At 51.9% G+C, this 546,070-nt stretch overlaps 33 protein-coding genes, 3 long non-coding RNA genes, 1 other non-coding gene and 1 pseudogene across 108 annotated transcripts; 21 read left to right on the top strand and 17 right to left on the bottom strand.

Moving 5' to 3' along the window:
• Positions 1-82,761: 82,761 nt before the first annotated feature.
• AJAP1 (adherens junctions associated protein 1) lies at positions 82,762-150,957 on the top strand. Of its 3 annotated transcripts, none has more exons than XM_026720914.2 (6): positions 82,762-82,892; positions 100,057-100,790; positions 111,572-111,659; positions 114,997-115,239; positions 116,448-116,582; positions 119,143-119,527. In XM_026720914.2, exons 2-5 carry the CDS (start codon positions 100,100-100,102, stop codon positions 116,518-116,520), a joined length of 1,095 nt encoding a protein of 364 aa, XP_026576699.1. In that variant the 5' UTR covers positions 82,762-82,892; positions 100,057-100,099; the 3' UTR covers positions 116,521-116,582; positions 119,143-119,527. The 3 variants fall into 3 exon arrangements, with proteins under 3 accessions (XP_026576699.1, XP_087771112.1, XP_087771111.1); XM_087914986.1 differs by lacking the exons at positions 82,762-82,892; positions 119,143-119,527 and adding exons at positions 83,771-83,831; positions 150,910-150,957; XM_087914985.1 differs by lacking the exon at positions 82,762-82,892 and adding an exon at positions 83,771-83,831.
• On the bottom strand, positions 117,646-216,513 carry NPHP4 (nephrocystin 4). Of its 18 annotated transcripts, none has more exons than XM_087914959.1 (33): positions 216,443-216,505; positions 214,257-214,369; positions 214,111-214,172; positions 212,410-212,599; positions 211,840-211,992; positions 210,152-210,324; positions 209,694-209,758; positions 209,196-209,345; positions 207,617-207,744; positions 204,914-205,107; positions 204,183-204,309; positions 202,032-202,214; positions 201,437-201,581; positions 200,626-200,684; positions 200,387-200,497; positions 199,592-199,731; positions 199,079-199,270; positions 198,175-198,344; positions 197,488-197,648; positions 196,869-197,049; positions 194,000-194,128; positions 193,626-193,837; positions 192,974-193,200; positions 192,256-192,442; positions 192,051-192,140; positions 191,652-191,808; positions 191,075-191,160; positions 190,385-190,470; positions 189,652-189,823; positions 188,988-189,167; positions 188,571-188,714; positions 187,995-188,151; positions 117,646-122,222 (listed from the first exon to the last, which is right to left on the bottom strand). In XM_087914959.1, the coding sequence occupies exons 4-32, from the start codon at positions 212,545-212,547 to the stop codon at positions 188,011-188,013; spliced, it is 4,281 nt and encodes a 1,426-aa protein (XP_087771085.1). In that variant the 5' UTR covers positions 212,548-212,599; positions 214,111-214,172; positions 214,257-214,369; positions 216,443-216,505; the 3' UTR covers positions 117,646-122,222; positions 187,995-188,010. The 18 variants fall into 18 exon arrangements, with proteins under 18 accessions (XP_087771085.1, XP_087771098.1, XP_087771086.1 ...); XM_087914960.1 differs by having other exon boundaries at positions 119,040-119,158; XM_087914961.1 differs by lacking the exon at positions 117,646-122,222 and adding an exon at positions 130,094-130,200.
• A 208-nt stretch (positions 216,514-216,721) lies between these two features.
• Positions 216,722-247,177, top strand: KCNAB2 (potassium voltage-gated channel subfamily A regulatory beta subunit 2). 9 transcript variants are annotated; one of them, XM_087914978.1, is made up of 16 exons: positions 216,722-216,940; positions 224,125-224,247; positions 225,172-225,213; positions 234,458-234,501; positions 234,782-234,819; positions 235,986-236,065; positions 237,570-237,614; positions 237,992-238,036; positions 238,742-238,785; positions 239,592-239,678; positions 241,398-241,483; positions 242,171-242,291; positions 243,011-243,105; positions 243,203-243,323; positions 243,730-243,818; positions 244,455-247,177. In XM_087914978.1, exons 2-16 carry the CDS (start codon positions 224,171-224,173, stop codon positions 244,542-244,544), a joined length of 1,104 nt encoding a protein of 367 aa, XP_087771104.1. In that variant the 5' UTR covers positions 216,722-216,940; positions 224,125-224,170; the 3' UTR covers positions 244,545-247,177. The 9 variants fall into 9 exon arrangements, with proteins under 9 accessions (XP_087771104.1, XP_087771106.1, XP_026576680.1 ...); XM_087914977.1 differs by lacking the exon at positions 216,722-216,940 and adding an exon at positions 218,525-218,595; XM_087914979.1 differs by lacking the exon at positions 216,722-216,940 and adding an exon at positions 219,417-219,496.
• Positions 247,178-247,921: 744 nt separating this feature from the next.
• Positions 247,922-251,689, bottom strand: RPL22 (ribosomal protein L22). Its single transcript, XM_026720921.2, has 4 exons — positions 251,563-251,689; positions 249,889-249,993; positions 249,074-249,198; positions 247,922-248,131 (listed from the first exon to the last, which is right to left on the bottom strand). The coding sequence occupies exons 1-4, from the start codon at positions 251,572-251,574 to the stop codon at positions 247,987-247,989; spliced, it is 387 nt and encodes a 128-aa protein (XP_026576706.1). The 5' UTR covers positions 251,575-251,689; the 3' UTR covers positions 247,922-247,986.
• A 487-nt stretch (positions 251,690-252,176) lies between these two features.
• ACOT7 (acyl-CoA thioesterase 7) lies at positions 252,177-270,906 on the top strand. Of its 6 annotated transcripts, none has more exons than XM_087914987.1 (10): positions 252,497-252,695; positions 257,132-257,249; positions 258,215-258,371; positions 259,792-259,883; positions 260,343-260,457; positions 261,458-261,472; positions 262,204-262,290; positions 264,517-264,633; positions 266,701-266,885; positions 270,324-270,906. In XM_087914987.1, exons 1-10 carry the CDS (start codon positions 252,628-252,630, stop codon positions 270,426-270,428), a joined length of 1,059 nt encoding a protein of 352 aa, XP_087771113.1. In that variant the 5' UTR covers positions 252,497-252,627; the 3' UTR covers positions 270,429-270,906. The 6 variants fall into 6 exon arrangements, with proteins under 6 accessions (XP_087771114.1, XP_087771113.1, XP_087771115.1 ...); XM_087914989.1 differs by lacking the exon at positions 252,497-252,695 and adding an exon at positions 255,453-255,613; XM_087914991.1 differs by lacking the exon at positions 252,497-252,695 and adding an exon at positions 255,650-256,004.
• On the bottom strand, positions 254,053-255,419 carry LOC148124440 (uncharacterized). Its single transcript, XR_015739850.1, has 2 exons — positions 255,290-255,419; positions 254,053-255,065 (listed from the first exon to the last, which is right to left on the bottom strand). It is a non-coding gene; the product is annotated as an uncharacterized LOC148124440 (long non-coding RNA).
• A 1,928-nt stretch (positions 270,907-272,834) lies between the features above and the next one.
• On the top strand, positions 272,835-287,716 carry GPR153 (G protein-coupled receptor 153). 2 transcript variants are annotated; one of them, XM_026720917.2, is made up of 6 exons: positions 272,835-273,057; positions 279,777-280,320; positions 280,946-281,375; positions 282,197-282,386; positions 283,102-283,286; positions 283,537-287,716. In XM_026720917.2, exons 2-6 carry the CDS (start codon positions 279,965-279,967, stop codon positions 284,329-284,331), a joined length of 1,956 nt encoding a protein of 651 aa, XP_026576702.1. In that variant the 5' UTR covers positions 272,835-273,057; positions 279,777-279,964; the 3' UTR covers positions 284,332-287,716. The 2 variants fall into 2 exon arrangements, with proteins under 2 accessions (XP_026576702.1, XP_087771102.1); XM_087914976.1 differs by lacking the exon at positions 272,835-273,057 and adding an exon at positions 277,405-278,765.
• A 1,719-nt stretch (positions 287,717-289,435) lies between these two features.
• On the top strand, positions 289,436-293,683 carry ICMT (isoprenylcysteine carboxyl methyltransferase). The gene is made up of 5 exons (XM_026720920.2): positions 289,436-289,678; positions 290,353-290,441; positions 291,181-291,350; positions 291,634-291,851; positions 292,466-293,683. Exons 1-5 carry the CDS (start codon positions 289,466-289,468, stop codon positions 292,646-292,648), a joined length of 873 nt encoding a protein of 290 aa, XP_026576705.1. The 5' UTR covers positions 289,436-289,465; the 3' UTR covers positions 292,649-293,683.
• Positions 293,684-294,242: 559 nt separating this feature from the next.
• Positions 294,243-305,138, bottom strand: RNF207 (ring finger protein 207). 2 transcript variants are annotated; one of them, XM_087914956.1, is made up of 19 exons: positions 305,071-305,138; positions 304,417-304,547; positions 302,648-302,838; positions 302,149-302,278; positions 301,623-301,767; positions 300,885-300,966; positions 300,573-300,648; positions 299,695-299,820; positions 299,564-299,610; positions 298,979-299,051; positions 298,769-298,837; positions 298,287-298,355; positions 297,847-297,968; positions 296,835-297,027; positions 295,727-295,912; positions 295,560-295,611; positions 295,364-295,481; positions 294,877-294,966; positions 294,243-294,482 (listed from the first exon to the last, which is right to left on the bottom strand). In XM_087914956.1, exons 3-19 carry the CDS (start codon positions 302,836-302,838, stop codon positions 294,290-294,292), a joined length of 1,962 nt encoding a protein of 653 aa, XP_087771082.1. In that variant the 5' UTR covers positions 304,417-304,547; positions 305,071-305,138; the 3' UTR covers positions 294,243-294,289. The 2 variants fall into 2 exon arrangements, with proteins under 2 accessions (XP_087771082.1, XP_026576676.1); XM_026720891.2 differs by lacking the exon at positions 305,071-305,138 and having other exon boundaries at positions 304,417-305,056.
• Positions 297,818-305,534, top strand: LOC148124439 (uncharacterized). Its single transcript, XR_015739849.1, has 4 exons — positions 297,818-297,953; positions 302,167-302,925; positions 303,247-303,326; positions 305,126-305,534. It is a non-coding gene; the product is annotated as an uncharacterized LOC148124439 (long non-coding RNA).
• A 3,393-nt stretch (positions 305,535-308,927) lies between these two features.
• Positions 308,928-349,063, bottom strand: ZMYND12 (zinc finger MYND-type containing 12). The gene is made up of 9 exons (XM_087914953.1): positions 348,746-349,063; positions 348,015-348,156; positions 347,387-347,558; positions 346,679-346,848; positions 345,874-345,999; positions 345,533-345,653; positions 345,301-345,446; positions 344,582-344,721; positions 308,928-309,440 (listed from the first exon to the last, which is right to left on the bottom strand). Exons 1-8 carry the CDS (start codon positions 348,865-348,867, stop codon positions 344,602-344,604), a joined length of 1,119 nt encoding a protein of 372 aa, XP_087771079.1. The 5' UTR covers positions 348,868-349,063; the 3' UTR covers positions 308,928-309,440; positions 344,582-344,601.
• On the top strand, positions 316,022-342,951 carry SLC2A1 (solute carrier family 2 member 1). 2 transcript variants are annotated; one of them, XM_087914952.1, is made up of 10 exons: positions 316,022-316,298; positions 333,914-334,006; positions 336,550-336,710; positions 336,863-337,103; positions 337,733-337,895; positions 338,676-338,863; positions 339,051-339,155; positions 339,512-339,613; positions 339,936-340,139; positions 340,741-342,951. In XM_087914952.1, the coding sequence occupies exons 2-10, from the start codon at positions 333,914-333,916 to the stop codon at positions 340,936-340,938; spliced, it is 1,455 nt and encodes a 484-aa protein (XP_087771078.1). In that variant the 5' UTR covers positions 316,022-316,298; the 3' UTR covers positions 340,939-342,951. The 2 variants fall into 2 exon arrangements, with proteins under 2 accessions (XP_087771078.1, XP_026576659.1); XM_026720874.2 differs by lacking the exon at positions 316,022-316,298 and adding an exon at positions 323,291-323,470.
• Positions 348,992-352,401, top strand: PPCS (phosphopantothenoylcysteine synthetase). Of its 2 annotated transcripts, none has more exons than XM_026720889.2 (3): positions 348,992-349,670; positions 350,339-350,442; positions 350,890-352,401. In XM_026720889.2, exons 1-3 carry the CDS (start codon positions 349,163-349,165, stop codon positions 351,205-351,207), a joined length of 930 nt encoding a protein of 309 aa, XP_026576674.1. In that variant the 5' UTR covers positions 348,992-349,162; the 3' UTR covers positions 351,208-352,401. The 2 variants fall into 2 exon arrangements, with proteins under 2 accessions (XP_026576674.1, XP_087771080.1); XM_087914954.1 differs by having other exon boundaries at positions 349,528-349,843.
• Positions 352,402-353,151: 750 nt separating this feature from the next.
• On the top strand, positions 353,152-356,443 carry LOC148124438 (uncharacterized). The gene is made up of 3 exons (XM_087914955.1): positions 353,152-353,227; positions 354,099-354,272; positions 356,144-356,443. Exons 1-3 carry the CDS (start codon positions 353,210-353,212, stop codon positions 356,366-356,368), a joined length of 417 nt encoding a protein of 138 aa, XP_087771081.1. The 5' UTR covers positions 353,152-353,209; the 3' UTR covers positions 356,369-356,443.
• Positions 356,428-363,115, top strand: CCDC30 (coiled-coil domain containing 30). Its single transcript, XM_087915136.1, has 17 exons — positions 356,428-356,782; positions 356,962-357,261; positions 357,433-357,555; positions 357,684-357,847; positions 358,125-358,265; positions 358,669-358,856; positions 359,646-359,847; positions 359,924-360,091; positions 360,208-360,456; positions 360,612-360,709; positions 360,898-361,051; positions 361,133-361,254; positions 361,348-361,489; positions 361,647-361,783; positions 361,940-362,054; positions 362,201-362,268; positions 362,781-363,115. Exons 1-17 carry the CDS (start codon positions 356,428-356,430, stop codon positions 362,968-362,970), a joined length of 2,916 nt encoding a protein of 971 aa, XP_087771262.1. The 3' UTR covers positions 362,971-363,115.
• A 376-nt stretch (positions 363,116-363,491) lies between these two features.
• PPIH (peptidylprolyl isomerase H) lies at positions 363,492-369,208 on the top strand. Its single transcript, XM_026720849.2, has 10 exons — positions 363,492-363,722; positions 363,801-363,865; positions 364,611-364,634; positions 365,161-365,205; positions 365,935-365,977; positions 366,433-366,525; positions 367,185-367,272; positions 367,651-367,691; positions 368,373-368,441; positions 369,089-369,208. Exons 1-9 carry the CDS (start codon positions 363,657-363,659, stop codon positions 368,439-368,441), a joined length of 534 nt encoding a protein of 177 aa, XP_026576634.1. The 5' UTR covers positions 363,492-363,656; the 3' UTR covers positions 369,089-369,208.
• Positions 369,209-370,243: 1,035 nt separating this feature from the next.
• YBX1 (Y-box binding protein 1) lies at positions 370,244-376,997 on the top strand. 2 transcript variants are annotated; one of them, XM_026720848.2, is made up of 8 exons: positions 370,244-370,645; positions 372,625-372,688; positions 373,996-374,029; positions 374,736-374,825; positions 374,911-375,213; positions 375,535-375,617; positions 375,718-375,983; positions 376,606-376,997. In XM_026720848.2, the coding sequence occupies exons 1-7, from the start codon at positions 370,414-370,416 to the stop codon at positions 375,950-375,952; spliced, it is 1,041 nt and encodes a 346-aa protein (XP_026576633.1). In that variant the 5' UTR covers positions 370,244-370,413; the 3' UTR covers positions 375,953-375,983; positions 376,606-376,997. The 2 variants fall into 2 exon arrangements, with proteins under 2 accessions (XP_026576633.1, XP_026576632.1); XM_026720847.2 differs by having other exon boundaries at positions 375,700-375,983.
• Positions 376,998-380,244: 3,247 nt separating this feature from the next.
• MUL1 (mitochondrial E3 ubiquitin protein ligase 1) lies at positions 380,245-406,762 on the top strand. Of its 6 annotated transcripts, none has more exons than XM_026720842.2 (10): positions 380,245-380,484; positions 381,122-381,270; positions 381,535-381,647; positions 382,055-382,177; positions 382,323-382,457; positions 382,544-382,640; positions 404,022-404,149; positions 404,333-404,420; positions 404,783-404,903; positions 405,797-406,762. In XM_026720842.2, the coding sequence occupies exons 1-10, from the start codon at positions 380,288-380,290 to the stop codon at positions 406,491-406,493; spliced, it is 1,848 nt and encodes a 615-aa protein (XP_026576627.2). In that variant the 5' UTR covers positions 380,245-380,287; the 3' UTR covers positions 406,494-406,762. The 6 variants fall into 6 exon arrangements, with proteins under 6 accessions (XP_026576627.2, XP_087771061.1, XP_087771060.1 ...); XM_087914934.1 differs by lacking the exon at positions 380,245-380,484 and adding an exon at positions 380,540-380,774; XM_087914935.1 differs by lacking the exons at positions 404,022-404,149; positions 404,333-404,420; positions 404,783-404,903; positions 405,797-406,762 and adding exons at positions 383,850-384,001; positions 384,724-385,503.
• LOC113449729 (group IIE secretory phospholipase A2-like) lies at positions 385,719-389,041 on the bottom strand. The gene is given in 5 exon segments (XM_026720853.2): positions 385,719-386,009; positions 386,679-386,785; positions 387,568-387,603; positions 387,605-387,707; positions 388,699-389,041. Coding segments are annotated over 5 exon segments (459 nt in total). The 5' UTR covers positions 388,745-389,041; the 3' UTR covers positions 385,719-385,842.
• LOC113449733 (phospholipase A2 nigroviriditoxin basic subunit B-like) lies at positions 391,481-398,360 on the bottom strand. The gene is made up of 7 exons (XM_026720858.2): positions 398,299-398,360; positions 397,752-397,814; positions 396,744-396,888; positions 396,493-396,570; positions 392,507-392,572; positions 391,980-392,080; positions 391,481-391,721 (listed from the first exon to the last, which is right to left on the bottom strand). Exons 2-7 carry the CDS (start codon positions 397,789-397,791, stop codon positions 391,579-391,581), a joined length of 573 nt encoding a protein of 190 aa, XP_026576643.1. The 5' UTR covers positions 397,792-397,814; positions 398,299-398,360; the 3' UTR covers positions 391,481-391,578.
• On the top strand, positions 400,135-401,999 carry LOC113449730 (basic phospholipase A2-like). The gene is made up of 4 exons (XM_026720854.2): positions 400,135-400,211; positions 400,710-400,854; positions 401,602-401,708; positions 401,820-401,999. The coding sequence occupies exons 1-4, from the start codon at positions 400,172-400,174 to the stop codon at positions 401,984-401,986; spliced, it is 459 nt and encodes a 152-aa protein (XP_026576639.1). The 5' UTR covers positions 400,135-400,171; the 3' UTR covers positions 401,987-401,999.
• A 1,622-nt stretch (positions 406,763-408,384) lies between the features above and the next one.
• CAMK2N1 (calcium/calmodulin dependent protein kinase II inhibitor 1) lies at positions 408,385-411,608 on the top strand. Its single transcript, XM_026720856.2, has 2 exons — positions 408,385-408,786; positions 410,268-411,608. The coding sequence occupies exons 1-2, from the start codon at positions 408,642-408,644 to the stop codon at positions 410,339-410,341; spliced, it is 219 nt and encodes a 72-aa protein (XP_026576641.2). The 5' UTR covers positions 408,385-408,641; the 3' UTR covers positions 410,342-411,608.
• A 5,410-nt stretch (positions 411,609-417,018) lies between these two features.
• On the bottom strand, positions 417,019-436,479 carry VWA5B1 (von Willebrand factor A domain containing 5B1). Of its 2 annotated transcripts, none has more exons than XM_087914933.1 (21): positions 434,856-436,479; positions 432,900-433,095; positions 431,985-432,131; positions 431,449-431,671; positions 430,651-430,796; positions 429,896-430,027; positions 429,312-429,436; positions 428,616-428,792; positions 427,625-427,735; positions 427,097-427,299; positions 426,709-426,823; positions 424,012-424,197; positions 423,357-423,549; positions 422,808-423,001; positions 422,019-422,211; positions 421,224-421,556; positions 420,627-420,764; positions 420,214-420,333; positions 419,744-419,804; positions 419,375-419,483; positions 417,019-418,632 (listed from the first exon to the last, which is right to left on the bottom strand). In XM_087914933.1, the coding sequence occupies exons 2-21, from the start codon at positions 433,036-433,038 to the stop codon at positions 417,937-417,939; spliced, it is 3,741 nt and encodes a 1,246-aa protein (XP_087771059.1). In that variant the 5' UTR covers positions 433,039-433,095; positions 434,856-436,479; the 3' UTR covers positions 417,019-417,936. The 2 variants fall into 2 exon arrangements, with proteins under 2 accessions (XP_087771059.1, XP_087771058.1); XM_087914932.1 differs by having other exon boundaries at positions 420,232-420,333; positions 434,856-435,161.
• Positions 436,480-438,818: 2,339 nt separating this feature from the next.
• LOC113449725 (ATP-dependent RNA helicase DDX19B) lies at positions 438,819-445,219 on the top strand. Its single transcript, XM_026720845.2, has 12 exons — positions 438,819-439,001; positions 439,768-439,816; positions 440,829-440,882; positions 441,571-441,706; positions 442,162-442,254; positions 442,352-442,454; positions 442,597-442,711; positions 442,870-443,047; positions 443,245-443,482; positions 443,566-443,728; positions 443,952-444,143; positions 444,668-445,219. Exons 1-12 carry the CDS (start codon positions 438,942-438,944, stop codon positions 444,727-444,729), a joined length of 1,443 nt encoding a protein of 480 aa, XP_026576630.1. The 5' UTR covers positions 438,819-438,941; the 3' UTR covers positions 444,730-445,219.
• On the top strand, positions 440,989-441,128 carry LOC113449785 (small nucleolar RNA SNORA57). Its single transcript, XR_003375862.1, has one exon. It is a non-coding gene; the product is annotated as a small nucleolar RNA SNORA57 (small nucleolar RNA).
• UBXN10 (UBX domain protein 10) lies at positions 445,069-449,501 on the bottom strand. Its single transcript, XM_087914951.1, has one exon. It carries the CDS (start codon positions 449,499-449,501, stop codon positions 448,602-448,604), a length of 900 nt encoding a protein of 299 aa, XP_087771077.1. The 3' UTR covers positions 445,069-448,601.
• Positions 449,502-449,509: 8 nt separating this feature from the next.
• Positions 449,510-468,392, top strand: CDA (cytidine deaminase). 18 transcript variants are annotated; one of them, XM_087914948.1, is made up of 6 exons: positions 450,436-450,612; positions 453,264-453,383; positions 465,197-465,384; positions 465,774-465,885; positions 466,576-466,633; positions 467,957-468,392. In XM_087914948.1, exons 3-6 carry the CDS (start codon positions 465,222-465,224, stop codon positions 468,065-468,067), a joined length of 444 nt encoding a protein of 147 aa, XP_087771074.1. In that variant the 5' UTR covers positions 450,436-450,612; positions 453,264-453,383; positions 465,197-465,221; the 3' UTR covers positions 468,068-468,392. The 18 variants fall into 18 exon arrangements, 8 of the variants coding, with proteins under 8 accessions (XP_087771074.1, XP_087771075.1, XP_087771073.1 ...); XM_087914949.1 differs by having other exon boundaries at positions 450,470-450,548; XM_087914947.1 differs by lacking the exons at positions 450,436-450,612; positions 453,264-453,383 and adding an exon at positions 460,950-461,089.
• Positions 454,566-456,332, bottom strand: FAM43B (family with sequence similarity 43 member B). The gene has a single exon (XM_026720898.2). It carries the CDS (start codon positions 456,140-456,142, stop codon positions 454,628-454,630), a length of 1,515 nt encoding a protein of 504 aa, XP_026576683.2. The 5' UTR covers positions 456,143-456,332; the 3' UTR covers positions 454,566-454,627.
• LOC113449771 (trypsin I-P1-like) lies at positions 457,319-464,843 on the bottom strand. Of its 4 annotated transcripts, XM_087914940.1 has the most exons (6): positions 461,693-462,899; positions 460,970-461,077; positions 459,357-459,519; positions 458,950-459,091; positions 458,440-458,706; positions 457,319-458,280 (listed from the first exon to the last, which is right to left on the bottom strand). In XM_087914940.1, the coding sequence occupies exons 1-6, from the start codon at positions 462,228-462,230 to the stop codon at positions 458,131-458,133; spliced, it is 1,368 nt and encodes a 455-aa protein (XP_087771066.1). In that variant the 5' UTR covers positions 462,231-462,899; the 3' UTR covers positions 457,319-458,130. The 4 variants fall into 4 exon arrangements, with proteins under 4 accessions (XP_087771066.1, XP_087771067.1, XP_087771064.1 ...); XM_087914941.1 differs by lacking the exon at positions 461,693-462,899 and adding an exon at positions 464,726-464,843 and having other exon boundaries at positions 458,440-459,091; XM_087914938.1 differs by having other exon boundaries at positions 458,440-459,091.
• A 1,258-nt stretch (positions 468,393-469,650) lies between the features above and the next one.
• PINK1 (PTEN induced kinase 1) lies at positions 469,651-474,744 on the top strand. 2 transcript variants are annotated; one of them, XM_026720906.2, is made up of 8 exons: positions 469,651-470,052; positions 470,869-471,150; positions 471,419-471,522; positions 471,648-471,830; positions 472,189-472,355; positions 472,529-472,656; positions 473,559-473,795; positions 473,960-474,744. In XM_026720906.2, the coding sequence occupies exons 1-8, from the start codon at positions 469,735-469,737 to the stop codon at positions 474,233-474,235; spliced, it is 1,695 nt and encodes a 564-aa protein (XP_026576691.1). In that variant the 5' UTR covers positions 469,651-469,734; the 3' UTR covers positions 474,236-474,744. The 2 variants fall into 2 exon arrangements, with proteins under 2 accessions (XP_026576691.1, XP_087771063.1); XM_087914937.1 differs by having other exon boundaries at positions 469,657-470,052; positions 472,532-472,656.
• Positions 474,745-481,502: 6,758 nt separating this feature from the next.
• On the bottom strand, positions 481,503-487,453 carry LOC148124437 (uncharacterized). Its single transcript, XR_015739884.1, has 3 exons — positions 487,285-487,453; positions 482,380-484,415; positions 481,503-482,227 (listed from the first exon to the last, which is right to left on the bottom strand). It is a non-coding gene; the product is annotated as an uncharacterized LOC148124437 (long non-coding RNA).
• Positions 487,454-489,001: 1,548 nt separating this feature from the next.
• On the bottom strand, positions 489,002-497,773 carry DNAJC16 (DnaJ heat shock protein family (Hsp40) member C16). The gene is given in 16 exon segments (XM_026720904.2): positions 489,002-491,191; positions 491,313-491,480; positions 491,604-491,645; positions 491,647-491,697; positions 491,787-491,867; positions 492,195-492,271; positions 492,569-492,751; positions 493,087-493,270; positions 493,542-493,672; positions 493,809-493,967; positions 494,310-494,414; positions 494,714-494,898; positions 495,175-495,520; positions 495,679-495,745; positions 496,345-496,546; positions 497,699-497,773. Coding segments are annotated over 15 exon segments (2,325 nt in total). The 5' UTR covers positions 496,512-496,546; positions 497,699-497,773; the 3' UTR covers positions 489,002-490,812.
• CASP9 (caspase 9) lies at positions 497,763-502,161 on the top strand. The gene is made up of 9 exons (XM_087914930.1): positions 497,763-498,017; positions 498,190-498,415; positions 498,804-498,841; positions 499,386-499,562; positions 500,324-500,413; positions 500,587-500,734; positions 500,843-501,022; positions 501,156-501,265; positions 501,478-502,161. Exons 1-9 carry the CDS (start codon positions 497,847-497,849, stop codon positions 501,571-501,573), a joined length of 1,236 nt encoding a protein of 411 aa, XP_087771056.1. The 5' UTR covers positions 497,763-497,846; the 3' UTR covers positions 501,574-502,161.
• Positions 502,162-503,102: 941 nt separating this feature from the next.
• CTRC (chymotrypsin C) lies at positions 503,103-505,704 on the bottom strand. Its single transcript, XM_026720908.2, has 8 exons — positions 505,522-505,704; positions 505,209-505,297; positions 504,884-504,981; positions 504,547-504,669; positions 504,296-504,432; positions 504,053-504,198; positions 503,624-503,773; positions 503,103-503,191 (listed from the first exon to the last, which is right to left on the bottom strand). The coding sequence occupies exons 1-8, from the start codon at positions 505,559-505,561 to the stop codon at positions 503,174-503,176; spliced, it is 801 nt and encodes a 266-aa protein (XP_026576693.1). The 5' UTR covers positions 505,562-505,704; the 3' UTR covers positions 503,103-503,173.
• Positions 505,705-506,593: 889 nt separating this feature from the next.
• EFHD2 (EF-hand domain family member D2) lies at positions 506,594-511,792 on the bottom strand. Its single transcript, XM_026720910.2, has 4 exons — positions 511,333-511,792; positions 508,778-508,925; positions 508,532-508,666; positions 506,594-508,321 (listed from the first exon to the last, which is right to left on the bottom strand). Exons 1-4 carry the CDS (start codon positions 511,557-511,559, stop codon positions 508,187-508,189), a joined length of 645 nt encoding a protein of 214 aa, XP_026576695.2. The 5' UTR covers positions 511,560-511,792; the 3' UTR covers positions 506,594-508,186.
• Positions 511,793-515,909: 4,117 nt separating this feature from the next.
• On the bottom strand, positions 515,910-532,265 carry FHAD1 (forkhead associated phosphopeptide binding domain 1). Its single transcript, XM_087915152.1, is given in 30 exon segments — positions 515,910-516,661; positions 517,326-517,491; positions 517,647-517,867; positions 517,993-518,088; positions 518,202-518,320; positions 518,892-519,018; positions 519,525-519,660; positions 519,919-520,078; positions 520,567-520,673; positions 520,923-521,004; positions 521,839-522,046; positions 522,142-522,231; positions 523,036-523,143; positions 523,260-523,302; positions 523,304-523,392; positions 523,498-523,568; positions 523,818-524,016; positions 524,310-524,462; positions 524,607-524,681; positions 524,864-524,971; positions 525,067-525,171; positions 525,649-525,714; positions 527,305-527,435; positions 528,195-528,318; positions 528,490-528,720; positions 529,096-529,160; positions 529,323-529,605; positions 530,236-530,442; positions 531,393-531,493; positions 532,184-532,265. Coding segments are annotated over 29 exon segments (3,765 nt in total). The 5' UTR covers positions 531,489-531,493; positions 532,184-532,265; the 3' UTR covers positions 515,910-516,562.
• Positions 532,266-532,710: 445 nt separating this feature from the next.
• Positions 532,711-542,488, bottom strand: TMEM51 (transmembrane protein 51). Of its 8 annotated transcripts, XM_087915115.1 has the most exons (5): positions 542,400-542,488; positions 541,122-541,719; positions 536,734-536,822; positions 535,007-535,444; positions 532,711-534,075 (listed from the first exon to the last, which is right to left on the bottom strand). In XM_087915115.1, exons 4-5 carry the CDS (start codon positions 535,357-535,359, stop codon positions 533,658-533,660), a joined length of 771 nt encoding a protein of 256 aa, XP_087771241.1. In that variant the 5' UTR covers positions 535,360-535,444; positions 536,734-536,822; positions 541,122-541,719; positions 542,400-542,488; the 3' UTR covers positions 532,711-533,657. The 8 variants fall into 8 exon arrangements, with proteins under 8 accessions (XP_087771241.1, XP_087771243.1, XP_087771242.1 ...); XM_087915117.1 differs by lacking the exon at positions 541,122-541,719 and having other exon boundaries at positions 542,349-542,488; XM_087915116.1 differs by lacking the exon at positions 536,734-536,822.
• Positions 542,489-544,132: 1,644 nt separating this feature from the next.
• LOC113449784 (U6 spliceosomal RNA) lies at positions 544,133-544,224 on the top strand (annotated as a pseudogene).
• The last annotated feature ends 1,846 nt before the right edge of the window (positions 544,225-546,070 follow it).

Below are 546,070 nucleotides of genomic sequence, written 5' to 3'. Positions count from 1 at the left end.
TAAAGTATTAAAAGTCAATTTTAATTATTTCCAGTGGGCTTCAATGAAATCTCAATTAGGCATCTGCTGTCTCTCTTCTAACCGATTGCTCTCTGTTTGCTGTTCTAAATGCCATTTCTCTGGGCTTTTTTGGCCTTGAGATGCCGCCGGTGCTCTTGTGTCAACAGAGCCCCACACAATTGCCAGCCATCCCTTCTTGTTCAAGAGTGCTGGGACTTTGCAGAAATCCCTCCATTGGATCCCAAAGGCAGGCTCCATCTTTGACAGACACCAAGGAGCAGGCTTCTCAACACCCCCCCCCCCACCAATAACAGAGGAGTTGTAACTTGGCTCACTGCCTTGAGCCATCTGTTTCTAATAAGAACCATTTTTACACCTCCCTTCCTCCCTTCCTTCCTTCCTTCCTTCCTTCCTTCCTTCCTTCCTTCCTTCCTTCCTTCCTTCCTTCCTTCCTTTCTTTCTTTCTTTCTTTCTTTCTTTCTTTCTTTCTATCTATCTATCTATCTATCTATCTATCTATCTATCTATCTATCTATCTATCTCTCTCTCTCTCTCTCTCTCTATCTATCTATCTATCTATCTATCTATCTATCTATCTATCTATCTATCTATCTATCTATCTATCTATCTATCTATCTATGCATATCTACCCACCGGCCATCCATCCACCCACCTACTACCAGTATCTACCTACCTGTCATCTAATCTTTTGAATGGATTGTGCTCTTTTCTTCCTAAGTCCTACAATGGAACTTGCTTTTTTACCCATCCTTGCATGCGCCAGGAAATGCCTCCTGCAAAATCTCTTTGCTTTCTTTCTCCCTCTGGCTGCGTCAACCATAGAGTCTCTCCAGACATGTTCAAGAGTGGATCTGTCCATTGGAGGAACCTGTCACCTTCTGAACGTCTCTTTTATGATGCCAGAGAGAGACCATTTCAGGCTTCAAAAGGAGGAAGAGGAGATCAGGTGGTGGACAATCTTTGGCGATCTCCACTGATTAAGCTTCTGATTTCCAGCTTTGGTGCCTCAGCTGAGGCTCCAATGAGTGATTTATGGTTTTGATTATTATAGCCACTCGGGTATCTTTGCCATTATTAATGTTATTGTCATCTCTGCAACTCTCGCTTTGCTTGCAAAGTGATGGATGGATCCATCGGCTTTTGGGCAGGTTCCTGGGGGTGGGCGGAGGAGGAGGGTGGGAGAGGAAGGAGAACAGGAGGAGGAAGAAAAGGAGGGAGGAAGGAGAGAAAAATGGAGAGGAAGAAACTTGAGGGTGAGGGAGGAGAGGAAGAAGAGGAAAAGAAGGGAAGGACAAGGAGGAAGAAGAGAAAAGGGAGAATAAAGGAGGAGGAGGAGGAGGAGGAGGAGCATCCATCTCTAGGTGCTTGAAATGGATTATAAGAAAAGGAAAGAGAAAATCCCATCAATCCTGGAGCAGCTCCAGCCCTCCCTGAGACGGGGCTGCCAACAATACGAAACACCAACATCTGCGGCTCTGCGCCATCCTGGCTACGCCACCCCCCCTCCCCCCCGGTTGCGTTTTATGCGATTGTGCTGGCTTTCCTCCTCCTTGCTGTTGAATCCTGAGTTGCCTTGGCTAGCTCAGTCTTTGCATAATAGGGGGTGCAGCTGCCTGCTCCCCCACCCCATTATGTGTGCCTCATTACAGCCATTGCACAAAAGGCGTCTTCCTTCCCTCCCCCCCCCAAAACACCAATGGCCTCCATGAAATTGATTTGGACCCTGCTGGGCTTGGCATGGGGGAGGCGAAACCCCTGGGATGCGGCTACTCGTGAAGCCTTAGAACAGAGGTCCCCAAACTTGGCAACTTTAAGACTTGTGGACTTCAACTCCCAGAATTCCCCTATGCTGGCTGGAGTATTCTGGGAGCGGAAGCCCCCAAGCCTTCAAGTTGCCAAGTTTGGGGACCCCTGGCTTAGAAGAAGGGGCTGTCAATGGACCACCCTGAAGAAGGATTGGCCTCACTTCCCCTTTTGCTCCTCACCACGGGGCATAGAATCCCAGGGCTGGGAGGGACCTTGGAGGTCTTCTAGTCCAACCCCTGTTCCAGCAGGAGACTTCAAACCATTTCAGACAATCTCTTCTCGAAAGCCTCCAGGGATGGAGCCCCCACAACCTCTGGAGAGAGCGGTTCCCCTGATTAATTGTCCTCAGGCTCAGGAAATTTCTCCTTCATTCTAGGTTCCTTCTCTCTCCCGGATTCGTTTCTATCCGTTGCTTCTTGTGCTTTGGAGAGCAGGTCAGAATAACAGAGTCGGAAGGGGCCACGGAGGCCTTCTAGTCCAACCCGCTGTTCAAGCAGGAGGCTCTATGCCCTTCTGGGCCAATGGCTGTCCATGGCTCTCCTTGACAACCTCCAGTGTTGGGGCGCCCACAGCTTCCGGAGACGAGTCGTTCCACCGATTCATTATTCTCACAGCCAGGAAAGTTCTCCTTCTAGGTTGAATCTCTCTTTGATGATCTTCCACCGGTTGCTCTTGTCCTGCCCTGAGATGCTGTGGAGAATAGGTTGACCCCCTCTTCTTTTGGGGGCAGCCCCTCAAATGAACTGGGTACTTCATTTTCAAGTACGGCGCATCTCACACTGATGACGTCACCTGGTTGGGTCTGCAAGAAAGCCACCCAGCTCGGAGAGCCCCGAGAACGCCACAGTTCAACCGCGAGCAGCCAATTTTCTCCTTTGTCGGCATTGGGTAGAGTGTGGGACTCAGCCGGCCCTTCCTGCAGCGCGATGACCGTCATGCTCCGTGACTTTATGAGGTGAATCTTTCCGGAGCTACACGCTCTGGGCCTCCTTCTCAGCCGGCAGCATCCTGATCTCACACCGGGCAGAAGAAATCAAGACTTCAACTTGGCTGCTAATATCTTCAGCCACGGCTGCCCAAACTGGCCCAGAGAGACGGAGAAGGCCACTGGAGCAGCAACGGATTAAATTTGATAGCAGATTTCCATCGCTTCCTCCAACCCTCCTACTGTTTCCAATTGTGAAGCAAAGCAGGGGGGAGACGATGGGATTTGGCTCCATAACAAAATGCACTTTGAAAAGCACTCGCTTTAAAAACAAAACCCCCAAATCCCTCGTCCTCTTGCAACGATTGCTCTTTTCTGGGGTGTTGGGAAGCATCGGGGGGATGACAGTCCTGTCCTGGGCACGGAGGAGGCAGAGGGAAAAGGGAGGCTCTGGGTGGCCTGAGAGAAAGACGTTCAGTGGGGGCCTTGGAGCTCTCTGAGTTTGGGGGTTTTCTTGCAGACGTCTCTTGACCCAACTAGAGAACATCATCAGCGCTGGAAAGGAATGGGGTTTGCAGAGAGAAGGAGGAGGAGCAAGAGGAAGAGGAACCGTAGGGTCCTTGGTGGTCTCTGAGCAATGGATGGAATGTAACCAAAGAGAGACACAGCCTAGAACGAAGGAGAAACTTCCTCACGTCGAAAACTTTGGAACAGCTTGCCTCCAGAAGTTCTGGGTGGTGGTGGGGTCTATCACTGGAGGTCTCCAAGAAGAGACTGGACAGCCACCTGACCAGGATGGTAGAGGGTCTCCTATTCAAGTAGGGGGTTGGACTAGAAGACCTCCGAGGTCCCTTCCAGCCTGATGAATACATGACGGTTGTGAGGAGAGAGAGAGAGAGAGGTGGGGAGGGAGAGAGAGAAATTTGTCTTAAACCCTTGGCCCTACTTTTCACTGGAGTCCCCCTGGTGTAACCAACCTCCCCTTTTTCACGAGACACGAGCAGAGGACTAAGTCCTAGCCGGTCGCTTTGGAGGGTAGCCTGGGGTGGGGGGGGGCGTTGAGGAACAGGGAACAAGGAAAGAAACAAGAAGCTAATGCAATTTTCCCGAAGCTTCGTTCTCCGGCTGATTATGGAGCCCTCCTTATTATCTGCTTTTATCTCTGGGCCAGAAGTGATATTTCAATTTAGCCCTGGATGAGGAATGCAAAGGAATGTAATCAAAGGGCCCTGGCTATAGTATTTAATGTCAAAATGACAGATGCTTCAATTAAAAGGCAATGTCTCCACTTCCCAAAATAGATAAAGATGAAATTTTTATAAGTGTATACAGTACGGTTGACTGTTTACACTTCTTTAACTTTGCTTCCCTTCAAACATGCTGCACAATGGATGGAAAGAGCGGATTTATTATTTATCTATTATTTTCTAGCAAAGCCTCAGTGTGTTCAGCAATGTTGGGGCAACGCGATTGCATCCCCTCTTGTCTGGCTTTTGGACTGGGGAGGATCAAGAAGGCTGAGGTGGAACGCTTGGGGAAAGGTCCGAGCAAAGGAAGGGACCCTGGAGGTCTTCCAGTCCAACCCCGCTGCTGCTCAAGCAGGGGACCCTGGACCTTCTGGACCTTTTATTCTGATCTAATGCCGAATAAAGCAACCCCAACTTCCCTGATGCAAACACAGCAGAGCCCAAAATTTCTGTCGCTAAGTGAAATATTTGTTAGGTGAATTTCCCCCCATTTTACAACCTTTTGTGCCACAGTTAAGTGAATCATTGCAGTTGTTAAGTGAGTCACGTGGTCGTTAAGCGAATCCGGCTTCTCCCTTGACTCTGCTGATCAGAAGGTCGCAAAAGGGGACCCCAGGACTCCCCAGGGATGCTGCGACTGTCATAACTATGAGTCGGTGGCCAAGCGCCTGAATTTTGATCATGGGGGATGCTGGAACGGTCATAAGTGTGAGAGGCAATCCCAAGTCCCTTTTCACTGCCACTGTAACTTCAGAAAGTCGTTAAAAGAACTGTTGTAAATTGAGGACTAACTAATCAATTCCAGTGGGATTGGGTCCTCCTTCGGATGGGCTTCACCTCGGCCTGTCCGAGGCGCCCCCAGTCTAAGCCCCCCCCCGATTAATTGCGCCCGTTCGTCCCCCGTCTCTCTCTTCTACCAGTTGACCTTCTTTTGAGTCTCTTTTTGTCCGTATTTATTACAATCTCATCAGATAATAACTTCGCCTCCTTTGTTTCTAATCTAAGATTATCTTCTTAGGCAGATCACTCAACTGTCCTTGGAGGATATTATCCCTTCTCTTTTCCTTCTCTCGCTTAAGAAGACGGGGGGGGGGGGGAGCGGGAGGGGTTTATTCTGGACAACTCACTGTTTCCATCCACTTCTTGACAAATGGAAGAAGGTTTTAACATCTTGTTCAAGTTGAAGATGGACGCACGATGGATAACTATCAGGTGCATGGGCCTCCTGCATCCCATACAACGCAGAAGGGACCTTGGAGGTCTTCTAGACCAGCCCTCTGCTCAGGCAGGAGACCCTACACCATTCGTGGCTGTCCAGTCTCTTCTTAAAAACCTTCAGTGTTGCAGCACCCACAACTTTGGGAGGCCACCCGTTCCACGGGTTGATTGTCCTCCCTGTCAGGAAATTCCTCCTTAATTCCAGGAGTTGCTTCTCTCCTTGATCGATTTCCATCTTTTGCTTCTCGTCCTGCCTTCAGGGGCTTTGGAGAATAAACTGACACCCCCCCACCTCTTCTTTGGGGCAGCCCCTCAAATGTTGAAACGCCGCTCTCCTCTCACCTCTGGTCCTTCTCTTTGTTCGACTAAACATACAATCTATTTTCGTACGGCTGCCACCATGGAAACCGTATGGATTCTCCCAGGCTGCCCTTCAGAGCCGGATTCAGTTGGTGGTGGTTACTTGGCATAAAACAATCCGCCACGCAATACGACAATAAAAAGCAGATTTCCAGAGGCGCTCTTGGAGAGGATGACGAATCTGGAAGCAGATGTTTCCAGCTCCCAAATATTATTTTTAAAGTCAAAACAACTTCAATTAACCATAATGCCACCAGGGAGTGGAGCCTGGGGAGCAGCAGGGGAGACGTCCCAGATTCAACGAGACTTGATCGTATTTAAGCAGAAAAATAAAGTTAAAATCCATGGGAACTGAGTAAATCATGATTAACTTAAGGGCCGTTCCTTTTCATGCTCTGTCAAAAACAATATTCAGTATTCTTTATTTATTTATTCATTTTGCAATCTTTCGCTTGTTCTGAGTTGCTAAGGGGGCTTGCGCAGAATTCTCGCAAGGGACTTGTATCATCCTGCTCACAAAACTTACACAATTGAGTTGCTAAACAATATGTTGCCAAATAAGAGTTTTGTTAAGTGAGTTTCGCCGCGTTTTATGACCTTCCTTGCCACAGCTGAGAAGTGAATCATTAAGCGAATCATGTTAAGTTATTAATACGGTTGTTTAGGTGAATCTGGGTTCCCCATTCTGAGTTGGCTAGTCCGGAAGGTCACACAAGGGGAGAATGTAACCTTGGGACACTGCAACTGTCATAAATATGAGTTGGCTGCACCTGAATTTTGATCACGTGCGCATGGGAATGCTGAAACAGTCGTAAGGGTGGAAAAAGGGTTGTAAGCCACCTTTTTCATTTTAACTTTGAACAGCCACTAAGCAAATAGTTATAAGTTGTAGATTTTTTGACCTTCTGACAAATGCCTGCTGGGGCAGCCCTTCTGAATGGACCCCAATTTTTTCCCCTCAGAAGAGTCTGATCCAAGGTTCACTTGGATGTACAGTAAAATTAGGTCAAGGCACAACTGGAAGGAAGGAGAAGAAAAGAGAGAGAGAGAGAGGAAAAAAAAACCTGACACGTAGAATCTTGCAATTTATGCTTGAATGGAATAAATTATGCAAAATGTTATTTTAACATTGGGATGTTTTTCAAAGAGACAACAGTGGAGATGCTGCAAATTACTTGTCAGTTATTTCGTTGAGTGGCGGGCCCCTTTAATTAGCCATTTCTATATTTGAAGGAGGCTTCTCTTTAGAGAGAGCTTTAATTGTGGATCTTGTAATTCATTTTTAATACTCTGGGTGATGAGTTGGTTTTGTGGTTCTCCCCTTGGAGAGGTTTCAGAATCACAGAATGACAGAGATGGGAGGCAGAACGCCCGTTGAAGAGAAGGATTGGGGGGGACATGGTAGCAGTCTTGCTGTCAAAAAGAAGAGGGGGCCGGGTGTCAACCTATTCCCCAAGGCAGGACAAGAAGCAACAGATGGAAACCAAGGAGAAAAGAAACCTAGAATTTAGAAGAGATTTCCTGACAGCGAGGACAGTCCCTCAGTGGAACGGCTTCCCTTCAGAAGTTGTGGGAGCTCCATCACTGGAGGCCTCCCAAAATGGAACTGGGATGGTATAAGGTCTCTTGTTGCCACGAGCAGATGTTGGGAGAGAAGGCCTTCAAGGTCCCTTCCAGCTCGGTTATTCTGGATTCTGAGATCCACACTCAAAATAAGGAGAAATTTCCCGACAGTTAGGACAATTCACCAGTGGAATGGTTTGCCTCCAGAAGTTCTGGGTGCCTCATCACTGGTCGTTTTTTTTAAAGACAAGAATGGGCAGTCATTTCTCTGAAATGGAGTGGGGTCTTACGCTTGGGCAGGGAGCTGGTTTAGAACAGGGGTCTCCAACCTTGGCAGCTCTAAGACTGGTGGGCTTCAACTCCCAGAGTTCCTCAGCCAACAGGGAGTTGCACTCTGGGAGTTGAAGTCCACAAGCCTTAGAGTGGCCAAGGTTGGAGAGCCCTGGTTTAGGAGACAGTTACTCTGCATTCTTGAGGCTGCTGTCCAGGCTTACGGTGCTGAAAAAGGTCAGCCTGCTCCAGAAAAGGTTCTGCTGATTTTAAGGACCTCTTTCTGGTGGGATGCTCTTGACATTTTCCTCTTCATCCTGGTGGATGAAAAGCTGGGTGCAAATCTGAGGCCCCTTCCCGTCCCTCCTTGGCCATTCCGAAGGTCCCTTTCTTAATCTCGTTTTAAGTTGACGGAAACACCCGGATGTCTCTATCTCCACGGAAGAGAATTTGAAAGAGACTCATCTTTGGCAGATTGCAAACAAAGATGATCTTCTCCTCGTGTTTTCTGTTGGATATTTCTGAACAAACAAGACGTTTTCCTGTTTGTACCACCCCATTAGAATCGTTTTCCATATGGCCATTAGCTCAGGTTTACCAAACAGATCTAAACGTATTCCAAAATAGCCCACTTCCTTCCTCTTTTGCCAACTCAGCACAGGGGAAACTTATCCTCTTACAGCCCTTAATTGCACACCCCCTTTGCAAATAAGTTATGTATATAGATATATTCAAATTATTTACTGTTTTCTATAGGGGGCACAATTGCGCTATTAGATTGCAAGGTTTCTGTACTGTCGTAGATGGAAAATAATGAGGATCTTGAGAACGATGCCAACAAAAGTGTCCAGGTGGATCAGGCCCAAGATTCCATTTAGGATTTTTCTTTGAGCCAGGATGTGATCCACTTTGAAATTTTAAGTGGAAAAAAAAAGAGCAGTGTGTAAAAGTGAGTGATTGGTCTCCTAAGGGATATTTGTAGCCTCTTGCTGTCAGCATTCAATTGTGTTGCACAGCTTTGGAGGGCATGAGAGGACAGGGGGATTTTTAAGGGTGTGGTTGTTCATTAGTAAGTTGTGTCTGACTCTTTATGACCTCCATAGACTGTCAGGCCCCCTGCCCTCCTCTGTCTCCTGGACTTTTCTCCTCCTCCTCCTCCTCCTCCTCCCCCCCCTCCTCCTCCTCCATAATTCACTTTATGACCACAGCCAAAAACATCCTAAAATTGAACACAACTCACGACAACCACCTCACTTAGAGGGGCTTTAGTCCCAATTGTGGCTGTACTCATAGTGAGGACTAGGCCTTTCCAAATAAGCAGCTACCTGAGGGTTGACCCCATCCATCAGCACAAACATCGGTTTCCAACTCCCTGAGATGCACAATTGTTGAGCTTGGACAAGAAGTCTTCTTCTAAGGCAGGGGTCTCCAAACTTGACAACTTTATGACTTGTGGACTTCAACTCCCAGAGTCCCCCTGTTAGCCATGGCCATTTTTTCCTTCCATTGCCTACAGCGGAGAGATTGCAGAGGAAGGGACCACAAGAGAGTAAGCCGCCATACAATTGAGGATACCCATCAAAAAGGATGTGTTATCAGCCATGGGATTCTGGGAGTTGAAGTCCACAAGTCTTCACAACTGCCAAGCCTTCAATGGAATATTAGTCTCACATGAATGAGAAGATGGAGATTGATCAAAATGTTAGTTTAGCTAAAAGAAATAAATATTTTCTTGGCAGTATTATCCCTTTGAATGTGGTTGCTTGGAGAATGCGATCAAATTCTCTGCCATTCCTTCCTAGTGGATCCAATCATTCCTCTCACATGTGATCAGGAACAAGGAAAGAAAAGGAAAAAGAAAATTCTTCCTTTTTTTCTCTTTAAAGAAAACAACCTTTTACATTCAGACAAGACCAATTCTCTTTCATAGCCCCACCTCCACCATCTTCCCTCTCCAGAATGATGGACGTTTGGAGGGGGGAGCCAATTTTAGGCCTTTGAGGCTGGGTGGTTTGACACAGGGATGAACTGGCATTAAGCTGCATCCGGGCAGGCAGAACCGGAGAAAATTAACAAGGGAAGAAAATGATTGTCAGATCTCTAGTCGGTCGTTCCTTACTATTTTGGAGTGCAAAACGCAGAGTAACTGGAGTGTAAACCAGTTGCTTCTTTTATCCTTCAAATTAATGCTGAGCAGGCAAGTGTGGTCGGGAGACATTCCTTTCTTGCAATTTTACTGCTCCGGAATGTTTATTTAATAACTCTTCCTGCTATTCCTGCATTTGAGTGATTTCCTGGTTTTGGTTTGGTGTTTTACCGATGGGCGCAGGTGCTGCTCAGTGAAACACCAAATTCATCTCCAGTCATGCTCAATTTCCCTTCTTTTAGATGTTCTTCCTTGGAAAGCAAACAGCTTTTGTAACAGAGAGCAGGATGGATAACACTTTAAATAAACATACACACCGCATGAAAAAAAATAGACTTGGTGCAGCCATTGGTATGTCTCAATCTGACGTGGCTGTTTGTCAGATTGTGGAAGCCAACCGTACAATTTTCAGACTGAAAAGAAAACAGCAGATGGTGTGCAGGTTGTCCTTGACTCATTTAGTGGCAGTTCAAAGTTGCAACAGCACTGAAAAAAGGTTTGTGGTCGTTTTCCACACTTAAGACTGTGGTGGCAGCATCCCCGTAGTCACATGATCAAAATTCGAGAGGCTTATTTCACGTAGCCATAGAAATTTTGGGCTCAGTTGTGGTCGTAAGTCAGGGAGTATCTGTGATTTTATTGTGGCATCTGAAATAAACTCTAACGACCAGCTTTGGATGGACCACGGTGGCGTTTGTGTTTTATCTTTTATCTCTTCCGAATTATTCTTCCGGAGCAGTTTCATTTAACTTCTCAGCCCTACAAGGTTGGGTCTGAAAAAGGGGCTCTAATAATCCTCCCAACTGAGGCCAGTCCTTTGATTTCCCCCCAGCCAGCGCCCTGAATTCAAATCCTGCTCATTAAGGAAAAGGCGATGAGAGTCAGAGGTAATAACACTGACAGCGCTGGAGGCAAATCTTGACACGAGCCTTGAGAGGCAGCTGAAGACAAAGTTTCCCCAGCTCCTTATTTGCCTTTCAGTTGTTCCAACTTTGTCCTCTTCGGCTGAGGGATTTTGAAGGCTCCGATGAAACTTTCCTTCCCGCCTTTTAATTGGACTTGGCTGCTGCTCCTGTGGTTAGCCGAGACACACCGCACGCCTTGCGGTTCCGGTTACGATATTGTTCTGCCGTGTGTGGTTTAGCCGAGGTTGGTTGACCGTGGTCTCCTTCAAGCAAGTTGTGGTCTGAGAAGGGTATAAACCTGGACGATACAGGAAGGCCTCGACTTATGACTGGCGGCTTGGCATGGAAGGTTTTCAAGGAAAGATTGGACAAGCCGAGATGATTATCTGAGATGATAGAAGATCTCCTGGCTTGGACAGTGGGCTGGACTAGATGACCTCCAAGGGTCCCTTCCAATTGTACGACTCTAAAATTCCATGACTCTAAAATTCTACAATTTTGTGATTCTAGGAATCTACGATTCTAGGATTTTATGATTCTACAATTCTATGACTCTATGATACTGCATTTTATGATTGTACAATATTATGATTTTACAATCATATGATTCTACAATTGGATGATGCCATGATTTTATGATTCCACACTTAACCTTCTTACCTGGGGCTGCCAACTGCAGTAGATGTTCTCAGTTTAATTTATTTTGGGTGGGGGGGTCTGAATTTCTCTTCCGGGTGTTTCTGAGTTTGCCTTGTTGGAGGTGAAGGTCTTTTTCTTCCTTGTTTCTCTAAGAAGATTTCTGTTCTCTCAAATTGCAAAACTAAATTCTCCTTCCTCAAATAAAATTAAGTTTGGAAGGAAAAATGTAGGATTATTTTTTTTTTGCAGGGCCCGTTCAAAACCCATTTCCTTCCTGTCTGGTTTCTATATCCCTCTTTCTTCCCTCTTGGCCCTCAATCCATTTTTAATTTCATTTTATTTATTTAGTACATTCGGTGGCCGCCCATCTCACTGTATCCCCCTGTATTTAAGTGGAATTCCGATGGCACAGTTTTCTGGGGGGAGGGTTCTGCGGAGGGAAACATTTCTTGGGGGAGGAAGAGAAAAGCTGACACACGTAGAATTTTGCAAGTAAAATTGATGTTTTCCTTTGTAATGAAATCTGGGTTTTATGCACTACCAATTACACAAATAACTGTCCATGGGGAGAGGCAAATCAAGTAATCTCCTTTTAATAGAATTTAAAGGAGTTGATATTCCGAACTATTAACATACGGTAATATAAAACCTATTCCTGGCAGCCACCCAGTTCACTCTCGATTGTTTATTTATTTATAAAAGGATTTATGATATGTTCTCTCTTCTTCCTCCTGCAAGAAATATCACAAAGGAAGGCACACACACACACACACACACACACACACACACAACCTACACGCATGTCAAGTTGCGAAGGTAAATGCTCTTCTCAAAGCGAGGCGAGAGCTTTTTAGTCCATCTGTCACCAAACAGATTGTCCACCTAAGCCATAAAGGGTTTTCTTCCCAAGACAAGGATCCTGTGGCTTGCTTCTGAACAGAATCTTCGATTCGGAAGGCACCTCTGAGACCATCTAGTCCAACCCCTGCTCAGTGCTAGAATCCATATCAAAGCCACCCTGATAGATGTTTCCCAACTTCTCTTTGATCGCCTTCCGTGACTTTTCTTGCTGATTAGTTCCCTTGTTACAAATGTTCTAACGTTCAACTTGAATTCCTCGGTAAGCTATTTTTTTTGAAACCAAGCTCTTCCCTCCAGGACGAGGAAGGACACATCCTGTCCTTGTCTCTGACGTTCTCCAGGTGCTTTGTGGGCGCTCTCCCAGATCTTCTTCTTTTCTGGAGTAGATTCACCCCCAACTTTTCCACCACAGGGGTTCATTGACAGGTGAATCAGACAGTGTCTTCCAGGTGTTTGACTGATGGGCAGGGATGTTGCCTCCGGGGTCTCCAAGGTTTTTTTTTTACCAAATTGGAGTTTTTGATGGGACCAAAGAGGAATTCCCTGATGGCGAGAACAATTAATCAGTGGAACGGCTTCTTCCCTCCAGAAATTGCGGGTGCTCCATCATCGAAGGTCTTCCAGGAAAGATTGGGTATCCATTTGTCTGGAATAGTACAAGTGTTCCCGCCTCGGGCAAGGCTTGGACTACAAAATCCCTTCCAATCCTATCTTTTAATGACCCCATAATGCCTTGCGGGTGGAGTCTTGGCAACTGAATGGAGCAAGCAGAGTGTTTTAATGGCTGGCTGACTTTCCTGTCACCAGTGCGGAGTTTTGATCAGCAGATAAATTCTCATTGTGCCAGAGAGAGAAATATCTGCCTCTACCTAGGATCAAACTCACAGCCTCCGGGTTGTGAGGCAAGAGCTCTGTCTCTAGGCCACCACCACTCCCATCCCTGTGAATCTATGATTCCAGTCCCCCAGGCCATGGGCCTCTAGACCATCGATCTTTTCCCTTCAAAGAAGCAGAGGTGTCCTTCAGAGTTCCCAGGAGGGCTTCGGACCTTCTTCTCTTCACAGGCCTGGGGGGTGGTCTCCCGTTCTTCCCATCCTAGCCTTGGGTGGGTGGGTGGGTGGGGTGTCTCACATTGTCTCCCCTGTGTGCTGCCAGCCACTGGGCTCAAGAAAAGATCCTCCATGGACTTCCTAACGCAGCAGCCCGGGAAATGGAGACTGAAACGAGAGGGCCAGCTTGCTAAACAGAGGACATTTAACACTTGGCTTGATCCTGTTTAAATCAAAAGTGGCAGATGGGGAGTTGCTGGCTTCCGCTACGCCTGCCTGTTCTAAAAATATTTATCCACGGCCCACAGATGCATTTATTTGGGGGGAAAGGGCAGGTACCCAACAAGGCAAGGATTCCTGGACAACGGCCCAGCCCGCAGGGCTCTCCAGCCACATCCCCGGCACCTGACGAACCTCCCTCCCTCCCTCCCTCCCTCCCTCCCTCTCGACCAAAACCAAAGGGAGGATAATGCTGACTTTAATTAAACTTTGGCTTGCAACAGCTCAGGCCGGTCCCAGCTTGTAAAGCCACATGGGGTTCCTCGGCTTAGTTTTTGGTGGCTCTTAAGAGGTTCTCGTCCCAAGAGAACTGGAAAGGCTGAGGTTAGTCGGCAATTTCCTTGTAACAGAATAACAGAGTTGGAAGGGACCCTGGAGGTCTTCTAGTCCACCCCCACCCCCCACCCCGCTCAATCAGAAGTCCCTATGCCATTCTGGACAAAGGGCCGTCCAACCTCTTCTTGAAAGCCTCCAGTGATGGAGCATCCGCAGCTTCTGGAGGGAAGCCCTGACGGTCAGAAAGTTTCTCCCAAGTTTTAGGTTGCTTCTCCCTTTGACGGCTTTCCGTCGGACGCTCCTTGTCCGGCCTTCAGGCGCTTTGGAGAATAACCTCCTCCTCTTCTTTGTGGCAGCCCCTCAAATACTGGGAGATGCTATGATGTCCCCCCCCAGACAGGCCTCCTTTTTACCAAACTAGACACCCCCAATTCCTACAACCTTCTTCCTAGCCTTCAGCCATCTTTGTTGCTCTTCTCTGCACTCTTCCCAGGGTCTCTGGCTAGAGAAAAGGAGGAACATGGCTTGTGGGGCTCAGTGGATTCCGCTTGGAGACGAGTTGGTCCAGAGCTGAGGCTGGGGCATCTCACAGTTTCTCTCTATATTACGCAAACTCTTCTAACCTTTAACTGGGTGAAGCCGCGCATTGTAGGGCAACCATTTGTGAACCAACTGGTCTCAATTGGGCTAACAAAATCCAGAACTTCACGTCTCCCATGGAATTGAAATTTGGCCAAAGATTCATAAAACACAAATTAAAAACGAACGTAAAGCTTTTACTGACGTGATGCAAAATGTCACAATGTCATTTCCTGTGGTCAACGCCTAATGTTTCACTGTGTTATACAGTCCCATGTGCATTTCTTTCAAGGCAGAATATCTTTTCATTCTAAGGATATTTTTCCTCCCAGTACATTAGAAGCTCCGTCCTTGTTGAAGACATTAAGGAATCTGGTGAGAAAATAGCTCTAAAATGATGGCCCAGGAGGTCACGGTTTGTCTAGTCAGAATTAGAAACCAACCGACCATGATTTGAACCCTACTGGGCACGTTTCACTGAGTGCCTCCCATATTCTCTTATGTCTGGATTCGGCAATCTTAAATTCCAGCATGGTTATGAATCCTAATTAATCTTGCAGAGAAGTTGTGAGGATAAAAAAATTGTGGGAACTTTTGTGACCTTTTCAGAGGAAAGAGGATAAAATACGTTTGATAAGCATGTAAGAACTGCTCTGTTTCTGGAAGGCTTCACCAAATTAAGGCAGTGCATACAAGACAAAAAAATAATGTCTGGTCTAATGAAGAGAAGGACCAGGGGTGACATGACAGCAATCTTCCAGTACTTGAGAGGCTGCCACAAAGAAGGGGGGGGGTGTCAACTTATTCCCCAAGGCCCCTGAAGGAAGGAGAAGAACTAACAGGTGGAAACTCATCACGGACAGAAGCAACCTGGAACGAAGGAGAAATTTCCTGACAGTGAGAAAATTCATGAGTGGAACAGAAGCTGTGGATGCTCTATCACTGGAGGTTTCTAAGAAGAGATCGGTTCGTTTGTCTGGAGTGGTAACTCCTGCTTGGACAGCGGGTTGGACTAGAAGACCTCCAAGGACCCTGTCAACGCTTTTCCTCCCTGTTCTCTTTTTCCTCCAGACAATCCTAGATTTTACATCTTCCTACTTCCAAATATTTCTATCCCGTGGCTCCTGAAGGAAACCTCAAAACCCCCAACATTTAAAGGGTACAATTATAGTGGGAAACAGTTGCTTAAGACTATAAAAAGATACGCAGACATTTTATGGAATCTAATATATATATGTAGGTCTAGGTGTGTTTGGGTCTTATCCCGTGTAAGATTAAGACTATCTTGGCGATGTTTCAGCGATGTGGAGACAGTTGTTAAGTGAGTTTCACCCATTTAAAGACCTTTCCTGCCACAGTTGTTAAGTGAATCACTACCATTGTTCAGATAGTCACATGGTTGTTAAGCCAGTCTGGCTTCCCCATTGACTTTGCTTGCAAGAAAGGGGATCATGTGACCTTCAGGGACACTGCAACCGTCATAAGTACATGCCAGTTGTCAAACCTCTGGATTCTGATCACACGGCCATCAAGATGTTGCAACGATCATGTAAAAAAACTTCACAAGGCTGCTAAACAAAGGTTTGTAAGTGGAGGACGTCCTGTATTGCATCTCAGCTGGGAATGAGAGCAGCCCCCACCCCAAGACAGCATGCAGCCCCCCAGAACAGATTCCCACCTGACCCCCAAGCGGGCGAAAGGGTGGGAGGGGTGACATCAGCTCTCCCCTCTTTTACTCTTTTAAAGTTTTAAACCGTTTCTGTGAGAAGGAAAATAGTCTCGGCATTCTCAAGCTCTTTAATTGCCTTTCAATCTGCAGTTGCAAATTTGGTATTAAAAGTGGGTCAGCTGGAGAAGGGCTGGGGACACACACACACACACCGGGCTCATGTGTGTTTGTGTGTGTGCGTGTGTGTGTTCAGAGGAGGAGCTTTGCCAAGTTAAAAAAGCTCTTGATTCTTCCGGAGAATCCTGGCGTTTATCCTGAGGTTTTGCTGCTCTTAATTTCCCAGGACAAATCAGCCTTAATGCAATTTAGTGGTTTTCTGGCCCAAAGATGGATTGAAGCTTCGGGAGTACATATGACAGGGTGAGGAGCTGTTGCTTGGGATGAGCGTAGAACCTAGAAGGGGCCCTGGAGGTCTTCTAGTCCACCCCCCTGCTCGAGCAGGAGACCCTATGGCTGTCCCATATTTTCTGGAAGGCCTCCCTTGATGGGGCCCCCACAACCCCCAGAGGCAGGCTGACCCATTCGACGTGGAACCATAGGGCTGGAAAGGCCTTAGAGGCAGGAGAACCTCTTCCGTTCCAGGCAAATGGCTGTCCGGTCTCTTCTGGAAGGCCTCCCGTGATGGGGCCCCCACAAGCTCTGGAGCCAACCCGTCCCAATTTCCCAGAAGTTTCTCCTCAGTTCCAAGAGCTGCTTCTCTCCTGGATGAGTTTCCACCCGTTGCTTCCTGTCCTTCCAGCTTCTTCGAGGAACGCAGCCCTCAAGAGCGAGGAGGGACCCCCCCCCCCGTGCCCATCGCTTGGATGTTCTCTGAAGGCAAGACAGAAGCCTCGGAGCCACTTCTGAGCCTCCCTGGAGAATGGCTGTCACTCTGTAAAAAACGGAGCCACCTCAGGTGAACCCGAATTTGTCAACAAGATCCGGAGAGAATAGGCAGCTCGGCTCTGACAGGAACGGGGTGGGCGAGAGGCGATGCATCTTCCTGAAAAGCAAGAGGGGCTTAATTAGAGCCATTATTCAGCTCGGCTTTGGAATTAAAACCCTCTTTTTCCTAAAGGAACAATTGTTCCTACCACTCCATGGGGTGAACAGAGCCCCGGCTGGCCCCAGAGGATTCTGGGTATTCTATTTCAGATTTCGTCTCACAAAAGAGAAGCCGAGACAAAGATTTCTCCCATCCTTTTGAAGGAGCTGCCTTTTGTTCGGAAGGGAGAGAGAGAGAGAGAAAAGCAGCCGGGATGATTATTTCCTTAATTGCAAAGAATATCACGTTCTTGTGAAGGGGTGATGGCATCAAGGGGGGTTAAACCCAGGGAGTTGGGTTCAAAGTCTTGAAGACATTCTCCCACCCAGGAGTAGTGAAGAGGGAGGGAGGAGGGGGGGGTGGGCTAAGGAGAATACGTCCCAAGCAAATCCGCCTAATTGAATGTAATTTATAATTGGAGGGATATAATTGCTCTGGGAGGTCTCTGAAGCTGGGGAGGCCCAAGGCCATTTCAGGCGAGTCCAATCTCTTCTTGAAGACCTCCAGTAACGGAGCACCCACAACGCCTGGAAGCGTGTCCTTCCACTGATTCATCGATCTGGGGTTGTAAAACAACAGAGTTGGGAGGGGCCTCAGAGGTCTTCTAGTCCAGCCCTTTGCTCAAGCAGGAGACCCTCTGCCACTCCGGAGAAATGGCTGCCCCATCAATTTCAGTCCCATCTCTCGTTCCTGTAGGAAGGAGTTGGGTTTCGGACTACTTTCTCCACAGCCGGAGATGATAGCCTTCAAACCATCTCAAGAACTTGGCAGCCGTGTCCATGGCTGTCAGCAGAGAAGGCCTCACTTTCCCAGGGACATGATTCAGGGGTGAAGAAACCACCCCCCACTGCCTTCAAGTCCTTCCTCCTTGTATATTTTTCATTTATTTCGTCCATGTGACCCACTCATGGTCTTGATGAGTGAAATGAAGGTGTTCATTCTCACCCTCCTCGGTTCTTTTCGACGTTCGGAGTCATTTTCCCTGGCTGGGAAGTCATTTAAACCCGGTTTATTAGTATTCTCTACCTCGGACAGAAACACTGGAGGCTTTTAAGAAGAGACTGGACAACCATTTGACCAGGATGGTGTAAGCTCTGCTGCTTGAGCAGAGGGTTGGACTAGAAGACCTCCGAGGTCCCTTCCAGCCACGATTCTATGGTTTTCCTCCAGATCTATGGATCTTGTCAATCCTGGCGTGGGACCCTTGAAGGCTCTGCTCAACCCGACCTCAAGAAGAGCAGCTTTGTGTTCCTTCTTTCTCCAGAGATCTGGCCGGCGCCTGGCGGGCAACCCCTGCCGTGCGGCAGATCGAAAACAACTCAATTAAGGAGCTAGGTGGGAGGATTAGGCCCAATCCGATTTCTTTGTACCAAGCACGTCCTCCGAGAGGGAGCAGAAAACAAACCAGAGACCTTATTTCTAATCAAGCCACTTCTATTCATTTGGAAATAAGGAAGACACAGAAGCCAACGGTGATCGCTGGCGTGTCATAAATAAGACTCCCAGCGCTGTCTCTTTCCTATAAGTAAATAATTGATTTTTCGAAGGGAGCTCTACTTAAGCAGAAGTATTTCAATTACCCAGGCCGTGGCAAAGAGCTCCTTCGGAGGTTAACGCCAGCGAAATGCACACATGCCCTCTCCGCTTTGCACCGCTTTGCACGGGTCCCACCAAGGCTGAAGAAATAAGCCTGGGACAGGATGAAACCAGGCTTGGCTCCGGGTGCGACCTGTGTGAAGCTTTGCTCTTTCAGGGAGGTGGCTCAGGAGGGGGCCCCCTCCAGGTGGGGCCCAAGCAGGGCGTCCTTCAGACGCTTTCTGTGCAAGCTAAAGTGAAAAGGACGGAGCCCACCTGCACGGAGCATGACGCTCTTGTCGCGGAGTCCAAGGCCAACAGCTAAACGCGCAGCTTTGGATGCTCTACCATCTCCCAGAGATGCCAGCCAGGTCAACCTTCACGGAGCTTCTCCCCTGAAGAACCTTTGGAAACAGCCTAAGAGCATACTATAGAAGCGGTTGGAAGGGACCTTAGAGGTCTTCTAGTCCAACCCACTGGCCAAGTAGGAGATCCCTGTGCCATTCTGGACAGATGGTTGTCCAAGCTCTCCTTGACAATCTCCAGTGATGGAGCAGCAACGATGAATGGGGCTTCCGTTTCTCCTCCTTTCTCCCTACTGGCCTTTCCCGCTCTCTGTGTTGGGGTTTCCTTCTGGAGGATGACACGGCTACCATAAAAATTGGCAGCCTCTTTGGTGGGTTTTCGAGCAAAGCTCTTTTCCAGCCTTAGGAGGACCGTGAATCAGTGAATCTCCAACCCCTTTTCTGCCAGCACATCAGATTTATGTCTGGACTTTTAATAAAACAACAGGGCTTAAATTTGCAGCTGTGTTTAGAGAAGAGAAGGGCTATTTGGTTTTAAAAATGCATGAGGGGATGAAGGCTGTTTGGTTTTTTTCCCCTTACCTTCCATATGTGAAATGTTCTTTAGCAACCTGGAGTCTGTTGAAGCGTGCAATGTTTCTTCCCAGGGATGAGTCTTCGGTCAAACATTAGTCCATCCATCCATTCCCTCATTATCCACCCACCCTTCGTCCATCCATTGACTTATTCATCCATTGACCCACCTACCCATCTTCTCTCCATCCATTCCCTCGTCATCCACCCACCCACCCATCCATCCATTCATTTATCCATTGATTCATACACCCACAAATCCATCCATTCATCCACCCACCACCCACCCATCCATCCATTTATATTTCATCCATCCATCCATCCATTCTATCATCCATCCATCCATCCATCCATCCATCCTACATCCACCCACCCACCCATCAATTCATTCGTCCTTCATTGACCCATCCACCCATCCAACCAACCTTCCATCCTTTCCATCCATCCTTGTGCAACGATTAGAATCAGCTGAATGTTGCTTTTCCTGGCTAGGCATCCCTCTGAAATGGAGCGTCCCTCTCCTCCCACAGAACCCGGGATGAAGCTGAGCCTCCCACCCTCCAGGGCTCCGTCTCTTTCTTGCTGGTCTGCAGCCTCCTTGGCCAGCCGGGCAGCTTCTCAACAGTGGACCAAGGGACCAAGGAGAAAACTTTTGTCAGGAAGACTTTTGCCGTTTGAGCTGTCTCTGACAATGCGGTCGCTCAGCCAGGAATTCTTTGATTTCATTTTTGCTTTGTAGGAAGAAAAAGGTTTCCCCTTTTTTCCACGGGCTTTGTACTTCAGGTGTCCGTGCACACATCTGTCAAGAGGATGTGAGCGCGTTTTAAAAGACGTTATTGTAGCTGAAAAGTTTGGCTTCGTCGTGTTTCAACTTCCTTTTCTCTCTCTTTGGCGTAGGATTTGAAGTCGTTCCATATAGGCTCCACTTTTCTTCCTTAACTTTTTTTATTTTTTCTTCTTCTTCTTCCGTAAAAGTGCAAGATCAGATTTTTTGTTCTCTTCTTTTGTAAAACGGTGAGATTTTTTTCCTCTACTGCAAAGTGTAAATTTCTTCTTCTTTCATAACAGCGTAAGGTTTTTTTTCCCTCTTCTGTAACAGTGTAAAACTAAGCTTTTTTTTCTCTTCTTTTGTAAGGATTTTTCTCTACTTTTGTAACACTAGGAGATGTTTTTTTTTCTTCTGTAACGGTGTAAATTTTTTTCTTCTTCATCTGTAAAATTATTTTTCCTTCGTTTGTAAAACTGTTAGATATCTTCTTCTGCAAGGGTGTAAAATATTTCTTCTTTTCTAAGAGTGTCAGATTCAAACATATGGAAGCTACACTTAATTGTAAGGAGCCCTCAAACCCCTCAAAGTCTCCTCCGTGCTAAGAGGTTTAATGTGATGCCTCTGGAAATCTTTAGACACAGGATGGAATGGCCCTTGGAGCAGAAGCGGATGGATTTCGTTTTGATTATGTTAAAATAAAACCCATCCAATCCCATTTCTGCTCATGCCCCGCCCTTTCTGGGGGGCACAGCATGCCTATTAAAATCCAGTTACTTGCCTTCTACACCCCAAAACATTAGCATCTGATCTTTTTTCCCCTCTGATACAAGGTAATTCTTGATTTATGACCACAACTGATCACAAATTCTGTTGCTAAGCAAGACAGTTTGTGAAGTGAGTCCTGTCCCATTTTACGACGTTCTTGGTTAAGTGTGTTAAGGCAACCTTTTTTTCCAATGATGAATTGTCCTCACTGTTAGGAAGTTTCTCCCTAACTGGAGGTCTTCAAGAAAAGATGGGACAGCCATTTGACCGGGATGATATAGTATCTCCTGCCTTGAGCAAGGGGTTGGACTAGAGGACCTCCAAGGTCCCTTCCAGCCTTTGGCTCTATGATTCTAACGCCGCCCTGAAAGTCTCCTCCTGAAACCCACCATCGGCCAGGATCTATTTCTTCAGCCACGTGAAATGGTCTGGAAAATTGGAACGGCCTCGCACAGGCAGACTGAAATTGTTTCCTCCAGGAAGGATTGCAAGGATTCCTGCTTTAATGCCTCTTAAACCCCTGCTTTCTACCACAACTGCCTTCTGGTGCTTCGCGGATAAAAATAGGAAGAACCACCAAAGGGTTTTTTAAATTCTTTTTCTCGAGTCACCAAGCTCAGCCCATTAAGGCCCCATGGCTGCAAAATCTGCCTGGCTGGCTTGCACTGGTTCAGATGGTGGGAGCTCTCCCTCCTCCCTCGGGTGAAGCACCCCAGGGCTGCCTCCTCCTCCTCCTCCTCCTCCTTCCTTCCACAAATCTCACCCCCTTCCGGCACTGATGATGCTACTTAGCTGGGTCATGAAAGGTCTGCAAGAAAGCAACCCAGCTCAGAGGGCACCAAGGACCCCCTCATTTCAACCCTGAGCTAAAAAGATTCTCCTTTAGAGATGCCCCTGTTAAAAGTTGGGCGGATTTTCAAATCGTTGGAAGAAGAAAACCGTGCCCCCACCCCCACCCCCACCCCCAAAACTGCAATGGAATGCAGGGGAAATGGAGCCAGGCAACTTAGTGGAAAGATATTGTGTCTACTTAACCTTTATTTCTGAAAAATGGTGGCGAAATTGCATCATCGCCCTTCAGGAATTGGTGCCCAATTTTATTTTGCAATTCTGGAGGGTTTGGGAAGTTGCAAAAAGAAGAAAAAAAAAACCCACCCAAGGAAGGGAGATTAAATCTGGGCTGTTTGCTCTTCTTCATTCTCTCCAAGTTGTAAAATTTCAAGCTCACGGAAGAAATCAGTCTGAGCTACAGGGTGTTTTCTCAAGCGTGTTTACTCAGAAGTAAGTCAATGCAATTTCCTCCCTGGCAAACTTGCTTAAGATTTCAAGCTGCCAATAAAATATCTACCACTGGCCTTTTCCCCCATACAAACACACACACACACACACACAGAGCGAGAGCATTATCTTATTCTGCTATTGATTCCTTCTGTTATTGGCTCACCCTCAAGGAAAGGATGGATGTCAGGGATTTTCCCACCCTGAAAACCAATTCTTAGCCTGTTTGGGGGGACCTGGTCTGAAATGTACATCGGGTGAGAAAGATAATCTCTGCGATTGGCCTGCTGGCTAATGATCTAGTCATTTCTTGGCTGGGCTAGAGTGGAAACCTTGGAAAGAAACCTTTGAGTTTCCTCTGGAATTTACGAACTGCAGCAAAAGCACAGGTCAGAGGTCAATAGCCTTGCAGTAAAAAAAAGAAAATGTGAATTTTTGGGGAAAAGTTGAGAGAGAAATTGATCCATGCGAGTCCCAGAAAGAACCGAGAGGGGATAAAGAGACCAGAAGATCGTTTAGTGCAACCTTTGGCTATTCAGGTCATTTTGTGTGTGTCCTTTTGTCATCTCCAAATGCGGCCCGATAATGGTGCCGTGACTTTCAGGAGAGAGCTGGCGAAGGAGTAAGTAAAATCGACATGTTGAGGCTCAGATGGGCCTCCTAGAACGGCTAAAATGCAAGAAAGACCGGAAAACAAACGCAATGAAAAAGGGAGGGGCTTTTATTTGCACAGCCAGGATCACACACACACACACACACAATCCCTTTTCCAAATGCTTAGAGCGGTTGCCACAAGTCCAGGGAGTCCTCGTCTTACGACTGTAATCCAGCCCGTTTCTAGTGAGTTTTGCTCCATTTTGCGACCTCTCTTCCCACAGAGTTGTTAAGTGAATCGCTGCAGTGGCTCAGCCGTGAACTTTGCTGGTCAGGAGGTCACAAAAGGGGATCCCGTTACCCCCGGTGTCCTTCCTAAGCCCGTGCCCGTTGCCAAGCCTCCGAATTTTGATCACGTGACCCCCCCTCGCCCCCCGGGGATGCTGCAAGGGTCATCAGTGTGTGAAAAACGGTCCTGTCCCTTTTTTTCCAGTAACTTCACAGACTGTTGTAAGTCGAGGAGTACAGAAGTAACTCCGTGTGTCATTCTTAGTTCTTTGCGGCTCAGGAAAAAAGAAAGGAGACTTGGTCCCTTTCAGATCTGGCTACAATTTGACTCCTGGGAAGTCCAGTGGGTGTGTAGTTCTGTCCTTGTGTGTCTGCTGTTTATTTCACGGGGGGGGGGGAATCAAGGCTGGTTTAATAACCCCTTTCCCGCCGCTTAATCCGGTGCCAATGAAGACAGAATCCAATACTCGGCGATCTTTGCGGGAGGGAAAAAAACCCAGTTACGAGGCAGGTATTCTCAGCCGGCTGCTGGTTGATCCCATCAAATCTCCCAGATCCCATTTAATCTCCTTGGCTCACTTCTGAATCTCTTTGCACAAAGGACTTTCTCTTCGGGCCAAAGCTTTCCAAGCAAGATCTTTCCAAGGATGTGCATTTCTGCCCCCCCCCCGCCCTCCCCCCCAAAAAACAGGGTTTTGTGGTTCTTAAACTTTATGAGGCTTTTTCTGTGAGGTGTTTGCAACGCACAGACCATGCCCAAGAGTCACATTTAGGTATATCAGAGATAGGCTAATGGGGCTGGAGGGGACCCTGGAGGTCTTTTAGTCCAGCTCCATGCTGAAGCAGGAAACTTGGAGCTGGTTTACAATTTCCACCCCTGCTTTGCTGATTATTATTCGTAGTTTAACGATGTGCCAAAATCACCTTCTTGAATGCAACTTCTTAGGACGCTTAGGAAAGCGGTCAAGTTGCCAAATTAAACCCTAAACGAAGGAAGGCTTCTTCACCAACTTTAAAGACATGCCCGTTTGCAGAGAGAGCCTCGATGCTTCATGGAGAAACCGCAAAGGTCACTGCCAAGGCATTTAACTTGTCCAGCAATTTAAGAAGTCAGTGGCAACTTTCCTGTAATTAGCCTATCCGTATCAGGAAGGGGAATTTTGTATTAACTACAGAAATGCTTATTCAAGCTTAACTGGGCTTAATGATCAAGCTGCCTCCACAGACCCTGGACGGCTGATTGAATTGAGGCACTTCAAAGAGAGAGAGGGGGGGGAGGGAGGGGGGGGGGGAGAGAGAGAGAGAAGGAAAGAAAGAAAGAAAGAAAGAAAGAAAGAAAGAAAGAAAGAAAGAAAGAAAGAAAGAAAGAAAGAAAGAAAGAAAGAAAGAAAGAGCAAGTCTAGTTATCAGTTTGGATCTGGTAGCCCCTTGGGGGCTCTCCGAGCTCGGTGGTTTTTCTTGCAGACATTTCATGACCCAGCTAGGGAACATTATCAGTGTTCGGAGGGAGGGAGGGAGGGAGGTTGGAGGAGGAGGAGGAGGAGAATAAGAAGGAGAAGAGAAGGAAAAGGAGAAGAAGAAGAGGAGGAATAGGGATATGGGGTCCTTGGTGCTGTCTGAGCTTGGTGGGTTTCTTGCAGACGTTTCATGACCCAACTAGGGAACTTCATCAGTGCATCAGTGAAATCGGTCCCTTTGTCTGATTCAGCCAGCAGAGGGTGGAGCCCCCCACACCCAAATCAACACATTCTTAAAATCTTGAATCCCGCTGCTGGGATGTGAGCGCAGGTGATAAGAAGGGAGACGAAGAAAAGAGGCCAGGACTTGTCAACGGGTGAAGAAAAATCTTTTTTGTGCTATTAATAAAGCGATGAAAGGCAGCCATTGAAAAAGTCTTATATATATTTTCCCCACAAGATCCTTTTGTTGTGGCTGATGTTGGAAAGGAGAACAGATGCGCCCCCTCCGTTTATGTCCTCGGCTTTCTGAATTTAAAGAATTAAAGTCAAGAGCCTTGCTGCATCCAGGCTGTGTGGATGAGAAAATTAAAATAGGTAAAACATTTCACCGGTGATGCTTTGCGGGCATCAGCCTTGCTCATTCAGTGGAAATGGGACGGTGGAAAATACAATTTTATCCGTGTTTTCTCTCTGCCTTGAAAGACGCACCAGGCGCAATTTGGAGAATCGATGCCGGGAACGTACAGCTCATTTTCTACAATTCATTAATGGCTTGTTTCTTAATATTTCTCCCCCCACCAAACACGATGGGAGCGAGAGAGATGATTGTGTTTCTTTCTGAGGGCCCATCTAGGTGTGAAAACGATCATGTTCTTATCGCACAAAAACACAGGGATGTTTAGCACACTGTCAACAAACCCTGTCGGCAAGAATTGTCCTCGCTGGTATCCTTGCAAAATAATAACATTGTAGGTGAAGGCATCCGGATGTTTGTTTGGAAATACCTTCATATCTCGAGGGGGAAAAGCAAGAGAGGCTGTTCAACACACGGGGCCTCAGGTGAATAACAGAAGAACACAATTGGAAGGTACCCTGGAGATCTTCTAGCCCAAACCCCTGGCCAAGCAGGAGACCCTCTATCATCCTGGTCAAATGGATGTCCAATCTCTTCTTGAAGACCTCCAGTTATGGAGCATCCACAACTTCTGGAGACCAGCTCTTCCTTCCTTCCTTCCTTCCTTCCTTCCTTCCTTCCTTCCTTCCTTCCTTCCTTCCTTCCTTCCTTCCTTCCTTCCTTCCTTCCTTCCTTCCTTCCATCCACCTCTCCCTCCCATTCTGTTCTCCTCTTTTGACTAATAATTTCAGCTTTTAAGTCACGAAAAAGTGTGATTTTTCCTGCCTGGGAAATGTATTTATTTATGGACGGTTGTAGTTACAATAATTGGGGTTTTCTTCAGAGCAGGGGCTTGTACTTCCTATCTTCTAAATTTTTCTTTCAAAAGAAATGCTTTGCCATTCTGGCTTTCCAACGGTGTTTTAATGGAAGGGCAAGCGAGCTTTTGAAAAAGTTTATTGCCCTTTAATTCGCTGGGCTTCTTCATTTGAATTTTGCTGACAGGGTGCAAAGTAGCTCCTTCTCCTGCCTAGTTAGCCGGGACGTTGACAATTTATAGTTCCTTTCAGCTTTAATCAGAACATTTCCTAAACCCAGCATTAATAATACAGTGGTTTTTTTCCGATAACCTCAAAGATAAATTGGGGTTATTTATGCTGCGTGCATTTGTAATAGTTTCGAGGTGCATGTCATAAGATTGGAGATTCAGAAAGAGGAAAAAGGTCCCAAACTCTGGCACAAAGGAAACTTGGATAAATTGGATGCTTGCAAAAGCATGGATGACTTGCCTCTCATTAAAAGCAAAGACCATGTGACTAGACCTCATTGTGCCTCTGAGCTGCATAGCATTTGTGGCTTGGTTACCGAAAGATTCTTCCCTATTGCAAATCATCCTTTAAAAATAATTTAAGGTGTGGGGTCCTTGGTGCCCTCTTGAGCTGGGTGGTTTTCTGGCTGATGTTTCATGACCCAGCTAGGCAACATCATCAAGGCTAGAAGGGAATGTAGGGTTTAGCACTGTCGGTGTTACCTAATCGAGTTAGGAAATGTCTGCAATAAAACAACCCAACTCAGAGACCAACAAGGACCCTGCTGTCCTCCTCCTCTCTGCAAACCCCCCTCCCTCCTAGTAATGATGATGTTACCTAGTTGGGTCATGAAATGTCTGCAAGAAAACTATCAACCTCAGAGAGCAACAAGGGCCCACAGCCTTCTTCCTCTTCCTCTTCTTCCCCCCCCCCTCCTTCCAACCAACCAGTTCCTTTCCAAAAATGTGAAATAAATTTCTCCATGAAAATCAGGAGCCTCTTTCCCCGAGGAAGAAAAGTTTGGAGAAATTGCAAAACATTGGACTTTATCAAAAGCATAGAAGGATGGAGAAAATAGAGGGTGAAATTATTAATGATTTTGTTCCTGATTTGACAGCAGAAATCTGTTCATTCATAAGTCCATTCAGTTGCATTGTTGTTTTTCTTCAAGTTTGAATTTATTATTTTCATCCTGGGCGTAATTCTTGAGCTGCCATTCCAAAGAAAGCTATGCTGTAGGGAAAAAAATATCCTCCAAAGATGGAAGAAACCGATGTATCGTTCAGTAGGAGAGGTGTCATTTCCCAGATAAGTTTACCCTCCTTTTACAGATAATCCCACAACCCGTGTTTTTATTCCATATTTCATTTGTTCTCGTGTGAGCATAAAGCAGCCATTGTCCTCACCTTTTCTTCCTTCTTAAAAACACACAGATTCAACCAAGCTGCCTATATTTCTCACCAGCTGAATGCAAAATACATTTTCTTGAAAATCTAATTTCTGCCCAGCCCAGAATATACTTCACGGTGGAAATATTACTTACATAATAGGAGAGGACTTTTCCTCGTTCTTTCCCCCTGCCTATTTTCTTCTCACTCAGATGTGGTCGCAATAATTTCAAAAGAGGTTTTCAAGTGGGGCTCATGCAATTTTCAGCTTGTCTACTTAATTTGCAAATTTTCCTTCTCTGCATAGAAGTTCCTAAGCATCTTCTCCGTAGTTCCCTTTTATGTGACTGAATATTGTCTTTCCCCCCCCCCATTTTCTTTGCTTTGGAATGAACATCCCCCATTAAGAGATTAAGAAACATACTTATTCTGTCTTCTATACCATTAAGCATCCACATGGAATGCCCCCAAAAGACAATTTGAACCAATATTCTATCCTCCCTCCCTCCCTCCCTCCCCTTTCCCCTCCCCTCTTCTTTCTCTCCTTCTCCTCTCCTCTTCCTTCCCTGCCCCTTCCCCTCCCTCTCCCCCTCCCCTCCCCTTCCTTCCTGCCTGCCTGCCTGCCTGCCTGCCTGCCTGCCTGCCTGCCTTTTGGCCTACATACCCTTGCTTCACATTAGTAATAATATACAAAATAATATTCAGCAAAACTCTTGGATCTGTAAAATTGGGGCCATATTTTGGGGGACCATTTTAGAAATGGAAATGAACTTATTAAGAAAAGAAGGAGAGAGAAAAAACAAAGGAGCTGGCATGGAATAAAAGTTTGGGGCAGACCAGGGGTGGGATTCAAACAACCGGTTCTGTGGGCATGGTTTAGATGGTGGGCGTGGCTTGGTGGTCATGTTACTGGCTGGGCATGGCCAACTCAATATCACTCACATCGAGGCACACATCTCCTCGCCTGGCCTCTCATGACTGTGGGGATGCTGCAACAGTCGTCAGTGTGAAAAATGGTCATAAGTCACTTTTTTCAGTGCCATTGTACCTTTGAATGGTCCCTCCACACAAGCAAAGTACCAGCAAAGGAACAGAAAAAAACTCCAGAGAGGTTCCAGAGACAGGAAGTCTAGTCCTGTCAAGAATGTAATAAGAGTTAACGGAGAGGCAGTTTCTGTAAGCAACACCAGAATGTTTCCTTCCTGCCTTCCTTACAAGATTAGGCCAGTAATTTCTTCTAACAACCGGTTCTCCCAACTGCTTAGAATGTTTACAACCGGTTCTAGCGAAAAGGTGCGAACTGGTAGAATCCCACCCCTGGGGCAGACCTCTGCATAACCCAGATCTACAGGTATCCCAGTGGTCCCAGTGGAGAATTGAACAAAGTCAGGAGGGACCTTGGCGCCTTGGAGGTCCTGTAGTCCAACCCCCTGCTCCGCTGGGAGGCCCTGCAGCATTCCAGACAAACGGCTCCCCTCTTCACGCAAAGAGCTCTCTCCATCAGCACCATTTGCCTGTCGAGATTTCTGCCCGCAATAAAGAATTGGCATCGGGGAACTAATAAGTAATATTGATTTACTGGGAAGTGGGGGGGGGGGGGAGGGAAAGACGAAGCCCCTGATTTCCATCTTCCGGATGTCGGCTTGTCAAGCTGAAGGGGAGGGAAAAAAGAAAGCCTTGGGGAAGGGGGAAAAAAGGCAAATCCGCCTGCAATGGGGAGAGTGAAGAAAACCCGCGTAGCTGCCAGCCCACGCAGGGGGAAATCACGGGCGCTTTAATTAGAGGCTGAACGGAGCAAGGGCGCCTTGTTCCGTGTCCCTGGGAAAAAAACAAGGAAGCAGAAGGATGCAGGAGAGGCCCAGGGGGTCTGCCCACACCAAACACCTGCCTGCCTGCCTGCCTGCCTGATGGGCTTTGTAGTCTTTTCATCCTGGCTGAAGGGGAGGCTTGGCGTGACTAGCTCTCATCCCTGAGACGAGGTGTCAGCAAGCCGTGTTTTTAATGATCTGCCAGTCGGTTCTCCAGGATCTGAGTGACTAGCGGAAGGGGGGGGGGGTGTCATGTTGCTCAGGGCTGGATCGGGGGAGGGAGCAGGTCCTCCTCCGGGGGAGATCCGGCTGCCTCAACAGGGGATCCTCGGATGGGCTCCCAAAGGGCTCCCAAAGGCCATCCATCCTCCTTCCCTTCCTGCCAGCCAGCCAGCCAGCCAGACAGCCTTCTTCACCACCAACCCTCTCCTCCTCCTCCTCCTCCTCCTCCTCCTTGATGATGTTCCCTAGTTGGGTAAACGAAACACCTGCAAGCAAGCAATCCAGCTCAGAGAGCACCAAGCACCTCTCAACTCCTGCTGCAAAAATTTGGGCCTTTCCCTCCCCAAAGACCCCCCTGCAATCACTCTCCAAGCTTTGGGCTTCTCCATCCCCTCTTCCCTTGACTCAGTTTCCAATCAATCAATTAAAAGGTGCCAGATTTCAAAACCCAGATATATTTATTTATTACAGCATCACTTCTTCGTGCATCCAGATCTCTTGGGTTTGGTCCATGGATGTCCCTTTCTGATTGATGTCTTTGTTTATTCCAAAGCATCCTTTGTTTCCAGCCAGGATTCCCTCAAGGGGCCATTACGTAGAACAAGAAGACCAACTAACTCAATTATATTTATTAAATAAACTCCGGGCAGGAGAAAATTGGAAAGCCACCTTTAAAAAAAGGCAGAAAGAACACCAGCAAATAAGATGAACACAAGCCAAAAGTTAGCTAAAATAACTCAGCAGCCGAGCAGGAGGCGAGAATGGAGTTGGTCCCAGAGTTTTTTTTTTTGGGGGGGGGGAATAAATTGAAGATAAGAATCTCTTTTGGAGAGGCTCTTGACTCCTCTTGACTTTTGACTACAGCAAAGAAATTTGAATATCGCAGAGGCTGCAATGTTCACGTTTAACTTCGTGCCTAGTTTATGCCTGGTTTAATGAAAAGGACGATGATTTCCCACTATCTAAGGGGTTACCGTAAAGAAGAGGGGGTCAAGCTCTTCTCCAAAGCACCAGGAGGCAGAAGAAGAAGCAACGGATGGAAACCAACCCAGGAGAGAAGCAACTTGGAATTAAAGAGAAATGTCCTGAACAATGAATCAGTGGAACAGCTTGCCACCAGAAGTTGTGGCTGCCCCAACCCTGGATGGTTTTAACACAAGAGCTTGCATTAATTTTCATTTTCCTTTCCAAGCTGATTTCAAAAGTCTCCCTCAGCCCCGCCTTAATTTAATAAATACAAATGGACGAAGCCAACTCAGTGCCTCCAGGACGTTACAACGGAGGCATGAAATAATGCCCAAACTATCCGCCCTGCTTACAAGAGCAATAATGCATGCTCATTTAATAAGATTAATGTTTCCCTCACCGTCGGAGAGGCAAGGACAGGATTCTTGGGCAGAGTGCCTGATGTCATATGTTGGGGCACTCCACGAGGGCAGAAATCCAGCCAGCCTGGTTGCTGTGTTATGTGCCCAGAAAATTAAGAAAGGATCTCCAGTTTTTAATATACTGGAGTGGGAGGAGAAACAGCTGGATTCTCCAGCTTTTGATATATTGGAAAGAAGGAGGAAAAGATTGAGGAATAGTCTTTTAGCAGCAAAGGAAGATGAGCTTCAGGGGAAAAAATATATAGCCATTTATCCAAGAAATGAACTGCAGGCAGGATAGTCCAGGCCAAATTGCAATGCTCATAAATGCTAAATCCTTCTCTCACGTTTCATTCAATTAGAGCACATTTCCCCCATTAACATTGTGTTTTAAAGGTCATAGCTGTAAACAAGATTAGGGATCAGATGTTTGCCTTAATTTTTTTCGTTTTTTTCCTATCCCTTCAGCACTTTGGGGGACAGGAGGAAAGATCTGTTTTGATTTGGCTTCCCTCGGGGAGAAGAGCAAGATGGATTGATGTTTGCAAATGCCTCCCAAAGACAAATTTGGGGGGGGGGAAGGTGGCCCCCCAGATGAGGAACGGAGAGGAAGAATGTGGGCCGTGTGTTCAGAAACTCATCTCCAGCTGGGGAGGCAGGTGATGTCCTTGGTTGCCAGGAGGAATTAGTGATTAAATTAGGAAATATTGCCAGCAATTAAAGATCTCTCTTTCACTCTGGTTCCCTTTTCCCTGGCTCTGTGTCTCTGTGCAGGTACTTGTGTGGTCCTGAAAGCCAATGTAGGTACTTGTGAAACTATCTATGGTCCTGAAAGCCGGTGCAGGTACTTGTGGAGCTATCTATGGTCCTGAAAGCCAGTGCAGGTACCTGTGGAGCTATCTATGGTCCTGAAAGCCAGTGCAGGTACCCGTGGAGCTATCTATGGTCCTGAAAGCCAATGCAGGTACTTGTGGATCTATCTATGGTCCTGAAAGCCAATGCAGGTACTTGTGGAGCTATCTATGGTCCTGAAAGCCAATGTAGGTACCCGTGGAGCTATCTATGGTCCTGAAAGCCAATGCAGGTACTTGTGGAGCTATCTATGGTCCTGAAAGCCGGTGCAGGTACTTGTGGAGCTATCTATGGTCCTGAAAGCCAGTGCAGGTACTTGTGGAGCTATCTATGGTCCTGAAAGCCAATGTAGGTACCTGTGGAGCTATCTATGGTCCTGAAAGCCAATGCAGGTACTTGTGGAACTATCAGTTGTTAAGTGACCTTTGCCCCACTTTACGACCTTTCTTGCCACTGTTGTTAAGTGAATCACTGCAGATTGTTCAGTTAGGAACACAATTGTTAAGTGAATCCGACTTCCCCCTTAACTTGGCCGGCCAGAAGGTCACAAAAGGGGATCACGTGACGACCATCATAACTATGAGTCAGTTGATCATAAATCACTTTATTGAGTGTCATAACTTTGAACAGTCGCTAAACAAACTGTTGTAAATTGAGGATTACCTGCAGGGCTCTCCATGGTCCTCGAATGTCAATGCCATTCAAATCCTGTTTACATCAAGCCCAGTCAATCGTGGTTTCCCAAACAAGCCAAGTTTGCTTGTTCAACGGTTTGGAGCAAGGAAAAAGGCTTCTTAAAAATCCTTTGCTTCCAGCCAGCTTTGATTTCCTTTCGGAGACGGGGGTGGGGTGGGGGTGGGGAACGTTGCATGCAAACCTTCAGCTCTTCTGTCCCTCCTCCTCCCCCCCATCCAAACTCAGTTCTCCCACGGAAAGCTTTTCCAAGAGGGATCCTTTTCTCCCTGCACAGATTCCTGGCCAGGTGGGGCCCTGGGAGGAAAACCCCTCTCAGTGGGACAGGTGATTTGTTTCGAGGCAAGCAAGCAGGTGCTTTCAGCCCCGGGGGAGGGGCAGCTCTCTCTCCCCCATGCCCCATCCCGGGAAGAACAGAGCACCTGCCCACCTGCTTGGAACGGCTCTCAGGGCCAAACAGAAGGAGCCGAAGACGGTTTCTATAGTGATACTTCTCCAGAAGGAGGAGAAATTCAGCCCCCGTTTCTTGCCATCTGGGGCTCCCACGGATGCCATGGGGCCTTCTAACACAGGGGCAGGTTGGCAGGGGTGGAGGGAAAAGGGGGTCCCTGCTTTGGGGAGCCTGCAAACCCAAACTCCCCCCCTCCCCCGCATTGCCTGCACTCGGCTGCAGAGACAAACATACAGCCCCACCCCCCCCCTTCTCTAGGACTCCCAGAGGCTCTGCAGAAGGCCTTGTCCTGGCCAGGAGGCAGATCAGAGGGAATTAGCCTGCTGGTAGGGACAGGCAGTCCTCGACTTACGGCCAGGGCTGGAAGCGGAATTTCTGTTACTAAGCGAGGAGGTCGTTAAGCGAGTCATGTTTGATTCTGCAGGTAGTCATGGGGTCTTTTTAAATGGGATTTCTAAAAAATTGCAGCTAGTTCTTGACTTACAGCAGTTCATTGAGTGACCAAAGTTACCACGGCGTTGAAAAAAAGCGTTTTTCACACTTACGACTGCTACAGTGGTCACATGGTAAAGATTCAGCTGCTTGGCCACTGGCTCGTATTTATGACGATCGCAAGCGTCCTGGGGTCAGGCGATCCCCCTTTGGTGACCTTCTGACAAGCAAAGTCAATGCTGGATTCATTTAGTGGCCGTTATGAAACACAGCCAGGAAAGCCGTATAACAGGGCAAAACAAACACGCTTCTCTCTCAGCAGCATAAATCGCAACTCAAGGACCCTCTGCGCACCCTGCCTTATCCGATCCTCTTTCTCCCTGCATGGAGGGTGGGAGGGGCATCCGCGGTGCCTCTCAAGGCCCCCAGGCCCCTCGTGGCCATTCGGAGCCAGGCAATGAGCTCGTATTTCTTTCCGTAAAGAAAAGCAGAGCAAATCAAAGACAAACGGCTGCGCGTTGGCCACGAGAGATGCTGATTTATGGTGGTTTCCATCCTGGCTTGAAACAAACACCGCCCCCCCGCTCCTCCTCGAGCAGGCGCCAGAGGACGAAATGAAAAGGGTTTTGAAAACAGAGGAGGCTCAAAGCACTTTTCCTCCCAGCAGGCCGGTTTCTGAGCTCAGTTTACCTGTGCAAAAATCCAGGATTGATTGATTGATATATTTCCCAGAAAGGAAAAGGGAAAAAAAGGCTGTTTTTTTAAAAAAGCATTTCTTTCCCTGCTCAGAGGGTGGAAATCCAGGCCCCAGAAGGGGCTGAGAGGGGCCATCCGGGATGGATGGCCGGGGGTCAGCCTCACCCACAACCTGTCATGAATTACATCTGGGCCCCTGAGATGGGGGAGGGGCGAGCCGCTCCCCCCCCTGTGGGTGAGCCTCCCAAAACAGAGGAGATAAGCTGGAGATAGATAAGCCTCTTGGCTGTCTGTCTGTCTGTCTGTCTGTCTGTCTATCAGCTGTCTCTCTCTTCTCCCTTTCTCTATCACCTGTCTATCGTCTAGCTATCTCTATCCATCCATCATCTCTCTTTCTCTCTCTACCTACCTATCACCTGTCTATCATCTATCTCTCTATATCTATCTATCTATCTATCTATCTATCTATCTACCTACCTACCTATCTATCATCTCTTTCTCCATCCACCCATCCATCTAGCTAGCTATCCATCCATCTATCTAAGCTCCCTCTGTCTCTGGCTCTGTCTCTCTCTCTCTCTCTGTCATCTGTCTGTCATGTATCTATCTCTATCCATCTCTCTATCTTTAAATTTAATAGCATTTCATAAAAGCAGATACTCAGACAAGTCACAGGTCCGATTTCTTCACCCATAAATTGGATGGGGAATTTCAAAACTCTGTTTGCCACCCGTTTCAGTTGTTTGCGTTGTTTTGTGCGGTGTTTGAGGAAGAGGAGGAATTATGAAAATGGAAGCCGTGCCGCCCCCCAATAGTCTCACTGTGTCCTGACGGCCGGGTGAGATTGGCTGAGGCCGGACAAGGGAAGGTTGGGGGCGGCTGCAGTTCCTCCTCTTCCTCTCCAGGAAACCCTCACGGGCCGGTTCAGAACTAGCAGAGCAGAGCTAAAATCCGACCTTTGGTCTGGTTTTGCTCGATCCCTTGGCCCCAAAGTCACATTTCTTTGGTCCCCTTCGGCTTTCTTATCTTCTGGTGACCAATCCAGCTGTGGGAAGGAAGTTAAAAAAAAACCCTTCACTTTGAATTTTTCCTCCTTTTTTTTTAAGGACTCTCGTCCAGCCTTTTGAGATTAAGACCTAATTGCCATAGCAACCAGAAACTAGGATTAGCCTGCCTCCATTTGTGGTTAATAGGATGATAAAAATCTTGGGGGGGGGGGAAAGGGGGGGCCTTGAACCACTGTCACTTACAAACCCCAAACGTCTCCAGAGCAGATGGCCAATTTGGGCAATCTTTGCTTTTTTTCCCCATGCAGTTTCTGCAATGGCTAAACCACAACACAATTCCGATAGAAATTGAGATTTTATTCTCTCTTGATCATCGGCCCTGTCCTTAACTTGCAACCATTTGCCCGTCGGTGGTTTGACATTGCAAGGACCTCAGAAAATGTGTCTTGCTACACACGGTCGAACTTACGGCCGTCATACCGTCACTTTGTGGTAGTGGGATTGGACACTTGGCAAGTGTCTCCCTTTTACGGCCATGGCAGCTTCTCCTGGTCACGATTTGTGACCTTCCAAGCCAGCTGCTAACCAGCAAATTCAATCCAGGATTCACTTAACGACCATTGGTGACCCACTTAATGACAGTGGCCAAACTCGTTGTACAATCTGATCTAGTCATGTGACAATTCACTTAATGATTCATGGTTAAATTCCGGTTCCAATTGTGGCCATAAGTCAAGGACCACCTGTAAAGATGGCTCACCCACCCAAATTATGGGTTATGGCATCACCTGGCTGGGACGGATGATAGTTTAGATGGTCTGGCTTTGGTTTGATCCAGCCCAGATCTGTTTTTACCGAGAAGGTGCTGGTTTTTTTAACCTTAATTTTAACGGTTCTTAAAAACAAGCTAGCTCCACAAACTGAGGATAACGGACTCACAGAGTTGGAAGGGGCCTTGGAGTCTTCTAGTCCACCCCCCCTGCTCTATAACCATTTCAGGGAAAATGGCTGTCCCGTTTCTAAAAGTCAAACCACTTTCTGGCTAGAGTAAAGCAAAGGAGTTGCGGGCCCTGGGAAAAACAGTATCTCTTGCGGGAAACACTTCAACATTTTTGACTTCCAAAGGCGCTCCAGACTGGTGCCTTTTCTCCTTCTTCTGAAAATGGCACGCACACACACACACACACACACACACACACACACACATTGTACACAAATTGTTCATCTGCACAGGGTTCGTTTTGCGTGAGGCAGACTTGAATTTTCCGAATGGTTTTTTTCCCCTCTCCCGGTTAAGTGGGATGACTTGTTTAAAAGTAGAAACCTCATCTTATTAGCAGAAAAGAGCCAACGCCGAGGTCTTTACAGCTCTTGTGGGATGTAATTTGTGTATGCAATTGTCTTTCCTCGTTGTCGGAACGGCTAAAAACAGAGAGAAGTAAATTGCTCGGGAAGCTGTTAAGAGGTAAATGATGGACGGTGTAAAGCTTAAGCGGGGAGGGGAGTTTGCTTTGGGCTCTCGTTTTTCTCGCACTTTCCCACTTTCCTTGCAAAAGAAGGAAAAAGAACAATGAGGCTGCCCAGAGGTTGCAAGCAATCCGTCTGCACAATTACAGGTGTCAAACATTTTCTGAGAGAAGGCAGGAGGCCATATCCCAAGCGAAGGGCTTTTAGGCAGCCCCTCTGTAGTTCTGCTGTGGTTCCTGCTGTATCTTTTTTTTTTGGGGGAAGCTACAAGGGTCGTCAGTCACTTTTTTTCAGTGCCGTCGTAACTTCAGTCACTAAATGGACTGGTGTAAGTGGAGGCCTGCCTGTACTTTATAGACTGTAATATTCCCCATAAATAGCAATCAATCAATCAGAGAAAATAAATAATAATATCCTTGGGAAGGACTCAATCAGTGGACAAAAATGTCAAATCCAGGTGCGACAAAGCACACAGTAACGTAACACAATATTTATAACAAACATAAGACTTTGAAGATCAAAATAAAAAAAATGTGAAGAACAAAATGGCAGGGAAATACTTTTATCCACAGCAGAGGCCACAATAATGTAATGTAATAGCTTTTTTGTTGTCGTTGAATATTTTGTTAATTTTTCTTTATGAAGCTGTGAGTGGACTTTGTACTAAAGGCACAGGGAGGAAAACCATTTGTGCAACATTAAAACTGCGTGAAAATTCACATGAGTTTTCTTGTATGCATTTCCCCCTGAAAAGCACATTTATTTTGCCATGAATTTGTCGCCCTGGACACAAAGGAATATCCCGATGCCTGGGGGACAATTGAATTGTCTTGGCTCACTTCAAAATGCGATTGGCACGCTTAATATTCAGGTTGGAACCCCCCAGGGCCTGTGGCATGGAGAGTCTTGAGTGGGCCTACAAGGCTGAGTTGAATGAGGGCCCTTCTCTTCACAGGAGTTTGGCTCTTTTTTAAAAAAATGAGTTATTCTTTAAATGAGTTTAAAAAGAGTTTAGATTGGAAACAGTGGTGGAAGAATTGACTTTGATCTTTATTCTTTCCTTCAAAACAATCACTGCAGCGGGTGTGTTAGCTGAGCAGGAATTAACCTTGTAAACAAGCTGTTCCATCCATCGATCCGTCCATCTGTCCATCTATCTACTTATCTTTAAACTGAATAAAATTTCTGTCTATCTCAGAATCGTAGAATCCTAACATTGGAAGGGACCTCAGAGGTCTTCTAGTCCCACCCCCTGCTCAAGCAAGAAACCCTCTACCATCCCAGTTAAACGACTATTCAGTCTTTTCTTGAAGACCTCCAATGATGGATCACCCACAACTTCTGGAGACAAGTCCTTCCACTGATTAATTGTCCTCGCCGTTAGGAAGTTTCTCCTGTAATTCCAGGTTGCTTTTCTCCTTGGTTAGTTTCCATCCGTTGCTTCTTTTTCCTGCCTTCTGGTGCTTTGGGGAATGGATTGACCCCTCTTCTTTGGGGCAGACCCTCAAATATTGCTATCTTGTCATCGCCCCTAGTCCTTCTAGACATACCCAATTCCTGCAACCATTCTTCACTCCCCTAATCCTCCTCGTTGCTGTTCTCTGCACTCTTTCCAGAATCTCAACACCTTTTATATATTGTGGACACCCAAACTGGACGCAGCGTTCCAGGTGTGGCCTTTCCGAGGCCTTAGAGCGGTACCAACCCTTGGTGTGGTCTGGATTCCATCCCTCTGTCAATGCAGCCTCTCTTTTGGACCTGGTCTGTTCTCTCCTTCTGCGGTTCTGGGATCCGGTTTCTGCCTCCTTCACTCCGCCTCTCCGTGCAAGAGGCACACCATTTCCCATCTTTGCTTTTTCCCCTGGACTGCCACATCTCTGACAGCCATTAGCGCCATCTCTCCTCTCTGAGAAAGCCACACTATGCTGACAAGTGTTTTCTTTCCACACCATTCGTCTGGCTGGTTGTTGTCTGTAAATGAGCCACCTCTGATGACAGTCTTTGGGGGAAATTACCACCGTTTTCAGCGGTCTCCAACATCACAGAAGCTGACCCCAGGGGCTTGCAGGCAGAGTCAGCTCCCGTCTCAACAGCTGCACAACCTCCCCTGTGGGTGCTTGTCCCCCCCCCCCTTGAAAAAAAGCCCTTCTCAACTCCAAGAGGCAGTGTGGGTGACCCTGGGGGACGAGGGGAAGAGATAGTTGCTTAGGAAACAATTCGGCAAGAGAGGAAGGAGCCCTCCACAGCTTAATGGACAGAGGAAGAAACTTGGAAAGGACGCCTCCTTGGGGTTCAAGCAGTTAAAAGTGGCAGCGAGGCGTTTCTCCTTTCAGACTTGCAGACTTGCATTGAGGGCGTCTCACGACAAAGCAGAATGAGGTCATTCAGGTGTGTTCCGTGTCCACTTTACCTGGGAGGGATGGCATCCATCCTGCCCCTCTGAAAGTACAAGTTCTCCACAGAAAACGGAAACAAAACCGCTTTTTAAGGAAAGATTGGACAGTGTCAGAGCACCCAGCAAGAAGTCCGGAGAGTTTATTCGTGGGATGAAGCCTCTGTTTTGCTCTCCTCCAACTCATTAAACAACAACAACAACCAGAAGGAACTTATTCTTAAGGTCTGAGGGCTAATTGTAGGAAAGAGCGCGACGGCCCTTCCAAGGCCTTTCCCCTCCGAGGGGCTAATGGGGCATTTAACTGCCTGGTGCCTCTTGCACCTCCCGGTGCTCCAGCGGCCTCTGGCCGTGCCAAACTCACGCACCAGTCGGGCTCCTTTTGAGGAGGCCTCTCGCTCTCAGTGCGCCCTTAAGTGAATGTCCCGGGAAGCCTTTCCAACGAAGGGTTGGCCTCTAAACACCCCCCCTCCCTGCCTTCGGCACAAACTCTAAGGCTGGTTGGGCTTGAGGGACAGTAGGAAGCCACACCACTTGTCTGAAACTGTCTCGGGTCTCCTGCTTGATCAGGGGGATGGACTAGAAGACCTCCGAGGTCCCTTCCAGCTCTCTTATTCTGTCCTGTTCTAGGTAGGCCATCTTGCCAAGCTATGGGAAGGAGAAGACACAAGTCCAATTTCAGCGGTCAGGAATATAATATTGTCTTCATTTTGTTCCGGTCTCTCCCTCAATGAATGTAGTGGGCCGAAAGCCCCAGATCGCCTCTTCTATGACTCCGTTTCCACCGTCTCTGTGTTTCCTTGAGTGTTTTACGCAGACCTGCTGGAATGGCTCTCAGAAACCCAATCGATACTTTGCTAAGAGCCAGTGCTTGTATCATGGCATTTGCCACGGAGAGTGGGTGGCCTTAGGGACGAGGGGAAGAGACGCGGCTGCCTAGGAAACAATTAGACCAGGGACGCAGGAGCCCTGGGTGGCTTAACGGAGGGAGGGAGGGAGGGAGGCAGGATCCATCCTGAGGGATCGACTGGTTGAAAGGGACAGGGGCACCTTTATCCTGTGTACACGGTGGAGGGCTCATTGCTAGCTACAGCTAGCAGGATGACTGTGCAACAGAACGACAGGATTGCAGAGTTTTAGAATAACAGAACAAAAGAAAAATAGAAAAGGTGGAAGTGACCTTGGAGGTCTTCTAGTCCACCCCCTGCCCAAGCAGGGGACCCTAGATCATTCTGGAAAAATGATTGTCCAATCTCGTCTCAGAATGGAGAAACCTGCATTTCTGCCGTTTCCACTCCTGAATGTTGCTATGTTTTGATGTCTCCCTCCCTCCCTCCCTCCCTCCCACAATTAACAGATTAACAGAGCTGGAAGGGAACTTGTAGGGTCATCTAGTCCAATCCTTCCTTCCCTTCCTTCCTTCCTTCCTTCCTTCCTTCCTTCCTTCCTTCCTTCCTTCCTTCCTTCCTTCCTTCCTTCCTTCCTTCCTTCCTTCCTTCCTTCCTCCCTCCTCCTCCTTTAGACTCCCACAAGGAGGCCACCTTCTTGGCTCGGTCATTGGCCCCCAAGAAGCCACCGTGGGCCCATGTTTCTGGAAGCTGCGGAGGAGCCTGGCCTGGGCATCTCTCTGCATCCGCACAGCCTGTTGCTATCCGCTAAAAGCCTCCACTTGGGCCACTCAGGTCCTCCAGCCCTCCACCTCCTTGGAAGAGAAGCAGCAGCGGGGTTGGGGTGTCGGCCCCACCTGGCCGGGTGAGCGAAGAGAGACTCTCGGTGGGCTCTCCACGGAGGTGCCTGCCTTCCCGCCCTTGCCCCCTCTTGCCTGCCTCGGTCTGCTCTGACACTCCCCCACAGACTCCTCGGTCGGTGAAAATAGCCGTGTTCTCCCTGCGACGGGGATGCTCAGCTTGTGTTGCCGGCTGCCCGCGTAGGTGTCTGCCCCAGCAATGCCCTGACATTTAGAGGGGGCACCGAGTGGAGCCTCTGTAATTGCTGCTGAGAGGGTATTGCAGCCTCGGCAAAGCACCGCTGAGCCTCGGGGTCTCCGGATGCCATCCGTCTGGCCGGGAGAGAAACGAACCGAAGCCGGGAGGGGAGAAAGCAGGGCTGGAACTGCAATGGGAAAGCTGCTCCTTCCCTCTTCCTTCCTGATTCAGACGCAGGCAACGTCCCCGACTTATAAGAGTTCGGTTAGTGACTGTTCAAAGTTACAACGGCCCTGAGAAAAAGGGACTTGGGATCGTCCAAATTCAGACGGCTGGCAACTGACTCGTAATTACGGTGGTTGCCGTGTCCTGGGAGTCACACGATCCCCTTTTGTGACCTTCATACGAGCAAACTTAGTGGGGGCAGGCAGATTCACTTAACAACCGGGTTACTAACTGATCAGCTGCAGTGATCCACTTAACAACGGTGGCAAGGACAGTCAAGAAATGGAGCAAAAGCCACTTAAGCAAATGTTGGGCTCAGTTGTGGTCGTAAGTTGAGGGCCACCTGTATAGGGTCCCCTGCCTTGAGCTGAGGTTGGACTAGAAGACCTCTGAGGTCCTTTCTGGCCCTGCGATTCTATATTCTGTATATTTTCAAGCCACCGTTCCTCTTTCCTGTGCCTTCCCCTTGTTCCCTTGATGGCACTTGATGTGTTCAGCTGAGCCCCCCCTTCCCTCCTGCCCTGTCCCAGATCCGGCCGACTGTCCTTTCCGGGTAAGAAAAGCGGATTCCAGACTTCAGGGGAGGCTCCCCTGTCCGCCTCCACTTCCTCGCCACCCTCTCTGCTCCCTTATTTACTCTGACACTGCTCAGACACCACTCGCCACGCTGCAGAAGGCGATCAATGAGCTAAACCTCTCAAACTGAGATCAATATGCATCTATTGATCCCAGCAAATGGAAATCAGGCAAGCCAGGTCCCAGGCAGGGCCGTTAGGAAGCCAAAAAGGAGATTTTATAGCGCCTAGCTCACAATTATTTCACAAACCCCATGATGAATGTAATCTTTGGCTATGAAAATGTTCCTTTTAAAAAATTTCTGGTTTTTTTTTTTCATCCATTCATCAACGCGGACGATAAATACAGATCTCTTTATCTGTATTCCAAAAATAAAACTGGGAGCGCAGAGTCCAAACGTTGGCGCAAATAATTCCGAGGACGTGCTTGCAAGGGGAAAAAAAAAAAAAAAAAAACTACCCAGAAGCTGTCAAACCTGAAAGAAAGAATTTGAGCTGCGCCTAGACGAACCTTTACAGAAACAGCGTTATTTTCACGCAATCAAATAATTTTGCAGCAGCCAAAAGCTTGCCCGGGCAGCTAACAAAGGCTGGGTTTAGAATGGCAACAATTATCACAAAAACAAGCTGGCAGTTTTCCACGGTGGGACTGGCCAAGAATGAGAATAAAAAGTGAGAAGGACAAAGGAACGCGTTCTTCAGACACCCATCTAGGATTATGAGATGGATGGATGGATGGATGGATGGATGATAAGATACAGGAGGCAGGGAGGAAGGAAGGAAGGAAGGAAGGAAGGAAGGAAGGAAGGAAGGAGGGAGGGAGGGAGGGAGGGAGGGAGGGAGGGAGGGAGGGAGGGAGGGAGGGAGGAAGGAAGGGAGGGCTTCTTCCCAGAAGTCAGTGCTCCATCCCTGGAGGTCTTCAAGAAAAAAGCAGGCTAGCCATTGGTCCGGAATGGCATAGGACCTCCTGCTTGAGCAGGGGATGGACTAGAAGGCCTCCAAGGTCCCTTCCAGGTTTATTCTGAATCCCAATCCGAAATAAATCTGGCAGCGCCCCACAACGTCGCTCGTTTTGCACCGAAGGCTGGCTCTCCTTCGATCTTTTCCATCCGACCCGTGTCTTTTCTCTCTCTCTCCTCTTTCTCTCCCTAACACGCCAGTGTGGGGTTTTTTTTAGCCTCAGGTCCTCGCTCAGTCCTCCCTTGCACAGTTTGCAGATTGGCATCTGCAGTTTTCCCGGGAAGTTGTTAAACATGATTTACTTCCAGGAGAAAAATTGTAAACGCAAACGCCAGTTTTGGTTCCATCTGCTCGGACTTGGCATCTCCCCTTCGGAGGCCTCCTGGGCCGTGTTTACAGCAATTCAGCTGCGACCAGATCGGCTTTTTCTGCTGACGGCGGAGAGAACTTGGCCCTGGGGCTGCCTGGCGAGGCCCGGTTGAAATTGAATTGAATTCAGGGTTGAGGCTCTGCTCTTAACTACATTAAGCATCACTGCGGAGGGGGGAGAAAAATCACATTAAGCCAAAAGCCAGATTGAGCCGTCGTGTTTTAGTCAGTCCAGGACTGTTAACAGATGAACGGGGTGGGAAGGGACCTCTGAGGTCATCTAGCCCAACCCTCCCTACTTGAAGAGTGCCGCTCAAGACAAAGGGATGTCCCATCTCTTCTTTATGTCACTATTTCCATTTCTAATTTTGTTTTTGTTTCATTTAATTTTCACCCGTTTCATTTCGCTTTGCTTTACCTGAATTCAAATTTCATTTTTACGTCCTTATTTTATTTGGTCAGCTTTTTCATCTTGACTTCCCTCCCCTCTCGCCCCTCAAAATGGGCAAGTTTGGCTCTTAACGCCGTTCTGCGTTGCCCGTCAGGAGATAAAGAGTTGCAAAACAAGACAAGCAGAAGAGCGGAATCCACCTTTCACGAAAACCCGCCCGGCTGCCTGGGAGGGAGGGAGGGAGGGAGGGAGGGAGAGCAGGCTGTTTCAAGCCCCTTGCACAAAGCCATCCTCCCAAGGAAACTGGCTAATAATGGCGACATTTCCCCCATCCGTCAAGTTAATTCACAGTGTAACACTTTGCACAATCCAATTATGTTTGTGTGATGAGTGACACGCAGCTCCAACATTGCTGCTCATCGGGAAGAGAAGATTAAAAACAGGAGGGAAAAGAAGGAGAACACACAACCACAAAGCTGCGCATCGCTCCTTAGAGATGAGCGACACACACACACACACACACACACACACACACACACACACACACCGACGCACAAATCTGCCTGTTCTGAAGCCAAATTGTGCTTCCTCTCTTGCAAAGAGACGCCGCTTCCAAACAGATCAGTCCTTGAATTACGACCACAACAGAGCCCAAACATTTCCGTTGCTCAACAAGACCGTTGATAAGTGAAGTTTCGCCCCATTCTCCGACCTTTCTCGGTTGTTCAGTGAATCACGGCAGTAGATAAGTTAGTAATTACGGTCGTTAAGTGGATCTGGCTTCCCCATTGAGGTTTGCTGGACAGACGGTTGCAAAAGGGGATCACGTGATCTGCAAACGTCATAAATGTGTGTCTGTTGCCAAGAGTCTGAATTTCAATTACATGATCATGGGGAACGCTGTGATGGTTGTAAGTGCGAGGACCTGTTGTAAGTGCAAGGACCAATCATATGTACCCCCTTTTCAGTGCCTTTGTAACTTCATGCAGGCGAAATGTGTAGGGTTTCCTGCTTGGGCCGTGGGTTGGACTAGATGACCTACAAGGTCCCTTCCAACTCTGTTAATCTATCTATCTAACAAGGGTGAGTTGTTTTCCCACCGAATCTCCACCACAAGCCTTATTTCTCCACTGGACGCATTAAATCAACACCTCGACCCGGAGAAAGAAAAGAAACACCCCCCCCCAAAAAAAACAATATCTCTTCGTTTCCCCCCAATAAAATAAGGTTTTCTTATCCGAGAATCTGACAGAACTTTAATTACTTCCAGGGTCCCCAAGCTCCTTTGTGAAGCGTCTCACAAATCATACAAGTTTTAGCGCTGCGGTTTATTGAACGCAAGTTTCTCCGGCCGGGATACGGAGACACCAGACATGCTGGACGCCCCCACCAAATATCGGCTGAAAATGCTCAGATTTGGGGCGCAAACCCATCACGTTGGAAACATGAGGCTGAAGCTCCCCAAGACTGTGAGGCGACTCCACAGAAGTTGTGGATGCTCCATCCCGACTGGAGGCCTTCAAGGAGAGGCTGGACAGGGTGTAGAGTCCCCTGCTTGAGCAGCGGGTTGGACTAGAAGACCTCCAGGTCCCTTTCCAGCCCTAGGATTCTATGATTCTGAGATAAACAAATAAGAAACACAACAGAGAGGCGGGCAGGCAGGCGGATCACATTCACACACTTTCTCTCTCTCTCTCTTCCACATTCATAGAAAAAGAACTTGGAGCTGATCCAGTCCATCTTTGCAAAAACACTGGATTAAAATCTCAGCTCTGGAGTCCCATGCAAAGAACCATCTCGAAGAACCATCTTCTCCAAAACAAGGCAGATTTTTGCCTCTCCCCCCCTCCCTCCCTCTCCCTCCCTCCTTCTCTCTCTCTCTCTCTCTCCCTCAGCCAAGCACCAATTTCTCTTAACGCTTGCGGAGGCACGCTTCGGAATCGGTTGCTCATTCCGGTCGCTTGTTGAGAGGGCTTTGCTGAAGAGCCATTGCTGTAACTAAGAGCCCAGTTCCCCAAGGACCTTAATTCTCTGTGAGCTCGGAGCTTGGTAGGAAATCTCCGTGGCAAATAGACTCCGGCTTCTCGGAGGGAGTTCATTTCCAGGGAAGGGCTCCCAGGAAGCGGCTGGTTGAGCTTGTGGGTTGCAACCGTCGCGTCCTCGGATGAAAATAAAGGTGGTCTACTTGGTGGAGAGGAGGAGGATGCAGGTGGGCTCCTTGCTGCTCTCTGACCTTGGTGGTCTTCTTGAAGACGTTCCATGACCCAACTAGGTATAACATCATCAGTGCTAGAAGGGAGGGAGGTTTGTGCAGAAGAGGAGGAGGAGGAGGATGAAGAAGAGGACTGTGGGGGGGGGCGGTCTCTGGTGCTTTGTGAACTTGGTTATTTTCTCCCAGACGTTTCGTGACCCAGCTAGGTAATGCCATCAGTGTTAAATGACTGCAGAGTTTTGCTTAACCAACATGGTGAAACAGTTCATCAAACCAGGACATGGTGAATGAATTGAACGGCAAATCTTAGGGCTTCTACTTTGCCCCTAACACCTACATCCTCCCTGGCCCTGAGTTCGGCACCCACCCATTTTTCGGGCCCCACAAAGAAGGCCATGGGTCCTCTTCAGTCCAGGGACCGTGGAGCGAAATCGGACGCAAAAGCAGACAAGCTGAAATCTAAATTATTTTCCTCCGAGCTGCTGCCAAGGATTCACAGTGAAAAAAGAGAGAGAGAAAGATTTAGGAGAGCAGCAGCCCGGAGATGTTTGGTAAGCATTTCCCAGCTCGTTGTGTTCTTCCCTTCGCCAAGAGTGGAGATTTGTTAATTTATTCCACACAAATCGAGAAAGGGGGAAAAGGGCTGCATGTCAGCAGCGCAAAGAATAATCCCAGCTGTTAATTCCACACAAAACGCCGGGATTTAACGGCAGCTCCTCTGAGTCGAACGTCACGGTAAACAGTTCATTTAATGAAGTCCTTGTGGGTGTTTTCAAAAGTATCTTTCTTTCTTTACTTCCTTCTCTTTCCCCCTTCCCTTTCCCCTTCTTCTCCCCTTCTTCTCCCCGCCTCTTCCTTCCTTCCTTCCTTCCTTCCTTCCTCCCTTCCTCCCTCCCTTCCTTCCTTCCTTCCTTCTTTCTTTCTTTCTTCCTCCCTCCCTCCTCCTTCTTCTCCTCCACCCCCAACCTGGGCTCATGTCCAACTTTCTACCTTCACAATTGAAGATGAGGCCCCCAACCCTCCCAATGTCCCTGGACTACAGTTCCCAGACTCCTTCGCCATTGGCAGCCCAATCTGGATCTCTGAGAGTTGAGTTTCAGCGGAATATGGACACTTGGAGTCTTTGATGAAGGCATTAATTAGCTCCTTCTTATCTCCAAGTCGGCCCATTCAAACTTTAACCAGATGATCTGCAAAAATAAAAAAAATATGAAAGAACAATATTAAACATTTATCCCTAGTTTCGGCCTGAATTTCCATTCTGTAATTAAACTCTTTATCCTCGGAAGAGCTTGGAAATTAAATACTTTTAAAACCCGAGCTAGTCAGAAACATTTTGCATGGGGAATGAATCCACAGCTCCTGTATTTATTGAGATTGGAGAGCAGGCTCTTTTTAAATTTATGGGTCCTTTTGTCCTTCTCTTACAGATTTTGATAATTCTTCCATCCATCCGTGAGAAGCTCCTTTAAAAAATATTTTCTTTGCCATTCTTTATTGTCCCGCTGATCTAAAGGGAATATTTGATTTTTAAAACATGAAATGTTAGGAACAAAAACCTTCAAGGCTGTGCTTGTAAAAGTGTAAAAGGTATAATTTATCACTCGATTGTTTTTGTGGGTTTTTTTTTGTAAAGGTATAAATAGATATAGAAGAAGCGGTTGAAATCGCAGGTTTTGAACCTCTTATGATTATATTTTAACATGTAGAATTCTATCTTGCTGAGATTCGCTTTTGTATTCGATTCCTTTACATTTTGATTCTGTCAGGGACAATTCCTTTTCCATCTGAGTAAAATAAGTGTTTTTATTTTTCTAGACAGGTGGAGGGAAATTGCAGATAAAGGCACTGTTTTCCTGAAAAGCTTTCTCTCTGCACATGGCCCTCGACTTGTGACCACAAATTGTGCCCCAAAATTTCCATTGCTAAGCGAGACACACCCCACACCCTGTGACAACAACAGCACAATAAACCCTGGAGATTTTCAAGAAGAGACCGGACAGCCTTACATCTGAAATGGTCTAGTGCCTCCTCCTTGAGCAGGGGGTTGGACTAGAGGACCTCCAAGGCCCCTTCCAACTCTACGATTCCATGTTCTGAATCAGCCACTTGATTGTCTCTGTGGTCCTCCAAAGCCACATTTGTAGGGCCTTTCAGAAAAGCCACAGGGTAGGGAGCAACTGCACTCAAAGGGGAAGATGTTCTCTATAGAAAAAGGATCTCCACCAATAAGGATGGGACCCCTAACATGCTCCCCCTCCCAATCCTGACGGGAAAAGGAGGGTTTCCTAGGGCAGAGGAACCCACCTGCAAGTTGGTTCCATTTCAGGCCCAACCAGAAGCCTTGTGCGTTTTGTGACATTTTCCTTCTGGCGGTCCCACCCAGTCTGGGACGTGGCCATGTCTGGAACGAAACCGCCAAAGTACAGTACATTCAGCTGCCTGGCGACATGCTAAATTAAAATCCCTTTTCTCAAAAATGCATCCGACTGCATAGATGTGCGATGCCACTTAAGCTGGCGCTGATAAAGAGGCCGAGTACAGAAACGCAGACAGCGTTTCACAAACATTTCCTAATGCAACTCCGCCGGTCGTGGAAAAAATTGAGTATTCATAGGAGAGGAACCCTTTAATGGAACCAGGACTTGATGGAATATTTGGCTGGGTCTCTTAAAACTCCCCCTCCCCCTTCCTGCTTTTTACTAACTTTGCTGAAAATTAAAAAATAATTGAACCGGATCCAAGGCCTTCATTTATTTCTCCCGCGAGGGGCTAAGCGAGGCTGCGGAGTGGCAAGGCTCCTGCCTGTGTGTTCCTTGTCACTTTGATGAATTCTTTAGTCGCAACCGACTTTAATGCAAAGAGAGGCTGTCACTTAAATGCCAGATGCGACAATGGCTTCCGTTGGAAATCAGAAGAGCTAATTTGGAGGCGGGGTGGGGGGGAGAGATAAGACCCCTCTTCATTTTTTAGCTAAATCAGCCGCTTCTCTGAAGGCAAATTACGCATGACAAAAGAGAAAGGAAAGGAAACCACATTCTCGCAGACAGGAAAAAGACACCGAGCCGATTCTGCGTCAGCCATCAACCGCAGGATTATGACCTTTGCGGAAAATCCCCGACTTGAGATGGTTCGATGTTACGACGAACAAAAAGCCCCGGTATTTTGTTCTAAAACTGGGCAAGACTCATTTAACAAGCACCTTGCTTCACAACTGCCAGGTTGCTCCTGCTTACGGTGGTAAGTTGAGGATTATCCCGAGTTCCTTCCGAGACCCCATTTCTTCTGTGGGCTCAACCTCAACGTTACCTGACTGTTGCCCTCACTGCAGCTTTTCTTCCCGTTAGAAGGACTAGGGGAGACAGGATAGCATCTCCCAACATTTGAGGGGCTGCCCCAGAGAAGAATGGGTGTGTGTGTCTATTCTCCAAAGCCCCCGAAGGCAGAACAAGAAGCGACAGATGGGAACTAACCAAGGACAGAAGCAAGAAATTCCCTGACAGGGAGAATCGGCTTCCCTCCAGAAGTTGTGGGTGCTCCATCATCCCCGAAAGTCTTCAAGAAGGGATTGGACAACCATCCCACTGGGAGGATATCGGTCTCCCTGCTTGAGAAGAAGGTTGGAGTAGAAGACCCTTCCACAGTCCACGTCTCCTCTCAAGAACATTCCCAGAGAGCATTGCAAGAGGTGAGGGAGTTGGCATTTCAACACGAAAGGAACTCTACTTCCATTGGACTAAGGAAGCCAAGACCTTTCTGGAGGCATCGGAGATCTTTTTGGTGGCCCTTCCTGAGAACTTCTAGGAGGAAAATTCTGTAGTTTCTCCTTGGAGCAGACTTTGCTCCTAAGCGCCTCCACCTTTGACGGCGGCCAACAGAGAGCTGTGAAGAGAACAACCCTCCCAGCAGACCTCCCTGGATCTTCATGGATGCTATTCTTGGAGATCTCTGGAGATCATTAAATGAAGGAGGAAATAGCACGGTGATCTCCCACTGTGGGAAGGGACCTGAAAGGCAGATGTGGTTTTCGGAAGGTGAACCACAACGCTCCCAAGACAGATTGTCAATTAATGAAAACCACTGTTGGGCCTTCCTTGTCTGATGCCCCTCCATCCCTACCGATCCGAGGAAGACAGCTACTCACACATTGCTCCGTATCTACGTCAGGCATGTCCTCCACAGCAGAGGCTTCTCCTCTCTCCCTTCAGCTGTATCTCCAAGGGAAGTGACAGTAATTGCACCTGAAACCTCTCCATCCCTTCGGTGCAGGGAGGGTGGGGAGGCCTTTTAAATCACCATCAGGGAACCTGAGTGTGAAGATCAAGATAATAACAGTGTCCGGGTGAAGAAGAATATTATTTAAACTCTCCAGTAATTTCTCGGGAGGATAAAATACGGCCCTGAACACACACCACCCATTTCCGTTTGGAAAGGCCTTGCCAAAAGAGGCGGGACCTTATCGTCTCATGTAAACTGGGGGGGGGGGTCTCTGGGGTGGGGGCAGGTGCCCCCCTCCCTGCAGGATGAATGCGGGTTGTCCTCACCATCGGAACCAACCTTTTGGTTGCTAAACGTTGGGATTCCCTCCCAGTTTTATGACCCATTTTTTGCCATGGTTATTCGGCGAATGCTGCAGTTGTTACGTTGAGGACTAGCTGCATTTGGGGTTCTACATCAAGTATCTTTGTTATGGCCTCTGACCAGCATTTATGGACAAACCCTTTCCAACAAAAGGCACCCCATTCGCTCTCTATCCTCACCCCCAGTTTTCTTGCTCCCCTCCTAGGAGTCATTTGAGGTTTGATTTCAGTATTTTTCCCCCCTGGACTTTGCGGATGCAAAAGGGGGATTGCGTGACCCTGGGAGACTGAAATCATCGTTAATAGGAACCAGTTGCCAAGGGCCTGAATTTTGATCACATATCCATGGGGATGCTGCAGTGGTCATAAAGGTGAAACACAGTCCCAAGTCCCTTTTTTCAGTGTTGCTGTAACATTGAATGGTCACTAAATGAACTGTTGTAGGCCAAGAATTGATTCTATTCTGCTCCGTTCTGTTCTGTTCGTATACTATTCCATTCTATATTCTGTTCTATTCTATTCTATTCTTTCTAAATTTCATTCCATTCTTCATTCCTCTTCTCTTCTCTTACTCTTCTCTTCTTTTTTCTTCTCCTCTCCTCTCCTCTCCTCTCCTCTTCCATTCCATTCCATTCTATTCTAATTCTATTCTATTCTAATTCTATTCTATTCTCCTTCCTTCTCGATCCCATTCCATTCCACTCCAATTTCATATATTTTAACCAGCCATCTCCTTCGGATCTTCTTCATCTGCTGAGTTTGCTCAAACTTTGCATCCGAACTGTGTCTGATTCAGGTCAACCCTCGCACTCAATCTCCCCGAGTCGATCTTTTGAGTCTCTTCTGGATCAAAAACCCACCCAACATCTGAATCCATTCAGGCTCCACCTCTGAATCACGGCATATTGGATTTGGATTGATTCAGACTGTTCAGCCCAAGTTGTTTATTTATGAGGAGCGGAGAGAGAGAGAGCGAATCCATTCACGTCAGAGCAAATGAAGTCGGATGCGTTGCGTTCAATTTGCTTCAATGGATTGATCGGTTAATTCAATCCTTTGAAGTCAATTGAGCAGAACCTGTTGGAGCTATGGATAGTCTTACAAGGCACTGCCATCTCTTGGCCTCTCGGGACCCCGGTGAAGAGGCCAAAGACCCAGCCGGCTTAAAGTCTCTGTCCCACGGGCCACGTGGAGGTCAAGGGAAATCCAGAAGCTTTAGATAATCAACTGTGTTCCTTTTACCACTGGAGACGCTTAGAATGTAGAACATAGAATAACAGAGTTGGAAGGGCCCTTGGAGGTCATCTAGTCCAACCCCCTGCTCAAGCACGAAACCATTCCAGACAAATGAGTGTCCAGCCTCTTCTTGAAAACCTCCAGTAATGGAGCACCTACAAGTTTCTGAAGGCAAGCTGATTGATTCATTTTTTATTTTATTTATTTATTATTTATTGGTTTGTCAAACATGTACAAGATAACAAGTATAAGTATGAACAGTATAAGTATAAGTATAACAAGTATAAGTATGACAAGAACAAAGGGAGTAAATACAGATAAATGGGGATAGTAAGACAGGGGTTGATCTGGAACTGTAGAATAACAGAGCTGGAAGGGCCCTTGGAGGTCTTCAACCCCAACCCTCAGGTCAAGCAGGAGATCTTAGACCATGGCCAACCTTCTCTTGGAGAACTCCCGCGATGGAGCACCCCCAACTCCTGAAGGCAAGCCCTTCCCCTGATCTGAGATTGCAGAATAACAAGAGTAGCAAGGGACCCGCCAACCCTATTATTCTACATTCGGTGCGGCTCTAACTTTTTTAGAAATCCTTTCGTGAACCTGCTCTTAAAATCCAGTTGTGCCCAAATGTTCTCCCATCCTCAAAAGACCACAAACCTCCCTCTGCTTTTAAAGAATGCAATTCCTGATATTTATTCCACACTAAGAACTTGGAGGACTGGAAGAGCGGATGACGCCTTTCACTTTTGACAGGGAAAATGCTGCTATAATATTTAAAGTTTGTTCACTTTGCTCTGTTCAGTGGCCTTGAACCCACAACTCTTCTCTGCTTAATGGAGGGCCATCTCCTCCCTCTCTCCCTCCCCAATTTCAATTATTTTTTTAAAAAAACAACAACAAGCCAACAAAGCCCACAGTTTGGACCCCCACATGGTGGGGGGAGTAGATTCCCTCCTTCCCCAGCTGCTGCTTTGAATGGGAAGCCTTGAATATTCATTTAGAAAATGTATAATTTATAGTTATGGCAGATGAGTCATAATTTAAGTGTTATTGCCCTAAATTATCTATAGCATTTCAAACTTGGAAGGGAGAGGCTTAAACATCAAAATTGTGAAATTACGGCAGAGAAGGGGAAAACAAACAGATTCTCCCGGAGCTGTTCAGCTCTGGAGACCTCGCTGTGGTTAGGCTTGGCCAAATTCAGGAGACTGAGGGGCTCCTCCCATGGTCGTATCCTCCCTCTCTTGGCAAAGGAGAACCCAGACTCCTCAAAACCCACATTCTCCTTTTCATGGCGCCTTGAAGAGAAGACCCTCCACGCTTGGTTGAGGAGACAAGTGGCCCCATTTAGCTTCAACAGGACTTGTCCTCCTGCTGAAGTCTTACTTAATTCAGGTCTGGACCCTCGACCCGTGATCATTTTCATAACTTCGATTACCTGAGACTTCTAAAGGCTCCTGAAGCCTCAAAAATCCTAATTTGGTGCTCCTTGGTGACATCTAAATAGAGCTTCCCAATTTCAGTTACGAGAAAACATTGGGAGAAGAAGCCTTCAACAGGAGATTCATCCCAGAATGCCCGACGCAAATGAAACGGAATCTCGTTTCTTTTCTGCTACTTCCTGGAAGGGAATCATCCCGACGTCCTTCAGAAGTCCAGAGGACTTCAGCCCAGGACAGGCTGTAGATACGAATACCCTGAGGATGAGGAGACGAGAGGGATACATCAGGGTAAGCTTGAATTTTCCCCAAGTTATGCAAGTGACATTGGGTCACCGGCCTTTCACAATGATCACAGAACGGAGACTGACAGGGAAGGACATTGGAGGCCTTCTAATCCGACCCCCGGATCCATCAGGAGACCCTCTACCCGCCCAGCCGAATGACTGGTTCAATCTCTCCTTGAAGACCTCCGCTGATGGATCGCCCACGGTCTCTGGAGACACTGATGAATTGCTCTCAACGGCCAGGAAATTCCTCCTTGGCTCTAAGCTGGACCTCTTCTTGAAGACCTTCCACTCATTAACTGCCTAGAAAACAGACTGACTGAGTTGGAAGGGACCCTGGAGCTCTTCTTGAAAACCTCCCTAGCTCTGAAAGGAGCCGTGTTCCTGGTCGAGCAGGAAAGACAAATCAAAGGAATTAATCTTTGCAGAGAGAGCCTCCTGATTTCTACCAAAGGCCTCAAATGCTCTCAAAGGGAGACATTAGAAAGACCAGCAACGGGTCAAAGCAAAGCCCCTCGCTCATTTCTCTCTCTTTCTGATATTCTCTTTGCTCTCCTCTCTTCTGCAATGGGTAGAAGGCGTTTCCACGGCTCTGAATTATTCTGTGTGATGGTGCTTTGAAATGAGGAGAGGAGCTGCCCGTTGAAGGGGAGCACGAAAGCGACTTCTTCGCTGAGGTTTCTTCAGAAGGAAGGCTGGCAGGTAGAATGAAGGGTGAGCAGAGCTCTTGGGCTGTGGGGCCGGAGCCTCCCCTTGCTCATTTCTGCACGGAGGGGCAATGCCTTGTCTCCCTTGGGGGAGGTTCGGAGGGGGAGCCCGCATGGCCTTGTGCTCTACAGATGGCTGACGGGGACCTTCGCTGTTCAAGCAGAGACACAGGCTGCCACCTCTGGAAAACGCCTTCATTTAGCATCTTGCCTCGAGCAAACGTCTCTTCTGGCCTGAACGTCCTGGAAAGGTCCTCCTCCAAAGTGCCTCAAAACTGTAGCTCTGTAAGGAAACACTGTTGACTTATGGGTGGAGATATGGTGGCTGTCTCAAGCTCATAAGAGAATAACAGGGTTGGAAGGGACCCCGGAGGTCTTCTAGTCCAACCCCCTGCTCGAGCAGCAGACCTTGTAGCATCCCAGTCAAATGGTTGTCCAGCCCCCCCAGTGATGGAGCAGCCACAGCTTCTGGAGGGAAGCCATGCCACCGATTAGTTGACCTGCCTGTCAGGAAGCTCCTCCTTAGCTCTAAGAATTGAGCCTTGAGAAGCTGCCTAAACGATCACCTTGCAAATTGTGTCTCCGTGTGTTTGCGTTTCCCGCTCCCCGGCCTCGTTTCTGCAACGATCAAACCTCGCCCTCGGACTGGAGGAATAGGCGGACACCGTCTCTCCATTAAACGTCTACGCTGGGTTTAAATCAGGGAGAGTCCCGTGAATAAGCCGAAGGGAAGCTGGCATGTAATTGGGCCTATAAAACATAACTTTAATAAGATTCGGCTCCCCTGAATGTTTATGGGACGAGGGGATTTGCAGTGCCTCCTAACCCCCTCCACCCTCTGCAGGTTGATTCGTATCCTAATTAGGTGCAATTATTGCTCTCTTACAAATAATCTTTGCAGCCAGCGTACATTCCACAGAGAGTGATCAGGCGATGGTTTAATTAAATTTTTATGTTTAATTTCCTTCTCTCTTTTCCGTGGATTCTTTGGGTCTTAAAAATAATTGAGCTGTTCAGGCTGGGAAGCCAGGATTCCAGTGGTCAGATAGCTGGAGACTCCTTCTCTTTTCCGATCCAGAGAATCACATTTAATGTGTGAGATTTGAGGATAGTTCCTGATCAGACTTGACCCATGGAGGCAGCACCAAATGATTGCAAAGCTTTACACCAGTATTTTTTATTTTTTTTAAACTTGGGGACTCTAAGATAAATGAACTTCAGCTCCCATAATTCCCCAGCCAGCATGGATGGACATCAACTTCCAGAATTCCCTGGCACTGTGCTAATGCATTCCTTTTGATCTGTATCTCCGTTGTGACCTGTTTCCTCTCGTTTAATCCCTTCCTCTGCAATCTCTCCGCTCTAGGTTTTTGGGGAAAAGGTCATGGCTGGCTAAGGAATTATGGGAGTCAAAGTCCACACGTCTTAAAGCCACGCAGCTTTAAACGAATTGAAATCTTTGCACTTTAGTTTTGGCATTGAACAAAAGGGGTCCTCAGCTAAGCCCACCACTCGGTGCTCTGCAAATAAGTTAGGGAAGTCCACAGATTCGATTTCCTATCTGGTTTTTTTTTTTCCCTTTCAATCTCTAGTTCAGTTTGCTTTTAATTAAAAATGTCTGGAGATACACATACGTTTCCATATGCGTTCCTTCTAACTTAGCTGTTTTGGCAAGAGAAACCTTCCCAATAGAAGTGACTTAATGGGTATTATTTTACCCCATTCTAAAACACATTTGCTTAATTGGAGAACAGCATTGGTTCTAGAGGAGAAAATTGGATAAAATCTGAAGCAAATTAATTTCCCACCATTTCTCCTTTCAGAGCCCAAGTAAGTAATTTACACTTATTTAACAGGGAACGGTCGCTTTTTCTTCCCCTAACGCCTCGCCCGCAAAACAGCCAAGGTGAGTCTCCTTCCCCGACCGATGGTTGGTTTTGTGGAAAATTAAAGTGAGAAAAGAAAAAGAAAAGAGCTAATGGCCACATGCTGTGAATAATCTCCGTTTGGTAAACCTGAAGTTAAGACTTGAGGTCGACCTATTCTCCAAAGCACCTGTTCTGGCCCACGCCCTTTCCCAACAAATCAAACACAATCCAAAGGGAACAGAAACCTTGTAATGCTTCTGCAAAATAATTAGCTGTGATAAGCACAAGCCTTGCCAAACTGTGCGAGACTTGCCAAAAGACAACAGACAATAAATAATTTGCAATACAAGAATCTTCAAATACAAACTCAGGATACTGGAAGGTCCACGAGGCTGAGTTTCAAAAGATCTTTGCTTCCTGCAAAGAATGTTGGAACGGCTTCCCTCCTTAAGTTGTTTGTGCTCCATCACTGGAGGTCTTTAAGAAAAGACTGCACAGCCATTTGTTTGGAAAGGTCAGGGGTCTCTGGCTTGAGTAGGGGGTTGGACTAGAAAACCTCTAAGGTCCCTTCCAACTCTGCTATTCTGTTCATTTTAAGGATTGACTTTTGCAAGCCAAATTCAGCATGCTATGGATCATGGTTCAAGTTCGAACAGCAATGCTGGACTCGATGCAGACAGGACTGGATATCGGAGATGTCTCTGGTATCCAACATGGTGTCGTTTTTAAGGATTTGCACTCCGCTCATCGTACCTCACAGGGTTGTTGTAATGCAGCTAAACAAAAGGATATTTTTGGGAAATAAGCGAGCTGGAGAAAATGGAGCAGGGAAAGGAAATCCACTCGGTGTTAAAATCATAACAATGGAAAGTTAAAAAAAATAAATTAACATTTTTTCCTCTTTTTTATTTTTTATAAAAAGGTAATTAGTTAAAATGCCAGTGAGGAGGTGATGAGAGGGATTAATTTCAAGTTGTAAAAAAGGTCAGGAAAAATGAAACCACTGTTTCATAGAAAGCTTCTCCGTCACGGCAGATAAATAAGCAAAATTAATGCCGTTATTGAGATTTCTAGCGCATGGAAGGTGAGCCGAAAGGTTTCCGCAGCCTCTTGACCCGTGGATGTTCAGAAATTAAAATTAGATTTCCTTTTTCCTCTCTCTCTTTTAAATATGTATTGAAATTTGGCTTCCTTCTTAAAGGAGACCGGTTCCCTTTTTGTAACGTTAAATTTTAGGATTACCGTACGATTTTGGGACCTCTTGACGCCCCTGAAATGCAGCTTTGCGACAGTTTGGAGTTTTGAGATGAGGAAAACCGAGTTTGATATTTGTTCATTAATTTTAATATTTTAGACCCCTGTTGGCTGACAATTGAATAAGGAGAGGCTGCTGCATATTTGATTTGTTAATTGCTAAGAAATGGATTATGAGATGGAGAGTATTATATTGGCTAAGTAAGATAAGAATTCTTGTGGTGAGGGTGGACTGTTATTTTCCTAAAGTGGGAAATTATTTTTATTCCTTTCCTTTTCTTTCATTTTTCCTTCCTTCCTTCCTTCCTTCCTTCCTTCCTTCCTTCCTTCCTTCCTTCCTTCCTTCCTTCCTTCCTTCCTTCCTTTCACTTCCTTCCTCCCTCCCTCCCTCTCCTTCCCTCTGTCCCTCCCTCCTTCTTCCTTGCCCTCTGCCTCCCTCCCTCCCCTTCCTTCCTTCCCTTCCCTTCCCCTCCCCTCCCTTCCTCTCACACTTGAGCCAGGGGTTCTACCTGTTCTCTACCTGTACAGAATATAATTTCAAACCGTTTTAAAACAACTGGATATGAGCCACCTGGTTGTCCCTTCCAGCTCTTGGACTCTGTGATTCTGAGAGCTCCTTGAGGCAAGGAGACAGTGTGAAGGATGGCCCGATTGGCAGATAAAACCCCGGACAAGACGAACAGGCTCTTCGTGTTGCCCGAGATAAGCTGCTCTGCACACAAACTTTTCCAATTATCTTTGGGGCGATGCGTCTTCTGCCAAACGGCGTTTCTCCCTCTGAGCAGAGAAATGGTGAATATTAGCATTAATTGCTGCCAGTCCTTGCTCTGAGGGGTCCCCCTGGCTCTCCGGTTTCAGTTGGCTTCCGTTGAGGAGAGTTGTGGGTTGCACATTGTGACGGTTGATCTGTCCTGCTTTCCAACATGCATTACAGACGGTCCTTGATTTACAACACAATTAACCCCAACATTTCCCTTGGCTAAGCGAGACAGCCGTTAAGCGAGGTTTGGCCCATTCTACTGCCTTCCTTGCCAATGTTGTTAAGTGAATCCCCGTCATTGTTAAGTCAGTCACACGGTTCCTTTGGGGTCTTTCCATGGGAATGGAGAGCCTGGCTTGAGAGGCCCCACGAGTTGCCCCCCGGTCTAGGTGGTCAGTGGATGGTCACCCCAGGGAGCTCTCCAGTCTCCGCCCTGGGGGGGCTTTTGATTCCTTCTTCTCCAGCCCCTTGATTGCTCTCCGGCTCCCTTGGCTGCGTTGCTAGTCTCGTCTCTGAAGGCCAGAATGCTCCACACCACACAAAAAGTGGAACGACAGGATTGCAAGGGACCTCGGAGGTCTTCCAGTCCAACCCCCTCCTCAAAGAGGAGGCCCTGTATCCCAGGAGGCTCTCCAGAAGAGAGTGGAATGGTATAAGGTCTCCTGCTTGAGCAGGGGGGTAGACTAGAAGACCTCCAAGGTCCCTTCCAACCCTATGTTCTTTCTCATCTATTTTATATTCTGCATTCTATTCCATTCCGTCCTGTCCTGTCCTGTATTCTGTTCTGGTTCAGAAATCCAGCCCCCTCCTTAATGGCCAGGGGGGGTTGGACAAAGTGCCTCCCCCAGTAATGGCTTGGCGGTCGGCCCGTGGGTTAATGCACAAGTGGCTGATCTATATAAGTAAAGGCAATTTAGTTAATTTCTCTTTCATCTTTAATTTCCTCCATGTTAAGCTAACAAGATTATATAACTGCTCAAGAAGGACCAGACCCCCCCGGGGGTGGGGGTGGGGGTTGTGAGAAGGGGGGGAAGAGGAGGAAGAGGTGGAGGAAGACAATGAAAAGGACGGTGGACTCCTTGGTGCTCTCTGAGCTTGGTGGCTTCTTGTGGACACTTCATGACCCAACTAGGTTACATCATCAGTGCTAGAAGGTGGTGGGGTTTGCAGAGAGGAGGAGGAGGAGGAGGAGGAGGACGGTGGGGTCCTTGGTGCTCTCTGAGCCTGGTGGTTCCCTTGTGGACAATCCACGACCCGGCTGGAGGGTCACTTCCTCACCCGTCATCCCCACCCTTCTGGTGAGGGCAGGACGAAGGTTCGGGGGTGGGTTGGTCCATCAGCCAAGAGAGGTTCTCCGTCCTCTTGCGGGAGTCCCGCCCGGTGACAGCCCCCTCCCTCCTCCTTCTCCCAGGCAGAGCTCACCTGCCGCAGACCACCCACCCACTCACGGCCTCCAAGGCCTTGCGTTCCCTCCAGCCATTAAACTCTCCAGCGGAGGGAAAGAGAGAGAGGGAAAGAGAGAGAGAGAGCAGTTCCCATCTCCCTTTGACAACAGGGGGAGGAAAAAAGGCAAAAAAAAGAGAGAGAGAAATATTATTGTCTCTTTACCTTCCTGTGGCTTCTCCCCTTATTAAAACTGGGATCCTGATCTTCCTTTGCAGAAGGCAAGCCGTCCGTTACCATAACAACCCTTTCTCCTCTCCGGCTTCAAAACCACCCCGTTTTCTTTGCCCGAGCTTCGGTGTTTGCTCCCCACACAAACAGAAACATTTCTTTTTTTTTTTTCAAAAAAGCCGCTGAAAGTATTTCAGCCTGACTAAGGAACCCGCAAGGCCACGGCTCCGCTTAGGACAGACCCCAGACTTTATACCTTGGCGCCCAAGACGGGCTGCCCGCCTTCCAAGGGTGGCCTCCCCAAGGCCTTCCCTTCCCTTGAGGCTGGGCTGCTGCCTTCCCAGGCTCTTTGGGTCCCTCCCTTGCCGATGCTGGGGGGCTTCTATACCCAAGTCAGCCAGCAGCCTCTGACCGAGCCGCCTTCGCCTGTCAAGACGAGGCCGGGCGCTGATAAGGAACATGGGATAATTAGGGAGTCATGGCAGAAACGGGGTGCCATGAGGGGGTCTATGGGGAATGGAGGAGGCAAATGCCGGCTCTCTTGAAGAGCAGTAATTGCTTATTATCAGATGAGAGACGAGGCGAGGAAGCGGGCCGACCCGGTGGGATTCCTGTCTGGGAGTTGAGTGGATCCTCTCTGCCGGGAAGGGAGGGGGCTTCTCCTGCGCCTGGGGGGACCCAGGCTGATAGGGAGGACCTGGGTTGGGGGTGTTGCAGTTGGCATGCATTATACAAGGACGAGGCAAACAGCACCCGTGATACAGAATCATAGAATCCAAGGGCTGGATGGGACCTTGGAGGTCTTCTAGTCCAACCCCCGGCTCATTGGACCTCATCCCATTCCAGACAAATGGCTCTCCGCTCTCTCCTTGAAAGGCTCCAGTGATGGAGCCTCTACAACTTCTGGAGGGAAGCCATCGCCCTGATGGATCGTCCTCCCTGTTGTGACCTTTCTCCTTCCTTCTTGGTGGATGAGTTTCCACCCGTCGCTTCTTGCCCTGCTCTGTTCTGGTCCTTGGGAGGTGGACCCCGCCCCCCTCTTCTTTGTGGCAGCCCCCCACCCCCCAAATATTACAACACTGCCACCATGTTCCCCAACCCCAGTCCTTCTTCTCATTAGTACCCAGTTCCCGAATCGCTCTTGCCAAAAAGGAAGGAGAATTTGTGGGGACAGGTGGGGAAACAGCTGCTAGGAAGAAAAAGGGTGGATTTTTAGGAACAGGGATGGTTGACTGCCAGGATGCGAGGAAGAAAGAAAAGGCCCTGGCCAGTTCTTCCAGCTCCACCTGCCTCCAACTCCTTTTCCTTTCAACCCCGGCCACGTGTCACTTCAAAGGGCTCCACCTTGGCGTGAAGTGAACCCAGAAGGGAAGCATAATCTCTGCCCTCGGTTGCACCCACCTTAAGCTCCATCAGTCTTTCCGTGTTAGAAAAGGAGGAGGAGGAGGAGGAGGAGAGAGAAGAGGGAGAAGGAAGGAAGGAAGGAAATTCTTAGAAGGGAGGGGTTTTGCAGAGAGGAGGAGGAGGAAAGGAAGGAGCAGGGATTTTCAACAATTCCAAGATTTGCTCAGTCCTTGTCGATCCTCAGGTGCCTTCTCCCTCCTTCCAAATGGTTATCCTCCCACCTACAAGGCACACCACAGCCAGAGGCCTCCCTGATATCCAGCATTCTTGGTTTTCAGATTCCTATCAACCTTGCCCAAGACTTTCCAAATTAGCCAGGATACCACTGGGGTCTTTGAACCCAGGACAGTCCCTTTCCCGCAACGTAAACTATTTAAAATTTCTAGATTGAACCAAATAAACCCCCATCCGAGTGCAAAACGGCGACACGGGGTGAGGTGGGGGGAGCTGAGGTTTTTCTCTCCTAACGGTAGAAATGTTTCTGCCGAGAATGCAGGCAGGGAAGATCCTCATTAAGCTCCAGTTTCCAGATTTGGTTGATTTCACACAAACATCATCGCTGTCTGCAGGCAACACTTAATGTATGTATTTTTAAAAGGATGACTCTGTGTCACATGGGCCGAATCCCAGACTCAGATCCCAATCTGAGCTCCAAACGCAAAGCTTGGTGAGTGAGTCAGCCACCTGAGCCACCTGACAATTGGTGAGAAAAGGAAGCCCATCCTGCCAGGAGGAGAAGCGGGAAGAAGGACCACCAGAGCGCCGTTTCTGGGCTCACAAGGTGGCCATCTCCTCACCAGGAAGGTTTTTAGAGGTTCTCCATCGTGGGGCTCATAGCCGGGTTAGAGGAGACTTCTTCAGCGTTGGTCTCAGGGCGGCATCTCAAGGTTTAGAAGTTCTCCAATCAGGGAACTGGTGGGAATGTTCGAACAGACTTCTTTGGCGTTGGTATCAAGGTTGGTTTCAATCTCTCCACCAAGAAGGTTTTTAGAGGCTCCCCATTATGGTGTCTCTGGAGCTCATCGACATGTTAGAAGAGACTCTTGGGCGGTTGGTCATGACATCTGTCCACCAAGCAGGCTGAGGAGTTCTCCAATCATGGTGTCTTTGGAGCCTCACAGGGACCTCAGAAGAGACTTGTTTGAAGACGGGAAGCCAGGGAGAGAGGAGAACTGGATGATGGCATGGAAGAGGGAAGGTGTCGGTGTCTTCATGCTCCCCACTGTGGCCTCCCATTGTCCTTGCTGGGAGGGCATCCCCAGCGGAGCAGAACAGCCAAAGAGCCTCCGAGGCCTCCTTCATTCGTCAGACCTGAGCTTTGTTTGTTCCGATCTCTCTGTCTCTAGGTCAAGTTTCAGAAGAAGGCCTGAAAAAGCAACGCTTGTTTATATATACACAGACCGGCAGAGAAATCGGAAGCAGGAACCTCTCGCAATCCCTTCCGTGTTGTGTTTCTGAAATTGCATCCACAAATGCTTTCCTCTTCAAGTATTTCTCATGACACAGACCAGGTTTTGAATACCTGGATATTGGAAAGAAGGAATGTCAGCCTCCCACACGAGGCACGCCAGTGTCAGGGACATCACGACAACATTGTGTAAATAAAGCCAATTATACTGGTGAGAAAAGCAAGGTCGTATCCTTAGGCAGGGGAAAAAACCCCAAATGCGCAGGTGGAGGATAGGTGAAACCCTGGCTCAAAAGCAGTACTTGCAAGAGGGGTCTTGGGAGTCCTTCACCTAACACTTATATAGGAGCCAGCCGTGTGCAGCAGCTGCCCCAAAGGCCAATGCAATCCTTGCTGGCATTAACAGAAGGAAGTATTAGTGCCACCTTTGATTCGGTTTTGCTCACCATGAAATGAAAAAGATGATGAGACTCTAGAAAGAGGGAAGAGAAGAGCAGAAAAGACCATTAGGAGACTGGAGGATAAAACAGACAAAGAATGGTTCCAGGAACTGGGGACGTCTAGTTTAACGAAAAGGAGGACCAGGGGAGACGTGGCAGCTTCTTCCAATATCTGAGGGGCTGCCATAATGAAGAGGGGTGGGTCAGGCAAGAAACCATGGATGGAAACTATCCAAAGACAAAAGCAGCCTGGAATGAAGGAGAAACTTCCTAACATTGAGGACAACTAACCAGTGGAACTGCTGGCCACCAGAAGTGGTGGGGAATCTATCGCTGGAGGTTTTAAAGAAGAGCCTGGACAGCCACGTGTCTGAAGTGGTCTAGGGTCTCCTGATTGAGCAGGGGGTTGGACAGATGCCCTCCAAGGTCCCTTCCAATGCTATGCTGTGAGAAAACCACGCTGGTCCCCTGTGTGACCCCATTCTTGGGGAAGGGTCTGGCTAGAGGATCTTGCTTAGGGCTGAAGAGAAGCCCTTGGGGAGGGTCTGATGCGCGGGTGCATTAGAAGGGCGATAGGTCGACCACAGCAAACACGGCCATTATTTTTATTGCATTTGCTTGCTTAAGCGACGCCGAATGTGCTGAGCGTGTCATCGTTCTGTCACCTTTTCTGTGGCATCTTGGCTGAAATTGGGGGGAAATGGGGCAAGCACTGGCACTTTGTGGGGTCTCCACTTTCTCCCAACAGATTGAGGGGGATGGAAATCGGATTATTGCTGAGCTAAAGGCTCTTGTTGGCGGGATGATGATGGAAATATGTCACCTGAAGGTGATTTGGTTGGTTTTTTCCCTAACGGAATCAAGTTTGTGAGACTCAGATCAGGAGGGCTGATGGATTGGGCACTTCAAACTGGATGGGCACAAATTAATTTGGAAGATAATAGATACAGAGAGAGAGAGAGGATACTGTAGAAAGAGGTAGACAGAGATGAGAAAGGTATAGCTAGAATAGATAGATAGATAGATAGATAGATAGATAGATAGATAGATAGATAGATAGGTAGATAGATAGACAGACAGACAGATTAGATAAGATAGACAGACAGACAGACAGACAGACATATAGTTATAGAGATATAAAGATGATACACAGGTAGAAAAACCTTTGCCCCAAACTTCCGGTCCCCGGTTTAGCCTCTCCTCCCCCCCCGCCCCCCCCGCCCTCCTCCCTTCCCTTCTCCCTCAAGGGTGTTGCATGCCCGGCTGTGACACAGATTTATTTCCTGAAAGGGGGGGGGAGCGAAGGCATCTCTTCTCCTTTGTTTGCTGGGGCTAATTGACGCTTTCTATTCCGAGCTGATGAGCCTTTCCTGGATTGTGCTCACAAACAACACATTTGCATAAAGCTGAGCCCAGGGTAACTCTTAGCAGGGGTGTGTGTGTCTGCGGACAAAAGGCCATTTCTTCCTAAACAGGAAGTTCCTGGAGAGAAGGAAATGCCAATTTGCTGGAATGCCAATTTTCTGCCAGGCTGCCCTTCGATTCTTTCCTCTCTCTTTCTCACCTTCCAAATCTATCTATCTATCTATCTATCTATCTATCTATCTATCTATCTATCTATCTATCTATCTATCTATCTATCTTCTACCCACATACCTACCTACTTACATTGACTTGTGGCTGAGATTGGCAATTGACATAGCTCCATCCTTTAAAAAATGGAAGGAAGGTTAATATATTAATTGTCCTCCCTATCAGGAAATTCCTCCTTAATTCCAGGTTGCTTCTCTCCTTGGTTAGTTTCCACCCACTGCTTCTTGTCCTGCCTTCAGGTGATTTGGAGAATAGCTTGACCCCCTCTTCTCTGGGGCAGCCCCTCAAATACTGGAAGGCTGCTATCCTGCCCCCACCCCCCCGGTCCTTCTCATCATGCAACTAGACATACCCAGTTCAGGACACATCAACTGTCATAAAGAGGAGTCATTCGCCAAGTGTCTGAATTTTGATCACGTGACCGTGGGGATGCTACGACGGTCGTAAGTGTGAAAAATAGTCCTAAGTCCCTTTTTTCAGTGCCACTGTAACATCAAACAGGCCACTAAATGAAGCGTTGTACCTGGAGGACTGACTACCTGTCTAAGACTTTCCTTTTTCTCCAACCAATCGCATTGTGTCGGCTCTTCTCAGCCGCTCTTCCACTGAGGCTTGCAAAGAAATTTGGGAGGTTTAAAACTGTTCTGCAAATAAAAGCCAAGGATGGCTTTGGGGACCCCCTGTGGAGGGTTGAGTATGTGGGGGGGCTGTTTTTCTTCGTCTAATCCAGCCCCAGAGGCCGTTCTCGCTCTGCAGAGACAGAGAAGAGATCAAAGAGCCGTTTGGAGACAAACGAGCTGAACGGAAAAGGTCATCGAAGAGTGTAAATATTTAAGGACTTTAATCAATAAAGGTGTTTGTCATGCAGGCGGAGGAGGACATGGTAATTCATCCCACCGAGGAAAACATGTGTTGCCAAAAACAAATTAATCACCGTGGGCTACAGCAAGGAGCCTTTGTTGGCTGCCAAGGGCGGGCAGAGCCCCCCCCCCCACTCCCCCAGTTGGGCTGGCAAGAGGAGAGCCAATTGGGCAGCCGGGCAGAGGCCAACGGGAGGAGGAAACCGTGAGGAAGGGGCCACCAAGAAAGCCCGAAACAGACCTTGGAAGGATGGTGGGGCCCTGGGTGCTCTCCGAGCTTGGTGGTTTTCTTGGAGACATTTCATGACCCAACTAGGGAATCTCATCATGCTAGAATGGAGTGAGATTTGTGGGAAAGAGGAGGAAGAAGAGGAGGAGAAGGAAAAGAAGCAGGAGAAGGAGGACTGTAGGGTCCTGGGTGCTCTCCGAGCTTGGCGGTTTTTTGGGAGATGTTTCATTTCCCAAACTAGGTAATGTTATCAGTGCTAGAAGGGAAGGGGGTTTGTGGAGAGGAGGAGGAAGAAGAGGAGGAAGAAGAAGAAGAAAAAGAAGAAGAAGGAAGAAGGAGAAGGAGAAGGAGAAGGAGAAGGAGAAGAAGAAGAAGAAGAAGAAGAAGAAGAAGAAGAAGAAGAAGAAGAAGAAGAAGAAGAAGAAGAAGAAGAAGAAGAAGAAGAAGAAGAAGAAGAAGAAGAAGAAGAAGAAGAAGAAGAAGAAGACAACTGTGGAATCCTTGGTGCTCTCCGAGCTTGGCGGTTTCCTTGTAGGCATTTCATGACCCAACTAGGTAGTGTCATCAGGGCTAGAAGGCAGCGGGGTTTGCTTTGTGTTTGTACACAAGTGGCTTGACCTCTGGAAAGCCCCCCCCCCCCCGGTTGTGCTTGAGAGGCTACCCTGCCCGTCGAAGGAGCCAGCCCTCCGATCGATCGTGGACAAGGGAGGGAGGCAGGATTTCTCCTGGGCAGCAAAAGAACCAGCCAGGGCTCAGAAATAGTCCCCGTCCCTTTTGGCATGGTGATTAGCCAAGAGCCAAAGTCAAGAATCAGAAGGCTGCTGTCTGTTTTTTTGCCTCCACCTTCTGCTTTCCTCCCCCTCCGCTCTCTTTCCGTTGAAGAAATATTCTGTTTTTACTCAGGCCAATTTGTGCAACAGATGAAAACAAGTATTTTTGACTCTTGGGAGCAAACATAGCTTACTGTATTTTGTAAGCTGCCTGAAAAGCCCGAAAGACGGAATTGCTCAGGAAGCATTTGAGAGAAAACTCTGGACTTCGGCCTCCGTCAACCAGGGGTAAAATCATGGGAGGAACTCTGCTGGTCGGGGTTGAAGACCCCCCTGTGGAGGCTCTGGGTTTCCCCAAGGCCAGGGAAGGCACTACAGAGAGGGCCCACCTCTTCTCCAAAGCACCAACAGGTAGAAACTCATCCAGGAGAGAAGCAGCCTGCAATTAAAGAGAAATTTCCCCTAGAGTTGGAACAATCAGCCGGTGGAACAGCTGGCCACCAGAAGTTGTAGGTGCTGCAACCCTGGAGGTTTTGAAGAAGAGATTGGATAGACATTTGTCCAGAATGATCTAGCATCTTCTGCTTGAGCAGGGAGTTGGACTAGAAGACCTCCAAGGTCCCTTCTAACTCTGTTATTCTATCATCCCGGGTCAATTAGCCAGCCTTTCCTTCAGAGACTGGGAACACTGGTTTTTTTTTAGAAGAGACTGGACAGGCATTTGTCTGGAAAAGTCTAGGGTCTCCTGCCTGAGCAGGAGGTTGGACTAGGGGATCTCCAAGGCCCCTTCCAGCCCTAGGATTCTACATTTCATCCATTCTTGGTCTGGAGCGAGTTCATCCCTGCTCCTCAACTTCCTGTGAGAAAACGCCAGCCGATCAAAGCAGAAAAGCAGAGACAGGAAGACGGTGGAAATGTGTGTGGGCTTGAACAAGACACAAAGAACATACCAAATGGCACCAATTAGGAGGAGCTGCTTCCTTCAAAATCACTCGAACAGACGTGGTGGTCGCAACACATGTAGAAACGTTGGAGGAAGAAGGACAAACAGACGCAGGAAGGAGATGGGAGGAACGTGGGCTCGAAGCAAGTATACAGAAGACTTCTCGGCTGGCCAGCCACCCAGCGTGGGGTGATGGTTCTCCAGAAGTGATCCCTTCAGATCTCTGAGTAGGAAAATCTCTCTGCCCCCTCGAGGTCAAGGAGAAAGAGACTTGTGGGGCTGAAGAAATGACAACCCAACCTTCAATGATTCCAAAAGTTCAACCCAACCTTCAATGATTCCAAAATGTCAACCCAACCTGCATTCCGCTGTGTTTCCTTAGAAATATGAAAAATAATATCAGTTTTGAACCTGCTCTGAGTTGCATTTTTCAAACAGGTTGTCTCACGAATGACTCAACTCCTAGACGGTGATGAAGATGGTGTTCTTCATTTTCTCAAGGCTTCTGAAGCTGTCAAAGCTGTAAAACCAACTTCTACGATGGAATAATTGAGGAAGCACTTGAATTTAGAAACAACTCGCATCCTTGGAGAAAACTGTTTGAGCAGATGTCTGCGTGACGGAGCAGATGGCCTTGTGAGGAGGACCTTCCTCCAAAGATGGATGCCTCTTGAGGAGAAGTCAAGGGCAGATCTGTATTTGGGGAAAGATCTGGCTGTCATTCGGTTGAGCGTCCTCCTGGATTAGCCAGATCAAAAGCATCTCTTGAAGAGCTCCAAGTTGTCACAGATCAGGATAAATGGGAAATAAACCCAGGAGGCTGGTTTTCCATTTTCTTGTTAAATCTGATTTCTCCTTAATGATCCATCAGCCAATCTGTTCCGATTTTTGTCAGTGGTTGATGTGATGTCCTTTCTCCTCCTTCTTCTGGTCTGTGTAGAATTTCATTGATAATGTTTAATTCTGGAATATTGTATTGCTATTTTTGGGGTCAACCACTGTCTGATTCTCTAAAGCAGATCTCTCTCTCTCTCTCTTTCCTTCTCTCTCTTTCTTACTCTTTTTCTCCTTTTCTCTTCTTTCTCACTCTCTCTCTCTCCCTTTCTCTCCCCGTCTTTCTCTCTCTCTCTCTCTTTGTGTGTGTGTTTGTGCGTATGTCTGGTGCAATAACAACAATAAAGACACAACTTACTCCCCTCCCCCCAATGCAGTCCAGCCCTGGCCTTTGGCAAATCTATACCCTGTCTCACTTTATTGGGAATTTCCCGTTTTTTTGTTTTAAAAAAAAAAAAGTCATTTGTCTGCCTTCCCCTCAGCCTCCAATCTTGTGCGACCTCCAACCTCCTTGTCTTAACGGTTCATCACCTTCATCGGTTCTTCCAGCATCTTCCCCCTGGAATTGATTACCAATTCAACTCACCCCCACAAATAAATAAATAAATAAATAAGGAATAAAAATGAGGAAAGGAAAAGGGCCTGCCTCTGACGTTTTGGCGTTTCTTTTAGCGCCGTCTGTTATTAATGAATGGAGACTCACTTGTCTGTAGCAAGGCAGCCCCCCCCCCCCGGCCCCCCGCCACTCCCCCGAATTTAATCTGATGTTAGATTACATCCGTCTTCTCCAGTGTTTTACGGTAGAGCAGAGATTCATCTGTGCATTAGCAAAAGCAGAAATAAAAAAAAGGGTGTGTGGGGGGGAATTGGCAGGATGGTGGGAAAACTGCCTTTCGGGCAAAGGAACCCAGCTGGTGATATTGCTATCCGTGGACATTTTTCTACCCCATATCACCCAAATCTCCTATCAATTACAGCCCCTCCCTCTTTGTTTCCAGACACCGATGCAAATCTTCCCGGCCTTAAATAACTTTGGGGGTTGGATGCCTTGAAATATGGCTTCCCTGAACCTGCTCATCCAGGTTCTTCTTGCCCTTATCTGCTTCCCCGGATCTGCCTGAGACCCTTCTTTCCTTCCCTCCCATCTATCACATCTTTCCTTCCTTCCTTCCTTCCTTCCTTCCTTCCTTCCTTCCTTCCTTCCTTCCATATTGCATTTCAAGCCCTGTTTTAAGGTCTAGTTCACTTCTCTTGCCACAATTCTTAAGTGAATTACTGCTGTTGTTAAGTGAGTCACATGGTTGTTAAGTGAATCCAGCTTCCCTGTTGACTTTGCTCGTCAGGAGGTTGCAAAAGGGGATCATGTGACCCTGAGACACTCAACCGTCATAAGTACATGCCAGTTGCCAAGCCTCTGGATTGTGATCAGGTGACCACGGGAAAATGCTGCAACAGTCACAAGTGTGAAAAACAGTCCTAAGTCACCTTTCCCAGTGCCATTGTAACTTTGAACGGACACTAAATGAGCTGTTATAAGTTGAGGATTACCTATCAACCTGACTTAGATGTTGCCAGCTTGGAGGTGGTACCTGTCCCTCGCTTAGGGAACCATCCTAGAAGCATTGTTTAAACTTTGGAGACAGGACATCATGGAGGATGTTTTGGCATGGATGCACAAACACAGAGAGCGAGAGAGAGAGAGAAAATAATAATAATAATAATCCAGAGGAATTTGTTGGTGCGAGGCAAGGCGGCCCAAAGGTTATTCAATTAATGAGATCTTATGGAAAGAGGAGGGAAAATAAACAATTAGGCTTACAAAAATGAAGAATGAGACAGTCGGTGCAAACGAGTTGCCACCAAACCAGGGAATCTCATTAAAGTCTCCCCCCCAAAAAAACCCAACGTGTGATGGAACACACACACACACACACAGACACCACAAAGAAAGAGATTTTTTTTTTTTTTTGAAAAAAAGGGAGAGTGAAAATTAACAGGCTTAATCTTGTTTTTGACATTATGATTATTAGCTGTGGGGGGCAGGTTGAGGCAAGCTTGATTAAGGTAATTCATTTTCAGATTTGACACTGTGAGCAGATGAATGCTAAGGTAGGGAAAGTAGCAACAGGGGTGGGGGCTGTGCGAGAGTACAAATCCCACCTTGGGTTGTTGTAAGGGATGAATTGGGGGGGTGGGAGGGATATTAAGAATATTTTGTGCCAGAGTTAGAAAAGGCAAAAAAAATGGCCCAGCTAGACAAAGCAGGCAGTCAATTCTAAGTTTCCCATTTCAAGGGAAAATGCCACTTAGAGTGACCTTCTGATTTAATGGACCTTCTGATTTAATGGACCTTCTGATTTAATGGACCTTCTGATTTAGCGGACTTTGGATTTAGCAGCAGCTGATTGTTTGTGTCTAAACATCGCCTGCAGATAACAGACAAGTTTTTTTGTCCCAGATGATGAGACAGTTCCTTGTACGTTCTTCATGGTGGTTCACACTGTTCGTGCAGGGTTGTCATCACGCCAAGGACACTAATAATGTCCTTTGTGGCTATTTTTCTCCAGTGCATTGCCCCACTTGCATAACAACATTGTTGTGGTGATGATGTCATTTCCAATTTGCAAGTTTTCCCCATTGAATTAGATGAATGGAAGGGAATTTGATCTTGACATTTCTTTCCAAGACTAAAGGAACCTGTACAATGACATTTTTTTCAACTGAAGTTGTTATTTTATCTTCCACAAATAATTTCTCCAAGAAAATCACTTTGCTGTGCTTGACTGCCAAGGTCAAATCCCTCCCAAGACAGCCAGTACTACGCATGTATACATGTATGTGTAAACATGTGCCTGAATCAACCTCTATTTATTTGTCTATCTCACAGACATTCAGGTAGTTCTTGACCGTTGATAAACAGGTTTTGTCCTATTTTACAACTGTTCTTGCTACAGTTGCTAAACAAATCACTGCAGTTCTTCAGTTAGCAACATGGTTGTTGAGTGAATCTTTTGATCATGTGACAACAGGGATGCTGCAACGGTCATAAGTGTGAAAAACAGCCATAAGCCACTTCTTTCAGCGCTTCTGTAACTTTGAGCTAAATGAGCTGTCGTACGTTGAGGACTTACCTGTGTTGGTGGATTAGCTCTCTAAAAACGTTTGCATTCTCTCACTGATTTTTATTTTATTCTGGGGGGAAACCAATGTTGCCTGTCTTTTATTTTCCTCCCTCGCTTGAAAGAGGATTCTTTTCAGTGTAAAAATATTTACATTTGCAAATAAGGGGGCGTTTGTTTTGTTTTCAGAGGAGACCGTGTAATTACATCGTTTGATAAAGTCTTGATAAATAGAGAAATAAAGTTGGAAGTAGAGCTTCGGCTGAGTGCGATAAAAACTTAGGCCCCCATAAACGGACAACCCATAATTTTGATCCCCTTCCAATCCAAAATATTAATATTAATTAGAACAATTAATCAGTGGAACGACTTTCCCCCAGAAGTCGTGAATGCTCCAACACCGGAAGTCTTTTAAAAGATGTTGGATGACCCTTTGTCTGAAGTGGTGTGTAGGGTTTCCTGCCTAGGCAGAGGGTTGGACTAGAAGACCTCCAGAATATTCTATTCAATCACCCTCCCCTTTAGTCAATTAAAAAGACTCAGTGATGAAAAGCTATAAAAGATAAAAGTTATATAAGCTATATAAAAGTTATTCTATTCTATTCTAAGACACATTTCAGCTCTAAATAAGCCATCCAAGCACCAACGGTGTCATTTGGCCCTGGAAACTTTCAGAGTTTGACAGATGTGGCAATCTGGAAACGATCGGGGCCGGGGGGGGGGGGGTTCCTTTCTTTTTCTTCGAACGCTCGGTCTTCTGAAAATAAGATGACGGCTTCATCTTCTGAATCCACTTAAGGGAACTTCTGGGATCCGGGGTCTGATAGCCTGGATTGAACAAACAGGTTTTCTTTGAAATTCGGTAGCTGGAAGACCCACCAGAAAAGAGCAGAGATTTAGAAATCAAAATACAATAAAGCACACTTGAGACAAACGGTCTTTTCTCTCTCTCTCCTCCTCCTCCCTCCCTCCCTATCTCTCTCTATTCTATCCATCCATCCACCTACCACCATTCCTCCCTCTCTCCCTCTCTCATCTCTCGTCCATCCCCCATCCCATCCATCCCTCCATCCGTCCACCCATCTATCTGTCTATCCCTCTCCCTCCCTCCCTTCTTCCCCCTCTCTCTTGTACGGGGCCTCCCTTCAAAATAACTGATAATGACTTTGGCTCCGTCCAGCTTTTAGCTTAGGCTGTCGGTACCAAGACCTTCTTCTCTGCCTCCTTCTGGAGAACATCTTTGGGTTTCCCCTCGCTGATATTCGGAGTTTCCTGGAGTGTCAGAAGGGGGTTGCCAAGGGTGACCCCAGAGCCCCCCCCCCCCGCCTTTCCGTCCTTCGGAGGCCCCCCCAGGAGAGCCAGGTGGATTGGGCCCCGGGGGAAAGCGGGAGAGATGGATGGAAATAAGGAAAGGGAAGAAGACTCGACCACCGGCCGCCTCAGAAAGAAAGGAAGGAGTTTAACAGGACTCGGGTGAAGCCTTTTATTGCCCTGGATTTTTTTTCCTCCTCTGACATAAATTCCAACAGTAGCTTCTCCTTCGGCTTCTCCAGCCGGCCGAGTGGCCCTCCCAGGAGGTGGACATCTCTGAGAAGTGGCAGGGCAGATGCTGAGGCCCTGGGCCTTTTCTCCTGCAGGAGGGCTGGTTGCAGGACCTTGGCCCGAAGGATGGAGCCAGGAACCCCCCCCCGCCCCCCCCGGACTTTGAGGCCTCTTTCTGGGGAGGCACAAAAGACCTTGGCAGGGAAACCCCGGGGGAGACGCTCCTTTGAAACCTGGAGGTGATGCCCCTCCCTCCCTCCCTCCCTCCTTCCTTCCTTCCTTCCTTCTTTGCTTCCCTCCTTCCTTCCATCCATCCCTTTTTCTTTCTTTCCTTCTGTGTCTTTCTTTCTTTCTTTCTTTCTTTCTTTCTTTCTTTCTCACTTGCTTGAAAAGAAAGAAGGAAAAGGAATGGGGAGAAGGTGAAGATAAGCAGAAGGAGAAGAGGAGGAGGAGGAGGAGGAGGAGGAGGAGGGATTTCCTGTGATCTCCCATCCAAAGACGAACTATGAATTAAGAATGAGCTCCTGCCATCCGAACAGGAACCTACCCAGGGGAGTTTGTGTTGTGCAATAAAAAAAAGAGAGAGTTTGTGCTGTGCAATAAACCAGAGTTTAAGAACACGCAGGCAAGGAAATCGGAGCTTGATCAGAAGCAGAGAGCCTGCAGCCAGGCAAGAAAGTGCATGTTTTTTTCAACAAGCAGAGCTCATTAATTCTTAAAGGACGTGGAGCTTTGCAAAAAAAACCACCCCACACACTCACACATAACAAACCCATTTGCTTATAACTTCGGCTGTTGTTGCCAACTCACACGCGAGCTCAGCAAGGGGGAGATTAAAGGGGTGCATTTCGTCTCTTCTGGGAAAAGCGGGGCGGGGGGGGGCGGCCAGTGGGTTTGGGGCAGAGAGGGAGAGATTTTATGCAATGCGGTGGTTGCTTTCAGGGTATTTCTCCCCCCACCCTGGTCTCTATTGATCAGGCAAATCTGATACATGTAGCCTTCAACGTATAACAGCTCATTTAGTGACCGTTTAAAGTTATGACGACACTGAAAACTGTGACTTAGGACTGTTTTCCTTCCTGTCTTTCTCTTTTCCTTCCTTTCTGATCACTTCTTCCTTCTCTTTCCATAATAAAACAACACCCTCCATCCCTTCCTTCCTTCCTTCCTTCCTTCCTTCCTTCCTTCCTTCCTTCCTTCCTTCCTTCCTTCCTTCCTTCCTTCCATATATAAGCTGCCCCAACTTACCCCAAGTAACTCTGGCTGGCCCGTAAATTTTGCAAAGAATTCCGAATGATTTATAAGCCCTTCCCTTACCCTTCCGCTCCTCCTCCCTTTCTCCTTCCTTATTTTCCTGTGACCCTCATTCCCTCCCCCACCTGTCTATTTCTCTATGTTATATTTGGAGAAAGAAATAAAAACAGGCGACCGTTGTGTAGCTCCTACGTCCCTTGGAGTGAGTCCTCTCGACAGTCGATTCTGGAATTGTATCTTTGCGATCGATCGATCGATCAGGGAGGAGACACGTGTGATTAAGTGTTGCGTCATTTTTGTGCGGTATTTTCTCCCCGGTGTTCTGAGCCGCTGTGCTGTTAACCAGGGATTGTGTGTAATAGCAATGCAGCTTCCCACATGCGGGGAGAGACCCCCAGCATCTCCCAGTCTTTTTCTTTCTTTCTCTGTTTATTTATATCCTGCATTATTTGCAGAACGAGAGACTCGGCCAGGATTCCCTGGGCCTTTCTTGTCTCCCAGTGATTCAAGGTTCCACGTTTCGCCCAAAGCTAGGAAGAGCAGGAGAGCAATGCAAATGTTGAGATTTTGTTTGGTTTTTTTAAAGGTGGGGCTGAGAGAATAACAACAGAATAGCAGAGTTGGAAGGGGCCTTGGAGGTCTTCTAGTCCAACCCTCCCGTTCAAGCAGCAGAATAAAAGAAAAAGGGAATAAGGGAGTTGGAAGGGACTCGGGGTGGGGTGGGGTGGGGGTGTTGGTGGAGTCCTCTTATTTCCTGTTACTAAATGAGACAATTCTTAAGTGAGTTTCGTCCCACTTTACAAACTTCTGTTAAGTGAATCACTGCAGTTGTTAGGTTAGTAACTGTTGTTAAGCGGATCCGGCTGCCGCATGGCGTTTGTTTGTTGGTGTGACTCTGCGACTGTCATAACTACGAACCCCTCGGTAACTGGATCAGGGGAGCCGGTCCTAAGTGGGGGGAAGTGTGACAAAGTCCCTGTTTCCAGCACCGTCATAAATCTGAACGGCCACTAAACGAGCGCTTGTAAGCCGAGCCCCTCTCTATACCCATCGCCAAAGGAGGGGGGGGCGGGGGAAACCCAGTTAAAAATGGTAGCTGCAAAAACCCACATTTTTTGCCAACGAGCCGTGAGAAGAAGAAGAAGAAGGAAAAACAACCCCCCACCAGTTTCCAGAGAGGAGCGAAGGAGACGAAAGTCCCGCCAGGCGTTGCGTCTCCTTCCCTTCTGTTATGAATGGGAGCAGCCCCACAATTTACCGCCCGTGATCAGAACTATATTTAAGGCTCCCGAAACGCCGGGCGATATTTCACAGCCATTCTTCGCGTCCTCCGGCAGAGTCTTCCTATCTCTCATTTCTCTCGGCTCTGACACGTGGCCCCCCCTCTCCCCCCCCTCCCTCCTCCCCCTCCTGCCCACAGACGTCAAAAACCTGCCTCAGCACCTCTGGGCAGCCTTCAAATTTAGCCCCGGTTGGAGAGATGCTATTTTGGGCCAAATTGGGCATCCTAAAATTAGAACTGTCCCCCCCTCCCCACCCCCCCCCCGCCCTTTTCCTCCCCCTCCTCTCCTCGGTTCGGTTTTATTTAAATGTTGATTTTTTTAGTCCAGAATTCAAATCTGGGCAGCAGAGGCTGGAGGCCAAGGAGAAGGAGTGACCCTTGGGGATTTGTATTTTGCAAATGATGGAGGCTGAGAAAATGATTGCCGTTGACACTGGTTTGGTCGGGGAGCTCAGAGCTGAATGACGAGCTGGAAGGGGCCCCGGAGGTCATCGACTCCAGCCTCGATACCATCCCAGCGCAATGGCTGCCCAGCCTCTTCTTGGAAACCTCCACTCATGGAGCAGCTACAACTTCTGGAGGGAAGTTAATGGATTAGTTGATCTGGGATGATAGAGTAACAGAGTTGGAAGGGACCCTGGAGGTCTTCTAGTCCATCCAGAACGTCTGGAGGCAATTAATTAATTCCAGCGATGAATTGTCCTCATTGCCAGGAGATGCCTCCTTCTTTTGAGTATGGCTCTCAGAATACGGGACGACAGAGTTGGGAGGGGGGTCTTCAAGTCCTCTGTGTTGCTCTTCTCTGCCCCCGCTCGAGGGCTCCTTCTCCCTGGGTCTCCTGCGTTTGTCCGACAGCAGAAAGGGTCATCACAAATGAGGATTATTGCATGGATAAACCCCAAGATATGGTTGTGGCATCTCTAGATGAGCTGGGGGGGGGGGAACCAATTAAAATCCCCCCCCCTTTTTTTTGCTTTAAGTCTGGCCAAGGAAGGCCATCTCTGTCGCAGGCCGGGGGCCAGTTTGAAACCCCAATTTTATCCTATTTTGGTCCAAAGCTCAGCCGAGTGTCACATTTTAAGCGTGGAGTCTACGACCCGCTAATCAGTTTATACAAGCTCTGAGCGAGGGTAACTAAAACATTCCCTTTATAGGAGAACCTCTGTCGGAGCAGAAGTCTTTGAAAAAGTACAAGAGCAAGTTACGACTCGTATTGATATTAATACACGGCTTGGTGATGGATTAAAATATAGCAGAGGCTGCTATTCCCAGAGCAATAAAATAGGATAAAATACGATCCAGTGGAAGCTGAGCTGAGAATAAAAATGAAAATGATAAAAGATGATTGCATACAAATAGGTTGCTCACAATAAAAGTGATAACCAGGTGACTGAGAATGGATTTAATAGGCAGCAGCGTCTCCCTGCAAATAGATAAACCGGAGTTTGTTTCTTAATTCTTAGCAATTTGGGCACAGCCTTACCTAAATGACAGGGAAGATAAGATTGCCATTAAAGGTGACTTGGTAAAGGTTTACAGGTAGTCCTCGATTTACGGCCACAATGCGGACAAGAAGCAACGGATGGAGGCTAATCAAGGAGAGAAGCAACCCAGAATTAAGGAGAAACTTCCAAACAGGGAGGACAGTGAACCAGTGGAACTGCTGGCCACCAGAAGTTGTGGCTGCTCCATCGCTGGAGGTTTTCAAGAAGGAATTGGACAACCCTTCGCCTGGAATGCCATAGGGCCTCCTGCTCTGGCATAAGGTTAGACTAGAAGACCTCCAGGGTGCCTTCCATCCCCGTCATTCCATGTCCTGTGTTCTAATCCCCTCTGAAGGTTCCCTGGCCTTGGAGTTTCTGCCAGCTGAGGCATGTCACCTCCCACCTTGTAAGCAGTTGTGCCACTTCACAACCTGTGCGGGAGGCGGCAGGCGTAGAAAGGGGGAAGGGAAACGCCCCCCCCGCCCCCCGCCCCCGGGTGATCAATAGGCCTGGCCCAGTTTCCTCGGCTTCTTCCCGGGGAAGGAAGGATCCCGACCAGGTGTTGGCGCCTTCCTGTCCTTCCTTCGCTCCCGGGAGCGACAACCTTGCCCGCCTTTTGATGGAGTCAGATGAAGAGGCCGACAAAGACTTTGGAGACGCACAGATCATTCGGAATCGTCCGCTGTCGGGCGAGGGAGCCGGGGCGGGAGACGCCAGAGAGGAAATTGAAAAGCATCTTGATGGGTGAGAGCAGAGGAGGGGAAGGAAGGGGAAGGGAAGGAGAAAAAAGAAAGGGGAAGGGAAGGTTAACAACCTGACAAGGAAAGTTGTAAAACACCCCCCCACATCCACACAAACACAAAGCCCCTCCTTGCTCCCTTCTGCCCAGATGTCATTTTGACCGAGAAACTGGGCGCTGGGTTCAAAACCCTCCAGTGACTTTCTACGGCTGCAAAATTTGCAGGTGGCTAGCAAGCGGAAGTTTGACAACAGCTGTGTGTGTGTGTGTCTGTGTGTGTTTTTTTTTTTTTAAATCACGGCCTCCTATTAAGGAGCGAAACACCAGCATGCTTGCTCGCCTGAACTAACTTTAGACAGATCCACACATCTGTCCTTGCGGCTGCTAAGCAACCGAGCCCAAAGTGCTTAGCTTTGAAAAGTCCCGATTTGAATTCCTTTGTGTGCAGCCAAATTTGTGATGCTAAATTAAGGTTGCCACCTTCCCACCTCCCCGTATCGCCCCCCCTGCCCCCAACTGGGCCCATTCTCCACAGCAGGCAGGGAGAACATAGCAAGCCAACATGGGCTGGCTCGCTTTCCTTTAAAAAGCTGGAATCACAGAAGAGAATAACAAAGAGTTGGACGGGACCTCGGAGGTCTTCTAGTCCAACCCCTTGCCCAGGCAGGAAATCCTACACCACTTCACACATAGGGTTATCCAATCCCTTCTTAAAAACTTCCAGTGTTGGAGAATTCACAGCTCCTGGAAGCCAGTTGTTCCACGGGTTAATTGTCCTCAAATTCCTCCTTAGTTCCAGGCTGCTTCTTAGTTAGTTTCCATCCTTTCTTTCTTGTCCAGCCTTCAGGGGCTTTGCAGAAGAGGTTGACACCCCCCCCCTTCTTCGGGGCAGCCCCTCAAATCCTGGAAGAGGCTCTCATGCCACCCCCGACCCTTCTTTTCTCTAGACTAGCCAAACCCACTTCCTGCAACTGTTCTCTGCCCAGGAGAAGGGAGCTGGAAAGCAGGTCAGTGGGGGTGGGGAGGGAAGGGGGATTTTGCAGTATATCCTTCCCCTGCCACGCCCACCCAGCCACGCCCACAGAACCGGGAGTGAAAAAAAAATCGAATTCTGCCACTGCTAGACCTGTGCCATCTGCTTTTTCTTGCCTCCGTGTAGACCTTACTTTCCTCACCATCGAATTTCATTTTTGTTAGTTAGGGCCCAACGCTCAAATCCCTTGCAATCCTCCTTTTATCCTGAGCCTCTCTTCGGGAGCGTTGGCTATTCCTGCCAGCTTTGTGCCAATCTGATGGTTTCTGGCTTGCGACAAGCAAAATTCACTTTATTTTCCAAGCTGGACCCCAGAAGGGCTTTTGCTATTAGCAAAAAGTCCTCGACTTACGACCACAGTCGGGAGCAGACTGTCAATGGGGTGTGGGGGGGTGTTAAGCAAGGCATCGGATCTAGTCAGGCGGGAATCAAACTGACAGTTCCGGTGGGATCAGGAGGTTGGAATGAGTTCAAAGGAATTGGCGCAGGAAGGAATTAGCGCGTGCAATGTAGAATCAAGTTTTTTAAAAAAAACCCCATTCCTTCCTGTAATTTCCATCTGACCTAATGATGTCGGGGTGCGGAGAAGGGATAAATGGCTCATTAGAAGCCATTAATTATCCTGGCTAATGTGGGGTTTGAAAGTTGGTCTGGCAAGTTTTCCCATCAAAATGAAACTTGGTGATGGAATAGACTTGGGAGATCATCTAGTCCAACCCCCTGCTCAAGCAGGAGACCTTTGACCATTCCTGATGGAAGATTAGGAATAAGCTATCACGCTTACGCTCTTCTATCCCGCACTTAGGGGCCCCGTGGAGCCAGTTAGAAGATCCTGTCGACCTCTGGCCTGTCCGAGCAAGGAAGATTCCCAGGGGATTTCATTCCCCAGGTTTAAGGCCAGGGGGACAAAGTTGGCATTGACGGGAGGCTTGTCTGAAAGGGCCTCAGGTCTCCTGCTTGAGCAGGACTAGGAGACCCCCTGAGGTCCCTCCCAGCCCTGTGATTCTGTGTGCTAAATGCACGAAATGTCCGGCCTTCCCTTACGAAGGAACCTCTGGGCGTTGTTTGATTTTGCTAAGGACGGATGGACGGACAGACGGCTTCCCTCCAGAGGTCGGGGTTCCCCCAATCGCTGGAGGTCTTCAGGGAAAGGCTGGAGTGGACAGCCCCTTGTCTGGAGTGGTCTAGGGTCTCCTGCTTCGGCAGGGGGCTGGACTAGAAGACCTCTGAGGTCCCTTCCAGCCCCAGCCTTCTACGATCCTACGAATCCCCTTGCCTGGCGGTTGCATTTTCCCCTCCGTTCATGGCTGTCAGGCCGAGTCAGGCAGAGCAAGAGGGAGCTTTCGCAAGAGTGAACTTGCTTTCTTCCTCTCTAATTAAAGTTGTCGTGGGATTAGCGTCAAACGAAGTGGAGAAAAGCAGGCTACAATTTGCAGCTGTTTGGAAAAACCACAACGGTTTTGGCTCACAAGACCCGCAACTGAGAACCTTCCCAGAACCTCCCTTCTTGACATGGATGCCATACAGTTTGTCCGGCGTGCTTAATTCTAAAATAATTCAGGATAACAGGGTCGGAAGGGGCCCCAGAGGTTGTCTAGTCCAACCCCCTGCTCCGTCAGGAGACCTCTTTATTCCATCCTGGCCCAATGGGCTGCCCAGTGCCGTGGTCACTTCCAACGTGGTCGCAGAAACGGTTAGTGGCAAATCGAGAACCACCTGGGCTTACGACTGATGATGATGATGATGATGATGATTATCTCTGCCCCGTCCGTGAACTAACGACGCATGGATGTAACGATGCAAAAAAAAAAAAGCCCAAAGAAGGGATTCGCCTCCACTGTGAGGTAGACTGCTCTTGTCCAGGGAGGCTCAATTTTGGTACTGGGAGGCGATCGGAAGGTCGGGGAGGAAGAGGCGGCGCGAACCGTGTCCGAGGCCATACCTGTTTTGAGAGCCTTCGGGTTCCCCACTGTCAAAATGGCTCCCAGGGGGACCGGCCACCCTGCTGCCCCCACCCACCCACTCATAACTGCTGTGCCATCCTAAAGAGCTCCTTGGTAACCGTATCCAGGAGCGCATCCCTTCCTTGCCGCCCACGGGGGAGAGAAATTCTTTTGGAGAGGCTTCTGTCTGGAAGGGTTGAGAAGCCAGGATTGGCAGCCTTCCCCAGCACCCACGTTCGGCTGCGGGGGGGGGGGGCAGGAACGGGACAAAAGGTTGCAGGGTGTGTGTGTGTGTCGCAACCCCGTGGACTGGAACAGGGAGCCCCATTCAGGGCAGGAAGAAAAAGAGACAATTGTTGCGGGGAAACTTCCCCTCTTAGAAATTATAAATAACGCCGGGCGGACTTAGCAACTTCCTGCCTCTCTTTGAGACAGAGAGGATATCCAAAGTTCATCCTAGAATTGGGAGGATTACGTTAGCAAGGAGGGAGAAGAAGCATTTTGCACATGCTCAGAGGCTATGAGAAAGAAAAGAGAGAGAAAGAGAGACAGACAGAGGGGGGGGGAGAGAGAGATGATAAATATAAAAAGAAAGAAGGAAGAAAGAAAAAGAAAGAAAGAAAGAAAGAGAGAGAGAGAGAGAGAGAGAAATCCTTCCATTTTAGCCTTTTTGGGGGATATATGAAATCCAGGTCGTCCTCAGCTTACAGCCACAATGGACCCCAAACGTCTGTTGTTAAGCAAGAGGTTCAAACGGTGGCTTGAGGTGCATCCTGGCCTGTGCCCGCCCCCTCTTTCCTTGCGTGGGGTTCAGGAGAGTCGGGGTGATGCCACGGGAGCCCCCCAATTCCTAGCCAGGCATTGCAATCCAGGAGAGGGAAGATAAAAGGGACAGGTGAGGTAAGCCAAGATTTAAATATTTCGCACTCTTCCTGGGAGGTGTGAGGTTAGTCATTTTGCCATCACTTCCGGCACTTCAGGATCGCCGGATCGCCAGGAAGTCAAGGAATGAAGGCAAAGAGGCACCTCTAACGGGCCGGCCGGCTTGGGGCATTCGGGGGGGTGACTTTATTTTAGTAGCAAACCCAGTTTGTGCAACCCTAAAGTAACCCGGCCAGGTGAGTTCACATGGCCTGCTGAACCTCAAAGGGGCTGCAGGGATTCCAAGGGGGCGGCTTCCGTCGGGTTTTGTGGCCCCCCCGCAAAAGGGGTGAATCCCCCCCTCCGAATGTAGATTTCCAGATGTGGAGGGTAGCTGCAGATAAGGGTTTATTGGTCCAAGCCATGGTTTGTCCAACTTGGTCACCTGAAGGTGGATGGACTTGGACTCCCAGAATTCCCAAGGAAGGAAGGAAGGAAGGAAGGAAGGAAGGAAGGAAGGAAGGAGAGGGAGGGGCAGAAGAAGGAAGAGAGGAGGGGAAAGAGGCAGGGAGTGAGGGGGGAAGAAGGAAAGAAAGAAAGAAGGTACAAGAAAGGGAGAGAGAGAAAGAAAGATACGGAGAGATCAAGGAAGGAAGGAAGGAAGGAAGGATCAGTATCAATAACCCCCTGCCTAAATATTACAAATCCAAAGGGGGGAGAAGGAATTCACGAAGGGCTTGAAGAGCCCCGTACTTTCCCGGAAATGCCCAGGAACACAGAAAATTGCCATAAAACTTCTGGGCCTCTTCCAACCTATAAAATAAACAGAGCTGACTTATTTATTGCATTCTATATTATTTATGCTCTGCTTTGAGAGGCAGGGAGTTTTATTTTTGAGGTGATGCGGCTATAAACTCGCCTCCCTCCAAAATAAAAGCAGATTTTCTTCAATTTGGGGCTGCTTTTCCCATCTCAAGGAGCCATTTTTGAGGACTTGAGATGAGCAGAGCCTCGCAGTTAATTTGTAGGCTCCCTTTTAACTTTTGAACTGGCTTCATTTGTTGGCTCAAAACTTTGTTTTTCTCCCTTTCTGTCTGTCTGCGGGATCCCCGAAGGGTTTTCGTCTTCAAACCTTCCTTTAAAGGCGTTTCAAAGCCCCCTTTCCTTGCTGCGGCTCCATTTTTTTTTAAAAAAAGCAACAACCATTGCAAATTGTTGTTGTTTTGCTGGGAAAAGACAGTGAAGAGAGAGATATTTTAGTGCAGAGTTTGCCAAATTTGACAACTTTAAGATGGGTGGACTTCAACTCCCAGAATTCCCCAGCCATCTTCCTCCCTCCCTCCCACCCTCCCTCCCTCCTTCTGTCCTCTCTTTCTCTTCCCTTCCTTTATTCTCCTCCCTCCCTCTCAACCTCTCTTCTTTCCTTCCTTCTTCTATCTTTCTCCTTCCCTCCTTTCCTCCCTTCTTCCTTCTGTCTTTCTCCTTCCTTCCTTCTTCCCTCACTGTCTTTCTTCTACCCTCCCTCTTCCTCCCTCCCTTCCTCCTTCCCTCCTTCCCTGGGGAATCCTGGGAGTTGCAGTCCATCCATCTTAAAGTGCCCGTGTTTGGTGGGGGGGACTCAGACCGTCCGAAAGGACCCATGGGGCTGAGTTTGGCCCTGAGGACGACCGGATCACTTACCCCTTCCTTCAAAAGTAAAGTTCCCCTCACAAAACCTTCCTCTTTTCCAGCCCCGGGCAACTTGGATAAGACCCCGTGTTGACCTCGTAGTACTTTCAGAGGACTCTCCCACCCATCAGCCCCAGCGCCCTCCAAGCGCCCACCGGATTATCAGCCTTAGTGGACGCAAAGAGCAGCATTAATCCTGGTGACCTGGGAAGACCCAGGGCATTAGCTGCACCAAATAAATGTGGCATTAATTCAATGTCACCGACCAGTTAGCGCCAGGCAGGCAGCTGTGCCCAAGAACCATGGCTCGCTTGGCAAACCGTAGTTTAAATAAGCCCTGGTTTAGCCCAGCAGAGAGGCTGTTGGAATGCTTTGGGCTCCAGGTGAGTCTGAAACCAGCCCCCTTCTTCTTTCTGCCCCCTCCCTCCTTTTGAAAGCTCCCCCTCCTCCGTCCAGTACCCCCCGGCATCCTGGTGGTCAGCTGGCCACCCAACCGGGGCAGATGGGCCTTGGAGTCCAGTCCCTTCCCCCAGCATGCTGGTGGTCACTTGAGCCCCCCGGCTGGGTCCGATGGAGTTTGGAGTCCGCTTTCCGGCTGTTCGGCTCGCATCTTGGCCGGGCTGGCTGTGGCGGATGGGCCCGGGTGCCTTCCCTCCGCCCCCCGGCCTCGGGTGGGGGTGGGGGGCGAAGGGAGATAAGGGGGTTCATGCCCCCCCAGCTCCTGGGGCTGACGTCAGGCGGGGCTGGGCCAGGCGGCGTCGGCGGCGGCAGCAGCGGCAGCGTCGGAGCCAGGCAGAGCCACCGGCGGGGCTGCAGCGGCGCAGCTGCCGAGCCAGCCAGCGAGCGGAGGGGACGCGGCGGCGGGCACCGGGCAGCGGGACCGGCCGGCGGGAGCCGCCTGGATGCTCTGCGGAGGAGGAGGAGGACGAGGAGGAGGCGGCGGCGGCGGCGGCGGCCCGGCTGACCTCAGGCGCCTCCCGGCCAGGCGGACCCCTCGCCCACTGCCCGCCGCCCCCCTTCCATGACCCCGGGCGGCTGCCGGGGGGCGGCTCGCGCCCCCCACTCGGGCCGTCTCCGGCGCCCCTGCTGACCCCTCCGCCGGCCCGGCCCAACTTCGCGGCGGCGGCGGCGGCTTTGTGGGGGAGAGGCGGGGTCGCCCCCGGCTCTCCCTCCCTCCCTCCCTCCCTCGTTCTCCGCCGGGCGGCTGCAGCGGCGACCCCCCGCCCCTCTCCCCGCATGGCTGGGAAGATCTGAGCCCCCCTCCTCCCCTTTTCTGCCACCGCCGGCGTGACAATGTGGATGCAGTGGGTTTCGGCGACCAGGTAAGGGGGCTGCTCCGCGCGTGGGGCCGGGCGGGGGGCGTTAGAGGAGGGGGCACCTTCTCTTCCAACTTCCCCGGCTCTGAGGCGGGCGGGGGGCGGGGGTGGAAGCCGCGCTGCTCCCTCCGCGGGGCGGGGGGCGACTTTACCGACACTTTCAGGACCAGGGAAAGCGGCGGCTGCTTGCGGCGGGCGGGGAAGGGGGCTCGCCGCCGCCGCCCCCCGCCGCCCCCCTTGGCAGGCGATGGCGCAGCAGCTGGAACCGCTGTCTCCACAGGGCGGGGGCGCTGGCGCTCGTCCCCGGGGGCTGCCACCCGAGAACGCGGGCGGCTGCGTGGGGCCGACGGCGAAGCGCCCCCTCCTCCTCCTCTGAGCCGCCGAGCCCCCTCCGGGCAGCGCCAGGGCTGGGGTCCAGCCGAGCGTCACGCCTGTCGCCCCAGCCGAGCTGCCAAGGACTTACCCTCCATTGGCGGCCCCCTCCGACGTGCAGCCAGACGCGTGCAAAAGGCGAGCCTTAAGTTGCCCGGGTGTTTATGCAACAGCCTGCCACGCGCGCCCAGACACGTGTGCCCGGGGACTGGGGTGGCGGGAGAAAGGGGGCACCGCGCCGCCCATTTGCACGACCTCTCCTTTTTGGGGGTGGGGGGTGGGGGAGTTGGTTGGACCCCAGCCAGACCCGAGAGAAGTTGGCTTGGCGGGAAAAAAAAATCCCTCCGGCCCCGCGGGGCGCGCGAGCCAACCCGGGTACATGTGAAGGTGAACCCGCCACTCCCCGCTGCTCCCGGGGCAGCGCGCGCGCGCGTGTGTAAAGGAGCGTTGCGGGCATTGTTCTCCCCTCCCCCCGTCCTTCCCGCCTCTCTCTCGGGTGGGAATGCAGCAAACTTCGCGGGTGGGCGAGGAGGAGCGTGTCCAGGTCCTCCACGACCCCCTCGGGGATCTCACCAGGAGGAGACCGTCTGTTCAGACGACCCAACGAAGCTGAATTGAAACCCGGGGCGAATTCCGACGCTGGGCTGTGCGTGGAGCGATGCCGCCCGTCTTCCTTAGGCGTGGAAATCGAGGTTACCTCCCATAAGCCAACTTGGGTGGAGGTTTCCCAGAAGAGACTGGACAACCGTCTCTCCAGGATGGTGTAAGGTCTCCTGCTCAGGCGGGGGTTGGGGGTTGGGCTAGATGACCTCCAAGGACCCTTCCACCCCCGTCACTCTATATTCCATCCCTTCATCCTTGTGCCTGAAAATGAATCCTATTCCTCCCTTCTTTGTGACTCTCCAAACGGGGAGGGGGGTGAGTGGGGGCAGCGCGGGGGAGGAAGGTCAAATCTTCACTTATCCTGGCAGTTTCCGAAGAAAATAATCTTAATACCGATAGATAATAGATAATCTAATAATGATAATAATAATATAATAATAATCATAATGATAATAATACTAATATGACCAGCCTCTTTTGTTCATGCCAAGAATGAGGTCTCACTCTGGCTTGTTGTTTTGTGTGTGTGTGTCAAGCAGCGTCTTCTTTTCTCCTCTTTTCTTCAAAACGGGTGGGGGCATAAATTGACATGCTTGTGGGTTGTTTGTGTGTGTGTGTGTGTGTGTGTGTGTGTGTGTGTGTGATTAAAGTGGGTCTTGCCTGCTCGTTTCGCCCAACCTCATCCATTTCATTCTATTGACGGGTGATGCGTGGCGTCTCCACCACCTCCGTACTCGCCCCGAACTTGACACAGAAGAAAACATTCGCCCCCTTCAAACGCTGCCCTGCCAGCCTCTCGGCCGGGTTGTGGGTCCCTTTGGGTGCCAAACACCCGAAAAGCCCTGACCCCGGCCAGTGGGGGGAGCCTCGGCAAAGGTCCCGGTTTTGACAACGCTTGCAAAACCTCATGCAGGATTCACAAAGCTTGTTTTGGGGGGGGGGGGGGAGGCTGCCTTATTCCAGTCTGGCTTCAATCTGCTGTTTCCAGGAAGGATAAGCCCCCCCCTCCCTCCCTCCCTCCCACCCTTCCCACCCACCCAGGATTTATTATTTCTAAGAAGAAAATCTTAATCAGGTCTGGCTCTTAACCCTCTCCTTGCCAGGGACTGACAGCCGACTCCATGGCAAAAAATTAAAAATAAAATAAAACACCAGGTTCTCCCCTCTCCATCTGCGCTCAGTGGAACGCCTTCCCTGCTCCAAGCTACAATTTTAACCTAATTTTTATAAAACAAACAAAAAACAAAAAACTGGGACAGGGAATCAGACCCTGTGAAGTCCCAAGGAAGCATTTTCGGGGCATGTGATCCCTGCAAAGCGTGAACCAATTCTGGTGATTAATAAACAGCTGATCACCAGCAAGGCAGTTGGGATCCTATCTGTGGACACGGCGGGTGATTGACGGAGCCATGGCGCTGATCCGCTGGGGAGGTTCAAGGGGGAAATCGCCAAGAAATGAACTGCGAAGCGACTCTTAGGGCCAACCCAGACAGAGTTTTGAATAGGAAAGGAGAGTTAAGGAAAGGAAAGGATGAAATGTATGTATGTATGTATGTGTGTGTATATATATATTTGGAGTGAATGGAAGCAGAGAAGACGTTGACCAGTCCTTGACCTCAGAGACAAGTCTTTGAACTTCTCTAGAAGCCACTTTTTGTTAAGCAGGCACATGCAGCTGGAGAGAGAGACAGTGTGTGTGTGTGTGTGTGTTTTGCACTAGCAAAATTGTGCTTGGGAAAAGCTCAGACCAGCTGGAGGCAATGCCAAGGTGCAGGGAAAGAGGCGTTTTTGGTTTGGAGAATAACTTTTGGCTGTGCTTAGAGGGATGCCAAAGAGAGATTTAGCACCCTGGGCGATTGAACTCAGTCTACCGTCCGCTATTCAGACACAAACTGTGGCTTAGTACAACGGAAGAGAAGCCGAAGCTCTGTGCATGTTTTGCAACAGGGCTGAGATTCAAGCTGGAAAGCCCCTTGGTTGGCTCACTGCTGTGCCTGGTTGCCCCGGGACGCTGGGTCCTAGGTTTTCGCCAAGGCGGCCTCCAAGTTTCCCCGGAGCCGCTTTGCATGCAGGAAGCCAGAAACGGACTGACCTTGGTTTGATTCTGGCAAGGCGTTTCCAGGTGCCCATGTTGGCTTGTGTTCAGCACCATGACAACTGCTTCCCGCTCCTTCGGTGCAGCAAAAGGACGGCGGGAGAAACAGAACCAGCCATTATAGTCTCGTCAGGCGTGCAGTACAGACGGGAAGGTTGTCCGTTTATTTGGACAGCCTGGTCCCTAGTTTTAAAGAAAGCGCAGAAGTCATTAAGTGCAGTAAATCCACAAAAAGCTCAACGGTGAATTTCAAAGCCGGTTTTAATTTCTGGAATCTGAATTCTGCTTTGAAATCTTTGGACTTACGAACGATTTTACCAGATCAGGGTGTTCGGGATTTTAGTCTCCTTTCTCCACTTTCATTTTTAAAAAAGGACTTTATCATATGTTCTTTTTCTTCCTTTCTTGAAAGCCCTCTGCAGACTTTCTTTGGGTTGTTATGCAGGTTCTCGACTTACAACGTACAATGGGGCCCAACGTTTCTGTTGCTTAAGCGAGACAGTCGTTAAGTGAATTTTGCCCCATTTTATGACCTTTCTTGCATTGTTGTTAAGTGAATCACCACCGCTGTTAAATTAATTAAAATGGTCGTTAAGTGAATCCAGCTTCCGGATTGACTTTGCTCATCAGGAGGTCACAAAAGGGGATCGGGTGACCCTGGGGACTCATCGTAAATACGAATCAGTTGCCAATCTTGATCACGTGACCACGGGGAAATGCTGCAGCGGTCATAAGTGTGAAAAACAATCGTAAGTCCCTTTTTGTAACTTTGAACGGTCACTAAATGAACTGTTGTAAGTCAAGGACTATCTGTGTAAATATTTCAGGGTCCATCTCTGTTGGGTTTTCCATTTACCTGAAAGGAAGGACTGGCTGGCCTTTAAAAGTTAGCCTTAGGGAAGAGAAAAGGCAGCCGTGGTTCATTCCCTACTTCATGTGTGTGTGTGTGTGTGTGTCTTCCTAAGGTGTCTGTGTGTGTTTGTGTGTCTCGGTCATTCACTGGAACCGAGTGAGAAGTCAGAGCACCAATTCTGCACTTAGGTTAAACAAGCCATGGTTTGTACGGATGGGCGCATTCAGGCCAAGGCCGATGCCCTGGGTGGGGATGCCTTGCCTTGTTATTGGTGGGGGGAGAGGACCAGCCCCCCCTGAGGCGGAATTCATTGATGTGTGTGTTTTAGTCACTCAGCTACGAGGGCTGCTCACCTCCCATTTTGGCCCTTAGGAGGGATGGAAGTCACGGTCTGGAGGCACAAAATGGCTGGAATGATAAAATACCTAAAGGCGGGTGTAAGTAAACCTAGCAGGAGGAGGAGGAGGACGAGGAGGAGGAGGAATGAAAGAAAGAAGGAGAACTAAGGAAGGAAGGAGAAAGAGGGAGGGAGGGAGGGAGGAAAAAGAGAGGAAAGTGAAGGAAGGAAGGAGAAAGAGGGAGGGAGGGAGGCAGGAAGGAATGGAGGGAGACAAGAAAGAAGGGAGGGAGGAATGGAGAGAGACAGAGGGGAAGGAAGGAGGAAGGAAGGAAGGAAGGAAGGGAGGAAAGAATGGAGGGAGACAAGAAGGGAGGAAGGAGAAAGAGGGAGGGAGGGAGGAATGGGGAGAGAGGGGGGAGAGGAAGGGAGGGAGGAACGAAGGAAGGAGAGAGGGAGGGAGGGAGGGAGGGCAACAGGTTCATACTTATGATGATTTCGAGGTCATGCAATCCCCTTTTGCGACCTTCCAACCAGCAAAGCCAATGGGGAGGCCAGATTCACTTAACAACCGTGTGGCTAATTTGACAACGGCGGTGCTTCACTTAACAACCGTGGCAAGAAAGGTGGTGAAATGAGGCAAAGCTCGCTTCCCCGTTCAGCCACGGATGTGTTGGGCTCCGGTGGGAGGGGGGCTGCGTGCCCTGCAAAATAGCACCTCCTTGCCAGCATGCCCTGCCCCTCCCCCCTGACCCTCGGGGCGGGGAAGGCGAGGAGGATTCCTCTTTCGTGCCGGTCTGCAGGCGGCCATAACTCTGGGATTGCAGCCGCAGCTACGGCTGGGCCAGCCTGCGGGAGCTCTTGGAACTGCCGTTTTGCGGTGTCTCCTTGCCTGGATCGCCTCGTGTGGCAAAGCGGTGCCAACCGGCCGAGGCCTTTGCCAAGCTATCCGAGTCGGGTTTTGCCCCCTGAGGGTTTTGCCCTCAGCTGCACCGGCCGGCCTGGGGCTTCCCTGCAAATGCCGCCCGTCCCGGATTCTGCATTTTATTTTATTTTTTGCAAAATCTCGCTTTCAAACAATGGCTTTTCTGCCCGGCTGTCGAGAATCTCCTTCGTTGTCTTCGGCTGGTTGAGAGCAGACTCTGAGCATGCACAGAGGGATGCTGGACCTGTTGCGGTGTTAGCCTGTTCAGGGGTCCCTTTGCTGGCCCAAAAGGGAGGTTGGAGGTTTGGGGGGACACGGATGCTCTTTGGGGTGCCAGGAACACTCGCTGGGCTTTTGAGAGGGAGCCACGTGGGGGGCTTTAGTGGAGGGGTGTCCCAAAGGGGGCCTGGGAGGCATCGGGGGAGGGGTTGACTGAGGGGGGGGGAAAGAGCGTGGGATGCCCTTAAAAGCCCTCAAGGTTATTCCCAAACGGGAAGACCTGAAGGTAAATCACGGGGTTTGGTCCAAAAAACCTTCTGTTAAGTGTTGGCCCCCTTCCCACAACGTGCGATCTTGCTCCCTGTCCCTAGTTGCCCCTCTGGTGAGAAGAGGGAGGGAGGAAGAGGAAAGAAGGAAGGAAGGAAGGAAGGAAGGAAGGAAGGAAGGAAGGAAGGAGAAAAGGGAGGGAGGGAGAAAGAAGGAGAAAAGGGAAAGGAAGCAGGAGAAGCAAGAAAGAGAAACAAGAAAAAGAGAAGGGAAGGAGGGAGGGAGGAAAGAGAAAGAGAGAGAAGGAAGAAAAATAAAGGAAGAAGAAAGAAAAAGGAAAGAAGGAGAAAGAAGAGAAGGAAGGAAGGAAAGAAGGAGAAAAGGGGAAAAACAGGAGAAAAAAGAAAGAGGAGGGAGGAAGGAAGGAAACATATTTAACAATGTCTCGCTTAGTAACAGAAACTTTGGGCTCAATTCTCTCTCTCTCTCTCTCTCACACACACGCACGCACACACACACACACGTTGAAAAGAAAGCCATTATAGATCTTGGCCCACACTTGTCTCCAATTGGCTGCTGCTGAGACCAGCCAAGCACTTCACTTAAAAAGAAATATTCAACATTTGGCAAGGGGCTTGGAGAGAACTTGCCTTCAGGTATGACTTTATGGCTCCATAAATTAGGAACTCAAAAGCTTTGCTCATAAATCACCTGATCAGGTTTGGCCTCAATAACTGGACCGGCCACTAGAGGCAGTATGGAGCTCAACTTCCTTGCCTGCCTGGTCTTTGCCGACATCTAGTGGTGACATCTAAGCCGAGGACTACCTATACTTGCAAATGTCTCACTTAATAACATAATTTGGGGCTGTGTTGTGGTCATACGTTGAGGCTACCTGTATAGAGTTGCTGTTATCATACAATACTGATCCCTCAGAAAGGATCCCTTGAAGTTCAAATCCCCCCAAATTTCCAGTCTATTTGGAAAACATCGGGGGTGAAAAGATTATTTAGAGCCTCATTCGCAAGGAGAATATATATATATATACATACACACACACACACACACATTCTGGAATAATCTCATTGTGAAAAATGCAAAGTAACTGTATTACTTTCCTCCCCCTTTTTATTGGAATTTGTGGGTTAAAAGAAGGGCGAAGCCTGGAGAAGATCAGCTTATTGCTAATTAAGTTTTTCAATCTTCCGCTTATTGCCAGCAATCGTCCGTTTGTCTAAAATGGTGGAAAGGCAGGAGAGTCAATTAAAACAGCTTTGATTCCCACAGTCAGGTCCAGGCGGGTTAGCAGCCCCTAAAAACCGAATTACAGACAGCATCAAAATGTGTTTTACACCATTGCAAATGTACCTTTTAAAAAAGACAATTAAAGAAGGTGTTTTTTTTTTAAAGCGGATAACAAGGATGGGTGATCGAATTAAAGAGTTGGCTAACTTCGTTCTGATTAATCAGTGACTCAAAGTCTTAATGAATATCGAAGATGCTTCTTGGGATAAGAGGAAGTTAATGCTGTAAAAAGAAAAAAAAATATTGGATGCTGATTTGAACTTTATGCTGGAAGAGTCAAAGGAGGAGAGGTTCACTTTTCTGCAGTTTTGTCTAATGCTCATAAGTTTGTGGGGTTCTTGGGGCTCTCTGAGCAGGGCTGTTTCCTCGCAGACGTTTCATTACCAAACTAGGTTACATCACCAGGGCTGGAAGGCAAGGAGTTTTGCCGAGGGGAGGAGGAGGAGGAGGAGATGGAGAAAAGGGGGAAGGAGAAGGGTTGTGGCTTCCTTGGTGCTCTCTGACAGGTCATAACCCCACTGCAGAGCTGGGGAATTCTGGGAGTTGAAGTCCATCCCTTGTAAAGCGACTAAGGTTGGGTGGTGGAAACTCTGCCTCAAAGTATTTTTTCTAATTCCAAACTGATCATTCCAGGCCCATCGGCCAGCCCTCACCCGCCTCCCTTGGCACAAAGACCCACAAACCCCAGCGCGGCCTCCATTTTTACGCCCAAAGGGAGGCAGGTTCTTACTCTTCCTTCTCTCCCTACCGCCATCCTGGAGTGTGTGTGTGTGTGTGTGTGTGTGTGTGTGTGTGTGTGTGTGTGTTGCCGCACCCCTGCTTGGAACCCGCCCCTCCCTCCCGAAGGATCTCCCCCAAACAGTGGCCGCCTTGTCCCAAGGCGGACAGACAGTTGGGGTTTTCATGGGACCGAAGGCCAGCGCCCCCCCCCGCCTCCCTCTGCCTCTGCCACGCTCCAGCCGCGTCTGGTGGAAACAAGGCCCCGTTGTGGGGCCTGAAATGTGCACCTGCTTCACACATTCAGTCCCTTGGGACTCCCATGACCCTCCGCAGACGATTGCCAGAAGAGCTTTCTCTGACTCCGAAGTCATTGATAGAATTCTGCGCTTGGGAGGGGCCTCCGAGGTCCTCTAGTCCAACCCCCCCTGCTCAAGGCAGGAGACCCTCCCCCATTCCAGGGATGGACCACCCCACGGCTTCTGGAGGGAAGCCCCTCCGCTGATTGATTGACCTGGGATGATAGAGACCAAGACAAGGGGGGTCTCCAGCCTGGAGGAGCTTGGGCTGGACTAGAAGACCTCCAGGCTCCCTCCCAGCCCTAGGATTCTGATATTCTGTAGGTGGATTCGGAAGTCTAAAGAAACGCCCCGGAGAAAAATAAGGGCACACCGCTTCCTTATTAGTCTATTTAAAAAAAAGACACATCCATTCATCCCTCGATATCCCCAGAAACCGACCTTCATCCACGGAGGGGCCACCTTTACCTTAAATCAAGATCTGCTCAACCCATCTTGGAATCAGCAAAGATAATTTTATGTGAAACCCCTCCGGACGTTTCCAAGCGAGAAATACAGGATGGAAAAGTCCTTTCATTTCGTGATTATGTTTGGTGCCAGAGGGAGAAACGAGGTTACGTCCCTGTTGAGGTTGATTCATGGACTTTTTACCTCCAGGAACCGAAGAAAAAACCCGAATAAAAGTGAAATAGGCAGAACGTCTTCTTAAAAGCAGGCCGTGGAATAAAAGCTCCCTATATGTTGGGAGGAAAAATGAAGTTGTGCGCCACTGTGGGATTCAGCTAGTCCTCGACATACGACAGTTCATTTAGTGACTGGGTGGGGGAGTTGGACTAGATGGCCTACAAGGTCCCTTCTAACTCTGTTAATCTAATCTGTGACCGCTCAAAGTTACAACGGCACTGAGATAAAGGAACGTTTTTCACATTTACGACCGTTGTAGCCATTGTCCCCGTGGTCACGGGATTTATTGACAACTGATTCACATTTATGGTGGCCACAGTCGTGGTGGTGGGGGTGTCAAGTGATCCCCTTTAGCGACCTTTTGAAAAGCAAAGTCCACTTAACGTTAAGCGTTACTAATTTAACGACTTCTGTGGCTCAACTTCCTAAAACGGGGCGAAACCCACTTCACAAATGTCTCGTTTAACGACAGAAAAGTTTGGGCCTGATTGTGCTTCTAAGGAGGACTACTTTAAAGGAACCCAATCTTGTGAAAGAGCGTTTGTGTCTAAAACACGATGATCCTTGAATCCACGGATGTCAAGTGTGGCAGCCGCCCTGAAAGCTTGTGACTTGGCCAAATGCCAGGCGGCTGACGCAGCCTCGCCTTCTCCCCGGAGACCTTGCGCCCTCCGTCTCCTCCGCTGCCACTTGTCAAATCGCACCTTCTTCCGAAATCTCGCACCCTGTCAACCTCCTGCCACGTGATCCCAGGGGACCTCGTGCGAAAATTGGATTGTGACGTCCGACCAAGAGGCGGGTCAGGAGGACGATGCCGGTTGATACGAACCTCCCTTCGCTCCTTTCATTTCCATTTGGGCGACGGATATCTCCGCAGGCTTTGGGAGACGCCCTCCTTGAGTCACCTTCTCGAAGTGGGCCACTGAAGGTCACCTCCTTCTGGCCTGAAACGTGAAGAGTTATGGGCTTGGTCTGGCCAACAGACCTAGATTCAACCGTAATCCTAGTTTGTAAGCTGCGTCAACTTTGTCTAATTTGCTCCAGTCTAACACCTGCATGCGCTTCCCCTCTGCTGCTCGGATATTCGTCAGAGGAAGAGACGAAGTCAGTCTCGGCCTCTTTTCATTTTCGTTTGGATGATATCCCTGCAGGCTTTGGGAGACATCCTCCTTGAGCCCCTTCGCCCCTTCTAGGCGGAAGCCCCCTCCTGCCGGCCTGAAACGTGAGGAGGAGTTATGGGCCCGGCCTAATCCACAGGCGTAGACTCAGCTCGAATCCTGGTTTCTGAGGCCTCGAGTTTGTCCAATTTGCTCCAATCTAACTCCTGCCTCCGTGTCTCCGCTGGTACTCAGATGTTCGCCAGATGGAGGCGGCTCTCCCGTGGCTTTGATTTCCGTCCTGCGGCTCGCTTAATGGACAATCTCTTCTCCGTTAGATCGCTTCTGCCCGACCCAGCTAAGCCCAGATTCCTGGCCCCCTCCTCAGGCACCCCTTCAGGCTGCGAAGTGAGCATGCTCGGTGAGCCACGCTCTCCCCCCGCACCCCACCCCAAAATCCAGATTGGATTCTCAACATCCTCCCACAGTGGGGAAGGTCTACAGATGTTTCTCACGGCTCTTTCAGCGTGGCTCTTCCTCTGCAGAAGGGCTGGGCTTCGGCACCAAATCAAGCCAACGCCTTTTGCAAGAGGGGGGAGGTGGACTCAAAAAAGCGGGTGGGGGGGGCAGATTTTGATATAGGATTGGTGAAAAACAGAGAATGGAGGGTCTCTGAGCTGGGTGGCTTTCTCGCAGACGTTTTGTGACCCAATTAGGTAACACCATCAGTGCTAAAAGGGAGTGGAGTTTGTGGAGAGGAGGAGGAGGAGGAGGAGGCGGACTGTGGGCTCTTTGGTGGTCTGTGACCTTGGCTATTTTCTTGCAGACATTTCATTACCCAACTAGGTAATGCCATCAGTACAAGATGTTCTATATCCCTCTGTCTCTGTCTTCATCCATCTATCATTATCTATCATCTATTTATCTATCAATCATCTATCTATATTTATTCATCCATCCATCCATCATCTATCTATATTTCTATCTATCCATCCATTATCTATCTATCTATCTATCTATCTATCTATCTATCATTTCATCTCTCACCTCTCTGTCTCTCTCTCTGTCTCTGTCTCTCTTTTCCTCCTGTTCTTCCCCCCCATGCCTGCTGATGTTTAATAAATAAACATCCAGTGATATTTTTGCCAGCTGAACTGAGTGGCATCTGCATGTGGATCAGGGGATTGGCGGACGGGGAATGTGAGCTGGCTGCCAACGAACCTGGAAAGCCCCCCGGGAGGTTTTCCAACATGGAGAATCGTGTGGCTGGAAGAGGGCACACGGGGGTGCGAGAGAGGGAAAGGCAGACGAAGCTCTCTGTGCAACGATCGTTCCAGGCTGGTGGACACATCGCTTGGCTGCGGGTTGAAGGGTTGGCCATCCCAACCGGGGATCTTCTTTCCAAGGACGCAAAACAAGTCATGGGCTCCCAATTTGTGTCCCCTGCAGTCCCGGCAGTGCCCCTTGTCCACTCTTCTCCAAAACTTCTTCCAGATCAGGAGAGGGCAGGAGGAAGACGACGGAAGAACCAGAGTTGGGAGGAACCCTGGAGGTCTTCTAGTCCAATTCAAGGCAGGAGATCCTAGGCCCTCCTGTCCAGCCAGCAAGGGAGGGAAACTGAGGGAGGAGAGAAGCAACCTAGAACCAAGGAGAAACCGTTTCCTGACGGGGAGAACAATTCACGGGTGGAACTGCAGAGGTTGTGGGTCCTCCAGCACTGGAGGGTTTAAGAAGAGCTTGGACAGCCACCTGTCTGAAAGGCTCCAGCAGGGGGTTGGGCTAGAAGACCTCCAAGGCCCCTTTCCACTCTGATATTCTCTTATTCCTGTGATTCCATCTCTCCTGGACCTTCAGTTGGTCAAAGTCAATGGGGGAGGCCCCATTAACATGACCGTGTGACTGACTTAACAACCGCAGGGATTCCCTGATCCCCAGCGGCCAGAAAGGTTGTAAAACGGGACAAAGACTCACTTAACAACTCTCCCCCTTAGCAACGGAAAATTCGGCCTGGATTGCAGTCGTACGTCGAGGAGTCCCTGGCCTGGAAGAGAGGCAAATATCCATTGTTTTTTGTCAGGCTGGCTGTCCTTTGGCTGAAAATAACCTTGGGCGGATCATTAAGGCCGCCTCCACCGCCCCCATTTCGAGCTCACCTTGAAAATCCACAGTTCATTTATCTGGCGAGGTTCTCTTGGCCGTTGCGGAGAGGAGAAAAGGAACAATAGCGCCCAAACGGAGGTGGCTGAGAATGGTGGCCTTCTCCCTGGCTCCCTCTCCTCCTTCCCAAGTCCTGGAGGTGCTCTTCCTCCAACCCGGGGACCCTCCGGGGCTCCGTCTGGGGGGTGTGTGTGCTGTGCTCCTTCCCTTGTTGCCCTGGCTCCTCCCTGCAGTGGCCGTTGGAAGGTGGCTAGATCCTGGCTTCTGGCCTGTTCACTGCTGGCGTCCCGGAGGCCGAAATTGTATTGGGACAGGAGGGGAAAAAGCACTTCCCTTCATCCCTCCCTCCCTCCCTTTGTTCCTTCCCTCCCTTTCTCTCTCTCTCTCTCTTTCTATTCTTTCCTTCCTTCCCTCCCTCCCTTTCTTCTTTCCTCTTTCTGTTCTTTCCTCTCTTCATTCCTTCCCTCCCTCCTTCTGTCTCTCTCTTTCTGTTCTTTCTTTCCTTTCCTCCCTCCCTCCTCCCTTTCTTCCTTTCTCTCTCTCTCTCTGTCCTTCCTTCCTTCCTTCACTTAGAGGAAGACATGGTGGTGAGCAGGGGGCCTCCAACAGTGGTGAGGGGGGCCGTGAGGCTGAGCCCTCGGATGGGTCCCCAGGGGCCCAAACCCTTAGAAGCTGATCCCGTTCAGGGAGCCTCTCCGAGGCTGGCAGATCCGCCCCCACCCACCCACCCCCGTCCTCAGCCTTGATCCACAGAAAAGCCGGCCTTGTGCCGTCGCTGCTGTGCCGGGCTAGCAGAACCACCACCTTGGCCAGAAGGTCCGAGCAGGATGCTCTCCCGGCCAGAGCAATTTAGCAGGGGGAATGGTCTTCCGCGCGATGGACCTCCGTTTGTCTCTCCTCCTGGCCTTGCTCCCCTTCCGCCCACGATTCCTCCAGTGTTTGGCAGCCCTGCCTGGAGAAGAACAGAGGCTAAAAACTCCACAGGGAGTCCTCAACTTACAGCAGCTCTTTCAGTGACCCAAGTTACAAGGGCACTGAAAAAAAAAAAGTGACTTAGGACCATTTCCCCACTTACGACCATCGCAGGCTCCCTGGGGGGCGTGGGGGGGGGGGTCAGAGGATCCCCCTTTTTGACCAGCAAAGTCAATGGGGAAGCTGGACTCGCTTAACGACCATGTTACTCCTCACTCGATTCACTTAATGACTGTGGCCTGAAAGGTCATAAGATGGGGCAAGACTCACTTAATGTCTCAGAGAGAAAAGGAGAGGGGGGGAGGGAGGGAGAGGGAGAGGGAGGAGAGAGAGAAGGAGAGAAAAAGGGATAGAGAGAAAGAGAGGGCGAGAGAGAGAAAGAAAAAGAGAGAGCGGGAGGGAGAGAAAGAACGAGAGAAAGAGAAAGAGAGAAAGAATGAAAGAATGAAAGAGAGAGATGACTCCACTCCAAAAGGTTCTGTGCTTTGCCAGCTGATGCCTCCAAAGCCGGGGGATTTCAAGATTAAAATTAAATTAAAAATATAATTTCAAGTTTGGTTTTCAAGCACATTTGTCTTTTAAAGCCGAGCCTTCGGCAGATGCTGGCAGGAGGGGCTTTTGCAAAGGAAGCGGGTTCCTCCTCCTCCTCCTCCTCCTCCTCTCACTCTCCGGGCTTAGGAGGAGCCCACCTCAAGTCCCCGCCAAAGAGTCTTTTGTGTTGTTGTGCTAGGATCAGCTCTGGGAACACACAATTGCCTCGTGTGTCTTGCCAAACGAGGAGTGCTGTGTTGCCTAGACAACTGCAAACTCCCCCACACGCCTGTTGTATGCCGAAACACATCTTGTCACCACTCACACATCCCTGCACACACTCGGGCACCGACACCAACTACCCGGCGCCCAAAAGGTTGTGGAGGCTCTGCAAGGGGGGGCGTCTCCATCGGACGGGGCAGCCCGAGGGGGGGGTCATCTCCATTTGCCTGACCCAGAGGGTCGGGGGCCTTTGGCTGGAGGAACACGGGGCTGACCAGCTCTAATTCTGCAAAATGGCAGGCAGGGGGGACCTCAGGATGGGCCAGAACCCCACAAAACTGGTCAGCAGGTGAAACTCTTCTGCTTTCTGATCAGAGGCTCAAATTGGAGACTCAATAGGACCCAGACAATTTGATTTTAATCCATGGGACAGTTGGCCTCCTGCCTGCCCATCCATCTATCTATCTATTATTTATCTTCTATCTATCCCTTTATCTATCTCTGTATCTCTATCTCTCCCTCTCTTTCTCTCTATCCATCTATCTATCTATTATTTATCATCTAACTGTCCCTGGATCACTGTATCCATCTATCTATCCATCCTAAATAAGGCAGCAGATAAACAAAGATAGAGTGAGAGACGATAGATAGATAGCTAGATAGTAGACAAAGAGATAAAGGATAGAGAGAGGAAATAGTAAGGGTTAACTAGATGACAGGCTATCGGGATCTGTCTGCCTATCTGCCTATCTATTTACCTATCATCTCTCTCTCTTTCCTCTATAGCTATTTTTCTCTATCTTTCCTCTATCTAGTCTATCTATATCCTATCTCATCTGTCTCTCTATCTATGTATCTATCACCTATCCATCCTGGCCAGGCTCTGGAGCTGAAGTCATCAAAGGACTTGTGAAACGGTGGGGGGAACTGAGGCACGTCCGCAGGGAACTTGGGGGCCCGGCCAGGTGAAAGTCAGCAGTTCTGCCTTCCGCAGAGCAGCTGAAATCAAGTCATGTCCTTAAAATGGGCTTGTCATTTATCACGGTGTGTCAAACTCCGATCCAAACCGCATCTAACTCGCTTCATGCAATCTGAAGATTTCTCTCGAGGGGTGTGTGTGTGTGTGTGTGTGTGTGTGTGTGTGGCAAGAGGCAGGGGCAGGAAAGCTACACACCCACTGTGATGGAGGAGGAGGTAGAGGAGGAAGAGGAGGAGAAAGAGGAGGAGGAGGAGGAGAGTGAAAGGAGGAGGAAGAGGAGGCAGATGGTGTCACATAAACACCTATAACAAGAACCAAAGCTCAGCTACCACCAGTTTTTCCTCCAAAGAGTAACTCCTTCCTCCTCCTCCTCCCTCTGCAGCCCTTCAGGGGTTGGTCGAGGCCGAGGCCCCTCATTTTGCCATTCAATACAAACAGTGAGTTTGCCCTTATCGAGTCCTCCGCTTACAAGTGCAACTGGAACCATGATTTTCCCGGCTAAGCGACGCCGGGTCTTATATGAGGCGTGTCCGTTTCTCCCTCCAGCTTCCAGAAAGACAGAAAGGTTCCCGGGCTCTCAGTTCAACTCCTAAGGGTGTGTATGTTTATAACAATGTGTGAAGATCCCCACAAGATGTTCTTCCCATTTAACAAAGGTGGTGGTCTTCTCCGTTCTCCACCTACATTGAGAGGCCTGGTCTTCAGGTTCTAGACCAGGACCCCATTCAAGAAGTAGCTGAATCTGTGGAGGAGTTGATCCCATCTCGCTCCATCTGCCTAGAACAGGTTCGCCTCCTTCCGGGGAATGGCTGGTTTCAATGGGGCTCTTACTCCGTCAAAGGAAACACGAGTTGGCGGGTGTGGAAGGGGTGAGAAGCACAGCTCGTTTCCTAAGGAACATTGTTTGGTGCTCGTGGTTGAGCGTAAAGACGGAGGAGTGGAGGAGGAGGAGGAGGTCAGGAGGCCTCATCGAAGAAGCTTCTGGGGTGAGGATTCTCAGCTGTGCCATTTCTGGGAGTTGATCAAGAGTCGGTCCTTAGACAGAAAAGGGAGTTGAAAGCCCACCCAACCAAGGGAGGCTCGGAGACGGTTCTCCTGAAACAACGAAGCTCTGGAGAAGGTGGCAGAGGTGGAACTCGACAGAAGGCGAGTTCGGATGAAGAGATCTCAACGCTGGTCTGTAGGCGTGAGGGTTGTGCATTGTGGTAACTAGTTCGAGCAACTATGGTTGTAGTAAGGGGTTGTCCAAGGAAGAGTGCACTATAATTTACAATAGTCACATTCTAGAATATGAAATTAGGATGTTCAATGAGAAGAAGAATAGGGACACCGGGGGAAGACATGAAAATTAAGGAAAACCCTGTTGGGTTTCTACAGCAAGGTTAGAATCAGATTGTGGTTGAGGAACGTGGTTATTCTGGACCTGGAGTATTTACAACACGTTGGGGGGAAGGCCAGCTGGCCAAGGGCTGGAAACCTGGTTGACCTTGATGGTGAGGGCAACGTTCCCCGAGGTCCCTCCTCTGTCCTACAGCCATCTCGAGATGTTTGGCTTCGTGGACGTCCATATCTGACCCACTTCTCTCTCTCTCCTCAGGTCAGCTTCTCCTGCACGAAGCCACGCTTGGATTTTAATAGCCATGTTTCGACTTGCCATGGAGGTCTCCTCTTGTGCGTCGTTGGGCCGAGACCTCCGGCACCCGTTTCCACAGAGACCCGCCCGCTGGTATGGATTCCCTCACCATCTTTTGTGGAGCTTTAGATACGGACCCCAAGTCAGGAGGCTTGGACTCCCAGCCAGCCTTGACTACTGGGAACTCTCCAACGGGCAGTGGCCCAACGTGTCCCGCCTCAAAAGGTTGCACCATGTGGCGGACCTCTGGTGGGGAAGCTGGCGGACGCCCTCGCTCGGCCACGTGAAAGCCAACCCCACGTTGACGGGCAAGAGAACCGTGTCGCAGGCTTACTTGAAGCGGAGGAAAAGGTACCTCCGAGCCAACAGCAGGCCAACGATGGAGACCGAGGTCATCGTCTGGGGGTCCACCAGCCCTTTGGAAGCCCTGGAGACCAGCACCATCCCTGGGATTTACAATGGTCCTGCCACCTCAGTTTTGGAACGGGTGACCAGCAGCACGACCACCACGACCACTATGTCCACCACCACCACGGCGGCTTCTACGACCGCACAGTCCAAAGGACTCGGCCCAGGGCTTGGGGCCCCTAAGAACCATCCCGTCAGCACGCTGCTTCCCCCTTCGACCTCCAGAGGTAGCAGGAAAAAAGCAGAAGGCCCACCCCCAGCACCCCCTAAAATACCAGGAGATACTTCAGGTAGGTGTCCTTCTCTCCTTGGGGCCTTCATGGACGTTCTGTTTTCTATGGAGGAGCTAGGAGGTCCATTGGTAGGCAGGAATGGCACGGTTGGGGGTCTCCATCCCACCTCCGGGGGTGCCTCAGAAGCGGAGATCTCACCAGAGGTCAACTTCTAAGAAGCCTTCTGCTCCCACCTTAACGTCCACCTCAAGAGGCTTGGGCCACACACCTCTTCTGGTGTGACATCCCTGGATCGTCTCCTCTGGGACCTCCAGAAAGTTGGAAGGCAAAGTCCCTGATCTTCTCAGACCGTTGGCCATCCCGTCGGTAGCCTGGTTCTTTCCAGCCGCTGATTTGATCTGACTTTTTCAGTTTCTGAAGAGACGCTTTTGTGAGTCCGTCCGTAGTACCTTCTCCAAGCAGGGACCTCTGTCCAGGGATGGCAACTTCGCAGTTGGTTTTGGTTTTCAGTGTCGTTGGTGTGTCAGTTTTGCTTTCTTTCTCTGGCTTCTTTCTGGATAGGGGTTTTTTTGTGGTGAATTTGTCCATTCCAATATTTTCTCCTTTTGATAAATCTGTCAATTTCACTTTTCTTTCTGTTGCTGGTTCTTTTTTGGCAGGGGGGGGGAGGCGATTTGGTGACTCCGTCAATTTCACTTTCTTTCTGTGGTTTGCTGGTTGTTGGTTTGTTTTTTGTTGGCTGGTTTGTTTTTGTGACTCTGTCAATTTCAATTTCTCGCAGTGTCTTGTTTCCAAACAACTTTGTTCCTTCGAATCAGTAGAGTTTCTCTGGGCTCCTTTGAGGTTCAAACAGAGAACTCCAGAAGTTGTGATTCCTCCTTCCCTTTCTCTCCTCTCTTCCTCCCTTCCTCTCCTCCCTTCTATTCCTTCCTCCTTCCCTTTCTCTCCTTCCTTCCTTCCTTCCTTCTTACCTACCTACCTAGAATGATTGTAAAATGGACTTGGCTATTGCAAGAAGTCCCAACTTAGAACTATCCGCTTAGTGACTGTGGTCTTTGCTTTATAACTGCTGCATTCGCCTAATGACTCCTCCAAAACAAGTGCGGGTGTAATCCCAGGGAGACTCACTCAATGACCACAATTCCTGGCTCCCTTATAGTCACAAGCCAAGGACTCGCTGCATTTGCGTCGTTCCCAGATCCCCTTTGGAGGAAAACTTGGCGAACGTTGGGTGCCTTGCAATGGGCACCAAGCCTCTGGGAGCCCGGTTGCCCCTGGCAACACACACGGATGCCCGTGGGGAGGGTAGCTGCTCCCACCCACACGGCAGCGAAAAGGCCTCTCGACCGTTTGGGACCCACGGGGGAAGACGGCCTTTTCCTGCAGCTCCAAGGTGAGAGGACAGGAGCCCATCGAGGCTCTCCTGGAGTACAGCCGAATTGGAGGCGACCCTGGAGGTCTTCTAGTCCAGCCCCCTGCTCAATCAGGAGACCCTCGACCCTGCTGGACAAAGGGCTGTCCGGTCTCTTCTCGAAAGCCTCCAGTCACGGAGCAGCCACCCCACACCTCCGGGGCCGGCCTGGCATCTTCTCTCCTCGGCCAGGGCCAAATTCGGGGCTAATCGGCACCTTCGCCTGGAGTCCTGCTTGGAGCCCCCGTTAACTCAGCCGCTCAATAATAATGAGGTCAGACAGATCCTGGGCCCAGCGGAGGCGGCTGCGGCCAGCCACATCTGCCTGAACAGCTGTTGAGTGACCGCTCTTAATTGCTGGGGTCCAGCTTGGCCTTCAGCAAAGGCCTCTCCCCCCCCCTGCCCCCCCCGTGACATTGGAGGCTGTTCTCTCCTGCAGGCTCTGCTGGAGGAGGAGGTTTAAGGGACCCTAGCACTCTCCTCCCTCCCTCCCTCCGTCCCTCTCTTCTCCTTTTCCTCTGCCTCCCCTTCTCCCCTCCTTTCCTTCCTCCCTCCCTCCTCCCTCCCTAGGAGACACAAAAGGGTGGGATCTGATAGCTGGAGACCATTCCAGCCATGTTCTCAATGTTGTTTGTGAAGCTTAAATGCGCCTTCACAACTTTCCCAGCATGGCCTTCATCTGTTCAAGCACAGTAGGCCTGTTGTTAGGATCTGTCCATCCATCCGTCCATCCATCCATCCGTCCATCCATCCATCCATCCAACCCTTTTCAGAAAGGGTGGATCTTCCGTCTCCGGAGACCTTCCAGAAGGTTAGGAACACCATAGAAGGTCAGACTTGATGATCTCCCCTTCCCGCTCTACAACCCCACGTTTGGTAGCTTCTCTTGATGTTGCCCAAGATCCCCGTTGCTCCTTGGGCAGCTGCTTCTTCCAGCGGGTTGGGGCCACCAAGGAGAAGGCCCCCGGGCCTCCTAAGAAGGGCCTCCAGGGCTGCGTCTCTGAAGGTCGCGGAAGCGCTCTCCTCCCCACCAACCTCCGAGAAGACTTCCGCCCACAGCATTGCCTCGCTCACCTCCGCTAGCTCCTTCCACTTGTGTGGTGCGGGTGTGTTTGCACGCTTGTCCACCTACCTGGGGAATCCATTAGGGGAGAAGTAATTAACCATGTATTCTGCTGAGCGAGCAGAAGGTTTTCTGTCATGTTACTCCTCTGCTCGGAGTTTCTCGCGTTGGGTTTTCTATCTCCAAAGCGGTGGGGAAGGGAAGAATTGTTCAACAGGAACCGCAGGACAGAAATATTCTTATTAATAAAAGCAGCGAGGAGCCATCTCCAGCTCCTCTTTGAAGGTAGGCTGGACAACCTTGCTTGAGGCTGCCTGCGTTCTCCGGATGGGCTTATTGGAGCCGGCAGAAGTCCTGCATTTCTGCCAACTGCCATAACCGCTCCTCAACACCGGCTGAGATCCGGGAGCAAAGAAGAGACCTAACAGCAAGGTCCACGGAGGAGAGTCTTCTTCTGATCTGCCCATGGGAAGGAGAAGCTGGAGAGAAGCTCAGCCCAACCAGGAAGCAATTCGTTGGCCCCTCATCAATCCGGTGGACGGGCCGGACCAAGATGGAGTTCCACCGGAATGATGAAGAGAAGGCTTCTCATCAGCAGAAGACCAGAAGAAGAGGAGGAGGAGGAGGCTTCCCATCATTCGGGTGACCCGAGAACCATGAAGGATCGTTCTGATCTTCTGCTGATGAGAAGCCCGGATGATGTTGTATTTGGAAGGAGTCATGATGGGAGATTTCTATTCTATTCTGTTCTGTTCTATTCTACTCTATATTCTTATTCTTATTCTATTCTATTCTATTCTAATTCTAATTCTAATTCTATTCTTATTCTACTCTTATTCTATCCCATCCCATCCCATCCTATTCTCCTATTTCAAGTCCAATTTCCCTCAAGAATGCAGCCTTACTCTTCTCAAGCAGATACAGGCTCCAAATACCACGCTAACCATCCCAGTTAGAGCATTTTAATGTCTCAGAGGGCAGAATTCAGGAAATGGCCTAATAGGAGCCAGCGAAGCATTGCGTGGCCTTCTCTGGATCAGTCCAGCTTTTACACGGAGTCTCTCGGTGTAACGACAGCCATTCTTTTTCGACGTATCCTCTCCAATCCGACTGTCCCCCATCCCATAAAATCCCTCCCGTGTTTGTTTGTAGAGCTGGATCCCATTCGATCATGTTGCGGATTCGGGGAGGCCATCTTGGTTAAGCCAGGATCTAATTCCCCCTCAACGCGGGCATAATTTTCTTTAATGATGCCATCAGTGTTTGGGTTTGGAGCGCGCCTTCCTCATTTATCTCTTGCCGGTCAGCGACTGTAATAAAACTTGATTGATTGAGCCGGATTGTTGGCTGAATACGAAATCCTGACTCTCCACTAGCCAGGACGTCTTCCGCAGCAGCTGCTGTCAGGGCGCAAGATCCCTCCTCTTTCACCAGTTCCCTTCGCTTTCCTTCCTTCCTTTTTCGTGGTGGGCTCATCCTTCTGCACTTTGACGTGCTGGAGATCGGGGCAGGGAGGCTGGCTGGGCGTCCGCCCTTCGCGCCACCTGAGCGGGGGGAGCAGGTGGCCCGGAGAGGGGAAGCGCACGGGGGACTCACACCCACAGGTCCTTCGCTTGCCTTCAGCGGGGTGGTGGATCCGCTCCCCGTCTCCTTCTCCCTTTGTTCAGAAGGACAGGGGTGGGAGGGACCTCGGAGGTCTTCTAGTCCCACCCCTCGCTCAGACAGGAGACCCCAGACCCTTCCGGGCCAAGGACTCCCCCATCTCCGCTCGAGAGCCTCCCGGGGTGGGACAACCCACAACTTCTGGAGATAATCCCTTCCGCTGATCATTTTTTTTTTTTCATTGTCAGGAACTGTCTCCTTAGCTCAACACCTGGCTTGCATTTATGACGGTCGCGTCCCCGGGGTGTGTGTGTGTGTGTGTGTGTCATGCGATCTCCTTTTGCGACCTTCCAGCAAGTCGAATCAAGTGGGTGGAGCCACTTTATAAGCCCGCCCCTCACTTAACGTCGGTGGCCAGAATGGCCCTAAAACGGAGGCCAAATTCACTCGACGGTTGTCTGGGGCCGCGGTGGACATTGTGGTCGTAATTTCAAGGGCTGCCTGCGTTTGAAGGGCCTCCCTCTGGCCTTCTTTGCTGGGCTATTCATCCACGTTGACCAGCAAATGGAAAATAAAAAAAACCATTTATTCTCCTTCTCTTTGTGATTTACACACCCGGCGTGTGGGTGAGTCAAGGCCGGCCCTGCGGTGCCTCTGCTCCTGCCTCCTTTTGTGTGATTTCCACCCCCCCTGCAAAGGCCACATCGCCCCCACACCCCCCATTAGCCCGGCTGACCCACCGCGAAGCCTTTCCCACCTAATGGCTTTCGCTGTTATTCACCCGCCAACACAGGAGGATTTCTGGGGTCTGAACCTGCGAGAAATCAGCTATTTCTGTCGGGCGCAGCCGTCCAAGCCCAGAATTCTTATTTTATTTTAAAACAAAGGCCTCTTTTCCAAGCAAACTAACCAGGTTGACCCTGGATGTTTACAAGCCATGAACCAAGACAGGAAGTGGTTTCGTTCAAAATTTGCATCCTGGTGGGCCTAAGGCAGGTAGTCCTCGACTTACGGCCGCCAAGGAGCCCCGCATTTACGTTGCTAAGCGAGACGTTGGTCCAAGAGAGCTTTCGCTGCATTTCACGACCTCTCTCTTGCCACGGTTGTTAAGTGAAACTGGCTTCCCCTTGTAGGAAGTTCACCAAACAGGATCAGGTGACTCCCCGGGGCTGTCTGCGACCGTCATAAATATGAATCAGTTGCCAAGTTTGATCCCGTGGACCCCCCCCCCGGGGATGACTGTCACGGTCGTAAGGGTGAAAAATGGTCATAAGTCACTTTTTTTTTCAGTGACGCTGTGACTTTGAACCATCACTAAGTGAATGGTTGTAACTTGAGGGCAACCTATAACCCATGAATTCAACCAGAGTTTCTTGCCTTGAACTGAGGTCTATGGAGCAGGGGGTTGGACTAGACAACCTCCAAGGCCCCTGTCATCGCTGTTACTCTGTTATTGTTTCTCTTCCCCATTATGGGCTGCTTTTAAGAGGGGAAGAAGAGGCGAAAGAGCTCTGAAATCTCCCATTATTTTTATAGCCCCTGTCAGTTTGATATAGGAACCCAGAAGGCAGCAGGCTGGAGGGGAAATAATGAAATAAATTGAAGCCGAGGAAATTTCAAAAGGATTGGAAGAACATATATAGATATATTCTATTCTATATATATATCTCGCCCGAAGGAAACTCTGGAAACAGGGGCTTTGGTGACCATGAGAGCCTGAATGGGAGGACAAAAGAGTTTGATAGAAGATTTGGAGCTTGGGGGGGCTGAACTGGGGGGGTCCCTGAGGTGGGGGGTTTCCTTGCAGATGTTTCATGACCCAACAGATGTAAAGGGTGTGTGTGTGTGTGTGTGTGTGTGTGTGTGTGTGTGTGTGTGTGAACCCTCCCCATCCCACCCCTCCGGCTGCAGAGACCCCAGACCCGCAGCCCAGTGCCGGGGAGGCCCAGCCAAAGGGGAACAGGCTGTCCCTCCTGGGCCTGGCATCGGATGGAGGCGTTTGGCTGGCCGAGCGTGGCGTGATGTTCAATTAAAGTAATAAAAAAGTGAAGTCTGCACTCAGCAATCCTGGCTGGCCTCAAAGACCGTTGCTAAGGGGGACGTGGAGCTGAGAAGCCCAAAATAGAGAGAGAGAGAGAGAGAAAGGAAGGAAGGAAGGAAGGCTCCTTGGGGAAGACTTGACTTCTCTCCGGCCTTCCTCCCTGCTTGGTCCTGGGCAGCATCTAGCGCGCTTCTCCCTTTGCCGAAGGCCTCGTGAACCGCTGCCGGCGGATTGTCGTCCTGGCGAGGAGGCCAAAGCCCCCAACTCCTGTCCCGGCACGGAGGGTCTAATCCGCCCAGAAAGGCTTCTAAACGGATGGTTAGCAGGGGGTCTCCCAGGAACGCCAGGCCGGAGGCAGCTGCCAAGCCACATTAGAGGTCTCTGCTGCGGATCCTGGGCGGCCGGGAAGCGGTGAGGGCGGCGTCTTCCACGGCTCTGGCCTTCTGCGGCTCTCTGCTGGGCGCAAAGCTTTTTGGATCAGATTTATGTACATAGAGAGATGTGAGCAGGGGGGGAGAGAGGCAGATGGTAGATAGACAGACAGACAGTGGGATAGAGAGAGACAGAGAGACAGATGATATAGATGGATGGATGGATAGATGGATAGATGGGTGGATGGATAGATAGATAGATAGATAGATAGATAGATAGATAGATAGATAGATAGATAGATAGATGGATAGATGATAGATGATAGATAGATGGATGGATAGATAGATAGATAGATAGATAGATAGATAGATAGATAGATAGATAGATAGATAAAGATAGATAGATGTCCACTATGATTAGTTCTGGAGAAGGTCCAGAAGATGACGCATCTCTCCAGATCTCCAGCCAGTATCAAAGAGAACAGAATAACGCTCTTGGAAAGGACTCCTGGAGGTCTTTTAGTCCAACCCGCCGTTGAAGCAGGAGACCTTATTATTCCGTCCTGGTCAAACGGTCGTCCACCTCCATTGATGGAGCCCCCACAGCTTCTGAGGGAAAGCTGTCCCGTTGGCTAATTCTCTTCCCTGCCGGAAAACTCCTCCTTCGTTCTAGGTTTGCTTCTCCCCTTGGTTAGTTTCCATCGTGGTTCCTTGTCCTCCTTCTGGGGCCTTGGAGGACCCCCCTCTTTCTCACGAGAGCCCCTCAAGGATTAGAAGGCTGCTATCGTGTCAGCCCTAGTCCCTCACTTTCGCCCACTCACCCACTGCTCACACGGGTCCTTTCAGACTGGACTTCACAGCCTGTCCTTGGTGCTCTTGGGATGCTTTCAAAACCCCCCTGAATCTCCTCCCATCTCCCAAAGCGTCTCTGTCTCTCGGCGGCTTCCTTGAAGGACACTTCTTCTGACCACATTTCCTTCCCGCTGCACCTTCAAGTGGTTCCTTCAAGTTTATCAGCGTCAACAAAACAAGTTGAAGGACAACAAGATTATAATCATTGGACAGGAAGCTTGGCAGCAGCTGCTGGTGTGACTCACACAAAGAAAGGTGCCCTTGGCTTGGTGTGGGGGATTTCTGGGCAGGAACGGTGTCCTCGAATCGCCAGTTGTGCGAGTTTTGTTGAGTGGCCCTTTTAGAGCTTAAGATTCATTCCCGAGCTCGGCTAGTTTTGAGGGTCACCTGGTTTGATTCTGGAAGAAAGACAAACATTGGACATCTTTAGCCTGGAGGAGAGATGACTTCAGGGAGGCGTGACCGATGTGGCTGAAGGATGTCATGGAGAAGGTGGAACAAAGTGGTTTCGAGAAGCTCCAGAGGAGAGGAGAGGAAAGAAAGGACAAGGAGACAGATGTTGGTTGGGCTTCAGGACAGGTTTCCCTACCAGAAGACGGTTCTTGTTGGCTTCAGGTGCTTCCACGGAGGCTGGAGGGTCGTTCTCAGGGATGTCATCAGGGTAGAGCAGGAAGGTGGATTAGATGTTCTCCAAGATGTTCTTCAAACTCTTCTAGCATGTTGCTGTAATCCAGCGGTCTCCAAACGTGGACACTTTAAGACGTGTGGACTTCAATTCTGGGAGCTGAAGTCCACAAGTGGCCACGTCTGGAGACCTCTGCAATAATCCATGAGACTTGGAAGCTCAAAACTCGAAAATAAGTTTCTGCTGTTCCCTTTTCCAGTGAAGTATCTGAGGACAACAGATGGCCCCGAACAGATGCTGTCCCTATCACATGAAACATTTAAGCCCAAGTTAACCACCTGGGACCCTGTCATTGTGTTCCAGAACATGTTGTGTTCAACTCTGAAGACGTTTTCGTGAATCAGCTGGTGATATTCGGAGGACGGGCGGGTGGTGGAAGCATCTCCTTTCGCTAGGACCTGACCTTGGTGGTGACACACATACCTCTTGGCTACAAAATTGGCACAAGAGCATAGCCTCCTAGGCCCAGAAGGGACCTTGGGGGTCTCCTAGTCCAACCCGTACTCAAGCCGGAGACGCGAGACCACCCGACTCTCCCCCGAGGCCTGGGAGGGCCACCCGGAGGAGGCAAACGCTTGGGAGTCCAAAGTAATTGGGATGCAATTCATTGCATTGTGCAAAGTTGCAGGTAGTCCTTGACTTACGACCACAATTGAGCCCCAAAATTGTTGTGGCTAAGCGAGACAGTTGTTAAGTGAATTTTGTCCCATTTTACGACCTTACTTGCCAGATTCGTTAAGTGAATCATTGCAGTTAATAACACTTCCTCCCTTCCCTCCCTCCCTTCTTCCTTTTCTTTTTCCTTTCTTTCTTTCCTTCCTTTCTTCTTTCCTTCCTTCCTCTCTCTTTCCCTCCTTTAATGTCCTTTTTCATCCCTCTCTCTCTTCTTCCTTCCTTTTCTCCCTTCCCCCTTTTCTCCCTCTCCCTCTCTTCCCTTTCTTCCCTTTTTTCATGTTCTTCTTTCTTCCCTCCCTCCCTCGTTTCCTCCTTTAATATCATTTTTCCTTCCTTCCTCTCTCCCTCGGCATCAGAAGATCCCCCAAATGCTTCTCCTTGGGGAAACTCCCGGGGGGGGGAGGGGGCGGCAGGAGCAAGAAGGAGCCACGTCCCCATGATCTTCGGAGGAAATAATTCTAGCCTGCTGAAGTGGCCGGTTTCCACCTAGAAATCAAAGCGCCTCACATTTGCCACGGACGGATCCTTCCCTGAGCCTCAGATTGCCGCAACCGGCTGCATGAGTCTGGCAGCGAAGGGCGCGCTCTCTTGAACTGAAGGGGGCTTAATGGACATAAACAGCCACTGCCAGGGACGTCTCCGGCCGCAAACGGAGGGAAAAGTTGGCAGGGTAATCACGGACTCTGTCATGACACATCAGCCTGGTGGAGCTGGAAATGGGCTCCTCGGCTCTCCGTCGAGGCTGGGAGATGCCACCAGAGGCTCAGATCACCTCCCTGGGGCTGAATTGGGACTATTGTACACCTGCCGACCGCTTCAAGGAAGGGAGGGACGGGGGGAGGAAGGACCTTCCTATAAACACATTTGTTTCTCTGAGCTGCATGCATAATTGGGGTCACCGTCATTACACACAAGCACATTGTGGGAAAATGGCATTTTGAAAACATTTTGGGCGGGGGGCCTTTCTAAGAGCCAGTGGAGAGATTGGGGTTAAAAACCCCTATAAAAGAGAGGAGGCCGGGTGCAAAACCGTCAACATTGGAAGACACGGTGGGTTCCAGGGGGTTATTTTGGAAGAAATGGAAACCTCGTAGGCCAGAGCCTTGTACTGTAATGCAGACATGAAAGTAAATTGGATTTGTATTGATCGCGGGCTTTGTTGCTATTTTCAAGACACATGTATTCTTGAGCTGGGCCTTGTTCTTTCCCGGGAGGGCCAGTAATTTCTGGCCAACCCAGACTGTGGTGCTCCAAACTTAATTCGGTGTGAGTTTTACCTGGAAAAGCTGAGACTCCCCCACATTTCAGCCTCAGAAAAGCAAATGTTGTGGCGTCGGTTGTTCTGAGAGAAACTCGCCGGTCCTTAATCAGTAAAATGTAGGAAATGGATGAGAAGTTGGCATTCGAATTTGATGTGAAGTTGACAGACCTAGTTGGAGGAGGGAGAGAGAGAGAGAGACTGAGAGAAACGGACTTCTTGGTTTAGAGACTGTAATATGACTAAATTTCAGGCCATGGTGACATTTCATTACAGGCTAAAGAGGAGAATCAACTTTGGGATTGGAGGATTAGATGGGATTTGACTAGAGCAACTTTGCCGCTTTGGGAAAGATAAGGTTTATTTACATTTGACAGCTTGCTGGCTTTTTAAAGATGAAATGAAGAGAAGAGTATTCTGTGAGAGGGCTGGCCTTTGGAAGGTTGGCTATTCGTATTTTAAGATATTTTATAAATTGGCACCATTTGTTTAACCACAGAGGTGGTTGGGTCGTTAGTAGCTCTAAACCTTGGCAAGAAAACCACCCAGCTCAGAGAGCCCCAAGGAGCCCACGAGGATCCCCCTCCTCCTCCTCCTCCTCTCTGCCAACCCCACTCCCCTCTATCCCTGATTCTGTTCCCTAGTTGGGTCCTGAAAGGTCTTCAAGAAAGGCCTCCAGGGACCCCCCGTTCAATCCCGCTCTCCAAATCCTCTTCTCTCGGTTCCTCTAGATGTTTCTGAGATCTTCTCACTGGCCGATGCTTGGACCCCAAGGGGGGCAGCCCGAGTTTGGGGTCCAGAGCTGACCCACCCAAGCGACGCCCAGGATCTCTCTCTCCATCCCAGCTTCATGGGTTTCTTTTTTCCCCTCTTTTCCCAGGCCTGGCGCTCCATCAGATTATCACCATCACCGTCTCGCTCATCATGGTCATCGCCGCGCTGATCACGACCCTCGTCTTAAAAAATTGGTAAGGAGGTTCGACCCCCCATTGTGGGTGGGCTGTGTTTGGGGGGGGGGCAACGGCCAAACCGGTGGCCTGTTTCCAGCGGTCCTCGAGGTGGGACCACAACCGAGCGCAAAAGTTCCGTTTGCTAAGCAAGACAGTGGTTCAAGGGAGCTTTTCCCCCATTTAAGACCTGTCTCGCCACAGTCGCTAAATGAATCGCGGTGGCAGGGGCGGAGTTAATGAGACAGTTCTTAAATGAACCTGGCTTCCCTACTGATGTCAGGAAGTGGCAAGGTCACATGACCCCGAGGTGTGTGTGTGTGTGTGTGTGTGTGTGTGTGAGGATCAGACCTGCAGGCGGTGCAGAGTGATGTCCTCCTCCCGCCCGTCGGCCAGGAAATCTCTGCCCGCCTTCCTCTCTCTTCTGAGCTCTCGCCTGGCTTAATTAGCTCCTTTTCTCCTGGCGGATGGGCTCCTGGGTGGCCTAAACTAGGTTATGCCTTAGCTCGAGGCTCTCCTGCCGTCACCTCGTTTCCTAGTGAATCCAACCTACTTTGAGATCGGCTCACCTCGTTTTCATCTTACGGCGAGAACCCCTGGGAGGCGATGGCCAGGATCGGAGGCCGGGGAGAGGAGGAGGAGGAGGAGGAGGAGGAGGAGGAGGAGGGGAGAGTGCAGTTTCCTGCAGCTGTGTTCCCACATCTCCCTGGTCTCCAGGTCTGCTCCTCAAATGCTCCGGGTTTGGAGAAGACGAGGACGGAGATTCATTCCTAGGGTTGCTTGAGAAGCTCTCAAAAAACACAGGGAGCCTGCTGAGATCCAGGCACCGCCAATCGGCCGGGAGGTCCTCAGAAGGCTGGACCCACCACCAATGGATCTTCAGGAAGGGTCACGGCAAGGCCCCAACAAAGTGTCCCTCATGCTTGAGGAGCCTCAAGGAGGACTCGAGTACCCCTACCCCCACTGACTCGGAAGGGGCCCCGGCACTGAAAAAAGCGATCCAGGACTGTTTTTCATACTTAACAACCGCTGCGGCATTTGGAGGCTAGGCAACGGACTCATATTACGATGGTCGCGGGGTCCCCTTTGCCGACCTTCTAATCAGCCAAATCAGTGGGGGAGCTGGATTCACTTACCGACCGTATTCCTAACTGAACAACTGCAGTGATTCACTTAACAACTGTGGCAAAAACAGGTCGCACGACGGAGCAAAACTCCCTCCACAACTGCCTCGCTTAGCATTGATAATTTTAGGTTCGATTGTGATCCTAAGTCAAAAACCACCTGTATGGTTTGACCATCAATGCAGGTCAGGCAGCAAAATAAACCCGGATTGGCCGTGGCTCTGAATTGCTTCCCAGGTTCTTCTGCATCATTGAGCTGCTTTATAGACGGGAACTGTAACCCCTAATTAAAAAAATAAAACCACTGGAAATCCATTTTTTTTCTTTCTGAACTACCGAAGCAGGGAGACTGTGCGGTTATCTTGAATTTCTTGTCTCTTCATCCGATTTCAAAAAAGATTTCAAAAACCCTCGACATCCCTGCTGTATGGCTCATTTATCTACTTTCTCCAAAAAGGGGGGGAAAAGTACACAGTTTTTCTCAGCGAGTTCATCATTCCCCTTCAAGAGGAGCTTCAGATCTGCTGAACAGCTCCTAATAGCTGTGACTTTCTGTCATCGCCGCACTTGAGTTACACAAATCAACCTCAAAATGATTTGGCTGCAAATTAAAGCAAACTAACCGGGGAGAGAAAAAACAAGAAGTTTAATCTCTTTTCGTTTTAAAGCAAACAGAATGAGGTCGTAGGATCATTTGCAAATAGAATTGTAGGGCTGGAAGGGATCTTCAATGGAGGCTTAAAAGAATAAGAGGGTTGGAAGGGAACTTAGAGGTCTTCTAGTCGGACACAGGAGATCCTACATCGCTCAGGACAACTGGCTGAACATCTTTCCTGGAAAACCTCCAGCCACGAAGCACCCACACCTTCTGGAGGCAAACGGCTCCCCTGATAAATTGTCTTCACTAAGAGAAGATTTCTCCTTAGTTCCAGGTTGGCTCTCTCCTTGGCAGGTTTCCACCCGTTACTTCTTCTCCTGCCCTCAGCTGCTTTGGACGAAAGGCGGACCTCGCTCTTGTCTGTGACAACCTCACCAATTTTGGAAGGCTGCTACCATGTCACCCTGGGTCCTCCTCTTTGTTAGGCTAGATATATCCAGTTCCTGCAAGTGTTCATCCTGTGTCTTTGCTTCCAGTCCCCTAATCACCTTTGTTGCTCTTTTCTGGACTCTAGATGGATCTGGGGGCGGGGGAAAGGGTGCCACCAGGAGAAGAGAAAGAGAGGGACATCTCCAGATCTTTCCTGCTGGTCTACAGCCAACAAGCTCTTTAAAAAGTTTGAACTTCTCCAGAGTTGCATGGATGCTAAACTCCATCTTCTTGGTCCAAAATCCAGGAGGGGTCGAATGCCAGGGGTGTGTGTGTGTGGGTGGGGGGCTCCATCTGTCAAAGAGGAGCCCCCAGGAAAGCCAGGGCCATGGGGAACCAAAGGAGGAAACAGTCCTGTCCCCCACCGAGGCGAGAGACATGGCTGCCTTTCTGACAAATTGGGCGATGTGCCATGCAAACGAAATCATCTCAACAAGCACCGTATTAAACTTGGTGCCGTTGCTTACACGGACACGGTACTTAGCATCGGTAATTTCCCCTTAATTACAACGGCCGTCATTTGAAACTGGAGATTGGATTAGGGAAGATAAATAAATAGGCGCATAAAATGTACCTGTAACCCAAGGATCTCGCTCTGTGGCGATGGGTGTTTCTCAGGTACTAAAAAGCGATAATTAAATTTGGAATTGCAGGTAATTGCCGTCTCTCAGGCACGCCAAGACCGGTTGGCATTTAGGTTACTTTTTTCTTATGAATTATTTACGGGTATTTTTATGCCACTTTTTTGATAAATTCCCCTGTGGAGCGCCAGCAAATAGACAGGCCTCTCACAACTCTGCCGGGCACAAAATCGCAGAGGTTGTGACTTTGGTGCTGAGCGAGGCTGAACCGATCGCACACAGGCGCTCTTTCGCGAAGCTATTGGCCTCCTTCCTTCAAACCAAGCCAGCATTCGTAGGATCCTGGTTTCTCGACGGCTCTCGCTTGACCCATTTGTCGGCCCGGGTTGGAGAACCCTGTTGAGCAGGGGGTTGGGCTAGAAGATCTCCAGGGTCCCTTCCAACTCTGCTGTTCTCTGTTATTCTGTTGCTCTTCTGCTCTTCTCTTAGTCTCCCTTGGGTAAGAAAAGGCGTCCTAACTAAAAGGCCAGATGTTTTTCAGCCGGTCTCTTCTGCTCTCCTTCCAGCTGTGCGCAGAGGGGCAATGCCCGTCGCAGTGGCCACCAGCGGAAAATTAAGCAGCAGGAAGAGAGTTGCCAAAACCTGACGGACTTCACTCCGGCCAGAGTGCCCAGCAACCTGGACATCTTCACGGCCTACAACGAGACCCTCCAGTGCTCGCATGAGTGCGTGAGGAGCCCCGTCCCGATGTATGCCGAGGAGGCGATGCTCTCCCCGGGAGACTACAAGACCTCCTTCAACGGGAACAGGTGAGGGCTGTGGCTGATGGGGCCGATGCTGTCCCAATCCGGAATAAGTTGAGTTGGGGTGGAAGGTGGTCTCAGGGAGGCGTGAATTCCACAGGAGCAGCAAAGGGCCACAGCTCAGATCCTTTGTGCATGAGAAGGAGGGCGGAGACAGATCCTCCCTAACAGCTCCTAGAGTTAACGGAGAATCCTTGACTTCCCACACTTCATTTAGTGACCGTTTGAAGCCACCACAGAACTGGGGGGAACATTTTTCACACTGACGACCGTTGCAGCCTCTCTGTGGTCACATGACCCAGTCAACCCCTCGGCCATTTTGGGCAAAGTGGGGACCCTTCTAGATTCCATGTTGTCAGGTTGTCCCTCAAACCAAAACATGGAAACATGCCTTATATACATTTATTATCTCTCTCTCTCTCTCTCTCTTTTCTGCCTCTTTCCTTCTCTGTTTCTCTTCCTCTTTCCTCTTTCTCTCTGTCCCGCTTTCTCTTCCTCTCTTCCCCCTTCCTCTCTTTCTCCCTCTTTCTGCTGCCTCCCTTTCTCTTCCTCTCTTCCCCCTTCCTCTCTCTCTTTCTCTTCCTCTCTTCCCCTTTTCTCTCTGTATGATTTGTGAATTGTGGGGAAATAAACATCTATTTATACTATACTTAGCCTGCACCAAAACAAATCCATGCAAGTCAGCCTCTGATTGGTCTTCCTAAAATCAAACGGGGCACGTGGCCAACCAATCACTGGGAAGGAAAGGACAAAGGCTCAAAGGGAGCTGTCCAGCCTTCTGGTACTGAAACGACACCCAAAGACATGAACCTACAGGCAGTCCTTGACTTATGACCACAGTCGCGCCCAACATTTCCATTGCTAAGTGAGGCAGCTGTTAAGTGAGCTTTGCCCCATTTTATGACCATTCCTGCCATGGTTGTTAAGTGAATCACTGCGGTTGTCAGGTTAGTCACATGGTTGTTAAGTGAACCCGGCTTCCCTATTGACTGCTTGTCAGAGGGTCACAAAAGGGACACTGCGACGGTCATTAAATGTGAAAAGCAATCCAAAGTCACTTTTTTTACTGCCGCTGTAGCTTCAAACGATTGCTAAACAGACCGCTGCAAGTCAAGGACTATCAGCTGCTGTGAATCTGGAAAATGCAAATCTAAAGCCAACCTTTCTTGTCAGCCAAGGGTACAAATCCCCCCTTTTTCCCTCCTCCTCTGCAGGGGGTCTTCCTCGGACCGCCATCTAATCCCCGTGGCCTTCGTATCGGAAAAATGGTTTGAGATCTCGTGTTGACCGGCAAAACTCTGTTTTTAACTTCCTGGAGGGGCAGCCAGACGCCGCGCAGCCGTTCCGTGGTAAGTCCCTTCTTCTCTAGTCCTTCTGACTGTGAAAGAACTAAATGAATCCTAAATGTCCCGAGGGATCGGATGAACCTTCCCTCGTGGGACCACGGAAGTGTCCCTTGAGAAGCTCCCCGGGTCTTCCAAAGGGCGGGGATTCTTCTACCCTCTGAGGAACTTTGTGAGATGTCCCACAGGCGCTTTCCCCCCCCAAAGGCAGCTGGATTTTCTTGGCTTTTTCCTTCAAAATGTTTCGCTTCTCGTCCAAGAAGCTTCTTCAGAGCTGGTCACTATGGGAAGACCTGTAAGACTAGATCCTTCAGAAGGTCTGTCTAAATGATGCCCAAGAGCCGACACAAACCTGTTGTGCCTTTGGTGAACTGACCCCCCCCCCCTTCCTTTGTCTCTGCGGGGGCTGGAGGGGAATGGAAACACAACATTAAAGTGCGCATCGGTGTTTGTCAGGGTCATGGACGAGGATAAAAAAGGAAATTTAACAGGCCTCTAGGTAGGCTTCCAGAAAAGAGGAGGAGGAGAAGAGAGAAGGAGAAAGAAGGGATGGGGAAGTGGTGAAGGAGGGAAAGAAGGAAGGAGGGATGGGGAGGAGAGGGAGAAGGAAGGGATGAGGGAGAGAAGTGGTGAAGGAGAACAAAGGAAGGAGAGGGAAGGAAGGAAGATTAAATTTAAAGAATACGTGAATAAATTCAGACCTCTGTTTCCAACAGATAATTACAATCTTATTGTCCCCCCTCTTTCTTAAATACTTTACAAATCCCTTCATCCTTTCATCTAATTTCCATCTTTCAGTGGAGGGGCTTCTCTCCAGAAGCTGTGGGGGCTCCACCCCTGGAGGCCTTCAAGAAGAGAATGGACAGCCATCTCTCCGGGATGGTCGAGGGTCTCCTGCTTGAGCTGGGGGTTGGACTAGAAGACCTCTGAGGTCCCTTCCAACTCCGTTATTATCCCACATTCGCTGAAGCCTTAGCTCCTTGCTGGTGTCCCTCCGAGAAAACCTCCCTGCGTGGTTGCAAAATGGGATGAGCATGACCCAGATCGAGAGAGGATCCCCAGCCACGCCCGAAAACATTTTCCCTGGCACCGTGAAGCCTTAATTATAATTTTAATTACAGCCCCCACCCCCCCACCCCCCGTTAATTGCTATTTATGCAAGAGACAAATCTCGCCCAGCTATTATTCAAGGGGGTTATTTTCTGCCCACGCTCCCTTTCTGCTCCGAGATTTATTTTTATTTTTATTTGTGGGGGTGGGGAGGAAAAAGGGTAGCGATTTCACCCCACTTTGATCTTTTCCTGCCACCTCTACTTTTGGGGTGACACAAAATGCCTCCAGACGGGGGGTAAATAGGGTGTCCTTTTTTCTTTCTTTCTTTCTTTTTCTCTCTCTTTCTTTCATCCATCCTTCCTTTCTTCCATTTTTCCATCCTTGCATCCTTCCTTTCTTTTCCTTTCTTCCATCCATCCATCCCTCCTTTTTCTTTTTCCTTTCTTCCATCCTTGCATCCTTCCTTTCTCTTTCTTTCTTTCTTTCATTATATGAAAAACCTAACTTTCCAAATTAAATTCTCAGATTATTATTATTTTTTCTTTAACGCAGATGGGATGCAGGCTTACTGGGCAGGTGTTCTAATTTCTTAACAGATTTTAATTGCACTTTAATTGTATTTTAATTGGCTCTGCAAATGTTTACATTTCCTTCCCGACGGTTGCCTTCTTGGGATGCCACTGGTGGGAAACGAAGGGCATCCCTGAAGTAGGTTAAACTGGGGCCGAGGCCCCCATCACCCACACAGCTACGAGCTTTGACCCCAGGGGGGCTCCAGAAATGAACAGACACCTACATTTGCCTTTTCTCCACGGTTTGGTTCTCTGTGTAGGGCCGCATTATGTTTCATAGCGACACGAGGGTGGATTTTTCAGGGTTTGCTAATTATTCGGTCCAGGAAATCATTTTATTCTCTATTATTCCTAATAATTTCCCTTTTCCAATTCCCCTTTCTCTTCTCTCTCTCCGCCCATCAATGAAATTGCTTTCAAAGTTCCCCAGATAAACACAGGGGGTCCTTGACTTATGACCCCCACGGAGCCCAAGATTTCCATGGCCACACAGAGACAGTTGCTGAGGGAGCTTCTCCACTTAAGTGAATCACTGCGGTGGCTAAGTGGGTCACACGGTTGTTAAGTGAATCTGGCTTCCCCCTGGACTTGGCTTGTCGCCAAAGGGAGGAAATCACGTGACGCCGGGATGTGGCAATGGTCGTTAAGTGTGAAAAATGGCCGTAAGTCCCCCTTTTTTTCAGTTCTGCTATAATTTCAAATGGTCACTAAACAAATGGCCATAAGTGGAGGATTTCCTGCTCAGCCTGCATGATAAAGAGGCATTTCCAGAAGCACTTTTTAAAAAACTCACATATTATGACGAAATGATGCACATTATAACATTTCTCTTTTCTTCTTCGTTTCGTTCCCTTCCCCTTTCCTGCCTTTTCCTTTTCTCTTCCTTCTCTCTTCCTCCTTTCCTTATCTTTTCTTTTTTTCTTTCTTTCTCTTCCCAACAGGATTCCATTGGTGAACCTGTAAAAAAAAAAATTCAAGCATCCAATGAAGAGGGCGACCTTATAGCTAACATTTGTGTTTTACTGATGGAAGACTGAAAGCAATCAAATATATTTTTATATTTATACACACATATAAATAATCTACACAAAAAAGGGACTAGCCCCACCCTGCAATTTCCGAGGAACGCACTTCTTTTCAGGCAAACGAGAGACGGGCCAGGAGCGACTCACAGCCCGAAGGGAGAAAAGGAAGAAAACCCAACCCCAGAGATAGGCATCCCTGGTGAACGTTGGAAGGGCCGCCCATTTTTCTGAAACTGTGCCAATTCTAACCATTATGTGCCATGAACTGCCAGGGAAAAAGAAAGAAAAAAAAGAGGACAAACTCAGAAAAAAAACAAAACAATTTAAGGACACGTCAAAAACTTAGGACAGGTTGGGGGGCCACGTCTTATCGTAAAGTCAGTATTTCTGGTTATTATACATATAATATATATATATATATATATATAAATAGATCTATATATATATAAAAAAAACCGCAAAACACATTTTGTATTGTAGCAAATTTTTGGAAAAAAAAAAGCGATCTTAAATGTCTGGGGGTTTTTTAAACTAAGAAATGACTTATTTGAGTTATGTGATATTTTTTTCCCCCCTTGAAACAGAGTCGATCCCGGACTTAAATAAATCCGTGTTTTTTACTCCGGAAATGTAGTTTACACCGAGCCGTAAATATCCGTCTTCCTGGTTTCTAAAAAAAACCCGTGTCCCGTCTGGATTTGAGACTCGCGGCATCGCTTTCTCTAAACAATCCGGGTTGGTTGTGGTTTGTTGGTGATCACACCTGCAGCTGTATTGCAGTGTCTTGAAAGCAACCCTGAAGTTTCCACAGTTGGTTTTAATACAGGGAGTCCTCAACAGTTCCATTTAGTGACCGTTTAGTGCTGCAAAAAAGCGACTTATGGCCGTTTCCCACAATGACGACCGCCACGCCATGCCCCTGGTCATGTGATCACAACTCAGACACAGCCCCTGACTCACAGTTACGACGGTTGCAATGTCACGTGACCTCCTGATGAGCAAAGTCAATGGGGAAGCCGGATTCGCTTAACGACCAGGTTACAAACTTAACAACTGAAGCGACTTAATTAACAGTGGTGGCAAGAGAGGCCGTAAAACTGGACAGACCTCCCTCCCTCCCTTTTCCTGGCCTGTTTTTCAGACAGGGAGTTCCCACATGGCATTGGCTTAAAAGTAAAAAAAAAATTTCTCTTTTATCGTTCCCAAGAAAATAATACCTAAATCAAAGTGCAGGGCCCAGCAGAGAGTTGGTGAGAAAAAGCAAAGCGAGGTACTATTACCGTGTAAAGCCTTAGTAAGGCCACACCTAGAGTACTGCATCCAGCTTTGGTCACCATGATATTAAAAAAAGATGTTGAGGCTCTAGAAAAAGTGCAGAGAAGAGCAACCAGGACGGTTTTAGGGGACTGGAGGCTCAAACACACGACGAGCGGTTGCAGGAACTGGGCCTGGCTGGTCCAGGGAAGAAGAGAAGGACCAGGGGAGGCAGGAGAGCAGCCTTCCAGGATTGGGGGGGCTGCCCCAGAGAGGAGGAGGAGGAGGAAGGGGGGGTCAAGCTGTTTTCCAAAGCACCTGAAAGTCGGACAAGGAATAATGAATGGAAACGGAACAAGGAGAGATTCAAATAAGGAGGAATTTTCTGACAGGGAGAACCATCCGCCCACGGAACAGAAGTTGCCCTCAGAAGTTGTGGGAGCTTCACCATCCCTGGAGGCTTTCGAGAAGAGGCTGGACTGGACGGCCATCTGTCAGAAAGGGTGTGGGGTCTCCTGCTTGGGTGGGGGGGGTTGGGCTAGATGACCCACAAGGTCCCTTTCAACTCTGTTAATCTGTTAAACCAGGGTCGCCAAGAAAAGTTCAAACCAGGATTAAGGCAGAGTTGTTCTTCTGCGGGAATCAAGGAAGACGAGGAATTTTTCAGCAGATCGAAATGTGGACGCTCCATTTCAGAAATGTATCTGCTCGCCTGGGGACAGAATCTGAAACGTTTTATTAAAAATCTTTTTTTCTTTTTAAAGAAGAAGTTTTGGTAAAGGAAGACCCCAAAGCCTCCTTTTCCCAGGGAGACCCGGGGCTGGGCACGGAGGACTTGGCGACCTCAACGTTGTCAGCACTAAACGAGTCCGTCTGCCTCCCTCCTCCCTCCATTTTTAACACGGTGGGTGGTGTCCCTTCTCGTGTTTTTAAATCTATTTAAATTTAAAATCGATGTTATTGATTTCAGAGGCCGGGGTCCCTCCCGTCTCTCCCCCGCTTCCCTCCCAAATGTTTCTAAGCTCCTTTATTGATGGAATTGTTGCTTTTAATTTTTGTAAGCTGCCTCGGGCAGTTAGGAGGGAAAGAAAAACATGGAGAGTGATTTATTTCTCTAAATAAAGACGTTACACCAGCCGGATCTCCTGTGACATTGAGAAGGGAGCTCTGCGCCCCTCGTCTTGGTGTGCGAAGCAGCTCCGGGGTCTCCAACGATTGTCTGGATCCACAGATTTTTTTTTTTTTTAAAAAAAATCAACTTTCCATTACAAAAAAAAGATCCAGGCTTCTGAAACAGAGCTCAACCGGAAGTCCCATCAACTGGAACTCGGTGGATAATGGGCGTTTGACTCTAATAAAAGGGTTTTTGCATTGCTAAGACCTCTGAGCCTCTCCGGGAAAGCTCAGCACCAAGGACCCCGGAGTCCTCCTCCTCCTCCTCTCCCTTCTAGCACTGATGACGCTACCTAGTTGGGCCATGAAACGTCTGCGAGAAAACCACCCAGCTCAGAGGCCACCAGGGACAGTTCAACATTCAGCTGTAAATATTCCCTCCCGAAGTCACGCTGGGAGGCCCAATGAGAGGGAGGGAGGGAGGGAAGGAGACGGGGAATCCAAGATTTCTGCCCGTTTGTCCTTGTTGCAGATTCGACGCAAACGGTAATAAAGTTTGCTAGAACTTCATCGCTCACGATGTTCACCGGCCATCTGTAGCGGGGAGAGTCGCTGGCAGCCGCCGTTTCCTGCAAGGAAAACGGAGCTATTGAAGGTTGCTTTTGAGGAACAAAATACTCGGCTGGTCAGTTTCCAGGATGTAAATCCTAGCATTTTTTCCCCCCCTCCACTCTTTCGCACGCCACCTGCTTCCCCAATGCAGCATCTGCTGGGGCTAACTTGGTGTTTTTCATATCTCCACCGGAGTGGAGAGGAAAGAAGCTAGCATAAGGCCCAGGAAACAGTTGTGTTTATTTTTAAGAATGTGATTCAGTTTCAAAAAATAAAATTAAATTAAAAGAGGATTATAACTCAAGGGGATAAGGAACAACAGGGAGAATGTTCTAAAGCGATGGAAAAGCAAAACACCAAAGACAACATTCAAAAAAAATAAGTTACTTTCAACTGTCTTCAATAGGGATACAATAAAGGATATGTTTTGTTTTTGTTTCACAAAAAAGAAGATACGAAGCTAAAAATAGGAAAGATATGCATTCAGAACAATCAGATAATAGCAACAGTGTAGAATATCTCAGTTTCTCAAGCGAAAGAAAATATGTAAGTCATAAATGCATCATAATATCAGTTCTACAAATGCCCAAAACATTAATGAATATTTTTATAATCAATATCTGTAATCAATAGTTCAACTGTTGGACCAAAGTCACCTGCTAAGGCAGGACTAGAACTCACCGCCTCCTGGTTTTAGGCCACCACTTTAACCACTACACCGAACTGGCAGTGGTGGTATTCGACTGGTTCTGCCTGGTTCTGGAGAGCCGGTAGTGGCGATGAGCGGGGGAGACCGAACCGGTCCTCCTCGCTGCTCTGTGTTTGGCCCATCTGCCCGCCTGGGCTCCCGTACTCACTTTTATGGCCAGAATTCAAAGCGCAGCTGCTTTGTGTGGGAGCTGCTGCAGAGACCAGCATCATGCAGGCTTGCAGGAGGCAAGTTAGACTGAGCCTGTGCAAAGTGCGTGTTTGGTGCGCGTGTGCACGCAAAGTGTGCATGCATGCAAAGCGCGACCACCAAGCCACGCCCACCGAACCGGCGGCAACTTTATTTGAATACCGCCACTGCAAACTGGCCTTCTTAATCCAATCTTTTGATATTGGAGGCCTTCTATCCAGACAGAATGGCTCAGGGGAAGGGGGCGGGGCAGAGCAAAAAGGGGGCGGGGCTCCAAACCCTCTCTAAGCTCCTCTTTACTGGCTACACCTTGAAATCTCCAGCTTGACACGAATAGTCCAGGCAGTCTAGAAATGTGGCTCAGAATCCAGCATTGGCTTGGACCCCCCTTGCCCCACACGCACAGCTGCGTTCACACAACCACAACCACACTTGCCCTGAAGACCCAAGGGGAAGATCTTCAAAGAACAAAAAACAACACCCCCAAACTGCTCAGTCTTAGAAGATGGGTTGGAAAACCTCTGGAGTTGACATAGCCTGGTTCTCAGGGTAGATGATTTCTTCTCTGCAGGAGGTAAGTGGACAAATCAGCAGATTGAAGACCCTGAAAGGGAGGAATGATCGGAATAGTTCCCACAAAACGACTAGAATAAGCTGGTTTTGGAGGAAGCTTCAGAAAAGTAGAAGTTTACAAGTGCTGTTGTGAAGTGTATGACTGATGAAGGGATCAGGTCCAAAGCTAAGGGTGAAGATGACAAATCGGGACCTCAATTGATGGAGTCAGAAGGCCCTTGTTCCCAAGGTCCATCCATCTCCATCGCCAAGAAGAGGGTGGCTTGTCTCCAAGAATACACTTGGCAGGGACTTGTAGGCTCTTGTAGGCCACGGAGAAGACTGAAGGATGAGAACTTAGAAGAACATGAGTTTTAATCTAGCCAAACGTCCAACCTTATAAACATCAGGCATTCCTTCCACTTCTCTTCCCGCTCTCTTTTGGCCCACCCCAACAGACACCGACACGGGTAGAGTGGACTTCCTTGGACCTATTAAAAGCTGGTGGCCCCTCATCTTGCTCTCAAGAAGAAGCCCAGAGATCCACGGCAAGAGTTCACGAGAGGATAGAGTGGACATTATCTCTTGTGGAGATACATCAAAGAGAAGAGAAGCTGTGAGGTCAACCCAGCCAAGGTTTAGCTGGACGTGCATTCAGGAGAAGGCAGATAAGATAGAACTTTTCAAGGTGCGGATCTTGTCCTTCTTTAGCGGAGAAGTGGAGGCCTTCTCTTTCCTTCTCAAAGCCTCTCTCCAAAGATCTACAGACAAATCACAACTCAGAGATTTCAAAAAGCTAATTATGTGCCTCTCTAATTACGATCCTGTCTCCAGATGGTGTTCTCCCACCGGTAGATCAGCCAGGCGTTGGCTCCCACCGAGGCCCCAGGGACTTCCTTTGAGTGCCTACACACACACGTGCACCACCCACAAGCCCATAGCAACCTGTCACCAGAAGGACTTCCTTCCATTTCAATGGGGTATTTCTCCGGTCAAGAAGACTCGGGTGGTGGAGAAGTTCTCCAGATGTTTCTCCAGCGCTACAGTGGCCCTCAAAGGAAGGACAGCAGGTTGCATCTTTCTTCATTCAATCTTTCACCATCAATCTGGAAGTCAGCACAAAGATTGTTGCGTACTCATCCCTTAAATGCTATTCAGGGAAGGAAATTGTCCAGCAACTCAACACAAAATAGACCACAGGGCTCCAACTGGTTGCCCTGAATTCCAGTTCTACCACTTTTCCCACCATGTTTATCTCCTTCCCCTACAGGCCTGTGCCCAGATCCCTTGAGGAGCTGTTTGGAAGCCATGCCAAAAATCCTTTGTGATATGATTAACGTTCTCTAAGCTTGTCAACCATCCCATGATTAATTTTTTGGGGTGTGTGTGTGTGTGTGTGTTATCGAGATGTGAGATGGGCTGGAACAGTCAATGGGCCTTTATGGCCTACAAACCCAAGAAATCTCCCGAGAGGCTGAGACAATTCTCTTTCTTTCTTTCTTTCTTTCTTTCTTTCTTTCTTTCTTTCTTTCTTTCTTTCTTTCTTTCTTTGTTTCCCCATTTCCTTAATGAAACACAAAACAATGCCATATAGACAGAGAAGCAAATATCTATAACCTTGTTTAATTAGATTATCTCAAAAGCTGGACTCGAATGGTAGGCCAGCATTATGCCTTCCTTGCATATCCTGAGTAGGTTTAAACCAGTGATGTGAAAGGCAACACCCTCCTTTCTCGAACGGAGTCACAAAGATCCCCCAACATATTCAGAATGCAGAATAACAAGAGTCGGAAGGGACCCTGGAGGTTGTCTAGTCCACCTTTGCTCAAGCAAGAGACCTTATGTCATTCTGGACATTCTGGCTGTCCTGTTTCTTAAAGTCTCCTGCTTGAGCAGCGGTTAGACTAGAAGGCCTCTAAGGTCCCTTGTTGTATGAAAACGTCAGGCTCCATTGTGTGTTTTTTCCAAGTGTGGCCACCAGAAAAACCCAGATTTACACCCCGGCTACATAATATTGGCTGTTTTATTTGCAATTAGTTTTATCATCCCTGGCATGGATTTGTCCTTTTCTAAAGACAACAGCTTAATCAATAATGCCTTTTATGGGCTCTTTTGGCTGTTTATGGACATGCTCACACTTCATAAACCAGCTGCGCATGCCCACATATAGATCCATCTCGGGTGAAAATCTGGGCTTTGAAACGAATTTGTGTCTGCTTGAAGACCGAGAGATAAACAACAACAAAATATATGAATTTATCTGATCAAGAAAGTACATCGGGACGTTTATCGTATTAATAACAACTCGGTTACCGCAGGGATGTGACTGGTGTGGTCAAAATGTGTCATTATAAAGTGCCGCCTTGTCCACGTCAAGTTAAATCCGTTTTGTTTCACTCTGTGGGTTTTTTAATAGAAGTGCGATCTGTTGTGACGATCTTCCCACCCAGACATAAAAAGAGTTTCACTTGAGGCCGGAAGGATGGCAGCTTTGATGGAGCTGCCATCTGATTGCATTGTCAAGGTGCCAATATTGTGAAGTCGGTTGTGTTCCCGAGGGTGGCATGTTACTGAAGAAGGATGCAACTGGAAGAGGCGAGAAGCGGAGGAGAAAGAAGGAAACGGTTTAGTTAACTCTTCAGAGAGCCCTCTGGCATTTCTGGCTGGACAGAGATGGGTTCCGAGAGTGTCTACCGGTCCACCAAGAAAAACACATCTCCAGGGCACCGTGAGGAACCTCTACCGGTCCACCATGAAGAATATTCCAGGCATCTGATAAGATAGTTATTGAGATCTGCTCCGGATTACACTCTAGCCTGGAGTACATAGAAGACCGTTGGTTGTAATATCATCACTGAAGTGAACCTCAGAGAAGATAAAGCAGAACTTGAATTTGAAATCAAACTTCTGGAGGCACTAGATGACCTTCAAGTGCCCTTTCAATCCTTCTGCTCAACAAGTCCACGTTGTTCAAATGTTTGGTCTCTTCTGACCCAGTGAAGCTTGTGGTGCAACTACAGTCGAAGTCAGAATAATCTGACGTCCTTAACTGAGTTTGTTCCACAGCTCCACCTCATCCTCTTCATTCAATATTTCTTATCAAATGCAATTAAACATCCTCGATATTTGCAATATCCAGAAGAAGAAAAAAAACCTGGATCCATAAATCGATTGTCTGGTGGAAAAAAAGAAAGAAAGGCCCCGATGGAGACCAGCCGCTTGACTGAAACCCTTGTCATCAAGATCATTTGGTAAATCGATACTCTGCTCAGAAGCTAACAAGAGAAGATACTGGAGGGATAAAACTAATTACTAGGAAAGCCATCGGTAACCCCACGATGAAGTACTGACATCTTATCATCATCTCTGGCTGGAGATCGGAACAAATCCTGTTAATTAATTCCAAGCAAGGTAAAAAATATCGAACATTGTGGATTGATTTCATATTCAGAACCTCAAAATCTGTTCTTCAGGAGAAGAAGCACAATAAAGGAGGAGGAGGAAGAAGAGGAAGAGGAGGTAGTGGAGGAGGAGGAGGAGAGAAGGAAAGAGTAGCGGAAAAGGAGAAGGAGAGGAGGAGAAGGAGGAGGAGAAAGAGGACGGGAGGAGAACGAGAGGAGGAGGAGGAGGAGAATTGGAAGGGGCCTTGAAGGTTTTCTAGTCCTACACCCTGTAGGACTAGGGAAGTAAACATAAAATGTAAATAATGGGGCTTAAGATAATTGAAGTGGATCCGTTCCAGCAGGGGAGGATGGCACGGCTCGCTCCACGCCAACAGCGCTGTACATAAATAGGTCAGCTGTGCTCTTCCCAGCAGATGCTTCCAGCCTGGTTGACCATGATGTCTTCTCTGGACACTCCCTGTGTGAGTCCTCCAACAAGGATCGATGGCATTGATTCAAGTTACTTTCTATCTTCTCCCCAACTTGGAATTGAAATGTCAGAAAGTTCTTGAGGTGGAGGAACTACATGATCTCCAGCAACCTCTGGGTGAAATGGAGGGATGGAAGCAGAATTCCAGTCTCTTCTCAAGGGACGGAGCACCCACAGCCGTTCCCGATTAAATCTCCTCAAAGGTTCTACTAACCTTCACCTGCCCACAAATCACGAGAGGCGACCTATTTCCGGATGGGGCTCCATCTTTCGCCTTTGGTAGGACTCCAGTTCCCCTCTTTCATCCAGAAAAGCCAACTTCAGTAGACATTCCAGCACTGCCCTACTTCTCCAAGTTCTTGGCGGTGAGGAACCCCTATTGAGAAAGATCTAGTGGAAGAGAAGATGACTCAAGAGGAAGGAGGCGGCCTTCTACGAATAATAACCAAGCCGAAGGTTGGCATGAGGAGAACCGCTGGGCCTGTGCACTTTCTATCTGCTTCAAAACTCTTGAGGAGCTCCAAGACATTTGCAGAGCTCTGGAAAAAAAAAAGAGTTCTTCTTCTCCAGTAGAGACACACACACACACACAGACCCCTTCCACACGCCTGTTCCACGCCAGCTGCTTCCCCTGGTGGAAGAGGGATGTGAGACGGCACTGGCTGGAAATCAAATTAACGTTTCATGATGGCAGCTGCATCTCGGTTGATGAGGCTCAGCTGCCACCTGGCACCTGTCCATCAGAGGACACCTTCCAAGCCTGAAAGAATCGCCGGTGATGGATGGACTTGTTTGTCATGCAAGGGGACAAACTCGGCCTTGATGAGGCAGCGGGAAAGAAAGGAAGGAAGAACCAAGAGAAGAACGGGGAACTGGAAGCAGGAGAGAGGGCAGTCGTGCACCGTCAGGAGAAAACCTCCTTCCAAGCTGGAGGCGGGCCGGTTTCCCCAGGGAAGGCTCCCTCACCAACTCACGTGTTATGGGCACTGCTCCACCCGGAGAGAGAAGGGTTGAGGGCTTTAGGAGGTCCAACCCAGGACAAGGCCAGGGATCAGCAGAAAAGGACAGCTCCTTCAGCTCCAGAGGCCGAGGGATCTTAGGGCATCAACTTCTGTAACGGGTGAGAACTGCCTGGAGGCAGAAGATTCACCCTTTGTCCAAAAGTGTCAGATATTCAGGGCCTGAGTGACCTAAAGGGACCTTCACTGACCTTCAATTCCCCTCCCCCCCCAAAAAAAATACACTTCTGTATGTCAAGAACAAAGACCTATCAATCCTCAACACGTCCCTATTTATAACCCGGCTCTGCTCAAATCCCAGGCATGTCTTAAAGAGGAGCGTCCATAAGGTGATCTTCACAGTGGCCTTGATGTTGGGAAGGAAGGGCCATCCGTGATTCCCAGCTTCAGCCAAGCTGTGGTGGCCACCATCTGACCACCTTCTCTCACACCCGCCGTTTGTCCTGCGCTTCCACTCCACGTGACTCTCTGCAATTGTCTGTATCATGAGATGCCCACATTTGCTGCCAGGTTTGGGCTCCACAATATGGAGAAGAGGTTGAGTCTCTCGAAAAGAGAGCAGAGAAGAGCAACCAAGAGGACTAGAAGACTGGAGGCTAAAACATAGGAAGAATGCTTGGCAGGAACCGGGGAGGTCTCGTTTAATGAAAAGAAGGACCGGGGGAGACATGAGAGCATCTTCCAATATTTGGGGGGCTGCCCCAGAGAAGAAGGGGGTCAGCCTATCCTCCAAAGCCCCAGAAGGCAGGACAAGAAGCAACCGATGGAAACTCGTCAAGGAGAGAAGCAACTCCTGGAACTAATTTCCTGACCGTCAGAAGAACAATTAACCAGTGGAACAACTTGCCTCCAGAAGCCGTGGGTGCTCCATCACTGGAGGCCTTCAAGAAGAGAGTGGGACAGTAGGGGTCTCCTGCTCGATCAGGGGTTGGACTAGAAGACCTCTAAGGTGGCCCCCCCAGCCCTGTTCTTCTGGCAAACCAACGGTTGTAAGTTGCCGACTTCCTGTATCTTCCCAGCACGAGCCGCCTGACCTGGCTGTGCAAAGTTGTTGGGGATTTGTTTAGCTCCTTCAAACAAAACCAGGCTAGGAATAATTGCGTCTGTCACGAAGGGCTTGGCGGGAGGGGAGGAAAGTGAAACGGCACAAAATTAATATTGATTCCAATTAAGGCATTTATCTCCCCGTGTTTTCCTACCGCACATCAAATGCGAAGGCGCGCACAAGCTGAGGCCGTGGAGAATCACATTACCTTCCGAAGCCTTTTTGTGTTTTTTTTTGGTTCATGGGGCTGTCCTGTTTATTTAGCACAGGTTGTGCAAAATAACACAACGCCCCCCCCCCTCCCCTCCCCCCCGGAGGAGAGGTTGTCACAGCTCCCAGGAGAAAAGGAACGGAGGGATTCAGCCGGCTTTGCTCAATGAGGCCGGAGGTTTCTTTTGCAATCGTGAAAAGTTGGCCGAAGAAGAAGCGCAAAGATCCCTTTTTGTAACCTGCTAAAAATTACATTGTCTTTATAACCCAGAGACAGGTAGTCCTCGACTTACAACAGGTCCAAGGCAGGAGATGTCCACCCCATTTCCCTGCCTCCGTTCTCCACTCCTTTTCCTCAGGGGTTCCTTCTGCTGCTTCTTAAAAGACAATATTTCTCTCTGGGAAGGGAAAAAAAGACCAGCAAAAGTCTTGGAAGATTCGTTTTCACCTGAAGGCAGACATGCCACGTTGCGAAATCGTAGGGAGGGAAATATGGGTTTGATCTGTTTCCTTTTCCGTCACTTCTTCTTATAGATTTCCTTTTTTTTAAAGTTAACTTTGGTAACTACAAGAAATCCATTTCATTTGCTTCCTCTGCCTGATTTTGGGGTGGAAAATATTCCTTTTGATGGGCGGAGAAGACACCCCCACTTGCCACATGGCTATTTATTCCAATTGTCTCCGCAAAGAGCCCCAAGTTTCAGGTGACATCACCCAATGACGTCACCGTGAAGTCGCCCCGAGGAGGCGGAGCCAGGGACAGTAGTTGGCTGGGTATTTGGCAGCTTCCTGGGCTTGAAAGGGTGAGAATTGGCAACAGGAGGTGGAAGCTCTGAACTTCCGCTCCAGCCAAAGCGGCTTTTCCAGTGACTATCAGCCACCAAAGCACCATTTCAGGAGGGAAGTGAGAGGAGGAGAAGTGGCTTTCTTGCAGACATTTCATGACCCAGCTAGGTTACCTCATCAGTACTACAACAGAAGGGAGTGGGGTTTGCAAAGAAGAGAGGAGGAGCAGGAGGAGGAGGAGAAGTTGGAAGAAATGGAGGAGGAGGAGGAGGAAGAGAAGAAAGAGGAAATAATAATTCCTCCTCATAGCACTAATTTATGCTGACACATTGCTATTAATTGTGCCATATATTTTTTCCACATCTCACCTGATAGCAAAGTAAGTGTGAAAAGCAGCGGGAAGAGCAGCCAAGGACACCGCCCCGAGCTCCGGGCCCTTCTGGGCTACACAGGATGCCTCTGCGCCCACCTCCCCACCACTCCTCCCCCCGATGACTCCGCCGTTTGCACCTCTAGCGGTTCAATGTTTTCAGACCCCTGAAAGAGTCTTTCGGTCAGCCTCAACACTGCAGGGAGCGGATGTGAACTAGAATGGCAATTTATTTGGAAAAACAGCTCTCTGGTATGGTGGGTTTTAATGTTTGAAGGAAGGAAGGAAGGAAGGAATTCCTGAGCTGTGTATGATTGGAGTATCGCTAACACATTTTCTCAAACTTTCCCACTCGTCTCCCTTTCTTTCTTTCTTTCTTTCTTTCTTTCCCCCCCACTCCCCCCCCCGGGCCTTCCGCTCTCACTTAACGGCAGGGTCACCTTCTATGACACCTTAGACTTCCCCCTAATCCCGGTCTGGATTTATGCATTTAATTACTGGGCCGCCGTCCCTGCAGGTCCGTGGCTTCTGCAGCCAGCAAGGGGGGGGAGGGGGGGGGCGTCTGTTTATTACAGGTGATGCTTATAACTCTCCTTCCTCGCTTTTAATTACCGGGGGACACGAAGGGCAGAAAGTTTCCAACGCCAGCGAGAGAATCGCCAAGTGGGGGATACTTTCCAAGGCAGGCAGTCCTCGACTTACGACCGCAAGGCTGCCTGTCCATCTTGGTCGTATGGCAGGTCACCCAGGTGACCAATCTGCTTTTACAACTTCTTTCCTGCCTGTGGTTAAGCTTTTCAGGTATCGCAGGCAGAGAAGGGGGAAAAAAGGAAGTCCTTGATTTACGAACACGACTGAACTCAACGTTTCTGTTGCTAAGTGAGACGTTTGCTAAGTGAATGAGCTTTACCCCATTTTACGACCTTTTTAACCTCAGTTAAATGAATCACTGCAGTTGTTAAATTAGTAACATTTTATAAGCATCTTCCTCCCTTCCTCCCTTCTTCCTCCCTTCCTATTCCTTCCATCCATCCATCCTTATTTCTCTCCGCCTTCCTTCCTCCCTATTCCTTCCTCCTTTCCCTCCCTCTCCCTTTTCCTTCCTTCCTTTCCTTTCCCTCCCTCCCTCCTCTCCTCCCCTTCTTTTCTCTTCTTCTATCCTTTCCACCTGAGACGCTTCCAATCTTTGTGGTCCTACCCCCCCACTCCCTCCACAGGCAGTCAGAGCTAATATTTCATCCCGTCCCCAAAGGAGCTAATGGAAAAATTAGCCCCCTAATCTGATTTAACTAATGCAAATAAACACCCCCAACCCCCCGCTTCGATGTTTCTGTTTCCCTCCTGACATGCTCTTATCTGAACATAATTACCTCTCCTATTCAAATGTGCTTCTCTTTCTCCCACCAACCCCCCACCCCCAAAAAGGAGAGAGGCTTTTAACACACCCTGTCTCTGTGAATTATCTCCTTCTCTCGTTCTGCATCCATTTATAAATAGCAATTGGATTAGGGGTTTTATTAGAGCGTATTAAAGGAACATGTGCAAATCGGGAGGTGCTATCTCACCAGCCAGAGCCTGGGCTTATTCTTATCAGTCAGAAACGCCTCCGCAGAGCCCCCCCCTCCCCCAAAACAGGGGAGGGGGCTTCCTTGATCAGAGGCGGCAAGCCGAGCAACAATGCGCGGAGCACCAGGGTTTCTAATGAGGCCTGACTGTTGCCTTCAGCTCATCTGCATTGCAAACACGGTCAGCAGAGAAGTAGGGCAGAGGGAGGAAGAGCAAGAGAGACGGGCACGCCAAGGGGACGGACTATGCAAAGGAGGGGGGCAGGTGGGCGCACCTGGGACCTCTGAGCCGCTAGGGGCTCCTTGGGAGTGGACGATGGCCTGGAGGTTTCTCCCATCCGCTTCCGAGGGCCCAGGGTAGCTCTGGCAAGGAAGGTTGCTGTGTGCTATAGAGAATCTCATCATCTATCTATCTATCTATCTATCTATCTATCTATCTATCTATCTATCTGTCTATCTATCTACCTATCTGTCTATGTCTCACTCTCTCTCTCTACTATCTATCTATCTATCTATCTATCTATCTATCTATCTATCTATCTATCATCTATGTCTCACTCTCTCTCTACTCTCTATCTATCTATCTATCTATCTATCTATCTATCTATCTATCTATCTATCTATCTATCATCTATGTCTCATCTCTCTCTCTCTCTCTCTCTCTCTCTATCTATGTATCTATCTACATATCTATCTATCATCTATCTATGTCTCACTCTCTCTCTCTCTACTATCTATCTATCTGTCTGTCTGTCTGTCTGTCTGTCTGTCTGTCTGTCTATGTCTCACTCTCTACTCTATCATCTATCTATCATCTATCTATCATCTATCTCCATCATCTATCTGGATATATCTGCTGTCTACATGTATCTGTCATTTATATCTGTCTGTCACTCTCCCATTCTCTATTCTTATTGATCTGTCAACTATCTCCATGTATCTATCTGTCATTTATATGTGTCTCTACTTCTATCATCTATTATCAATAACTATCATTTATCTCTATCATCTATTTGTCACCTATATTTACCTATCACTGTCTATCTAGCCATCGATCTAGTTAGCAATATATTATATCTATATCTGCCATCTATTTACCTGTCAACTCACTCTGTCTGTCTGTCTGTCTGTCTGTCTCTCTCAATCTTGTTTATCATCTACCTATCATCTCTCTACATCCATCCACCCATCTCTACCTACCTACCTACGTACCTACCTCCATCTATCTCTCCATCTCAAGGGGAACAATAAATCATCCAATTCCTTCCTGAGTGAAGAAGACACGCACACACACACACACACCATTAATGGAGGTGCCTGAAATCCAAACCTTGGAAGGGGTGATAGAAAGGGAAGTTCAAAGAAGCGTCGTTCCCTCCCTCATAACCCATCCGATGTGTCCCCGGGGCTCCAGAGCCTCTCTTGATGTCCTCCTTGACTCGAGAAGCAGGACCTGGAGAACGGGGCCTCCTCCTACGTGCCACCGCTCAGTCAAGGAAACGCCTGGCTGGCTGGTTAAGGAATGAACGAGGGCCAAGTCCAGAGCAGACAGCTTGATTCATAAACAAATTAATGCTGAACGATACCGTTTCCAGGTAAGGAGAAAAGGAGAGGCACCCACTTAGAATATGAATTGTGGCTTAGGCAGCGAGAGATTGATTGGGCTGTTGGAAAACAAATGCCAGCCACGGAAGGAACAAACTCCGGAATGAGGAGGAAACGTGGAATTCACACCAAAAAAGAGTCAGGGAAAAAGCGAAGGAAGCTGAATCAAGAAGCTAAGTTGGGCCGGGGGTCAAGATGATCCTTTTGGGGCCTCCAGAAAGTCAACTGCACGGTAGCCACCATAACTGCTAAGTCTAGACCAGGGGTCTCCGACCTGGGTCACTTTAAGACTTGTGGACTTCAACTCCCAGAATCCTCAGCCAATTCTGGGAGTTGAAGTCCACAAGTCTTAGAGTTGCCAAGGTTGGAGGCCCCTGGTCCAGATGACACTCTCGCTCCTTGACTTCATTCATTCTGGTCTCAGGCTGTCCACGCATGACGAACGGTTGCAGGAACCAGACGGAAAAGCTACTCTCTTCCTCGAAAAACTACCCCGTCCTCTTCTTTCTTCAGGAGCACCAGAAATGGAGCACCGGAGAGGTTACTCTAAAGGAGAGAGGCTAAGGTCCACCTGGAATATCTTCTACCTCCTACAATTCTGGGAGTTTGAAGTCCACCTGTCTTCAAGTCGCCACGGTTGAGAAATGCTGGCCAGACCTTTGATTACATGAGATTAAAGCAGAGAACGGATGGGAAGGTTAGTTCCACCAAAGACTCCAAGGAGAAGCTCCAGGTCTTTCCAAGCCAACCACGGTCTACTAGCCTTGACCCAACCAGCCACCTCCAGTTTTCCGGATTGTCCAGCTCTGATACTTTAGTTGGATGGAAATTATGAACCCTGGGATTCTATCCAAACCAGGTTTTAGAAGCGCGGAGGGACAGGGTCCCTGGGAGATCCGCCGAATCATGCAGACACCACCCTCCTTATAAGAGAAACATCCCTGCCTTCACCAGATGCCCCATTATCCACCTGACACGTTAGTCTTCCAGTTCATTTCCCAACCCATCAGCTCCAATTAAATCGTAGCGAAATCAAGGCTGCCGTTTCAAACATCGGCGGACGCGAGGATTGATTAACAGTCATCTGAAGTCAACATCAAGTAGGGGATGGCTCCGTGTTCACGGCCTGTCATTCAAATCCAAGCGGAGAGGGAAGAAGATGAGAAACAGGGCACACGACTCGGCCCTCCGATGGAGAAGATCTGAATGACAGAATCACCGAGTTGGAGGGGGCCCTGGAGGTCTTCTAATCCAACCCGCTGCTCAGGCGGGAGACCTTCTACCCCCCCCCCCCGGACAAGTGTCGGCCCAGTTTCTTCTTCTTGAAGACCTCAAAGAGATCGAGCAAAAAAACCCTCTAGTGAAACTCAAATCCCAACAAACTACAAAAAAAGGACAGGCTGTAAACAAACAAAATATAAACTCCAACTAGGAGCACTTTGGATTGTTACTTACGAATTAGCATGTTAACATATTTAATAACCTAATTAATGTAATATATTAACATAATTAATAACAAGCAACACACGAGGAGGGAAAAGACTTCAATGCTCTGTGTGCATCATTTGCGTTTTCATTTTTATTCCAGATATAAAATGCATCAAATTAAGAGAAAAATAAAACCTCTCCAATTTTCCTCAGTCTTCTTTTTCCTCTCGTCCTTCTCCTTCCTTATTTTTCTTCCTTCTTTCCTTTTTTCTTTCTCCTTCTCCTTTTTAGCTCTTCTTTCCTTTTTCCTTCCTTCTTATCCTTCCCCTTCCTTCTTTTTCTTCCTTCTTCCTTCTCTTTTTTATCACGTGACTAGTGGGAGAAGGAAGGAAGGAAGGAAGGAAGGAAGGAAGGACGGGCTTTCCTTCAGAAGTTGTGGGTGCTCCATCACTGGAGGTATCTAAGAAGAGTTGGACAGCCATTTGACCAGGATGGTATAACATCTGCTGCTTAAGATGGGGGTTGGCCTAGATGACCCCCGAGGTCCCTTCCAACTCTGTAATCCCAGATCGATTAGTCTGAAGTTCCTTCCAGAAACTGTGGGTGCTCCAACACTGGAAGTTTTTAAGAAGAGACTGGACAGCCTTTTGTCTGGAATGGTAAAGGGTCTCCTGCTTAAGAAGTGGGTTGGACTAGAAGACCTCTGAGGTCCCTTCCGACGTTGTTGTTCTGCATTCATTCTGTAAAATCAGCCTGTTTCTCAATGGGATATGCAGGCGGTCCCGAACTTACGACCATTTGTTTAACGATGGCTGGAAGCTCCATTTACAACTCTGTGTTCAGCGACCGCTGGAACAACGGACTTGTGACCGGTCCTCGCACTTACAACCACAATCCCCATGTGACCTACTGACCAGCAAAGTCAAGGGGGGTTCATTTAACGACTGGGTTACTCACTTAACGTCTGCAGTGATTCATTTAACAACCAAGGCCAGAAAGGACCTTTAAATGGGGCAAAACTCACTTGAGAACTGTCTCACTCAGCAACAGAAATGTTCAGTCTCAATTGTGGTCATAAGTCGAGGACTATGTATAGATGACCTCCAAAGTCCCTTTTCACGTGCCCCTTCACAAGGAGACCTGAGGCAGATTTGGGATTTGAACCCGCACTTATTTTAACCCTCCCCGGCTGCCTGGGAAGCTCCCCCTTCCGTCGGGACTCTGAGTAAGTCAAAAAAGTCAAGATGGCACCTGCCCCAAGGGACTCTGCCTGCCAGAGAGAGCGCACACAGACACGCAGGAGACCCTGAGCCTCCAAGCACATCCCGGCAGCCGGTTCTCACAACGTGCCCCCTCCCTTCACGCTCTTTTTGTCGTCTTTCACACCCGCCTCTTCCCCGGGGCTTCGACCACATGTTTCCTCTCAGGCTGTGAGGGGAGACACATGGCAGCTCCCACCCACCGGCAGGTTCTCCACCGAGGAGGAGGAGGAGGAGGAGGAGGAGAGGCAGCGGGGCTCCAACTTCTTTCCTTCTTTCTTCCTTCCTCCCTCCCTTCTCCTTCCTCCCTCCCTCTTTTCTTCATTTCCTCCCTCCCTCTCCTTCCTTCCTCTATACCTCTCCTTCTTTCCTCCCTCCCTCTTCATCCCGCTCTTCTTTTCCCTTCTTTCCTACCTCTTTCCTTCATTTCCACCCTCCCTCCCTCTCCTTCCTTCCTCCCTCCGTCTTCATCCCTCTCTTCTTTTCCCTTCTTTCCTACCCCTTTCCTTCATTTCCACCCTCCCTCCCTCCATTTCTTCTTCCTTCTTCCCTCCCTTCCTCTCTCCTTCCCTCCCTTCTCTTTCTCCTTCCTACCTACCTCTGTTCTTCTTTATTTCCAGCTTCTCCTTCCTTCCTTCCTTCCTTCCTTATTATAAAATAATTTGGTTCCTGTTTAAAAGAAAATTCGAAATAGTTTTGTACGCAATTCAAGGGGAAAGCTGCTGCTTCCTTCCACCAGCTCCAAACTGTAAAATTAGTTCCTAGTACAATACTTTCTCAGTGTGATACAGCAGCAATATTTTTTTCCTCCACTTAATGTCCAATTAAGGGACATCTGTCAGTCCTAAATCATGCCATTAAATTTGTAAAAACGCAAATCATTCCCCCCCCCCCAAAAGGGAAGTTTTTCTGTAGAACCGTAACGTTTTTACGACTGGTGATGGATGCCTTGGCAAGCATTTGGGCTGAGGGTTGGGAAGGGACCCGTCTTATTATGCTGCACAGCGTTAGGGGACCCGAAAAAGTAAAAAATGCAGGGAGGATCAATTAATATTATTTTATCTACTTCCCTTCACAGAGGGACGGGAAGCAGGCTGGCTTTGCTGAGGCAAAGGTATTTTAGCAGAGGCGCCACGTTCCGCTTTGCAAAAACAGAACACAGAGTTGGAAGGGACCTTTGAGGTCTTCTAGTCCAACCCCTTCCTTAGAGAACAGTAAAATAATGGAATAACGGAAGAGCTGGAAGGGACCTTGGGGCCTGCGATCCAGGGTGCCCAGTCCTCCTCCGTGGGGCTTGGCCCCGGGGTCAAGCATCTGGCAGAACCCCTCCCCCCCCCCCAGAACAGGCTGCATTAATTCCCCTTCTTTATTTTCTGGCAATTTTCCTGGTTTTGGAGGCTGATTAATGAGCCTCCGTGCCGGCGTGACTTCCCAAGGCGGCCAACGTAACCTCCCGACGAAACCCCTGAAAATTGGTTACTGAAGCTGGGAGCGATTTCATTTTCATTATATTTATACATTTATTTTCTTTCCCTGCAAATATTTGCCATGAGAAGAGGCCACACATTTTAACTTTCTGGATTATTTTTTTTTCCTTTTGGCTTTTTTCCCCCTTCTTCTACCCCCCCTGAGTTAAAATCGATGGCCTCGGATTGCAGGTAAGATCAGAGCTAAGGATGGTTTGAGACCGTTAATTTGGGATCCTCCATCCCCCTCCCTCCCTCCCTCCCTCGCCTCAAACTACTGGGGAGGGCAACATCCCATAATAATGATGATGATAATGATAATATTTAACAAGTACCAGAGTCCTTAAGTGCCCTGGATGCAAACTGTGATCTGACTCAGATACACCAGGAAAGTTACGGCTGTCCTCAAATCTGCTTTCTGGTTTCTTGGAAGTGTCTTTTAAAGACCGGAAAGGTGCCCCTTTTTCTGCCTTGTCCCGGCAAAGCTTCCTTTGGGGGTGGGGGGGGAACACCTGGATTTCTGTGGTTTCCTGGGTTGTGGTTTTTCTGGGTGGGCTTTTCTGTGGTGTCCTTGCTTCAGAACAGGGCAGGGAAAAAACGGTTTGGAATTCTGGACGCAAACCGAGTCCCGGAAAAGTTATAGGAGAATTTGGGGAACTTTTTTCTGGTTTGGAATTTGGGAGGAAGGGAGGGAGGAAGGAAGAGAGGGAGGGAGGTGAGACAAGAGAAAAGGAAGAAAAGAAGGTGAGACAAGAGAAAAGGGAGGAAGGAAGGAAGGAAGGAACTTGGCAACTTTACAAAAGGTGGACTTCCAAATTTCCCCAGCCAGCTGTCCAACTAAGTGGAGGCATCAGTTGGAGGTCACTTCCCAGTCAAGACCTGATTTTGGAGACGGAGACCGGGGTGTGTGTGTGTGTGTGTTGGGAGAGGGTCTCCTGATGAGAAGCCCCTCCTGCCCAGCGCCTGATGGACCTTCATGGGCCACTTCCAGAGGAACGAAACGGAGACGCCGTGGACACCCGACCGCCTCCGGATGGGCTCCAGGCGCCTTCCTAAGCCCGCTTGCTGTGGCTTGTTTCTCTCCTGAAGTGCCCTCCTCACTCAGAACGACAACGAGAAGCCTGAAATCCTCCCCGGCTGAAGTGGAATTATTCTGAAGGACGACGAGAGCCGTTTTAATTATACTTTGAGGAAGGAGCTGCGTTCGGATGAAGGCGGCTTGAAGTGGGAGGAACGTTATCAGCCACGCACAGGCGCCACCAGGCTGGATCGGAGGAAACACGAAGGATGCTCCCAGGGCAGAAGAAGCTACTTCAGAAGGACAAGAAAACAGGCAGGGAACGTCAACTCCTAAAATACTTCTCTGGTCTTTTTAGAGTGGCCAACAGAAAGGAGGGGAAGGGGTTTAAAAGAGCAGTGCGGCAGCTTGGAAAGCAAAAGTGCATTCCATAAATGTTTTCAGAGATAGTAACTAGGTGACTGGAGTTTCTACGGGGCAAAATTCTAACTGGAGAGAGCCTGATGGATGACTCTGGGCTATGGAGGTGTCCCATTGGAGAATATGAATTACAATACACCCGGGGGTCCTTGGCGCTCTCTGAGCTTGGTGGTTGTTTTTTCAGACACTTCATTACCAAACTGGGTAACGTCATCAGTGCTAGAAGGGAGCGGGGTTTGCAAAACGGAGGAGGAGGAGAAGGACAGGAGAAGAGGAAGAGAAGGAGTTTGATCCGAAATGCTCTTTGTTTTTAAAGACTGAAAAATATTTATTCGGAGATGTTGCTTCAAGCAAAGAACTTTATTTTGAAGCTGGGAGAAGAATGCTAAAGAATGAAGCAAAAGAAAGAAAGAATCTTGCCTTCCACGGTGTCTATTTTTGTTGGAGTTGGGGTTGGACTCAGAAAGGCATTTATAGATGTGTGAAACTCAGCTACAAATTTGGACGCAGTCATATACTGTCATATAAGCAAGCTTTTCCCCCCTTCATCCTTCTGTGTTGGAACGGGCCTTTGGAGGCCATTCAGTCCAACCCGCTTCTCTGCTTTAATTTGATTTGGAAGACGACTTGAAGATTTTATATAAACGTTTCCCACCCACCCGCAAGCCTGGGATTCAATATAGGAATGACCTTTGTGTGCCAGAATTTTGTTATTTTTTATTGTTAGCTTTTTGGAAAGAAGGGCTGGAAATCTTGTTTTATTACTTTGCCGCGTCTCTCTGTGTGTTCCTTCCATTAAAAGGTTTTATTGATACATTTTCTGACCTTTTTCGTGTTAAACACACACTATTGCATTGTTGCAAAAAAATAAAAATAAAAACCCCAACCAAGAACAGCAAAAATTTGGGCTGGATTTTTCCATGGCAGCCACGATTGGGTTTAAAATACAAAAGCAGGAAGTCCTGGACTTACGACCACCATGGAGCCCCAAAGTTATTTCAGAGGAGACGTCTCTTTTGTCAAGGACAAGAAGAAGGGGCAGAAACCCACAAACACCGGAGTCCTTTTCCAGTGCGCCCATGTCAAGGACTCTCGCAAGGTCACGCCAAAGGCTGACTGACAACCGACACACAACGTGCCCACAACTCCCGGGTGCCTCTGCCTGAAAAATGGTTTCCCATTAAAAGCACATCTGTTGATACAAGGGGGAAGAATGCAGGCATGATTGTTTCCACCTTGTGTTAGCAAAACACATTAGCGGAAAAACAAAGCCATCTGCCTTGGAAAAAAAGGGAGAGAAAGAAAAAGAGAGAGAGGGAGAGAGAGAGAGAAACAACGTGATTTGTTATTCATTATGAGAGGAATTTAATTGATGAAAAAAAAAATCCTTCTTTTGTACGAGGAAAGAGAAGGAGGGAGGAGGAGACGCCAAAATGTTTGGTGACATTGCAAGATGTTTTCCTGGCTTGTTGTTTGCATATTTGGGCAGAAACTCTGTTTTATTTATCAAACAAATTTATACAGCAGCCCAGTTTGTGCGCAGGGAGGGACCAGCTGCGCATGGATCAAGGACAATTGTTGGGCTCTGTCGCTGGAGGTTCTAAAGAAGAGGCTGGACAACCACTGGACCATTTCCTACTCAAACATGGGGGTGGGCTAGATGACCTCCGTGGTTCTTCCAGCACGAGGATTCTGTGTTCTAATCTGCCATGTGGAGGGTGAGTTCACATTTGGATACTGGAGCCAAAATTATGATGTTCCTCTCTTGGCTGACCCAGGAGAAAATGCTTGAGGTCTAGCAGCTTTGGAGGGCTTTTCAAATTGATCAATCAGACCTACGACCTTCAAACCAGATCCAGGGCCTTCTAGGTTTCCAGAAGAAGACTCCTGAGGACTAGCGTCTTTGGAGGGGAGGTGGGGAAACAGGGTCACAGGGGACTGTAAATGACGTAAGCCAGAGTTGGCTTCCGACAGGGCAAGGCCAGGATGTTGCCCCAATTAAATCCTTTCAAGCTTTTTGAAGTTTGGCTCGAGGATCACAATTAGGGCGATTGCTGGAATCCTGACAATCCCATGACCATCATAATTATGAGTTAGTTGCCAAGGGTCTGAATTCTGACCATGGGGATCTTGCCCCGGTCATTAAATGTGAAAAATGGCCCCCTTTTTCCAGTGCCACTTGTAACTTTGAACGGCCGCTAAATGGTTTGTTGTAAGTCAAGGCCTTTTCTGAAGTTTTCACCATTTCCCACAAAATAAAAGTGCATTTTGCTTTATTTATTTTTCTTCCCCCCTGAATCTTGCTGGGTTTGAGGGGAGGCATTTCTCCCCTGCCTTCCAAATGGTTATTTTAGCATTATTTTCTCTGCCTTTCTGTATTTTATACTTGGATAAATATGAATAAAAACTTTGAAACCACAAAAAAAAAAAAAATTTAAGGTCCTTCGCACAACGGCCTCTCTTCTTTCTCCATAGATAAGTAATTGAGTGTGTATTATGCTTCAGCCGCATTGATAAATAGGCTATAAAAATTCGCAGGAGACCCCAGCTAAATCAATTTATTTCAGTGCTTTTGACACCGTTGTGTTCCTGGCAGAGACTTTGAGTATCTCTGGTGTAATTTCCCACGGAGTGATGTGGTAAGAGGATGGGCATAAATTATCCTTAAATGCCAGGCAGATAATGAGGCTACACTGGCACAAGAATTATGGGGGTTTTCCCCCCTCTCTCTTCTGGCTTCGGTGGCCGGAGGTGTCATTCTTGGACTTGACGTAACCTTTGCAAAATGTTTCTTTTTTTTTTAAATGGCGCCTTGAAATTTATGGGCTGTGAGAACCTAGAAGGTCCTGGATCTGGTGTGAAGGTCATTAAGCCTGATGATTGTCCAAGTTGAAAAGCCCTCCAAAGCTGCTAGTCCTCCTGGGAATCTAGGTGGCCCTGGCTCTGGCTCTGAAGGACTGCAGTCTGGCTCTCCAAGTTGAAAAGCCCTCCAAAGCTTTGGAATTGGGAGGAGATGGGGAGAAGGGGGAGAAGGAAGGAAAACAGGAAGGAGAAAGGAGTGGAGGAGGAATCATAGTGGCAAAGATGGAGAAGGAGAGAAGAGAATGGAGGAGGAGAAGGAAAAGAAGAAGGAAAGTGGAGGAGGAGGGAGACGTTGATGACTAGTAGCCCTGGGGGATCCCTTCCTTCCTTCCTTCCTTCTCCTCCCTTTCTCTTTCTCTCTCTCTTTTCTCTCTTCCTTTCTCCAGCCCATATATCTGAATTTTGGCGCTCTTCCTTCCATCGCCCCCGCCAAGTCTGCTGATTCAGAACCAGGAACCGTTCGCTCCCCCCCTAAAAAAACCCCAAAGTTTGGCCAAACCTCCCCAGGAAAACTCGAGGCCCAGCTGAGATCCAGAGAAATTTGGGGCCCGGGGCGAACAGCTGCAGCCTGACAAGGCAGAGACGCTGCTGCCAGCCAAACTACACAAAACTGCCCAAAACCATGAAAAAAAAGAAAAGCAGACGAAGAGAAGCCGCCTGTCAAACAACGCAGCGTCATGAGAAAAAAAATCACATCAGCCGTGCGGCAGAGAGAAGAAAAAAAACTCTCGTCTCTCTTCCCCCGAGGAAAGTTTGCCAAAAGAAATCCAAAAGTAAAATTGGGTGAAATTCTCCAGGCCCCGTTCAGTTCTTTCTTCCTCGATTTACCATCCCAACCGAGCCCCAAAATTTATGTCGCCAAGCAAGACATTTCTCAAGCGAGTTTGGGCCCATTTTACGACCTTTCTCGCCTTTAAGTGAACCACTGCGGCTATTAAATTATGAACATGGTTGTTAAGTAAATCTGGCGTCTCCCTGTTCAGTTGTTAAGTGGATTTCCGCCGCCCCCCTTCAGTGCCATGGTAACTTCAAACAGTCACTAAATGAAACGGTTGTACTAAGGGCTACCTGTACAAAAATAAAAATAATTTTTAAGTGTTTGAATTTGTTTTTCAAAATATCCCCTTTGGGAAATGTGGCCGAAGGAGGAGGCCGGAGTGGCTGGCAGGGACAAAGGAGAGGTTGATTTGAACAAACCTGGATAGATTTGTAAGGAATGAAAAAAAAATCTGTTTGTGGGGATTATAGCAGATTTAATGGTGATTAATAACCAGCCGGACAGGCCAAGCGCCTGATTTTTTTCGGAGGAAAAATGCGAGATTAACTTTGGGCATTTGCAAAATGTCTTAAAATTAAAATGCACGAGGGAGGAGGGGGTAGGGTGGAAAAAAACCACCCCAGGTTTCTTTTTCTTCCCCAGCCAAAAACACCACCACCACCACATCTCGCAACAGCTGGTTTCCCAAGCTGTTGAATGGGAAAATGGTGAAAATAGAACAGGCGGCAGAAAAGGACAGAGAGTTGAACCCCATTTCTCCTGAGGTATTTTTTGGCAGCCTTAAAAAATAAAAAATGGGCCCCTCATTTCTCAAAGAGGTATGAAAATCTCAGAAGGGCAGAGCTGGAAGGGACCCTGGAGGTCTTCTAGTCCAGCCCCTCTACCCTTCTGGACAAGTAGCTATCCAATCTCCTTTTGAAAATCTGGAATCCTTGGCAACTGACTCGTTTTTATGACCGTCGCCGTGTCCCGGGGCCCCCGTGACCCCCTTTTGTGACTAGAACTCCCCGTCTCCTGGTGACTGGTCCAAAGTCTCCCAGCGGGCTTTCATGGCTAAGGCGGGACTAGAACTCACCACCTCCCACTAGAAAGCCTAGAGCCGTAACCCACTTCCCCCCCCACTTCTGAAAACAAATGAGGTGGCAAGAGGCCTTTTCACTCTATTTTTTTAAACAGACAATAATACACCCACTTCCTGGGGTGGCTTGCAACACCCCCGCCCTGATCGCACGCATGATCCAAATACCACAAAGGGGAAACCGAGGCTGGACGGAATTTGGACCAGCTACTACACACAGCTTTAAAAAAGGAAACTTACCTTTTCCCCCCCTACACCTGTGCCTAATGTTTGGTTGAAAGCCCCAGGCGTGAACCCTCCCGCTGCCTTGGAAAACTGGCCACCAGCCAGATCAGCTCCTCACCAAGAGGTCTGTCTCCACCTAGGACTGGAGGCCCTTCTGGGTACTAAAGGTGGCCTGGCGGAAACATCCGTTGCCTTGCTGGTTGCTCAGCTGGACGGTTCTTCCACCGGACTTTTAAACTTCAGAAGAGCCCGCGGGGGAGGCATTTGTCACTGGAAACGGTCCCTGTTGCTCTTAGCCAGCTATTAATTTTTTTTTATCTCGCTCTCGCTGATTTGATACAGTAGGGTTGGAAATATCTCCCGCCGCGTTGAGAGGATGGTGAGTTTCCCCACGGAGTTGGTAAATAAAAGCGTTGGGAGATCCGCGGTGGAGTAAAGGAACAAACCTCCACTCGGCGGAAGCTGCCCGGTGCCTAGTCAGATTGCTCGCTATGATTTTTAAAGTAGAGGGCAAGAGACTCTGCAAAGCCCCTGAGAAGGCAGGACAAGAAGCAACAGATGGGAACTCATCAAGGAGAGAAGCAGCCTGGAATTCAGGAGGAATTTCCTGACAGGGAGAGTGACAACCATTAATCAGTGGAACTGCTGGCCACCAGAAGTGGTGGGTGAACCGTCACTGGAGGCTTTTAACAACAGACTGGACAACCATTTGTCCTGAGTGATGTAAGATCTCTTGTGTTGGACTAGAAGACCTCTGAGGTCCCTCCCAACGCCGTCATTCTGTATTCTGGCCATCCCTGCTTCCCCGAGACCGCCTGCCCCTCCTTATCATAGCTGCTCCTCTCTCTCTCTCTCTCTGTCGAAGCTTCAGCATTCATCAGTCCTCGTCAGCAAAGGCAGGCAATGGCTGAGCCGCTTAATTAACCAAAGGAAGCTGACAGGCACCGAAACCCAACGCGGTGGTGACAGGTTGCTCCGTATTAATCATGCGTTATAATACACGACGGCTGGGAGGCGGTTGTGACTGATGAAGTTATGGGACCCGGGTGTTGGGGGTTTACAAGTGTGGGTCTCCACGTAACCCCCCCAGCTCTGCTTCCCCTCTCAGCTGCTCCGTCAAATATCTCCCTCAGCTTCCAAGCGCTGGTTTTCCCGGGAGTTCCCAGGAGTCTCTGTTGCCATGGTGATCTTGGAATTCATCAATGTGGATTTCTCCCTGGGGTTTGCCTCTGACAAGTTGGGCTCGGGGTAGCTGTAATTTTCCAGCTGTCTCTGCATCCTTGACTGATCGAGCAGAGCTTCTGCATGGAACAGGCCATGGTTCTCAGCACAGCGTGCGGTGGGACCAGGAGATGTCACAACCAGAACTGGAGAGAGACACAACGACAAGAACACTTTTGTTCTCCACGCTAGACCACCCTGTCTCCAGAAAACCAAACATGCACCCCTGCAACCTCCTTCTGGGCGGAGTCATGTCCCAGTCAGGACTGGAAGAAGATCCATGATGGAAAGTAGACTTCTCGGAAGGACGAGGTGACCTTATCCTTCATTGTTCTCTTCTCTATACCCCCTGGTGAGACCACTCTGCCTCCGGTTTTGGTCACCACGGTATGCAAAAGATGTTGAGACTCTGGGAAAAGTACAGAGAAGAGCCACCAAGATGATTAGGGGACCGGAGGATGAAACAAGTGAAGAACATTGGCAGGAATTGGTTGAATCTAGTCTAGTGAAAAGAAGGACTTGGAGTGACATGGTAGCAGCCTACCAATATCTGAGGGGCTGCCCCAAAGAAGGGAAGCTGTTTTCCAAAGCCCCAGAAGGCAGGAGAAGAAGCAAAGGGTGGAAATTCAGCAAGGAGAGAAGGAGAAACTTCCTAACTGGGAGAACAATCAACCAGTGGAATAATTTGCCTCCAGAAGCTGTGGGTGCTCCATCCCTGGAGATCTTCAAAAAGAGACTGGACAGCCAAGCAGAAGACCCTTGGTCTATTCTGGACCAAGGGCTGTCCAGTCCCTTCTGGAAGATCTCCAGCAATGGAGCACCCACAGCTTCTGGAGGCACACTGTCCCACCCACCCAGCCGTCATGATCTTATCTATCTCAGAATCCTAAGGCTGGAAGGGACCTTGGAGGTCTTCTAGTCCAACCCCCTGCTCAAGTAGGACCATTTCAGACCAGCGGTTGTCCAACCTTTTCTTGAACGCCTCAAGTTCTCACGAAGTCCTTCTTTGGCTCTCAGAATTTGCACCTTCTGCTGTTGTCCCCCTCTCGAAATAAAAACCCTCCAGACTGTCCCCAGGGCCGACCGTCTCACAGCTTTTCCCCCTTTTTCACGGCACAATATATTGTCTGCCCCATCTTATCTCCTGCCTAGTCATGCCTCCAAATTATATCTGCTTCTATAAATAAAACAAGAATTCTCCTGCGAGGGAGCCTCTAAATTAACAGGCATCCAGCGATAATTAAATCGGGTAGGAATTAAACATATATTTACTTTCTCGTCCGGCCCTTCCAGGGTGTAGAGAGCGCGGAGGAGACAAAAGGAGACAAAATATGAGTAACTGAAAAGAAAATAAAAATTCTCGTGCTGACATTTGTGCAACACCCTTCTCAGCTGATAAGGAAATAGGAGACATTCATAAAACATAAAGGAACAAAGACGTCCTAATTAATCTTCCCAGGAAAGATGTAATTTTCTTATGCAAATTCTAATAGAAGTTTCATTGCAAGGGTTTCGGGGTTTCGGCCTCCCTTTGTGCAACCGTTTCTTTTACCAGATCCATCCTGGGACCATCTGGAAGAAAAGAGAACTTGCCGGAAGGTTCTGGAGAATTCTCTCCCTCCCAAAACAGAAACCAAGGCCCAGGTAATCCTTGGACCAGAACCCTCAGCAAGGATGTCAGTCACACCTGATTTCACGCACTTTATGGCCACCGTTGTCAAGAGGCAAGGCAAGGAATGGCTCAGGAATGGGGAGATGGTCCTACCTGGAACAAGGGGGCGGCTTCCACGCGGCTTCGATCCTCATCCAGACACCCTGTGAGCGAGCATCCCTCCTACAGCCATGTTTTACATCCTCACAATGACACCCAGGTGATGCTTCAGGATGCTGGAAATCAGAGACCCCCCCCTCCGTGTAGTGTGAGAGACCCTCCCTGCCTCGATTTGCTTGTTCTATTTTCCTACAACCCTGTAATTCAATTTTCTTCACGTCCTCCTCCTCCTCCTCCTCCTCCTTCTTCATCCGGCATCAATGCTTCTCCTGCTTCCTCTCTTCCAGGGTAGATCCCGAAACTAGCAAAACTTGAGGGCAGCAGCCTCATCTCCAGGGATCCGAGTGTTTTATGAGTTGACACTGAGATCCACAACTGTAATCCAGAGAGTGGAGAAGACGCACAACGTTACTCCGGGGAAGAGCTGGAAGGGGCCTTGGAGGTCCTCTAGATGTCGGTTGCCTCTGCTCAAGGCAGGAGATCCTACACCACCATCCCAGCCAGAAGGTTGGCCAATCTCTTCTTGAAGGCCTCCAGCTGATGTCTTTGAAGTCAACACTAAATGCTGATTAAAAATCTGCATTTTTGCAGCAAGAGGACAACCGTTTGTGTTGCTTAACCCTGGGCAGCTTTTTTGTGTTCCAATTAACACAAATGCTAAAACACGGCTCCACTAACACAAATAAGTCAACGTAAACAGCTGTACTCCCCAAGAACATCGTGTTGGAACAACTGTCTAGTTGCCCAAGAGTTACTTTACGGCTCGCCCAATTCCCCCCCACCCCAATGCCTACAACCAGCTGAAGACGGGTGTTGCCTTCAACAACGATGGCAGAACCATTCCTAACCTCGATGGGGTCCAGTTAAAGCGGTTATTCTGGAAGTTGCAAGCCAATCTGGAAGGGGCAAACATCAGCCAAGGTCGCTGCAGGTCAGCCCGAGTTACAACGGATAGTCCAGAGCCTCAGCCGGCCCATTACCTGTCGGCCCACAAGGATGGTTTGAGCTGGGAGACAATTCCACCCAGAATGCCCCTCCTTGCAGGTGAAGCACTGAAGGCTTCACCACAACCCTTCACCACACAACCTTCCGGCAAGGGCTCCGGGTTGGCCTGCCATTCTTACTGGCAGGGAGGGAGGAGAAAGGAAGGAGAGAGAGACTAAAGGAGGGAGGGAGGAAAGAAAGAAAGAAAGGGGAAAGGGGGAGAAAGGAAGGAGAGAGAGTAAAAGAGGGAGGGGTGAAGGAAGGAAAGAAAAAGAGGGAGAAAGAAAGGAAGGAGAGAGAGAAAAGGGGGGAAGACATAGAGAAAGAGAAGGGAGGAGAGGGAGGGAGGGAGAAGGAAGGAAGGACACAGAAGAAGCAGAGAAGGGAAGGAAGGTAGATTAGGATAGACCCCCCCTCTCCTATTTTCATGCCCCCCCAGCCTTCAATTTTAAAAACCTCTTTAAGAAAAACGAAGCGTCAACAAAAACTTAAATCTCATCCTAACATGGGGGGGCTCATCGGCTGGGGGAAGGGCAGGAAAGGAAAATTACATGTCAGCCACTGCAAGAAAGACCCTCCCCAGGCCTCACCCCCCTCTTTTTTTCCAAATGAAAATGAAGTCCTCCCAATTCCGCCCGGCCTCCCTTGCAAAGGGGAGGTGGGAAGAGGGGGAGGGTGGCGAAGAGCAGAGCAAATCAGACCCACTGCCACCCCCTCCCCAATTGGCTGCCTTCACCTGGCCCCCTCCCCAGCCCACTTGTCCTCCTTTTCCGCACGAACCCCCTCTCTGCACCCCCCAGGGCTGCCAGCTCAGCATCTGAGGCCAGAGCCCGGGAGGTGGGGGGTCCCCGGTTGCTGAACGAGCCGAGCTTCATTAACCCGCCGTAATTAAAGCCGGGCTGCTTCCCTGCGGCTCTGATTAAAATGTTAACATGGGCTAAAGCGAGACGATCCCTCTGGGCTCCCACTTTGGGACGGGGGACACAGCTGGTGGCGTGTGGAAGGACGGACGGACGGACGGACACCTGGCCAAGCAGCCAAGGGCAGAACCGTCTCCCCTCCCCAAAGGCCCCCCGCTTCATCCGAGCAAGGGAGCCCAGGACGTGCCCCTCATTCGGACAGACTGACAACCGTTCGTCCGTAGTGACCACTGGAAGTGACCAGAGCCAAGGATGGGGTTGGGTCCAGTCTAGGGAAAAGAGCCAGGCAGGACACGACAGCGGCCTCCCCGCATTTGGGGGGCTGCCCCAGAGAAGAGAAGAGAAGAGAAGAGAAGAGAAGAGAAGAGAAGAGAAGAGGGGCTCCTTCTCTCCTCCAAAGCCCCAGAAGTCAAGACAAGAAGCAACGGATGGAATTCAGGAGGCATTTCCTGACCGGGAGGACAATTAGACAGTGGAACGACTCGCCACCAGACATTGTGGGTGCTCCATCACCAGAGGTCTTCAAAAATAGGATGGTCAAGTCTACTATTCTGGTTGAGGAGGAGGAGTGGGGGGGGGGGTAGGCTAGAAGACCTCCAAGGCCCCTCCCAGCTCTGGGACTCTGCTGCAATGGCTCTGCCAGTCCATGGCCCTGGGGGCGAGAGGAGGAGCAGAGCTCTTGCCAACCTGGCTGTGATGAATAAGTCTGCCGATGAAGACCGACAGGTTGCTCTGGCAGCCGCATAATAGAGTCTGTCCACCCAGCCCCCCCAACTCCGTGGTCCCTCGGCCGTGGCTTCATCTTGGCAGGGCAATTATCTGGCCGTGACCGCCGGAAGGCCGGCCGCTTCAAATTGGAAAGGGGACCCAGGTGTGCCAACGTGGATTAGTTAAGCACAACGTAACTAGGTTAGTGGGGAGGGGGGCAAACCCGGCTCGCTTGGCACAAAGGTGGACTCGCAATTTTGAAAGGAAGGGAGGAAGAGGGAGGGAGGGAGGAGAAAGAGAGAGAAAATGAAGGAAGAGAAGGAAAGAAAGAGAGAGGAGACAGGGAGGAAGGGAGGGAGGAGGAAGAGAAGGAAGGTGAAGTGAGGAAGAAAGGAGAGAGGAGGGAAGGAAGGAATTCAAGTCCCCCTGAAAAGGAAAATACAAAATTCAGTCCAACTTCCGCCCGGCCACGAATGGAATAAACCGACTTAGAGAAGCAGGCGGCCCTTCGCTTCCTCTGAATTCTCCAGAAATTCTCTTTGATCTACTTTAATCAGAAGGGGTCTTTTTAAGATGTGGTGTGTGTGTGTGTGTGTATGTGTGTGTGTGTGTGTGTGTGTGTGTTTTTCTCCTCCCTTTGCAGGTTGTTCATCCAGCGTCGTCTTAATCCGTCCCGGGGCTAAAGGAGAAGAGGAGGAAGACGGCCCTGAAGGAAAAACACGCCGGCTTCTCTTTGAGGTGATGCAGCAGGTAAAAATAGGCCTTAAATGCGCCGTAGACCATCAAAGGGAAAGACTAGAAGAGCCAATGCAGGTGGTCCTCGACTTACGACGGCAATGGAGCCCGCCCGCTGCCGTCGTTCCTTGTGAGAGTGGTGGGGAAACGGCTGCAACCAGCAGAGGCGGCTGAATTAAGGACACGTCCAACTTTGTTCCTATAGGACCAGGGGCTCCTCAACTTAATGACCACAATGGAGCCCCAAATTTCCGTTTGGTAAGCGGGACAGCTGCTCAGTTTTACTTTGCCCCGTTTTACGACCTTTCTTGCCACGGCTGTTAAGTGAATCGGGCTTCCCCGCATTGACTTTGTTTGTCTGAAGGTCGCCAAAGGGGATCGCCTGACCCCCGGGGGAACTGCCACCGTCATAACTATGAGTCAGGGGCCAAGCGGCAGAATTTTGATCAATTTTGACTGCGGGAATGCTGCAACGGTCGTAAGTGTGAAACATGGTCCTATGTCACTTTTGTCAGCACCGTTGTAACTTCGACTCAATGATTAATTGATCTGGGATTATAGAGTAACAGAGAGGGATGGGACCTTGGAGGTCATCTAGTCCAACCCCCTGCTCAAGCAAGAGACCATCTACCATCCTGGTCAAATGATGGTCCAACCCTTTCTTGGAAGCCTCCATTGATGGAGCACCCACAACCTCTGGAATCGAACCCTTCCACGGGCTCATGGATCTGGGATTACCGAATAGCAGGGTTAGAAGGGACCTTGGAGGTCATCTAGCCCAACCCGCCGCTGGAGCAGACCTTCTCCCCAATTCCAGGTGATTTGCAAGGATGTCACAGGCCAGGCCTGGTGGGGAGACCCACAGATCCCCTCATCTTTGCTGGTCCCTTCCTAACGTGGCTCAACTAAGCCTCTTTGATGGCTTAACAACAAGCCACCTTCTGTTCAAACCATCTTCGTTTCTGCAGCTGTCACTGGATGGCCTATTTTTCTGCCTCTGATCTGACAACTGAGAGGAGACCAGCGATAGAAGAATTGCACAGCCTGGAGTGTGTGTGTGTGTTTGTGTGTGTGTGTGTGTGTGTGTGTGTGTGTAGGAAACTTAAAATACACTTGTGTTATTTTTCTGTGATTTCAATCCGCAGATTGAAGGGGGGTGTTTCCCACTAAGTTTTGCTTGTCGGAAGAGCAAGCAGGAAGCAGCTGCGATGCCGGAGGAGACGTGGTGGTGGGTTGTGGGTTGTTGTTTCGCTCCCTTTTTCCTTTTTTAAAACTTCCTTGGTGTGTCTTATTTGTTCAGCACCATGTGTGAATCAGGGGGAGTCTGGAAATATGGGGACACACAACTCAAATAAACATGGAGACAGTTGTGTTCCGTCTGCAGGCTGTGCGGTGCGTGGAAGGTGCGAATGCAAGGGCCTCCCTGAGGAAGGGGGTGGGGGGGGTGTCCTTGTGGCCAGTGGAGGTTGGCTGGTGGGAGACCACAGCAGGAAGACCTGTAGGAGAAGGGAGGGAGGGGAGGGGGACGGAGGGAGGGAGGGAGGGAAGAAGGAAGGAAGAAAAGAAAAGAAAAGAAAAGAAAAGAAAAGAAAAGAAAAGAAAAGAAACAGCGAGCCAAGAGAATTGGTTAACATACAAGATTTGCTGATAAAGAAACACGGGGAGCTCCAAACGAAGTCGAGATAATTGACTGCAGCGGGATTTCGTTTTCAATAGTTTTCATAGGCACAATTAAAAGGTTGGTTTAATATAGATAAAAAAGTCATTGGAATTGGGGGAAGAAAAGAAACATAAAACAGAATTTGAATTGGGTACAACTGAGGAACATGCGAGGGCTAAAAACTTTTGCTGGAATTGGAAACAGAAGAAGTTAAAGAGCCAAGAATCAAGTGGACTAAGAATTTGGGTTATGGATTTTATTTATCCATCGATCCATTGTCATTGTCTGTCTGTCTGCCTATCATCTATCAATTATAACGATCACTTATCTATATCATTTACCTATGTCTATTTAACTATCTCTATCTCTATCTATCTCTATCATCTATTTTTCCCTCTATCATCTATCAATCTGTAGGTATCACCTATCTATATCATTTGCCTATCATCTGCTTGTCTACTTACCATCTATTTCTTTCTTTCTTTTCTTTCTATCTATCCATCCACCCACCCACCCATACCTACCTACCTAGTTCTCTATCTATCTACCTACCTACCTATCTATCTATCTATCTATCTATCTATCTATCCCCCATCATCTATCGTCTGTCTATCATCTATCAATCTATAATATCGCATATCTATATCATGTTTCTATCATATCTGTCTACATCATCTATCTATCTATCTATCTATCTATCCCCACCATGACCAATGTTCTATTTATCAAGACTTTCTATATTCTTCTGGGTTACACCCCAATTCTGGAAATGTATCCCCTTCGGAAGAGGCTCAATTCGCACCCCCCCACTGGGCCCTATATTTAATTCAGCCACCAAACACCCAGCCCCATCCTTTTTCGTGTCCTTTTTTTTTAAGCCTCCTATCGTACCCCGTGTTTGCAAGGATCCATCTTATTAATTTTAATGTTGGAAATGGCTGGCAATTAATTTCTTCTGGCCTTGAAGAAATTAAAAGGAGTCAATCGACTCAGGCCTATAAAAGGACATTTTTTTCCTTTTTCTGGCAAGCGAGTGCAACCAAAGAGATTACGCTTTTATCTCTGAACATCATGTGTGATCAAAAGGTTGGATAGCTTTGGGAGAAATCGCCCCGGACGATGCAACACACACATACACACACACACACACAAATATATATATATATTAATAAATTAACGGTTTAATGGCGCATTCCGTGGAAATGCTGCGTTTGATTGATCGGGGGCAGGGGAGGACTGTAGCTCAAGGCCTCAGCCCCTTCCCCAAAAGAGGAAAATGATAACAATTATTTTCTAATTATTCTATATTGCAGCAAATTCTAAGGTTAATTATGATGATTTAGAGATGTGGCTTTCCCTCATTAGCTACAGAGTTAACACATTTGGGAAGGGGAAAGAACTGGAAATGCCACATTAGCAGGCGTGTAATTTTGAAATTTATCGGGAGAAATTGATGGCCCCCGTAATGGTCCTGGGTCCGGATGAGTTCCACCCTCGCCCAGCTCCACAGATAATAGAATATTTTAATAGCTTGGATCTCGTGGCTCCGAGAGGAACAGGGGCGGAAAGCGGCTCCCATCAGAGGAGGCAGCTAAATTATTCAGCCCCAGATATTAAAAATACCTGAAGGAGCCGAAGGATCGCAAAAATGGATGAGAACGAGTAAAAAATGTGTCTTTTGATCAACGACGAAGGCCTGGCCCTGCAGGAGTCGGCCGGGGGGTGAATTTTGAGTTGCCAAGCAGAGCTGGAGACGAGGAGGGTTAAAGGTTGGATTAGACTAGAACCAGAGGCCGGGTGGGGGTGAGTTCTAGTTTCGACTCGGGTAGGAAAGACACCTGGGGGATTTCGGGTCAATCACAAGGGACACGGGGCGTTCTAGTGCCACTGTAGCCATAAAAGACGCCAGGGGGACTTTGGGCCAATCGCCGGGAGACGGGGAGTTCTAGTCCTGTTTTAGGCGCGAAAATCGGCTGGGTGACTGTGGGCCAGTCCCTCCCTCTCGGTCCAATCCATCTCACATCCCCAAATCCCAGATATTATCCAACCTAACCGTCGGCTAACAGATAATCAGAGTTGGAATGGACCTTGTAGGTCATCTAGTCCAACCCCCCACCCAAGCAGGAGACCCTACATCATTTCTGACAGAGGGCAGTCCAGTCTCCTCTTGAAAGCCTCCAGGGATGGTGAAGCTCCCGCAACTTCGGAGGGCGAGGACCTCCTCCCTAGGAGGCGGCTCCCGGAATTAATAAATGAGAGTTTCAATGCCCACTGGAGTCTCTGAAGCTCATAAAATCTATTTTGAAAAAACCACCTGCCGTCCAAGGATGAACACGAGGAAGGAGCGGGGGGAACCAAACAAACCCTATTTATCTTTAAGCCCAGTTCCATAACTCTTGCCGTGGGAACGAGGCACCGTTTTGACTGATGAATGTTGATCAAATTATATTCCGGTGATTTAAACTGGATTTAGGAGCCCGCCTTCCCCTGCCGCCTACGCACAAATTCAATTTCCCCGGCTTAATAAAAGATGTAAATATGATCTACGGAGGGCATCTCTCGGCTCGGAGAAACGGGTTAGGCTGGAGATGGATCGGCTCCCCTCTCGGTGGGGGGCTGCGTCTCTCGGTCCTTGACTTACGACCGCCCTGGGGGTTTCCATGGCTGAGCACGTTTTGGCTGTTAAGCGAGCCACGTCTCATTTCAGGCTCTCTCTTTGGAATAGATCTCTATTTATTAGAGCCAGGAAAAGGTTAATCTTACTTTTTTTAATCACCCGAAAACCTTTCATTTTTTTAAAAAAAAATCCGTGTCACGTTTAGCATCGATCGGCCAACCTGAGCCACCGCACGCTCATTAACATTTCAGAAATCGTTGTGCAATGTTGATGTGATATTTTTTTTCCCCCTCATCCTTTAAAGATTTAATTTAGCACATCCCGGTGTCAACAGATTCCAGTGACTATTGTATAAATAAATAACACACACACACAACACACACACACACACACCCCTCCATTAGGGATTGTGGCAGAGAGGGAAGAGCCCCCTGGGGGGGCCTGTTTGGCAGCATTTCCTGGAAGGATCTTATAATAGTCCCACAAAATACAGGTGGGACCCCAGCAGGCTTTTCCCTTCTCCTTCCTCCCTTCCTTCCTCTCTTCTTCCTCCTCCTCCCTTCTAGCCCTGATGACATTCCCTAGTCGGGTCACAAAATGTCTGCAAGAAAACCGCCAGGCTCCGAGAGCCGCCGTGCACCCTCCCTTCCCCGACCGATTCACACCCCCCGCCCTCCGTTTCTCCCCTCTTAAGCCAGAAGTAATCAAGATCTGATTTGTAAAGCTGTTCCCGGGACTTGTCGGCAGCCTGTGCCAGGCGCCATAAATTTTTTTAAAACCCTATCTGGCCAGATCGTAATCCTCCTTCCTTCTTTCCCGAGATAAACTGTTTATCTAGTCCCATCCATTCCAAGGTTCTCTCCCCTTCCGGGGATATAAGAGCCCGTCCTTCCTCTGACGGCCCATTTATAACGGGGTCCTCTCTGAGACATTGGGGAGGGGCCCTTATCTCGGTGGGATCTCATTTCTTTATTGTTTCTCCGCAGCCGAGAAAGGAGAGCTTTTTCGGAGCTCGGCAAACCTTGGGGAAGAGAACGAGACGGCCTTCAGAGTGGAGGCTGGGGGGGTGGGGGCGGGGGGGAGATGCCTGCACAAACCTCGACCCCACCGTTTCCGTCTGCCTCTCGGGGTCTTCGGGGCATGGACGGAGTCAGGGCCCCCCATCCAGCGGGAGAAGCGAATGAGAAGCAAGAAAAATATCCCAGAAAAGGCATTTCATCACTGCAAGGCCAGCAAACTTCAGACCTGAAATTTAACTGCAGGATTTTTATTTATTTATTTATTGTGTGTGTGTGTGTGTGTGTGTGGTTCCTTTAAAAATGACCCCACAATGCTAGTGTTGGCCCTGGAAGGAGCGTTGCCAGCCTGGTCAAGGCGAAGCCAAATTCTGCCTTGAACTAGGATGATTTGGCATAAATAGCTGGGCTCCCTCTTTCCGCACCCCAAGGCCTGCCATTTAGGGTTTTTGGGACCCAGCAGGGCCTCGTCTAAACCCCACAATTTGGGGGTTTTTTTGGTCATGGTGTTATCCTGAACTCCAAACTGTCTGAGCTGGCCAACCATACAGGGTTGTTGTAGGGAAGGTATGAAGGGAAGGCAGAGCCCAGGGATTATATTCTTCCTCCCTCCCTTTCCATTTATTTCTCCTTCCTTTCTTCTCCCTACTCTCTATTTCTATTTTCTTTCCTTCACTATTCGTTTCTTTCCTTATTTCTCCTTCATTTCTTTTTTCTCTTTCCTTCCTTCCCTATTTATTTTCCCTTCCTTATTTCTTCCTCCCCACTCGGTTTCTCCTTTCTTTCCTTCCCTCTTAATGTCTTTATTTCTCCTTCTTTTCTTCTCTCTCTCCCTCCCTTCCTTCCTCTCCCCTCCTCTCTTATTTGTCCTCCTTGCATCAAAACCTGGATCAAACTCAGAGAAAAAAGAAAATTCTATCAGTCATTAATAATAACAAATAATAATCACAAAACGGCACACCAAGCATGAATTTCCCAGGAAGAGACTGAACATTAATTTCCAGGAAAAGCAGAAAATGAGCAAACAAACCCCGTTATTGGCATTGTGATGTATTTATCGTTATAAACGGCACCGAGACTCTAGAAAGGATATTCAAATCGATCAATAAATCCCAGACACAAACCTGCTACAAGCAAATCAGTTCAAATGGAAGCGGGGGTAGGGTGAAAATCAATATTTTCTTTTAAAAAAATAAAACTTCTTAATATGTTTTTGCTAAGATTTGGACAAAGATCGCCCTGGGCTCACAAGAGCAAAGAAGAGAGAGAGAACGACAAACCTTTTTCGAATTTGTGGATAAAAAGTCATTGGCTATGAGAGGAGTGGCAAATACTTTCAATACATCAATAAATGTTGGACTTATTTTAATATTGTGACCTTAATTTTTTTAGAATGCAACGCGGTATTACAATTTTAATATTGTAAGCTGCTCAGAGTTATCCCATCGTAAGGAAGGAAGGGAAGGAGGGAGGGAGGAGGCAGGGTACCTTCTAAATATTTTCCACTACAAGTCCCATCATCCCAGCCAGTGGCGACTATCCCTAGAGCTTATAGGAGATGTAATAATGCCAAAATCTGGACAGTTCCGATATATCTGCTCTCCCTATCGATTTCAGGCACTGATTATCCATTTCAGATACTGATCAATCGATTAATTGGGTTTTTCACATCCTTTAGGAAACTCGAGGAAGTGAACCGAGTCCTCTCTCCTCCTCCTCCTCCCCCCCACAACAACAACCCTGCGAGGTGGGTCGAGTGGAGAGGGAGCCGATGGCCCTGGCTGGGGTGGGTGGGAAGACCTGAACTCGTGTCTCCCTCCTCCCAATCCCGCCACTTGGTGCTCTAGTCTCTCTGCAAAACAAGGAGAGAATTGTCGTTCCGTTGCCGATGTTGGAGGGGAAGGAGAAATTTTTTTTAAAAAAAAATCATGGATTGTGGACTCATCAAAATTCAGGCTAGCGAGGAGGGGGAGGTCCCAGAAGGATGTCAGCATCTGTTTCTTCGTGTCTCTGGCAGTTCCAGAAAGCTCCGTGTTAAACAAGCAGATTGCAATTAACTTGGTTGGCTAAGGTAGCCTGAGAGAAAATTAACTTCAGCTTATCTGAGTTACGCCACCAGCCCAAATTCTGAGAAGACGGTAAGAAGAACGAAGCCCTGGAATGTAAGCCCAGAGGCGAGAAGGCAGCCCCTTCCTCTGCAGTGGAGACCGGTCAGTTTCAAAGCTTTCCCTGGAGGAAGTCGGAAAGAAATCCTCATGATCCCCAAGAATGAGGTAGAAAACCAGAAGCCCAAATCTTTGCTAGAGAAACTCAGAAGAAATTCTCAAGTTTCCTGGAAAAAAACAAACCAGAACCCAAAATCTTCCCTGGAGGAATTTAAAAGAAATTTTCAAGCTTCACAAAAATAAGGTAGAAAACCAGAAGCCAAAACCTTCCAAGTCAAAGCCCAGCAGGAAACCAGATTCACTTAACAACCGTGCTACAAACTTCAACCCTTGCAGTGACTCACTTAACAACGGTGGCAAGCCAGGTTGCTAAACGAGGCAAAACTCACGTCACAACTCTCTCGCGCGGAGCAAGGAGGAAATGTGGGCTTGTAAGTCAAAGACGCTCCGTATTTATTACAGGCAGAGAAATGGAAAAATAAAGACATTAAAAGGCTGGATATTTAAACTTGGTGGAGACGGGAAAAGTTTGAGGGGTTTTTTCCTTACAAAAAAAGGAGCCGATTTATCGATTATATTACAGAAGTGGAACAGCTCAACAATAAAGGGCTTTTATGAAGGAAATATTAACAGGAGATAACGGAAAATTCAAAATAGTAGCTGCCACGGTATAAAAGAATAAGAAATCGCGAAGAGAGGAGAGAAGGCTGGAAGTGGATTGCAAGCAGTCCTTGGTTTAGAACCACAACAAATTTATTGCTAAGTGAGACTGTGAAGTTAATTTGGATTAACTTTCTTGTCAAGTGAATTGTGGCGATTCCTGTGGGACCCAAGAACAAAACTTCCCAAAACTTGCCATTTGAAGAGCTGGCATTCCGTTTTGTCGCAGACACCGGGGGTTGAAATGAACACAAACACACATACACAGCCCTTGAGCAGACACCTGGAGCTGCCCAAAAGGAGCCGAGGGATGGAGAGAAGAGAGCTCAGTTAATTGCAGACCCTTGGCCTGATTGCAAAGGCACTTCTGTCATTAACCCAGATGCAAAACACGCCATTACCGAGCGATGAAGCTGAGAAAACTTCCTTGGGGACAGAGAGTTTTACAGGAATCGCTTTGTGCAATCTTACACCGGTTGGAACTGGCAATCGCAAGAGGAGGGGGGAGTATTATTGGAGTTATGAAAAGCCGCCCCCGTTGGAGCGGGATGGGGAGCCATCCCACCCTCCCAAAATGTTCCGACGCACTGCAGCCCTTTGTAATCTCCATTGGTCAATTGCAGAAAGAGATTATTCTGAACAGCTTACAACCCGCCATAAGGCCTTGGACATCCTTAAATGACAACATCTGGCCGTGCCACATCTTTGGGAAGGATTCTAGAGGTTGGCCAAAGGGCCAAATTCAGTCTAAACATCTGGCTGGCTGTTGACAAAGGATAATGTTCCCGCTCTTGAACACCAACAGCATTGACAACATCCCCCGTCGGTCAATTGCGGAAGGCAGCTTGGCTTCGAGAGATTAAATCCTGCAATAGTCCCCTTAATGCAATCAAACGGCAGCATCTGTCTATGTAAAAAGTGGAGCAGCTGACATCCTGCCACAATCCCCTTAACATCGCCACACATCTGCCTATCCCAGAACAGAAATGCCAAATCCAGCCCAAACATCTGGCTGAGTGCACAACAAACAAGAAGAAAACCTGGAAAGAGAAGTAAAATGATTGTGGCCAAATGAAGATAAATTCAACAACGATAGGCGCCTTGGGTGCAATGCCAAAACATCTGGAGCAGCCCATTGGCATTGACAAAATCTCGCATCAGTCAGTTGCAAAAGGCAGCGAGATCTTTAACACCAACACACAACCACAACTGCCTCTCCCAGGCCCTTGGGAAGAGCTTCGTAGGGGGTCAAAGCTGCCAAACCCAGTCTAAACATCTGGCTGACCGGGCGACCAACTACAACAATACCATCGGCATTGACTAAATTCCCATCAGTCAATTACAAAAGGCAGCTTGGCTTGGAATGGCTTAAATCCTGCAACAAATTCCTTAGCACTACAACCACATCTGTTTCTCTCAGATCCTCCGCAAAGATTACACAGGTGGCCAAAAATGCCCATCCCAGTCTAAACATCTGGCTGGAGGTGCAACAAACAACAGCAACACCCCACAGAGAGAGGTGTGTTCTCATCTTGAAATCAAGCACACATTTTTAATTTCATTTTGACAAAAAGATGGAGCTGCCTCCTTCCAATTTTCAGCCCCATTAGCCCAGCCGCAATAACAACAAACCAATTTTGCCGGCTTCCTTCTAATTACAACTTAGGCACAATTTGCAAAGAGGAGGAGGAATTAGTTCCTGACATTAAAACTACGACGGCGACTGGAAATGTCTCATCCGGTGGTTCTGGGCCTGGGAACCTGGTCTTCGTGGCGTCCCTTCGGACAATGGTTCCAGATGTTGCTGGATTCTTCCAAATCCGGTTTAACAGCTGGATTTGCACCCCAAACGTGGTGATTGTTTTTGGCTTCAGTGTGTCATGAAGGCAGCTGCAGCATCTCCTCAACTATAGTTAATCCTCGACTTACAGCGCTTCTGTTTAGCGACCGTTACAAGGACCCTGAAAAAAAGGACTATTTCCACACTCCCCGCCATCGTGTGATGAAAATTCAGGCGCTTGCTCACACCTTGGTTCGTATTTATGACGGTTGCAGTGTCGTGCGATTCCCCCTTTGCAACCTTTAAAGTCAAGGGAGAAGCCCGACTCATGTAACAACCACATGGCTAACTTCACGCCGCAGTGAATCAAAGTAACCGTGGCCAGAAAGGTCGTTAAAAACAGGACAAAACTCACTTCACCACTGTCCTGCTCAGTGACATACATTTTGGGCTCCATTTTGGTCGTACCGTTGATATGATACCTGTAATTCCGGCAGAACAACACCGAAAGGGACTAAAATGGCTTTTTAAAAAGGCAGAATTATTCTACTCCAAGAGGGAAAATGCCAGTTCGGTCTTCTGGACCCCACTGAGGCCTTGGGATGGGGATGATGGTTTATTGACTGCAATTTCTGGAACCCCAAAAGGACAGCTCCAAGGAACTAAAAGGAAGTTCATTAACCAAAGAGTTGTTTTCTGCAGAGATTTCAAAGGTTGGTGAAAAGCAAAGCAATAAGAAATTAAATATTTAGAGGGAAAAAATCCATTTTAGACCAGCCTCTGCACATTGCAGAGTTTCAGCAAGAATTCACCATTCCCTTAGGAGGAAGGTTGGCGTATTTCCACCCCTCCCCCCCCATTTTCTCCCATGCATAGATAGTCCTCGTCTTACGATGGCAACGTTGCTAAGCAAGGCAGCGGTTAAGTGAGCTTCACACCCACTCTACGATGGCTCTTACCTCCGCCGTTAAGCAAACCACTGCCCTTGTTCAGTTAGCCACGGTTGTTAAGTGGATTTCGAGGATTTTGCTCGTCGGGAGAGTTGGCCGAAGATTCTCTGAGACCTTCATAAATACGAATCAGTTGACCAGCACCTGAATTTTGATCACAGGTTCGCAGGGATGTTGCAAGGGTGAAAAACGGTCATGGTTAGGACTCGTGTTCGTGTCGATTTGCAAGACCACGCAATCCCCTTCGGAATAATCTTCTGACAAGAAAGTCAAAGAAGGTCCATTTAACGACTGCGAGACCAAGCGATTCCCTTAATGAAGCGGGCAACGAAGGTTGCAAAATGGAACAAAAAACTCGCTCCGTTAACTGTCCTGCTTAGCAGCAGCCACGTCAGACTACACTGTGGTCATAAATGGAAGACTCCCTGGGAAATGGTGAGTCTACGACATTCATGTTTCCCCCTCCGAATCGTGAGCCTTTCCTCTGAGGGAGCAGAAAGGAGCCTCGTTTCCTGGGGGCTGGATGGGAAAGCCAGGGTTGGCCTGGAATCCCAGGGAGCAGATCCTGGAGAAAAGGGATCCCTCCTGGATTCCCGTGGAGAGCCTCCGGCCACCTGCGGCTCCGGTGCCAAGCGATGATTAATGGGCTGCTTTTATACTTTTTAATCTCCAGCTAATTTTCCCTGACGCTTTTTCTTTGCGGTTTTGACCTCGGTTAGAGGCTGGAAACCTCAGCCGGAAAAGGAAGGCTGAATATGGCCAAGCTATTCACAAGTGGTCCTCGACTTATGATGCTCCGTTTAGTGACCGTTTGAAGTTTTCCAGCGCCATTGTAATGTCGAACGGTCAATCTCTCTCTCTCTCTCTCTCTCTCTCTGCTTTTTCGGCCATTTTTTTTTTGAGATTTTGGCTTCCAGCCGATTTGCAAATGGTTTCGGAAGGAGAAGCAGATAAAAGGGCCGTCATTTGCAATTTCTTTCCACTTCAGGAAATGAACAATAGGCTGCAAAGACGACAACGCTAATGAGTCATTGTTTGCAAATGATTCCGGCCCAGGCGAGGAACTATTGTCTGTTTCTGCAGGCATCTGAAGACCTTCATTGTCTTCGCAGCAGCTGGGGAAGCTCGGACACGCTTCCGATGCTAAGCAGAAGGGCTGGAAAACACACCCACGCAGAGGCCCACCTGGCCAACTTCCCAAACACGTTGTCCTTGTCCCATGAAGGTTTCTTCAGGGCTCCTTCTGAACCTGGCCAACTCCAGCTGGGATTCCGAAACTCCTTTTTAGTGAAACTTTTGAGGTTCTTCAGAAGTTTCTTCAAAGAAGGAGACTTTCCACGTTCATGTTTGAAGGTCAACAAGTGGACATTGATCAAATCTGGTGTCTTCAGGGCTCCTTCTGAGCCTGGCCAAGTCCAGCTGGGATTCAGAAGTTCATTTTGAGGTTCTCCAGAAGTTTCTTCAAAAAGGAGCAACTTCCATGTTCCATGTCTGAATAAATATGAGTCAGTTGCCAAGCATCTAAATTTGGATCACGTGACCTTGAAGAGTCTGGAATGGTCACAAGTGTGAAAAATGGTTCTAAGTCACTTTTCTCAGTGCCTTTCTAATTTCGGTCACTAAACGAACAGTTGTAAGTTGAGGAATACCTGCGCTGCTTGTTCCAACCTCTTTGATTTTGGGGGGGAAAATAAAATTCGGGTTGCAGATGTGGGGTTCTCCCTGCCTCCCCGAAAGACCACAATTGAAACGAGAAACCTGACTGAACGACAACAGAAATAAATATAAATTCTGATTAAAGCAGCATTAATCTTGCTGCTTTCCCTGTGCAATAGAACTACGATTAATCTTGATTAAATCTGGCAAGCCATCATGAGGAATAAAAGCTCCATCCAGAAACGAGCGTCTCGTGCCAAAATCCCGACTGTTGCCAGGATAAAGTACAAGTTGTTTTGGGCTTACAACTGTTCGCTTAGCGTCCATCTGAAATTAAAACGCCAATGGAAAAAAGGCACTTTTTAAAAATGTGAGCCGGTCCTCACACTTATGACCGTTGCAGCCTCTCCCTGGTACCTTGATTGAAATCCAGGCACTTGGCAACAGGAATATGCAGTTAGATCTCAACTTACAGCCACAGTCGACCCCCAAATTTCTGTTGCTAAGCGGAAATTTCTGTTGCTAAGCTGTTATCTGAGTTTGGCCCCGTTTTGTGACTTTTAAGTAAGCAGTGAATTTCAGGTGGTAGCTGAATTTCAGGGCTTCGTTGCCCTGCCAACTTTTAATTCTGCATTTAAAGTTACATTTATTTATTTTTCTGTCCCCGCATGTGCTGCTGATCAAATGAATAAGACGGCAAATATCTCAGACCTGTTTTTTTCTCCCATATCTTCTTATACCTGCCCCCCCCCCCCTGAAAGGAATCAGACTAATGAATGTAAGTGGATAAGAGAAAGGAAGGATAGACGGAGAGAAAGAAGAATGGATGGGAGGGAGGAAGGAAGGAAGGAAGGGAGAGAGAGAGGAGAAGAAGGAGGAAGGAAGGAAGGAAGGAAGGAAGGAAGGAAGGAAGGAAGGAAGGAAGGGGAGGGAGAGAGGGGGAAGAAAGGAATAGGGAGGGAGAAAGGATAGATGGAGAGATAGAAGAATGGGTGGATGGGAGGGAGGGAGGGAGGAAAAGGAAGGGATTCTCTCCTTCTTGATCCGAGATGTGGGGCGGAGATTCCACTTAGCTCGTCCAGACCTATTTCCATCCAATTGCAAGCAAATTGCAGACGGGCTTCAAAATTCCCCTATAAATGCTTTTTTTTTTCTGATGAACGGCCTCAACCCCGCACGGCTTCAGGCAGAGAACTTTAATTGTCCACTTGCCACTTAAATGAGCAGCGCTTTAAAGCTACGTGGGGGGGATTTAAGGGGGTGATATAAATTCCACATCTCGGGGGCCTTCGCTGGGCCGGGATCCCTGACTGGGTGGGATCTCCCTCCGGTGGATGTAATGCGCCAGGCTCCACAGAGCCCGGGTTCAAACGGGGTTCCTTAAGGGCTCCGTTTTGCCTGGCACAGAAACCGGCAACGGGCAGAAGGACCAAATCAAAGATTTGGGGACTTTAGGATATTTAGAAAGATCCACGTTGGGAGGGAAACAGGGAGTTTGGCTCATTGTGGGGGGTCCTGGGTGCTTTCTTTGCAGTCGTCTCAGGACCCAACTGGGAAGTGCTATCAGAGCCAGAAAGGAGGGAGATTTGAAGAGAGAAGAAAGAGGAGGAGGAGGAGGAGGAGGAGGACTATAGAGTCCTTGGTGGGTTTTTCCTGCAGATGTCTCATGACCCAACTAGGTAACCTTATCAGTGCTGGAAGGGAATGGGTTCTGGGGGGAGCAGGAGGAGGAGGAGGAGGAAGACTGGGACGTCCTGGGGGTTCTCGAAGTTTGATGGTTTTCTTGCAGATGTTTCATGACAAGGGAAGGAGAGCCAGAGTCACTTAACAACTATGTTACTAACTTAGAAACTGCAGTGATCCACTTAGCAACGGTGGCAAGAAAGGCCGTAAAATGGGGCAAAACTTACTCAACAATGGCCTTGCTTTGCAACAGAAATATTGGGCTCAATTTGTGGCCGTAAGTCAAGGACCCCCCCCCTCCCCGGTATTTTGAACCAATTCCCCCATCCGGTCACAAGTTCTTCTGGGTCTCTATCGTTCCTTTAATCCGAGCCTCCTTTTTCAAGCCTCCTTAAAAAGAAAATGGCAGATTTGGGGGATATAAATGCAGAGTTTTGAGGAGAGGAAACCTGAGCGGAGTGGATCAGTCTCATTTCCCACTTTCGAATCGAAGGATTAGACGCCCACAAGAAAAATACTAATTTAAGGGAAGAGGGAGAAAGCAAAGTACATTTTCTTCACACTGCTACGAGTCGGGAGGCAGACGGTTTTTTATCTCAGCTGGAGAAACCGAGCGACAAAAATGCACCCTTGGAGAAATCGAAACCTCCAGTTAAAATAAACCACTCCAAATTTGCACTGATTGTGATTATTTGCAGTACGCCGCTCCAAAACGTCTACTTAGAGATAGACTACTACTCAAATTACAACCGTCCGTTAATATTAAAATATTAAAACTTGTAAGGAGGAGAGCAAAGCACGCGCACACACACACACACACACACACACACACCCAAAATAATATCCTGCTGGTTTCTATGACAACAGCGTCGGCAGAACTAAAGCTGAAAAAGGTGTCCCTGAACAAATTACTGGTTTATTCCGAGGCTTCCTGGCGGGACTCAGAAAAACAGGCGGAGATCCTGGCTTTTCAGAAGTTTCCTTCCTTGGGACTTGATGGAGAGTCTCTCTCTTGCAAATCAGAAGGGTAAGAGGAGGAACCCTGGGAACTGGAAAGAGGATCAAGCTTTGGGAAGGATTTGTGGTCCCATCGCAGGGCTGGAAGGGGCCTCGGAGGTCTTCTAGTCCAACCCCCTCGGCTCAGGCAGGAGACCCTATTCCATTCGAGACCAAGGACTGCCCAGTTTCTTCCTGAAAGCCTCCCGTGTTGCAACACCCACAGCGTCAGGAGGGAAGCCGCCCCCCACTGATTCATCGATCTGGGGTTACAGAATAAGAAGGGGCCTCCCTTGGCCCCTCCCCCTTCTCTGGGGCAGCCCCTGCTGATCATACCCTCCTCTTCAATCCCATCCTTCGCCCTTTTCTCTCTCTCGCTCTCCAAAACTCCTCCAAAGATCCTCCTAAATACTTCCCAGCCTTCCTAAATCACAGGCCAGGCAGGAAGATTTTGCAGAGCAGATCCAGAGAAGAAGACAGCATAAAAACAAAACTAAAAAACTAAACCAAACCAAACCAGGACTTCTAAAGCCATGATCCAGCCCGGAGTGCCAGCCTCTCAACCCTCAAGCTCCTTATTTATTTATTCATTCATTTATTTATTTTTAAAATCAGGGTGGTTAGGTATATTTCTTCCTCTGGCAACGGCGTCTGTGAGATTCGAGGCACTCGGCTCCGGTTGCCAAGCCCGGAGGCTAAAGTCCTGCCCGATACATCTCAGATCATGGTTACCTCTTGCATAGCTAATCCAGGCTTATTAAATATATAGCCCTGGGCGATCGCACAAGGTTTGCAAGAGCGACAGCGCCAGCCAAGGTTTCATCGTAGCCTGGCAATTCTTCACGCCAAATCTATTTTGCAGGCCTGAGAAGAGCCGTGAACTTATTATGCATTTATGACAATGCTGTACCAGGAGAGAGAGAGAGAGAGAGAGAGAGAGAGAGGGAGAGAGAAAAAATCCAGGAACCATCTTTAATTTACCCTTAAAAGAAATTCCAGAGGTGCAGAGTAGCTTTTCTGTCTCCCCCACTTCCCCTGCAAAGGGCTTGTATGTTGGTTGATTAAGAATCAAAGAATATAAAAAGCAAGCCGCATGCTCGCCCCGGGGCAGCCTTTCCTGAGTCTGGCGTTGGCAAGGATGCTTTCAGGGAGGGAGGGGGAAAAAAATAAGGGAAGGGATTGAAAAACACACCGGAATCTGTAATAATTTCTGGTTTGGTGTGAAATATTACAAGGGAGCAAAGAAGGAAGTGAATGGGAGAAAGAGGAGGGGAGGGAGAGAGGGAAGGAAGGAAGAGAAAGAAGGAGCAGCAGGAGAATGAAGGAAGGAGAGGAGGGAGGGAAGGAAGGAAGGAGACACAAAAATAAATGAATGGATGGATGAGAGACGGATGGATGAATGGAAGAAAGCAAGGAATACTTCCTTCCATCCCTCCCTCCTTTCCCTTTTCTCCTTCCTTCCATCCTTCTATCCTCCCTCCCTTCCTCTTTTCTCTCCCTCTCCAGATTTGGCTGGAGGAAAAACCGTCCCAGAGTTGCTAGGCAACCATAAAAGGGAGATCCTTGGCTAGCATCAGCCTTGATTCGTGGTTTAAGGTCACCCCGGTCGTGTTTGATCCACTCCTCTGCTGAAATCCAACTCAGCGGAGTTTCAAAGGGGCTTTTTCACAACCACTTAAGAATGCCTCCTTCTCCCTTTTTCCTCCTTCCCAGCCTTCCATTCTCGCAACACACGTTTCTTTTTTTAAAAAAAGAAATACAAGTCTAGAGAGACCCCGTTGCAATCTATGCAATGTACGTATATATTATATATTATATTATATATATATTAAAAAAGCCCATTGTGTTTTGAAAAATACAATTTCTGCCTCACGGAAAGCAGCAAAGGTACAAAATAAATGTTTTTTTTCTCCCTGGCAACTTTCTTCCCTGCAAATATCTCTGGAATACGTCAACCGCATTTCTCCCCCAACTCAGCAGAGGCCAGACATGATATTTTAGAGAAGTGAGGAGAGGGGGCCAGATTCTCAGGAGACCTATAACCCACCTGAACCCTCGGTTCTTCTGCAGATTTTCAGTGACGGATTAAAAATTTAAGAGGCGTGCAGCAAAAGTTCAGAAAGAGCTGTGAAAAAGGAGGAATTGACACGTATTTACCCAAAGCCTCCTTTGGAAAACAGGGACAGCAATAGGCAACATTTTAGGAGGTGAAATAGAAGCTTTTTTCCCCCTTTAAAAAAAAAAAAAAGGTTCAGGCACGCACACACACACAAACCTTATACAGGTAGTCCTGGACTGACAACAGTTCATTTAGTGACTGTTCAAAGATACGATGGCATGGTCACGTGAAGAAAAATTCAGGCACTTGGCAACAGACTCGTATTTACGACAGTTGTGATGTCCCTGGGGTCACATGGTCCCCTTTGGCGGCCTTCTGACAGAGCAAACTCAGAATGGGGGGCTCCAGATTCACTTAGCAACCGTGTGATTAACTTAATGACTGCGGCAAGAAAGTTTGTAAAACAGGGCCAAACCACCTCACTTAGCAGTGGAAATGTGGAGCTCGTAAGCCAATGATAATCTGTCTTGGGCAGAGGGTTGGGCTAGAAGACCTCCAGGGTCCCTTCCAGCTCCAGGAGTCTCTAGGATCAAAAGCCTTAAACCTCTGGCTGCCTTTATCGAAAAACACCGGCTGGCATCATCCACTTGTCTCTCGATCCCAACCTTGCCATCCTCTCGCTTCGGGGAAGGCAGCGCCTGGATCAGTTAAGCCGTTCCCGCTGGCTCCCCTGTTGGGTTAAGGCCTGCTCCTCGGCCCCTCGCTCCGAAGGAGAACGGGCAGAGGACAAATGACAGAGCCAAGACCCCAAACGATACGATGCGGTGAGGATACGGCAGCGTTGCCCCCACTCGGCAAAAGAGCAAGACTCTATGGGGAGCTGTCCAGCCTCTGGTGCTGAAAACACCAGAAGGTATGGATAGGCAGGCGGTCCTTGGCTTACGGCCACCATGTTTCTGCTGCTAAGCGAAACATTTGTTAAGGGAACTTAAGGACCATTTGTTAGGACCTTTCTTGCCACCATGGTGGAGTGAATTGCCGCGGTTAAGTGAGGAACAGAGTTGCTGAGTGAACTTGCCATCTCCTGGTGACTGGCCCAAAGTCACCTGGACGGCTTTCACATTTGGGGCAAGACTAGAACTCACTGTCTCATTTTGTGGTATTTTGCCAAGGACGCCCTACCTCCTTATTGACCCTTATTTTGTGTCTCAATATCATCTTTATTTCTGACAAAGGAGCGAAAGAGGGAAACAAGATTTTCTCAAACATGCTCTTTTAGGAAATATATCTATCTATCTATCTCTAAAGCTATACCTACCTACCTACCTACCTATCTTCTCTATCTATCTATCTATCTATCTATCTATCTATCTATCTATCTATCTATCTATCTATCTATCTATCTATCTATCTATCTATCTATCTATCTATCTATCTATCTATCTATCTATCTATCTATCTATCTATCTATCTATCTATCTATCCTTTATCTGTGTCTCTCCATCCATCCATCCATCCATCCATCCATCCATCCATCCATCCATCCATCCATCCTTTATTTCTCTCTGTGTGTGTCTCTACCTATCATCCATCCATCTATCTATCTATTACCTATCTATATCTATCTGTCCTCTCTCTCTCTCTCATCTATGTATCCGTCCATCCACCTTTCGTGACTCTTTGGCCCCGGAGGCTACGTGGAAAGACAAAGCCGCAGTTATAATCCCTCGGCGTTTGAGGAGGGCGAACCCTCTAAATACCAAGGAAGCTAAACGCATTAACCTTATCTTGATCTAAATCGTAATTACACCAAAGCCCGGCTTTGGAGTAAACGACTACATTAATAACAATTTCCTTCTGATAATTACTATCATTTCCAAGATCTCTGAGCTATTTGCTAATTTAGCCACCCGCCTGGAGATGCCGCCTCCGATGGAGTGACTCGCTCGGCACCCAAAGCTCTCTAATTGGCTGCAAAAATTATGATTGCAGCTACTCCTTGACTTACAACCATTCGCTTAGTGGCCAAAGTTGCAGCGGCACTGAAAAAAAGTGGCTTAGGGCCTATTTTCACACTTATGACAGTTGCAGATATCATGTAATTGAAATTCAGCCGCTTGGCACAATGGACTCGTATTTACGACGGTCGCAGTGTCCTGGGGTCACGTGATCCCCCTTTGGCGACCATTTGACCAGCAAAGTCAAGGGGGAAGCCGGATTCACTTAATGATCTCGTGACTCATTTAACAACTGCAGTGATTCGCTTAACCACAGTGGCAAGAAAGGTCATACAATGAGGCAAAGCTCACTTCACAAATGTCTCGCTTAGCCAGAAAAATCTGAGGCTACACTGTGGTCCTAATTCAAGGACTTAGCGAAGGGATGGCCAGCGGAGATGCCTCCTTTGGCAGAGATGGCAAAACCAACTTTTCATTTAAGGGGGGAAACAGGGCATTTAGTTCTGCTTCTCCTTCAGGACTTTTTTCTGCTCAACCTTGGGGAAAAAAACTTCCCTCAACTTTGATTTTCAAGTCTGAGAAGGCGAAGGGTTTCGTTGTCATAGAAATGGGCTTGAAATGTTCAGGAGGATAAAGCAACAAGCTGTAATATATATATTTCTCCTACCGCACTGAAAAAAAAAGGCCGAAGTTGCTACTTTTTCTTGTTCTTTCCCTTGGTGGTTTTTCTTCCTATTGGCTTTGTAACTGTTTCATGGGGAGGGGTGGAGCTGATGACCTCTAGGGTCCATGGGGAGAACCCGATGTTCATTTTCCAACATTCAAAGCAGACAAGAGATGCGAAAGTCTCCACTGAGGAGGGGAAGGGGAGGAGGAGGAGGAGGAAGAGGAGGGGGAGGGGGAGGGAAAGAGAAGGAGGAGGAAGAGGAGAAGAAGAAGAAGAAAGGAAGAGGAAGGGGAGGAGGAGGAGGAAGAGAGGGAGTGGTGGTGATGGAGGACTAAAGGGGGAAGGAGAAGGAGTGATGGCAGAGGAATGAAGAAGGAGGGGAAGAGTGATGGAGGAGGCGGCGAGGGGGAGAAGAAGAAATGGGGGAAGGAGTGGTTGTGGAGGAGTGAAGGAGGAGAAGAAAGGGGAGGAGGAGAGGGGGAGAGGAAGATCTCCCCTACTCCAAGGGCATCTACTCCTCGTCCCCTCGCTTCACAGGCCTGACCCTTTGCAAGCATCCAACCAGCCAGGACACCCCTCCCTCAAGCCCACATCACCCCCCTCCATCCCTCCTTCTCTCCCAACGTCCCAGCCCCTCCACCAACCACACCCAGCTCTCCCCCGACTCTCCCCCCCAACCCTCTTCGGTTTCTCAGCCAGGAGGCCCACGGAGAAGAGGACCGATTTCCCCTCCTCTTCCTCGCCCTTGTAACTCCTGCGCTTATCCCCTTGCTTCTCGCCCCTCCTCCTCCTCCTCCTGGTCACATTCCCCAGCCTTCTCCGCCACGGTGCAGACTCTCCTCCTGCCCAACTCGCTCATTAGATTTGCACGGCTGACTTTTGTGTCCAGGAAGCCAAAAAAAACCCCCAAAAACCTCGACACAAATGAATTGCGGTGGGAGAGATTTGCAGCCCAAAAGACAAATTACTCCAAAAACCAAGGCTCGTTCAACCTGCCCCTAAGCTTCAGCAAATAACTTTAACTGCAATCGCAAGCCAGGTTATGTCAAAAGAAAGAGGCTTGCTCGTTTTTTTCAAACTGGGGGGGCTTAATTGGCTGAGTGGGGGACACTTTTATTTTAAATATAATTTTGTTTCCGAGAATGGAGACATCGGTGGCAGGAGGAAATAGTTGTCATCTGATTTGGAGAGTTTTAAAAGGAGAAATATTAAACATTCCCCAAATCAGGAACAACCTCACGGCCCAAAACGCCAAATTTTCCTCTGTCGCTCTGATTTTTTAAGGCTTGGGGATTATCAGGAGCGAACCAAAAGGGAGAGAGATTTTTTTTAAATAAAATAAAATAAAATAAAATGGTAACACACACACACACACCCCCTCCCCGCAACAGGGCTGGGGTAAAAAACAGCCAGAACAGCCAATTCTGGGGAATTCAACCAGAGACGCATCATTGCAAACATTGGCGGATTCCTGGGGAAAAGCCCAAAGGAAGTCCAAGGGGAAATTCCCTGTTTCTTGCAAGAATGATAACATTTCTTCGCTTCCGCGAGTGTCGAAGGTGGGGGGGGGGTCACTTGCCTGGGGTGGAAAATCACTTCAGGACTAGAGAAGCAAAATTGCCTGGGGTGGAACAAGTCAGAGACCTGGCCTCCTTCTCCTTCAACACTTGGGGCTTCGGGTGAGGCTTGGTGAGCGGCCACGCCCTTCCCAGCCCCCATTTTGTGAGCCTGCCCTCCAGGAGGGTCCCGCACCCGGTGGAAATGAAGGGGAAATGGGTGGGGAAAGAGTTGGACCATCACAAAATACAGGTGATCCTCCACAGTTCACTTACAGTGACCATTCGAAGTTATGGCAGCACTGAAAAAAAAAGTGACTCATGGCCATTTCTCGTACTTACTTACAACACCCCCATAATCACGGGATCAAAATGCAGACACTCGGCAACTGATTCATAGTTACGACCGTGGCAGCGTCCCTGGGGTCACCAGACAAACCCCTGCCCCCTTTGGGGACCTCTTAATGAGCAGCATCAATGGGGGAAGCCGGATTCGCTCAACCGCTTAACACCTGCAGGGATTCACTTAACACCCATGGCAGGGAAAGGTCGTAACTTGGGGGCAAAAAGCTCCCTTCGCACACGACCGAGATTTGGAGGTCAGTTGTGGCTGTGAAGTCCAGGAAGAGCTGCGATTTTTTGCCTCCGTTTCTCTGACCCTCCTAGAAGTGCAGGCCGATCGCTGTAGCCGCTTCCAGCAACTTCTACACACACAACACACACACACACACAACGCACACCCCATTAAAGAACTGATGTTCCTTTAAGGAGCTTTGTGCTGTTGCTGGGCTGTTTTGTCTGCCTCCAGACCCCACCGGGTAATTTACAGACAGCAGCAGAAATTTTATTTGACCAGAAAACCCAGTTCCCCGCTGAGCCTCTCTTACCCCCCCACCAGTGGCGGCCGCCTCCCCCAAGCCTTGATGGTTTGGATTAAAGGTATAATATGAGCCGGAGAAATAAAACACTAATTAAAATTCTACGGGAGTGAGCAAATTGCCTACAAATTAGATTGCTGGAGAAGGAACTCAAGGCGCGCCTCCCCTCCCTCTGGGCTGGTTGCTTCCCTGTTTCACACACACAGCCCCCCCCAGCAAGGAAGGAAACCAGGCGCCCCAAATGTGACCCTCTCCGGGAGGAAGCTGACAAGTTGGTTTTAGAAGAACGGCGGGGCTGGGGAGCTGCGTTTCGGGCAGGGAAACAAAGCGGGAAGGGACCCTGGAGGTCTTCTAGCCTGACCCCCTCTTTTCGAGAGGAGACTGGGCAGCCCTTTGGCCTTAGTGGCGCAGGGCCTCCTGCTCGAGCGGTGGGGTTGGACTAGAAGACCTCCAAGGTCCCTTCCAGGCCCAAGACCCTGTGATTCTAACCCCTCTCCCGGCCCCAGGGACGGAGCTCTTCCCCCCCCCCCCACCCGAGGAGTCCCTCCTGCCGCCCAGCACAGCCTCGCTAACCGACAAAACTCCCCTTGGCGGCAAAGTGGAAGGAGGAAGGCAGCGCACCTCACCTCCGCGGAAGGGAAGGCGAGGCCACCCCGGCCTCCCGTCTCCATGGCAACTGCGGAGCCCACAAATAAACAAACAAATAAAGGGGAGGCTTTAATTTTGCACGGCTTCCCTGGGTACAGACCTGGGAGCCATCAAGAGAAGATTGCATCCATTACCTCTCAGCAGGGCCACCCTCCCCACCATGAGGCGCGAAGCCACCAGAGAAGCTGGCAAAGCGCGGCTTGCAATGGACCGAGGCAGGGAGGGGAGAGGGAGGGGGGGGGCGGAAGAGGAAAAGAGGGAGGGGGGGAGGAATGCAAAATAACACCCCGGTACCCGGCCTGTCCTGAAGGGACACAAACCAGCGGGAGGGAAGGGGGTTGGTTACAGCAAGGACGCATCGTGGTGGTCCGATGGGAGGGGGGTCCACGTTGAGCCTACGAGAGTTGGGGTTGTGGGGGGAAGAGCCCTAGTCTTGGGGGGGGGAGGGAGACTTTGAGGGGAAAGTAGGAAGCCTCCCGGGAGCCTCAGGAGCACCAAAATGGGGGTGCGGAGGAGCTTTGGACCCCCCCGTGACCCGTTTTGGCCCCCAGGCCTCCCTGCACTCGTCTGGGAGCCAGACAGGCCTCATGGGGACTCCGGGGGGGGATATATATGTATGTATAGGAGAATGGTACAACTGATGTCACAAATAACTGCAAAAAATGTATATAGAATTTGTTTTTTAAAGGTGAAAATTTAATAAACTATTTTTTTTAAATAAAGAACTGTGCGAGGAAGACAGGCCCAACAATGGTACCTTATTTACGACCGTTGCAGCCCTTGGTCCTGCAACACACCCACACACCCACACACCCACCCCTCCCATTGTGGGCCAGCAACCCCCAAGCCCAGATTCACTTCACTAACCGTGTTCCTAACTTAACTGCAGCGATTCCTTTAACGACAGGGCCCGGGAAGATTGTAAAACGGGATAAAGCTCGCTTAACCACTGCCTTGCTTAGCAGCGGAAAGGTTGGACTCCGTTGCGGTGGTATGTCAAGGACTCCGCATTTTTAAATGATCGGGGCATCCACAGTGAGGCCGATGAAACCAAGCCCGCTTTGCAAACTGGGGTCCTTGTCACAAAGGAGGTTTCCCAATTTTCCTGCTGTTCCAAACCCAGCAGGTTAGAAAAGTCCCAAGAAGATTAGGAAGAAAACGGTAAATCCACTGAAAACCAATATTTGGGGACGTTGATATTCGCAGGAGGGCTGATATTAAAAATCTAAGCATGTGTTTTTATAGATGTGTTTCTCGTTTCAATTATTTCCAGGTGGACAAAATTCAACCTTGACATCCAATTTTTTTTCATTTGGAAGAAACGCGTTTATGACTTTCGGCGTGAAGAGCGTTTTGCAAATTTACAGGACCTTCGTGGCACTTTTGCAAATCTTTGCAACCACCTTTCAGAGGGGTCCCTAAAATGCATAGGAAATGGGGGGGGGTGTGCCATGCCGAGAAGGAGAACGCGTAATTTAGGAGCCCGATGTGCGCTAAGGAGCAAAGATTCATACGGGTATTGGCAGTGGCACTGCAGAAGGACCTTTGTATAGCAACACAAGCATTTAATTTTCACTGCAAAGGCTTTTGCTGTTTTTAAATGCTGCCCAGGGACCGATGTGATTCAGCAGGCGTCGAATGGTGACACTCCAGAAATACCCAAAATGGCCCTCACTGGAATTGCTGGGAAATATGGATTTTGCTGACAAAATATCACAGGGCAGGGCTGAACGAGATGGGAAGGCTGGGGCAGGTCCGATGAAGGGGGGTGGACCAAGAGGAGGAAAACCGGAACATTTAGGACAGGGGGACGATGAACAACAAGGAACGCGAGTTATTTCAAGGAAAGGTTCAAGGAAGGACTTTAAAAAAAACTGGAGGATGTTCCGTATCTCACTGAAAAAGAAGGTTTAGCCCCGAAATAGGATTTCTGCTTCTCACCAGATCCAAACAGAGTTACTGCTGGTGGCCGACCATGAGAAGGAGGGAATGGGAAGAGGGAGAAGGAGAGGGAAAGCAGGAAGGAGGAGAAAAGGAGGAGGAAGATGATGTACGAGAAGGGGAGGAAAAGAAGGAAGAAGAGGAGGAGGAGGAGGAAGAAGAAAAGAAACAAGGAGGAGGATTTATTTCAGGACTGAGCTTCCTGGAAATCCCCCAGTGATCCTTTATTCCCGCTTCCCCTAATTCGGAATAACCCCCCCCTCCATTCTAAGCCTGGATCTAGACCAACTTCCTGGGCCAAAACAAGGGCTGGCCAGGTGCAACCGGGAAGCCCGGGAGCCAGAGGCTGGGTGGGCCACTCTGCTATCTCTCTGGAGCAGCTGCTCTGACAGCCTCTGGGTTGGGGAGATAAAAGGCCAGGCTGGGAGGCAACCTCTGGGGTTGGAAGGAAGGAGAGATCAGGAAGGAAGGAAGGAAAGAGAAAGGCGGAAAGGAAAGGAAAGGAAAGGAGAGGAAAGGAAAGGAAGGAAGGGAGATTAGGAACGAAGGAAGGAAAAGAGAAAGACAGGAAGGAAGGAAAGAAAGAAGGAAGGAGAGATCAGGAAGGAAGGATCAAGGAGGAGGGAGGGAGGGATCAGAAAAGAGGGAAGGTGGGAGGGAGGAAGTAACGAAAGAAAGGATAGTGAAAGAAGGAAGGAGGGAAGGAAGGAAAGAACAGAAAGAAGAGGAAAGAAAAGAGGGAGGGAGGATCAGAAAGAAGAAGTCACTTCTTTCACATTGTAACTTCGGTCGCTAAATGAACCGTCGTAAGTCAACAAACACATACACACTCACCCCTCCCCACTTTTGCCAGGAGACAGATTTGAATCCATCAAGTTTTGAAAACTGATTCTATGAAGGCAAAATCCCTGCACGTTTTTCTCCCTCCATTGGGGGTGGGGTGGGGTGGGGGGGGCAGATTTCTTGTTTAAACCAACCGGCGCCTGTTTACCCTCCATTCAGGCATGAGAAAGATTTTGGCTCAGCCATCAAGGCTTGGGGGAGGGGGAGGCTTTTTATGGAAATTTCCGGAGAATTCAGGCGCGGCCCGATGTTCTTTGCCAGGTTAGCGAGCGCAGCTTTGCAACGGAGCATGAGATGGGCTTTGCATGCATTTGCATGACAAGCAGGCTCGGCGCTAAACGTGCCGGTCCTCGGGAAAACAACGGTGGCCTTTGGAGCCCCCCCGATTCCATTTTTTTATTTTTAGTCATTTAAAAGAATGACTTGTGCAAGAGGGAGAGGGAAACCGCAGAGCTTCTCTGGAGGCCTTTGAAAAGAGACCCATGGAGACGGCCATCGGTCCGGAATTGCTCCTGCTGGAGCGGGGGTGGGAAGGGGTTGGACTCGATGACCTCCAGGGTCCCTTCCGGCGCGGTTATTCTGTGCTCTCCTTGGCCCTGATCCTCCAGACGCGTTCTTCTCTTATTAAATGAAGAAGAAGGAAAAAAAGGTAACTGGGTCAGAGAAGAGGCCTACGGAGGTCTGTTGGCCTTGGAAGACTTTGGGTCATCTCTAGCTGAGCTCCTTGTGAACAAACCGGAGCTTTGGTTGGCCCAAATGCTGGTTTAAAACCGGTCTTGGCTGAATCCTTCTCTTCTTTTCTCTCTTTCTCTTCTACCTCTCTTTCCTTCTTTCCCCTCTCTCCTAATACTTCTTTTCTCCCTTCCTTCCTCTCCTACGTTCCCTTCTCTCCTACCATTTCTTCTCCTATCCTTCCTTTTCTTCCTACTTCATCTGCTTCTCCTCCTTTCCCCTCTACCACTTCTCTCCTTTCCTTCCGTCCTTCCTTCCTTCCTTCCCTTGCCTCCCCTTCTACTACTCCAACCCCTTTTCCTTCTGTTCCTTCCTCCTTCCTGTCTTCATTATTTCTTCTCCTCTTCCTTCCTTCCTCCCTCTCCCAATTCTTCTCTTTGCTTAACCTAACCCTTCCTTCCTTTTTTCTCATCCTTCCCTCCCTCCTTACTTTCCTTCCTTCCTCTCTCTCCTACCAATTGTTTTTTTCCTTCCTTCCTTTCCCCCTTCCTTCCTTGTATTCCTCCACTTATTTTCTCTAACTTCCCAACACACCCCCACTGCTTCTACCTGCCATAATATCCCCAAACATCAAACCTCCCCCAAAAAAACCACACAGGAGGAAAAAAACAAATCCCATCACAACTTTACCCCCCTTTGCACAAAACAAAGCCGAACCCTTCCACTCCCACTTGGCGGTTCGACTCAGATCAATTTCAGACAATTTCTTCCCTCCCGGCTCATGTTGGTTTAATCTAAATGCCCAGGCAGAAAGCATGGCAAATATTTTTAGAAGAAAAAAAACCCGAAGATAAATAACTTTTAAATTAAGGCCTAGTTAGCATCATTACATATTTATAAGCCGCGCGGGTGAAGACGACTTGAAGGGTTTTTTGCAAACAGACATTTAATTGCTCTGGATTAACCCCATCAGTAGTCGGGCTTTATCTTCACAAGGGTCAGGCCAAAATCCAGCTTATAGTTTCTTTTTCAAGACGTTGGGCAGCCAATAACAACCATTTTATTAAATTTATAGCAACTCTGGGTGAGTAACCACAAGCCAGGTCCCTCTCGTCCTGTTGACTGGGCCAAGCTATCACGTTAAGCCATGACATGATGGTTTGGTTATTTTGCGAGCAAAGCACACTGCAAGGGATTCGATTTTGTGTCTCCTCCATGTAATTTTGCCTCCCCCCCGCCTTCCCTCTAAAACTAATGTTCCCCAACCTTTTTAAGAGTTTGGACTTCAACTCCCAGAATTCCCCAGCCAGCATGGGGGTTTGTAATGGCGGACGTTGAGGACTATCCAGATTGGAATTAAAACTCTCCCCTCAACGTCTGCAAAAGGAAAATGAGCTGCTGCTAATTAAGCACCAACCCTGCCCATTTGCATTTCAAATCCTGCCTCCGTGAAATTTGCATTTTAAAGAAAGGCACACGGAAGATTGCGGGTTTAAAAAAAGTTTCTGGAAGTTTCTGCAGCCGTTAGCATTAAGGCTTATGTAATTTTAGGGGAAGGTAGATAATAGAGCCCTGCAAATCCTAGAAGACAGACTCTGATTCAGGATGGATGGGATGGATGGATGGATGGATGGATGGATGGATGGATGGATGGATAGATAGATAGATAGATAGATAGATAGATAGATAGATAGATAGATAGATAGATAGGGAAGGAGATAAATAAGATAGATGATAGATAGGGAGGGAGATAGGCGGTAGATAAGATAGCTGGGTAGGTATAGATAGTATGGATGGACAGATATGTATGTATATACACACACACACACACACACACACACACACACACACACACACACACAGAGACTCTCCCAGGCAGAACACTGCTTTGCTAATGTGGGCTAAAGTCAATAAACTCCCCCCCCACCGCACACACAATTCGCCCGTCCCTAGGGGGCTGCCAAGGCGAGTCGAAAGCAATTCCGTCCCAAAGTAACAGCAAATGAAGGTGAGGGATTAAAAGGCGGATCTTGCTGAGAACAAATTTTTGGAGCTGTGAATCTTAAGCGAATCGGTGGGCGGTTGGAGGCTAATGGCAACAAAATCTGATTAGGGTTTGTTCTCCAGACCAGGAGAGGGGAAAACAGAATTGCAGGCATCGCATCCGGTTGACGAAGCAGACGAGGGGCCTTTTCGACGTTTTTTGAAAAATAAAGACACGCCATTCCTTCCCAGTGTGAGCATGAAATGCTGAATTATGATAATATTATTATTGTTGCGTTGGTGGTGGTTAACGTTTTTAAAAGAGATAGGCAAACCAATTTTCTGGCAGGCCTCATTTCTTGCAAGCTTGAAGTGTGCAAACTACAAAAAAGGTTACAAAAAATATAAAAAAGAGGTTGAGACTTTGGAAAAAGTGCAGCTAAGATGATTAAAGGCCTGGAGACAAAAACATATGAAGAACGGTTGCAGTTTGGGGGTTTGGCTGAGTCTAAAGAAAAGAAGAATTGGGGGTGACATGATAGCAGTATTCCAGTGTTTGAGGGGCTGCCCCAAAGAAGAGGGAGTCAAGCTGCTCTCCAAAGCCCCAGAAGGCAAGAGAAGAAGAAAACTGAAACCAACCAAAGAGAGGAGCAACCTGGAATTAAAAGAAGAATTTTTCTGACAGTGAAAGCTTCTCTTCAGAAGTTGTAGATGCTCCATCGCTGGAGGTTTTCAATAAGAGTCTGGATAGCCATTTGCCTGCGCAGGGGGTTGGACCAGAGGACCTCTAAGGTCCCTTCCAGCTCTATTCTATTCTGAAATCCAGTGCTTTCCGGAGCGCTAGTGGGTGATCTCAAGGTCTCTCCCTGTTGTCCAGAGAGGAATTACAATGGACTCTTCATTCTATCATGGTCCTCATCTCTGCTTTTTGCAACCCATCGTTTCTCCCCTGGAAGTCCAATTTGTTGCATTTTTCCCTAAAAATTTGCCAGATTTGTCATCTTCCCTTAAATGGACGCTCCATGGGGCCCCGTTCTGTCTCCCCACCCCCTCTCTGAAAGGATTTTATTCCGGTCCTCTGGTTTTTAAGCCCAGTGGATGTTCTATTTTGCCCACTTTTTAAAGATGAGCTAAACCCACGTACAGAAATGAACTGGCTTTGATTTGGGGAGTTTTATTTTCTCGGAGAGAGGAAGGTCAACAGCTCAAGGCTCGGCCTGCGTCTGCGTTTGAAGAATGGAGAAGAAAAGATTTCCCAGAAGGACACACACACACACACACACACACACACACACAAAAAATAATCACAAAAGGCTGTCCATTTTTATGCGCCTTCTCTCTCCCTCTCTCTCTCCCCAAACGAAAAAGGAAGGAAACTTGACAGTTGAAAAGATAAAATCCTTAAAGAGAAGAAGCTGCTGCTTTGGGGTTCGGCCGAATCCTCAGAAGAAACGAAGAAGGGAAGGATACAGAAGGGCGACCTTTCCGAAAAATCACCGATAGAGTTGGGTTTCGTTTTGTTTTTTTAAGAAAAAAAATGTTTTAAAAATAGGGGGTTTTGTATGTTGCAAAGGACTGGAAAAAGAAAAAAGACTTTTAATCAGCTTCTCTTGGAGAGCGGATCCACTACGGCTTCTGTCACTCCTGCCCACCAATGGGAGATTTGGGGAGACACGCTCCAGAAATAGCACGCGATCGAATTTCCCGCTGTCTTCGGATGATAGTCCTCGACTTACAACCGTCCGTTGAAAGTCACAACGGCACCCAAAAAAGCGGGACGGCGGTTGAGTGAGCTTTGCCCCGTTTTATGACCATTTCTTGCCACAGTTGTTAAGCGGATCCCTGTAGTTGTTAAGTTAGTCACAAGGTTGTTAAGTGAATCTGCCTTCCTCCATTGAGGTCGCCAAAGGGGATCACGTGACCCCAAGAACACTCCAACCATCATTAAGTCCACGCCAGCTGCCAAGCGTTCTCTTCACATGACCTCAAGATGCTGCAACGGTCGTAGGTGTGAGGACTGCTTGCAAATAACCTTTTTTTCCCCAGCCCCATCGAAACTTCAAATGGTCCTTAAGCAAACGGTCGGAAGTGGAGGACCGATGGAAGCCTCATTTCTATGACTGCTCTACACACAGGCAGGCATGTAGCTTTGTTTTGATATGGCGGTGAGATTTTCCGGCGCCTTCTGTTGCTGTAATGCCAGAGGATCCGGGTTTAATGTCCCACCAGCCCAGCCTAAAGCCACTCAGTGCAAAAAGACTGGATTCTCAGACCCAACCGATGCCTTTGGCCAAGGAGTTCCGTCTTGCGGGCAAACTCAATTTTCACTGCTGGAGAAAAGCTGGAAAAATCACTCAAACAGCGCCCAGGTCTGGATGAAGAAACATAAAATCAATGGCGTTGAGACAACCGGTGCTCACCGAAGTCTTCTTCTTTTTTCCGCCCGTGACGCCGTTGGAAACTGAGAAAAAGCAGTTTTCAGCTCTTGGGAAGAGAAAAAACCGTCCAGGTAAATAGAAGATCGGATCCTAGGGCTGGAAGGGAGCGGGGAGGTCTTCTAGCCCAACCTGCAGGATTTATCTGCATGGTGGACAAGTGGCTCTCCGATGCAACCTCATCCCTCTGGGCAGCCATTTGGTCCAGAAATGTTACGGGATCTCCTGCTTGAGAAGGGGGCTGGACTAGACGACCTCTGAGGTCCCTTCCACCTCCGTTATTCTGGGTTCTATCCTATACCTACATCTCTCCAAGAGCTGGCCTCGGTCTCCCTCCTGGCCGAGCTTCGCTTGGCGTCCGTCAAGATAATGAGTCGTGAGCCGAGTCTGTTTCAGGCTGCGCTGAGGAGTCTGCTCGAAGTAACCAATCTCATTAGCCGGCAGCCGCTGCTCGGCCTCCTCTAAGTGAGCCTGTCATCATTCACTTTGGCACCGAGTCTAAATATTCATCTTAACTAATAAAGATCCTGCTTGACGACATGTCATTAGGCAGCTGGCAGGCCGCCAAGAGTGCGCAAGCGCCCCCCCCCTTGGTTTAATTAGGGGGTTTCTCTCGTGCAGACGTGGCGGTGCTGACACTGGTGACGGACAGACGGACCTCCCAAGTTTTCTCAGAATTAGGAGGAAGAAGAAGGAAAGGAGGGAGGGAGGAAGGGAAGAAGAAAACAGAGGACAGAGGAAGATGGAGGGAGGGAGGAAGAGAGGGAGGGAAGGAAGGGAGAGAAGAGGGAGGAAGGAAGGAAAGAAAATAAAGGAGGACAAAGAAGATGGAGGAAGAGAGAGGGAGGAAAGGAGGGGGGGAGGGAGAAAGGAAAGAAAATGGAGGAGGAAGAAAAAGGGAGGGAAGGAAGGAAGGAAGGAAGGAAGGAAGGAAGGAAGGAAGGATTTCATCCACTTCAAGACATCTCATCTATGAGAGGAGGACTTTGGCCCTATTCCCAGTTCCCGCTGTTCAAAGCATTTGCTAACATGGCACGTCGAGATTGATCGCATCTCCACATCTCTCGAAGCCAAAGACATTAAGAGGAACATACGCCACTCCGGCAGTCCATAAGATCCCTTTTAACCAGGTCGGAGAAGCTCAACCTGTGAGAATCTCCCAGAATTCCCTGGTGCACACGCATCCCGTTTGCTGCCTGTGTGTGTGTGTGTGTGTGTGCGCGCGCCTGCTTACTCTCTTAGGATCCCTTTCCCTGCAATCTCTCCCCTCTAGGGAGTGGGAGGGAAAAAGACCGTGAAGGTGGGCATGGCTGGCTGGTGAATTCTGGGCTTTGGAAATCCACACCTGGACAAGGGTCCAGGAGCCCAGAATGACCCAGGAGGCGGCCCTGTTAAATTCTCCCATAATCTCGGCCCCTTTTTGCAACCGAGAAGGAAAGAGAACAACCTTGGGAAGAATTTGTCAACTTTGTTATGGCTCCGAGCAGCTGATGATCTATTTGCATTTGTCGGCAAAGCTGCCAGCCGTTCGTTCGTTCGCAGCAGCAGCCCGCCGCCGGGCCTCCTTTAAATACCAGGCGGCCTCCCAGGAGGGTCGAGATTAATATCAGCGCGTCCTTGTGGAAGTCACCGAAAACAAGTAACTGCTGTAAAAGTTAATGAGTAATTTAAACCAGCCTGCCCGGATGACAGGAAAATCCATCCGTCAGTTAAAAGGCCGGGTGTTTGCACAGCACAAGGCGGAGGCCGAGAAAGGGGCCGCCTGGGGGGGCTGCAACCGATCTGCATCCTCTTTTTGGGGGGGTGAAGCAACAAAAGAGGTGGGATTTGGGGTCCGGGGGGTGTTTCAGGGCCCAGTGTCCCAGGATTAGATGTTTTCCGTTCTTCCATTCCTTCCTTTCTTCCTTCCCCTTTCTGCTCCTTCTCTTTCTTTCCTTTCTTACTTCCCATATCTCCTACTTCTCCCCTTCCTTTCTTCCCTCTTCTCCCTTCCCCTCCACTTTTCTCTTCTTCCTTCCCCTTCCTCTCGTCTCCTTCCTACTTCTCCACCCTTCCTTTTTCTCCTTTGCTCTCCTCTCCTGCCCTCGTTTCTCTGTTCTGTATTTTATTCTGCGTTCCTCTCTTCTCTCCATCCTCCAGTTATGCCAATCAAACTTCTCCTTGTGGTCGGCCCTTTCAAGGGCCTCATCGTCACGCTCCCCGTCTCTTCCCTCCCTCCTTCCCTTCGTCACAGCCCTCCACGTTTAATATCTCACACGATCACAACCCTGAATGCAGGGAGGCGCTTTGGTGAGGCACTTCGGCCCCCTCCCCCCACCCTGCAATAAAGAGCTAAGTTTTATTGTTGTGGTTCTTCCCCCCTGCCTTTTATAGGCCTTGAATTAAAGAGAGCAGGTAATAAATCTCTCCCCGAAGCACAGGTGAGTGAGAGGAAGGAAGCCAACAAACACCCCCCCCCCGTTCAGGAGGTAGTATGGATGGGGGAGCTTGTAAAAGGGTCACAAAACAGAACAGATTTACTGTCACAGGTGAGTTTGGGGCGAGAAAGGATATTCTTTTAATGCAGGGCTTATCCAAACCTGGAAACTTTTAAGACTTGAGGACTTCGATTCCCAGAATTCCCCACTTAGCATCTCCCTCAGCCCAGTCAAACTCACAGGGTTGGAGTACAGCAGGAAAACTCCTATTTATGATGGTCCCGGGGTCCCACGAGCCCCTTTTGCAACCTTCCGACAAGGTTCACTTAGTGACCGTGTGACCGTTAACAAGCGCAGCAATTCGCTTAACAACGGTGGCCAGAAAGGTCTTAAAATGGGGTGAGGTTCACGTAACAACTACCTCGCTTAGCAAGCTGAGAAAGCAACGCGCCTGGTGTGACCAAGAGAAGCAAGACGGGCAGTCGATAAATTAGAAATAAATACGTTTTTGCTGATCCATAAATGGATCCAAAGGACGAAGAGAAGGTAGTCAGGAATGGATTTGAGCCACCTCCGACCGACACACACACACACACACACACACTCACACACTCACTCTATCCTGGAGATGGGAGCCGAGATGAGGTTTTAATTCTTTCATTACCGGGATCCAATTTTCCTCCTGATGAGAGAGAAATGGAGAGACCGCGAAGAGTATGCTGGGCGCGCTCCCTCCCCCCCACCGACTCCGGCATCCGACGGGCGGCGTCATTATTAGGGACAGCTTCATTAAGGAGAAAGGCTGCCATAAAACTGGGGGGGGGGAGGGAAGGAGCGGGGTTGCACCGTGCAAGGAATTGCTGGTCTGTGTGTGTGTGTGTGTTGTGGGGGGCGGGATTGCTTCCTTTTCTAATTCTGTCCTGGGATGGACGGAGAGACGCAGGCGTGAGATGGACAGAGGAGACTATGATGGGAGACAGACAGACGGACGGACGGATGCAGTCATGGCAGGATTGGATGGAGGGATAGAAAGGAGATGGGTAGATAAGGCACGATGGAGAGAAAAACAGATAGATGTGGTGGGTGGGTGGGTGGGTGGACCAGTGGTGGGATTCCAAAATTTTTACTAACGTGGGCATGGCTTGGTGGGCGTGGCAGGGGGAGGATATACTGCAAAATCCCCCTTCTCTCCCCACCCCACTAACCTGCTTTCCAGCTCTGTTCTCCTGGGCAGGGCAACCCAAGGAGACCCAGCTGATCAGCTGGGACTCAATGGGAGGCGGAGCATAGATGGGTTGGCGGGGCTAGTCAGAGGCGGGATTGGCCGGTTTTCAAAATTTCCGCCACCGGTTCAACCGGTCAGAACCGGCTGAAGAGCCGCCTCTGGGACAGGTGTGATCCAAAGACGGGGCAGGTACCTACATACCTGACAGACAGGTAGATACAGACCTGAGATGGAGAGATAAGACATGATGGAGGGAAAGGCAGGCAGATGGGGTGGAGGGATGGACGGACGGATCAATTCAGACATGATGGAGGCAGACGGGCGAATGGACAGATACGGACATGAGACGGGGAGATAAGAGGCGATGGAAAGACAGGCAGCCAGGGGGGAGGGAGGGATGGACAGGCGCAGACATGACATGGTTCATGCATGCAGACGTGATGAATGCCCCACGAGGCACAGGACAAAGCAGGCGCATACATGATGGAGACAGGGAGGAGGAGGATGGATAGGGGGAGGGGCGATACTTCCGCCCATGACAGAGACAGACAGACATGACGGAGGGATACCGAAATAAGACGGATCTACGGTGGATACAGAGAAAGATGATGGATGGATGGTTGCATCCATGAGAGGGAAGGAAAGAGGAGGAGAGAATAACCTGGTTTCCCTACCTGTATACACGCGTATATTTATTTTATTTATTCCCTTCTCCCGCCCTTCCTACCCTCTTTCCTGCCTTCCATCCTTCCCGGCCTCCCTCCCTTCTTTCCCGAAATGCTCCCTAAAAGTGAAAAGTGACACGTTTCCAGCCGGGAGACGCAACCCCTCCTTCAACATCAAGAAGCCCGATCCTGGTTAGCTGTGACAGGCCTCCCTTCTGCTCCCGCTTTAAACCTGGATATTCCTGGCCAGCCACCTGAGGCTTCCCGCGACTTTTAAGAATCATTTGCAATTCTGGAATTAAATTTTCTGCAGAGGAGTATCAAAGCCGAGTGTCTCACTTCCCAGTGCTGTGTCCACGGTCGCCGAGCCTGCAATTAATTCCGCGGCTGGGTTTTTTGCACAATCCAGGCTTAATACGGAGGGAATATTTTTTTTAAAAAAAAATCAGCCTTAAGCCCATTTATTTCTTAGCAGTTTCATCTCCAGGTTTCCTTATTTTATTTTTTCTTCACTGCCGGCTAGCTCGTTTTGCAGACCGCTGGTTTCTCTGCCTCCAAGGTGCACTAATCCTGGTCCATTATATATATTATTTTATTTTTTGGGGGCTGCAGATTAGCCCCTTCCGGTCTTGCAACCCGGCAGGTTTTCAGCTGCATTCTAAAAATCGGATCTCCGGGATCGTTCAATTTTTTTCATTCAGTGGTTTAACACAGGTTACGTCCTCGACTTACGACCATAATGGAGCCCCAAATTTATGTTGCTAAGTGAGACATTTGTTAAGTGAATCACATGAAGTGTGTGTGTGTGAATTTGGGGTGGGGACGGACGGACAGAGCAATCTTCCCAACCCTAAACCGACCTAAACCATCCCGAGGAACAAAACAAGAATATTAAATATTTTTGCCCTCCGCAAAATCCAAGGCATTTTAATTGATTTAATTCGATCCAGTTTGATCCCAGCTCGGTTTCTCTGGGTGCATCTCGTGGTTGTTTGCTTCTCTCTACTTTTTTTTTTTAAAGAAGACCCTCAACATTTGGCAAATATCGCAGATAAATGTGTTTGGCGGAGGAAAAATACGTATCCATTTTTTCTAAGTTTTTAAAATTTCTTTAAAACGTCGCAGAAAAAAGGCTGCAGGTTCCTCGTTCACAGTTCGTGTTCAGTTGAGGCTTGGAGGGTTTTGAAAAGCACAGGCCAATTTTTCCAGGTTTTTAACTTTCAAGTGTGATTCCTTCCCCCCCATCACCTCTTTTTGGAGGATCACCAGAAATGCTTAGTGGGGTACCGGCGACTCGCAAGTTAATTCAGAGCAGAACGGCAAAAAAGTAAAAAAAAAAAAAAGAGTTTTTTTCCCCAGACACGCCACCGGGTATTAAATAAAAGGCACCCCGAGGATCTAAAAAGGGGGAAATCATGTATAAAAAATAAACCACACAGACTGAATAAATCTTGTTTGCTAGGAGGGTCGAGCTCCTTCAGATCAACTTTAGACGCTCCCGATGTGCAGATTTAAAATCTTTTGGGTGCAGATTATTATTACTATTACTATTATTACCTTCGAAAGGCAAACCTCCTCTCTTCCTCACCGCCCCACGACCCTCGCTGGGACGAGGCCTGGACCCCTGACCCCCAGGATGGAGGAGGGATCTGACCCGCCATAGACCAAGGGGCAAAGATCCGCTTCCGGGGACCCGCTTCCATCAGGTGGCGGGAAGGATCAGAGGAATCGGGTGCGGAGTGGGGCGAGGGTGTGTGTGTGTGTGTGTGTGTGTGTGTGTGTGTGTGTGTGTGTGTGTGTGTCTACGGACCCTCTGGGGCTCCGAGGGAAACAAAGGGGGGGGATTTAATTCGATCCGGGCACCTGCTCCGACGCCCCGTCACTGGTAGGCCACCTTCACGCAGAACGTCTCCTCGTTCTTCCCTTCGGCGTCGTTGATGTAAATCAGGATTTCCTCCTCGCCGGCGTTTTGGCTGGGGGCAAACCTCAAACCGATGGTGTAGGTCTCCCCGCCCCCCACCTGGAGGGAAAGGGAGGGAGGTGAAGGAGGCCGGCACCTGGGTCGGGGGACCGAGTGGGGGCCACGGAAGAGGGGAACTTGGGTGAACTGGCCGCCCCGCTCTGGAGTCCCCCCCGTTTGAGCTGCTGCCCCAAAGGGGGCCACTGGCCCCTTAAAGGAGGGTGAACCCCATTCAATGCCCGAGACGGGGCCCTCCCTGCTTGCCCCTCCCCTCCCTCCTCCCTGCCCAGGAGAGTTTGGGGATTATCCTCCATCATGACCAAACTAGGGAACGTTATCAGTGCTGGGAGGACCCCTCCTCAGCGGCATCGAGGTCCCTCTGGCTTCAAAGGAAGGGGAGAGCTGGGAGAGGCAGCCTGCCCACCAGGGCCCCTCCGCCCAAGGACCCCGCCCCGTGCCGCGCTCCGGCCGGCCCTCACCTGGAAGGAGTCCTCCTTGAAGCGCAGCAAATCCGGGTGGTTGGTGTGCAGGAAATAGGCCCGGGGGGACGGATAGGAGTTGGTGTAGGTGATCTTCTTGTTCAAGCCTTTCCCTCCGCCGGAAGGCAGCGCGATTTCGAAGGCCTGGCAGGGGAGGAAGGACCCGGGAGGGCTCAGGGCACCTCGGAGGTCTTCTAGCCCAGCCCCCCGGCCAAGGCAGGAGACAAACCTTTCCTTAAGGACCCCCCAGGGATGGAGCACCCACAAACTTCCCTCCCTCCCTCCCTCCCTGTGTTCCTTCCTTTCTTCTTCTAATCTTCCTCCCTCCCTACATTCCTTCCTTCCCTCCTTCCTCTCTTCCCCCTCCCTCCTTCCCTCGGATTCTCTACATCAAGACCACCCCCACCCAGAGCTCACCTTGGAGATGACGGGCTGCCGGCAGGACACGGAGACCAGCCAGGTGGAGACCAGCTGGTGGAGCTCCACGTCCACCAGGTTGAGGGAGATGAAGCGGCTGCCGGCGCTCTGCGGCCGAAGTCCCAGGTGCAGGTCCTGGACCCCGTTGGCCGGCAGGACGAAGACCCCGTCCGGCTCCAGCTGGCGGGCAGAAGACGTGGGAAGAGCTGAGCCCCAACTCATGGGGACAAGGGGGGGGGGTTCCAAGACCCCCAAGTCTTGAGGGCAGCCGAGAGTCAGTCCGTCCGTCCTTCCTTCCTTCCTTCCTTCCTTCCTTATTTTTCTTTCTTTCTTCCTCCCTCCCACTTTCGTTCTTTCCTTCCTCTCCTCAAGTTACAAGGGTTTGCTCAGTGACTGTTCAAAGTTATGATGACACTGGGGAAAAAAGTCGCTTCTGGCCGATCTTCACACTTACGACCGTCACAGCACCCCCAAGGTCACATGATCAAAATTTGGGCACTCGGCCCCTATTTCTGACGGTCGCAGATCCGCTTTTGTGACCGCCTGACGGTCAAGGCCAGTGGGGAAGCCAGATTCACTGAACAACCCCACTTAACAACTGCAGGGATCCACTTAACGACTGGGGGGAGGGGGGAAAGAAAGGTTCGCGAACCGAGGCCCTTACCTTCATCTCTTGCGGGCGGGAGGTGAAGGCTCTGACCTGGCGGGTGGCGTGGGTGCCCCGGAGGACGAGGGAGAGCCGGGTCAGCTGCCCCAGGACACAGGTGGCCTCCACCCACTGCAGGCAGTGGAGGTAGAACTGCCAGGTCTGGGTGGGCGCAGCCAGCCAGGGGTCCCTGCCCAGAGGGAGGAGAAGGAAGGGCGCTCAGAGGCAGGGAAATGGCGGCGGTTTAGTGACCAAAGTTACAACGGCAAGGGAAAAAAAGACTTAGGATTACGACCATTTGCATCCCCGTGATCAAAATGCAGACGCTTGGTAATAGACTTGTATTTATGACGGTTCTGGGGTCAGGTGATCCCCTCTTGCGACCGTCGGTTGAGCAAAATCAATGGGAGGGACAAATTCACTTAACGCCCATGTTCCTAACTGAACAGCTGCAATGATTCGCTTAACAACGAATGGCAAGGAAGGTGGCTTTAACAATTAAATTCCATTGAAGTTAAATTTCCAATCTCTAGTGTTCCTTTATAACGCATACGGATTGCACCCAACTTTCTGTGGCCATAATCTGGATAGATGGATGGATGGATGGATGGATGGAGAGAGAGAGAGAGAGAGAGAGAGAGAGAGAGAGAGAGAGAGAGAGATAGATAGATAGATAGACAGACAGACAGACAGACAGACTTTGCTAACCACCCATTAGAGTTTTAGCAGTTTTTAAGGTGGTGAGGCTTACATGTAAATCAACACGAAGAACCTCTGGATTTGGGGACTCGAACCCGCAGCGACTTTCAGGAAGATGTCCTGAGGTTCCCCAGGTCCCTGGAGGAGAACATCAAGACCAGATTTAATTCAGTTCCTTCGGGAATTAAAATCAGGGCACGGGATTTTGGTGTCTACACCGTGCCCCCAAACTGGGGACTTGTATAGGTTGGATCCATGATCTATGCTAACCCCAAGGTGGAGGTTTCCAAGACGAGATGGGACAGCCGTTTGTCCAGGATGGTCTAAGTTCTCCTGGCTTGGACTAGAAGACCTCCAAGGTCCCTTCCAGCACTGCAACTCTATGGTTCTCCTACCCTCTCTTTGCTCTGATGGATCTCGGCATGAAGCTACATTCTGGAGATGCCCCCCGAGAACTCTGGGATACTCCGATGGCCGCCTCCTTCCCACAGAACCCTCTGGAAGGATTTCCCCTATGAATGTTGGTATCTTTGACAACAGCCAACAGACATTCTTGAGGGTTGAGTTCACGTTGGTCAACCCACTAGAGATCTGACTTAACATCCGTTCTGATTTACGATGGGCTTCGTTGACCTGTGACGGTCATGGTAACATGTTCTAGCTTGTTCCCCCTGGAACCCTTTGCTTCCTGCCCTGACCAATCACCAACCACACCCACAAAACTTATGCTGGTCAACGGTACCATTTTCTTGGTCTCGCAGATGACGTTGGGGTCACTGCAGCGGACAAACACCTCAGGTTCTCCACCAGGAACGCCTACCGGAGCCCCTGCCGAGGAAAAACACGAGGGTCTCAAGAGCTGCAGGCCTTCAAATCAAAGGCCCCTTCTTGCTGTCAATGACCACAGCTCTGATGGACTATGACCCACTCAACTAGAAGCCCAGCTAGAGGACCACTTCGTAAAACACGCCAACTAAATTCTCTGCAGAAAGAACTTCTTGAGGTGATCTTGAGAAGGTCCAGATCTACAGACCACCCAAGTTCAAGGAGAACTGAAGTCCAACCTTAAGGTCCTTAGGACCAACTCTCTCTATCGCTTGATACAAATTCCTGGTTTAGTATCCATCTGTTTAAGCTGTTCCCAAGTAGTCGTCCTCAACCTGGACAACTTCAAGATGGGTGGACTTCAATTCCCAGAATTCCACAGCCAGCAGGTGAAGGAGAAAGTCCACCCATCTTATGGTTGTGTGGATGGGATGCTCCATATCCTAACTGTTTAGGATTCAGTCAACTTGAGCAGAGGAGGAGCTGGGAGCCACCTGGGAGCGTGTGCCACGGAGGCAGGCGGATGGATTTCTTCAGGAAGGTCAGCTCTGGGTGGTAGAAGCGGAAGGTCTGATCCACCGTGTGGGGCTGGGTTTCCACACTGACGCTCAGGATGGCGAGGGGCTTGCCGTTGCCCACCGTGAAGGAGACCTGGAGAAGAGGAGGAAGAGGAGGAGGAGAAGAGGAAGAAGAGGAGGAGGAGGAAGAAGAAGAAGAAGAAGATTTAGAACACTCCTTCCCTAAGCTTTGGTCCACCATCTTCATGCCGTCCCATGGATTCTGGCCACCGTCCAACCCGCTAAGAAGGGAATTCTCCACCTCAACAAGGTGGCAAAAGCTTTCCATCCCATTGAGTGGACCTGTGCACCATCCATCACTCCCTGTTGTGTTACCTTGATGCGTAGAGTCTCGCTGAACTTTCCAGAAGAGGTGGCCATGGGGATCTTCTCACCTTTCTTAGATGTCGGCTCAGGGGGACCTTGCTGGAAGTCAAAGAGATGTCATGGCAGAAGACCTTCGGGGCTGTTGTTACTTCAGTGACCGGATATAAATCAAGGACCCTCCGTGAGGAAAAGCGAGGGGTGAGGACTTCCCTACCTGCATCATGGCGGCCTGCTCCATGGAGAAAGTCTGGTACTTGAAGGGGATGTAGACCGTCTCCTTGGGACGGAGGTAGACCTGAGGAGTGAGGCCGTTGTGAAGATGAAACATGTCCTCTTCCAACGGTGTGACAGTTTGGGTCAGTTCTTTAAAATGCCTCCACTCTCTGACGTCCAAGATGACGCTAGGAGAAGATCAAGGACAACATGAAGAAAACATGGAGATGGTGGTTTGGGAGAGAGGGCATCTCCAAGTGGTTCCTGGGGTCACTTCCTGGTTCTCCTGGCTCAAGGGTGGGGAAAATTGTAGGTGGCCTCCAGATGCACCTCCAACTTCCATTGTCTCTTGGTTGGAAGTGAGGTTGAGTCAACAATATCTGAAAGGTGACCGTGGGAGAAGACCAAGGACAACATGGAGAGAAGGCATCTCCAAGGAGTTCCTTGCGCCATCTTCTGGAAATTACAGACGGTCTCCAGGTGTACCCCCAACTTCCACTGTCTCTTGGTTGGAGGTCCAGCTGAAGACCAACAATATCTGGAGGCCCTCCTGCTCCAATCGCTGTTGAAGTTATTGAATCTGGGTTGGTTTGTCCAGGGAATACGGAATGGACGGTGACAATGGGTGGTGGGCACCGTTGAGTTCTGGGCCTTCTTCTCCCACAAGGAAGGGATCCCTCTTCTTCTCAACCAGCAGGTGACATCCCGCCGTTCTTTACCTGAGCTCCGGGTTATCTACTCTGATGGTCACCGTGTGCTGGACGCCGTAGGGATTCTTCAGGGCAAACTCAAAGAACTCGGCTGTGCCCAACGTGGCGTAGATGACGTGGTGGGTGGTGATGGCTTGGCAGAGCATGGAGGTGATGCTCTCGGCTTTGATGCGCTCCCGGTACGCCTCGATCAGCTGGAGGTCTCGGGAATGCTGAACCCGGTCCTCATGCCGCCCCTGGGGGGGAGGGGGAGAGAAAGGGGGCAGGTGGCTTTAATCTCCTTTATGGAAATCCTTACGCACTTGCTTGGCTGGGTCTCAAACTTTGCCAGTGCAGACAAGAAACCACGACTGTGAGTTGTAATGCTGGCTTTTTTTTAAGGTTACAGTAGCAGAATCTTGCAAGTCTGAACGTGCCTTTCTCCCCACCCCCCGCCCCACTTTACAGCCCAAGAAACTAGGGAGGGTCCCTTCTAAGATGCTTCCCTTTTCCTTCTGGGGGCTCGGCCGCCTCTTACCTAACCAATGCCTAGTCTGCACCTCTTCCTCCTGTCTCCCGAGGCCGTTCCCACAGACCACTGCCACTGTTTCTGCCCCCCCGCCTTGACATCCTGGGGAGGGTCCCACACCCTTTTCCCTTTGGGGGGCTCCGCTTCCCTCACCAAGATGAAGCTGCTTTTCCTTCCAACGTCGCCCTCCTGGGACTCCTTCCTCCGGACGGAGAGCATCCTCTCCAACTTCCGGCGTCGGGTGAGGTCGCCTTCCTGGCTGGCGGGTTGCAAGGCACCGCTCACTTCCCGCAAGCGGGAGAAAAGGAGAGCGGCCAGCTCGCTGTCCATGTCGGCCAGTTTTTTGGCTTGGCACACGTTTCCGCCTGGGAGAGACGGGCCAAAGGGGGGCAGTCAAGCCAACTTACATCAAAACCAGGTAAGGCTCAATCCACGATGGTTTGTTTCAGGCAATGGCCGCGGCTTGGTTAAATTCACAATAATAGTACCCCACCCATCTCCCACCCCCCAAATCAAGGGGAACCTACCCCTGCGAGTGCTGATAGAGACCAAACTGCCACCGGGAAAGCCCCTGGCCCCGTCCTGTGAGGAGATGATCCGCCTGCAAGAAGGGGGTAAGGAGTGTGACCTCCGCAGCCCCTGTTCACACCGGCGGCCTGCAAGAGAAGAGAAGGGAAGGAGGAGGGTGGGTGGGTGGGTGTGTCCAGGAGCTGGGCTCCACCTGTTCAGGGATGAGGAAGGGGCTGGTGTAGACCAGGGCTCAGGTCTTCTGAACTTCTCCTATTTGGGGTGGTGGAAGAGAAGGGGCCCTGGAGGTCTTCTACTCCAACCCATGCACAAGCAGGAGACTCTATACCATTAAGGACAAATGGCCGTCCAGCCTTGAAGACCTCCAGTGATGGGAGTGCCCACAATTTCTGAAGTCAGGCTGTTCCTTCCATCCATCCATCCCTCCCTCCCTCCGTCTATCGTGCACAGGGGGGTCCATCCTTGAAGTCCTCCAGTGAGAGATCCCCCCTCACTCCAGAAAGCGGTTCCAGCGCTTCTTAGCTCTCACAGTGGGGACCTTCCTCCTCATTTCGAATGTGGAGGCGTCTTGGTAGGACTTCGAACCGACGGTCCCGGGTCTTCCCCTTGGGCGCTGTGTTATCTCCTCCCCCAGGAGACCCCCTCCTGGACTGGGGGGGGGGAGCACTGTCAGGTCTTCCGTTAGCCTTCTCTTCTTCAGGCTAGAGACACACCCAAGTTCTTCCTAAGAAGCAGCTTGCGGGACGACCTTCACCACCTCTTGTTGCTCTTCAATGCGCTTTTTAGGTCAAAGAGAGCAGAGACATCACCCCGGCTTCTAAGACCACGCAACGGAGGAAGCTTATCCAAGGGCATCACAACTGCAGCACGTGTGCGTGTCGTCTCACATCCGATCTTCGCACAATGGAACAAGGCAGCCGTGGTAGAAGCCAAAACACCTCCTTTTTTCCATCCCCCGAGCCTGGGCTTGGTCGCACATTGGTGGAACGTGAGGGATGGAAGCCTCCTGAGATGCTCCGTCCTGCTCTAAAAACGTCAACCGCCTCTCTCAAACCTCCCAGGCTTGACAGCCGTCGAACAGGTGACTTTCAAGTTCATCAAGATTTGAAGGAGATGGAGATTTATTATTATTTTATTTTTCTAACCCTCTCGTGGTTTCTTCTCCCGGCCTCACCCCGCTTCTTCTCCTTGGAACAAAAATATATATATATCTATATATCTATATCTTGATGCCTCAGGCGAGCTTCCATTTTGACAAGGAGGAAACAAAGTCGTCTCCTCCTCATGAATAATGAAGGTGATGGAGCAACCCAGATTTCTGCCTCGCGTGGGGAGGAAGGCTTGATGCGGCCCACGGTGGAGGGACGGTTGGCGGAGGCGGCGGAGGCTGCCGAGAGAGCCGAGTCGGCGGTCCTTGATCAGGGAAGAGACGATCACGGCATCGATGGAGGGCTGGAAACCCCGGATGGGCTTTGGCTTTGGCACGAACAAAACAGAACAAAAACCGAACTCGGCGTTTGTGGTTTTGATGATGAGAGGGAATGGATTAGAGGGGAGAACAGAGCCGGGTTGCAACCAGAGAGAAGGAGCGCTAAATTTATAATTGCACTTGTAACGAGATCAGAAAACGCTTCTGTTCCTTTCTTTCTTCTTGCTCTTTCTTCTTTCTCGCACTCGGAGCTTCCGCTTTTGATTCCTCGGCTCTTCTCGTTTCTCACTTCGCGTTTGCCTTTATCTTGGTTTTTAAATAATAATAAACTTATTAAATCTTACATGGAGTTGCATGCATGGAAACCCCTCGCAAGAGCACCCCGAGGGTCCCCGGCTGCCAAAACCGATGGAATTCTCCAATTCCTTCCCTCCTTCTTTCATTCCTCCCTCCCTTTTTTCATCCTTCCCTTCCTCACCCCAATTTTTCTCCTCCTTTCATTTCCTTCCTTTCTCCCTCTCCCCTTTGTCACGGCAACCATCGTTGTGTGTTCTGCTGTGTTTGTGAGCCCCGAGTGGGGCTCCGCGGCCTCTCTGCCCTTTGCCTTGATGCCTTAATGGGCTCGTTTTATCCAGCCCCTTCCCGACAACCCTGATGGCTCTTTTGATCTCCTCCTCCACCTGCCGGCCAAAAACTCCCCCCCGCATTCTACTTTTTATTAAAAAGAGGGGAGAAAAGGGGAAGAAGGAAAAGAGAAGGCCGGTGGCCTTTTCAGAGCAGAGGCACTATCAAAGGAAACACCTCTGGCACCGGAGAGCCTTTGATTCACGGTGGGAAAGCGAAGAAGCTGCAAAGATGTTTTCATTCCCCGGTGCTGTGAAGGCATCTTAAAAGGTCCGGCTAAGGGGAGCTTCTCATTCATCTCTATGCTCTGCGTGGGTGTGTGTGTGTGTGTGTGTGTGCGTATGTGCGCGTGTGTGCGTGCATCCGTCCTTGACCCATTCTTTGGGCTTTGGAATGATGCGAAATGCAGGATAACAAGGGAGGGACCCCGGAGGTCTTCTAGCCCAACCCCCTGCTCAGGAGGGAGACCTTTCGCCATTCCTTCTCCCTGAAGGCCTCCAAGGATGGAGGAGGCAAAGACCTTCCACGGGTGAACTGATCCGGGGTTACGGAACAACGGAGTTGCAAGGGGCCTGGGAGGACTCCTAGTCCACCCTCAACTTCTGGAGGCAAGCTGTTTTCACGGATTAATTGATCTGGGATGATAGAATGAAAGAATCGGAGAAGGAAGAACGGAAGAAAGAGGGAGGGAAAGAAGGAAGGAGAAAAGGGGAGGGAGGGAAGGAGAGAAGGAAGGAAGGAAGCTCCTTGGGGGCTCTTCGACTGCTCCACGTTGAGCAAGGGGGACCGACCGACAGGGGAGGAGGGGGACTCACCGATGTTGGCCAGGCGGAGGTGAAGCTGGGCCCTCACCACCGCCTGGACCCCGATGGGCTTCACCCCCCAGGGCCGGAAGGCCTCCCCGCTCAGCACGGCCGCGTCCGGCTTGTACTCCGTGGCCAGGACCTCCAACTCGTGGTAGACCTGGACCCCCGTCCGGCCTCGGCGCAGGAGGTGCTGTGGAGAGAGCTCAGCTGTGGTGGGTCACCTCTGAACCGGGGGGGGGGGGGAAGGGAGCCCATTTCTCTCTCTCCCCGTTGCCCCCGGAAACGCAGGCAGCCCCCCCACTTAGGGCCGCAAGGGAGGCTCCGCTTTTCCGTCGCTACGGGAGGGAGACCTGTTGAGTTTTGCCCCGTCTTACGACCTCTCTTGCCAGAGCTCTTAAGGGAATCGCTGCCATTTGTTAAGTGAGCCACGTGGTCGCTAAGTGGGCCTGACGTGGCTGGTCAAGAGGGTCGCAAAAGGGGCCCTGCGACCGTCATAAACATGAGCCAGTTGCCAAGCCTGTGGGTTTTGACCCCGGGAACTGCAACGGACACAATTCTGGAAAAGGGACCTGACTTTTGGGGAGGGGCCGTAACTCGAGGACTGCTCTCCAGACATGAGCTCACCTACCTTTAGCTTCACAGAGGCAGATCCCAAAAGGAGCAGCGAGTCCCCGTCCCAGACGTCGATCTGCAGGGCCTGCTGGGCCAGGTAGCGGAGGAACCAGCGTGGCTCACCGGGCTTCAGGGAGGCCAGGTCCACCAGGTACTTCAGGTGGAAGCCGGGGGGGGCTGCGGAGGAGGAGGAGGAAAGGGGTCAGCGGGGGCCGTGGTAAGATGGCCCGTTAACCTTCCAGAGGCCAGAAGGAAGAATGGGAGGAAGGGAGAGAGGGAGGGAGGAAGAAAAAGGAAGAAACAGGGAGGGAGAAAGTGAAGAAGGAGAGGAAGAAGGGGATAGGGAAGAGGGAGAGAGGGAGAGAGAGAGGGAAGGAGGACGGAACAGAGAGGAGGGAGGAAGAAAAAGGAAGAAGCAGGGAGGAAGGGAAGTGAAGGTGAAGGAGAGAGAAAAGGAAGAGGAAGAATAAATAGAGGGAGGGAAGGAAGAACAGAGAAGGGAAGGGAGGATGAAATGGATGGATGGATGGATGGAAAGAAGGAAGGAAGATTAGAGGAAGGAAGGAAGGAAGGAAGGAAGGATGCCAACTGGAGAATCTCTGATGGCACAAAAGGGTGAGACAAACTTTCCACAACATCCCAAGGTGAGCGGATGGCCCCCTCCGTTAGCGGCCTCTTCTCGCCTGTCGTGCCCCAGCCTTACCAAGGGTCAGGGTCCCGTCTGGGTTGATCTGCACCAAGATGTGGGTGGCCGGCCCACAGGCCTCAGTCTGGACCAGCTGCAGCCGTGGCGTGGTGACCGGCGGGAAGCGGTAAAACTGGAGGGTGAAGTAGACGCTTTGGGGCCACGTAGCAGGGTCGTCCTGGGCAGGCCTGGTGGAAGGAGAGGAGGGGAAATTCAGCTGGAGAGGCCCGAAATCCGAGCACTCGACAGCCTGTTAAGAGGTGCACCCTAGGCCAGATTAAAACAAGCATTGAAGTATTTGGATTTCAGTTCTCAGAATTTCCCAGCCAACCATACCTGGGATTTTTTTTCTTTCTTTCTCTCGCTTCTTAAGAATGGAGAGATTTGCAGAGAACCCAAAGGATCAGACCCGCCCTCTTTCAGGCAAAGCCCCGCCCCTTTCTCATGAGGGAGTGTTGATGAGGACTTCGGGCTCCTGATTAAAAAAAGTCAGTCATCAACTGAGGCGTTGGAAAAATGCGAACCGGTTGCTAAACACCCCAAAACTGCAGGCACAAGCCTGGCCAGTCTTCAGACCCAAACAGGGTTGCAAGGCCCAGGAAGGTCTTTTGTAGCTTCGATCGGTCGTTAAGTGAACAGTCGTAAGTCAAGGAATACCTACAGCCCGAGATGGAAAGGATCCAGGAATAAACTACAGTCTTTCGTATCTACGATCTACTTTTCCGCTGGGACCCGAGTCCTTCACCTCAGTGGGGAGAAGCCATTAAAGTTGGGTGGGTGGGGGCCAACAACTGCACCCCCCTGTCAATTCAACCTCCCCCCCCCCATTTTGGGGGGCACCTGTATAAGTATTTATTTCCCACCTCTCCCAGCCCCAAAAGGGGAGCCATTTCAATGGCACAGATCTTTTTTTCGGACCCACCTGCTCAAGGCCAGGAACTGCAGGTGGATCTCGTGGTCGGGCAGGGGGTCGCCTTCCTCCTGCTGGGGGCCACAGGGGGTGGGGTCACTGGGATCCAACATCTCAACCGGCTCCTTGTTGCAATCCAGCAGCTCAGGGAACCCGGCCGCGCGGAGGCGGGCAAGCGAGGCCCTGGTGGGGGCGGTGCTGGGGCTGCGGAAGAGACCGGCTTTCAGAATCTCTCTCTCCTTTCCTTCTTCCTCCCTCCCTCTCTCTTTTTTCCTTCCTTCCTTCCTTCCTTCCTTCCTTCCTTCCTCAGTCTTTCTCCTTCCTTCCTTAGTCTCTTCCTTCCTTCCTTCCTTCCTTCCTCCCCTCCTTCTTCCATTTTTTCTTTTTCCCTTTTCCTCCCTCTCTCCCTCCTTCCCTCTTAAAGTGGCCAAGGTTCCCCCTTCCAGACTGGTCTGCAGCCCCCCCCATGACTTCGTGGACCCCAAGAGCCCTGCAGAGAAACGGGTCCGATTTCAGGGGCCTCACCTCCGCAAAGGGGGCCCTCCGAGGGCCAGGATGGGAACCTGGACTGGTGTGAAGGGCAGCTCTTGCAGCTGGTCCTCGAGTTGAGGGTTGTAACTCAGGTCGCACTCCAGGTGAGCAATGGCTCCTTGGTTCTGCTCCGGCTGGGAAGGGAGAGAAGGAAAACTGAGGAAAATGCCCAAAGACGGAAGAGAAGGTCAGCACGGGGCTCGGTTAAGGTGGTTAGACTCAACGGGCCTATCTTAGGGAATGAGATGACAGGGCTGGAAGGGACCTTGGAGGTCTTCTAGTCCAAACCCCTGGCCAAGCAGGAGGACATCTATCATCCTGGACAAATATCTGCCCAGTCTCTTCGTAAAAGCCTCCTGTGATGGAGTAGCCACAACGCCTGGAGGAAGCTGTTCCATCCAACTGTCCATCAGTCCATCCATTTCTCCATCTGTCTATGGATGGATGGATGGATGGATAAAATACATTGCAGAGAAAGGGATTATAAGAGAGTAAGCAGGCACACACTGAGGATAAACATCAAACATCTTTCTTTCTTTCTTTCTTTCTTTCTTTCTTTCTTTCTTTCTTTCTTTCTTTCTTTCTTTCTTTCTTTCTCAGAATCATAAAATCATAGTTCAAGTTGTTCAAGTGATTAATTGATAGGGGATTAGAGAATAAGAGTTGGAAGGGACCTTGGAGGTCTTCTAGTCTAACCCCCCAACTCAAGCAGGAGATCCTAGGGTCAACTTCCAAGACGGACCCACGCCGGGGGTAGAGACTGGACAACCATTTCAGACAAATAGTTACCTCTCTGGCTGGCTGAAGTCTGTCCTGGGACGGCTGAGCCCTGCTGACTGGCGAGAGCAATGCGTGGTCACTCTTGTTTCTCGGGGACGCCAACAGTTGCGACATCGACAGCTGGAAGGCAAGGTCACTTGTGAAAGCCGCAAGCAGAGACCAGGGTAGAATTGGGTACAGGGAAGTACAGGCAACTCACCATATTTAGGGTGGTTGCCGTGGTCAGGAGGTCCCCTTTTGCGACTTACCCCAGGACCCTGAGTGTCATCCTGCGTAGAAACCAACATCTGGGCGGAAGGTGGTGAACCTAGGTGAGGACAAAGAGGAAGAAACGTCACCATAATCATAAAAGGTAAGAGGGGTGGGGGGACTGATCAATTGATCTGGGATTACAGAATAACAGAGTTGGGAGGGAATTTGGAGGTCATCTAGTCCAAACCCTGCTCAAGCAGGAGAGGAGATTAATTCTTCTCTTGGGGGATCCTAAATAGATTAGTCTTATATTATTTTCTGATTGAATGATTGATCGATTGAAAGGGTCAAGGGCCTCCTGCTTGGGCAGGGGGTTGGACTAGAAGACCTCTTGAGGCCCCTCACGATTCTATTATTCTACATTCTAGATTTTAGCATCTGTTCAAACAACCCCACAAAATATTTTCCAGACCAGGAAAGGAGAGGAAAAAGTGAGAACGGACTGCGCTCTGGTGGCTGGGAAAAATATATATATATATATATAATCCTGATTTATTTATTTTATCTCTCTCTCTCCTCTTTTGCCCTTTGGAAGCCTTTCGCTCCTTCAGCTGAGAGGCCAGGAAGTCCTCGCTTTACGATGAACGATGGAGCCCAAGATGTTTATGCTGAGTGAGACATATGTGGCTGACATTCAGTCACGTGACTGACGGGAGGGGAACAAACTGGGTCATAAGCAGCCCCCTCCCCCCACCGGGGGAGGTCCGTCATAACTTCGAACGGCCGTAAGACGAAGGCTGCCTGTTTCTGACCCGACTAAGTGCCACTCGGGCCCTGGAAAGGGGCCTGGGGGTTTCCCTCGCTCACCGGGAGATGCAAGCGGGGGGCTCTTCATCTTGGGGGGCAGCGACGTTTCTCTCCTAACACCCGGAGTTTTGGCCCCTCTTCCCAGTCCTTCCTCGGAGCTGGTGGACAAGTGAAAGGCCAGCGTGCCCGATTCGACCTGCTTCACCTGCAATTTTAATTTTTTAAAAAAAATCAGGTTATCTTCCTCACCTGGCCCTGTGTACCTGTACCAGGTGAGGGGCCCGTCTCCCCCCCTCCCCGAAGAAAAACCCACATTCTTATCAGAGACAATTAGTTTGAAACAGCCTTTTAACTGGGAATTCACGGAATTTGCAGAGAGGCATTAAAAGGTTTTGCTTTTATCTCTGTTTGGTGTTTAGTTTACTCGGAACAAGGTTTGGGTCAGAACAAAGATGGGAGGACTCCAACTCCCAGAATCCCTCAGCCAGCTCCTCTATAACGAACCTTTTTTTTTTTTACTTTGCCCATCAATGCAACGTCACTGCCTATCTTCCCAGCATGCTGCCCCCACCCCCCACCCCAGGACCCATCGTCCCCAGCCACCCACCACCACCAAGGTCTGGGATTGTGAGCCACGCGGGGAGGGGCTGCTCACCTCTTCGGAGCTCATGGTGGCCGGAGGGGTCTTGTACACCAGGACGTGGTGGGGATTCCGCTGAGGGCCGCCTCGCAAGGGAAGGACCACCTCCGTGGGATCCGCATCCAGGACAGGCTGCCAAAGGGCCCAGCGGACCGAGTGCATGTAGGCTGCGGCCGTCAGAGAGGTCATGGAGGGCGTCTGTGGGGGGAGGGAATCGTGTTAAACCAGGGAAGGAAGGAAGGAAGGAAGGAAGGAAAGAGGGGAGACAAAAGAAAGAAGGATTGAAAAAAGAAACAGACGGGAGAAAAGAAGGAAGATGAAAGGGAAGGGAGGGAGACAGGAAGAAAAACTAAAGGGAGAAAAAGAGAAGAGGAAAGGGAGGGAAGGGAAAGAAAAGGAAGGAGGAAGGGAAGAGAAGCAAGGGAAAGGAAATGAATGGAGGAAGAGGGAAGGGAAGGGAAGGGAAGGAAGGAGGCTGGCTGGGGGATTCTGGGAGTTGAAGTCCCCCCATCTAAACCATCCTGTTCCATAACTGGTTGTTAGGAAAAGGTGAAACGTTACTCTTTTCAATGATGATGATGATAATAGTAGTAATAACAACAATAATAATAATATTCTCCTTCTCCTTCTGAAGGAGGCTGAAAAGGATCCTCTCTGGTTTCCCTTTGTCCTTGTCCTTGCCAGCCTCCCCAGCAGGAGCCAATTGACCAATATTTGCTCGGGGCTCAAGACGGGAGGGTGGGCCGCCTCAGACGGCTCAAGGGAGCTGAAGCCCAGCCTGGCCTGAGGAGGGGGAGGAGGAGGGGGAGGAGGAGGGGGGGTTTCTTCTTTTGCCCTCCCTCCTTGCTTACTTGGAGGCCCCCCTCCAGAGGCTTCTCTGCTCTCCTTTTAATTAAAGGAATTAGCCGGCCGGAGCTTCCTGGGCTTCTGGCACGGCGGGTTTGCCCGGGCGATGGTGCTTGACTCATTAAGCCAGAATTAACCCTGATTAGAAGCGCAGGCCTTCCTGGCTGGGCACGAGGCGGCTTGACCACTTGAGAACGGGGCTCCTTTCCTTCTCCTCCTCCTCTTTTCTTCCCTTCCTTCCTCCCCACCCTCCCTCCTTCTCCAGCCTTTTTCCCCCTTTTTCTTTTCCTTTCCTTCCTTTCCCTTCCCTTCCCTCTTCCTCCTTTCCTTCCCTTCCCTTCCTCCTTCCCTTCCTCCTTTACATTCAGAAGAACGTTTCAAGACCCAATTAGAAAGTCTCCACGCAGAGGTGAAGGCGGCTTTGAAGACCCTCCTGGGAGGCTTCAAGGACAATCTGGGTTGTTGTTCTTTTGTTCCCCGCTGAGGCCAAGTCCGTCTTCCAATTCTTCTCTGGGGTGGGCTTCAAAGTCCTCCCCCCTTTCATTTATCAGCGCTAATTGCAAGCCAGAGGTCGGTCACCCCAAGAGCAAACAGCAGGAGACGGGCTCATTATTACCAAGCTTTTGTTCTTTTGAGCCAGCTTTCGGAGGTCAACGCAGACAAGGGCAGGACGAGGAGACCACGCGGGGGTGGGGTGGGGGGGGGGGAGAGGAGAAAAGCGGCTACTTAAGACGTCGAGTGAAGATGTTGGGTTCTGTCTAGACGGTTCTCCTGTCCCCGTCAATAAATGAAACTTGGAACTACCCTCCAGACTCGCCCGTCCTTCCTCTTGCGAGGAACTCAAAGCCACGTTGAGGGTTGGTAGCTCCATCTCAGGAGGGGCCACCAACACGAGGCTTCCAGAACTGCTGTGCGGTCACACAAGTATTTGGGCTTGTTCCGGAGACCAGCGTGCACCATGTAATTCCTCGTTCACCATGCAGTGTTGCCTTCTCCGGTTGTCGTGTCTCAACAGGCGTCCTGGAGATGCCCTCCAGCCAGTGTCCACCGTCTTTCAACAGGCGTCCTTGAGACACCTTCAAGTTGATGTCCACCGTATCTCAACAAATGCTTGTGAGATGCCTTCAAACTGATATCCATTTCATTGTCCTTGAGATGCCTTAAACCTGGCGTCCTGTGCCTTAAACCATAACTCCTGAGCAACCAAGGAATTATGAAAGTTTAAGACCACTGGAAGAGACCAGCTTCAGAAAAAATAGTTGTACATTCACAAAGAACCGAGGAGGAGGAGGAGGAGGACCACCAAAGGTCATCTCTTACCTTCCCATCAGGTCCACTTGCAACGGAGAAGACATATTCCAAGAGGAAGGCCACTCCAAACGCAGGGTGAGGCACCATCTCGGCCAGGTGGATGCGGCTTCGCAGGACGAGAGCTTGTCCCTCGGCACTGGGTCGGAAGAACCCCCCCAAAAAAGGGTGAGGGATCACCAATAACCTTCAGGAACTTCAGGTAACCCCTCCGCTAAGATCCACCGGGACCATCTGCTTTCTCCAGCGCTCCTCGGCCTTGGGGGACGTGAAGATGGGTGGGCTTCAACTCCCAGAATTGCCCGGCCGTAACTTTTGATGTGTACCCCCATTGTTTGCCGCCTTATAATCCTTTTCTCTGCAATCTCCCTGCTCTAGGGAACCGGGGGGGGGGATGGGGGGAATGGGCAGGGCTGGCTGGGGAATTCTGGGAGCTGAAGGCCACCCACCCCCAAGCAACCCTTGGGGCTGCCGCAGCCGTTTCACTGGGTGGCTGCTTGGCCAAGCTTTTTTCTAAGTTTGCTACACCGTGTGGAAGATCACGCTCTACTATGCCCATAGCTGCCCTCCTAGCTAGGCCAGAGGGACATCTGAGTAAGAAAACCGAACGACTCGAAAAGAAAAACCGCTGGAACATCCTCCTCCTGATTCCACCACAGCGTTTCATCTCCTTTTCTTACGGGAAAGGAGCTCGCTTCATTGTACCCAACGACGGTCAGGCTTTCCATTCCCCCGATTCTCACCTGCCTTTGAGAGGACTTCCGTGTTTCCGGCGCATGCTGACACTGCTTCCCGGGGCTCTATCGGCCTCTGGCAATGCCAGAGGGACTAGCACCACCACCTGCGGGGGCTGCACGAAGCACAAGCCGTTGTGGACGCCGATGTGTAGCCGGCGCTCCTGGATTGCGAGGGAGGTCCCGTCCAGGATCGAGTTAACCTAGATTCAACCGAAAGACAAGAATTAACTCCACTGTTGTAGGCTCACCACTTGGTACTCCATTCCTAGGAAGGAGGATTGTTAGATAGTCCCTGGTGTCAACTCAAAAAATAACCGTTTGGTCTTTTTAGTTGCCAGCACAAAGGGCGTGGGAGAAAGCAGGGCATTCCTTAAATGCTCCAGATAATTGCTAGGCAGCCGAAGCTGTTGGCGCGCAAGATTATTACCGGAGAGCATGATTGATGGCTCTTGGCTATGGAGGTGTCCCACTGGAGAATATACACCCAGGGGGTCGGGGGAAGACCAGGGTCAAGGAGGAAATGAATGATGAGTCTTAGAGTCGGCTGCACCCAGGTAAGGCCGACATGGTCATTCCTAATAAATCTTTTTTTTTTTTTTTACTCTGAGGGATGCGGCTGGAGACTTATGATTTGAATAGGGGTGCATGTTGGAGCCCTGACAGCCAGCTGGCTCTTGTATGTAGATTCACTACTTGGTACTCCATCCCTAGGAAGGAGGATTGTTACAGATAGTCCCCGGTTTACAATGATTCGTTTAGTGACGATTTGAAGTTAGAAATGGACTGAAGAGAGTGACTTATGGCCAATCCTCGCACTTACGACCCTTGCAACCTCCCCATGTCACGTGATCAAAATCTGGGCCCTTGGCAAACCGGCCAGAGCGTCGTAGTGTATCCAGGTTGTGTGACCGCCATTTGTGACACCTTCACAGCCAGCTTCCAACGAGCAAAGTCAACAGTGGGAAAGTTGGATTTGCTTAACGATTGTGTGATCCACTTAATAACAGCAGTGATTTACTTAACCGTGGCAAAGAAGGTTATAACATTCGAGCGGGGAGTGGGTGGGACTAGATGACCTCCAAGGTCCCTTCCAACTCTTGTTATTCTAGGTTTCAGCAGAGTTTCCTGACTTGACAAAGAGAAATTCCAGTTCTAATTGTGGTGGTGTGTTGGGACAAGGAATAGACAAGCTTTATTTTATTTATTTATTGCCGCAGTGATTTGTTGCCCATCTGGGGGTTCGAATTAAGCCTCAGCGGGGACCAAAAGGAGGAGTTTCTGAGAAATTTTTCCAGACTTGGAAACAGCCCCTCGGTCTCCTTTCCAAAGTGGAGGAAATTCTCACACGCCACTTCCATTTTGGACTGATGCACCAACCAAGGAGATGCACCACCACCATGGGGTGCCCAGTGGTAATTTTATGCCATCTGTCATAAACTAATAAAGCTCAAAGGTGCCCCAGAGTGATTGCGGGGATATTAAACCGTTTCATCTTCTCCCCTCCCCCCCCCCTTTTTTTTCTCTCTCTCTCCTTAAGGTCATTATTGCTTTCTAAATTACGGGGAGACGACATTAAAAACTTAGGCTCTCCAGCTCCATCCATCTCCAGCGGGGCTGTTTGCAAAACAGCTCATTAGCGCTTCCCGTCGCGGGGAAAAATTGTAAACTGGCATCCAGAGAGCCGAGAAGAGCTTTCCTCTTTAACAGAAGGAGAACAAAGACCATACGGCAGCTCCCGGGCGGGCGCGCAAGCAGGAGAACAGAAAGAAAGAAAGAAAGAAAGAAAAGAAAGAAACAGGGATATGGAAAAGACAAGCAAATGCGGGAAAGGGCTGTGATTGTCCCGATAATAGAAGGCCCAATGCTCTAGGAAATCACCCGTTTTTCACCGCTGGGGAGAAAATCATAACTAAAAAAAAAAATCCCTTCTTGCTAAAAATTAGTTTGGGGGGATTTCTAAAGGGAGTTTGTAATCCTTCAGGACTATAATCTAGAACAGTGCTTGACACCCTGAAGCAGCTCTTAGGGGTTACCCCTGGGGCCAGGAGTCCCTCAGCCTTAGCAATTTTGAGGGGTCTGGACTTCAGCTCCCAGAATTCTTGCTGGCTTCAGCAGGAGAACCACCTCAGTCAGTTGTAGCCAAGACTGGCCCAGCCGACGCGCCTGGCACGAGGATGCAAAGAGCTTAAGGGTGGCCCCAATTAACCACGATGGCCCTGATTATAATCACAATCATGCCGTAGTTATAATTAAACTGGTTCTGAGCAAAAACAGTTCTTGGTATCTTGGTTTAGTTAGTAGATTAACTTTAGTTCTAATGAGAGAAAGAGAAAATAGACAGACAGACAGACAGACAGCTTCCCAGCCCTCTCTCAGCAGTTTACAGTCAGCCTCTTGCCCCCAACAATCTGGGTCCTCACTTGACCCACCCCAGAAGGACGAAAGGCTGAGTCAACCTGGAGCCTGGTGAGCTGGTCAGATTTGAACTGCTGTCAGTTCAAGCTGCTGTCAGCAGTCAGTCAGCAGAAGTAGCCTGCAGGACTGCATTCTAACCACTGTGCCACCACGGCTCAGTGATAGATAGATAGATAGATAGATAGATAGATAGATAGATAGATAGATAGATAGATAGATAGATAGATAGATGAAAGACAGAGGCGAGAGAGGAATAACTATGGATAAAGAGGGAGGGGACACGGGGAGACTTACCTGCTCGTTCATAAGCAGGACCAGCAGCTCCTCCTCAAACTTCTCCAGGGAAGGGTACAGGTGGACGGTCAGCTTGTCCAGGTACCACGTCTGGGTCTTCATCAGGTGGGGCTTCTGCAAAGAGTCACCTGCACAGAGAGAGAGAGGAGACGATGACAGATCAAAGGTGAAGAAGCCAAGCCATGCATGACCCTCAAGTCAGCTTTGGGGCCTCATTTCTTGCCACTGCTGTTAAGGGAACCAATGCAGTTGTTAAGTGAACCCGACTTCCCCACTGTTGGTCAGAAGATCGCCAAAGGGGACACACTGCAACCGTCGTAAATGTGCGTCAGCCGCCAAGCAGCCGAATACAGATCATGCGTGAACCCATGGGACGCTGCAGCGGATGTAAGTGTGAACGCCTGAGTCCCTTTTTCCCCCCGGTGCCATTGTAACTATGAAATGGTCACTAAACGAAACAGTTCTAAGTCAAGGACTGTCCGTAGATGGGGGAAGGGGGGGGTGTTAAACTTTTTCCTCCTTGATCCGGGCCTTGGGGAACCAGGAGAAATCCTACAGGGAGGTTTCAGGAGGAGGAAACAACGGAATAGGGTTTTCTCTTTCAAAGAAACAGCGCAATTACATCTCTTTGCCTGCCCTTAAAATATTTTGCAGCTCAAACTGGGCCAGGCTGGGTGGGGGGCAGAAGAAAAAAACAGGAATAAAAGCCAAATAGAATAATATCCAGCTGGCTTCGGGGGGACAATAAATCCTGCAAGCAGTGCAGAGGCTGGGAGTTCCCTTTGCGTTTGGAAAAAGGGGATAATTTGCAGTCACCAGCGTTAATTCAATTTCCAGGGGCCGAAATACACCTTTTCCCCCCCTCGCCTTCGCGGAGGCTGTGATCTAGCGGCACGGCTTCGGGGGATCAAATTACCGGGTTCATTTTCGGCTGGAAGTGCCACCAATTTGCCACCAATTTCGGAGCTGGGCTGGCAGCTCTTTATTTCCCACCCCCAGGCAGGGAAGCTTTTTCTGATTAAGGGAAGAGGAAGAGGAGGGAGGGAGGGAGGGAAGGGACTGGGTGGGAAATGAGGAGGGGGAGTGAAGGTAATTGGGAATTTGAGGAAGGGAGGGAGCCCCCCCCCCACTGCTGGGGGAACAGGTGGTCTTTGGCATTTCTCATCTTCGAGGCCTTTTTAATCATGTTTTTTTTAACTAACGTAAAAACGGTTCAGTCCTAAATTTTTCTGAGTTTAAGGTTGGATTAAATTGATATTCAAACCAAGCCAGATTAACTTTAGTGAGGCCGTAAAGCAACAGAGAGAGAGGAGGAGATATAGGCTGTCTTCGTCTTACGCCAACGTTTCTGTTGCTAAGGGAGTTGTTTTGTTAAGTGAGTCCTGCCCCGTTTCACGACTTGTCTTGGCATGTCTGTTAAAGGAATCACTGCCGTTGCTAAGGGAGAGGGAAGGGGAAGGAAAGGAAGGGAGAGGCTAAAGGAAAAGAAAAGGAAGGAAGGAAGGGAGGAGAAAAAGGGAAGGAGGGAGGGAAGGAGGGAGGGAAGGAGGGAGGGAAGGAGAGCAAGGGTTATACATACCTTCAGGGGATGCTAAGAGCCCCGGGACCTTCTGCCCACCGGACACAGGGAAATTCTCAGGCAGGAGGTGGTAAACGGCCTCCAAAGGTGGGTGGAGCTGCAGGGTGCACTGCAGGTGAGTGTTTTCCATCACTGTCAGGTACTTGTTCTCTAAAGGAGCCCAAAGGGCAGGCGGACGGATAAGAAGGGAGGAAGGAAGGAAGGAAGGAAAAACAAGGAAGGTAGAAAATGGAAAGAGGAGGGAGGGAGGAAGGGAAGGAGAAAGAGAAGGAAGAGAAGGGAGAGAGTGGGACATAGTAAACTAGGATAGCATCAGGACAATTCAAATTACCTGGAATCTTGAATTCAGCCATTAGGATGTCCAGGAGTTTGTCCCTTCTTCTCCCCGCTCGCCTCCCCCACTTTTCCAACCCCGCAAGGCTGTTTTTCTCTGGATTTCCCCGGCGCCAAAAACGCAGTGCCTGGCCTCTGCAAACCGCTCGGCGCCCCACGACTTACTCTCTATGGGCTCCAGGAGGAGTGGGTGCAGGAGAGCACGGGGGGTCCCTTGGTACAAAGGGAGCCTGCAGAGAGAAGGGGGGGCATCGGGTCAGAGGGAAATGGGGGGAGGGTTGTTTTTTTTAAAAGGGGAGTTTTTGAAAGCTGAATTGGTGATTGGCCCAAAATTAACCAGCAGGATTTTCTACCTTAAGGCGGGACTAGAACTCCCAGACTCCTGGTGATTGGCCCAAAATCACCCCACCATCCCTCCTGTCTAAGGCAAAACTAGAACTCGCCGTCCCCTAGTTTCTAGTTCAGCACTTTTCTGTTCACCTGCCAGGTATGCCCTTCCCAGCCCCCGCCAAGGTGTTAAATCCCACCCCACCTGGCCGAAGGGCGCCTGGTTTTAGAGAACCGTCAAGTGGCTCCTTGTCACCGATGCCAGCCACGTTTCACCCCGAAGCGGACCAACGTACCCTTTGCCCGCCGAGTTCCAAATCACCGGCTCAGATTTGCCGTTAAACAACCGAAGGAGCCCGAAGCCGCAGCCGAGTTCCTGGGGTGCCGCCTCCTGTCCCTTTGCGGTCGCCACGATTTCTAGCACCATCAAGACGCCGGGGTGACCCGAAGAGGTGAGGAAATACACCGTCTAGGAGGGCAGGGGAGAGAGCGGGTGAAGGAGAGCCGCCCTCTTGGGTTCCCTGCTGTACGTTTCCCAATCGGGGCGGCTTGTCCATCCGCCAGACGGTCTCAGTGACAGGAGATTAATCATCCTGGCTGACAGCTTCTGCAGGCCTGCCGCTCTCTCTCGCCTGGGGCAGAGAAGCTGGGATTGCGAGGAGGTTTGCGATCTCTTTCGTCGCTTCAGCTCGGCTGAACTTCCCTCCCAGCAGGGTAACAGATGCCAACGCAACACACGGAAGGTGCCCAGACTTCAAAGGGCCGCCGGTCAGGCTGGCTCTTCTCAGCCAGGGAGCGGGAATCCAAACCACCCCTGCGAGGAGAGCCTCCACCCCGCCCGATAATTTCGAGCATTTGCAGGGAGGAAAAGCTTGAAACCCCCCGAATTGCAAAATCCTTGAGTTACAACCACAGAGGAGCCCAAACCTTCTGTTGCTAAGTGAGACATTCGTTACGTGAGTTTTTACAATCTTTCTGTGCCACATTTGTTAAGTTAATCACTGCAGTTGTTCAATTAGTCACACGGTTGTTAAGTGAATCTGGCTTCCCCATTTCTGCTTGTCAGAAGGTCGCAAAAGTGACTCCGGGACGCTGCAACGGTCGCAAGTATGAGTCAGTTGCCTGGCATCTGAACTCTAAGCATGTGACTGCGGGGATGCCGCAACAGTCGTAAGTGTGAAAAAAATGGTTAATGATTTTTTAAAAACATTAATCCTTAAATGAGAGGGATCGCCATGTTGGTAGGGGGGCTCTCTGGAAAGTCGTTTAGATTAAAATAAAGACTGAACTGCTGTTTTCTTGAAAAATTAGAATTTAAAAGCCCCCAACTGGATGGTTGTAGGGAGGATGCAAGGATGCTGAGAGAGAGGGCAAGTTTAGCAGGCGGCTTTTTCACGCGATTCTTGGAAGCACAGCACCCTCTGCTGCTGGTTTTAGACCAGCTCTTCTGGGATCGAGAGCCTGTCTTCGTCCACTGAACTGGGAGGGCTATTAGGGAGCATGGCAGAGAGAGAAAAATTCCAATTCTGGAGAAAATTCTTTTCTTTTCTTAAGAATGATATTCTGCAGGGAAGATGGTAACTTCAGTGGCGGGAAGGAGATTTGACTTACTATATTTATTTTGAAATTTATATCCAGCCCACTTAGCCAAGAGGTGACTCTTAGCTGACTTGCAATACATAAAACCCACCCAATGAAACAATACAATCTTACAGTCATACACATGAGCGCTTAACTATGGTTTTTGGCAAAATTATCCAACATTGAATGGGTGAAAACGGCCACAGCATTCGTTTTACAGCCACTGTGTTCACTTAATGACCGCCGCAAGAAAGGCTATAAACTCAGTATGTCAAGGACCACCTGTCGTTCAGTTTTTCCCCATCTGAAAGTTGCCAGGGTTGAGAAAAGCTAGTCTAGAGTCTCTGTTAAACTTGGGGGTCTCCCCATAATTTGGGGGGGGGGCAGACCCATCAGCCCCTACCTCATTGAAGACCACGGAGGGTGGCTGCCCCGGGACGGATGTCAGAGGCCTTGGGGGGCTTTTCCAGGTCCTGCCGAAGAACTGGCGGTAGGCCACGTCGAAGAGCGAAAGGCGCAGCTGGAATGCCACCTCGGCCACGTTCTCCAGAACTTTCTGCAGAAAGAGTTGAAGGACCAGGGAGGGGAGTTAGCACCACCCGGGGAGGGGTGGGGGGTGGGAGGTAACTGGGATCCAGAGGAAGGAGATCTCAGATAAATAAGCAATTATCAAATTGTGGGGAAAAAAAATAGCTGACAGGGGAAGGAAAGGAATTGTTGACCGAGTCTTGTTTTTTAGGCCATCTATGGTAGGATTTGGGTTGTCCTGGAGGTCATCCAGGTAGATGTTTGTCAAGCTTGGTCACTTTGAGAGGGATGGACTTCAACTCCAGGGTTAGGAACGAAGGAAGGAAGGAAACCATTTGTTCTAACATGGTTTAGGGTCTCCTGCTTGAGCAGGGGGTTGGACTAGAAGACCTCCATGGTCCCTTCCAGCTCTATTCTGATTGATTGATTGATTGATTGATCTTACTTGTTTCAAGGCGTTCCCGTGTACACTCTTTAAGACGCACTGAAATGGCACCGATTGCTGGAGCGGCAAATTTGGCCTCCGGACGTTACGCGGAGGCACGGTTAGGCTTTGGCGGAAGATCTTGTGCCATTCCCCCATCCTGGGGACCAGGTGTGGTCGTGTGTTTCACTCCGGCTTCTGGGCTTCCTGCCTTCAAACACAAAGCGATGGTTTTCTGAGTGGGCAAGAGATTCCTTTTGCTTCATTCCTTACACAAAAGAGTAGGCTTGGCGTAGGAAAATCTGGACTGTCGTCAGGTTGGTCACAAACCTCTACACCTGAAGGCTCTGCTCCACCTTGGCAGCTTGAAAATGTGTGGACTTCAACTCCCAGAATTCTCCAGGCAGCCATGCTGTTTTTTTCCCCCTCATTTCCCCCCCACCCCCACCCCGCAAGGTCGCAGAGGAAGGATGAGAAGAGAGTAAGCGGCCACCATGAAAATACACCTCAAAAGAAATGCATTCGTATCAGGGAACTGAAGTCTGCAAATCTTCAAACTTCTAAGATGGAGAAACACTGACCCAGAAGTATACAAAGTGATCATCTTTCAAGTCAAAAACTCTTAAACGTGTAGAGAGGTGGTGTCTGAAGGACAAGTCTTCCTACGCCAGGAGCTGTCAAATTTCAGCCCTTAATTTAGCTGCTCGTTTGACACTTTTTTTGCAAGGTCACAATGATTCAGAGGTTTCACAGGGAGAGCGGAAGGGAAGCTGACTTCATCAGAAAAGATTCCAAAAAGAAAAAAGGAATAAAAGCAAAGCAATCAGCAAAATAAAAAACAAAAAAAACTCGAAGAATTAACCCTAATCCGTAGGCAATTGTTTTGCATTCAGGCTTTTTAATTTCTGCATGGGGATGAGTCACCACAACGGGCACGGAACTCCCTCCGTGCAGTAAATTACACCATTTAATAAATATTTTAAATTAATCAAGCCTCCTGAAGTTGCGGACGCTCCATCACTGAAGGTTTTTAAGAAGAGGCAGCTCTCCACCTGGGGAGTCAAACCCGTCTTTCTGCGTCAAACACAACCCGCTTCAGATAAAATATATGCAACCAGAGGCTAACAAGGGTAGTCCTTGACTTACAACTATCCATTTAGCAACTGAACTTACAACAGCGCTGTAAAAATAACTTAGGGTCACTTTTCACACTGACAAGGGTTGCCGTATCCCCAGGGTCACATCACCCAAATTTGGACACTCGGCAACTGACTCACACTTACGACGGTGGCAGCGTCCTGGGGTCGTGGGGGCGGTCTCCTTTCTGAGAGCTTCTGACAAGCCAATGGGGAAGCCAGATTCACTTAACAACCGTATTACTTCCCTAGTCACGTATCCAATTTCAGGCAACTCGGCTGTACCTGTCCCCATTTTATGACAGTTTTAACTTCCGGTTTTTGACAAAACTACTGTTTTTAGCGATCCAGGATGCTGACGTTACAGACGGCAAGGACTCAAATTCTGATGACATGACCCTGGGGATTCTGCGGTGGTTATAAGTCTGAGGTCAGCCATAATAAGTCCCTTTAAGTGTCACTGTCGCTACAGGAAGGGCCGTAAGTCAAGGACTTTTGCTTTGCTGCGGATGTGAGGCCTAGAAGCTGCAAAATAAAGAGATTTCCAGCTAAAAGTTCCTTGCCAGAAAAACCAAAAAGTTCTCACCTCTTGACCCAGCTTGCCATCTAATAAACGAGATTGCTCCTTTCACAGCCGAATCGCTGCCCCTAGGAAACACAACGACAATGATCAAAAAGCCCTCACAACTGGGAGCTTGGGAAGCGGCAGAACGTCTAATTTTTCCTGCTAACCTGGACGCTAAGCAGCTTAAGGCTACAGAGACCCTGTGGTGGTGGTGGGGGTTTCCCTCCCCCTTGGAAGCATTAAATCCACACGTTTCATGTCCCAAGCGCTGCACTTAGTGCTGGAAAAAGAGAGAGAGAACATATTGTGTGATTCGTCCTCCCACTAAGAGCCACAGATATATTGTCGCGTTTGCTGATTTTTTTTAAACAGCAGCTGCACATCGCCCCAGTACAAAAAAGAACAACAGAATTAATCAAGCATTTTAACACACGGCGTAAACAGACAGGCGAAGCAAGGCTAGCTTGAAAAATTGTTATTTTTGCATGCTTTTAGGCTAGTAAAATGCTCCGCTGAGTAAAAACACTCGGCACAAAATGTTCTTAGAAGCAAGATAGGTCTCTGTTGGTTTTTTTTTTCCTCTCCTACATAAGGGCACATAAGCACAAATGCAGAATAAAGGAGGGACTATAAAATATAATTTAACTGGATTTGGGGCCCAACTGCGAAGAGGAATTTAGCCAGGTTAGGAAACCAGCAATCCCAGGAAGGGCAGCCAACCAATTTTAAATTGGCAAATGGTCCTGGGGATTTATTTATATGTTGGCCTGTCCAAGGTAAACTGGAGTCCACTTAAGCTGTACGTGACCCCCAAATTTTGTTTCTTCATTCAGGAGTCAGAAAATGATGCCGCCGCTAAGCAACAAGGTATTTTCTTTGGAGTAAGCCTGCAAATGTTCTATCTGAACACACAATCTGTTCACACTACGGGTAAATATCAATGAAAATGTAAATTTTGTATATATAAATATACAGAGATACTGAGAGACTGTGTATTGTACAAGATACAGATACTGAGAAAAATATTATATATAAAAACACCATATTAAAGGGAAAAAAGAATAATGTATACAACACATTATATAAATGCAGTATAAAACATGTGCATACAATATACATGCAACATTGTACACACGTATATATACATGTACATACATACATGCGCAACATGATTTATATGCAACATAATTATACACTGAATGCGTATATATATCATGTACAATGTATATATGCATTATATGCGTAACTATATGCATTAAACATGCACATTTATGCAATATTCATATACATATACATGCAATATAAAAACATAGGCAATATATAAACATATACACGTGTAATAAACGCAAAGACAATAGAAAACAGACACACGCATGCAGAGCGCATGTTTTCTATCATGCTTATTACATGTTTATGCGCATATATATATGCAAAGTATGTATACGTGCAACATATACTCAACATATACTCATATATATGTAATGTGCAAATACATATTTGCAAAAGGAGGTGCCTGCTACCGTCCCTGTCCGATTGTTTCTTTTTATTTTTCTTATATGTATCCATTCCATGTATTCATAACTATGTTTATACTTATACCTGTTACCTTATAATCGTTTGACAAATAAATAAAAAATATATGTTCAATATATAAACACTTAAGGAGAAAAATGAACGCACCCTTCCCCTAAAAGAAAGCTGTCCCCCTTTTCCACCAAGCATGATGTGGGGGACCCCTCCCCAAGGAACGCTTTTCCCTTATCGCCCTTGCGCTAAACCACACTGTAACCTGGTTAACCCCCACCCTGGTCCTCCCCAGGAAAGTTGGCCAACCTTCCTCGGGGACCCCCCCCCTCAAATGAAACGAGGGGCTCCCCTTTTTTTCACCCTCATGGACCTAGGGCTCCCTCAAACATAGCCTCACGTGCTTGGAATCCTTTTTGAAAATCATTTTTGGGGAGCTTTTATGAGCCACCTAATTTCACCCCCCCCAACTCAGCAACCCCAATTTTGGGGTCCTGGGAGGGGAGGAAAAGCCCTCTGTAAATGTTCAGAAGCACCCTTGTCACCTTTTCTCTCAGGTCTGAGAGGGCTTCCTAGGAGGAAGTGGGGGGAGGGGAGGCAGGAAACGGGGTTCTAGAGCCAAATGGAACAACGGGACAAACGGGGCCCCCAACTCCCGCCGGCCAATCAGCGTGCTCTCCCAAAGGGGAGGGAGCCGATCGCGGCAGCCTCGAGGGCGGAGCCGGAGCCGGAGGGAGCCAATCAGCGGCCGCCACTCTTCCTTTTCCCCCCCCAATGGGGAGAGCCGAAAAAGAGCTCCCCGATTCTCCAGTCCCGCCCCTCACCTCACCTGCCGCTCCCGCGCTCCCCTATTTTTTCGGCCTGAGGCCGCCATCTTACTCAGAACGTACCAACTGCATCGAGGGGGAGGCGTCAAGAAAACTCACTCCTCAGTTAAAGCCTCCTTGGCAAAACAGGCTCTTTTGAAGCTCTCTATACTTTCCTCTATATCTGAGCGTCTTCTCTCTCCTCCCTTTGATGTTTTATTCCTTCCCTCCATCACGACACAACTTTATATCTTCCTCTCCCCCCCAATTATGGTAAATGGTTCGATCCAGCAGGCGGGCCCGCTCTCTCGTTGTTGTAGCAAAGCGGTTGCCAGGACGACGAATAAAAGACCCGCGTGTGGGAAAGGAGGGGAAGACACGTGTTTGCGTTGGGTTTGCTTTCTGATCGTGTAAATGCGGATGTTGGCTTTCGAGCGTGTCCAGATGAATTTGTGCTGCCTCCTCCTTCAGGAAACCCGAGATGATAGCTCATTTTTACTACAGCACAACAACCCTGCAAGGTAGGGCCATAGCGAGCTTGCAAACCTTAAATTGTGGCTTGAAAATGTTGGGTTAGCCCAGCCAATGGTCCTTTTATGCCGTGGATCTTAGTTTAGCAGAATTCTAGATTTTTTTTTTTGCAACCTAACAATTTTAAGGTGGGGGGGACGTCAACTCCCAGGAATCCACCCATCTTAAAAGCAACAAGAGATTGAAAAATATGGGTAGTCCCCGACTTACGGCCACAATTGAGCCCAAAATCTGGGTTGCTAAGTGAGAAATTTGTTCAGTGAGTCTTCCCCCGTTTTACGACTTTTGTTGCCACATTTGTTAAGTGAGACACTGCAGTTAAATTAGCAACGTGGTTGTTAAAGTGAACCTGGATCTGAATCTGGAATCTTGACTTGGCTCATCAGAAGGTCGTAAAAGGGGATCACGTGACCCACGGACCCTGCAACCGTCATAAATATGAACCACTTGCCAAGCATCTGAATTTTGATCGCGTGATCATGGGGATACTACAATGGTCATAAGTGTGAAAAATGGCCATAAGTCACTCTTCAGTGCCATTGTAACCTCAAACAGTCACTAAACGAATTGTTGTAAGTTGAGAACTATGGAAATCGCACTCCCAGGAATGGCGGCCCCTAATTTAATCGCTATTCGACTTGGCTAACCAGGGCTACTAACCTCGGTGTCTGTTTATCAATGTTACTTCACTTGAGACTTTCAGGAAGAGACTCCCATCTGTCAGAAATGGCGTAGGGTCACCAGAATTCCACAGGATGCCATCATGGCTTGTGCCCGACAGCTAGAGTATAGGCACCAGTTTCTGGTTCGTTGAGTTATTGGCCAGTTTTGCAAACTTGGGTAAAGCCAGACTTGCAAACAAAAGCCGCCTAGGATCATGGCTTGTAGGGCCCTAGATGTCCAGGACGCCATCGCGTCTGGTACCTCACAGTTGGCATTTAGACACTGGTTTGTGGCAGTTTGAGTCATTGGTCAGCTCTGAAAATTGGGGGTGACTTTTGGGTTCGCCAACCAAAAGACAATGACTTGCAGGGCTATAGGACTCCATCATGGCTTATACCTTTAAGCCATGGTTTGTAGAGTATGGAGTCCTTGGCCGGATTTGCAAATTAGGATCAAAGCTGGCTTGCAAAGAGAAGCCCTGAAAGATCACGGTCTACAGCACCAGGATACCATTTTGGCGTGAACTGGCCATCTAAAATCATAGTCTGTGGCGGATCGAGTCATTGGCCGGCTCTCTAACATGGATCAAAGCCGACTTGCAAACGGAACCTATGAAAGATCGTGGTTTACAGAACCCCATCTTGGCTTGTGCCTGCCCCCCTACGGTCTAAACCATGGTTTGTGGCGGATTGAACTCTTGGGCCATGGATGGAGGTGCCCGCAAGGATGCTACGCACCTGGGTACCAGCCCCGGGCCAGGGATGCAGGCGATGGCGGCGATTGGCCCCGCTGCCCGCCGGTCACTAGGAGGCGCTCCCAAGGTCGGCCAATGGAGGCCCAGGGCTATTTGCATGCGGGCGATTGACGGCGCTGGCGGGCCAATGCGAGGCGCCGGCGGGCGGGCTCTCCTCGCACGAGGGCGAACATGGTGTGAGCCCGGACAGCCGCTCTGCTCGTGCCGCCGCCGCCGCCGCCGCCGCAGGTGAGCGCTGGGGGCCCGGGGAGGGGGGGGGACGTGCATGGGAGGGGTCCTTCCTTGGGAGGCGCACCTCCTTCTGGGAGAGGTCTGGGGCTGCATTGGGACTCCAGAATATGGGGGTGGGGGGAGCAGAGGTGAGGAGGGGGCTGCAAGAGGGTCATTGCAGCAAGATGCAAAACCCTAGGAGGGGGCGCAAAGCACCCCCTCCTCCACCATCCCCTTTGCAAAAGCTCTAGAGGTTGGGGTCCTCCCCTTCCTCCCCCCGCATTGCTTGCCACCACTGCAGCAGCAGCAGCAGCAGCTTGGTGCAAGATGCATGCATGTATTCAGGAAGCAGCTGGCCCTCTCTTCTCCCCCCAAACCCCCTTTGCAGGTTTGCAAAAGCAGGAACTGCGAGACCAGGAAAAGGGGGCACACTGCAGAGGGGAACACCCCCCTTGCTAGGGAGGGTGTTGGGGGAGGTCTCGGCTGGCCCACCATCTGTGGGAAAGCGTGCAAAATGCAGGAGGGGGAGGCCTAGCCCCCTTTAGCTGCCCGCTGGCGGAAGAGGGTGGGTGGGGAGACCCTCCCCATCAATGCAAAGAGGGATATATTTCAAACTGGGGGAAGGGGGCGCCCTGCAGATTTGACAGCTGCCTGACAGCGACAGGAAACGTGTCAATATGTCAGTGTTCCCCAGTGCTGAATTTTATTGCAAAGCGGGGCTGATTGTGGTGGTTGCAGGCTGGAGGGAGGGGGAGGAAGGGGAGGGGGCTCGGTGGGGACTTCCGAGGCGGATATTGGTGCAAAACAGGGGGGTTGGAGGAAGTTGAGCGTGCCTGCCTTCTCCATCGGCTGGTTGTGCGGTTGTGTCCTTTGGCAACAGCGGTGTCAAAAAGGAAGAAGGAAGGCAGGATTTGCGCTGGTGAGAAACGCGGGGTAGGGGCTCCTTCCTGTGCGATCGCACACTTGGGGGTGTGCACACGCTTGTGCAAGCGAGCCAAGTCCCCCTTGTCTTCTCCTTCTCCCCCAGTGGGGAAAATGGGATGTTTTGCTAACCATAGCACTTAGACTGATACCCTCCTAACTCCAACTGGGGCAGAGACACCCCTTTTATTTGGGGGGGCAGATTTTGGATGAGAGAAATGCAGTGGGGGGGGTTGGTCCCCCACCCCACCATCTAGGTCTGATCTCATCTCTGGATGCCACTGCAAGTCATTCTTGGGTCAGGTCCAAGCTTTTTTTTTCTTTTTTGCTGCATCCGAACCTTCACCAAATTTTACTCGTCCCACCCACAATTCCCGCCCCCCCCCAATAATCCTTTTTAACTGCCCCCCTTTGTGTAAAATCAGTAATTTTGGGTCCCTGCCACAGAGAGTTTGCAATCTCCACCCCCTCCTTGGAGGAAAAGCCTTTATAAAGCGGTGTGCCGGTTGTAATTTGTATAACAAGGATTTTTTTAAAAAAATGCAAATTGTGTGTGTGTGTGTGTGTGTGTGTGTGTGTGTGTATGTATGTATGTATGAATGTATGTATATGTGTGTGTTGGCACGAATTCCCAGCAGAGCGATAATGGCTGCAATTAATAAATTTCTCTAAAGGATCGCTCTGCAGACAATTGAAAGCCAGCTCCCGCCGTTCCTCTATATCAAAATGGAATAATTCAAAAGTAAATAGAATATTGGAGCTTTTTTCCAAAGGAGAAATTCAGCACCGTTTTAACACTTGCCTCAATACCAGCGTTCCTTGACTTACGACCACAGTGGCGTTTCATATTTACGTTGCCGAGTGTTGTTATAAATGAGTTTTGCCCCGTTTTGCGACCGTCCTCTCCACGGTGGGTAAGTGAATCGGAGCAGTTGGTTCAGTTAATCGAACGGTCATTAAGTGAATCTGGCCTCCCTATGGACTTGGCTGGTTGCAAAAGGAACGCTGCAAACGTCAAAACTGGGAGTCGGATGCCAAGCGTCCGAATTTTGATTGCGGGATTGTAGAGAGGCTGCAACGGTCGTAGGTGTGAAAAACGGTCCACATCTCCCTTTTTTCGGTGCCATTGTAACTTCGGACAGTCACGAAATGAATCGTAAGTCAAGGACCTCCTGCATTGCTTCGCCTGGCTGTCTAAAGTGAGTAATGGTGGTCTCCAGAAGATGATCAGAGAAAGGCCCACCTGTACAGGTAACCCTCCGTTACACCTGTCCCCAAAATAGAGACTTAGGACTCAAATTTGAAATTCTAGTGGTCGGGCTTTCCTTGTGGTCCCCTTTCCCCTCCGTTTTATTCATTCCATTTATTAAATTTCTCTACCACCCATATGTCACCACTATGGCACCTCAGCGTTAGTCCTCGACTTACAAACGTTCATTTAGCGACGGTTCAAAGTTACAGTGGCACTTAAGTGACTCGGGAATGTTGTTCACACTTAACGACTGTCGGAAGTCTCCTTTGGATGGTCCCGTGATCCAAAATTCAGATGCTCGGCCACGGGTTCGTATTTATGATGGCTGGCGCCTCCCCGGGGTCATGCGATCCCCAACCGTCTGACTCCTGCGGTGATCCACTTAACAACCGTGGCAAGACAGGTCGTAAAGTGGGGCAAACCTCACTTAATGGTCTTTTTTTGCGGCAGAACCATTGGGGCCGTAACTCGAGGATTACCCGTCTCTTCATACGCATAATAACAGCCTTGCCATCCCCACCTAAATAAAATTAAACCACAATTTCTATTTTTTATTTTTTTTTAAGCCCCGCTAGAGAAAGTCTCTGGGCTCACCTGGATATTGGATTTTTTTATTTTTTTTATTCCCTAATGGGGTCACACCTGCCTTTTCCTCCTCCTCCTCCTTCCCCAATCTGCATTTCTAGGGGGTTTTGGTTTTTTTCAGCCTGATTTTTCTTCTCTTTCCTTTTCTTCTTTTTTCTCTGCAAAGGTGTTAAAAACATATAAATAGCTTTGCTGATCACATTGAATTTTAGTTTTTGCAGCCCTGATTCTGCTGCAGCTGCGACCCAAAAGCTGAATGGCAAATAATGTAGTTGGGAATGGTTGTTGTTTTTTTTTTCCCCTGGGGTGGGGGTAGGGGGAAAACAAGAAGGAAAAATTAAGTGGTCCTCCACTTACGACTGCAATGGAGGCCACAGATTTCCGTCCCTAAGCAAGGAAGTTCTTTGGTGAACGATGCTCCGTTTTACGACCTTTCTTGCCACGGTTATTAAGTGGATTGCTGCGGTTGCTAAGCAAGCAACCCTTCTTTTGAGGAGGGTCAGGTTGCCACCAGGTGGTGAACCCGCTCTCCGGAGTTCACTGGGTCGTGTTTTTCCGTGACGTCCGTCGTCACTCTGTCCGGCTGACCTCCGCTGGGCCGGGTTTCTCCCGCTGAGGCCCTTAGACTGATGAAATGGAAGCGGCGGCTTTCGAAGAGGCCCGGGTGTAAGGCGGCGCCTGGGAAACGTAGCTCTTGAGCGGCAGAAGGCAAAGCTTGGTTGCCCCGTTGAAGATTCTGTTCACAAACGTTAAGCAGGGCTCACCTCTCCAGGGCAGGAGGGGCGCCTTGTCAGGAATAAGGGAAGAACGGGCTGGGAGGAGGCCTTGGAGGTCTTCTAGTCCAGCCCCCCGCTCTAGCAGGAGACGCTGTACGTAGGTAGGTAGTCCTCGGCTTATAACCACCAGCTTAGTGGGCGTTCGAAGTTATGTTGGACCCTGAAACAAATGAAGTTCTGATGTCCATCCTGCTACCCTGTTAGCCAGGGATCGTACTTTTGGGTGCTCAGCGATGTGGACATTTGCTCACACTTACGACCGTCAAAGTACACAGTTCATGATCAAAATTCAGGCGCTTGGCAACTGGCATGTATGATGGTTATAGCCTCCCAGGTCACGTGATCCCCATTTGGGAAGAGAAAGGAAAGGAGGAAGAGGTGTTATTGTGTTATGGAAAGAAAGAAAAAGAGGGAAGGAAGGAAGAAAAGGAAGGAAGGAAGGAAGGAAGGAAGGAAGGAAGGAAGGAAGGAGAAAAGGGAGGGAGGGTGAATGGAGGAAAGAAGGAAAGGAGAGAAAACAGGAAGGAAGGTCAAATGAACAAATGAAAGAAAGAAAAGAAAAGAAAGAAAAAAAGAAAGAAAGAAAGAGAAAGGACAAGAAAGAAAGAGAGAGAGAGAGAGAGCATAAAAAGTACAGTACTTCTAAAATGTTTCTCTCTCTGACCACACACGTAGATGGGTCTAATCCGAACCCGCTCTCCTCTTTTTCAAATTCTTTTTTTTCCCCTCTTTCACTTTAACTTTCTTAGCTTTTCTCCTGTTCCATGATTTTTTTTTAAAAAAAAGAGCGAAAACACAACTGGCCGTTGGCTCTTGCAACACCTGCCTTGCGAAAGGGAAGCTCACCCAACTCTCGGGTGACAAAAAGAGAATTTTGAGAAGCCGCCTGGTGTCGGGAGCCGCAACATTTGTGTGTTCGCAAGTGTGTGTGGTGCTTGGGTGGGTGAGTGGCTGGCCTCAGCGTCTGGGGGCAGGTTGGGCGGCTTTGCAAGGCCTGAGTCTGCAGTGGTGGGGTGGGTGGAGGGGGTGACCTTACCAGGTGGTCTCCTTTCCATCATTCCTTCAGGCTTTTATTTTCTATTGTGTGGAAAAAACCAACAGCAAGTTTTCTCCCTTGTTCTAAGGTTGGTCCCTGGGGAGGGGAAGGAGGGAGGGAGGCTAAAGGAGAGAAGGGAGGAAAACTGAAAGGGAGGGAGGGGGGAGGAAGGAGGGAAGGAAAAAGGAAGAGGGAGGGAGGGAGGGAGCCCCCCTCTTCCCACACCAGACTCGGTGTTTTTAAGGGGAGAATGAGTCACTGGGAGCTGATTTTTTCTCCGGCAAGCCAAGTCGGGGCTCATCCAGCAGAAGATCAGATGGCAGCTGCCAAAATCCTCTCCGCTTTTCCCTTTTTTCTCTCTTCTCTTCCTGCCAAGGTTGTGAGCCAAGGACCTTTTTGCTCCTGTTAATGTCACCTTGAAGCCTCCCGCCCATTTTTTTGGGGGGAGGGAGCAGGATCGTCTCCTAGCCCAAGTCCTTCCCCCTCCCCCCCCCCGTGACCAGAGGGGGCCTTTTTCTGGCCCTCGTCCCCCACCCTGGCCGGCTCAAATCTTATTTTACAGCCACTCAGAAGCTTCTGTCTGCAAAGTTGGCAGGACAGGAGATCTTTCTGTAAAATCCAGGGAGTCTCGACTTACGACCATCATTCAGGCCAACGTTTCTGTTGCAAAGTGAGACAATTAAGTGAGGTTTGCCCAGTGTTGTCTTTCTTGTTACAGCTGTGAGTCTATTTCTGTCTCTGTATATATTTATCATCTACCTCTGTCATCTCCCTATCTACCGATATTGATCTACCTACCTACCTACCTATCTACTGATGTTTGTCTGCCTGTCTGTCTGTCTGTCATTTATCCATAGATAAATCTATATGTCCATTCTCTCCATCTAATGTGCCTTTTTCTTTCCACCCTCTCTCCCTTCTCTTCCTCCCTCCCTCCCTCTCTTTCTTCCTTCTTTTTCTTTCTTTCCTTTCTGCAGTGGGTGCTAAAAAAGATTCGCCTGGATCCTGGAGGAGCTTGCCTCCATGTACCCCGAATCCACCACGGACTCCCCGGCCAGATTCTCAAACCGACACACTGGATCCCCAGGTATGATTTACAGGTGAGTGAGCATCGGCTGGCCGTGCGTGTCAGTTGCAACTCCAGTCCCTTCTGGGCGTATCATCCCGTGTTTGACCCCTGCTGGACCTTCAGAGACCAGAAGGATGTAGCCAAGGGACCCACGGGGGCGCAAAATCAGAAACATGGGGAGTCCTTGACGTACGACCGCAATCGGGACACAAATTCCCACTGCTAACAAAGATGGTTAGTAAGCAAGTTGCACTCCGGGTTTTTTTTGCGGGAGCCCAAAATGCCTGTTGGTAAGCGAGACAGTTGTTAAGAAGAGATTTACAGTGCATTTTATAATGTGTCTTGCCACTATTAGTGAACGACTGCCATTGTTAAATTAGTAATGTGATTGTTAAATGAACCCAGCTTCCCGGACCGTCAGGATGTCACTGCCAGAAATATCCCGCTTTCTTTCCTGTTGCAGTTTTCACCTGCTCCACTTGGGGGTGCTGTTGATCCAACCCTCTTGATCCAAGACCATGGGAATGACCATAGAGTCTTGCACTGAGAGGCCAGAGAGTCTAGGGAAGATGATACGTTGACTCAACCCTCTTGATCCAAGACCATGCAAATGACTATAGAGTCTTCGATTGGAAGGCCAGAGAGTCTAGGAAAGATGGTATGTTGGCTCAACCCTCTTGATACAAGACCCTGGAAACAACCATAGAGTCTTGCATTGAGAGGCCAGAGAGTCTAGGGAAGATGATACATTGACTCAACCCTCTTGATTCAAGACCATGCGAACGACCATAGAGTCCTGCATTGGGAGGCCAGAGTGTCTGGAGAGACCGTACGCGGATTGTCCAATGTATTTGCGCCTTCCTTTGCTTTTTTTTTTTTCTCCTTTTCAACATCTGTGATTTGTGGAATCTTTCTTCTTCCTTCCTTTCTTTCTTTCCCCTTTTGCTTTCCGAAGTGCTCGTTATGGAAGTCCGAAAAGACAGCTCCAGTTTTACAGGTAATTTTTGTCCCCCCTTTTTTTTTTTTAAATCCTCTCGGCAAAACTTCTTTTGGAAGGCGCCAGGAGATACATCAGCGGAAGTGGTGCCAACTTGCAGAGCTTCTGGGCACCTTCCCTGGCCTCCATCGGCGCTGATGGGTTGGCAAAAGCCGGGATAATTCCCTTTGCTCCCCAGAGCGAAGCCGGGAAACGGTCCAGCATGTGTGAATCGGGGGGAGAAAATGCATTAAGAGAAGAAGGCAGGAAAAGCAGAATTACCTCTCGTCTTTTCAGCCTTCGTGGTGGCCAAAGGGCCGGGCAGCTTGGTCATTTCTGTGTGGGCAGGGAGGTAAAATGGGTAGAGGCAAAGATCTGACCTGGATACATCTCAGCTTACCCAGATGGGCTTCAGGGCAGAGAGTTGGTTTAGTGGTCTTCGGAATGTGGGGGTTTGGATAGCTGACATCTTTGGTGATCTTGCTTGGCGATCTTGGCTTGTTGGAGAGAGGGACGTGGAGGAGGTGGAGGGTGAGATTGGATCTTGGCTTGTTGGAAGGAAGGACATGGAGGAGGTAAACTGTGAGTTGGGTGTTGGCTTGTTGGAGGGAGACACATCTCACCCACCATCCGTTTTCACCCTTCATGGGATTGACGTTTGAATGGCGAGCTCCTGTCTGCAGAGCTTCCAAGATCCTGGAAATACAAATCAAAATCTTTGTCCCCATCTCATGAAAACAACCGCCTTCCGCGTCTTATGAAAGCAGCTGCATCTTGCAGCTCATGAAAGCAGCATCTGCCCAGGATTTTCCAGCTTCGCCTCCAAATTACAACCCGAACCGGTGAATTTGAGCCAAGGTGGTTGGGAACCCAACAGATCTGTGGAATCCTCCACCCTCTGCCAGCCGTGGGAATCTCGGGGAGGCGTCCCCCCTGCGTCCTGAACAGGATTCATTTGACGTTTCGAATCGCGGGCTCCTGTCTGTTCCGGACTTTCCCCGCTCGTCTCATCCATCATCCTCTCTTGTCTCCACCGTGGCCAGCCGCGGGGATGGAGAGCCACCTCCGTCCGGCCTCAGGCGATGAGTCGCCGCTAATAAAGAGCAAGCGAGCGAGTGATCCATTGATCGATTCTGCACCTCCCATAAATCAGATTCTCCTGCCAGAAGCTTTTTAGAGCGAGAGATGCGCCGTTGAATAATTTAGCTCGGATCATCATAACCGACTTAATGGATTTCCTGCTAAATTCTCTCCGAGGCTCTCGGGGGTGGGGGGAGAATTCGAGTCTGTTTCTGACAACCCAGAGTGGATTTTCCTCCCCCCAGCTTTGCATGCAAGACCACGCCTGTGCGCCGTTTTTCCACCCGTCCGTGAGAAAAAAATATATATCTAAATAATCGAGAGGTTATCTTTTAATGAGCAGGCTCGCCAGACACCAGGTGAGTTGCGGATCTCCGGATAAGAAAGGCGCCAAAGCAGGTTCAGATTTAGGGGAGTCACCAATCCCCCCCCCCTAAAAAAAAACACCCTTCATTGGTAGATATTTTTTTAGTGGCTGGACTTGGAGAGTAGCTTTAAAAAGTTTAATTGTTGGCTTTTCTGGCTTTGGGGGAGAAATTTTGGGCGCTTTTTAGGAAGGAAGGAAGGAAGGAAAGGAAGGAAGGAAACACCTGGGAGTTTTAAACGGTGCCTCCAACCTGTATGGAAATGTGATTTTAGCAGCCACAGTTGCAAATCTTAACTGGTTTATGAACAAGGCTGCCTTCGCCTCTTTAATAAACTAGGTTTATTTAGCTATAACTTTTTTTCCTATTCCTTTCCACCCTAAAAGAAACTTCACGATCTCAAATTTGGTGGGGCGGCTGTAGGAAGGGCAAGTCCTCCGCATCAAACACATCACCGGTGTGTTTTTTTTAATCCATCAGGATTGAGTTTCTCTCTGCTTAATTTTGGGGGGGGGTGGGGGAGGAGGAGGATGGATGGGGGTGTTTCCCGGACCCCCTCCTCTCCTGAAATAGGGTCAACTCTTCATTGCATCCAGCGGGATTTTGCAGATTTTGCGGGAGAGCAGTGGATCTGTGTGCAAAGTTGTGTGTGTCTTGATATTTTTATTTATTTCTCCCTTTTTTAAAAAAAGAACAGCCCAATATTTGTTTATCTTCACATTTCAGTTGCTGCTTATCTTTTATGATTTGGCTTGAATGGAAAGGCCCACAGCCACACCTTGAAAACTACTGAGAGATGTAGGTTGAGCAATTTTAGGAACTGCGATCAAACACCGGAAAAAGTGGATTTTAAAATCTCAATTTTTTGACTTAAACCATGGCTGGACAAGAGCTGCTTCTTCCTGCTTCCCCCTTCTCATTCTCCTCCTCCTCCTCCTCCTCCTCCTCCTCCTCCTCATTATTATTATTATTATTATTATTATTAAATCTTCAATTTGATTCACAGTCTGGGACTGGAAAAAAACTTAAAACAGTTCAGCTCCTAACCAAGGACCTAAGATCTATCCGTTAAGGTAATTAACATTATTATAAATTCATTATTATTTAGTCTAATCTATTTTCTCAAAGGAAAGACCTCATACAGGCTCAGGAACGAGAACTGGATATTCTACCAGTCCGTTTAGCTGAAAATTCCTCTCCAAATTTTTAAATTTCAGTCCTTTGCCTTTTGCAAATAATCCTTCGGGTTTCCTTAATTTTCGGAACGGGGCAGGGTAAGAATTTTAGCTGCCACAGCTTCTGCGCTATTCCGCAAAACAAGATACTAAGCCAGATTCTCTCAACCAAGGTTTAACTTCAAACCAGATTCTCTGTGTCCAACCCAACTTCAAGTTTTTTTATTATTTTTTACAAAACGCACAAAAATTAACCTTCATGTTCGTACATGGAATTGAAAATTAATCTTTTGTTGACTGAATTCTTAATATTAGGAATTAATCCATTGCAATGCATTCCACTAATAAATAGAATTAAAGCATGTTTGCAACCTGCCACGGGAAAGGCGGCATCTAATCTCATGGTGCCACCCCTTGGCAGCTGCAGTCAGTCCAGCGAATGAACAGAAAGTGTATGGACTATGTAGTCCATAGATCTTAAATGCCCTGCTCCCTGAATCTTCAATTTCCTTGAGGTTGTTTTCATTTAAAAACAAAAATAAACATCTTCAGCTAAAACAGCTATTTTACTCCTAACCTATCCATGTTCTGCCACTGTTTTCAGCAGCCAAAATTTGAATGAAAGGGTTGCTTTATTTTGTAAGGAGCGGAGAAAAATAGATGTTTGAACACACTTGACTAATATTTACCCTTCCCAGAAAGATATTTTACCCTCGCTTGTTCGGTAGACGAAATATTTCGGCCCCCAAATGTAAACAGACATTGCATCTCTTATTAATAGACCCCCCCACCCAGTTGCAGGCTGCATTAAAAACTGGAAAGGTGTGTGTTAAAAATCAATATTCATCCTGGTTTTATCTGGTCAAATTTAAGTAATTAAGTGATAAGTACTTAAGGTATAGGATTAAAATGCAATTCATAGAGAGATCTTCCTTAGCCGCCTGAAAGTTTAAGAAACTTTGAAAAAAATAACATTCAAATTTTTGAATTCCCAAATCTGGACATGGAAATCAGATCCTCCTTTTAAGGCCATTTGGAGTGATCTCTAAAAGCCCTTAATTGGATAAATGGCCTAGCTATTAATATAAGGAACGTTTCTTTTCTCTTGCAAACTAATGTATTTGAAAATGCAGTTTGCAATCGTGTGTGTGTGTGTGTGTGTGTGTGTGTGTGTGTGTGTGTGTACACTATATACTATATACTATATATTTATATAAAACTCCATGAATTATTTTATTTTTTAAAATCTCTTAACCAAATTGATCACAGATCTCCTTCTTATGTGTACAGGGAGTCCTGGATTTATGACCACAATGGAGCCCCCAAATTTCCATCGTTTAACTGAGATGGTTGTTAAGTGAGTTTCCCTCCCCCTTTTATGACTGTCTTGCCACCATTGTTAAGTGAATTGCTGCAATTGTTAAATCAATTGTGAAGTGAATCTGGTCGCAAAAGGGGATTGCATGACCCAGGACACGCAACCGTCATAAATACGAGTCAGTGGCCTGGCCTCTGAATTTTGATCGCATAATCACAAAGACATTGCAGCGGTCGTTAAGAGTGAAAAAATGGTCATAAGTCGCTTTTTTTCAGCACCATCGTAACTTCGAACAGTCACTAAGCAAAATGTTATAAGTAGGGGACTGACTGTGTCACACCACGTTGTGTAAGTTGCGTACATTTTTACTTCTGCCATCAGGCCATATTCTAAATCAAATGGAGGGATCTCTGTTTTTTTAATTCCGCGTTCAAGAATTGCAAAGAGATCCTTGCAGGCTGTTCAAAACGATATTTGATTATTATTTTTTCTTGTTTTTCACCCCTTTTTCTGCTTTTTAGCTAATTTGGTTCCACTTTTCTATCCTTCCTCCTTTTTTTGCAATTCTTTCTTGTGAGGGACAGATTGAATGCACTTAGGACAGCGCCTGATGGATTTTGACAAAGCGGAATTCAGGTGCAAACTTTTAAAAGCGTTTTTCCCCTTTTTGGGTGGTTTGATTAAAATCAGCCAGTTGGTGAGATAATTTGGAATTCGGGACCCTTTCCATCCAAACGGCCCCCTTCCCCCCTTGGTGAAAAAGGTTGCAAGTTTCCCCATCCTTTAAGAAAAAAAACCAGATAGAGTCGCACAAAATTCTGGGAGTTGAAGTCCACCCATGCTAATTTTTTTTGGGGGGGGGTGGGGGGTGGGGAGATCTTAGAGGATGATGAGCCTTGCAGGAAATCCTCGACTTGCAACCACAATCGAGGCCAACATTTCCGTTGCCAAGCAAGACAGCTGTTCCGCCAGTTTTGCCTCATTTTTACAACCTTCCTTGCCCCCGTTGTTAAATGAATCACTTAAATCGTTAACTTAGTCGCTGCGACTGTCATAAATATGAGACAGTTGCCAAGCTTATGAATTTTGACCACCGGGATTCCGTAACGGTTGCTAAGTGTGGAAAAATGGCCCTAAGCCACTTTTTTTCCATGCCCGTTGTAACTTGGAACCGTGGCTCCACCAGCTCTCGTAAACCGACGCTTGCAATCTTCGTCACCAACCGAGACGCGCGTGTGCGGCAGGCGGGATTGCGATGTGGCATGCGTGCGATCCTAAGGCAAACCCCTTCTCCTTCGCGGATCCCGTGCAGATCCCCCAATCGGGCAGCATCATGCTGTCGATGACGTACAGCGGGAGCCTGCGGAGCGTGGCCAGCCGGTCCCACTCTGAGTGGGGCCTCCACCAGTTGCACCAAAACGACACCGTTGAGCTGCAAAAACTTAGGGAAGTCCGGGTGGCAGCCCAGACCCGGATCAGGGAGGAGTTCCTCCGGATGCACGGCCTGTCTCTGGATGAGTGCACGGCGCAGACGACCGGCATGAAGTATCGGTAAGCAAAACGGCGAACAGAGAAGAGAGAGAGAGAGAGAAAGAGACGAGAGGAGATGGATGGATAGATGGAGAAGAGGGAGAGGTTTATTTCTGAAGGTTGTTTGTGTAGCTCCTTCGCTTGCCACCAGGTGGCACTGTCTGAACAGAGAAAAGATGTGCTGGTTTCTTAACCTTTTCAATAAATAATAATTCTTGGTGCAGGAAGTCTTCGACTTTACAGCCAGAATTTCTGGTTGGTCCTTAAGCAAGTCACGATTGATGTTGCAACCTTTTTGTGATGACGGTGGTTGTTCTAACAAAACTTCAGGAAAACAATGTGCTTTTTTTTTCCAAAAAATAAATTGTTTTCTTGGGGAATTTATACCAAAAAAGAATTAAATTTGCACCCACGTGGGAAAAGAGTTTTTACCCAGGTTGCCCCATTAGGGTGGGTCGAGTTTAGCCACGAGCGCATTTTCCCTTTTTTTCCCCCCTATAATCCTTTTCTTTTTTAAACTCCGACAGCAGGGGGGGTGGGGGTGGGGACACAACAGAGTGGATTGTGGCTAAAAGGCTATTTATTCAACTCCAAACGCCTCTCATCCTGTCCGTGGGCTTTTCTGTGCTTTAGAATTCCCAGAATTTGATGCGTTTGCAACTGCAGCAAAAACTTTTAATTTTGTGCAAAACTAGAACCTTCCTTTCTATTCAACACTCTGCTATCTATCCATATTCTGTTCTATATTCTATTTTATACTCTGTAATACATTCTATATTCTATTCTATAATCTATTCTGTTCTATTGCACACTCTGTTCTATATTTTATATTCCATTCTATATTCTGTTTTATATTGACCTCGGAAATGGTGGGAGCTTCGTCTCTGGAGGCTTTCAAGAAGAGACTGGCCTCCCATCTGTCAAAAATGGTGTAAGGTCTCCCACTTGGGTGGGGGTTGGACTAGATGACTTACAAGGTCCCTTCCAAGAAGGGGGGGAAAAAGGCATTTCCAAAGCTTAAGGTGCCATTTTCAGACATTGCCTCCAGATGGCCCAGCAGGGGATATCTATAAGTTCTCTCTCACACACACATACACATACACCAACAGAGACACAAGCACACGCACACACCACCCCTATTTGCAAGAGGCATCCGGGAGCCAAAATCCCCCGCCGGGCGCCTGCTTTGACTCAGGAGGGCAGAGTTGGGCAGTGTGCCATAAATATTACATTTCCTTCCCCTGCCTGCCATGAATATTGCAGATGCCTCTGTTTATAACTCCGGGTGCATGGCAGGACATTTAGGAAAGTGTTGGATTACAGGCTTTCTAATAAGGGCTGATCTATTATTCATCTCTTGCAAATAAAAAAAATAAAGAAATGAAAACCGGAAAAGGCCTTCTAGCCGGGAGCGAAGGAAGCCTCCGCCAGGCGCTGAAAAATTCGACATAAAATGGGCAAAGACTTCACCAAGAGGAGAGGAGGTTCCACTTCTTGGGTTTAGAGACAATTGTTTTGGGGAAGAAGGGAGAGTCCCGTGCGATCTGCCTGTTGCAGATTATCAGAAGAAAAATAACAAGAGTTGCAAGGGACCTCGGAGGTCTTCTAGTCCAGCCCCGTGTTCAATGCAAGAGATTTTATATGATGGCCCAGTCTTTTCTTGAAAACCTCCCATGATGGAGCACCCAGAGCTCCTGGAGGGAGTCTGATCTCTCCCTCTTCCTCCTTCCTCCTTCCTTCCATTAATCATTCATCCATCCATCCATCCATCCATCCCTCCCTCTGTCACGTCTGTCTATCCATCCGTCCGTCTGTCCTACCTACCTACCTATCTATCCATCCCTATCTCAGAATAACAAAGTTGGAAGGGACCTCAGAGGTCATCTGGTCCAGCCCCCTACTCAAGCAGGGACCCTCAACCATTTCAGACAAGTGGGTCTCCGGTCTGTTCTTGAAAACCTCCAGGGATGGAGCATTCACAGTTTTTCTGGAGGAAAGAAAAAGGAGAAAGAGATGAAGAGGAAGGAGAGGAGGGGAAGAAGAGAAGGAGAAAAAGGAGGAGGAGATGAAGAGGAAAGGAGGAGGAAGACAAGAGAAGGAGGAAGGAAGAAGAGGAAGGGGAAGGAGAGAAGGAGGAAGAGGAGGAGACGAAGAAAGGAAGACAAGAGGAAGGGGAAGAAGAGAAGGAAGAATGGAGGAGAAGGAAGAAGGGAAGAGGAGAGGAGAAACAAACGGAGGAAAGAAGAAGGGAGAAGAGGAGGAGGAGAAAACACCCGGGGGGGGGGGAGGAAGGTTGGACGACAGAGGCTGCTACCAGCTCTTCACCTGCAGCTTTGCTTCCTCTGTGGGGGGGAGCAGCGGGACGAGGAAACAGCCCGGGTGGGAGTGAAGAGACAGCTTGTGTCTCTGTGTGTGGAGGTGTGTGTGTGTGTGTGTGTGTGCACGAGGCTTGCCGTCTCTCTGGGCGCCACCGAGACAGAGAAGGAGCAGCCGTGCGTGGCAGGCAGGCAAGAGGCTCCTCACTCGGACAAGCCTCCCTTCGCCAGCTGCCTCTCAAGCGGGACGGGTCCAGCAAGCCAGGATTCGCACCGGCGTCCTGAAACCGGGGCATCCGACAAACCCAGACCCCCCCCCCTTCTCTGTGCTCCCCCCTTTAAAGGACTCAGGGGGATGGCTCCGGGGGGCTCCCTCCCTTGACCGGACGGCCGTCCCCGCTGCTCGTCCCTCCCTCCGCGAAGGAAATTCTCCACCGTTGCGCATCCGAAAGGGAGCCGGCTGGGTGGCCGGCATGCAAGTCTCTTTCGCCTGCTCGGAGCACAACGTCAAGAGCCGGACCCCGAGGAGCGGCTCAGCCGGCAAAATGCAGGGAGCCCCGGGGCCCGGGGCCGCTTTCGGGCCGTGGCTATGGTGGCCCAGAGCCTCGGCCAGCTGTCCACGCAGAGTGTCTCCCCCACCAGCCACGCGGCCACGAAACAGCCCGGCATGAAGTACAGGTAGGAGGTGCTTCTCCCCGTGACTCTGGTCCTCGCCTTACGACCAACGGGAGCCCCAAATTTCTTGCTTCTGCTAAGCGAGGCTGTTTTTAAGTGAGCTTTGCCCCATTTTGCGACCTTCCTTAACCATCGTCATTAAGTCAGTCGCTGCCATTAAGTTAGTAACATCGTCGTTAAGTGAATCTGGCTTCCTCATTGACTTTGCTTGTTTGCAAAAGAAGATTGTACGACCCCTGGACACAGCGGCCGTCATAACTATGACTCGGTTGCCCGGGGTCTGAATTTCGATCACGTGACCACAGTCATAAAGTGTGAAAACCGGCCGTAAGTCACTTTTTTCCCCCGTGCCCTCGTAACATTGAACGGTCCCTAAACGAACTTGGGTCAGGGACGAGAGTTGCAAAGGTCAAATGCCTGGATTTTGCTCCCCCAGGGCGGGGGGGGTGGGGGGTGGGTGGTATTCCGCGATGGTTGCAATGCAAGGAACGGTCGTAAGGGCGAGGAGAGGCGATAAACCAGAGCGGCTCTGGCTTGGAATGGGCCTTCACCGAAGGGTGAATCGACCTGAGTCGTGGTTGGCTCCCTGTTTTATAACGGCCGTTTCATGAAGCCGCCGAGTTTGCTCTCCTTGCCAAGTGCATGCGGGGTTTGTGCGTGTCTGTGTGTTTTTCGTGCAGGTCGGAGTTGCAAAGGTATCTGCTGCTCACAAGGCAGCATCAGAGCCCAGCCAGCAAACCTCCTTTTTCACATGTTTGTGTGTGTGTGTGTGTGTGTGTGTGTGTGTGTGGTGTTTTTTTTTTCCAGAAACCTCGGGAAGTCTGGACTGCGGGTTTCCTGCCTCGGTTTAGGTGAGTGAACATTCCCACCATCCGGCTTTGGGTGCAAGGAAGGTTTTGCGGGTCTGTGAAGGACGCAGTTTGGGCGCAAAATTTGAATTCTCCCCTACTCCTTTAAATACACACACACACACACACACACACACACACACAACTTTGAACTTTCACTAAATTCTGCTTATCCCCTTTAATCCAATTCCTCCCCCTTTCTGGGATATTAAAATAAGTAAACGATGCAGTTATTAAATAAAACAATATTATTTTTTTAATTATTTCTGTCTGTCTGCTGCAGGAACCTGGGTGACCTTTGGAGGACAGATAACAGATGAGGTAAAGATATATATTTTTTTTTCCTGGTTTCAATTTTAGAGTTTTTTTTGCAAGCATAAAAAGCTAAAGCTGGACCAGAAAAGATTTCTTTTAACCTCTTCTGACACCCTCCATCCACTCCTGCCAAATATCGGAACTGACCGTTTTGCAGAGGGTTGTAAAATTGGAGTGTGACACAAATCAGTGTGTGGGACAGCTAAATGTATTTAATAAGCATGTAAGCACAGGATGGTTTCACACTTAGAGAAGAGAAAAAACCCTGCAAATCCAGCCTTGCAGAGCAGGCCAGGTAGAGACAAAAGACACACCTGGTTCTACAACACCCAGAGCCAGGAAAATGTTTATTTAATCTTTATAATTTATTTTTCATAATATCTTATTTTTTAAAAATTGCATTTTTTTTATAATCTATTTTATATTTTGCAATGTGTTTTATTCTCTTTTTATACTTTGTTTTTTAGTATTTTATTTTTGTATGTTTCCTAATTGATTTTATTTTTTATCGTTTATTTGTGTAGCTTATTTTTGCATGTTCTTTACAGTTTATTTCGTGCATTATAGTTTGTTTTATTCCTTTTTTGTAGTTTAGCTTTTTAATATTTTTGTATGTTTTCTAGTTTATTTTATTGTATATGGCTTACCTTATTATTTTTACAGATAATCTTAATAGCTTATTTTATTTTTGCATATTTTGATAGGTTGATATTCTATAACTTGTTTTATTCTATTTTTATAGTTTAGTTTTTTAGTATTTCATTTTTGTATTGTTTTCTAGTTTATATCATGGTTTATTTTTTTACAGATAATCTTTATAGCTTATTTTATTTTTGCATATTGTATAGGTTATTTGATATTCTATAATTTGTTTTATTTTTATAGTTTGTTAATACTTTTCATTTTTGTGTATTTTGCAGTTTATTTTTTATGATTTATTTCTTATAGCTTATTTTTATAGCTTTTATTTGGGGGTATCTCTTTACTCTTTATATTTTATATTTTTACAATTTGTTTTTTACATATTTTATTTTGTTTTTTAATAGTTTTGGATTGTTTAAATTTAATGGGGGGGATCTGGCCCTTTCAAACCTCACATCCCAAGTGATGGAACCAGCAATCGTGGTTTGCTCAACTCGGCTCCCGGGATCACATCAGTGTCTCTCTTGCAGGTGGCCGAGCAGCTGATGACCCTTGCTTATGACAACGGCATCAACCTTTTCGACACGGCCGAGGTCTACGCCGCAGGGAAGTAAGTGGCACGCTCCCTGGCTTGTGCTTCTCACAACAACGACAGGAGGCCAAGGAACGGGGGGTCAGGCTAGATGACCTTCAAATCCCTGCAATTCGGGCACTCGACAGCGGGGAGCCAAATTTAAGGACCAACGACACAACAGTGGAAAAAAATGTGGTCTAATCCTGATTCAGTGGAACCGAGGCATTTCTGCCCAAACTTCATCTGGACTTCAAAGCTAAGTGGAGTCAGACCAGTTCGTCTTGGAGCGGAGGCCACTAGGAGATCTTGGATAGCATAGCAGGAGAAAGCTTTCGTGAAGAAGAGGACGGCACTAGGACCATGAATCTTCATCCGTTACCTGACTCCCATTGCCTCAAAATTAATGGAATTTGGAAGATGATTTGAGGGGGAAAAATAGCCCTTTTTTTAACAGACACCAGAATAGCTGAAAGTAATATAATTAAGGCAGGGGCTGCTCCTCCTTTTTCTTAAAATGTACGTAATTAAAATTTTTAGAAGAACATAAAAACACAAATTATAAAAGGGAAGGAAGGAAGGAAAAACCAATACCGTGGGGAAGAGGCAGAAGAGAAGCGTTGGAGACACAGGTCAGTCTCCACTCACAACAATTACAACATCGCTAAACGAATGGTTGTAAGTTGAGAATTACCTGTTCCGTCTGGCCCTTCTCTTTCCCACTGGCCTCCCGTGCAGGGGGGCGGTTGTAAGAAGCACAGTCTCGGTTGTGTGGACTCTGGGTGGCCTATAAAGTTTTTTTTTTTTTTTAAAGAATACAAACGTATTTTGTGGCTCTTTTTCACCCACTGAGTTTTTTCCCAATTGCGGGGAGAGTCTGTTCGCTCAAACGACACGTCTCTGCAGGAGTCGGCGTTCTCTTCCTAAATTAAGAAGAGGAGGCTCCTTCGGGGCGGCTCCCGATGGAAAAATTATGGATCTTAAATCCATTGTCGACTCATAAAATATTTCTGTGGGTCTTTTTAGACTTGCCAACAGAAAGGGAGTGGGGAGCAGTGCAGCAGCTTGGAAATCGAAAGTGCATTCCATAAATGTTTTGCAAAGATAGCAACTAGGTGACTGGAGTTTCTGCCAAGCTAAAGTTCTACCTGGAGAGATGATGGTTGATGACTCTGGGCTATGGAGATGTCCCATTGGAGAATGTGATTTATGACACACCCAGGAGATTTGGGGGGTGGGGGGAAACAGGGTCAAGGGGGACAATGAATTAGGTGCCTCGGAGTCGGCTACACCCAGGCAGTGCCGGCATGTTTACTCCCAATAAATCCTTTGGAAGTTTGGCTCGAGACTCAGGATTGAATTGGGGGGTCACTGCCGGAATCCTGACATCCATAATGTTTTAATCCTCTTTTTCTTTTCCTTTTTTTTTTTTAAAAAAAGAGTGTGAGCCAACAAATAGGAGCTGCTTCTCGGAGACCTTCCCCGCATTGCCTTTTCTGAGTTCCTGTTCATGTCGTGTGTCTTTTTTTCTCTAATTTCACAGAGCTGAAGTCGTCCTGGGGAACATTATCAAAAAGAAAGGATGGAGGTAACCGCTTTTCCTGCAACCAAATTCTACTTTTATCCCCCCCCCCCCCACTCCCAAAACGTTTTGGGTCGATTTTCACTGCCTCATGTGGACTAGAACCTTGATAAAGGGAGACAAAACCAAGACAATAGCGCTTGCTTAGAATTTTAGCCGAGCGTTTCTCAATGGTCAGACTTCGATTCCCAGAATTCCCCAGCCAAGCAGGCATTCTGGGAGTTGAAGTCTGCTCAGGCTGGCTGGGAACTGAACTTGGTTAGAGGGGGAGGGGGGGGAGTGGGAAACAGCCCTGCAGGGTAGGCTGGTCTCCAATCAAAGTGAAATTAGAGCACTGAGCGGCATTTAATCCGTGTTCCTCTCTTGTTTTTTCTTCCTTCCAGACGGTCCAGTTTAGTGATCACAACGAAAATCTTTTGGGGAGGGAAGTACGTATGTATTTTTATTTATGATTTTATTTCATGGATTGAAATGTATTTTAGCTGTTGCTCACTTCACTCAGCCCCATCATACGACGAGGGGGGAAAATAATCTTGAAATGTTGTCAGAAATTGCGTCCGATCTCAGGTGCCGTTTTTGCAACTACGGGAAGAGAAGTAAGCCCCTCTGAGCATGAGAAGAGTGCCCTGTCCTCCTGGCCCAGCCAGTTTCTCTCTCTTTCCAAAATGAAAATATATTTGATAGTGTGCAGGCAGTCCTTGAGTTATGACCGTAATAAAGGCCACCCAGGATGGTCATAAGTCACAGCGGCTGCAAAACAGGTGAACATCCTGATTTTATGATGCTCTTGCAGTGGTCATTAAGCGAACGGAATATTTATAAGCTCAAACCTATGGTTCACTATGAGTAGCTTTTTTGCCTAAAAGGAAGGGCCGTGAGTTTTTCCATTTTATGGCGTGTCTGTCATAAAACGCGTCACTGCAAACCATTGTAAGTTGTGGTTGTGTTGCCCAGCACCCCAAGGGCAAATCATGTTCCAACGGGTGGGGCATGTTGTCAGAACTTCAGGTCCAGCTCGTAACTTTTTCAGGAAGGTGGTAACTTCGAGCTGTCGCTAAGCAGATGGTCGTAACTTGAGGACTTCCTGTTTAATGACTTCATCCTTCTCTTGGTTTCTTTTTTTTCCCCTCTAGAGCCGAGACAGAACGAGGCCTTTCCAGAAAGCACATTATAGAAGGTAAAGAAATGTTGCTTCCTTCGATTCTTTGTCCCCAAAATATAATTCCTGATCCAGAGTTGTGTCCGAATGAGGGCCATGCGATCCCAGCAATGGTCGTTAAGTGTGAAAAACGGCTATTCCCCCTTCAAAAGCCAACTGGTCTAATTTGGGGGTCTCATTTTCGTCCCCTACACACAGTTCTCTCTGCAGGTAGTCCTTGACTTAAGACGACAATTGAGCCCATAATGTCTGCTGCTAAGTGAGACAGTTGTCCTGTCTTACAACTTTTTCCGGCACTGTTGTTAAGTGAATCCCTGCAGTTAAGTTAGGTTGTTAAGTGAATTCGGTTTCCACCATCGACTTTGCTCCTCAAAAGGTCGCGAAAGGGGATGGTGTGACCCTGGGAAGGCTGAGACCTGTCATAAATACGAGCCGGTGGCCAAGCGTCACTGAATTTGTATTCCCGGTATGCTGCAGCGGTCGTAAGTGTGAAAAATGGTCCAAAGTTGGGTTTTTTTCTGAGGCGGTTGTCCCTTCGAGCCAAATGGTTGTAAGTCTTCACCAGCGATTCACTGAACAACCACTCAAAGAATGGTTGTAAAATGAGGCCGAATGTGATTCAAAACAGTCTTGCCTAGCAGCAGAAATTTTGGGCTCAGTTGCGGTCGTAAGTCAAGGACTACCTGAATTTCCTGATCAGACAAGGAACAGTTAGAAATGAAGTCCTGTTCATCTATTTTATTTTATTTTATTTTATTTGTAATAATTACACGGCATTTGGATCTTATTGCAACGGAGAGTAAGGCTTCTCTTGCCCCCTCCAGGTTTAAAGGGGTCACTAGAACGGCTACAACTGAATTACGTGGACGTGGTATTTGCCAATCGGCCGGATCCGAACACACCTATGGAAGGTAAGCTGTTATTTGGTTTTTTGCTCAAATTTCTACAGAACAGAAGCATCTTAATGATCCCAGTTAAACTTGGCGGGGTCCTTAAAAAGTTGTTACACATACAGATTTGTCAGAACTATGACCTTCTATCCTTGTTGGAAGTGAACAAATGGCAACTGTGGGCCTCCCGGATGCCGCGACCGTCATAAAATACAAATCGTGATCTCGGGGGACTCTGTGGCAGTCCTAAGGGCCAGGACCAGTTGAAGTCCCTTTTTATAGCACCGCCGTCATTTGGAACAGTCACTAAACGAGGCGTGTCTCGATAAATGAGACGGGCGGGCACATATGTTTAACAAACGGGTCGTGAGTCAAGGTGTCCCTCGAGTGGCCGGCTCTACCCGAGGTCCGATAGCCAAGCCAGCAGGTTACAAAAAACAGCCGAACTTTGGATTAACTCAGGCTGGGAGTTCTGCTGGTTGAAGGAATCGTGTGAATGGGAGCCTCGCGAGCAGAACAATCCGACGTTGCGACGGTATTAGAGGATTCTTGGCAAAAGAAATCCGGAGTGGCTGGAGGCTTTGAGGCAAACTCGTTCCAGCTTCTCGGACGAGATCCGTCCGTCTCTTCCCGAGGAACAGGGCCCGAATCGGGAGGGGGCTGCTTCCCTCCCCCTCCCTGGATGGAAAGCAGGGTTTACCGCTCTAAACTCTTGCCTCTCTCAAATCTGTTTTCTATCACCAGGGACCCCATTTAGTTCCAAGTCGCGAACATTCGTCATAGAAGGTACCCCTCCTTGATTAACTGCATCCCCAGCAGCATTTGACGGGACAGAAATCCCTCGCGTTCCCTTCCTTCCCTCCTTCCTTCCTTTTTTTCCTTTTCTTTTTCATTCTTCCCTCTTTTTCGCTTTGGAGGCTTTTCATTCTGATTGGCAGAAGCTCCCTTTCCTCGGAGGACGACGCAAAGAATGAAAAAGGAATATCAGATAATAATAATAATAATAACAACAACCACCAACAACCTTTCTGTCCCCTTGATTATATAACATCTTGCAAGTAACGTTAAAAGCACAAAAGGCTTGCCTTAAAACCTTCCTTCCTTCCCTTCTCTCCTCCGAATGGCCCAATGTCATCACCTTCAACACCCCAACGAAGCAACCTTTCGTGGCTTAATGCGCGCATTGTGGCGTGGCTCCTGCAAGCTCCCCCACCTGATTAGTGCCAAGCCAGTTTCTCAGGAAAGTGGGTAACAGGCAGGATTATTCGCCCTCTGCTGTAGATTCTGCACTGGGTAGGATGTCAACTCGTAAAGCATTCCTGTGCCTGTTTTCGAGTTGCCAGAAGAGGTTGATGGCCACCACTTTGAATGTTACGGAGCCTCTTGTCGCTAGTTGTGCGCTAGATCCCTTCAGAAGATCAACCATCTAAGCCCTCCATCTATGTCCCCATTTTGTTTTCTTCTTATCCTCCCTCGTGTCCATCGCAACAAAACGATCCGTTTCGTAGCCATGCCAACTCCATTTTCTCGTGGGAACATTCTCCCATTTTCTTCCGATTTTTCCCGAGGTCTCGATTTGCTTGCAAGATGTTGCCCGATCTCCTGCCCTCTCCTTTCCTTTCTCCTGTTTGGTGTTGTGGCCTTAATTTCGGTTGGGCGGCCTTGCTTATTTTGCGGCTCTTGGAATTAACCCTTTTCTTTTCTCTTCCTGTCGTCTCGTTGCTTGTTTATTTTTTGCAGAGACCGTACGAGCCATGACTCACGTCATCAACCAAGGGATGGTGATGTACTGGGGCACTTCGCGGTGGAGTTCCATGGAGATTATGGTACTGTACCTCCTGCAACCACGCACCCACCGTTAAATGCTTGCGAATGCAGTTGATGTACGAAAAAAGTGATTTTAGAGGTTGGAAGTAGCAATCATGGAGTCCTAGACAAAATCAGAATTCTCTTCTCTTCCCCAGTGATTTTCCTTCACCCACTTTCCACCTTAGAATAGAATAACGCACCCCCCGAAATGGTCTTCCAGGCTGAGCAAAGCTTCGGAGTCGGGGACCGAGCGAATCAGCACCCTGGACATCTCCCCGTGGGCCAGGATTGCAGAGAAAATCCAAAAGGATTTAAGAGAGTAGCAGAGTCGGAAGGGACCTTGTAGGTCATCTAGTCCAACCCTACACCATTTCTGACAGATGGCAGCCCAGTCTCTTCTCCAAAGCTGCCAGCGATGAAGCTCCCACACCTTCCAAAGGCATTTGGGGGAAAATCGCCCCAAATTCACACCCATTTCTCTTCCGATAGGCTTTTTTTTTTTTCACTCGCTTTATCTTGAGTCCAACATATGGACGTTTTGTGCAAGGCCCCTGTTTAAAATCCAGAGAGTCACAGCTAGTCCTCAACAGCAGTTCTTTCGTGACTGTTCAAAGTTACAACTGAAAAAAGGGACTTTGGGCCGTGACTTTAATGACCATATGGACCCTGTGATTCATGTGATCAAAATGGATCTCTCCTTGCAGGAGGCCTATTCTGTGGCCCGGCAGTTCAACCTGATCCCTCCGATTTGTGAACAAGCCGAATATCACATGTTCCAACGGGAGAAGGTCGAAGTTCAACTTCCAGAGCTTTTCCACAAGATCGGTGAGTCTTTCGCCTCGCCCGTCCGTCGCAGGGTGCTGTCCCACCACCCAAATAACCCTATCCCGCAGCAAAAAAACAGAGCTGGAAGGCCCCTTGGAGGTCTTCTAGTCCAGCCCCCTGCTCAAGCAGGAAAATCCCATTCTTTTAGCTTCCCTTTATTCGGGTTGTAGGAATCTAGCCAATACAATTTAGTCAAACTATGGCTTAGCTGCCTCTGGTGCTCAAGAATGCTTAAAAATTAGTCCTGGTTTAAAAAAATACAGTTTCAAATAGGAAAAAAAAAAACACTAGAAATCTCTTTCCAAAACAATACAGGTAGTCCTTGAGTTATAACAATTCATTTAGCGACATTTGAAGCTACAACAGCATTGAAAAATTTGTCTTTGGTGCACTTGATCCACTGTTGCAACAAAGATAGACTCACTCAGCCAACATGGGACTAACTGAATGATCACAGTGATTCACTTAACAACGATGGCAAGAAAGGTCATAAAAAGGGACACAACTCACTTCACAACTGCCCCCCCAAGCAACGGAAATGTTTGGCTCCATTGTGGTCGTACGTCGAGGACCACTGACTCCTTGCAGCGTGGCTTCGCTTCCTCTGGTGTTCCAGCAAACGAGATGGCTTGGAAACTTGACTCGGTTTCCGGTTCCTTGCAATCTGAGCTTGGCATTTACTCTGCCGTGCGGCCTCACCGCCTTCTCTTCCTTCCCAGGCGTAGGAGCCATGACGTGGTCCCCCTTGGCGTGTGGAATCGTGTCGGGGAAGTACGACGGCGGGATCCCCCCTTACTCCCGAGCGTCGCTCAAAGTAAGCGCCCGCCTGCTCCCCTCCCTCGTTGATTCCGCCCAGCTCCCGGGATGCTCCCGTCCATCCTGGTCTGTCCCGCCTTCTTCCTCCCATCTAGGGTTACCAGTGGCTGAAGGACAAGATCTTAAGTGAGGAAGGGAGGCGGCAGCAGGCAAAGCTGAAGGAGTTGCAAGCGATCGCCGAGCGGCTCGGCTGCACCTTGCCGCAGCTCGCCATCGGTGAGTGGGAAGGCGGAACTCGCGTTCTCGTCCAAATTAAATATTGTGGCAGAGAGTTCTGCGGGCATCGATAGCAGATGGGCATTGCGTGTCGCAAGCCTACAGTTTGGTGGAATCACGTCTTTGTAGTCTGTTAAAGGTCGCAATTCGTTCCTTCTTCCCTTCAGGAAGTCCTTCACTTACAACCATTTCTTTAGTGACCATTCTGAGCGGTGCGGTGGCCTAGAGGTGGCGCTCTTGCCTCACAATCAGGAGGCTGTGGGTTCGATCCTAGGGAGAGGCAGATATTTTTCCCTCTCTGGGCACAATGAGAATATAACTACTGAGCAAAACTCCCGCACTGGTGACAGGAAGGGCATCCGGCCAGCAAACACTCTTCTCTTAATAATTGTGCATTTTTTACCAGCCTGGTGTTTACGCAACGAGAGTGTCAGTTCCGTCCTACTAGGAGCTTCCAACGCCGATCAGTTGATGGAGAATATTGGAGCAATACAGGTGAGGAAAAGGGGGGGAGTCTTTTAAGGCGGTGGGGTGGGGGCAATTATAAGCACCAATTTCCACACATCGACACCAAAAGCCATTGTGTCTTCCTTGTCACTTTTTCCCAAACTAAACCACTGGAAAGCAACGTTTTATACCTCTCCCCTTAAGACCTATTTAAATAAGCCTTTATTTAAGTTAAATAAAACTTATTCATGTTAGTTCTCAATTCTTCCCGTGGGCCTTTTTTCTTTCTTTTTCTTTTTAGATGTTGGACTGATAGATCGCCAGTCCCCTTAATATTGCTAATTAAAAATTTAATCTGGAACAGATGGCCCATCCACAGGCTGGGGACTCTCAGCTCAGCACTGGTGTGAGCTGAGCCAACAAATTCAGGCATAGATTAGATTAGATAGAAGATAGATGATAGATAGATAGATAGATAGATAGATAGATAGATAGATAGATAGATAGATAGATAGATAGATAGATACTGAGAAAGGCTAAAATGCATGCCCATTTTACAGATCATCGTGTTCCTGAAAAACTCCTGTATAAATTAAACCTTTAACTCAGTATTCGGGGTGGTTTGTTTCCAAGATGAAGGCCGGTGAGATTGCAAACTTAACTCCATCCTTCTTTCCCGGATAGGTCCTTCCCAAGCTCTCCTCTTCGATTATCCATGAAATCGATAGCATCCTAGGCAATAAACCGTACAGCAAAAAGGACTACCGCTCTTAATAACGGGGGGGCATTTGAGAGGGCCCCCCCCCGGTTAATCTGGGACTAATCCTCTCGCGTCCGCCTCTCTCCTCTTCGCTTGCTTTAAGCTTATTCCGAAGAAGCCGAGCGAGCACGACGGTTTTGCATCTGAGAATTTAAAACAAAAACCCAACACTGCACCCAGAGACGTTCCTTAAGAGAGAGAGGAAAAACAAAAGAACCCCCATTTCCCATCGTGGCCAGATCACATTGAAGGCCTTTCTTTTCTTTTTTGCTTTTTTGCTTTTTATTTTCCTCTTTCCTCCCCCGCTCTCCCTCCGTCAATGCAAGAAACAACATTCTGGAGGGGAAAAAAAAAATCACACGGAAAATCCAACGTTTCCCTTTTATTTTGCAAAGCAAATTTTCAGCCCCCTGTTTACATTACGGCAATGGGTTGCATTCCCCCCGTTCCAAAAGACAAAAATAACTTGTGGGCACAAGGGTCAGTGTTTTTAAACATGAATGTGGACCTCCCCTCCTTCATGCCCTCCTCTTCCCTCTAACAAGAGCTGGCACTATTTTTATATAAAAGGCAGGCATGGGCCGAGCTGAGATCATTATTAGAACCTGCTTGTGTGGAGCAAATGCATGCCTCCTTCCCAAACCATCGCTCCTTCCTTGACGTGGTTTAGTTATTTTTATTTTCAGTTTGATAAAAGAAATCAGATTTTTATTTTTATCTTTTTGAGATGGGGAGGAGAAAAAAAAAAGAGAGAATCAAGAAACTTCTCAAAATCGTTTCTGGACAAAGGGAGTTAGTATATTTTCGGATAACGGTGCACAGGTTATGGCTGGTTTACAGTAGAAACGGCTCCCGTCTTCCCGCAAAGTTTTTGGTCTAGGTTATCGTTCCAGAAATATTATCTTTATTTCAGATATTTCAAGGTGGCCTTCAGGTGAAGTCGAGCCACGTTCCCGGGCACCCCCAGAATCGGTGGGGTTGTATCCACCAGCTCTCGCTTTTGAGAGTCGGTTCGACAAAATTCTCCTTGCCTTTGGGGAATCGGATCGCTGCTTTGCTGGAATTGGCACGGCTGCGGCACCTGAAATGCCCCTTGCACCAGGGAGGGAGGGGGAGAGAGCCCGTCTGAGGAGGGGGCTTGCCGTGAGTGCACCCCACATTGCCCACCCCCCCTCCAGAAAGTGTTTCAGGGAAGGATGCGTTAGCAGTTGATGTGCTCGTTGTGCCTTAGCGAAATGCAGAATTTTACATCTCAAATTGGGGGCAGAGAGTCGGATCCTGTTAAAAAGGCCCGATTGAAAACGTCCATATTGTTCTTCTCTTTCTCCCCCCCACCCACCCCCAAAATACTCAATGAGCTTGGATCGACTACATATCTAACCCTTAAATGTAAGATTTTGGGTTAAAACGGCTTTTAAAATGACATCTTTTTCGCCATAATGTGAAAAAAAGATGTTCTCTAGAAAGAGTGCAGAGAAGTGCAACTTAAAAGGATCGGGATTGGAGGCTAAAACCCAAGAAGAACCGTTTGCAGGAATTGGGGGTGTCTACTTGAATGAGAAGAAGGACAAAGGGGCTGATATGATAGCATCTTCCAATATTCGAGGGGCTTCCCCAAAGGAGAGGAGGCTCAACTTACTCTCCAAAGCAGCAGAAGTCAAGAAACAAGGGGTGGAAACTCACCAAGGAGAGAAGCAACTTGGAATTAAGGAGGAATTTCCTGACAGGGAGGACAATTCACCTGTGGAACTGCTTGCCACCAGAAGTTGTGGTGCTCCAACGCTGGAGGTTTTTAAGAAGAGACCAGACAGCCATTTGTAATGTTCTGCTGCTTGAGCAGGGGGTTGGACTAGAAGACCTCCCAGGTCCCTTCCATTTCTGTTATCCCGTTTTTATTTTTTTTTAAATCCCAATTAAATCAGCGGGACAGCTTGCCTTCCGAAGTTGCAGGAGCCCCATTGTTAGAAGTCTTCCAGAAGAGACTGGGCATTCGCTTGTCCGGCTATTTGAGCAGGGAGCTGGACTAGACAACCTCCCAAGGTTCCTTCCAACTCTTTATCTTGTATTAACCTATTTTTGGGGGGGGGGAGGGGTTGCCACGAAACCAGCCCAGACACGACCCCGGTCAAGCGCCTTGTGCAAACACGCGGCAAGCGTGAGGGGTGAAGGGGGAGGCTTTCGAGACGCCGCCCCTCCCTCCCTCCCCGGGTCCCGTCTCAAGACACCCCCCTCCCCCCCTTGCAAAAGGGCCACTTTGCAAAAGCGGAAAGGGTGCCTTTCACCCCGATGTGGGGACTTGTCTGTCAATCAGCTTGGGGCATTTCTTTGGATTTCCCCACCCTCAAAAAAAAGGGGGGAGCCTTTGTGACACCTCTTAAATTTGTGTAAATAAATCCATTTCCCCCCCGTTCTTTCCCCCCAAATCTGTTAAGTCTTCCCCCCCCCAAATGACAAACCACGGGTCTCTCTAATAAACACGACTGTAATTATTCCCAAGCTTGATTGCGTAGCCACCTGGGCGCCTCCCATCCTGCTTGTTTAAAAACAAAAAAGATCCGGATTGTTAAAAAGACAAAAACAACCTTACTGTATTTACGGAATGAAACGAACGACGAGCTAAATAAAATCAGGCCTTATTTGAACAACGGCATTCTGGCAGTTGTCTTTTCGGGGTGTTTTTGTGTCTTTTTTGAGGGGGGGGGTCTTGGGAGGGGGAGTTAAACAGCTTGGATGGGGCACCACTAGGAAATCCTAGTGTGGGGTAGGAACATTCTGGAAGGAAACAAATGGGAAATCAATTCCCTATTGTGGTTCAGTGGGAGGAAGGGGGGGCGTTTGGGACCAGCGCAGCCTATAAAGGGCCATGTATGCTGCCCCCTGGTGGCTAATTTGGGGTATTTTGGCTGCCAAAAGAAAAACAGTGAACGTTGCCCTCTGGTGGATATGTTTAGCCACTGCAGCAAATAAACGGAAGGGAACATTAGCCCCGCGAAGATTTTTCCGAGGATCTTCCCAGGAGGAGGGCAGCTCCAGCATCAGGAGAGCGCCTCCCCAGTCAGAGGCAGTCTACCTTAGCAAGCAGGGAGGAAACCCCGCTCGAACAAGAATCTCACTTTGGGCAACTCAGCAAAATGGAAAGAGACCCCTCCCCAACCCAGCTAGGGAGCCCCTGAGAGGAGCCAGCGCCTTGCCTCAGTGGAACCGCCAAGGCCAGGAGCACTCTACCCTCCACATCCCCACCTCCCTCTGCCTCGTCAATGCATACAGTGAAGGAAAAAATTAAAAAGTTGCGAGGAGCAGGTGGACCCACCTGAAGGAAGAACACCTGGTGTGGAAAAGGTGCATATTCAGGCCATTTGAACACCCCCCCAAAAAGGAGGGGACCATCAGCACAATTTCTACCACAATTTTATTCCTGGAAAAACATGTACAAAACGGCTCCAGATCGCTTGGCATTTAATCCTCCTCTTCCTCCTCCTCCTCGTCCTGGTTGATCTGGAAATACCGCAACTCGTAGCTCTCCTTGGTGTTGGCGACTACGCGCAGCCAGTCGCGTAGGTTGTTCTTCTTCAGGTATTTCTTGGTCAGGTACTTGAGATATCTGGGGGCGGGGGGAGGAGAGACATTAAACATCAACTAAAAAATACTTCTTTGGTCTTTTTAGTTGCCAGCACAAAGGGGGGGGGGGGAAGCAGTGCATTCCTTAAATGCTTCAGATAATTGCTAGGCAGCCGATGCTGTTGGCACACAAGATTATTACCGGAGAGCGTGATTGATGGCTCTTGGCTATGGAGGTGTCCCACTGGAGAATATACACCCAGGGGGTCGGGGGAAGACCAGGGTCAAGGAGGAAACGAATGATGGGTCTTAGAGTCGGCTGCACCCAGGTAAGGCCGACATGGTCATTCCTAATAAATCTTTTTTTTTTTTTACTCTGAGGGATGCGGCTGGAGACTTATGATTTGAATGGGGGTGGATTTGTCAGAGCCTTGACATTAAATACATGTGAAAATTCAGGGCTAGAAAAAGACCTAGAAGTCCATCAAGGCTGCCCTTGAAGTTTTATTTTGAATTTTTTTTCCCAGTTTTTTTGTTATCTCTTGCATTTAGAGCTTTTTCTCATTTCTGAGTTTATTTTCTTTTGAATTTGAGTATTTTGTTTTCTTTTGAATGTATGTACCCGGTACTTAAAAGTTTTTTGTTTTGAATTTATTTTGAGGGATTTGTTCTGTTTTGAATGTATTTTTTAATTATTTTGTTTTCTTTTGGATTCATGTATTTCGGTTTGTTTGGCTTTGAATTTGAGAGGTTTGTTCTCTTTTGAACTTATTTTTTAGTTATTTCTTTTGTCTTTTATCACTCACAAATGATTACCTGTGTTGTCCCAAACCCCGAAGCTCCAAAAACCCAGTTATAAAATATATCCTCCGCTTCGTTTATTCAGTCCCCCAACACAGAAGGCCCGAGGGGGCCTGATGTCACCCCCCCCCCGCCCTTCGACAGGAGAAGACCCCGGGGCTCAACGGCCGCCTTGCCCGCTTACCTCTTGGAAAACGGAACCTCGGAGGTCACCGTGATTTTACTTTTGCTCCTCTCAATCGTCACCGCTCCTCCGCCGAGGTTCCCCGCTTTGCCGTTGACTTTGATCCGTTCTTGCAAGAATTGCTCCTGGGAACAAATTCAGGGGGGGAATGGGTGGGTGCCGGAAGCGGCCCATCCATGGAACATTTTTTTCCCCCTTCGGTCTCCAGAATTTCCAACCAGTGGAGTCCTAGCCAGGGCTGGCTCTGAGGTTGGTGGGGCCTCAATGAGGTCTCTCAACTTGAGCCCTGGAGTCAACACTCCTGGGAATGAGGGGAGCCGAAAACATTGTTGCTTTAAGTGCTAACCGCACCACAGCTCCCACCCGACACCTGCCTCTCAATTACGTTTAGTGTAACAATGTGCCTGCGCCTTCCAAGTTATTACAGGTAGACCTTGACTTACAACAGTTCGTTTAGTGACTGTTCAAAGTCACAAAGGCACTGGGAAAAGTGGCTTCAAACTGTTGTTCATACTGACGACCGTTGCAGCCTCCCCGTGGGTCACACAGTCAACATTCAAATGCTTGACAACTGACTCATATTTATGACGATTGCTGTGTCCCAGAGGTCACGCGATCTCCTTTTGTGACCTTCTGACAAGCCAAATCAAACAACTGCAGGGATCCACTTAACGGTGGCCAGAAAGGTGAAAATTTGGGGTCACAAGTTGAGGACTGCCTGTACTCTAGGCCCAAATAGGAGGCAACGTTTAAATCATGCAACAGTTACAAAAGGATTTGTGGGGTAAAACCTCACGCAGCTATTTGCGACTTACAAAGTTGGCAGCGTCCATAATTCCATCTTCTACTGGATGGGTGCAATCCAAAGTGAACTTCAAGACTTGTTTCTTTTTTTTGCTGCCTTTCGTCGTGAGCTTCTTCTACAGGAGAGGTGACAGATTCATGAAGGGGGAGGGAATGACAAGAAATCAGAGAAAAACGTCTTGGTTCAGGAGTTGAATGCTAAAAAGAAGGAATCAAGCTTTCTCTCCCAGCCTTAAATACTGAGACCCTTCACAGATAGAGGTGGATTAAATTAAGTCATTAATTTACAACACACACTTTCAGAAATACAGCCCAAGGCTGAGCTATGCAGAAGCCATTTCATTTTTCACGTATTATCAATATAATTTCTAGTTTAAACCTTCATTCATCCGTCTCCCAGGCAGGGAGCGCACACGTGTTCCTATCGTGGGAAATGAAATGTTTCAAAAGAATTGAGAGAGCTGGAAGGGACCTTGGAGGTCCTCTAGTCCAACCCCCCCTGCTCAAGCAGGAGCCCCTGTAGACCATTCCTGACAAATGGCTGTTCAGACTCTTCTTGAAGGCCTCCAGTGATGGAGCACCCACAGCTTCTGGAGAGAAGCCGTTACACTGATTGTTCTGTCAGGAAATTTCTCGTTAATCCCCTGTTGATTCTCTCATTCGATAGGTAAATAGATGATAGATAAGATGGGGAGGGTGGATGGATGGATACATGATAGATATAGATGGTAAATTAGATAGATGGTAGAGTGAGATAAAGTGAGATATAGTTTAGCTTGCCATTGCACCTCATACAATGAAATTAAATACCATTTTCAGTGTACATTATGACTATGAAAATAAACACATCCTATACAATTGAATGGAAACCCCCTGATATTGCATTGATATTGCATTAGACAGTAGAATTCAACAGAGGGATGGATGGATGGATGACATGAGTTTGAGACAGACAGACAGATTGGTAGATTAGATGGATGGATGGGGGGTAGATTAGGTGAGAGGCAGACAGACCGATTGTGGATGGATTTATAGACAGATCTTAGGGCTCGAAAGACGGTAAAGCGGTAGAGAGTCTAAGTCAGGGGTGTCCAACCTTGGCAACTTTAAGACTTGTGGACTTCAACTCTCAGAATTCCTCAGCCAGCTGGCTGAGGAATTCTGAGAGTTGAAGTCCACAAGTCTTAAAGTTGCCAAGGTTGGACACCCCTGGTCTAAGTGCTATTGATACCTAGAGAGAGAGATGGATGGATGGATACGTTAGATTGACAGGTGACAGAGGAGACAGACAGAGATCCATAGAGGATAATAGAGGGGTGAGATTGACAGGTGAGGGATGGATCAGAAAGAGGAAGGAAGAAAAGATTCAGGAAGGGGCCAGGAGGGAGGGAGGGAGGGAGCTGCTCCGAAGGCCCCGGTTCCTCCCTCCCCCCCACGTGCTCAGTGGGCCTCCCCTCCCCCACCTCCCGAGGGGGGGTCAAATCGGGGCGTGGGCGGGGCCTGAGGCGTCTTCGGGAGGGGGAGGAGAACCCAAAGAGTCCCCCCTCCCGAGCTTGCTTCGCTTCTGCGACGGCCCCTCCGGTCCCCACGCGTGTCCTCCCCCCCACGCCGCTTCCCCGGCCGATCCCCGCCGCTTCCCCGGCCGATCCCCGCCGCTTCCCCGGTCGGCCCGCGCGGAGACTCACCGCGGGCGCCATGGCGGCAGCAACGACGGGGGGAAAGAAAGACAAGGAGGCTAGAGCGCATGCGCCGCCACGGGCCCCCGCCCACCCCGCTTCCGCCCGGCGCGCTCGCTTCCGGTCCAAGGAGGCCACGCCCACACCGACGCACGTGGGCCAGGCGGCCGCTTGGAGCCTTCGAGCCTTGCCGAGCGCCGAGAGCATCGATCGGTCGCGCTTCGGCTCTCTAAGGATCGATTGGAGAAGAGGAGGCGAAGGGCACGCCGGGAGTTGTAGTTTTTTTTAAGTGGCTGCCCAAAAAGTTCTTTCAAAAACTGGAATGATAGATAACTATAAATTAATTCCCGCTTATCTGGGGGTTGCCAGCTGGAAAGGCGGCTTTTTCCTCTCTTGGGTTCCTTCTTCGTTATTATTTTTTTAATTGTCTCTTTGGAATGATGGGGGGGGTTGGACTAGAAGACCTCCAAGGTTCTTTCCGATGCTTACATTGCAATTATATAATCCCAAAGTCCCCAATACTGGCAACCACCGGGATTTTTGCACAGCCTTGGGGACACCTGTTCCCATCACCCACGGCAAGAGGAACCTTCCCTCCATCCCAATTGCACAAGGAAGCATGCATACTTGGGGAGGGGACTAATAATGGAGAGTCTGGGGGATTTTCACTCTTTGGAAAGCACAAATCGACATTGGATGCACTTCAGCCCCCTGCAAGAAAAAAAATTTGGACCCCAGTGGCTTGCTGGGACGCTCTAGCCCGCCTCCTCCTCTCGGTGGCCGCCGCCGGGGTCGCTCTGCCCCCCTCCAACTCGGTGTCGGACGCTCCGACGCAAGAAGGAGCAGTGACGTAGCGGCGGAGCTGTTGGGGTCACGTGGCCAGGGGAAGAAGGAAAAAAAGGGGGGCCCTTAGGCGACCAATGGGGAGGGGGCGTGCGCGGAGGGCGGGACTTAGTCGGGAAGAAGCCCCGCCCCTTCGCCTCAACCCGCCCTCCTGTCAGGTCGCCGGCCGGCCGGTCGATCTCGCCTCAGGTTGGACTCCCGCCCGCCGCCTTCCTCCTCCTCCTCCTCCTCATGCAGCCTTCCCGGGCCCCCGAGGCGGGCGAAACCGCCCCTGCGCCCGCCGCCATCCAGATTAGCAGGTACCCGCCTCCCGTTGGGCGTCGTTCACCTAGCCCCTGGGCATGTGCAGAGCGCCGGCCGTCCCTGAGGCGGCTCTGGGGCCCCTGCGGACTGGCGGAGAGAGCGCGGGTTGGGAGAGAGAGGACGCCTCTGGGCATGGGCAGAGTGCTGGGGGTTAAAACTTTTAAAATTTTGGTTATATATATTATTCTCTGTGTGTTTGAATACACACACACATGTAAATTAAAAGGAGATATATATCACTTTATACATACATACATACATACATACATATATACACATACATACATATGTATGTGTGTGTGTATGTGTTCGTTTTAGTTGCAAAGTTGTGTCTGACCCATCTATATGTGTGTGTGTGTGTGTGTGTATATACACATACATACATACATACACATACATACACACACATATATAATATATATATATATATATATATATATATATTATATATTTTTATATTTTATATATATTTTATATAATATATATTATATATATTTGTGTGTGTATATGCATATATATGTGAGAGCGAGGATAAGAGAAAGGTAAGTGGATGGATGGATAGATACAGAGAGAAGAAAAAGAGATAGGATGGATAGATGGATGATAGAAGGAAAGAAAGACAGGTGGGTAGATAGATGGATAGGTAGAAAAAGGAGATAAATAGAGATAGAGATTGATAGGAATAGATAGAGGTGATAGACAGAGAGGTGATAGGTAGGTATTTAGATACCGTAGGTGGGTAGGTGGATGGATGGATAGAGATCGTTTGACAGATGGTTAGATAGAGATAGAGATATGATATGTGGACAATACAATATAGGAGATAAAAATTTAAATTTAAGATAAAACCATAAAACAATACTAATAAATAATAAAGCATATAGAAATGTTAGATAAGAGGCAAAACAGTTTTCATTTTGTTCCCTCTCCACGGCATGCTAAGGACAGGTCTTTGCAAAGGGCTCTTCCCTTGCTGGGGGATCCAAAATGTGACAACCAGGTAATCCTGGGGATCGGCACCGACCTGAACCCTGGACAAATTCACCTGGCTGCTTTGGATCCATAAATCTGTGGCGGAAAGCAGGCTGAATCTCACCCAGGCCTTGGACTCTTGAATTGTATTTCATCTCATTTCGTTGGTTCTTTGGGGAAAAAACTTAATTTCATTTTATTTCATCATTTCATTTTGTATTACTTCATTTCGTTCTTTAATTATTTCCTTTTGTGGTTTTATTTCGTTTCTCTCTCTCTCTCTCTCTCTCTCTCTCTCTCTCTCTCTCTCTCTCTCTCTCTCTCTTGTTTCTTGAGCTGCTGGTGCCCTTCCTCGTACTAGCTAAGTGACAACCAAATGCCATTTTTATTCCCATTTGTTTTTATAAAACGGGGGTTTTATCAGCTGAAACCTTCCTTCCTTCCTTCTTTTCCTTTCTTCCTTTCCATTTTACGTTTCCTAGGAAACTGAGCAAGGCTGTTTTTTAAACACCTGGCAATGTGCAACGCTGTCTCCTTTGCCCTGGTTTTTCACCCTGGATTGTGTACTTTGATCGGTGAGGGACGAGTCCATCAAAATGACATTTAATTCCTGCGAAGGGCTTGGCAGGATTCGAACAGGAAATCCAACGGCCTTTGTGGGTTTTTTTTTTACAACAATCGTGCCCGGGCCGCTGCCAAAAAATCCACTTTGCCCTCAAGCGCTTGACACACCCATGGCAGTTGCCCAATCCATAGTTCCCACACGCGGCCTCACCTTTCTCCACTCCCTCCCCTGCCTCCTCTAACAAATGCTGGCTTGTAACCCTGGCTTAATAATGGTTTAGGTCTGAGCTTCCCGGGCCCGCAAGGTCATGGCGCATGGCTGCCAGGTTCAAAGCCTCCTTCGGTGCCCTGTTAGCAGGCAGCACATGCGATCAATTACGGCATCCTCCCGCTCGCTTCCCGCCCCCCCCCGGGGGAATTTTAATCGGCTTAATTTCTCCAGGCAGAGAGATTGATTCCCCAAAGAACCAAATGCTCTTTTATTTATTTTTTTTCCCCCGACAATAATTCTGCTTTGCTTGTTGCTGACTCATGGGCTGGCGGATAGCGCATTATTAAAAAAATCCTGCCTTTGAGAATTGCAAGCGTCTCTTTTTTTGTGGCTTTTGGACTTCAAAAAGGGACCAAAATCTTGATTCACAGATGCTCCCTTCTGGGGGTGTTTTGCGGGTCAGCAAGGTTGCACAAATGCAGCTTGGAGGAGTCGAGCTTTTGAAGTTGTGGCTTTGTGGTGAGGTGTGCCTTTGTTTCGGTTTTCTCATGGCCTCTTGAGCTGCTGCGCCCTGAAAATCGCCGGCATGAATTGGGTTGTGTGAATGAAGCATGTCAACCTGTGTACCCAATGATAGACAGACAGACAGACAGACAGACAGACAGAGATGAGAGAGAGAGAGAGAGAGAGATTAAAGGCACCTTGTAGGTCATCTAGTCCAACCCCCCTCCCCGCCCCGATATCACTTCTGATAGATGGCAGTCCGTTCTCTTCTTGAAAGCCTCCAGGGATGAAGCTCCCACCACTTCCGAAGTTGTGAACCAGCCCGCCCTCTAATCTAACCGTGTCCTCATGCAGGGGCCGAGCATGTCACCGGCTGAGACGCCGCCGGAATAAGCCACATCCTGGTGATTCATAAGCTACCCAGCCGTGTGGGATGGCCATTCTGGCCTCCCCTCCTTCTTTCCTCTCTCTCTCTGCACCTTCGTGGGGACTGTTCCTTCCCCACATGCAACCCTGGTAGGCTGGCTTGCGAAAGAGGAAATTGTGAAGGTTGTTCGTTGTCGCACGCAAAAAAAGTGGAAAGGCGAGTTTGGGACGTCTCGCCTGGCAGAATCCCCGACGCCGTTTCTCTCCGCTTCTGAGGATGCCTGTCCACCTGATCGAGTAGGACTTTCCTTCCCCCACCCCACCCACCCCTTTTGTGGATTGGAAAGGGAGTCCTCGATTTACGGCCATGATGGAGACTGCCCCTTAGGGTCGCAATACGGGTCACCCACATGGCTGACTCGATTTTATCCACCTGTTGTTGTTTTTGTGGCAGCTGTGGCAGCTCTAAGGCTGCAGCCATAGAGCGGCCGCCCTGCTTGTAAAAAGGGAGCACCGCGGTTGTAAAACGAATCCATTGTCTACCCTGGCCTAATGTATGCCGGAAACGGGAAGAAAATGCTGTTTTTCAACAAACAGTGGCTAAATATGGACCAGTTGCCCAACGTGTGGGAGGTGATCGTAGGAACTCCTGGGAAGGTAGCTTCAAACAGTGTCTCAGCAATTGGTTGTAAGTTGAGGACTATCTATTCGGATTTTCGATAAGGGGGAAAGTGGATTGGGGGGCAACCAGGTTGGGGGCTCCCCCAAAACAGGAATGTGTCCTAAAAGGTTTTGTTTGCTTTCAGCGTCTCTGTTGGGAGCCGAGAGCAGGAGAACAGGGACGAGCCAACAAGGAAATCCATCCGTCAAAATAGAGGTGGTTGGAAGGAAGGTCCATCTAGGTTCAGTTCCAAGCAGGGAGAAAGACTCCAGAAACAGGAAGGCCGATTGGAAAGATGGTTTATTGGTGGACAGGACCACATGGGGTTTGAGGTCCTGGTGCAGCTGACCACAGGGGTCTGAGAGTGAGGGGGGTTTTTTTAGACCCTCTCTTGGGCTTTGAACTTGAGCTTCCTGTTCCTGGGGCAACAGCATTTATTCTATTGGTTGCTGTAGAGGTCATAGCTAACTTTGTAAGTTATCTGAGCTAAGTTTGGCTGAAGCTTGGATGATGTAACAAGGAGGCTTGTGTCCCCAAAGGGTGTTGGGCCATTCCTGTTGTGTCTTCATGGCTTTCCTGGTTTGGATCTTGAGTGACGGCTGATCCTTCCCGTCTGCCTTTGTTCAGAAGATCCCATCTTGAATGGATTACACAAACCTGCATTTCCCAAAGCTGGCCTCAGCTTAGTGTCACTGCTGGGGAGGGGAGGGAAATTGTGGCTCTGAGTTTCTGTCTCCCTTTAAGAGTTCTCTTATTTCTCTTTTAGGGCAAATATAACATTCTGCCTTCTTAATAGTTTCTCAAAAGTATTTCATTTTTCTAGGAGAGGGGTGGCTGCTCAAACTTCCTACAATATTCACAATCCAAAATAAAAGGCATTTTTCCCGCCCATTTTCTGACTTCCTTCTTTTTCCTCGCTTTCTCTCGGCTTTTAAAACAAAATTCGCTCAATTCTATTTATTCCAAACAAATTGGCAGTTGTTGCCATCGTGACGGCAGGAGACAGGAGCTGCCGCAGTGGGAAGTGCGAGGAACGGCCGGGGGGCCCTTCTGTCCGTGACTTCACACACAGTCATTAAACGCACAGTCGCAAGCCGAGGACTATCGCTTGTTCAGCTCTTCTAGGTTTTTTTCCCCTTTCCTTCTCTCTCTAGGATCATGCGCCCCGATGACGCGAACATTGCCGGCAATGTGCACGGAGGGACCATATTAAAAATGATCGAAGAGGCCGGAGCCATCATCAGCACCCGCCATTGCAACTCACAATCCGGGGTACGTGCTGTCCATTCACACAACCACTCCGGCAATCCTAGGGTCACAAATATTGGGTCTCTGGGGCCACAAGGGGGGGTACTGTCCACGAAGCAGCCGCCAGTAAAGCAGAAGGGGCTACAGAACAGGCATCTCCAACCGTGGCAATTTTACAGCTTGTGGACTTCAACTCCCAGAATTCCTCAGCCAGCATGCGTGAAAACCACAACTCCCAGAATCCCACAAAGGGCCTGGCTGTCGAGGAGAATTCTGGGAGTTGAAGTCCACACAGGTCGTAAAGTTGCCAAGGTTGGAGACCCTTTTTGCAAAGCGTGGCTATTTCAGGGCGGGGGGTGTGGGGGGCATGGACCGCTGCTCCCTCGACAGCCAGGCCCTTTGTGGGATTCTGGGAGTTGTAGTTCACAGGGTCTGGGAAGGGCCACCTTCGGAAAGACAGCTGTAGAAGAATTTAACTCAGGCAGGATGAGGAAGAGAGAGAGAGGTTGGTCAGCCCTGAGAAAGTAGACCGGGCGAGAAACATCCTGCTTTTGTTTTTGATATCCTAAACATTTCAAATTTAATTCCATTTCGATTTCAGTTTTAATTTCCATTTTAATATCAATTCAGTTTTATTTCCAGCTGAAAGGTTGGGAATAAATAAAATAAACAATTGCCCAGCAGGTGGCGCTGTAGGATAATTGGAAGAGAGAATGAATGAATATACGGTATATATATGTGTTTGTGTGTATACACCTATCTATCTATCTGTCTATCTATCTATATATCCCTCCATCCCTCCATCTATCCATCTATCCATCTATCCATCTATCCATCCATCTATCTCCACAGCTGTGTTTCCTTTTAAAACAGCTGGATAGGTGGAGGACTACCTACCTGCAGGAGGGTTTGGGTCGTCCGTCCGTCCCCCGTCCCCCCCGCTGATGGGATATTTGTATTCCTCCCCCGCTCCCCCTCCTATCCCCCAGGAGCCCTGCGTGGCTGCCCTGGCTCGTGTGGAGCGCACGGACTTCCTTTCCCCCATGTGCATCGGCGAAGTGGCCCACGTCAGCGCCGAGATCACTTACACCTCCAAGCACTCCGTGGAAGTCCAGGTGCAGGTGGAAGCCGAAAACATCCTCACAGGTAAGTCCCGGCGGTTCTTGGGAGACGGGACCAGGTCCATAGATTGGATGGTTTTCTTCTCTTGTAAATGAGATTATATCTGCTGAATACAACTCCGTATAGGTGATGGGAAGGGCGTCTGGTCACTAAACCCTCACTCCATTCAGTTGGATACCCCTCCTTAGCTTTCTTGCATGCCAGGTTCCTGCCTGCTTTTTTAAAAATAGCATTATTGTTGTTGTTGTTATTATTATTAAAATAAAAATAGCCAATCAGCCAAGGATCTTCTGGGACCCCAGAAAGGCATTGTTGGGGGTCTCCTCGAGAAAAAAAAATTCCTTGAGCCTTTTTTTAAGACTCCCTGCTTCACAGTTGCCCCATTTTCCCTCCGTCGCCGATTCTGCCTGAAAGGGCGGGCATTTCTCCCTATGCAGATGTAGTCCTCAACTTACAACGATTCATTTAGTGCCCTTTCAAAACTCCCTCCACCAATGTCTCCCTTAGCGGCACTCCATATTGTGGTCGGCCTGTGAAACGGTGGGTGGTTTAACGATCGAAAAACGCGACACCTTGCAGTAGAGCCTTCCAAAACTCAGACTTGGTACGACCCTCTCAACAATGCGCGCTCCACAGATGTCCTGCGCCCTCCAGATGATGGGCTACGTAGTCCTTCCTTTCCCCCTCTTGAATCCCACCCCTCCCCATAAACGCCTGGCCTTCCACCCAGCCTCTGCCACTGCCAGGAGAAACACGGCCTGTGCCTTTCGGGTTGCAAAAACAACCAGACGTTTCACGCTGAGCTGGAATTTGCAGGACTGCCCTTCCCTTTGAAAGGGGAACCGAACCCAGCATCCCCCGCCGTTCTTTGGGAGGGGCTGCGGAGGAGCTGAGAGGGGAGGGTCAACTGAATCTTACTTGATACAGTATATTTTCTTTAATTTTAATCATCGAGCTTTTTCCACCTTATTTTATAAATTTTCCAAGGTTGCTTAACCTATTTCTTTAAATCCTTAGTGCACCATTACATATCTTCATATCCATTGTATTTTATATTCTTTTCTGTCAGGCCTGCAATTTACTCATCTATACTTAATTCATTGTTCCAAAAAAATTCACATATTTCCAACACAGAAAAAACAACAACCAAACAACACCCCTATTATTGCCGATTTCTAGATGCCACCCCTGTTGTTAACATATCACATCCCCTGTTTCTTGAGGCTGCTCTGAAAATATGATCTGTATTTTGCTAGCTGGAGAAACGTGATTGCATCCCTTCCAAATGTCCTTGGGGGGCGGGAGAACAACACGGATGGAAACTTAACTGCGTAGCTTTGATGTCCATTTCTTAAGACGGAGCCAAAGAAGCAGGTGTCTCATGACTGTCCCTGGCCCAATGTCTCGCGATCTGCCCATTCACAGCCCCTTCCTTTCTCCTTAGGTGCAAAGAGAGTGACCAACAGGGCCACTTTGTGGTACGTCCCTCTTTCTCTCCACAATGTGAACAAGGTTTTGGAAGTGCCTCCAATCCAGGTGAGTCTGGAAGGAAGAAAACAGGTGATACTCATTTATATCTGGGGGAAAAAAATGAACCTGATTCTTTCGTTTAGTTCTTTGGATCCCTGTTGGCAGTTTTTTCCAAATTCAGTTGTTGACTATCCGCTCGTCTCTAATTCGTTGTGTTTCCAGCACAGAGCACAACATGGAATCCATTAAAAACCACAAAACCACAATTTTCACACTTATGACCGCTGTAGCATCCTCTTGGTCACGTGATCAAAATCCAGATGTTTGGCAACTGGCATGTACTTATGACAGTTGCAGTGTCCCGGGGTCACGTGATCCACAAGCAAAGTCAAGGGGAAGTAGGATTCACTTAACAAACCATGTTACTTAGTTAACAACTGCGGCGATTCACTTAACGATGGGAAGAAAGGTCGCAGAGTGGGGCAAAATTAATGTAACAACTGTCTCACTTGACTTTCCTGCTAGTTTGAGCGGAAGGACCAGGAGGAAGAAGGGAGACGACGTTACGAGGAACAGAAGCTGGCACGTCAGGAGACCAAAGAGAGGAACGGCGATGTCATTGTGCCCGTGATCAATCCAGGTACGGTGAGCACCTGTCTGGCATATGGAGAGACCTGCCTGCACATTTATTTCTTACATTTCCAGCATGTGTGTTTTTTGTTTGGGTGGCGGTAATCTCTCATTGTGGCAACACATTGGTGAGTTGAGTTGAGTTGACTTAAGTAGTGAAGGCTGTGATTGAGTTGGGTTGAGTTGGATCGGATTGAGTTGATTGACTAGCTTGGGTTTGGGGTTGGTGATTGGGTTGGGTTGAGTTGTTGAGTTGGGTTGATTTAGTAGCTTGGGTTTTGATTGGGTTGGGTTGAGTTAAGTTGGGTTGAGTTGTATTGCATTTAGTTGAGTTGATTTAGTAGCTTGGGCTATGATTGGGTTAGTTTGGGTTGGGTTGAGTTGACTTAGTAGGTTAGGCTGTGGTTGGGTTGAGATGAGTTGGGTTGATTTAGTAGCTTCAGTTGTGATTGGGTTGAGTTGAGTTGGATTGGGTTGGGTTCATTAACACAGTTGATATAGAATCACCACAGTTGTTAAGATCGGAACAGGGTTATTAAGTGAATCTGGCTTCCCCATTGGCTTTGCTTGTCAGAAGGTCACAAAAGGGGATGACAGCCATCATAAATATAAGTCAGTTGCCAAGCACCTGAATTTTGGTCATGTGACCTTGGAGATGCTGCAATAGCCATCAGTTTGAGAAAACTTTTTCAGTGCCAGTGGAATTTCCAACAGACACTAAACAAATGGACATGAGTCAAGGACCACCTGCCTATCCCTTTAAAAAAAAGTGAAATTTCATTCCTTGGATTGCTTTGCTCCCTTGCCTGGTGCCTAGACAAGCACAGAAATAAGAATAACTGAGTTGGAAGGGACCTTGGAGGTCCTCTAGTCCAACCCGCTGCTCTAGGTGGCTGCTGGAAAACGGGGCTCCCCTACCTGCTCTGGCTCTCCTCTTGTAGATGGTTATTTCTGCATGATATTGCACCTGGCTTACCTGCCTCTCTCTGTTTCTTTTCACTGCTTTCCAGACAGACAAAGTAAAGGTAAGGTTGTTCGAGATGAATTAACTGAGTTAAACCAAAGGTCTGCGAATGCTGGCTTGCAAGGGCTGACATTTCTGCCTCTTGCTTAATACCAGGGGAGCTGCTTAATTGCCTTGACACTCTGACTCACTTGCTTTGATTCTTTAAATTTCGTAATAATAGGAGTGGACTTTTTCCTTTGGGGATTTTTCCTTTGGGGAAAATGTCAATATATTTTCTTTATTGATCAAGTCATCCTTGTTAACATTTGAAAAGAGTATAAACAACAGGGGAACAGTGATCAACTTTCAGTAATCTTGGTCTGGAGGGCTTTGTTATTACTTCACACCTAGTTGTAGTCCTTGAGTCCTCCTCCTCCACCCTTTCCTGTGGATCTGTGCTGCTAGAAACCAGATCCCGGATCTAGCTGGGAAGGCAATTCTTGGTGGGCCCCATGATTGGTGGGTTTGAAGCAACTAAATGAGGGAGGCCAGATGTAGAAGTTGGTATGGACACCACCTCGGTCCTCAAGTGTCCCTGAGCAGGAGGTTGACCTTCCCTTGTCAACAGGGGTGGAAAGTAGGTTGAGGGCCACTTTGGATAGATGTCCATCCTTCGATGAATTGAGCCCAGCCTTGTTTCTCCTTCCGTTCTCCTCCTCCGAGGAACTTCTTGTAGGCTCCACAGAGGGTAGGATTGGGTCCTTGGCTTCCGTCCTCGCTTGTCCTTCCACTGCTTATTTCTCTTCCCAGAGCCCTACACCGTTGGATACAGCCAGTCCAGTCTCATCCATCTGGTGGGACCATCCGATTGCACCATGCATGGATTTGTTCATGGAGGTAAGTCCTAGCAGAGCCTTAACTGGTTGGCTTCTTCCGGGCCATGTGGGTGTTCCTCTGGAGCGCCCTACCCTCCACCCTTACCCAAGGCCCAAAGAACTCTTCCCCACCTGGTCTTCAACATCTAGATTACTTTCCAGAGAGTGGATGAGCCTCAGACGTAGGAGTGGTTGCTATAGGAACTTTACACGGTGGAGGAAGCTGGGGAATTTAGACCCCTGTAATTAAAATCATTCTTGAGGGAGGTCGGAGGTGGGGGGGGGGGTTTCAAAGGGGGAGGGGGGCATTTTGAACTGAAGAGCCAGTCGGGGAAGTTTAATAGATTTCTCCTTTTTTTTCTCCTTACCGCAAAGAGTGGAGACAGAAATATATTGATATTCATTCAGTGGATATAAGCCGCCCGTCCTGCGATCAGGGCCAGTTTAGCCTAATGGGGAAGGTGCCGGGTTCGAAAGTGGGAGGCAACTGAGTTCCAGTCCATCTTAGGCATGAAAGCCAGCAGGGTGACTCTGGGACAGTCCCTCTCTCTCTCTCTTCTCTCTCTCTCTCTCTTTCTCTCTCTGTCTCTCTCTGTCTCTCTCTCTCTCTCTCTCTCTCTCTCTCTCTCTGTCTCTCTTTTTCTCTCTCTTTCTCTTCTCTCTCTCTCTTTCTTTTCTCTCTGTCTCTCTCTCTCTCTCTCTCTCTGTCTCGCTCTCTGGTCTCTCTTTCTCTCGCCTTCTATCTCCCTGAATTGACCCCACCCCGACGCTCGCACAGGCCTCCCGGTTGAAATCTCTGCTTCGCTTCCTCTCTCTGTCCCACCCACCCTCCGCCCACCTGACACCTGACCCCACCCCGGTTGTCATTAATACACGTCATTTAACCCAAATTTCTCTCTCCGGTCCCTCGGGACACCCGGCTTCCAGCTTCCTTGCCCAAAGATCCACGTAGAAGAGGTGGAATTAATTCTGAATTTTTCAAGGCAGGAACGGGGTTAGCATGACCCGCTGTGGAGCACAGCAGCCACAAACACACCCACACACATCCCATTTGTTGTGTTAGGAAGACATCAGGGTGTGTGTGGGGGGGTAGGGGTTTTGTTTTGTTATCGTTGTTGTCTTTCTTTGTTTAGATCCTGCTCTTTTATTAAGATGAGGCCCCAGGGAAGACAACAGCCTTGCCGGCTAGGAGAGAAAGAGAGAGAGAGAGAGAGAGCTGTGCTATTTTTAGCCAGCGTTTGGCTCCTTATTAGTCAGAGTAGCCTGGCTGGGAGCTGGGTAGAGGGGATTAGCTCTGCAATTCGAAGCAAGGAGGTTTAATTAATTGTCTTTTGCAGGGCCTCCAGCTCTTCGGCAAGCTTGCAATATTTTTTTCCCCCTCCCCTCCACCTCCCTCAAAGCTTGGGTTGTAGGAACCACACACACACATACACACAGACAGACAGGTTGGGAGTATTTTTGCAACCCCGTTTCAGAAAACCGAGGTGGGCTTGACTCCGCTTCCTTGCCAGAAGGCTCCGTCCATCCTCCGTCCTCTGTCTGGACTGACGGACAGGGAAATGCCAGCATTCATGGCTTGAGAGCTCTACTGATTCACATTGTGCCTTCGTCAGGTTTAGACGTAACTCGAGGCAGCAAGCATGCCTAACACTCCTTCCTCCCCCTCCTGTTTTCCCCACAACAACCCTGTGAGGTGGATTGGGCCGGGAGAGAGAGAGGGGGGGGGATATTGGCCCAAAGTCACCCAGACAGCTTTCGCGCCTAAAAGCAGGACTAGAACTCCCCGTCTCCTAATAATTGGCAAGAAAGACTGGAAGCGGTTCATAGAAGGGCCGTGAGACTGACCAGGGACCAGGAAACCTATCCCTGCAAGGAGAGGTGGAAAGGAACAGGGTGGACACACCTACCCCTGAAGGGCTTCCTTGAGGCCACCTAGAAGGTTCCCTCGCCACCTCCACTCTCATAGAAAGCACAGAGCCAAGCTTCTAGAAGACTCTCAGCCGATGGTCAGGGAGACGTTGAGCCCCTCCAACTGGCCTCCAGAATGGGTGGGCGCTCCCTCACCGGAGGTCTTCAAGAAGAGACTGGACAACCATTTGTCCCGAAGGGAATAGGATCTCCTGCTTGAGCAGCAGGGGTTGGACTAGAAGACCTCCAAGGTCCCTTCCGTACACGGGCTCCTTCCCGGTTGGAGCCTCTTCCACCAGCCGCGGCCTCCGTGACTCCCATCTCTTGTCCTTCCTTCCAGGGGTGACCATGAAACTCATGGACGAGGTAGCTGGAATCGTGGCTGCTCGCCACTGCAAAACCAACATCGTCACGGCTTCTGTGGACGCCATCAACTTTCACGAGAAGATCAAAAAGGGTAAGCGGAGGGCCCAGACCCTTGCGGTCAGCAAGACCTTTCCCGTGGCTTAGGACAAGGCGTCCTTGATTTACATCCGTTCGTTTAGTGACCGAAGTTACATGTCACGGTTCCCGGCATTCACTCATGAGCCTCGAGCCGAGCTTCAAAAGAATCCTAAAGATTTATTAGGAGCAACATGTCGGCATGATCCCAGTTGATTCACTTAATGACTGTTGCAAGAAAGGTCATAAGTTCACTTAAAAAATGTCTCGCTTAACATTTGGGGTTCAACTGTAGTCGTAAGTCAAGGACTGCCTGTAGCACATTCCATCCTTGTCTATGTCTGGTTAAGTCGATGATCCAGAGGGAACCTCCAAAAGTTGGGTGCAGTTGAACCACACGAGGCCAGGTGTTGTCTACAGCAGAAGTGGACGCAGAATGAATCAGTGGAATGAATGGCTTCCTTCCAGAAGTTGGGGGTTGCCCCATCACTGGACGTGTTCGAGAAGAGACTGGGCTGCCATCTGTCAGGAATGGTGTAGGGTTGGACTAGATGACCTACAAGGTCCCTTCCGACTCTGCTACTCTCTTAAATCCCTTTGGATTTTCTCTGCAATCCTGGCCCACGGGGAGCTGTCCAGGGTGCTGATTCGCTCGGTCCCCAACTCCGATGCTTTGCTCAGCCTGGAAGACCATTTCGGGGGTGTCCTTCTGTGTGTTGCCGTCGTTGCCCCTTGCAACCCGGCCGGTGTTACGTGAGGTGCTCTCGTTGCTATGTTTGTTGAACACACGGCGGCATTTATAAGCGGGTCTCCGTACTCCGCGGAGGAACATTTTATGGGATGGTTTTGATGGTCATACCGCGTCTTCTTCAAAGCCCTCAAGCGGGTTTCAAGCGGATCCATTGAGCATCTTAAGAAGTTCGTGGATGAGAACGTGGGCCGCTCAAGGGGGAAAAGAAAGATCTAATTTGATTTTTTTTAAAGAAGCCTCCCCTGATTATTTTCTTAAGCCAATGTTGAGATTATCCTGGTCTATTTTGGTTTTCGTTTTCAAGCCGGCTGCTTTATTTAGCTAATTTGGGAGCAATCCTTGTCCTAAATGCTCTCGGCTGAATTTTATTCCCCTCCATCTACGGATAGTCCTTGCCTTATGGACACAATTGAGCCTAACGTTTCCATCGCTAAGTGAGACCGTTGATTTCGGCCCCGTTTTGCAACCTCTCCGAATCTCTATTCCAAGCACGTAAAACCCAGCAGCCATCCGAACTCCCCGTCCCAAATGAGGAAGCCACCGCCTGCTGTTCATTATGGACGCTCGGTTGGCTTCCTCTCTCAGCCTGGGCAAATTCTCTTCCAGAGATGCCAGGAAGCGGGTGGAGCCCGGAGGGCTGGTGTTGTAGGTTCTGCCCCAGTGCTCCACTTTAGCTCCTGGGCAAGCCCACCGGCCAGCCCACCCGGCTTCGCAGACAGCTCTCTCCTTGAGGCCTCCTGTCTCGGTTAAAAATAGGACCCCCAGGGGGGCTTCTAGCCTCCGTCAGAGGCCCACAGTGTGTGGTCAGAAGAAGGGTGCCGGTGGTCAGGAGCAGCCTTGTCTGGTTGAAGGAAATCTAAGCTGGCATCTCCTCAGGCCAGGATGGGGGGAAGGCATTGCTGGCGGGCCAAGGTCTGGGGGTCCACAGGTCCGAGGCAGGAGGAAAGAGAGAAGGAAGGAGGTGGATGGGCAGTTTGGCCAGCGGTCGGACCTCAAGAGGGAGGATGCCAAGAGGGCCACAGAACGGATGGAGAGATGAACGGAGGGATGGATGGAGAGATGGATGGGTGGAGAGCAATAGCAATCGCCCTTAGACTTATATACCGCTTGCTCGACCTCCCCCTCCGAATCAGACTCCAACAAGGGCAGGACAATCAGCTCCAGACGGGTTGTGCCGACATGTTTGCTCCTAATAAAAATCCCTCGAAGTTTTTGAAGCTTGGCTCAATGACCTAATGAGGGAAGCTGCCGGGATCCTGACGCTGTCCCTTGGCCAAGACCCTCCTGGTCTCCGGAGGACCCTCCCTCACACGTGTCCTCTCCATCCTGCAGGGAGCGTGCTCACCATTTCCGGCCGCATGACCTTCACGAGCAACAAGTCCATGGAAATCGAGGTCTTTGTGGACGCCGACCGCTTCGTGGGGGAGCCCCAGGACCCGTACCGGGCGGTCAGCGCCTTCTTCACCTACGTGTCCCTCAGCAAGGAGGGGAGACCCCTCCCCGTCCCGCAGCTGGCGGTAAGTCGGTTGTTGTGGGCCTTCGCGGGAACGGTTTCAAAGCCAACCACAACGTCTCTGGGGTTTTTGTTGAGTTTCCAGCTCGGTTCCCAGGGTCTGGTTTCCTCAAAATTGGGGAGTGGGCTGGAGGACCCCAAAGTTTCCTTCTACAAGCCAACCGCTGCGTTCCTAAAAATCTGCCGAAATACTTGGGCCGTGGTTCAGCGAAACCAAAGTGTATAAAATATAAAAATAATTTGGTTTTTCTGTGCGTGCGTGTGTATAAAAAGAGGAAGTGCCCCTCACGCATCATCACAAAAGCTCCAGAACCATAAAGCCTACAAACTTGAAATTTGGCCCGTAGGTTCCTCCTTACGTCCCAGCCGTAAGTCGAAGACGACCTGCACAAACTCCGAAAACAAAGCAAAAAATATATATACAAAGACAAAAACTAAATAAATAAATAAACAAACAGGGTGTTTTTAAAAATGTGCATTAAGAAAACCCACAAACAGACACACAAAATAATCCTCTCTGGTGGAATAGCTGTTGTATTCTTTGGTTTCTCTCCTCCTCCTCAGCTGCCGACCCCCACCCCAGAAAAAAGGCCCTTTTCTTTCCACAATGGCCCTGTTGAGATGGTGGAGTCATCGGGCTGCAAGGGACCTTGGAGGTCCTCTAGTCCAACCCCACCCCAAAGGGGAAAAAAACCCCTCCCTTAAAAGGCCCAGAGACCCCTTTTCCTCCACCATTTAGCCTCCCAAGACCTTAAAATCCCCCCAAGGTACACCCTAATTTTAGCGTCCCTCTCTCTGCCCCCCACCCCCAAAATGCAATAAAATTGCAATGCAATAAAATTAAAACAAATCCTCTCTTTATTTTTTTCTTTCGCTTGCAAAGATTCTCCTGTTTTGTTTTGGTTTTTCTTTTTGCAAAGCCTGGTGAATTTTGAATTTCCTCCATTTCTTGATTTTTTTTTTATCGGCCTCCATCTCTCTTCCCTCCCCCCGTCTCTCTCTCCCCCCTCGCACTACCTGCTATTGTTGGTTTGCCTTCCCGTCTATTTTTAGCCATTGCGGCTTGCCAAGATAAAAACCCCGGCGACGCAGGAGGGGGGGGGGGTCAAAGTGGGCCATTCCTCGATTTATGCGCTACGCCTCTTGGTCTCCCTCTCTCTCTCTCTCCCTCTCCAGACACACACACACACACACACACACACACACACACACACACAGAGGGTTCCTCCGTTGTGGCATCGAAGTGTTTTTCCGTGCATTGCAAGGCAAGTCTCTCCAGCATTTAAATGCCCCCTTTCATGCCCCCCCAAAAATTTCTCTGTTCTTTCTTGCCGCTTTTGAGAGGGAGGGAGGGGGGAGGAATTCCTTCCTTCCCTCCCTCTTTCCCCTTCCTTCCTTCCACCCTCCCCATCCCTCTTTCTTTCTTTCTTTTTCTTTCTTTCTTTCTTTCTTTCTTTCTTTCTTTCTTTCTTTCTTTCTTTCTTTCCCTCCTTCCTTTACTTTCTCTTTCACTTCCTCCCTCCCTCCTTTCCTTCCTCCCCATCCATCCACACATCCATTCTATCCATCTATCCCCCTCCCTCCTTTCTTCCCCCTTCTTCCTCTCCCCCCAAAGAAGCTGCCCTCCTGCCAAACAGACAGGCCTTCCCTTTCCCCTGCCCCCCGCTCTCTTCTGGGGGGCAGGCAGGACCCCCGTCCCATCTGGCACCCGCCCGCCTCCCAGCATCCCCGCTGGGCTTTCCAAGCGCCTCCGAGGGGGCCGCTGCCCACGTATCTCCTCCCCCCTTCCTGTGGGGCTTCCTCCTGCTGGAGATCATGGGGGCTCTGTGCTGTGATGCCCCCCCACTCCTGACCTTCAACTAGGCAGCCCACCCCGTTAATGAGGCTCCTAACCGCTTATCAGCAGCCGGCGGTGCCCACACGCAGCTGGCGAGCTCCTTGGGGGGAGGGGCTGTGCCAAATGCCAAGAAGGGAGGAGAAACACCCCCCAAGATTTTTATCCCCAGGGGTGCCAACCCGCCCCCAGCCCTTCCCAGGTGGATCACCTGGAAACCTCCCGTCCTCGGGGCTGCCGAGGAGAAAGAGGGAAAGAGAAGAGTCCGGAATGAAGGTTCGAGGCTGGGAATTAAATTCTCTGGGCACAGGAGAGACCAGCAGAAGCACGATTCTTCTTCACTGGTCAGAGGGGACCCTGGAGGTCATGTAGCCCAGCCCCCACCCCCACCCCCCCAATGCAGGAAGCCAAGCTGAATTATGGAAGCCTAGAATGGAAAGGTTGGAAGGGACCCTTGGAGGTCATATAGGCCAACCCTCCCCCCCCATGCAAGAAGCCAAATTGAAATACAGACACCTAGAATGGGAGGCTTCGAAGGCACCACGGAGGTCATCTAGCTCTGCCCCTTATCTGATGCAGGCATCCAGTTTAGAGTCCTAGAACAGTCTTGGGACCCAGCCCTGCCTCAACACACACACACCACACACACACACACACACACACACACACCGCCTCCCCCATTGACTCTGAGCCCAAAGACCCCCAGGCGCCTCTCTTTGATCCCCTTGAGTGGGAGTCTCTTTGGAGTTCTGGTGCCTTTGATCTTTGAAAACCCGGCATCTCCTTCGGCTCTTCCAAGGGGGCCTCTTGAGACTGCAAAGCAGGGCCCCCTCCTCCCCTCCCCACACCAAAACCACGGGACCTTCTCCCCCAAAACAACCCATCACAAAAACTTCTGTGATGCGGATTAAATCGAATCCTGCCAGTCAAGGCCTCTCGAAGCCCCCTTCTGCCTTCTGGAGGAAGAAGCAGGATGACAAGGGACCTTGGAGGTCTTCTAGTCCTCAAGGGGAGACCCTGGCCCGTAGCATTCCTGACAAATGGCTGTCCAGTTGGAGCCCTTGTCTTTCTCTTTTTCTTTCTTTCTTCCCTCCCTCCATCAATATATCCTTCGACCCTCTGCCTGCTTTCCTTCCTTCCTTCCTTCCTTCCTTCCTTCCTTCCTTCCTTCCTTCCTTCCTTCCTTCCTTCCTTCCTTCCTTCCTTCCGCCCTCTTATTTCCTGTCCTCTGCTCCCTTCTGGAGCCCATCCACCCGTTGGTTCTGGACCAGAGGAGCTCCCCTGTGCTAAGAGACTCTATCGTTGTGACACTGCTCGTCTCCCTACCACAGAAAAAGCTGCCTTCCTTCTTTTTTTTCTTTCTGTCTTTTTCTTTCTTTCCTTCCTTCCTTCCTTCCTCTGTCTCTCTCTCTCTCCCTCTCTCGTTAACTTGCGTAGTGGACTGTGGGAACGTAGCTCTCGTAATAGATCTTCATTTCAGAAAAGCATTTTGGCAAACTCCCTCTGGCCACCCTGAGCCGGCCGAGGGAGCCCACGTCCCGTGTGGGAAACGACGACTCACCCACATCTCTCCCCCTCCCCTTTTTGTTTCTCCCCCCTCCCCCACAGTTGGAAACCGAGGACGAGCGGCAGCGTTTCGAGGAAGGGAAGACCCGCTACTTGCAAACCAAAGCCAAGCGCCAAGCACAGATGCAGCCCCTCACCCAACAGTGACTCAGGCCAGAGACCTCCTCAATCCCCACCCCCAGTTGGAAGAGGGGGGGAGGGCCGTGACATCTCCCCCGGGGTGGGGCCACCCTCTCCTTTCCAGCCAAGATGCATTCCGTCTTCTCTGCCCCCATCGTAGCTAGCCGGGTGGGCCGGGGGGCCGTTTTAGACAGGGCGGGGGGGGGGGAACCCGAGGAGGAGGGGGGGACACCACCCACAGAGATGGGGGTTTGTTTTTATTAACCATCTTCGGATAAGGCACCCCCAGATTGGGCGAGGCCCGTCTTCACCGTCCCAAGAAACACAACAGGCTTCGGTTTCACAGCCCGCGAAGGCCAGTTCTTCTCCCCCCCCCTTCACATTCTCAAAAGCCCCCCCTGGCTCTCTTCCTCCCCGTCTTTGGTGTCCGTGTGTCTTGTGCAGATGTGTATGTTTGCCTAATTTATTCAGTGAGGGTTGCGAATAAAGGTTTGGTGCCTTTAAACCTGTGGGCCGTTTCCTACCTGGGGGGGGTGGGGGGGTGGGGGCTGTGTTCCTCTCGGCCCCTCCACCCAAAACTTCACCGAAAGCCGAACCAGGATTTTGTCCAAAACGGTCACTATTAGAAGCCGTGGTGGATTTGTCGAAAGGGAACTCGGCTCCCCTTATTTTTACTTCTTATTTTATTTTGGAACAAGGTAACTTGGTTAATAGAGGGCGGGAATGTAATATATCTCGATTTTTTGCAAGCCAGCGTAGCCTGGGGGGGGTGAATGCAAGGCCACCCTTGCAAGATTGTGCCCCCTTTTGCTCAGCCCATGAGGGCCAAAGGTGTGGGGACTCCGGAGAGGGTGCAGGGAAGAGCAACGAGGGGCCTGGAGGCTAAAACCTCTGAAGAACAGGTGCAGGAATTGGGCCTGTCTAATCTAGCGAGGAGAAGGCCCAAGGGGGGGGGGGCACGAGAGCAGCCTTCCGGTATTTGAGGGGCTTCCCCAAAGAAGATTTGGGGCTCCAATTATTTCCCAAAGAAGGCGGGACGAGAAGCAACGGATGGAAACTCACCCAGGAGAGAAGCAACTCCTGGAATTAAGGAGGCATTTCCTGACCGGGAGGACAATTCACCAGTGGAACTGCTGGCCACCAGAAGTTGTGGGTGCTGCCACACTGGACATTTCCAAGAAGAGACTGGACATTTGTCTGGAACGGTATGGGGTCTCCTGCTTGAGCAGGGGGTTGGACTAGAAGACCTCTGAGGTCCCTTCCGGCTCGATTCGGATCGATCTACGGTACAGGATCTGTGACGAACATCAAAACCACTCACAAATTGACAAGCTGTCAGGAAAGTCCAAATGAATGTCAAAAGCACTTTGATGGGGGGGGGGCTAGCAGCCCCCCCCAAATGGTCCTAAGTCAAGGACTGCACACGTCCCCATGCGGAGACCCTTCCGACCCCCCCTCAGTGGCTTCCGCGGGTTTCAAGACCCAAGTTCCATGGTGAAACATCTGCTCGCTTGTGCGGAGAGCGTTAAAGTGGGGAGGGGTCCCTGCCCGCCCCACCCCCACCCCCACCCCCTGCTCAGAACCTCCCCAGACGCGATTCCCCCAAATGCCTCTGGGGTCAATTGGCTTTTCCCCAGCTGAGCTAACACAGAGCCCATATTTGAGGCCCAGGCGGGTCCCCGAGAGGCCCCCAACTGTTATCCTCTTTCCCCAGTTTGCACCAGGGTAGAACCCCAGGGCTGGAAGGGAACCTCAGAGGTCTTCTAGTCCAAACCCCGGCTCCAGCAGCAGACCCATCCCATCCCGGTTACGGCGGCCCTGAAAAAAAAAAAAGTGACTTGGGACCATTATTTTGTTTTTCCACGCAAGGGTTTCGGCATCGCCCTTGGTCACGTGGCCAGAATTCGGGCACTTGGCGACTGGCTCAACTTTATGGCAAGGGCAGCAGGGGCTCCAGGCAGTGGGCAAAAGGAGGGGAGGGGAGGAAGAGATGAAGAAAGGGAAGGAGGAAGAAGGGAGGGAAGAGAAGGAAAGGAAAGGAAGAGGGAAGGAAAGGAAAAAATAAGGAAGGAGGAAGAGGGCTGGAAAGGAATGGAAAGGACAGAAATGGAACGGAAAGAGGGAGGGAGGAATAAGAAGTAAGGGAGGAAGGAAGGAAAGCGAGAGAAGGAGGGAGGAAAGAAGGGAGAGAACGGAGGAGAAGCCCCATTCCTTCTTTCCTTTGAAGGATTAGGTTGCAGGTCTACAAGAGCCCCCCTTGGAGGACGGGCTCCCCCCGCCATCGCGGCTGCGGACGATGAGAGCCGCGGTCCTTCACCCTCGCCAGCCGTTCCTCTCCCCGCCTTCCTCAAGCGGGGAGGGGCCACCCGCGCCCTCCCCTCCCCAGGTCCCGGAGGGCCGGGGCGGTGGGCGGGCGAGGGCGCCTCTTCCAAGCGCCCCCTCCCTCGCGAGACCCGCAGCCCAGCTTCCCTCCAGCGGGCGGAGGGTCTCCTTCCTGCGGGAGGGGCTGGCCTCTCTCCCGGGGGAGGGGAGGGGAGCCGCAAAAGCATGCGCTGCCCCGCCCCGGACCCGCCCAGCCCCGGCCAAGGCGGCCAGGATCGCAGGCAGCGGCGCTGGAGCCGGCGGGACGGAGGCACCGGAGCGCACCTTCGCCCAGGTGAGTCTCCGCGGCCGGGGCGCCCGCGGGCGCCACCGCGGCGCTCTTTCTCCCCTCCCCCGGCAGGGCGGCAACAGCTCGCCCCTCCCTCCCCGCCCTCCCCATCGGGGATCCCCCCCACGTCATCTCCCAACCGGGAGCCCCCCCTCTGCAGCTGGGGGGGGGGCGCCAAGCGCGCTCCGCCCCAGCAGGTTGCAAACAAGCGCTTCCCTCTCCGCTCCCCATGCAGCTTCTCTCTTGAAGTTCGTCCCCTCCCGCCCTCTTGGGAGGGGCTCACCCCTCCCCAAATGCACTCGGTGGGGCCCCTTCCCCTCCCCTGAGGGAGGGGAGGCTGCCCTCCCGGGGCTGCAATGGTGAAGGGGAGGGGGTCCAATCCTCGCCTGCGAAATTCCGCTGCAGCTTCTCTTACATAAAGCTTTGGATCGGGGCTGAGGGGGCGCCTCTGCTCCACGGAGGGGGTGTGGACGAGGCGACCCCCCCTCACGAAACGGGGAGGGGGCGTCCGGGCCCCGCCCCCTTTCCAAGCCCTCTTCCCCTTTGCATCTCTGCGGGGAGAGGCTCAGCGAGGGTTTTGCAAGGCAGCTTTTGGGGTGGGGAGGGGCGCTGGGTGCGGACGTGGCGCATGGGGTCCGGAGTAGAGCCAGTGCAACCGCTGGAGGTTTCATCCAGGGAGGGGGATCCGGGTTGGGGGGTTTCATGGAGCATTGGAGAAAGGGGGAATAGGCAGCCTCCTTTAATCGGATTGTGTCGGGATGCAGCAGTGATGGGACCCAGGGCGAGGTTTGGGGGGCTGGGGACCCCCAGGAGCCCCCCAGACCCTTTCAGGGGAGTCCTCCCCCATGTCAAACCAACCCACTTTTTAAAACATTTCTCCCTTTTAATGTCCAATGCGCCCAATATGGAGAGAGAGAGAGAGAAAGAGGCGCCCACTCCCATCAAATCACAGCTGGATTATTTGGGACACTCGAGGACCCCAATATTTTGAGAAACTCCTGGGGTTCCCCCCAACCCCAACCCCTCTTTTAGATGCAGCGGTTTAGATTTTCAGGCTTAGATTTAGTGGCTGGGCAGCCTTCCGTAGCAGCTGTGGGCAGGCAGATAGACTGCTCCTACTTGGGGACGATTCGCCAGACCTGTTAGCAGAGGGGGTTTTGAGGGGGGGGCGCGGAGAGAATCTCCCCTTTGTTTTCAGATAGTAAAATAGGCTTTTGGGGTGAGCAGAGCAGTTTTAAGGGGAGGGGGCTGGGATTTGGTCCCCCCCACCCTTCCGTCCGTGGCTTTCAAACCAAGTCCAAATTTTCTGTGGAATATTTTTTTATTTCCCTTTTTTTCCTCCTTTTTTAAAAAACAAAGCACGTTCTGCACGTTTTATTCTGGAAGGTAGGACTAGACTTACGACCCCGACAATGTCTGTTATTATGCGAGACTTGAGTGAGTTTTGCTTGGCCTCGTTTTATGACTTTTCTTGCTCTGGTTGTTAAGTGAACCGCCTGCAGCCGTTAAGTGGCCAACACGGTTGTTAAATGAATCGGGCTTTTTGCTCGTCACAAGGTCTCCAAAGGGGACCCCCAGGGCACTGCGACTGTCGTAAATACGAGTCGGTAGCCGAGCGTCCGAATTTCTGATCGCGTTATTGTGAGGGAGGCTGCAACAGTCGTAAAGTGTGAAAAACGATCCTGTCGCTTTTTTGGGGGCGTTGTAACTTCAAATGGTCACTAAATGAATCATTGCAAGTCGAGGACTGCCTGTATTCATTTAGCGTCTTTTGGTGAAGCAAGTCGTTGAGATGAATCACAGGCAGTCCTCAACGTGCAACCCCTCAATTGAGCCCGAAATTCCTGTTGTTAAGCAAGATGGTTGTTAAATGAGTTTTGCCCCTTTGTACAACCATTTTTGCAAGTGAATCATGGCTGTTGTTAAGCGAATTGGGCTTCCCTGCTAACTTGGTTGACCAGGCGGTCACTAAAGGGGAATCGCGTGACTCTCCTCATAAATCTGAAGCCGAGAGTCTGAATGCTGATCTCGTGACCCTGGCAACGGTTGTAATTGTGAGGACTGGTTCTAAATCACTTTTTTTTCCTCCAGTTTCATCCTAACTTCGAAGTGGTCACTGAACGAACTGTTGTAACTACAGCATTACCTGAAACAATACATTTTTCATTGGGCGATTATAAACCATCCTAGTGCCTCCCCACATTTCAAGACAAATTAAGGGCAGCTGACTTGTATTTACGATGGTCGCAGTGTCCCTGGGGTCATGCGATCCCCTCTTGCGACCGTCCAATAAGTGGTCATAATTCGCGTTTTTAGGAGCTCAATCCAGTCTTCTCCCAGGTTGTTTGCACCCCGAATTTGCAGCCAGACCAGGGAAGGGTAGCCTAGGCAAGAGAAATTGTGTACAAATTAAAAAGGGCTTTATTCACACCATTTTTCCCCCGAAGCATGTCCCCAGAGGTCGTCTAGCCTGACCCTTGCTGTCAGCTTGTCTTTGTGTGCAGCTTAACCTGGGCTTAGAGGCAGGTGCGTTGGGTGAGCCTCCTTGGCGAGGGGAGGGGGAGTACAATTTTGCAGGGCTTTTGCGCGAAGCAGTTTGGAAGCGTTTCTTTTGTTAAAAAGGAAACTAGTCCTCAAGCGTTCCATTTTTTAAAATAACAGGTAGTCTTCCACTTACAAACATTCGTTTAGCGACCGTCCAAACGTTACAGCGGCACTGGAAAAGGGGACTTACGACTTTCTATCCACGCTTTTAAAAAATGTGCCTTTGAGTGCAGGCAACAGGCAACCTCTCGTTTAGCGACCGTTGACGGCCCAGATAAAAATGACTTCAAAAAGAGAGAAAAGCCATCAAATGGGGCCTGACTCCCTGAGCCACCGCCTTGCTTAGCAGTGGCAATTCTGCCCTTGGTTTTTGGTCGTAAGTCGAGGATTATCTATATTGCTGTACTTAAAGTCAAAAATACAGTCCCTTTTTTAAAAAAAAGTTATTTATTTTCCCGGTTGGAGCAGGGCTCTTCCTCCTGCCGAGTCCACCCACATCTGAGCAATTTCGCTCCAGCTGTTTTCAACCCACTGGGCTAATAAACCGTGGGGAAGATCTTCACCCGTGCCTTAAAATGGCTGTGCCAGCCGAAAAAACGGAGCTGGCTTAGTTGTCGCTCCCAATTAAATCTTAAACCAACTTCTGTCGTATTTTTTTGACACTTCTCTCCCGACGCTGCTGAAGCTGCCGGCTTTTTACACGGATGCTCTGCGAGGCTGCCCCCCGAGAGAGAGAAGGAGAGAGAAAGAGAGATGGAATGAGAGAAAGAGAGAGAGATGAAGAAATGGAGAGATAGGGAGAGGGAGAGAGGAAGAGATGGAATGAGAGAGAAAGAGGTAGAGATGGAGAGAGGACGGATGGGTGAATGGATGGATGGATGGATGGAAGGACAGAGACAGATGAGAGAAAGATAGAGAGAGAGAGAGAGAGAGAGAGATGAGAGGGAGAGAGATAGTGATAGAAGATGGAAAGAGGAGAAAAAGATGATACAGATAGAACAGATTTGTTTCTGAGAGAGAGAAACAAGATGGAGAGAAAGAAAGAGGAGAGAAAGATAATAGGGGTTAGAATTGATAAAGACGATGGATGGATGATAGGTAGGTAGGCGAGAGAGATAACAGAGATGCGTAACAATGATGGACGATAGATAGATAGATAGATAGATAGATAGATAGATAGATAGATAGATAGATAGATAGATAGATTGATTTTAGGGGGAGGATTTGAACGGGGGGCTGGCTGCTTCCTCGCAGGCTATTATTCCTAAACCAGAGATTACATTCTGGCACAGACCCCAAATCAGTAAATGCGGCACAGGGCGTAAGGCTATTAATTATACGGAACGCAAATTAAAATTTAATCTGAATGGAAGTTAAATCTACCGCTGCTTTTATCTATTTGGAAATAAATCCCCGAAAAGGTTGCACGGCTTTTCATTTATTGCGGCTTGTAGTAAAAAGTCATTTTTACAGAACAAAGTCATTATGGCTTGTTCAGGAAACTGGGATTAAAACCAACCTGCCAGGATGTGCTAATATTCTGCCTTGGTCTGATTTAATGTTTCCTTTAAAAAAAAGAGAGAGAGAGAGAGAGAGAGAGAGAGAGAGAGAGAGAGAGAGAGAGAGAGAGAGAGAGAGAGAGAGACACCTCAGTTAAGGCCAATCCTGACATTTGTTTAAAAATGGAAAGCAGATTTTTTTTTCCTTTAAAGGGTGAAAATTGATGGGAGTAAATTGGGAGGTGGGGGGGATGATTTTCCTTTGCTAAAAGGAATTTTTTGGGGGTGGGGGTGGGGGTCTCGTCTTTGCCTTGGAAAATAATAATTCTTCAAAAATAATCATTTTTCTCCGTTGTCGCGCCATGAACTTTTTATCGAAAAGGCACCTAAAATTCAGCAAACAATCCGTGGAACAACATTGCCCCGTTGTGGTTTCATTTCAAAAAAATCAGATTTTTTTAAAAAATACAGGTGGTCCCCGACTTACAAAGAGTTCACTTAGTGACTATTCAAAAAAAAAAAGGAATTGAGGAGCATTTTTCACACTTATGACTGTTGCACATGATCAAAATTCAGACACTCGGCCACTGACTCTGAGTTGTGATGGGTCGCATTGTCCTGGGGTCACACAATCCACTTTGGTCCATGGAGGAGCCAGACTCGCTTAATGACCGTTTTCCTAACTTAACAGGGATCTCACTTAAATAGGAACCGGCGGCCAAGTGTTTGGATTTCTATCACGGTCGTAAGTATGAAAAAACACGGTCCCAAGCCCCTTTTTTTCCCCAGTGCCGTTGTATCTTTGGAGCATCATTAAATGAACGGCTGCAATTTGAGGACCACTTGTATTCTCTAAGGCTGTCCTTAAATCCTCTGTCACTGGGCGGGGAAAGTGGCCTGTAACAGGTCCTCGCACTTATGACGTAGCGTCCCCGGCAGTCATGCAATCCAAATGAGGACACTTTGGCTACCGGCATAAATTTATCCCGGGGGTCATGTGATTTGTGACCCCCCACCAAGGGGGGGCTCTGACAAGCAAAGGGGGGTAAGCTGGCGTTTGTTCAACAACTGCATGATTCGTTTAACAACCAGGGCGGTTCACATTACAACCACCACAGACAAATTTGTGAAATCGGCGGCAACTCGTTTAATGGCTTACTTCTGGCTCCCATTGTGGTCGTAAATTGAGGACTATCTGCATGCAAAATTGTGGGGAGGAATGTTTTTTAAAAAAAAAAAAAACCCAAGAAGCGGAGAGAATAAACGTGATATCTGAGAAGAGCAGCTTCTATTTCTGGCCGTTTCTCTCCACAAATTCCTTGGAGAATTTGCTTTGTTGTTTTGCTTGGAAGCCGCTGCAGCCCCAAAGCCCAGCCAAGCCAGGAAGAATAAAAGCCTTCGGGCTGTGGCTTGCTTTTATTTTATTTTATTTTATTTTATTTTCCCCTCCGTTTTTGGGAAATGCACCGCTTTTATTTTTTTTAAGGAAAAAAAAAGGAAAGGAAATAACGACATTTTTAGTTAGCCTCAGTTACAGCTGCCGGAAACGTGGCAGATGAAACATTAAATTGGAGGAGGGCAAGAAATATTTCTTCGGAGGTTGGAAGAGATTTCCCTGTTTATCCCCCAGGTTGAGAAGGCAAGGCAAAAATGCAGAAACGATCAGAAATGGTATTTAGTGAATAAGATATATATCTGTATCTATCTATCCAGCTATCTATATTATCCATCTATCTCTATCTCTATATCTATCCATCTCTATCTGTCTATATCTATATGAAGTATATCTATCTATCTATCATATTGTGTGTGTGTATGTATGTGTGTGTATATATATATATATATATATATATATATATATATATATATATATATACATTATACTATACTATACTACATTACATTGTATTATATTGCATTACACTGACAATACTATACTACTATATTATATTACTATATTGTATTGTATTATACTATATTATTTTGCATTATACTACGATACTATACTACACTATATCATATTACCATATTATATGTAATTTATATGTAATTTACATGTAAATATATAAAAATTACCCCCGTGTTTGGAGACGGGAAGCAAAAAGATTGATTTGTGTCTTGAAGGTTCACAGCACCCAAGGAAGAAGCGATGGTGACGGGAGAGGAAAACTGCGGCAGCTTCTTGGATTGTCCGCTTCTTTTAATAAATTTAATAATAAACAATACATAAATAATAAATACATAATTTTTCCCAAGCCAAGAGGCCAGGCAGAAATGCAGAAACCACGAGAATGTTAATTTAATAAACAAGAATTGAATAAATAAAAATAAAATGACATGGGTGTTTGGAAGGGGTGAGAGCGAAAAGATGGATTTGCAGCTTGGAGGGCAAAACCTGCCTGGAAGAAACCAAGAAAAGAGACCAGGAAAACTCAGAGCTTCTGGGATTGCCCATGTTTTTCAAGAAATAAATTTAAAAAATAAAACAAAACAATAAAACTTATAAACTTATAAACATATAAAACTTATAAACTTATAAACAATAAAATAATGAAAAATACAATAATAAAACAAAATACAATGCAATGGAATAAAATTTAAATTAATTAAATTAGTTAAGTTAAATCGTTAAATTTATTAAATGATTGAATTGAATTGTATTGGACGGTTCTTCCGTTCCAGAAACATGGGCCACCACACGACGTCCATCGACCCCGGCTTGTCGGTGCGCAGGTGGGGGGCGCCGCCTCCTCTGACCCACCCCTGATGGCGCTGCCTCTCTGATAGGATGCCTCCCCTGCCCGCCCCTTTCCTGGTTCGCCATCCTCACCTGGCCTCCTCCCCGGCTGGCGGGCGCACTGCCCTCCACCATGAACCACGAACGGAGCCTGCAGAACAACGCGGTGGCCTGGCTGGTCTGCTCGGGCTTGGCGGTGCTGGCCAACGCTTGGGGCATCCTGAGCGTCAGCGCCAAGCAGAAGAAATGGAAGCCGCTGGAGTTCCTCATCTGCACCCTGGCAGGGACCCACATCCTCAACATCTCCGTGCCCATCACCATGTACTCGGTCATCCAGCTGCGCCAGCGGCACTCGGACTACGAGTGGAACGAGGGCCTCTGCAAAGTCTTCGTCTCTACCTTCTACACCTTGACGTTGGCCACCTGTTTCTCCGTCACCTCGCTCTCCTATCACCGGATGTGGATGGTCCGTTGGCCAGTTAACTACAGGTGGGAGCTCGGGGGTGGGAGGGGGGGAGAAATGCTGAGGAGGCCCCCTTCAGCTCCTGAAGGAAACGGTGGGGTGTGGATCCAAGGGGTTAGGTAGATGAATCTTTCCCAGATCAATCTCTCCTCCAATCCATCATCTAGCCATTCATTGATCCATGATCTATGCATTCATCTCTCCATCCACCTATCCATCCATTCATCTGCCTATCCATCTCTTCGTCCATCCAGCTCTTCAAATCTTCATCCGTCTGTCCATCCATCCATCATCTGTCCATTCACCCATCCATCTATATATCTGTCTACCCATCTGTTCCTCCATCCTTTCATCTGTCCATCCATTCATTTATTTGACCCATCACCTATCTATTCATCCATCCATTTCTCCATTCATCCATCTATTCGTCCATTCATCCATCCATCGGACTCCCTGAATTCCTTAGGCAGCTATGCTGGAGCGATTGCAGAGGAGGGGACCACAAGAGAGTAAGCAGGGATGCACATCAAAAGGAATCCGTTATCATCAAGCAGTTCTAGCAGAAGGGGCCAAGTGTGGAGACCCCTGACCTAACGGATAGGGAATCCCGTCCAATCTTAGCGGGGCGGGGGCTCTTTTCCCTTCCTGCAGATTGAGCAATACCAAGAAGCAAGCGGTCCACACGGTGATGGGCATCTGGATGGTCTCCTTCATCCTCTCCACGCTGCCCGCTGTGGGCTGGCACGACACCACCGAGAGGTTCTACGCCAGCGACTGCCGTTTCATCGTCACGGAAATCGGTCTCGGCTTTGGCGTCTGCTTCCTGCTCCTCATCAGCGGCAGCGTGGCCATGGGGGTGGTCTGCGTGGCCATCGCCCTCTTCCAGACCTTCTCCATCCAAGCGGGCAACACCCTGGACAAGAACAAGTTCAACGTGCCCACCATCGTGGTGGAGGACGCCCAGGGCAAGCGCCGCTCCTCCATCGACGGATCGGAACCCATCAAGACTTCTCTCCAGATCACATACCTGATCACCGGCATCGTTTTCCTCTACGATTTCCTGATGGGGTTTCCTGTCTTGGTAACGTTGGTGGGGCAGGAGTGGGGGGGGCTTGTGGTTGCTGGCAACAGTCCCACTTAGGGTGGGGTCATTTGGACGGAGGTGTTGGTGGCCCCAAGCAGAGACATTGGAGGAGAATCTGGTGTCTCCTGCCAAAGAGGCACAGAATAGATGGATAGTGGGAGAGATAGAGGGATAGACATAGATAGAGACAGAGGAGAGAGAGAGATGATAGATAGATAGATAGATAGATAGATAGATAGATAGATAGATAGATAGATAGATGATAGATAGATAGATATGGAGGGAGGGATAGACAGAAAGAGAGATGTGAGGGAGAGAGATGATGGATGGATGGACACAGATAGACGAGAGAGAGATGATAGATGACAGAGGCAAAATTTATAGCCTCCCTTATTGTTTAGATTGATTCAATTGCAGTGGATTTTGGATAAAAGCCAGCTGGGTCCCCTTGGGCCAGTTACTCTCTCAGCCAGCCCACCTGGCGGGGTTGTTGTTGTGTGTAAAAGAGGAGGAGGAAAGAGTATTAGGTATATTTGGACCTTGAAGTGTTTATAAAAAAATAAGAAAGGGGAGGAAATAGAAGGGGAGGGGAAGGGAGGGAGGGAGAAAGGAAATTAGAATTGATAATTGATTCATCATTTCAGCCTGTCTTATTAGAATGGATTAGAAGTTTGCTTCCCTTAGTCCAGAGGTCTCCAAACTTGGCCACTTTAAGACTTGTGGGCTTCAACTGCCAGAATTGGGAGTTGAAGTCCACAAGTCTTAAAGTGGCCACGTTTTGGGGGGCCCTGCCTTAGTGCCACGCCTCTCCCGTTCAGGTGGTGAGTTTTGCCAGCCTGAAGTCGGACGTGGCCTACGACTGGATGATCCTGTGCATCCTCTGGTGCTCCGTGGCCCAATCCCTTCTCCTGCCCTTGTTCCTTTGGGCCTGCGATCGCTACCGGGCCGACGTCCGCTCGGTCTGGGAGAAGTGCGTGGCCATCATGTCCAACGACGACGGTGGAGAAGGTGAGCAGGTGCCATTCCCAGGGGGTGGGGTACCTCAAGTACAGGTGGGGTACTTTGACTACACTTCAGTACACGTGCTCCCTGCTTTGGAGACGGGGAAAAGGGACACGGCCGATGGAACGATTAGATAAGAGACCATGTAGCCCTCAGCGGCATAACAGGTAGATAAAGAGAAGGGTGGCAGGATTCTGGCAGTAACCCCTATTTAAATCAGGAGTCTCGAGCCAAACTTCCAAAACTTCCAAAGGATTTATTGGGAGTTAACATGCTGGCACTGCCTGGGTGCAGCCAGCTCTGAGACACATCATTCATTGTCACTCTTGACCCTGGTTTCCCCCCCAACTCCTGGGTGTCTCATAAATCATATTCTCCAATGAGACCCATCCATAGCCCAGAGTCATCAGTCATGCTCTCTGGTTAGAATTTTGCATGGCAGAAACTTCGGTCACCTAGAAACTATCTTTAAAAACATTTATGGAATGCACTTCCGGTTTGCGAGCTGCCGCACTGCTCTTTCCCCCCTCCCTCTAAAAAGACAATCGAAATATTTTACGAGTTGACAAAGGGACCCTCCCTAGTTTCTTCGGCTGTAAGGGCAACGGCGGAAGAATTGTACTTTCAGAACTTGCCAAAGTTCTCGTCGCGGGAACTGGGAAGACCCTGACTCTCCCCCTGTTTATCCCCTGCCCTCTCTTGTCTACCTTGGGAACCAAAGAGACCAACTTGGACCGGCCGGTCTCCACGGACGCGATGTACTCGCCAACCTTTCCCGACAGCCTCTCGGGCGACGTGCTCACGGTGGACCAGATCACCAGCTATGACCTGTCGGCCCTGGAGCGAGGGATCCCTCAGGTCTACGCCGCGAAGCCCGTCCCAGAGGACAAAATGCAGTATCTCCAGGTGAGCAGGCTGGCCTCGGGAACGATGGGACCAGGGTTTGGCCGTTCTCGTTTCTCTAGTGTGTAAAAAGGAAGCCCATTCCCACGAGGTTGGATCCAAATTTCCAGCAGGCAAACAGTCCTCACCCTGTTATTGATTTCCGGTGTATTTTATCTAAGGTATACTGAGGGAGTCCCACTCTTAAGCTACCTGCTCACTTGCTGTCGCAGGGTGCATTTCCCAAATGATGGGTTTTCTTGCTCTCCTGCAGGTCCCTCCGACCAGGCGTTTCTCGCACGATGAAACTGAGATTTGGACCACCAGCCAGATTTCGGCCTACTTTCAGCACTGGGTGGCAGGAGAGGACATCACTGCCGAACTGGCAAGCCTGCTCCTCCCTCAGCCTCGCTATGACCGGCGGAGGACCAGCGTCCTATCCTACCAGGAGGAACGGCGTCCCCACCGGAAGCGCCGGAAGTCGGCCGAGAGCCCGTTATCCCTCAAGCCCTTCTCCTGCGAAGACCTCCACCAGCAGGGAGGCTACAAGTGCTTCAGCAAAGAGGATTTCGCGGAGGAGCCCGTTCCCAGCCCTACCCTGAGGAGACCGCCGGTGCGCTCGGCCTCTGTCTCTCTCCTCCCAGATGCCTTTCCACGCCGTTCGACCGCCACGGTTCTCCGAGACTTCCCTCTGACAACTTTCGAACGAGAGCCTCAAGTCTTGCGAAGCATCTCAGTCCAAGGACGAGGGAGTTCTCTGGCAGTACCGGTCCTTCTCCCGGCCCAGGAGGACTCTCGGATCCTTTTCCCCAAAGGGAGCTTGGACACGCCTTGCCACAAACAGATTCACGTCGAACTCTGCGAGAGTCCCGGCACGGAGGACTGTCCGATGATCAGGAGCTGCTCCAAGACCGAATGTTTCCGAACGGGGCTGAGCCCTTCTTGGAGAGGCCAAGACAACCTGCAGAAAAACGGGAGCAAGGGGAGTACGAGCAGTTTCTTGAGCTCGCCCTCAGCCTCCTCGGGATACGTCACGTTCCACTCGGATTCGATCAGCTCGGCCTCGTAGGTTCCCGGGATTGCTTCGTACGCGGATCTTCCAGGCAGTCTAGGACAACCCGTTGTGGCCAACTCATCGTGGGACAACTCAGGACAATTCAACAAGGCGTCAGACCTATCGCTCTGTTACTTTGTGATCGGCAGCCATGTTTTTGTTGAAATTTTTGTAACTCCCGTATTTCTGCAATGACTTTCTTTTGTTATTATGGGCCACGAATCCGTCGAAATTAACTTTTGTATTTGTTGAGTTGTCCCATGGCGAGTTGGCTGCCGTTCAGTTTCCAGATTTGTTTCTCGCTCAACGGGATGCCCTCCGGTTGCGGTCTGGATTTGGTAAACGGGAACTGGACAAAGCACCAAAGAACCTTTATCTTGTATCTCGTCCAGGTTGCCACAAGCAGGAGAGAGAGAGAGAGAGACATTAAGCAAGATGTTTTGGAGAGCAACCGTGTAAGCAAAGCACTTCGAATCCAGACGGGTCGTATCTCAGCTCGGGGCAAGGGAGGGTAACGCTCTCCTCTCTTCCTTTTCTACTGCAAGAACCCCCACAGCTCGTCCCAAAACGACGGACTTTTTGGTTTGGTTCATTTTTCTAATCCTCTCACATGTCCTCCAAGAACTTTTCTAGGTAGATGTTAAATGTGCATGTCTTTGGGTACTGATCCTTCTCTCTTGGCGCACGGCCGTGGGAGGAAGTTGTTGCCCAAAAGAGCCCAGGTCCCCTTTAAGGAAAAGGCTGGGCAGGGTACACGCCCCCAAGTTTTTCAGTCCTTGCTCTCCATTCCAAGGGACCCTCTTTACGGGCAATGAGGGGGTGGGGGGGGTTGAGATGCGCGTGGGGTCCATTCTTCCAAAATAGCGTCACCTGCAAGGGGTCCGTTATTCCAGAAGGGTTGCATGCACACGGTCTGTTATTCCAGAATAATGTCACAGGCATGGCGTCCGTTATTCCAGAATAGTGTCGCATTGATGTGGTCAATTATTCTGGAATAGTGTTGCATGCATGTGGTCCGTTATTCTGGAATAATGTTGCATGCATGTAGTCCGTTATTCCGGAATAGCGTCAGCGTTGGGACTGGGACAAACTCTGATTGTTTGCTAACAAGGTTGAAGGTTTCTCTCCTCTCAGGAGCAAAATTTTCAGTCTGATCCAGGAAAAAATCCCTTTGGGCTCATTCCCCAGCCCCCTAGCAGCCACCCGACCTCCTGTTCAGTGCCAAAGCCTCACCCCACATCCTGCACAGAGCCAGCCACGGCCCCATAACCTCCCGAGGGTGGCCTGCAGGATGCGGAAACAGACGAGGAGGGAAAAGATTGTACAGAGAATTGCAGCTTTCCTTTTGCAGCATCCCACTCAAGCAATTCCACAACCAGCGCAATCCCTGCAGGAGGCGTTGCTCTGACCCATAACCAGTGGGGTTGCTGCCCCAGATAATGGGATATGGGGTGGGGGCGGGGGGAGAATGCTTGGATCCCAACAGATCCAGCTTTGAGGGGAACGTTTTAGGGCTGTTAAACTCCCTTATTACTGTATACTAGGGGACACAACGTTTACTTTTTCTCCTGCGTTGTGGAACAGAGTTTTTCCCCGTCTCACACCCGCCCTGCCCCTTCTCAGGGGTTCCTGCGCTGGGACATGCAGGAAACCCCATCCTCTCCCCCCCACCAGATGTTTTAACACCAGATGTTTTTAACACCTGGTCAGTTCAGTGCAGGCCAAGGGAATGGATTTTTCTGCCCGAATCCAGGTAGATATTTGCATGTTCTTTGATTTGAAAATAAGTGGGATGGGGAGGAAATGAGGGCCCGGAGAGAAAGGGAGAGTAGAGAGCAGCGGCTGCTAATATTACAGGAAACTTTCGCCTTTTAATTTCATTTGTATGCTGTCCTGATTTTAAGGGGCCACCTGCCCCCCCCCCAAACGTCCTAGTTGTGCTAAAAAGTGAAAGTGCCCCTCTTTCTTCCTCTCTCTATGGTTGGGAGCACGCAACTTTTCTGGACTTTTACCGAGCGTTCACAACAAGTGCCCTCACCTATCAGTTCAGGGATAGTTCGCTATTTTGGACAAGAAGGGAGATCTCTCCATGCGATCCAATTATTAAAAAAATTGTGCTGAGGCTGTGGTGGCCTTGGGAAGATCCCACCCCCACCCCAAAAAAGCCAGTTTACACATTGTAAAACCAAAACAATTTTTATAGTTTGCTTCCTGGGCTCAAGACACCCCAAAAGGAAGCTGAGTTTCCCAAACTGTAGATAGTGGGAATTTACAAAACAAAAAATCAAAATGAAGGCAATAAGAATATTTTTTTTCTACTCCAAAAACACATTTTATCTGAAGTGGGTGTTGGTTGGTGCCAAATCTAGACAAATTGTGCCATTTCTATTGTTCTGGGCTTTTCTTTAAAAAAAAAAATCACACTCTTCCCCCAGCATATAACTCTAGGCCTAGTTTATCTTTCACTCTGCTTAACGTCCAAAGCCTTGAATTATGACCAATGCAAAAATTGGTGTCCTCTGTTCCTCTCCCTAAAAGCAAAAACAAAAAAGGCAGAATAAGGCTAGATCTAAAAACCGAATTTAATTCTGTTTTCTGTAGCTTGGAATGGCATCTAAACTTTATGCGGGTTTGTCTTTCGATCCATAGTTCCCAATTTTGCACATTTCAGATGGGTGGACTTCCCAGAATTCCCCGGCCAGTCATTCTCGTTTTGTTTTTTTCCACCCACTCTCTTCCCAGAACAGAGAGATTGCAGTGGAAGGGGATTGTAAGAGAGTAATGACTGGCTGGGGAATGCTGGACGTTGAAGCCTACCCTTCTTCTGCACCCATCAAATTTAGATGCATCCTCCTGAAAAAACCCAAATATTCATGATGAGAAAACAACCACTAGTGTCTTTATCCTGGTAGACTGCCACTAAATATGGAAGCTCAATTTCCTCAGTTCTAGTGTTGTAAAACTGTTCGCGTCTCCAAGCAGGAAGCGAGCTGTGTAATATCTATGCAGAATATAATCAGGCACCGTGCATTCAAAAGTTTTACCTCCCCCCCAAAAAAAACTCAGAAAGCCAATTGGTTTACTTAAGCCAAGATGGAGTTGCCACTTTTAACCAGGATTATTTGAACAAGCCATTGTTAATAAGCCCACCTCCCATCATGATCAAATCTGTCAGATGGGAAGAAACATCCTCAGAACTAATCTTGTGAACGAAAGAGAACAGCTTAAATGTTCCATTTCTTTTTTGAGAAACTAGACAAGTTTGTAGTCCTCATGAGAGGACGAGGGTGAGCCTAACTTGCACAATAACCCACCATGAAAGGGTCTCCCCCAAAGGAACCGCACAACTCAAGAACACACCAGGAACGATGGACAGTACCTCTTGAGAACAGATGGGGGGGGGAAATGGGCAAATTTTTTTAAATTGATTTTTTAAAATTAATTTTTAAAAACTTTCATGGCAGCTCCCTTCCCGCTGTCTCAAATCTCACCTCCCTGCAAAAAAAAGAAAGAAAGAAAGAAAGAAAGCAAAACAATAAAGAATATCGTGCCTTTTTAAAAGGGTTTTAAAAATTAACCACGCTGGCCATTTTGGGATTCCCAGCGGTCATCCAACCAGCCAGAGGTTTTGGCCTTCTTTTACACAGGAGGAGGGTGGGATATCGGGGAGGGGGGCTGTTGGACCCTTTGTTGTACTGTATCTTTTTATCTCTTCCTGGGGTCATAAGGCAATACTTGTATTTGTTTTATTTTTCCAAGTTGAGAAATGGGGTTCGTGGCATTTCCAGACTTTTGGAAGCATTTTAATTCGTTCTGCGACTTCCAACTTTTAGGGCGATCCTTTGTACCCCTGTTTTTTCCTCTCTGGTATCTAAGTGGGTGTTTGCTCCGTGTTCGATATAACCCTGTTTCTAGAACACGTCCCAGCGAACTTTGGTCTTTCAACCAGAACACGTTTTCTTCACAGCGTTTTTTTGTTCCCAAACTATTTGTAGCGTGCTCTCTTTCTCTCTTTTTTAAGTTTTTGGACCTCTTGAGGATTTCTTCCTGTAAAAAGTTGAATTAAAAATTAAAAAGAAAAGTCGCCTCGTCTGGTCATTCATTTTCTTCCAGAGGGCCGGGGTACTTTTAATTCAAAATTTGTGTGGAGAGCAGAGTTTCTTGGCACCTTTAAGATCGGTCAACTTGAACTCCCCTTATTCCCTGGTGATAACGCTTGGCTTTTTACATCTGTCCCTGTTGGATGCCTTTGCAATCTCTCTGCTGTAAGGAAATGGGAGGAATAAAATAACAAGCTGGGGAATTCTGAGTTCAGACATCTTAACAAGGTTGAAAGGCACTGCTCTAAATGTTGGAATAGGTAAAAAAGGGCAAGGAAGTCGCCCGAGAGAAACATCTGACAATTTGGGGGCATTTGAGCATCGCCGATCTATAAAATAAAACACTCATTTAGTGACGGTCCAAAGTTACAACGGCACTGAAAAAAGCGACTTGGGACTAATTTTCTCACTTGTGACCATTGTACTCATGTGATTAAAATCTGCTGGGTCCCAGCCCAAGAGGCACCTCAAAGTCATCTAGCTGAGCCTAGGTGCGCCCAAGCGGAGAGTCGCTGTCCGTGGTGCTGAAAAGACTGCGGACACTAAATTGCTTCAGCGAGCAATAAAATCACTGGCTGAGATGGCTTTTTTAATTATTATTTTTTTATTTTTGGACAAACATACACAAACAAAACATAAAACATAAAACCATCTTCCAATCACGTACATACAGTGTGTCGGTTGGTTACAATTTTTTTGTGCATCTTCTCCATAATCTTGCTTACAATTGTTTGTTGAGGTTGCTTTTGAGTGTCATATAAAGAAAATTTAAGATGTTAAATGCAACGGAGGGGAGCTTCAAATTGCCAAAGGACTCCAACTCCCATGTGCTGCCTGCCGGCGCAGCCCCATGGGACTCAAAGCGCTGGTAGGGGCTCGGAAATTGACTCAGAAATAGCCCTTGGGTACCTCTACACTTTTCATATCTCTACATACTACTCCTATCTCGACGCGGAGGGGGTCTCGCGAGATTTATAGGAGGGCCGGCCACGCCCCTTTTCGCGCGCCGCAAGTCTCGCGAGAGCTGAGCGGGCCTCGGGCCGTTCGCCATGGCCGGCGAGCAGGGGAGGGCCGGACGGTTCCGCGGGGCGGAGGCGCGCACCAGCCTGGCCGCTTTCTTGCTGGGCGGCTCCGTGGTGGCCGCCGTGCCTCTCCTGCTCCGGGCCGGCTTCCAAGGCCGGGCCGCTTTGGCCCTTCACGTCGCCGGCGCCAACGCGACGCTCCTGTTGGCCTGGGGCCGAGCGCCAGGCGGGATGTACCAGGTGAGGAGGCCACGCCCCCTGGTCCTCGGGGGCGTGGCTTAGGAGCATCCTTTTAGGAGCTGCTTTCTGCCTTGGAATGTGGGGGGGGGGGGTTGGGAAGGGCTCCTGAGCATGTACAGAGGGCTATTTTGACTCCAGACTTTGCAACCCCCACAAGAGAGGGTCAGAACTGAAATTGGCTGTGTGTGTGTGTGTGTGTTAATTTTGGTTTAGCTTAACTCCCTGGGGTTTGGGCTAGATGACCTCGGAGGTCCCTTCTAAATATGACCATTTTTCCACACTTAGCAACCATTGCGGCATCCCCGCAGGTCACGTGATCACAGATGCTTGGCAACTGGCTCATGCTTATGACGGCTGCAGTTTGTCCCTGGGTGTCACATGGTTAACTGTTCACTTAACTGTTATGTCCAGAAAGGTGGGACAAAGTCCTTAGCAACGGTGTCACTTAGCAGCAGAAATGTTGACCTCGATGGCGGTCGTAAGTCGAGGGCTGCCTGTACACACAAAAGTTGGCTAGGCCGAAGAAGCTCCGTTTGAGCCCCGTAGTTTTGACCTAATGCAGCCCACTTGCCTGCAGTCCCTCCCACCCCCGTCTGCCCCAAGGAGCCCTACCAGTGCCATAGCAGCCTGCCTGCCCTCCCAGCTAACCCTCCTTGTCTGCCTCTTTCTTGCAGATCGCGATCCGGGCCTGTTTCCTGGGCTTTGCGTTCGGATGCGGCTTGCTGCTCAGCTTCAGGCAGTCTTCCTGGAAACATTTTGGCTGGTAAGAATAACCCAAGTTTTGGACTAGATGACAGATAACAGAGAATCAGAGTTGGAAGGGACCTTGTAGGTCATCCAGTCCAACACCCCCCCCCCCGCCCAAGCGGGAGACCCTACACCATTTCTAACAATTGGCAGTCCAGCCTCTTCTTGACCTCACAGGTCCCTTCCCAATGTTTCAGCCTAGGGCCTTGGGCAGGGGGCTGGATTAGAAGATCTCCAAGGTCTTTTCCAGCCCTGGGATTTTACAGTCTCTTAAGGTCCTTTTCTCTTGGACCCTTTCAAGTCTAGGATTGTAACCGTAGCTGTAATTTAAAAAGCAAATTACGTTTGCGCTTACCTGTTACCACAAACTGGTGTTACAAGCACAAGGAAACTGGGTGTGTTAACATGAAAAATAGCATCCCAATAACAAAATGATTATTATCGCCCAGGTTTTTGTGGCTGGATAAAAGAAACATCAACATCTCATAAATCGACACTAAACAAAACTTCCCTGGGTTGCCTTGCAACAAGACAGGCGGCAAACAAATTTAATAAATAAACAAATAAATAACCCACATGATACTCAAAGTAGATTTTAATAAAGGCTGGTTGATTCTTGTTGACATTACAGGCAAAACATGGCTGGTTTGGGGGGGTGGGATTTTCTTGAAGTTTGAAACAGTTTTTTTTTTCTCTCAATTGTGCATCTCCTTGCTTGTCTCTCTGTCTCTCTCTCTCTCTCTCTCTTTTTGTAGGTACATGTGTTCGTTGTCCCTCTTCCATTACTCAGAATATTTGGTCACAGCGGTCAACAACCCCCGTAGCCTGTCTCTGGACTCCTTCCTGCTCAACCACAGCTTTGAGTACAAGATGGCCGCCCTTTCCTCCTGGGTCGAGTTCACCGTGGAAAAATTCATTTTCCCAGGTGGGGAATGCTTGGATTGGTCATTAGAGAAAGAGGGAGAGGTATGGAGAGATGGTAGATGTATAGATGGATGGATGGATAGAGGGATAGATAGATAGGATAGACAGATGATAGAGAGCTACAGATGGATGGATGGATGGAGCGTTTTCCACGTCTGCCACCAAGTTCCTCCTCCTCTGCTATTTGTAACTGAACGGCCACTGAACCGACTGTTGCAAGTCGAGGCCCACCCACCCCTATTTTGTGTGTGAAACGCCCGTCTCTCTCTCTCTCTCTCTCTCAGAACTGAAGCAGTTGGGCTGGCTGAGCTCCGCTGGGCTGCTGATGGTCGTGCTGGGCGACTTCCTGCGCAAGGCAGCCATGCTGACGGCTGGCTCGAATTTCAACCACATCGTCCAGAACGAGAAGTCGGCATCACACCGGCTGGTGACGCAGGGCGTATACGGCTGGTGCCGGCACCCTTCGTACGTGGGGTGGTTCTCCTGGAGCATCGGAACTCAGGTAGGGGCAGGTCGCCGTAACGAAAGAATGGCCTTCATTCCGGGCAGTCCTCGACTTAACCGTTCGTTTAGTGGCCGTTTGAAGTTACGAGGTCACTGGGGGGAAAAGGGACTTGCGACCGATCTTCACACTTAACGACTATCGCAGCGTCCTCACGGTCATGTGACCAAGATTCAGCCCCTTGGGGACCGATTCGTATTTACGACGGGAGTCACGTGGTCCCCTTTGGTGGCCACCTGAGAAGGGAAGTCCATGGAGCATGGAGCATTCTCGTTTTTTCCAAGATTGTGCAAATACAACCCTCGCTGCCTTTCCTAGCTTGTCACCCCCTACAAGGTGACGTTAGAACATAGGACTGTGGGGCTGGAAGGGACCTCAGAGGCCATCTAGTCCAGCCCGCCACTTAAGGCAGGAGGCGATTCCCAACTCAAATGGCTCCTCTTAAAACCCTCCAGCGATGGGAGCCCTGGACTTGGGGTGCCAACTTGAGTTTTAAATTAAACTAAGTCAGGCTGGTTTTCTCGAGGATGCCAACCAGGAAGAGAATCCCCCCTCCCTCCAATAACCATTTTTTTTTTCTCTCTCTCTCTCTCTCTCATTTTCCTCCCTCCCAGGTGCTTCTCTGCAACCCCGTCTGCCTGATCGGCTACACCCTGGTTTCCTGGCGTTTTTTCCGCGACCGGGTCGAGGAGGAAGAAAGGGCCCTGATCCACTTTTTCGGAGAGGAATATTTAGCCTATAAGAGGAAGGTACCCTCTGGACTCCCCTTCATACGGGGCTTCAGAGTCGGACTTTGAGGCCCGAGTCACCCCGTCACTTAACACGGGCACCGGGGGGCACAGGGGGGGCACATCCTTCACCAAGCCTGGGGAAAGTCCTCTGAGCACGTGCAGAGGGCTCCAAAAAGTCTAGAGGTTTCTTTTTTTAAAAAAACAACAACCCACCTTTGATGGAGGATTTACGGGGCTGCCTAGAGTTCTCCGACAGCCATAAGTCTAATTTTCTTTTCTTTTCTTTTTTAAAAAAAGAGAAAATTTGCCGCTTGGCACTTATGTGGTGCCCCGAGTTCAAATTCCCAGCCTGGATCAAAAGATTGCGGAGGGAAAAAAAATTTCCCGCAGACTATATTTCCTCCCTCATCACCTCCACACACACACCCCACACCCCCAAAAAGAGAAAATCATGAAAATCGGAATCTCTTCCCGTTTGCCTTTCTTACGGCTGCTTAACGCTGTTTGAAGCCTGACCTTAAAATATTTTGTAAAAAAATAATTATAAATTAACTTTTTATAAGTTGTGAAATTCGCGCTCAGCCGTTGGAAGCCTGATCTTAAAAATTCTTTTGGAAAATGTCTGATTAATTTTATAGGTTATAAAATTCTCATCCAGCTGTCTTGTAGCATAAAATCACTTTGTTTTTCCCCCTCTACCAGCCTGCAATAATTTTGGTCTGCCAAAGGAAGGTTTTTTTGGGGGGGGGGTCTCCCCCCCCATTACTTATGCAAAACTTTGATGACAAATCTCACATACGTGTCAGTTTCTACACCTGTTTTCTTCCTTGGTTTTTTTTTTTAAATATTATTTTGCCTTTTTTCCCCCTCTCTGAGCCAAGCGTTTCGAGATTTCTTGCTGTTTCTCTTTTTTCCGTTTAAATTTCATTAGCTTGTTCATTTCAACATCTCGTTTCCGTAAAGGACCGCGTCAAAATTGTTTTCTAACTTTGCACAGATACAGATTGGTAAAGACCAAACACATCATGCTCTCCTTCCTCAAACTTTTCCCATGGCACGCTCCTGTCCCGGTTGCAAACCAAAGATAAATTTATTACCTTTTTTTTTTCGTTATTCTGTTTGCGGCGCTTATAATCCGGAGAGAAATGGCAGTGGGGGCTTTAAAAGCTGGCAAAATTATCGCTTGGATAGATTTTAGCACAATCCTTTGCAATAGAGTTGCTAATAGACAACCACTGTGTGTCTCCCTTAATGACGTTGGAAACGAAGGGCGGGGGGGGTTGTTCCTATGGAGGGTGGAACCCCTTTTGGGTGTGTGAAGGAGGAACTTGCAGGAGGAAGCAATTTTAAGCTTTTGGGTTTTTTTTTTACTAAGTCTAATATTGGCTTTTTGCTTTTTCACTTTTCCTTCTCGTTATTTTCAGTCAGGTTGCAAGGATGACAAAAGTGAAAGAAATAAGACATTATTTTTACTATCTTTAATGAGATTCACAGCTTTCGGGGCTGTTTGGTAGCTCAACAGCTCAAGTCCTAACCAAGGACCTAGGAACTACTACTACTTCTACTTCTTCCTCTTCCTTGTATTATTATTATTATTATTATTATTATTATTATTATTATTATTGACGTAAGCCTCCAGAATTCACAGCATAGGCACAGGTGGGTAGGCAGATATTTTTATTTTTCCGCAAGGAAAATTTTGCACCCTCAGCGCAAAAGGAGCTGCGTCTCCAGGTCTCCTTCCTTGGGGAGGCTGGCTGGGGCTCCTGTGGGGTCCAAGGGGGTCTCGGCCCTCATTTTCGTCTTGTTTTTGAAGACCTCGGGGAGTTTCGGCTGCGGGTCTGTGGCGGCTGAGCTGAGCATCGGCGCTTCCGGTTTAGGGGCCCATTCTTTGCCGGTGCTACCGAGATTGTTCCGCAGAAAGGAGAGAAACATTAAAGAATCAAGCCAAATACAGGTAGTCCTCGACTTACAGTCGTCCGTTTAGTGACCGTAATTCAGGCATTTGGCAGCCGGCTCGCATTTATGACGGTCGCAGTGTCCCCAGGGGGTCATGGGATTCCCTCCCCCTTTGGCCGCCTTCTGACCGGCAAAGTCAATGGGGGGGCAGCTGGATTCGCTTAGCGGCTGTGTGAACAACTGCAGGGATTCACTTAATGACAGGTGGCAAGAACGGTGATCAGAGGGGGCCAAACTCACTTAACAGCTCAGCCATGAAAATTTTCGGGCTCGGCAGTCGTAAGTCCGAGGGCTACCTGTGTGTTTCCATAAGAGGCATGGAATCGGTCGGCTACCTGGGCTGAGCTTTGGCCGGGGGGGATCCGTCTTCGCAGATCTTGAGCAGGCTCTCTGGCGGATCCGTTCTCTCTTTCCCCTCCTGGAACCTGCGAGGCAGAGGGGGCTCCGAGTGAACCCCAGGGGAGCCTCCCGCCACGGGGTGAAGGGGGCCGTTTGCGGTGGGGGCTCAGCGAGCCCTGAATGAGTGGAGAATGAGGAGGAGGGGAGGAAAGAGAAAAAGGAAAGAGGAAAGAAAAAGACAAGGAAGGACGGGTGGATGCTGGATGGAGGAAAGGAGAGGAGAGAGAAGGAAGGGAAAGAGAGCAGGAAGGGGAAGGAGAAAGGAAGGAAGGAGAGAAAAGGAAGGGAAGGAAGGAAGGAAGGAAGGGAAGGAGAGAGAAGGAAGCGGGAGGGAGGGAGTCGGGGCAGGCCACTAGCCATGGTCCAGGAGCTGATTTCATTGACGGATGGATGGATGCACCTGGGGGGCCGGTGTGCCCTCACCTGGGCTCCAGCCTCTCCTTGACCCGGGCGATGGAGCGGACGTAGGGGCCGATCTGCTTGGTGATGGCCGTCAGGTAGCTGTTCTCCTGCCGGAGCTGCAGCAGGTCGTGGAGCTGGGCTGGGCGAGGAGAGAAGCCGAGTTTTTCCTTCTGCACACGCTCAGAGGCGCCTCCGCCCAAGAGGAAGAGACCCTCACCTTCGTAAATCTCCTGCTCGTTGGCCACCCGCTGGTAAGTCTCCTCCCAGGTCTAGCCACGATGCGAGGAGGAGGAGGAGGAAGAGGAAAGAGTAAGAAAAAGGGGGAGAGAATTCAGCCCGGGCGGCGAGTTCAAGAGTTGCCATGAAGAGGCGTGGCCGGCTTACCTCTTCAAACCCGGTCCGTCTCATTTCCACCGAGGAGAACTGGGAGGCAATCTGGACGTCCACCTGGAGGGATTTCTGCAGGATTTCGCTGACCTTCTCCGTCCTGATCAGGGAGTGGTGCTTGGTGAGGTCGCGGTGGAGCTCCTGCACCTGGTCCTTCAGGCTCTGGACCTCAGACTGCAGCGCCTGCGCACGCCAGGCCGAGAGAGAGAGAGAGAGAGACACACACACACGGCGTGAGGAAAGGGTGCGGAACCTGCCCTAACCTTTAATTGGATTTAAAAAACTGAACTCGGCATCCCAAAGTCCAGGGCTCCCATCGCCATTCGAGTCGGGAACCGCCTCCTGCCTTAAGCAGCGGGTTGGGCTAGACGACCTCTGAGGTCCCTCCCAGCCCTATGTTCTAACCGCCTCTCAAGCCCGTTCTTGCTAGGAGGAACATTTCAAAGATCAAACTTGGCTAAAAAGCAGCCCCCAAATTCCACGAGAGGTGAATATACGTAGAATTGTACGTACGAAACGTTCTCCCAATATATTACAGACAGTCCTCGACTTATGACCAACAATTCCCAGCCGGTTGCTGAATGAGTCAAGCCCAATTTTACAACCCTTTTCATCTTTCCTGCCAGCATTGTGTAGCAGTGAACCGCTCCTGTCGTTAAGCGAATCCTGTGGTTGGCGAACCTGCCTCCTGCATTGTCTCCATTTGTCGGGAGCCGGTTGGGAAGGTCACCAATTGGCCATTGCGTGTCACACATACATACACCCCCAGGATGCTGTGACCGTCATAAATACAAGTCAAGGCCTGAAATTTGGATCATGTCATCAGTGGGGATGCAACGGTCATAAGTGCGAGAACTGGCTATTTCCGTGCAGTCGTAGCTTCACCAAATGGAATGGCCGTAGACTGAGAACTATCTGCATCCTTCTCTTCACTCTTTGTACAGGTAGTCTTCGGTTTAACGACCGTAATCAGCCCTCATTAAGTTGCGATGATTGTTAAGTTAGTCGCCATGTCATTGGGATTGATTTTGCAACCTTTCTTGCGCCGGTTGTTAAGCGAATGAGGCAGATGCACCTTGGGAGCAGGGTTTCCCGTGGTCCTTACCCGATAGGTGTTCTCGTAGTCCCGACAGTGGTCGGTAAACGGCGTCTCTCTCCCTTCGGCCAGGAGGACTTTGGTGCTGATATATCGGTGCATCGTGGCCTTCCTTACCGGCGACCCAGGCAGGGGCATTTTCTCAAGCGATGACGAACAGCCGGTCGCTAAGAGGGTCTTGGAGCTGGCAACCCCAGACATCCTAGACAGAAGCCAGGAAAAATGGGAAGTTTTATTAGCCCTTCCTTGCAAAGCCAGGAAGCCAAGAAAGACAGCGGGATGAGCAAGGTCCTGGCAAGCCTGCAACCGTCATAAGTTGCCAAGCTGCTGCATTTTGGTCACGTGACTTTTGGGGATGGCATTGAAAGTGTGAAAAACAGCCCTTAAGTGACTTTTTTTCAGTGCCGTTGTAACTTTGAATGGTCACTAAATGAATTGTGGGTCGAGGACTGCCTGCAAGCTGGTCGGTTGCAGAATCAGGACACTTTAGAACCTAGGACCGTGGGGCTGTAAGGGACCTCAGAGGTCATCTACTCCAACCCGCTGCTTAAGGCAGGAGACTTCATAGGATTCCCAACTCAAATGGCTCGTATTTGAAACGCTCCAGTGGGTGGAGCCCTGAACTTGGGCTGCCAACTTGAGTTTTAGATTAAAATAAAATTATTAAAATAGGATTTGCCAGGTTTTCTTCCCCCATCTTAGAGTCCTTCCTAAGTACCTGGGACAGGTAGACGGCTGGGGAATTCTGGGAGTTGAAGTCCTGCATTATCTCACTAACTGGCTGACTCAGTCCTCCAAGCAAAAGAGATGGTGGGAGAGACTGGCTATTTAAGACTTCCTAGAATACTCCTTGCCGCATAGACCCCACCTCCCCAAGGGTTTGAGTGGCTGTCACTGCTGGCCAGCCCCGCCTTCAGCCGGCTGCCTAGCCAATAAGGAAGAAGCTGAGATGATGCAGTGGGGTCCAGCTGTTGCAATGGGCTAAGTGACCTCTAGGGTGCCCGCTGAAGAAGAGACGTACATGTTGCTGTTGCTCAGGCCGGGTCCGATGGCTCCTGCGGTGCCCACCACTGACCAGCGTGGGGACAAAGGCAGCAGCGGCTCCAGGCAGTGGGCAAACTCAGCCCGGTATTCGCTGTTGATCTGGACATGGAAGGAAGGGAGGGAGGAAGGAAAGAAGAAGGAGAGGGAGGGAGGAAAAGGAAAGGGAAGAAGGAGAGAGGAAGGGAAGGAAAGAAGGAGGGAGAGGAAGGAAAAAGGAGAGGGAGGGAGGGAGGAGAAAGAAAGAAGGAGAGAAGGGAAGGAAAAAAGGGGAGGAAGGAAGAAAAGAGGGAGGAAGGAAGGAAGGAAGGAAAAGGGAGGGAGGACCAGAATTTTGCTCAGACAGGCCTGTTAGCTTAGCCTCCTCCCTCCACAAACCAGGAATCCGGGGTTTCTCTGCAGAATCCAGGTTTATCTCACCTTGCTGGTTTGCGACGGCCTCAACCGGTGGGGTTGTTTGACAATCCTTTGCAAGCGCTCCATGAGTTGCTGGAATCAAAAGCAGAGCAGCCTCAGTCAACCGGGCGGCCATCCCAAAACCCTAGGGCTGGAAGGGACCTTGGAGGTCATCTAGTCCAACCCCCTGCCCGAGCAGGAGGCCTTAGTCCATTCCGCAGCCCCAAAATGTATGTGGCCGAGTGAGAAATGCGCGGAGTGCGTTTTGCCCCGTTTTACGCCCTTCCTGGCCACCGTTCCCAAGTGAAATCGCCGCTGTTGTTGAGGGAGCTGCAGTGTCGTTAAGGGAATCCGTCTCTTCCTCCCCTTCACTTTGCTGTTCCGAAGGTCGCAAAAGGAAATCACGTGACCCCAGGACGCTGCCCCCCTCCTCAGGCCCTGGGTTCAAGTCTTCCCCCTCCCTCGTGCCCCTCCTGGCAGCTCCGGGAAAGGGAAGTTCGACTCACGTAGCCCAGATCCAGGAATTCAGCTTTGTTGGCCGAACTGAGGAACGCTGAGCAGGTGACCAGGTGCACCTAAAGTCAGAAAATAGGCGCCGTTTTGCACACAAAAAATGGGGTTTAAAGGGGTGCAAAGGGGGAAGATGTCGGGGGGGGCCTTCGTGGCTAGGATATCTCGGTCCAAAAGGAGGGGAGGGGGAATGGGTCCCTCCTTACCTGGAGGGTTGGCAGCAAAGAAGCCAGGTGAGACAGCTGCTCCTTAAATGCCTTTTCCTTTTCTTCGTACTGGCTAAGAAATGGTTTTTTATTTTTTTAAAAAAGCCATTTTCAGGCTGTTTTTTCTCAAAAAAGAGAGCAGCAGAGAGGGAGAAGAAGAGAAGCAGGGAAGCATAAAATGGGAAGGGACACCGGGAGGTCAACCAGTCCAACCCCTGCTTCCTTTCCCCTACCCCCAGCCCCGGGGCTTTGCAGAGAGCTGATCCTCGCACTCACAACGGTCGCAGCAAACCCTGGTCGTTTGAGGACTCTTCAAAGCTGCCACGGTGCTGGGGGGGTGAAAGGGGGACGTAATGACTGGCCGTAAAAGGGGGGGGCATGTGACCCCAGGGACCCTCCCTGCGACCGTCGTGTGAGTCCGTTGATCACATAATCCTGGGGATACGTTGATGGTCGTAAGTGTGAAAAATGGCCCTAGGTCGGTCTCTCCTTTTTCTTCCGTGCCGCCGCCACTTTGAAGGCTCACTAAACTGACAGTCATAAATTCGAGGACTACCTGCGTACAGGTGGAGTGCCAGCCTTTACCTCTGCACAGCCTTTAGCAGGCTCCTCTTCCGCTCGGCCAGCTTCTCCTAGGAGAAGGAAAGGGGAACGAGGAGGATTGGGGCAGGGAGGGTTGGCCCCCGGGGGGAGGGGCACAGGTGAGCCCGTCTCACCTGCATGCTGCCAAAGAGGGCATTGATGGCCGAGGACTCCTCGTCCGCGCTGTTCCGCACCTCCTCGATCATGGCCTTGAGCAGGACAATGGCCTCGCGGGTGGACGTCTGCAGCTCCTTCACCGCCTGCCACGGACAGACACGCAGCCACGTGGGACACGGCTGCCTTCAAGAGCTGGCTGCTCTGGTCGAAGCTGCCCCAGAGCCAGGCTTTGTCAGACGTGGCTGGCTGCCTCTCGAACCCAAGCCTTCTGGCGCTTGGCACCCTTCGGAGGGGCCCAGGGCGACGTTTGCAAAAAGGGGCCCATGTTTGGAAACTTTTTCTCGTAAGGGAGGGGAGTCCTGGCGATCACAGGGAGGGAGGGCAGGAAGGAAGGAAGGAGAGAAAGGGGGAGGGGAGGAGGAGAGGAGAGGAGAGGAAAAGGTCGGAAAGAAGGAAAAGGGATGGAAGGGAGGAATGGAAAGACAGGGAGGGAGGGAGGGAGGGAGGGAGGGAGGAAGAAGAGAACAAAAGGAAAAGGAAAGGTGGGGAGGGAGGAAGGGAAGAAAGGAAGGAAAGAAGGAAAAGGAGGAGAGAAAGGAAGAGGGAGGGAGGGAGCAAATGGGAAGGAAGGAAAAAAGGGAGGGGAAAAGGGCAGTTAGGAGGGAGGGAAAGAAAGAAGGGAGAAAGGAAGAGGGGGAGGCAGAAAAGGAAGGACGAAGACACCCAACTGCTTTTCCAGGCGTGATCCCAGCGTGGGCTAATCCCCGTGGTGGCACGTCCTTCCCACACTAGCCAGGGGCTGGACTAGATGCCCTCTAATGTCACCTCTAACCTCCGTTGGCGAATAAAAGCCATTCCCAGCTCCAGGGCTATTTCCCAACTCCTTTCCGCTCACCATCACAGCCTGGTCCAGCTTCTCACACCCCTTCATGTAGGCCGTCTCAATATCGATGCAATGAGCTCGGCTCTCCCTGGAGAAGGGGAAAAAATGGAATTATCTGCTTTTTAGGACTTTCTTAATAATCCAACTCTCTGCCCAAGCAGGAGACCCTACAGAGCCTTTCAGGGCGGCCCGTTAAAGTTTAAATTCAGTTTGGTTTAATTTAATTTTGTATTCATTAAATTGAATTCAAATTAAGTTAAATTCAGATTAAAGGCCCTTAAAATGCCTTTGACAGAGGTGGGTTTTGAAAAATTGCAAACTTACACAGGCATATCCCGGAAACAGTTAATGCAAAGCATGGATTTTTTCTCCGTGGAGAACATGATGTACAATTCCTCGTGGAGGGCTGAGGAAGAGAGAAAATAGCAACAGCGTGATTTTATAATTCATGGTTGAGCCCCCCCAAAAATCATACTGAAAATTTGGAGCCTCGGAAAAGAAGATTTTCTTGCTTTCAAACCAAAACTTGTTTGGGTTGCAAATTCAAGGGAGAATTCAGATTCCAGATCGTAGAAGGAAGACGTGGGAAGCAAAACGTGAAAACAAAAGGAACAAAAATAAGAATGACTTATAAGTTATAACCACTCCTGCCTTGGGGCAGGGGGTTAGACTAGAAGACCTCCAAAGTTCCCTTCCAGCCCTATTTCTTTGTGATTCCATGATTCTATCTTCAGTTCTATTAATTGTGTTTCTACAATTCTACAACTCTATAATTCTGCAATTCCATGATTGAGATTCTATGATTCTACGATTCCAATTCTGCAATTCTATGATTCGGATTCTGTGATTCTGGTCCTGTAATTTATGATTTTACAATTCTGATTCTATTATTGTGATTCTACAATTCTCGGATTCGGGTTCTATGATTCTACGGTTTTACAGTTCTGTGATTCTTTGCTGCTGTGTTCTCACTGCAAGGAAGTCGGGCTTGGCCGGGTTTTTGGGAAGCGGGGGGAGGGTCAAGAAGGGTCACGCGTGAGAACCTAGCCTCTGAGCACGTACGGCATTTCTTATGGACCTCCTTTGCCCGTTTGCTCAGCGAGACGATCTCGTGGCGGGAGAACATCCTGGCCTTGTGCGTCTCTTCCCGGCACTTGGCACACAGCGGCTGGCTGCAGGTGTTGCAGAAGTACATGGCGTCCAGCTCCTTCGGGAGGGGATGATGGGTGTTGGAGGGGAGGAGGAGAAACAGGTGCAGTCAGAGAAGGGGGCTGGGAAGGGGCTCCTGAAGGTAATTAGAGAAGGTGTGCTCTGTGGGACACTCGCCACTGCTGCTAAGATAGACTGCTCCGCCACACGGGTGCTCCATTGCTGTCTCTCAAGCTTAGCAATTTGAAAAGGGGTGGACTCCAACTCCCAGAATTTCCTCAGCCTGCGTGCCTAGAGGGTTGGCCTAGATGATCTCAGGGGGACCCCCTCGCCTGCTGGTCTATGATCCTGTACGGCGAAACAACCCCTTTATCCCTGCAAATGCTTCTGGACGGGACTTGCCCCACCTGGTCGGAGGCCGGATCATATCTTGGCTTACCTGCTTCGTGCTTTGCAGGTCACAATTCGCACACAGGACATCCTCCTCGTAATCTCCGGAGCTGTCCACTAGGAATTTGAGCAGCTGGTCTTCAGGAGGGAGCCCATTCCCCTTCACGACGGACTGGTGGCTGCAAGGAAGACACAACCTGGCTTGCGGTTACTCAAAAGTAAGGTCTTTGGAGCTTATTTGCTGCTGACCATGACAAACCATGATTAAAACCCGTGACAAGCCATAATTAAATCCAGAGGCGGTGGAGGTTTTTCAAGAAGAGCCTGGACAATCATTGGTAGTCCTCTAATTGTAAGACCTCTCTTAATCTATTTGAGTTTCCAGAAACTGCCCCCTGTCTTCCTTGGCAGAAACCTTGAGGGCTAGCAACTTAGCTTTGCCAAATGCAGGAGGCGGGATCCTAGAGTGGGAAGGGGCCCTGGAGGTCCTCCACTCCAACCCCTACTGCCCGGTAAGGCGGTCCCAAAGCCAGGGAGTCCTTCCTTACCCACACAGGGGGCAGGCCAGGCGGCTGTCGATGGCTCGTCCCCGCAGGCAGCTGGCGCAGAAGTTGTGGTAGCAGTCCAGGAGGCAGGGGTGCTCGTACTGCTCGTGGCACAGGAAGCACACCAGCGGGTGGCAGTTGGCGTTGTCCAGCTCACACAGGTTCTCCAAGGGGGTGAAGATCCCGCCCGACATCTGGAGAGCGGGAGAGAAACACCTGGACGGCTTTTTCTGCCTAGCCGCAGAGACCTGTGTCCCCCTGAAGTCTGCAGATTCATTTCAGTAGGTGATTTTATCTTATTTTATTTTTAGTTCATTACACAGTCATCAGGATGTTCGCACTATTTTATCATCATTATTATTTGATTTTACTTTATTTTATTATTATTTTATTTTTGGTTCATTGCACAGTCAGCCAGATGGTCTGACTTTATCATTTCTAGTTTAGTGTATAGTTTATTTTATTTTATGTTAGTTTAGTTTAGTTTATAGTTTAATTTATATTTTAGTTTATAGTTTAGTATAGTTTATAGTTTACTTTATAGTTTACTTTTTATTATAGTCTAGTTTATAGCTTAGTTTGTATTATATTTTATTTTGTAGATGTCCTGTAATTCCAACAGCGGATGGGCATTTTGTTCCGAACCTTCCACCATTTCGAGACAAGGTGGATTGCAAAGCAGGTGAATTGCTTAGATCAATAAGGGGAATAAATCAATCAGACATTCTCCAGATTTTGAGAACATCCCTGGAAACCTGCCCTGTGTGTCTCTAAACAGTGTAGGAGAAAAACCATCCCGGAACAGCAGCTCATGCAGAGAAGGAACAGGGAGCCTCCTGGGCTGAGAAATTTCTGGGACTTGCAAAAGTTTTCTATTGTTTCGTTTGTGTCTTTTGTGCTGAAGCGTAGCTGTAAATAGTGTTACGAGCTAAGGATTATCTCTGCATTTTGGCATCTCCCAGACAAACATAACCCCGGTTTATTTATAGTTTGTTGCAAAGAACAGGTGTATTTATGGGTTGTTTTTGTCTGTGAGCACCGGATTATTCTTCTTTGTCCTGGTGGCTGAACTTCCATCCCTCCCTAAAAGGGGCTGAATTTGTGCACTTTCCTGTAAAATGTTCAAAATGAAAGTCTGCTCACTCCCATAGCGGCCTCTGCTGGCAGAATTCAGAAAGGGAGGGATGGAGGGAGGGAGCAAGGAAGGAGAAAGGGAAGAAAGAAGGAGAGAAAGGGAGGGGGGAGCAAGGTGGGAAGGAAGAAGAGGGAAGAAAGGAGAGAAAGTGAAGGAGGAGCAAGGAAGGAAAGAAAGAAGGAGATGGAAGAAAGAAGGATAGAGGGTGGGAGCAAGGAAGAAAGGAAGGAAGGAGAAAGGGAAGAAGGAAGGAGAGGGAGGGAGGAGAAAGGGGGTAGAAGGAAAAGGTGGAAGGAAGGGAGGAAGAAAAGAAGGGTTGGATAGAAAGGAAAGAGGGAGGAAGACGGGAATGGAAGGAAGGAAGGGCCTTCTTATGTTTGCATTTTTAACTTTGCAAAAGCTAAAATAAGTTTTCCAACCCCTTTTCCCCCCATCCCTGGCCATGGTCCCGTCAATTTCCCTGGGAATCATTTTTGGCATCAATCCTTTGGCTGCCTGGAGTTATTTATAAAAACAACAATTAGCGGCAGGATAAAAATACCCTCCTCTAATCTCAGCCCACCAAGCCGTGGAAAATGAAAAGCCAGCTGCCTCCTCTGAACCAGGGGAAAAAAAAAACCCATATAAAACCACTTACTTTTAATTTCTGCTTTTCGGCTCCCGCCTCTCCTTCCGTGAACCCCTTATCCTTTTTCCGTCCTTCAATTCGGGATTTCTCTTCCCACTTCTATTTAAAAGCTCTGCTGCTTTCAGCTGCCCAGCCCAGCACTGAAACAACAAATCAACATCTCTTCCAGGGTGATGGGTTTAAAAGAGAGAGAGAGAAAGAAATCCCGCTGGCTAAACTTGAGGGCCAAAGAGGATCTCCTCCTCACTGCAGGAAGGGATCCTTCCCAACTTTAAAAACTAAATTTAAACACATTAAAAACCAGGCAAGGGGCGAGGAAGAGTCTGGCAGAGGAGACAAAAGGCAGCGTCTGACATGGATTGAGAAGGGAGGGGGTGTTTTCTCTCCCCCCCCCCCCAGCTTGGAGGGCTTCGAGCCGAGTTCAGATCTTGTCACCGAAGCTTTTTAAGGAAAGCCAAGCCGTTGGTGGCGGGCTGGCCAAGTTTCTCCTGGTTGAGGACCATCCAAGGTCAGAGGCAACGCTAATCCTGGGAGAGCATTTCGATGCCTTTGGTGCCTGAGAAGCCCTGTTTGGAAGGGCCTAAGGCCGCCCAATTCATCCGATCCGTTTGAAGAAGACAGAGATACCCCAGAGCTCATCTAGACCGACCCCAAAGTGTACACCTTGCATGTGATATTTCCTTTGATTGAAGCACGTTTCTCTTCCTTCCTTCTCCAGGAGGCGAGAGGGAGTCACCACCATCGGAAACCGCTGCCTCAGGCAGAGTTGCGACAGCTGGCAAGAGGAGAAGAGGACATGGTGGATGGAGACCGATGGATGGAGAAGATTTTTGGGGGGTTAACTGGACAGCTGTTGCCACTTGTGGAGGGCCGAGGAAGGGGCTGCATTGTTCCAGCTGACCCTGAAGCCGAGTTGATGCACTGGAGGGAAATTCTATCTTCCATCAGGGGAGCCTAAAAAGACCACAGCTGCAAAAAACCCTGCCGCTTTAGAATAATAATAATGCGTACAGAAGTATAGAAATTGCACAGCAATAACAGCCTGCTACCTGGTGGATATTTTTCATTATGGCAGGCACAGGGAAGGAATCGCAAAAGTTAATATAAATAAAAATAATCAGATTATTTATTTTTATTGTTATTGCTATTATTATTATTATTATTATTATTATTATTTATTAATTAAAGTTCTTTCCTCCACTTGCCATGCGCAAAATGGCCACGAGATGGCGGGCTATTATTATTAACTTCTTTCCTCCACTTGCCATGCGCAAAATGGCCACGAAATGGCGGGCTTTTATTATTCAGTTTTTTTTTCTCCCCCTGCAATGACGCAAAATGGCCACGAGATGGCGGGCTATTATTATTATTATTATTATTAAGTTCTTTCCTCCACTTGCCATGCGCAAAATGGCCACGAAATGGCGGGTTATTATTATTCAGTTTTTTTCTCCCCTGCAATGACGAAAAATGGCCACGAGATGGCGGGCTATTATTAATAAATTCTTTCCTCCACTTGCCATGCGCAAAATGGCCACGAAATGGCGGGTTATTATTCAGTTTTTTCTCCCCCTTCAATGACGAAAAATGGCCACGAGATGGCGGGCTTTTATTATTAAATTCTTTCCTCCACCTGCAATGACGCAAAAGGCCACGAGATGGCGGGCTATTATTATTAAATTCTTTCCTCCACTTGCCATGCGCAAAATGGCCACGAAATGGCGGGCTTTTATTATTAAATTCTTTCGTCCCCATGCAATGACGCAAAATGGCCACGAGATGGCGGGCTTTTATTATTATTAAGTTCTTTCCTCCACCTGCAATGACGCAAAATGGCCACGAGATGGCGGGCTATTATTAATAAATTCTTTCCTCCACTTGCCATGCGCAAAATGGCCACGAAATGGCGGGTTATTATTATTCAGTTTTTTCTCCCCTGCAATGACGCAAAATGGCCACGAGATGGCGGGTTATTATTATTAAATTCTTTCCTCCACCTGCAATGACGAAAAATGGCCACGAGATGGCGGGCTATTATTATTAAATTCTTTCCTCCACTTGCCATGCGCAAAATGGCCACGAAATGGCGGGCTTTTATTATTAAATTCTTTCGTCCCCCTGCAATGACGCAAAATGGCCACGAGATGGCGGGCTTTTATTATTAAATTCTTTCCTCCACTTGCCATGCGCAAAATGGCCACGAAATGGCGGGCTTTTATTATTAAATTCTTTCCTCCACCTGCAATGACGCAAAAAGGCCACGAGATGGCGGGCTATTATTATTAAATTCTTTCCTCCACTTGCCATGCGCAAAATGGCCACGAAATGGCGGGCTTTTATTATTAAATTCTTTCGTCCCCATGCAATGACGGAAAATGGCCACGAGATGGCGGGCTTTTATTATTATTATTATTAAGTTATTTCCTCCACCTGCAATGACGCAAAATGGCCACGAGATGGCGGGCTATTATTAATAAATTCTTTCCTCCACTTGCCATGCGCAAAATGGCCACGAAATGGCGGGTTATTATTATTCAGTTTTTCTCCCCTGCAATGACGCAAAATGGCCACGAGATGGCGGGCTATTATTATTAAATTCTTTCCTCCACTTGCCATGCGCAAAATGGCCACGAAATGGCGGGCTTTTATTATTAAATTCTTTCCTCCACCTGCAATGACGAAAAATGGCCACGAGATGGCGGGCTATTATTATTAAATTCTTTCCTCCACTTGCCATGCGCAAAATGGCCACGAAATGGCGGGTTATTATTCAGTTTTTTCTCCACCTGCAATGACGCAAAATGGCCACGAGACGGCGGGCTATTATTATTAACTTCTTTCCTCCACTTGCCATGCGCAAAATGGCCACGAGATGGCGGGCTTTTATTATTAAATTCTTTCCTCCACCTGCACTGACGCAAAATGGCCACGAGATGGCGGGCTTTTATTATTAAATTCTTTCCTCCACCTGCACTGACGCAAAATGGCCACGAGATGGCGGGCTTTTATTATTATTATTTTATTATTATTATTATTAAAGTTCTTTCGTCCCCCTGCAATGACGCAAAACGGCCACGAGATGGCGGGCTTTTATTATTAAATTCTTTCCTCCACTTGCCATGCGCAAAATGGCCACGAAATGGCGGGTTATTATTATTCAGTTTTTTTCTCCCCTGCAATGACGAAAAATGGCCACGAGATGGCGGGCTATTATTAATAAATTCTTTCCTCCACTTGCCATGCGCAAAATAGCCACGAAATGGCGGGTTATTATTATTCAGTTTTTTTCTCCCCTGCAATGACGAAAAATGGCCACGAGATGGCGGGCTATTATTAATAAATTCTTTCCTCCACTTGCCATGCGCAAAATGGCCACGAAATGGCGGGCTTTTATTATTCAATTCTTTCGTCCCCCTGCAATGACGCAAAATGGCCACGAGATGGCGGGCTTTTATTATTAAATTCTTTCCTCCACTTGCCATGCGCAAAATGGCCACGAAATGGCGGGCTTTTATTATTAAATTCTTTCGTCCCCCTGCAATGACGCAAAATGGCCACGAGATGGCGAGCTTTTATTATTATTATTATTATTAAGTTCTTTCCTCCACCTGCAATGACGCAAAACGGCCACGAGATGGCGGGCTTTTATTATTATTATTATTATTATTATTATTATTATTATTATTATTATTATTATTATTATTAAAGTTCTTTCGTCCCCTGCAATGACGCAAAATGGCCACGAGATGGCGAGCTTTATTATTATTATTATTATTATTATTATTATTATTATTATTATTATTATTATTATTATTATTATTAAAGTTCTTTCGTCCCCTGCAATGACGCAAAACGGCCACGAGATGGCGGGCTTTTATTATTAAATTCTTTCCTCCACTTGCCATGCGCAAAATGGCCACGAAATGGCGGGTTATTATTATTCAGTTTTTTTCTCCCCTTCAATGACGCAAAATGGCCACGAGATGGCGGGCTATTATTATTAAGTTCTTTCCTCCAACTGCCATGCGCAAAATGGCCACGAGATGGCGGGTTATTATTAAGTTCTTTCCTCCAACTGCCATGCGCAAAATGGCCACGAGATGGCGGGTTATTATTACGTTCTTTCCTCCAACTGCCATGCGCAAAATGGCCACGAGATGGCGGGCTATTGTTCTTTCCTCCAACTGCCATGCGCAAAATGGCCACGAGATGGCGGGTTATTATTAAGTTCTTTCCTCCACCTGCCATGCGCAAAATGGCCACGAGATGGCGGGTTATTATTATTCAGTTCTTTCCTCCCCCTGCAATGACGCAAAATGGCCACGAGATGGCGGTCTACTATTGTCAATGCAATTTCCCATAGACTTACAAAACCGCGGTTTACATGTAATTTGAGGTCTATTTTCCCCCCGAGAGTGATGGGGGGACGCAGAGTAAGGTCCCTCGTTGGATTTCTTCCTTCCTCCCGCGGAGCTTCGCGAATATTCGTATTGGGGGGAGGAAATAAAGACTCGGCGGGATGGGGTTTTAAAATTTATTTATGAGGAAGACACACTTGGAGAAGGAGAAACGGCTCTGCAAACCAGCCATGGAGGGTCAAGGACCCCCCCCTCCCTCTTCCTTTTTTGCGGGGGGGGGGACATCTCCCTGGCTTGAAACCGGTCCAGTGTTCTTTTCTTGCGGGGGGAGGTCTATGCATCGCTAGCAGCTTTTGAGACCGACAAAGTGATCCAGTCTCCAAACTCCATGTCCTTTTTCAATTATTATTATTTGGATGGTACAGCACACCTGCTTGTGTGGGGCGATCTTCTTATCTTTTTTTCTTTCTCTCCTTTGACTTCCTGTGGTTTCTCTCTTTGATGGGCATCGTTGGTTGGCTCGCTCGCTCGTTTGTTTCCATCCTGGCCTTTCTGGGCATTTGGTTGACTTGGGACTCCCGTCCTTCCGAGGTCGGTAAAACGAAGACCTGGATTGTTTGCAGGGTGCAATGCGTTGCTGACTCTCTAAATCACTTAGAGACGGCCGTAAAAGCCCTGTGAAGCGGCATAGAAGTCTTTTTAAGTGCTATTGCAATGGTCCCCCAATTTAGCTCATGGGAAATGCCCTGGCAAATACACACACACACCTGCCTGCCAGCCTCTCATCTATCACTGTAACTATATATCAATATCTATCTATGTACTTATCTATTACCTATCTATCCGTCTATCCCTCTACTTATCTATCCCTTTATCACTGTATCTATCCATCCCTCTATCTCTATCTAATCTATCCCTTTATCTCTATCCATATCTCTCCTTATCTCTCTATCCTTTTATCTATCCCTCCCTCCATCTATCTATCTATACAGGCAACACACAACAGATACAAACTCAATGTAAACCGTTTCAAACTCAATTGCAGAAAGTACAACTTCAGGTCCATCCCTGGAATGCACTACCTGACTCTGTGGTTACATCCCCCCAAAACTTTAACCTTTAACCTCAAACTATCCACCGTTGACCTCACCCCGTTCCTCAGAGGTCTGTCAGGGGCGTGCATAAGCGCACCATCGTGCCTCCCGTCCCTGTCCTATTGTCCCCATTTATTTGTCCCTATTTCCTGTATTCTTCCTCATGTTTATACTTATACCTATTGTCTTCGAAGCGATTGACAGATCAGATCAAATCAATCAATCAGTATCTTCTCTGTCTGTCTGTCTTTCCCCCCTGCCAAGGTTGGCCACCAGGTGGCGATAGAGTGTTTCCATAGCCACGGAAAGGCTGATTTCTCAGTCTTGGGGCTCACCTGCCTTTCTTTAAAAAAATCACCTTTTCCCCCCCTTTTTTAAAAGAAATCTTTTTTCCCCCCTTTTTTTGCCAAGGGGTGAAACTCATCCCAGAGAGCAGAGGTGCCTTCCCGATGGCCCTCTTTCCCGCAGGAGCCTCTTGGAGCCTCTTACCCCGTTTCCTTCTGGCCAGGCGGGCGCAGGTGGGCCTCCTCCACCCGTTTCGGGGCCCGGCCCTGCTGGGAGGCTGAAGGTCCACCCGATGCGTGTGTGTAAAATTGCAGGATTAGCGAATGACGGCCAAGAATTTGCTAATTCTCAAATAATGAGAAAGCGAGGAAAGGGAGAAAAGCCAACTCCGTCCACGCCTCCTCATTTCCCCAAAGCCTGAAAGCAGAATGTGCCCCCCCACGAGTGAGAACCTGGGGGCGCGGGGGGGGGGCGCAGACCCCCAATTCTCTAAGCAGCATTAAGGTTCCCAGCAGAGGTGTGAGGCTCATGCAACGGTGGGCTTTCTGTCTGATCCTGTGATCAAAATTCACATGCTTGGCCAATGACCTGTACTTACGACGGTTGTCGTGTCCTGGGGTCACGTGATCCCCTTTTGTGACCTGAGGAGCAAGGGGGAAGCTGGATTCACTTACTGCAGTTTCACTTAACAACCCTTAAGTAATGGGGAGGAAGGAAAGGAGGGAGGGAGGGAGGGAGGGAGGGGGAGGAAAAAGGGATTGGCGGAACGAAGGAAGGAAGAAAAGAAAGAAAGAGAAAGGGAGGGAGGGCGGAGGGAGCTTTCCCCGTGTTCAGCCATTTCCCTTTTCCATTGTGTGGCCAAGCAGCCGGGAGGAGGGGGCCGTTTTCAGGGGGGGGCCCTCAGCCTCCAGCCAGGGCTTTCAGCCGCAGAGCCCCCTTTGTGTGGCCGCATTCCTCCATGCACTTTGCAAACCCACCAACAATGGAAGCTGCCAGGCTGAGCTTTTCCGCTTCGCTTCCCCCGGCTGCCCAGACGGCCCTGCCAGCCTCCACCCCCCCCCCGGCGCCCAGCCCCAGGTCCCTCCGGTTTGCCCCGTCAGTGGATTTCTCAAACAGCGCCCAGAGCCCTTTGGGGGGACCTGGTTCCTCTCTGCAGAGACCCTCCCTCCTTTGTTGGCAAAAGTTGGTGCCAGGATGTCCTTCCTGCAGCCCTGGGGACGGGGCACCAATTTAGAGCCCCCGGTGAGATGGGCAGTTAATTTAATAAATAGAATTGCAGAATAAAATACAGAATAGAAGAGAAATATAACACCTCAATTCATTTGCTTTCATCTATTGAACTACGTGGCCCCCCCATGACCTTCGACGAACGACAAGAATTGAGCCCAAAACCTCCGATGCCAAGCGAGACAATTGCTACGTGAGCTTTGCCCCATTTTATGACCTATCTTGCTACCGTTGTTAAGCGAATAGCTGCCATTGTTAAGTTATTAACACGGTTGCTAAGTGAGTCTGGCTTTGCTGGTCAGAAGGTCGCAAAGGGCGATGCTGCAACCGTCCTAAACCTGACGCAGGGCCTGAGTTCGATCACGTGGCCCTGGGGGAGGCTGCAAGGGTCGGAAGGGTGCAAAACGATCCCAAGTCCCTTTCTCCAGGGCCCTTGTACCTTCAGAGGGTCACTAAGTGAACTGTTGTAAGTCGAGGACCATCTGCCAAGTATTTGGCCCCCGCCTGCAGCTAAAACCGCTCAGGGAACGGGACGCACAAACTGAAAACGTTGGGAGTTGCCCCACATTCCCGCTCAATGGGGCGCATATCTTCTCTCTCCTTTTTCCTTTGGCAGGAAAGAGAAGAAGGGAGAAAACCTCCTCCAGGCTGGAGGATTTGGAAGGAGGGCAGCGGTTCTCCTGCGTGGTGGGCAGGAGCATTTAAGCGAGGCTCTTCCTTACCGGGCTCCACCCTGGCCGAAAGGGAGGATTGCGGACGGGAGCAATATTTACTCGCTGAGTAAGAGATCAGTCATCCTATACGAGAGACAGGATGTGCCGTTCTTCTGGCGAGGAAAAGTGTTTGAAGGAGATCAAGAGCATCGTGGGGTCTCGTCCAGGGAGGTCATCTAGTACAACTGCCTGCTCCAGCAGGAGAGATTATAGCCTTCCGCACAAGAGGGCCCAAGGCCAACTCCACCGTTCCCCCTCTTGGGAAAAACCTGAATATTATTATTATTATTATTATTATTATTATTATTATTATTATTCCGCCCCCGGATTTCTTGAGTGGCCAATTTCCAAAGGAGGCGTGACATCCCTCCATCAAAGGCCGGCTGTTGCCTTTTGCCTTCCCCTCCCTAAGTGGGGTTCCTGGAATTTGGCCCCAGAATTTCCTGCAACCGGGCCAGTTTATTTGGGAAAGACTCGGCCGGACGCTCTGTTCATGCTGGGAACTTGGTCTCTGCCCAGAAGTGCCTGGAGTGAGGGGGGGCAGGAACCGCCCGCTAACCTCCCCTCCACCCCGGTTTCCCCTGAGAGTTTTTTGGTGGGGGGAGGGCAGAAACCTGAGCAAGCAAGGGGACTTGCGAACATCCGGCCGGCCTTTGGGGGAAGAGAATGTGGCGCTTGCAGAACAAAGGCTCCCTCCATCCCCCCCCCTCCTCCTCCTCGGTGGGCGCAGGACAGGCCTGGCCGACAAAGCCAGGGAGGAGGAAGGCCGGCCTGGTGCCCTGCAGCGCTCAGCATCCGTCTCCTCCTCTTGGAGGGTTTGTTTTCCTGCCCTGAGAAGAATTTCCTCCTCTTCTGGTTGCCCCACCTGGGCTGCGAGAACCTTGGCGGCTGGGGGGGGTGTCGGGGGACAAGTCTAGGGTGACCCTTGGTGGGGGGCAGTGTGAGAGGAGGAGGAGGGAGGAAGGAGAGGAAGGAAGAATGGAGGAGGAGGAGGAAGAGGAGGAGGAAGAGGGCAAAGCTCACCGAACAACTTTCTCACTTAGCAATGGAAATTTTGGACTCAGTTGTCATAAGTTGAGGACCACATACAAACCAGAGGAGACGGTCCCTAAACGAGAGCTGCAAAACTTGGCACCCAAACTGTAGAAACCGAGAAAGTTGCAGGCCATAAGTCCCCTACTTATGGCCTCCCCCCACTGCCCCTCCCCCCCCCGGGCATTGTCCTTCTTCTTCCTCTTGTCAGCCAGGCTCCGTCTCCCTTTGAAGTCTCCCCGTCTGGGGAGCTGTTCTCGGAGGAGGCTGGGGGTCCCTTTGGGGAGGAAGGAGAGGGGGAGGAAGAGACCACCCCTGTGCAGCATGGATGGCTGAGGAGGAGGAGGAGGAGGAGGAGGCCCATGGGGGGGAGGGGGGGAGCTCCTGGTCCCTCTGAGCCGAAGCTCCAGGCCGCCAGCAGAGAGGCCCCGGGAGGGAGGGAGGGCAATGGCTTTGACCCAGCCGGCGAGAGCAGCTGACACCCAAGGGAAGGTCAGCTTATCTCAGGAGGCTCCATCAGAGCCACGGAAGGCCCTAATCAGCAGCGGCTATTCTGGGATGCAGGCCGGCCGCTTGGGAGGGACGTAATCCAGGCAAAGTCTTCGCTGGAGGAGGATCCTTCTGGGGCTTTGGGTGCCTCTGGGCAAGGCAGGCGGTGGAGCAGAGGAGCCCGTTTGATCCACACCTCAGAGGGGGTGAGGCTTCCGGACGCCCCCTCCCCACGTCTGTGGCCCGAGGGAGGGAGGCATTCAGGTGACCCCCTCTGCCTGGACTCTCCTTCGCACTCGTCCGGTTCATTGGGAATCGTTTTTGTAGAGGAAAAGACAAAGAGGAAAAGGGAAGAAAGGGGGCAAAGGCAAAGAGGGAGGAAGAGAAGGAAGGAAGGAAGGAAGGAACAAAGAAATGAAGAAAAAGGATGGAAGAAAGGAAGGAGGGAGGGAGGGCAGACCATCATTAAAAAGTAAAACAAAGGGGAAGACAGTCTAATCCCCGGGGGATTCATTTAATGACCATGGGAGAAAAGGTCTTAAAATCAAACGGGGTCACGTGATGACTCTCTCAGCAACAACCGCATTGTGGTCGTAAACCGAGGACTGCCTATAGAGCCTGCTCTGGTCCTCATCCCTTCTGGGGATGCGTCACCTGCCCACCGGCTGCCTCTCCCTCCCTCCCACCTGTCTGCAAGGCACTCTGGGAGACGTAGTTCTTGAGAAAGGAGCTTCCCTGCTCACACGGAGTGATTTTCCGCTCTGGGGTGGGTGGGTGGCTGCTGTAGCGTCTGGCACAGCCAGGGCACACCTGGGCACACCTGCAGCCGTGGCATCATCCCGAGGGAAGGCCCAACCCAGGAGCCCACAAGCCCCCCCCCTCCCCGCCTCTGGATGCTCTTCCAGGGGCCAAAGGGATTTGCTGGCCTAAGGAGGAAAACTTTCCCGGCGTTTTCTCTCCGCTGAGAAGATGAAAGTGAATCTTCCTTTGAAGTTTATTTCAAAGGGAAAGGGAATTTCGGGGGAGGGTGATGTTTTCTCACAGACTGAGTGAGCAGGTGTGCTCAAAGATGGGTGAGAATCCCATTTTTACTCCCTTTTTTCCTTCCTGCCTGGCTATTCCATGCCCTGGGGGGGGGCGGGGGGCGGTTGACCTCATGCCCCCCCCATGATGAAAAGTTGGTCCCCAGAGCAGGGGAAGACCTGTGACCCTGGCAAATCCTGCTTCCAGCACAAGGAGCCTTCGCCCAGACAGCCCCATCCCCAAATTTGGCTGACATTCCCCTAAAATGGGGCCCTCCCCTGCCAGAGCTTGCTACCGACCCTTTCCCCCAGCCACTTGTCTGCCGCCTGCCTGTCATGTGGGGGCTGCGGGTGAAGGCTGACCTTTCCCGGAATGGCCGCCTCAGGTGACCAGAGGAGGGGATCCAACGGGGCTACAAGTGTTTCTTTTTTTACTCGGGCAGGTGTTGTGTTCCCGCTTAGGCTGTCCCGGCTCCAGGTGCCCCCACCCCCCCATTATTCTTTGAGGTGGACACACCTACGATTCTCCTGGTTTTCTGGCTTGGACCGTTGGGGGGTGGGCTTCAACTCCCAGAATCTCCCGGCCATTTATTTTTGCCACCGTTGTTAAGTGGAACATGTGGTCACTAAGAGAACGTAGCTCCCCTCCGCGGACTTTGTCTGAGGGAAGGTGGCCGGGAGTCCTGCACCCGACAGGCCTACATGCTTGTTGCCAAGTGCCCAGATCCTGACCGGGTGACCCTGGCGAGGCTGTGAGAGTCACAAGTGGAAGGACACGTCATGGGCTCTTGAAAGCTCAGTCACTAAGCGAGGGGTCGTAGGAAGAGGACTGGCCTGTTTATGCTTCCAGTTTAAAACGGAAAGCCGTGTCTTGCTTTGCGCTTTCTTAGGAATCCGGCGTGACCCATTGCAGCCACCGGGACGGGAGGGAGCTTCTGAAATATCAAAGGTCTTTCTATCACGGAGCGATGCCCACCGTGCCAGCGAGGGAGCTCCATGCCAAGGGGCCTGGCGCGGAGGAGGCCGTGCTAAAATTAGCCAGCCTGGGACAAGCATCCCCTGCCAGCTCCCGACCCCCCTGAGCAACGTCCTTAATCCGGAGTAAGGCATCCACTAAGAGAAGTGGATTGCCAAGAGGAGGGGGCGCCTTAGGAGCTCCTTTGCCCTGTTTTTAAGCCAGGTGCCAGGCCGGCAAACGGGGCAGAAAACCCAGGCTTTGCTGATCCCTGGTGCGGGAAGAGGAAGGGATTGGCCAGCCTGCCAGCGATGTCGGGAACCGGTCGAGCAAGAAATGCAGTTGAGCCCCTGAATGCACCGGTGCCTTTTCCCCCTGCAGAGGCGTCTTGTGTAGGCTGGTGACTTGCTTGGCCAAAGGCTGGGAGGCTGTGCCCTGAATACATTAACACAAAAAGCGGACACACAACCTGGGTTGCATTTCAGCCTCTCCCCTGCGTAGCAAGCCTGACGGGGACCTCCGTAACATAAGACGAACGCTTTAGATTTAAACCAGACATTCCTCTTCTAGGGAGGGCTGGCTGCTTCTGCAAAGCAACAAACCCAGAACTTCCACCTGTGACCCTCTGGGGTGTCCCTTGTCGCTTTCTGCAACAGAGGCGGACAAAAAACGTCTGGAGCTGGGCAGGATTTGATGCTCTCGGGACGGAAGAAGAGGTAAGACGGGTGGGGAGCACGGACCCCAAGGCTGGGGCCAGATCTCTTTGGCAGGCCCTGAATTGTGCACGGATTTTTGGGGGGAGGCACGGAAGGGATATAAGATTTTGCTTTGTTATTTTAATGTGTGGTGGTTTTAATGTCTGTGAGCTGGCCCGAGTCACCTCTGGACGAGATGGGAGGCATATAAACGAAATAAATTAGATGATCATAATCTTGGGAGGGAGGGAGGGAGAGATAGATGATTCAGAGGCTACAACAACATGGCTGCAGCTTGGAAATGGAACTGAAAATGTGATCACAAAGTGCATCCAGTTGAATATGGGTGCAGATTGCAGTTGTGGGGTGGAGATCTTGCGTGTATTTGTATGCTAATCATTGCCATTATGGGGAGGGACTGCAAAACCCATCCTCCACTGCGTGCCACCCCCCCCCCAGAAGTCAGGCAGAGTGGGCCACTCCAATGCAGCCGTTGTAAGTACATGCCTGTTGCCAAACGTCTGAATTTTGACCACATGTATATCTGATGCTGTCGTGGTCATAAGTGTGAAAAATGCTACTGTCACTTTTTTTGGTGCCGTTGTAACTTGGAGAGGTCCCTAAAGGAGTGGTTGTAAGCCGAAGAGTTCCTGGGGAAGTTCTCAGGCCTCTCTGTTAATCTCTTATCTAAGATGGTGATCTGGGCAGGGGGAAGATTGGATGACCTCTGGGGCTCCCATCTTCTGAGGTATCTGAGGGTCTCGCCTTGTAACGCGGGCTCCCAGGAAGATGAGGAGAAACTCCCAGGCAAAAAGGCTTGGTCAGGTTGCTGAGGCCACTCAGGAGATCCTGGTCTGTCGGCATGGAAACCAGAGATGGAGGCAGCTCCCAGGGTGGCCCAGGGAGTGGGGCTCACCGGCCTTGCCTACGGAGGGGGAAGGGCTGCTGGCAGGCGCCGTCGCTGGCCCTCCTGCACAAAGGGACAAAACAAGAGTTTTGCAGCATGCTGGATGTGTGTGGAGACGACAACCAGATTGTGAGGACCAGAAGAAGCCCCCGCATAGTGGCTGTGTTTTGCAGACCAGAAGGGGGGGAGAGCGTGAAGTAAAGTGGACGACCTCAATGGTGATAGGCAAAGCAGCAGCAATTAAATCAAACTTCTGTGAAGTCCACAACAGGCAGGTAACCTCCCAAGAAGATCAGACATGGGTTGCCTCCAAAAGTCGTGGATGCTCCATTACTGGAGGCCTTTAAGAAGAGAAATGGACAATCACCTGTCCGGAACAGTTTCCTGCTTGAATAGGGGGGCTGGACTAGAAGACCTTCAAGATCCCTTTCAGCTCGATTATCTCTGAGATTCACTGAATTATAAGAAGGGGGGGGGGGAAACGGTGCAATCAGACTTGCAAAATTCTGCTGTATTATAATAGCGGTTGATTTCCTGGTATTGGTGATCAAGCCGTGATGTGGCCCAGCCAAATGCCGGATTTCTTTTTCCCCAGGTGCAAAGTTGCTGATAGGCGGCGAAGGGCAACCTGTTTATTCTGTGCAGCACAAATCCAGGTGCAGCTTGGATACATGTTGGGAGAACCGAAGCGGAATACCGGAGTTGGAAGGGGCCTCGGAGGTCTTCTAGTCCAAGCGTTTCCACGTCCGACATTTTCAGCTCTGCCAAACTCTCCACGGCTTTGGGGTGTGGGTTGCCAGCGTGGGTAGATGCTTACCAGGTGCCTGCAGCTGGCGTGTTTCTCTGCAGAAAATCCCGGTGCAGATGGATTCCGGCATGTTTCATCCTGCTCGGCTGGGGGTTTTCCAGGCCTGGGCGCTTTCAAAGATAGGACAAATTTTGGGAATAATGGGTGGGTTTGCTGTGGAATAGGAGTTTCTGCATCTTTGTGCTGGGGTTCAGCAAGGGGTCCCTCACCTGTCAAAGGACCTGAGAAATTTTGGGAGGTGCAAACATTCAAATGGAGTTTTTGCAGCATTGCAAAGAAAGAGTTGGAATTGGCTGCAGGCTTGGGTGGCGCATCCCTCGTAATCCGATTAATTAATGGGGTGTTTAATTTCTGGTTTTCCACGTCCCTCCTAGTTTCTTTTATTTGGCACCGCCGTTCTTCTAGCTTTTACCTTCTGAAGGAAATGGTGGTGTGAGGCCTCAGGCCTTGAGCAGAGACTTGGACTAGGAGACCTCCAGGACCCCTCCCAACCCTGCTGTTGTGTTGTTCTCCATTCCTGGGCCGCACCTGTGTCCACGTGATGCTGGCCTGGCCCTGTGGCAGGGTTCATGCGTTGAGTCATGCTTCCTTGCGGCCCCTTGCATCAGCCAGAAGGATGCTCTCCTTCCCGGGCTGGTTCCCTTTGGCCTCCTTAAGTAAGTCAGACTTCCCTTTTACTTTCTCCCCGCTCACTTCAACTCAACTTTATTATAGCTCAGAGGGCCTAAAGCCGCTTCCAGACAAACTCTAAAGCTGGCATTGGACCAAATGGCTGAACGCATAAAATATTTAGATCAACATTGCATAAGAAACCAACCTGCAATTAGAAAGAGAGAAGTGGAAGCCGGTTGAAATTTTGATTCTGTAAAGAATTTCCTGAAGCAGGACAGACTTTATCGTGGTTGGAAGAAGAATCTTCGTTTGTTTTCGACCAACATTCCTAGCTATTATCATCATAGGCATGAGCAGGTTCTGTTAGATCCCAAAACCAACCCATGAGGCACTCTTCTCTGCACATTTAAACTAAGAATGGTGGTTTGCATAGCTTTGATAGACTAATCACAGGAGCCACTAAACTACGTGGGAGACAAAATTGAAGATTTTAAAATTCTTCCAACAATCTGCAGAATATTTTTCCCAGCAAGGCTGAGTTGCTGCCAAGACAGATTTAAAGTTTGCTCATCACCTGATTCCTGCCCTGGCAAAATTAATAAAATTGGATGTTTCCCCCCCCCCCCGCTTTTTTGCCTTAATTAAGCGGGGGAGGGGGGAGTCGGTGATGAAAGTTCGATATCTCTCAATTACACAATCCACAAGTTTCTGGAATAGGGTTCAGCCCCAGGGTTTAACTGGTTTTGTTCAGTCCTGTTTCTTTTAAAATTATTATTTTCCTTCCAAAACTTTGCAGTGGGAATTACGGGCAAAAAACAAAAAAAATGGTTGCTTCCCAGCTTGAAAAGTCATAAACCCTGTTTGGGAAAAGTGAGACAAACTGAAACAGCTTTATTGCGTCGTATCAAAATTGTTCAGATATACGCGGACATCCAGTGTGCAACTGTAGGCCTCCCTCAACACACCATTTGCCAATTGATGTCGTGGATGCTCCATCACTGGAGGTCACCAAGAAGAGACTGGACAGCCATTTGCCTGACAATGCATAGGGTCTGCTGGTTGAGCAGGGGGTTGGGCTAGAAGACCTCCAGGGTCCCTTCCAACTCTGCTGTTATTTTATAGTCCCAGCTCAATTCACCCGTGGAATGGCTTGCCACCAGAAGCTGTGGGTGCTCCAACACCAGAGGTTTTCAAGAAGAGACTGGACAGCCATTCGTCCAGGATGCTTCAAGGATTCCTGCCTTGGTTTATAAAATCCTAGGGCTGGAAGGGGAGTGGTCAAGACGGAGGAACACTGCTGGGTTTGCTCGAAAGGGCGGGAAGCCCACCCACCATCAGTTTGCAACTAAGCAGCAGAACCACCATCAGGATACATGGGAATTTACCCAAATCCTCATCTCCTTTAAAAGGAATTTCAGAATCCGATGCCAAAGGGATTTGTTGCGTGCGGTCAAATTTCCTGCACGGACTAGTTTTTCCCCCTTCAGGACATGACAGCTTCGCTTGTCATAAAGATCTGCTTCCCTAAAAGGGAATTGCATTTTTTTTTTTAAATCTCCAGACAATCCCCATGAGCTTCAACTTTTTCCAGGCATGTGATGCTCACACACACACACACACACACACACACACACACACACACACTCCCAGACTTGTCGGTGCTGAATTGTGCCAGGTGACACATCGGTTGCTCTGAGGCCTCCTGGCCAAGAGGCTGGTTGGAGCTGCAGTTTCTTGGCTGACTTCCTTCCAAGAAGGTTGATCTACCTGGGCCAGAAGGAGCAGAGCGCGGGGGGACGACGACACGGGGGACACACCTCAACTTACCACTGTTTGTTTAGTGGCCATTTGAAGTTACAAGGGCCCTGGAAAAAAGGATCATTTTGCACACCTACGGCGGTTGCAGCCTTCCCCCCACCCCGGTCACGTGAACAAAATTTACCCGCTTGGCCAATGACTCATATTTATGATGGTTGCAAAAGGATCATGCGATCCCCTTTTGCGACCTTGTGATGAGCAAAGTCATCGGGGAATCAGATTCTCTTCACAACCGTGTAAGTTAGCTACAGTGATTCACTTAACAACTCTGGCAAGGAAGGTCGTAGAACGGGGCAGAACCCACTTGGCTGTCTCGCTTAGCAACATACATTTTAGGCTCAATTGTGCTTGTACTCTTGCCATAATTCTTTTCAGCCAAATCACCTCTGGGTTGTAAACATAGATGGGCGTCGTTGAACATCGATCGATGGTGGCCTGAGGTTCCCTTCAGAACCAGCAGCGAGGGAGAAAGTGCTTCTTAGAAACCTGCATTAATGGATTTTTTGGAAGAGAGTTTCAGCCAGTCAAATGGCTTTGCGATGTGACCGTTCTGCGGTGGGGCTGACCGAGATCCCCAATCGGTCCTGAAGGTCACTTGAGGATCTGTTGGTAAACGCAAGGGTTGTCTGGCTGAAGTAGATCTGCCATTCGGTTCAGCCTTGCTGGCATCTCCAGACATGTGGAAGGTTCCCTTAGACAATCTAGCAAATTCAGTGGTTGGTCGGATGAAGGTTAGTGAGTCACTTCCTCTCTTTTTTCAGAAAAAAATTAAAAACGTGCCTGATTGCAGGGACCAACCTTCACTTCCTCTTTGGGGTGGTTCACCTGCCATTTAATTCGGGGAAGACCCACCAGGTTGGGGGGGGGGGCGAGAAGCGAGGAAGAAACGTATTTATTGAGTAGAATACAGTTGGTTGGGCTCTTGCATCGCACCCAGCCCTCTTTTCAAACCGAAAGAGAGGAAAAGAGAGTGAAAAACTAAACTTTCTGACTTTCAGAATTGAGGAATAGAAGTGAAACGAAACTGTGGTTAAATTAAAATTAGACTTTGGGGTTTAAGTCTCACCTCATGCTTGCAATATGAATGTAAGTTCATCATTTTACACTGCAAAATTTCCCCCTTTAGTCAGGAAAACACGGCAGCTTGGTTGCAGAACAACGACAGAGGGGAAAAAAACTATTAGAAATTAGACCGAAAGGAGATAAAAATGGTTAGAGGCAGATTCTTATTTTCTCTATTATATGGGGGGAGGGGCGGTTGTTGGTGCCCTCCGGCCTGACATTTTTTTGCGGGGAGGATTTTTCCACTTGACCCTGAGATTTTGTATCAATTCTCAACTTTGGTTCGAAGGGAGCCCTGAACAGCCTTTCTTTTCCCATCCCAAGTGTTAAAAGCAACAACAACAACAACAACAACAACAAGAAAGAGAGGACCAGACCTCTTATAGAACAATAAAGAGAAACTCAGGGATTCCTTGACTCACAGTCACAACTGGAGCTCCGTTGCTAAGTGAGGCACTGGCGAAGTGAGTTTTGTCTCATGTTTGCAACCTTTTTTTTCCACAGTTGTTAAGTGAATCCCTGCAGTTGCTAAGCTAGTAAGAAGGTTACTAACGGTTCTTAAGTGAATCCAGCTGCCCCGTTGACTTTGCTGGACAGAAGTTTGCAAAAGGGGACCACCCACAGCGACCGTCGTAAATGGAGTCCGTTGCCCAGGGATGCTGCCGCGGTCATAAGATCCTCGGTGCTGCTGTTGCTTGGGTCACTAAACGGACGGCCGAAAGTCGAGACTGTCCAGTGCAGACCCTTTTGAAGAGGGGAGAGCTTGCTTGTTGACATGGCTGGAAGGTAACTGCTAGGCGGACGGGGTTTGCCGAGCGATATCGGAAAGTTTTAAGAAGAAGGGAAAAAACCCACCCAGAACCAGGAAGAGCAGCGGTTTTACAACAGGGCCCAAGACAAGAAAGTTGTGATAGGAACTGCGTGACCCTCCCGGGTGCCCAGAAGGAGGAGGAAGCAGCCCCCCCCCACCCCAGCTGGAGCAGCCCTAAAGAGATTTCAAGAATTGTGATTATTCACCAGCACAAATTCCTAGTTGTCATTAGTCAAGTTAGCCCCACTGTTGGGAAATGGTGGGTGCCTGCTTTGTGAACGCGGATCCCGCAAAGGAGGCCAGGCTGGGTGTCCCCCTCTGCAAGGCAGGTGCCGGTCCTGTTGTTGTTGTTTTAATTCTCCACCTCTGGGTTTCAGGTGAAGCCAGGATTTTTTAGAAAGGTGTCCTAGTATGAACCCAGGATTGTGGCTTGGTTGGCAATGTGTGGGAGCGCTTGTGGATCAGGGGTGGGGGTGGGGGGTGGGGGGGCTCAGATCCTTTGGGACCCTGGTTTACTGCAGAAGGGCAGAGGGGTTAGCCAGGAGCAGCTTCAGGCGGGGGAGGGAGGAGGAGTGAGCTCTTCCCCCATGAGAGGATTGGGGAGGCAGGCAGGAGGAGGCAACTTTTCAGTCTTGGGGACTTCACTTCCCAGAATCCCCCAGCCACAATGCACCCCCTTCCTCCCCGATCTCTCCACTCTGGAGAGCGGGATGGCAGGGACCAAACCGGAGCTCAGCTGGGTGGGGAATTCTGGGAGTCGGAAGCCCTCGAGCCACTCTGCGCACCGACCCTGCACCTCCAGAGTTGCGACCCGGGTCCAACGCCGCGGGGTGAGGGGGGAGGCGCGCGGGACGATCCGGTGGGTGAGGCAGGCGAGCCCCCCCCGCGCCTCCCGCGGGGCCCGAGAGCCCTCCCCGCCGGGGTGACGTCAGCGCCGCGTCATCCCCACCTTCCCCCCGCCCCCGCCACACCTCCACCGCCGGCCAATCGCCTTTTAAGCCGCTGCCGGGCCCCAGACGCCGGTCTCGCCGCTCGCCGCTTCGCTCGGAGCAGCCGGGAAGCCGCCGCCGCCTCCGCCAGCCCCGCCAGCGCCAAGGAGCGTCCCCCTCGCCGCCGCCGCCGCCGCCTCCACGAGCCGCAGCGCCCAGAGCAGAGCCATGGCTTCGGAAGGGAAGGTGAGCCGGCGCGGCTTCCAGGGGGCGGGAGGCCTCCGGGCGTCGGGGCCGCGGGCGTCCGGAGGAAGCAGCAGGGGAAGCGGCTCCGCTTTCAGGACCCTGGACCAGGCGCCGGCCGGAGCCAGAGCGGAGCCGGCTGGGTGGAGGGGGGGGGGAGGGGTAGAGAGGAGAAGGAGCGATGAGGAGGAGTGATGAAGAAGAGAAGGATTGAAAGAAGGGGTGATGGAAGAAGAGGGGAAGGGGAAAAAGGAAGAGAAGGACAAGGGATAGAAAGGGAGCGATTCAAGAAAGAGGAGCAGAAGGAGAAGGATGAGAAGGATGGAAGCTGAGAAGGAGAAGCGTGGAGGGGGAAGAGGAGGAGGAGGAGGACTCAGAGGGCGAGAAGGAAAAAGCGGCAAAGGGAGCCGAGCGCTCCGCCGCCGCTGCCGCCGCCTCTGTTCTGCCAGCCTTGAGGCGCGGCAGATCCGGGTTGCGCTGCTGGGGAAGGGCCGGACTTTGGGGGAGCCTCCCTGCCACTGTCCCTTCCCTGGGAAAGTCCCGGTTCGTCCCGGCCCTTCTGTGAACTTCGCCCGCTTCACAACATAGTTGGTCGGGTCATCCTCCTGTATCTCCAAAACGAAAAATTGCAGAAGACAGTCGGTCCTCATAGCTCGCTTGTCGAGGGGTGCCGGGGGTGGGGGTGGGGGTGCTTGGTCTGGGAAGCCTCACACACACACACACACACAAAAAAAAACCCCACCCACGATTAAAGTTGGTGTAAAGTTTGCCTCTAGCCCTGGAAAGTCCTCGTTGTTCTGGACTGGGGGTCAGATTCAAAGGATCTGGCAAGCGAGGGGGTCTCCGTCAGGATCCCCAACTGCATCCCCACTTTTGGCTTCTTAAGTTGGAAACATTTGCCAGAAGAACGGAGCTGGCAAACAGCAGGCGGAAACCTGAGGCACAAAGCAAATGTTTGCACCGACCAATAAAACAAGGTTGATTCGTGTGAAAAGGTGCTACTACACACTCCGGTATTTTTACACTGTGACGGCACAATTAGAGATGCTGACTTTTACCCTTCTTATTTATTCAATTACAAAATTAATTTGTAGCCCGTCTCGTTGCAAACAGATCAATTTTTTCTTTTTTACTTTTGTGTTTTATCCTTTTCTGAGTTAGGGGGTTTTTGGTTAGGGAGAGAGAAGCCTATTTTTTTAAAAAAAATTAGCCTTAATTGAACTTTCAATTCTAATGTTAATCTGTATGTGTTGTTTCCTTGGTTGGTTATATTATATGGAGCCCTGTTTTGAGGGAGATGGGAGAGAGAGAGAGAGAGAGAGAGAAGAAAAGGAAAGAAAGAACGAAAGAACGAAAGAATCAGGGATGTTTAGGTCAGCAGGAGGCTGAGCTTAAATGAGTTTAACACCTCCATTGTGTTGGCTTGGAGGCTGTTTGTTTAAAACTCAGAATTGCTGGGTTTTTCCCTTTTGTTTTATTTTTACTTTAAATGATGCCAAGCCTGTCATTGCAGGAGAAGGTCGGGAAAGGGGGTGTCTTTTGACTCAAGTACTTAGCTGGGTGCTTAATGGCGGAGCTCTGTCACCTTTGTTGGAGAACAGCAAAGATTTGAGACAAACCTCTGCCTGTTTCGGGAAGGTCTGAGCATCTGAAGTCCAACTTGACAGGCCGTTGCTCTGAAGTCAGGGATGGCTAGGTTTAAATTGAAAGAGGGCCGTCAGCCCTGCAGCTCCGAGGAGAGTTGACGGTTTTCTTCTAGGTGACTCTGACATCCATGCTGGGTTCATGTGTGTCGTTTGAAAAAACAATACTGGAAGCAACTGCACCACCACATCAAAAGATACTCGAAATGGTGTGCAAGCTTCAGAGGAAGTGGTCCAAGGTCGCTGCGGAGGGGCCTTAACAACCACCCGGCAGTGATGGCGAGGGAGACAGAGAAGTGAAGCCTTTTTATGTTGCGGAAAGAAAATCAGGGGATGATGGGTGAGGGGGAAACTGCGACCCCTTGAAGGCCTCAAACATTGGATAATGTTTGAGGAAGGCCGTTGCTTCTCTTCCAAAGCCGTCCCAAACTGGCTCCTTTGCTCTGGGTTGCAGGGTTTGTACAAAGCCAGAGGTGCAAAAGAATAACGTTTCTATGGAAGGGCGTAGTAGGGTCTCCTGCTTGAGGGTTGGACTAGAAGACCTCTGAGGTCCCTTCCGACTCTGTGATTCTGTGTACTTGTTAAGGTGGGACTTTTGCTTGTTTTGAATTTGCAAATTTTGAGGGGCTTCCCTGTAGCAGGCCAGCCTCCCCCCCTTAAACCTCCTGGCTTCCTTGAAGCCTATTTTTCCCTGTTTCCAAACGTTTAGCCCTTTCTCTCTCTCTCAAGGACTTTTTATCCAGCTGGTTCTGGTTCTTCCTTTGGCTTCAGTTTCTGAGTTCGTCTCCCCTGCTTGGCTGGAGAGGGAAGCCCCCGCCCCACCGCAGAGGGCTTTGGGCGGGTGGGCAGCTTCTGCTTCCCTGGCCTTCCCCTCCCCACCCCCCACCCCACCCTTTTTACTCATAAGAATGGGGTGTGCGGCACCGAGGCCACACAACAGCCAGCTCCACAAAGCCGGCCAGCAGGGAGGGACCATGAGAGTCGTGGTGAAGAGCCGGACTGGAATTTTGGCAGAGTCTGGACAAAGGTCTGGGTTTGGAACGGCTTGTGGGAGGACGTGACAGCCAGGAGCACGCCACTGCGTAATATTTTCGAGGAGGGAGGATAGCCCCCTTTTGCAGAAAGAAAGGAATGCCCCCCCTCTCCCTCGGTGCTCGGTCTGCTCTCGGCCGAGTCTAGGAAACTGATGCAGAACCATCTTCTTTTGAAGAAGGCGAGGGGGGCATGCATACATACATACATACATACATACATACATACATACATACATACATACATACATGGCTTTGATCTCCTAGGCAGAGGCCCAGGGGAGTCGCCCTTGGGGCATTGTTGGGAGACAGGAGAATAATAAATATTGGTGAACGGATCTTATTGTGCCTTGCTCGCTTGCTCCAACGGCCACTGGGCTTCCCAGCACTTCAGCCGGCTGGAGGGTCAAGGAAGGCGCAGTGGGAAGGCTGCGGCTGGTTTTAGTCCCCAGTATTGAAAAAAGGATGCGGAGACTCTGGAAAGAGTGCAGAGAAGAGCAAAAAAGATGACTAGGGGCCTGGAGGACAAAACACAGGAAGAACCTTGGGGAGGTCTAGTTTAATGAAGAGAAGGACTAAGGCAGGGGTCTCAAACTCAAGGCCCCGGGGCCACATCCGGCCCGCGGGGTGATTAGATCTGGCCCGCAGGGCCACCTGGAAATGGCGAAAGACTGGCCTGCGGTGCCTCTGCCAGCCAAAACAGAACTCGGGTGAGCTGCCCACAGCCCTCTTGAGCTCTGTTGTCATTGGCAGAGGGTGACTTACAGGAGGCTGTTGCAGCCGAAAACGGAGCTCCGGAGCCTGTTTTCTCTCGCAGGGGGCTCCGGCCACCCCAGGCCCCCCTGACACGAGTGATGTCGAGCCACTCTGGCCCTCCGAGGTAAAATACAATCCTGATGCGGCCTTCAATGAAATCGAGTTTGACACCCCTGGACAAAGGGGTGACATGACAGCATCTTCCAAGATTTGAGGGGCTGCCCCAGAGAGGAGGAGAGGGCCAACGTGTTCTCCAAAGCCCCTGAAGGCTGGACGAGAAGCAACGGATGGAAATTTCATCACGGAGGGAAGCCACCTAGAACTAAGGAGGGATTTCCTGAGAGGGAGGACAATGAATTCATAGAACGACTTGCCTTCAGAGGTTGTGGGGGCTCCATCCCTGCTTGAGCAGCGGGCTGGGATAGAAGACCTCCAAGGTCCCTTCCAGTCCTAAGATTGTATGATTTTTGAGATACACACGACAGACGGAGGGAGGGCGAGATGGAGGGAGGAAACCGCTCCTGCTGTTGCGGATGCTCCATCGCTGGAGGTTTTCAGGAAGAGATGTGGACTTCCATTCCCAGAATCCTCTGCAAATGCTAGGAGGGGAATTCTGGGAGGAGAAGCCCAGAAAGTAGCGTGTGGCTGGGGCCTCGCGGCTGAGCCTGTTCACACTTGACTCTTATAATCAGCCTGAACATCAACTGCCGTTTGTGGATGAGTCAGGAGGAGCAGCTGACTCACAAACGGTTTCCTTCACTTGACCTCATTTGCTGGTCTTCCCCCCTCACCCCTTTGCCAGCAGGGCCTGCAGTTGGGAGGAGGCCCTCTGCACATGCTTGGTTCCTCTGGCTGTTTTTTGCCATGAGCCAATGACCAGGAAAGCAGTTGGTTATTTTTCTCACTGCTTTATTCAGCCTCTGATGGTTCTGTGGGGGAAACAGCCGGTGTGGAAAAGAAAATGCCAAACTTCCTCTTTGGCCAATGACAATCAAAGCAGCAGCAGCAGCGACACTATGGTAAGATGGGAAGGGAGCGGTGCCAGTACTAGAGGAAAACCACACCTGGCAGTAGAGGAGAAATGGTACCATGGGGAGAAAAATGGAGAAGTTTTGGAGAGGTTCGGAAAGCCCCTCTCCGTGGTGCTGAAAGCGAGCACCTTTAGGGGAGCCACCCTGAAAAAGTCTCTGCTCCCAGAGAACCCCTCGGCTCCCCCTTCGGAAGGGTCAGACGGGGTGGAAAGTCCGAGAAACTCTCTTAGGACCCCAGCAAGTAAATTGAGAAAGACACGAACGTGCTAGAACACACCTGGCTGCCCACCTTCCCCCCTCCACCGCCTTACTGTTTCTCCTGCACATGCCTGGCCTTTGAAGATAGACTGCCACAGAAGGGCGGAGTTCTCTTATTCACCAGCCAGCATCCAGATCCCCTGTGCAAGCGTTTTGCCCATAAGGTGGCTTGTTTGGGGCTCAGCACAGCAAAAGTCATGTTCGTGACGTTCAGCCTTGTTGGCATCATAGGGTGCTTGGGAAAGTTTACCACCACAGAGGGGTCAAATTGAGAATTTGCTGAGATGGGCTACTTATTTGATTAGAGAACGGCCCTCATTAAGAGCCGCTAATGACTGGAAACTTTAAGATAGAAAATGATCTTGCTGGTTCTGGGGTTTCAATGATTAGGGGAAAAAAACAATTATAGAAAGAATTGTGCTGCAATCATGAAGAGGTTAAATTAGAGGCATTGAGAGAATTTTATAACTTCTGAGATACAGGACAGAGATTAAAATATAATTGCTGAGTGGAAGATGAGAAGTCAGTTCTTTATAATGTACCTACTTTTTATTATTTATATCAATCCATATTTCTTAGCTGCTTTTTTCCCTTATCTGTTCTTTTCTTTTTCTTGTTTCCTTTTTTCCTCCTTTTTTCTTTTCTTTCCTCTTTTTTAAAGATTTCCCACTTTTTCACCTTTTCTTTGAATATATTTCTATTATCTATGCACAATCTTTCATTTTTTTAAAAAAAAAAACCTTATTTTTTTTTAACAAAAGGAGAAGTTCACCAGGGCTGTATGAGATCAATTCAGGAGAATTAAGTAATTTATGATTACTATTACTATTCCTGGGTGGAGCAGCAATTTGAAATATGGCTGGCAAAAATGCATCACCCTGAAGGCATGCTTATTTTAACTTTTTTTTTAAAAAAGCAAACAGAATGACAAAGAACAAGGAATTTATCCTTTCTCTTCCCTCTCTTTTTTTCCCTTCCTTTCTCTCTTTCTCCTTTCCTTCCTTCCTTCCTTCCTCCCTTCTTCCTATCTACCTAGCATCCCTTCCAACTCTTATATTCTTCTGCTGTTCTGTTATTCCCCTTCCCTTAACTGAGGATTGGCAGAATTCAAACAGGAGGCCCTGCATCGTGAAAGGGCCTCTCCGACAGTCAGCTGGCGAAGAGAAGCCCAACGGCCGCTGCAGGCCAAATGGGGACATTGTGTGCCCGGTGCACAGTGTCGCCCACTCATTGGCTGCCAGGACATGCCTCTCCCCCCATCCACCCGCCCTGCCTGGAATCTGAGGCTGGTGGACGTGGGAAGAGGCACCCAGCCCATGCCTGCTCATGCAGCAGCCTTCCCCAGGGCTGACTGGCACAAACTCGGCCCCCGGGATGCGACATATGGCCGGGGGGGGGGGGGAGCATAGGAGAGGTGGGATTTCAAACCTGGCCGCTTTCTTAATCTCCTTTCTCGGCCTCTGGAGCCTGGGGGTGGGTGCGTGCCCACGTTCGTATTTTGGGGGAGAGGTGCAGGAAAGTCTCGCGTAAAAGTCTAAGGCTTTCTCCTTTACTCCTTCTTTATCTGGCCACACAAGAAATTGGTCTTCAGTGCAGAAGCCCTCAGCGTGCTCGCAAAACAGCGGGAAGTATATGAATAAGAATGGCAGCCACTATAGTAATAGTGTAGCCCTCCCTCCACTTACAGGAGTTCTTTCGTGACTGTTCGAGATTAAAGCAAGACGGAAAAAAGGGACACAGGACTGTTTCCCACTCTTATGACGGCTGCAGCTTGCCCACTGACCCGTATTTACGATGGTCACAGGGTCCCTGGGTCACGTGATCCCCTTTTGCGACCTTCTGACTGTCAGAGTCAAGGGGGAAGCCGGATTCGTTCAATGACCGTGTGGCTAACTTAACAGCTGCAGTGATCCACTTAACAACCGTGGCAAGAAAGGTCGTGAAAGGGGGAAAAATAACTTAATAAGCATTTCCCTTAGCAACAGGATAAATTGGGCTCAATGGTGTTCGTAAGTCAAGGACTACCTGTATGGAATAACAATAGCAGAGTTGGGGGGGACCTTGGAGGTCTTCTAGTCCAGCCCCCCCACTCAAGCAGGAGAACCGGGGTGGTGGTGGGAGGATCCATGAAGCCTCCTGGTTTGCATCACCTGCCCTGGAACCTCCCACTGCCTTTTGGCCTCACTTTACACACCTGGTAAGACTTTTGCAACATCATTTTACCTGGAAGGGCGACTCCCACAGCCATTGACGTCATCCACAAACACACAAACACACAACACGGGGGTTGCTGTGTGAGCAGCTGCTGTGGTTGGGTGTCCCAGCCCTGGCGCAGCCCGTCTGCCAGCCCCTGACCGGGGGTGTTTATTGGGCGGGGGTCCAAAGAGGCTGTTTGGGGGACAGGAGGGGGGGGGGGTCCACCTGATCAGTACTGCCACTTCCCCTGCCCAAAATACCATCGATGGTTTTTTTTTTTTTTTTTAAACAGCCTCATCTGCAGGTATGTGTCACCTGCGATTATGTGGCGGGGGGGGTGCTGGCATGGTTGTAAGGGTGAACAGCAGTCCTAAGTCCCTTTTGTCAGTGCCGTTGTAACTTCAGTCAGTGACTGAACGGTCGTAAGTCGAGGACCGCCCGTAGTGGTGGTGCAGTGGCTGCCCGGAGGAGGCCGAAGGGGTTAAATTTGTAAGCGGCTTAAGGGTTGCGGAGGAAAAGGAGCCGGAGGCGGCCGGGCAGGGAAACTTCACTGGACAAACCAGCCCTGAACAAAGAGCCTCGCTGGTTGGGTTTTTCTTCCCCTATGCTCGTAGGACCGGGGGGGACAATGGGGGGCGGGAAGCTGAAAGTTGTGTTGCAACAGAGTGGAGAGGAGGAGGAGGAGGAGGAGGAGGTTGCGTGGGGTTGTGTCCTGGCCTGCTCTGAGCAGCGGCTTTTAAAGGGACGGTAGACTCGGTTCTTCACCCTGCGAGGTTCCTGGTCACACAGGCTGCTGCTTCAGCCTTCAGCCCCCCGGGGGGAATCCGATGGCAGGAAGGCCAGATTCCAACCTGGGCCCACCTGGTGGTCCTGGTCCTCCCCCTCCTCCTCCTCCTCCTCCTCCTGGGCTAATCCATCGTAATCATAAAGTTTGCCAGGCGGGAAGGTGCTGCGTCATCCTAGGTCTCTGGCACAGCTGTGAGCATGTGATTGTGGTTGTGTATGTTATACAACCGGGAGGCGGGTTGAGGGGGCCGTGGTGCCTCATGCTAAACCTCGAGTCCCCCGCTGGCTGGGGGCCAGTGGCGTCGTTGCTTCCCTCCCAGGAATCCGCTGCCCCAGTTCAACGGAGGCCTGTGTGGCTCCCTCCAAGGGGCTCCCTTTCATTGGGGCCCCACCGTCAAGCAGGGAGGTGAGGAATCCGGTGCATCTCTCAGGCAGGCAGCCCTGAATTGGGTTCATTCAAAACAAAAAGAAAGCCCAGCTGTTCCATTTTGGTTTGTTGGTTAAATGCAATCACTTTGGGGGGCTTTGGCCCTTTGGGGTTATTTCCTTCTTTCCTTCCATTTTTCATCTTTCCCTCCTTCTCTCCAACCCCCCATCTTTCTCAATCTTCCTTCTTCCCAGTTTTTTCTTTCCTTTCTTTGTTCCTTCTGCCAATTTTTCATTTTTCTTTCTTTCTTTCTTTCTTTCTTTCTTTCTTTCTTTCTTTCCTTCCTTCCTTCCTTCCTTCCTTCTTTCCATTTCTTCTCTCTCTCTCTTTCTTTCTGTCTCCCTCCCTCCCTTCCTCCTTCCTTCCCCTGGTCTTTGGCCCATGGTGTGATTTTGGGCTCAGCTCCTGCCTTTTCTTCAATGGGGTGACGGGACAAAGGTGAATTCGCAGGTGCCTGTGTGTGTCTTTAATGTTGCAACCACAACCACACCTACGGGGACAGCATGTCAGTAACCAAAACAAAGGTTCCCTGGGAAATTGCCAAAGGAAATTCTCCTTTCCTTTCCACGGTTGTGAGCCTGACCGCGGCTGCGCTTGAGTCCCAGGCAGCCTTTTCCTTCCCCGATAGGATCCCGTCTCAGGCGACTTTCCCACCTGGGTTGTGTCGACCAGCCAGCTTTTCTCTCGCAAGAGACGGGATCCAGAAACTATTTTCCGGCGCTCGGGGCAAAGGGTGGGACCATCTTCGGAAGGTGTGCCCTGCCGTTCTGACCCCGGCCGTTCCTTGTTCTGAGCTGAAGCTGTCCTTGGCACGTGGGGCTGCTGAGAAGAACAGAACCTCTTTCCCTGGATCTTTTCAAGTTGGACCGACCATCCGGTTCCCAGGCCGCTCCTTCCTTGGGAAGCCCCGCCAGGGTCTCCTTGGGGCTCAGGGAGGGTCTGGCCAGGTCCCCTTGGAGGGAGGCTGGGCCAGCAACCTCGCGGTGGGGCTCCTTTCCCACGTTCTTGGTCAGGGCGAGCCAGGCGGGCTGGTGTCCTGGGCCAGCTGTGGGGATGATGGGCTTGTGACCTCCTCTCTGACTCCCAGCCGGTTAAAGAGGTTTCGCAGGAGAGGCCCGGGGGGGATGGCAAAGTGTTGCAAATGCGCAGCTTGCGAGGGGGATTTGAACCCAGGGCTCCGTGAGGGAGGCCTGCAGCCGGGCATGCCCCTCCCCAAGGAAGCAGGGCTAGTTTAAACATAGCTTGTTGAACAAAATTGGCTTATGGTTTATCGTTATTAGTTTTGATTGAATAAAATAATCCGCGCTTTCCATCCTAAGCCAAGGCCAGCTCAAATGCTGAGTTTATAGTTTGCCCCCAGTTCCACAGACCGTCCTTGTTTATCAGTGGCCTAGTTTAGTGACCATTCGCGCTTACAGTGCTGACAGGGACGGCCTTGGCAGGAGACGCTGTCCTTGCCAGGTTCGGCTGGCCTCTTGGGGTGCCGGTGGCTGCTCGGGGTTCAAAGACCATCAATTCTGCTCAAGGGGGAAGGAGTTTCTCCAGCGTTCGGGGCCTGGTTTGGGAGGTGGGGCCAGGGGGGAGGCCTGCTTTCCCCCCTTCCCCATCCCTGGCCCCAAAGGGGGAGGCCTGGGCCCACCAGCAGGGCGCAGGGAATTGCAAAGCGGCCTAAGACCGGGCAGCTTGCCCCAATCCGATTCATGAGGCTGCCAGCTCAGCCTCCTCCTTCCGTCCGGCGACCCCTTTGGGCTCCAGTGCCCGAGGGGAGAGCACAACAATGAACAGAGCGTGGGAAGCGGAGGGGGGGGCGGTTCTGGGGGCCTCCAGAGTCTCCCAAAGCCGCTTAGGTCAGCTGGCGGGAATTGGGTGCCCGGATTACTGGGCATGGAGCCGGCTGGGATTGCAGTCCCCTCTCCTAACCAACAGCCCGAACAAACCCCTGATTGATAACCTGGTTAGGCGGGGGAGGGGCAGCTTGGAAATTGGAAGCTTGGCGGAAAAAGGCTGGCTTGTTTGTGGGCCACACTCCTCCCCCTCCCCTTATACCTATGGGAAGTCGGGGCGGGGGGGTGTCTACCTGAACTGCTTCTGAATGTTCTCCTGCAATCCTGGACTTAATAAAACGTCCCGGACCCCAATTTTGTCTCGCTTACTATCACTCTGACTTCACTAAACGTGCCAACGTCACAGCCTGAGCCTCGCCAGCTGGCGTCGGGGCTGGGTGGCGTATCCCAGTTTCGCCAGTTGCTGCTCCGTCCTTTGAGAGGTTTTCCCCCTTGGACTAACTTTGCGCTTTGCTCCTCCTTCTCTCTCGACAGATGACTGCCCAGTTGTTGCTGGCCGTCGGGGGTGCCGTGTTGGGGTCACTGCAGTTCGGGTATAACACCGGAGTCATCAATGCACCGCAGATGGTAAGGGCCACACTGCCTTCCGACACAAAAACACACAGCTGCAGAAGAGCCAGCTGGCCGCAGAGAGCCCCAAATGGGTTGTGAAGTGAGCAGCATAATCTCTAAGCAAATCCATTGGTTCCTATTGCTAGAAACCAGTGCAAAACTTTGTAAATGTTGTCATGCTGTGACTGGCTGTCCGAGGGGAGAGGGTGCCGGGCACACAAAGTGCGGCCATTTAGTAGCTCTGTGTCTGTGTGTCTGTGTTGCCATTGGGATTTTGGAAGCAGGTTGTTTGGGGGTTTGTTGTAACTTCAAACGAGGACTGTCCGTAAAACAAGGCGTACTCCGGGGAAGACTGGAAGGCTGCTCTCCTGTCAGACCGAGTCCTTCTGGTCATGTAAAAAATAGTTTGGTGTGTTCCAAAGGCGCCTTCCTTCAACACAGCCCCGGCAAGTGAGCAGCCTGTGGATTGAGCTGGGAGGTGAAAGTCAGGAAAAGGCGGCTGGAAACTCTGGGAAAAGCAGATGAAAGAAACCCCGGAAAACAATGACTGACACAACAGTGGAACAAGCAGGTCACAGGTTGCTTCCGTCCAGGAAGAATGGAGCCCCACTGAAGGTGCCTCCTTCGTCCCCTTTGACCGGGACTCTGGCCGCCCTCCGGCCAAGGACAGGAGACTAGAGTTCATTGCTTGGGGGGTTGCATCATTGCCAGACTCGCCCCCCCCCCCCCGCGCCCCCAGGGGAAGCGACAGGGAGGTCTGGAGAGGCCTTGGAAGCGCTGCCTAATCTGGGCTGGGCACTTAAGATCGTTGACAGGAGGCTCCTTCCTGCCCCGGGGCGGAGGGGAAGATGCCGGCCACCTCGGCTTGGCCTCAGTGTCTCCAAAGCCTCGGAGAATAGGCTGACCCGGCCCCGTTGGGCCAAGGACGTTTCTCCCCCTGCACCTGAACCGGTTTGAGAGGCGGTGTCTCCCCAGCAAATTGTGCTTCTGTTCCACAAACCCTGGTTCCCTCTAAGAGGCGGTTAGGCCGCTGTGCATTTTTGAGTCTTGAAAGCACCTGGAACCTTTTGTTCCCTGGATAGTGGAGATGTGGTTGCTTTCCTTTGCAAAGACAGGCGCCCCGTAGCGTTGTGTCCATGGGCCTTTGAAGGAGAGCCTCGTTCCGTAGAGCAGGACTGGGTCGGAGCCCCGGAGTCTGGAGGAGCATCAAAGGATGGCCACCCTTCAGTGGGGGAGGAAACCTGAGCTGCCTTGACCATCCACACCCGTATCTGTGGAATGCTGCTTCCACCCTGATCCCCAGCACCCATCCTCTCCGCCTGTGTTTACACACACACAAAACACACCCCGAAGGACACCCTGCTGGAAAAGAAAGCAGGACAAAGAGAGGTGAGCCTACAACAACAGACTGTATGGCCCCACTTCCCAGGAGGAGAAGAGAAGAAAGAGAAGGTGGAGGAGGAGGAGGAGGAGGAGGTGAAGAACGTGAAGGAGACGTAGAGAACATTTAAGGCGAAGGAGAAAACCGGTTAAGTGAAGATGGAGGAGGAGGAGGAGGAGGAGGAGGAAGAGCTGCTGCTGCTGCTTAGGAGAAGGAGTCCGCCTCACCCCACAGGCCCCTTCCTCCCATTTCAGCCCTTCCATCGTGACTCAGCAGCCACCTGACATCCCAGAAGCTCTTTCCCTCCACCTGAGGTCCTATTTCCTTCTAGGTCACTGTAACCTGCTTGGCCAAGTGCCCGTCCCTGGCAGGCCAGCTGGACCACTGCCACCCTCTGGTGGAAAAAGACACTGGTGGATCCAAAAAACAACCCTCGGCCCAGGAGAAGCAACGGGTCAGCTTGCCCTGGCTGGGGATGCCCTACACCAGGGGAGGCGGATCCTTGGCCCATTCTGCCTGCTATCACAGAGGGAGCCTCTGGCTCAGCTTCTCCTTCTTCTGAGCAGCCAACGATTTCACTAAAAACACCAGCAACCCTGTGGAGGCCGCCCAGAGTTCTCTGGGTCACTTTGCTGCGACCTCGTGATAATCCTGGGTTGTTCTGCTCTTTGCGTTGGGAACATAGTCTGGATTTCAAGGCCGAGATCTCCCGGCCCTGCTGGAGAACCTCCCGTCTTCTGCAGGCAAGGTTGGCTTCTGTGTCCTTCCCACCAACTGCACTCGTGTGGCACACTCGCCCGAAGTCTCCTTGACTCAGAACAAGTCGAAGAAGTGTTGTCCCTAAGCCATAAATGAATTCCTCAGGCTGAATCACAAAACCGTTTGCCCTCAAACACCACGGCCGGCTGGTGGCACAATGTCTGGATGGGGAAGAGGAAGTGCCTAAGGCTCATTACCAGGATGGGCGCCAGCCACACTGACGGAAAGCCTTCCTGGACACTAGGGAACTTCTAGGGAAGGAGCTCCTCCGAGGCCACCTCCGGCCAGGTGGGGGGTCAACCCAATCCTCCTGAAGTGGGGGGGGGTGGGCTGACTGGTGGAAAAATCTTGGGTGGGGCAGAAACCACCTGGTTGCAGCCCAGTAAAGTCCTCCTCCTCCTCCTCCTGTTCTTTGCAGGTGATAGAAGAATTTTACAACCAAACATGGTTCAACCGATACGAGACATACATCACCCCAGGCATGCTGACCACCCTCTGGTCTCTCTCGGTGTCCATCTTCTCAGTCGGTGGGATGGTTGGGTCGTTCTCAGTTGGGCTCTTCGTCAACCGCTTTGGACGGTAAGTAACGGAGCAACAGAGTTGAAAGGAAGGACCCTGGGAGGTCTTCTAGTCCAACCCTCAGCTCCTGCTGGGGAAAGGCCAACTTTCTCCTTCCCTTTGATCCCAACTGTTGCGTTGACAGGCCTTGTCCTTCCTCTTCCCCTTCCCAGGAGGAATTCCATGCTGATGTCCAACTCTCTCGCTTTCCTTTCGGCCATCCTGATGGGCTTCTCCAAGATGGCCGGTTCCTTTGAGATGTTGATCCTCGGTCGCTTCATCGTGGGCATTTACTCGGGCCTCACCACTGGCTTCGTGCCCATGTACGTGGGCGAAGTGTCCCCCACGTCTCTGAGGGGGGCGTTAGGAACCCTCCACCAGCTTGGGGTCGTGGTGGGGATCCTGATTGCACAGGTGAGAGACTCGGGGGGGTGTCTATTGAGGGGGAAGGATGGACCCTTAAGGTCCCTTTTGGGTCTCCTGCAGATCTTGACCAAATGTTCAAGGTGTACGACGTCAAAATGGCTGGATTGAAACAGTCACAGTTCAAGAGCCCACCAAAATCCCACAGGATTTCAAATTCTGAGAAGTTTGTCCGACCAGGAGCAGGTTGAGGGTCCAAGAGGCCATTTCCCCAACCAGAAACAGGGTCCTTGAAGCTTGCAGAGTTTCAAGATGGGAATGTCTTGCCCATCACGCTTAGTTCTGCCCGGTGCAGCCACCTTGTTCCTTGGCCTGATCTGGAGGAATCCAGGAATGGGCTGCAGTCTTTGTGGCACAAGTAAGCACACACCACACAAAACACAATGGAGGAGAAGAGCTGTGTGACAACCTGGGGTAGAAAGAGGAAATCCAGAAGACCATCATCTCCCTCCAGCTCAGTTTAAAGCCTAGTCCAACCACACGTGTGAGGAACTGAGCAGGACCTCAGGTCTTCTTGGGAACGGTCTGGATCTGCTCCTCCTGGTTTTCCGAGAAACAAGCGTGACCTTCACGTCTCCTGGACTTCAATTCTCACCTTCCCAACTGTGCCCTTTTCACAGATTTTCGGTATTGACCTCATCATGGGGAACGAGAACCTCTGGCCGCTGCTGCTGGGGTTCACCTTCATCCCCTCCTTGGCCCAGTGCATCCTGATGCCTTTTGCTCCCGAAAGCCCCCGTTTCCTTCTCATTAACCGCAACGAGGAGAACAAAGCGAAGAACGGTAAGTTCCCACCAGCAGCTGAGACGGACAGGTTAAGCCTTTCGGATTTCTGGGTGGTCTTCATTTCTCCATGGTGGACCTCTCTCTTGGTCTACAAGATCAAGTCCATCTCCAGATTTTCCAGGTCTCCTGATCTTGGGCAGACCGGATCATCTTGAAATGTTCTCATGTAGTCCTCAAGGGTTTATTTAAGGCCAGCATATCCTGATGTAGGTCAGTTCTGGAGGAAGTCGCTCTGAAACCAGGGGTGTCAATGACATTGTCTTTGTTCCTCTTCCACCATTTCAAATGGTTGTCCAATCTCTTCTTAAAAACCGCCAGTGTTGGGGCAGCCACAACTTCTGACGTCCATATGAAGCAGAGTCAGAAATAGAGAAAGACAGAAACGCAGTTGAGAGAAGAACTTCCGAGTCCCACCAAGATAGACCAGATTAGGAAATCAACTCCAGCAGAAAGGCTAAAAGTGTTTTATTTGAGATTAGCCACAGTGACCAAAATGTGTAAATCTGATTGGGTTTCCCCTCCTTATACTCCAGTGAATTAGAAAGGTGTCTGTCCGAACTAATTCTGGACATTATTTGGCTCTTCTGGTCCATTAAAAATGCTCCAGCCCCTTCTGGTTCCTCTGCATCTCCCCCAAGGCCGTCTTCCTTAGTCTGGATCCCACCCAACACCAGAAGCTCCTTCCTGTGGAGAGGGAGGAAGCCACATTTTGAGGACCAGGGGCCCCAACTGTTGAGTTGAGAGTCTGGTTTACGAAGCATCTGTTCTTCTCTCAAGTCCTAAAGAAGCTCCGTGGGACGACGGATGTCAGCAGAGACCTTCAGGAGATGAAAGAGGAGAGCCGGCAAATGCTTCAGGAGAAGAAGGTCACCATCTTGGAACTCTTCCGTTCTCCTATCTACCGCCAGCCCCTCCTGATTGCCATCGTACTGCAGCTCTCTCAACAACTTTCGGGGATCAACGCGGTAAATATGGGGTTGGTGAGAAATTGAGGTGAAATGTTGGGGCTGGTTTTGACCCCGTTGAGCAGGACAGCATGTTCCTCATTGCATCTGGACAGCATCCTTTCTCCACCAACGCCCCAACAATGCCACCGAGTGCTCTTCAAGCCCCATTGTGTTGACCTTCTTCTCCTTCTCTCCCTTCTCCAAGGTCTTCTACTACTCCACAAGTATCTTTCAAAAAGCTGGAGTGCAGCAACCTGTCTACGCCACTATTGGGGCTGGAGTTGTCAACACAGCCTTCACAGTTGTCTCGGTGAGTAGGGCGATTTCTTGCTTGGTTAGGGCTGTCCCAAAGGCAACCTCTGTCTTTCCCTGAAGACGTTTCGCTTCTCATCCAAGAAGCTTCTTCAGCCAGAACCTTTCAGGTGACCTGCAGAGGGGTGCTAGTTCCATAGAATATAATTGTGCAGATGAATAAAGGTCAATCTGAATCAACAGCTACTTCCTCAAAGTTGATTTGTACATGGCGAGGTCAACGACTCACCCAGGGTCACGACATCTGACCCCTCTGTGTGGTCTCCCCGAAGTTCTTTTGATGATTTTGAGGAGGCACCTCCCATGGATTCCATGCTGATGTATCTCCCTTGTTCTCTCTCTCTCTCTCTGAAGCTGTTTGTGGTAGAACGGGCTGGCCGAAGGACATTGCACCTCATCGGACTCTTGGGGATGGCCATATGTGCGGTTCTCATGACCATCGCCCTGGCACTGCTGGTGAGTGGCAAACATGGATCCATCAGGGGTCCCAGAGGATGGATGGTAAATGAGGAGGATCCTGATGTTTTCACTAACCATCCCATATGGCCGATTCTTGGCACAGGAATTGAACCTTTCCCAGGAAATTATGAGATAGAATAGAGAATAGAATAGAATAGAATTCTTTATTGGCCCAATGGGATTGGTCACACAAGGAATTTGTCTCTGAAGAAGCTAAGATCTGAGGGGGAGGAACCCTCTGGAATGCCACCAAAACTGATGGGAAATACAATTAAAGGCTGTTTCCCTGATTCTGTTTTGCTTTTTCTTTCTCTGCTAGATTCAAGTGCCATGGATGTCCTATCTCAGCATCGTTGCCATCATGGGCTTCGTGGCATTTTTCGAAATCGGTCCTGGGCCCATTCCTTGGTTCATTGTGGCGGAGCTGTTCAGCCAAGGCCCGCGTCCTGCTGCCATCGCCGTTGCAGGGCTGTCCAATTGGACCGCCAACTTCATTGTAGGGATGGGCTTTCAGTATGTGGCGGTGAGTGTGCAGCGCTGAAGGGCATTGGAGAGGGACATCACAAACGTGGTTAATTCCCAGGGGGCGGTCTGTGGCAAAGCGACCAAGAAGCGGGAGGGCGTTTTGAGGCATCTAAGCTTCCTTCGGCTCTTCCCAGTTTGACATCTTCCTTCTATGTTACTCCATCCTTCTTGAGAGAAGTAGAGCCACCAAGGATGGCTGGGTAGACCTGCCACTTTGGTATACTTCTGAAAGTGGAACGCTCTAGCTACCCAACTGCCCTCTCTTCGTTCTTGAGGAACCCAGTGGCTGCTTTTACGTCTGGAAGAATAATAGAATAAGGGAAGGGACCCTGGAGGTCTTCTAGTCCAATCCCCTGCTCAAGCAGGAGAGTCTATTCCATTTCAGACAAACGGCTATCCAATCTCTTTTTTAAAAACCTCCAGCGTTGGAACATTCACAACTTCTGGAGGCAAGCGGTCCCACTGGTTGGTTGCTCTCAAGAGGAGGTTGTCCACCCAACCTTCTTGACTTGGCGGGTAGAGTCATCCCTAGCTAGCCTCCCCCTGACTCGACGTGAAGCAGAGCCATGATGCCCCTCCCTCCTCTTCTTCTCTTGCAGGACTTCTGTGGGGCCTACGTCTTCGTCATCTTCACCATCTTGCTGATCCTCTTCTTCATCTTCACCTACTTCAAGGTGCCCGAGACCAAGGGCCGGACCTTTGACGAGATCGCCTCCGAGTTCCGCCAAGGGGATGCCGCCCATGGAGACAAGGCCCTAGATGAGTTCCACAGCTTGGGCGCTGACTCCCAGGTCTAAAGTTCAGGAGGTGGGCAGGCATCTCCTCCGCCTCACTCTTGTCCTCCTGCCCGTCCTCCTCTCCACATGCTTGTTACCAGGCCAGGCCCGGGGCGAAGAAACGTGTTTGGGTCCTGACTCCAGCCCCACGGCCTGGTCTCTGGGCAGCGAGCCCGCCTCGTAGCTCCCTAGGGAAAGACCCCTCAGCTGCTGGTCTCGGGTCCAGGATTTCAACGTTGCCAAAAGCGTTCAGAAGCCCCGGTTCCCCTCCGTGGCCTCATCCCTGAGGAGACGGCGCTTCTGCCCCCGTCCTGGCTCTACTCTTTTTTCCTCTTTGTTTTATAAAGGAGAAAAAGCACCTCACCTTCGCCCTCCCCCACCAGAAAAGCCCCTTGCGTCGCCCGAGGCAGAACGTTGAACGCAGGTTAAATGCAAGATGAGGGGGGGGGGAGGGGAGAGCGGAACTTCTGAAAGGAACTGGGGGTGGGGGTTGGGGGGGATCGGGTGGGCTCTCCAGGCCGGCGTTTGAAAAGTTGGGGAGAAGAACTGAGCGGAGGCAGGGACGTTCTTTGGGGAGTGGCAGTCACATCCTCAGAGGGACGGTGTGGGGTTTGTTTTTTTTACAGGTGAGGGGAGTGAGAAAGTGCAACAGCACCCCCACCCCCCAAAAAACCCCCCACCCCCAAGATTTAAGCCCTTGGTTCTTCACCGCAGCTTACGGAGGTTGTTATCTAACAGTCAAGAGGAAACTGTCTTTGGCAGGAACCAAGTTCTTGGCTGCCCCTTCCCTCTGCCCCAGGGTCCACCCTCCAGAGCGAGGGGAGCCAAGGGAGGCGAACGAAAGAACTGAGGGAGTTTGGGAAGGGAAGACGATGCATCCCCTGGCAGAGCTGCGCCCGGCTAACCTTTGGGGTGAGCGGTAGCTGTCCTGACCTGGGGTGGGAGGCGGGGGAGGTTTTGGCATTTCTCAGTTCGAGCGGCTGAAGGCAGACGGTGCTGGTTCAAGTGCTTGAGAGGAGCCTGCGAGGTGGACCTCCCACACCTGGCCCACCCTTGCTGTAGGTGGGTGGGTCAAAATCCCCTGGATGGGGGGTGGGGGGGGGGAAAGAGGGCGAGGAAGAGAGAGAGAGAGAGAGAGAGAGAGAGAGAGAGAGAGAGAGAGAAATTCTTCCCCTTTCAGGAAGACTTTCCCTCAGATTCCTGCCCAGGGTGAGGTTGGTCTAAGTCCAGGCTCCGCCAGGTGCAGGGCGGGTGGTCCTGGGTTCAAAAAAAGGACATTTCCCCGGCTTGGCCGAAGACAGCCCCAACTGACGGCCTCTGGAGAGAAAGGAGGTCTCTCTGCCCTGGAAATTGACCCCCAAAAGCCAACAAACAACTCCGGATGTCCTACACTGGGGCAAGAATGTCACCCACCCACCTCCTTGCACCCACTCTGCAGAAGAGTTGAGGAAGACGCAGTTCTGCTGTCTCTTGGTCGTCGGCAACTGAACTCACTCAACACCCCATTCTAACCCCCCCTTCCGCCCCGCCCCCCCCATGAGAATAGCTGCACCCTTTTTCCAAGCTTTTCTAGACTGAAAAATATTTATATTACTATGTATGTATATATGTTTTTTGGTTCCTGTCTCACATAGGCAGGGTGATAAGTTATAGCATTGTTTCCAATAGTGTATTTCCTGCAAATACAGGATTCTTGAATAGTTCTAGTTTCTCTAGCTGTCATTAAAAGCTGTATTTGACTGCGATAAACTTATTTTTTTTATATAGAGTATCTCACCTGCACTGTAGCAGAACTCGTTGCACTGATAACGTTAGGTTTTTCTTTAGTCTAGTCAGCCAACGTGGTTTAAAAAATATAAAAAAGGCCTTTCCTGTTTTGTGTTTGCTAGTCCTCGACAGGTTTGCAAAAAGAAAGAAAAATCCTGAAGCAAGACAATTAAATGCGCCTATTTAATAATATATGTATATTTTATTTATTTGTTTGTAAACCGAAGGCATCCACGTAACCGCACTTGAATAAAAGAATTACATTTCTAGGTTTTTTTTTTTAAAAATGCTAACTTTTGTGTTCTGCTGTGTTACTGTGTGAGGTCGAGGGCGGGGGAGGGAAGCTCTTTCCTGAAGTGCCCAGGGGGAAGGGAGAGAAGGAAAGCCAGAAAGGACACGAGGGGATTCTGGGAAGCGACTGCTGCACCCCAATCCCGGGCAGCCACTCAGGATGTTTGGGGAGAGGCCGAGTCCTCAAGACGAACAGCAGGAACGGAGCAGGGGAGCCCTCAGAAGAGAGAAAGGAGGGGGGTCCCCCGCTGCTTAGAAGGACGTTTGGAAGAGCAGCCGTGCCCACCAGACTCGCGGGACGAGGGATCTCCTGGTGGTGGTGATTCCACACACACACACACGCACACACGCACACACACACACACACCGGCTTTTAGAGGTTGCTGGTTTCCTAAACTTCTTTTTAAGTAGCAGCAGCAGCGGGAGGAGGGTGGTTAGGGGAGAACTGCCCACTGAAGGACTTGACTTGGTTCCCTCAAACTTCTCTGCTGGGTCTTAGCCTCCCCCCCACCCCCTGCAGATGGAAGGAAAGGCCAGAGATACCCCCGAGAGAGAGCCCCCTCCCCCTGATCAACAGGGCCGGAAAGCCTGCGCCCACCCGCACCTCCCCTTCAGCTGCATCCCACCCTCTGAGAAACGCCAGAGGCACCACATTCATCTGGGTCAGTTTGAAATGACACGAACAATAAAAGCGAGGATTTGACGAACAATCAGAAGTAGCAGGCACCTCCTGCAGCCAAAGAGTCCATGGGGGGGTGTTTCCTTTGGATGGTGCATGTGTACAGCCCCCTTCCCACAGGGTGCGAAACAGCCTCCTAGATGGGACCATCCATGCCTTTGGCTGCTCTCTGGGGACTCATCCCGGCCTCAAACCAAAAGAAATGTGAAAACGTCCTGACACTGGGATGATAGCAAAGGGGCTCTCCCCAGAAATGGCTTCCGTCCCCCCACCCACATTCTCCTCTTCCCAAGGCGGCTCCGATTCTCCTTCACAGAGCTCCATAGAGAGAGAAATTAAAAAAGATAATCATTACCTCTCAGGCTTTGACAATTGGGCCCTTTCGTTCAGACCCAGAGAGGTTTATGGTTTGCTGTGCGTGGGGCGACTACGGCCAGTGGTGCCTCTTCAACCAACTCTGGCTAAACAGACCTGGGTTCTGCAGGGTGTGTGAACCAAGCACCTGCTGGCCACCCCTTGGGACATACAGGTGGTCCCTCGGCTTACAACCCCAATGGAGCCCACGATTTATGAAACATTTGCTAAGTGAGTTTTGTCCCATTTCACGACTCTTCTTGCCACTTTGGTTAAGGGATCCACATGGCTCTTAAGTGAATCTGGCCTCTCCCTGGACGTTGATCACGTGACCCTGGGGACGCTGCCACGGCCCCGAGGGTGGAGAAGGGACAAGTGTCCTTTCCACCCTTTCACGGCTCCCTGTCCCTGCTCCCTTGCAGGTCACCCGGATCTTGCCTCCCAGGAGGGTTGTGCAAGAGTCCCCCAACCATTGTCATCCCACAGAGACGTCAGACAGACCCTTTTCGTTGGAACCGGAAAGACGGCTGGCAAAAGGAGGCCCGAGATGAGCGGCGGCTGGTGGCTGCTTACCTTGAGGGAGTTGGAAAGAGCTACTTGGCCTGCTCTTCCTTGGACTTGATCAGTTTGACCAGGTGGTAGAGCGATTCGTTCGGGTCGCGTTTGGGCAGGGACTGTGTGGTTTGTAGAAATCTCATCACAAATTCGTCCGCCTGGAACGAGGCACGTTGAGAAGGGGGAGAAGAAAGAAGAGGGCAAATAAAGTTAAACCCAAACAGCTGGGTGTTTTTTCCCCCCTTGCAAGTTCCAATGTGCTTGCTGCCTTTCTCTGTGTAGACTAGGGAAGGGGGGATGTAAGACGGTTCCTCGTGTTCTTTGGTCTGCCTTGTCTAGAGAGGAGGAGGAGGATCGGGGGTGACCGGAGAGCAGCCTTCCAATATTTGAGGGGCTTCCCTGAAGTAGAAGAAGAAGAAGAAGAAGAAGAAGAAGAGGGGGTGGACCCATCCCTCCAAAGCCCCAGAGCTTCCTGATAGTGAGGACAATAAACCAGGGGAACTGCTACCCTCCAGAAGCTCTAGGCGAGGCTTTTAAGGAGACATCGGGCAGCCACTTGCCCGGAACGGCCTGAGGTCTCCTGCTTGAGCAGGGGGTCAGTTGGACTAGAAGACCTTCAATGACCCTTACAACATTCTGTCATTTTCTTGGCCTGGGCTCTTCTGTGACTTTTGCCTTCCAGCACCCCCACCCCCCCCCTTCAAGCTTTGCAAAACTTGCATTTTTTTTCCAATGACCTTTGCCAGATTGTGGACCAAGAAATGAAACATGGCCAAGGCGTGCAGCAGTTTGGCCTCCTTCTCCGGCTGCGGCCTGAGAGACGCTTCTCGGAAGTGCAAGATGGAGTTGAGCATCTGCATCGCTTCGGCCTGCTGCTTCTCGTCTGGAGGAGGAAGAGGAGGGAGAGTCTCAACTGTGGGGAAGGGTGTGAGGGACTCTGGGGGAGGGGAAGGGGGGGGCGCTCCTTACCCAGTACGTCCTCTTCTACCCCGTCTTCTACAGACAGAAGGTCCACCTCTGCGGGAGTGATCAGTTTTTGGTACTGGATTTCAACGAAGTGGCTGAAGTGATCGTACCAGAGATCGACCACCTGAGGGGGAAAACGGGGAAGCTCCAATAATAATAACAATAAGGAGGGTTATTTGAATTTAATCAAGGGGGCTGAGTGGCATGAGCCTAACATTTTAGGGTGGGGTAAACCCTTAAACCTTTTAACTATTTTTACTGCCTGAGAACTCATTCTCACTTGCATCTAAACTCCCAGCCGGGTCTGTGGGGAGGGGTGTGTGTGTGTGTGTGTGTGCACTGACCTCACAATACAAGGAATCCACAACGTCCATCTTATTCTGGTGGGAGAACACGTTGGCCATGTGGAAGTAGCCTCCGGAGACGGCCACGTTGCTCGTTGTCCCAAAAGCACAACACGCAAAATATACCTGCGGTGGAATCCATTGGGGAGGAGTTGAGAGGGACGCACAATAAGGCCTCTTGGTGGAAGCTGACGGGAAAGGCGGTTTGGGGAGGGGGAGGGGGTAGTTTTGTAGTGAAACATTGGCAAGAAAACCACCAAGCTCAGAGATCCAAGGACCCCGCAGCCTTTCTTCTCCTCCTCCTCCTCCCCCTCCACAAACCCCACTCCCTTCTAGCACTGATAAAGTTACGTAGTTGGGCCCTGAAACATCTGCAAAGAGAGCCCCCAGGGCCCCACTGGTTCACCCTGAGCTGCAAACGTTCTCTCAATACTCCCTGAGGAGTATCCTTGAGGAGGCTGCTCTCAGATTGTGTTCAGTCCCTGGACTTAAACTGAAGTTCCCATCTGATTCCAATCACGTTGGGAAGGCAGGAAGTTCTCAATAACCTCTCCGTGTTACGCAAACCCACTCTGTGGTTGACCTGGGACTCAGCCCGGCCCTCACAGGGCTTTCATAACTGGAAAGGATTTCAGTCCCTCTGAGTCTGGTTTTAATTAATCAAGAAACGACTCTGCCTTTTCGACTCCCCCTGGGTCAGACCGTGACCCCCTCCTCCCTCCTGGGGTGGCTGCTCCTTCTGAAGCGCCCCTCTCAAGGAAAAGAGAAAGGCCCCCAACGGGTGCCTCTGCCTGCTGAGCCTCACATCATTGGCCAGGTGGTACAAAGACTCATCGAAGTTCCCTTTGGCGGCGTGCAGGAGCCCGAGGTTGCGATACAGCTTGGACTGAATGGCATAGCTGCAGTGGGTGTTCTTGAGGACGATCCACTGGCCCTGGGAGAGGTACTCTTCACCTTGCGACAAGTGACCCAGGCCTGGAAAACCAACACAGCCACGTCACGCAAGGAAAGGAAACCAGCGAGGAATCTTGGTCTGTGCAGAGACAGAATGCCTGCTGCAGGCACAAAGCTCAGATCCAAACTACTTTGGGAGCGCTATTCCCGACTCAGTTCAGAAAAGAACAGTGAAGTTGTTCATAAAGCGAGGCGTCACGTGACCGGACCCAATTTTACAACCATCTTTACTGTGGTTCTTAAACACATCCAGCTTGCCCCATTGACTTTGCTCGGCAGGAGCCAGCTGGAAAGATCACAAATCAGGCCATAAGCTTGAGGTCACTTTTAAATAAGATGGGCAACAATTTAATAGAGGGGTGGATATGACAGATACGATATGATGTGATGGATGATATAGAGATCGATGGATATATAGATAGAGAAGATGGAGATAGACAGACAGACAGACAGGATAGCAAGACAGGAAGACAGACAGACAAGCACCCACTTCTCAATCAGACAACAGTTGAGGCCTCCTCCCCTAATCCCTCTCTCCCCCCCCCACCCTGGAACTCACCCAAGCTGGTCTCGGCTAAGAGGATGTAGGCGGGAACCAGCTCCACCGCACTGGGGCCATAGATGCTGATGCTGAATTTCAGGGAGTGCAGGGCGGCTGGGATGGCATCTTCATAGTGGCCCTTGATGAGAAAATTCTGGGCCGTCTCGTAAGTCACTTCAGCCAGGAATATCTGTGGGGGTGGGGTGGGGTGGGGGTCGATTGTTGTTATTTTCTTCTAGTAGGTTTTGAGGAAAGAGGCGTGGTACATGTGGTCCTCGACTTACAGCCATTTGTTTAGTGACCATTTGGAAGTTACAACAGCCCTTAAAAAAGGGACCATTCTTCACCCTCGACACCTTGCAAGCATCCCTGTGGTCCCATAATCAAAATTCAGGCGCCTGGCGACTGACTTGCATTTATGAGGGTCACAGTGTCCCGGGGGGGGGGTGTGTGTCACATGGTCCTCTTTTTGTGACCTTTTGACAAGCAAAGTCAATGGGGAAGTCAGGGACTTCACAACCGTGTTACTAAATTAACAGCTGCAACAAGAAAGGTTGTAAAATGGGCCAAAGCTCATTTAAGAACTGCCTTGCTTAGCAAATTCTGCTCTCCCCAGTGGTTGTAGGTCGAGGACCGCCTGGCCTACCTCTCGGTTCCGCCTCTGCTCCTCCCCGAGTTTCCGCTCCTTCTCCGAGGTGTAGAAGGGGGGAGCCGCCCGCAGCGGGATGAGCAGCTGGCAGATCTTGGTGTGGACGCTGACCCAGTCGGCGTTCTGGTGGTCCACGTCGCTGGCGAAAGGCAAGCGGGGGGAGAAGAGGGGTTAAAATAATGTCCGCCTTGCTTAGCAACAGGAATCTTGGTCCCGACTGCGGCCGTAAGTCCAGGACTGCCCATATTGCCAGGTAAGAAGACGAAAACGCAAGTAGGAATGCGTTGAATGGGTGCTGGGCTTAAGAAGTGGCAGCGGCACTGAAAAGAGCGACTGGCTGAAAGATCCTGTGGAGAAACATCGCGAACTGGGGAGAGGGGGGATTCACTTAGCAACCGTCTCAGCCATGGAAATTTTGGGCATATGTTGAGGACCATGTACTTTTGGGCTCTTTCCCTGCATATATTATTATTATTATTATTATTATTATTGTTATTGTTATTGTTATCGTTATCGTTATCGTTGTGGTTGTTCTTGTTGTATAAAGTCTATTTTACATAGTTTTTCACCTGTTAACATTCTTCTGACCTACTTTACAGCTAAATCTTTGGCTGAGTATTGAAGGCCCGCACTTGGAGCGGAGAATTACAGCAGCAAACAGTCCGTTGCAACGGCTGCAACCCACCCGGGCTCTTCCCCGGACGGAGCCCCGCCTGCCGGCCACTCACCAGTAGTAGGTGACCAAGCAGGCGGCGCAGCGGACGGTGGCGGGACCGAGGCAGAGCTCACAGCGCCGCTTCTTCTGCCGGGGCTGAGCCAGAGGCACCAGCCACTCCGTCTGCATGGCCATCTTCTCCCGCCGCCGTTGCTAGGGCTGCCGTTGCCAAGGGAGGGGCGGGGCTTCCGGCGACCGCCATCATGCTCGAAAAATGTCCATCTTATACGCCATATCCGCTTAGGATTTCCGGAATAGCGCTCTGATTGTGACGGGCGTGGCGCACAGGCGCAACAAGTAGCAGCCGTCGTGCCATGAAGCGCTCGGCGAGAAAGTTCCGGTTGCTTCCCGGAAAGGCGCTCTGACTAGTTCCCGGAACGATAGTTGCACGCAGGCGCGGGAGGAGGGGCTTCTGGCCGAGTCGACAGCAATGGCGGCTGCGGGGACGATGGCGGCGTCCTGGGAGCGGGAGGCGGCGGCGACGGCCGAGGCGGAGCGTCGCGTCCGGGCCTGGGCGGAGGCGCAGCGGGCTGGCGGCCGTCGTGTGGCGCTGGTGACGTCCGGCGGGACGCAGGTGCCGCTGGAGGCCCGCGCGGTCCGCTTCCTGGAGAACTTCAGCAGCGGGCGGCGCGGGGCGGCCTCGGCGGAGCGCTTGGCGGCGGCCGGCTACGGGGTCTGCTTCCTCCACCGGACGCGCTCGGCCTTTCCCTGGGCGCGCGCCCTGCCGCCGCCCGGCTCGGCCCTGCTGGACCTGCTGCGCGTGCACGAGGAGGACGGGGCGGTGCGCGTGCGCGAGGGAGCGCTCCCTGCCCTCCTGCCTGCCCTGCGCGCCTACGGCCGGGCCCGGGACGACGGCGCCTTCCTGGCCCTGGAGTTCGCCGGGCTGGCCGAATATCTGGCCCTGCTGCGCGCCGCCGCCCGCGCCCTCGCCCCGCTCGGTGAGGCCCCGCTGGAGGCCTGGGAGGGAGGGAGACGTGCAAAGGCCTTTACATGAAAGGCAGGACGGCAATGCAAGCCAGGCATGCCAAAACACGCCGGCGCATACAAACATTTGTTATTAGAATAGTTGCAAGTGCAGCTGATGCAATCCATGCAAAAACTAAGTGAAAAAGTAAGTTCAATACCTTAAATGCAAATATATCTAAAACAATCCATGCAAACACTACATGCAAACAAGCTAAGACAGGAACTGAAGTACAGTAGCTGGAAATAGAGCCAATTCAATGCATGTAAACACTATTACAGTAAGAGTAAATACAATACATGGAAATACTACAGTTGGTCAAGGTGCCCAGGAACCTGGGAATGCTAGGTCTCTCTCAGGCACTGAACAACTTTGGGCCAGTCCCTCTTTCTCAGCCTAACCTACCTCATAGTCTTTTTCTGGGAAAATGGGAAGAAGAAGGAGCATTACATATGTTTTGCCAGCTTGAGTCAATCTTTTCCTTGGTAGCATAATAATGGCTTGCCATATCAGTTCAAGGTTGTATAGTTATTAAAGTGTAGAATTGTCAGCAGACAATGTAGCTTTTACGGTTTTATTTTGGAAGGATGGAGCAGCTGGATTTCCTTTCATCCCCGTGTTTTTCACACTCTGCTCCATCAGGTTCCAGCGCCATGTTCTACCTGGCAGCAGCTGTGTCAGATTTCTATATCCCCCCTTCAGAGATGCCTGAACATAAAATCCAGTCTTCCGATGGGCCCCTCCAGGTAAGAGATGCCCTTTCATAAGGATGGCAGCTGTGAGATAGAAAAGTGGGAGAATTCGGAGAGACAGAGAGAGCTGGAAAGGGGCCAAAGGTGACAACAATAACAGAGTTGGGTGGGAGCTTTGGGGTCTTCTAGTCCAGCGCTCTGCTCTTTACCATTTCAGGCAAATGACTGTCCAGTCTCCTCTTAGAAACCTCCAGTTTCTTGGAGCACCCACAGTGTCTGAAGACCAGAACTTCCACTGTCCTCACTGCCACAAAATTGTTCCTGAAGTTCTAGGTTTCTTCTCTATTTGATTAGTTTCCATCTGTTGTTTATTGTCCTGCCTTCTGGCGCTTTGGAGAAGAAACTCATTAGAGTGCCATGAGTAGCAATTGTTGCTATTTCTTCTCTGGATTGAAAATGTGCCTGCCTTTTGCTAAATTCTCTCTGCTTCCCTTGTTGCAGATAACCATGAAGATGGTACCCAAAATGCTGTCTCCGCTGGTTAAGGAATGGGCCCCTGAGGCATTTGTGATCTCCTTCAAGTTGGAAACTGATCCTTTGATCCTGGTTGAGAAAGCCAGGCAGGCCCTGGCCAAATACAACCATCAGGTGGTCGTTGCCAACACCCTGGACTCGCGAAGAACCACAGTGATCGTGGTCACTAAGGAGTCAGAAACCCCGTTGTCCATCTCAGAGGAGGAAATCGCCCAAGGCGTAGAGATTGAGGACAAGATTGTAGGCCACCTAGTATCCCAGCACAGAGCCTTTATGGAAAAATGATTCCCTGGTGGATAAATGTGATTTTTTCTGAATTCTCAGCTATAAATTCAAGAGCCGATAGGAACTGGTGACGGTGAAACTGGTGACACTGGAAAGCTTCTATTTCCTGTTAACAGAGATCTCTTAACTGGGGTCCAGGAGGCGGAATCTGACACAGCTTCCTGGTTTCTTTGCACATCTCCAGGCCCGTTTGCTGCTCATTGGTGGGAAAGTTTAAAGGACTGGAACATTCCAAGCCACGACTCGCTCTAGTGCGGGATTGGGGTTGGCGTTTTGGAGATGGGTCAGACAGCAACCTCTCTGATTTTTTTTTCCTGCTGCCTTGGTAAAAATCACTCAGGAAAAATTGAAAAGGTTTCTAGTCAATTTCTGAATCTCATTCCACCTGGAATTTAAGCCAGTTTACACAAAATAAGAGCTTCTAGATCCATTGGAGTTTGGGGGACCAGTAACGTTCTAATGTCTTTTTCTTCCAAAATGTCTCCATCTGACCTTCTCTGAAGTTAATGTTTTCCTGTTCTCCTGCAAGAAAAAAAAGTCAAATGGCTAAAATCTTCCATCTTCTACTTTGATGCTTTAGGAAGTATGAATTTTATACATGTAGTCCTCAACTTACGGCCATTTGTTTAATGGCTGTTCAAAGATATGACAATGCTAAAAAACGTGACTGACAGCTGGTCCTTGCACTTACAAACTGCTGCAGCATCCCCATGGTTACCGGATGAAAATGTGCTTGCTTGGCAACCAACATCCTAAGGTCACGTGATCACCAGTTGCGACTTTCCCAGGGAGCTTTTGCTAATCAAAATCAATTGGGGGGCTGATTTGCTTAATGACCAAAGCAAAAAATGGTCATAAAATCAGGCGCAACTCAGAGATTGCACTGCTTACTGACGGAATTTCTGCTACTGCTTGTCGTGAGTCAAAGATTTCCTGTACCTGCTCAGTTCTGCCTTGCTTGAAACGGCTGTGCTTTCATGGCCCACCCCAGGTTAACTAAGCCATGTGACGGTTCATTTGTTGCAAGGACCCAACGGTACAATTGGTCGCCCAGCATCTGCAAACTGTCTATAACTGTCAGGCTTCTTGGATTGTGTCTTAAAATTGACCGGAAAAAGAATTGTGATACTTAAGGAAGGCTGTGAAAAAGGAAGACAATATTCAGAATAATAATAAAAAAATTCAGAAACTAAACTTAAGAAATTTTATGCCTTGTTCTAGCTTGCCTTGTGTGTCTTTGGCTTCGCACGCGCCAGGCAAAATGTGGGGGTTTTGACGTGTGTGCCCTATATTCAGGGCGTGTTTTGTAAACCACGGTTAAACCAGCTGGTTTTCTTAGTGCAGTGCTATTCAGATGGGCTCTGAGTTCACTTATAATACACAGGGGCTGTCGCTGGCTCTTGTTGCTTCTTTCTCGGGGAGAAATTATCAGTAGAACATCATTTTCTCAACTGGGGTTGCTTTGAGATGTGTGGACTTCAATTCCCAGCATGCTTGCTGGGGAATTCTGGGAGTTGAAATCCACACATACTTAAAAGTGGCCACGATTAAGAAGCCCTGCTGAAGAGCATTCTAGCACAGTGGGACATCCCTGGGATGATGCTGGAGCCTGAACCTGGCTTGCCTCCTTAAGACAAGGATTGCACCGGTTGCTTTCTCCCATGTATGCGTTCAGACATTCCTTGTACCGCATTTATAAACCAGGTTTCAAAGCTTCTGTCTCCCTCCATTTTCATGTGTGGGTCATGGCAGGGTGGGCTACCTGCAGGAGAAGAGCGTCCCCTTCCTCATTTGGAGGCAAACCCCTCCCCCCACAATTTGCTAGATCCCCTGGTGGGCTCAGTGCGAAAGAAATGGGGAGCGGTTTCTTTAAGGGGGCGTGGCCAGTTGCCAGGGCTCCTTGACAGCGTCTCCTCACGCCTGGACCGCGCGTTGCCATGGTTTCACGGCCTTCTCTGTGGGCTGCGCTCCCGCCCGGTCCGGCCTATGCCGCGCCGCCCTCATGGAGGGAGGCCGGCCGGTGAGTCAGCCTGGGGGGCCAGGAGGGGCGGCGGGCGCCGAGATTCAGCCAGGCTGGAAGCGGAGGGCGCAGGGGAGGGTAGACTGCTCCTGCCCGGGGAGGCTCCACTCAAGGCGCTGCGGTTGAAGAACGTACTCGCCACCGGGTTCCCCCCCCCCCACCAAAATACGGCTATAAATATTTATTGGCTGATTTTATTCCAGTTATATGGACTTCCACCTTGCAAAACTGGGCAAGGATATAACGGGCGCGTAGGTTCCTTCTATGTTTATGCATAAATGTATGTGTGCTTTTTACACACACACACACACACACACACACACACACACACTGGACCCCGGAAGAGCTAAATTAAAAGGCAAAAATTTGCAAGGCATGCAAACATTATTTAAATTTATAAGCCACTGATATCCCTTTGCAAGTGGGATGGCTAAGTAAATAAAATGAAAACCTCTCTCCATGGGTCTGTCTGTATGCGTGCGTTATATATACTATGTATATTTATATGTATATGTATTTTTATATATACCGGAACAAAGCCAAATTATAAAATTATAAAATCCCCGAACAAAGCCATATACTCTAGTCTTTACATAGTACTAATGCATGAATATGCAGGTGGATGGAGTTCTCAATGCATTGGATTCCAACCTCCATGCTCCCCAGCCTTGGACAGTGCTGGCTGGGGACGATTGGGATCTGTTTGCTTAGAATTTCCTTAGATCCGATTTCTGTGGTTGCTTCCGGAGTGCCAAGCCAGAGCTGGTCCAAGCCATGTGGATGCCAAGGCTGGTTGCCCGGCTGTACAGCCATGCCGGCCTCCTTGAGGGAGGGGACTGACTTGGGCTTCTGGTGCTTTTCTCTCTTCCAGCAGCTGGGGGAGGCCGAAGGAGGAGGAGACGCTGCTGCCACCACCACCGCCACCACCGCCCCCTCGGAGACCCAGCTAGCCCACGCGTGGCCCTGGTTTCTGCGTGGCCCGGAGGACCTGCATTCCGCCTCTGGGGCGTTGCTCCGTCAGCAGCTGGAGGAAGAGATGAGAGAGGTGATGGGGGGTCCCTTGTTTCCAGCCATGGGAGGGAACCTGGGAACATGCCCAGTGGCTCTCCTGAAAGGCGTGCGGTTCATTAGTAGGTGCCCCACTACAGGTGGTCCTCAACTTACAGCCACCCTTGTGCCCAGAATTTCCATTAAGTGAGGAAGTGTTAAATGAGTTTTTCCCCGTTTATAACCTTTCTTGCTGCCGTTGTTAAGTGAATCGCTGCAGTTAAATTAGTCACAGGGTGGTTAGTCGTCCCCTTATTTTTTCACGCCGGCGCCTGGTAACAACATCCTGGTAACTGAATGGCCGCTGTATGAAGCAGTTGCTAAGTGAAAACCAGCTGTGAATCCTTTCAAGCCACCTTCAAGTTTAACCGGAGTGAACGTTTAGCTTCTAACTCAGACTTTTGGCTTCACCTCTGCTGAAGTGGACTTTTGGGGAACTGGCATGTAATTAGAACAGAATAACAGAGTTGGAAGGGACCTTGGAGGTCATCTAGTCCAATCCCCTTATACCAGTTTTAGACAAAAGGCTGCCCAGCCTTTTCCTGACAGCCTGAGTGATGGAGCGCCCACCACTTCTGGAGTCAAGTCCTCCCATGGCCTGATAGTTGGAGAAGCTGGCAAGGGGTCAGCCGTGGTCAGGCGTCAGGCCATTGGGAGTGGCCGATGCCCCAGTTCGGCCTCTCGGCCTGGTCTCCGGTTGCCCTTGAAGCCTCTCCAGAGACCGACCAAACCCGGCGGTGTCTTTGTTGTCATACATCCTGCTTTTCTTGGACCCAAGAGAGCACATTCTTGAGGCCTTTCCTGGCCTTTTAGCGTCTCGGGTATGAAGTGTTCAGTGTCAGATGCCCGCAGGGGACCTTCCTGTGCAGAGCCCCTTGAAGGACACGGCATCCACAGAGCGGCGCTTCCTGCCTCCTCGAGCCCGTCTGATCTGGGGGCAGGGAAGAGCTCTGGGTGGGTTTCTTCCCCCTCGGCAGCCTTCAAAGCGGCGACTGAAGACAATAAGAGCCCCAGGTTCCTTGCAGGCCACGCCAAGCATCGCTTCCCTGGCTCGGCCGATGATCCATTTCCTTTCCCGGCTGTCGTCATCTTGACAGGGGGGGGAAACCAGCCCTTGCCACCTTGCTGGCAGCCCACCGCCGCCCACCCCCCGCTTTGCAAAAGCTCCCTTTCCCTCCCGCTGAGAAGGAAGGGCAGGCACACCAGCTGCCTCCGTCCTGCTTGACAGTTTCGGGGTCCAGTTTGATTGTTCTTGGACTTTGGGTCAACGAAAGGGGAGAAGGATCCGAGTGGAATTGAGGGGCGGGTGGCCTGCTCCCAGGCGAAAGGCTGGAAAGAGAGGCTGCCTGCGGTGTGAGTCTCTTGGTCGGTTGCCAATGTTTGTCTTCGGGGCTGTGAACCTGGGAAGGTGAGTTGCGTCACTCTGCTTTGGCCCTGATCCCCCGCTGGTGTCAGGTGCTGTCATTTGGACAATGAAATCTGCAAACAGCCCCCCCCCCCCCACTCTGGGACTCTGGGACCAACCAATGAGTCCTGGGGAGGGAGGGAGGGAGGGAGGAGGCTTGAATTTCTGGTTATGCAGATTTCTGATCTGTGGAGGAAGAACCAAAGGGGGTGTGGGGGGGTGGGGGTGGCAGAGGTCCTTGAGCAGAGCCAGAGTGCCATCTGGTGACCATCAGGATCTGGAAAGTTGGGTTTTACTGTGGCTGGGGAATTCTAGGAGTCGAAGTCCACCCACCTGCAAACTGCCAAGGTTGCCAGGCGGTGCCTTAACGCTGGCAAGGAGGCTGGGAGATGAGCCCTTTGGTCAGCTGATAAAGCAGCCAAACTCTGTCTCTGGACCCTCCTCCTCCTCCTCCTCCTCTTCAGGTGCAGAATTACGTTGATCACGTCCGGGCCTTGACAGAGGCGCGGGATGCTCTGGCGGCAGAATACGAGCGGGAAAACGAAGAGCTGAGGACGAAGTTCACCCAGATGCAGCTGGAGCACGGTACCTGCCCTCGGCCACTTTCCAGAATTTTCCTGGCCGGAGGGGAACTTCCTTGCAAGAGACACAACCTTTCACCCTTCCCATTCCCGCAGACCGTACTGTAGTGCAAGTGCACAAGGAAGAGTTGGGGTGGTGAGGTCACAGGGCAGGCTTCCTCGCAGGCATGGCTAGACCGGACCCTTCCTCCTTTCTCCACTGCTTTTCCTTTAGGGGCAGAAAGTGGCATACAATTTCCCCTCCTCTGAAGAGGGAAGGGCAAGAGAGGAGCCTGTGCCCTGGCCCGGTGCTAAGGCAGGGGTCTACCTTGTGTTTCTCCCCAGAGTCCCAGCATAAGGAGGTGGCCGAGTTGCTGGCGCTGGAGGGCTTGGCCGGCATCGTCCACAGCAGCCCCAGCGAGCAGGTGGCCTACTTGCTGGTAGAGAGAAGCTCTTTGCTGGAGCGGATGGAGGCTCTGGAGCAGGAGCTGGGAGCCCCCCCGCCGCCTGGGGAGACCCTGCGGGGCTTCCCTACAAGTGCAGGTCTTTTCTGTTTGGGGGGGGGGGCGGGGGGGTGCACCAAGAGGAGGGAGAGCTTTACGTGAACTGAATCCCTGTCCTTGTTCGTTGCACTGGGGGAGAGTTCGGGTCTCCAGTCGGGCCACTTGCTGGTCTTCTCACAGAATTCCAGAGTCACCAGAACCTCTTTTTTTTTCTTTAAAGTCTCTTTTGCTTTTCCCTGAAGGATGAATGGCATCTCTTTCACCCGAGGACAAAGGAGGAATTTCACCAGCTACAGCAATCCCTGCACCACATCGAAGGGACGGTGAGCAAAGGGGAAAAGAAAAGAAATGGTGAGAAAAATGGGAAAGGAAAAGGCCCTGATCCGGTCTGGGAAGAGGCCACGCGAGGCTTGGATGGAGCCCCAGGGAGGCTTCGGAGCGCCCAAGATGGGATCCCAGCGCTGGAGGAGGATCTGGACGTGGCAGAGGGAGAGCGAGGGAACCTGCGTGGCCCGGTTGGTAGGTCTCTCTTGGGCTTCCTCCCTTTTTCACTCACGGCTTTCTCGTTTCCTTGGAAGGCGACTGGGCTGGGGAATTCTGGGAGCTGAAGCCTCCCAATGGGCCGGGCCAGGTCTGCAATTCCCCACCCTTCCCTCATCAGTGGGGGAGCTCTGAAATCTCTTTGGCCAGGAGCGGAGAACTGGCCAGGATCGCTGGGCAAGGAGGAAGAGAGGGGCGAGCAGCCTGTTGAGCCCTTGGCAAGACCTTCACTCCCCAGAGAACCCTTCTCGGCCCTGGACCCTGATTCCGGCAGTAAGCAGAGAGGCCCGGCTGGCAGGGGAACATGGGGGGCGGAATCCTCACCGCTTCAAGCTGGCGAGGAGGCTGAGAGGCCCCAGACTGAGCCCGGCCTCCCCAAGCGACCTCCTGATTCCCTCTAGCTGCTGCGTCCGAGCTGTGGAAGGCCAGAGAGCAGAACCTGCCGACAGATAGACTGCTGCTGCACGACCGGCTTTGCTTTCCAGAGGCAGAGAGATGGGCCCCTCCGGGGGGCTTGTCAGCCAGCAGAGAGGCAGCCAGCGACCTGGGAGGCAGCTTTAAGCACGTGGGTCACATCGCTCCCCAATGGACGCCTCCCGTGTGGATCCTCCCCGCAGCTCTTGGAGGGGAGCCCCGGGTGGGCTGACCTGAAGGGAGGGGTCCTTGAGGGGGCCGCGGGGGTCTCTGAGCCTGGCCGCTTTCTTGCCGACGTTTCAGGACCCAGCTGGGCTCCACCACTGCAGGTGCTGGGGGGGGGAGGGGGGGGGCTGTTCCTCACTAATCCCTGTTGTGTCCGAATGACTCCCTTCCCGTTCCATGTTCCCCATCCCCCCTGGAACCAGCAGGAGCTGCGCAGCTCCAAGGCTGAGCTTCTCCGTCTCTACGGGGAGCTGCAGGTGCTGCAGGGGGCCACAGAAGAGCGGGGGTCTCTGCGCCTGGCTCACGAGAAGCTGCTGCAGGAGAACGGGCGGCTTGAGGCCAAGGTGAGCGGACGCGGCTGTTCGGTTAGGCTGGCCTCCCCTGACTCTGCTGGCCAGGCGGTCGCAGGAGGGCATCGCCTGACACACACCCACACACCCCAGGACACTTGTGGCCGTCGTAAGTATGAGTCTGTTGCCAAGAGCCTGGATGTTGATCGTGTTGCTGCAGCGGCTATGCGGGAAACGGCCGTGTCCCTTTTTTCAGTGCTGTTGTAACTTCAAATGGTCACTAAGTGAAAGGCTTTAAGTCGTAAAGTAGGCTCTATGTTTGCTTAAATCTAAATTTAATACATTTAATAAATAAATGTATTTAAAGAATTATTAACTTAATGGATTATTAATGACTTATTTATGAAATACATTTATTTAATTAGTTTAATCCACCCCCTAAAAATGAAACCCACAGGTCTTGGAGCTGTCCCACGAGTGCGAGCGCCTGAACCAGCGTCTCCTGAGAGAGAGGGAGGAGGAGGAGGAGGAGGAGGACGGGGGAGTTTTGGCAAGCAGACTCTCCTGCCCCGAATTTCCAGCCAGGGTGAAGATGTGGGAAGAAGATCAGATGCCGGACCAGGGAGCAGATGGACAGCCAGTGTGGTAATTTGGGCCCTCGACAGCCAGTTCTTTTTAGATTGGGACCTTGGAGGACTTTAAAAGGAACGGATGGATGTTTGCCATGAAGATTCCAAGAGCGAAATCGAAGGAAATAAACGTCCAGGTCTCAGGACCTGGGCAACTTTTAAGACTTGGGGACCGGCCGGCTGGGGAATTCTGGGAGTTGAAGTCCACAAGCCTTAGGAACTTCATTCATTCACCCCTGTTTGGCTCAAGCGTTAAAAATAGAACTTTTATCAGAGTTTTTTATCTGCCCCGTACCCGAAAAGCCTCCCCGATGTCAGATATCGGAGCGTGGCCTGATCTTACCTGTGCGCAGAGTCTGAAAGGCACGACAAGGACGGAGGGAAGCGGGGATCGGAGGGAGAAGGAAGGAAGACCCCCAGGCACAGCTGCCGGGGGTCAGGGGGAGCAGGGCTGGGGGGTCTCCGAGGGCAACTAAGGCCCCCCTGTCCTCTTTCTGTGAGCTTCTGAAGTGTGAGGTGGGGAGGGGGACCCTGCCCCTTTCTGATGTCACCCGCTGACATCGTCTCTGTCCTGGAGGGTCCAGGAGGCGCCACTCACCCCAAACAGGCACCCCTCTTCTTCCACCCTCACGGAAGAGACCCCCGGAACCAGGATCCAGGCATGGGCTGCTCCAAGAGCTCGGGCTCACTGGGGTGCGGGGTGGGAGGAGAGCCTGGGTTTCGGGGGGTGGGAGGGGGATGTAGCACCTCTCCCCCTTTCTCTGCCCGCAAAGTCCCCTTTCTCCCCCTGCCCTCTGACCCACAGCCTCCCTTTCTCCGAAGCCAGCAGGATGGCAGAGCTGGAGAAGCCGGTCCAAGCCCAGCAGCGAGAGGAGGGACCCTTCCGGGAGGGGGAGATCCTGGCCGTGCAGCGTCAGCTGAGCGCCCACCGAGAGAGGCGCGGAGCTGCGGCCCCGCCCTCCCCGCCCCGCCCCGCCCTGGGAAGCGCCGGTGGGGACACGGAGCAGGTGTGGAAGGGGGGCCACCCCGTAGGGAGAGGGGGAGCACCCCACCCTTTCCTCATCACCTCCCCTCTGCACGCAGGGACCCCCCCAGAAAGGAGCCCCGCAGCCGCCGCAGGAAGAGGCCCCGGGGCTGCTTTGGGCCCCCCGACAGGCCCCGATCTCCACCAAGAAGCAGCTGAGGCTGGAGCAGGAGAGGACTCTGGAACTCAGGCTCCAGAATCTGCAGCTGCAGCAGGAAAACCTGAAGGTGGGTGGGGGCACCCGGGGGGGGTCCCTGTGGTCCCAGGGTCCAGTCGGGGTTGGGGACGGGTGGGGGGCTCCCCGGCTGAAGGGCCTGCGCTCCCTCCCTCCCTCCCTCCCCAGGTGCAGGCCGAGCTGAGGCAGGCCCAGGGGAAGCTGCGGGAGGCCTCCAGGGCCTGTGGGGCGCTGGCCTCGCGGGGGGAGCTCAGCCAGCAGCAGGCCAAGGAACTCGAGCTGCAGCTGCTCCAGCTGTCCCAGGCCGCCAAGCAGCAGAGCCGCCTGCGGGAGCAGCTGACCCAGGAGAGCCAGCGGGCTGCCCAGGCCGAGAAAAGGGTCAGTGGCCCCAGCGCCCCGGTCTTTCAACGGACGGTCGTAAGTCGAGGATCCCCTGCACCGCCAGGAGGTTCCCCCTCCTCCTCCTCAACAGGGGCCCGCACCGCTGCAAAAGGAGAGCAGGCAACGGGGGTGTGTTTGGGGGGGCTGGAGAGGGGCCTCTCCCCTAAAGTCCCTGCTTCGGCCCTTCCCAGGTGGAGGAGTTGGAGCGGAGGCTGCAGGAGAGCCGGCAGCTCTCGGAGCCCCAGGCCGCCCTGGGCAGGAGGGAGCTGGAGGAGGAGCAGAAGATGCGGTAGGAGGAGCAGCCCCCCCCTCAGCCGGGGTTCCTTTTGGGGGTAGGCTTTGGGGTGCAGCTGGGAAAGGAGCCGAGAGAGGGGCCGGAGGGTGGGAGGAGGGAGACCCCGATGGAGGGAAGGAAGGAAGGGAGCTGTGGTCCGGGTGCTTCCCCTTACTAGAGGCCCCCCCCCCCAACCCTTGCAGGGAGCTCCTGGAGCGGGAGGAGCAGCAGCGGAGGCTCTGGCGGGAGAAGGAGGCCCAGCTGCTCCGGGCCTTGGCTGACCGGCAGGCCCAGGTCCAGCAGCAGGAGGGGAAGCTGCAGGCCCTGGAGGAGGAGAGGAGGGTCCTCGCCAAGGTCGTCGGTGGCCCTGGCAGGCGGAGGGAGGCCCCCTCCCCCGGAACCCCGGCTGAGCCCCCGTCCCCCGCCCTCTCCCCGCAGCAGCTGCACTGCCAGGGCCAGAGCCAGAGGCTCTCGGAGCAGCTCTCCGCCCTGCAGCGGGAGAAGGAGGCCCTGTGCGAGGAGCAGAGGCAGGTCCTGAGGCAGGTGGACCTCTCCCTCAGGTGAGCCTCCGCTTGCCCGGGGGGGGGTGGGGCTGGGGACTGGGCTGCTCCCCCAGGGCCGAGCCCCTAAGTCCCCCCCACACCCACACCCAGGAAACAGAGCGAGCGGCGCCTGCGGCACAAAGTCCAGCTGCGGCAGGTGAAGGAGAGGCTGCTCGGTGAGGTGAAGCTGCGTGACTCTCGCATCCGGCACCTGGAGAACGAGGTCCGGCTGTGCAAGAGCCAGGCCGAAAAGGTAGAGCCGGCCCCTCCTGGAGGGACCCCCCCAGCCCAGGTGGGCTGCCTTGAGCCTCACCTGCCGGAGCCCCCCCAGCCTCAACCCCCCCCCGGGGGAGCCCCTCTCAGCAGGGCGGCCTGACGAGCCAATTGGGGGTGCCGGCTTTTGCACCCAGGACCAGCTGCTGATCCAGCGGGTGACGAGCGAGAACGAGAGCCTCCTGCGAGAGAAGCGGAAGAGCCTGGAGCAGCTGCACAGCCTGGAGGAGGCCAAGCAGAGCCGTGGCCAGGCCCTCTGCACCCTCCAGAGCAGGTGGGAGAGGCCCCCCCCTCCCTCCCTCCTTCCTCCGGGGGACCCGGGGGTGGGGGCCTCTCCTCTGGGGGCCCAGGAGGGAAGGAAAAGGGGAGGGAGGGAGGGGAGTTTTGTGCAGGGGGCACCCTGAGCAGCTTCCCCCTCGTCCCCCCCCAGAGTGCAGCTTCTGGAGGGGGAGAACAGGCAGCTGCAGGACCGGGTCCTCCAGCTGAGCCTGCAGGTGGGCATCCTGGAACGGGCCCTGCGCACCATCCACGTCCACAGCCTGGAGGTAGGCCTCCCTCCCGCCTCCCCTGCGCGCGCAGGGGGCTGGTCCTGGGGTGGGGGGGCAGGGGGGGTGCAGCCAGGAGGAGGGATGGCGGGACTGCAGGTGTGGCCGAGGGTGCCTGGTTGACTCCTGCGCTCGTCTCTCCCCAGGAGCTGAAGAGCCTCGGCTTCCCCGACTGCCCACTGCAGAGGAAGCTCCTGCCCTTCCCCAGCCTCAGGTACAGCCCCAGGCGGCTGGGCCTGTGAAGGGGCAGGAGGCAGCGATGACGCCGGGCGCTCCCTTCCCCTGCAGCCGCAGCCGCAGCAGCCGGGGTGGCATCGCCGGCCCTCCTGAGACCCCCCCACCCCAGCCCCACTTTCCCCCTGGAGATCCCTGTCTTTGCAGGCTCCTCCTGCCTGTGGGCCACGCGAGGCAGGGAGGCAGAGAAATAAAAGCAGACGAGTCCTAAAGTCGGACATGGGGGAGAGTGAATCCTTGCGGAGGGCGGCCGAAGGGGAGCTGGCGCTCTGGGTGGGGGCAAACGGAGGGGTCTCTGCGAGGGCCTGAAGAGGGTCACTCGGGCCGCGGCTCTCCAAGGGGACCCAGCAAGCGAAGCAGAGCCTCCCTATCGAGGAGCAGTCTACCACCTTCGAAGAGCAGCAGCTGGCACCGCCTCGGGGCCTCCCTTCACAGCTGCTCCTAGCGCCTCTGAAGCCGAGAGGAAGCTGAAGCCCCCCCTTTGCCTTTCAGCTTCTCGGTCACCCGGCTCTCGGACCCCAGCAGACTCCGCCAAGCCATCAAGGATGGGCAGCCGGCGGAACCCGGGCAAAAGGCCCTGCTCTCCCCGCTGGCCTTCCAGACCCCCAGGATCGGCTGCGTGGACGTCCCCAGGAACCTGCCCGACTTCCGCGAGGACGAGCCCGGCCACCCCGTTGGCTGAAGGGCCCCGAAGCCTCTTCTCCGTCCTCGGCTGGGCTTCTCTCCCGCTGCCCCTGAGACGGAGGGGCCTCTTGGGAGAAAGAAGGGCGGAGGAGGGCGGGGAATGTCAAAAGTATTTTTTAAACAATAATTATTTGTTTCTACAACTGTGGCCCCCGAGTCCAGTTTGTGTCCTGGAGGGATTGAAAGGGAGGGAGGGAGGGAATGGAAGGAAGGAAGGAAGGAAAGGGAGAGGGAGGAAGGAAAGAAAAGGGGATAGTGGGAAGGGAGGGAGGGAAGGAAGAAAAGGGAGAGGGAGGAAAGAGGGAAGGGAGGGAAAGGAGGGCAGGATGGAGGGAAAGAAGGAAGGGTGGGATGGTGGGAAGGAAGAAAAGGGAGGGAGGGAGGAAGAAGGGAAGGGAGAAAGATGTCCAGAGACCCATCTGTTCTTGAGTGAGGCTTAAAGCATAATCCTTATTGGGAAATCGTGGCCATCAACGCCTTTTTTTAACTATTTGGAAATAAAATTTTGCAAAAGGAAAAATTCTGCACCATGTCCGCGGGGTCCAGCCGAACGAGCAGGTACATTGACTTCAGGCTATAAATCGACACTCTCGCTGAAGGAACTGCGCATGCGCTCCAGCGGAGCGGCACTTCGTGGGGAGGTCTTCGGCGCGCCTTTCCGCTTCCGGGTCGGAGGGGGTCGCCATGGCGGTGCTGGCTTCGAACCCCAACAACCCCGTGGTCTTCTTCGATGTCACCATCGGCGGGCAGGTAGGTCTCGGGCGGAGGGAGCGTGGGGCCGGGAGGGAGAACCAGGCTTCGGCCGCTGACGCCTCTGTCCCTCCGTAGGAGGTGGGCCGCATGAAGGTGGAGCTCTTCGCCGACGTGGTGCCCAAGACGGCCGAGAACTTCAGGTGAGGAAGCTGGCGGGAAGACGGGTGCCATAGAGAAGGGAGGCCAGAGCGGCAGCGCGCCACAGAGCGGCAATCCTAGAGCGCCGCTGGCTTTGACAGGTGGCTGGGGATAATAGGTGCAGGGCGATAAAGACAAAGGTCCCAGCGGAAAGGGATCCACAAGCCCTGCCCTGGTGGTGGAGGGAGCAGCCCTCACTCTGCTCTGAGATGTCCCTTTCCTGCGGAACTCCCCACCACTTTGTTGCCCATTGTCTTGATGACATAGACAGGTAGTCCTTGACTTACCACCTTTCGTTTAATGACCGTTCAGTTACTGAAAAAAGCCAGCAAGACACTGCCTTTCAAGCTTACGACCGTCGCAGCACCCCCGCAGTCGCACGATCAAAATCCAGGCGCTCGGTCAGGAGTTCTTGTTTATGACGGCCGCAGCATCCTGGGATCACATGATCCCCTTTTGCGGCCTCCTGGCAAGCAAAGCCAAGGGGAGGGGAAGCCGGAGTCCATGGATGTGCGGTTCAGTGAAACAACCGCAGTGCTTCATTGGACAACTGCGACAGGGAAGGTCATAAAGTGGGGGCAAAGTTCACTTGGCCACAAAGTTTGGGCTCAGTTATGACCATAAAATGGAGGACTCCCCGTATAGGAAGCCCAATTCCTTCTCTTCCCGATTGTAACTCCCTCCCAACCATCAGCCTCTCTGCGTCCCCGTTGAACCTGCAGCCTTTCCTTTGTCTTCTCTTTCCAGGCAATTTTGCACAGGTGAATTCAGGTAGGTTGATTCTGTTGATCTTTCAACCCCACCAAAATAAAAATGATTTGATTGAGCTGGAAGACTGGCAGCACAGCCTAACAATGCCTAACTTTATATTTTATACTTTGGGTATTTATTTAGCCAAGTGTGGTTAGATACACGAGGAATTAGTGTCTCCGGCACAAAAGCACTTAGTGTTCTTGCGAAACAACAGAATAGAATTATAATAGCAACATGATATTATACAGCCAATAAAAGGTGGAAGGAAAACATAATAAAAGGGGTAAATAAAAATCATAATAGGCTTGTGAAGGAAATTGCTGGCCCCCTCTGTCATTTTGTCCTTGGACCACACTTCTGTCCGAGCAGATCAGCCAATTTGAAACAGCTCAACTGGTGATTGACACCGTGATTTCAGAAGAAAACAATGAGGAATGACAGGTTATGAGTTGGGGTATATTGTCTCTTTGAACCCAGAGAAATCTCGGTCACCGGCTATTGTGGCACCTGCCAATTTCTGACTCTGCTTTTTTTTCTCTTGTAGGAAAGACGGTGTTCCCATCGGTTACAAAGGCAGCACTTTTCACAGGTACGTTAGCTTTTGGGCTCCGGAAAGCTAGTTTTCACACACACACCCCAGGCCCCCACATCTGGGGCTGAAGGAGATGGTGCTTTAAATGCATTTGAATTACTTTCTAAACCTGTCAGCCACCCATCTAGTGTGGCCTTTAAGCTAAGCTGTGCAGTATTTGAAACCGAGTCCCATCCAGAATTGCTTCAACGGGCATATTCACTTAGCAGTGTTTAACGGAGGAGAGTCGTGCTCGGTTACGCAAGACGGGAACTACAATTCCCAGAATCGCCCAATCGGTGGGGTTCCTAAGCACTAGGATCTCTAGGCCTTTCATGAAGGAATCTGTTTTAGAGGCGATAAGAATCAATTCAGCATCCCCGTTGAGTTGTTCACCATTTCGCTGGCTTTCCTGCTCATTGCTGGGCGATGGAGATGGTCCTTTGAGGGCAACTCGTATGGTTAATTTCTAATCCTTCATACAGCACATTAAAAATGCAAGAAGTTCCCACTAATGAATGAAACTTGGGAGGAGTCCTTTAAACCCTCGATTTGTTTCTCTGCGTGGCTGTAATGCCTCCCAGGTCTCTTCCAACTTGGTTATTCCGTTACGCCGAGGTGCTTCACTTCAGTGGAAAAGAATCCCGTTCCAGAGTTTTACAACCTGTTTCTGAACTTCCCAAACTGGTGTGTTTTAGGCGTCGCTGTTGGATACCTCGGCCTCATATTTCTCTCTTCCTTTTCAAGGGTCATAAAGGACTTCATGATCCAAGGGGGTGATTTTGTAAACGTAGGTACTTCAAAGCTCTTTGAAGGGAAAGTGGGCATTTGACTTGGAACTGGAGCTTTGCAACTTGAATGTGAATTTGCCAAATTTATGCAGATGAGATTGGAAGTTATGCCAAGGTACTGGATGTGCATGCCTAAAAACCAGAGCTCAATTTATCAGGAAAACTGAAATGTTCAGACTAAACCTTTGCTGGGAGGAAGTGGTTGCTCTAAACTTCTCCTTTCCTTGATTCTGTTTAACTTCCACATTGCGGAAGGGGAGACAGTTGCAAAGTGAACTCCATCCCCCTGAGGTTTCCTGGCAAGATGCTGGGGCTCCCTCTCAAAAGCTTTTTATATCTGTTCGCCAAGGGAACTGCCCCAGGGTTCATGCGTCCTTCCTCCCCTCTCCCCCTTCCCTTCCTTCGCCTTCTTTCTTCATCATCCTTTCCTCCCTCCGTCTTTTTCTCTCAATAGGGAGATGGCACCGGAGTGGCCAGCATCTATCGGGGACCCTTTGCAGACGAGAACTTTAAACTGAAACACTCGGCACCTGGCTTGCTCTCCATGGTAAACACAGATGCGTATTGGGGAGGGCATGCTTAGGAGAGCTCAGTGAGTGATCAAATCTAGGAATATATTTCTGCCTTCCTCCCCTCCGTGATAGATTTGGGGCGGGGGTCCCTCCTGTGGCCTTGACACTTTCCCATCAACAAAAGGAGCTGCAGCCAGGAGGCCCCTTCAAGGCCAGGCCCTCCCCCCAGCTGTGTACCGGGAAAAGCGGGGATCCAGAGCATTTCCCTTCCTCTTGGGCTAGCCCCAAAGTTGAGGGTGACTGAGTTTCCTGATTGTTCATCTGCACTGGTGCCTGGGAGGAAAGGGTTAACCCCAGACCCTTTCCCTCTCCTCCTCGTAGCCACTTGGATCAGGCTGCTGGGTTGCTATTTATAGGAGCTGCTGCTCCAGCCTTGCTCGGTTTTGGCAGACAAGCAGCGGCTAGTTCAGAAGGGCTGGAGGGGTGGGGGGTCCAGCAGGAAGACCACCACCCCTTTTCAATGCCCAGGTCCTGCATAGAACCCAATGCAGTGTTGAATTGGAGACCCTCCGAATGAAGACACTTTTGAACTCTCTCCCTGCAATGGCCCGGGAGGGCCGCGTTTGATCGGTGACCGGGCCAGGGTTGACCACAGATCATTCTCCTCACCTGCCCCGCCCCCCTTTCTCTGCAGGCCAATAGCGGTCCCAGCACCAACGGCTGCCAGTTCTTCATCACCTGCTCCAAGTGCGACTGGCTGGATGGGAAACACGTGGTTTTTGGTGAGTAACCGCCGGCTGGCTGGTGATCAATGAGCCCTGGTGTACCCTACCACCCTGTTAGCTCGGGCGTGCTATCCTGATCCTTACGCCCGCCTGAAATTCGTGGCAGATCTGCCCTGGGAAATTTCCGTTTTCTGCACTTCCCAAAATGCTTGCTCTGGGTCTCCCACCCCACCTTCCTGCCTCAGGACCCGCAACAGGTTAAGGGAGCAGCGTGGGGAGTTCTGGGACTCGGAGCCCACAAGTCTTAAAATCCCCCCCCTCCCGCCTCTCTGCTTCCTTCTCATTCTCCCCTTCAAAGGTTAAAGAGTACACCTGCAAGGCTCTTTCTTGGCTAAGGAATTCAGAAATGCTTGTTCTTTTCTTCTCCCCTGGCAGGTAAAATAATTGACGGGCTTCTAGTCATGAGGAAAATTGAGGTAAGCCGTGCTTGTCCCTGGTTTTGGGATGAAACTCTGCCATCCAAGAAACCACAGAAAAATGAGGCGGTTTCGCTTTCTAGAGGAAACATTATTTTAATTTGCTGTTCCGGCCCGAGGCTTCTCAGACTCTCCTATCCTGCCCTTCGGGATTCAAATCCTGCCCAGGCAGCTCAGGAGAGCAACAGGTGGTGCGGAGCCCCTGGTGGTGTCACCTGGCAGCCTTCCTTTCTGCTGGCTGTTTCTGCCCAAGAAAGCGACAGAACCCGAATGTCGGGCCCTGGGTGCTCTCCGAGCCTGGTGGTTTTTCTTGCAGACGTTTCATGACCAACTAGGGAACATCATCAGTGCTAGAAGGGGTGAGGGTTGCAGAGAGGAGGAGGACTGTCGGGTCCTTGATGCTGTCTTGTTTACTTGAAGGCATTTCATTACCAAACTAAGTAACATGACCAGTGCTAGTAAGGAATGGGATTTGCTCTCGTTTATTTAGTCGGGTCCTGAAACTTCTGCAAGAAAACCACACACCTTAGAGGGCACCAAAGACTCCACGGTTCAACCCCAAGCTAGAAATATTCTCTTTTATAAGTACCAAATCTACCCAGGTAACGGCTATCTGGGCCAGGTTGCTGCTGCTTTTTCTCCTTTCTGGACAGGTGCTCACCTGCTTTGTGCTTCTTGCAGAACGTGCCCACTGGGCCCAATAACAAACCGAAACTTCCTGTGATGATCGCCCAGTGTGGAGAGATGTAGGTAGGTCTTTCTGCAACCAAGTAGCCTCTAAAATGCTCCCTGGGAAGGGGAGGGGATCCCTGAGCAAGATGGGAGGATCTACGCCTGGGATGGCCAATCTTGGCAACTTTAAGGCCTGTGGACTTCAACTCCCAGAATTCCCCAGCCAGCATGGTTGTTTTCTTACAGACGTTTCATGAGCCAACTAGGTAACATCGTCAGTGTTAATGGCTGGTTGGGGAATTCTAGGAACTCAAGTCTGCAGGTCTTAAAAGCTGCCAAGGCTGGACCACCTTGGTCCGCACAGAGCATTTCCATATGTCCGCAGTACAGGTCAAAACTGTAGCCATGTTTCTTGCCCCTGGCATGGAGGATTGCCCGCCCATGCGGCCTCTCAGCCACAGGGAGCTGCTGAAAGGATTCAACCATGGAACTTACAAGGGTATGCAGGCTTCCTTGTTGTCTAGCTTGGCACAAAGTTCTTACTCTCTAGAAGGCAGGAGACAGTGATGGAAGCTGCTCTGTGCCTGAGACCCTCCTTGTCTGCATCAGGTGTCACTTAAAGGGGAGGCCGCTAATGCCAGCCCTGCCCCAGATTCTGCATAGGCTTCCAATCTGGAGAAAATTTAGCACTGGGAACTCATTGTTTACCTCTTTCCTGATTCCAGATTGATTTTTTTCTTCTTCTGGGGATGCCAAGCAGTTCCTGACCGCTTATCCTTCCCCCCATATTCCATGTGTCTGTTTCCCCTTCCCCCACTTTGTAAATAAAAAGATTTTCGTACAAAGTCTCCGTCATCATGCCTCCAGGGCTCTGAGGTCCTGGGAAATGGGGAGGGCATTTTGCAGGAAGGTGGGGATGGGGGTGGCCATTCAGGCCCTGATCTTTATACCTTTTTTCTCTCACCCTTCCCTTCCTTCTTTTCACTCCTGGGCCTGCCAGTTCTGGCCCTGCTTTCCAGTGGCTCCCAAGAAGCAAGTAACCACCGTGAGCCTCGGGAAGCATCTCTCACTAAAGGCTGCAGGGCAGGAAGATTGTAACTGAGTCAGCCTCGTTGCCAAATTCCTAACATAGGGGTTGTTCCATCTGCCTTCCCTTCCCACGGTGGGGCAAGTTTGGCCTCCTCTTCCAGCAGGCAGTCCTTGGAGATTGACAGGTGCCTGTTAGGGGCTCCTGGAAAAGGCGGCATGGGAGGAGGAACGCTTCCCCCCCCCCCACACCCCGGGCATCTGCTTTTGAAAGTGGCAGGACCAAGCAAATAGAAACGCAGCCCGTTTGCCCAGGAGCCTCTTGGAGGGATGCCCATATGACCTTGAAGTGGGCCGCTTTGGAAGTACCAAAGTTGCTTGAGCCGCCGGCGGGGATCCCAGGGACTGTGGTCCCTCGGGAGGCTGGCCCGCGCACAGGAGGCTGCAGCGGGCTGCTCCGAGGGGAGATCCCGGGGCCGCCCCGCGCAGCTCCCTGACCACGTGGGCCACGGACCGGGCCAGCCCGGGAAAGAGACTTCCGGGCTCCGCTTCTCCTGGGGCGGGGGGGCTGGGCGCCTGGCCAATCAGGAGCCCCGCGAGGGGGCAAACCTGCATGCAGGGGCGCGCCCTTTTTGCGGGGGGAGGGACACGTCTAAGGAGCCAACCAATAGTAGAGCGTGGATTATGATGGGCGGCTAGCCCTAGCCAACGAGGCGCCAGCGATCGCCTCGGTCCGCTACTGCGGCCCAATGAGCCCGCGTGGCACCTGACGAGCAGCGCGTGGCGGCCAATGAATGCCGGCCGGGGGGCGGCGCTTGAGGGGTGGCTAGTGAGTGCGCGCCGCCATTGTGGCCAGTTCGATCGGTATCGGGAGCGGAGAGCGGAGCCCAGCGAGCCCGGAGCAAGGGAGCAGCCCCCCCCCGCCCACGGCCGGCCCCCGAGTCACCATCAACACCGCGCGGGAGGCGGCGCTGCTGCTGCGAAAGCCAGTCACCACCACCGTCCACCGACAGCCAGCGACGCCATGAGCAGCGAGGCCGAGACCCAGGCGCCCCCTTCCGCCGCCACTCTGGCGGCCCCAGCGGCCGCCCCGCCCGCGGCGGCCCCGTTGGCGTCGCCCACGGGCCCCTCCCCAGCCGTCGCGGATGCCAAGCCCAGCAACGGCGGGAACAGCAGCGGCGGAGGCGGCGGCAACGGAACCAACGGCGGCCTGGGGTTGGCGGCGCCCCCCGCCGGCGGGGACAAGAAGGTCATCGGTGAGGGAAAAACGGGGGGAGGAATCGGGGTGCGCGTGCGTGTGAAGGGAGGGTGGGCGGGACCTCGGGCGGCGCGTGCCGTCTTCCCTTAGTTTTCCCCTCACCCTCCCTTCTCCCTCGCGCACGTCCCGCTGTCCCGCTCGCTGATTGGCCGCGCTCGCCCTCCTTCGCTTTCCCGATTGGCTCGTCCGCTTCTCCCATTCCTCACCCACCCCGCTTTAGGCGCGCGCCGCGGCCGTTTTGAGGCGGTTCGTGCTCTTTAGTGCGTCTGCGCCGTGTGTGGTGGGAGGGGGTGAGGAAAAAAGAGCGCGTGGGAGGGGGCGGGGTCGAGGAGGCCCAAGATGTCCGCCGCGTGCTGAACCTTTTTTGCGCGCGCGCACCTCTGCGCGTGCGCGGAGCTTGGCCCGGCTCAACGTGGTTGATTTTGGGTGCAGGTCGTCCGCCGGGAGAGGCGGGCGGGGGGCGAGCACAGAAGCCCCTGCCGGCTGCTCCCCACGGCCAGAAGCGCCGGTTGCCACCTCCTTCCTTTGTCTGCTTACTGACATGCGCGCTGGGGGCCTGCCTGGGGCCAGGGGGGCTTTGAAATCGGCCCCCTTGGCTGGTCTTCTGGGGAAGCGGCGTTGGGAGGGGGGCTGGTGCTGCTGGCAAAGGAAGGCGTCAGCTGCTGGCTGCGCGGAGCAGATGGCTGCCAGGGAGGGGAGGAGGAGGAAGGGGGACAGACACACACCCCCTCCAGTCCTGGCTCGGCTCCCCCTGCTTGTCTTGGCAGAGCCCGCCTGGCAGGGGCTGGGCCTTATGGGCAGAGCAGAGGTCCTAAGGTTGCCCCCTGTAGCGTAAGAAGGCATTAAAATTCAACATATAGTTAACGTGCCCTTAATATATATTATTTTCAATACAGGGAGTCCTTGACTTACAGCAGTTCATTTAAGGACCATTTCAAGTGAAATGGCACTAAAAAAAAAATACTTGGAACTGTTTTTCACACGACCACTGCAGCATCCCCATGGTCGCCTCAAGATGCTGGGCAACTGGCTCGTGTTTATGACTGTTGCTGTGTCCCAAAGTCATGTGATCCCCTTTTGCATCCTTTTGAGAATCCATGGGGGGACCAGATTCACTTTAAGAACCCTGTTAGTAACTTACCAGCTATAGTGATTCACTTAACAACAGTGGCAAGAAAAGATTGTAAAATTCTCAACGCACATCTCGCACAACAACAGAAATGTTTGGTTTGATTGTCATAAGTTGAGGACTACTTGAACATACAAGCAACAAAGTAATGTGAGATACCAATAGGAGAAGGTGGTAGGAAAGATGAGGGGGATCAAGAGGATGTACCCTTAATATATAATATAATCTTCCCTTAATAGGTATCACTTAATAGTAGAGTATCGCCAGTGGGGCTGCTGCTTTCTCGGCAGGTTTGGCCAGGAACAAAATCCCAGCACATCAGGAGGGATAAACGCCTATGGAGCTTCTCAATCATTCAGGTGCTGCTTGTCCCAAAGGTGCTTCACCCCTCCCCTCCCCCAAAAAAGGCAGCTGGACTTTCTTGATGTTTTCTGTGAAAACATTCTGAACTGAAGATACTTCTTGGATGAGAAGCAAAACGTTTTGAAAGAAAGCATCAAGAAAGTCCAGCTGCCCTTTTGGGGGGGCGGGGGGAGCACCTTTGGGACATGGGGGGTGATTCTTCATTATTACTTCTGTATTGGAAACCTTTCAGGCCTGCTGTGATTTTTCTCTGCAGTTCTGGCAGCAGGTTCTCCTTGCAGGTCAGGGCTTTGAAACGAAATTCCTCTCGCTGCCAGGATGAAAACACACTTTTGAATCGAGGATAAGGAAAGCTCTGCTGCTGCAGCTGAAAGATAAATGCCTACTATAGAGCGGGGCTTTTAGGTGGAAAGTCCAAATCAAGAAGTATGGAGATCTTGAGCTGGGCTGGTTCTTACCTGTCTTGCACCTTTTCTCTTTCGCAGCAACGAAGGTTTTGGGGACAGTGAAATGGTTCAACGTAAGGAATGGCTATGGCTTCATCAACAGGTAAGGTGACCAGAGTTGGGGCTCTGTGTATCTTCTTACAACTGCTTTGGGGTTAAAGTCAGAGCTACTTTCAGTTTATAGCTATCTTCTATTGAGTTAGAGACACCATCGCCCACATGATCCCCCACCAGGTGTGTTGGACTGTTAGTTCCCACCCTCCCTGACCAGATGACCTATCGGGGATGGGGGCACCTGGATGGCAGCTGGTCCGGTCTAGAAGCTCACAAGTGGCATCCTGGTTCTTAGGGTTAGAAACGACTTTCTTGCATGGAAGGGAGCAGGTGACCCTTCCAATAAGCAGAGAGAGGCTTGCAAGAACTGTCGCACACATAAACCTGGTTCCAGGAACTTGAGTCAAGCTTACGTTGAAATCCCTATTGTGCCCTCTGACTACTGCCTTCAAGTTCTGCATCTAGTTAATCATGCATTCTTTGGATTCTGAGTCATACTTTACCAGCGCTCTACAAATAAAGCCCAATAACTGTTCTGAAATGCAACATTTTAACATTCAGTCAAGTTCTGGGCGTTCCCCTGATTTTTATAGTCCTCTCAAAACTGCTACCTATTTTAAGCTGCTGAAAAGGTCCTTCGCCTTTGCATGGCTGGACCACCTGTGACCTTCCCTTCCCTGTGCAAATCATTCTCTCTGGGCAGGAAATTTAAAATTACGTGTCCCAACTCTGGCAGTTCCCACGTGGAGGTGCACCACCTGGCAAAATGTTTTTCCAGAAAGGTTGCAGCTGTCGACCTCGCTCTTATGCCAAGTGGTATGATTCATCTGGGCTGGGCTCCTAAAGACTTTGGGTCCTTTCAGGCAGAGGAACCCCCACTGCTTTTATTCTGTCCTATGTAAACACTAGCCTGAAAGTAGAAATTGGGTTTAGAACATAATCCACACACTTGCATGCCGCAGCTCAAATGCACACCTGCTTTCCCGTTGTGTGGCCTTTGCATTCCTGCGAGTTTTGCAAAGCATTAAACGTTCATGAAAATGCCTCTGTAGAAGAGAGTCGTTATGTAGCCAACAATATGCCTGGCCTACCTTTCCAGCCGTGGCTGTCTGTTGATTGCAGTCGGGATTGCCGGAGTTTGCACAGAAGAAATCTGAAACGTCAAGTTAATCGTCGTCTCCTGTATTTTTAGCTAGCTCAAGAAAGTGGAGGGCGCAGTCTGGGGACGATCCCTCTCTCCTTGGAAGGGCCCAGCCTGGGCTTGGCCTCTGTCCAAATGCGGTACCACTCCTTGCCAGGGAATGCCGGTTCTTTTGTGTCAAATGTTTTCTGAAATGGATCCTCCTTGTTTTGCAGGAATGACACCAAGGAAGACGTGTTTGTCCACCAGGTGAGGTGGCTTGTTTATGCAGCTGGATTTGCTAACTTTTGAGGAAACGGTAGCATTTTCTGCCTTACCAAAGCAAAGAGAAGCGTATTGGAGGGAGAAAGCCTCTGCTGGCTCAGAACAAAGAAACTTTTGAGTTTTTTGAATATAGTTTTTTTTTTTTTAATGGGGGATCTCAGTTAATGCATGATGGCCAAACTATACTTCTGAGAGCCTGCGCATGTCCATAGAAGTGCAGAATTCTTTCTGGTTACTTATTCCTTAAACCTCTCTTTAGTGTTATTTGTCTGCCACAGGCTTTGCGAAGGGAACGTGTGAGCTTGTTGGTCCTTGTCCTGCCCTTCCCACCTTCTGTGTCCTTTTGTCACTGGGACACAGACTTTCTATCTGTTTTGCTTCATGCATCAGTTAGGAGCAAATTAATGGCATTCCTGTGTGTATAACAGGAAAAAAAGGTTGGAAATGGCCTCAGGTCCCCTACTGGAACACAGGTTTGGGCCAGAAGGCCTCCCAGATGCCTTCCAACTCTCTTGTTCCATACTTGCTGACATTTTCTGTATCCCACAGCTGCCTCTCCTATATTTCTTGTTGACTTTTCAGTCCACTTCCAGGCCACGTTGGTCTCCACCTTTTTCTCAAACACAGAATATGTTCACCTGAATATGTTTCCTTGTTATCTCTAACACTTTCCTCGTTTCCTCCTCCTCAGACTGCTATCAAGAAGAATAACCCCAGGAAATACCTTCGCAGTGTAGGAGATGGAGAAACTGTGGAGTTTGATGTGGTTGAAGGCGAAAAGGTGGGTGAGGAGCCTTCCTTGAGGGGTGGGGCAGCCCCTTTCCCCAAAGGGAGGCAGCTGGACGCTTACTGACTTTCCCTTTTAGGGAGCAGAGGCAGCCAATGTTACAGGTCCTGGCGGTGTTCCTGTGCAAGGCAGCAAATACGCAGCAGACCGTAACCAATACAGACGATACCCTCGGCGCAGAGGCCCTCCACGCAATTACCCACAAAATTACCAAAACAGCGAGAGCGGGGAAAAGAATGAGGGGTCAGAGAACTTGCCGGAAGGGCAGTCCCAACAGCGCCGTCCCTACCGCAGGAGGCGGTACCCCCCTTACTACATGCGTCGGCCCTACGGCCGGCGGCCACAGTACTCCAATGCCCCTGTGCAAGGAGACCTAGTGGAGGTAACGCTTACTGGGTGCTCAGGTGGCTTCCCCTTTTGCTGATGGCTTCAAGGGGCTGAGGGAGGTTGGGGAGGGCGCCTGTGGAAGGAAAGTTGTGTGGGAATCAGGAGGAGGGTCTCATGGCCTCAGCCGGTGCTTGTGATGAAGCTGTGGGGGCTGCTGGGAAGAGGCCTCCAAGCTGGCTCGGGACAAGCTGTTTTAAAAGCAGTGGGTTTTTTTACTTGTAATGGGTGCCCTCACTTAATGCACGATGGCCAGGCTAGGATTCTGAGAGCTGGCTTTTACGGGCCGGCTTCAGCACGTTCCTCCTCCATCCCGCAGGGCGCCGACAACCAGGGTGCAGGGGAACAAGGCAGGCCTGTCAGACAGAACCTGTATCGGGGTTACAGACCGCGCTATCGCAGGTGAGTCCCTGCAGGCTGTGCCTCCGGCCCTGCAGCATCTGGTGGGGGCCCGGCTGTAAAAGCCGAGGTGAAATGCCTCAAGCCTGACCGGGTTTTTCAGGGGCCCTCCTCGCCAGCGACAGCCCCGGGAGGAAGGCAACGAAGAAGACAAGGAGAACCAAGCAGATGAGGTCCAGGGTCAGCAGCCACCTCAGCGTCGGTACCGTCGCAACTTCAACTACCGACGCAGACGCCCAGAGAACCCTAAACCACAAGATGGCAAAGAGACCAAGGCAGCCGAACCATCAGCTGAGAACACGTCCGCTCCCGAGGCCGAGCAGGGCGGGGCTGAGTAAATGCCGGCTTACCATCTCTACCATCATCCGGGTGAGTGGCAGAGAGAGAGGTGGGGCAGTGGTGGGATTCGCACCACTTTGGGAGAACCGGTTGTTAACTTTCTGAGCAGTTGGGTGAACTGGTTGTTGGAAGAAATCTTTAGGGAAGAGAACCGGTTGTTGAATTATTTGAATGCCACCACTGTGGGTGGGGAGAGCCGGAGTCTGACATAGCAATGGGAAGAAGAGTGGGCTGCCTTCAGTTGAAGCAGAATCGGCTTTGTCTGGACAACAGGTGCCCATCCCCAAATAAGGGCGCTTGCTTAGAACCGCCTGCATTATGGATCCATAGCCCATTACGTCCTGTTGGGGGAGCCCGTTTCCCCTGCGAGTCCCGCGGTTAATTTTCTGCTGCGGTGAACTTGGAAGTGGCTCTTTGGCCCAGTCCTCGAGGAGGCAGCTTCAGGCCTCACCTGAAGAGAAGAAAACAGGAGTGCGCAATTGCCTGTTTTGTCTGCCTGCTTAAGATGTGATCTGAACCTTCCAGCTCTATGGATTTAATTGCTTTTGGTGGTGGGAACCTTGAGCCAGGACCCACGGTGGATTCTGGCGGGGGTGGGGGCGGGAGGGGGGAGACAAGGTCCTATTACTTGTGGCTTTCTTTCTGTTTCCAGTTTAGTCATCAAAGAAGAGAGTGAGTCTGAAATAAAACAGAATCTGAAATTCCAGCAATAAGAAATCTGAACGGAAGAAGAATTGGAACGGAAGACCTTAAGTGCTTGCTTTTTGCTGTTGACCAGATAACTCCTCGAACTCTCTGCATTATCTATGCAGCACGGGATTTCTATTATTTTTACCTATAAAGCTGTCTCCTCCTTTTGGGAGTGACAAACATGTTTTTTAAAAGGCCTGTTTTTTCTCAATATACCTTTAAAGGTTTTTAAATTGTTTCATATATATCTGGTCAAGTTGGGATTTTTAAGAACCTCATTTTTAATTTGTATGAATACACCTGATTTTTTCACGTCAAACTGCAAGCATCTCTTAAATAAAGGTCTTAAGAATTGCTTGGTGTGGTCTGGCTGTGATTCTGATTCCATGCTGGCCAGTCTGGGGCAGTGCTGAAATTAACCTTCCAATTGTGAAAGAATGGATGAAATACTAAACTGAGAAATAATTGGATTGTTACAGGGGGATCCTGGGAAATCCCTGGATCAAACTTCTCTTTGCACAACAGGTTAGGACTTTCAACTGAATTTTGGGGTGAGGAGATGACCTTCCCAGGGAGAAGCTGTTCACTTGAAAGTCAGCCCAGTGTCCCCAGGAAAGCGCAAACGGCAGAGGGATTTGGGGAGTTTGCAGAAGTCTTCCATCAACCCTTCTCAACTGCTGCCCGCAGGTCCCAGTCTTCCAGGTGTTGTTCTTAAAATTCGGGGTGTTTGGTCGTTTTGCCATTCAGTATATTTTAGGGCTTGAACTCTGGGGCTTCTGAGCCAATATTGGGCCACTCAGAATGGCAGAAAACAGCGTTTGCCTTTTGGGCCATCGGTCAGGAATAATGCCGGGGGACCCTCCTCTTAACAAACAAGCATTTGCGCTCGCTGGCTTGTAAGCAAGTTTTGTTGAATTTCACATGGAGTTTAATCCTCTCAGCTTAGGAACGTCTTGCTTCCCACGGGTGGCTTTAGGGTTGCGGTTGCGGGCTAGAAGTAAGAATTCTCCAGTTCACCAGAGCAGGCTGCCGCTTTTAGATAAATTCAAAGGCTTTATAGATGTGAAGGTTTCATTTGTAGTTTGGTTCTGGTGCTTGAGATAAAAGTGTTGCTCCAATGGAAGCATTTAGACTATCTGCCCAGAGCAGGCTTGCCTGCTATTGCATGCAGATTATACGTGGCGCTTCAGAAAAGCTTTGAGGACTAGGAAGTTGAGTTGAAGGGAAATGGGAACGTCCTCCCTGTAGACAAAAGGAGCAAATGGGGTGTGGCAAGAGAAATGGCGTCTACCAAGCAGGCAGGCAGGCAGACAGCTCGTCTTTCCTTTTCCTAGAGGAAAACGACATTTGGTACGTAATTCCGGCCTCCTCTTCTCCTAAGCAGGTGACGGGAGGGCCTGGCTGAATTCATTCCCCGTGCTTAGGAACTCGGAGCTGCCTGCTGCAAAAGTCAAGAAAATATACTTTTTCTACTTGCAGCAGCCTTGGGAGCGGCATCTTGAATCAGAAAGCTTGTCTCTCAAACCCGTTCGAGATCTTTTACTGAGTTGGTTTCAATTAAGAAAAGGAATATGACTCAGCCGGAGCTCGAGTGTATTATGGCCATATTTGGTGGCGATCGTCTTTCTGGCCAGAGGCCCTCCTGCATTGCTAGGAGATCAGGTTGGCAGGCTTGGGACGGTGCCCTGGACTGGCAGAAGGACATCTGGGCTGCAGGTCACCGGAGGGCAGGTTGAGGCAGCCAAGTAGACTTCACCGACTCAAGTATGAGTCGGTTTGTTTGCCCTCTGAAAATAGGTGTGCTCCTTTGAGACCTTGGTCAACACGCCTCAAGGGCCTTTCCAAAACACAAGAATTCTCAGAAAAATGCTTGAGGTTGCAAGTGTGTTTTTAGGTCAGGCGGGAAGAGAGAATGTTCTGCCTCGGTACTTCCACAGAGGGTGTGAAAAGCTAGATTTTGATCCTGTTCACTTGAGAACCCATCTTGCCAGGGTACCTTAAGGCAGGTGGATGGATCCTCCTGGGCCATGAAATGGTTGAGTGGGATCAGAAGACCTGCAAGGTCCCTTCCAGCTCTGTATTCCGTAGCAGATGATCCATCTGGATGTATTTTGTTTGCTAAAAGAATTAAATACATTGTCAAGTTCAACTTGGGCATAGTAGTTAAAGAATCTCTGGTCTCCGGTCTTTCTAGTTTCAGGAAAGGTCAGACAAGGTGAAGGGTGGATCCATTCTGCGAAAAGATTACCTTTAAACCGAACACGCCGAAGGGATTGAGCGGAATGGTGAGAAGTGGCATAAAGGTGCTTGAGTCAACAAACAGTGATCCCTGCAGGGTCGCCCTTAACTGGCTGCAGAGTTACTGATTAACCCGCTCTGCCCTTTCCCTGGGGTAGCCATGGCCAAAAGCCAACGCCTGATAACCGACAGAAGTCGTCCAGAAATCCGGCTGCTCTGCCCGAGGCTTCTCGAGAGCCCCCTGCCCACCAGCTGTTCCTGCAAGGGGGAAGCGGGGAGCTGCAGATCCTTGCAAGGAACCACTGCGGAAATGGACCAGGCGAGGGTCTTGGAAAAGCGGAGGGCGGGGGGAACCCGGGCCGTGTGAGATGCGAGGGCTACAAGCTCAGGTTTGGAGCATTCAACCGATCCAGGATTCCCTCGATCACCACCCCTGGGTTTGTTATGTTGGCAGAAAGTTGCTCTGGAGGCCACCAGGCTGATGAAACGCATCCTGAGGAGACATCCTGATGGCTGCGGTGGCTTTGATTCAGCTGCTGTGAACTGCCCTTCTCTGGAATGCACCAGGGGACTCGTAAAAAAACAAGGCCATAAATAATGGGCAGAGGGCAGGGTGATAAATGAAGGGAATATGCCCTGGCTTTGGAAACCCCCTAGCGTTCCCCTTGGTATGAGGTTGAGCGGCCTACGGGGCCTGGCAAGACTCCAGGCTGATCCCCTTTCAGGTGGTGCAGTTGTTGGAAGAGCCTGAAAGCGGGAAGGGCCCTTGGAGGTCTTCTAGTCCAACCCCCTGCCCAATGGCTGTCCAATCTCTTCACCAGGAATGGAGCCCCCCACCTCAACCTCTGGCGGCAAAGCCTTTCCACGGATTGATTGTTCTCTCCGCCAGATAATTAATTTCTCCTTATTTCTAGGCTGGAACATCCACCTCCATTTGGGATTCCTTTATTCATCTGTTGTAGGGATGGTGGAGTTGAACATGCCCGGCTGGTTTTTTTTTTTTTTTTTAAATTGTATTCTAAATGATGGGCTTTATTATAAGACACCTACAAACCCCCCATAAGCAGCTGTTAAAACTGAGTAAATTAATCCAATTGAAGGGGCCGCTGCAAGACCCCAGGCTTTAGACCAGCCAATTCTCCCCCGGTTTGATAAGAATTCGGTCACTTCAAGGCAAGAGGGTCCAAAGCTGCCTTTATGCGCTTTTTCTGCGATGGGCGGGAGATAAAGGAGAAGAAAAGCCAGAGCGTTCGCCAGGTGCAATTCCAGTCCTCCACCACGGGGGCGCCCACTTTTACCGCGTGATACCCTCCGCTCTGGCTCCTCCCCTCTATAGGCTCCCACAGCCGTCCCAAGGCAACGCAGGCGCAGTGGTGAGGGCCGCGCCGACGGGAACGGCGGTGGTGATGTCCCGCAAACAGGCGGCGCGGACGCGTCCTGGGAAGGCGGAGGTGGAGCGGAAGCGGGACGAGCGGGCGGCCCGGAGAGCGCTGGCCCGCGAGAGGCGCAACCGGGCCCAGGGCGAGGGCGAACACGGCGGCGGCGGCCTCAACGAGCAGCTTCGAGCGCTCGGACTGCGCCTGCGCGAAGTGCCGGGCGACGGGTAAGCAAGCCTCGCCCACGGCGGCTACGTGGCGCGGCTCTGACGTCATTGCGGACTTCCCGCCTTTTTCGGGTGGGGGGGGCTTCCCCTCCCTCACAACAACCCTGTGAGGTGGGCTGGGCTGGTGAGGGGGACTCTTGTGGCCTGGTCTCCCACCTGCCCTGCTCCTCACTGAGGACTAGAGTGTTTTATTTTTTAATTTATATGCCGCCTGTCTCTCAGTCACGAGTTGAGCTGATCCAGTCCAATGACTTTATGACCGCCTCATGGCCAGAGAACAACCTTAAAAAGTGAGCAAATATAAATACAGGCACGGATGTTATGCCGCCCAGAGTCACCTCGGAGGGCAGAATGGGCAGCAGGAAAAGGTCATCAATAAAATAAAAGTAAAGTGTTATTTGTAAGGATAATAAAGGCAGGACGTAAGTACTGTAATAAATAAAAACAAGTAGTATAAGATCCGCCACAAGGAACGAGAGCGGAAGGTAGAATGCAGAAGCGCAATCATCATCGTTAGAATGAAAGGTCAGGCACCAGTCAGTCCGTGGGCCGGGCTCTCCAACGGGGGGATCGGTGCTGGGACCGACCCATCCTTGTGGCCCTCTTTGACCTCCCCGTTGTCTCTTCCTCCTGCCAGGAACTGCCTGTTCAGGGCCCTGGGGGACCAGCTGGAGGGCCACTCACGGAACCACCTCAAGCACCGGCAGGACACTGTAGCCTACATGATCCAACAGCGGCCAGACTTCGAGCCTTTCGTGGAGGACGACGTCCCCTTTGAGAAGCACAGTGCGTGGCCTCCTCCCTGCCCTGCTGGGCTTTCAGTCCTTCAGTGTCGATGGTGGCTTTTCCGCCGCACCCCCCCCCCCCTTGTGCCAGTCCCTGCTGCAGAGCAGCCCAAGAGGAGCCAACTTGGTTCCCTCTCCTTTCCAGGGACCTCTGAGGAATCGGGGCGTCTTGGTGGCCCTCCTCCCCTTCCTTCCACAGAGGCTCTTTTTCCTGGGTCTGCACACTCTCAGCCTTGGATTTTCACGTCTTTTTCGTCTTTTCCAGCTGCCAATTTGGCCCAGCCGGGCACGTTTGCTGGCAACGATGCCATCGTAGCCTTTGCGAGGAACAACCAAGTGAACATTGTCATTCACCAGCAAAACGCCCCCCTTTGGCAGGTGGGTCTCCCAAGAACAGCGCCAGGCCCACTGGAAGGCCTGCCCTGCCGGGAGATGCTCCCCCAAACTCAGGGAAGGCTTTGGAGGCCTCCTTCCCAAGGAGGTTTTGGGAACCTTTGCCAGGGGCTCTTGGGCTGTAATATAGAATGGGACCAAAAGAGGAAAATGTTAAATGTCTGGCGGGCGTTTTCAGCACTGGAAGTTTACAACTCTGTTGTAAACTCCAGTTGGTTTTCAGCTGGTCGTGGCCACCTCTGCCTCCTAGCTCTGCTTGTTTGTCCCTCCCCACTTCCCTTCTTTCCCTCCATGTTGAAAATTGGTTTTAGTAACCCCTCCTCACCCTCCCCAATGCAAAGTTCTCCCCCCACACACACACACTGTCTGAAGCCTCCCTTTTCCTTCCGCAGATCCATGGGACAGACAAGAGCAACGCCCGAGAGCTGCACATCGCCTATCGCTATGGCGAGCATTACGACAGCGTCCGAAAGATCAATGATAACTCAGCGGCTCCCGCTTGGCTGCAGATGGAGGTTGGCTGGCTGCCCAGTGGGCTTTGGGGCAAAAGTGGGTGGTTGGGGGGTTACAGCCCTCCCGACGTGCCTGCTAGCTCAGCCAGTGGAGCCCTTCTCTTTCCACACACAAACGCACCCCTGCACCCTTTTTGGACTTGCCCAGATGCTGTGCCAAAACGAATCCCCAAACCAGGAGGCCCTCCAGGCGAAGGGGGAGAGGCAGCCGCAGCCGAAAGAGGAAAGCCAGGACGAAATGGACGACGCGCTCCAGAAGGTCCACAACGCCACCGGATGCTCGGTGAGGGTTTTGGGGAGTCGGGTTTACGACGACAACGCAGACACTTGAAATTTGTTCTAGGTGTTTCTCTTTATTTCCCTCGTCAGGATGTTGGTTTAATTGCCCAAGTCCTAGAGGCAGAAGGTTACAGCATTGAGTCCACCATCTTTGCCCTTTTCCAGATGAAAGACTTGGAAAACCTCCGTAAGTCCCCTCCTCTCCTCTCCTCTCCCTACTTCCTTACTTCCTAACAGCAGGGGTAAGAATCCCAAATGCAATATTGTAGAAAAATATCATACAGGTAGTTCTCAACTTACAACAGTTCATTTAGTGACTCTTCAAAGTTAGAATGGCACTGAAAAAAAAGTGGCTTATGGCCATTTTTCACAGTTATGGCCATTCTGACAAAGTCAAGGGGAAAGCCAGCTTCACGTAATAACTAATTGTGGCAAGAAAAGTTGTAAAATGGGGCAAAACTCATGTAAATGTCTCCATTAACCACAGGAATTTTGCGCTCAACTGTGGTTGTAAGTCAGGGACTATCTGTACAATATTATAGAAAAACAAAGTATTGTAGAAAAAGCGGTAAAAAAAACCCTCCACAATAATCGAGATAGCATGTTTAAGCGCAGAAGGAAAAACAGAGAGATTTTAAGCATTTGAGCCCAGGGAAACTTTTGCTGAAGCCGAGTAATTTTCCAGGGAAAACTCTGTTCCGAAGACTTACACTTATTGCAAAGTGTTCTTACGGTGAAAAAGCATCAGTTACTTGCTGGAAAAGCTGGTGTGCGTTGGTGTGCAGTTGTGTTTGCAAATGGGCGCACGCCTCAGTGAGAAGGAAGGCTTCGCAGCGTCTTACGTTCATCTTAAGTCTCCCTGATTCAGGCGAAGGGCCTTCTTTAACCTTGTGGCCCGCCCTTCCTCCAGAAAATCTCTCGCCAAAGTTAACCCCAGAGGAGAAAAACCGAAACGGGCGTCATTTCACCCACGAGGACCAAAGAGTCGCCGTTTGTGCCAACGCAAGTCTTGTTTAGAAAAGCAGAAATCTCCCCAACTTGATCCCCAACACACTCTTTGCTTTGGAAACCCAGTTAGGAGACAGTTAAGTGTCCGAACCAAGTTCACGACTTGATTCTTAACACGGCATCGGAATCTCTGCCTGGGTTTTTGAGGCTTCTGCAAATGTTTTCTACAAATGGCTTAAATTGGATCGGCCGGTTACCGGGTTGCTTCCCACGCGAAGGAGAGCCACTGTCCTGGGCTTGTCCTAGAATGGCAGGGTCTGAAGGGACCTGGTAGGTCACCGAGTCCAACCCCCTGCCCGCTTCTGACAGAGGGCAGCCCAGTCTCTCCTTGAAGGCTTCCAGCGCCCTGCAGGACTCCCACGGCTGAGCATGGCCCTTCTCTTTGCAGAGGAAGACCAGGCCAACAGGCCAAACCCGCAGCCCAGGCCGGCCCCGTGGGACGAGAAGGGAAGCCGAGGCAGGACTTTGGGCCGCCAGGAAGCCGAAAACAACAATAGCCCTAGTGGGAATCTCTGGGGAAGGAACCGCCCGGGTCAAAAGGTACCTAAAAGAGAGAGAGAGCTGCAGCTTCCCCCTCCCAGCCCTGCCTGCTCTTTGTCGTGATGCCGCCGTCTCTCAGCCCCTCCTGCTTGGCCCCCCTCCTGCTTGGCCCCCCTTCTGCTTGGTGCCCCTCCAGCCCTCCTGCCGAGGCCCGGTTCCCTCGCCCAGTCTTGCATTCGCCCTCTTCCCCCTTGGGTGGAAGGGAACTCGGAGGTCTTCTAGTCTGACCCCCTGCTTAAACAGGAGAAACCCTTCGGCAGATTCCCTGCTGCCCTCCTCCTCCTCCTCCTCCTCCTCCGCATCTTTGGACCCCGGCAGCTTCTTGGCCTTCCCTCTTGGCCTCCATCCGGAGGGTTGCTGTCTCGTTCACCCTTCGCTGCTTTTCGTGCGCTTGGCATCCTGCTCTTCCCACCTGCCGTCACAGGGGCCTCCTTGCCACGCAGGCAGCCAAGACCCTCGTCTCTCTCTGAAGACACAGACCTGCTCGGAGGGACCCGAGCCCCAACGGTAGCAGCTTCTCTCCCGTGCTTCCCTGCCTGCCAGGACAGCCCCTCCCGACCTCTCCAGACACCCGATCGATCCCCAGATCTCTGGGAGGAGGAGGAGGAGGAGGGGGAGGGTCTCCTCCCACAAAGTTGGCTTCAGAAGGCCCTGGGCGGAGGCTACTCCTGGGTCGTTTCCCCCCCCTCCCCCTCCTACCCACCCCTCTCCTCCTCTGGCAGGCATCCACCAAGCAGAAGAAGGAGCTTCAGAGATTGGAGAAGAAGAAGCGGCAGGAGGACAGACACCGTCAGAAAGTCCTGGCCGGCAAGGGCAGCCCCTCGGACAATAACACAGTCGCCAGGGACCCCCAGGCGCAGGTCACTCTGGTCAAGACCTTTGCGGCCCTCAGTATCTGACTCGAGAAAGTGGGGAGCCCCAAGACCCAGCAACGCCTTGGTGGGCGCCGATCGGGGCAGGACGATCAGGGGCCCCTTTTTTTGCCCCTTTTGGCTCAAAGCCCCCTCCTCAGACTCCCGGAAGTTTCCTTTCTTCCATCGACACGGGAAGAATTGCTGGGCAGAACTTGGGCTCCTGTTTTTTCCTCGGTTGCCGTGGGGTTCCGCCTAAGAGGGGCTGGCGAGGGCAGGCAAAAGGGTCCCTTCCGATCTGGCTGGGATCTCTCGGTTGGTGAGCGGGGGGCTGCTCTCTTGGGAAGGTTGTCTTGGCAGGGCAATGCCGGGGCTTCAGAAGACATCATTTGCAGGAAGTCGTTTCCCCCCACCCCGAAATACATGTTCCTCAGTTGGTCCAGGTGTCTCAGATGTCGGGGGCGAAGGGGCTCAGCGAGAGAGGCAGGAGGGGCTTTATGTGCCCTGAATACCCCCCTCCCTCAAGTGGGCAGCTCTTCTGCAAAGCCCCCTGGATCTCAACCTTCACCTTTCGGTTCCATTTGTCATTTTATTAATGTTGATGCAAAAGACGGTTTCGGTTTTCCCTTTAAAAAACCCTGTTTTCCTCCAGAGGCCGTTTCTGCGTTTCTTTCACTCCAGGTCCTTCCAAAATAGGTCTGGGGGGGATCTAGGGATAAGCGGGTCTCCTCCCTGGGGGGGCTGCCCTGCCCTGGAAAGGCTTCTGGCTTGTTTAGGGAGGGAAGACATCGGCGCTCCTGGGACGCCAGAGCCCAACCCTCCCCCTGGATTTAGCCGATCGCCTACTTAGAAAAAAGCCTGTGTCGTAACTCTGAACCTCTGTGGCTTTATTGCGCAAGAAGACCCAATTCGGGGAGACTGGCAGAGAGCAGGCAGGGACAGGACGGTTTCGTGGGCCCCGTGGGCATCCCGAGCTGGGAAGCTCCGGCCTCAGCGCCGCTTCCTGAGGGGGTAGGAGTCCTGGCAGGGCGGCGTGGGTCCTTGGCACAAGAGGTTTGGGTAGCAGATGTATCGGTCCTGGAACACCGAGCGGCGGAAGCAGAGGGCAGCCGCTTTGTCACACTCGCAGGTTTGCCGCCGGCATTCGGTCTCCCCACCTGGAGGGGAGGAAGGGGAGAGGGGAGGGGTCCACGGGGCTCTTTCCTCACCTTATTTTGATCCTCCCAGAATGGGCAGCCCACCCCTCCCAGCTGGGCCCCTCCCCAGATTTGGAGAGGCGGTCCTTAAATAGCCTCCCTGGGAGAAACACTTCATGGAAAGGAAATTAGGGGAGAAAACGTTCTACCTGTGGTCTTGCTTAACGACTGATTGCTTAGTGACAGTTTAAAGCTACGATGCCTCCCCCCCCCCCAAAAAGAGACTGATGACCCAGATTCAACTCCTGAAGCCGGCCCTGCCCCAGCGACATTTTACCCCCACAGAGAAGGGAGTGGCAGATAAATTCAAGAAATAAATTTTGGCTGCTCAGCAACCAATCCGTGTTTGCGGCCACAGACCCTTGGCCTCAATTTGTGACCTTTTTTGCTCAAAATGGCCAAAAACAGCTGCATTTGTTTAAAATCTAGCCGGTCAGGACCCGTCGTAAGACCCTCTATGTGAATGCGGTCCCTGTGCTGCGTGTTGCAAAGGATCCTCCTGCCCCCCCGCCCCCCAGGCCCCATGGACTTCCAAGTCCCAGCATCCCCAGCCAGCCTGGCATTTATTTAGCGGGGATCCTGGGAGCTTCTCCCTCTTGTGCCGGCGTGGCTGGTGTTGTTGCCACCTACCGCAAGTGACGGTGTCTTTCCCGAGGGAGTAGAAATACTTCTCCACTTTGGGCTTGCAGTGGCGCAGCGACAGGGCCTGGTAGCAGCAGTCGTGCGCTTGGCAACACCTGGAACCAAAGGACAGAGCCACGATTGTGCGGCCAAGGGGCTGCGTGCCAAATCCCGCCAGATAACCGCCTGGGTGTGTCCCTTTCGGCCTCCGGCTGGGCCAAAGTTTACAAAGCAGACTCCTCCAATGCGGCTCTCACAGGGAGTTCTTTGTCTGGGGCCCCTTCAGGGCTCCGGGGCTCTTCCACCTGTTTCTCTCGTTTCCTTTTATTAATCAATAATTTTCCTTTGAAAACCTTTTGACCGGCCGACGCAGCAGCTCGGGCACCAAACTCTCCCGGCTCTTCTTGATTCGTATTTCTCATCGGTTTTCCCCGCGATGCATTTAGAGTCCCTTCGTCGTCGTTCCCTTCGTAGTTCTACTACGGGCAGTCCTTGACTTAATGACCAGAACTGAGCCTGAAATTTCTGTCGCTAAGCGAGACAGTTATCCAGTGACGTTTGCCCCAGCGGTTGTGTCAATCACTGCCGTTGTTAGGTTAGCAACACGGCTGCTCCGTGAGCCTGGCTTCCCCACTGACTTTCCTTGGGAGAAGCTCTCAGAGGGGCACCACGAGCGACCGTCATAAATATGAGGCAGTTGCCCAGCACCTGAATGTGGATCGCACAACTTCGAATGGTCACTGGACTGTCGTAAACCAAGGACTACCTGCAATCCCACTAGCGCCCACCTGGTGGTGGTGGTGGGAAGCCGAGCCGAGTGGAGGTGCTGGCCTGCTTTGGCTCTTCTGGGAAATGGGGGGGGTTAGGACCCCTCCCAGGTCCCCCTCCGCCTACTTACCAGTCAGTAGCGTCCACCGGCTGCCGGGAGCGCCCACCCGCAGTAGCAGCCGTAGCCGTTGTAGATGAAGGCGTGTTTTCCGGTCAAGTGTTCGATGATCCGTCCAAACTGGATCAGGTTGGCGCTGGCGAAGACCAGAACTGGAAGCAAGAGGGGGGGGTAGCTGTCGCCCCAGACCCCGCGTGGCCCTGGTGGGCAGGGCCAGCACGGAGCCTCCGCCACCAGGTGCCCGGCCGAGGCTTCGAAGGATTTGGCGTTCTTTGCCATTCTGACACCCCCGCCCTCCCCAGGGCTGAATTACAGGCTCACAGAGCTGGAAGGGACCCTGGAGGCCCTCTAGTCCACCCCCACCCTCCCGCTCAAGGCAGGAGACCCTCAACCATTCCAGACCAAGGCCTGCCCAGCCTCTCCTTGGAGATCTCCAGGGAGGGAGCCCCCGCGACTTTGTCCCACCGATTGATGGTCCTTCTTATCCTCAAGAAATTCCTCCTCGGTTCTCGGCCGCTTCTCTCCTTGATGAGCTTCCGTCCGTTGCTGCTTCTCCTGCCTTTTCTCTCCTCCCTTTTGGATAAATATTTCTCCCTTCGCCCCAGGAATGAATTCACGTTGAATCCACCGTGTGAAGCAGCACGGGGTGTTTTCAGGAAATGGTGCGTTTGGGGCCCCAACCCATGAGCCCAGGGGAAGCTCACAGCGCGGATGTTCCGTTTGTTCTCCAAGGACCCGAGATGTGCATCGGCGGGAGCTCTGGGGCCGCCTTGAGCCGAAGGAGGGGTCCTTGGCGCTCTCTGAGCTTGGTGGTTTCGTTGCGGATGTTTCATCCCCAAACTAGACAGCATTACTGATGATGTTGCCTAGCTGGGTCCTGAAATGTCTGCCAGGAAACCTCCCAGCTCGGAGAGCACCCAGGACCCAACATTTCGGCTCAGAGCTACAAACATTCCTTGATTCAGCTGTAAGACTCCGAAGACTATCATTCCTTTTGGGTGATTCTCCCTAATCTGCCGTGTTGGAATAATATTCCTTGAACAAGCGATGACAATGCGGCCCTTCCTTTCCTCTGCTGGGTTCTGTCTCATCCCTCGCTTCGTCCAGCCCTCCCTTCCCGCCTGCCTTTCAGCCAGGACTCACCACAGAGGAGCAGGAAGGGGCTGCTGCCCCTGAGCGGACGGGCCATCCTGGAGACCGTGTGGTGTCCTGTCTCTCTTTCTCTCCCCCTGGAAGGAGCAGCACACCAGGCAGGAAAACGTCCAGTTAGGGACCTTAGAGGTCTTCTAGTCCAGCCCCCTCCGGCTGGTTAACTCCACTCCCCAGAATCCCGGAGGAAGCCCAGCCGGTGGATGCTTACAGAGCAGTAGGTGGCTCTGGACTGAATGCCGTGAGCGCCACGAGTCAGCCAAAGGCTGTTTTCTTTGCTATGACAGCTAGAAAGGCTCAGCCTTCGTCAGAGCAACCCTGGATCTGTCAGCCTCGGATCAAAGGAAGGGAAAAGACACAACTCACCCAGCATCACCTGCAGGCATCAGCCAGGTGTTTCCCAGAGGGTGTGCACAAATCCAAGTTGGTCCACCAGGCCCACTTTCTGCCCCGTCCTTCCCTCAAGCTCCAGGGCTACAAACTACCCCCCGCCACCCAAATCGGCCACCCCGGAGAGGGTCACGCTAGGAGAAGCAGCACCCTGTTGGCACTCAATTTGTGGGGGGCGTTTGAGGGGTAGATCCAGACGCTGTCCTGGGTCCTGAAATTTAACCTCACAATCTCTTTGTGTTGTGGTTCGGAAATGATGCAGCCAGCAAACCCTGGTTTGAAAGGACCACAAAGCCCATCGTTGCAACAAGCATGAAAGCCAACCAGGCGCAGCTGCAGCTTGTAATAGTTTGGTCCGAGACAGTTGTAACTTTGAATGGTCACTAAACAAATGGTTGTAAATCAAGGACTTCCTGCATTGACCCTGCGAATTGCAACGTTGTTCTGAATTTTTAAAATCCAAATGTAATCCGATGTAGTCCTTGTGGGTGTGGAGTAACGCCATCTTGCTTGTCGGTTTCTTTTCTTGTCCCTAACCACCACCGTCTTGTTTTCCCCGAGTTCTTCTCTCCTTCCTCACTTTAAATATCTCCATTCCTCCAGTCAGTCTTCCTACATCCTTTCCTCGGGTCTCTGAGCCATCTGGGTCCTTCCTCTGAATCAGTCTTAATCTGCTCCTGTTCTGCTAGGAATGGGGGCCCCAGGGCCACCCAGGGCTCCAGTCGTGGCCTGCCCACGAAAGTAAGTCCAGCACCCGGATGTCTGACCCAGCGCTCCTTCTGGTCTGGTCCAGAGGCTCATGAGCAGCCGCCTCACGCTCCAGAGGAGGCCTTCTCTGGGATCTTCTAGCATCATCCATATCCGTCATTGGGCTTTGGCCCAAGGACGGTGGAAGGACGTCTGAGGTCTCTGTTGTGGACATAACCTTCCCTTCTTCTCAGTAGCCAACACGGCTTCCTACCTTCTTGACCATGGAGAGGCCATCGGAGCCTCAAGACGTTGAAGGACCTGGAGAGCATCCAGTGTCCAACCCACCAGTCAGCAGGGGAGAAAGTGTAAAGGAAACACTTGAAGGAAGAATCAAGAAGATAAGGAGAATTTTTTTCTTCTCAGCCCCTGGCAAGGCGCCAAACTGGTGGAACTGGGGAAACTGGTCCGTGGCTCCAATCTGACCCCAGGCGGAGCGGCAGGTGAGGTCCTCCCACCAGGCCTCCCCAGAAGGCCATGGAAAACGTGGGCAACAGGGTGTGAATTTACCCATTGGTGGCTCTCGGGGCTGCGGTGGCATCGTCTGCCCTTCGGGGTCCCTTGTGGGCGCTTGGAGGGTCATTATTTGGGTCCCTCCAAGGGATCCTAGCAAAGACGCCGTGCGTGTTCGTAGCTCCTCTGCCCCGCTTTACTTACCCCGGGGTGGTGTCCTCGGCTGACGGCCCTAACTGAGCCCAAGGTGGTTGTCGTGGGACTTTTGCCCCATTTTACATCCTTTCTTGCCACCGTTGTTAAGTGAATCCCTGCAGTTGCATAGTTAGGACCACGGTTGGTAAGTGAATCTGGTTTCCTCACCGACTTTGCTGTTCAGAAGGTCGCAAAAGGGGATCAGGTGACCCCGGGACTCTGCAACGGACGTAAGTGTGAAGTGTGAAGACAGCACCTCATGTGCTTCAGGGCCCTTGTACCGCCAGGCGGTCACTAAATGAGCTGTTGTCAGTCTTCCTGCCTTTGGCTTCCAAGGCAGACAAAACCGTCGGACTTCCAGCCCTCCTCCCAGCCAGAGCCAGGAATGAGGTCACGGAGGCCACGTGCCCCCCCCCCCGAAGCTGTTTTAAGCAGCCACGGGCAGCAAACACAAAGCTCCCCCTCCCTCCCTCGCCCGAGTGTGCAATGCCAGCTGTGCCAACGATTCCTTGTGAGTGTGTTTATTTTGTGCATCCCTAATTAAGCGTGGAATCAGCCTGGAACAAAACACACAGGGAGGGGGGAAATGCCAGGGTTTCCTCTGGCAGGAAGGTTTGCAATGGGGCGGAAGAGGTCGTCTAACGCAGGGATCCACACCCCTGCCCATCAGCCACTCCCGCTCTCTGATCCAGGGGCTGCCCTTCCCTGGTAAAGGTTCCGGTTGCTTTAAGCTGCTCTGGGGCAGAGCCCCCCCCCCCCACGTCTCTTGTTTCGGTCCCCAGGGTTTGAACTTGATTCTGTGTCCTGGCTCAGTGGAAAGCATCCCTCTAATTCCTTTATTCAGAACCTTGAGGACTAGAATGTTAATTTACTGAAGGTCCCAGTAACAAGAGGATTGGAAAACCTTGACTGGGCGACAGCCAAACAGGTTTCCTCTCTCGTGTTTGCATTGTACACAAAGAGGCGTAATAAGAGAGGCCGCAAGCTGATCGTTTGTGCAAAGCTGTTTATTAACCAGTGTTGCATCCAGGAAAATAAGGCAACATAACTATGATTGTGTAATTCAAGGGGTTTTTGTTTTTTTGAGACTTAGCATTTCTTCGGACCCTCCTTGCAATTGAGGTCCACATAAAACTGGTATTCAGTGTTGTACGTGTCCAGACTGTCTCGGAGGCAGATTGCCGCTGCTTTGTCGCACTCACAAATCTGCTGCTTGCACCAAGTGCCGCCTTCTGCAAGGAGAACAAAGCTCTGCTTGACCCCGCGCACCCTTCCCGAGGGCTCAGCCTTTGTTCGCAGGAGGCTGCAAATCCCAGCCTGGCCCCCAGAGGGCAGCCAGAGATGCAGGGAATCCTGAGTGCCCCCCCCCCCCAGTGGACAGCCTGAGTTTTGCCCCTTAAGCTTAGTCAAAGAGAGGGCAGGTGGCCCAAAGTTGGGGGAAGGGTCTTAGGATCCAAACCTTTGAACCCAGGTCTGGGCAGCCCACTCACCGCAGAAGATGACCCCATTCCTCTGGCTGTATTGGTAGGGGTCCGTTTTGGTGTGGCAGTCGGTCAGATTCTCGTAACAGCAGTCGTGCGTCAAGCAGCACCTGGAGGGAGGGAGGGAGGGAGGGAGGGCAGATCACGCAACTCTTGCCAGCGCAGGAGGTCCTTGGCTTAAGGCCACAATGACGCCCCACATCTCCAGGGCTAAACGGGACCGTTGCTAAGTGAACTTTGCCCCATTTTGCAACGTCTCTGGCCACAGTTGCTGAGTTCTTCCGTTCGCCATGCAGCCATGGGGCAAGTCCAGCTGCCCCCCGATTCTGCTTGTCCAAAGACCTCCAAGGGGGGTCGCAGGGCCTCCAGGGCCGTGCGACCGTCATAAATAGGGGTCAGTTGCCTAGCGTCTGCGTTTATATCAGCCTCCTCCCCCCCCCCCTGCCCCGTAGAAGGGTCTCTGCAGCCCTTGAAGGCCTGGGGGGGCTTCCGGGCCCGGTGGGGGTGACGGCCGTGGGACGTCGGGAGCTTCTTACTGGTCCGTGGCGTCGCGTGGCTGGCCTTTGCCCCCCAGGCCACAGTAGCAACCGTAGGTGGTGTAGGAGGGGAAGGCGGTTTTCCCCGTCTCTTCCTTGATCATCCTCCCGAATTCGATCAGGCTCCCCCCGGCTGGAAAAAGACGGAAAAGTCTCAAACACCAAGGGCCCTTTCCCCGCTTCTCTGAACGGTTCATGGCACATGCAGCCAGTCCTCGCTTAATGACCCCAGGCAGACTGCCCCCCCGTTTGTCTTCTGCGAAGAAGGGAGAATGATCGGCACGCCTTCCTGTATTTTCTCCCCGCCGCCCCCGCTTCACTCACCGCTGACCAGCAACGCAGCTACCATCCAGAAAGTCTTCATCCTCTTGAATCTGGACCTGGGAACAAGCAGGCGGCGTTAACGTCCTTCACTTTGATTTATGACCTCGACATCCTCCGGTCTCAAATTATTCCGGCCAATATTTAACGTCTGAGGGGCATCAGGCTTTCGGAGGGAGGGCTTTGGGGCTGTTTCTTCTCCCCCCCCCCAAAAAAGAAAAGATTTGATGCCCCTCAAACGTTAAATATTGGCCAAAATAATTTTAGAGATGAAAATGGATGGGTTAATGTTAGGATCATGGCATCCTAAGGCTGGAAGGGACCTTGAAGGTCATCTAATCCAGCCCGCTGCCCAAGGCAGGAGAACTTACACCATCCCAGTCAAATGGGTGGCCAGTCTTGTTTTGAAACCTAGCCATGGTAGGAAAAAAAAATCATTTTTATCTATTTATTAGATTTGTTCTTGCCAGTCACAGTTGTTAAGTGAATCGCACAGTTGTTGAGTTGGATGGCCAAGATCAAAACCGCTTGTGGGAGCGGAGGTGACTCCGTTTCCCCAAAGGGAGCCGCCAAGAGTCCCTTCCCATGGCCCAGAGACCGGGAAGCTTGGCCTGCAAAGAAGCGCCCCGATTTTGACCCCAGTTCCGCAGCCAGACGTCACACTGTGTTCTTTGCTCTTCTTTTGTCTTGAATGCAGATTATCTTGTTTGGTCCCTTGAGTTTATCCTGCTAATGGTTTTAATCTGGAACGATGTTTTGTCAGCCGCCTGGGCTGGGCAGCGGCTTGACATTCAGATGAAGGCAAGATATCAAAAATAAATCTCTCCTGGGGTCCAAGTAGACGGACGCAAAGAGGTGCCTCTTTGCTCAGGTCTTGTTTTACGGCCACCTGCTTCTGAAGACCAGAGGAACTCACAACAAGGGGTGGCTGCAAAACGGGGATAATTTTACTGCCTGGATAGGCAAACAAAGCTTCCTTTTTTCTCCTCTTCCAGGGAAAAAAAAATATTTCGGGTGGGTGTTACAGGAGCCCAATCCAACCGAGGCCGGCCGGGCTGCTTGAGAGGTTTAAGTAGTTTTTAAAAAACTGGGTGCGACCAAACACTTGAAACCCACTGAAGTGGGATGGTGTTTTTGCCCTTCTCCTGATAGAGGTTTCTTTTATGGCTCCGCCGGGTCTTTGGCTTCCAAAGAGAATTTAGCCGCGTGCCTCTTCACAACCGCGTTGCTAAGATAAGAACTGCACTGATCCACTTAACAACCGTGGCAAGAAAGGCGGTAAAATGGGGCAAAAGTCGCTGGAGAACTTTCTCGTTTAGCAACAGAAAATTTTGGACATTGAAACCGTTGCAAGTCCATGCCAGTTGTCAAGCTCCTGCATTTTGATCATGTCACAGTGGGGAGGCTGCAATGGTCGTAGGTGTGGAAAAACAGCCCTAAGCCCCTTCTTTCGGGGCTGCTGTAGCTTCGGATGGCCGCTAAACGAACTGTTGTACGTCGAGGACTCCCTGGATAAGGATAGCCAGGATCCAAAAGAGGAGAGAGGCCGGGGAAAAGAGCCAAGTCGCAGGTACTTACTCCTGGCCGCCTTTGTGTCAGCGTTGGGGGCTCTGGAAGCAGCCCACCTCCTCCCTCCAAGCTCCCTCTGCTCCTCTGACCCCCCCCCAAAGACGCGGGTGGCACCTTTTATAGGCAGGGGAGGGGAGGGAGGGAGGGCACCCACTTCCCCATTCCTCCGAGCAGGTGATCCTCGCTCTCACCTGAAGGGCCATCTTCAGAAGCCTCTCCAGCCGATCTCCCTTCCGGTCTCCAAGCAAGCCTGACCTTCTGGCTGTTGGGGCAGCTTCGGGGGTCAAAGGTCAGCAGCCACGGGCATCTTCTTTCGTCACCCAGCTCTCTTTCCTCGTACGGGCTTGGTCCCCGAAACGGGCAAGGAAGAGGGAGGGAGGGATGGAAATTTTTTCTCCAGAGCCAGGTTTCACGCGGGGTGCGGGGATGGCTGGGCCACAATGAGGGAAAGGCGTCTTCTCCCTACGGCCCGCCGGTCAATGTGGGCCGGCGCCAGCCATGCCGTTGTGGCCTCGTTTGGGGCTCTTCCACAGGCCGGCCGAAGCTCCATGGAGGGGGGGCTCTCCTGGGCGAGGCTGGGGGGGGGGACTTCGTACCTCTCGAGTGGGATCCATTAAGTTCTCTGTTGGGGGGCAGACATTTGGGGTAAAAGGAGGCCGTAAGTCAAGGAACTGGTCCTGGGACCTTAAGGCCTTAAAACAGCCAAGTTACGTTTCTACTTCTTCCCCACCGCTGAGTTTTTATAACGTGGACGAGAAGTTTGGGGGAGCCCTCGAAAGGGGGTCTGTCCTGATAAGCCCCCTGGATTCAGCTGGACCGTGTAGAAGAAGACCCTGCAATTTCACGCAGTGGTCCTTGACTCATGCTCAGAACTGAGCAGCAAAGACCCTCCTCGTCCTCCTCATTCTGCTCTTTCTCCTCCTCCTCCAGCCCCCCTCCCTTCTAGCACTGATGAGGTTACGTAGCTGGGTCATGAAACGTCTGCAAGGAAACCAACAGCCTTCCTCTTCGTCAGTGCAGATCGATTTGCCCATCGGCTACAAAAACACCCACACCCACCCCCTTGCTGGAAAGGTCCTCTGGGGTTACCCTCTCAGCCCCGAATTTCAGGGCGCGGAGTCACCCTTTTTGTGTGAAAATTGTGTGTCTCGAGTGTGTCGGCCTACAGTCTCCCCCGACAAGAGCAAGAGAGTTTTAGAAGGGTTTTTATTGCTTATTTTCTGGTTGGACTTGCTTGGCAACCTGCCAGGCACGATCAGCAGGATAGAGACGGCCCCCTGCACAGGAAGTTTGGGTAGAAGGTGTATTTTTTCTGGTACCAGCGTGCATTTTGCTTCAGGCACAGCGCCAACGCCCGGTCACAGCTGCAGGCCTCCTGGCACCGCCTGGCACTGCTGCCTGCAACAGAAGCGCCCCGTGAGCGGAGGAGAGGGCACCCCCGTCTTGGTGGAGGAAGGAGCCCCAAGGAGGAGGTTTTGCTCACGGCTGTGAGACCGAAGCCCCCCCAGATTGGGGGTGGTTGGCACCAGCCTCCTTTCACAGCCCCCTCAATCCCCCCTTCACTTCTGGGGTGCCACAGCCCCCTCAGGAGAGAAAAGCAGGCGAGAGGCGTGAAGAGTTGTCATTAAGTGAAGATCACCCATCTCACCAGGGACAGTTTCACAAGGAAATGAAAAGAAATTTTAAACAAGGGGAAAGTCAAATAACGGAGCAGTAAAATAAGAGAGTAGGACAATGAAGAAATTATAGGTAGTCCTCAAGTTATGACGGCTCTCCTGAACCAACCTGATTTTACAATCTTTCTCGCATGGTCAGTGAAAGAAACCGGATTTGTTTAATGACAGTGTGATTCATTTAGCAAGTGTAGTGATTGGCTTAACAACCATGGCAAAAAAATAGGCTGTAAAATCAAGCATGACTCACCTTGGCTAGTGACAGTAAATCTGGTCCCCACTGTGGTCATGGGCTGACTGTGCCCAGGAACAGAAGCTCTCTCTCTCTCTCTCTGTGTGTGTGTGTGTGTCCCAAAATAGGTCCTGGAAGCTTCCTGCAGCCAAGCCAACTCACCACACTGGATCTTCCCCTGGCCGTAGCGGTAGCTGTAGCTGGTGATGTGGGGGCGGCACCCCCACTTCTGCAGCTGGCCATAGCAGCAGTCATGCCTCTGACAACACCTGTGGGAGCAGGCAAAGAGGGGGTGACTCCCGGGAAGGAGCCTACGCCCCCTCTTCTCTCTCTTCCTTTGGCCTCCATGGGGTCTTCCAAGCATGTTGCAGAGGGAATTCTGGGATTTGGAGTCCCACCGGCTCCCCAGAGAGGGGCAAATGACAGTGGGTCACCCCCTTACCTGTCCGTGGCATCCTTGGGCCTCCCTCTACCCCGCAGGCCGCAGTAGCACCCGTAGGAGGAATAATAGGGGACCGCCTTCTTGCCTGTCACTTGGGTGACCATGCGGTAAAGTTGCACCAAGTCCGCGTGGGTCGTGGTCAGCTCTGGAAAACAACGGTGGTTGAAATCGCAGGAAATGAGAAGGATCCCAGACTGGATCTGTGGGTTTGTTCTGGTCTAGTGAGAACCAGGACTTTGTGGCTTGGCCCTTAAACTGCCCAAGGGGGCTCCAAACTTGGCCAGTTTAAGATCTGGGGGTTTCGGCTCCCAGAATTCCTCAGCCAGCCCTGCTGGGAGTTGGAGTCCACAAGTCTTAAAGGGGCCAAGTTTGGAGAAACCTGCTTTAAACCATAATGCAACTTAATTTATTAGTGATGTTCTATGGGATGATACAGGAATCAAGGACCAGAACTGTCGTTTTCATCCCCATGTACCAAAGCGGATGCACGGGGGGATTGCAGAGAGTCTTCGACTTATGACCTCGGCTGGACCCCTACGATTTGATCATTAAATGAGTTGTGTCCAGTTTCATTTGCCACAGTCATGTGGGGGGAAAAAGACCAGGTTCCCTCATTGGCTTGCTGCTGTCCCTGGTCCTGAAAGCTAACATGCATCTCGGAGGCCACACAGCCAAAGCCTGGCTTGTAAGTTAAGCTTATGCTCTGATCCATTGCGTGAATCCTGCTAATTGTGGCTTGTTCAGCAAACCATGATTAAAATAAAAGTCAGATTGGATTGATGAATTCAGTTGGACGCCTGCAAGATCCCTCTTCTGACGGGCTCTGGGCTGAGCCACCCCAGTGTAAAACCGTGGAGCTGGAAGGGGCCCAAAGGATCATCTAGTCCACCCCCCTGCATGGTCCAGGGAAAGCAACGCAACCCTCCTTGAGAGGCAGCTGTCCAGCTGTTCCTCAGAAAGGGAGAAGCCACCACCATCCCGGGGGGGGGGGGACTCTCGGGCCCTTACCAGAAGTCAGCAGGAAGAGCAGCAGGACGGAAGGGCTCATCTTCAGCTGCAAAGGTTGTAACTCTGAAAAATGGTCACACGTCACCCTTTTTTTAGTGCCGTTGTAACTTTGAAAGCTTCCTAAATGAATAGTTATACATTGAGGACTACCAATACAGCTGAGGGGTGACTTTTCTGCCTCTGGTGGGGAAACGCTCCATGCAAAGCACAGGAATCCCAGGAGGGAGGAGGATTTTACTGCCTGGAGTTATTGGTAAAAATAATAAAGGCAGGGTCCAAGAAATAAAATCCAAAATCTAATCTAATCCACGGACTCCCACAAATCATCTCATAATAAACCTGAGAACCCCCAACTTCTGTTTTCCAGAGGATGGGAGACCAGAAGTGAAAAAACAGAGCTGTACTCTGCACATGGACAGAAACCTTGCAATGTACAATTTTGCAAGTGCATTTTAATTTATGCCTGCCTTGCTGGAGAAAGAGAATTGGAAGACACTTCTGGGAAGCTGCTGTGGGGTGTAAGGCTCCCTCCGTCCTGCCCCCTTACCTGTCCCTGCAGTGCAACAGAGAGGATTCTGGGCTGCAGAAGTCGAAACTACCTGGAGGGGTTTATAGAGGGCTCCAGAGGGACCTCCCCCTTTTGGGGAATTCAGCCCCCAAATTCAACTTCCCTTTCTTTGTGCTTCTTGGAACACCCACCCTCCTAAAAACAGGAAGCCAGAAGGGAATTTTTGACCTTAGCAGTTTCATTTCTCACCATAGTTCAATAAAGATGAAAAAGCGAATTTAGGAGAACTCACTCAGTACAAAAAAGAAATCCGTTTGCTTGGAAGGAAGTCCCAGCTTTCCATTCATCAGCTTGGCTCTGCTTCACAACGACCCTGCAAGGTCAGGCACCTTTTCCGAAGCACCTCCGGACAGGACAGAAAGTAACGGATGGCAGATTATCAAAGAGAGATTCAACCTAGAACTAAGAAAACGTTTCCTGGCACTGAGAACAATTAATCAGTGGATTGGCTTCCCTCTGGAGATGGTGGGTGATCCGTCACTGGAGGCTTTTAAGAAGAGGCTGGACAGCCACTTGCCCGGAATTGGATAGGGTCTCCTGCTTGGCTACGGGGTTGGACTAGATTATCTGCAAGGTCCCTTCCAAATGTATTCTGAGAACCATACTCGGAATAAGGAGGAATTTCTTGACAGAACCATTTATCAGCGGACTGGCTTCCCTCCAAAAATCGTGGGTGCTCCCCCATCAATGGAGGTTTTTGAGGAAGACTCCCATTTGTATGAAATAGCATTGGGTCTCCTGCTTGAGCAGGGCATTGGACTAGAGGACCTCCAAGGTCCCTTCTGACTCTTCTGTTCTGTATCCCATTCTCTCCATTCGTGCCTCCTTCTCCGGAGGAGTCTTCTCAGGCCCTGCCTTTCCCCCCACAAGGGTTCCAGAGTTCCTGGCATCACAATCCCATCGCCTTCCAGAACAAAACTGCCGTGGTTCTGCCCAGTGGTGGAGAGTCACACAGCTTCGCTTTTGGACAAGCCCGTCTGTGGGTTTTGAGCTTTCCTAGCGGGTCCCCATGGAGCCCTCCAGAACAGAGGAAAGAGCTGGGAGGTGACCAGCCGAGGGAGATTCCCTGGCATACCTGGGACAAGGTATATAACCCAGCTGAACCATTGCAGGGCTTCAAGGGCAAGTCCCACTTGTCCGACCCCCAAAGCACCCCCCAAAGCCATTAATGCAGGCTGCACGGAACACAAGGCTGTGCCGCCCACATGGCCCTCAGGAACACAAGGCTTGCATCGCCTGCATTGCAAACAAGAAGAGGTAGTGAAGGGAGGGGGGGAAGGGTGCGGGGGGGGGGCTTTTCCCATGACTCGCCCCATGCACCTTGCCTGGCCACTGGTCTGCTTCTTTCCACTTCTTTCTTCTTCTGCTTTTGGCTGCGTGCAAGGAAAGCAGCAAAATTATTTCTTTCTTTCCCCAAAACTCTGCCAGAAATGAGTCTTCGGGACCCTGCAAGGTATCCTGCTCCAAGAGGCTGCCCCGGCAAAGACTCATTTCTGGCAGAGTCTGGGGGAGAGAAAAAAAGACTTCTGTTGCTTCTGCTGCTTTCCTTGCATGAAGCCAAAAGTCTCTCTCTCTCTGTCCCTCCCCCTAAGAATGGAGCTGGAGACAGTAAAGAATGATTGACCAGTAGGAAAACAGGGTGAGGGATTTTCCTGCAGACTTTTGGGGGGATTTTCCCAGGGTTTCTGGTCCGCAGGATTTAAAATTATGAGTTTGGTGCTCCCCGAGGTCCAAAAGGTTGGCGACTTCTGGACTAGAAGGGGTCCCTTCCAACTCTGATAAGAGTTATTTGTAGAAATGATCCAGGCAGCCGCCTGTTTCTCCTCCTTCTCCTCCCCAGGCCCTTCCCGAGATGAGGCTGGTTCACGTAGCCATGGTGCTGGGGGCGAGCGGTAAGTGCTGCTAGGTTCCAGGGTCTCTCATTCTCCTCTTCATCACAGACCCCTCCCCTCGAAAAGAGAACGTGGGATCTGCTTTCCCTGAAGGTCTACAGAGGTTCTCCGTCAGGCTGGTCCTGGCTGTCCCCAGGGTGCTTTCTGGAAAGACGTGCCCGTTACCCCCTTGGGGCGACCTGGTTTCCCCCAGGCCTTTTTTTCATTTTCCTGTGTTGGCTTCCTTCTCTTTCTGTTTTGTTTTTCCTCTTTTCCGGTTTGGGACTTTTTCTCGCATTCAGCTTCACCAAGGACGGCCAACTTCTTCTCTGCCTGCCCTCCCTCTAAAGAGAAAAGCAGAAGCATTTATGTGTATTAGGCTTCCTTTTAAAAAGAAATGGGTAGGGTTAGCCTGGCTGGCTGGCTGGGGAATTTCGGGAGCTGGAGTCCACCCATCCTGGCTTGCATGTCCTTCCTAGCACCCTCTTGAGGACTAGCCTCTTCCCCCTCTCTTTGCAGTGTTTGCCATCACTGCCAACAACCTCCTCAACTTCAAGCTGATGATCCAGCGGATCACACAGAAGAACGTGCTCATCTACTTCAACGGCTACGGCTGCTACTGCGGGAAGGGTGGGCGAGGGAAGCCGAGGGACCCCACAGACACGTGAGTTCAGCCGCCTAACACAGTGGCTCCCCCCCACCGCCTCTTTTGAACCCGGCTCCCAGTGGCTGCATGACCCCCCCCCTTCTGCAGCACACACACACACCCCGCGGGAACCCCGCTGGCTGTGGGACGAGGCGCAAAAGAGAGCGACAGTCTTCTGTAACACAGCTGGTCCTCAACTTACGACCACAGTGGAGCCCAAGGCTTCCCCTTTTACCACCTTTCTTGCCAGGGCTGTTAAGTTGTGCAGTTGTGTACAAAATTGTGCAATTTTGCAATTGCTGCAGTTGAGTTAGTGAATCTGGCGTCCCCATTGAGTCAGAAAAGGAGATTATGTGATCCCGGGACACTGCCACCGTCATAAGTGTGAGCAGTTGCTGAGCGTTTAGATTTGGATCACATGACTACAGGGGTGAAAACTCTTCCCACTTTTTCATAAGTGTGAAAAAACGGTCCTAGGTCACTTTTTTCAGTGCCATTGTAACGTCAAGAGCTACTGGTACTCCTCCCTTTCTTGCCCAGGGAGCTCAGTTGGGCTGCCAGCTTTAAGGCTCACTTTGGCTCAGGATCTCGAAAGGATGTGGAGAATAACACCCTTCAGATTTAAAAGATTCCCGTCCGATTCACACCGGGAGGGAAACGACTTCAAAAGAGCTTCTGTGCTGGAAGGAAAGTTTTTGTGTCGCCTCTCTCTCTCTCTCTCTCTCTCTCTCTGTCCAAAATCTGACTTTCGCCTCTCTGGCCCAGGTGTTGCTATAACCACGATTGCTGCTACGAAAATTTACACCACCAGGGTTGCCATCCATACATCGACCACTACAGATACCTGATTATCAACAACAAAGTGCAGTGCAGTGAGTTCTCCCAGGTTTTGTGGTATTCACAATTTTGCCCAGGGGTGTGGAAGTTGGGAAGGGTCTGAGACGCCCCCCTCCTGGGCTGATCCTCTCTTCTCCGGCCCACAGAGTACAAGAACAGATCGGTGTGTGCCACCTTGGCGTGTGAGTGCGACAAACACGCCAGCTTGTGCTTCAAAAGGGAAGCACCAACTTACAACCGCAAACTGCAACATTTTCCTGTTGTTATGTGCAAAGAGATGACCCCCAAGTGTTTTCCCGGCCCCGAGTTTTGAAGGGGGGCCAGGTGGATGGCATTCAGGCCCGCCAGCGTGCCTCCCCCCGCTCCCAGCCCCTGGGCCTTTGCGGGGACTGTAAATAGAGCCTTGTCTCTGGGTTCTCCCAAACCTCAATCAAGGATTTGGCCGGAGAAGTGTAGTGTAAGCGTGTATAATAAACATTTACTTTTCTTTTAAATCGTTCATTTGGGAAAGGAGTCTTCTAAGCTGTGCATAAGGGAAAATTTCGGGCAGAAATTTAGAGTATGGGAACAAATAGGATGGTGGATCTTGCTGAGTCTGAAAAAAAGTGGTTTAATTTGAATTGTATCATTTAAGAAGCTGTGACTGAACAAAGCTGTGAGCCAAAGGGGCTCTTAAATTTACACGGAGGAGGAGAAGTCTGCACAATTCCTTTGGGTTAAGCTCAGCTCCAAGGCATCATGCAGATCTCTTGGAAAGAGCATGGACAGACTTTGCCCTTTGGCAGGATGCTTCTTGTTTTTGTCCGATTTACAACCCTTAGATCACCCGGTGGCCTTCCTTCCTAATGCTAATGATTTCCTGTCCTTGGGTCTTCCCCACAGTGCTCAGAGACCCCTGCCCTCCACGATCCAACGCCATCCTCTGGGACTTCAGTTCCCATAGTCCCCTGCCCAAATGGCATCAGCCGGGGATGGTGAGAATTGGAGTTCCCTATACCAGGGAACATTAGGGAAGGAGGCTTTTGTTGTGGATTTTTGTGCTGAGCTGCTGGGCGGAGCTTTCTGCTGCTGCTGCTGCTGCTGGAGGTCCTGGGTGCGAAATACGCCAGTGGGGCTTCATTTCCCCCCTCCCCATTTCAACCTACATCAAAATGGAGATTTAAGAGTGGGGGTTGAAGATGCAAAAGTCCACAGGTGCAACTGTGGGTGAGAGCAAAAAAACAAAAGGATGCCAGTTTTGCAAGGCAGGCCAGGAAGGCAGGAGCCTCCATGAATGGCCACCATTAGTTTGCAGTCCAAAGAAGGAAGACAAAGCCCTTGTTGGTTAGCTCCAGGCCCCTATGTTCCCATGAAAAACCTCAGAAAAACGAAAAGTTACAACAGCATTGCAAGGTAGGCCAAATAGGCTGCCAAAATGGGTTTGAAAGAAGCTTCGAAGACAACATAGTTTCCTCTATACTTTTCCAATGTCTATATGCCGCAGTGACCATATCTGACATCAGAGTCTCACTTCCTGGTTCTTCTAGCCCCGTGTTTACCTTCTCTATGGCAAAAGCTCTTCCGCGCGGCCTTTTGGCGTCATCAAGCGCCACTCTTCCCGGAAGTGCCTTGCCGGAACGTCCTGACGCAGGTAGTCGGCCTTCCCGCCGGTTGCTATGGAAACGAGGGGTGGGGGCTCCCTCAGCGGGCCGTTGGGCCTCTTCCCCGAAAGTTTCTGGCAGGCGGGGAGGTCGCGGGACCTCTTGGGCGTCCGCCCGCGAAACTCCCTGCCCCAGGAGCGGGCCAGTTCCCTTCCGGGCACCCCCAAAAGCCTTCCTCCTCCCGTTTTCCCCTCAACAACCCTGTGAGGTGGGCTGGACAGAGAATGAGGCGACTGTCCCAAAGCCACCCAGTTTGCGATAGTTGTGGGGTTGCTTGTGTGTTGTGGTTGCGCCCTCCCTACTAAGAAAGATAAAGACGAGGGAATATACAGGTAGGCCTCGACAATCTCAATTATTAAGTGAGTTTTGCCCCCTTTCTTGCCACCATTATTAACTGAGTCACTACAGTCGTTAGGCTCCTAATATGGTTGTTAAGTGAATCCTGCTTCTGCATTGATTTTCCCGATCTGAAGATCTCAAAAGGGGATCCAGTGACCGCGGGACCCTCATAAATGTGAACCAGTTGCATCTAAATTTTAATCATGTCAGCATGGCGATGTTGCAACGGTTGTAAGTGGAAAAACGGTCCTAAGTTTTGCACTGCTGTTGTAACTTCGAGTGGTCAGTAAACGAGTGGCTGTAAGTGTATGGACAATTTGAAGACCAAGGAAAGTAGAACTGGTGCTTCTCTCTCTTTTCCTATTACAGGGACAACCATGGACTCCGCCAGTCACACTTCGACGGGTGAAATTATCCTTCTGGCAACCAGTTCGGCCGTTACTGCAATCCTCTATGCCGTCTACAGACATAAGTCAAAAATTGCAGACAGCCTGAAGGTGAGCAGCCATTTGGATCCTGGCTCAAAGCGGCCCCTGTGCTTGTTTCTGTAGCATCTGCCCTATTGGCTTGATTCCAACTTTTCAGAGCAGCTACAGGAACTGTTTAAAATGAGATCTCTATCTCTGTTGTGATTCAGAGGATGCTATTGTGAAGTCTGTTTTTCTCCTTCCTTCCCCCAGGGTGCTAAAAAAGTCACCCTGGATCAGGATTTAAGGAACCTGCTGATAGAAGCCCCAGGGAAATGCGTCCCCTATGCGGTGATAGAAGGTATACCTTTCCTGTGGGGTAATTGTGTAGCCGTAATTGTGTATTTCCACCTTCAGAGTACATCTGTGCCATCATTCATAAGGGGTCCCACTCTAAGCATTCACCAAATGGGTGTACAGATGCTTGACCATTGGGGAGGTTGCTGGCCATTCGCCCTCCTGAGTACTCTTCTCCAGATTGGGGGGGGGGTTCAACTTTTGGAAGATCCCCTCAATATCCCTGGAAGCTGCTCCATCCATCCGGAGGGCTGTTAGATTGCTCTAAACAACTGGCCTCTGGTCCATCCGTTAGCCACTTCTGCACACTGGGTGTCTCCCTCCTTCCGGTCACTGACCACTGCCCGGTCTCTCCTGCCTGATCAGGTGTGGTGCGATCCGTCAAGGAAAGCCTCAACAGCCAGTTTGTGGACAGCTGCAAGGGAGTGGTCCAGAGGCTGACCCTTCAGGAGCACAAGATGGTGTGGAACCGGACCACCCACTTCTGGTAAGTGCCTCATTTTGGAAACGAACTTGATAACGGGCAAATGAGGACCAGAATGCCAGTGTGTTACTGTAGCCTGGAGTTTTGTAAGCTATCACATGAGAACACCAAGATTTTGAGAAAGGCCATTGTTTTATTTCTGAGATAAAGTTTTGGGGGTTCACAGATGTTATTTCCAGGTGCTGTAGGAACATTTCATGATTTCTCAGAGGTTAATTTATTTATGGTCATAAGAACTATAAAAATACTCAGTTTCTTCACGTACATGGAAATGATCAAAAAGTTCAGCTACTTGCTTAAATTTGAAGTGTTTTGGCCTAAGATAAGCATTGAAATATCTCAGTGTTTCTCTTTTTATCAGTTCCCTATTATGAATTTAATATATGTTTCACTGTTTTTCACATTAATTGGTGTTCGGCTGCATTCTGAATTATGATTATCGGTGTCATGATGTCTTGCTATAACTAATGAAGTAGATTTCAGGTCTCTGCCACACTAAAGTCTGTCACTTTTAAAAAGCTGCCTGGCTTCTGGGTCAAGCAGCCTTGTTCCTCGCATTTTCCTTTCCTTCACGGAGGGTGGTGTTTAGATCTGCAACTTAGGATCCAGGCTGGGAAACCATGCAGCTTCCTCGAGGCTGGCTCAGTGCAGATCAGGGGTGCTGGCCCCACTTTGCATGACATCCCTACTTTAAGCCACCAGTCCAGGCATTCAGAGAAGATGGGAGGTGTGGTCCAGCAGCAACAATTTCTAGAGACTGTTTATCAAGAACTCACATTAAAGTCTCTCAGTTTTCCACTGCATGTTCGTAATGGGATACGATATAAAAGGAGAGAAGGGAGAAACTACAAATTGTGCAACGGTGGTATTTTTCATTCTGGATGAAATTTCCCCAGGAACAACTATGAAAAGATCATCCACCAGAGGACAAACACGGTCCCTTTCGATCTGGTGCCCCCGGGGAGCGAGGTTCCCCCCAGCGTGGCCGTGAGGGTCCTGAAGCCCCTCACTGCTGCCGAGCTGAGCCTTGAGACCGTCTACGAGAGATTTCACCCCTCGGTGCAGTCCTTGACAGATGCCATCGGCCACTACATCAGCGGAGAGCGACCCAAGGGCATCAAGGAGACCGAAGAGATGCTGACCGTCGGGGCGGCCCTCACCGGGGTCGGTGAACTTGTCCTGGACAGCGGCACCATCAAGCTGCAGCCCCCCAAGCAGGGCCTGCGCTACTGCCTGAGCAGCCTGGGGTTCGACACACTGCTCAAGCGGCAGGAGTCGAGCGTCCGGTTCTGGAAGATCCTGACCACCCTCTGTGGGCTGGCCAGCTGCGCCCTCCTCATCTTCATCCTGCACAAACAGTACCGGTGTCAGCGGGAGAAGCGGCGGCTGCGTCAGATGCTGGAGGGCCTCACCGCCGGAGGGGACGCCACCAACGCCTGCGTGGTCTGCTTGGGCAACAGCCGGGCCTGCGTCTTCCTCGAGTGCGGGCACGTCTGCTCCTGCCTCAAGTGTTACGAGGCCCTGCCCAGGCCCCCCCGCTGCCCCATCTGCAGGCAGCTGATCACCAGGGTGGTGCCTTTGTACAACAGCTGAGGGGCGGTGCACGCTCCCCCCCCCCCACCCTTAGGCTGCTTTAGGAACTGGCTTGAACATTGCTGTGTAAAACGGGGAGTGGGTTTCGTGGGTGGGGATGGGGCTGAGCTGTAGCTCTTTGCACAGATGGACAAAGCCAAGCGATGTTGTTCCCACACTCAGTCTGGAATCGAACTGCCGGCTGTGGCTCTGGTGAAAATGCCAGAATGAAAGTTCTCCTTCTCCTCTCTTTGTGCGTGTGAATAAATCATCTTTAGATGTTGCCTGTTGGAGAATTCCCAGGATCACGTTTCTGGAGCTGTGTGGAGGTCACCCGTTTTTTTATTTATTAGGGCTCAGTGTCTTTGGCCCTGAATATTATTTTTTAGTCTCATTTCCCTGCCTACTCAGGTCCCCGAGTACAACGGGGTCGCCCTGCCCTCGCTTCAGGGGCAACTTTGGCTATTGGGCCTCCAAAGAACCTTACATGTGTTGGGAAAGAGATGGAGGGAATTCTTTTTGGTATTTAAGGAGGAGAAAACCATGTCTGTGTTGAAAATGACTGGCTAGTCGGGCAAAGCCGCCTTGAAGTTTCAAACCCCAGAAGGGAATCTCTTCCAAACGGCCTCCATACCTGGCTTGGATGGCCCAAGCACACAATCACACGCAGAGGCGTGCGCACACACAGTGGGCATCCTGAGAGAGAGAAGAAGGAAAATAAATTCGGTTAAACGCTGTGAATGTGCCTCTCCCGCCTCCTCAATATTTAACCCTTTTCACGTAACTAAAAGCTCTTAATTTGGTTGCCGTTCCCGAGTGAGCAGGTTGCCGCAGGCGTAAGAACGGAGGTGGCGACTGAGATTCTCTGCTTTGGGGGGAACTCGGCATTGATTGGAAGGCCGCCTCTCGCCTCCTCTGGAGACCGTTAGGGGGCAGCCGCGTCTTGTGGTCTCCGTCTGCCAGTTTCTCTCGGTGCAGAGCAAAGCAAAGCAACGCTGGCCAGCCGGTTTAAGTCCTCCGCCCCGCCTCACCCACCGCATGGCACCTGTTGCCAAGTAAACAGAATTCCCTTGGTGCACCTGCACGGTGCCAGTGGTGGTCCCAGGGCCTCCCGCACACCAAGCCTTGGGGCTGCAGCCGGCTGAGAGGCCGCGAATACCCTCATTGTCCCTTTGAATGGACACGAACCGGCTGTCGTTAAAGTGGCATTTGGTTGCTCCCAGCTGATCAGTCAGGATCCACACCCAAGAATTGGGGTGCCTGGCTTAAAAGGAGAGAGGGACCAGGGCTGGCAGGATAGCCTCTCCCGATGTTTGAGGGGCTGCCCCAAGGGAGACAGGTGGGGTCCCACCTATTCTCCAGAGCCCCAGAAGGCAGGACAAGAAGCGACTCCTGGAAGGAAGGGGGATTCCCGAGAGGGAAACTGCTTGGCCTCCAGAGGTCCCCCCTCCCTCGCGGAGGGTCTCCCTGCTCCAGCCCCCCCAGGGTCTCCTTTCTCTTCCATCAGAGAAGTCTTGCGTGGTCTTGCAAAGGACCCTTATTCAGGACGGCCGCAGCATCCTGGAGTCACGTCCTCCCCTTCAGTGACCCTCTGACAAGCAAAGTCAAGGGGAGGGGAAGCCGGATTCACTTAACGGCAGTGTGGCTCACAGAACAACCGCAGCCATTCACAGAGAAAATGGGGGCCTCCGTTCACTTTGTGGCCGGCCCCCCCCCCACCCGGGGTCCCAGGGCAGGCGCGGTGCGCAAACCTGGCAAAGGCCCCTGGGAAGCCAGGCAGGAGGGGCTGCGCTCCCCCGCGTGTCTTTTCCCCTCCGTCAGTCTGCCTGCCTGCCTGCCTGCCTGCCTGGTTGGGCTTGTGGGCGGCCGGGACCGGCAGCCAAGCCTGCTCGGGGCGTCCATCCTCCTCCGGTCCTTCGCTCGCTCGCTCGCTCTCGCCCGGGATCTGGGGAAGGCGCGGGGGAGGCACGGCTCGGCCCGCTCCTCCTCCGCTCGGCCCACGCGTGGGAAGCGCCTCCCGGGCGACTGAGCGGAGGGCGAGGGAGGCTCAGTCCGGGCGGCTGCCGCCCTCCTTCCCCTCCGCAAACCGTCGCTGAGCGAGGAGCGCTGCTTCTGCCGGCGGCGGCGGCGGCATCTGCGCTCCGCTCGGCCCGGGCAGCCGCCGCCGCGATGTCGGAGGTGCAGCTGAGTCCCCGCGGGGAGGCGGGCGAGGGGCCGCCGCTGGGCTTCGCCTGCCGCCTGCAGGACACCAGCGGCTTCGGGGGCGCCGGCAAGCGGCCCCCCAAACTGGCCCAGATCGGACGCAGCAAGTGCGGTAAGAGGGGCGGGGAGGGGAGGGGGAGACGGGCCCCACGGAGAGCCCCTCTGCAACCTTGCCAGCAGGGCGGGGGGGGGTCTTGCACACACACACACACACACACACACACCGCCCAACGCAGCCTGAGGGCGCAAAGCCCATCATCCCCTCCTCCTCCTCCTCCTCTTCCTCCGGCCTGGGGATGAGGGCGTTTGGGGTCTGCACAGGTCGAGTTTCCAGTCGGAAGCGGGACTCTCCTGGGTGGGTGGGGGTTGAGTCGTGGGGGGGGGAATAAAGCGCCCGCTTTATTCGCCCCCCTCCCTTGACGAAGGGGTCCACGGGCAGCCCTTCGGAAGGGCGGGTGGGAAGGAAGGTTGGGGAAAGGGGTGCTGCCCCTGGGGGTGGGCATATGGCGCTCCCCCTAGGACTCGTTGCCCACCCTAAGCCCTCTGGAGGAGGAAGGGATCCAAGGAGGACCTCTGGCGGACAGTCTCCAAGGGCGGGCAGATGGGTCCAAGCCAAGATGGAGCAGAGCTACTCCGCCCTTCCCAAGACGGGGCAAGGGCGGTCACAAACTTTGGAGGCCGGTGTGTTAGGGGAGGGACACAACAACACAAGGGTGTTTGGGCTGCTGTTTATCTGGTTGTGTCCTCCATTTGTGGCTGTCTGGTGAGCCCGGAGAGAAACCAATGGGGAGGAGTCTGGGTCAACCCAGCATTGACCCCAAGGATCAAAAACAGCTGCAGCCTTTGAGACAGAATTTTGTGTTAGCAAACAACAACAAAAGTGTGTGTATACTCCCATAAGTGTGTGTCTAGTCTTTGTTCCATCCATTTATGCAGAGCCAGCCTTTAATTGGGGGGCTACACAAACATCCTTCTTGTTCTAGTTTCAGAAAACTCTTCTGGTGCCACTGAGTCGGTCTTGTGATCCTGCTTGTTGTCTGTGTGTGTGTGTGTGTGTGTGTGTGTGTGTGTGTTTGTATGTTCTTCATTTTTGTTAATCTTGAAGATGCCTGTTTAAGAATCTGAAAGGAATCTTATCAAATTCTTGACCGTGCTATCATCTGCTTCTCAAAATAGCACCAAACTTACCTGGTTTTGTACACAAACCGATGTTTCTTGAATAACAGGATTGTGTTGTGTACCAGGTGTATCTATGTGTGTGCAACGCATGCATCTCATCCCCTTGTGTACTACAGAGAGAAAAGTGGCTTATAGAGAAACCCCTCTTAAGCTGGACTCCCACAACCCATCAGGCCAGCTCCTGCGGGGTGGGTAGTTGGGTCTCCCAACTCCGTCTTCACAAATTGTGTGAACCAACCCGTCTGCTTTCTTGCTTAGCCTGAGCAGTGAACCCCGGATAGCCCTCAAATTACGTCCATAGTTAAGCACGGCGGTTGCAAAGCAAAGGCCACCTGAAAGAACACCACCACCAAAGAAAGAAAACAGTTGAGGTGTTTACTCATCTTCCTTTCCTTTTTTTTCTCCTGCCTCCAGTTGTCATTGAGGATGATCGAATTGATGACGTACTGAAAAGCATTTCAGAAAAGCCCCCTCCGGGGGGTGTCTAAATATATATATATATCTATATATATATATTCATGTCTCGTCCAGAGACAATAAGTAAAAAAAATGAGGGGAACAAAAATAATTCACCTTTCAACATGAGAACGGACAAAATCATTCATTTTTTAAAAAAAATGAAGAAAGGATGAACTTTTTGGGGGCGAAAGAGGCAGAAAGCGATGGCGATTTTTGGACTTCTTCAGTGCCACATTGGGATCCAACTGGAGATGCCTTTTAAGGAGCTGCGGAAAGGCTGAACTGGAGCCTTTTATTCCTCCAGGAAGTACAGTTTTTCAAGTTGGACTTTTAAAAAGTCTTCTGAAAAGAGAAATAATTGGGGTGGTGGGCAGAGAGGGTCTCGGAGTTCTGGGTTTACATGATGACACCTTGCAAAAAATATTCCATCAGTTTGCACGTAACATGGTCTATACTTTATATATATATTTTTTTTTTCTTGGATTTTGCGAAGGTAAAAGAGGGACAAAAGGATAGTTTATAATCACAACACACAAACCAACACACACTGTATGTGATTCTGCTTACTTTTTGAAGTCTCTGGAATGTAAGGAACTTTTTAAAGAGAAAGTTTGAACCAGGAGTAAGGTTATCCTTATTTCCCCAAAATTGGCTTATAATTCTAGTGTTTGACATTTGGGGCAATGCTCAGTCACTCAGGTGCAAATAGAGAAATGTAATTTTATATGGTAAATGGAAGACATGTTTTTTAAAAGTACTTGCATGCTTTTTTAAAAATGTTCCCTAGCAAACGAAAGCTTGTGTCGAATCAATATTTGCTTTTTCTCTTTGTTACCGTGCAATGAAATAAACAAATAAAACGTGTGCATACACAAGCTGTAATCCTGTCAGGAGAGTGCCAAATATTTTTTTCCAAAATGCAAAATATTTACTTCTCTGTTTCCTCTGTAGGGGTTTTGTGTCTAATGCGAAGTTGCTTTTTTGTACTTAAGGAATTCTTGCCTCTCTAAGGACTTTTTTTTACCGAACTGGTTGATCTGCACATAAAGAATTTTCTCTCAATGCCGGCCTTACTTTTGGGTTTAGTTCTCCTTTGTACTGATTCTGACCATTTTGAAAACAACTGCATGACACACATAGAATTCAAAAGGGCTGCCTTGCTTGCCATCTGTTTATCCTTCTCTTGGGCTGCATTTTGCAATGATGTCCTCAAAGATGGTTTGGTCTTTTCCTACAAGTTTTGTGTATCTTGCACAAGAGTGTTTCTGCAATGGGTAATAAATTATGATGACTTCATTGGTGGTTTCTGATCGTGTTTCTCGTATAATCCCCGCCTCTGTTTCGCCTTGCCTGGACTGCCGGGAGCTGCACTGGCAGCTGTGTCATTTTTGCCATGGATGGTAAGTGAACCACTGCAGTTGTTAAGTGAACCATATGGACGTTAAGTGAACCTGTCCGGATATTTTTCCTTAGTTCTAGGTTGGTCCTCTCCTCGATTGTTTTCCACCCGCTGCTTCTTGTCTTGCCTTCTGGGGCTTTGGAGAATAGCTTGACTCCCTCTTCTTTGGGGCAGCCCCTCAAATACTGGAAGGCTGCTATCCTGCCCCCCCCCCCCCCGGTCCTCCTTTTCAGATGGAAACTCATCAAGGAGAGAAGCAACCTAGAAGTTAGGAGAAATTTCCTGACAGTGAGAACAATTAACCCGTGGAACAGAAGTTGTGAATTCTCCATCCCTGGAGGCTTTCAAGAAGACATTGGACAACCCTTTGTCTGAAATGGGATAGTGTTTCCTGCCAGAACAGGGGGTTGGACTAGAAGACCTCCAAGGTCCCTTCCCACTCTTCTTGTTCTGCATCCCAACCAGCCATTAAGCATTCCAAGGAAGCTGGTCTTGAGGACGCCATCATTATTCATGAATGGCTTTTCCAGCAGCTCGCTTGAAAGACGTGGATCGCTGAGCGTCTGATGGCTGCTCTCCTCCTCCCAAACTGCATCCTGAAAGGACCTAAAGCTCCCTTCTCATTTGCCCGGCGATGCGCAGAGAAGCCGCCTATTATTCATGCACCGAGAGGGCCAGGCTACAAAAGGCCTCTCAACGCATCCTTTGTGGACGCCGCCGGACGGAGGGGGACGTGCCTCTGGCTCGTGTCCAGTGCATCGTGGCTGCACCCTGCAGGCTCATCCAGCCCTCCAGTGAAAGACCAAGGAAAGGGGGGCGCACATGATAGCCTCTTCCAATATCTGAGCGGCTGCCACAGAGACGGGAGGGGTTCCCGTCTCCAGAGCCCCCAAAGGCGGGAGAAGCAGCAACAGACGGAAACTAATCCAGAGAGAAACAACCTGGAAGTAAGGGAAAAAACCCAGGGGAACTGCTCCCCTCCAAGGTTGCTCCATCACGGTGAGAAGAGAGTGAGCAGCCACTTGTCTGGAACGGTCTAGGCTGGGGTCTCCTGCTTGACCAGGGGGTTGGACTAGTTGACCTCCCAGGTCCCTTCCAACTCTGTGATTCTATTCTAAGGACCTCCGTGTTGGGAGGACAAAGGGGGTCCCTTTTGGGCAGGGCCTGCCTTCACCCACCGCCTCCACCGGATGGTTTCCACCTTTCCTTGGGAAGCGCCGCTTTTGTCCTCCGGGGGGCCTCCTGCTTGGAAGGCCAGGGGGCAGCCGGGCTCTGGGTTGCTACGGGCAGGGAAGCCGGCCACGGAGACCGCGGGAGCCTCCCCCGGGGAAAGAGAAAGGAAGAAGCGACCTCGGGGTCCTGCAGCCTCGGCCAAAGCTGGGCTGGCTGCTCCGTTGTCATAGCAACCGCAGCTCCCCAACCCCGGGCTTGCCTGTCCTGAGGGCGGCTGCTAGGCAAAGGGTTCCATGGGAAGGCAGGGCTGGAAGGGACCCCCGAGGTCTTCTACTCCAACCCCCTGCCCAATCAAATGGCTGTCCCGTCTTTTCTACAAAGTCTCGGCTTTGTTCCACTTGCTTTTCACCCAGACTCGCAGCAGTTCCCAAGGAAAGAACTAAATCCAGATTTTTCCTTTGCTGTCTCAGTTCTGCCCAGCTCTGCTGCATCCCTCAGCAGTAAGAGAGGGGTCTGCTCGGGTAAAAGCCCCTAAAATGCGTCCAACGAGGCACCTCGATGGGCCAAGAGCATCCTCCGGGGCTCCTAGAGGTGGCCTTCCAAAGGCAACGGGGTGGCCTGGTCCAGCCATCGTCAGCCTAGGGATGCTGGATTTCAAGAGTGAACTTCGGAATGAGATTGGGAATTCCTGGAGAGAATTTTGCACACTCTGAACGCGCAAATCTTCCTCCCTGGTTTCAGAAGGTCTTGATGGTGCTATGCGAGGAAGGCCTTGAGGTACAGGGTGGAAATGGAATCGAGATCCTTGGTCCAAATTTGAAACCAAAGGCTGCCTCAAGTGCCAAAGGAGCCACGTCGGACGTGTAGCTTCTCAGAGCCTGATCCCCACAGCTCAGCCACACCTGAAAAAACAGAAACAACTTGGATTAACTTCTTCAGCACCGATTGCACTTGCCGGTTGTCATGGAAACAAGGGCATCTCTGTTGGGCGATGGGAACTTGGGGGGAAGGAAAACAGGAGTTAGGAGATCAGATTGCATCGTTCCTCACAGACCAGTCTTCTGCACAACTCTTGCGACCTCAGAGGCAGAAAGTTCCCAGTTCAGGGACCGATTCAAAAATCCACAGAGGATTTGGGACGTTTCCCAAATAAAGAAGGCTCAAGGTCAATCCCCATCATCTCCCAAATCGGGTGGGAAAGGGGATTGTGGCCCTTGGTGAGATCCGGGGTGGAAGCCCTGGATCCGATCCGATCCAATCCAGCGTTTAGTGCAGTCACAGGCCAACATGCAAAAGTCCAAAGGCAACTTCAGGGGGCCCTTATTTTGAGGAGTTCCCCAAAATTCTGCCCCCCCCTTCTCCCTCTCCCTTCTTGGCCAACGTCTAACAGCCTTATTCATTAATTGAGAGTTTATAGGGGTTTGCTTTGGAATTTTGTTTCCATAAGCCCTGAGTTGGGCAGCCATAAACATTTTCTAAATAAATAAAATAGAAACTTTGAAAAGCAACTGCAAAAAAGAATTTCTTAATGCCTTTTTTTAACTGCCTTGAGGTGTGTGTGTGTGTGTGGGTGGGTGGGTGTGTGCACGCGCACGCAGTTACTGACCTGTGGCATGTGGATCTCCCTGTTTATTAGCAAAACCTTCCAGAGAAAGCAACCATTTTTAGAATCTCATCCAAGGAAAGTGTTTTCTTTCGCTTAGTTTTGACAACAGGCAACGGGTCGATGAGGAAGTTAAGAAGTGACTGGACCACCAGTTGTCCAGAATGACATAGGGTCTGCTTGAACAGGGGGTAGACTAGAAGACCTCCAAGGTCCCTTCCAGCTCTGTTATTCTGCTTATAGTGAGTTCTTAAGGTGGGTGAAAGGTTTCTCTTTTCACCTGGGCTGAGCTGCTGTTTCTAAGCTCTTGATTCTTTCTTTCTCTCTTCTCCTTCCCCATGCTCTCTCTCTCTCTCTCTCTCTCTCTCTCTGACCGATTAAAAGACCTTTGGGGAGACCTGGCCTGTTGCTGTGCCCACTCCTAACCCTAGCGTGTTCTGCTCCAGTTTCAGCCAGTGTGCAATTCTTGAGAAAGCCACAGAGAGGAGCCAGGACGTTACCCAGCTGAGTTAAAAACAGGTCAGTGTGTTGTCTTGCAAAGTGGGGTCTCTTAGGCATGTTCCTTGCACAGTTGGAGCTTCGACACACACACGCAAAACAAAGACACACAGGTTAATTATTCACAACTGCTCTCTCTGAGCTGATTTTTCTCACTCAAATGAAGCGAAGCCTGAACTATATTCATATATTTTCATAAGCAATTCCCTCCCCTGCCCTGCCCAAGTAGGACATGTTAAATCAGGTCAGCATTTTACGGTGAAATAGTTATGAAACCGGGGTGGGGAGGGGGGAATTGAGGGCGGGGGAAGAGAGTGGGAATTATTTGCGAAATGCCTGGTTCCTCCAGAGCAAATAGCCGAGGCAGCCTAAGTCGGCTCAATTGGTGCGCATAAAGCTGTGATGTGCTTAAGCACACTTCGCTAAGTAAACCGCCATTGAATGGAATCACACCAGACATTCCACCAGGGGCCTTGGTTTGTTTGAAGCTGGAATGGTCATCAGTGTGGAAAATGGTCCTAAGTCACTTTTTAAAGTATGGTTGTAACTTTGAACGGTCACTAAATCAACTGTTGTAAGTTGAGGACTCCTCGTACATTGTACATCATGATGGATCTAAAACGCGTCACCCACAGGGCCGACCTTATTTTACAACCTTTTTTGTAGCTGTCGTAAGTGGACGAGTACCGGTAAGTTGAAAGTTCCTCGACCCACAATGGTTAACCCAAGTGCTTGTGCTGTTGTGCAAAGGTTAACAACACAAGGCTCCACACACAAACACACAAACACACCCGCAGGGCTCTGTGATGTTGTGAGTTATTTTCTTACTTGGAGCCCCTGTGTTTCTTCCTCTGCTCATCATGGTTTTTTAAACGCAGCCCCCCTGGTGGCACCGTGGTCCACCGCCCGTCCCACTCACCATCTGCGGCCTCGCTGACACGTTGGCTGCTTCTCCCCCAGGCCCCGTTTGCAGCAGCGCGTCTCGGGGGGGGGCACTGAACCCCACTCCCCCGCTCCTACGCCTGCCGCCAAGCGACCCTTAAAAGGAGGACAGGAATGATCCGATCGTCCTCAGGTTCAGTTGCCAGGTGAAGTCGAGCAGGACACGCAGGTGTGTCGGGGTGCACAGAGAAGCGCGTTAGATAGCTGCATCGGGGCTAGTTTTGTTGGGCGTTGGTAAGGAATGCCGCACTTTCCAGCTCTCATTGTTGGCAGAAAAGGTTTCCTAGGGTGCCTAAATTTTTCCAAGCCTTATGGAGCTTCTCTGCAGCTGGCTTTGTAGATGGAAAAGAGGGACGTTCTCCTCCTCCTGCTCTCTGCAAACCTTTCTAGCACTGATGATGTTACCTAGTTGGGTCATGAAATGTCTGGAAGAAAACTACCAGGCATCAAGGACGCTGGAGTCGCTTTTCCTCCTCCTCCTCTTCCTCCTCCTCCTCCTCTTCTTCCTCCTCCTCTTCCCCCTTGTAGTTTTCCCAAACATTATGCATTTTTGGAAAAGATTTGTAACCCAGGTATTCACTGGAGGGAACACATTTCCCTAACAGACGTTTTTATAGAGAGAAGCCAGCGCTGCAAAATCCAGAGGGTGCTGGGCAGAACTCCCGGAGGGGCTTTTTCTAAAAGGCCCCTGGAGTCTCTTGTGCTTTTTTTTTCCTTGAAAAGGTTTCGCTTCTCACCCAAGAAGCTTCTTCAGTTCTGACTGACTGGTGGGCAATGGAACCAGTTGCCCTTTGGAAAAAGTGCTTTGGGTGCCAGCAGGACCTCCACATCTCCACAAACATTTCCATCAGGTTGATTGGGGAGGGTGGGGGGGAGAGCAGTGAAATGTAGAGCATCCTGGGCTCAGCGCAGAGCTGCTCTCTTGTTTCCTGAGCAACAGAAAAGAAGCCCCCTCCCCAACTGGGAACCCAACTGGAGCCCATCAGCACCTCCCAGTGGCTTTGCCAGCAATGCAGAGCAAGAGAGAGAGAGAGAGAGGTTTTTCTTGGGAGTGTCTGGGGGCTTAACACACACACACACACACACACACACACACTTTCCCAACGGTTTATTAAATCACTGAAGCAGCCACAAATGAAAAAAAAAAATAGTAACTTAAGAAAGCAGCAGAGAGAAGAAGATGAAGGGGAAGAAACTCCTGGCTGCTCCCTTCCTTGGGTCCTTCCTTCCGAAGCCCACCAGGGCACGACTGGAGCTGGAGATCAAGGAATCTCTCGAGCAGTTGGTCCCGGTTTTTTCTTTTCTTTTCTTTTTCCTTTCGATTCTTGCAGGAGCCGTAATAATGTTGAATTTGACAAGCAGCTGCTGCTGTCATTAAGATTTAGGTAGCATTCCAGAATCACCGAATCACAGAGTTGGAAGGGACCTGGGAGGTCTTCTAGTCCAGCCCCCTGCTCAAGCGGGCCTCCAGAGAGCAATTAGCAATGCTACGCCTCCCCCTCTGAAATCTGGGGTGCTTCTTCCCGTCCCTGGGCAACCAATGGAGCAGCTCCACAGGGTCTGCCCCAACCCTGCCAGCATCTCCAGGAGAAACTTTGGGGAAACCTTTTCCCGAAACCCTGAAGTCCAGCCTGGAGGGGTCCACTCATCCGGTGACCTCCCTCCCAGGGCAAACCCCCCTACCCCCCGGAAGATGACCACTGCTGGGGCTTTGCAATGCCCGGAAGCACAAGAGGGAAGGATGCCCAACGCCCAGACCTGAATAGCAGGGCATGAGGAGGAGAGGAGGGGAGGGCGGCAGGGCCATCACGGACCCCTCCCAGGCGGCCTGCTCCAACGGGCGCCCTCTGGATGCACCAGGCGCCATGCAACCCAAACCAAGATGGGAGCTGCAGTCCACCGGCGCCCAGAGCAGCCCCTGGCATCACCCGGAGCCTGGCTGGAGATGGACGGAGCTGGGGCCCAGGACGGACGGCCTGTCTCTGCTTGCCCTCTTCCTCCCCGCCTTCCTAGACATCCTTCGGGTTGTAACACAGCAAGTTGAACTGGAGGTTTTCGTTCCAGTGCCGGAGCAGCACGAACAGCTGTTGAGCAGCTGTCTTGAGGGCCAGCAGGGTTCGCCCTTCCGGGATGTCCTGCTCCCCGAGCCACCGACTGGCCTTAGCGGCCACCAGCTCCCACTCAATGAAGTAGGAGGCCGAGCTGTGCTCCAGCCACGCCAAGGCCACCGCCGTGGCCCAGAGCATCCCCTCTGGCTCTGTTCGCTGCTGGAGCTCGACATCTAAGAGCCAAGCCTGGACTTTGGGGGTCTCGGTCTCCGAGCCTCGGCCGCTGTCCGGTGGGGATGGGGCCTTCTCTGGGGTAGAGAAGCTCTGGATGGTGATCGAGGGAGGGGACAGGCTGGTCTCAGTCTTGGGGGCTCGGGAAGAGCTTTCTGCCAGGCCTCCAGAAGGAGGTCCACACAGGGCGGTCTCCTCCTCCTCCTCCTCAGCCTCTTCGTGGAGATGCCTCCCTGGAACATCAGCAAGCCTTGCGCTCTGGGCTTCTCCCGGACCTTCCGCTTTCCTGGAGCTGGTGGAAGGGCTGAGGTCCATGCGGTGGCAAGCAAACGGCGAGGTCCACCTGAGCTTCTCCAGTGGGATGTTGATGGCCTCCGAGAAAGCCTCGTTCAAGAGGAAGGAGCCACAGGCCAGCTGCAGAGACACCTGAGGAGGAAGGCAGAGGAGAGGACCTCAGTGAGACAGTCCTTTCCTCTCTTAAGACATTATGAGCTTCTCAAAAGGGCAGAGAACGCTGAGGCGTGGCCCCCCACGCCCAGTTGAGCATTGTAGCCAGGTTTTCCTCAGCCAGCCCAGCATTCCTCTGTAGTTCTCTCCCCACGTCCAGCAGGAACCTCCTGACCTCCTTTGGAGGCACGTCTGAGATCTGGAGAAGGGGTGTGGATTGTCTCGTGAAGGGACTCACCTGGTGACCAAGGCCAACCTCCCACAGCTGAAGCTCGAAGACCCCCCCAACAAAGACCTGATGGAGAACCAGGTTTCTACAAACTAGGACGGAGGTTTGGCTAAAAACACACAGCGCAGCATTGGGCTTCAGACTTTGGATAAGACAGGGCAGCGAAACGGTCCATCCCCAAGGCATTTTTGCATGCATTATTAAGGCAGGGCTCTCCAAACTCGGCCACTTTAAGACTTGTGGACTTCAACTCTCAGAATTTTGAGGTTTGAAGTCCACAAGTCTTAAAGTGGCCGAGTTTGGAGAGCCCTGAATTAAGGTGTGAAGTGCTGTATCCAATTTGAAGTGCTGGTTTAGGTTCAGACCCCGGTCCTGGGAAGGCAACAGAAATGAATTTGCATGCAATTTTTATCCTCCGCCTTCTTGTTTAGATCAAGAGAGAGAAAGTTTGGAGGATAGGAGCTAAATTTTCTCCCCACCCAGCATGCTCACCAGTGGCAAGTAATCCACATTTTCATTGATCTCGTTGCTTTTGGCAGGAAACTTGCCCATGAAGCCTCGGGCAGCCTTGGTCAGGAGTCTGGTTTTGTTAAACGTCAGCCTGGATGAGGAAAAAGGCAATTACACTGCCAGACCCGTTTCCCCCTATAATCAATTTTGAGTTAAGTTTTAGTTCATCAAAACATGGGAAATGTAATCTTTAGATGGTTCAGAGAGGGTGTTAAACCCTATTTATTGTTAGGAATCTAGTAACACTTAATATCAAATTTTAAGAAGAATTCCTGAGAAATTTTTCTAAAAGTTTGCATCTGAGTAAACAGCAAGCACTTTCAGAGGGTTGTGGACAAAAGCAAATTTTACCTGGCACCAAAGAAATTTTCGATGGACTTTTGAGAGGAAACGGATGGGCTACGTAGTGACCCTGTAAAGACAAGTGAACGTTAGCAATGATGGAGGGTATAAATTAGAGTGGGGCTCTCCGCCACACCTGGCCACTTTAAGACTTGTCGACCAAAGACAATGGCCCTGAGCTGAGCAGACCAAAGGAAGAAATGCTCCTCCACCCCCACCCCCGGTCTGGAAAACGGTGGCGATTCCCTCCTGAGGAAGAAAGTGAGGCAGAAGGAAATTAAGCAGAAAAACTAAAGCACGGATGGTTTGATCTGGCAGCCCTGGGCCTGTTCCCTCTCAGGATGAAGGATGAAGGTTTCCATGGCGGGTTGGGGGCGGGGTCTGTGCCTCTGTCTAAGGACAAGGGGACATAAAGGACCTCAGAGATGTCCAGGGGGTCCTTGACCAGGATGGAAAAAGAGCTCCAGCTACCATCTTACTTGCGTTGGGCAGCCCACCGTCTGCTCCGTCACGAATCCGCCCCCAGCTACTCGAGAGTCCTCGGTGCTGTCGGCTCTCAAACCCGGAGCTCCGTTGGCTGGAGGGTTTCATCAGCAGACCTGAAGAGAGAAGGTAGGGGGGCGGGGGGGGGGGAGGACTCAGAGGATCCAGGACCTCCTTTCATTCAAGGGAATATTTTGGAGCAATGAACACCCGACTCCTTCAAGGGATAACGATCCAGCCCAAGGAAAAAAAAATGACCTGGGTCCTTGACTTACGACCAGAATTTCCTGGTGGTTGTTAACTGAGTCGCACCTGATTTTATGATCTTTGATTGGGCCATGCTGGCTGGGGAATTGAGACTAGGTTTTGAATGCCAACACAATATCTTCACAAGCGCTTTGAGCCTCACCTGTATTGGGATATTTAACAATGGTTGGCAGATAGTCGTTGCTGCTCAAGTCGACTGGCACAAACACCGTGAATTTGCTGATCACGTTGCAAGATTTGCTGGTGTGCACTGCGTTGGCTTGGTACCGCCGCCCGGACCCTGTAGACAGAGGGACCCAAAATGTCAGAAAAATGTCCTATTAGTTGGATTCAGTTAATATTCGCACCTCTTTCTAACTCCCGTCATTTTTGCTGCTCAAAACCTTCTGCAAACACCAGGTGGAAAATGCAGGTTTTTAAAGTCATTTTCTGGTCCATCACAGCTGGGGAACTTAAGATCCCAGACCCATTTACAGACTAGAGTTTGCGTTAAACGCCCAGGCATGAATTTAACAGCAGCCTGGCATTTGCCTTGCCGATGTTCAGTGAGCAATTTAGTCTTGTTCCAATTCTGGGCAAGAAAGAAATCCATCAGAAAAGAATCTATTTAGGGCAATTCCCACCGCTCACTCTGGAAAAGTCTCCCCAGGGGAAGGGGCAGCTGAAAAACCAGCGCCCGACTGATCATGGGGGCCAACGAAACAAGGCCAGGATTTGATCCAGGGGGGCCCCCAAATACCATGCTCGATCTCAAACTCCCTCTCGGCCAGCTGCTCGAAGTCCTGGACGATGGACTTGGCAGCCAGGTGGTGGAAAGTCTCATTCCAGATGTCTTCTTCTTCTTCCTCCTGGCCCTTGCCTTCTTCTCTGCTTTGGAAGAGGGGGCCGAGGTCGAAGGTTATCTCCCACTTGACCGGTTCGCCACTCTGGAGCCCCTTCACCAGGGCCTTGCAGAGCGACCTTCGAGACCCCCTCCAGCCACCACCAGCCGAGGAACCCAGTTCTGGATCAGGAAGGTCCCAATCCGAGCTGGACTCTGTTTCAAAGTTGAAGGAAGGATGTTGGGCAGACTCTGCAAGGAATGTCAGATGGTCACCCGTGGTGGGAATCCTTAAGCCACGTGGAGTTATCTAACCTGCTTTCTGGGCAGGGGGTCCTTGTCCCTCTCTGGAGAGCCTTACCAGAGGAAGCAAGACCTCCCCTAAAACAGCCAGATGGCTCTGATTCTCCCCCCCAAATTCTCCTCTCCTCTGCAAGAAATTTGGAAGGCAATTTTGCAGAATGAGGACTTGGAGGAAACCTGCAGGGTTGGTGCACGCAACACAAAGAAGAACTCAACTTCTGGGATGCTCCCTTTGCAAAGGGCTCAGTTCCCTCTCTCTGTGGGTGCGTGTGAATGCGTGCGCCCCCAAAGCCACCCAACACGAGAGGCCTTGTGGTTGCCTTGTTGGGTCACCTTACTGAGTCTACAAGCTGACCTCCCAGCTCGGAGAGCATCGTCCGAGAGTCAACACAAGCCCCCCTCGCAGCTTACCCAGTTCTCCAGGGCTTCGGCTGTCCGAGGACATGTGTCCCGAAAGGGCGCTGGCGTCTTGGGGGCCCCTGGATCCTGCCCCTGCCCACGTGGGGCCCCGGTGCATCTGCCGCAGGTCCTGGAGCAGAGACGGCCGCTGTGCGCTGACTCCTCGGATCTTCTTCGGGATTGGGGTGGGGCTGGCTGTGAGGGGCTGACCAGAGGGAGAGACATTTGAGGGGAGAGGAGGAGATGCAAAGGGTGCCCCCCCACACGCGTGACTCAGCAGATGCGCTCCTGAGACACAGCCCCCAAAACCAGGGCCCGCCCTGTACTGGGAGTCCTCGGCTTACAACAGGCCGTGCAGCGACTGTTCGGAGCACTGAAAAGAGTGACTTACGACCATTTTTCACCCTTGCGACAGTTGCAGCGCCCCAGGGTCACCTGATCAAAATCCAGACCTGTGGCAACTGACTCATGACGGTCGCAGGGTCCGTGATGCCCCCTGTGTGAAGTTAATGGGGAAGCCGGACTTCCTTCACGGCTGTGTGACTAACTTGACATGTGAAGCGTCTCACTTAACAGCAGTGGCCAAGCCCACTTTGCAGCCACCCCGCTTGGCAACAGAGACGTGAGTGGAGGATCACCTGAAATGTTCTACCTGTCAAGAGATTCCTCCTTATTCTGAGTATGGACCGCAGAATACAGAATAACCTAGTTGGAAGGGACCTTGGAGGTCTTCTAGTCCAACCCCCTGCTGAATCTGCCCTAAGGAGCCATCCTTGAGGTCGAGGCATCCGGGCCCCTCACCTGAAGCTCCACCTGCCAGGGCTGAGCGTCCAAAGTGATCCGGCTGAGGTCCTGCAGGTGGACTTTCCGGAGAGGATTTGGCACTGGGACGGAGCTGGAGTCGCTGGCCGTGGGGAGCTTCTGGGGGGGCTCCCAGTCGGCAGCCTGGGTGGTGCTGTAGGTCCTTCGCTGGGACACCATCGTGGGGTCAGTGCCTGAGAAAACACAAGGCCTCCGTGGACGCAACTAAACAACAAGCACCCAAAAACTGAACAGCCAGGCTTGGCTTTAGGCATCCGGAGGGACTTGCTAATAACCCTGGGCGGGTTTGGGAGTCCGTGAAGAGCAGGAGATCTAGCAGGTAAAGGCAATAAAATTTGCCTCCCTGATGTTTATGCCAACAGCCTCCTCTTGTCCTTAAAAGTTGCACAAATTATCCACGTTCTTATCTTCCCATAAGTTGAACGTTCTCCAGTTTAGTTTAAAAAAAAAAATCCAGCAAAGGAATAAATGGGTAAAAATGTTGGCAATTCTAGAAGAGAATCAGCAGCTGAGCCGGTCCAAACCCACCTGAATCTATATCCGATTCGCTTCCCATCTCTCCACTGCTCCTCTCCGAAGGGAATCCACTTTCGGGGGGATCTTTGGTCATCTCCCAGTTCTCCAGTCCTCCTCCTCCTCCGCCTCCTTCTTCTTGGGAGTGGAAGAAAACGGAACTTCCCGATTCTTGCGAATGCAGCATGCTGTACCGGCGCCTTTTGTCCTGGGGAGAGACGGACACGTGGGCAGGCATTCGTGGGCTTCCAGGCCGGTGGTTCCGTGGTAGAAAGCCAGCTTTCTCTTCAGCTGCCTGGGAAGCTGACGGGATCTCTGGAAAGCTGGGTAGGACAGCTCTTCTGGATCGAGGGATGCTGATAAACAAGGATTGTCTATTCTACGTCACCTCTGAGGAAACCCAGGCCCCGACCTCTCCTCTCCCAGAAGGCCCCGTGGTGACTCTTTATTGGCCAGTGATCTCATCCCGGAGGTCTGTTGGGTTTTTGGCTTGGAGACAGGAGGTCCTTGGTTGACAACACTTCATTTAGTCACAACAGCACCGGAAAAGGGGACACGGTCCTTCAGTGCGCTTCATGCATGCGCTGTGTGTCAAGGCACCCTGGGCCTGAAGGGCCACCAATCCCAGGTGACCAAGGCCAGCAGGCGCCAGTCGGTGGGGGCCACTCACCAGCTGGGGGTGAGAGACATACAGGGACGTGTCGCACACCACACTGTAGGCCACCAGACGGTCTCCTGGGAAAAGGCAGCTGGCGTTGATGGGCGAAATCAGGACTTCGGTTGTTTCGGGAAACACCCAGTCTACGGAGACATCGCTCACCACCGGAGCCATGGCCTTCTTCAGGGACTTGATCATCTAAAACCCGGAGGGGAAAAAGGACATTTTCTGGTCACAGGACAGCCAGCGGAGTCCTGATCACAGTAACCCCCAAAGGAAACCCTGCTGTTCTGACCCCTCCACAAGGCCCCCCTTGGAGGGCGGCCCCCAGTTTCGGCCTCCACCATATAAAAAAGATGCGGAGACTCTGGAAAGAGTGCAGAGAAGGGCAGTGAAGGGGATTAAGGGGCTGGAGGCTAAAACATAGGAAAAACGGTTGCTGGAACTGGGGGCATCTTGTCTAGTGCAAAAGAGATCCAGGGGCAACAGGGTAGCCCTGCTCCAATATCGGGGGAGGGGACCCCCCCATTCTCTGAAGCACCAGAAGCAACGGATGGAAACTCATCCAGGAACGAAGGAGGAATTTCCGGACAGCGAACAACTTGCCTCCAGAAACGGCCAGTGCTCCAGCATGGGAGGTTTTGAAGAAGAGCCTGGACAGCCATTTGTGCAGGGGCTGGACTAGAGGACCTCTGTGGTCCCTTCCAACTCTGTTATTCTATTGCTTTTATTATAACGATACAAGCAGCAGAATTTTGCAAGGCTGACCACCTTCTCCCCTCCTTCACGATCTCCCTGAGACCTGGGGAAGGTGGCGCCTGAGACCCCGAGGAGAATGAAATGCCTTTAGATGTTTCTGACGTCTGACAGGCTTTTGTGGCAGGTTCCCCAACGCGGCTCTTCTTAAAAAGAGAGAGTCCTTCCTGCTTTTGCGGTTCCCGGCCGTTGCAACCCTCCAGCTGGACAGGTCTGCCCCCACTTCGCCCATGATGTCTCTGACAAAACTCATCAGCACCTTCTGTGCAAGGAGCTGGCATTTTCTGACCTTCAGCCATGCCGTCTCTCCCTCCCTCCCCCCCTCTCTCTCTCTGCTGATGCCCGTCTTTTATCTCACAGATTCTGGAGCCAAGCAAGAATCATATATCATTATTGGGGGGGCGGGGGGGGGGTTCCTTTCATTCTCCCACCCGCTCCTTTTGCAGAAGGGGAGATGGAAAGAGCTCAGGGTTTGTAGCGAGAGGCTCAGCCCGCATCCATCTTTGATAGTCCTTGAGGGAGTTCGATTTTTATCCGGCAAGCTCTTCAGCTCGCTCTGATTGATCAAAGTATTCTACTGCAGAGGATACCCGGAGCTCGCTCGTTTTCCTTCCTTGGCCCAGGCCACCTCACCAGGTCCTTGTGGTAGAGACAAACAGGAGGAAAAATCCTTTTGTTTGCTGCCTTGGGGCCATGGAGGGAAGGCAGGTTAGGAATAAAGAGGAATAAAGAGGAATGCATTTGCCTTCCGGGGCTTTGGAGAATGCGTCCGCTGCCTCCTCTCTGTGGCAGCCCCTCAAATATTGGAAGGTGCCGTCATGTCACCCTGGTCCTTCTCTTCATTAGGGTAGCCATACCCAATTCCTGCAACTGTTCTTCACACGTCTTGGGAAGCCTCCTGGTCCCCTCCCTTATATATATATATATAATTATTATTAACTAATGATGTAAAGCTATTCAACACCACAGACAATACTGCTACCCTTCAAAAAGACCTTGACTGTGTATCAGAATGGTCAAACAAATGGCAGTTTCAAATCTCAACAAATAAATGCTCTGTCCTACATATTGGCAAAAAAAAGCAGAAAAATAAAATACAGGCTGAATAGTCAAGACCTTGTTGATGATCCAAACTCTGTCAAGGATCTTGGAGGACTCATCTCAAATGACCTAAGTGCTACAGCCCACTGTAACTACATAGCCAAAAAGGCATTAAGAGTTGTTAACCTAATCCTACGTAGCTTTTCTCTGGTAATATCACATTACTAACTAGAGCGTACAAAACATTTGCTAGACCAATGCTCGAATACAGCTCATCAGTCTGGAATCCGCATTGCATTTCAGACATTAATGCAATCGAGAGAGTCCAGAGATATTTCGTGAGAAGAGTCCCCCACTCCTTTACTCCTCTACTCACAACAGAATACCCTATACCTCCAGACTTGAAATTTTAGGCTTAGACAACTCAGAACTACATGGCCTTCGGTCCAACCTAAGTGTAATACACAAAATTATCCATTGCAATGTCCCACCCATCAATGAATATTTCAGCTTCAACCATAACAACACAAGAGCACACAACAGATACAAACTCAAGGTAAACCGCACCAAACTCGATTGCAGGAAATACGACTTCAGCCACAGAGCGGTCAATGTCTGGAATACTCTACCTGACTCTGTGGTTTCTTCCCCAAACCCCCAAAACTTTAACCTTAGACTGTCTACTATTGACCTCACTCCTTTCCTAAGAGGTCTGTAGGGGGCGTGCATAAGCGTACCAACGTGCCTACCGTCCCTGTCCTATTGTTTCTTTTATAGATATATATTTATTGTTCTTATATGTATCCATGTATTCATAACTATGTTTTTACTTATACCTATTATCTTGTAAGCAATTGACAAAAACCAAAAACCAAAAGAAAAAACCCTGCAGCAGCCCAGGGGGCCCCCCACCTTCGGCTGCACCCGCTCCCCTTCAGCCAGGAATTCGGCGCTTCCTTTGGTTATGGCGGCCAGGCCCTTCAAAAGCCTCCGGCAGGCGTTCTTCCCGATGCCGAAAGTGTAGCACCTGCAGCAGGGAGGGGAGGGGATCAGCTGGGCAAGGAGAACCACCTGGAAGCCCCCAGGGATCAGGGGAGGCAGGTTGAGAAACTTCACGGAGCAAAACGGCCACTTTGCCAAAACTCCAGAGCTTCCTTGTCTTTATGGGCTAAGAGGCCAACCCCGTTTCCTTTTGTTGGGAAGGGCCTTGCCCTGGCAGCCTCCTTGCAAGGGCGGAGAGGGAAGGACTGCCCGTCCGTCCGTCTAACCCCCGGTCAGGTCAGCCCCTCTTGAGGCCCACCTGGTGGAGGAGGCGTGGCTTCGCAGCAGCCCCAGCACTTTGCCCGTGTTCCCCACCGCCCCGCCCGTCAGGAGGAAGAGCAGGCGGGGGTGGCCCCGGTGGATGGGCTGCCGGATGACCCACTTCAGAGGCGACAGCAGGTTGGTGCTGCCCATGTCCGCCCGGATCTTCCTGATGCTCTCGCAGGCCCCCGCCAGGTTCTCCTGCAGGAAAAGCAGAGAAGGGGCTCTGGACACACCGAGGAAGGAGGGGCCCGGATACCTGCCCCCCCCCCCACTGGCGAGGATGGGGGGGGGAGTAGAAGGTCTGGCTGGGCCTTGGAGGCCGCCCTCAGGCCACAACAGCCCCTCCAGCTCAGGGGAGCTCTGTCGGCTCTGATCCCTGCGTGATCTCGTTCGGAGGCTGGTGCCCCCCCACTGAAGCATCCGCTGGGCCAGGAGCCGCCCCCCACCCTCTCGTCAGCCAGCTGCATCAACAGGGGGCTGCAAGAGAAGCACCGGGGAGGGGCACAAAAGCGCCTCCCTTCACCTCCGAGTAGGCCTGACTGGCCGGGAAGGCAGCCTTGAAGGTGGATCCGAAGCCAATGAGGTTGAAGAGGCAGCCCGGCACGAGGCTCTTCAGGATGACCACCAGGGCGTCCTGTGAAGGCAAGAGAGAGGCGAAATCCGGGGTCGTAACGGTGGATCCGAGGCCTTTCACGCTCCAGGAAACGGAGGGCCAAGCAGCGCCCAGCTCCAGCAGGGAGTCCTCGGGGAAGGAGCGGGTGAAAAGGCACTCTGCCCACAGGCTGCACTGATGACATTCCCTAGTTGGCCCATGAAACGTCTGCAAGGAATCAGCCAAGACTGGAGAGCCCCTGGGACCCCCGCGGTCCTTGTCCTCCCCCGTCTTCCCACAGCCTTTGGCGTTGGTGACTTTCAGAGCTGGATTAATGAACGATGAGTCACCTCTTCTCGAGAAACACCGCAAGCTTTTGGCGCAGGCACCTTCCAGGCTCAGGGAAGGCAGACCTGGCTGAGACGCCGCCAATCCTGCCCATGTCTTCCTGCCAATGTCAGGCAACGTTGGGCGCTTTGCATTCCAGGCACGCCATGAAGTCCCGCCGTTTCGAGGGTTTGTAGTTGCCGGTTTCGTTGGTTTGTTTGTTTGCTTCCTATCCTTGTTGTGCAGTCTGCACACTAAAAGGTTGTGTGTGTGTGTGTGTCTAACTCTCCTTTGGACCGCAGTGCAGAGCAGAGCAATGCTGCGCAACCTTGGAGGCTTAGGATTCCCCAGCCGCCACGATCCCTTTCTCTCCAACCTCTCCACTCTGGAGAGCGGGAGGGGAGGGAAAAAGTGAGCGCGGCTGGCTGGGGAATTCTGGGAGTTGAGGTCCACCCCTCTTCAAGCTGTTGAGGTTGTGCAGCACCGCTTCTAAAGTCCAAAGGGTGTCTTGGCCCCCTGAACCCCGAGCCCTCTTTCCCTCTCTGCCTCCCAGCCCTCCCCTCCACCCAGGGCCCCCGCAGCGTAGCCAGCCTACCTTCACCCGGGCGATGCTTGTGCCGGCCATACTTGGGCTGCGGTCCACCAGGAATATGAACTCGCCGTGGGTCTTCCGGAGGTTCGGCTGCACCGTTTTCAGATCCGGGCAGAAGTTCAGCATGATCACCGGGTGGTGAGGGATGTCCTTGTGAAGCCTCTTGCGGATGATTTCCGTCTGGCAGGACCAAGGGAGGGAGGCAAAGTCCAAAGGCCTTTTGAGACCTCCCCAGGCTGCCTGCCCCCCTGGAGATGTTGGTGGGGGGAGAGCTCTCCGTGGGGCAGGCCAGGGACCCAGGGGCAGGCGGCGGGAGGGGAGGGACGGGGGGGGGCAGGGGGGAGGCGGACCTAAAGCAAAGTCCTAAAGGGGCTTTTTTCCCCAGAGGCTTTCTTGGGTTGGTTTCTTTTTCTTTTCTTTTTTTTAAGGCGTTTCGCTTCTTGTCCAAGAAGCTTCTTCAGCTCCAGAGACTTTCAGTCCTAATTGTGCTTGTAGGCCAAGGATTGTCTGCGAAGCCGGATGCCCACCCACTGGGTGCCCAAGGCGCATGTCTGAATGGATGGCCCCGCTTTAAGGAGGGGCGGGGAGGAGGACCTGGGGACCTCTGGCAGAGTCCAGGGGAGGGTATGGGGACTTAAAGGAATAGAAAGGGGGGTCTTTGCCCCCCCCAGGTCCCAGCTCCTTTGGCAAAAGCCCCACCTTTTTCTCGGGGCTGGGGTCCTTCTTGGTGCCTTTGAGGAAGTCACTCCGCCCCCTCAGGTGCTGCTCGTACTGGGCAGGGGCCATGTCCCCCTCCTCCATCAGGACGTGGGGCATGTGGGGCTCTGGGAAACAAAGGGGAGCGGGGTGGGGGAGGACAAGGGGGTAATCAAAGGAGGGACACGCAGGACTCTCCGAAAGTCTGCTGCTTTGACCCCCCCCATTCCTTCCAAGGGCAAAGCTTTGGAAGGGCAAAGGAAGCCACGGTTTTTGGTCCTCACTTGGACTCCGTTGCGATTTGCAGCCAGCCCAGCAACCACACAAACCCACACAGGCATCCCGGCCCAGAGATCAGATTGTCAGGGACGGGTCTCAGAAAACGGGAAACCTGCTTATAACATGGACTCCTGGGGTTGGGAGGGACCCGGGAGGTCTTCTAGTCAGACCCTTCCATACAGAAGGGACCCCCAGTGCCTTCTGGAAAACCTCCGGCAATGGAGCAGCCACAACTTGAAGCGGCCCTGGCTCCTCTCCTTCCCGGTCCAGGCCAAGGGAAAGAGCCCCGCCCGCCCCCTCCCACCTACCACTGGGGTGGATCAGGATCTCCACCGGACGGTCGAAGGTGTGCCTGTGGGCCAGGCGGATGGTGATGCTCCTGGCCGACCGGGCCGAAGGGTCGGCGTCCGCTCGGATCTCGTGCGTGGGGCTTTCCACTCCTGTTTTGAGGGGGGGGGGCGTCTAAGTGAGGCCTTTCTTAAGTGAGCTTTGCCCCGTTTTACGACCTTTCCTGCCCCAATCACCACAATGGCTCTGAAGTGAAGCTGGCTTCCCCCGTGGACTTTGCCTGTCACGCGGCCCTTTTGCAACTGTCATAAATATAAGTCGGTGGCCAAGCTGCCGAATTTTGATCACGTGACCAGGGGGTTGTTGCCATGGTCGTTAAGTGTGAAAAATGGTTGTAAGTGCCTTTCCTCAGTGCCGCCGTACCTTGGAACGGTCCCTAAATGAACAGTTGTAGTTCACGGACTCCCTGTATGAGGTCTGCCTACATCAGCACCTCGGAGAGCTCTCTGGACCCTTCAGTGGGCCTGCAGATCTTCAGTGAGGGCAGTGGGCCACCTGAAGGGCATCTTCTGGGCCAGCGGTTGGTTGACCACAGGGTGGACAGGCTGCTGGACCACAGCCGCCAGGCATGGCTTAAGAGAGGCCCTTCCGTGGCCAGCTGACCAGCCCAAAGAATAAGTGGCCCCAAGCAGGACCAGAGATCTGATGTTCCTCCTGCCCCTTATCTCCCCCTCCCTGGCCGCCCCCCCCCCCTTCCTTTGATATCCCAGCTGACCTGCCAACAAGCACGGCCCTCGGATCTCCAGGGAGAAGCTGAACTCGTACTCCGCAGGGTTGGTGGTCTCGGCTTCCAGGAGATGCGCCAGGCAAAATGTCCTGGCTTGCTCTGGAGAAATCCCCGCACTGCAGTGCCCGTCCTTCCTGGAGAGAGGACGGGGGGTCAGGGTGGGAGAAGAACGGGGGGGGTCCCAGGTGGTCTCCTTGCAGACGTTTCATGGCCCAACTAGGGCATGTCGTCCGTGCTAGCAGGGAGTGGGGACGTACCCCACTAATCTCCTAGCACTGATGACGCTCCCTAGTTGGGTCATGAAACGTCTGCAAAGCAACCACCCGGCTCAGAGAGCTCCAAGCGCCCTGCAGTCACAGCGAGCTTTTGAATCCGGCAGAAACCCAGCTAAAACAGGACGTTCACAGCTGAACCCACCCATTTTTCAGCCCTTCCAAGGTGCTCTTCTTTAAAGGTTGGTATCCTAATAACTTGCCTTTTTTTGTCCTATTCTGCTACTAGCGCATTAAAAATATTCCCCGTTTTGTTTTATTTCTACAAACAAAAGCCGGGCATTTGGGATTTCTCCGCCTGTCTTTTTGTATTTAACGTGCCCTTTCCCCGTGATGAAAGCTTCCCCCAAGAGCCTTCCCTGCTCAGAGCCTTGTTAGATTGCAGCTGCAGTCTGGCTCAAAAAGGGGCTTTTGTCCTTGGCCTTTCCTGCCTTGACCCAGGAGGCTAAAATCCACGGGGATCTTGACTCAGACCTCTCCTTCCGGAGCAAAGTCTGGCGGGAGGGCTGCTTACAAGGGGAGGTGGTGTCCAGGGAGGCCGCAGGTCGGGTCAGAGGCTTTCTGGGGCACTCTGGGGGCGCAGACGGCCGGGAGGAGGACCCTGACGGCCCCGGTTGGGAGGGTCTGGAGCTCAGAGGAAGTGCTGATGCAGATGGACACGTCCACTTGAGGGGGAACGATGCCCACGCTGGCCACAAAGACGATCCTCTCCAGGTCTTCATCCAGAACGACATGGCCTGCAGGAAAGGAAGCTCAGGCGCCCGATGTCTCCTTAGCAGGCCTTGTCTATGGTTCACTGAAGGCTTTCCAGGAGGTGCCAGGATCTTTCTTTCTCAGGCATGGCAACCTTAAGACGGGTGGACTTCAACTCCCAGAATTCCTCAGCAGGCAAGGAATTCTGGGAGTTGAAGTCCACAAATCTTGAAAGTTGCCAAGATTGGAGAGCCCAGTTCTAAGGGGACAGTTTTGCTTTGCTCCCTCCTGCAACCTTGAAGGTTCAAGGACATCGAATACCAGCCTGTATATTCCCCTCCCCTCCTCTTCTCTCACCCGCCTCGTCCGGGGGTCTCCCATCGCTGAAGCAGCTCTCCTCGATTCTTGCCTTGTCTTTGATCTGCACTGTTACCACCCGCTGAGAAATCACCGCTTCGAAGCCCACCACCGTGGTGTATTCGTCCAGGGGGTAGACGAAGAAGCCTGGGGAGGGAAGGCCGTTTTTCAGCGGGCGAAACCTGCCTGCGCCTGGAGTAAAACCTCCCCAGTGAGAGAAAAACTACTGAAAGAAACAGCTCCACCCGGGACGATCCCTTGGCCCCTCTGACAACCCCAGGGTGAAATATGGAAGCCCAAGGGGTGTCTTGGTTGGCACCCTCCAAATACAGGTGACCACAGGTGAGGGTAGTATTTCTGTTGCTAAGCAAGGCAGGTGTTTGGTGACTCGTGCCCGGATTACGAGCATTTTTGCCGTGATAGTTAAGTGAATTATATAGAGGTGGGAGGGTGGGAATCTGCTGTGAACTCTGTGTAGGCATCAGGAAGGGCATCCGGCCAGTAAACGCTCAGCTCCATCCAGTCGCTCTGACTCTACCCTGAATTAAGGGATTACAGGGTTGTAAAAAACGGAGTGGGGTTTTTTAAAAAGTGAATCAGGCAGTCATTAAGCAAATCCTGCTTCCCCCAGTGACTTTGCTTGTTGGAAGCTGACTGGGGAGGTCACGAAGGGGGGATCCTGTGATCCCAGGATGCCGCAACCGTCATAAATACGTGCCGGTTGCCAAGTGCCTGAAATCTGATCAGATGACTGCAAGGATGCTGCCCTGGTGAGAAGTCACTTTTTGAACGTCAAACGGCCACAAGTCGAGAACTTCCTGCAACTCTTGAGGACCTGGGACAGTTCTCAACCCCTCTTAACTCAGGCAAAAAATAGAAGTGTCAAACTCAAGAGGGAGAGGCAACCCTACCGACCTTCGAAAGGATGGTTCTCAGAGTTGCGGTAGGACAGGCAGGCGGTCATTCCAAAGGCATAGCCACTGACGCACGAGGTGACCTCCGAGGCGGCCAGAGGGAGGAGGGTGCTGGTTGTCCAGTTGATCAAGCCGGGCATCCTGAGGGCTGCTTTAGGATCAGGGCAGAAAAAGACCCAGGACTCCGTCTCTCTCCTCTGGAAAAGAAATACGGCATCAGCCCTGAAGATGGACACAAGCGTCCGTCCGCCAGGCCACCGCAGGGCCGGTTGGTGGACACAGAAAAGGTCTGGGGGGGCGGTGGAAAATCAGAGGCTGACCTTTGGGTGATTCCCAGACGGAAGCAGCTGTCCAGCCCCCCCGGGGCCCCCCTCCCCGTATCCTCTCTGCAGTTTTCAGATTTTCTTCAAGAGTTTGGAGATCTCCCAGGTGGGGGGGGGGGACATTTGACCAATGGGTTGAGATTGGCTTCTCTGGGTATCAAACCCTGAACCTGGCTATTATGGGTGTTTTCCTTCATCCTCCTTGGCTGCCTAGGGACGGGAACCTGCCGCTGTTTGTGGGTCATTTTCTGCTGCTGAGGCAGATCCAGCCGCCGAGGGGTGATCCTTGGATAGAAAGCTGAGCTGTCTACCACCAAAAGCCTAAACCCAAATAAAGAGCCATTCCTGGGAGCTAATGTTAGAAGCAACCCAATGGAAGAAAAGGCCGTTTGGTCTCGGCAGCCGGTTCAGAAGAGATCCAGCCATGCCTGCCGAGGGCCTATTATTGGGCCCCTTAATTCAGACTAAGCTTAGCTGCGAGGTTCGGTGAGCCACTCGGTTACAGGACCAGGGTTCCTACGCAGCAGCGACTGCGACCACAGTGAGGTCGACCCAAAGCCGGGAAAGGGGCCTCAGCATCCGGCGTCTCCTCAGTTCCTGGGGAACAGCCTGCGGTTTCCCTCAAAAGCCCAGGCTCCTTCCCAGGACAGGTAGCCCTTGGCCTGCAACAGTTCATTTAATGGCTGCTCGAAGTTACAGCACCACTGAACAAAGTGACTTACGACCAGTTTTCCCACGTACGACCGTTGCAGAACCCGCAGGGGAGAGAGGTTGCTTTCCAAAGAGGCTTCGGAAGGAATGTGGGAGGGGGGCAAAGACCTGCCATATCCAGGCTGGCCACGATCCTGTAGCGCCCCCCCGGCAGTAGAAGCCCCCGCCCTCCGCAAAGGGATCCAGTGGGGGCCCAGAGGGATCTTGAACGGATCAGGGCAGGCAACAGGTTATAAGATGCCAGTGGAAATGTGTGAAGGCAGGACGGGGGGGGGGCGCTTTGGGTGAAAACGGGGCTCAGATGCAACAGACGGGAGGGTTGCTCTTGGCCAGAGGAGACGCCCACCTGCCCCCACCACCACTCAAAGATGGGTTCATGGGGGAAGAGGGGGACCTGGCTGGGTCAAGCACCCCCACCCCCCATTCTTCTCTCTGGAGATGAGGAGGGGGTGATCTACAGGGCCCTCGAAACCTCCCTGGTGCAGCCCTTGCCTCCCCCCAGCCGTCCAAAGGAAGCTGGATTTGGTCTCTTTGCTGGGAGGCTGCAGCTGTTGTTTGCAAACACCTTTTAGCTGCGGTGTGTGTGTGTGGGGGGAATGTTGTGTCTGAAAGGAGCAGGAGACCTGGGGCTAAGCGGGAGGGGGGCGCGAAGGTGGCTTTCCCTGCCTTTTCTCTCTCTCGCAAAGGCTGGCAGGGGAAGGGGGTCCAAGGCTTGGTGGCATTTCTCAACCCCCAACCCCCCCCCCCGCCTTGTCCCAGACTCCGCGCGGGGCGTCAGGAAAAAACATCGGGCACTTTTGGGGAGCAGAGAAAGTCCCCGCCGAGGGGCGGGGTGGGAGGGTCGGCAGACAGGACGGAAAAACAAACCCGGAGCGAAAGTCGCGGCGGCTTTTGGGCGGGGGGGGGTGGGAGGCTGCTCTTACCTGGCCGGAGGGGCCGGTCGGGGGTCCCGGGACGGCTGCCCGCCGGGAGCACGGCCGTCCCCGACGGTTCTCCTGAAAGCAGCTGGCGGGGCGAGAGCTGCGGAGGCAACAGGTGGGCCGGCCGGATCTGGCGGGGGGCTGGCCGAGGGGCTCCGCTGGCGACCCGGCGGCCACGTCTCCACCTGCCTGCGGCTCCTCTTCCACTTGGGCGAGCGGCTGGCCGTCGGGAAGGACCCGCGCGCGCGCCCCCGCACTCCCTGGCACGCAGGCAGGACGGGCGGCGGGCGCAAAGCGGGTCTCGGCCGCGCGAAGACGCCTCCCGCGCACGGCCTCCAGCCCCAGCCAGGAGGGGACCTGCCCGCCCCTCGCCTCCGTTTGGGGGCCAACAGGTGGGACGGCCCCCCTTCCCGGAACAGCACCAGCACTTCGGCGCGGATCCGGCTTCCCGGGGGCCTTTGGCGTTGGCCTGGCCCCCCCTTTGAGGGATCTCTGGAGAATGGCCGGCTGGGTCAACCTGGAACTCCTGGCTGCGGGCAGAGTTTTCCTGCAATGCTGCCTTCTGTTCCCGGGGCTCCTTCTGGTGAGGGGCAGCTGGATTGTCCCCCTCCTCAAGAGCCCCTGTCCAGGTCCAAGGGGGCCCCAGTGGAGAAGGCCTGGGCAGGAATCCACAGGAGGATTCTGAATGGAGGTTGAAATCCTTTCTGGGGAGAAGGGGCTGGAAAGATGCGCCCCAGGTGGATGTGGGGGCAGCCCATCTTTCTGGGTTATTTTTGATAGCCTTTAACAGCCTCCCAGGGAAGTGGCTGCCCATCAGCCTTGGCATTGGAGGGGAGCCAAGGCCCCCACCCAAGTCCTCTCCAGGTTGGGTCCCTCCCTGCTTCCCGTTGGCGGGAAGGTGTCCTGAGACAGGAAGGGCCATCCTTGCGATGGAAGGGCGACAAACAAAGGACAGAGACGTTGGGTGGATGTCCCTGGCACTCAGCCCAGCCTGCTCATTCAGTGGGATCACGCTTGTAGGTGACACCTCTGAGGGAAAGGAACAGCTCAAACTTTGGTGTCGCGCCTCTTCCCGTCGCCTTCAAGGCTGGATTCCTGTTCCCATGATCCCCAGCCCTGCTGACAATTAGTGGCAGGAGAGGATGGAACCTGGAGTAGTCTCTCCTTTCTCAGCGGGGTGAACAATGCGTTGGCCCTGCTGGATTCTTATCATCAAATGAACATTCATTGAACAGAAGATAAACTTCATTTAGTTCTTCCGGCAGTCTAGAAATGACGGGTTTTACGACAAAAGTTTGAACTCTGAAAATCACAGTTTAGTTTCTTATTCTTCTTCGGTAGGGCACTGTTTCTCAACCTGGAGCATTTTAAGATGGGTGGACTTCTCACTTGCAGAATTCCCCAGCCAGCTGTTGGCTAGAAAAGACCCATTTGAGGCCTCTCTAGTTTCTCAGCTCAATGTTTGGAGGTCCAAAAGGTAATTCTAACTTCAGTAATTCTTCAGCTAATAGAGGAATGCAGAGCTTAGCTCATCAATGACAGAACATAATTAAAAGCCTGCCGTTTGGGTGGTGTGAAGTACATACATAACCCAGCTTAGCAAAAGCTGCTTAAACTAGCCATCGGCTGGGCCCGTCCCCCCCACCCCCGCCCATTGTTGGCTTAATTGCAGTTTGCAGATAATGGTGGCTTTGTGGATTTTGACAGGAGAGCCGGCCCTCTGCATTAAGACCAAAGCATAAACAACCTCATAAATCAGGCGGAGGGTGTCTGGAAGAGGGTCACCCTGTTCGTTCATTAAGTGGAACATAATGAGGTTCTCATTATTACCCTGATCTATTTCTCCAGCCATCTGGCTGCCCTCCTCCAGAGCGAATGCCAGAGAAGGAAGACACCGCTGAGATTTAAATGCCAGAAAAGAAGGTTATTTGAAGAATAACCACAGCCCCAAAGGAGAAAAAGCAGTATTTTTCAGCCTTGGCAACTTTTAAGATGGGTGGATCTCAAGTCCCAGAATGCTGAACAGTGCCCCGATGAAGAACCCTTGGGGGTCCCGGGTGCTCTCTGAGCTTGGCGGTTTCCTTGCAGACGTTTCATGACCCAAAGCCGATGACATCATCAGGGCTAGTGATGTTGTTACCTGGTTTGGGTAATGAAACATCTGCAAGGGAACCGCCAAGATCAGAGAGCTCCTGGGACCCTCATGTCAACCCTGGGCTACAAATATTCCCCTTTGTGCCTGCTTCACACCTCGTGCCAAGATCCCGGCTGGGGTTTAGCAAGATACAGACCCATAAATCCCTCAAACCATTTGAGCTGTCTAGGGCGCTTTGTGAACACAATTCAGGCGGTTTTAACTTTTGGCCAGAATAATTGAGCCAACGCAGGAAGCCCTGTGAACCAAGTGGGGTCCAGATGGTTGTGGGAAAAGAAGCAAGCAGTTTTCCTGGCAATTGTGCAGGCATTTCACCCCGTTCCGGGGCATATCGGCAGCTATCCCATTTTCCCTTGGCCAGCCCTGATTCGGCTTGCCGCAGCTGCTTCCCCGGCGCCTGTGTGTGGCTCAGTACGGGCTGCCCGTTGCCATGGCAAAAGCCATGATGTCACCCTGGAAATTGAGACAATGATGAGACAGCGGGACCCCAAGGTTGACCCCGGCACAAAGTGGTCAGCATGGGAGAAGAGCGGGAAGGGGGAGGATGGTGGCTGAGCCCCAGGGGAAGGGGCAGTGAGGCGATGCACAGCGGCCCTGCCACGCCACCCTTCCCGTCGTTAGAGATGCCAACAGCATCATCCAGGCTGGCAGGAGGGGCAGAGGGGTTATGGCCAGGAGGAAAATGCCTTTGGCTCAGCCACAGAAGGGAGGAAACCCAGGGGATTTGCTGAGTACCCCCACCCAGCCGACGTTCACCCAGCAGCCCCTCACCAAGCAAGCACTGGCTTGGGACGGTGCTTCTCAGGCCTGGGCAGACCACCACCAACGCGTCCTTGAGGAACGACTCACAAGCCCGTACCTGGTTTTGCAGAGAAGGCCGTGGAGCCGAGATCGAGCTGTCATCTGTGCAAAAATTTTTTGCACAGATGACGGTCTTTTTGAAGAAAAGACCTTTAGAGATTTTCTTGTTTACGGTTCACATGTTGTGTTGCACATGTGGGTTTGTTTATGTATTACATTGATATGCTGCCCATCTTGTGTCTGCTCTGCTGAGTGACTCTGTACTGGTGGCCCTTGACTCAAAACCATTCAAAGTTACAACAGCGCTGACAAGTGACTTATGGCCGCTTTTCATACTTACGACCGTTGCAGCATCCCCGTGGTCACGTGATCTCCTTTCTGTGACCTTCTGACAAGCAAAGTCAATGAGGAAGCATGATTCACTTAACCACCCTGTTACTAACCGATCGGGGATTCATTTAACCTGGCAAGAAAGCGTGTAAAATGGGGCAAAACTCACTTAACAGATGCCTCGCTTAGTAACAGAAATGTTGGGCTCAGTTGTGGTTGTAAGTCAAGGACTACCTGAACTGCCAATAGTTGCCCACACAGGTGAATTCCAGCCTGCCCACCCCTCGGGTGTCCTGAGTTCAAGTCTGCCCATCTGGTGGTGGCTTGCAAGGGGGCAGCCCTGGTCTCTGTGTCCCCCCCATAGCCAACATAGACCCGCGGGTGCGGGGGGGGGGGCGTCGCGGGGTCAGCTGCAGCCAGCAGGGGCCCCGGGCCTCCCTTGCAAAGGAGCCTTGCAGGCGGGCGGGGCATTGCAACGGCGGGCAGCGCATAGAGAAAAAGGCAGAAATAGGTTTACATTTCACAAGGCATTGGATTTTGCGGGAATCGCGCATGCGCGCACGCCCCACCAACGGAACGTTCGAAACAAGGAAGAGAAGAAGAAAAAAGGAAAAGGGGGCGGGGGCGGGGCGGATCTAGCCGTTTCCGGAACGTCCGTCGTGCTGCCACCGCGTCCCTCCCGGAATCATTTCTGCGGTGCACGCGGAGCGCCTTCCCCATTTCCTTCGGCGCCTGCGCAGAGCCTGCGGCCTCCCTGGGGCTGGACCGTGAGAGCGAGCGGGCTGTCCGTCTCCGGGGAGAGGATGGCGACTGACTCGTGGGCGCTGGCGGTGGACGAGCAGGAGGCGGCCGCCGCGGCCTCGGTGAGGAAAGCTCAGCGGAAGGGCCGGGTGGGCCGAGACACGCGTGTGCACGTGGGATCGGGTCTCCCTGCGGGTGGTTGGCCGCTCAGACAGTTCCCCGCTGAGGGGGGGGGCTCACGCACCAGGACCCCCCCCATCGCAGAAAACCCTGAAAACCCACAAACACACCTGGGCGGCTGTGTGAAGTTGTGGGTGTAGCCCTGCGTGGCGGAGGGGAATTTTGTACTAAGTGATTTTAGTGACGTGATTTTGAAGGGTATGTATCCATACATGTTCACACACACACACACACACGCCCAAACAACAGAATGATTGATATGCACAATGTGAACAGTTGAGTGTTCTGTCAGTTGGGCTTCAGCTCTTTCTCTCCTCTTGGTAATAAGGGCTGTCCACGAAGGTCTCCATCTCCTCCTCTCTGCCATTGGTGTCACCACTTAAGGGACTTTGGAAGGAGCTCAGAGAACTCCGCAGGCCATAAAGTGGCTTCTTCCCCAGCAGCCCCAACTGAGGTGCCTTTTGTGCCTCAGGTCAGGCGGAATCCCCGTGGCTGCCATGACCAGCAGACCCCCCATGTCACTTTCTCCTTTCAAGAAAGGGAAGCTCATTGCTGGGCTTCTCAAACATGGCAACTTCAACTCCCAGAATCCCCTAGCCAGCCTGGCAATGTGGGACACAGTGATAGCTCACCCTTCCCTTTCAGGAGAACCGATGCGGGAAGGAAGCGGTAGTTCTTATCAGCGGTGTCTTCTTTTCTTCCTTGCAGCTGAGCAACTTGCACCTGAAGGAGGAGAACCTCAAACCAGACGCCAACGGTGGGTGTAGCCCTGGTGCCCGAGGCTGATCCGTTTCCCGTAACGGTCACACACACCTCTGAGTCTTTTTCCTGCTCTTTGTTCTTGCCAGTTGCGCCCACACGCACAGACAATTTTCCTCCTGCTTTTACTAGTACAATTACATCCTCATTCCTAGGAGGCCAACCTGTTGGAACGGAGCCTAAGGCTCTTCTAAGCACCAAGGAATATACTTTAGGCATAAGGTTGAGTCAATCAGAGCTTTGCTCGGGGGCAATAAATCTGCAAGCTTCACTGGCAAACATATATAGGTGGTCCTTGACTTACAACAGTTCATTTAGTGACCATTCAAAGTTACAACAGCACTGAAAAAAGTGACTTAGGACACACTTGCAAACATTACAGCATTCTGGAGGTCACATGATCAAAATTTGGGCACTTGACAACTGGCTCCTATTTATGATAGTCCCAGGATCATGTGATCCCTCTTTTGTGACCTTCGGACAAGCAAAACCGGTGGTGAAGCCAGATTCACTTCACAATTGTGTTACTGGCTTAATAACTGCAGGGATTCACTTAATGTTGGCAAGAAGGGTCATAAAACAGGGCAGAATTCCACTAACAACTGTCTCACTTAAATTTTGGGCTCAATTGTAGTCATAAGTCAAGGACTGCCTGTATTAAGAATTGTGGCTCCATCAACAGCGGGGAATTGTAACTCGATAATTCAGCTGCTGGTGGTTTATGGGGCATGAAGGGTTGTTATCGTAGGACTGTCGAGTTAGGAGGTGTCCCCATCACCTAGGGCAGGAAGTATGGACTTCAACTCCCAGCTCTGCTGGCTGGGGAATCCTGGGAATTGACGTCCACACATCTTCAAATTGCCAAGGTTGAGAAGCACCCACCTTCCACATTGTGCAGGAGAACCTATAAAGCCGTCCACGAGAGGCGCTTGTTCTGGAGTAACGGAACAGAACAGCTTTCTAGGCCAACCCATCTTGATGGTGCTACAAAGGATGAATTGTCCCAACAGGTGCCGTTGTCAAGACAAGCGACAATGCAGAGAAGACAGAAGAGGAGGAAAAGGGTAAGTTTAACTGGCTCGGGACATGGAAACTTGGCCTTGTGTGGGGGAAAGCCTCATCTCCCCTTCCAAGAAGGGCTCTTTGGGGTGTGGTGGGGGCAGTTAAGACCCTCCTTTTCTTGGCAGGGCTGGGCAGACGAGTGCCCCGCTCTGTAATGTCCGGAGGTAAAGCCAAGCCCACTCAGCATTCTGTCTTCGGTGCCAGCTGCTTGCCATCTGCTGGTTCTATCCTCAAGTGCTGGGACACCCGGTCTCCAACCGGAGACCCTCTAGGGATGGTGGGTTTGGTATGTGAGATGGGGACGGTGAAGAAGCAGTAGTTTTGGACAGGAAGCGCCAGAAGCGGAGAGCAATTGCCCCCCTCCTCCTCCTCCTCCTCGGCCTCATAGTGACCTGCTTTCCATGCTAAGAGGGCACTTGGCAGAAGCCACCATGATTGGCTAAGGTCTCTCAAAGAGCCCTGGGGGTGCAGCGGTTAGAATACAACCAGTATAGTGACAGCAGGATGGCAGGTGGACTCTGCCCACTGCCCGCAGTTCAATCCTGGCTGAAGGTTGACTCAGCCTTCCGAGGTCGGTAAAACGGGGACCTGGATGGCTGCGGGCAAGAGGCTGACATTTGTGACCCGCAAAGCCCTGTGAAGTGGTGCGTAGGTCTCTAGTTCATGCTTCTCTTTCCCATTTGGCCACAGAGGATCGGGCTGCCCAGTCGCTGCTGAACAAGCTGATCCGGAGCAATTTGGTGGACAACACGAACCAGGTGGAGGTGCTGCAGAGGGACCCCACCTCCCCCCTCTACTCGGTCAGGTCCTTCGAAGAACTGCGCCTGTACGTGCCGCTTGGCTGTTTGGGAGCCCGTGGGCCCTCGGGGAGGGGGAGGCGTTGCTCAGAGCAGGGGGGCTTTGGTGGGGGAGGGGGGCCGCTCTGAAGCCGCCTTAGTGCTCTGCGGGCCTCTTTGGGGGACTCCTGGCTGCCAGCACAATGCCTTCTGCCCTGCTGCCTGGGCTCAAAGTAGCTCTTGGTCAACTGGAAACCCAGCAACGGCAGCACAGCCTCAACCCGTCGTCAGTGCCATTGTAACTTCAAACAGTCACTAAGTGAACTGTTGTGTAGGAAATACGTCAAGAAGGTTGGAAATCAAGGATGTGAACCGGTAAACGCAACCTAGATTCCCAGTAACCAGTGGGAGGAAGCGGCCAATATTGCAGACTCCCTCTTGGTCTTCCAAGTCCCTTTGGAGGCCTCCCTCAGTGACGCTGCTGCGCTTTGCTCCCCCCGCCCAGGAAGCCCCAGCTGCTGCAGGGGGTGTACGCCATGGGGTTCAACAGGCCCTCCAAGATCCAGGAGAACGCCCTGCCCATGATGCTCGCGGAGCCGTAAGTCTTGGCCCTGGGCAAACGGAGGGCGGAAGATGGGACGGGGGGGGGCACGGACACACACACCCCCGCGCTCACGTGGCCAACCTGCCTGCAGCCCACAGAACCTGATTGCACAGTCCCAGTCCGGCACCGGGAAGACGGCAGCCTTCGTCCTGGCCATGCTCAGCCGGGTGGAGCCAGATCACAGGCACCCCCAGGTAGCCACCATGACCAGCCCTGGCTGAGACCAAGCGGGTGGTCTGGTCCCGGGGTTGCTGAGGGTGAGGAGAAACCCCTCCCTGGGCAGGGGGTCTCTTTGGTTCCACTTCTGAGCGGTTCCTTCCTGCTGCTGCCCTCCAGTGCCTCTGCCTTTCCCCCACGTACGAGTTGGCCCTCCAGACGGGGAAGGTCATCGAACAGATGGGGCGGTTCTACCCTGCGCTGAAGCTGGCCTATGCCGTCCGGGGCAACAAGTGTGAGTGCCCAGCTCGGTTCCCTCCTTTTCTTGGCACCCGGCAAGGGCAGAGCCCGGCTGGGCGACCTTTCCGGTTTCTGCCCCCCGTGGGGTCCCTGTGGTGCGAGAGTTGGGACGGCTTTCCCAGGGACAGTCATTCCTCCTCCTCCTCCCCACAGTGGAGCGTGGCCAGAAGATTGCCGAACAGATCGTCATCGGCACGCCGGGCACCGTCCTGGATTGGTGTTCGAAGCTCAAGTTCATTGACCCGAAAAAGATCCGGGTGTTTGTTCTGGACGAGGCCGATGTCATGATTGCCACCCAGGGGCACCAGGACCAGAGCATCCGCATCCAGAGGTGAGGGCCGGAGGGGCTGCCCGTTAAGCGGCCACAATTTCTATACGAAGGAAAATGTTTCCTGACTTGGCCGGGAAGCCAGCAGGAGGGCAGATGAATGTCCCCAGATGGTCCAATCCCTTTACCCGCTTCCTTTGACATCATTTATGTATTTATGGATGCATGCGTGCATGAAATTGTTTTGCCGCCGCGTTCAGGATGCTTCCCCGGGATTGCCAGATGCTGCTCTTCTCGGCCACCTTCGAGGACTCGGTGTGGAAGTTTGCCCAGAAGGTGGTTCCCGACCCCAACATCATCAAGCTGAAGAGGGAGGAGGAGACGCTGGACACCATCAAGCAGTATTACGTCCTCTGCAGCAGCCGGGAGGAGAAGTTCCAAGCCCTCTGCAACATCTACGGGGCCATCACCATTGCCCAGGCCATGATCTTCTGCCACGTGAGTGCCGGGCCGGGCGACCTACCCAGCCCCAGCCCCTTCCCTCCCTCCCTCCCTCCCTCGCTGACCCCTCCCTCCTGCAGACCCGCAAGACGGCCGGCTGGCTGGCAGGGGAGCTGTCCAAAGAAGGCCACCAGGTCGCCCTCCTGAGTGGGGAGATGATGGTGGAGCAGCGGGCGGCCGTGATCGAGCGCTTCAGGGAGGGCAAGGAGAAGGTCCTGGTCACCACCAACGTCTGTGCCCGAGGTGAGTCCAGAATCACAGGGCCGGAAGGATCCCAGGAGGTCTTCTAGTCCAGCCCCCTGCTCTCAAGCAAATAGGGCTCCTGTCTCCCATGTTGGAACACGCCGACGTTGACTTCCAAAAGTCAGCAGGGCTGCGGTTACCACAGTGTTGAGCATCGGGTTGTCTCTGTTAAACTGGTGAAGAGGTTTTCAATCAGCTGTTTGATGATAAATTTCCTCTCTAGGCATAGATGTGGAGCAAGTCTCCGTGGTCATCAACTTCGACCTCCCGGTGGACAAAGACGGCAACCCGGACAACGAGACCTACCTGCACCGCATCGGCCGCACAGGGCGCTTCGGCAAGCGAGGTCTGGCCGTCAACATGGTAGACAGCAAGCACAGCATGAACATCCTCAGCCGCATCCAGGAACACTTCAGTGAGTCTCTCCCTACAAGCGCCTGGGGGGCTCAGCTCTGCCCCTCTGCTGGTGCCCCAGGGCTGTGGCCAGGCCAAGGGAGTGTAATCCTGCCTTGGACTCCCCCCCGCCCCCCCCCAAGCCCAGCCGGAGGACGTGGGGCCGGCCCCTCTCTCTCCACTCCAGCTGAGGAGGAGGAGGCCGGGATTTCTCCAGGCGGTGGCCAGGAATTGGGGTTAATTCAAAGGCACCTCCTCCAAAAAACAACCCCCTCCCCTCCCACCAAATATTAAGACTTGTGGACTTCAGCTCCATAGTCCATAGGTCTTAAATCCATCCATCCATCTTATAATTTAATCATATTACATATTTGGTTTTGTGGGCTTTTTAAGGGTCATCAGCAACTCGGGGCTCTCCGGCTGGGCTTTGTGAGTTTTCTTCAGAAACTTAAATGTCTTTTGGGGGGCCAGACACCACTGGGGAACCGAACTGGCTCCCAGCTGAATCTTTTCTGACAACGCTTTTTTTTGCTTCCTTCTGTGCAGAAAAGAAGATCCATAAATTGGATACAGATGACTTGGATGAGATTGAGAAAATTGCTAACTGAGGGGGGGCAGCCGAGGGGATTGTGGGTGCCCGGCTTCCTCCCCGTGGCTCCCCCACCCTGAATGGACACGCCGTCCTGACTGGCACATCTCACCAGCCACGTGTGAAGTGGGGTGCCCTCCCGCAAGACCACGAGCGCTGCAGAAGTTACTTCATCCTCTTAAACCAACAACGATGCGGCTGGACTTTGATTTCCAAATTAGCGCAAACTGGAGAACACGGAAGACACGTTTCGCGAAGAAATGTTTACAGTAACTTTTTTCTTTTTTTTCTTTTAGTTTAGCCTTAAGAGTGGGGGAACCTCTTTAATTATGAGAATGATGCCAAAACACATAGCCAATAATTAGAAGGTATTTTAATACCTGTTTTGTGGAGAGAGACAGCACTAAGATTGAACAGACAAATATCTATCACTTGTGATAATTTTTTTTTTTTTACACTTCAGAAGAGATTAAACGTCCCAGGCAGGTTTCATGCTGGGTATGTGTGAAGTGGGCAGAGATTGCCATTTTTGCTTGAGGAAAATCATTCTGCTTCTCTGATTTTTTTTTTTTCCAGGTGATGGCATGATACTCTGCCTTTTCATTCTTACCCTTTTTCTCCTGCCCAATAAACTTCGGGGAGCTGCAATCCCAGGTGGGGGTCTCCAGACATTGGCTGGCTTTTCAGGGGGGGTGGGGAAGAGAAGCCAAAACCTTGGCGGGTTCACAGGACCTCACCTGCCCGTCAGCCCAAAATGGAGATAGGGAGGCAGAAAAAGACAGTTGAGCAGAAATAAGGAGCTCAGTAGGGGAAGTATTTGTGAGAATGTTAATGCTGAGCTAAATCTGTTTTGGGGCCTCCAGAGGAAGGGTGGGCGCGCAGGCAGGGAGGTGGGTTTTCAGCCTCACCTCTGGGCAGGTGCACCTCAAAGCCCCCCACCCCCACCCCCCTTTAACAGAGCCATGCTAAGTATTGCGTCTTTCTTCCCCAAGTCCCAGCAGGGCCTCCCCACCCACCATGAATGGGGCATCAGGCCAGTGGTTTGCATTTTTTGGGGTGTGTGTGCGTTGTTGGTTGCAACCAAATTGATTTGTCCCTGATTTGGCTTCTTGAGCCGGGTAGGGCTGGGGAGAGATCATGCTTAAAATTGCAGTGAGCCCAAGTGATGTTTGGTTCAGGGGAGGCAGGAAGGGGCTTCACTGGCCAAGGAGGCTCAGCCAATGCGGCCTTTTTCCTCTGAGTTCAGTTTGGATTCTCCGATTCCACCGTGGCAGGCGCACGAGGGTTGGGTCCAGTTGCTTTCTCTCTCTCTCTCTCTCTCTCTCTCTCTCTGTGGCACAGTAGAATTAAAAGTATTTTTATTCATGCTTGGGTGGGGGGGGGCAGAGGGCTTCCTGCTTGATACGGGACCCTTTTCTAAATCGATTAATTGTGGATTCTGAGTTTTTATCCCTGCGTTTTTCCTGGGCTGGGACGGAGATGGGGATTCTTTTCATGCGACATATATGCACCCTGCTCGCTTTAGAAATGTACCTAAATTTTTAGGGTGTTTGTGCTCAGCCTCTTCGGTTTCTGTCGACAGGGTTGTGTGTGTGTGGGGGGGGGGAGTGTTGAAAAAAAAACCATAGGTGTCCACAGATTTTGTATGCTAGGGCATACTTATTTTTGTTCCACAGGAGATAACAGGCAGACATGGGCGGTGTGTGGCAGGGAGCCTTGAATCCGCTCTGGCCACACCAAGTGACAGGCAGCCTCTCAGCTAGAATAAAGACCGCATGAGATTTGACCCCTGGCCTCGGCTGCCTTCCACGCGATTTGTGGCAGTGGGTCTTCTGCGGGCTCCAGGTGCCCTTTCCCCAACTCCTGACAAGCCAGAGGGGATTTTTAAATCGAGGAGGGTCTCACCTGGCATTTTCAGGTGAGAGCCCAGCCCTCCTTAAAGACTAAACTAAGTTTGTTGCCATGACATTTTAATTGAAATAAAATGATCACAGCTGGTGCCTGCTAGGTGTTCCTTCTGCCAGTTTGGGGATGAATCTTGGGGGTCCCTGGTTGAGCTGAGGGGTGCAAGTTGCACATTGGGGTTCCACCTGGGAGTGCCGAGAGAGAGAGACACTTCATGCAGTCTTTTAATTTTTGGTGCCCTCCATCTTCCCGTGCTCACTCCCATCAACTGGAAGGGTGACCAAAACCAAGCATCAGTGCTGAAGCCCAAATATTTAGGGTTAAAGTCACGTGCTGGTGTTTTTAGAGTGTAGAATACCTTGCGTGGGTTTACAGTGACCAAGTTCCCCAACTGAGTGCACAAAATTCATGATTCCCCCTTCCATACAGTAATCGGTCCACCCCCAGCCCTCTTCCCTAGGAAATCCACAAGAGTTCACCCCGGCAGTTTTCAAATTGCTCCACCCTGTCTGTGTGGAAGGTATAAAAACCAGCAGCTGATCATGTGGGAATGTTCTCTTCTCCCTCCCCCCAATCAAATAAATGCATGGGGCTGTTTCTATCGCCTCCCCCCAACCAGGAGGTAGACTACAGTTCCCAGCTGCCCACTTTGACTGAGGCCAAGTAGCCTCACAGCTCAAAGAAGACCAGGCCAAGACAAGCTGCCCGCTTCCCAGCACTGACCTTCCATGTTGGGCATCCCACCCTCTCCGGGGACCCCAGGGGAAGAAAGCAGCCCCTGGCCACGGCAGGCTGGTCCTTGGGCTGCTCTGCTGAATTGAGCCCCCAGGCCAGCTGGACGGTGGCCAGACATGACCACTGCTCAAGGCTTCCACACCCTAGGAAAGTCCCTTCCTGCCTCCCAGCGTCCTTTGGCCTGTCTGGGCTAAGAAATCAACACTCGGAAGACGGACTCTCTTTGGCAAGCTGTCCACTCTGTTAGCATGTCTCGTTGTGCAGAATACCGAGAGTTCAAACTCTGCCTGTGGACAGAGAAACGTTTTTTCTTTAAAACATTCAAATACAGTTTTAAGAGGGAAAAAAAGGCATTTTGATAACACCAACAGGCCACTCTTAATCAAAGCAGGTTGATTTGTTCAAAACACAGCAGCAGCCCTTCAGGTAAAGCCCCCACCCCCACCCCACCCACCCCCGGCAGAATTCAAGGCCGCAATGCGAAACACAAACACACTTCCATGACTGTTTCGCTGTTTCGGCGAAGAGCTCTGAACTTATCGCCAGAAACAACACTGAATTTCAAATCTACAGTGGAGAGCAAGCCTGCCCTCCTTCCAGGATCCTTCCAGACTTAATTTGTGCCATAATCTTGTAAAAGAAATTTGATTAGAAATGCAGTAACAGGCCTTGAGAAGGCCGAGCAAGTTCAAGAGCTTTTATCTACAGCCTCCCCTCCCCAGAATGGAGCAGAAGCCTCGAAAGAGCCTCAGGGTTCTGGCCTCCCCTCAGACGAGGCCAGTCTTGGTATCTTGTCCAAAAGCTTTCACTCCCCTCTCTCCCTGCACCCCCAAAAAGGATCATCTGCACCTTCTCCGTTCAACCAAACCTGCTTAAGAGAGAATTTGGAGCAAAAGGCAGAGTGTGGGGAACCCCTGCTGGCCCTGCGCCGATTGCCAGCAGCCTCCTTACCCCTCTTCTAGATCCAAACCAAATTGAATCGGGGAGGGACGGAAGGATCAGAAAGGGAGAAGGAAGGAAAGATTGAGGGATGGGAAGAAACTCCCCCCCCCCAGCATAAAACCCCTGCCCACCAGGTGGAATTGGGAGGGGGGGGGCGACCAAGGGCACCTGAAAGCAAAGTCCCCTTTGGACTGAGCAGGGAGACCTGGGTGAGTGAGGGTCCCGGGAGGGGTAGCGGCTGGGTCTACAGGAGTGGGAGGGGGCTGGGTTTCCTTCCGGGGGTGTTAATGCGAGCCCCCGCGCTCCTGCTCAGAGCTCCCCCTGCTGCTTGTCCAGCAGGATGCACAGCAGGGACTTGTGGTGGATGGCGCAGTCCTGCAAAGAGCGGCTGAGGTCCGAGAAGGTCCTGCGGGGCACTTCCACCGTCCCAATTCTGCAGTGCTGGTAGGTGGCGGCGTTCTTCTGCTCGGCCACGGCCACCACCATCTCCAGGTTGTCCGTGGGCCGGAAGTAGCGTTCGAACCTTTCCCCCGAAGGCGAGCGGACGGCCAGCAGGAGCCGGGGCTCCTCGCAGGGCTCCTCCAGGTTGAGGGTCAGCGTGGTGGTGGGGGAGCCTCCTTCCCTCTCTTTATTCAGCTGAGGCCTCTCCAAGGGAGCAAAGGGGGCCTGGGGGTACTCTCCGCCTCCCCCCTTGCGCTCCAGCAGGAAAGAGGTGGGCCCCTTCGGCAGAGGAGGATCCTGGGGCTCCTGTTCTTCCTCGGCTGCTGCCGCCACCTGGGCACCGGCTGGGAGCTGACCCACCTGCTCAAACATCACTTCGGCAGCACCTGTCCTCTGTTCCTTCCTGCTGATGGACGGCAGCACCCGGTACTTGTTGAGGGAAGACGAGGTCCTGGTGGGCACTTGCTGGAGGAGGTCCGGTACTTCGGCTGGAAACGCCGGGATGGGCTGGGTGGAGGCTGCCCTCCGGCCACTGACTGCTTCCTCCCCAGGGGGGGCGACTGGCTGGGGGGACGATGGCACTTGGTAGGAGTAGGCCCCCAGGCTCTGGGAATAGCTCAGGCTGGACCGGGTGCGCCCCTTGGCGGATTTTGGCCGGGTGACGTGCATGGCGACGCTGGGGAGTGGCGGCCAGCCGGGAGACTTTGCAATGCCGAAGGGGACCTTCCGTTCAGAGGGTGAGATGGTCAGAGGTGAGGCAGCAGCCATTGCTTTTCAGGAGGCCTGGGAAGGAAGGAGAGAGAAATGGCACGGACAGGTCAGCCTCTCCGTCCAGCATGGCATTTTGCAGCTCACCTTGCCAGATTGCCAAATCGTGCATGAGGCCGGCATGCTCTGCTTCGGAGCCCACAGCAGATGCTCCCCCGTCCCGGGGCTTGGCACCTGCCCCAATTTTAGCCTCCAAGCACAAAGTGGCCGCAGTGCCTCCCCTTGCCAGGCCTCCGGGGGGGGGGGAAGCGGGTGGAGGGCAGCCCACCTGCCGAAGATGCTCCATGGGCTCCGGGCGACTGGCGGCTCTGGGCATCAGGAATGCGTCAGTCCAGGAGGGTCTCGGGGGAATCGCTGGTCCTGCAGCCTGGAAAGGAGGAAGAGACCCGAGCTGGGGGCCAACTGGCCACTCCTCGCCCCCTTTCCTCTCCCAACAGCCCTGCCAGGTAGGCCAACCCAGAAGGTCGGTTTCCCCCGCCTGTCCCGTGACTCCAGGCCCCATTGTTCCCAGCCTGGCTCGCCCATCATCTCCCGCCGGACTATTTCCCCCGACCGCCCATCGCCCGCAGCTTTCCTATGGTCCGGGAAACCACCGTCCCCATCATCCCCAGCCTGGCGTCGCCGGCTGTGCTGGACTTTCGATGCCCGTCGTCAGCGAGCTCGGGTTACCGCGGTTCTCGGCCGTAGTTGGGGACGATGGGGATTGTAGTCCAGCGGACGGAGGGGGTCGAGTCGCGGGGGAGGCCAGGTTCCCGCCTCACCTGGCCGCAACTCCATCCAGCGACCTGCGCGCAGGCGGCCCGTTCTCGGTGGTAAACAGCGCCGCGTTTCCACGGCAACGGCCGCCGCCAGCCGACTTCCGCGGCCTTGACCGGAACAAGACGCGGGGAGAGAAAGGAGCACGCCCCCCCTCCCGCCAACCGGGCTTCGTTCCTGCGCGCGTGCGCGAGCAGGTGTCGCTCTGGCCTTCGCCCTGAGGGAACTCGGGGACGGGGAGGCGGAGAAGAGCGGCGACGTCGGTCCGTGAGGAAAAAAGGGGGGAAAAAGGTCGGAGTGGAAGTGCCCCCCCCCCTGGAAAAAAACACCCCCCGCTTCCCAACAGCCCTGCTGGGTAGGCCAGGCTGGGGGTGTCTTTCCCGCCCAGGGGCGCCCATTGGCCTCAGCTAGAGGTCAGCGGGGATATTTCACGAGCCCTTTTATAAGAAAACCATACAACTGACTATGGTTATGTATCTATATATCTAATATTTATATCTAATGTATCTATAATATCTATATATCTGCATCCATCCATCCATCTATAATCTTTCTATCCATCCATTCCACCTTTATGATGATGAATATGCGAAGTGGGCGAACATCCTCTACCCCCCCTCCTCCTTCCTCCTCCTCCTCCTCCTCCTTTCTCGTGGGAGGTGTAACCCTGCCCCCCCTTAGCCGCCTGGAGTGGAGCAGGTGGAGGGCTGAGCTCTTTTGTGGGGAGGGGGGCTGTGCACAAGGACCCCCACCTCGCTTAGAGACTTGGGTGAAAGACTTGAGGGGAGGAAGAGCCCCGCTGTCCCTCTCAGGTTCAAAGCAAGGAAGAATTGGCCTCTCCCCTCGCCTGGCCTTGGGGAGCCAGACCCATCAGGTTGGGGGGCCCTGGCTGACCCCTGGGGGCACCTGGATCCAAACCCAGCCCCCTCCACCCAATGCTGCTGGAGTGGGGGGTGGCTCTGGCTTCTACACTGTGTTTGCATCACGCCAAAGCCCCTTCTGGAAAGGGGGCAATCCCCAAGCTGCATAATTAGGTCATTGGCAAGCTATGAAAGGAAAGGCTTTAGGTTTGCATGGTGTAGTTACACCAATAAAGGAGAGCATTTGTAGCTCAGGGTGGAAATGAGGGACCTTTGGTGTCCTCTTGGTGGTTTTCTTGCAGACATTCACGACCCAACTAGGTGGTGACCAAGAGCAAATCCCCCTCCCTTCTAGCACTGACAATGTTCTCTAATTGGGTAATGAAACATCTGCAAGAAAAGAACGAAGCTCAGAGAGCACCCGGGACCCCCCCCCCACACACACACACGGTCCTTTCCCCCTCCTCCTCCTCCTCCTCCTCCCCTTCTAGCACGGATGATGTCACCTATTTGGGGTCCTAAAACATCAAAGAGAAAGCAGCAAACTCAGAGAGCACCAAGCCGTCCTGGCCTCGGCACCTGGAAACAACAGCACCCCAGACTGGTTCGGGGTGACCCCCCCAGCCAGTAAACAAGGGCCTTGTTTTAGTTGAAGCTTTACTAGCTTGTTGAACCCAAAAGAGAGGATGGGAAGAATGGACTCCCTTGAGCCATTGATAGCAAAATTTCTGCCCCCCAAAAAAAAATAATAATATTGTTTTGGGAAGAAAAGCAAAGAGCTCAACTTAAAAAAAAGAGAAGCAGCAGCAGCAGCCAGCTTGCCTAAAATCCTTGTGGGCGGCGGGGTCAGCGGAGGACGATGCAAAGGAAGGGATGCAAAATCTGACTTTGGCAGAAGGCTGCAGGAATGGTGCAGCGCCAATGAACCGGCTGGCCCGAGTTTTTTAAAAAATAAAATCAAAGTAATCAGGTTGCCATAGCCACCTCTCTCTTCTCCCCCCACCCCGCTTCATCTGTCAAGATTTTTCTAGAAATGAATTGCCATGGCAGTGGAGAAAAGATCTAAAAATAATGCCACCCTTTCATCTACCAAAGCATCTCTCTCTCTCTCTCTCTCTCTCTCTCTCTCTCTCTCCACGTCTGATTTTATATAACAACAGAATTAATGAAAGGACGGTTTGTGAGCAGGCAAGGAAAACAGCCTTTTGCTGGGGTTGGACGTTTGTGTGAAATGACAGGATTTGTTTTCATTGCATAGAAATATTCAGTGTGTCCTTCCAAGTTGCTAGTCCTGGCTCTATGTTCTCCAAGAGCTCCACTTCCTGGGAGTGGAAATGGCTCCCCAGATTCCACTTTCACCCCCAAATGCCCCCACCCCAGGTGTGCCACGGAGACAGATCTAGTGGCGTTTTATGCAGGGGCTCCTTGGTGCCAACCACCAGCAATCCCACAAGCACAGAGGTAGCCCTTGAAATGTGGGGCCTACAACACGCCAACACCCCCCCCATTTCACTCTTTTTCTGCTTCTAAACCAAGCCCCAAACTCGTCTTCCTTCCCTGGCGCTGCCCAGCGAGGCCTTTGAGGGAATCAGTGGGATCTTGGCTTCTGCAACATCCCAGCTTCCCGTTTAATTTTTGTAGCTTATTTCTTTAAGGAAAGAAGCAATAAGAGGAGGGCTGAGTGGTGGTGACTGGACACTGACTGGCAGTGCCACTCTGTGCCACTCTGGACTTAAGCATTTTTGAGATGCCCTGATCTTTCTTTGAAGGACAGCCTTCAATTCTGAGACCCAGGAGCGAATTTCTGTCCTGGACTAAAAGCAGTGAAAGGCACTCCTGTGTTGATTCTCCAACAAATACGATGCTTCCGAAGCACGGAGACTTCCTAAGAGCCCTAGTTAGCCTGGTCTTTTTCGTCATTCTCTTCCATCATTGTCAAATGCACCGCCCACCCCACCCCCCACACACTGGTCTCTTCTGGGAATTCTGTGAGTTGAGGGCCACACATTTTCAAGTGGCCAAGTTTGGAGACCCCTGCTATATAACTACCAATGTTCTCCCCAGATTCACCAAAATTACACGTGGCATCTCAAGGTATCTGGTTTTGGTATTTAATTTCTCTTTTTTTTGTTGCTATTAAAAATAGGTAGCAAGATTCTGCCTGTCCCTGCTAGCAGGTGTGCAACAGGGCAGCGTTCTGAAGGAACGATCTGGACATCTTTTGACGCTAACTCCCGAAAGAACCAGAGAACGCCAGAGATCAAAGGTACTGAAAACTGAGGCGGTTCATATATAAGATTCCTGCTAAACTCCAGGTTCTCACCATAGCAGGGAAATAGGGCAGCCTTTGGCAACATCGGAATTTCTTTCTGGTTTTAAAGAGACTTGGGGAAGAATAGCCCAGTTGCATAATCAGCTGTCAATCAAATGGCAGCACCCTGTCATTCATCCCAGAAAAGGATAAGGGACCATTCAGTGCTCCATAAAACGGAGGTTTGGGTTGTGTGAGGGTCCAGTCCTGCCTCGGCTCCCCATCCAGGATCTGCCGTTGGGCACTAGAACTGTGGTAAGGCTGTCTTGGTGATGCCCAAAAACTGGGGGGGGGGGGGCTCCGTGCCAGGGAATAGCAGATCCAGGGAGACCCTACCGAGCGAGGCAGCAACCTGACCTGTTTCTTGGGCAGGAGGGTGGGGGGGGGGGCAAAGGAGCCTTGGCCGGTGTCCTGGAGGCCTAGGGCTTGCTGAGCCCTCCTACTGACTGAAAGGGATTTCTGCGCGAGCCCCAAGGTCCCTTCCAATTTTGTTACTCTGTTGTACGTGCTGGGCGATGGGTGCGGAAGCTGGCAGGAGAACTCCTGTGCCAGGACTAGAGGAGAGGACCAGCTGCCAACCGACTCATCCCTTGCCTTCTTTAGCCCTGCTTTTCATCCAGGCCTATGTGGCTTTAAAACCACGAGGACTAGAACCTTAATCCCCTCTTCAGTCACCCTCAGTCCCTTGTCCAAGGCTCAGAGCAGCTTCCCCCTCATCCAAGGGTGTGCCTGCCATGGAAAGGATCCGTGCTGCCCTTTTTTCTTCCAAGCAAGTGTTTTGGAGAACTTTGCAATGCGAGCAAAAGCCGCCAGGGAAATACCCCATCCTGTTCCGGTCTGCCCTCTGCTCTGCCCCATAGCTCTGAGGCCAAGCCATGCCCATTGCTGACCTGCAGAAACCAGTGGGGCCTTACCAGCTCCATCGGTTTGGGGGGGCTATTCCTGAATTCGGAACCAACTTTCCTGGTTTGGGGGCAAGAGAGGAAGCCCTGTGCAATCTCTCTCTCTAATCCTCTTCCCTGCCTGTCCAATTTTGACCTCCAAACTGGTGAGAACCAAGATAAACAAATGCAAAATGGGGTTTATGTACCAATAAACCTCTATAGATACCCAAAGAGATTTTATTTAAAGGCATTCCTCCCTCCCCCACCCCCCGCTCCCAATTTTTGCAGCAAGTACAAACACCATCCTCTCCCTCCTCAAGGCCACCAAATATGTAAAAACTGTCGTCCCCCCCTCCTCCTCCGGCAGTGTACCAAGAGTCCCATCCTGCTGAGCACCAGCTCACAGGCGCCTCCTCCTGCCAATTGCCAAAATCCACAGAAAAGGACGCAAAGCGTTGGTTGTTTCTCCCCAAGCCGACGGGCAGCGATGATGATGATGATGATGATGATGATGATGTGACACCGGACGATGGAACACAGTTGACAAGGGTTGTGCGATGGTTCGGTTGCGTGTCGATTGTCAAACTCTGGACTTGTTACCGAGAGGGAACAACACGGGCGGGGCGTCCTGGCCCCCTTGTCTCCTGCCCAAATCTCCAGGGATTTTTGAACAAAGGACGGCTTCGGCTCTCCTAGCGGGACAGGCAGGGGGGCTCCCGGCTCGGTGTCCAGGAGGCCGTGTCCCCCACGGGCAGCCCAGCCCGCAAGCTGCAGGACTGGAATTCCCGCACCAAAGTCTGAATCTCCCGCCGTGCCAGGCCCCCCCTGGCCACCTTGGCCTCGGGAAGGGGGGGGGCCGGGGGCCGGGGGCTCAGCCCAGAGGGTCGGGCCTGCCGGGCCGAAGCTGCTGATGGCGGCACAGAGGACAGTGCGGGTGGCCAGCCAGTCGTGGGTGGCTCGGGTGGGCGTGCAGGAGGCCGGCCGCTCTTTCTTCCTCTGCTGCCCCTTCTCTTCCTCCTCCTCCTCCTCCTCCTCTTCCTCCTCCTCCTGGATGGAGCTGAGCCGGGGGGCGTTGCGGCCACGCTCCGGGGGTGGCCGGTAGGGGCACTTGGCGTTGAGCAGCCTGCGCAGGGGCACCAGCGGGACCGCGGCCTCCCCCAGCAGCTGCCGCTGGAGCCGCCGCGAGTCGCTCCGCCGCTGCAGCCGCTTGAACTCGTTGAAGGCGGCGGCCGAGGTCTGGAAGAGGAGCTGGGCGGCCGCCTGCGCCTTCTCGGCCCGGGAGAGCAGCACCGCGTGGCAGCGCAGCGCCACCGCCTTGTTCTTCACCTGGTGCCGGTACACCCAGGCCAGGACCCGCGGGTGGCGCCGGTCCGCCCCGCAGAAGGTGATGCGGTGCAGCAGGTAGGCGTGCCCGGCCCGGCGGCTCTCCTTGGCTGCGGCGGCCGGGGCGGCCGGACGCAGGTGGATGCCCTGCGGGCCCAGGGTGAGCTGCATGCGGGCGCCGCGCTGGCCTGCCTGGCTGCGCGCCCAGAGCTTCTCCACCGCCGCCTCGGCGCAGCCCTCGCCCTTGGCCTGCAGGGTGGCCGCGTTGCCCAGGTAGCAGGCGCGGAAGGTGGGCTCCTCGGCGTTCAGCTGGGCCGTCCGGCGCCGGCTGCGGAAGAGCCCGGCCAGCGCCCCCGGGGGCCACAGCTCCGGGCAGGAGCCCAGCAGGTCGGCCAGCAGCGAGGCGCAGTTCAGCCGCGGCGCCCAGCCCTTCCCCGGCCGCTTGCGCTCCTCGCCCGCCACCAGCACCCACTTGCTCCGCCGCCAAGGCAGCAGCGCCGCCGCCATGGGCAGCCCCGACGCGGCTGGGGGAGCCCCGGCCGCCGCCGCCGCCGCCTCCGACCTGGCCCGGCTGAGCGGGGCTCGCCCGGCGCCGCTGCGCTCGCCCGAGCAGCACCAGCCGCGGCGGAAGACGACGACGAAGAAGCCGCGCCTGCTCCGCCTCCCAGCCCGGCGCCCCCCCTGCCCGCCCCCGGGCGCGCGCACGAGGACGAAGGGAAGGCGCCCCCGCTGCTCCCTCCCTCCCTCCCCCCGGGAAGGCCCCGTTGCGCCTCCTGGGCAAAGGATCCGCAGGGCAGCTCCGGAATGGAAGGCGGGGGGGTCTCGCATCGCCTGGCGGAATCTGCAGCCGGGCAGATGGACGGCGACCTCCCTCCCGTCGCATGTAGATGGGCTGCTGATGGAGCCCCCTCCCCGTTTTCCAGCAGGTTCCGCCCAATCCCCCTCCCAACCCTCCCTCCCGACTTCTGTTGTGGCTTGGTGGGTTCCAAAACAGCACCCCCCCCAAAAAAAAACCCCACAACTAATTCTTCCAGGTGGATTTATAGTCCAGTGTATCTGGTAAGCTTGGAATTTATATTAAATTAATTCAGCACCCAGGCTGAGCATAGTGATTTAAGTAGCTGCTTTATGTTTTCTCGCCTAATAATGGAGTTTTAAGATGTAGAGTTGTCAGCTACCTGAGCAATTTCCCACAGCCTTTGTTTTCTTTTCTTTAAAGCTGAAAATAGGTGGGGGGGGGCTGTGTTTTTTTCCCCCTTTCAATTCTTTGCGAATTCAGTTAGGAGAAAGTGGAAGACGGCATGAACTATTTGGTTGCAATATTTCACTAAAAAAGAAGGAAGAGACGGAGGGAATGGAGGGCTCCAGGAATGGGGGCTCTTGAAGCCTTCAGTTCTCAGCAAGGGGGGTGGGGGCTACTGGGGGTCGCCTGCCTGCCTGGCCAGCCTACTTAAGGGGGCAGCTGGTGGCAGGAAGGTGCTGAAGGGACAGCTCCCCACAGGAGCTCTCCAGGGTGCTGGTGCTGCCCCCCCGCCCGCCCACCGCCCCGTTGCCTGAGTTGTATCAGGTGTGGGGCTAACCATCTTCGGGGTTGCATCTGCCAGACTGTTTCACTTCCAGAACTGTGTGTGATTCTGGCCAGTTGTGGTTCACTTAGTAAGCCATTGCTCAACGAACGACGTCTCAGTGTGACGTTTTAATCAGCCCTCACTTGTGTACGTGCGCACATCCAAACCGGAGGGGGAGGGGCAGCCCTTGCATGGCAGGAGGATTTGGGCCTCGCAAGCGATCCACCTCCCTTGCCCCCAGATGAGCTGGGCTGCGTCTCTTAGCAACCCGGCTCTGCAGGCTGCAATCAATTGTTGGGTTTTCGTAATGACTGCCTCACTGTCATATCCCGTCCCCCTGGCGATGTGGATTCTGGGAAAAGGAAGGCCACAATTCCCTCCCCTGTGGTCACAGAGCCCCAGATTCACACAACCCATCTCTCTGCAGGACCTGGCTGTAGAAATCGAGAATAGTTTCTAGTTTGGGCCATGGTTATCCATGTGGCACATCCCCCTCCGCTCTTTTTTGCAGACGTGATTTATTTTGGGGACTGTACAACGTTCAGTTGTGCTGTACATACAACCTACAGCAGGTTTCTTAAAATTGTTGCCCCTCATTGCAGAACTCAGACTGAGGGGAAGCCGGAGGGGGCTCAGGCCAAGGTCTTCTCCGGGCTCCTTCAGAAGAAGCGGGGCTGGTGCCCTCTTGGGAGCTGGCCTGGGTGATTTGGCCTAAGGCAGGACTTTCTGGCAGGGTGACTCAGGCTCCCGTTTCCCCTTGAGGCCTTCACAGGCCTGAACTCCGAAAGAGTCAAGACAGAAAGAGAACACGGCCCTTTGGGGCCTTCCTCGCAGGGAAAAAGCCAACCCGGAACTCCCTGCAGGCCGTTCAGCCCTCCACTCCACGCAAAGGAGCTTTAGAGGCCTACCCCACCCCAAAATCAGCCCTTATGCCTGGAAAATCGTCTTGTAGATCCACTTCTGGAAGTTGGCCACGGCAGTGTAGACGCCGGGATACCCGGGGCTGGCGCAGCTGTGTCCCCAGGAAACGATGCCAAAGACATGTCCATCGCAGACCAGGGGGCCCCCCGAGTCACCCTGGGGGGGGGGGGAGGAGAGGAGTCAGGAAGTTTCTCCACAACCCACAAACCCCCCAAGGAACCCTTCTCCCCTCCCTGCAAAAAGCCCAACGGTCCCTGAGGCTGGGGCCACTTTCTGGAACCAGGCTGGGAGGCACCAACCCCAAACCTACTCTACCTGGCAGGCGTCTTTCCCCCCCCGGCCAAATCCGGCACAGATCATGTTCTTGGTGATGTAACCGGCGTATGAAGCGGAGCTGTTGCACTTGCAAGGCGGGACGAGGGGCAGGTAGACGCTGTGCAGGGTGTCCGAAGTCCTGCCCCTGACGGGCGTGGTGTAGCCCCAGCCGGAGACCTGCCAGAAGCGGCCGGCCCGAACCTTCGCCCCTTGGCGAGGAACTGGCACGATGGAGACGAAGGGGCTGTAGGCCACCGGCCGGCTCAGCTGGCAGGCAAGAGCACAAAGCCCCCAAGGGACGGGGGGAGGGGCAGTTGAGGTGCAAGGAAATGCCCCCATTTCTTTCCCCAAGGGGCCCTCTGGCTTTGGGGGCACGGCAGGGGTAAGAAAACGCCAGGCTGAGAAAATGCCGGCCCACCTCCTCCTTCCCAGAATTCCCCACTGAAGCACCGGCTCCCTTTCTGCCCTTCCCCCGAGAACCAGGCCCCCATCCCGAGAGGTTGGGGTCACCTTAATCAGCATGATGTCTGCGTTTTTCGAAGAGGCGCTGTAGTCCGGATGGACCACCATGCGGGCCGGCCGGAAGATCTGCTCGGTACCCTCAAAAGTGGACAGTGAATGTTCTCCGGCCACGATGAGCACCTGGTTCATTCTGCAAGAGAGGCAGGTGGTTTGGGCTGTGCGGGGCCAGAGGAGGGCAGGGGCCGGGGGGGACGGGGCGGGGTGAGGCAGCCAGACCAGCAAGAAGCTTTTAAAATGTTGGAGAGTGAATTCTGTGGCTTTGTGAATTGACCCGCTCTTCGTCTGGCGTTTCTCAGTCTTGGACTTTCATTCCCAGAATTCCCCAGCCGGCCACGAGCAACAGACATAAGTCGAGGACCATCTGTACAATGTCTGGGATGCCTCCTCCTCCTTACCTGGCCTTGCAGTGGGCAGCGGTCAAGACCCAGCTGCGGCTGACCAGGGCTCCCCCGCAGAAATGGAAGCCGCTCTTCCTCCTCTTCAGAGACACCAAGTACTTGGAGGAGTGGGGGGCCATAATGTAGCCCCCGATGATGCGGAGGGAGTCCGTCTCTCCGTCTGCAGGGAGAGGGTCAACAGTCCAGAACTGTCCGTCTCTAAGGCGATGGACAGATGTTGCAGGCCCCATAATTCCCAGCCCTGGAGGAGTTCACAAGCCCTCCCTGGTCCCTGAGCCCATCTCCCCAGTTAACGCCATTCCTGCAATGTGGATTATTCCCTTCATCCAGTCCATTTCTGGCGCCTCCGGCCTGCAGATTTGAACCTTGCGGACCAATTCACTCCACCATCTTCCATTTACAGAAATGCATTTAGAAATATTTTCTATCTACTCCGAAGGGAAAGTTCAGCTGTTTTTTTAGAGGCAACATTTACACATTTTTATGTGCTGGGCATTTTATTGTGGAAATCTTCCTGCTGAGATTTATGCTACCGTAGCCTGTTCAGGTTAAAATGGAATGCGCTTTTATTTTGGGCGTTTTTAATGCACTGGTCACTTCTGCTGCTCTCTGACCCTTTTAAAAAGGATGCTGTGTCTGGCCCAGGAATCAGCTTGACCCCAATGACATAACTGTAAATTAGCTGCATTTCTACATCCCAGTTGGTGGCTGAATTAAGTCCATGGGGCTCACACAGTAGAAATGTTGAATTAACTATTTCTTCTACTTAAAGCCAGCCAGCCGTCCTTCCTTCCTTCCTTCTGTCCTTCCTTTTCTTTCTTTCCTCCCCCCCCGCCCCGCCCCCCACAATTTATTTTTTTTGGCTACTCATAAGATTTTTAGCCCTGGAGGTCCACACCCGTCTCTTTGTTCATTGAGAGTTGTTCTTCCCCAATGTTTCTAGCTGTCTTGACAACTTTGCCCTTTAATTACCAGCTGCCTCCCAGCACGTCCTGGGCTTCATTACAGTCTTCTCACAAACAGTGAAGCCATTGTCTGCAGTTACGCCTTGCTCCCTGCCAGGAGGTTGCTTTTATTATTAATTCCCTCTTGGTCTTTTCTTGGGGGGGGGGGGGGCACCACTCCAAAGCTGCTTTCCTGGGTGAGTGGGAGGTTCAGAAATTAAGTACAATTTAAATAATTTATCATTCACCTGTATGTCATTAATTGTCCCATTTTTATTAAAGCTAGCATCGAACTAGAAATGCATTTCTGAGCGAGTGCAGCACAGGGAAGGATTTCGGGTAGCAAACGAGGACGGGTAGATTTTTCTTTTTCCTCTCCCCCGCCTTCCCTCCCACCCCCACCTTCAGACCACCCGGGGCAGAAAGTCTAAAATGGGCTTCCCCACTGATTCCATGTGGGGGGAGGGCGGGGTGTCCCACCTGGCGGGGACCCAAAGGAGAACTGAAGGAAAATGGGCTTTTTCTTAATTCAGACGGGCAGGCGGCTTCCTTTTTCTTCGGCAACATTTGTGGTCAAAATGAGGAAACGCTCCCTTTTTTTTGTAATTCATGATTCAGGCCGGTCAACCGTGGCTCAAGTCTGAAGAGGCCGGTGGATATTCATACCTGGCCATTCCTGTCCGCCTCCATCACCAGCAGAAGGGGGTCCTGTGTGGGGATCACCCCGCAAATCCTCTCCCGCTGCCCCGGTTTCTGAGCCCAGCCATGGAGCTGCTGTAAGGAAAGGTACGTCTGAAGCCCTGGGCTCTTCCCTGGCTTTTAAAGAGGGTGACCGACAGATGGACAGAACCCACAGTGTCCCTCGGTCCCTCCGCCTGCCTCTCTCTCTGCACCGACTTCTGTTCCGAAGAAGTGAGACGTTCCCCAAAGGAAAATCAGAATGAAAATTTGCAGATTTTTTTAAAAGGCTGCTAACTCCGGAGATTCTCTTGATTTCTGCATTTGGAAGAGAATTGGAAGTGGAGAGCTCTGGAAACGGGGGAGCAGGGCAGGAGGGTCAGGGTGGGGGCCTAGAGGCTGCCCTCTTCCTCTTCCTCTCGTCCCGCCTCTCAGGATTTCGGGAACTGGGAACAGTTCCTCCCAGACCCAGGGACTTCTTCAGAGGGGCAATTGGCATTCGGGCGTGTCCACAAGGAAGTTTTGGCCTACAGGTGATGTGCTGGACCCATTCCTGCCCTGCCCCCCCCCCAGCCCCCAGAGGCACAAATCTTGCATCAGAGTGGATCCCAATTAGGCAGACTGAGCCAAATGTCAGAGGGGGGTCCGGAATTCCTCTGGGGAGAATCAGGCCCCAGGCGCCTGTAAGCCCGTCTGGGACAAACCACTCACCGGTCAGCAAGGAGGACAGGAGGGAAAGCAGAAGTCCGGGACTGCGAGGCCTCATCCCCCTTTGCTTCTGAAAGCATCTGATGCCCCAAACCGCCCCTCTCCTCTCCGCCCTGGCTCTTCCTTCCGTTGCCATAGCAACCCCCATCCCAGGAGCCCCGTCAATGGTCCACTGTCTCCGGGGTCCTTCAGGGCACCAGCACCTGCCTGGCATCTTCCTTCTGACCTTCTCAGCTTCCTTCCTGGGCTGGGCCCTCTGCTCAGGCCCAGGCTCCGGTTTCTCGGCCGGCTTGGTGGCTCCATGACCTCCCGGAGGCCCCGGTATCCCCGCTTGGCATGGAGAAGCCAGTGGCACCCAGCCTGAGAAGGGATGGGCCCAGATGAGAAAGCCTACCAAAGGTCCCCCTTTGCCCCAGCGGGAGGTGGGGAGAAACGCTCCCGATGGGCTCTCCTGGGCAGCGCTGAAGGCCCTTCCGGGCAGTGCCCGCCCAGGCGGTTCTCTGGCGGTTGGGGAGCCAAGCACGAATAGTCCACGGGACATCTGTCATCTGAAATGGATGACGGGTGCCTTGTGTTTTGTGGCAAGACTTCCAGCTGGGCTCTTCACCAGCAGCTCCAGGCAGCCTCCACATCCTTCGCTCGGCTACGTTTCCTCCCTACCCGAAGAACCCTGTGAGGGAGGCCAGGCCGAAGGTCCCCTGCAAGCCAGTCAGGGCTTTCTCCACACCGCCCCTCCAGGCAGCCGAGGTTCCTGTGGTGACTTCCTTTGGAAAAAGGCTCACAGCCTTGAGTAAAGTGTTGGGCAAGGCCTGGCTCAGGAAAGAAATCTCAGCTAAACAAACCCCGTCGGGTTAGGTCGAGGATCCCCGGAGCGAAAAGAAAGAGGGACGAGAAGGAAGGAAGGAAAGAGCCCTCTGAAGGGGCCCTTTGTGTCTCTTCCACTGTGGAGGGGCAAGAAAGAGGGACCTGTCTTGTGGCTTTGCCTCCTTTCCGGAGGACAACAATCAGATCACAGCTAATCCCACTTGCCAAGAGCTCTCCTTAAAACTGTTTCCCCCCCCCCCGCCCCGCCCCGCATTGCCTCGGAGCCCTCCAGCACGCCCTCCCGTGGCCCCTCTGCACCCCAGAGCTCCTGTTCCAGGTGCCTCTCCGAGGATGTTCAAAGCCAAGTCCCTGCTTAGGGACCGCAACCTTGGAAACAAAGCCAGAAGCGCTGTCTGCCTTCAGCCGCAGGTTGGAGCCGCTGTATAACGCCTTGATCAACCGAAGCCGCCTCCTCCTCCTCCTCCTCCTCCTCCCATGGGAACTCCCAGAATCCCAGAGCCAGGGAGTTGGGGCGAGGGCTTCCATCGGGCTGGCTCTCCTTTTCCTCCATAGTCTGGCTCCCCCCACTGACTCGGTTTCCCAGAAGGCGGCAATTGGCCATCACAGGACCCCGGGGGGGTGGGGGTAGGGGTGCAGGGACTGTTCCATGGAGTCGTGCGAAGCCCCTCCAAGGCTGGCAGCCCCGGTTCCTGTTGCCCAGGGCTTTTGCTGGTGTGAGGCAAGCAGGGAGAGGAAGGAAGTCCCAGCTTCTGTGCTCAGAAAGGATGACAGGCAGCCGCGGAGGGCTGACCGAGGAGCCAGCGGCAGCCTCTTCTGAGAAGGGAAGCAAGATTGCGGCCGGCATCGGCGCTCCCAGAGTGCACCCCCAGGCTGCCCAGGGAGGAGGAGGGCCCCCCCTCGGATCTCAACCTGGGAAAATAGGTGTGTGTGGTGGATGTGGAGGGAGGAAGGCACCCCCGAGGCTTTCAAAGAAGAAAGGGGGCCGAGGAAGGGGGCCTGGGCTCAGTCCTCAAGGCTTCCAAGGAGGGTATTTCCAGCCCTGCTGGGCACCTTAGGCTGGTGAACCCAGTCCTTTTGAAGGGCCACTCCCTCCCTCGTTCTTCCCTTCCGCCTGACAGTTGGGGATATCTCACCATACTAGTCCTCAGTAAGTTCTGGGCCCGGGCCATCAGCCTCTCCCGGCTGGGAGAAGTGAAATAGAGCAGGCTGCAGAGACTGTGGATGAAAGCGAAGACGGAGAAGCGGAGCAGAGGTCAGCTTGACCAAATTAAATTTCCCTTTGTTTTTTGGACAAGCATCTCTGCGGCCGCCTCCCTTTCACTTTCTGCCAAGTTTTGCAGGGAGAGTTTTCCTTGTGGGGAAGAAAAGAGGCCGTGCAGGAGCAGTTAAACCGTTATCTGTTCCAGTTCTGGAACCTGTTGAACAGTAACTAGGGAAGAGATTGCTGGTTCGCCCTTTGGCCCATAGAGAAATGGGAGGAGAGCCGAATGGGGCCCCTAACTGGGACTGTGCCCAGCACAGCCCTGGGCTCCTTTAAGCCGAAGAACCGTTGAGCACACGGGTCCTGAACGAATCCAGGAGAAATCTGGGGGGTGTTTGGGGTTTTCAGCGGAGGGATACAGAAAACCTTCCGGAAACCAAGGCAGCCTCCTGCAGGGACTGAGGGCCACGGCCTTCTTTATAGGATGGGTGTCTGATTCCTCCAGGTCCAGCAAATAGTGCGTTAGTTAGGAATGCCTTCTAAGGTAGAAAAGCGCATTTCTACCAACTGTGACAGAGAGCAAGGAAGCCCGCCGGAGGCCGAGAAAGGAGCCTCCCAGGGCCGGGATGGTGACCTGGAACTTTGTATTTATTATTAGCAGGCTAAAAGGCTAATATCACCTTTCTTGAAATGCTAAGGGGGGAGTCTAGAATTTCAGATTACAACTTCACTGTTTGCTAGGTGGCTGAACTATTTATATATTTATTAACCAAGAGAGCAGCCAATTTGCCCTAGAAATATTCTAAATCGAGGAGCTGCTGGCTCCTCCGGCTTTCCACCAGAATCTTGCCAGCAGAGCCGGGCCTGGCGCTTCTCCTCTCCAGCCTCCCCGGAAGTAGTCTGGGTAGAGACAGGCTGGAGAGATCAGGGCAGCTGGGTGCTCCCGGCTGGTTGCCCTGACCGACTCTGCTGGCCGGAGCTGCGGGGAAGCGGTAGGGACCCCCCCTCACCTCCACTGCTTCGCTTCCCCCCCACCGCCCCCGCCGGCTGGGCATGTGACTCTCCTTGCAGGGAATCATTCCTAGAGAGGTTTCCCGGCTCAACCATTCCACCGGAGAAGGACGGCGTCTCTCGCTACGGCTGAACAGCCACCTGGCTACTTGAGGCAGGGAGAGGAATCCCCCCCCCACCTCCAGCAGCCAGAATTGAGGCTGGGGGCTGAGAAGACCCAGGAGGTTGACCGGGGGAGGTGGGTGTGGTGAGGAGGCAGCGGGGGGGGGCGGGGAGGCAGGGAGCAGCCAGCCTCCCTCCAGAGAGGTTCCCACTCAAAGCTTGAAACTTTGTGGTGGGTGGCCAAAGGGAGGAGGAGGAGGAGGCGGCTCCCTGCTGGCAGGGGAAGGTTGGCCCTTCCCAGGGGAAGGATCCCTGCCTTCTCCAATGCTGCTCACCGCCCTTGTCTCCTTTCCTTCCCCTGGTGCCAGTCAAGGTTAGGGAGAGCTCCGGGCCATGGCACACGAGCAGCGAGGCAGCCCCGCGGCTGGCCTTGAGCTGGAGACGGTTCAGCGCCTTTTGGCCGCCTGTCAAAAAGCCAAGAGCTTCGCCTACTGCCCCTACAGCAAATACCCCGTGGGCGCAGCCCTCCTGACCTCCGAGGGGAAGATCTTCACAGGTAAGGAAGCCCCTTGGCCCACCTTGCCTGCCTGGACCCTCCCCTCCTGGCCCAGAGTAGCAGGGTGGTGGCAGTCAAGCTGACACCCCCCCAAAAAAACCCTCTGGGTTCCCCATCATTTGCCCCAACGGCAGAGGCTGGCTCCTCTCTTTATGCCCAAGGTGCCTGGGGGACCCAGGGTGGCATCAGGGAAGACCCCTTGGTTGGCAAGGGATGCTGGGAGAGGTGGCTTAGCTATGCCTGGAAGGCTGCAGGTCAAGGGTTTCTCACCCTGAGCAGCTTGCAGGTGGGTGGACTTCAACTCCCAGGAGTCCCCAGCCAGCAGAGCTGCTGCCTGAACCCAGGACCCGACTTAAAGCACCCTTGAGAATGCTTTTTGCCTCTTCCAGGTTGCAATGTTGAAAATGCATCTTATCCACTGGGCGCCTGTGCCGAGCAAACGGCCATCCAGAAGGCCGTGTCCGAAGGTCACACGAAATTTCGAGCCATGGCCATCAGTTGGTAGGTGGGACTCGGCCTTCTCTTCCCCCCTCGCCCTCCAGGAAAGATTTCGTGTTTTCAGCTAGGCTGAAACTGACTATCCAGATGGGAAAGGCTGAAGATTGTGGATAGGCAGGGCTAGACCTGCCTTTCAGGAAGACAAAAAAGCTGTGAATCATCTGTTGCTCAAGAGGTCAAGAAGTTCTGATTTTTGAAATAAAAGGCGCCCATTAGTCACCCCAGGCATTTGTCAGCTGCGAAGCCTTTTGATCACAGTTTGAAAGTGGTGAAAACACACAGAAGCTGGCCTCTCTGGGGGCGCCAAACATAAATTGCATCCATTCTTGGCAGTACACAGAGCAAAAATGTTGGCGCGGCGTAGATTTAAAAGCCACACTAATAATGTCCACTTCTCTTTGGAAGCAATTGGAGCGGAAGGCCTTCTTCATGGGCTGAGCAGGGCTGAATCCCTGGAGGGTTCAGGGCATCGCTGGGGGTGGGGGGGCAGTAGGGGCTCAGAGGGTCCTGCAAACTCCAGTCATTTGGTTTGCTTCGGATTTGGTGCATTTTCCAAGCAAAAACCGGATTAGTTCAGCAAAGAGGGTAAATGTGCCAACGCAAGCCTAATCTCACGTAGGTTTGGATGTCTTACCTTCCAAAATTCAGCGAGATAATTTTATGTTCCTCCCCCCCCCTTTTTTTTTTTAACAGCAACAGCCAAGAGACTTACTCCTTTCCCTGTGGAGGGTGCAGACAAGTCCTCCGAGAGGTAAAACGCTTTTCCTGCCTTCCTCCTAAAAAAGAAAAAAACAAATTGCTTTTTGACCCATGTTTCTTTCATCCAGACATGCAAGCGTTTATAGATGCCTGTGAAGTTTTCTCCATTGTATTCTGTCCGTCCCATTTGGCACCTCCATTGCAACCAGTTCTTTAGTGACCGTTCAGATTTACGACCACACTGAAAAAAGTGACGTGCCATTTTTCGCAGCCTCAGCGGCTTCAACTCCCAGGATTCAGGGAGATGAAGTCCACCCATTTTAAGGTTGCTGGGCCAGAGAATCGCTGCCCGGCACAACCATCCTAGGAAGCTGCCTTCCTACGGTTGACCCAAGGCTAGCCAGCCACACATTCCCCTCCCCAAAAATTAGACCTTGTCTCAAAAGGCTGGGTGCTTCTCCCTGTCTGCGTGTCCCATCAGCCCCTGTCTTGGAGTGATAAAACTTTTATTACGGCCTGTATGCTTTCCACAGGCATCTGCTTGGCTTCTGGAGAAATGAAAAAATGCTGATCCTTGCTTGAAAAAACGAGCAGGACTTTTGCAAAGAGAGAGAAAGACTCGCCGCTTTCAAACTGTGGCCGGAAGGCTTAGTGGCTGACCAAGGCCCGGGGTTTCTATTCCCCAAAACAGGCCTCTTCGACCCTTTCCTCTTGCGCAACCGGTGGTTCGCTTTTGAGGCAGGCCTGCAGCCAGCACGCGTCCAGAGGTGGGGAATCCGCTTCCTTCCTCCTGAACACGGCCGTCTGTCCTCATTTCGCCAGTGTGTAACACCGTTCTGGATATTTCCTGCTCCCGAGTGCGGTTGTGGTTGTGGCAGAGCAGCTAGCGTTGAGAGTGGGGGAGGCGGGGAGGCTGGCTGCTTGGCCCGGGCCGCTCTTTCACTGCTGGGACTCTGGAATTTGGGCTGGAGAAAGGCCACTAAGGGGCACAAGCCACGGGGAGACCTCAGGTTAGAGTGGCCATTTGGGGTTGCAGCAGCACTGAAAAAAGCAAGCCTTTCACACTTAGCGACCGCTGTGGCATCCCCGTGGTCATGGGATCCGAATCTGGGCGCTTGGCAACTGGTCCGTATTTACGGCGGTCGCAGCATCCTGGGGTCCTGAGATCACCCTTTTTGCGAACGCCTTGAGGCCAGAGGGGAAGCCAGCCTCACTCAACAACCGTGTTACTAACTTAACTGCAGTGATTCGCTCAACGATGGTGGCAAGGAAGGTCATAAATGGGGGCAAAGACTTAGCAATGGGAATCTTAGGCTCGATCGTGGTTGTAAGTCGAGGACCATCTAAGATTTGTGGATTTCCCCCCCCTCCCTAGTTTGGTCAAGAGTGGGAGATCTATTTGACCAGGATGGACGGAACGTACATCCAGAAGACCCTGGAGGAGCTCCTGCCTTTGTCCTTTGGCCCGGCACACCTGAAGTGCTAGAGGGGAAGGGGGGCTCCGGGGCGGCTTCCCTCCTCCCCCAGGCCTCCCGCGGCCCCCGGAGTTCAGGAACGTCTTGGCAGCCTTGGCCTTCCCACCTGTTGAGTCCACGGATGTCATAAGGGAGGCGATGACAACATTCGGATATCGGCATTCCCGGCGGGTGCTGCGTCATCGGGATCGTTGGCATCAGTTCAAGGGTCTCCAGAACTTTTGACCGTGTCCTGCCCAGCTGCCTCAGAGGGTGCGGGGGTGTGTGAATCTGGACTCTTGGCCCCTGACGTGAAGCCCCCCACCTTACCCGAGATAAAGAGCTGCCTTTTGAGTCCATCGGCTCCGTATTCTTTGCACTCGTCGTCTCCAGGGGGTACCCTCGGCCCCTCCCTCTGAGGAAAGGCCCCCCACCCAATCCTGATAGGTAGGTTTATTCAGGAGGTGCGTTTGAATGAGTCTTGGCCCATTGCTAGGACCCAAGCGAGAACAACTGATCAGTGGAAGGGCTTCCCTCCAGGGGTTGTGGGTGCTCCAACGCTGGAGGCCTTCAAGAAGAGGCTGGACAGCCACTTGTCTGGAATGATATATGCCGGTCCCCTTCTTGGGCTGGGGGTAGGACTAGAAGACCTCCAAGGTCCCTTCCAACCCTGAAAGTCCCTGAGGTTTTGCGGGAAGTTTCTTCAGAAAGGTCTGCCTGAATCTCTTTCAGACTCGGGCTGATAGTGTGGGATTGCCTCCAAGACCTCTGGCTGGCTTTGTGTCCAAGGCAGGATCAGAACTCAGGACATTTTATACAAGAGGAACAGTTGGTGGTTCTTTCAACAACTGGGGGCCCTCTCCAGCAATCCAAGAGAACTTCTGGCTGGTCCTTGGTAAGGAACTTGTTCTCCAGTTAATTGCCACGTCGCACTAAAGTGCCAGTTGTGTTGGCCCCCTCATTGTGCATGTGTGTGTGTGTGTGTGTGTGCGCGTGCATGCACAGCTTTCACCACACACCAAATGAAGTGGGTCCTGCACTCAGTAACATGGAATGGTGTGTGTGTGTGTGTGTGTGTGTGTGTGTGTGTGATTTTCCCCAGGAGCCACACTTTTCCAGTCCCAGGGGTTCTTTTCCAGTGATTGGAAGGAATGGGAGGCTCCAGATTTTTTCAGTTAATAAAATACTTATTAGTTGCCCTGCCATTCTGGGTGTCAGGTGTCTCAAAGAGAGAGGGAGGTTTTTAAACGGGGCTTTCCAAACTCGGCCATTTAAGATGCAAGGACCTCAACTCCCAGAATTCCCCAGCCAGCCGTAAAGTGCCCGAGTTTGGAGACCCCCGTTTTAAGAGTTCACATCCAAGTTTTATCCGCTGGCTGGGGAATTCTGGGAGTCGAAGTCCACCTTTTCCTAACCTCACCGAGGCTGAGAAACACCGATTTCCGCAGTCTTCCCAGAACCAAAGCCGCCCCGTGGAGAAAGCAGGCTCCGAGTGTTATCGCCCCTCCCCCCACCTCCCCCCCCCCATAACAACGGCTCTCTCTCCCCAAAGAGCAAATCACTGGACAAGCTTTCGAGCACATGAGGACTCCAACTCCCAGCATCCCTCTGGGGCCACGCATGCGCGCTGCGTGTGGAACGCTGGCCGGGGAGGTCCGCTTGGCTCCGCCACCTGCGTGCGTGCGGCCTAGTGACGGCGATGGGGCTGAGACGGGCGCTGGGCCTCGGGGCTCGGTTAGGCCGGGTCCTCCTGCGGGGATGGCTCGCGGGGCCTCCCCACCACACCGCCGCGTCCCCGCCCGCCTCCTGCTTTTCCGCCGCCCCGTCCGCGCGGCCCCCGGGGCTGCTCCTCCTGCGCCTGGCCGCGGCCCGGCTGGGCCTCCGCAGCGTCCCTCTCCGGCGCCTCCCGCCGGCCCCGCGGCGGCTGGGGTTGGGGCTGGGGCTGGGGCTGGGGCTGCTGGAGCTCGCGGCGGCCGAGGAGGAGAGGCGCGCCGCCGCGGCCTGCAGGGACATCCAGGTGCGGGTCGCGTTGCTGGGCGACGGGGTTGCCGGGGCAACGGGCCAGCTTCGCACCTGAAGGAAGTGGGCGGGGCCAGCCTCGCACCTGAAGGGGCGGGGCCACCCCTGCGCCATGTGGGGGGGAGAAGGGGGTCCAGCCTCCCCTCAGTTTGGCGCACAAGAGGGGAGCCCCCCCCCAGCCCCCTCCCCTCCCCCGCTTCTACCCACAGAGACTCCCTTGTTTCCACCTGGAAAAAAAAACACCTCATTTTTGGGTTGTGTCCAGTCCGAGGCCTCCTCTCCACCTGGTGCCTCTGTAAAATCCATGGCCGGCCTCTGTTGGAGAGGGGAAAAAACTACATTTTTTTCTCCTTCTACGGAATAGGCTGTTGATTTCACTAATATTTTTCCACCTGTTTGTGTAGAATCAAACCCTGCTTTCACCTGTTGAACCCCCAAATAGATCCAGGGTTGAAAAAAGGGGGGGTTGTATATGGTTTATAGATCTCTGACAGCAAGCCCCATTATTCCTTAGTAGCCCTGATGATGTTCCCTAGTCGGGTCATGAAATGTCTGCAAGGAAACCACCAAGCCCAGAGAGCGCCCAGGAGGCCCCCGCCCCCCTTAGACAGAGGTAGCTAAAGGTGGAGCAGGGGTGTGTGTGTGTCTCCACTCTAGGCCTCGATGGCATGGGCGGGGGGAGAAGGAAGCCACGGCCAACTGATCTCTGGGGAGTGGGTCCACAGAGGAATCCCTGCTTTCCCCCCCTCCGGCCAGAAGCCACGGAGCCCAGCGCCCCATTTAGCGCTCTTGTCCTGGTTGCTCTTCTTTCCAGACAATCTTTCTCCCGAGGAACAAGCCCCCGAAGGAGACCCTGGGATTAGTAGCCCAGCGAGGCTTCAGACTGGAGGAGTATTTCATCGGCCAGTCGATCGGCAAAGGCTGCAGCGGGGCTGTGTATGAAGCGGCTGCTCCTGCCACCCCCACCGGGGACAGAGATCTGGTGCCCGAACGGAGGGATGGTGGTGGGGGTGCTTCGGACACCCAGGGTGTGGTCGAGGCCGAGGGCTGGAAGGAAGAGTTCCCACTGGCTATCAAAATGATGTGGAATATTTCGGTAAGGAACCGATTTTGGTGCCTTTTCTGCCTTGAAAGTAAACACCTGCACTTAGAGAAACAATTTGGTGTAATGGCATCAGGCTGGAAACCAGGATACGGGGAGTTCTAGTCCGGCCGTAGCTCTGAAAAAGGCAGCTGGGTGACTTTGGGCCACTGCCTGTCTCTCAGCCAGCCCACCTCGCAGGGCTGTTGTTGTGGGAGAATAAAGAGATATACATACGTAAAAATCTCTAGTCAGCGTCTTTATTTGCTTCTGGCTTTTCCAGGCTGGTTCTTCAAGTGAAGGCATCCTGGCCACCATGTCTCAAGAACTGGTCCCAGCCAGCGGACGGGCCCTTTCTGGAGAATTTGGAGCAGTTGCCAGACCCAGGTAGGGCTGAACCAGGTGGAGGAGAGTTTACAAGGGAAGGAGAAGACTTGATAGCTTTGCAAGCCGGCCAGAGAAAAAGAGCCATCTCTCACCTTGGCTGTGCTGTGACTGTCGTCTCTGGGCAGGAAGTGCCTCTTTGGGAAGAAGTGGCTGAAGCCTCACCCCAACATCATCCAGGTGATCCGGGCTTTCACCTCTCAGGTCCCGCTGCTGCCGGGCGCCACGGTGGACTATCCGGACGTCCTGCCTTCCACCCTGAACCCCTCCGGCATTGGGCACAGCCGCACCCTCTTCCTGGTGATGAAGAAGTAAGCAGGCGGATACCACAAAATGGGCGCCTTGCCTTTAGGGAGCCTTTGCAGGAAAAGGTGCTGGCAGGTGGGAACGGGCTGCGAGTCGCAAGGGGAGATGGGGACAGGGAGTCTCCCTGCAGACATGGAGCGGGTGAGGTGGGGCTTAACCCCCCTCCCCCCTCGGAGTCCCTGAGCTGAGTCCCTCTGGGGGGTTTGGCCTCCTGGAGAAGTCGGGAGTGGGAGGTCGGAATAAGGAGCCACGGGTCTCCCAGCCTTGTAATGCCGAAATGCCTCCCTGGAGGCCTGGGGGTCGGGAGCGGGATTGGCCCAGCGTTTGGCGCTGCTTTCTCAGCTCCCCCCTTGCTCTGCTCAGCTACCCATGCACGCTGCGGCAGTTCCTCCTGGCCGAGGGGCGCCCGGAGCCCCGTGTGGGGGCCGTGATGATCCTGCAGTTGCTGGAAGGGGTGGATCACCTCGTCCGACAGGGAGTCGCCCACCGAGACCTGAAGTCAGACAACATCCTGGTGGAGTTGGACTCGGGTGCGTTGCGCTCTTTGATGGATGGACGCGGGACCCTGGGAGGCTTCGGCTCCCTGCTTAACGCCCAAGGGCGTTAAAGCTGTGCCTGCTGCGGGGCCCCTTTTCGGGCGGGCGGGGGGGGAAGTCAGCTGTGGGTATTCACTCAGCCGTGGCCCCCTCTCTTGCCCTTGCAGCAGGGTGCCCAGGGCTAGTCATCACCGACTTCGGGTGCTGTTTGGCCGACGAAACGCTGGGCCTGAAGCTGCCCTTCCCCAGCTGGTATGTGGATCGTGGAGGCAACACCTGCCTGATGGCGCCTGAGGTAACTGGGGGGTGGGGGAGAGAGAGAGAGACCCCCTCTGGCTCCCCTTTTCCCCCTTTCTTTCGTCTAAGTCAAGGGGCTATAAAAATAGGGAAGACGGCAGAGGAAACAGTCGCTTTAAGGAATGAAAAGGGAAACAGCCCAACCAAGATGGATGTGTTTATAAACCAATGCGCAGAAGCCATTTTAATTCAAAGTCTGGGAACGTGAAAGCTTTGTATTATATATTCCTACCCCGAGAGGCATTGTGTGCAGACGGAGGTAAAAAGCTGAATAGGCTGCTAAAGAAAACAGTCCTTCATTGGAAAATTCGGCAGGGATCTGTACCCAAAACGAAGGTTCGGTCCTGTAGTTCCTGGTCTGATTCTCTGAGAGCCCTGGAGGTTGTGGTGGGGCCTCTGCCTCTGGTCCCTCTGGTCGCTTAGGAGCTTCCCACCCCACCCACGGCCCCCCAAAGCAAAGGCAGAAGGAGGCTGCCCACCCTTGAGACCAGGGGGTCTCCGATCCCTTGGCGACTTTAAGACTGGCGGACTTCAACTCATGGCCTTAGGGGAAGGGAGAGGACGCCGGCCCCCTCTTGGCTCTCGTCCCAGATCTGCTGCCTCCCGCATCAGGGGGGCTTCTGGCCAGGGAATGGCATCCCTGCAGCGGGGCCTGCGCATCACACAAAGCCACAGGCCGCAAAGGGGACAGAGGCCTCCCCTGGAAGGCTCTGCCCTATAGGGCAGCCTGACTTCGGCCCAGGGAGGGCCTCCGGGGTCTCCGCCTGAAACGTCCTGTCCTCCTCCTAAATCTGAACCTGGGTCTGCAGGGCTGCTCACCCACTGCCCAAAGAGAACGGCAAGCGGACGCCATGCTTCACTTCCCCCCCAGCACCCTTATAACAGCCCCCCGTTCCCCAGGTGGCCACGGCCATGCCAGGCCCAGGCGTGGTGATCGATTACAGCAAGGCGGACGTCTGGGCCGTGGGCGCCCTGGCCTACGAGATTCTGGGGCCCGGGAACCCCTTCTACGGCCAAGGGGGCCCCGCCCTGGACAGCCGCACCTACCAGGAGGAAGAGCTGCCCCCCTTGCCCAGCCCGGCAGCCCCGGAAGTGAAGGAGCTGGTGGCCAGGCTCCTGCAGCGGAGCCCAGCCCAGGTGAGAAGGGCCGGGGGCATGTGGCGGGGCTCTTGGGTCCCTGAGGGTCATGGGGGGGAGTTCCCCAGGGGGGTTTCTGAGGGCCTGGGGAGGGGGCAGCTCAGCTGGCCCCAGAGACTCGGCTGGTCCCGGGGCTGACCTCTCCGCCACTGCTTCCTTTCCAGAGGCCCCCGGCCCGAGTGGCAGCCAACGTCCTCCACCTGAGCCTCTGGGGTGAGGCGGCTCTCGGCCAGGCGGGTGGCCTCCCTCTCCCGCGGCTGCTGCCCTGGCTGCTTCAAGAGTCGGCCGCGGCCTTAATGACCGACCGGCTGGGCGGCACCCGAAGGGTGGAGTCCCGCTTGAAGAGGGGCTTCCTGGCCAGCCTGGACTACGAGGACCTCTGTGAGGCAGTGGCCCTGCTCTGCTCCTGGAGGGGGGCAGCCAGGCCTGCCCCCCAGTAGAAGCGCCCCTCCCCTCGTGGACCCCGTGGGGGAGGCGGCTTCCGGGGGGAGAGGAGGTTCCGCAATGGGGATGGGCGTTTTCTCCCCAAGGCTTCATCAAGCTGGCGACAGGGCACGAGGAGGCTGTGGCCTCCTTGGAGGGAGACCCTGGCTGCTGGCTCCCCCCGCACGACTTCCCGGGTTTCCCACTTGGTACGAGTCGCCTTTGAGAAGGGTGGCTTTGAGTTGCAGGTCCTTTAAGCTCCTCTTTGCTTTTGCCTGTTTGGCCACGTAGGGAAGTTGCCCAACCAAAGGAAAATTGCCTAGAACCCCTCCTTTCATTCCGTGACCTAGAACCCCAAAGGGGAGGATGAGTAGAAACCAGGTGAGAGAAATACCATCCTCACCTGCTTCGTTGTGGTTCTCTTCGGGTTGTTTTTTCCGGTCAAAAGGGGTCTCATCAGCGGCGTAGTTTCTTAGTGGTAGAACTGCCTGTTGGGTCGTGCAAATAAATCACATTCACGTTTGCAGAGTTGTGTGTATGGTGCTTGGTGTTCTTCCAGCGGTTTAAAGGCAGGTTTATTTCTTTTTATTTATTCTGTTGGAAATCCTTCCTTTCACATGAGGCCTCAGAAGAAGACGACGACAATAATGATGTTCACTCCAGCCAGAACTCACAGAAGTACAGGCAGTTCTTGACTTACAACCACAATTGAGGCCAACGTTTTTGTTGCTAAGTGAAACATCTGTTATGTGAATTTTGCTCCATTTTATGACATTTCCTGCCACAGTTGTGAAGGGAGCCACTGCAGTTGTTAAATGAGAAACAGGTCATTAAGTTAATCCAGCTAGATCCATACAATAGATACATAATATAGATAGGTAAAAGAAATAGATAACCCTAGGTATACATAATAAAGATGATAGGTGAGAAAGGTCTGTCCTCCAGTGGCAAATTTTAGTAATGCACACTGAAAAACCTGCTCTCCAGTGATGAATTTGGGAACTGCAGATTCAAATTGGGAATGGTTTGCCGTCCCAAGGTATATATAATACACAAACACCTTTAAAAATATGGCATCTAAATGTTTAATTTAGGAACTGTGTATGTAACTAACCTGTTACTTGCTTATTGGCAATATGGCCACGAGATGGCGGGCTATTATTGTCAATGCAATTTCCCCTAGACTTTGAAAACCGCGTTTTTCATGTAATTTATTGTCACCCCGTTTTCCCCCCTAGAGTGATGGGGGACTCAGAGTAAGACCCCTCGTCGGATTTCGACAGATCTGTAACCTGATTATTTTTATTTATATTAACTTTCGCGATTCCTTCCCTGCGCCTGCCGTAACGAAAAACCTCCACCAGGTGGCAGGCTGTTATTGCTGTGCAATTTCTTTTCTCCCCCTGCAATAACGCAAAATGGCCACGAGATGGCGGGCTATTATTAAGTTCTTTTCTCTACCTGCCATGCGCAAAATGGCCACGAGACGGCGGGCTATTGTCAATGCAATTTCCCATAGACTCATAAGCCGCGGTTTTCACGTAATTTGAGGTCTATTTTCACCCCGTTTTCCCCCCCCTAGAGTGATGGGGGACGCAGAATAAGATATTTTCCCCGAGTGCCTTCGACAAAAGCTCCGGCTGTCCCTTTAAAGGGCGGGTTACAATCAAGGCGCGACGTCTCCCCCCTTTAGGCCCCCTTGCAATCGCCCTATCTTTTCCAATAGAACCGAATTGAGGCGGCCGGCTGACTGCCTGCACGGGACAACCGGTCGGGGCAGGGAAACTATCCAATTGCCGGGCCCGGGGAGGACGGGAAGGGAAACCTTCATCCACGAGAGAGAGAAATATCAGGTTTGAAAACGGTCAGCTAAAAGTGTATTCGAGCGGGGCAGGCAATCGGATAGACACCTCCTTGCAAGGGGCCTTTCTCTCCAGCAGCCTCGAGCGTCGAAAGAAGTCCTATGAGGGGGAAAGGCAGCAGCTGTGAGGTTGCCTGGCGTCGCTCATAATCCACTTTTAAGGCCAAAAAGGGGGAAAAAGGCATTTTTAGAGGCGAGGCTCCCCATTTGCAAAGCGATACTTCTTTTGCTTGAGCCAGAGCCGCTTCTGCCGCCCCTGGGCATGAGGTTTTTTCTTTTGCAGGTGCGACTATCAAGTCGAAACTGCCATTTTATTTTTTGGGGCGGGGTGCAAAGCTGCAATGAACTGGGCCAGAACCCGCCAGGGCTTCGGGGCCAAATAGAGGTAAGTGAACAGCTTGCATGCACAGGGCAGCCTTTCTTAAAAAAAGGGGGTGGTGGTGAAGGGAAATTAAAAAAAAACTTCAGAGAAGGGGGGGGGGACCCACAAGGGAGGGAAACCATGATTGACTTCGAAGAAAGGTTAGACCCAGAAGGATGGAGGCCAGAAATGGAAGTTTTCCATGGCAAATGCATTAAGCGCCCTTATTCTATCCTATCCTTTATTCTGTTCTATTCTTCTTGGTGTTCTGTGTTGTGTTGTGTTGTGTGTTCTGTTCCTACTCTACTCTAATTCTACTCTAATTCTAATTTACTCTACTCTACTACTCCTACCCCACCCCATTCTATTCTATATTCTATTCCTAATTCTATTCCTATTCTGTTCTTCATTTATCCTATCCTATCCTATTCTTCATCCTTTTCTATTCTATTCTAGTTAGTTAACCTGGGTTAAGGGTCTTGTGAACGCACAGCCCAAGTGGCTCGGTGCTTGGCCATGCCTGCCATAAATTGCCTCCACTGTGGCCTTAGCAGGCTGGCTGAAAACTAGTTCATTGTGGTTTCAGCCCATCCTAGCTTTATGGAATGCATGGATCCAATCTGGGTTTGCTGCCCAGGTGATAAACCATTTGGCTTTTTTTAAAAACACCTTTGTGTCTAAAGACTGGATTTCTGGGGGTGCCACCCCCCCAAATCTTCAAAGGCCTTTGTCCTTTGCCCAGTGCCCCACAATCCCAATTTCTCCTTGTATGCTGTTGAAAGCCACCCGTGCAGGTGCCTTGAGCCAATCTCTGCATGCCAAAAAAAAGGGGCTTCCTGGTTGGTTTTGACCTCTTTATTTCTCTTTTTAAATGCTCTGGCTTCCAAATTTCTTCCCGCTTCCCTCCTCACTCCGTCCCTTTGCGTGTCCCTCTCCACCCCTCAACAAAACCAGACAGAGATTCCCTTCTCATCCTGTTTTAGATCCTGTAGATCTCTCACAGGATTGCACTGGTTCTCCCTCCTTTCTCTGAATCGGGGTTATTTCCAGCACAAATCGTTCCCAGGGAACCATGGCCCAAAGAACCTTTTTATGAGATCCCTGGTAAAGAGCCCAGGTTGGGGGGAAGTAATAGTGCTGCCCTTATCAGTTTAACATAATAAAACAAATGCGTATGATGGGGAGGGACTTGGGTGGGTTGGAGAGCAAGGGTTTTTTGTTTTTGCATTGGTAAACAACGTTTATTGCTCTGTGTGTGGTTGGCAACCATTTAGAGAGGGCCAGAAACTGCACCGTTCGAGGTGCAGGCAGTACGAGGTGACCTGGAAGCCCCCCCTTCACCTACAAGCGTTGAAGGGTGGCAGTTCCCAGGGCCCCTTCACCTGTTCAGGTATAAGACCCAAGAAGGCACCAAGAACTCCACAGTCTTCCTCCTCTCCTCCTCCTCCCTCTTCACAAACCCCATTTCCTTCCAACACTGATGATGTTCCTTAGTTTGGTTTTGAAACGTCTACAAGGAAACCACCCACTTGGAGAGCCCCAAGGATCTCTGAGCTACAAATATTCTGATCAATATCCCAAAGTTGCTTTTCCAAGGGAGAACTGGACTTTCCTGGGGTTTCTTTGAAGATGTTTCACTTCCCATCCAAGAAGCTTCTTCAGCTCTATCGACGTCTTATCGATACCTTCTCTCATTCTCCACTTGGAGGTTGAGTCCCTTAAAGTTTGCCCCTCCCTCTTCTTCCCATCAAGCTTCCCATCCTGCAGGGGCCACGCGTAAGGCTTTAAATCCCGTGGCCTGTACCACGCAGGCTCCTCCTTAGTGCCAGGGCTGTCAACTCCTCTGTGCTCTGGAAGAAAGGTTGCATTTTAGCTTTTCTTTTTGAAATGGTTTGCACCCTCCACTTGGTTCGGCTCTCGGCCTTGTGCTCAAATCCTCCCAGGTGCTTCATTTGCTTTCCTTGCTGTTTTTCCTCCAGGTAGCCAAGAGGTGGGCCGGATGTTGCATACAGCCAGTTTCCCAGCGGCTTCCCCAGTGCAACCTTCCTCTTGCAGAGCTTCGCCCAACCCTCCACCGGAAGCGTGGCCTCGTCCCCCTACGGAGGGAAGCTTCTTCCCAGCCGGGTCTCCCCCCAGCAGGAAAATGGGACCTCTCTCTCTTGGAGGCTCTGAGCGATGCCCCCAAGCCCCCTTCGTGACGCCTGGATTCTCCACCGTCGGGCATCTCACTGAAGAAAGAAGTTCCCTCCCAAAAAGAGGCCTGTGGAAATCTGCTAAAATATTCGTATTGGGGGGAGGAAATAAAGACTCGGCGGGATGGGGTTTTAAAAGTTATTTATGAGGAAGACACACTTGGAGAAGGAGAAACAGCTCTGCAAACCAGCCATGGAGGGTCAAGGACCCCCCCTCTTCCTTTTTTGCAGGGGGGGGACACCTCCATGGCTGGAACCGGTACAGTGTTCTTTTCTTGTGGGGGGAGGTCTATGCATTGCTAGCAGCTTTTGAGACCGACAGTGATCCAGTGTCCAAACTCCATGTCCTTTTTTAAATTTTTATTTTTATTTGGATGGTAGAGCACAGCCTCTGTCTGTGGGGCGATCTTCTTCCCTTTTTTTCTTTCTCTCCTTTGACTTCCTATGTGTTTCTCTCTTTGATGGGCATCATTGGTTGGTTTGCTCGCTCGTTTGTTTCCATCCTGGCCTTTCTGGGCATTTGGTTGACTTGGGACTCCCGTCCTTCCGAGGTCGGTAAAACGAGGACCCGGATTGTTTGGGGGGTGCAATGCTTTGCTGACTCTGTAAACCGCTTAGAGACAGCCTTAAAAGCCCTGTGAAGCGGCATAGAAGTCTTTTCAAGTGCTATTGCAACTTAGAGGCTGCAGGGAGGCCCATCAGTCGCGGGTTTGGCTGCCTGGGAATTGTTGGGAAGGAGGCAGAAAGGAAGCAGGAAGGATATTGTGCTTGGGGGAATGGGGGTAACCCATTGCTTCCCTTCTGGAAGTCTCTGTGTGTGTGTGGGGGGGTCCTTGGTGCTCTCTGAGCTTGATTTTCTTGCAGACGTCTCATTACCCAATTAGGTAACATCATCAGTGCAGTGAGGATGGCACTGATGTTACCAAGCTGGGTGATGAAATGCCTGCCAGAAAACCCAAGTTTGGAGAGTACCAAAGACCCCACAGTTCAACCCTGAGCTGTATTCTCCTCTGTGTGTGTGTGTGTGTGTGTGCGCGCGCGCGCACATACAATACACAGGTATGCTCTGTTTTAATTGGCTTTTGTGCCCAAAGGATGCAGTGTTTTATTTTAAGGCAGGGCAGCCTGGGTGAGGATACAGAATTGCACTTTCCCTGGTATCCACACTCAGGCGACCAACATGGAGCCCTTGCCAGCTTTCAACCTCTGTGTGTGTGTGTGTGTGTGTGTGTGTGTGTGTGTGTGTGTGTGTGCATTTGTCCAGTTTGGGGCGGGGAAAAGAATGCAGGGGCCAAATTTTGAAGACACCCCTGTGGTGTCTGTGTTTGTTCCCTCCCCTGGTGCATTAATCCAAGATAGCTCTGTTGGTACCTTAGCTTCTTGCTAAAAGCATCCCAAGGCTTTCCAGCAAAGCAGTTCAAATAACAATAAAAAACAAAAAAGACTCTGTTTGTAAAACAGGTTGGGTGTCGGGGTGCGTCCTTCAGAACTTAGAATTCCCTTTTTTGGGTGGGTGGGGAGACTAATATTAAAGTATTGGTGGGTAAACAGCCCAGCTTCTTAGATGAAATCCTGGCCTCATCAGCCAGCAAAGGGGTAAGTATGAAATAAAAGTGCGACCAGTTGTGGGAACCACCAGATGGCAAGGAGGACAACGAGGACAGGTGAGAACAGGTAAGTAGAGGTAAGTAGAGGGCACAGGTGCTGGGAAGATGGGGGGGGGGCAGGCAGGCCTTAGCCAGAGTGGGTTGGCAAGAGCCCCCCAAGAGCTGGCCTGCCTGCAGCCCCCATCTTCCCAGCATTTCCCTCCCTCCTCTTGCCCCTCCCCATCTTTGGCCTCAAGGGGGGGACCGAGGTAGGGAGGGGCAGGCCCTGGGTGCCCCCCTTCCAGGTCTGCAGGGTTGGGGTGGCCCCTGCCATCTTCCCAGGGCCATCACCTCTTCTTCCTCCCCCCCCTTCCCCAGGAGGGCTGCTGGGGGCTAAGTGGAGGTGGGGAGAGGAAGGCTCTTGGGAGGATGTTAGAGGCTGGCTGGGGAGGGGCTCTTTGCCAACAGCCCCTCCCCTCCCCTTCCCAGCTCCCCTGGTGCCAGGCAATGGGGGGAATGGGAGGTCCTGGGTTGGAGGGTGGGGAGATTGGCAGGCCAGGGGCAAAGGCCTCCCCTGAAAAGCCGGGGAGAGCCTGCCAATCCCCCCCCACCTCTCTGGGCCTCCATTTCCCTGCTGAGTCTCTGCCAGCATGGCACCAAGGGGCTGGGAAGAGGAGGGGGCAAGGAGCCCCTCCCCAGCCAGCCTCTGACCTCCTTCCAGGGCCTGCCTTGCCCACCTCCTCCAGCAGCCCTCCTGGGGGGGAGAAGAGAGGAAAACCCTGGGAAGATGGGGAGGGGCCTCTCAGCCCAGTAGACCTGGGGGGGGCACCCAGGGTCTGCCCCTCCCTGGTCCCCCCCTTGGGGCCATAGATGGGAGGGGCCAGAGGAGGGAGGGAAATGGAGGGGAAGGGGTGGGGGAAGGGTGGGGGAGGGGGTTGGGAGGAGGGGGTGGGGTGTAGGTGGGGAATGAAACACTCATGATGGTAGGTGGGGAATGAAACACTCATGATGGTAGAAGAGACAAACTTTATTAAAGTTCAAAAAAACAAGCAATACACCCCCTTTACTCCCAGCCCACCCACCCCTCCCCTGACCCCCCCCCCCCCCCCACCCCCCCACCCCCCCCCACAACCCTCCCTCCCACCCCCAACCCTCCCCCCACCCCCACTTGGCTTCAGTCCTGGCTTAAAGGGGCCCAGGGGAGGGAGGTCCTGGGAAGGGGGGGCTATGTGCCCCCTCCTCCCAGGTCCCCCTCCCCCCAGGCCCCTTTTGGGCCAGGATTGAAGCCAAAGGCATTGAGGAGGCCCATGGGACATGGGGTGGGTGTGATGGGCCAGGGAACGGTCTCCCAATGTCCCTTGGCTTGGAGCGGCCAAACTGCCACCCTGAGAGCCCAGGACATTGGGCAGCCGCTCTCTGCCCAGCCCCCCCTGCATCCCAGCCCCCTCTCTCGGCCTCCCCCAGCCCCCACCAACCCTCCACTTCAACCGTGGCACAAGAGAAGCTGGCAAGAGAGGCTCTGGGGGTGCCCTGGGGGGCTTGGATGCCCCAGGCCTTCCTAGGGCCTCATTGCCAGCCTCCCTGATGCCATGGCTGGCTCCCAGCCTTTCTCCCCCACCCTCCTGAGGGTGACCCACCATGCATAGAGATGTTCTCTGTGCACCCATTGCTATAAGTAGGCATGCACAAATGTGTATTATTTGAAATTAAATTCCAAGATTTGGAATAAATTGTGCACACCTGCTTAGAACAAGGGGAGGAACTGCAGACTTGACTCACCTGGGTTTTCTGGCTCACCTGCCTAGTTGCTGGGAAGATTGGGGGAGGGAGCATGCATGACACCCAATGAAGCACAAGGAAGACCTTACACATAAAAAGGTTTCAACTTTGACAAGTTTTAAGTTGTGCAGGCTTCGAACTAGAGCTGAAGTCCACCCACCTAAGTTGGCCTTGGCCATGGCCAAGAACCCCTGGAGACCCTAAAATGGGGGTCTTCAAACTTGACAGCTCTAAGACTTGTGGACTTCAACTCCCAGAATTCCTCTTCCAGTTGTGTTAGCTCAGGAAATCTGGGGGTTGAAGTCCCTTGATCTATCTCTATCACCTATCAATCATCTATATCATCCCTCTATCCTCTATATCAGAGCTCTTCAAATTTGACAGCTTTAAGACTTGTGGACTTCAACTCCCAGAATTCATGTTCGCTCAGGAATTCTGAGCCAAGCTTTGCTGGCTGAGGAATTCTGGGAGTTGAAGTCCACAAGTCTTAAAGTGCCCAAGGTTGGGGACCTCTGCTCTAGGGCATCCTATGGAAATAGGATTCTGTCCTGTGTGTGAACAAACAGAATCCAGAAGAACTGGAGACCCAACACCTGCAGGGCCTGGCACTTGTCCCAAGTCCCAGATTTCTGAACACAGAACTGAGAAGAATTGGGGGCCACCCCCAAGTGAAGGCATGGAGCTCTCTGGTCTCCAAAGAATGGTGAACTTCAGTTTCCAGAAGTCTCCAATCCACGGGATGGAGAACGCTGAGAACTGAATTGTGGCTACCTGGTGTCTTGGGGAGAAAGGGGACATCTTAAGCTTCTCTAGCCGCCATTGCTAAGGATTGTGGGAGCTAAAATCCCTCCCTTTGAAAGTTGCACCTTTCAATGGATGGACTACAGCTCCCAAAACTCTTAACCCCTCCTGCAGAATTCTGGGAGTTGAATGGAAGACATCTACTGCCTTCCACTCTGGAGGACTCCAATTCCCATAATTCTGAGAGTTGAAGTCCACTCTTCTAAAAAGCCAATTGGCTTTCTGAAAGCAAGTCCAGCCTACTTGGTGGTAGGTATAGATGACCCTCTTAGATTAGGGTTTCCCACCCTTAGCAAGATGTGTGGATATCAACACCCAGGATTCCCCAAACCAATTGGCTGGGGAATTCTGGGATTTGCAGTCCACACACCTTCAAGTCTGAAAAATGCTGACCTAAGTTCTTCCAACACCTCAACTCTGTCCTACCATCTGAACTCTGCACAATCCTACCAGATAAACACTCGTGGTCCTAAAGGCTCACAACAGCCATGATTCCTTGACCCTACCAGCCACAGCTTAAAACTTACCACTTAAATTTACCACTTAAGGGCTCTTGGGCCTCAAGCGTATCTCCACAAACACCAAACATTGTTAGCCAAGCTGAAGACTTAAGACTCCCTTCACCTAACTTGCAAATTACAGAGATATCCTGGCTACCTTGGGGATGCACTCACAACCAACAATAAGACTTGCTAACTCCTTATCCACTCATGACCAACAATACTCCTTGTTCTAAACCTGATCTGTCCAGTGACCTCAAGCAACAAGTGTGTGTGTGTTGGGGGGGGTCTCAGTTCCTGGTGGGCACCACACAGGCGGCGAAGAAAGGCGTGCGTGGGTCACAATGCAGTAAAAGCCGCAGGGAAAAACGTTTCTCCATCGGGATCTGGCCGTTTTGCCCGCTGCGGTTTCGGTGCAGAGCGATCCAGACCTCCGAAAGAAATGCACAAGAGGCTGTTTTTACAAGCCGAGAACTGACACACACAATCCCTTCCCATACAGAAATCAAAATAGGGGAATTGGGGGGAGTGGGGGATTCAAAGCATGCATTGTGCTGCCAAGTCCAACTCTTCCTGCTGTTGTCTGGTCCCAAGAGTTTTAAATAAGGTCACCTGCACGACAAGAGCCAAGCCACAAAATGTGGTGGCACGTTGGTCTTCCATCTCTGCGTCTCCAGCGCTGGGTGGGTGGGATTGGCCTCCAGAAGAGGAAGGGGCAGCATTGAAGGCTGGCCTGGCTTTTTTTTTTAAAGAAGGTTTTGTTTTGAGATGGTTTTAAGAACCCCCATTATTATTATTCTAAAGAGGCAGGGTTTTTTTCCAGCCATTATGGCCTTTTTAGGCTCCCCCGCTGGAGGATAAAATTATCTGGCATTTCCCTCCAGTGCATCAACTCGGCTTCAGGACCAGCTGGAACAATGCAGCCCCTTCCTCAGCCTTCCACAAGTGGCAACAGCTGTCCAGTTACACCCCCCAAAATCTGTCCATCCATCAGTCTCCATCAGAAAAATCCAAGTCTTCCACCACGTCCTCTTCTCCTCTTGCCAGCCGTTGCAATTCTGCCGAGGCAGCGGTTTCCGACGTTGGTGGCTCCGTTGGGGCACGGCCCTCTCGCCTCCTGGAGAAGGAAGGAAGAAAAACAGGGGTGTCAAAGGGGAGAGGAGGGGGCACAAAAAGGGTGCTAATTAAAGGATCGTCTGCAGGGCGCAGGAGGGGGCGAGATGGAAATGGGGAGATGGGCAGGATACAAGTTTAATAATAAGTAAAGCAATAAATAAACCAAAGCACCTGGGTGTTTACAATGGGGATGAAGGATCAAGGAGAAGAACATTTTTATTTCCCTTTCCCCCCATTTTGTTGGGGGTGGGGGGAACAACAACTCTGTAAAGGCCTCCAAAACTCACATCCTAGAAATAAGGGGGGGAATTGGGCTCCTCTCCAAACGTTTCTGAATGAGCTGTTGCAATCTATGGAGTTGAATTTAGATGCATGCTCTTCCCTCTTAAAATGGGCTAGGGTATTACTTCTTGAGCACATGGAAGGGGGGGTCCTTTTGGGGTTGGGACCCTCCCCACAAACCCTCTGGTCTGCCTCTGCATTCTTCTGTGGGAGACCCACTTTGTCAAATCAAGTTTTCCACCTTCCCATCTGCCCCAAAGAGCTGGACCTGCAGATCTTCTCATGATGGTCTAGAAATCTAAGGGGGTGACCTAGAACTATGGGGGTTTATCAACCTGCCCACCCCAGAGAGGGGGAAAGAGAGAGAGAAGGAGCAGGGGAGAACCCAAAGGGTCTTGGGAATGGCTGAGGAGCACCAGAATGAAGGAGAAACATACATATGCACCCATCCTGTGCAGACCTTGACTATGCCAGAATGGGCAAACAAGTGGCAACTTCAAATCTCAGCAAACAAATGCTCTGTCTTACATATTGGTAAACAAAAATCACAAAATAAAATGCAAGCTGAATAGTCAAGACCTTGTTGATGACTCCCACTATGTCAAGGACCTTGGAGTACTCATCTGTAATCATCTAAGTGCCAGAGCCCACTGTAACCACAAAGCCAAAAGGGCATTGAGAGTTGTTAACCTAATCCTACGTAGCTTTTTCTCCAGTAATATTGCACTACTAACTAAAGCATAGAAAACATTTGCTAGACCAATTCTCGAATACACCTCATCAGTCTGGAACCTGCACTACACATCGGATATTAATAGTCAAGAGTCCAGAGATATTTCACGAGAAGAGTCCTCCACTCCTGTATTTGCAACAGAATAACTTATGCCACCAGACCTGAAATTTTAGGCATAGACAATCTAGAACTACGCTGCCTTTGTTCTGACCTCGGTGTAGTACATAAAGTTATCTATTGCAATGACTACTTCAGGGAGGAAGAAAAAATGGAGAGAAGGTTGGTCATGGAAGAGGGAGGGAGGGAGGCATCCCTTCAAACCCCTGATTTTCTCCAGCAACATCCCCAAAGCAAACCATGTTATTCCTGAGCTCAAATCAGTCCCCTGGCATCAGGTCCGCAATCAATTTCCAACCCAGTGAAAAGATAGGAGGAAATAAGGGCCAGATTCCAAAGTGAGGAACCTGGTGAAGGAGGGGCAGCTTTCTGCCAAAACTGCAGAACCAACTGAGAGAACAAGAAAGGGTCCAAACCATTTCCGACTCTACCAAAGAGTTAAATTAAATGCCCCCCCCCCCCAAGCTCATTTTCCTTCAAAGTTATGCTTTAGGAAGCGAAGGGTAAATCAGGCACCCAGGACAGTTAAAGAAAAAACTTGATTTTTGTCCAATTTTTTAAAAAAATCAATTCTTCATTGTAAACATTTTTATTTGGGCTTCGGTTGAGCCCATTTTGGGGAGGACCAAAAAAACACACACAAAGCCCTGCAAATAAATTTCCAAATAAAATTCAACCATTGCAGGGAGGGCTTTTTTCCAAGTACCAATCTGCCCAAAGAAGTGCAAATAATATGCAGAGAAACCAGAAATCAAGAATGGAACAGAGTATGAAAGGCTGGTGTTTTTATTTTTTTTAAATTCAAAAAGGAGGTTGAGTATTTTACAGGCTGCTGGCAGTTTCACCCTCCAGGGATGCTTCCATAGCATCTCAGCTCCAAAACCTTTTCTCAGACACCAGGCACCCAGGAAGCAAATCATTACAGGTAGTCCTGGAGTTACCATGCTTCGTTTAGTGGCCGTTTACAGTTCCCCATGGCAGTGGAAAAAGTAAGGCCATTTTTCACACTTCTGTCCATTGCAACAGGTCCATGGTCCCCTGACCAGAATTCAGATGCTCGGCAACCGACTCGTATTTATGACGGTTGCAGAGTCCCCGGGGTTATGTCATCCCCTTTGGTGGCCTTCGGACAAGGTTGACAAGGAAGCCAGATTCACTTAACGAACTTACAAACTGCAGTGATTCACTTACAAATGTGGCAAGGTCGGTCATAAAATGGGGCAAAATTAACTTTATATGCGTCTCTCGCTTAAGCAACAGATATTTTCGGGCTCAACTGTTGTCATAAGTCAAGGACTTGCTATATGACATTACTTCTACTTTAAAATAGATACACTCCCTTCCCAGGCCATGTTTCCATAAGGACTGCTCATAAAACAGCCCATTTCCAAGTTTGCAAAGCTTTTCGCGCACACAATACATTTAAATCTACTTTCCAACAGGCCAAATGGTCCATAAACGGCAAAAGACAAACCACCATCCCTTGGACAAGGCCTGCAAGGAGAAATGACGCCACACACACACACCACCGTCCACCTAGCATGGGAGCTCCTGCAACCCCCCCCAGCCCCACACCTGTGCAGCCCCCTCTCTCTTCCCCCCCCCCAAGAAACCCCACCCAGCCCCAAACCCCAAACGACGCAGGCGAGCGAGCGCCGTTTTTTTCCCGGGCGCCACTCCGAAGCGGCTCCGGTTGGCCAACAGAGGGAGGGGACGGGACGAAGGAGGCCTCCCTTACCGGAACCGGGCCCGGGAAACCCTCCAGGCTCTGCCCGAGTTCCACCGTCCTCGTGGCCGTCGCGGAAGGCAGCAAGAGGCCGCTCACAAGCCGCGAAGACGCCTCTCCAACCGCCACCGCCCAGCACCTGCGCCGAAGGCCGGGCACGCCTGCGCAAGGCGCACGTGGCTTGCGGAGTCACGTGCCCGGGAGTGCGTGGCTTTGCGGCCATGTGACGGGATGGGCGCGGCCGGGGGTCACGTGCGGGTGGGCGTGGCTTGGCGGCCACCTCGCGGGGAGGGCGCGGCCTGGTGGTCACGTGCCAGTGCGGGCATGGCTTGGTGGCCATGTGACGGGGTGGACGTTGCCTGGTGGTCATGTGGCTGAGTGGGCGATTATGCATATTTCTATTAACCGTTGCGATTCCTTCCCTCCGCCTGCAATGACGCAAAATGGCCACGAGATGGCGGGCTATTATTGTTCTTTCCTTCACCTGCCATGCGCAAAATGGCCACGAGATGGCGGGATATTATTATTCAGTTCTTTCCTCCACCTGCCATGCGCAAAATGGCGGGATATTATTCAGTTCTTTCCTCCACCTGCCATGCGCAAAATGGCCACGAGATGGCGGGATATTATTATTCAGTTCTTTCCTCCACCTGCCATGCGCAAAATGGCCACGAGATGGCGGGATATTATTAAATTCTGTCCGCCACCTGCAATGACGCAAAATGGCCACGAGATGGCGGTCTACTATTGTCAATGCAATTTCCCCTAGACTTTGAAAACCGCGGTTTTCATGTAATTTATCGTCACCCCGTTTTCCCCCCTAGAGTGATGGGGGGACTCAGAGTAAGACCCCTCGTCGGATTTCGCCACATCTATAACCTGATTATTTTTATGTTAACTTTCGCGATTCCTTCCCTGCGCCTGGCATAACCAAAAGCCTCCACCCGGTGGCAGGCTGTCATTGCTCTGGATTTTCTGTACTTCGCCTGCCATGAGGCCAAAGGGGGCTGGGGGGCAGGGAGGGTGTCAGGTTCAGTGCCAGGGGCAGCCCCACCCGCTCCCGAGCCCTGGCAGCCTCCTGGAGGGCTGAGCTACCACCCCATGCAAAGCTCGGTTGGGGGAGAGGGGCACCTCAGCAGCAGGCTGGGGGAGGCTTTGGAGGTGTGCAGGGCTGTCCCCTTGGGCTCCTCCCCCCCCCCAGGCCGTTCTTGACAGGTGAAGCATGTTCTGCTCTTTGCCTTGCAGGGAACACGGGACTCCTGGGCGCCAACCTATTCTTCGAAATGCTGTGCACCCTCCCTGGGGTGAAGAGGCAGCCCGTCCCCCAGAAGGCTGACTCTCTGAATAGAAGGGGGGGTCCCTTCGCCCCCCCTTGGAAACAAGCAGGATCGGGAATCGGAGGCTGGTTGTTTTCCGTTTTTACAACGTCAAGTAGCTAGTCCTCACTGGTGCAGTGAAAACCCAAGGGCACTGGAGGGGACAGTGGCAGGAGGCCGGATCCCCTGCAAGGAAAAGCTGCAGATTGGCTGAGTCCGTCCCCTGACCCCCCTCACCAAAGACGACCGGAACCCAGATTCGTGGAAGAGAGGCAGCTGCCCTCTAGAGCCCCCCACCCGAGCCCCTGAAGCGGAGGAACCGGCCCCCTCAGGGAAGCCCACCCAGCGCAAAGGTTAGGCCAGTTTCCCCAGAGACAACCCCCCCTCCCCACACCCTGAGTGACGGCACCGTCTTGTGGCCAGACATTAAAATAAGTTTATTTCAGCTTCAAACTGGTTTCAGAGTCCTCAAGCCAAGCAAACCCCAACTAAAGGCAGGGCTTGTTCACAGGTACCCGGAAAGGGGAGGGGAGGAAAGGCTGCCCAATAAATTAATTATTCTCCAACCCCGCCCCTCCTATCAAAAGTGCAAATAATCCATCCCTATTCTTCCAAGCCGCTCCCCTGCCTGGCCCCCCCCTTTCCTTCAGCAGGTGGGAGGCAACACAGGGAGGGGGAGGGAAGAGGTGGGGGTGGGTGGGGGAAGGCCCTGAAAGGGGAGGGGCTGAAGGCTCTGGGCTGCCTCCTTCCTTTTGGCTGCAGGCCGCTGGGGGTAGTGGGGGGAAGCGCTACAGAGTCAGGCCAGCCGCCATCGCTTGGCAAGGGAGCTGCCTCGGCTTTGGCACCGGCCGTTCGAGGGCCCAGGTGGCCCCTCTGTCCCAAGGGGGGCGGGGGGGGCGAGGGGGGCATCTACCTTGGCAAAGCTTCACCCTGCGTGCAGCTCCCCCCCCTTCTCCCCTCCCCCGCCAGCCAGCTTCCGTCCTCAAGGGATCTTGTCTCACACACCGGCGCACACACACACACACACAGCCTGAAACTGAGGTGAGTGGGGGGGGGAGCCAGTGGGGAGAACAGAGACCCAGAGGAGGCATGCTAGGGAGCACAAAACAAAAGCCCCCCCCCCCCCTCGTTCCTCTATTCCCCCACCGTAAAGAACCCCTGCAGACACCTCTGCACCGGCCTGTGGGGTGGGGTGGGGTGGGGGGGATTGTATTTCCCAATAGTACCGAAAGGCCTCCCCGCATGGAGAAAGCCAGCACCTCAAGGAGGGGGCAGAGTTCCCTACCATTCACCAGGAGTTGAAGGGGAGGAGAAGCTGCTGCCTATCGCCTCCCCCCCACCCCCCCCATACCTGATCCAGGCAGGATCTGGACACGCAGATCGGCTCAAAGGACCCCAAACAGCCCCCTGCCCGAAAGAGACACGGACGCTGCCCCCCCTAACCCTAACCCGAGGGGCAAAGAGGCAGCTGCACAACATTGTAAACAAAGGCAACCGAAACGGGGCTGGCTTCAGCCAGGGAGAGCTGGGCGGAGGGGACCCCAGTCTTCCTGCCCGGCTGGCACCAGGTGGACGGGGGGCGGGGGCGGGGGGCGCAGAGCAGCCGGCTTATGGCTCTGGATTAGACATCCTGACCCGGACAGCCCCAGGCGGGAGGAGGGAAGCGGCGGCTCCTGGACCTGCGTGGGCCCTGGCCAGGCTCAGCTTCCCCAGACTGGAGGGGTGAGATGGCAAACACCCCCCCCTCCCTGCCCCCAACTTAGACTGCCTGTCCTGTTAAACGATCAAGGGGAGCCCCTCCCACCAGGGAAGACACGCCAGCCAGAAGTGGCAGGGGGGGGGGGGCAGGCAAGTGAGCCCATCTTCGAAGGAGCAGTGGCCATAAGAGAGTCCGTCCGTCAGGAGATCTGGCAGCGGCAGCAGCGGCGGCAGCGGCTCCTGCAGACCCTTCGAAGGCTGGGGAAGCGGGCGGGGGAGGGCAGAGGAAGAGGAAAGTCCCCCACCCCAGCCGGGCTCCCCTGAGGCAGTCCGGAGTATTTGGAACCCGGGGGGGCGGGGGGGGAGCAGTCAGTGCAGTTTCTAACTCACCGGGCCTAGGAGAGGTCATCTAAACGCTACAGTCTGTCGGATGCCCGAGGGGCTCCAGGGGCTCCTCCTTCCAAGCCTGCAGTAACGCAGCCACCTCTCGGCCATTCGGGGGGGACGGGGGGACTTTAATGGGGGTTCAGTCCAGGGCAGGCCAAGAGGGGATGTAAAATCTCTGCAGGGACCCCTCCAGCAGCCGCTCCATCCAGAAGGACAGCCGCTGCAGCTTGCTCTTCACGCCCCGCAGGCTGCCCGAGGAAGAGGGCCTGCCCCACGCCTCTGCGGGGTCGGCTGCCTCGTCCTCGCAGGGACCCTCCTCGGGCTGCGGGGGCCGGAAGAGGCAGAAGTACTTCCTGTGGCCGTTGAGGGCCAGGACGTAGCCAGCGTAGTCGCGCTCCAGGAAGTGCTTGTCGTACTGGTTGGGGATGGGGGCCGCATCCTGCGCAAACTCCAGCACGCACTCCAGCCACTCCCGGTGCTTGTCCAGGCTCAGGAAGGAGAAGTGGAGGCAGCTGCTTCTGCGGGGGGTGGGAGGGAGGGGGTCCAGGGAGGTCATCCAGAAGAGGCCCAACCCTGCCCGCTAGGGGCTGGAATCAGGCCGCCCGCCCCTTCCCTCCCAGGCCTCATGGGGGCGCTCACCCCGTGAAGGTGAAGACCTCCTGAGCGAACCTCTGCAGCAGAGGGGTCTTGGTGGCGTTGGAGAGGATGAGGACCACGTTGATGTGGCCAGGCCTCAGCCGCACCAGGTTGCTCGTGTACGTGAGGTCCGTCAGCTCCGTCACTTTCACCGAGTACTTCTTGGGGATCCTGCAAGAGAGCGCCAGGCCGTCTCCGCCCAGGGAGAGCGTTGGGGGGGGAGGGGGGGGGCGATTCAGCCGCATGAGAGGCAGCCGGGATCCTCAGTTGCCTTGTTAAACAATGCCCACCCACCTGTCTTCCTTGGGGAAGCTCGTCTCGTTCTTCTCGCTCTTGGGGGAGGGTCCTCCTTCTTGGAGGGGGCAGGTCCCTCTCGTCACTCGAATCGCTGGAAGAGAGAAGCCGGGGCTGGTCCGGGGGCTCTGGGGTCCTGCACGTCTGGACCCCCCCTCCCAAAAACGGACCGAGGGGCCTCACCTGAACGCCTGCACGATCACCGTCCCAAAGAGGATGAAAAGTGCCGAGAAGATGAGGGACAGCAAAGGCATCATCTCCCGCCTGGAGGAGGAGAGGGAGGGCGGATGAAGGGGGCCCCCCTTGGCCCCCGAATGGAACGCGAGGGTGGGGGATCCAAGCGGCCTCTCTGGATCTCACAGGGACCTCTAACTATGGGGGGGGGAGCCCCGTCTACTGCTAAGGGTCCAGGTGCCCCCCAGGTCATGAGGGGGTGCAGAGGGGCCCCCATTCCTCCTCGGAGTCTCCCCTGTCTTGGCAAAGAAGGACTCCGCTGGGGGCCTTTCTACCTTTTCACCAATCTTCCCAAACTGAGGGCAGCAGGGGATTATGGGCTTTGGAGGAGCCTGGCTCAGGAGCCTGGACACGCACCAGTTGCTGCGGAAGAGGCTCTCCCAGCAGTCCACGGCGTAGTCCACGGCAGAGTAGGCCCACCGGAGGAAGAAAACCTGCCACGGAGAGAGGCCACGCGGGGTCAGCAGAGAGGCTGGTGGAGGGGAGGGGGCAGCCCCCGTCCCTGGCGGCTGCAGCTTCACCCAGCCAGGCAGCCTAGCTGAGGGGCCTCCCTCCTTCCAGGGAACAGTCTCCTCTGGGTGTCCCGTCTCCCCCCAGAAATCAAAGCCGGCCTATGGACTACCGAGAATTCACCAGGCAAGAGAACCCACATTTTTCGGGTTCTCCGCCAGAGGCCGAGGGGCTGCTGGTCACCGGGGTCCCCGCCTCTCCCCCCGCCCCCGAGGGCTTACAGGCGCCAGCTCGTCCGTCAGGTCCGCCAGGACAGCCTGGGCGGAGAGGAAGGAGGCGTCCATCCTCAGCTGGTCCAGGAAGTCCAGCAGGGTGAAGGCGTCCTCCTCAGTGCCCGTCCAGGGATCCTCCAGGGCCCTGTACACCACCTGCCCGGCATTGGTGCGTCTCTCGAGGATCAGCACCTGCGAAAGGGGAGGCCGCGGGGGAGGGTGTCAGAGCATCCCCTTTCATCAGCGCTTCTGCCCCTCCGGCACCTCCAGTGGGGCTGCCCAACCCTTGGGGGAGAAAGGGACCTTTCAGGCTGGCTTGGGGGGAGCAATGCAGGCATGCCCGTGTCCGTTCCCCCCCACCCCCATCGCCAGGCAAGCGGGGTCCCCGGAGTCCCGAGCGAGGCCAGGGAAGAAGGCAGACTGACGTTGGCTGCCGCACTGCTGGGGAAGGAGGAATGCGGGGGTGGGGGCTGACGGGGGTGGGGGCTGACCCGGGTGGGGGCAGGAGGCCAGCTCACAACACTCACAGCCGACTTGGCCTGGGACCAGGCGACCCCCGGGAGCAGAGTGCGGACGAAGTCCGGCTGGTAGTCGCCGTAGATGTGGGCAAACCGCAGGGTCTCCTTCGTGTTGGCCACGGCGAAGGCCAGGAAGGCCTCGTAGCCCTCCACGTACTTCTCCCCCTTGCCCATGGCCAGGACCACGCAGTACCTGCATCGGCACAGGGTGCCACCACGTAGAAGCATGAGGACTAGCTCCGTGGCAGGAGACGCCCGCCTGTCCCCCTCCCCCAGGCTCTGGGCTCCACTTTGCCAGCCACCCAGGTTTACTCATAGTTGGAGGTCCTGGACTCCAACTTTGGAGTCTGGAACCAGCCACCTCGAAGCTGGAAGCCCCCCCGCAAAGATTCTGGGAGTTTCATCCCCTCCCCCTTGGAGGAGATGGGAGCCGGAGCGCATGTGTGCGGGTGGGGGGAGCTCACTTGTGCTGCCTGTGGGATTTTTTCACAGGGCACAATTCCCGGAAGAGCTTCTGGCTGGTCAGGCGGGAGGCCAGGAGGAATTTGTTCTGGGACAGGAAGTCATCGATCAGCTGCTTCCTCATGTGCCGGGCCTGTGGGAGGAGAGGCAGTAAGGCCCCCTCTGGACATAAGGCCAGGCCTCAAGGCCCCCCGACCCCCGAGGGGAAAGAGCCCCAAAGGCTCGGCCTGCGCTGCGCTGCGCTGCGCTGGGGGTCCCGGGGGGCCTACCTGGATGACGTCGGCCGGCTTCTCCACCTGCTCCTTGAAGACCATCATGGTGGGCGTGTAGACGTTGATGTTGTACTGCCGGGAAAGCTCCTCGGTGCCCTGGAGCCCCACGTAGACGTAGCCGAAGGAGAGGTAGTCTCGGTACGCAAAGGCCGCCAGCTGGAAGGGAGCCCTGGGAGTCAGGAGCCCCGGCAGTCCCCTCCTCAGGGCATCCCCACGGCCACCGAAGGAGGGGAGGGGGAGCTGTGTTCAGGGTCCCCAGGCGGTGGAGGATGGGCCTTTTAAATCCCCACGCTCCGTGCTTTCGCCTCCCCCCCGACTTCTGAGCGCCCTTTGTGGCCCCTGAAGCCCCCCGTGGCTTCAATGGGTCCAGAAGAGACGCCCTGTTGAACGGTGGAGGAGGGCAGATTGCACAGCCTGGGCCCCTCCCCCTGTCCCCCAAAGGGGGTCTCCCCCAAGGCCTGGGCTCCCCCCGCAAGCGCTGGGGTTTCAGAGACCGACCTTGTAGAGGAGGGGCGCCAGGGGCGTGTGGTCGAAGAGCAGGACGTGAGGCTTGTTTTCCTTCTTCCAGCTGGACAGGAACCGGACGTAGTTCTTGTCTGTAATCTGCCGGTTGTGGCGGGGAGAGGAGGCCGTCAGATCCCCCCCATCAGATCCCCCCCGCCAGCCGAAAGGGGCCCACGGAGGTGCCTCAGGCCCCCCTGGATACTGATGCGGCCCCCTGGATTGGTCAAAGGCGTTTCCCAGCTACCTTGCCCAGGTGAGTGAACCCTTGGAAGAGACTTAGGCCCAACCTCTCCCTGCGCAGGCTCTGCAGCTGAGGGCGGCCCAACCCGCCCCCTCAGGCCCTCCCCCTTGGAAACTGAGTGGGGGGGTGGGTCTGTGGGGAGGGGGCCGCTGCTGACCTTCTCCACCAGGGCCCCAGGGAGCAGGCTCTCCACAAACTGACGGAGGTTCTCCCGGACGACCGCGTTGTGAAAGAAGGTGACCTTCCCGTTGATCAGGCCCAGGATGGAGGGGGTGCTGTGTGCTCCCAGGTGCTGGGCCAGGCGCCGCTCGTAGCCCGCATGGATGACGCCGATCCCCACGCCTGGCAGGGGAAGGACGGAGCCCTCAACATGGGAGCCAGCCCACCCAGGGCCTCTCTGCCCGGAAGGAGCTGAAGCCTTGTTCCGGACAGGCTAACCTCAGACCACCTCTGACCCTGGCCCAGAGCAGCCGTGGCAGGTGCCATCCCGAAAGGCAACGCCCGGCCTCGGCCTCTCAGGGTGCGCAGCGTCACCTCACCCAGGCCCCCGACGGAAACACCCCCCCCCCGGCAACACGCTCTCCCTCGCTGCCTCCCTCTCTGCCTCGGGCTCCTCACCCAGCACCTCCAACTCCTGCACCACCTCCTTCCAGACCGGCTCGATGTGGACACAGCTGAAGCACCAGTCGGAGGTGATCTTGATCAGGTAAGGCTTCCGGAAGCTCTCGGGAACCACCTCGTTGACGTAGTGGGAGAAGTGCAGCAGGTACTTCTCGTCGGTGGAGTCCTGGTGGCGCTCCGAGTTGAAGGGGAAGTGGAAGAAGGACTCGTCAAAGTAGAAGCTCTCGTGGAAGGGGTGCGCGTGGCGGTGCGGCGCCTGTTGCTGCTGGTGCGGGAAGCCCTGGTTCTCGCCCACATCGCCATAGCGGTCAAAATTCAACCGTTTCTCCTCGTTGGACAGGATCTGCGTGGGAAGACCGGGCTCTCATCCCCTTCTTCTTCTTCCGACTGGCCTTCCCCCTCCACACACACACACACACACACACACACACACACACACAACCCGCAGCTGTCCCTCTCACATGTCTGCAGACTTGGACCCACAAACTCCGACCTCCATACCTCGTAGGCTTTGCTGATTTGTATAAACTTGTCTTCCGCTCCTGGGTCTCTATTCTTGTCCGGATGCCTGGAAGGTCAATGAAAAAAGATCAGCAGCGGCTTGAGAACGGACAGCTTTACAAAGTTATGCACGGTGGGCGGAGAGCTCTACTTTTAACCTGACCATCTTTAGTTCCTGCTCATTTTGTCATAGTTAGGTAACTTTGACTTTGTTTTTAATTTTAAGAGCCCTGGTGGCACCTTTAGAATGCAGCATTGGGTTGGCTCCGTCTTCCGTCCTTCTGAGGTCGGTAAAAGGAGGATTCAGCTGGTCGGGGAGGGGGCAATACGCAGCTAATGCTGACATCGTAAACTTCTTAGAGAGGGCTGTAAAAGCCCTATGAAGTACCATATATGGCTACACGCTATTGCTTTTGCCAATTTATTGCTCGTATATCATTTCAAGAAGATGGACAATAAAAGGAAAAAAAAAGAGCTACAAGAACCCACTGGCATTTAATGAACCACTAAGCATCCCAACGTGCTTTTAACGGCTCACCCATTTCCCCACGACTGGCAGTTGGTCAGAGCAAAAGCACTGAAAACCCCAATTCGTCAGGCGAGTATTGGATAACAATCACTTTAGTTCTCTTCAGAATCAGATTACTCCGAATTTGATGTACTCACCATTCCCGGGCGAGTCTCTTGTAGGCTTTTTTAATATCCACCTGGCTCGCAGTCCTGCTGACGCCCAGGATCCGATACGGGTCAAAATCGACGGCTGACAAGATTTGCAAGGCCAGGACGAGGAAGAGGACCAGCACCAGGGAGAGGCTGAGCCTTTTCATCTCCATCTCCTTTCCTGCAGGGAACCCGGCCGGGAGCCTTCCTGGGGACAAGGAGAGAGGTCAGGGCCTGCGGGGGGCCTCCCAGATCAACCACGCACCCCGTCATTACCTGGAAAGCAAAGCATTTCTGACCCTCTTGCTTATCTGGAGACGGTTTAATTCCTGCAGCTAAAAAGTATTGCCAACCTTCTCAAGTTCTTTATAATAACCTCAAAACAATGCTGATATTCTACAGCACAAGACAGACGGAGCCATCCAGGGGAGCAGCGCAAAGCGGATAGTTCTTTTTGTGCAGGGTGAGATGGATACAGCAGCCTTTTGTCACCAAGGCAGCAGGCGCTAGTGGAACGTTCAGAAAAAGATTCCTTGAATAAAAATTCACACCCAGCCCCAAAACTTCCAGGTTCAGCTGAGGAAATCTGCCCTCGCAGCACCTCAGGGCTGTTTTTCACACAGGACGCCAAACCGGACAGACGAGGCGCCTTGATCCAGACGTCCAGCTTCTGTTGCTCGTCGGCAGGTGGACGGACTGCAGGCCAGGGAAGGAGGCCGCAGGAGGCTCCTCGGACGTCTCGGCCCCCGGGGTCGCCGGCAGGAGGAGAGACGGTCCAGGGCTCTGCTGGGAGGGGTCTCCGTCCCCTCGGGGCAGGGGGCACCGTGCCCTCCGCAGGCTGAGGCTTGCCGGGTCTCCTGCCTCCGCCCAGGGAGGGTCTTTCGGGGCTGCTCCTGCCTCCAGGGGTCCAGGCAGCCCCCCTGTGGGGGCTATTTTGTGGCCTCCATCAGAGCTTTTGAGGGGGGCAGCCAGGGACCCTCAACTTTTTTCCTCCCTCCTCGGGGGGGCTAGGATGCCCTGGGGGCCCTTGACGCGCATGCGCAGAGCCTTCTCTCTCTCTCTCTCTCTCTCTCTCTCTCTCTCTCTCTCCCGCCCCCGTCCCTTCCACGGAGGGCCCGATCCTGGGCGGCTCCTTCCCCAACCTGCCGCTGAGGGGCTTCCGCTCCTTCGGAATCCCGCCAAGAGGAGGGGGCCCGACCCACCCACCGCCGCCAAGGCTTCCCAGGCCCGGCCCTCCCGCCCCGTTGAGTGGCTCCTGATGGGCCAGAGGCTACGTCGTCCCCTCCTCCCCTGGCCGAGCGACTACGAGATGCCCCGCCCGGGAGGAAAGCGGGGGTCGAAGGGCGCGCGCAATACCCACCGAGGGCTCCTCTTGTCTCCCCGGTCCCCACTTCCGGCTCGGCGGCCTCGTCACCATAGAGACGGCGCAGACGGCGCTAACTTCCGGCGTGGGGTTCAACCCGCCTCCCGCACGGATCCGGGGGCGGAGGACGGGCAGAAGCGCGCGCATGCGCAGCAGCGCCGTTTCCCCCCACCGGCGGGCGGCCATGGAGGAGACGGACCGGCGGCGGCTGCTTCGCTTCCGGGTGCGGCTGTTGACGGAGCTGCGTCTGGAGTCGCTGTGGGCGCCGCTGCTGCGCCGGGACCTCTTCACCCCGGACATGATCGAGGAGATCCAGGTACCGCGCGGCCCATGGGGCGCGGCCAGGGGTGTGAGGAGCAACCGGAGGGTCCTGATGCCCGGCCGGCCTCTCCGGGCGAGGCTGATATGCGAGGGGGGGACGGGATCCCCGTGTGGCCATCTATTCGTGTCCCAACGCCCCCCCCTTCTCTCTCTCTGCGCCCGCGCAGGCGGCGGGGACGCGGCGGGACCAGGCGAGGCAGCTGCTGAGCGACTTGGAGACGCGGGGCCGGAGGGCCATGGGGGACTTCGTGCTCTGCCTGCGGGAGAGCGGCCAGGAGGCGCTGGCGGAGCTGCTGAGCGACGGACGCCCCCCGGAGGGACGCCCTGACCAGTCCCCGAGGCACTCGGAGGTCCATCATCCCCTGCCCGGAAAGCCCCCCTCCGCCCAGCCCGGTAAGTGGGGCATGTCGCCCCCCCAACACCCCCTCCATCCTCCACGCCCCCCAGCAGCAGTGGGGGGGGGGGGTTCTGTGGTTGTTTGGGGGCAGCATCACCCGTCGCTGGTGGTCCTCGGTCCTCGGCTTACGACCATTGGTTTAGTAGCCGTTCAGATTGGTCGCCCTTCGTTGTCGCTACACAACACACACGCGCACATGCACACTGAGCACCTTCAAGCTGTGTGGGCCAGGGAAGGGAGGAACAGGAAGAAGGGAGCTGTTCTCACCTCTCGCCCAGGGAGCCAGCCAGAGTCCCGCTAGCCTTGGCTTCAAGGTGCGGCTTGGCTCAACGCTTTTGTGACGGAGGTTGCTGCACTTATTTCCCCTTCTCCCTCCTCTTGTAGGCCCCGTGGAAGAGCAGCCCCAAAGGGATTCTGAAATGGTGAGTTTGCTCCTTTCCTGGGCAACAGGGTAAAGGTTTCCCTCTCTCCAGCCTTCCCAGGTGCTGAGTTTGAGCCCTGGTGCCCACATAAAGCTCCCCCCACCCACCCACCCACCCGCAGTGGGGGCTGCCTCTGGAACTTCAGCAGGCGGGATGGAAGGCCTGCAACTCTCCAGCGCTTTGCTTCTCTTCAAATGAGCGTTGAGCCGTTTCCTCCCCTGTAAAGGAGACTTTGGTTTTTCTGCCATCCTTCTCACAGGGATTTCTGGATTTTTGTTTTTTGTTTTAATTGTTGAAATCGGGTTCTATCTCCCTGGCTGCCCTCACTTCCCCATGTGAAAAACTCACAAGGAATTTCTTGTCTCCTCTTGAGAAAACCCTACCCAGAGTCGCCTTGTAAGGAAGGCGGGCAGCGTAAAATCTCCAGCGAAAGTTTTATCCAAGATTTTATCCTCCAGTCAGAGGCCACACTTGGGCTAAGGGCAGCTCGAGGTCGCTTTGCAGTGGTGCCAAGCTGGAGTAACTCTCTGATGTGTCCTGACAGGTTTACCCCCTGAATTCTGAGCCTTGCGGCTACTGTCTCATCATCAACAATGTCCATTTTGACAAAGACACGGATTTGAAACATCGCCTGGGCTCCAACATCGATCGCCAGAGGCTGGAAAAGAGATTCCAGGCACTTCATTTCGAGGTCTTGACCAAGGAAGACCTTACAGCTCAGGTGAGCATCTAAGTTGGGGCTTGGAGGGAGCCTTGTAGAGAGAGGAAAACCATACTACAGAACAAGAGAACTTGTCTGGGTCCAGGTGGTTATCTAGCCGCACCCCTGGTTGCGCACAAGGACCCACACTTCAGAATATGGCTGTAGTAGTCTGGGCATCGTGCAGGGTCATCTCCAAGCTGACCTCATCCAGCGCTCCTTCAGAGGCAATTTATTTTTAATTTGTGACTTGAGGTTTCTGTACAGAAAAAACAAACTGTTTAAGAATAAGAACTAGAAAAGGGTTTTGAAAAACAGATGAAGTTAAAAGCTGTATTTCTAGAATAGCAGTGAGGGCATTGTTTATAAATAAACATAAAAAGTAGCATATAAATAAGTAATAAAATGGATCAGGAGCGTCTGGCCTGCCGGTGGTGGCCTAGTTGAGACCCTCCCCGCTCAACTGCTGTCAAATTCCTGTCTCAAAGGGGAAACTATCTCCCCCTCCTCAAGATCTGGATTCAGCTTTGGAAACGGTTGTAGGGCAACGGTTCTTCTTCCTTGTTTCCACTGCTTGTCAGAAAGAGGCCGAAAGGAAGTTGGTCTTGCTGGGCAGGCTGCCTTTGCTGCTGCTGGGCATCCTCAGTGCCTCCCTCTCCCTGCCCCACAAAAAGCTTTAGACGTTTTATGGCCGCCGTTGTCCCAGCCCCTCAAGTTTAGAGCTTGCCTGAGAGAGATGTCCGACGTTTGGCTCAACCTGCCTTCTCTGGGAACACCCTCAGGAAATCGCCAAGGAGCTGCAGGGCCTGTCCAGGCGTGATCACAGCGGCCGGGACTGCTGCGTGGTGGTCATCCTCTCCCACGGCTGCAAGGTAGGCGTGTGCCCAGTGTGCGCTTGGTGCAGGATGGTGGCGTGCGGGAGAGTGGATGGGCCGTAACTCCCCTTTTCAGGCTAGGTTGTAACTCTGCCCTGTCTAAGCGACCTGCCCCCTCAGAGCTTCCCTTCCCCGGGGGTCGCTCCCAAGAGTCACCTGGCCTCTTCCAGAGCTACCACATCCAGATTCCAGGCGCCATCTTTGGGACGGACGGGCAGCGCATCCCGGTGCAGAAGGTGGTCAGCTATTTCAACGGCTCCCACTGCCCGAGTCTGAGGGGGAAGCCAAAACTGTTCTTCATCCAGGCCTGCGGAGGAGGTGAGGGGGGGTTTCTCCTGCAGAAACGTAGTGACCTTTGATTTCCAGAGGGAGGGGCCACGGGGCCCAAACCATCACCTGGGAAAACAAACCTCTTTGCCTCCTCAGAGGAAAAAGACGAAGGCTTTGAAATGGAGGCAGACACACCGCCAGGCCGGCGTGAAGGAAAGGCTGTGGAGTCGGACGCCACCCCGATGCCAGGGCCAGGAGGAGATTCTGATGAACTCGATGCCACGGCTAGTCTGCCCACGGACAGCGACATCTTGGTTTGCTATTCCACCTCTCCAGGTAAGGGGAAACACTCGGCAGTCACCGGGGAGGCCCCCTCCTGTGCCACGGATGGGCACCACTTCACCTTCCGTGGTCACCTTTCAACTGTGAGGACAGGCGGGTTCTGACATGCGGCACTTGTGTCCCAAAGGCTACGTCTCCTGGCGGGACATCCAAAGCGGCTCCTGGTTCATCGAGGCGCTGGATCACGTCTTGGCCGAATATGCCCACCGGGAGGATCTGCCCAGCATCCTCATGAAGGTACCTTTGCCAGCCCTCTGGGCCTCCAGGAAACCCAGCAGCTTCTCTTCCCCGGCCCAAACTGGGGTAGGAAGCGTGCAATGCCTTCCTTGTCCTAAAGCCAAACTGGGTGGTGGTGGTGGTGGTGGTGGTGGTTCCATCCCAGCGAGATGGGGACCCAGGTAGCCCTCTGCAGGACCCCATTTCTCACTCCCCCCACTTTGTTTCTCCAGATGGCGAACATCGTCGCTGCCAAAGTTGCGGGGTCTTACAAGCAAATGCCGGGTCACTTCAACATGCTTCGGAAAAAGTTTTTCTTCAGGGTCTAACAAACTTTTTGCTGGTTCTTCAACGTTCCTGGGACTTGAGACACATTTAGACACACAAGGAATTTGTCTTGGTGCATATGCTTTTTACGTACACTGAGACCATTTGCACCAAGACAAAGTCCTTGTGTGTTTAGTCTCACTTGGGCAATAAAGAATTCATTTCTGGAGATGTGTTTTTGGTGGGTGTTTTTTTGACGTTTAAGGCCCCATTTTGCCATCTGGTGCCTTTCCAGTGCTGTGTTCCATGGCGAAGACCCCACCAGCAGGCAGAGAACCCAAATATCCCCCCCCCGTCCCCTCCCCTGTCGGCCAGCCTTTGGAGTTGCATGGAAACCTCATCTTCACTGAGCTCTAATGGAACCGATGGGAACCAGGTTTCTACTGTTTACATTTCTCTTCTTCCTCTTTTTAAGAAATCGAGATAATTATAATGAGAAGGGGGTCCTAGAAATTGTTTTTGAGCCACAAGTGTTCATCTTTTACAAAAAACCTTTAAGAGATAAACACGGTGTCTTAAATTGTTTAATTATTCAAGGGAAAAGCAGTGTCTCATAATCTTTTTACATCATTAAATATTTAAATTCCTGAGCTCTGTATCCGTTTCTTATTTCATCTGTTCTTGGCAGCTTTCGTGCATCAAGGCTGAATCCCCCCAGAAGCAGCAGGAACTTCCAGGGTCTCCCTGGCAACAATACCCAACCCAGCCACTGGAGGCAGCACCCACTGATAAACGCATGATGCTATTTTCTTTGTGACACTAGTACCTCATTCAGCCACCAGGGGGCATTGGTCTTTGGTCATATGCCCTAACTTTATGTGCCCAGTACTCAATTCAGCCACTGGGAGTGGGGGGGCACCATCCACAGTTCAACACTGACCTACATTCTCTTCTATTGATTCCAATCTCAGTTGTGGTCATAAATTGAGGACTGCCTGTATTCCCAGACATAACGGTGAGGAGTCTTGGGGGAGGGGGCAGGAGAAGTTATAAACTGGCCCAGTAACGGCACTGGGAAAAAGGGGACTTGGGAGCGTTTCTCACACGAACCGTGGCCGCCTCTCTGGGGTCCAGATTCTGGCGACTAACTCAGTTATGACGGTCGCAGTGTCCCGAGGTCACGTGATCCCCTTTTGCAGCTTGCTGACAAGCAAAGCCAATGGGGGAAGCCAGATTCATTTAACAGCTGTGTGAGTACCTTACCGACTGCAGTGGTTGGCTTAATGATGGTGCCAAGGGAGGTGATAAAAAGGGGGCAAAACTCTCTCAACCGATATCTCGGCAACATGTATGTTGGGCTCTGTTGTGGTCTTAAGTGGAGGATCCCCCCCCCCGACCTCCTCCTCCTCCTCCTCCTCTGCGCTTTGCCTGACTGGGGTGGCTTCCTTCCTCGGAGGGGCCATTGTGCGGCGGCTTCAGTTGTGGTGAACAGGAGAGGCAAAGCCACACACAGACAGAGCTGGAGGTGAGTGAATGGCCGGGAGGAGCCCCGGGCTTTGGGGGCCAGGAAACGCTACAGACACGGCCCTTCGGGGTGCCAAAAGGTTTTATTGAGTGTTTATTTCTCGGTATCGGTTGGCCAGGAGGCTCAGCCACAGCTCCTCAGTTCTGAGTCATCTTCTACGGGAGGGAAAAGACAAAGCGAAGGGACTTGTGTTCACAGCCGCTCAGCGGGGGCTTTTTTCCTGGACAAATCCTGGTAGGAGCTGCAGCATCTGCCCCCAAACCCCACCTGACACCTTCCCAGCATAACCAGGCCCCATTCCTCCCCCCCACCCCCGGGAGAAGCAGACCTACATGGTGTCTCCTTGGGGTGAGCGACGTTAGCAGCAGCCGTAGCCAGACGACCCCTTTGGCAGGAGACGCCTGGCTCTTTGGGGCCTGCACTCTGCGCATGCCCCAGCCCCAGAAGGGTCAGAGCCAAGCCTATTACGGAGGACGCTTTGTGACCTCATGGCCATAGAATCTGGGTCTCCCCGACTGTCCCAATGCTCTGGAGGGGGGCGGGGCTCGGAGTCCGTGGGGAAAGCACCCTGCCCCCACCCCCCTCACCTGGGTGATCCAGGCGATGTAGCTGGAGACCCGGGTGAAGACGGTGGGCTTCTTGGCCGTGTTGCAGCCGAGGGCGGACCCAAAGCTAACGATGCCGTGCACTTGCCAGGAGCCGCCAATGAGGCAGTTCAAGGGCCCACCGGAGTCGCCCTGAGGACAAAGGAGGGCAGGCTGGCTGCAGGGACGGGAGAGGCGCAACCACCCCCCCCAACGGGGCTGCGCCTATGTCCCCGTCCTTTTACGCGCTGAGGGTGCGACACCGGATTGCGCTGGGTTGGATCCCAGCTTCCTGCCAATCCAGCCATGAAGCTCTGCAGGTCCACGCAGGACTAGAACCCAGGCGGCTGCGGCTGGTCATGAGTTACGTTAACCACTCAACTCCTTTGGCCGCCCCCCCCACCCCCCGTCGTGCAGGGGAAGCACACCTACATTGCACCCCGAAATGACGCCGTCTCCCCCCGCGCAGACCATGCTGGGCTTGACCATGGCGCCCCACCAGTCCTTCTGGGTGCAGGTGGCGTGGTCCACCACGGGCAGCAAGCCCTGCTGAAGGGTGTCCGCGATGGGCCCGTTGGCTGCAAGGGAGGGAGAGGCTCAGAGGGGCGTTAGGAGCCCAGGGCAGCAGCCCTCGGGGCTCCCCCTCCCTGCTCTGGGGGGCAGCTGCTGACTCACTCCAGAGGCGGCCCCAGCCGGTGACATAGCAGGGGAAGCCCTGGGGCAGCAGCAGGTCTGGGGCAGGCAGGCAGGAGGGCTGGATGGTGTCGCTGAACTCGACCGGCTGCGCCAGCTTCAGCAGGGCGATGTCGTTGCTGCAAGAGCGACAGCAGAGCACCAGCGTTGAGGGGGGGGTACCCCGGGAAGGAGAGGGCGAAGCAAGCCCCCCCTCCCCCCCGGGTCCCCCCCAGCCCTCCAGAGAGACTCACATGATGAAGAGAGAGTTCCACTTCTCGTGGACGATGGCCTTCTCCACCGCCACGGCCACCTCGCCAGCCTCAGCCACCCTCAGGTTCTGCTTGCCCAGCAGGACTCGGTAGGTCCGCTTGGAACTGGAGGGGGGGCAGAGGAAGGGGAGGGAGTGGAGAGGTCAAGAGTCCCGCCCCTTCCCCCCAAAAAAAGACACCCGAGGCGGGGCGGTTTCTTCAGTGCCCTTCAAAAGACAGGGGAGCTTTGGTTCGCTTGCTTCATCCGAGGAGGAGAAAAGCCTTTTTCTCCCCAATTCTGCCCCCCTTCCAGGCCCCCTTGGAGGGGCGCAGGGGGTACCTGATGCAGTGAGCTGCCGTCAGCACCCAGTTGGGGTCAATAAGGGTCCCGCCGCATGTGTGAGCCCAAACTCCTTTCTTGTCATACTGGAGGGAAACCTGAAAGCAAAATTGGGCCAATGGTTACCTTCAAAAAAATCCAAAATTTCACGTCCCTCCAACCTGGATTTTGCCCCTGGAGAAACAGGCGAGAACCCGCGCCCCCTTCACCGAGAGCTCCTCTCCCCGTCCAGTGGCAGGGAGTCCCCCAGGGCAACGCCTGCAATTCCACCTTGTTGGTTCTGCCGTTCCAGACCGCGGCAAGCGAGGACCCCCAAGCGGCTTACCTGCCAGGGCCAGCTATGGGGCCGGACATCTTCGCCTCCAACCACACGCGAAATGTTGGGCACATAGGTGGGGTGGCCACAGCCCCAGGCTGAGGAGAGCAGAGGAAGAAAAGGAGGCCTCTCAGCGATCCATGTCACTCACTAGCACAAGAGCCCTCTGGACAGCTGCCGCCTTCTAGAGCCAGCCCCCCACCCGCAGGGGAACGGACGTGTCCCTGTACTGAGCAGCTCCAGGCGGCCGAGGCTGAGGAGGGGCCGACGGGGTTCCCGGGAGGGGGAGGCAGGGCTGGGGCCCCTCCCCGCAACCACTTACTGTGAGCCACGAGCAGGAGGGCGCAGAGCAGCTGGAACATGGTGGCAGCCGCTGATGTGGGCTCTGGGAAGCACCTCTCCGCATTTATAGCCGGCTCAGCCAACCGGGTGCCATTGCCAGATGCCTCTGACCTTGCCAGGTGATCGCTGGGTCGATAGAGGAGGAGGGCGGCCCCTTGGCAGCCAGGCGGTCATCCTCCGCTCAACGGGGGAGGGTCCCTGCAGCCCTCGGGACGGGTGGAGACCACCTTTGGGGCGCCTGGGAGGGAGAGAGCAGCTCTTCCTGCACCCCCCCAACTGCTGGAGCTGCCCTGGGAAAGCCAACCCAGCCTTTGGCTGCAGCCCCCATGCTGGGGAGCCAGGCTGGGCCAGCTCCTCGGGGGCCCCAAGGGCAGCTCCTGGCCTCGCTGGGTAGGGCGCCCCTGACCCAGCCCCAGAGGCCTCCAGGCATGGGAGAAGCAGCAGCTGCCTCATCCAGCCTGGCACAGCTGGTGGAAACTTGCCCCCGGCAGGCCCTTCCTCACCTGTCCGCTTCCCACGGGGGAAAGAGGAGCCGTGGCCAGCCCCCCCCTGCCCCCGGTGGCTTGTGGGATAAACCACAATCCAACCTTCCTAGTGCCCGGCCAGAAGAACCTCACACGCCTGGCCCAGAACCACGGAAGCCAACGTCTCTGTAGCCCCCCTGGGAATATTTGGGTGGGGGGTTTGATTCACACACCCCCAGCAAGACATTGAAGCACAAACGGCGTCCCAAGTTTGGCCTCGGCTCCTGACATGGGTGGGCACGGCAAGCCTGGGTGCCCAGGAGCGGCCTCCATCCCGAGGAGGCTAGGCAATGCCAGCTGGCCTCCACTTGGGGTGGGGTCTGTATCCAACTGCCCGGCCCAAGCCCAGCCGCTTGGCCGGCTCCGCCCCAGCCCCCTCCTCTGCAGCAGACTGGAGAGGTTGCTCGAGTCAGTAAGCCCAGCCACAAGATCAGCGCAGAGGCATCAACCGCACTTCCTGGTTGAATGCCTCCTGCCCCCCACTTCCCCCCCACCACCACCACAAGATAGAGAATCCGGATACCACAATGAGCTTATGAAATATAGTGTTGTTTTAATTATATTTGGGTAAAAAAAAAGTATACCATACCACTGAAACAGAGCATGTTGTGAGCCCAGAAAGGCCACCCCTCATCCGCAAGTGTTGTGGCAGCCGAGGAATCCCAGGGCCAGCTGCACGCAAACCCTCCCCAGCCCCAGGAAGCAGCCAGCCGGCCCTCAGGGGCCCTCGGGGCACCTTTAGCCCCAAAAACACAAATTCAGCACAAAAGCAAGCAGGCAGGCAGGCAGGCACGGAGAATGAGGGTCTGGGGGATGGGGTGACCCCCCCCCGGGGAATAAACCCCCAATAACAGCTGGACCTGAGGCAGATCTGCCTGAATTGTGGCTTGTTGAACAAGCCAGAATCAGAGTGGTTCACACCTCACACCGACTTCTTAACCATAGTCTGGCTCACACACTGCTACAAAGCCCCGTTTCGGTGGGTTGGGTCCTTTTTTTGCCATCCGTGGCAGAGGTGCCCCTAAGGGGACCCAGCTAGGAAAGAGACCCCCTTGTGGGCAAGTAGCCCCCCCGGAGGGCAGCTGCTTCTACACTCCGGGCATCTGGGGCAGTGGAAAAGGAGCTGGGAATGTCTTCCTCGGCTGGGGGTTGCATTAGATGACCTCTAGGTGCCCCTCCCACTTGGGGGATTTTGACACAGTCCCAGCCCTCCCCGACCGGTGGAGCTCCCGGGGCTGGAGGGTTCACCACTCCACATCTGGGGCCCCACCTGCCCCAAATCTACTTTCAGCTCCTCCCCTCTTCTGTTCTTGCCACCCGAACACTTCTACACAACACAATTCCAGGACTTGGAGCTTATTGTCTGGACACACACACATAGAAACACACACACACACGCACACACACACACGCACACAAAGTACAAATTGACCCTGTCCCGCAGACTCAGTGCCAGACTCCAGCTCCGATCGTCCCAGCTGGGGGGACCCCTGTAAACCTTTGGCTGAGTCTAAGCTCCAAACCCCAGGTGGGAAAGGAGAGTGACGGGGGCCCTCAGGGAAAGCGCTTTAAAGGGCCCCCCACCTCCTCCCCACTCGGCCGCCCCCCGGCAGCTGCAGCCCCAGGACCCCTCTGGGCCCAAGCACAAAGGTATACAGCCCAGGCGACGCACACAAAGACGGCAGTGCTGCCCAAGCGGCGGGGTGGGGGGATGCGTGGGGGGGATGGGAAGGGGCCTCACCCCGCCTCTAAGAGCAAGCCACATCCATGCAACCCCGGGGGGAGGACGGAACGATTCACACGCCGCAAATCTGGGACCGGGAGACACCGAGAACCACGAGACCGACAGACGGGAGACGAAAACGCCGCAAAGGAAACACCGAACAGCTGGCTCATGGGAGGGGGTGCAAATCAGGTTCAAATGGGTCTGGGGGCTCCAAGGTCCGCCTTCTTCCCATGGCAGTTCGCCCACCAACCACGCTGGGTCGCCAGCTGACCGGGGCCCCTCCTGTTCCTGCGCCTCTAGCGGCCACCTGACCCGCAAACACCAGCCGGGGGTCCTTGCAGGGAGGGGGGCAGATGGGCGTGGTGGGGAGGGGGCCGCCCGGGGAGGGGGGGCAGCTACTGCCTGAAGGTGGACTGCAGCTCCTTGAAGGCCTCCTTCCGCTGCTTCAGCTCCTCCGCCTGGCGCCGCTTCTCCTCCTGCTCCGCCTTGATCTCCTCCTCGAAGCGGCTGCCCACGTTCATCGCCTGCACCTGCGGGGACAGGCGGCCGAGAAAGGGGGGTCTGGGTTCATCTATGTTCAGCCCCCCCTTTATCGCTTTCATCCGTAACTCAAGGGCCGACCCTCCCCCTTCCCTCCGCTTTCCCCACCACAACGTCCCTGCGAGGTGGGCCCAGAAACTTTCCAGGCCTGACTGCGCAAGAGAACACCCCCGAGGCTGCCCTCTCTCCTCCCTGCTTACTTTGGCCTCGAAGAAGCTCTTGGCCCCCTTGACGCCCTGGGTGGAGACGTCGATCTCCGAGAGGCAGGCCAGGGCGTGCAGCCCGCTGTCTTCCTCCAGCTCCCCAGCAGCCGCTTTGCGGAAGATGAGGAGAAACTGCAGGGGGGGGGGGCAGGGTTGGAAACAGACCGGAACTTTGCCCAGATTCTGCCCCAGCCCTTGTTCAATGAAGCGGGGGGGGGGGGGACACACACACGGCACTCTCACCTCCCGGAAGCTGAGCTTGCTGTCCACGTCTTCGTCCACTTCCTTGATCATGTCCTTCAGGCCCAGGTGTGTCTGGGGAGCCCCCAGTTTCTCCATCATCAGTTTCAGCTCCATCAGGTCGATGAAGCCGTCTTTGCCCGCGTCGTACCTGGGCACAGGATCCGGAGCAGAGAGCCCCTTAGCCCACTCCCCCCGGCCCTCAACAGATTCCTCGCCCAGCTGATCCCCCCACGGAGATCCCTTGGGGTGGGTTTCCTCCCCCCCACCCCTTTATTTCTGGATATAGGATGCGGGCCTCGTTCGCCCTGCTGCTTGGTGGCATTGGGGCCCAAAGGAGGCTGGGTGGCTTTTCCTCCCCAAGAACCGCCCGGCTGACACCCAGCTGGTTCAGGAGCCCACAGCTGGCAGGAGACATTCCTGCACGCCCCTCGTCCCCCTCCCCGCCCTTCTCCTGGCAGGACTTCCTTCAGCGATTCTCTGGCTGGACTGCTGTGCTGGCCGGCCGGGGGCTCTAGGCGGGGGGGGGGGGCAGGGGGCATGGTCAGCAGTTTGCTTCCTGCCCCAAAGGAGCAGAGCAGCAGCAGATGCCCACAGGCGCAGCCACAAGGACCGGCTAGAGAGAGGCAACCTGAGAGACACCCCCCACCCCCAACCCCACGCTCTCTGGGCCCGGTGGCTTCCTTGCAGGTGTTACCTGGCCCAAACTCGGTAACGTTGCCTCTGGCACTGAGGGGGCTACAAAAGGTCTGCAAGGAAGCCTCCCGGCTCAGAGAGCCCCAAGGAGCCCTGGGCTACAAGGGTTGCCCTTTGTCCCAAGGCTTAGTGCGGGGCGAGAGACAGGAAATAAAAGGAAGGAAGGAAACAATCCACAGATTATTACAGCTTGGCAATGTTGGCCGGGCTTCCCTTCTGCTCCCCCCTCACCTGCGCACTGGGGCCTGTCCTGGTGTGATCTGCCGCCATTTAGTTCAGAACTGGGCAGGCATGTCACTGGTCAGATCCAGGGGGGCTTCGGGGTTCCCAGGTGATCTGGGAGGGAGGGCTTTTCAGCAACCAGGGAGCCAGGAAAGGGGGTGGGCTGCTAACCAGGCACAGCTCTGCTCTTGGGTGTCCTTCCACCAGAGGCGGGGGGCTCCCAGAGCTGCGATGCACAAGGAGCCGGTTAAGCAGCTTCTGTGCAAACTTCCTGCTCGCAGGGGTGCCAACCAGCTCCTTCCACCCCCACCCCGAAGCTGGGCTCCCAGGTGGCAGAGCTGCTTGGCTGAGTGAAGAAGGTCCCGGGCATGACTCCCCACCCCCCAGGGAGCCCTGTCCAGGGTGCTAAGCAGGAGCCGTCTGGCAGCAGCCTGATTTGCAAGAGTACCCGATGGAACTCCCTGCCACAAGGGACCCACCTTCCCACAAACCCAGGACTGCCTGCAGACAGAAGAAACCAGGCAGGAGAGGAACTGCCCAGGCTGCCCACTTTCCTCTGTGCCCTCCTCAATCCCCCCCCCCCCAAGCTGCAGAGGGAAGAAGCGGGGGGGGGGGAGAGAATGGCCGGCTGAGCCGATACCCGGGAATAATAATTGCCACCAATCAAGCCTGACCTCGGGGATGGGAAGCCACCAGGCGATCGGGGCATCAGCCTGCCAGTGATTTCAGCTGCAGCTGCATTTCTTAATGTGTTTGTCTGCTTTATTCTATGTCCGCAGCCGCCTGGTGTCTCAAGTGAGGGCTTCTTCAGCTGGACCCAGGCTGAGTTTCTCCCCACGTTGTCTCTGCCGGACAAGTCAGAGCCCGCAGCAGCCCCTTCGGACACCTGGTGGCCCCCCTTTTCCCCACCCAGGGAGCTGATGCAACGGTTTGTGGGACCCTGCACGACGAGCCCTGCGCTTTGCCAGAAACGGAGACCCTGGCAAGCCAGACAATTTTAAGCCCCCTCCCACTGCCCCAGCCCAGCAACTACAGGTCAGGCAGCCTGGAAGAAAGGACCACCCGCAAAGCTCCAGTATTCAGGAAGACTATCCCTCAAGAGCGAGGCTCCACTAAGCGTCAGAGTCCTTAGCCTAAATGTCTTGGCAAATCTGCCCATAAAACCACCACCAGCAGCAGCAGCAGCAGCAGCAGCAGCCACCCAAGTCCCGGGCAGCCTTGAATGAAATATTTCCCCCTGGCGCAACCTGCCCTCCTTCCTCTGCTTGCCAGCCCAAGCAGAGGGCGGCGGGGGGCACCCCAAATCCCTCCTACCGAGCAGATCGCAGGCTGAAGTACCAGCCCGCCCCCGCCTTTGCAAACGATGCCCTGCCGAAACCTGCGGGGGGAAAAGCCGGGTTTCCGGAGCCGCGGTTCTCTCCTTTGCCGCCCCGCCACCCCTGGCCGGGGAACTCTGCACGTGCCCAGCGGGCGCTTTCCCCGGGATGCCAGCAGGGAGGCCTGCCTGGCGCCTGCCCGCCGCCCCCCCTTCTCTCTGCGTCGCTCCGGTTCTGAAGCCCGGCTTCCCGCTCCCCCGCCGCCGGGCGCGAGAGAAGCGGGGGGGCGAGGGGCTTCCTCTGCAGCCCCCGCCCCCTACTCACTGCCGGAAGAGCCGCTCCATGTCCTTGATCTGCCGGCGGGAGAACTCGCGGAACTCGCCGTAGGGGCTGAAGACGCGGTGGGCGCCGGCCGGCGAGAGCTGCCCGGCCGGGGGGGCTCGGGGCCCCGGCGACCCCTCCGCCTCGCCCTCCTCCTCCTCCGCCGCCTCGGGCCCCGCCTCCACGCGCAGGCGGCGGCTCAGCTTGCCGGCCAGCTCCTCCGTGGCCATCCTGGCGGCGGCGGCAGCGGCAGCGGCAGCGGCGGCGGCGGCAGCAGCGCAGGCAGCCGGGGCGCCTCCCCTCCGCCGGCCAGCCGAGCCCGGCTCCGCCCCGACGGCCACGGGAACAGGGGAAGGGGGCGCGGCGGGCAGCGGCCCCCCAGGCGCCGAATCGCCGCTCCCATCATCTCGCGCCCCAGCCGGCCGGGGGGGCTGCTGGGAGTCGTAGTTCGCGCCGGCCGCCTCCGCGCTCCCCCGGCCGCCTCCGCGCTCCCCCGCCCGCCCTGCTCCGAGAACTACCGCTCCCATCATCCTGGCCCCGGGGAGGAGGAAGCAGCCAGGCCAATGGGGCCAGTGGCCCCGCTCGATGCCCAGCTGGGGAGGGGGGCTCGCGGGCGGAGGGCAGGGACCACAAAGACGGCCGTTGCTGGCTTGGAGGGAAGGACGCACCAAGGAGGCGGGGGGAAAGGCACCCCAAGAAGAGGAGGCCGAAAAACGGCAGCCTCCCTCCGAGGCCCCCCCTGCGCCAGCCTTCGGGGGATGGTGGTTCCCCGAGAGAGACCGGGCCACCTTTGCCGGGAGGGCCCGGGGCGTGGGCCGCCCTTTCAGCCGCAGAGACGCTGCAGGGCCAGGTGCCAATGGCTGCCCCTCCTTCCCCGAAGGGCTCCAGGAGACCCCACCGTTGCCCAACGGAGCTGCAGAGGAAGGACGGGGGGGGAGGGGGCACAGAGGGACCCCGGAGACACACCTGCCCGCTTTCCTGCCGGCCTCCGTGTGTCCCAACACAGGCAGCCCGACACACCGCACCTGCCGGGCCCTTCAACCAGAGCACAAAGAAAGCGGGTCCGGGGTGGGGGGGACGGGTAGGGGGTTGAAAGGAGAACTTGGGCAGGGATGCAAACCTGGCCCTCATCCCTTTCCCCAGAGTCAGGGCGACCCCCCACTCCCCCCGTCCCCTGTGCACAGAGCATCTTTCTCTCGCCTCAAAGACATTCAAGGGTTGCCACTTCAGTGTTTTCAAATTTAAATAAAAAGGCCGATCACCTAGTCTGTAACCTGAGGGTGGGGGGAGACACGTGATGATTCCCTTCGGTCCCCTTGGATTTTCCCTCCCCAGCGAGGCGGCCCTGGGTCCCAGCATCCTCCAGGCCCACAGAGCGAGGCTGCAGGTAACTGGCAGGTGCTTGATCAAGGAGAGGCAAAAGAGGCAGAAGGCAGGCCTTCCTCCTCCCCCCTCCTCCTCCTCCCCCTGGGGACCCTTGTGCTTGTTCCGTCTCTCCCAGAGGAGCATCGCCCTGCCTGGGCCTCTCTCCAGAGGGAGGAAGAGGAGGTGGGCAGCGGGGGGGGGGAGGGTGGATGCCACCCTAGCCTCTGGGTAGCTCCCGGGCATTTGGGGATGGGGTCCTCTCTCTATGGCCCCCCGCCTTTCCGCTCTGCTTACAGCCAAGGGAAGGTCTGGGGGAGGGGACGGCTGGGAGGCTCTCATAGGAAAAGTCCCCCCCTCCTCCCCGCCCAGGCAAGGCCAGGGGCTTCTTGGGGAGAAATCAATGCAATTATCCCATGGGGGGGGGGGGCTTCCCACACAGACATCAGCGCCCGATTCCCCAGCAATCCCGTCAAGCTTAGATCTGCACCCACACAGATCCCGAGACAGATGGAGGCGACAGGCAGGGCGGCTGGGCTTTCATAGAACAGGCACAGTCCAGATCGGGATCCTGGCTGCCCCCATCCTCCGGTCTGGATTGGGGGAGGGGGGTGGGCAGGGAGAAGGGCCGAGCAGAGGCAGGGGCCGTGCCCTCCACCACCCAGTGGGGTGCCAGGCAAGAAGAGGGTGCCCCCGTCTCCAGCAAAGGAGGTCTGGGGGGAGCCGGCCAGAGATGCTCCTCCTGGGGAAGGTCAGCTTCCTGCCACGCCAGAGCGGGAGGAGCCGAGGCACAGCGGCTGTTTCGGGGGAGTGCAGGGGGCCTGAGAGCAGAGCCTGCAGCACAGATGGCTGCGGCTGCTGCAGAGGCGCCTGGCTCAGAGGGTGCCCTGTCCTCGAGTGACCCCGTGGATGCTGCAGAACAAGCGGGCAGGGATGCCACCCGGAGAAGGGGGAGACCTCCTCCCCCCAGGGCCCTGGGTCGCCCAGGAGGGACGGCGGGGGCGGTCAAGGGCCCTGGGGGAAGGAATGCTTTTGATTGACGCACTGGGCAGAACCTTGAAGGGGCTGGGGGGAAGGGAGGGAACCCCTCCAGGAGAGAAAGGAGCCACCTGGGACGGGGGAGGAATCTCCTGGCTTTGCCTTCAGAGGTTGTGGGCGCTCCATCCCTGGAGGCTCTTAAGGGAGACTGGACAGCCACTTGTCCAGAGTGGCATAGAGTCTCCTTGCTTGGGGAAGGGGTTGGACTAGAAGACCTCCAAGGTCCCTTCCAACTCTGTGATTCTGTTCATCCCTGCTGTTCATTGGGTGCTTGTTTTTTTAAAAAAACTTAATGTTTTTTTAACTTACCTTTTAAACTTTTCATGATTTCTATACAATCTCACATGGTTTTTTTTAGAGGCTAAAGGAGAAAAAATCTTATACTTGAAAACATCCTTATTAACGGGCAGTCAGAGAAATGCATTGCGTAATTTTGCGGGGGCGTCTTTTAAGAGTGCCCTCCCCGCTTTGGGGAAAAAACCCCATGGCAGATTAAAATTCCCTTTTCTTATTCTTTGGGTAGCAGCCTTCTTTGTGCCTGCAAACACAGGTTGTTTGGCGAGTTCCTAATTCCACTGATCATGTCACTCCAGAACAAGAATTAATTCAAGTCACCCATGGAATAAATAAAGTTTGGTCATGTGACCCCACTCTTGACAGCAGGCTTTCTCTGAGCAGCCTGGGAACAATGCGTGGGGGGGGGATGGAGTCCGGCCCACTTGGGGCGGCCTGAACCCACCCTGAGGCCTCTCTTCACGCGCTCCGAGACCCCACATGGTCGCCCTCTCGGAAGCCCCCAGGCAAAACAGGCCCTGGAACCAAGGAAAGAGGGGCGGGGGGGAAGGGGGAAATACCGCAGGCACTCGTGGAAAATGCCACTTTGTAGGAAAGCTTCCTCATCCATTTCCAATAAAATCCCTTACAAAGGGCATCACCCAGCAAATCTATGGAAATGCTCTGGTTACGTTTCGTATGTTCTAGGAGACAGTAAGGTAGCTGTCGTTTATTACGCACAGCTACCAAAAGTGTCCCAGGAAACTCTTAAGAAAATCCAAAGCTTGTTTACAATAAATCCACATTGATTCTTCTTCCTGGGTCATTTCCTATTTCAATGTTAATAGTTTTATTGTTTAGCCTCAATGTCTCCTAAGCGCATTTGGTTGTTGTCAGTGAAACTGGAAAATAAGTGGGGGGGAAACCCCCACTTCTCTTACCTTTGGAAGCTGCCTGCCACATTCGGGACGGAAAACACCGGCCGACATGCCCAGGCCAAGAACAGCCTTTTTAGCCACCGATCCCGAGATCTTTGTCTGCACCTGCGGGAAAATCTCCTTGAGGGGAAAAGCTAAGAAAACAACGCCTGGCTGAGATTTTTTTAAGGTGAATGGTGAATGGTGTAGAAAGAGAAGAGGGAGGAGGAAGGCAGGAAAGGGGAAGGGAAAAAAGGATCAATTCCATGACAAATCTCACAACAGGAGCCGTTTCCTTTTTCCTTTTCTTTTACTTAAAGATACTTGACGGGGGCTTGCATCCTGCCCCCAAAGGAACATCCGGGGTCTTTAACGGAAGACGTTACTGGTCTCTTTCCCGCCGAGTCTCACCCGAGAGGCCTGCGCGGAGCCTCTCCAGAAACCGCGTCGTTGTGGGCAGCACGACAGCCTGCATCCCAAACGCCCACGTGGAAGCGCAAGAGCCACACAGTGCAACCGGAAAGGGGGGAAGTTTGTCACCCTTTGAAAAAGGGCCCACTTCACTTCAGCATTCTTTCGTGGGAGAGGCAGAGCGGCGCTGCCAGTCACGGCCCGCTTTCCAGGCAGGAGGCAGCGCTTGGGGCAAAGGCGCCAGGCAGGATTTCCAGTGGTTCCTCCTCTGCCTGGCCGGATGGAGACTCGGGAGAACTGCCCTTTCTGCCCAGATCACCTTTGCCTTGAGGGTTGCAGAGGGCGGCAGGGCCTGGGTGGGCAGGCGGTGGGCTTCGGGCAGCAGACTGGCCCCCCCTTCCCAGCCTCAGGCCTTTCCAGAGGGACCCACAGATGGGCGCAGGGGGCCAACAGCCGTTTGCGCCAGGAGGAGAGTCTCGGAAGGGCGGACAGGCCCTCCGGGGGAGGCTGGGACTGGCTGTGCAGCAGGCGGAGCCTCCCTTTCCCTGGGCTGCCCACCCCCCCACTCCCCTCTCCCTGGCAGCAGGCACAATGCCCCCCCCCACATCCCCTCCTGCCACGGGCCTCAAGTCTGCTTGGGACGCTCCCGCTCCGCTGGCCGGTTTGCTTGGGGATCCACGTCTGAGCAGAGCTCCTCGGCCACCCTGCCCCTCCCGGGTGGCAGCTTTCACCCCACTTTAGAAACAAGGCGCCCCTCCCCACCCCCACCCCCAAGCCAGCAGGTGAGGGTTTGGCAAACCTCGGTTCATCCTGAGAAGCCAAACTTAGCAAGGAGACGTTGCTTCGGCCTGGGAGTCATAAAACCCTCCCCGGGAAAACCTCCCGCTCGGGTCTCTGTGAAATGCCATCGCCTGCCCCCAACCCACGTTGCCCCCAAAGCCCCCAGAGAACAGCTCCCAAGTCCCACTGGCTTGCTGTGGATTAGGGTCCCGCCCGCCCCCAGTGGAAAAGAGCCCTCCCGGCTTGCCCCAAAGACGCCAGCTGAGGCGGATGGCAGGGCGGCAGAGCCTTTATCCTGGGCACCTCCGGCGGTGCTTCTCTCGCAGCGGAGGCGTAGACAGAGGGGCCACCGGCTGCCTGGACGAGGCGCCTGCGCAGTTACAAAACAGGTCATCTCCTATTTACAGCGGCAGGGCCGTTCCTGCCCCACAGCGCTCCGGAAAGGGGGTCGCTTATGCCCAGCCGCTGCAAGGCACTCGGGGTCTGCAGGCCTCCCTCGGCCCCTCGGCTGCCTTCGGACTCTCGGAGAGCGGCTTCCTTGCGGCTGGCGTCTACAAAAGGCAGGGAGGGGAGGCGTGAGGAGGCGCAGGCATTCTGACCAGCGACAAGGTGGCATCGGCAACCGCTGGTTCCCGCGTCCTGCTCGAGGGTTGGAGGGAGTCTCGCTGCCCGCTGGCCCTGCAGGCGCCCTCCCTCTGCCCTCTCCCCAGGCCTGAGCAGGGAGGTGTCCTTCCTGGGGGGCGGCGGGGGGGAGGTGGCTTCTGAAGTCCCTGACGATCCAAACCAAAGGGCCTGCCTTCCCCCCGCCCTGAGCTGGGGCTCGAGGTCTGCACAGCGCCTGTCCTGGGGCCCAGGGGAGCGAAACCCCCGGCCCAAGACCCCCGGAGGCTCCGCTCAGAGGCTTTCGGAAGCTGCCTTTGGCTCCCAGACTCCTGGGACTGGATGGGGGCCCTCCTTCAGCCTCCACTTTTGGGTGGGGAGCTGGGGAGGGCCACCTGCAGGCACCCTCTACCCCTGCCCCCCGGCCCCCCCACCTGGCCACTCAGACCCCGAGATTCATCCCGCAATGGCTGAGACCCTTCAGGTTTGATGCCCACTGCGCCTCCTCGGCCGAGTCCTTCCCGGGGGAGACTGGCACGACACTGGCACGCAGCCCCAGTCGGACGCCAGAGGCCTGGTTGACGGTCTCCTCCGCCGGTCCCGGGCAGCCCCTACCTTGGGCTTCTTGAGGGCCTTGTTCAGCCTCTTCTCCTTGCTCAGCTGCAGCCGCGTCCTCTCCAGTGCCTCCTTCAGCAGCGCCTTCTCCTCTGCGTCCCTGTACACCTGGTCAGCCAGCTTGGCCACCTCCGACCGGCAGGCCTGCAGGCTGGGCTTGTTGCTCCTGTGTGGGGCCGGGGGGTAGGCACTCTGAGCTCCTGGCCAGAGAATCGGCCGTATTGGGGGGAGGACCCGCCCCCGCCTTCCCCCAAGCTCCGTGCTCCTGGGCCCTGCTAGCTGAGGGCTCCTCCTCCTCCTCCTCCTCCTCCTCCCAGGTACCTGAAGGGCCCGGCGTCCCCCTCGTACTCCCTCAGCAGGGACTCCTTCCTCTGCAGGCGGCTCTTCAGCTTGCTGATCCTGTCCAGCAGCAGCTCCAGGTTCTTCTGGCGCAGCAGGCTCACCTTCTCCCGCTCGGCCTGGGACAGGTGCTTGAGAGTCCGCAAGCCCATCAGCTGCTCCACATCCATCAGGCTTGAGAGGCCCCGGACAAGGCTGAGGTACTGGGGAGGGGGGGTGGGCAGGGGCGAGGGAAGGGAAGTGAGGGGGGGGGGCGAGGTGAGTCCTCTGACTTGAGGCCTGAGGACAATGGGAAGGCCCACGCCGGCAGCCTCCCCCACTTCCCTACCAGGTTCTCGCTGAGGTCCAGCGCATCAGCCATCTCCAGCCTGGCGGTCCTCTCAGTGGCCACGTTGAGGTCGATGCCGGAGGGCCCAGCTGGAGGCTCCGAGGAAGGAAAGACAGCGAGAGCTCCTGAGGCAGGGCCCGCGGGCACCTCCGCCCTGCCCACCTGTTAAAGGGGCCGAGCCCCAGGACGCCCCCGAGGGCTCGGATTACCTGGTGGGCATCCATTGCCACCTTCAACACCATCGTCGCAGGGCCCTTTTCCCTCGCCTGCTCTGGCTTCTCTGCCGGCCCTTTCCGCACAACCAGAAGCGGCTGGGAGTTATTTGTGTCTACAGAAGGGAAGAGGGGCCCACGTTCAAGGCAAGGCAAGGCTCTGGGTGGAGGGGAGAGCAGGCCGAGGCCGTGTCTGAACAGGACGGCACTTCGGGGGTCAGGGCCGGCACCTCCCGAGCCCTCGAATTCTTCGCTTTTGGGAAAGAGGGATCCAGGGAAGCTCAAGGCAGGACCCCGGACGCCGGAGGCCAAGCAAGCCACCAAGAGCAAGGGGCTTCCCCTGGAGGGAGGGTCCCGCACCCTTGCACTGTTCTTGGGGGACCCCTGAAAGCACTCAGTGAGAAGATGCCCCCCCAAAAAAGCAGATTCCGTACTGCAATAGTTGATGGGGACAAGGAGAAAAGCCGTTGATCGTTTAGACCTTGTCTCCAAACGAGGCCATTTTAAGACTAAGCTGGCTGAGGAATTCTGGGAGTTGAAGTCTTCAAAGTTGCAGAGACCCCGCTTAGGCCTACGGCAGCTCCGGCCTGCCTGTCTTCTGGCATGCCATCCTGGGCGCTCCCCACCCCAAAGAAGCCCTTGGACATATCTCAAAACGGGGGAGCACCAGCCAAGCCCCTGACTGACCCGTGTCCAGTTTCCGGAGCTTCTTGCGCAGCTCAGCCAGGGCCTCCTTCTGCCGATGGATGACCTCCTCGTGGCGAGCGCCTTTGCACCTGGCTCCCAGGTCAGCCAGGCACAAGAGCGGGGGCTCCTGGAAGCACAGAGGCGACCCCCCCGCCCCCAAACTCAGCATGCCCTGTCCAAGCCAGAAGGCCCGAGGGGGTGTGGGGTGCTTCCTCGGGCAAGCTGGCTGTGGGATTGGGGCCATGGGGCTCCTGCAGCTGCGTCAGGCCACAAGAAGCCCTCCGGCCCTTGGGCCAGTTTTTTGTTTCCTGGGGCTGAAAAAACGCTTCTGTGATAAGCCCCCCCCCCACCAAACCACCCACTGTGAAGGGAGAGGAGTGGTGCCTGGGTCCTCCGAGCATTGAGGGTGGGGGTGGGGGTGGGGTGGCAGCCAGAAGGAGCAGCCACCTGTTGCCGTTCCCTCCCACGAGCTGCCTCGCCAGCCCCTCGTCAGCAATTAGAGCAACAATTAGCAATGACAAAACTTGAGGCTCGCACAAAGGTGTGATGAAAACATTGGCTGCTTATGGAGAACTCCACGCAAGGTTCCCCCCGTCCCCCCACAAGGACTCCCGTGGTCCCCTCCCCTCTTGCCTTTGCAGCAGGGGGGGCCTGGTCCTGCAGGGCCCCCGTGGTCTGCACGCCCTTGTGCTGCACAACCCTGGCCGGCTCCACGGCCTTCGCCTCCTGCGCCTCCGCCAGCAGCTCCTTCACCTTCTCTCTGGCCTTCCTGCAGCGGCGGCAGGCATGATGGAAGCGGAGGAGAGACCCTCCCAGGGCCCCTTCCCCCTGCAACTCCCGTTTCGGTCATGGGACTGCGGGGAGGCTGCAGGGGTCGTAAGCGTGAAAAACGCTCCCAAGCCCCTTTTTTCAGTGTGGTGGTAACTTCAAACGGCCCACTAAACGAACCGCTGTCAAGCTCAACCCGCATGGGAGAGAACCCACCTGCAGCCCCAAAGCACAGGGGGGCGGGGGGAGGCCCCCTCACCTTAACTGCTCGGTGGTGGCTCGGAGGTCGGTCTCCCTCTGGGCCAGCGTCCTGGAGGCCTCCGACAGCTCCTCCCGCAGGAGGCCGAGTTCTCGGGCCTGGCTCTGCACGAGGCTCCGCTTCTCCTCCAGCTCCGCTTTCTGCTTTTCACTCAGCTCCCTGCAGAGGGAAATGCCGGGGGCTCCCTTAACTCCCCGGAGCCTGGCCCCCACACCTCCTGGGCTCTGAGAAGGCAGCGTTAGGGTGCCCCCACATCAGCCCCCGCCTTGTGCCTGGCTTCCCCCGGGCTGCTCTGAACCCTGAGAGTAGCTGGCCCTACTGGGGCCAGTGTTTCCCTTAGAGAGAGGAATGGATCCCCTCCCGTTTCTACCTGGAAGAGGAGAACCTTTGACTTTAGGCTTTGGAGGCAAGCCTGGTGGCTGCTGCTGCTGCGAGAGAGGCACAGGGAAAGGGCCTGGCCACTACGTCCCTTCCTTTCCTCTCCTTTGCGCCCTCCCTCCCTCCCTCCCTCCGCTTTCTAACTTTCTGCTTCTTTCGGTGTTTTGGTCTCAACATCATAAACTTTAATAAAAATTCAAGCACAAAAAGGCAGCGGCCGGGTGGGAGACATTAAGAATCTGTGTCCGAAGCGGCACACGTGTCACAAACCGATCACGTCGGACATCGTGGCTCTGGCCTGGCAAAGCTCCCTCTTGAGCTCCGCGACGACCGCCTGGTTGGCCTGGATCTCCTGCTTGGCAGCTGCCAGCTCCTCCCTGGAGAGCCTGGGAACAAAGGCCCCGGGGGCGGGGGGAGAGACAAGAGGGTCAGTTTTAGTGGCGTGGTGGGAGAGGCCCAGGCTTCCTCCATTACGGGAAGCCCCCTCCCTTCCGCCAGTGGTGGGTCGGCCACTGCCGGAACGGGCTGGGAAGGACCTTTCCCCACTTCAGCTGCCCAAACTGAGAGCAGAAACACCCCCGGGGTCTGGATTCCCTCCCCCGCCAGGGAGCGAAGGCCCGACTTACTTCAGGAAAGCGTGAAACTCGTCCATGATGCACAGCCCGGGGGAGGCAGGCAAGGGAGCCTTGCACGGCTCCTTCTTCGTTCCTGGAGGGGGGGAAAGTTGTGGAAGATGCGGGAAGCAGTCTGGACTGTGGCACGTTTGTGAGAAAAACCAGTTTGGTTTTCCCATGAGGGCAAGCCCAAAACTCTGGGAAGGGTCTTCATTTAAACCACGGTTTACTCCGCAGAAGGAGACTAGCGCTAGCCAAGGAGAAGAATTTCCCTTCCCAAACATTCCTGCGTCCACTGAGGGTCTTTTTGGAATGATTTTCAAATTCCCCGGACAGTTTCAAACTCTGACCCATCGCAGCTGGAAAGCGGAGGGCTACAAGGGTGGGGCTGCGGAGGGGTGAACCACCAGCCCCCAAAGCAGCCTCTGGATGTGCTCCCCCCACTGGAGAGAACCCAGGGCCGGCTCATTTACATAGCCCCACCCATTAAGCACCTGGCCCAGCAAGGCTGGCCTGGAACGAACGACCTTAGCAAGGCTTCCTTCCCTCTGGGTGCAAAAGGAGAGGCTGCTGCACTGGGTCACCTAGAGGCAGGCAGGGTTCCTTTTCGCAGCGATTCCCCTGGAGGAACCCTGAGGGGAAACACCGCCGCTTCCCCGTCAAGTCCAAGGCCACCTTCGTCTGGAGCGAAGCAACCTCCCTCCTTCCCTCCCTCCGTCTCTCTAGCTGTCTGTCTGGGGAAGGCAGATTTGGGGCCTTTCGATCCAGGCCCTGCCCCCCGTGCGTCAAGGTGCTCGGCCACCCGCCTGCTTTGGCTGCCCACGTTTCCCTTGGGGCTGTTCGGCAGCGTCCTCAAGGGAGACGCACCGCCCCTCCTCCCGCCAAGGAGGACCCTGGGGCGCCTGGTGAGACCGGGCTCTGCCCTGACCTCTTGGCTGGGCAGCGCCTTCCTCCTCCGCCTGCTGGGCAGCGCTGGGCAGCCTCTTCTCCAGCTCCACGATGGTCCTGGCGTGCTGCTTGACCTGCTCCTGGTACTCCGAGATCTCCCGCTGGTGCTTCTGCCTCAGCGACTCGGCCTCAGCCTCCAGGCCCTGCAGCCGCCTCTCCCAGACCGACAGCTTCTCTTCCGCCATCGCCTGGCAGAGGGAAGAGGCAGAGGGGCGCCGCTGGGCGTGGCCTGCCCTCCCTCCGAAGCTGCCCCGGAGAAGGCCGCCCCCGCCCCCCCAATTACCTTTCCCCTCTTCGCATCTTCCAGAGACCCCAGACTCTCCTCCACCCTGGCGTTTAATGTCCTCTCCAGGTCCCTTCTCCCTTCCATGGCCTACAAGGCAGGCAGGGGAAAGACAGGTGAATGGGGGGGGGGGGCATGCTGCCCTTTTGGCCGGCCGGCCAAGGTTTGAAGAATGGCCACAGGATACCCAAGACGGGAAGGGCAGGTCGTGGAGGTCCAGCCAAGGAAAAGGTCGTGCAGCCATTTGCCCCGTGCTGGTGGTCGGCAGCTGCCTTTGGCCACCTCAGGGCCCTGCAGGGCAGCCGCAAGGAAGGCAGGCACTGACGGCCGCCGAGGAAGGAACTGCGCCTGGAGGACTGATGGGAACAACGCCCCCCCGACCGACACACACACACACACACACACACACACACACACACACACACACACACTGTCTGCAAGAGGAAGGCAGGGCAGGCAGCCCTCGGCTTACAGCAGTTCGTCAGAAGTTGCACTTACACTGTTCAAAGTTACAACAGCAGTGAAAAGAGTAGAGTTTTCCACACTTATGACCGCTGTGTGACAGTGTCTTTAATTTAACAACTGCAGTAATCCACTTAACAAATGTGGCAAGAAAGGTCATAAAATGGGACAAAACTCACAAATTTCTCATTTAGCAACATAAATTTGGGGCTCAATTGTGGTCGTAAGCCGAGGACTCCCTGTATTCTTCCCTGCCTGAGTGCTGCCTGAGAAAACACGTATTTGCTCAGATTCCCCGCACAGCCTGGGTTACTTTTGGTCCCAGGTCACAGCCCCCCGGAACCTGGAGAAGCTCCCCCGCAGCCTCCTCCGTCTCCGTGCCATCCTCCGCCAGCGGTGGGAGGGCGTGAAGAGGGCTGCGCTGGCACCCACCGCGGAGAGCTCCTTCACTTCCGCTTGCAACAGGCGGCCCCTTGTCCTCTCCTCTTCCAGGGCTGCTTTCAGCTCAGCTCCTTCCAGGGTGGCCCTCCTCTCCAGGATCTGGGGGAAAGGGTGCGTGCCTGAAAGGAGGGCTGGGGGCTGGCAGGAGGGCCCCCCAGACCCACGGCTCCGTCCTGACAGGGACCGGGCCCTTCAAGGCAGCCCCCTCGGCTCACCTCCTTCTGCTGCTTCTCCTCCTCCCGGATCTCTCTCTCGGGCCTGGAACGCTCCCTCCAGCTGCTCCCTCAGCGCCCTCAGCTCCTCCCGCAGGGTCGAGTGCTGGGACTCCTCTGCCCTCCGCAGCTGATTCTACGGGGGAGGGGGAGCTGTACCCTCAGAGGGGCTGAAGTTGGTGGGGGGAGGATTGGCCAGACAGCGGCAGTTGCCCTACTCCAAAGGGGGCGGGGGCTTTACCTGCAGGGCCTGGACCCGCCCCGTGACGCTGTGGTGCTGGTCCAGCAGCTGCTTCATGTAGGCGGCCATTCCTGGCAGAAGGGAGAGCGGAGGTGAGGCCAGGCACCCACCGAGGGCCGCAAGTATTGGGGGAGGGGGGCATTCAGTGGCCATCCTGAGACTGGACCCTCTGGGCCTAGGGGGAGGCCTGAGCCAGCAGGGGCCATGCTGCCCACCCCGTCTGGCTCTCCCCTCGGGGGCCCAGCTCCGACCCGGCCCGCCTGCCGCTGCTTGGGTGCCCTCTCAGCTGGGCAGCTCAGCCGAAGGGAGGGGAGACGGACCTGTGTCGCCAGCTGGGGCATCCATGCCCATGTTCCGGAGCAGCGATTCCAGCGCTTCCACCCAGCCCAGCACACTGTAGAGGATGCGGGCCAGGGAGGCTTGGATTCCTGACACCGGGGGGGCCAGGGGGGCCAGGCTCTGCAGCTGGCTGATGGCCCCCTTCAGGCTCTTGGCAGAGAAAGAGGCCTCCAGGAGCCCCTGGGGCAGAGAAAGGGGGCGGGGGAGAGAGGCTGCCTGAATGGGCAGGGCGGGAAGCAGCCCCGTCCCTCTTGGGGTCGGGGGATTCCGGGGAGGAGACGCCTCCCCACCCCCAGGCCAAGGGAGAGTTTCCACTCTGCAGCCAGCCAAGGTCAGCTCTGCCCCGGGGTGGCGGGAGGGGGCCAAACTCCCGCTTCCTGCCAAGGGCAGAAAGGAGACTCCGCGCTGGACAGACTAAAGTCCCCCCAGGCTCATCAGGGCAGGTCCTCCCTGCGGGTAGGGTGGGGGCAGACCTGGAATCCATCAAGCAACTTCTTCAGCAGGGCCAGGTTGGATGAGAGCTTCTCCATCTCCAGGGCCTTGATCTGCGCTTCCTTCTGCAGCTCGGCCTCCTTCTGCTCAGAGCCCTGCTGGCGCTCCTGCGCCTGACGGATTTCCTCAACGATCTGATATTGGGGGTGGGTGGGGGGAAGGAAAGTGGGAGACCGAAGAGGCGCCTCCGATCCTGCTTACAGGCAGTGTTAGGTTTAACTGAACAAGGATACCCGCCCCCCGCCGCCCCGCCCTCCACGAAAAGGGGAGCCTGTTACCTGCTCATTGGTTAGAGCTTTCTCGGGAAGGTCAGGAAAGAGGGCCCTCACCACCTGGTTCCGGAAACGCTGCGCCTGGGAGCAGCAGAGTTAAATGGCTGGAGGAAGCGCCCCCTCCCCTGCGCCTCAGGTCAGCTCGGAGCCCAAAGAAGGAAGACCCAAGGGAGGAGGGGGAATACAAGGCAGGCAGGTGGGCGAGGGGCTCCCTGGGGAAGACCCCCGTGGGTGGGGGAGGGCCGGGAGGGCACCTGGCGTACCTGAGCGGCTGCCTGCTCCACCTCCGAGCGCAGGAGACGCTCTCGGCGGCCCAGCTCCTGCACCTGCTGGGCCCGCCTCTCTGCCTCTTGCTTCAGCTCCCCTTCGGCCTGAGACACGGGGGGGTGGGAAGAGTGAGGCCACGCAGGGCAGGCGCTCAGTTCTGGTCAGCGCCTCCAAGGGCAGAGCCGCCCTGCCCACTCACCCTGGTGGCTTCGGCCAGCCTCCGGGTCAAGGCCTCCTGCTCTGCGCAGCGTTTCTTCACCTCCTCCTTGGACTGGCCGGCCTGCAGCTCCAGCTCCGTGATCCGCTGCAAAGGCACCAGGAGAGGGGGGGGTCAGGGGCCGGGCACCCCACTGGCCCTGACGACCGAGGGACCCGGTTAGTGCGTAAGAAAGGCAGGGGGAGCCTTCCTGGGCAAGAGCCTAGGAGGCTCCAGCAGCCCAAATCAACGGTTTCCACCTTTGTGCGGATAAAAATAAAGTAGCGGAGGGAGGCCAGTTGTGGTTGAGACCCGATTTCTGCTTCCGTGATAAGGGCCAGAGGGCTGAGGACAAGACGACGGCTCCAGTGCGCAAGGAGGGGGCCGGCCTTTTTAAGCGGGGGAAGAAGCCCTGGGAGAAGCAGCCGGGTGTCCGAGTGAGCCCAGCTGCCCTGGGCTGGAGGAAAAAAGGACTCTGACCAGGGCGTCCGCTAGGGGGAGGGATGGGGCTCTCTTCTCTGGGGTGGGGGGGCTTCTGAAGAGCTGCGGCTGGGCGCAGGCGGAAGGATCGGAGGGCTGACTCACACTCTGGTGGGCACTTAGGTCTCTGTCCCTGAGTTCCCGCTGGGTCTCTGCTTTAATTCTACAGCACTGGAAAGAACAGCAAGGGAGGGAGGGAGGGAGGGAGACGCGGTCAGCCAGCGAGGGAAAGGCCTGGCACAGGACACCCACCCACTCACCCTGAAAATCCAGGGAGAAGGCTGGGGTTCCTCCAGCCACCCCACTCCCTCCCCAGGCCCCTCCGGACCAAGACAGGCGGGTGGGAAGGAGGCCGGTAACTGACCAAGCCAGACGCATTAGGCCAGACTTGCCAGGGACCCCCAACCCACCTTGAAGACCCTGCAAGGCGATGGTGGTGTTATCGCAACAGCCCCTTTCCAGAGTCCACCATAAATAAACCAGCCTGGCTCCTTCTGGCTTCCTTCCTCCAACCCGCCCTCTCCCCTCCTTTTTATTCCCAAACCCTTCCAGAATTGGTTTGGTGCTTCCGGGGGACCCGGGGATTTCGTTGGCCGTCCGTGGGGTCAAACCCCGTAGCTTTTAAGAGGGACTTCTCCCCTTTAACCTATAAAAGACTCGTTCTACAGGACACTAAGACAGCAGCCAAGGGGCTCCTTTGTCTGCCCAGGTGCTGAAGGGGCTACGGTGTGTGTTTTCCCAGGGAGGCGCCCTTAAACTGCCCTGTGAATAAAGCTAGCAGGTTCCCAATCGGTTTTCTAGTTCTGGGTACACACTCCGTGCAATTCGGCACATCCCACGACAAACATTAGCAAAGGCAACTGATAACTGCCGACACACCCATTTTAAAAAATGACACAGCAGGAGAACTATTTGAGGCGTACAAGCATTTTGCTGGCTGGCTCCTGAGGGCTGAGAGGGTTTCCGCCTGCAGTCACAGCCATCTGCAACGAGCCAGAAAAAGTTCCCCGTTTGTGCCCTCAAGAGTTACCTCGGAAGATACGGGCAAATGTTGCTTTTAGCAATAGTTTTTGTACAACTCCCATCGTAACAAAAGTTTTTAAAAGGATAATAAAGAAGACAGCGAGATGCTGCAAATAATTAGATCGCTAAATGAATGTAACAGAACCTGATTAAAACAGAACTGAAGGGATAAATCAATTCAAAGCGTTACGAATGCACAGTTTTTCTACCAATGAAGTTTATCTCCAAAATGCTACAGCTAACTATTAAAACCTATTTACTTGCTAATCCCAGGTTGAAGTTAAAATTAGTTGTTTCCCCAGCAAAAATTTAGTTCTCTCCATATCCTTACTAAACCGGTGTCCCGCAAATCACTTGTCGTGTTCTATGATGCCTCTGTCTCTGACCTGCTTTTTTATTCCTGAAGCTGGACAGCAAAATAATCCCTTCCAGAACTTCAACAGCTGGAAAAGGAAGCCAAGCCTGCCCGAGGGCACTTAGGATTTATTTCTTGGGAAAGAAAAAATGGGAGGCAGGAGGGAAGAGGGAGAACGAGGAGGCAAGATTCCGGGAAGGCCTCAGCAGGGCAAGAAAAGCCGACTGGACCTGCCTGCAGCACCTGACTGACCAGAGAGGTCTGGCCCCGAGGGCCCCTTGAGCGCCTGCAGAGAAGGGGAGCTTCTGTGTCCAGAAGGGGACACCACATTCCCGTTCTCAGCCCAGCGGGAGAAAGCCACAGGGCCTGCAGGACCCACTGACCTGGGCGGAAACATAGGCCAGCTGGCTGTCCTTCTCCCGGCTCTCCTGCCTCAGCTTCTCGGTCTCCGTTTTCAGTTGCTGGATGCGCTGCTCCTTCGAGACCACGTCCTTTTGCAAACTGGTCACCAGTCCTGCAGGGAGCAGCAAAGGAAATCCAAAGCCATCAGCTCAGCTGCCTCCAGCTATGGGGACTTGGGGGCGGGGGGGATGGGGGGGAGAGAGGAGGTTAACTGGAGAGGGTGGGAGGGTGAGGGAAATGGGCTGTCAAACGCCGAGAGGAGGAGAAAGGCGGCCTCCCTTAGGGATCCTTTTCTCTCACTGGTTCGCCTTCTGACTGAAACTACTGCCCAGGAGACCTGCATGGAGCCAGGATGCGGGGGTCCCCCTGTCCCGTCCCCGACTTTTCCTCTTCCAGTTAGATCCCCTCCCAGGCAGCCTTCACAGGTTTTATTGGGAAGATTTTGCAGAAATGGTTGGCCATTGCCTCCTTCCTGGGGCAGAGAGGGAGGGGCTGGCCCAAGGTGACCCAATTGGCTTTGTGGCTAGGGAGGGACTGGAATTCCCCATCTCCCGAGGTTTGGCCCGATGCCTTCACCACTGCACCACACTGCCTCTCCCTCCCCTGCTTTAATCCAGCACTGTTCTGGGACGATAAGCCTTCTTCACGGGGAGGAGGCAGCCACACTGAGGGACCTGTAACAGCCCCCGCACCACACCCCCAGCGGAAGGAGTGGGTCCCCTCCGTGAAGGATGGTGACATCCAAGAGCCTCTCTGGGAGTCTTTCCCAATCCCCTGGTTTTCCTGGCGGGGCCCTTCCTGAGGCTTGCTCTCTATGGCCTTCCTCCTGGTTTCACAGGGACTAAAGGGAGCCCAAGGCAGCGGGCAGCACCTGTGGTGAGCGCATGGCTCTTCTTCAGGGCTTCGTTCTCCTGCTTCCAGTGGGCGATTTGCAGGTCGCGGTCCGAGAGGGAGTGGCACAAGACTTCGCTGGTGTTTCTCTGCAGGCCGGTCACCTGGGAAGAAAAACGCAAGGGCAGCAAAAGAGGTAAGTGCCTCCTGGCCCCTGAAAGGAGGCGCTTGCACTGCCCGCGCACCAAGGCACGCTTTGCCCACCGACAGTGAGAACACGCACGCACGCACATACACGGGACAGCACCATCGCCACATTCCCCCCCCTCCCCCACCTGCTCCTTCAGCCTCCTAATCTCTTCGGCCTTGGCTTCGGAGTCTCTGTCGAGGCTGGCCAGCTTCTGATGGAACTCGGTGTCCTGTTTGGCCAGAGTTACCACCACCTTCTCGTTCAAGGCCGAAATCTCGTGCTGGAGCTCTGCGATCAGCGTGTCCTTGCGGCTGCACTCGCTTTCAAAGGCAGACAAGCGGTTGATTTCCTCCCCCAGTTTCAAAATGGTCTCTTCCTGCACAAAAAAATAAGTGAATAAACCAAACCAGAGAGGAAAAGGACCCTATTCTTCTTCTCCCCTGGGAGGTTTCCGGCTAAACCCTTCCGCAAATAATTCTGCAACTCCCTTATGAAAGCAGGAGCCAGAGGGGAAGAACCCCTTGGACCACAAGTTCTTGCCTGGGCCAAAACCTTCCTTTTTAAGATTTTTTATTTTTATTTTTAATGACAATACTTGAGGCTGATGGTCTCAAATGGCTTCCTACAACTCAGCGTCAGTGTGGAGAAACGGGGACTGCCTGGAGGGAGAAGCAGGCTGGCCTTGCCTAGGAGGGCCTTCGGGGCTCCTCACACTTGGGGAAGGGCATAAAAAGCAGAGTTCCTCACTCACCTTCTCTTTGAGAAGCCCTTCCCCTGGGCGGCTGCTGGCGAGAGGGCCAGGGAGGGCTCCGTTGCCTGGAAGAGAACAGAAAAGAAGTGGGCGGCCCATTGACAGAGACACGGGGCCTCCCTTCTCCCCACCCCACCCCACCCCCATTGCGAGCGATGGAGTGAAGCTCAGATCCAAACTCCAGGTTCGGTTACTGCAGGTAGACTGCCTTGCTCGGTCCCCCGTACCTGTGAGGGAGGCTGGAGGCCAGCTGGAAGGCTCAGGAGAGAAGGCAGAGGAGGAGACGGTCCTGCCCCAGGAGCTCCCAGGCAGCCTCTTTCGGAGGGGGGGGCGCGGGGAGGTCCCGCTTGCTGCGGAGGGCCAGCTGGGGCTGGCGGGTGAAGACTGCTGAGAGGGAAGCAATGGAAACTGGGGAGCCGCTGTTGCCGATGGAGGGGAGGCTGTCTCTCTAACCACCTGGATTTGGCCCGGCCAGGCAATGCGCCGATTCACCGGAGGATAAGGTGCCTGCTGGAGGACATGGGAGGAATCTTGTCTACCCCCACAGCCTTTCCCAGGGGGCCCAGACGCGGTAAAGGTCAGCTGGCTCACCTCATGCTCCGTGAGGATTTGAGCTAATTACGCACCATGCTCTAATTCCTTCGAGGGAGTTGGTCAGTTAAGGAATATGGAATATGATAAATAGATGGCCTTCATCCCACTGGACAGGCAGGAAGGTCACTGCGTGGGTGGGCGGGTGGGGGCAGTGGCTATCATAGGAGGACAAGAACGCCGAGGCTGCCAATGGGGGACCTTGCCCAAGAAAGGACCCCCAGGCGTGCTTACCCCACCCCCCACCCCACCCCGCCAACCTTCACAAACCCTGGACCGGAAGAGGCCAAATGTCAGCGGCTGGGTGTGGAAGAGTGGGCTGTCCAGCCAAATTCCTTGGAAGCCGGAACATTCCAAAGACAGAAACTGGGCCTTCTTCCGCCCGAGTGGAGTCCGGGAACAGGCAATTCAGCTCCCATAAGCCCGGAAATCGCCATGCCAGCCATCCCTCGTTTGGGCCAAGCCGTTTCCCTTTAGTGGCCGGCAGGGCCCAAGCGGGTTCTCCGGTGGGGAGAGGAGCAGGCTCTCCGTCGCCACCCCCTCCCTTACCTGAGGTGGGTGGTCCAGTACCAGCTCAAAGGTTGGCCCGCCGGAGCCGAAGCGCAGGAGGTCTCCCGGGCCCACCTTCACGGCCACATTCTGGATCTGGCAGTCGTTCACAAAGGAGCCGCTGCCAGTATTGAAGTCCCGAAGAACAAAGCTATGCTCGGCGTCACTGAACTCGAGGGCAGCGTGGTGGTCTTCCAACCCTGGAGACTGAAGTGGGGTGAAGAGGCTTTTTAATCTAACTGCATCCGGAGCACAAATGAAAGGCAAGACCATCCCCAGGGAGTCAGGGGGGCGGGTTCGTCTTTTTCTCTCTCACCACTAAGATTTATGCTTTTCACACATTCAAGTCAATCATACTGCATTCCAATGTCCGAAACCAAAAATCAGACTGCTTTAAATAAGACTGTTGTGAGGCAGCAGAGAGACAAAAATTCCAGTATGCCAGCATTAGCTTTGGAAGAGGGGAGGAGGGCTCTGGATCATTTAGCAGATTTGACCTCTGTCCTTGGCTTCCACTTTTTTAGGTAGGTTCAAGAACTTATTGGAGCCCGCAAACATCTGGACTGAGAAGTGGCCTGAAACCCCTGGGTGACAAGTAAAAATTAGCAGCAGTTAAGAATCACCGCTGTGGTGTCCAGTTAGAAACTGGGAGCCTGGGAGTTCTAGTCCCACCTCATGCACAAAGCCAGCTGGGTGATCTTCGGCCGGTCACTTTTTCTCATCCCTAGGAAGCAGGCAAGGACAAAGCACTTCTGAAAGTCCTTGCCAAGGAAAAAGCAGAGGCTTATTCTGGTGGCCTCCAAGGATTGGATGGGATTGAATGGAAGAAAAAATGGGATTGCCAACCCGTTGGGCCTTGGCCCTCAGCCGGTAAGGTCTGCACCCAGCAGCCAAGCCAGTGTGCGTGCATGTGAAAGTGCAGCTCCCCAATCCTTGTTTCCCCCCCCCCCACACGATCTTTTTTGAACCAGCAAGTCCTACCGGTCTTCCCCCTTTTACGTTCAGAGTCAATCCCTTGCTCAACATGAAGCTTCTTCTTTAATTCTGAGATTACAAGTTTGAAGAGATTCAACCGCGTGGGAAATATGGGGGGGGGCTCCAGCCCCCCACCAGGGGCGAGACCAGATTGTCCCACAAGGAACCTTTGGGGCCTTTACCTTAAGAACGATGTCCGAGTCCTCATGCTTCCCTATTGTCGTAATCTTTGGCCTGAGCGCCAAGACACCGTCCGAGCTCCTTAGGAAGGCCTTCATGCTCTCTGGGGAGAAAGCCCAGGCGGAGTGTTTGAGAGACCTTTTTTTTCTTTTTTTTTTGGGGGGACACACAACTACACAAGCCGCCCTGGGGCAACGGCCAAGGCAGGTTCTCTCAAAGGGAATGGGACCCAGAAGAAACTGGCCACTTTTCTTTCGTTTTTGCACCTGGCAGCTTTGCTTAAATTGGGAAATGCCCATCAGGCCCCCTCGCCTCCCCGCCCCCTCTGCCAGCCCTGGCCTGGGGGGGGCGGGGGGGGCTTGGCTGGGAAAGGCTCCCGCAAAGGAGGAGGAGGAGGAGGACGGGGGGGGTGTGGGGGGTTTCCCTGGAAGAACCAACGTTTTATTCCTGGCCTTTAAATCGGTTACTCGGGTGATTCAGCCCTGCCTGAGCCCCCCACAGCCCCCCCCAAAGCTCTGCGATGGGGGCCCAGGACGCGAGGTGGGGAAATATGGAAGGGCGGGGGGCTTCCTGAAGAACCCGAAACCGGAGCTCTGTCCTCTGCGGCCGGGCGCTTTCCTGAGCCCACCGTCCCGGGCGAGGAGGGGGCCGGACCCAGCGGGGCCCCCCTCCGCTCTCCGTCCCTCCCTCAGGGATCCAGAGCCCGCTTCAAAGGCAGAGCCCCCCCCGCTCCCCGAGAGGAGGCCCTCTGCACACGAAACTCACCGCGGGGCTCTCTGCACACGAAACTCACCGCGTGGTAGTCGAGCGAAGCCGGCGCAGGCCCGCTGAGGCGACGACCCCACTCCCGCCAAGTGAAACCGTACCCATGGCAACCGTACCTTAGGCCACACCCTTCCGCCGGAAAGAGCGCGTCTCCGCGGCAACCGGCATCGTAGTGGGCCGAGGGGGTGTTCCCATGGAAACCGAGCGCAGCCGGCAGTCTGGCGCACGCGCAACTAGCGCACCTATGGACGAGCTTTGAGCGAGCGGCCCCGCCCTCAGTGAAGCTCATCGCTCCCAGGCGGACTTCGACTCCCAGAACCCCTCAGCCCTCGGACCTGTTCACACAGCGTGCCAAGTTATTGCCCTATGGCACCTTTTGACAAGCGAGGAGTCCCCCTCCCCGAGGGTCTTGGACCCCATTCTTACCCCAGTGGGGGCTGCTGGATCCCTGCCAGGGGACCCCCCCTTGAAACAAAGCCAGCAATCCCAGGGGCACACCAGACCCTCACACACACACACACACACACACCCAAGAACAGAGGATAAAAACAGCCGTTAAATCAACATCTCACTCATTTATTCTTTTTTTTAGAAAGGGCTTCCTTCCCCCCCTCCTCCCCTCCTCCCAGTTTAAAAAAAGGTACACCCTCTTGGAAAAAGAAGTTTCACATTTCCAGTTCAACAGCTACAAAACCCAAGAGGAACAACAGGGGAGATGGTCCAGAGCCCCCCTCCCCAAATGAAGATGTTTCTGGAGCCTGCAGCAGGTGCCGGTGGATCTGGGCTATTCTCTTTGGCCCTTGCAATGTTTGATTTCAAGTTTCCCGAATTTCCTTTGCTTTGCCGAAAATCCACATTTGGTGGAAAAGGAGGCCGGGTTTGAAGCCCCATTGCTGGAAACTGCCACAAAAAAATTAAAAATTAGCCTGGCAATCATGCCAGACTGGAGAGCTAGTTTGGAGAGGTGCTCATTACCAGATATAAAAATGACATCATTTAGAAAAAACACACACACAAAAGCACAGATACACTATAACCTCAAGGTTCATATTGCTAAGATGGTATCAAACCTGCCCCTCAGGCCCTGGCCTTGAGCCGAGTTTGCAGAGGGGATTTGGCAACCTTCCCAAACTATCCATCCAGCAGGTTGGAAGGAAAGAGCAGGAGAAAAGGGCGGAGTCTGGTGGGGGGGGGTGTTTCCTTGGAGGGGAAAAGGTGGCGGGGTATTTCTCAAATCCCGGATGGGCCAGGATCACGAGGACGAACACCACGGAAGCAATCTGCGAGAGCCTGGCTCATGCCTCTTCTCCTCCCGAGCTGAAACACACACACCCCGCCACCCGTCCTGTTGGGCTAGCAGGTCCAGCTGAACCCTGGGGAGCGGGGTGTTGTGAGGGGGGCCTCTGGCTCGGCTCCAAAGCTGGCAGCTGGACATGAGGCATCCCCACCCTGCCCCAAAAGCGCTTCCGGTGCTTCCTGCAAAGGGGTCCCTCGGAGCGGCTTCAGGGCTCCCCCTCCCGGGGGTCTGGCAGCTTGGGGGGCGTCTCGTCGTACTGCGGAGGGGGAGTGAGCGGCTCGATGGTGACCCGGGCAGGAGGGGTGCCGCCCAGCTGGAGGTTCTTCAGGTGCAGCTTCTCAGACTTGATCCTGCGCACTTTCAAGGGCTTCAGGCGCTTGCTGAGGCGGGAGCTCTGCCGGGCGGGTGGGCGCTCTGCCCCCATGGCTGTCCCTGCGGCCTGGCTGGGCCTGGTGGGGAGGCTTTCATCCAGCCCCGTGAGAGACTCGTAAGAAGGAAGGGAGACGCTGATGCGGGTGCCACGCTCGGCCTCCAGCCTGGGCTCCTGCGGGTAGAGGCCATTGACCGCCTCCTCGTAGCTGGGCACGTAGTAGCGGGACAGGCTGTCGTTGTCGTCTTCTTGGCTGCGGGGGGGCAGATCGGGAGAGATGAGTGCTCAGGCGGGCCAACCCCCCCGGCCCCTCCCCCTCAAACGTCTCTCCCCCCTCCCCCTCTTAAAAGCCCCGAAGGCTGGAACAGATGACCCCAAAGGCCAAGGTTAATCGTGGCAACCCACCAGCAATCAGTGGGGAGACTGTTGCCATCCAACCTCCCTTGCTACACAGTGGCCCAATGGGGGCTGTCCCCCCCCCCCCCCGCCCGGTCCCCTCCCAGCAAAGAGGGGATAACGAAGGGCAATTCCCCGAAGGCTCTGCAAAGCCTCCGAACCAGGGCTGATTCTAGCAACCCTGTTTACAAGATGTGTGATGCGTATGAATTCACTGTCCACACACTCAGGCGTTATGAGGCTTGCTGGGTGGGTCGTTCAGATTTAGGCTGCCGGCCAGGGCTTGGTGCGACTCCTGCTCTTTGGATGCAACTCCCAGGGTCTCACCCAGGAGGCAAAGTCTCGCCTCCAACGGCTTCTGGAGAAGGCTACTCAGATGGTGCGGATATGGCCCTACGAGGAGCCTCCGAAGGAGTTTGCAAGGAACCTTCCATGCCAGTCACAGCCAGGGCTGAACTGAGCCCCAGTCTGCATTTATCTGGTCCCAGAGCTGACCAGGGTCTCCCACAGGAGATCTGGGCGAAGGTTGAGGGGGGGCCTTACTCGCTGGACGCTGAGCTTTGGCCCTTCCCAGAAAGGAAAGGCTGCCTCTGTTCGGCTTTTGGGGACAGGTTGCCCGGCCAGAAGGAGATGCCAATTGGGGCTTAACTTCATTGCGCCCACTTTGTGGCTGAGACCATGAAGTGCCCCTGCCAGGAGCCAGGGCTCAAAAGGAACTCCCCAGGCACACGGGCAGTTACGGGGCCTCTTTGCAAACTCTGGGTGGGAAAGTGGCCCTCCCTGCTCACCTGTCCTCTGGGGGAGGCTGCTCGGACGAGGGCGGAGGTCGTGTCCGGACAACGTCGTCTTGGTGGTGCCTCGGCTTCCTTCTGTCCCGGATGGTCAAGCAGATGGAGAAGAGGAGCAGCAGGACGCCGGCGCCGACCAGGACGTAGGCCACCGAAAAGGTCTTGTTCCTGTGCAGGAGCCCTTTGCTGACCTCGGTCTCGTTGTGGTGACCGCTGGTCGGGTGAGGCTTGGCGCTGAGGCCGAAGCCCGGGACCAAGTTCCAGACGGCCATGATGACTCCAAGGACCAGCATCCCCAGCCCAATGGCCGTCAGGGCATAGTGGGAGCCGCTGCTGGACCTGGACTGGGCCATCCTCAATGGTTCTCAGGGGAGACCCAGCGGATTCCCTTCCTCCTCCCCTGAGATTGCTCAGAAGATCCAAGCGGGAAATGGGGATCTGGAGAAAGACAAGGGAACGGGATCAATTTCAGGCGAAGAAGACTATTCCTGGCAAGGCAGTGGCTGCAGAACTGCAGAAGTTAAAATTTGGCCTGTTGTCTTTCTAACATTTGGGGACATAAAATTATCTGAGCCACTTCTGGGCGCGGGCCCCCACCCCTCTTTGGAATGACGGAAGATTCCTCCAATTTCCCTGGGAATCATGGCAATCCCCAATTCTGCTCCTGGGAAGCTTCCGTCCTTTTTGCGGATTTATTTCCTTCATGGCGCAGCAAATGGCAGCACCTGGATGCCTGTAAAAAGACCGGGGCATTGGTGCTTCCTGCTCAGCAGCTGGATGGGCGGGAGACCACGGAGAAATCCCACGACTGGGGAGAAACAGCCTTGAAACAGGCACTGTGTGCACGAAGCCACAAGCAGCCGGGGCCCCACCGTTTCTCCAAGTTGGGCCTCTGGATGCCTAGCATTAGGGGTCCCTTTGCTGTGGAGAATGGGAACTGCAGTGCAGCACAGCTGGAGAACAATGGCTCTTGGGGTAACCGTAGGAAAGCTGCAGTTTCAAAGCTGTACCTTCCCCCGGGTTATCCCCAGCAATGGAGCAAACTACCAGGACTAATGTCCCAAAACTTTCTTATATGGCTTTTCAATTGCTTTTAAAATGAGGGAAAAGAAAAAGGGAAAAAAAGTAAAGGAACAAAACACAAAGATACGTACAATATATATATATATATGGATCTTTGGTTGTTCGGGTTTTCTCCCGCGTACCCGAACAACCAAAGATCCACATACAAATACCCGCGAGAACCTCAGAAAACCAATATATATATATATATATATATAAATAAAACTGTAGCAAGTATTTGAAAATAAATACTAACAGAACTAAATACAAAAAAAGAAAAGAAAAAAAACCCATACGTGCCCCTCTCCAGCCCCATGGAAAACCCCTTTTATAAGCATTCAGACATTATTGGGCAAACCTGATTTGGATTCCGCTTCTGTTGTGGAATAGCTGCGTTCCAGAAATGAAGCCAGGATTAAAATAGAACCCCAGACACAATTTTAAAAATCCCAGCTAGACATAAAAGCCATATGCGCTAGGAAAGATTTAGCATGCACTAAAAAAAAAAAAGAAAAGAAAAATCAGAATAGCTCAATGCAAGCCCAGAATAGGAGGGAAAGCGCAGGCCAGATTTGACCAAAGGACTGAATGCCATTCTCTCTTTCCACGGCCGGAACCACCAAGCAGAGTCACCTCACTGGAAGTTAATGATCGTTAGCACTAACCACTTTCTCCTTCCAAATGAATGCACCGGAGTTAATTCACTGCAAATGCGCCCAGCTGGGAAGCTGGAGAAACAGGGAAAGATGCCAGGCTAAAAGAAAAAAATAAAAGTTTTCCTGGCTGCATCCAGACAGTCCTCTGGGCATATGGACTTGCCCCTGCCTTCTCCCTTTTCACTGCCTGGTGGTCTCCCATCCAGCCAGAGTAGGCTGGTGCAGATGCCCCTCCCACCTCTGCACCCCATCTGGGACTCTGGCACCAGCCAAGCACAGGCACCCTGCCCAGCTGGCATTGCCCAGTGGCTTCTGAGGTTGAACGAGGCCCAACTGAGAAGCCGAGGGCGGGGGGGAGCAGGCAGCCTGGCCCCCACAGAGCCAAGACCAGAAGCGGGCTCCCCCTCCGCCTCCCCACCAAGAACCGCTTATGCAGCACAGCCAGCGGCTCGCCAGCCCCCCAAAGCTGAAGCTCCTAGCTATCCCTCTGCGCCGGTTCTCGGAGACGCAGCCTGCAGCCTTGGGCGAAAGCGCCCGGAGGGAGAGGCAGCTCTCTGCCTCTAAGAGAGGCTTTCCGGGGAGGCACAGCCCCGGGTTCCCCCGGCTCAACGGGGGTGACCGGGAATGGCCGTCTTCCCAGCAGCACCTTTGACGTGATCAAAATGCAAAGGTGGGGAAGGCAACGGGATAACGGCAGATTAGGTGGGATCTGCAGAAGTGCACCGATGAGGAAAAGGTGGCATGACCAAAGGAGGATGCGGAAAGGCACTGACACAAAGCGGAACGTCGGCAGATGGCACTGGGCGCCGTCAGATAGTTGGCAGGAATTCTTTTAACAAAGGAAAGTGAAAAGAAAGGGTGCCCTTCCCCTGCTTCTCCTGGATCACGTTTCCTTCTTACAGGAATAAAACAAAAGGCTGCCTCTCTGCTTGCAAAGTGCCCGAGGCCGCACGGAAGAGCTTGGATGCCCTCAATTATACAATTAGCCTGTGGGAGGAAAACGACATGGGGAAAAGGAAACAAAAGCTGGGCCTTCTGAATGCAGAATCAGCAGCAGCAGCAGCAGCAGCAGAAGAGGAAGAAGAGGAAGAAGAGGAAGAAGAGGAAGAGCAAAGGAGCCGACAAAGAAGTAGGTTAGAACCGAGGGTGGGAGACTCCGGACATGCTTGTATGGCCTCCATCTGCCAATCTGGCCTGGCCAATTTGACTTTGGAAACTGACCTACCACTCCTAAAGTCCCTGTAAAGTTCAGTTGCACGTTTTCAGCATTTTGAGGCAGAAAATGTAGGAAAACTGACCCCTCAAAATAGTTTTAATGTAATTTGAACACCCATCACGGATCAAATTGAGGCGAGCACTTCAGAGAAAGGACACAAATATAACTTGAAAAGAGCAACCCCGGTTCCCTGGAGAACTGCAATAGTGGAACAGGTATTTGCACACCCACCATTGGTGCACCATCTGTGAGAGGACCGTTGGTATTGACTTGCAGCACCAAAGGTTGTGTACCTGCACAGGACGGGTCCAGTACAATCCTCACTCTTGAGCTCAGAGCAACATCCTTTAAACTCAACACCTGATTTGCCCTGTTTAACACCAGCTGAACTTCACCGATGATGCCCTTTGTGGGTGGGCCAAAGGCCCCTGCCCTATCTTGGTAAAGCTCTTGTCTTGCCCACCAGACCAAAAATGCCGCTGGGTTTTTTCCACCAGCACAGGCCCTCCTGGAACGCCTGAGGCTTTGGGTCTCCTGGCACATGGAAACCTCTCCTGGTTGTTTGCAGCCTTCACCAGGGTGGAAACCGGCCTGAAAAGGCCAGAGGCCGAGAGCTTGGCAGGCGGAGACTTTGTCCAGCTAACTGCAGATCAGATTTCCTACCTGTTCCTACCTACATAAGGCTTAAAAGGAGAGACAGGAGGGCTTTTGATGGCTGAGTTTCTGAGATCCCTCCTACGGCCAAGCTCGGCTTTCCCATGGACCCCAAAGCAGCTGAAAGACAAAACCCAGAATACGGGCCTTGCCCTGTGCCCAAGAACGGCCCCAGGGCCAAGATGCCCTGGAAGGACCCCAGAGCAACAATGCGGCCATCCTGCCCAGAAAGGGCCGATGTGGCAGGACGCCCTGATCAGGGCCCTGAGGAAGCTGAGAACCAGCCAGACTACAATGAGGAATGAATGAAAGAGGAAATGACACCTCTCTGCCAAGTTGTATCTGAACAGACTTACTCCGAGAGGTTGCAACAAAGGAACCTCAGTCCGACAAACTGTTAACCTGAGCAGCAGTTAGCTAACAAACTAACCCACTGCCCAATTCGCTTTGGTGGAAATTATTTGCAACGAATGAAAAAGGATGAACAGCTGGCCTTTGGGGAAATCCCATTTCCCCCAGTCCCCCCTCTCTCTCCATCCGTCTGCAGCCCAGACTCCCCAGGGCTTCCGAGCGATGGAAGCAGGATCCCAGTAGGCTTAAGAGCACAAGGGATGCTCAGGCTGAGTCCATTGGGGAACAGGCTGCCTTCTTGGGAAATTTAAGGCAGCGATGAGAACTCCTGCAGGGCAAACCTTCATGTGAACTCTGAATCGCCTTTTCCCTTTCGGATCTTTGACTGCGCAAGGCCTCCCATGAAATCGGCTCACAGTTACTTGGAGGAGAAATTCCTCAGGTCTCCTGACTGGGGAGAAAATTATTTTGCCAGAATATTCGCTGAAACATTCTCCCTGTCCCGTTAGATGGACCCTTGCTAATAATATTTCATTCTGACACAGAAGAAACGGCTTTCCACGAGCATAAACTGTTCCCTGCCAGGATTGTTCCAGGGGGCAAAGAATGTGTGGACACAGGTATTATCTTGGTCTGCAAGATAAGCCACAGTTCTATATTCCAAAGCTGTTTGCCCAAACGCTGCCCGTGCACTAAAGAGGGGCTGACTTTTCAACAACTGTTTGCTTTTAAACCCATTATAGAAAGAGTAAAAAACAAGATAGTCACACATGGAAAAAATAAAGCAGGAAAATGGGAAGGTGGGAAAATAAATATCAAATTATTTTTCTTGGCTTTATCATTTTGGAAGAAAGATTCTCACGTGGAGAGACAACCATAGCCCTCTCAATTTCTCTGTGATTTTCCTGGTGTGTTTTTTTTTTTAAGTTCAGAAAGACCAGGCAACAGACAGATTCTCATGGAGAAAATCAATCTATGAGGCCAGTAGAAGTCAAAAAAGGACTTGATAGCACATAATCAATCAATCGATCACTTTTTTGAGTCCATCTAGTGAAATCAATAGAATGAGTTACACTGACTTTGATGGACTGCAACTCTGAGCCATTAAACCTTCCTGTCTTGTATCACAAGTCCTACAATTCCTCAGTGCTTGCAGGACACACACAAACACCCCTTGCTGGTTTCAAATTCTGGGCTTTGTAATCCCAATCTGTAAATAACAAGGCTGCCTCCCTCCACTTTTTCAAAAGGCCATCAGTTGCTGCACTGTAGTGTCTTCTTGCCATGGGTTTTTCTGGGCAAGCTCACCTTATCCTGACAATACTGTATCATTATCATAATGATTATTTTGCAAATGCTGTATACTCCCATCAAAGCTGCCACACAACCCTCATTAACTCTCCCTGTTGCACAGAAATTAAAATGAGAAAGGGGACAAAATTAACCAGGGGTAGTTTTCAGTTATTCGGGGAAGGAGGAAAGAGAGATATTAAAACAGAATAACAGTACAAGAAAGGGAGAAAAGAGGGAGATTTTGGCGATAAAAGAAAGCCAAGTCTATGAGTACAGGGTGCTGCAGCCAGATCAGTCGCGCAAGATAATTGAGGGCACGGTACATATTGCTTAAAGCATATAATTGTAGATAATTAGAATTTAACACCCGGCAAAATGGACAAATTCACTCATTTACAAACGTGAAGGCCCCCGAGGTAAAAAGCCAGAACAGCATCCCTTTCTGCTGGTTTACACGTACTTAATCGTGGTGGTTTACACCCCAGAGCACAGGCAACGATGGCAAGGGCAAAATCTATACCTCGTCCTATGAACAGATTCCTCGAACCACCCCAAGCTATAATGCGGCTGGTCTGAAATGAAGGCCCTTGTTCCAACACCCCCCCACCCCCACCCGCCCACCCCGTGATCCATTCCATCAATTGTGTGTGCTTAAACAAGCTGCTTCTTAGATCGCCACCTAAACCAGACCTGCCAGTTCAGGTGGTTTTTGCTCAAAGTCCTTTTAGGCCTAGAAAGGAAACCTTCCCTGCATCCAACTGAAACATGCAGCAAGTCTCACTTGCTTGAGTCATCTATGTTTTGCAGTTTGAGGACAGGCTTAGTGATCGTTCAAAGCTACAACAGCACTGAAAAAAATAACAGGACTCTTTTTTACACTTACGATCACTGTAGCATCCCTGTGGTCACAGGATGGAACTTTGGATTCTTGCCAACTGGTTCCTATTTATGTCAGGTTGCAGTGTCCCGGGGCCATGTGATCCGCTTTTGCGACCTTGTGACAAGTCAACGGGGAAGCCAGTTTCACCTAACAGCTGTGTGTGACTACCTTCACAACTGCAACGATTCACTTAACAACTGTGGTGAGAAAGGTCGTAGAATGGGGCAAAACTCATTTAACAAACATCTCACTTAACAACGTAGACTTTGGGCTCCCCTGTGGTCGTAAGTCGAGGTCTCCCTGTACAGGCCAGGCTCCCAACTGGAGCGGAGCTTCGCCGCCGGCGGTGCTGAAGACCGGGGCCCACCTTCCCGCCGAGACAGCGCAGCCCTTCCTAGGCCGGCCACGGAGGCCACCCCAGCCGACACGCCGCTCGCAAGGAAGGCCCGCGGGCGGAAAGGAGGCCGAGGCCGCCGCCGCCTGGCCCTGGGAGGCTCCCCGACTTCCCTTTTTCTTCTTCCCTGCCACAACGTCAATCTTCCCTTTCTTCCTCGCGGAAGGAGAGCCCGGAGCCGCCGCCGGAGTCGGGTTAAAGTCTAACCTGGCGAGCGGGAGAGGCAAACCGGTTGGTCCGCTCCCGGCGGCTCTCCGCCCTTCAAAGGGGCAGCTCGGGCCTGCCTTCCCGGGGGCGATCCGGACGAGCTCCCCCAGGCCGCCATGGGCCCGCTCGTCCCCGAACCCGCGCCGACCCCACTCGGCCGCGCCCGGAGGGGCTGGAGCCGCAGGAGGGAGCAGGGGCTGAGGGGGGTGGCGGGGAGCGGAGGGAAGTCCCCGCCTCCTCCGTGGGAAAGCCGCCCCCGCCAAACGCGCCCGGGGTGCTACAAGAGACCCTCCGCGAGGCGGCCGAACCGACGGCAGTGACGCCCCTCGCCCTCGCCCCCGCCCAGACCTACCGAGGCCAGTGGGAGCTATTCCGGGCCGCCCGGGGCGGCTGGGCGAGGCCCCTCGGAGGAGCGGGGCGAGGCGATCGGCACCCCGAGGAAGCTCCGCTCGGGCTTCCCCCGCCCGCTGCCGCCGGACCCAGAGAGCCCTCGCCGCCTCCCCCGAGAAGGGCGAAGGGCGGCCGAGGTCCAGCGCTGCCCGGCCGGCCAAAGTCCGCCTCGTCCGGCCGGAGGCTGCCCGAGGAGCCGGCGCGTCGTCTCCCTGGCCTGGGCGGGAGAGGCGCCTCACCTGCCTGCCTGGCTGCGTGGCGGGGTCGGGCTGGGGCGCCGCCTGGCTCACCTCGGGGCTGCGTTCTCTTCGGGCGGCGCATGGCTTCGCCTCTCCCGCCGCCGCCGCCGCCTGGTTCCGTCTCCGGCTGAGGCTGTACCGCCGGCCCCGGCCCTCCCCGCGCCCACTGGGCCGCCCCTCCAGGCCCCGCCCCGGCCGAGGCTTCCCTGCGGGCGGAAGCGAGCCTCCCTGGGCAGGAGGGCTCCACCTGCGAGCGGGCGCTGGAGGGGGGCGCCTTGCCCGCCGGCCCCTCCCTCCTCCGGGAGTGGGATCCCGCCCGACCTCCCCGCCTCAGCTCCCTCAGCCCCGGAGCGGAGGTGGGTGGCAAGCGGGGCCCCTCCGTCGCGAGGCAGCGGCGGGGCTGCCGTAGCCCGAAGCCGCCGCTTCTCCCGGGGCCGGCCGGCTGGGAAAGAGCGGGCGACGTTTGGGCCGCTCCCCATCCCAAGGGTGGCGAGGCGCGGACCTCAGCCCCGCGCCGAGCCCCGCCAGGTCCCCTCGCTGGGGCCGGTCGGGCGATTGCCCGCCGCGCCGGTCCGCGTCGAGCTTTGGAAGGCGCGGTTGTCCGAAGCACCGAGCGCCCCGGGCGGGCGGCTTGCCGACGGGCCCGGTTCCTCGGGCAAAGCTTGGCGGGGCGATTCCTGGGGCAGTTGCGGCCTAAAGCCTCGCTCTGAATCCCGCCGCTATTTCTCAACCGAGAGACAGCGGGACGGGGGTCAGGAGGCCTCGGTGGCTGAAACGTCTGCTCCCTGGGACCCAAGGGCGCCCCGAGGCTCCCGCCAGGGCCTTCTGCAGCACGACCTTGAAACACCCCCCCACACCTCCCCATCCCCACGCACACTGCCGAGCCAGCCTGTTAACTGTAACCGCCGTTTGCGGAATTGAGAGTCGCCTGGAGTCGTGGTTTATTCCATGTAATCGAGGGTGGGGTTTGTGCCATAGTCAAAGCCAAATAAACCATATGGTTTTCTGTGCAATTTCTGTGTGGGATGACAGGGGGAACCTGTATATGAAAAGGAGGAAATTTCCTTAGTGCTTATGCTCAAAAAACATTTGTCTTGTCTAAAGGGTACTTTTGTTAAGCTAAGAGTCTAGGAGCCTCCCACAAAATTCCACCTACCTGGACACGGGGAGGGGTGTGTGTGTGCGCGCGCGTCATGCCAGGCTGTGGCTGAGCCCCACAGGTTGTGCAACTGAGCTGCTTTCTTCCTCTGGACGCTCACCTGGGCCTCTCCCAACTGAACTGGAATACAAACTCAGGCACACCCCACCCACCCAGGTTTCAAAACCCAAACAAAAGAGCTCTGTTCTTTCCCATTTATGTTTCGCTCTGGACAGCCAGTCACTCGCCCCGCTATTCTCCTCCTCCTGGGCGGGGAGGAGGCATCCTATGGAAGAAAGTTGCGGTGGGGGTGGGCATCCTTCCCCAGCCCCTTTGGAGCAGTGGCTCTTTCCTGGCTTCACCTCTTCTTCTGCGCCTCCTCCTGTGCGGGTGATGTCCTTAACGCTTTGATTCAGTCATGCTGGCCTCTTTTCCTGCCTTCATCTTTTCCCAGGCTGCTTTCTCGATCAGTTGTTGGCCACAGCTGCCTCTTCACTTTTGTTCCAAGTTTATGCTGGTCTGTGGTGCTGAAATTTGAGTATTTGCAGCGTCTAGAATTGGAGGGGGACACCAAGTTCATCTAGCCTGACCTCCATCCCCACTCTCTTTTATTTTTTATTTTTTTTTTAAATAAACTTTATTAATTTTACTTTTCGGCAGCACATATACTAAAATTGGAACGATACAGAGAAGATTAGCATGGCCCACTCTCTTTTAAGGAAGTTTTCTCCTGCTATTGGAGACCCCGATTATGTGCCCTGAGCTCGGAGACAGACCACTGGGTTCAGCTGCCTTCTGGGGCATTTATTTACACCTTCACTTATTTAGCATGTTTATGTCTGCCAATTTCACGGAGTCCTTGACTTATGACTTCTTGCTGAGTGAAGTTCCAGCAGAACTACCTGGGGGGAATGTGTGACTCGGATTTGAAGTTTTCACCATCATGCCCCCCCCCCCCACTCCCTTGTGGTCCTGTAACTGCACGTTGTGCGCTCAGCAACTGGACCACAATTACGGCTGTTTGCATTGCCCTGCGGTTAAGTACACGGGCTTTGCCCAAGGCGGCCATTTTCCTTCCAGTTTTCAGTCAAAGCCGCCCATCGCACCAGCCGATGGCTTTGCTCGACTGTGGCGTTTCCTTTCTAACTGCCACGAGTTACGTCCATGATTACAAGGCTCTGCGATGGTCATAACTGGAGGGCTACCAGTATCCATAAAGCAATGAGTTTAAAACCATCATTACCATTCATTCATTTTTAAAGCTTTGAAACTATAAAAGCAAAATGAAACCAGAGGGAGGCGTGTTGATAAAGGTGGAGCCCCCTGCACATGGCTGGAGCAGCTGGTCTCGAGGCTCCTTCGAAGGCTGGGGAGGGCAAAGCTCTGGGCCGGCCTTCCTTCGGTCCGGGAAGGCAAGGGTTGCGGCTGGGCCAGAGTGCCCATTTCTCCCAAGCCGTGTCTGCCCATCGGTGGGGATCGCAAAGAAAGGCCCGACTCTCAGGCGACCGGCTGCCCCAGGTGCAGCCCCATCGGTGGGGCTCCACGCTGGCCGGTCAGTCCCGGGCCGGGCTGCGTGTGGATCCTTGCCCAAGGCAGGAAGTTGGCTCCTGCTTCCCGCTTGCAGTAACTCCCATCGGTGGGGTTTCCCTCGACTACAGGCTGGCATGTGGCACAGCGATTAAGCCGGTCTCTGTGTGCAAACACAGGAGCCGCCACACCCCCAGCCTGAGCCATCTGCTCAGCGCCGCCAGCCCCACTCTGCTCCCTGAGGCAAAGGCTGCGTCCCCACCCCTCACTTCTAGCCTCTTGTCCAGCAGGCAGTTTGTAGGGCACCCCGAGGCAGCGCCTGCTGGAGGGACCCGGCCCATTTTGGTGCCCTCCAGGCGATGGGGCTTCAGCCCAGCTCTCCCTAAGATTGTGCTAAATCTCCATTTTCTCCACCTGCAAAAAAGATTTCTGTTAAAAGAAAAAACACCAGCAACTTAAGGTGCTGTTAAGCTTTCTTTCCAGTTTCTCAGAATTTTTGAGCCAGGCTGCTTGTCTCTAATTCAGAAATTATTGTCCACTGGACTGAACAGAGCAGCTAGGAATGGAATTATTATTATTATTATTATTATTATTATTATTATTATTATTATTATTATTATTATTATTATTATTATTATCCTAATAGATAATGCCTATTTCCCCCCTGACAACAACCCTGCGAGGAGGGCCGGGCTGGGGAGAGAGGGAGGGAGGGAGGAGAGGGAGGGAGGGAGGGAGGGACACCAAACCCTCAATTTTTCTGGCAGTTTTGCCAGCCTGCTCCTCGGCGCAATACTTCTTCAAGCCACTGGATGTCACAAGAGTCTCCAATTGTCTACCTCTATGGAGATCCCAAAGGTGCTACTTCAAAAGGCAACAGGACTTTGTTTTTCCCTGAAGAAGTTTTGATTCTCCTCCAAGAAGCTTCTTCGTTTCTGAAGACCTGAACTGAACCAAAGAAGCTTCTTGGAGAAGCGAAACTTCTTCAAGGAAACACAAAGTCAGGAGCAGAGGTGAAGCTTCTGCGCGGAAGCCCCTCTTGAGCGAGAGGCCCCCA

This window comes from Pseudonaja textilis, chromosome 18 (genome assembly GCF_049901715.1).
Source record: "Pseudonaja textilis isolate UNSWEBS1 chromosome 18, rPseTex1.2, whole genome shotgun sequence".
Classification (NCBI taxonomy): Eukaryota; Metazoa; Chordata; class Lepidosauria; order Squamata; family Elapidae; genus Pseudonaja; species Pseudonaja textilis.
This window is presented reverse-complemented; position numbering and strand designations above follow the sequence as displayed.

What these genes read in the sequence shown, in the direction of transcription:
- AJAP1 (XM_087914986.1), top strand. Translation starts at nt 83,803, where the DNA reads ATGTGGATGCAGTGGGTTTCGGCGACCAG. An exon ending in CAGTGGGTTTCGGCGACCAG is followed by an intron (nt 83,832 to 100,056) that starts GTAAGGGGGCTG and finishes CTCTCTCCTCAG; the next exon opens with GTCAGCTTCTCCTGCACGAA. An exon ending in ACCCTCGTCTTAAAAAATTG is followed by an intron (nt 111,660 to 114,996) that starts GTAAGGAGGTTC and finishes CTCTCCTTCCAG; the next exon opens with CTGTGCGCAGAGGGGCAATG.
- NPHP4 (XM_087914970.1), bottom strand. Translation starts at nt 212,547, where the DNA reads ATGGGGGAATGGCACAAGATCTTCCGCCAAAGCCTAACCGTGCCTCCG. An exon ending in CCACCATGAGCTCCGAAGAG is followed by an intron (nt 201,582 to 202,031) that starts GTGAGCAGCCCC and finishes TTAAAATTGCAG; the next exon opens with GTGAAGCAGGTCGAATCGGG. An exon ending in CTGCCTCTGTGAAGCTAAAG is followed by an intron (nt 197,050 to 197,487) that starts GTAGGTGAGCTC and finishes CTCTCTCCACAG; the next exon opens with CACCTCCTGCGCCGAGGCCG.
- KCNAB2 (XM_026720894.2), top strand. Translation starts at nt 230,386, where the DNA reads ATGTGGCATGCGTGCGATCCTAAGGCAAACCCCTTCTCCTTCGCGGAT. An exon ending in GAGGACAGATAACAGATGAG is followed by an intron (nt 234,820 to 235,985) that starts GTAAAGATATAT and finishes TCTCTCTTGCAG; the next exon opens with GTGGCCGAGCAGCTGATGAC. An exon ending in CAGAAAGCACATTATAGAAG is followed by an intron (nt 238,786 to 239,591) that starts GTAAAGAAATGT and finishes TGCCCCCTCCAG; the next exon opens with GTTTAAAGGGGTCACTAGAA.
- RPL22 (XM_026720921.2), bottom strand. An exon ending in TTATGGACGCTGCCAACTTT is followed by an intron (nt 249,199 to 249,888) that starts GTAAGTCGCAAA and finishes ATTTGTTCCCAG; the next exon opens with GAGCAATTCTTGCAAGAACG. An exon ending in GAGGTTCCGTTTTCCAAGAG is followed by an intron (nt 248,132 to 249,073) that starts GTAAGCGGGCAA and finishes CCCCGCCCCCAG; the next exon opens with ATATCTCAAGTACCTGACCA.
- ACOT7 (XM_087914987.1), top strand. Translation starts at nt 252,628, where the DNA reads ATGCAGCCTTCCCGGGCCCCCGAGGCGGGCGAAACCGCCCCTGCGCCC. An exon ending in GCATGGATTTGTTCATGGAG is followed by an intron (nt 262,291 to 264,516) that starts GTAAGTCCTAGC and finishes CCTTCCTTCCAG; the next exon opens with GGGTGACCATGAAACTCATG. An exon ending in TCACGAGAAGATCAAAAAGG is followed by an intron (nt 264,634 to 266,700) that starts GTAAGCGGAGGG and finishes TCCATCCTGCAG; the next exon opens with GGAGCGTGCTCACCATTTCC.
- GPR153 (XM_026720917.2), top strand. Translation starts at nt 279,965, where the DNA reads ATGAACCACGAACGGAGCCTGCAGAACAACGCGGTGGCCTGGCTGGTC. An exon ending in CGTTGGCCAGTTAACTACAG is followed by an intron (nt 280,321 to 280,945) that starts GTGGGAGCTCGG and finishes CCCTTCCTGCAG; the next exon opens with ATTGAGCAATACCAAGAAGC. An exon ending in CAACGACGACGGTGGAGAAG is followed by an intron (nt 282,387 to 283,101) that starts GTGAGCAGGTGC and finishes TGGGAACCAAAG; the next exon opens with AGACCAACTTGGACCGGCCG.
- ICMT (XM_026720920.2), top strand. Translation starts at nt 289,466, where the DNA reads ATGGCCGGCGAGCAGGGGAGGGCCGGACGGTTCCGCGGGGCGGAGGCG. An exon ending in TCCTGGAAACATTTTGGCTG is followed by an intron (nt 290,442 to 291,180) that starts GTAAGAATAACC and finishes CTCTTTTTGTAG; the next exon opens with GTACATGTGTTCGTTGTCCC. An exon ending in CCTGGAGCATCGGAACTCAG is followed by an intron (nt 291,852 to 292,465) that starts GTAGGGGCAGGT and finishes CCTCCCTCCCAG; the next exon opens with GTGCTTCTCTGCAACCCCGT.
- RNF207 (XM_087914956.1), bottom strand. Translation starts at nt 302,838, where the DNA reads ATGTCGGGCGGGATCTTCACCCCCTTGGAGAACCTGTGTGAGCTGGAC. An exon ending in CTGCTAAAGGCTGTGCAGAG is followed by an intron (nt 299,052 to 299,563) that starts GTAAAGGCTGGC and finishes ACCATTTCTTAG; the next exon opens with CCAGTACGAAGAAAAGGAAA. An exon ending in AAGGAGAGGCTGGAGCCCAG is followed by an intron (nt 294,967 to 295,363) that starts GTGAGGGCACAC and finishes TCTGCCTCGCAG; the next exon opens with GTTCCAGGAGGGGAAAGAGA.
- SLC2A1 (XM_026720874.2), top strand. An exon ending in TCATCAATGCACCGCAGATG is followed by an intron (nt 334,007 to 336,549) that starts GTAAGGGCCACA and finishes TGTTCTTTGCAG; the next exon opens with GTGATAGAAGAATTTTACAA. An exon ending in AACTTTCGGGGATCAACGCG is followed by an intron (nt 338,864 to 339,050) that starts GTAAATATGGGG and finishes CCCTTCTCCAAG; the next exon opens with GTCTTCTACTACTCCACAAG.
- ZMYND12 (XM_087914953.1), bottom strand. Translation starts at nt 348,867, where the DNA reads ATGGCCATGCAGACGGAGTGGCTGGTGCCTCTGGCTCAGCCCCGGCAG. An exon ending in TGCTTGGTCACCTACTACTG is followed by an intron (nt 348,157 to 348,745) that starts GTGAGTGGCCGG and finishes GCCTTTCGCCAG; the next exon opens with CGACGTGGACCACCAGAACG. An exon ending in TGGTCCACAATCTGGCAAAG is followed by an intron (nt 344,722 to 345,300) that starts GTCATTGGAAAA and finishes GCCTCGTTCCAG; the next exon opens with GCGGACGAATTTGTGATGAG.
- PPCS (XM_026720889.2), top strand. Translation starts at nt 349,163, where the DNA reads ATGGCGGCTGCGGGGACGATGGCGGCGTCCTGGGAGCGGGAGGCGGCG. An exon ending in CCGCGCCCTCGCCCCGCTCG is followed by an intron (nt 349,671 to 350,338) that starts GTGAGGCCCCGC and finishes CTGCTCCATCAG; the next exon opens with GTTCCAGCGCCATGTTCTAC. An exon ending in CTTCCGATGGGCCCCTCCAG is followed by an intron (nt 350,443 to 350,889) that starts GTAAGAGATGCC and finishes CCCTTGTTGCAG; the next exon opens with ATAACCATGAAGATGGTACC.
- LOC148124438 (XM_087914955.1), top strand. An exon ending in TGGAGGAAGAGATGAGAGAG is followed by an intron (nt 354,273 to 356,143) that starts GTGATGGGGGGT and finishes CCTCCTCTTCAG; the next exon opens with GTGCAGAATTACGTTGATCA.
- CCDC30 (XM_087915136.1), top strand. Translation starts at nt 356,428, where the DNA reads ATGGCTAGACCGGACCCTTCCTCCTTTCTCCACTGCTTTTCCTTTAGG. An exon ending in GAACCTGCGTGGCCCGGTTG is followed by an intron (nt 357,262 to 357,432) that starts GTAGGTCTCTCT and finishes CTCTTTGGCCAG; the next exon opens with GAGCGGAGAACTGGCCAGGA. An exon ending in TCCACGTCCACAGCCTGGAG is followed by an intron (nt 362,055 to 362,200) that starts GTAGGCCTCCCT and finishes GTCTCTCCCCAG; the next exon opens with GAGCTGAAGAGCCTCGGCTT.
- PPIH (XM_026720849.2), top strand. Translation starts at nt 363,657, where the DNA reads ATGGCGGTGCTGGCTTCGAACCCCAACAACCCCGTGGTCTTCTTCGAT. An exon ending in AAGACGGCCGAGAACTTCAG is followed by an intron (nt 363,866 to 364,610) that starts GTGAGGAAGCTG and finishes TTCTCTTTCCAG; the next exon opens with GCAATTTTGCACAGGTGAAT. An exon ending in TAGTCATGAGGAAAATTGAG is followed by an intron (nt 367,692 to 368,372) that starts GTAAGCCGTGCT and finishes TGCTTCTTGCAG; the next exon opens with AACGTGCCCACTGGGCCCAA.
- YBX1 (XM_026720847.2), top strand. Translation starts at nt 370,414, where the DNA reads ATGAGCAGCGAGGCCGAGACCCAGGCGCCCCCTTCCGCCGCCACTCTG. An exon ending in TGCAAGGAGACCTAGTGGAG is followed by an intron (nt 375,214 to 375,534) that starts GTAACGCTTACT and finishes TCCATCCCGCAG; the next exon opens with GGCGCCGACAACCAGGGTGC. An exon ending in TACAGACCGCGCTATCGCAG is followed by an intron (nt 375,618 to 375,699) that starts GTGAGTCCCTGC and finishes AAATGCCTCAAG; the next exon opens with CCTGACCGGGTTTTTCAGGG.
- MUL1 (XM_026720842.2), top strand. Translation starts at nt 380,288, where the DNA reads ATGTCCCGCAAACAGGCGGCGCGGACGCGTCCTGGGAAGGCGGAGGTG. An exon ending in AAATTGCAGACAGCCTGAAG is followed by an intron (nt 404,150 to 404,332) that starts GTGAGCAGCCAT and finishes TCCTTCCCCCAG; the next exon opens with GGTGCTAAAAAAGTCACCCT. An exon ending in AACCGGACCACCCACTTCTG is followed by an intron (nt 404,904 to 405,796) that starts GTAAGTGCCTCA and finishes AAATTTCCCCAG; the next exon opens with GAACAACTATGAAAAGATCA.
- LOC113449733 (XM_026720858.2), bottom strand. Translation starts at nt 397,791, where the DNA reads ATGAGCCCTTCCGTCCTGCTGCTCTTCCTGCTGACTTCTG. An exon ending in CCCAAGGATGCCACGGACAG is followed by an intron (nt 396,571 to 396,743) that starts GTAAGGGGGTGA and finishes CTGCTCCCACAG; the next exon opens with GTGTTGTCAGAGGCATGACT. An exon ending in GAATGGGGTCATCTTCTGCG is followed by an intron (nt 391,722 to 391,979) that starts GTGAGTGGGCTG and finishes TTCTCCTTGCAG; the next exon opens with AAGGCGGCACTTGGTGCAAG.
- LOC113449730 (XM_026720854.2), top strand. Translation starts at nt 400,172, where the DNA reads ATGAGGCTGGTTCACGTAGCCATGGTGCTGGGGGCGAGCG. An exon ending in CATGGTGCTGGGGGCGAGCG is followed by an intron (nt 400,212 to 400,709) that starts GTAAGTGCTGCT and finishes CTCTCTTTGCAG; the next exon opens with TGTTTGCCATCACTGCCAAC. An exon ending in CCGAGGGACCCCACAGACAC is followed by an intron (nt 400,855 to 401,601) that starts GTGAGTTCAGCC and finishes TCTCTGGCCCAG; the next exon opens with GTGTTGCTATAACCACGATT.
- CAMK2N1 (XM_026720856.2), top strand. Translation starts at nt 408,642, where the DNA reads ATGTCGGAGGTGCAGCTGAGTCCCCGCGGGGAGGCGGGCGAGGGGCCG. An exon ending in GATCGGACGCAGCAAGTGCG is followed by an intron (nt 408,787 to 410,267) that starts GTAAGAGGGGCG and finishes TCCTGCCTCCAG; the next exon opens with TTGTCATTGAGGATGATCGA.
- VWA5B1 (XM_087914933.1), bottom strand. Translation starts at nt 433,038, where the DNA reads ATGCCCGGCTTGATCAACTGGACAACCAGCACCCTCCTCCCTCTGGCC. An exon ending in TGAGAACCATCCTTTCGAAG is followed by an intron (nt 432,132 to 432,899) that starts GTCGGTAGGGTT and finishes TTCCCTCCCCAG; the next exon opens with GCTTCTTCGTCTACCCCCTG. An exon ending in GGGAGCGGGTGCAGCCGAAG is followed by an intron (nt 424,198 to 426,708) that starts GTGGGGGGCCCC and finishes TCCGGGTTTTAG; the next exon opens with ATGATCAAGTCCCTGAAGAA.
- LOC113449725 (XM_026720845.2), top strand. Translation starts at nt 438,942, where the DNA reads ATGGCGACTGACTCGTGGGCGCTGGCGGTGGACGAGCAGGAGGCGGCC. An exon ending in TCCTTCGAAGAACTGCGCCT is followed by an intron (nt 441,707 to 442,161) that starts GTACGTGCCGCT and finishes CCCCCCGCCCAG; the next exon opens with GAAGCCCCAGCTGCTGCAGG. An exon ending in CACCAACGTCTGTGCCCGAG is followed by an intron (nt 443,729 to 443,951) that starts GTGAGTCCAGAA and finishes TTTCCTCTCTAG; the next exon opens with GCATAGATGTGGAGCAAGTC.
- UBXN10 (XM_087914951.1), bottom strand. Translation starts at nt 449,501, where the DNA reads ATGGCTGCTGCCTCACCTCTGACCATCTCACCCTCTGAACGGAAGGTC.
- FAM43B (XM_026720898.2), bottom strand. Translation starts at nt 456,142, where the DNA reads ATGGCGGCGGCGCTGCTGCCTTGGCGGCGGAGCAAGTGGGTGCTGGTG.
- LOC113449771 (XM_087914938.1), bottom strand. Translation starts at nt 462,230, where the DNA reads ATGTCCCGTGGACTATTCGTGCTTGGCTCCCCAACCGCCAGAGAACCG. An exon ending in AGGCGGACAGGAATGGCCAG is followed by an intron (nt 459,520 to 460,969) that starts GTATGAATATCC and finishes CTCTCCCTGCAG; the next exon opens with ACGGAGAGACGGACTCCCTC. An exon ending in GGGGGAAAGACGCCTGCCAG is followed by an intron (nt 458,281 to 458,439) that starts GTAGAGTAGGTT and finishes CCCCCCCCCCAG; the next exon opens with GGTGACTCGGGGGGCCCCCT.
- CDA (XM_087914948.1), top strand. Translation starts at nt 465,222, where the DNA reads ATGGCACACGAGCAGCGAGGCAGCCCCGCGGCTGGCCTTGAGCTGGAG. An exon ending in CGAGGGGAAGATCTTCACAG is followed by an intron (nt 465,385 to 465,773) that starts GTAAGGAAGCCC and finishes TGCCTCTTCCAG; the next exon opens with GTTGCAATGTTGAAAATGCA. An exon ending in GCAGACAAGTCCTCCGAGAG is followed by an intron (nt 466,634 to 467,956) that starts GTAAAACGCTTT and finishes CCCCCTCCCTAG; the next exon opens with TTTGGTCAAGAGTGGGAGAT.
- PINK1 (XM_026720906.2), top strand. Translation starts at nt 469,735, where the DNA reads ATGGGGCTGAGACGGGCGCTGGGCCTCGGGGCTCGGTTAGGCCGGGTC. An exon ending in CCTGCCTGATGGCGCCTGAG is followed by an intron (nt 472,657 to 473,558) that starts GTAACTGGGGGG and finishes CCCGTTCCCCAG; the next exon opens with GTGGCCACGGCCATGCCAGG. An exon ending in TGCAGCGGAGCCCAGCCCAG is followed by an intron (nt 473,796 to 473,959) that starts GTGAGAAGGGCC and finishes CTTCCTTTCCAG; the next exon opens with AGGCCCCCGGCCCGAGTGGC.
- CASP9 (XM_087914930.1), top strand. Translation starts at nt 497,847, where the DNA reads ATGCGCAGCAGCGCCGTTTCCCCCCACCGGCGGGCGGCCATGGAGGAG. An exon ending in GCCCCCCTCCGCCCAGCCCG is followed by an intron (nt 498,416 to 498,803) that starts GTAAGTGGGGCA and finishes CTCCTCTTGTAG; the next exon opens with GCCCCGTGGAAGAGCAGCCC. An exon ending in TTGCTATTCCACCTCTCCAG is followed by an intron (nt 501,023 to 501,155) that starts GTAAGGGGAAAC and finishes TGTGTCCCAAAG; the next exon opens with GCTACGTCTCCTGGCGGGAC.
- CTRC (XM_026720908.2), bottom strand. Translation starts at nt 505,561, where the DNA reads ATGTTCCAGCTGCTCTGCGCCCTCCTGCTCGTGGCTCACA. An exon ending in CCCATAGCTGGCCCTGGCAG is followed by an intron (nt 504,982 to 505,208) that starts GTAAGCCGCTTG and finishes TTTTGCTTTCAG; the next exon opens with GTTTCCCTCCAGTATGACAA. An exon ending in TGGAACTCTCTCTTCATCAT is followed by an intron (nt 504,433 to 504,546) that starts GTGAGTCTCTCT and finishes TCGCTCTTGCAG; the next exon opens with CAACGACATCGCCCTGCTGA.
- EFHD2 (XM_026720910.2), bottom strand. Translation starts at nt 511,559, where the DNA reads ATGGCCACGGAGGAGCTGGCCGGCAAGCTGAGCCGCCGCCTGCGCGTG. An exon ending in ATGGAGCGGCTCTTCCGGCA is followed by an intron (nt 508,926 to 511,332) that starts GTGAGTAGGGGG and finishes TCCTGTGCCCAG; the next exon opens with GTACGACGCGGGCAAAGACG. An exon ending in AGAGCTTCTTCGAGGCCAAA is followed by an intron (nt 508,322 to 508,531) that starts GTAAGCAGGGAG and finishes CTGTCCCCGCAG; the next exon opens with GTGCAGGCGATGAACGTGGG.
- TMEM51 (XM_087915117.1), bottom strand. Translation starts at nt 535,359, where the DNA reads ATGGCCCAGTCCAGGTCCAGCAGCGGCTCCCACTATGCCCTGACGGCC. An exon ending in CAGCCTCCCCCAGAGGACAG is followed by an intron (nt 534,076 to 535,006) that starts GTGAGCAGGGAG and finishes GCCCCCCCGCAG; the next exon opens with CCAAGAAGACGACAACGACA.